The 429728-nt window shown below is 48.6% G+C and overlaps 43 protein-coding genes and 14 long non-coding RNA genes across 108 annotated transcripts; 44 read left to right on the plus strand and 13 right to left on the minus strand.

The window, feature by feature from the left end:
• Positions 1-363: 363 nt before the first annotated feature.
• On the minus strand, positions 364-15807 carry trpv6 (transient receptor potential cation channel, subfamily V, member 6). The gene is made up of 17 exons (XM_069182826.1): positions 15656-15807; positions 15422-15536; positions 11091-11251; positions 10557-10654; positions 9987-10109; positions 9746-9886; positions 9112-9210; positions 8759-8934; positions 7600-7746; positions 7269-7484; positions 6684-6770; positions 5362-5438; positions 4558-4723; positions 3742-3808; positions 2785-3056; positions 2368-2474; positions 364-1977 (listed from the first exon to the last, which is right to left on the minus strand). Exons 3-17 carry the CDS (start codon positions 11219-11221, stop codon positions 1710-1712), a joined length of 2175 nt encoding a protein of 724 aa, XP_069038927.1. The 5' UTR covers positions 11222-11251; positions 15422-15536; positions 15656-15807; the 3' UTR covers positions 364-1709.
• Positions 15808-24093: 8286 nt separating this feature from the next.
• Positions 24094-56383, minus strand: ephb6 (eph receptor B6). 3 transcript variants are annotated; one of them, XM_069182824.1, is made up of 19 exons: positions 55794-56383; positions 46807-46871; positions 43749-44018; positions 42730-42893; positions 41967-42262; positions 34832-34987; positions 34040-34296; positions 33338-33419; positions 31719-31843; positions 30982-31138; positions 30777-30891; positions 30570-30625; positions 30105-30224; positions 28589-28836; positions 27539-27757; positions 26689-26838; positions 26350-26537; positions 25659-25814; positions 24094-25536 (listed from the first exon to the last, which is right to left on the minus strand). In XM_069182824.1, exons 1-19 carry the CDS (start codon positions 55849-55851, stop codon positions 25431-25433), a joined length of 2988 nt encoding a protein of 995 aa, XP_069038925.1. In that variant the 5' UTR covers positions 55852-56383; the 3' UTR covers positions 24094-25430. The 3 variants fall into 3 exon arrangements, with proteins under 3 accessions (XP_069038925.1, XP_069038924.1, XP_069038926.1); XM_069182823.1 differs by having other exon boundaries at positions 30976-31138; positions 55794-56382; XM_069182825.1 differs by lacking the exon at positions 55794-56383 and adding an exon at positions 52275-52561 and having other exon boundaries at positions 30976-31138.
• A 3241-nt stretch (positions 56384-59624) lies between these two features.
• phc1 (polyhomeotic homolog 1) lies at positions 59625-71631 on the minus strand. Of its 2 annotated transcripts, none has more exons than XM_015338004.2 (15): positions 70262-71631; positions 68683-68828; positions 68473-68571; positions 67287-67364; positions 66592-66735; positions 66315-66491; positions 65587-65677; positions 64191-65320; positions 63846-63945; positions 63577-63722; positions 63186-63276; positions 62838-62925; positions 62021-62177; positions 61055-61274; positions 59625-60833 (listed from the first exon to the last, which is right to left on the minus strand). In XM_015338004.2, the coding sequence occupies exons 2-15, from the start codon at positions 68797-68799 to the stop codon at positions 60679-60681; spliced, it is 2793 nt and encodes a 930-aa protein (XP_015193490.2). In that variant the 5' UTR covers positions 68800-68828; positions 70262-71631; the 3' UTR covers positions 59625-60678. The 2 variants fall into 2 exon arrangements, with proteins under 2 accessions (XP_015193490.2, XP_015193489.2); XM_015338003.2 differs by having other exon boundaries at positions 68683-68831.
• An 88-nt stretch (positions 71632-71719) lies between these two features.
• Positions 71720-78980, minus strand: m6pr (mannose-6-phosphate receptor (cation dependent)). The gene is made up of 7 exons (XM_069182828.1): positions 78683-78980; positions 77522-77691; positions 77086-77243; positions 75273-75382; positions 74879-75003; positions 73576-73702; positions 71720-73241 (listed from the first exon to the last, which is right to left on the minus strand). The coding sequence occupies exons 2-7, from the start codon at positions 77683-77685 to the stop codon at positions 73119-73121; spliced, it is 807 nt and encodes a 268-aa protein (XP_069038929.1). The 5' UTR covers positions 77686-77691; positions 78683-78980; the 3' UTR covers positions 71720-73118.
• Positions 78981-80650: 1670 nt separating this feature from the next.
• Positions 80651-97217, plus strand: arhgef5 (Rho guanine nucleotide exchange factor (GEF) 5). The gene is made up of 15 exons (XM_069182822.1): positions 80651-81251; positions 86648-88567; positions 88933-88978; positions 89136-89200; positions 89588-89913; positions 90333-90493; positions 91022-91174; positions 91371-91500; positions 92406-92480; positions 92687-92776; positions 93446-93588; positions 94258-94419; positions 95418-95488; positions 95916-96020; positions 96252-97217. The coding sequence occupies exons 2-15, from the start codon at positions 86737-86739 to the stop codon at positions 96401-96403; spliced, it is 3510 nt and encodes a 1169-aa protein (XP_069038923.1). The 5' UTR covers positions 80651-81251; positions 86648-86736; the 3' UTR covers positions 96404-97217.
• On the plus strand, positions 84080-86680 carry LOC138224888 (zinc finger CCCH domain-containing protein 13-like). The gene is made up of 2 exons (XM_069183056.1): positions 84080-85846; positions 86648-86680. The coding sequence occupies exons 1-2, from the start codon at positions 84080-84082 to the stop codon at positions 86678-86680; spliced, it is 1800 nt and encodes a 599-aa protein (XP_069039157.1).
• A 2691-nt stretch (positions 97218-99908) lies between the features above and the next one.
• On the plus strand, positions 99909-103309 carry LOC102692047 (gamma-aminobutyric acid receptor-associated protein-like 1). Its single transcript, XM_006642408.3, has 5 exons — positions 99909-100072; positions 101211-101300; positions 101834-101912; positions 102023-102141; positions 103037-103309. The coding sequence occupies exons 2-5, from the start codon at positions 101211-101213 to the stop codon at positions 103100-103102; spliced, it is 354 nt and encodes a 117-aa protein (XP_006642471.1). The 5' UTR covers positions 99909-100072; the 3' UTR covers positions 103103-103309.
• Positions 103310-103956: 647 nt separating this feature from the next.
• Positions 103957-113533, minus strand: styk1b (serine/threonine/tyrosine kinase 1b). Of its 5 annotated transcripts, none has more exons than XM_069182789.1 (11): positions 113417-113533; positions 111987-112148; positions 109929-109985; positions 108620-108805; positions 108229-108486; positions 106849-107030; positions 106436-106516; positions 105625-105836; positions 105086-105126; positions 104719-104815; positions 103957-104595 (listed from the first exon to the last, which is right to left on the minus strand). In XM_069182789.1, the coding sequence occupies exons 3-11, from the start codon at positions 109981-109983 to the stop codon at positions 104400-104402; spliced, it is 1308 nt and encodes a 435-aa protein (XP_069038890.1). In that variant the 5' UTR covers positions 109984-109985; positions 111987-112148; positions 113417-113533; the 3' UTR covers positions 103957-104399. The 5 variants fall into 5 exon arrangements, with proteins under 5 accessions (XP_069038890.1, XP_069038889.1, XP_069038893.1 ...); XM_069182788.1 differs by having other exon boundaries at positions 113358-113533; XM_069182792.1 differs by adding an exon at positions 110989-111122 and having other exon boundaries at positions 111987-113533.
• On the minus strand, positions 111039-121140 carry LOC102696023 (rap1 GTPase-activating protein 2-like). The gene is made up of 14 exons (XM_069183057.1): positions 120079-121140; positions 119080-119112; positions 118889-118982; positions 118499-118534; positions 117724-117771; positions 117340-117525; positions 116393-116487; positions 116167-116245; positions 115516-115569; positions 114776-114989; positions 113808-113853; positions 111987-112148; positions 111552-111666; positions 111039-111122 (listed from the first exon to the last, which is right to left on the minus strand). Exons 1-14 carry the CDS (start codon positions 120264-120266, stop codon positions 111039-111041), a joined length of 1434 nt encoding a protein of 477 aa, XP_069039158.1. The 5' UTR covers positions 120267-121140.
• A 1945-nt stretch (positions 121141-123085) lies between these two features.
• casp2 (caspase 2, apoptosis-related cysteine peptidase) lies at positions 123086-135579 on the plus strand. Of its 2 annotated transcripts, none has more exons than XM_069182793.1 (11): positions 123086-123424; positions 125192-125342; positions 125977-126135; positions 127136-127208; positions 127673-127764; positions 128365-128544; positions 129020-129148; positions 130064-130154; positions 131158-131304; positions 131397-131506; positions 131604-135579. In XM_069182793.1, exons 2-11 carry the CDS (start codon positions 125193-125195, stop codon positions 131736-131738), a joined length of 1266 nt encoding a protein of 421 aa, XP_069038894.1. In that variant the 5' UTR covers positions 123086-123424; position 125192; the 3' UTR covers positions 131739-135579. The 2 variants fall into 2 exon arrangements, with proteins under 2 accessions (XP_069038894.1, XP_069038895.1); XM_069182794.1 differs by having other exon boundaries at positions 127139-127208.
• A 4218-nt stretch (positions 135580-139797) lies between these two features.
• Positions 139798-172893, plus strand: clcn1b (chloride channel, voltage-sensitive 1b). Of its 4 annotated transcripts, XM_069182784.1 has the most exons (24): positions 144076-144160; positions 145100-145211; positions 152102-152279; positions 152393-152524; positions 152779-152907; positions 153786-153919; positions 154506-154583; positions 159720-159798; positions 160663-160788; positions 160929-161013; positions 161390-161491; positions 161600-161684; positions 162286-162435; positions 162806-162875; positions 163115-163225; positions 163362-163575; positions 164505-164638; positions 167205-167407; positions 167535-167616; positions 168759-168844; positions 169208-169258; positions 169818-169922; positions 170292-170378; positions 170907-172893. In XM_069182784.1, exons 2-24 carry the CDS (start codon positions 145158-145160, stop codon positions 171378-171380), a joined length of 2949 nt encoding a protein of 982 aa, XP_069038885.1. In that variant the 5' UTR covers positions 144076-144160; positions 145100-145157; the 3' UTR covers positions 171381-172893. The 4 variants fall into 4 exon arrangements, with proteins under 4 accessions (XP_069038887.1, XP_069038885.1, XP_069038886.1 ...); XM_069182786.1 differs by lacking the exons at positions 144076-144160; positions 145100-145211 and adding an exon at positions 139798-139882; XM_069182785.1 differs by lacking the exons at positions 144076-144160; positions 159720-159798 and adding an exon at positions 155804-155882 and having other exon boundaries at positions 144857-145211.
• Positions 172894-182086: 9193 nt separating this feature from the next.
• On the minus strand, positions 182087-198050 carry fam131bb (family with sequence similarity 131 member Bb). 3 transcript variants are annotated; one of them, XM_069182861.1, is made up of 10 exons: positions 197411-198048; positions 188858-188898; positions 188441-188476; positions 187954-188047; positions 187266-187481; positions 185895-186035; positions 184830-185140; positions 184423-184659; positions 183434-183668; positions 182087-182775 (listed from the first exon to the last, which is right to left on the minus strand). In XM_069182861.1, the coding sequence occupies exons 1-9, from the start codon at positions 197499-197501 to the stop codon at positions 183441-183443; spliced, it is 1395 nt and encodes a 464-aa protein (XP_069038962.1). In that variant the 5' UTR covers positions 197502-198048; the 3' UTR covers positions 182087-182775; positions 183434-183440. The 3 variants fall into 3 exon arrangements, with proteins under 3 accessions (XP_069038962.1, XP_069038959.1, XP_069038963.1); XM_069182858.1 differs by having other exon boundaries at positions 187945-188047; positions 197411-198047; XM_069182862.1 differs by lacking the exons at positions 182087-182775; positions 183434-183668 and adding an exon at positions 183677-184331 and having other exon boundaries at positions 187945-188047; positions 197411-198050.
• A 4010-nt stretch (positions 198051-202060) lies between these two features.
• On the plus strand, positions 202061-218632 carry zyx (zyxin). Of its 3 annotated transcripts, none has more exons than XM_069182983.1 (10): positions 202061-202431; positions 206605-206838; positions 207488-207708; positions 209655-209750; positions 210266-211033; positions 211528-211648; positions 212443-212612; positions 213436-213614; positions 214670-214790; positions 214877-218632. In XM_069182983.1, the coding sequence occupies exons 2-10, from the start codon at positions 206610-206612 to the stop codon at positions 214988-214990; spliced, it is 2019 nt and encodes a 672-aa protein (XP_069039084.1). In that variant the 5' UTR covers positions 202061-202431; positions 206605-206609; the 3' UTR covers positions 214991-218632. The 3 variants fall into 3 exon arrangements, with proteins under 3 accessions (XP_069039084.1, XP_069039086.1, XP_069039085.1); XM_069182985.1 differs by lacking the exon at positions 202061-202431 and adding an exon at positions 202470-202679; XM_069182984.1 differs by lacking the exon at positions 202061-202431 and adding an exon at positions 204900-205283.
• A 3995-nt stretch (positions 218633-222627) lies between these two features.
• kel (Kell metallo-endopeptidase (Kell blood group)) lies at positions 222628-241798 on the plus strand. 7 transcript variants are annotated; one of them, XM_069182988.1, is made up of 18 exons: positions 222630-223802; positions 225668-225815; positions 226653-226889; positions 228429-228556; positions 230867-231025; positions 232939-233004; positions 234005-234193; positions 234846-234988; positions 235398-235515; positions 235667-235774; positions 235868-235969; positions 236077-236154; positions 237028-237131; positions 237524-237628; positions 238836-238903; positions 239728-239885; positions 240696-240785; positions 240962-241798. In XM_069182988.1, the coding sequence occupies exons 1-18, from the start codon at positions 223758-223760 to the stop codon at positions 241100-241102; spliced, it is 2187 nt and encodes a 728-aa protein (XP_069039089.1). In that variant the 5' UTR covers positions 222630-223757; the 3' UTR covers positions 241103-241798. The 7 variants fall into 7 exon arrangements, 5 of the variants coding, with proteins under 5 accessions (XP_069039090.1, XP_069039091.1, XP_069039089.1 ...); XM_069182986.1 differs by having other exon boundaries at positions 222631-223802; positions 225665-225815; XM_069182987.1 differs by having other exon boundaries at positions 222631-223802; positions 225665-225815; positions 235871-235969.
• A 152-nt stretch (positions 241799-241950) lies between these two features.
• Positions 241951-246130, plus strand: emg1 (EMG1 N1-specific pseudouridine methyltransferase). The gene is made up of 6 exons (XM_006642409.3): positions 241951-242012; positions 242732-242888; positions 244405-244506; positions 244700-244841; positions 244923-245134; positions 245539-246130. Exons 1-6 carry the CDS (start codon positions 241966-241968, stop codon positions 245650-245652), a joined length of 774 nt encoding a protein of 257 aa, XP_006642472.3. The 5' UTR covers positions 241951-241965; the 3' UTR covers positions 245653-246130.
• A 1545-nt stretch (positions 246131-247675) lies between these two features.
• Positions 247676-248258, plus strand: LOC138224784 (histone H4). The gene has a single exon (XM_069182838.1). It carries the CDS (start codon positions 247755-247757, stop codon positions 248064-248066), a length of 312 nt encoding a protein of 103 aa, XP_069038939.1. The 5' UTR covers positions 247676-247754; the 3' UTR covers positions 248067-248258.
• A 99-nt stretch (positions 248259-248357) lies between these two features.
• LOC138224783 (histone H2B 1/2-like) lies at positions 248358-249400 on the plus strand. Its single transcript, XM_069182837.1, has one exon. The coding sequence runs from the start codon at positions 248932-248934 to the stop codon at positions 249304-249306; it is 375 nt and encodes a 124-aa protein (XP_069038938.1). The 5' UTR covers positions 248358-248931; the 3' UTR covers positions 249307-249400.
• A 4513-nt stretch (positions 249401-253913) lies between these two features.
• Positions 253914-254937, plus strand: LOC138224645 (histone H1-like). Its single transcript, XM_069182621.1, has one exon. It carries the CDS (start codon positions 254036-254038, stop codon positions 254669-254671), a length of 636 nt encoding a protein of 211 aa, XP_069038722.1. The 5' UTR covers positions 253914-254035; the 3' UTR covers positions 254672-254937.
• A 772-nt stretch (positions 254938-255709) lies between these two features.
• LOC138224648 (histone H2AX-like) lies at positions 255710-266842 on the plus strand. The gene is made up of 3 exons (XM_069182624.1): positions 255710-256121; positions 256978-256996; positions 266399-266842. Exons 1-3 carry the CDS (start codon positions 255739-255741, stop codon positions 266783-266785), a joined length of 789 nt encoding a protein of 262 aa, XP_069038725.1. The 5' UTR covers positions 255710-255738; the 3' UTR covers positions 266786-266842.
• LOC138224839 (histone H4) lies at positions 258371-258918 on the plus strand. The gene has a single exon (XM_069182945.1). The coding sequence runs from the start codon at positions 258415-258417 to the stop codon at positions 258724-258726; it is 312 nt and encodes a 103-aa protein (XP_069039046.1). The 5' UTR covers positions 258371-258414; the 3' UTR covers positions 258727-258918.
• On the plus strand, positions 259018-260060 carry LOC138224838 (histone H2B 1/2-like). Its single transcript, XM_069182944.1, has one exon. The coding sequence runs from the start codon at positions 259592-259594 to the stop codon at positions 259964-259966; it is 375 nt and encodes a 124-aa protein (XP_069039045.1). The 5' UTR covers positions 259018-259591; the 3' UTR covers positions 259967-260060.
• LOC138224646 (histone H1-like) lies at positions 264574-265597 on the plus strand. The gene has a single exon (XM_069182622.1). It carries the CDS (start codon positions 264696-264698, stop codon positions 265329-265331), a length of 636 nt encoding a protein of 211 aa, XP_069038723.1. The 5' UTR covers positions 264574-264695; the 3' UTR covers positions 265332-265597.
• A 726-nt stretch (positions 266843-267568) lies between the features above and the next one.
• LOC138224647 (histone H3) lies at positions 267569-268023 on the plus strand. The gene has a single exon (XM_069182623.1). It carries the CDS (start codon positions 267585-267587, stop codon positions 267993-267995), a length of 411 nt encoding a protein of 136 aa, XP_069038724.1. The 5' UTR covers positions 267569-267584; the 3' UTR covers positions 267996-268023.
• A 905-nt stretch (positions 268024-268928) lies between these two features.
• On the plus strand, positions 268929-269488 carry LOC138224690 (histone H4). Its single transcript, XM_069182685.1, has one exon. The coding sequence runs from the start codon at positions 269075-269077 to the stop codon at positions 269384-269386; it is 312 nt and encodes a 103-aa protein (XP_069038786.1). The 5' UTR covers positions 268929-269074; the 3' UTR covers positions 269387-269488.
• Positions 269489-270853: 1365 nt separating this feature from the next.
• LOC138224785 (histone H2B 1/2) lies at positions 270854-271331 on the plus strand. Its single transcript, XM_069182839.1, has one exon. It carries the CDS (start codon positions 270863-270865, stop codon positions 271235-271237), a length of 375 nt encoding a protein of 124 aa, XP_069038940.1. The 5' UTR covers positions 270854-270862; the 3' UTR covers positions 271238-271331.
• A 75-nt stretch (positions 271332-271406) lies between these two features.
• Positions 271407-273918, plus strand: LOC138224786 (uncharacterized). 2 transcript variants are annotated; one of them, XR_011183213.1, is made up of 4 exons: positions 271407-271650; positions 272128-272294; positions 273183-273291; positions 273520-273918. It is a non-coding gene; the product is annotated as an uncharacterized lncRNA (long non-coding RNA). The 2 variants fall into 2 exon arrangements; XR_011183212.1 differs by lacking the exon at positions 271407-271650 and having other exon boundaries at positions 271662-272294.
• An 11082-nt stretch (positions 273919-285000) lies between these two features.
• On the minus strand, positions 285001-286559 carry LOC138224658 (uncharacterized). Its single transcript, XR_011183109.1, has 3 exons — positions 286202-286559; positions 286002-286098; positions 285001-285909 (listed from the first exon to the last, which is right to left on the minus strand). It is a non-coding gene; the product is annotated as an uncharacterized lncRNA (long non-coding RNA).
• LOC138224659 (uncharacterized) lies at positions 286094-290643 on the plus strand. Its single transcript, XR_011183110.1, has 2 exons — positions 286094-286180; positions 290441-290643. It is a non-coding gene; the product is annotated as an uncharacterized lncRNA (long non-coding RNA).
• Positions 290644-292302: 1659 nt separating this feature from the next.
• On the plus strand, positions 292303-296723 carry LOC138224787 (uncharacterized). 8 transcript variants are annotated; one of them, XR_011183215.1, is made up of 7 exons: positions 292303-292391; positions 292627-292684; positions 293179-293318; positions 293858-294005; positions 294439-294519; positions 295743-295926; positions 296460-296723. It is a non-coding gene; the product is annotated as an uncharacterized lncRNA (long non-coding RNA). The 8 variants fall into 8 exon arrangements; XR_011183218.1 differs by having other exon boundaries at positions 295743-295832; XR_011183214.1 differs by having other exon boundaries at positions 295764-295926.
• Positions 296724-297080: 357 nt separating this feature from the next.
• On the plus strand, positions 297081-305142 carry LOC138224788 (uncharacterized). The gene is made up of 6 exons (XR_011183222.1): positions 297081-297137; positions 299222-299298; positions 299701-299862; positions 301824-301983; positions 303393-303557; positions 304836-305142. It is a non-coding gene; the product is annotated as an uncharacterized lncRNA (long non-coding RNA).
• Positions 305143-306800: 1658 nt separating this feature from the next.
• On the plus strand, positions 306801-307845 carry LOC138224630 (histone H1-like). The gene has a single exon (XM_069182588.1). It carries the CDS (start codon positions 306929-306931, stop codon positions 307556-307558), a length of 630 nt encoding a protein of 209 aa, XP_069038689.1. The 5' UTR covers positions 306801-306928; the 3' UTR covers positions 307559-307845.
• Positions 307846-308478: 633 nt separating this feature from the next.
• Positions 308479-325002, plus strand: LOC138224633 (histone H2AX-like). The gene is made up of 3 exons (XM_069182591.1): positions 308479-309008; positions 318063-318071; positions 324529-325002. The coding sequence occupies exons 1-3, from the start codon at positions 308626-308628 to the stop codon at positions 324923-324925; spliced, it is 789 nt and encodes a 262-aa protein (XP_069038692.1). The 5' UTR covers positions 308479-308625; the 3' UTR covers positions 324926-325002.
• LOC138224631 (histone H3) lies at positions 309751-310239 on the plus strand. Its single transcript, XM_069182589.1, has one exon. It carries the CDS (start codon positions 309764-309766, stop codon positions 310172-310174), a length of 411 nt encoding a protein of 136 aa, XP_069038690.1. The 5' UTR covers positions 309751-309763; the 3' UTR covers positions 310175-310239.
• LOC138224739 (histone H4) lies at positions 314163-314511 on the plus strand. The gene has a single exon (XM_069182772.1). The coding sequence runs from the start codon at positions 314173-314175 to the stop codon at positions 314482-314484; it is 312 nt and encodes a 103-aa protein (XP_069038873.1). The 5' UTR covers positions 314163-314172; the 3' UTR covers positions 314485-314511.
• LOC138224632 (histone H2B 1/2) lies at positions 315912-321134 on the plus strand. The gene is made up of 3 exons (XM_069182590.1): positions 315912-317367; positions 318731-318895; positions 320736-321134. The coding sequence occupies exon 1, from the start codon at positions 315927-315929 to the stop codon at positions 316299-316301; it is 375 nt and encodes a 124-aa protein (XP_069038691.1). The 5' UTR covers positions 315912-315926; the 3' UTR covers positions 316302-317367; positions 318731-318895; positions 320736-321134.
• Positions 322676-323483, plus strand: LOC138224629 (histone H1-like). Its single transcript, XM_069182587.1, has one exon. It carries the CDS (start codon positions 322830-322832, stop codon positions 323466-323468), a length of 639 nt encoding a protein of 212 aa, XP_069038688.1. The 5' UTR covers positions 322676-322829; the 3' UTR covers positions 323469-323483.
• A 629-nt stretch (positions 325003-325631) lies between the features above and the next one.
• On the plus strand, positions 325632-326079 carry LOC138224672 (histone H3). The gene has a single exon (XM_069182662.1). It carries the CDS (start codon positions 325632-325634, stop codon positions 326040-326042), a length of 411 nt encoding a protein of 136 aa, XP_069038763.1. The 3' UTR covers positions 326043-326079.
• Positions 326080-326942: 863 nt separating this feature from the next.
• LOC138224732 (histone H4) lies at positions 326943-327713 on the plus strand. The gene has a single exon (XM_069182768.1). The coding sequence runs from the start codon at positions 327012-327014 to the stop codon at positions 327321-327323; it is 312 nt and encodes a 103-aa protein (XP_069038869.1). The 5' UTR covers positions 326943-327011; the 3' UTR covers positions 327324-327713.
• A 1045-nt stretch (positions 327714-328758) lies between these two features.
• LOC138224849 (histone H2B 1/2) lies at positions 328759-332573 on the plus strand. Of its 3 annotated transcripts, XR_011183305.1 has the most exons (4): positions 328759-329144; positions 329940-330106; positions 330767-330931; positions 332194-332573. XR_011183305.1 is itself a non-coding variant. In XM_069182980.1 (2 exons), the coding sequence occupies exons 1-2, from the start codon at positions 328774-328776 to the stop codon at positions 330187-330189; spliced, it is 621 nt and encodes a 206-aa protein (XP_069039081.1). In that variant the 5' UTR covers positions 328759-328773; the 3' UTR covers positions 330190-330515. The 3 variants fall into 3 exon arrangements, 2 of the variants coding, with proteins under 2 accessions (XP_069039081.1, XP_069039082.1); XM_069182980.1 differs by lacking the exons at positions 330767-330931; positions 332194-332573 and having other exon boundaries at positions 329940-330515; XM_069182981.1 differs by lacking the exons at positions 329940-330106; positions 330767-330931; positions 332194-332573 and having other exon boundaries at positions 328759-329436.
• A 1594-nt stretch (positions 332574-334167) lies between these two features.
• Positions 334168-335218, plus strand: LOC138224573 (histone H1-like). The gene has a single exon (XM_069182494.1). The coding sequence runs from the start codon at positions 334290-334292 to the stop codon at positions 334929-334931; it is 642 nt and encodes a 213-aa protein (XP_069038595.1). The 5' UTR covers positions 334168-334289; the 3' UTR covers positions 334932-335218.
• A 766-nt stretch (positions 335219-335984) lies between these two features.
• Positions 335985-347949, plus strand: LOC138224889 (uncharacterized). The gene is made up of 4 exons (XM_069183058.1): positions 335985-336382; positions 344152-344228; positions 345657-345769; positions 347506-347949. The coding sequence occupies exons 1-4, from the start codon at positions 336000-336002 to the stop codon at positions 347890-347892; spliced, it is 960 nt and encodes a 319-aa protein (XP_069039159.1). The 5' UTR covers positions 335985-335999; the 3' UTR covers positions 347893-347949.
• Positions 337132-337585, plus strand: LOC138224575 (histone H3). Its single transcript, XM_069182497.1, has one exon. The coding sequence runs from the start codon at positions 337138-337140 to the stop codon at positions 337546-337548; it is 411 nt and encodes a 136-aa protein (XP_069038598.1). The 5' UTR covers positions 337132-337137; the 3' UTR covers positions 337549-337585.
• LOC138224577 (histone H4) lies at positions 338452-339219 on the plus strand. Its single transcript, XM_069182499.1, has one exon. It carries the CDS (start codon positions 338518-338520, stop codon positions 338827-338829), a length of 312 nt encoding a protein of 103 aa, XP_069038600.1. The 5' UTR covers positions 338452-338517; the 3' UTR covers positions 338830-339219.
• On the plus strand, positions 340265-344079 carry LOC138224574 (histone H2B 1/2). 3 transcript variants are annotated; one of them, XR_011183057.1, is made up of 4 exons: positions 340265-340650; positions 341446-341612; positions 342273-342437; positions 343700-344079. XR_011183057.1 is itself a non-coding variant. In XM_069182495.1 (2 exons), the coding sequence occupies exons 1-2, from the start codon at positions 340280-340282 to the stop codon at positions 341693-341695; spliced, it is 621 nt and encodes a 206-aa protein (XP_069038596.1). In that variant the 5' UTR covers positions 340265-340279; the 3' UTR covers positions 341696-342007. The 3 variants fall into 3 exon arrangements, 2 of the variants coding, with proteins under 2 accessions (XP_069038596.1, XP_069038597.1); XM_069182495.1 differs by lacking the exons at positions 342273-342437; positions 343700-344079 and having other exon boundaries at positions 341446-342007; XM_069182496.1 differs by lacking the exons at positions 341446-341612; positions 342273-342437; positions 343700-344079 and having other exon boundaries at positions 340265-340942.
• LOC138224572 (histone H1-like) lies at positions 345687-346769 on the plus strand. The gene has a single exon (XM_069182493.1). It carries the CDS (start codon positions 345796-345798, stop codon positions 346435-346437), a length of 642 nt encoding a protein of 213 aa, XP_069038594.1. The 5' UTR covers positions 345687-345795; the 3' UTR covers positions 346438-346769.
• A 671-nt stretch (positions 347950-348620) lies between the features above and the next one.
• On the plus strand, positions 348621-349096 carry LOC138224576 (histone H3). The gene has a single exon (XM_069182498.1). The coding sequence runs from the start codon at positions 348621-348623 to the stop codon at positions 349029-349031; it is 411 nt and encodes a 136-aa protein (XP_069038599.1). The 3' UTR covers positions 349032-349096.
• A 985-nt stretch (positions 349097-350081) lies between these two features.
• On the plus strand, positions 350082-350437 carry LOC138224741 (histone H4). Its single transcript, XM_069182777.1, has one exon. The coding sequence runs from the start codon at positions 350082-350084 to the stop codon at positions 350391-350393; it is 312 nt and encodes a 103-aa protein (XP_069038878.1). The 3' UTR covers positions 350394-350437.
• A 1377-nt stretch (positions 350438-351814) lies between these two features.
• Positions 351815-354508, plus strand: LOC138224852 (histone H2B 1/2-like). 3 transcript variants are annotated; one of them, XM_069182982.1, is made up of 3 exons: positions 351815-352200; positions 352997-353163; positions 354110-354508. In XM_069182982.1, exons 1-3 carry the CDS (start codon positions 351830-351832, stop codon positions 354226-354228), a joined length of 657 nt encoding a protein of 218 aa, XP_069039083.1. In that variant the 5' UTR covers positions 351815-351829; the 3' UTR covers positions 354229-354508. The 3 variants fall into 3 exon arrangements, 1 of the variants encoding a protein (XP_069039083.1); XR_011183309.1 differs by lacking the exon at positions 354110-354508 and having other exon boundaries at positions 351815-352637; positions 353004-353092; XR_011183308.1 differs by lacking the exon at positions 354110-354508 and having other exon boundaries at positions 351815-352637; positions 352997-353083.
• A 6441-nt stretch (positions 354509-360949) lies between these two features.
• On the plus strand, positions 360950-362616 carry LOC138224687 (uncharacterized). The gene is made up of 2 exons (XR_011183128.1): positions 360950-361030; positions 361333-362616. It is a non-coding gene; the product is annotated as an uncharacterized lncRNA (long non-coding RNA).
• Positions 362617-371239: 8623 nt separating this feature from the next.
• LOC138224789 (uncharacterized) lies at positions 371240-375784 on the plus strand. 7 transcript variants are annotated; one of them, XR_011183224.1, is made up of 7 exons: positions 371240-371328; positions 371563-371620; positions 372120-372259; positions 372811-372958; positions 373390-373474; positions 374697-374880; positions 375414-375784. It is a non-coding gene; the product is annotated as an uncharacterized lncRNA (long non-coding RNA). The 7 variants fall into 7 exon arrangements; XR_011183227.1 differs by lacking the exon at positions 371240-371328 and adding an exon at positions 374985-375054 and having other exon boundaries at positions 371538-371620; XR_011183223.1 differs by lacking the exon at positions 371240-371328 and having other exon boundaries at positions 371538-371620.
• Positions 375785-376377: 593 nt separating this feature from the next.
• On the plus strand, positions 376378-382007 carry LOC138224791 (uncharacterized). The gene is made up of 5 exons (XR_011183233.1): positions 376378-376500; positions 378427-378503; positions 378906-379065; positions 380582-380725; positions 381359-382007. It is a non-coding gene; the product is annotated as an uncharacterized lncRNA (long non-coding RNA).
• Positions 380362-383004, minus strand: LOC138224790 (uncharacterized). 3 transcript variants are annotated; one of them, XR_011183232.1, is made up of 3 exons: positions 382526-383004; positions 382009-382098; positions 380362-380685 (listed from the first exon to the last, which is right to left on the minus strand). It is a non-coding gene; the product is annotated as an uncharacterized lncRNA (long non-coding RNA). The 3 variants fall into 3 exon arrangements; XR_011183230.1 differs by having other exon boundaries at positions 382009-382101; XR_011183231.1 differs by lacking the exon at positions 380362-380685 and adding an exon at positions 381351-381436 and having other exon boundaries at positions 382009-382101.
• A 14453-nt stretch (positions 383005-397457) lies between these two features.
• Positions 397458-399575, minus strand: LOC138224851 (uncharacterized). The gene is made up of 5 exons (XR_011183307.1): positions 399472-399575; positions 399002-399058; positions 398477-398530; positions 398176-398229; positions 397458-397701 (listed from the first exon to the last, which is right to left on the minus strand). It is a non-coding gene; the product is annotated as an uncharacterized lncRNA (long non-coding RNA).
• A 2023-nt stretch (positions 399576-401598) lies between these two features.
• LOC138224706 (uncharacterized) lies at positions 401599-404283 on the plus strand. 4 transcript variants are annotated; one of them, XR_011183136.1, is made up of 5 exons: positions 401599-401762; positions 401909-402002; positions 402427-402519; positions 403089-403219; positions 403871-403954. It is a non-coding gene; the product is annotated as an uncharacterized lncRNA (long non-coding RNA). The 4 variants fall into 4 exon arrangements; XR_011183138.1 differs by having other exon boundaries at positions 402430-402519; XR_011183139.1 differs by having other exon boundaries at positions 403089-403203; positions 403871-403953.
• Positions 404284-408798: 4515 nt separating this feature from the next.
• On the minus strand, positions 408799-413352 carry LOC138224818 (uncharacterized). 5 transcript variants are annotated; one of them, XR_011183263.1, is made up of 7 exons: positions 413258-413352; positions 412966-413023; positions 412327-412466; positions 411628-411775; positions 411110-411194; positions 409703-409886; positions 408799-409169 (listed from the first exon to the last, which is right to left on the minus strand). It is a non-coding gene; the product is annotated as an uncharacterized lncRNA (long non-coding RNA). The 5 variants fall into 5 exon arrangements; XR_011183264.1 differs by having other exon boundaries at positions 409703-409865; positions 413258-413351; XR_011183267.1 differs by lacking the exon at positions 412966-413023 and adding an exon at positions 412831-412925 and having other exon boundaries at positions 413258-413330.
• Positions 413353-415002: 1650 nt separating this feature from the next.
• Positions 415003-420337, minus strand: LOC138224834 (uncharacterized). The gene is made up of 5 exons (XR_011183285.1): positions 420249-420337; positions 420024-420130; positions 419762-419933; positions 419525-419686; positions 415003-415206 (listed from the first exon to the last, which is right to left on the minus strand). It is a non-coding gene; the product is annotated as an uncharacterized lncRNA (long non-coding RNA).
• A 1730-nt stretch (positions 420338-422067) lies between these two features.
• LOC138224685 (uncharacterized) lies at positions 422068-423659 on the minus strand. 2 transcript variants are annotated; one of them, XR_011183127.1, is made up of 3 exons: positions 423616-423659; positions 423093-423313; positions 422068-422200 (listed from the first exon to the last, which is right to left on the minus strand). It is a non-coding gene; the product is annotated as an uncharacterized lncRNA (long non-coding RNA). The 2 variants fall into 2 exon arrangements; XR_011183126.1 differs by having other exon boundaries at positions 422068-423313.
• Positions 423660-429728: the final 6069 nt, after the last annotated feature.

Below are 429728 nucleotides of genomic sequence, written 5' to 3' on the forward strand. Positions count from 1 at the left end.
TGTTACAATAGGAGCTCCAGTCCCAGTACAGTAGAACAGTCCTGTTACAATAGGAGCTCCAGTCCCAGTACAGTAGAACAGTCCTGTTACAATAGGAGCTACAGTCCCAGTCCAGTAGAACAGTCTGTTACAATAAGAGCTACAGTCCCAGTACAGTAGAACAGTCTGTTACAACAGGAGCTCCAGTCCCAGTACAGTAGAACAGTCTGTTACAATAGGAGCTACAGCCTCAGTGCAGTAGAACAGTCTGTTACAATAGGAGCTACAGTCCCAGTACAGTAGAACAGCCTGTTATAATGTCTGCATCCACACTGCACAACACACTTCACATTTCAGAAAGACTATGCACTAGCAAAGAAACTCTTCAGCATTGAAGTCATTTTTATTTAGAAATGTCTATAATTTATTTTAACAAATCAAAACCAAAATCTGACATAGTTAGATCCCTGAGCAATTTCATTGGACTGTTATTGAATCCCTTGGTTAATGCACTGATTTGATCACAGACCGTACAGCAGTAGCAATCACACTAAATTCTTCCCCTGATCACATCAATCTCTGAAAAGAAATCTCAAAAGTATTTCATGTGGAGCCTAGGGCGATTACAAAGAAGGCTTGTTACGCTACACAGTGAGAAAAGAAAAGCCTGACTGCATCTGTCATGTGACGACAGTGTGAGCTGACCAGCTGGCTCCAGAAAGTGGACTGGCCATCCTGCGAGACATCCCAAGTGACCACAAGCCCTGTTGGCCTCCAGCCACCTATACCCCACAAACTCTGTAGATGCAAGATCACAGTTAGCAGTGCCCACATTGGATCCAGTGATATCTGGAGCGCAGGAGTGTCAATCTGCACTCCAGGCAAAAAAAAAATAATCTCATAGTTGAAGGAAAACACAGCATAACTGATAAGAAAGGTTTCGGCTGCGTTTCCGCATCACTGAAAGGCAATGCTGACAAGACACCGGGAAGGACATCAAAACAGATCTTATCCTGTCCTTGCAGAATCCAAATCCATTTCTTATCTCTCGGAAAAAAAGAGATGCTTTCTCTCCTCGGATCAGTCCTGAAAATGACGCCTTCCCTCTCGGATCTCACTCAGACAGAGACGCCTTCTACCCAGTTTAATTCAAGTCACCAGCCCTGCACTAAATACTAAGAACTGAATTAGAGTCCCATTATTAAATCACACACGCTGATTTGTAGGTGTAGCTCCCGAACGGTAGCTCTTTATAGCTCTTTCGATTAGTAAACCCTGAGTTAAGATGCCAAGTACATTCCCAATTCTGAAATAAGTACAGTAAGGATAGCTCTTCAATCTAAGTGATGGAAAGAATCAACTGCCATCAGCAGACCTGTTAACGTTCCTGCCCTGTGCAACCACCTCTCTCTCGTTGTCCGCTGTCCTTCTGTCAGTTTCTCCTGGAGCTCAGAGAGGGACCCTTCTAGTGACCTGCTCGCACTAGACCTCGCAGATCTGAACCACTCTTGAGAGCACTGAGCAACAGGTCTGAGACACCGAGAACACAATCTCACACATAGGCAAAGAAGCAAATAAAATTCAAATAAAACGTCCTGAGACGACGAGGGAGAGAACTGATCACAGATCACAGACCACAGGAGAGACAGCGAGACAGAAGAAATATCAATCATATCTTCCTCGATTCGGAACCACGTTCCCCACGTCCCAGGGAATGCAGAAGGTGGCTTTCAGACGTTCAATTCCACTTCTACTGCATCCAAATTTGTGAGCCCGTGCTCAGACCCCAGGGCACTCCGACGGATCATCTCCCAGGCTCCCAGAGACTTCCTGTTGAGCATGGTCCTGCCCTTCTGCCTCGATCGGAAGACGACTCTGCCGGCAGAAAGGTCGTTCTCTCTCCCCTGCTCCTTTTCCCCGAGGCCCTCCCCCTTCTCCAGAAAGGCGTTGGCGTAGTGCCAGATCTTCTTCATGGCCTGGCTGCGGTGGTCCTCCACCCTTGGGGAGAGAGAAACAGGCTGGGGTCAACACAGCGACACAGGAAGCCACACGGCACCTCAGCGCTACACAGGCATGGGGAGCGGCAATGGCTGAGAAGAGAAACCCCCATCTAGGAGAAGAAGGCAGAGGTCCCCAAGAGGCTCAAAAAGTGAGCTCACCAGAGGTGCAGGCCTGGATTTAACCTGGCCTGTGCCGGGGATCTCTCCAGCCCCAGTCCAGGGCTCTAATTAGACAAGATCCCTTCCTTTTCCTGTGCAATAGTGCCTCCTGGTCCCTGCTGGAAATCCTGAGAGCTTTGTGGTGACATCTAGGAGAATATTAATACTGGTACCTGAGATACCTCCCATCTCCAAGCCCGTACCCCTGTAATAATAGTAACACTAGTACCTGAGGTACTGTCTGTCTCCCAGTCCATATTCCTGTCCGCAGATGCCCATCTGGGGCCACATGCAGCGAGGCAGCCGGCGCTCCAACATGATGGTCGTGGCCACAACCTGAGAGAGAGCGGGGAGGGCAGTGGAGAGTAAGAGCACTAAGTCGACACTGCTGACTGGCTGGACATGACCGAGAGGGGAAAGACACAGCAGAGAGAGGGAGACCGGCACAGACAGGGATACAGGCTGGAAGAGATGCTCAAAGAGAGAGACAGATAGAGGACAGGGAGAGCCCATCACAGCTTGTCTGTGTCTTAGGTCACAGAGCTGGTCTTTTATCTGGAACATCCTGACAAGAGTAGAGAGACAGACAGGAACCTGATCCCTCTGTGGTGAGCCTGTGAGATGGGTCAGCGTGACAGAGACATACCTGAGCTCTCCACAGCTCGTCCCTCTCCTGAGCCACCCTCCAGTGAGTGTCACTCATCATGGCGATCAGCAGGTTGAGCAGCAGCAGGCAGGACACCACGGAGAACATAATGTGCAGGATGTGGACAATGGGGGGGGTGGGGACGGTCTGGTCCACAGGCAAGTCAATCATCCCCATCGACAGCTCAAACTGGGAGAACAGGGACACTGGGAAAGACTTGTAGGAGGGGATGCCCTGAGTGTAGTCAAAGGTCATGTATGTCATCCACAGAGCTGCAGGGAGAGAGTGACAGAGAGAGAGTTAACACGCTCATTAAAAGTGGAGTTTCGCTGCTCTGGGGCAAGGAAAAACTGAGCAATGTCATGCAAGAGTTTCGACAGGGTGAAATTAGGACAAGAGTGGATTATAAATTGTCATGTGTCCCACCAACGTTTCACAAGAGGCAAGGAAACATCATCAGTGATTCCCAGTTGGGTGGGTACAGAAGACAAGATAGCAGACAGCTCTAAACTGATCTGAACGAGAAGAGTGATGCTAAAGTATTGCAATGGTGGACGGTGCTTAACATGATGAAAAACAGAGGGCTAAAACTCAATGAGGAGGAACATCTGCAAGAGGGGACCTGTGCACCAACCGTGAAGGAGAGGAATAATACACCACAAGTCCCATGGTGCAGTTATGAGCACGATTCATACACTGTGCAAGGCAACTACAGATAATGCAGCCTGTAGTTTGAAACAGAAAACGGGTGCATGATGCAAAGGGTTTATTACTGACGTGGAGACAAAAGTTGTAAGTTCCCACTTTCTTCCCACTATATTTTAAAACATAGGAAAATAACTTTCCTTTATTTTTAATTAACCAGAAATATAAAAGCAAAACGGAAAATGCGAAATGCAGAACTTGCAAAGCAATCAAAATAAGAATTTGTTGGCTTATAATTCATGAGAATCTTACCTGTGCTAAATCCGACTAACACCAAAACACTCAACCAGATGAATTTCGTCAAATCCCCAAATATAATCTGCAGGACAAAAGATCGAGCAATTAAAACCTGCTAGCTCACAGTAAAGTCAGTTCAGTCCAGCAAGTCCTCAGTGTCTCAGACTGCTCTGTCAGTGTCAGTGCGAGTCTGATTATAATCCCAGTGAAGAACTAGTCCAGCTCCCAGTCCAGTCAGTCCAGTCCAGCCTGGAGAGTCTCAGACTGCTCTGTCAGTGTCAGTGGAGTCTGATTATAATCCCAGTGAAGAACTCGTCCAGCTCCCAGTCCAGCCTGGAGAGTCTCAGACTGCTCTGTCAGTGTCAGTGGAGTCTGATTATAATCCCAGTGAAGAACTAGTCCAGCTCCCAGTCCAGTCAGTCCAGTCCAGCCTGGAGAGTCTCAGACTGCTCTGTCAGTGTCAGTGGAGTCTGGTTACAATCCCAGTTAATAACTAATCGAGGTCACAATCAAGAGAGCCCAGTCTAGTCCAGCCTGTAGTATTTCAAACTGCTCTCTCAGCATCAATAGGCATCAGATCATAACCTGACTGGATAACAAAGGTACTCTAAAATACACAAAATGAGAAGAGAGAATGTAAACAGAAAATGATTAAAAGAGGGAATAATATTCACATAACAAGAAGAAGTGAGGGAGAGAAATAATAATAAGCGGGTGACAGCTGAAAGAGAATTTAATCGATAATCTAATTTCCCAATAACAGGTGGACACTACACTGCACTGGAAAAGACAGGACAAGGAGGAGAAGAAAGAGTGGGCGAGTGGAGTCACCTTCTGAATCATGATCACATACGGTCCCAGCATCTCAAACCCACGTGCAAAGTACATGACGTTACACCAACCAAGAACTAGAGATAACGCCATAACCACCGCTTCCCCTTCAGAACTGGACAGCCTCAAAATCAGTAACACCAGCACAAGACAGGCATAGGTAATGCTGGGGAGAGACGAAGAAAAAAAAAAAGGACAGACACTATTGTGTCTCCAGAGAGAAAATGTAGATCCTAATACAGAGATGCATTTGATAGAATGGTAGTCTAATAGAGGCAGTCCTTAATATGGACTTTAGAGACAATGAAAAGATTCATACATTCTCTAATTCATACCCTAGAGTCCCCTAACACACATCAGAATATAAACTCTACTGACATACCTAACACACAGAGATTAATACAGACCTTAATATAGACCCTAGAGACACTCCTAACACACAGGGAATAATAAAGATCCTATTGTAGACCCTAGAGACACACCTTATATATAGAGATTGATACAGACCCTAATATAGACCCTAGAGTCACTCCTAACATAGAAAGATGAATACAGACTCGAATATAGACTTTAGAGACACACCTCACACACAGAGATTAATACAGACCCTAATATAGACCCTAGAGTCACTCCTAACACAGAAAGATTAATGCGTCCAGGTAGTTCAGGACTCCTGTCTAATTAATTACCAAGGTAACCAGCGCTGAAAGACAGGAGATGAAGGTGTGGCTGGCTGCTTTGTAGATACTAACTCGGCCCGCCACTCATACAAGGCAATGAGCACGACAATTCGCTCATACTCACAGAATTACATGAAAAGGACCCCCAAGAACGGTCTGTCCAAAATATCTCTTCGCACCGACACGCAAAATGTCCGGGATCTGAAATCAAAGATTTTTTTCCATCTGAAACAGTGGCGGAGCAACCACAGGAGCAGGAGGAGTACGACTGTAGAGAATAATTCCATTAGTGGAACAATGTCAGAGTGTAGGGGAAAGGGTCTTAAGAATTCTGTCGCCAGAAGAGCTCCTGGAATTATGTTATGACGCAACATAACATACATAGAAATTCAATGATATCTGTAAACAATGAAATTACATATTTCCTTTTAACTGTCCTACCCTGCATCCTAGCCTCCATGCTGAGAAACAGAATTTGGGAGAAGTTTATTCCAGATAACTCTTAGGGGTGTATTCTTTAGGAGGAACAATACCATTAAAAAAAGAACACTGTTGCTTGATACCTTACAATGAATGAACGGGTTTTACTAGAAAGAAAACCAGATCGGAGGAGGACAAGAGTCGCGGATTTGGACCCGGGTTTAGATCGTTGCCACAGAAGACTCAGATGGGACTCAAGTCATGTAGACAATGGAATTCGTGACTCCATCTCAGCCAGGATTCCCCGTATTTTTGATGGTTTTAACGAAAAAAATGCTTGCGCTTCAGAGTGCTACCAAGCACTTAAAACAAACGGAAAGAAGAGAATCAGTGACGTCTGCCATACCCAAAGGGTTGTGGGAGTATGGAACAAGCTTAGTCATGCTGTTGAACAACTGGATGAGCTCCTCTGATCAATTAGTTACAAATGACCAAGATGGGTTCAATGGACCAACAGCCTCTTTTCATTTGTAACCATTCTGCGGCTGAATTCAATGCTAAAATGTTTGTCTTGCATCTCAGTCCTCCTCATTGGTCCGACAAGTTAAAGCTCGCCCAATCAATCCATCAGATACTGACAGCTCTGGACAAATGACCAGGATTCCCCAAGCACTGGCTCATGGCTGACCAAGCGCTAGTGGTGTCAGATTGGGCTTCAGTTGGTCATAGTCTCACAACAGGACCCCCCTCCCAGTGGCTGACCAGGGCTCTTGTGAGCTAGCAACGTCACCTACAAAAGGGTGAGGTTCATTAGCAGCAGAGCGCATGAGTTTGGCCATCAACCGAGACGATTTAGAATTGCTGATTCGTGATCAGACTGGTGGAACAAGAACAGAAGCAGCTGAGGTTTCTAAACTGAAAAATGGCCCACAATGTGCACATTCCTGTAGGACTGCGATGTCATCATGTGTCTGGTTGTGTGATGGTCTTATCTGTGAGTGAGATAAGGAACAGATTACCAGTTACCTCCAGTAACAGGATAACCAGGGCCCCAACCACACTGATAATCTCTCCCACCAAACGCAGGTGATCTTCATAAGAAATGTAGCTCTCCTGAAAGACAGTCATACGGGCAGAAGGATAGATCGACCATACTAGACAGAGACAGATGAACAGACACTGGAAATGACAGAAACGGCAACATAGATCTAAAGATGGATACAACATATGTTTTACTGTTAAAGGTGTGTTGCAGTAGAGAAATTACCCTAATCACCATGAAACAAGTTCAAAGAGCACATAGCAGGCTGGGCTGTGGAGAGATTGCAATATCAGTTAACCTGTCAATAAGGGCTGTTAAGCTGCCTCAAGTCTGTAAATAGAACCTCTTAAGAGGTAGGTAGGTCATCAGATTGGTGATATATATATATATTGGTGGCTGGGTTTAGATAGCAGTCAGAGATGGCTGCTTTACAGTCCCCAAGTTGGTAGACACCTCTGCAGCGAAAAGCCCTTTGCTTTGATGCTTTGCTAGACTGAGACAGAGGAAACTCCATCGCCTGCACACACACACACTCACACACACACAGGAGCACAAGCCCTGGCACCGACCTCCAGTGTCTTCTGCACAAAGATGGTGATGTCGGTGTGCTCCAGGCTGTAATTCTCCGGTATTGGCTTTAAGGGGCGAAAGGTGCAGCACAGCGTGAAGGTGCCGATATACAACAGGTACAGGAGCAGCAGGAAGCGGAAGTAATGTTTCCCATAGAGGTTCCACTTCAGGCTGACCAGCTGCCGGACTGGAGAGACGTCCAGGATCCTCCGAGCCTGCCAGAGAGCAAGACAGAGGGGGGAGGTAACCCATACATTCCTTGGTATCTGTACCCAACTGGCATTGCATCGCCTGGAGAGGAGAGAAAGAGGGCGGGAGACCGGCACCGACCTCTCGTTTGGAGCTGCAGACAACGAGCTCCAAGACAGAACAGTCGTCACTCCAGGAGTCGATCTCGGACAGGTCATACAAGTAGGAGGACAGGGGGCCCAGTGACCACTGCAGGCTACGCCTCTTACTGACCATGTGCTGGAACATCTGAGACAGAAGGAAGGGGAGGGAGAGCGTGAGGTCATCCTCACAGGCCCTCCAGGTGTGTCATTCACGGACAGTAGTGCCCAGCCGCTTGGTGCAGGAATACAATAGTGCTCTGACCACAGGCATTATCCCCATCTTTGTCATTTAAAGAATTATACCTCCAGACAATTTTCTTTGGAATTCACTTGAATTCCACACAGGAGATGTACTTTAGCAAAACTGCCTTTGTACTGTCTCTCTATTTCTGCACAGTAACTCTCTCCTCTCTTCCTCTCTCTTTCCTTCCTTCTCCAGCTCCTTCTCCTTGATCCTTCTCGTTTCCAGGTCACTGGCTCTCTGCTGCATGCCCATGTCAGTTTTCATGTCTCTCCATATCTAACTGGGATGGGAGACCTCTCAGGAAGACCAGACTACTGCCGGACGTGGGGGGATTTTCCTACCCAGAATTTCCCAACCAACATAATTGCATCATTGCAAGAGGGCCATGTGCTGCAGGAGGAGAAGCCACCCTTCAGATGAGTTTGTTCTAAGGTCCTGAGTTGCTGATCATTAAAACTCCCATGGCCCTTTTCATAAGAGCAGAGGGATTGTGGCCATTGTGTAAATCTCTGGGCTCAGTCGGGTCTGCCTTCTCTAAGTGTTCAACTCTCTAATGTAACTCAACTACTTCTGGGACTTGTCACTTCTGCCTCTGATCTGGTGTGTGGTAGGACACTATGGGTGGGAAAGCTACAGTGTGAGACCCAAATGGGCCCACACTTCTATCATAGATGAAGTGGGTCTGCATTCTATACGTGAAACTCCTAGGGATCCTTCTGGCTGAAAAGCACTACACACAGTTAAAGCAAGTTCTTAATATTTGAGTTGATAGTGTTAGAAAGCAATACTCCTGCCATGCCCACTACATTACTTAAGGCAGGGACGTTTTGGTGCATTGTGGGATATGTTATTTTTTCGGTATCAAGTGTGCCAACTAGCCACACACACGCTCCTCTCTTCCACACTCACTCACCACCACATTCCCTTCTTTAGCAGCAAGCTTGAAGGGGGTGAGACCGCGGAAGTTGGGGAGAACATCGAGGGGAACTCCCCTGTCCGTCTTGCCATCGGCCGCCATCAGCAGGTCGAAGATCTGACAGGAGATCATTTTGTTGGGCTGGAGGATGAGGATGTGCAGAACAGTGTTGCCTGAGGGCAGCAGAGTGGAGAGAGAAGACAGGAGGGGGAAAGAACAAACAAGGGAGACGAAGAGAAGGCAGAGAGGGAAAGAGCACGAGAATACAATTATTGAGTTTATTTAAGTCAATTATTTCTCAAAACTGTCATGTGGATAAAATGTTTTTTTTTTTTAATCGAGAAAGATACCAAGGTAATCCTGGGCTCGGAGGTTTGCCCCAGCTTCTATCACCATATTGACAATTTCTTCATTTCCCACGCAGGAAGCAAAGCAGAGGATATGCTCACCTGGAAAATAAAACAGATTAATACAAAACCTAGACACACACCTAACACAGAAAGATTAATACAAACCCTGATTTATGCCCTAGAGACACCCCTCACACGCAGAGATTAATTCAGACCCTAATACAGAAAATAGAGACACTCCTCACACACACAGATTAATACAGACCCTAATTTAGACCCTAGAGACACTCCTCATGCACAGAGATTAATACAGACCCTAATACAGACCCTAGAGACACTCCTCTCACACACAGAGATAAAAACAGACCCTAGTATAGACCCTAGAGGAAGTCCTCACACACACAGATTAATACAGACCCTAATTTAGACCCTAGAGACACTCTTTACACACTGAGATTAATACAGACCCTAGAGACACTCCTCACACAGAGATTAATACAGACCCTAATATAGGTTTTAGAGACACACCTAACATGGACTCAAATATAAATTCAATATTTTTCTTTCTAAGGGAAAACAAGGAAAGAGAGACACGCACAGAGAATAATACAAATATAGACATACACAACCATACCAAAGTAGACTAGTCCTTTTCTCCTCTTCTTGAAGTACGACCCAGTCACCCGTGGTGTGGCCACATCTGCCCCTCGGGCAATCAGCTCGCGCACCAGGTTCACATTCTGGTTCAGCACAGCGATGTGCATGGCTGTCATCCCTGGCAATGGACCACACACACAAAGTTTAATGAAACGTACACCCTGACTGACACATCCTCAACAAACATGGGAGTTGGCACAGGGAATGGGGGAGCTGACCTTCATAGACATCAGAGCTCATGGGCTCGTTGATGAGGTCTGGGACTCCTTCTATGAGAGCAACAGATGCCTCCAGGTTGTCGAACATCACAGCCACGTGGAGAGCAGTCTCCCCCAGTGCCCCTGAAAGCGAGAGAGAGGGGGTAAGATGATTCGAGTCCTCACAATGGAATGGGAGAGAAGATCCCACAGATTCTCACGCGACAGCCCCTGCTTAACTGCTGGAAACATGAGCTCCTCTGCTCTAACAGATCCGTGAGAGCTCAGAGGGTTGAAAACTACAAACTTCTGTCACTCTGGAGGAGCACTGATGAAGCTCGGATGACCTATCAACTTGCAGACACATGGACTAACCACTGACAGATGAGCTGATTCAGCAACAGAGCCTCACGGCTGACTGACACACGATTCACCAATAGAGACTCGGGCAGGCCATCAGACACACTGATCAGCTGGTGGAATTCGCTACTGGAGATCCAGACTGATGGGATGATTCAGCGACAGACCCAGGAAGACAGCCAGACAGCCTGACAAAGAGAAGCAGGTCTGGATGGAGACCGGCGGGCTGACCTCTCTCGAAGATGTCTGTCGACGGACACTTGAGCAGCTTGCGGATCGACATGACGTCATTTTCTTTCGCCGCAAAAAAGAGGGGGCTGTCCTTAATCCTGAGGAAAAAGAAACGTTGCCAGAGAGAGAGACATTTCAGTGGTCATGGTCCAGAACAGGAGGTACGTCTTTTGGCAAAGGATAGCGGGAGTCTGCAACAAGAAACTAAGCCGTGCTGTCGAAGCTGATGGCCTGGCTGGATGAGATCCTCCAATCAGGACAGGAGGAACTACAGTACCACAGAGAGGAGTAGGAGAGGGGAACAAGCTGCCCAGCCACACTGTTGAATCTGACACCCTGGCTTCTCTAAAGACACAGCTGGATGAGATCCTGGGATTAATAAACTACCAAACCAAATGGGCCAAGATAGGTGAAAAAGAAGAGCCTTCTGTTCTTGCTCTGCACTAGAATCACGCTCGTTCTTGCTCTGCACTAGAATCCCGCTCCTCCGTGTCCCTGCTATCGGCACCAATGCGATGATGTCAGTTCGCCTACCTCTTGCTCTGCAGTAGGAAGGTCTCATCCAGCACCTGCGTCCAGTCCTTCTTGTGCTGGAGGCGGAACCTCAGCCGGCTCCACCAATGGCCAATCTGCCCCGGAGCCGTCAGGGCAAGAGGCGGGGGCATGGCCGGAGCTGGGCGGTCTGATTGGACGGGCTGCAATGACAAAGGAAGTGTGGGTTCTTGCCCATGCAGAACTGACTGCTGTCCAATCGAGTCCAGCGTGCAGGGAGAAAGAGAGGTAGATTCAGAAGGAGGGAGGGTGGCTGAGCTGGTTGCGAAGCTTAGCAGGTGTGAGCCTGGCCAGTCCCTGGATGGGAGACTCCTGGGAAAAACTAAGGCTGCTGCTGGAAGAGGAGTTAGTGGGACCAGTAAAGGGTGCTCATCCTGCAGTCTATGTGGGTCCTAATGCCCCAGTTTAATGATTGAGACACTAATCTATAAAAAGGCACCGTCCTGCTGACGAGACGTAAAACTGAGGTCCTGACTCTCGGTGATCATTAATTTCTGGCCCAATTTCCCTCTCGCCTTTACCCATCATGGCCTCCTAATAATACCCATCTCTGAACTGGCCTCATCGCTCTGCTCTCCTCCCCACTGAGAGCTGGTGTGTGGGGAGCGGACTGGAGCCTCAATTAGGTGGGGCTTCACATTGGTGGTGGTGGAGGGGATCCCCATGACCTGTAAAGTGCTTTGACTGTAGTCAGACCAGGAAAGAACCACATAAGTGCAAGGAATTATTATTATTATAGCCCAGAACTTTACAAGAATGCCATGGCTGGTTTGCTGCTTTGTTGTAGGACTGTAAACTCTGTACTACCTCCAATAAAACTCTGTACTACCTACAATAAGTGCCTTATCTTTTTATTGTTCTTTAAACAATCCAAAAACAGCAATCAAAAGGCAGAGCAATCAGACTCCATCCCACTCCTACAAGAGGAGAAGACGGGGAAAACATCATCAAATAGCCCACAACTGCGACAGTGACAGAACCAGAAAAAATATCAAACACAGTATAAACACCAGAGCTCAAATCAAGGCTTAGCTAACATGGTGGCAGACTCCTGTGATCTGACTGCTTGCATCTTGGCGTATCAATGATAACGCGGCTGAGAAAAGGTGCAGAAAAACACTGTCCAGAAACAGAAAAGGTGCCTGATGCCGACGTCTCATAAAAACGTCTCAGCCCTGAAAGAGGTCAGAGCTGTCACTTCTTCGGCAGCCGTAGCACTTGCTGCGCATTTCCTTTTCTGCAAAACAGGCCGCTTCAGAGAAGAATCCCTCATCCAACAGAGCGGAGAGTAATAACAATGATAATAATAATAATAATAATAATAATTGCTTACACTTATATAGCGCTTTTCTGGACACTCCACTCAAAGCGCTTTACAGGTAATGGGGATCCCCTCCACCACCCCCAGTGTGCAGCCCCACCTGGATGATGCGACGGCAGCCATAGTGCGCCAGAACGCTCCCCACACACCAGCTCTCAGTGGGGAGGAGAGCAGAGTGATGTAGCCATTCATAGATGGGGATTATTAGGAGGCCATGATTGGTAAAGGCCAATGGGAAATTTGCCCAGGACACTGGGGTAACACCCCTACTCTTTTCGAGAAACACCCTGGGATTTTTAATGACCACAGAGAGTCAGGACCTCGGTTTTACGTCTCATCTGAAGGACGGCGCCTGTTTACAGTATAGTGTCCCCGTCACTATACTGGGGCTTTAGGACCCACATGGACCGCAGGGTGAGCGCCCCCTGCTGGCCCCACTCACACCTCTTCCAGCAGCAGCCTTAGTTTTTCCCAGGAGGTCTCCCATCCAGGTACTGACCAGGCTCACACCTGCTGAGCTCCAGTGGGGCTGCCAGTGGTGAGCTGCAGGGTGATATGGCTGCTGGTTAGTAGTAGAGTTGTCTTATTGCCACATTCGCTATTCGCTATTCTCTAGGGTCATACACAGTACAATCGACCAGACCACACAAGGTCACAACAAACACAATACATACGTTGTGGAAGAATAAATATGTGATAGTGAGACCCCCCAAAAAACTGGTAGACCATGCAATAAGTGGTGTGCAGTGCAGATGTGAATCTAGGCCCTGCAGTTAGCTGTTGACGATGCGCACTGCGGTCCGGGCTGGATTTTGGTGTTCGTAATCCGTTGAATGACGTCGATTGGCATGATGCGCTTCAACTATTCTAATGCTAACTGAACGAGACTGACGGGGCGAGTCGCGCGCCCGTCACTTCGGTACGTCCAGTTTCTAGAACAGCCGCTAGAGAGTATGACTGTAGGAATGGGGAAGGGAAATTACAGCTAAGTTCCAGGAAAGGCGTCTTCTTATTCTTTATGCTCAACAACTGTGCTTATTATTAATAATGGATCTTGATTTCATTTCTTACTGCACTGCTTCCAGCAAAATACTTCCAGGGATTTTCTTCTGAAACTGGCCATAGTTGGCACTCACTCCAGATCTAATGCCAAAAACAGCCTGGTCACAGCCAGCCTAAGAGTTGTTTAGAAAACACACTGGGTTACACACTGCAGGGCTCAGTACAGCTCTGACACACTGAGTCACACAGCACAGGGCTCAGTACAGCTCTGACACACTGAGTCACACAGCACAGAGCTCAGTACAGCTCTGACACACTGAGTTACACAGCCCAGAGCTCAGTACAGCTCTGACACACTGAGTTACATAGCGCAGGGCTCAGTACAGCTCTGACACACTGAGTCACACAGCTCAGAGCTCAGTACAGCTCTGACACACTGAGTTACACAGCGCAGGGCTCAGTACAGCTCTGACACACTGAGTTACACAGCGCAGAGCTCAGTACAGCTCTGACACACTGAGTTACACAGCCCAGAGCTCAGTACAGCTCTGACACACTGAGTCACACAGCGCAGGGCTCAGTACAGCTCTGACACACTGAGTTACACAGCGCAGGGCTCAGTACAGCTCTGACACACTGAGTTACACAGCCCAGAGCTCAGTACAGCTCTGACACAGTGAGTTACACAGCGCAGGGCTCAGTACAGCTCCGACACACTGAGTTACACAGCGCAGGGCTCAGTACAGCTCCGACACACTGAGTTACACAGCACAGAGCTCAGTACAGCTCTGACACACTGAGTTACACAGCGCAGGGCTCAGTACAGCTCCGACACACTGAGTTACACAGCGCAGGGCTCAGTACAGCTCTGACACACTGAGTTACACAGCGCAGGGCTCAGTACAGCTCTGACACACTGAATTACACAGCGCAGGGCTCAGTACAGCTCTGACACACTGAGTCACACAGCGCAGGGCTCAGTACAGCTCTGACACACTGAGTTACACAGCGCAGAGCTCAGTACAGCTCTGACACACTGAGTTACACAGCACAGAGCTCAGTACAGCTCTGACACACTGAGTTACACAGCACAGAGCTCAGTACAGCTCTGACACACTGAGTTACACAGCGCAGGGCTCAGTACAGCTCTGACACACTAAGTCACATAGTATATCTCGTGGGGAAGGGAAAGGTTAAGAGATGGCTGCCCTACATCTTGTAGCTGCTTTTCCTTGGCAGTTCTCCAAAAACAGTGCCGCGCGGTGCAGGTCTTTCCTTCTTGCGCAGCTCAACGAGGTGAATCGGTTCATGACGGCTTTAATGGAACCAATTTAAGAGCTCCACACCCCTCCCACAGCTGCTGCTGCTGTTGCTTTGAAGCGACCAGGAACACCTGGAGACACACTGCCCGGCCCTGACCGAAGAAATGGGAATGACAGATTGCTGATTAACGCGACTGGAACGCAGGTAACCCTTCTCCTCGCAGTTATCTCGGCCGCGCGTTGGTGCGTTAGGAGATAAACGCCACAGAAAAACCTGAGGTGTGATCCAAACCTTCCAGATTTGCTACAAGAAAATATTTTGCGATATCGCCGGGGTTTCCCGTGTCTGTGTAAAACAAGTGGGTGTTAAAATTAAAACCGACAAAAAAAAAAAGATTTGGGAAATACGGGTAGGGAACGGAATTAACGCACGTTTAAACTGGATTGATTTTTCTTCCGCAGCGTCAAGGAACGTGTTGTAAAATTGACGCGAAGGGAAGAAAGCAAAGATTCCCATCCACCGATACGATACGATACGACACGACAGCTGGTTAGGGACTGGTCTGCTAGAGCAACAAGAGAAGATCCATGCACCGTAAAAACTACACGCATTTCGCATTGCGGGAGGGAGGAAAATACAGCTTCTGAAATCCTTAAATAGACCAAATAAAATCATAATAATCCTAATCATAATAATGCCACAACAGATCAGCAGATCAACATCTTACCTGTAGGGCGAGGTGGGGTTGGCTGCCTGGGTCTCTCTGTTATCGTGACCTCAAAGCAATACCGCTCAAGACGTGACGGAGAGAGAGGAGGCGCGCAGTTCAGGTGTCCGGGTGGCTATATAGACGAGGGGTGGGGTGGGAGACCGGAGAATGAGGAAGAGGTCCGGAGAGAAAGGGAGATGCACCGATAACGAGTTCGAAGATACAATGACACGGGCCGATTTTAACGCTTACCTCAGCGATACCTGCAGCGGCGCGACGAAACCACCATCCGTCTCCGCGGCTCATATCCCAAACTCTTTGTGTTTCACCCCCACCTCTCCCGTGATAAGTCGATAAATGTGGGACAGGAGCGGTAAAAACAAAACCTGTTTGCAAAGCGCTGACTCCCGATGATTCTGGGTGGAGAGGAAGGAGGGCGGGGGCTGTGATTTTCTTTTTGCGTTGCCTGCGCTCCTTCGTCTCCAAAAACCCCGCGTGTCCGAGAGGAGCGAGTGGAATGAGGTTGTGTTGTCCGGAGCTGGGGGGTTGCAGAGTGATGTGGGTGGGAGACGGCGATGGTTCGGAATGTGTCCCTCCACTATCTCACACCTGTTTACGGCGGTCCACCCACACCCTGGGGGTCGATTGATAAACGTGTGTGAGATTTCTTTTTAAAGGGAAACAGGTCCTTTATCTGGCACGGGACAGCGGCAGCATCCCATTACCCCGAGCTGTCCAAGTTGTAGCAGAGATAAAGACACCCACCCACCTAGTGGATCAGCCAGCTCCGCGACCTTGGTGTGATTAAGGCTCCTTTAACCCATTCGGAGTAAATGTCACAAACACAACATAAAACTGGAGAGTTGTCCAGAGAGGACAGGCTCAGTGACCACAGCCTGGATATTGAAACTGGACACAGGCAGACCTGGCTGTTCAGAGAGGACAGGCTCAGTGACCACAGCTTGGGCAGAGAAACTGGACACAGGCAGACCTGGCTATCCAGAGAGGACAGGCTCAGTGACCACAGCCTGGACATTGAACCTGGACACAGGCAGACCTGGCTGTCCAGAGAGGACAGGCTCAGTGACCACAGCCTGGACACAGAAACTGGACACAGGCAGACCTGGCTATCCAGAGAGGACAGGCTCAATGACCACAGCCTGGACACAGAAACTGGGAAACACAAGCAGACCTGGATAAACCCAATAAAAATTCCACAAATTCCCACACCTGCCAGGATCAGTCCTACTGGGAGAGGAAACTGGACAGAGCTGCAGCCCACTGTGTGATCTCCTGTCCCAGCCTGAGCCACAGACCGGGAGCCTCTCAGATAACATTCATTCTTTGTCCAAAATAAGTGGTTCTAAAGGAACAAGTAATAGGTTTATTCCTTGCTGAAAAAAGAAGAAGAAAGAAAACACAACGTTTCGGCCATGGAGCCTTCTTCAGAACAAAGAATAAACCTATTACCTGTTCCTTTGCAGCCTACGCATGCTGACACAGCTCCCCACCTGAGCTACCAGGTGGTTCTAGATATTTGTCTGCTTTGACAACACTGTAATGCTTCAGCGCCATCAATAAAGTGCCTGGAATTTGAGTTTTGCACACTGGAGAAGCCAGAGAAAACAAGTTGTTGACGATAAGGCGGCCATTAAGAGTTAATGTGTGCCTGAGCGACTGCTCAGTCACGCAGAGGCCTAGGAACCACAAAGCTGACGCTGGGGGGGTCCTCTCAAACAGTACTGCTTCGAAATTATTTGAAATGACTGACATGTCAGATCTGGATCGGGAAAAAAAAACGAATGCCCGATCTTCTCCCAAGCCACCCCCAGTCTAAACGGATCCATTACTTGCTGCTGCTGCTGATGGTGATGAAGAGCGTCTTGGACGTGCCTAGATTCTGGGCCGTGGGTGAAATCGTCCCACTCGGGAATGTTCTCCAAGTGAGCCATGGAGCAGGAAACAGACCGCCTGGAATATGGGATCTGTCAGAGGTATCAGGAAGAGGCATTTTCCCAACTAGGCAAAAGAAAACAAAGCACAACAACGGCAATAATTAAGCAAATAGAATAATATAATAATTGCCTAAACCATCACTAGCCACTATCAACACTATTTATTCGAATAAGTAATCAAATGCATCTATATAGCAATTTTCAGCCTAAAGGAGCTCCAAGCTGTTCACAGATGGGAGAAGGGCTGTTTCTTCTCCCAGTGCAGTGCAGCCCCCAGCTGGGTGACACACAGCAGCCCCAGTGCACGGGAGAGCAGGGGGGGGAGGGAGGGAGAAACGCGGATTACAAATGAGGGGGAGCTTTAGGTTGGTCAGATTGTGCAAGCCCAGGGTGGAAATCAGTCAGGACAGCAGAGATAACACCCCCGGTCGTAAGAAATACTGCTGTGGTTAGCATTTAATGCAATGACCAAGTAATCAGGATTATATTTTATCATCTCATCCGAAGCACAGATGAATCAACTATTAATATTGTTATTAATATAAATGAGCATGACAATACGATTGCAATAACAGAGGTGCTTTTGAAGATTCGGCTATTTTAGTGCTGGTGTACATGCATCTCCGTCTCTTACTCAGTACAGTGTTAATGCCCTGTAGTGACAAGTCAGACAGTCATTTACCTAGCCTGTTATAAAGCCTATTATTTCAGAGGCCATTCAAAGCTCTTAAAATAGCTCTCTTTGGGTGAAAAAAAGCGATTGAAAGAAAGGCGCTATTTTGTCCGAACTGCAGTGAGCGATTTGTAAGTGTCAATGCTTTGTGTCTTGTGAATTAAGAGTTGAGACTGAATTGTAGTTACCTGTTCATTATGGGATGAGAGAAGATTATCTGTTCGGTCACATCAGTTGACAAAACACTTACTCATGCAAACTGTTAACTTGAATAACTGTAATTAATGGTTAAAAATAGGGTTATGACACTACAGCTATTTGTGTGCAGCAATGTTGTCTAGAGTGTGTCACTGCACTGTGTTGAAATGAATTATTTTATGCAATCTTTACAGTCCTTGTCCTGCATTTCTTGAGTAGGATATTCACTCTACAGTATCTACTGTATAGACCTTGATCTACACTGTATTGTATCTACAGAGCAGGTCCACACTGTACTGTATCTACAGAGCCTGATCTACACTGTACTGTATCTACAGAGCAGGTCCACACTGTACTGTATCTACAGAGCCTGATCTACACTGTACTGTATCTACAGAGCAGGTCCAAACTGTAATAATAATAATAATAATAAAAAACTTTATTTTATATAGCGCCTTTAAAGGTGGCTTCTCAAAGCGCTTTACAGGATGACAATAACAATAAATAAGAAGACTACAACAATAAATAAGAAGATTTCACAAGATAGGACACAATTATAATTACAGCAATACAACAATAACAATAGAGGAGACCCTGGAAGGTGGTACTAAGAAGAGCAGAGGGGTGAAGAATGGAACCAGTTAAGTAAAGGCTTTTCTGAAGAAGAAGGTTTTGAGTCTGGATTTGAAGGAGTTTAGAGAAGGTGACTCTCTGATATCCTTGGGCAAAGAGTTCCAGAGCTTGGGGGCATAGCAGAAGAAGGCCCTGTCGCCCATACAATGTAGACGGGCTTGGGGGACAGTAAGGAGGGCAGAATTTGAAGAGTGGAGGTTGCGAGGTGGGGAGTAGGGCGATAAAAGTTCAGACAGGTATTGAGGTGCCAAGCCATGTAAAGCCTTGTAGGTGAGCATGAGGATTTTAAAGTCAACGCAGAATTTTACCGGAAGCCAGTGCAAGGACTCCAGAATAGGAGTAATGTGAACACTTGCACTAGACCTGGTCAGGATTCTGGCTGCTGAATTTTGGACATACTGCAGCTTGTTCAGAGTAGATTTAGATACCCCAGGGAGTAGAGCATTGCAGTAGTCAATTCGAGAGAATACAAATATGTTGATCAGCTTTTCAGCCACAGTTAATGATAGCATAGGGCGTAGTCTTGCGATATTTCTAAGGTGAAAAAAAGATGTTTTGACAGTATGCTGTACATGTGGGTCGAATGTTAAGCCAGAATCGAATATAACCCCAAGGTTTTTCAATTTTGATTGAAGCTCAAGTACAGAGCCATCTACAGATAGGGTTACAGGACTGGCTTTACGAAGGTGATGGGGGTACCAATAAGCAGGACTTCAGTCTTGTCACAGTTAAGATGAAGGAAGTTTTGAGTCATCCAAATTTTTATGTCAGAGATGCAGTTAGATAGAATATAGACAGCCACATCAGTGTCGGGTTTGGTATGGATGTATATTTGAGTATCGTCAGCGTAAAAATGAAAGCTGAGGCCATGTGATCTTAAAAGCTGACCAAGTGGGAACATGTAAATGCTGAAGAGCAAAGGGCCCAGTATTGAGCCCTGGGGGACACCAGACTTGACAAGACCAATTTCAGACCTGTACCCATTGAGAGAGACAAAGTGACAGCAATCAGTGAGGTAAGACTTAAACCATTTAAGGGCAGTGTCAGAGACTCCAAACACAGTCTCTAGACGAGAAAGTAAGATGTTGTGGTCAACAGTGTCAAAGGCAGCACTGAGATCAAGAAGGATGAGTTTGGAAAGAGAACCAGAATCAGAAGCTATGAGGAGATCGTTGGTGACTTTGACCAGGGCGGTTTCTGTGCTGTGAAGTTGACGGAAGCCAGATTGGAGGGGTTCGAAAAGGTTGTTTGTCATGAGGTGGTTATGTAACTGAAGTGTGACAGCACGTTCTAGAATTGTAGAGAGAAAGGGTCAGTTGGAGATGGGGCTGAAGTTGTTAAGATTGTCGAGAGCCATGTTAGGCTTCTTTGGCACGGGGGTAATGGCTGCAGTCTTGAGGACCGTTGGTACAATGCCGGTTCTCAAGGATTCATGTATTATATTGAGGACAATGGGACAGAGAGAAGAGAAACAGGACTGGAATAAAGGTGGGAATGGGATCTAAACTAGATGTGGTGGGTTTCATGCGCGTAACTAGTTTGTTTAGGGATGCTGAGTCAAGAAGAGAGAAGCTGGAGAGACGGGAACCAGAGAAGTTGGATGAGGAGGGAGGAGGTGTGGAAATTATATCCATAGTGGAGAGAATGTGATGCCGGATGTTGTCAATCTTAGAACTAAAGAAATCTAAGAATGTGTTGCAAAGTTGTGATGAGGCAGGTCATGTGGTGGGGCAGTTTGGCTTGAGCAGTCTGTTGATGGTGGAGAAAAGATGTCTGGGGTTGTTTTGGTGATTTTCAATGATGTGAGAGAAGTAGGTGGATCTAGCAGACTCTATAGTAACCTTATAATCAGATAAGTAATCTCTCCAGGCCTGATAATGTACATTGAGGCCGGAAAGACGCCACCTACGCTCAGGTTTGCGAGAGTCTGCCTTCATGAATCGCAGATGGTCATTGTACCAGGGGGCAGGGTGAGAGAAGGAGATGGTTCGAGTTTTTAAAGGAGCAAAGGTGTCGGGGGTAGATAAAAGAGCATTGTCAAGTAACTGTATTTTGTCCTCTAGAGGGTCAGAGGAAGAGAAACAGGATAAGGAGGACAGAACAGAATTTGCAAACCTTGGGTGATCAATTGATCGCCAGTTGCGGAAATTTACAGAGCGTGAGGGGGAAGTGTTAGAAACAGGTAATTCCAGATTGAAGAGAATGGCTAAGTGGTCAGAGAGGCCTAGATCAAGGGGAGAGCAGTGGGAGACAAAGGAGTCATTTGCAATAATTAGATCTAAGGTGTGTCCTTTGTTATGTGTAGGGGTACAAACAAACTGAGTAAGGTCAGAGCATCCCAAAAGAGAAAGGAAGTCTTTAGTCAGACTGGAAGAGGTTGAATCAATGTGTATATTAAAGTCCCCTAGAATAAGGATCCTTTTAAATGTAAGGGATAAGAATGAGAGAGAATCAGCAAACTCACCTAAGAAGACTCCACTGGGTTTGGGTGGTCTGTAAACTGTGGCAATAATAGTAGATTGGGGGATAGAAACACTTACAACAAGACACTCAAAAGAAGAGGGAGGAGGTATAGCTATAGGACTCAGACTGTAAATATCAATGATGCCCCCGCCTCTGCCTGAAAGATGCGGAAGGTCAAACAAACCATATCCAGGAGGAACTAGTTGGTTGAAGAGGACAACACTGTACACTGTACACTGTACTGTATCTACAGAGCCTGATCCACACCGTACTGTATCTACAGAGCAGGTCCACACTGTACTGTATCTACAGAGCAGGTCCACACTGTACTGTATCTACAGAGCCTGATCCACACCGTACTGTATCTACAGAGCAGGTCCACACTGTACTGTATCTACAGAGCAGGTCCACACTGTACTGTATCTACAGAGCCTGATCCACACCGTACTGTATCTACAGAGCAGGTCTACACTGTACTGTATCTACAGAGCAGATCCACACTGTACTGTATCTACAGAGCAGGTCCACACTGTACTGTATCTACAGAGCCTGATCCACACTGTACTGTATCTACAGAGCAGGTCCACACTGTACTGTATCTACAGAGCAGGTCCACACTGTACTGTATCTACAGAGCCTGATCCACACCGTACTGTATCTACAGAGCAGGTCTACACTGTACTGTATCTACAGAGCAGATCCACACTGTACTGTATCTACAGAGCAGGTCCACACTGTACTGTATCTACAGAGCCTGATCCACACTGTACTGTATCTACAGAGCAGGTCCACACTGTACTGTATCTACAGAGCCTGATCTACACTGTACTGTATCTACAGAGCCTGATCCACACTGTACTGTATCTACAGAGCAGGTCCACACTGTACTGTATCTACAGCCTCCCTGTATGACAGTGCCTTGAGGTTGCTCACCCAACATTGTATGACAGCTTTACAACAAAGTACACGCATTTCACCTGCTGCATTTCTCCTCCCCTCCTAAAGATGACAGTGGAGGCGTCCCCTCGGGCGTCCATCTGCCTCCCCCTCTCTCCCCCAGCGAGACCGAGTCCGTCGGCAGCAGAACACGGGCCACGCCAGCCCCCCTCCCTTCGAGAGCTGCACCTGGGGCGGCTGTGGGGGTCGCTCCGCTGAGCCCTCCTCTAGCACCAGAAATGACCCAGCTCCCTCGCACTTGTTTGGGTTGATATAATGATTAACTAGCTACAAGTCAATTAATTTACACATAGCACTAACCTGTCCTTGTCTGGTCTATCGATCTCAATTTCACTTCAAGGTGCTTTATTAGCATGACCAACCAGTGTTGCCAAAACAGATAAAAATAATAAAATTGACATGGAACAAAACATACAATAAAAGTAAAATAAAATCTACAGCCCTATTACAGGCATTTACAACAGAGACACGTCCTAAAATATTTACATGTACTGTAAACATATTGAGCATTACATATTGAGATAATGAGAAACATATTGAGATCAGCCATCTCTCTTTGTCTCTTGTAGCCTTTCACTCCTTGTCTTATCTTATCTTATCCTTATCGAGCACACGGTGGCACAGACAGCGATGTGACTGAGCCCGCAGGGACGACAGCCCAAGAAGCGCTGGATGGGTCACTGAGGACGCGCGGAAAGTGAACGCCGCCCCCGGAAGACACCAAATGGAGACGGGCGTGCCGACAAGCGGACCCTGCCAATATGGGATTGATGCTAGGATGCAGAAGAAGCCTTCCCCTCCTTATCTGTCTCTGGCAGGGCAGTGTAATGAAAGGGTTAATATACAGCCTCTCTAGTCAGTCAGTAAGAGTGCGCGGGCTGAACCCTCCCTCTTGGTGCTCTTCAGTGGATTGTCAGATCTCTCAGATAAACAGCGAGTTTTCAAACAGGGACACGAGAGACCAAAAATCCCCTAACAGGGACAGTTTAACAAAAAATTCTCATTTGAGGATAAAAAGGAGCCTTTTAGTCAGAGCTACTCGGCTTGCAGCCCTTCCAGTGCACTCCACTGCAGTAATCTGACTCAACCAGCTGCTTAATTACTGCTGATCCTGCTAATTATCAATTCAACAGCACTGGGTGCAGCTACACTGTAATGCAGTGGACTGCAGAGGCTGCAAGTAGCTCTGATTCCAGTATCAAGGTCCCACCTTCACACTGCAATACCCTGAGACAGGATGGGCTCCCACACTGACACGACACTGCCCACTCATGCTCTTCATTCACCTCAAGGCAACACTGCTCACAGGGAATGAAAGGGTTAATATACAGCCTCTCTAGGCAGTCAGTAAGAGTGCGTGGGCTGAACCCTCCCTCTTGGTGCTCTTCAGTGGATTGTCAGATCTCTCAGATACCAGCCCCCCGACCATGTGTGGAGCTGGAAATGAGTGGGACAGGAAATCTCTCCTTTCCCTTCAGGGGCAAAAGAAAAATCACACATTCACTTCCTCTTCGGAAGTACACCTGCCCACCTGTTAGCGGAAAGGCTCTCGTCTGGATCCCGGGTCAGGGCCAGCGGGCGTGGGGCTGGCCGGCGAGTCCGGGGGGCGGGACAGTCCGGCGGTCCAAGGGGTGGTCGATTAGCAGCCGAAGTGGGGCAGGCCGTGCGAACTCCGCACAGAATGACCTCAGAGCCCGGATCAAACCAGGGACCCGAGGGTCAAACGGAGTCAAACAGCAGTTCGACAGTCGGACGCATCTCCGCGGGCAGATATTCAGGTTCCATTCAAAAGACGGAGTCAAGAGAAAATCTGACTTTTATAATAAAATCTTTTATTTTTACAAATCTGAACGGACTGAAAACGAACGTTCCGCCTGCCCCGCGGCACGGCCAGGGATGTCAGTCATTTAAAGAATACTGTACTTACAACACGTACTCGCAACACGTCTTCCAGGGCATAACACCAACAACAACATTAGTCATCAAAAAAAAGCACAGCTTGATTGTCTTTACAATTCCAGAGGACAGCCCAGGAGAGAATCCATTTAACTCCCCATCCCTGGGTTAAACTGCCTCCAGTGGAGTAGCACTGATTCTCCATAGCAGGAGGGCCTCACCGAGACTGAGTCACTTCTCTGTAGAAGCTGGAGACAGAGGTGAGTGTGATTCTGCAGCAGTCTGAGATAGCAAGATGCCTGTGGGAACTGAGCAAAGGCTCAGTTATTGATGCAGGGTGGTCAAGGACTGTGTCTGCAGCAGGGCTGTCCAGTCCTGGTCCTGGAGGGGTCAGTGTGTGTCTGCAGCAGGGCTGTCCAGTCCTGGTCCTGGAGGGGTCAGTGTGTGTCTGCAGCAGGGCTGCCCAGTCCCGGTCCTGGAGGGGTTAGTGTGTGTCTGCAGCAGGGCTGTCCAGTCCCAAAACTGGAGGGGTCAGTGTGTGTCTGCAGCAGGGCTGTCCAGTCCTGGTCCTGGTGGTATGAGTGTTTGTCTGCAGCAGGGCAGTCCAGTGCTGGTCCTGGAGGGGTCAGTGTGTGTCTACAGAAGGGCTGTCCAGTCCTGGTCCTGCAGGCGTAAGTGCGTCTGCAGCAGGGGTGTCCAGTCTACGTCTGGAAGAGTCAGCACCTGAAGTCCTGGTAGAAGCTGTTCAACTGGTCCAATCAAATCAGCAACAAGCTGATTCAGGTCAGTAATAGTCTATAGACCTGACTCCTCTCCTGGACCAGGCATGAACTCCCCTATTATAAGGTGGCAACCATGGTAAAGTTCACAAGATAGAGAACATCCTCCCCCTTTCCCCACAGAAAGTGGACTAATCCGCCCTTCCTGGACGAGAACCCCCATCCTCACCCCCCCACCTCAGTGGAATTGTCTTGCCTTCCTGAAACAGGAATACAGAGAGTTTTAATTAGATGAGGAATTGTGGTGAGGTGAGGGAGGTGGAGAGGGTGAAAGAGAAATACTGGGAGCAGGAGAGAGGGGTTTGAAAGAGGGAGAAAGGTGAAGAGGGGTGTGGAGAGCAGGACAGCGGGCAGGATGATCAGAGTGAGAAAGCTGGTGAGAAGAGAAGGTAAGAGAGACCGTGAGTGAAGGACAGGGAATGGGATATTTCTTCGTCCTTTCTCCCTCCCTTGAGCTCCTCCTTCTGCTCTCTCTACACCTCTATTTGTCCCTGGTTCAGATGGACCCTCAGCTGCTGGGCTCCATTCAGGATTTTCTTCTGATGGCCCAGCAGGGACACCCCGAGTCTCCGGATATCCCTGGGAGCACAAAGGAGAGAGAGCTTGCAAACGATTCTCGTCGGCGGCTCCGTGGGTCGTCAAAAAGCTCTTGGAACTGGAGAGCCGGGGACACGGACAGACGCACAAGCGGACAGACTCACTCGAGCGTCAGGCCAGCTGCAGCTTCCAGGGAATGGAGCTCGGCTTGGTCGAACTCCTCCTTGTAGCGCCCCATCTTGAGCGCGTCCAGCCAGTCGGACACGGTCAGCACGGCTGAGAAATCCGGCGGCGCGTGGCTCAGCAGTGGCTGCGAAGGCCTGAGAGAGGAGCAAGGGGCTTGCTGGGTGAACTTGTAATGAATTAACAGTGGGCTGGAAGGGGAACACGACACCTCCCACAGGACTCTGCTGACCTCTGCTGGTGCACCTGAAAGCTGTAGCTCTTCGTCAAACAAAAGCTCCCAGAAGACTTTGCTGCCTGAGCATCACATGGCTATTGTCAGATGCACCATGGGAGTTGAAGTTCCCAATCTGTCTCAACCTTGCACTAGCAATGTTTAATCATCTAGGTCACCTTCTATGAATTAGCCTGGCCATCCCTTGATTTTTGTTTCATAAAATAGACACATATAAAATGGTAAATATACTATTAAGGTATATGTCCTAATATTGTGTGAAGAAATGGTCATGTAGTCCAGGTGCACAATGGGAGATGCAGTCCATACTATAGACTCATAGACAAGCACTCATTGAGCTCCTCTCTCTTAAAAACTACATCTCCACTGACACCTTGCTTTCCTAACGTTGGGATCTGTCAGTGCATGATGGAAGCTGTACTTTTAGTCTGTCTCACCTGGTGGTTGTGACAGTTTTGAGCATGGAGGGGTGTCTCATGAGCCGGTCCAGTGTGGAGACGATGTTGTCGAACCCGGGTCTTTCTGTCCTCTCCTGGGTCCAGCAGTCCAGCATGAGTATGTGCAGAGCAGCTGGGCAGCTGGGAGGAGCAGGCAGGCGGTACTGATCTGTAACTGCATTCATCACCTAGAGAGAGCAGGAGAGTTAAAGGGAGAGTTCTAGCCTTTACACATAGAAGTACCAGGACTACGCAACAGTGGCACCGCACTGAGACAAACGCACAGCACGGTAGGAAAGTGACAGAGATTGGAAAGGAGAGAGCACAGCGGCACCTAACCTCCTGATTGCTCATGTCCCAATATGGGCGCTCTCCGTATGACATCACTTCCCACATGACGATTCCAAAGCTCCAGACGTCGCTTGCTGTGCTGAACTTTCTGTGCTGAATTGCTTCTGGGGCTGTCCACCTGACTGGAATCTTAGTACCCTAAAAGACATGGAGAGGGTTATCAAGAACATATTAATATTGATCCTAATGTTGGAGACACACCTCACACACAAAGATTAATACAGATACTAATATAGACCCTAGAGACAGTCCTCACACACTGAGATTAATATAGACCCTAATATAGACCCTAGAGACACTCGTCACACACTGAGATTAATATAGACCCTAATATAGACCCTAGAGACACTCTTCACACACTGAGATTAATATAGACCCTAATATAGACCCTAGAGACACTCCTCACACACTGAAATTACTACAGATACTAATATAGACCCTAGAGACACTCCTCACACACAGAGATTAATACAGACCCTAATATAGACCCTAGAGACACTCCTCACACACAGAGATTAATACAGACCCTAATACAGATCCTAGAGACACACCTCACACACAGAGATTAATACAGACCCTAGAGACACTCCTCACACACAGAGATTAATACAGACCCTAATACAGATCCTAGAGACACACCTCACACACAGAGATTAATACAGACCCTAGAGACACTCCTCACACACAGAGATTAATACAGACCCTAATACAGATCCTAGAGACACACCTCACACACAGAGATTAATACAGACCCTAATATAGACCCCAGAGACACTCCTCACACACAGAGGTGAATACAGACCATATTATAGACCCCAGAGACACTCCTCCCTCTCACCAGTGAAGCTGTGTAGGTGGGGATGTTCTTCTCCTGGTTCCTCATCAGCCTGGAGAGCCCAAAGTCAGAGATCTTGCACACGAGGTTGGCGTTGACCAGGATGTTGCGGGCCGCCAGGTCACGGTGGACAAAGTTCTTCTCGGACAAGTACCGCATCCCCGCGGCGATGCCTCTCAACATCCCGACCAGCTGGAGCACGCTGAACTGTCCCTCGTTCTCCTGCAGGAGCGAGGGAGTGAGAGGGAGCAGACATTTATACAGCAAGCACACCGCACCCGGTCTGACAAGGGCAGAGCTTACCAAGCGGATTTCCTCTGACAGTCTGCACACTGAGATTAGGAACAAGTAATAGGTTTATTCCCTGCTGAAAAAAAGAAGAGAAAACACAACGTTTCGGCCGTGGAGCCTTCATCAGGTGTGATCATGCTGAGATTGGGTCAGATGTGAGACGTTTAACCATTTAATCGGCGTGTTCACCCCAGGAGTCTAAAGAGCTATGCTGTGGCCATTAACACACAGAGATGCTTTTGTGATTATGGTAGCGCTCGTTAGCCTTGCTGCCCTGCAGTGTTGAGGCCCTGGATTCAACTCCAGACCTGAGGTGCTGTCTGTGGGAGGTTTGTATCTTCTCCCTCTGCTCACTCGGGTCTCCTCCTACAGTCCAAAGACATGCTGGCAGGTCTTCTTTGGCTTCAACTGGGGAGACTGGGGAAACTGGCCCTGGTGTCCGTGTGTGTTTGTGTCTGGGTGTGTCCTGGGACGAAATGGCATCCTGTTCCTGCCTCGTGCCCATTGCTTGTCAGGACTGGCTCTGCCCCCGGGACTCTGAACTGGATAAAGTGGTTAGGAGATGGATGGATGGTACTCCTGTCTCCAGTGTGCACTGAGGAAATCTGGTCTAATTCGGTCCTCTGTCAGTCACAGGGATAGGGGCTTGATATCAGCCTAGTTTCACAGTGACCAGTATTATAAGATTGACAAAGTGGGAAAGAGCACCCCCTCACACTGCACAAGCCCAGCGGGTGACCTGCAGCTCCCAGGAGCACACACCCTGAGGAAGCTGTCGAGCTGTCCGTTGTCCATGTACTCGGTGACGATCCTCTCCGGGCCGCCGCGGGTGACCACGCCTTCCAGCCGCAGGACGTTGGGGTGATCGAACTGGCCCATCACGCCCGCCTCCGCCAGGAAGGCCCGCCTCGCCACCTCCGACACGCCCGGCCGCAGGGTCCGTACGCACACCGCCACTTCCCCCCGGCCCCCCGACCGGTACCGGCCCCGCTGCACCTCCCCGAACTGACCTGACGCAGGGAGAGAGCGGGAACAAGAGAGGAGAGAGAAGCACAGGTCAGTGTGTCTGCAGCAGGGCTGTCCAGTCCTGGTCCTGGAGGGGTCAGTGCGTGTCTGCAGTAGGGCTGTCCAGTCCTGGTCCTGGAGGGGTCAGTGTGTGTCTGCAGCAGGGCTGTCCAGTCCTGGTCCTGGAGGGGTCAGTGCGTGTCTGCAGTAGGGCTGTCCAGTCCTGGTCCTGGAGGGGTCAGTGTGTGTCTGCAGCAGGGCTGTCCAGTCCTGGTCCTGGAGGGGTCAGTGCGTGTCTGCAGTAGGGCTGTCCAGTCCTGGTCCTGGAGGGGTCAGTGTGTCTGCAGTAGGGCTGTCCAGTCCTGGTTCTGGAGGGGTTGGTGTGTCAGCAGATGATCTATGTCTCTTTATTCTATCAGCACCTGGGAGAAGCTGTTCAACTGTTCCATGTTAGCCAGTACCAAGCTGATTCCGATCATTAAGAGCTAAGAGTGTGGAATGAAAATCTGCAGGAACAGGACCAGGACCAGGAGTGAACCCTTCTATTATATGGTGGCACTCATGGCATAGATCATCAGGCAGAGAACATGCACCCACCTCCCCTTCCCCCACAGAAAGTGTACTAATCCAGTCTTCCTGGAAGAGAAACCACCCCCCTCACCACCATCCCACACCCCTCAGAGGAGGAGATGAGGAGAAGAAAAGGAAGAGAGAGTGAGCAAAAGATGAAGGAGATGATAGGAAAAGAGATGGAGAGGATGAATGGAAACAGAGAAGGAGAGCCATTGATACACTGCATCAACTGAAGGACATGCTGCACACTGTATTATTACTTACCTGCACTACAGTACAGTAAAATGACTACATGTACATTTAGCACCAGCACAACATTTTCCATAAGGAGATGCACTATGAGCTGTAGAGTTTCCTCAAGAGTGTGCACAGCAGTGTATCCACATTGCACAAGCCAATCACTTCAGGACATTGATGGAGCACAGTAATCAATCACATAATCTTCCTTCTTTCCTTGGTAATCTTTGTCTCTCTTATTGTTTTGGATTGTGCTGTAAATCCCCAGAGGATAACAAAGCTTGAATTGAACTGAACGGTACCTACATTTCCCAGCATCACTTTCCAGAAGAAGTCATTCCAGTCTAATGCAGATGGAAGGTGATTAAGCTTTCTCTGCACTCCTCCTGCCTTTTAATCAAATTGTACAGAACAAAAGGTCTAGAAACCAAAGCAGTCCAATTGGAACCCAGGTCTATCTCACCTGCACCAATCACCGCCTCGAGCTTGATATGGGCCGGGTCGATCTCTCGAGCAAATTCGCGGACGGCTTCGTTTGGGTCCTCATAAGTGGAGGGATCAACATAGTACTTCACACCACCTCCTAACATGCACAAAGACAAAGATTAATACAGATAGTAATAAAGACTCAGTTACGCTGAGATTGATATACACCATAACAAAGACCCTAAAGAAGCACATAACACAAATAGATTATTACAGACCCTAATATAAACCCAAGAAACAAACCTCATACATAGAGAATACGGGCCCTAATATAGACCCAAGAGACACCCCTCACATACAGAGGTTAATACAGACCCTAATACAGACCCTAGAGACACACCTCACACACAGAGATTAATACTGACCCTAATGTAGACCACAACTAACACAGAGCGATAGATAAACGCATTAATATAAACGGTGAACAGTGGGGAAAATTTACCTCTGTTAGTGATGTACCTCTGAAGTCGATCACTGTAAGGGCTCTCCCTGCGTTTACTAGAGAATAAACACAATTAATTGCTTAATTGCCCTGTCCATGCAACGGTACACAGCCTTAAGCTGCATGGTCCCTATCGGTGTGTGCATTCTTCAGTCTGTGGTTCTGTCTGAGTGCTCTTGTTCATTTGGGGTACGGGCGGTCACTGACCTTCGGAACACAAACACAAGGACCAGAGCTGCCGCAACCAAGAGGAAAGCAGCCCCGCCCATCACTGAGCCGACCAATAGGGGCAGGTGACTCTGCAGGGCTTGCGAGTGCTCCTCTGGGAGGGGGACAGAGAGAGGGCGTGGTCAGGGCCAGGCCTGGGCTGGGGCTGGGTTCGACAGAGCGGGACACACACACTCACCCTCACCCAGTGTGGTGAAGTACACAGTGTTGCTGTACGGCCCATAGCCTCGCTCGTTGCGCGCGCGGATCTGAAAGGCGTAAATGGACCCCGGGGACAGCTGACCTACTGTGGCCATGTTGGTCTGACTGAGCAGAGAGAAGGAGCTGTCCTCATCTGTACTCTGAGAGAGAGAAGTTAATATAGACTGACTGACTGGACACTACAGCACAGTGACCCTGACTGACTGACTGGACACTACAGCACAGTGACCCTGACTGACTGGACACTACAGCACAGAGACACTGACTGACTGACTGGACACTACAGCACAGAGACACTGACTGACTGACTGGACACTACAGCACAGTGACCCTGACTGACTGACTGGACACTACAGCACAGAGACACTGACTGACTGACTGACTGGACACTACAGCACAGTGACCCTGACTGACTGACTGGACACTACAGCACAGAGACACTGACTGACTGACTGACTGGACACTACAGCACAGAGACACTGACTGACTGACTGACTGGACACTACAGCACAGAGACACTGACTGACTGGACACTACAGCACAGTGACCCTGACTGACTGACTGGACACTACAGCACAGTGACCCTGACTGACTGACTGGACACTACAGCACAGTGACCCTGACTGACTGACTGGACACTACAGCACAGTGACCCTGACTGACTGGACACTGTAAATAACTGGAGAGATGAGATTAATGCAGACACTCTGACTGGCCCACCTTGTCGTAGTATCTGAGCTGGTACTCCAGGATCTCCCCATTGGGCTGCTCTGGTTGGGGCCAAGACAGGGTGATAGAGTCAGCCGACCTGCTCACCTGGTGCACCAAGGGGACAGGAGAGGGCACTGCGTGAAAGAGAACGAGAGGGAGGTGGACAGAGAGAGAGTGTGTGTTAGTTTAGTGTACAAACCGAATGACTGGACACTGCAATGTCTTAAGATTGCACAGAGGAGGGGGTGAGGTCTATATGGTGGTGTTTGTGTGAAAAGCAGACTAATAAGTAGACACTCAAAGTCTTAAATCAGGACCACAAATGGGAGAGGTTTTTGGGAGAGGACTGTGTGACTAACTACTGACCCAGTGTAGCAATTCCGACTTCTGTTCCTGCAGTACTGCTGTACTCCACTGGAGGGCAGTATTATACCAAGCTTTCCTAATGTACGTAAGGATGTAACATGAAACAGCAGAATCATCTGTTCAAAAGTCTCTTTCTGTTTAAATTGATTTATTGATCAATTTCTGGTGCTGTGAGGTAGCAGTGCTGGCCACCAAGCTGCCCACAGGAGATGTGTCTCATAACATGCTGTCCACACGTTACAAGAAATTATATTCAAACCAGTAAAGCACAAAGGCAGAATTCCTTTAATATAGTCGCATACAGTATGCACACTTTTTAAGCAGCAGGTAGATGAAGAATAGTTCTTCAATTATTCAGATTCAACTATATAATAATATATTATGACTAGAATTATATTACTAGAATAAATAAAGTAAGATTTTCTCTGTAGCTGAGATGACATCCTCTGTCTTTATGATGCCTTCTCTCTACCTCTGATCTCCTAACGGTCCATCTGTTGCCATCGCGAAAGCTTTCGGTTATTATTTTAATGGGGATTGAACTCATAAGCGACATGATACGGATTTGCTCACAGCGGTGAGCGGATTGTGCTGTGTCCAAGAGCTCGCTGCGTCGGCAGTCAAGCCCTGCAGTTTCCCAGCTCTCTGGGCTTTTGGCAGGACGGGGAGAGGGGGGGGATCTGAAGAGCCGACCTCACAGCCTGTTGAAAGACGAGGTCAGGGGGAAAGGAGTCCAACGCCACCCAGAGAGCAGGGCAGGTGGAAGAAACGAGGGAATAAGAAACAGACAGAATCCCGCCTGGAGAACTCAGAGTCCCGGCATGAAAGAGATCAAAGCCTCATGTCCGCCTGCCTGGCGCCGCCTGTGTCTAAAATGAGCTACTGCATCTCACTCCCCCCCGTGTCTCTCTCCCTCCTCCTCCCTGCCTCCATCTCTCTTGAGCAACATTGACTTGACAGCATCGCGTGACTGCAAGCCACCTGTGTCCTTAATGAGAGAGAGGGAGGGAGAGGAGGGGGTGAGCAGGGTTAATACACACTGTGTGGACACTGCAGTACAGACACTGAGAGGGGGAAGAGGAGGGTTAATACACACTGTGTGGACAATGCGGTGAGAGAGAAGCAGATACACAAACACACAGGCACTCACACGAAGAGAAATATGCAAACATACACGTAGATCCATACACACTGTGATGCATAAAGATCCACAGGAAGAGAAATACAAGCACACACGCACACACCCAGGTATGCAAGCTCACCTGATTGGCTGGTGCTGAAATTGACAGTGGCAAATTGGGGAGGTAAAGGACTCAGACCTGACACCCCATTGACCGCCTGAACCTGTCAATCAAAATCAAGCTTCAGTCAAATCTGTCCTATCGGCCACATGCTTCAGATTACTCCCGAATGACTATACCTGAGTATCTCAACACTGAGACTACATATCCCATATTTCAAAGGGACAGCATCACCACCCATAAACACAGGGATTAAGGCAAAATTGAGCATGGGAATAGTAGTAGAAATCTTTCCAGTATGCTGGAGTAGTCTACAGTAAGTAATAGATTATGGTGACAGATGGCTCTGAGTAGAGAGTATTATATGCAGATATTTCTGATATCTCTATCTCTCCCAACTATTTCTCCTGGATTTTAGGGTTTGATGCAGCGGGTACACATGAGAAAGGTCATCCAACATACAAAACACTCCAATATTGGTATCCACTGACAAGAGCAGGTACTGTGGGGCTTAAGGGAAATGTAGTTCCAGGCCTTACCGATTGTCACCCACAGAGACCCCACCCCCTCCCCGTTTCCTGCAACGGTTATACACTATAGTCTGACTGTGACCACACCCCACAGTACAGAGAAAACTGGGCTGGACAGTTGCAACAGTGACCAGTGTGTCCAGACCTTGCCGCACAGTGAAACCCCTCCAATCTTCTTGCTGACTGCCAGTACCTGTATGAGGTAAGTGACCCTGGTCAGCAGGTTCCCCAGTAGCACCCTAGTCTGGGTCAGTCCACTGGGCCGGGGGCTGTAGGTGACAGAGTCTCCACACCGCACACAGACAGCAGGGGGCGCTATGGGACAAACTCGACACTGGATGGTATAGGATAGATCATCTCTACCACCAGCACTGAGGGGAGGCCGCCAGCGCAGTAGGACGCCTGAGCCCTCGTACTCCCAGGAGAGGGAGAGAGGTGCCGAGGGTGGAGCTAGAGGACAGAGGGAGAGAGAAAGAGTCAGCAAGGCCACTCGACATTGCAGCACTAGTTTCAAGAACTACAGCTCCCACATAAGGCAAAGGCATTTTGCAGCCTATGATGTTGGGTCAGTGTGTCTCAGTACCTGTACAGCCTGTGATGTTGGGTCAGTGTGTGTCAGTAGCTGTACAGTCCAAGGTACAGGTCAGTGTGTGTCAGTAGCTGTACAGTCCAAGGTACAGGTCAGTGTGTGTCAGTACCTGTACAGTCCCAGTTGTTGGGGTCAGTGTGTCTTAGTACCTGTACAGCCTGTGATGTTGGGTCAGTGAGTCTCAGTACCTCTACGGTCCAAGGTACTGGGGTCAGTGTGTCTCAGTACCTGTACAGTCTGAGGTACTGGGGTCAGTGTGTCTCAGTACCTGTACAGTCTGAGGTACTGGGGTCAGTGTGTCTCAGTACCTGTACAGTCCCAGTTGTTCAGGTCAGTGTGTCTCAGTACGTGTACACTCTGAGGTACTGGGGTACTGGGGTCAGTGTGTCTCAGTACCTGTACAGTCTGAGGTACTCAGGTCAGTGTCCGCTCTGTAGAAGCCGCTCTGGCACTCGCAGACCCTGGACCCTTCCACAGTAGTCCTGCTGTGAGACGGACAGACGGAACAGCGGGTCAGGCCAGGTTCTGGTTTATACTGGCCCACTGGACAAGCTGGGGGGAGACAGAGAGAGGCAAGGGTTACTGCCCGAACATCTTCAGCCCTGCGGAATATTGACAGGGCCCATCCCCACTTCAGGAGCCGGAAACTGATCCCATTCCAGAACCAAAGCCGGGAGCTCCTCTGCGAATCAGAAAAGAGCCGCCCGTCCTGGGCTATCCAGATTGTGAGGTCACCACAGCCCCTCGGACGGACTGGCATTCGTTCATGGCTGCCAGGGGCCGGACCATCCCGCTGAGCCAGCCCGACCCGAACCACACTCTTGTGGATATCTGCATCAGCTTGACTGAAACCAAAATAAGCCTCATGATGTCCCGGTTTTCTGGCCAGGATCGCTCTTTCTGAGGTGGCTGACCCTGGGAAATCTGCAATACATCCCAGGGCATTAAATAACGTCGAGTATGTTTGTCAGACCCCGACACCCAGTCTAGTGTCCCTCAATTCGTCGATACGTCGTTCCCGCTTCTTCCTGAATCGGGAGTCATTCTGCTACCCATGATACCTTCGCCCAGGCCTGTACAGAGGTAGCGCTCACATGTGGCTGGCTTTTCCCAGCAGCAGCAGCCAAGTAACCGTACCAGACCAGAAGGCAGCTTATCTTTTAGCGAGAACGGTACAGTACTCTCGGGCACAACAACAGGCGTCGCGGCGAAGTTGACGTCCGTGGATTGCAGGACAGAAAGAGCGCGCAAGGGGAGAGATGGGGGCGGAGGAAGAGGGGAGGACGAAACGCTTGCTCTCCAACCGCAGAAACAAAGCAGCTGACCCGGCACCACTCTCGAGATAACGAGAAGCTCCATCTACTGGAGCCAGAAGTGCTCAATCACTCGTGAGACGCAGACACGAACTCCTGCGGTTGGTGCAAACAGCTTTCCACCGGGATCCCAGTGGACTCGTGTTCCATAATGGTTCTGGCGTCCTAACGGAGGCAATACCCTACGCACGCAAGCTTTTACCTATTTAAAGCGTCGGCATATGTCGAAGATACACCCCAAGGCTTCGGGAAGACCCAGGGGACGAGCGAGGCCAAGGGAGAGAGGTGCGAGGATGGCGGCTGTCAGGGAGGGAGGGCGGGATAAGAGGTTTTCGGTGTCCTGCCGTCCCGCACTCCTGCGCCGCTCTCCCGACAAGCCCGCAAAGTGATTCCGAGAGTGCCGCTGCACCTCCCGAGGGTGTGATCCATCATTCATGAGGTCTCATACATTACCGGAGTGTGTTTGACTGCGATTTCCGACACAGAGCGGAGGTTTACAAGGGAAAGACATTATTCAGCAGTCCCCTGCTACGTACACCCTCCCCGTCTCCTGTCTGCCTGTTATCTGCTCAGCACTGGTCTCTTCCACTCTCTCACATCCACGTTCAAACTCAGAGAACCCTGACATGACTGATGAAGTACTTTGTTTCCAAAGCCATTACAATTAGTGAATATTTACAAACAAACAAGATCCCACACTGTATTATTATTATTGAGAGACAGGCTCACTGTTCCTCAGGCTGGGACAGGAGATCACACACTGTATTATTATTATTGAGAGACAGGCTCACTGTCTGTTCCTCAGGCTGGGACAGGAGATCACACACTGTATTATTATTATTGAGAGACAGGCTCACTGTTCCTCAGGCTGGGACAGGAGATCACACACTGTATTATTATTATTACTGAGAGACAGGCTCACTGTCTGTTCCTCAGGCTGGGACAGGAGATCACACACTGTATTATTATTATTGAGAGACAGGGTCACTGTTCCTCAGGCTGGGAGAGGAGATTGCACACTGTATTAATTATTATTATTATTATTATTATTATTATTATTATTATTATTATTATTATTAAGAGACAGGCTCACTGTCTGGGACAGAAGGCACAGGCTGGGACAGGAGATCACTCACTGTATTATTATTATTGAGAGAGCACAGCCTGTCCTCTCTAGCTATCTAAATTGGTCTCTTTCCAGTTTCTACGTTCAGGATTTGGTTACTGAACCTGTCTTATCTGGGCAAACAGATCTCTCTATGACTATTTTATATATCAAGGCTGTTATCACTGAGCCTGTCCTCTCTGGTCTGCCTGTGTCCATTTTCTATGTCCAGGCTTTGTCTTCTGAACTATTCTGTGTCCTTTTATATCTTTCTATCTAATCTGCTCTTGTTTTGAAAACGTATCTGTTCCAGAATATATGGTCAAGGTCTGCTATAATGTTATAATAATGTTTCTTTATTAGCCCTATACAATTTCTTGCATTAGGAATTCGTCTTTTCGCATGCTTTTAGCTGTTACTGCAGTGGTCCTTCTAGTTCGGTGCTATAGATTGGGTTGTATCGGGTTAAAGTGGGGGAAAAAGAAAGATCGGAAAAGTACACAACAAGCCCCTCCAAAAATACCACTGGGGACCAGAGAGCCCTCCCTAGAGAGGGCCCATCTCTCCATGTATTATTGACGGCGACACAGGAGAGTGCCTGAGAGAGAGGGGGAGGGAGAGGACGTGAGTACAGCAGGAAGAAACAAGGAGCTAACAAGTGTGAGAAGAAGCGAGAGAGAAGACGGGGGGGGTTGAACGCTCTGCGGCACGTCGTCAGTGCCCCCGGGAGAGAGAGGACCAGAGGGGGGAGGTGAGGGGAGAGACCGCGGAGAGAGAGAGAGAGAGGAGCGCTGCCAGTGGTGTGTGTCTAATTCAGTGATGACAGGCTATTTGGTATTTAGATCGCTGACCCAGTTTCCTTCTCAGAGCGCGGCGTGGCTGGCTGGGTTCCACACACACTCGGCACGCACACACCACAGACACCCACACACACGGGCACAGACGGGTTCTCCCTCGGCACATGCCTGGGGAGCGAGGTGCGGGACAGCTGTGGCACAGCTGGGGGGGCAACAGACGCTGGCTGCGGCCCACTGACAACCCCCCCCGCCCGTTGGGAGGGGGCGATCGCAACGATTTTCCCATCCAGCCTCCCCCCCACCTCCTCCCGGCAAAGCGAACAGAGCCCCAGCGCTGTTTTGGCAGTCACGACATGCCGTTTCCAAAACCACACCTGAACCCAAAATGTGTCTAGAGACAAATAAACGATTAGAGAAGTCCAGCTAACCCCAGTGACGCTCAACTGGACACAGACACTGGACACTGACAGACCTGACTGATCAGAGAGGACAGGCTCAGTGACCATAGTGTGGACACAGACACTGGACACTGACAGACCTGGCTGTCCAGAGAGGACAGGCTCAGTGACCACAGCCTGGACACAGACACTGGACACTGACAGACCTGGCTGTCCAGAGAGGACAGGCTCAGTGACCATAGCCTGGACACAGACACTGGACACTGACAGACCTGGCTGTCCAGAGAGGCAAGAGAACTCTTTACCTCCCCTAGCAATGCTGGTCCTCAGAAACAAAACAAGATGGACTGGAGCAACTGGGGTCGTCCTCCACCACACACACACACACACACTCTTCCCCCCATCCCAGGAAAAGGAAAGGGCCTTTCCCACACTGGACAGGGGGAGTGTGAAGAGGGTCCCGGAGTGGGATCAGTCCCCTCTGGACAAAAGGGCTCACTCCCAGGCCGCGGGCCCAGAGCAGGGCTGGCCCTCGTTTCGGGTCGAATTGCACGGACCAGCCGCCCGGAAACCAAACACCCGCCCTGCCGTGACTCTCGACTGCTGACACCGCTCACAGCTGCAGCCTGTTCGTTTCTCACAACGTTTCCCACCCCCAGTACAGCCCAGGCCCAGACTTGCTCAGCCCCTGATCTCTGACAGGGATGGTGGGACTGCTGCCTGGAGAGATCCCGGGAGTTCGGATCATGGGATGAGCTCCAGTCTCCAGGATGCTTTCAGACCCCTGGAGCCGCAGAGGCACAGCAGACTGCCCCTTGCTGGGGCAGGACAACTCATCTCCATTCCCCAGATACTGCCAGAGGACTGATCCTGACACAGATACACCACGTGTCTTGAAAACATGTGAGCATAAGATCCACAAAGAGAAAAGCACCTTTTTTTGGGGAACTACTGTTTCCTGGCGTTGGTGCAGATCATTTACCGTGAGGGAAAACTGTGTTTCTCCTTCTTGTCCAGGACCAGAAGTGAACACAAGTCTGCTTTTTCCATCACAGCTGCTGGGCTTATTTTGAGGATCAAGAGCTTTTTTTCCTCCCCATCGTGGATAATTTCAGTTGCCAACACAGCTCCACATTCCCTTGGGATAGCTGGATATTACCCCTGCGCCTCATTCGCCCTGCACACGTTGTATGAAACCGTTCTTGGAGATGGAGCTGGGTGAGAACTGAGTACTGAGACATGACAGTGCTGCCAACACAAGAACAAATGGCAAAAACCTTCAGAAACATTAGGATAATAGGATAGGATACACTATTATTATTTGAGAGGCTCACTGTCTGGGCTGCAGCTCTATTGAGTTTCCTCCCCTAGTGTGGCTGTTTTGCACAGCCTGTCCTCTCTGGAGAGCCAGGTCTGACTGTGTCCAGTTTCTGTGTCCAGGCTGTGGTCACTGAGCCTGTCCTCTCTGAACAGCCAGGTCTGACTGCGTCCAGTTTCTGTGTCCAGGCTGTGGACACTGAGCCTGTCCTCTCTGAACAGCCAGGTCTGACTGCGTCCAGTTTCTGTGTCCAGGCTGTGGACACTGAGCCTGTCCTCTCTGAACAGCCAGGTCTGACTGCGTCCAGTTTCTGTGTCCAGGCTGTCGTCCTTAGAGCAAGATGGAAATTTGCCTCCAGGTGATACAGGTCTCCTGTCACCTGGTCTCCATGGCAGCCCGGTGCTGAACGATAGATGGGTGGGGCACAGGCTGGCTGCCACGCTAAGGCCAGCTCACCCCGCGAATCAGCAGCGGGGGCGAGCCGAGCGCGACTTGGAAACCAAGCCCCCCGGGGGTCTGGCCGAGAATCACGGCACCCAGATGACACAACAGACGATATCAATTCCCAATGTTGTGCTGCTTGCAACTGGAAATGTCCAGGTAAACCAGGTGCAGACTGGGCAAAAGCAACTGGATCTCTGGAGTCCCCAACTGGGAATTAGATCCAAGTGTTCGGAATCCGGAGAGATGCTGACAGAGTCAACTCCGTGGAATGCACAGCATGTTCTATGAAACCCACGAGATCTGAAGGGCAGAAATGCCTCATGTGTACAGCAACAGGATCCAAGCAGTGAGTCAGCATGGATTTAAACAACACACGCGGGGACATGGACAGATGGAGACAGGCGGCCGGGGGAGGAACAGACAAAGCCAGGAGCGAGGAGACGGGGAGATCCGTTAGACAAGGGCGTGATCTCTGTCAAGAAGTTCAGCGCCCGTCTGCCCAGCTCCAAGTGCAGGCCCTGCCCCTGGCCAGCTGACCAGCTGACCAGCTCGTCACGGGGCTGAGGCTCAGCGCAAGCCAAGGCACGTGCAAGAGGAAAATCACAACCTGGAATATCGGCCCTGAAATGTTCTTTTCTTCTTTCATCGCTTCCCTTGCTCTTTCAGGTTCCTTGCCCTTACCCAGATGACTGCAGCTCCCTCATGGGAAGAGAGGTGCTTTGCTAAATAAAGCTGCTTTTTCAGCCTGGGTTTCCAGGCTGAGAGACAGAGCGAGATGGAGAGGGGGAGGGAAAGCGGCAGGGAGGATGAAGAGAGGAGGAGGAAGAAGGAGAGGGGGAGAGAGAGAAATGACACATCCAGGGCAGCGTGATGAAATTGGTCACTCGTCCGGAAACGAGTGACAGAGACTGTTGGGAATAGAGGGAGACAGAAAAGCGACGGGCCAGTAATGACGCAGGGAGAGGGAGAACGAAGAGTTCCTTATAGACCTGACTGCAGAGAGGACAGGCTCAGTGACCACAGCCTGGACACAGACACTGGACACAGAGGACAGGCTCAGTGACCACAGCCTGGACACAGACACTGGACACCTGGCTGTCCAGAGAGGACAGGCTCAGTGACCACAGCCTGGACACAGACACTGGACACAGACAGACCTGGTTGTCCAGAGAGGATAGGCTCAGTGACCACAGTCTGGACACAGACACTGGACACTGACAGACCTGACTGTACAGACAGGACAGACTAAGTGACCACAGCCTGCATATAGAAACTGGACACTGACAGACCTGACTGTCCAGAGAGGACAGGCTCAGTGACCACAGCCTGGACACAGACACTGGACACTGACAGACCTGACTGTCCAGACAGGACAGGCTCAGTGACCACAGCCTGGACACAGACACTGGACACTAACAGACACAGCTGTACAGACAGGACAGCCTCAGTGACCACAGCCTGGACACAGACACTGGACACTAACAGACACAGCTGTCCAGACAGGACAGGCTCAGCGACCGCAGCCTGGACACAGACACTGGACACTAACAGACACAGCTGTCCAGACAGGACAGGCTCAGCGACCGCAGAATGGACACAGAAACAGACCTGTCTGCAGTGCGGTGCTGCACGCAGGCAGGTTCAAAGCCACAGGCGGGATGGTTGTGTAACATCAAGCAGAGGCAGGTGGGCAGCCACGCATGCCACTGACGCGGAGACAAGAGAAGACACAGGGGACAAATCGGGAGGGATGGTCAGACAGGCATGAAACCAGGAGCCAGGTCATACACAGGAAGATGTAAAGAAATCCAGGAATTGTGGACGAAAGAACAAACTAAGGTCAGGAATCCAAAGCAATGAACTGGAGACAAAGAAAAGCTAGGGACTAGGGAGAACAAAGTCCGAGAGATAGCATGCTACAAGAGAGCCCAGAGTCTGAGCAGCCCTTAAAAAACCCTGAATCACCTGGACAGGCGAGATGGTAATTCCCTCCAGGTGATCTGGGTCTCCTGTCAGATGGTGTACATGGCAACCGGTGCCGAGAGACGGGTAGGTGAAGCAGAAGCTAGTTGCCATGCCAACGTTAGCTCGCCCCACAGAACAGCAGTGAGGGCGCGCTTTGTGGTGGGGCCGGTGGGATCTATGACATCACTCACCCACACAGGAAGTGCTGTTCTGGTTGGGTTCCGACCCCTCATTGCAGACACAGCCGCCGACCGCCACCATCCAATCACCCTCCGCGTTGCAATGCAGCTTGGGCAGGGCCCCCGCCTGCGGGAGGCTGTTGGGAACGCAGGCCCCATCCACCGGGACCAGAGCAGCAGGCTCCGCCCCTGAGGGAGTGTCAGGGAAGACGGCCAGGTTCTGAGTGGTCTGCGGGCACATCCTGTAGAATATGGACACGCCCATCAGGGAGATGCAGGCCCCGCTGTCCACAAACGCCAGGACAAAGCTGAGAGAGAGAGAGGGCAGAAAGTGCACAATGAGTACTGATTGACCAACTCACATTGCCAGTGCACTAACACTGCATTAAGAGAGGAAGGAATAAATATATGCAGTGGCTAACCGACTGACCAACTGTCTTTGTAATGCACTGAGACTGGTTAATATGCACAGAGACTGAATTACCAGCTGCAAATGACAGAACCTTAGTGGCTGACCCACATGCCTCTACTGTACATGACATCGTCGCTGAATTCAGAGGAGGAAGTGGATTCATGTGTACAATGAGAGAAAGACTGGATGACCAACTAGGATTGAACTGAGAAAGACAGAGTGATGAGCTTTTAATGCCCAACTGAAAACGTCAGTCATCTGTCTCTGCCCTGAGAGAGGGAGACAGAGATACAGGGAGAGACCGAGAGAGATACAGACAGAGAGAAGGACATGGGGGATGGGCTCATCTGAGAGTGCCAGTACCCCCGGCGCGTCAGGGGTCCGAAGCTCCGGGTCTTGACGTTGACCCTGTGCAGCCGGTTGGGCTGGTACTGGTGGGGCAGGTTCTGCTCCACCCGGGAGAAGCTCTTGTCAGGGGCGATGGTGTCGATCTTCACCCAGCCCTCCCTGGTCTCCCCATCGCCTTCCTGGCAGAGGAACGAGAGATACCGTCGTAGAGTGCTGTGAGAGGCAGACGCACACTGCCTAGGCTGCTGGGTCCAGCTATCGACTCCTCCCCCCACACCTCACCACCAGTATTAGAGAGCCGCTATCTTCTGGAAGGGATCCTGGCATCCCAGAGTCCAGATCCCATTCTAGAATCAGGGCACAAAGCAGTGCCAGCAACAATAATACCCTGACACTTCTGTAGCTCATTTCTGGACACTCCACTCCAAGTGCTAAGGGTAAGGTCCAGGGAGAAATTTGGGCAGGACACCAGGGTAACACCCCATCTCTTTTCGAGAAACGCCCTGGGATTTTTAATGACCACAGAGAGTCAGGACCTCGGTTTTACGGCTCATCCGAAGGACGGCGCCTGTGTACAGTATAGAGTCCCTGTCACTATACTGGGGCATTACCAGGCTCACACCTGCTGAGCTTCAGTGGGGCTGCCAGTTGTGAGTTGCAGGGTGATATGGCTGCTGGTTGGTCTGGACTCCAGGTGTGTGTGTATACAGTGTGTCCAATAAGAGTCTGGACTCCAGGTGTGTGTGTATACAGTGTGTCCAGTAAGAGTCTGGACTCCAGGTGTGTGTGTGTGTATACAGTGTGTCCAGTAAGAGTCTGGACTCCAGGTGTGTGTGTGTATTACACAAACACACGGCACACAAACAAAGTCTCTGGAACGAGGAGGGAAACCGGAGCAGCTGGGGAAAACGAGACCCATGCAGACCTGGTGGGAATATTGCCCCCCACCACACAGGAGGTGCGAACCCTGGTGCCACCGGGGGGCGCTGATCACTGCGCTGCCCCCGGCTCACAGGGGGATTCCGGGTCCTCACCGTGCCGCCCCAGGTCCGCTCCACCTCCCTCTGGGAGTCGGCCTGGCGGTAGTAGAGGGTGAAGGTCTCGCGGCAGGTGGGCGAGGCCCGGCGCAGGCTGGCGCAGTCCCGCGCCGAGAAGCGCAGCGTCACGAACACGCGGGGGGCCGAGCCGCGCTCCAGGAAGGGCGTGGCCAGCCAGCTGTGGCCCGGGGCGGCCGCGTTGACGTTGCAGACCTCGAAGGTGCGGATCAGGCGCCCCCTGTCGTCCAGAACGCTGACCTCGTCCCACTGGGGGGGAGAGAGAGGGGGTGGGGGGGGAGAGACGCAGGCACGGCCGATGAGTCGCTCACTGGGGCCAGCAGGGAGAGGGGGTGGAATCCACACATTGCCACTCGGGGCAGGGGGCGGAGCTGGGGGGACCCCGGCCTCTGCCGAGCTCTCAAGTACACAAATGAGCCCTTAATGGGTGGAGCGGTGGCTCTGTGGCTCAGGATCTACGCCTGTGGCTGGAAGGTTGTCGGTTCGTATCCCGCGGCCGGCAGAGGAATCCTACTCCGTTGGGCAAGGCCCTGAACCCCAACTGCTCCAGGGGCGCCGTATAAATGGCCGACCCTGCGCTCTGACCCCCAGCTTCTCTCTCCCTCCCCGTGTGTCTCCTGGAGAGCAAGCTGGGGTCTGTGAAAAGACACATTCCGCATACGAGAACAGTTGGGGGTGCTCTGCCAGGGTGTGGAAGAAACCTCCCCCCTGGGGGGGGTCTCCTGACTGCGACTACACCGCCCTCATCAGGAGAAGGAACGCCAGGCTGGTTGGGTGTGTGACCAGGTGTGTGGTCAGTCAGTGTGTCTGTTACACAGGACAGCTGTGTGACCAGGTGTGTGGTCAGTCAGTGTGTCTGATACACAGGACAGCTGTCTGACCAGGTGTGTGGTCAGTCAGTGTGTCTGATACACAGGACAGCTGTGTGATCAGGTGTGTGGTCAGTCAGTGTGTCTGATACACAGGACAGCTGTGTGACCAGGTGTGTGGTCAGTCAGTGTGTCTGATACACAGGACAGCTGTGTGACCAGGTGTGTGGTCAGTCAGTGTGTCTGTTACACAGGACAGCTGTGTGACCAGGTGTGTGGTCAGTCAGTGTGTCTGATACACAGGACAGCTGTCTGACCAGGTGTGTGGTCAGTCAGTGTGTCTGATACACAGGACAGCTGTCTGACCAGGTGTGTGGTGAGTGTGTCTGTCAGACCGGACAGCTCTGTGACCAGGTGTGCAGTTAGTGTGTTTAACTCAGCTTTGATCTCTAAGCAAGCTTTGGCTTGTGCACACAGACAGCACCAGCATTCATGCACGAAAACTCCAGCCCGATCTGAACGGATTTGTAGAGCACTCCAAGCCAGAGGGCATTCAGGAGCAGAACAGAGTACAGAACAGGCAAGCAAAGCAGTGTCTCTGTGGCTTACTCTCAGGTCACAGCTTCTAGCCCCCAGCTCAAATAAGCCAGACCCCCATCGCCCTCACATTGCATCTCTTAAAGAGCTCACTGCCCCCCCTGCCTGTCAGCTCAGCTCATCTCCACGCGCCCCACTGGCGCAACGTTTCAATTGCAGCGCCGCCACAGAAGGATGGGCAGCGATCACAGCCCTGCGTGAACCCGTGGACTGCGATCACAGAAAGATCTGGAGGTGCGACCCTCGAGATAAACATGTGGCAGTTCAGGAACTAGTACCTGGAACTCCCATTCCTCGTCTCCCTCTCTGCTCCTCTTCCTCACTCTCTCTCACCTGACCTTCATCTTTCTCTGTTCCTCTTCCTCACCCCCCCTGCTCCCGCCAGCGCCCTCTGCCCTGAGTCTGTGCTCCCAGCAGGCCTGTGTGTTCAATTCTGGTGAGACTGAGCCCAGAGATACAGTCCCGAGCCCACTGAGGGTCCGTCTCCCCAAGACTCTCCAATCCTCCCCCCAATTCTGCTATACTCACTTTCCGACACACAAATCATGACTTCACTGACAGCATGGGGAAAAACTCCCCACAGACAATTCAAAGTGCAAGGAGCCATTGCAAAGAAACTGAAGCCATGTCCCTCCCATCAGAGAGTGTCCGTCCTCCAGTTTCTGTGTCTGGACCGTACAAGGGAATTCTGCGTCCATCCCACAGACTGGTGTCCTTCCATGTGGAGCAGTAAGAGCACAGCCAGGTGTTGTCTGGGTCACTGTGTCGCAATGGCCAGGCTGTGGTCACTCAGCCTGTGTCAGTCACGGAGCCTGACGTTGGCCGGTGTCCGTCTGTTCTACGGGATGTGTTTCTGACAGTGACCAGGTGTATACTGCCGGGGTGCTGTTTCATTTTAAGGCCTGATTCTATTTTATGCTTTGGTATTGTCAAGCTCTTTCTTTTTTGTTCTTCAATTCAGTCAGGGTCACTGTGCTGTAGTGTCCAGTCAGTCAGTCAGTGTCTCTGTGCTGTAGTGTCCAGTCAGTCAGTCAGGGTCACTGTGCTGCAGTGTCCAGTCAGTCAGTCAGGGTCACTGTGCTGCAGTGTCCAGTCAGTCAGTCAGTGTCTCTGTGCTGCAGTGTCCAGTCAGTCAGGGTCACTGTGCTGTAGTGTCCAGTCACTCAGTCAGGGTCACTGTGCTGTAGTGTCCAGTCAGTCAGTCAGGGTCACTGTGCTGTAGTGTCCAGTCAGTCAGTCAGGGTCACTGTGCTGCAGTGTCCAGTCAGTCAGTCAGTGTCTCTGTGCTGCAGTGTCCAGTCAGTCAGGGTCACTGTGCTGTAGTGTCCAGTCACTCAGTCACGGTCACTGTGCTGTAGTGTCCAGTCAGTCAGTCAGGGTCACTGTGCTGCAGTGTCCAGTCAGTCAGTGTCTTTGTGCTGCAGTGTCCAGTCAGTCAGTCAGTGTCTTTGTGCTGCAGTGTCCAGTCAGTCAGTCAGGGTCACTGTGCTGCAGTGTCCAGTCAGTCAGTCAGTGTCTCTGTGCTGCAGTGTCCAGTCAGTCAGGGTCACTGTACTGTAGTGTCCAGTCAGTCAGTCAGGGTCACTGTGCTGCAGTGTCCAGTCAGTCAGTGCCTCCTCTCTCTCACTTACCCCAGTATCAGGGTAGGTTATCCAGCCCAATTCAGATGTGGATTCAGTGGTATCCAATAACATCACTGCAGAGAGAGATGAAAAGATATTATTATACACACAAACTCCTCAACTGACTGAAAGCTGTAACTCTGAGAAGGATGGATTCTTTCAGTAGGGAGTATTCTGTCTCAGTGAGCTTCCCGCTCACCGTCAGCAATTAGGTGGAGTCCAGTCAGTCAGTTCAGGTTAATTTCAGTAACTCTAGAAACCTCCCTCGGTCTGCGAGGACATCTCTGTACCTCGACCCACTGCAGAGCAGTCCTGGGAACAAGCCCACCACCCCACTTTAATAGACTGCTCTGGGAGAGATTGTGCACTTAAGGGTTCTGCACGGAATCACTACACATGCACATGTGCACGCACGCACGCACGCACGCACGCACTCACGCACGCACGCACGCACTCACGCACGCATATCCAAACAAGCATACTGATCAGTATACACAATCAGAAGCACACATTCACACACTCATTTGAAAGGCTATTGTCCCAAAATCTTTCTCCCACAAACAGTCCCATACAGCAGTCTAACAAAAGTGTTGTGTGAAGTACTGCAGTCATTCGGTGTCCAGTCACTGGACAGTCAGTATCACTGTGCTGTAGTGTCCAGTCAGTCAGTCAGTGTCTCTGTGCTGTAGTGTCCAGTCAGTCAGTCAGGGTCACTGTGCTGTAGTGTCCAGTCAGTCAGGGTCACTGTACTGTAGTGTCCAGTCAGTCAGTCAGTGTCACTGTGCTGTAGTGTCCAGTCAGTCAGTCAGTGTCTCTGTGCTGTAGTGTCCAGTCAGTCAGTCAGTGTCACTGTGCTGTAGTGTCCAGTCAGTCAGTCAGTGTCTCTGTGCTGTAGTGTCCAGTCAGTCAGTCAGGGTCACTGTGCTGTAGTGTCCAGTCAGTCAGGGTCACTGTACTGTAGTGTCCAGTCAGTCAGTCAGTGTCACTGTGCTGTAGTGTCCAGTCAGTCAGTCAGTGTCTCTGTGCTGTAGTGTCCAGTCAGTCAGTCAGTGTCTCTGTGCTGTAGTGTCCAGTCAGTCAGTTAGTCAGGGTCACTGTGCTGTAGTGTCCAGTCAGTCAGTCAGTGTCTCTGTGCTGTAGTGTCCAGTCAGTCAGTGTCTCTGTGCTGTAGTGTCCAGTCAGTCAGTGTCTCTGTGCTGTAGTGTCCAGTCAGTCAGTCAGTGTCACTGTGCTGTAGTGACCAGTCAGTCAGTCAGGGTCACTGTGCTGCAGTGTCCAGTCAGTCAGTCAGTGTCTCTGTGCTGTAGTGTCCAGTCAGTCAGTCAGTGTCACTGTGCTGTAGTGACCAGTCAGTCAGTCAGGGTCACTGTGCTGCAGTGTCCAGTCAGTCAGTCAGGGTCACTGTGCTGTAGTGTCCAGTCAGTCAGTCAGTGTCACTGTGCTGTAGTGTCCAGTCAGTCAGTGTCTCTGTGCTGTAGTGTCCAGTCAGTCAGTCAGTGTCTCTGTGCTGTAGTGTCCAGTCAGTCAGTCAGTGTCTCTGTGCTGTAGTGTCCAGTCAGTCAGTTAGTCAGGGTCACTGTGCTGTAGTGTCCAGTCAGTCAGTCAGTGTCTCTGTGCTGTAGTGTCCAGTCAGTCAGTGTCTCTGTGCTGTAGTGTCCAGTCAGTCAGTCAGTGTCACTGTGCTGTAGTGACCAGTCAGTCAGTCAGGGTCACTGTGCTGCAGTGTCCAGTCAGTCAGTCAGTGTCTCTGTGCTGTAGTGTCCAGTCAGTCAGTCAGTGTCACTGTGCTGTAGTGACCAGTCAGTCAGTCAGGGTCACTGTGCTGCAGTGTCCAGTCAGTCAGTCAGGGTCACTGTGCTGTAGTGTCCAGTCAGTCAGTCAGTGTCACTGTGCTGTAGTGTCCAGTCAGTCAGGGTCACTGTGCTGTAGTGTCCAGTCAGTCAGTCAGTGTCACTGTGCTGTAGTGTCCAGTCAGTCAGTCAGTGTCTCTGTGCTGTAGTGTCCAGTCAGTCAGTTAGTCAGGGTCTCTGTGCTGTAGTGTCCAGTCAGTCAGTCAGTGTCTCTGTGCTGTAGTGTCCAGTCAGTCAGTGTCTCTGTGCTGTAGTGTCCAGTCAGTCAGTCAGTGTCACTGTGCTGTAGTGACCAGTCAGTCAGTCAGGGTCACTGTGCTGCAGTGTCCAGTCAGTCAGTCAGGGTCACTGTGCTGTAGTGTCCAGTCAGTCAGTCAGTGTCACTGTGCTGTAGTGTCCAGTCAGTCAGTCAGTGTCTCTGTGCTGTAGTGTCCAGTCAGTCAGGGTCACTGTGCTGTAGTGTCCAGTCAGTGTCTACATACACAATCCTACAGTCCTCCTCCACTCCCAGTCTTTGTGCAGATTGCAGACAGAATTCCATCGCTCTGGGATTAGGATCACAGATGGAGCCCCTCAATCTCCTCGGCATCCTTAATCCCTCCTTTTTCCTCTTTCATCTCCCTCCCTCTCTCTGATGCATGCAGATTAATTACTGGAGTTGATCTTTTAGTCACCTAAAAATTAACCAGCAGTTTCCCGTTCACTGCAGCTCACACGGAAGACACACCAACACACAGACGACACACAAGTACAAACATGGTACACAGACAACACATAAACACACAGATGGCACACAGACGACACACAAACACAAACAAGGTACACAGACACACAGACAACACAAAGGCGACACGAATACAAACATGCTATACAGACACACAGACAACACAAAGACGACACGAATACAAACATGGTACACAGACACACAGACAACACAAAGGCGACACGAATACAAACATGGTACACAGACACACAGAAAACACAAAGACGACACAAATACAAACATGGTACACAGACACACAGACAACACAAAGACAACACGAATACACAGACAACACAAAGACAACACGAATACAAACATGCTACACAGACACACAGACAACACAAAGACGACACGAATACAAACATGCTACACAGACAACACAAAGACGACACGAATACAAACATGGTACACAGACACACAGACATCACAAAGACGACACGAATACAAACATGGTACACAGACACACAGACAACACAAAGACGACACGAATACAAACATGCTACACAGACACACAGACAACACAAAGACGACACAAATACAAACATGCTACACAGACAACACAAAGACGACACGAATACAAACATGGTACACAGACACACAGACAACACAAAGACGACACGAATACAAACATGGTACACAGACAACATAGAAACACACAGACAACACACAAATACAAACATAGTACACAGACATACAGACAACACAAAGACAACACGAATACAAACATGCTACACAGACACACAGACAACACAAAGACGACACGAATACAAACATGCTACACAGACAACACAAAGACGACACGAATACAAACATGGTACACAGACAACATAGAAACACACAGACAACACACAAATACAAACATAGTACACAGACAAGCAGATAACACATAAACACACAGACAGCACACAAACTCCCACACAACAGGCGACACGAGCCCTGGAAGACACAGACCCTTTTGACAATAAAAGAGTCCAGACCGCTGAGTGCCCTCAGAGCTGTGGGAGTGGGGAACAAGCTACAGAAACTGGCTGAGTCAGCTGCTCACTACCCAGTGGGTTACATGCGCCGCAAGGCCTCCTCTCTGACGTTCATATGTCCGTATGTCCTCTCTGTGCTGCTCAATAGCGCCCCCTGTGGCATCGGTGTGCGGGTCTCGCAGTGTGTAAACAGGCACATACCCAGACCCTGACACCAGTGCGTCCTCCTTCCCATCCTCCCTCACTGGTCCGAGGGCCAAAGCCACTGATGAGCCCCCACTGGCAGGGCAGGTGAAAAAAAGCACACAAACTTAACACTGGTAATGATGACAGCCTTACTGTTTTTTGGTTTGCATTTTTGACACCGTTAAGCCATCCGATGCGCCCTCAAAGTCTCCCATCATGCCATTGGCTGTGCCTGTGACTGGTTGTGACCTGCTGTCACTCAAAGCCAACCGTCATGCCGTTAGCTGTGCCTGCTGTCACTCTAAGCCAACCGTCACACTATTGGCTGTGTCTGCTGTCACTCAAAGCCAACCATCATGCCATTAGCTGCTGTTACTCAGCTGTGGTAATTTCATCGAAAGGACACTTGTATTCAGACCACTTAGTCCTGTCCAGCACTGTTTTAAGTTTAGCAGTCTTACTATCTGCTATTAGCTGTTCAACGTTTCCCTTTTCAAGATGAGGGATTTATCTATGACCCATTCCACCTTCCCTTGTACCTTTGCGCAGCCAGCACTTTTAGTACCACTGTTCTCCACTCACAAGAACAAACACATTAAAAATATATACAGTTAAAGCAACACATTAAATATATATGTTAACAAAGGCTTCTCTTTAAGTGCAGGCTTTGTACAGCCCATTCAGTCAGTAAGGCTCTATAAAAAAACATCCCCTTCCTCAAAATGAACAAATGCAGAAATTAGTGCTACAACAGCGAAGCAGCCTTCAATAATGAATTCTCTCTCATGATTTCACAAATGAAAAATAAATGAGTGCCTTCAATCAGTACTAAAAGCGACAATGTCTGTCTCACCAGACACTGAGACAAAAGAAGGGACAGGACAGGTGAAAGGACAGGACGAGCAAGAGAAAGACAATGAATGTGGAAAAAAAACATAGATAAGAACCTATCAGGTACTGATTGACACTCACTACAACCTCACCAGCCACTGGTATCACTGTGCTGTAGTGTCCAGTCAGTCAGTGTCTCTGTGCTGTAGTGTCCAGTCAGTCAGTCAGGGTCACTGTGCTGTAGTGTCCAGTCAGTCAGTCAGTGTCTCTGTGCTGTAGTGTCCAGTCAGTCAGTGTCACTGTGCTGTAATGTCCAGTCAGTCAGTCAGTTTCACTGTGCTGTAGTGTCCAGTCAGTCAGTCAGTGTCTCTGTGCTGTAGTGTCCAGTCAGTCAGTCAGGGTCACTGTGCTGTAGTGTCCAGTCAGTCAGTGTCTCTGTGCTGTAGTGTCCAGTCAGTCAGTCAGTGTCTCTGTGCTGTTTTATCTTATATCCCAAAAGGCAGTTCTCTCTGTCAGCCAGTCAGTATGATCTCCTCTCTCCTTGTGGTTCAGTGTGATTGCACTGGAGGTCTGTCCTCGTGTGACCTGGCAGTCTGTACCAGCACATCTGGGAGACATTAGAGCCCCTGAGGCAGGAGCGGAGCGCCAGGCTGAGATGCTGAGAGGAGGAAAGTGGGAAGAGCTGGCCAGCGGGAGACCCCATGAAGGACAAAATGGAAAAAATAAACATGCACTTCATTCCGCCGGCAGACGTCAGCCCGGGAGGAAGGAGAGGCCGTGTGTCCGGACCGGCGCAGGGAGCTCTGGGGCGTGGCAGCGGGTTTCCGAAGCTGGAAAGGAAGGACGTGGGGGAGACGGAGCCAAACCCACAAGATTCCAGCTGGTGTTCGGCAAAGACACGTCCTGCCTCCGGAGGAACGAGCTCAGCAGCCTTCTGGGAGCCAGGAGCCCCGGGTGCACACGAGCCAGATTCGAACCCGTGCCGCCCGGGTCGAGCCCTCAGCGACTCTCTCCCCAAGACACCGCCCGAGAGCACCCGGGCTCGGAGGGGCTCTCTGGTGCTTCAATCGCTTTTATTGTGTGCAATTCACACACACATGCACAAACAAAAACTTACAGAAATATGCACACACACTAAGACACATTGACACACACACTGTACATGCACACACACTCAGACACATTCACATACATACACACACTGTACACGCACACACACTGTAGATGAACACACACTCAGACACATTCACACACACACTGTACACGCACACACACTGAGACACATTCACACACACACTGTACACGCACACACACTGAGACACATTCACACACACACTGTACACGCACACACACTCAGACACATTCACACACACACTGTACACGCACACACACTCAGACACATTCACACACACACCGTACACACACACACACTAAGACACATTCACACACACACACACACACACACTGTACATGCACACACACTGAGACATTCACACAAACTCAGACACATTCTCTCACACACACACACACACACTGTACACACACTCAGACACATTCACACACACACACATTGTACATTCACACACACTCAGACACATTCACACACACATTGTACATTCACACACACTCAGACACATTCGCACACACACACACTGTACATGCACACACACAGACACACACGGAAACACGCACGCATGGAAACACTCACAAACCTACAGACGCGTGCACACAGACGGCTACACGTGCAGACACATGCGCTACACAGGGCCCTTCCTGGCCGAACACGCCTCCTGGAGACACACTCTGCTCGTGTGCCTTTAAGGCAAAACTCAGCAGCTATTTCCTCGCGCCCGCCGCAGCCTCGCGTTCGTGAGCACGAAGACCGCGCCAGCGTGACTTCAGGCCGCTGAAATCTCTGCTCCGCCGGCGAGCGATGTCGCGGTTTCTCAGTAATGACCCCCTTGCCCCCGCATGCACAGAAACCCGGCATCCTGCTGCATTCTATATCCAAGTGTGGGCTGGCATCATAGGAAAAACACGTCAAAACGTGAAAAGAAAACCACAAGCTTCCTCAGAGCCATCTAACGGGTGCCAGGCTGTGGGCGAACACCCAACGACCAGTCCCTGGCCAAGACCCCTTCTTCAGTGCAGGCTGAGACTGCGTGAGGCGAGCAGAGACCACCAACATTCCCCCAGTCCCTGGGCGGGGGAGATATAACGGGCGATCCAACACGTGGACAATACACAGAGGTGGACTGAAGCCCAGATTCCAAGTGGATTTATTAACAAGTTTTGCTCTGGACTATATCTGCGTTTGTGTGTACATATCTGCTGTAGTGTCCAGTCAGTCAGTCGGGGTCTCTGTGCTGTAGTGTCCAGTCAGTCAGTGTCTCTGTGCTGTAGTGTCCAGTCAGTCAGTCAGGGTCACTGTGCTGTAGTGTCCAGTCAGTCAGTCAGGGTCACTGTGCTGTAGTGTCCAGTCAGTCAGTCAGTGTATCTGTGCTGTAGTGTCCAGTCAGTCAGTCAGGGTCTCTGTGCTGTAGTGTCCAGTCAGTCAGTCAGGGTCACTGTGCTGTAGTGTCCAGTCAGTCAGTGTCTCTGTGCTTCTGATTATGTAATGATTTCTTCGAAACAAACAGTGAAACATGAACCAGAGGACATAAGTGTAAGTTTTGAAAATGCATTAAAACCAAAGAACAGGAGGTGCTTCTTTTCACAAAGGGTGGTGGGAGTGTGGATGAAATTCTTGGATCAATGATCTACCGACTGGGCTTGACGTGCCGAAAGGCCCTCCTCTTGTTTGTAACCTTATGTTAATATACCGCAGTGTCCAGTCAGTCCAAGTGTCTGTGTTGACCTCTCCTTCTCTCCCTGCAGACTGTGAATGTGCTGTGTGTCTTCAGCTTTGCTAGTAATTTAGTGTTCCAGACGGGCAGAAAGTGCATTCTGGAGAGACAACTGCTCCAACAGAGTGAGTCAGTGCTACTGTACTTCTCAGTTCTTACTCACTGGTCATCCTACCAGCAACCCACTGTAACAGCTGTCCCCCGATCTGCACACTCTTTACCAGTCCTCTATAGAGATGTGCTGAGACACCCACACACTGACACAGACACGCACTGGGAGAATCACACACACATAGTGACATACATGCAGAAACTCACACACTGAAACAAATACGGAGCATAACACACACACACACTGAAATCACACAAGAAATACACACATTGAGACAGATATCGACTGAGATTGACACACACACTCAGACAAACATCAACTGAGACTGACACACACTGAGACAATCCCACACACTGAGACAAATACCCACCAAGACAATCACACACACTGAGACAATCACACACACTGAGATAGATACCCAACAAGACAATGACACACACTGAGACAAAGACACACACTGAGACAATCACACACACTGAGACAATGACACACACTGAGACAGATACCCACCAAGACAATGACACACACTGGGACAATTCCACACACTGAGACAAATACCCACCAAGACAATCACACACACTGAGACAATGACACACACTGAGACAATCCCACACACTGAGACAATCCCACACACTGAGACAGATACCCACCAAGACAATCACACACACTGAGACAATCACACACACTGAGACAATGACACACACTAAGACAATGACACACACTGAGACAGATACCCACCAAGACAATGACACACACTGGGACAATTCCACACACTGAGACAGATACCCACTGAGACAATCCCACACACTGAGACAATGACACACACTAAGACAATCCCACACACTGAGACAGATACCCACCAAGACAATGACACACACTGGGACAATTCCACACACTGAGACAGATACCCACTGAGACAATGACACACACTGAGACAATGACACACACTGAGACAGATACCCACTGAGACAATCCCACACACTGAGACAATCCCACACACTGAGACAATCCCACACACTGAGACAGATACCCACTGAGACAATCCCACACACTGAGACAGATACCCACTGAGACAATGACACACACTGAGACAATGACACACACTGAGACAATCCCACACACTGAGACAATCCCACACACTGAGACAGATACCCACTGAGACAATCCCACACACTGAGACAATCACACACACTGAGACAGATACCCACTGAGACAATCACACGGGCAGATGCACTAAGTCAGGTATCTGATCTCGGAGGAGCTGAGACCCAGGCACTAAAACTGAGCCGCTGCTAGAGCTCCCAGTACGAGCAACGACCCTCCCAGCACTGAAGTGACTCCAAGTGATCGAAACAAAGACTGAAAAGAATCCCAGCCACGCAGAAGTGAGGAGGAAAGAGAGAAAGCCAGCAAAATGCATGTGCGCCTTACCGTCCACAGTCGAGCCTGGCCACAGGAACACACACAGACACCATAACACAGCCAACATCGCTGTCCTACTGGCACTGAGGGAGACACAGCGAGAGAGAGCGAGGGAGACAGGGAGAGAGAGAGAGGCAGAGAAGGAGGAGTCTGTGCCCTGCCTCACACAGCAGTCTGGTCACTGAGAGAGGGAGAGAGATGGGGTGAGAGGGTGAGAGTGGAGGGAGAGTGAGATGAGATGAGAGGGCGAGAGATCAGAGGAGGGGGAGTGAGGAGATGAGAGGGTGAGAGATCAGAGGAGGGAGAGTGAGATGAGAGGGTGAGAGATCAGAGGAGGGAGAGTGAGATGAGAGTGTGAGAGATCAGAGGAGGGAGAGTGAGATGAGATGAGAGGGCGAGAGATCATAGGAGGGAGAGTGAGATGAGATGAGAGAGTGAGATGAGATGAGAGGGTGAGAGGAGTGAGTGAGATGAGAGGGTGACAGTGGAGGGAAAGCGAGGTGACAGTGGGGTAGGAGGGTAAGAGGGTGAGAGCAGGGGGAGAAACGGAGGAGAGCGAGATGAGAGACAAAGAAAGAACAATAGCAAGGGAGAGGGAGAGAAAACTGGTTCGACAAGGTTGGAAAATAACTGTCTGGACACGTTATCACTTCTCCGCAGACAATCACAGCATCGGCGAGAGTCTGATTAGAATCTCCATTAATAATTACTCGAGATCACAGTACAATCAGGCCCGGACAGCCTGGAGTGGCTCTGGCTGCTCTGTCAGGGGAACTGCAATTAAATAATAACCTTAATTACCCACCAGGGCATCGCTATTCACACCGGCTCGCCTTCCTCTCCCCTCGCTGTTCTCCACAGCCACAGACGAGTTCAAACTCATAGGATCAATTCCAGATGCACAGCTCATCTTAGAAAAATGTCATGGCCTGCCTATATAAACACATGTGCATGCATATATGAGCCTCCTCAGCTGGAAATCAAGAATCTGATACCAAACGGTGCCTTACGTGATTGAGTAGTGCAGAGACACCATGTGGCCGATTCGGGATGCCGCAGAGTGTGTTGTTATCAGTCACGGTGATGTTGATCGAATTAGCAAGGGGGTTATTAGCAGGCACATTCAGCTCGCAGGGAGAGAGTTGGAAATTCGCCCCCCCAATGCGGGTTTCAGGATCCAGCTGTTGGGAAGTCCATCGAGGAATCTGATCTACCTCTGAGCCCCGATTTCTGGGATAGTGGGACTGGAGACATTCACCGGCTTCAACGGATCGCGGAGGGCAGCCGCAGAACTGCTTGGGACAGCAGGAGCCGGAGGACTTGCAGGGCAGGAGGGTTGGAAGAACAAAAGTCCCGCGTTGTTGAGGAATAACCGAACTAGACTGGCCAAGAAACGCCGTACCTGAAATGCTGGCTTTCTCCTTCTCTCTTCGGCTCTGCCTCACACAGCCGGTGCCGGGAGCCAAGGGTAGGCCAGTGCCGGTGCACCTGGGTAAAGGGTAGGCCAAGCTGCCCAGCGCTTGACGAGACCCCATCCGGCGTCGCCCCCACAAGTGAGGGGCTGTGCTCCCTCTTCTGGCTTGGGGCCGTGACCTCTGCGAGTGAGACGGTGCTCACCCAGGTCACGGAGGGGGCAACCAGAACTGCTTAGTGGTGCATTTAGATCAAATTGCGTTCAGGCTGCGACATGCAGAGCTCGAGTTAGGGGTGTTACCCCAGTGTCCTGGCCAAATTTCCCCCTGGCCTTTACCCATCATGGCCTCCTAATAATCCCCATCTCTGAACTGGCTTCATCGCTCTGCTCTCCTCCCCACTGAGAGCTGGTGTGTGGGGAGAGGACTGGGGCATCATCCAGGTGGGGCTGCACACTGGTGGTGACAGTGGGATTCCCCATGACCTGTAAAGAGCTTTGAGTGGAGTGTCCAGAAAAACACTAAATACGTGTAAGGATGATGATGATGATGATGATGATGATGTGGGCCTGATGGAATATGCCAGTCGTAGGCCAGAGCATACTTGCACGCAGATCGCAGGCGTGAACATGACACGGATGTTAACGATCGGCATTGGGTTTGTTTTCTACAGCAGACATAGGACTTGGGATCCCACGCCCTCAGCCTAGTGGGATTGAGGACCGAAGTTCCGTGCGGGAACACGAAAGTCCGTCCCCTGCTTGGTCACACGAGGTGCCTGCCATTATGGAACATGGTCTGTATTCCTCGCCACCGTTTCAACTGCTCCTCTACTCTCTGCGCTTGGTGCAGAGGGACACACTGGAGCGTCATAGCTCTGGGGCATAATTCTGGAAGTCGAGACTGAGGCTGAATCCCTCGCTTTTGTGTAACTCCTAATAAGATGTACCACTAATTGCTGCAGTGCTCTTAAGAGGTCTCCGGCTCGTGTCCTGCCTGCGCTCTTCTGCTTTGTCTTTCGCTTCGCTGTCGCGCCTCTGTGCTGCTCTCCCTCACCCCACGCTCAGCCAGCCCCTCTCCCCCTGGAGTCGCTCCGTCTCGCTCATCGCCCAGCAGCTGGCTGATCAAAGTGACAGGGCCGCCTGCTTAATATCGATCGAGACAAACCGCAGCACAGCGGGGGGCGAGATCAAGAAAAGAGGCCGGGGTGTAAAAAGAAACAACAGTAGCGACTTCTCTTGGGGGAAAAGGGAAAAAGGAAACGCACTTATGAGCGCTGCAGCAAATGAACATGGGGGGGGGGGAAAGTGGATTCCCCACACTGGACACAGAACTGAACTGTGTGAAGCCAAACACAGGGTCGCCTAGTGGACACAATACCCCAAACCCTGAAAAACTCCCAGGGCTGCTTTGTGGCTGTGAGAATCCGGCTCTACCTAGCCGCACACCAGAGCTGCGGCACGATCCGATAAAGACCGACGTCACACACCCTGCAAAGTTAATACTCAGGGAGCCGGCGCCATCTACAGGCCAGGACGGAAGAAGCGCAGCTGATGCGCGCTGATCGGCCCCTTCGAGAAAGAAAAGGACAATTCTTCTCCATTGGTGTAGTGGATAATGCGGTAAACTGTGAAAGCCTGCAATGTTAATACACTACCATCTGGAACGGGGCTGGGCAACCCTGATTCTGCGCCTGATTCCCGCCCATTGGACTTCTCATGCACTGGCTCGATTAAGTCATTAAGATCCGAGATGGGACAATGGATCTGCCGCCCCCTGGTGGCACCATTTGGTAAGTGCATCAAGTTGCTTCTTTATTACACCTGAAAAGCAAAGGAGAGCTCTAGCAACACACACCCCTCATCTTCAGTTCGCTTGTCGTCTAGGCACTGCTGTTGACTTACAAGCAAACACGAGCCAACAGCAATTATTCCTGAGAAAACACTCTTTTAATGTGTACTACAGCAATGGCTTTTTGCTTGAGGACTTCCATTTGAATCTACTCTAACATTCACTGCTGTATGCTGGTTTGGTCACCAATATGAACAGATTGAGCAGAATGGCGAAGGCAGCCAGCTATACTAACCATACACAACAGCTATAGCTTTCAGACATCTATGGCAAAGAAACAGCACAGAAGACCGATACAACTACCGACAGTCATGGCTACCCCTTGCACGATGAATCTGAGCTCATTCTAAAAGGGTGTTGACTTAGACTACCCAGATTTCTCTATATATTCATTCTTCCTTATCATAAATGCATGTCTGATATTGTTTTACCGGGTACAAAAGTTATCGGCCTTTTTTTTACCTGCCTGCAAAGCAAATTTCCCATTTGAGACAAAAAAAAAGGAAATAAGGCTCCTGTCTCTACAGTTAATAGCTGAACACGTCTATTCCAGAACCCAAATAAACACAAAAACCACTGCCGGCTTCCATGAGATTTATTTCTAGTTACAAAGCAAGGTTGGATTAGTAAGTCAATTGTGATTAAACATGAAATGTAGCTGTGCTAAGCATTAGGTTATTGAGCAGAATATCCATTATTGTAATACTAGTACCAAATGTAACTGCTAAACACAAACTCACCCTTTGTGATTTGTGAGACAAACAGCTATGCAGAACTCGCTTATACTAGCTTGTGAGCAGCGCTCAAGACACACAGATATCAAGACAGTCTAAATGACTCCGATTGGTAGAAACACTCTTGGGTCTGTAGAAGGGTTTGGATGGTACGCATTTGCAAGCAACTGAACTCTTTTATTTGTCCCTAAGGACTATATTAAACTCTGGTAAGATCTGTTAGGGGTGTCTCTCAAGTCTATATTAGGGTCTGTGTTAATCTGTTATGTGTGTCTGGAGGGTTCTGTTAGTGCCTGTTTTAATCTCCCTGGGTCAGACGCATCTCTAAAGTCTGCATTAGAAGTCAGTATTAACGCAGTTGAAGCTCAATTACTCAGACTCTGCTCACAAGCGAATATAGAAAAATAACGCAGGGCTCTGTCTGATCCTAACACTATGTCTTAGTGTTGTAGTTTTAAGCACCATTTAAAATTTAAAAGGCAGCTCGCCTAATGACCTTTTAAGGGCAGAGTAAAAGATACCGTTTTAAAAGAGCTCTTGACTTTTTTTTTTGCCAGTGGAGACACGTAGACAGACAGCCAGATCCGCAAGCATGTGTATATATGGTGGCAAGAGAAGGGCAAACAGGCTCACACACAGGCTCATTCGCACGCGAGAGGACACGAGGACCAGCTTCCCTCGGCATCGCTCCACCTCGCCTCGCACTCTCTTCCAGACCCTCGAGACACGGTGGTCCGTCTCGCCCGCCGAGGCACGGAGATCGCCTCCGTCCCCCCCCCTCTCTCTCTCGCTCGCTCACACACACACACACACACACCGTCTTCCACACGCACGCAGCCACCTCACTCGCTCCCGCACCCCGAGGTGCGGCGACCGCCTGCGCAGCCCCCTCGGGCCCTAGCCCTCCTTCAGCATGTTGATCCTGGCGCAGATCTTCAGCGCGGGGCCCAGCTTGATGTTCATGGTGGACATCAGGTGCTCCTCCTTCAGCAGCAGCAGGGCCTGGCCGTCGATCTCCTGGGACAGGAAGTGACACGCCAGCTCCTCGCAGCCTGCGGGGCGACGGGGGGGTGGGGGGTGGGTGGAGAGAGAAAAGGGAGCGGAGGTGAGGCTTATCCTACTCAATGGGCACTGCCTGATGGGCCATTTAAAATTCCAACTGCACCAGCAGACAGCGAGCGAGAGGAGGCAGACAAGAAGAATGACAGGACTTTCCCAAGAGAAAGGGATGGGGAAAGTGGGAATAGTGGAGAAAGGGAAGGAGGAGACCCACCTTGCAGAGAGGAAATGAACTGGCACACTTCCTCCACACTCCAGTGGGCGGGGTTGCTGGACAGGAAGTGGGAGCTGCCGTCCAGTGGCAGGCAGCCGGGGGCGGGGCCGGGGTCTGAGCGGGTGGGGCGCGGACAGGAAGAGGTGGAGCCGGGGGAGAGGGAGAGGGAGTCGTCCTCGCAGCTGGAAAGATCCTCTGAACGGCTGGACTCCGATCGAGACTGAGAGAGGGAGAGAGACAGCGAACACACCACTTACGCAGTGACAGACTGGATGCACAGGTCACACGAACAAACCAAAATGACTTCAGACCGTGAGAACACGCGCACTTACTGCACAACCCCATAACCAAGGCTCACCAAGACGATGAAAATCCACCCATGGGGATGAGACAGCAGATCTGTATTTTTAAAGACCTTTATTTATCCAGGTCAAGAAGTCTGAGAAACAGTTCCCATGGACCGTGATGGCCTCGAGAGCAGACACATGCACAGCAGGCTACTGACTGCAGGAACCTGAGGGACAGCAGTGCCCCACCTGGGATGTGATCCCACAGCTCACTGGCCCCGAGCCCTGCACTGCAGAAGGCACAGTGTAGCACATCATTATAGGCCTGAAAACAGTCTGAGCAGGCTGGGAGGGGGTCGGGATAGCTCAGCTAATAATGGGATCATTCACCTGCTGGTGCTACATATAGAAAAGAGTCCAAACGGGAGAGAATCCGCCCCCTCTCCTTTAAAAATCGGGTCTAGAGAAGCATGGATAATTGCTAATACATGGACTCGGATGTCTTTATATCCTATATCCCGCTGTGATCTTTTACTCTGGTAGACTCCCTGTTGGGATGTCCCAGTCCCTGCCGCTGCTAAATTACCCTCTGGTCACCTGGTAGCCCCGCCTCCTTCCCAAATTCCTAAGCCCTGCTCAGGGTCGTCCCGTCAAAAAAAACCCCTGTCCGGTCCCTCACCTTGATGGGCAGGTGCCGGCCGGTGATTTTCGCGCAGGCGATCTCGCTGCTGCTTCTGCGAGGACCCCTGCGCCTCAGGATGCCCCCGTCGGGCACGACCCCCCGCGGCGCCCGCCCCCTCCTGGGCCGGAACTGGTGACTGCAGCTCACGTTGTACCTAGGAGGAGCCAACAGAGCGTCAGAGAGAACGTCAAGAGAGAGGGGGAAACAAGCAAACCAAACATCGGGAGGAGGGCAGAAGAGAGCACGAGGCGCACTGACCTGGCAGTATTACACGCCTTCCACAAACACAGTGGTACTCATGTACTACAAACCCAAGGACCTGAGCAACATCTGCCTGTTAGGAGTTAACAACCAAGCCCTCGAGAACTGTTTAACTGTTTTGTGCATTCCCAGCTGGCCTTGGTGTCTTCAAGGTCTTTTGACCGGAGGTGAAACTCGTATATCCGACACTTGGTTTAGCAATACGAAAGGGGACTGGGGACTAAGCTGATTAGGGATCTTGACTTGACCAAGGCTGACTTAACTGTTAACTTTCTGATCGTGTTTACATCTTATATGGTAACAAACTGTTACTGACTAATCAAAAATGCACGTTTTTGCATGAATCTTTTGCTCATCTTCGAGATTCAAAGCCTGCTGTTGTCCTTCAGAAAGTGAGAGGTTAGCCTGTTAACTCTCTCTGTCCTCCTTTCTTCTCCAGCTTGATTTACCGGAGTCGTGTGGTTCACTGAGAAAAGGGTCTAACAAAGCCGAGCAGCAAACAGGAAGCGAGGGCAAACAAACACTGCCATGGAAAGCGGAGACAAACTGTCACCTCTTAGCGCAGGTCATAGAGCAGAACCTCTTGGAGCCTCTGAACTGACTGGCTGGAGCAAAGTTCTCACAGTACTCACACTTCAACACTACGAGAGAGAGAGAGAGATTGAAGAAAAGAGAGGTCCACGTTACGTTTGTCTCTGTTTGAACACTGAAGTCTACGAGTCTCTTAGATGTGCCTCTGGGGACTATATTGGAATCACTGTACGTGAGGTGTGCCTATAGGGACTATATAAAAGTCACTGTGCGCAAGGTGTGCCTCTAGGGACTATATTAGGGTCACTGTGCAAGAGGTGTGTCACCACAATCTACGGAACTCACTGTAGAGACCATTTCTCTCCCTCACCTGAAGGTGCACCTCCGGAGTCTGACTGGGTGGGGGGTGGGACGACCGCTGGGAGCACCCCCTCAGACCTGTCTTTGACTGGGCCAGCCACCTATATAGACAAATGCGTATGGAGGGAGTGAGGAAGACACACTGATATACAGGTTAGACAGACAGACCCACAGACAGCAAGAAGGACAGATGACCTCAACAATCTGTCCTACTGACTCTCCCTCAGTAGCTACCTCATGTTCTCTTTCCCTTTACGCTTTCTGTCCCCCCACATCACCCTCATCTAACTCCATTTGATCATCTTATTCCCTCCCATTCCTGCCTTCCTCTCTACCCAGCCTGTGCCCTCTCCTGTCCCCAGCCCCTTCCTCCCCTCTCTCGCCCCCCCACTCCTCCTCACAGGGAATGGCTCCGCTCCCTCCTGGATGACGAATCCCTCGATCAGGTGGGTCAGGACCTGGGGCTTGACGATGGCCTGGGGCGGGGCCTTGCTCTCGCTGCCGTGACGACCGGCCCCCGAGAGGGCGGGGCCGGGCTGGCCGACCTCTGCGGAAGCAAGAGGAGGGAGGAGTCACAGCCGGGCCGACGGCACGAGGGCGTCACGCCAACCTCCGCAGACACCTCCACGCGGTAGAACAATCGGACGCAGGCAGCCGGGACAACCCTTACCTTGCTCAGGAGGGGGCGTGGCGGCAGCTGTGGACTCAGGCTCCATCTCACCGGACATGTCCTCAGACTTCCGCTTCAGGGAGCTAATCGGTGGCTTCGCCTGAGAGAGGGGAGACACGGTTTATACAGACCGACTGGACACTACAGCGAACGTTGACAGATGCAGAAATGTCACATATATAAGATGTATACTATAAATTTGGAGAGAGATTCAGAGACACAGGCAGAGACTGAGAGACTAAGACTAAATTTCCCGATGCCAACGCCAACAGACGTACATAGAAACACAAGATGGGCACAGAGAGACCCACGCTTGTGGACAACGGGCGTGGCACGGAACCTCACCTGCGCTGAAGCAGACTGCGCATATACCCCTTCGCCGCTAGGGGGTGCTGTGGCGCCCGCACCGGTCTGTCCATCCTGAGAGAGCGAATGAGGAAGAGAAGCGGAGGCGGGAGGGGAGGAGGTAGAGGAGGAGGAGGGAGGAGTGAGGGAGGAGCGGGTCGGATTGGGCGGCACCGGGACCTGCTGCTGGTGCTGCTGAATTTGGACCAACGGGAGGCCAGGCTGCTGGGACGGCTGGCTCTTCGGAGCTGCCCCGCCCCCTGCCGGGGCTACAGCCGGTACGGAGGTTGCCACGGAAGCAGAAGTGGGAGGAGCGTTAGCGCTGGACCCTCCGCCGTCATGGCAACAGCTTCTGGCCTGTGCCAGACCCAAAGCCTGGGAGTTTCCGAGAGTGCCCGGCCTGGCTCCTACGAGCTGGACTGGGACGTGGGGCGGGGGGTGAAGGGGGTTTTGCTGGGGCGGATTGGGGGGCGCAGGGAGGATAGGTGGGGGCTGCCGGGGAGGTAGCTGGAGGGGCAGCCTCAGACTTTGCAGGGCGCCTTTGGGCTGGATCGGAACCGGGCCCGAACTCTGGCCCAGTTTGTCGCTGCTGTTACTTTGCTGCAAAGGCTGAACCACTAACGTCTGGGCACCCAAGTTTGGGGCGATCTTGGCGTGGCCCAGGGCCTGGGAGGGGGCAGCGGGGTTGCTGCTGTAGGTCTGAGGCTGGTGGGCGGGGTTGTTGGCGGGCGATACCAGGATGTGGGCGGCGGCAGTGGTCACCGTGGTGACCGCCCGGGGCTGGCAAAAGCCGATGTTGCCCGAGGCGGGGGGCAGGAGCAGCTGGGAGAGGGGGATCGAGGAGGGAGAGGGGGAGGCTGCCGAGGAGCAGGGAGGTAGGGAGGTTGAGTGCGAGGAGGTGGCCAGCGGGGCAGCCGAGGATGGGGGGCCGGAGGGGGCGCTGGGGGCCGGAGGGGGGCAGGTTTTGATGTTAAGAGGGAGAGAGTTGGAGGCTGTGCTGGGCGTGGCGCTGGGGGATGGGGAGAGCGTCTGCTGCTGACCCAGGGCTGGCTGCTTGGAGGCCTGTAAGTGCTGCTGCGGCTGCTGATTGGGGTGGAACTGCTGCTGCTGGACCAGGGAAAAGGTAGCTCCTGGGAGAGAAAGAGCCAGACAGGGACAGGTTAGTACAGCCTTCGATTAGATCAATACTACTCCGACCCTTCAATGAAGGCGGAGCAGTGATAGAGAGAGAGATTCTCACGGCTAACCGTGACTGGCCGAGACTGAAGGCCATGAACACAGCAAAGAGAGAAACAGTCCAGTGACTTTGATACTATGTGCAACAGAACAAGACAATGTTAGACAGCTGGAAAAACTGATCCAACATCCTCTCTACCATCTGCATCTCGCTCTTTACCTTCTTTCCTGTCTGGAGGTGGAGGAGGACACTCGGTCTTCACTCCTACGATTCGGGGAGTGGTAACACAGCGCAGAGCAAGATTTTGAACCTGGGGAGAAAGGGGATTAATACAGGCACTAATACAGACCCTAGAGACACTCTTCACACACAGAGATTAATACAGACCCTAATATAGACCCTAGAGACACACTCCTCACACAAAGAGATTAATACAGACCCTAATACAGACCCCAGAGACACTCCTCACACACAGAGATTAATACAGACCCTAATATAGACTCTAGAGACACTCCTCACACACAGAGATTAATACAGACCCTAATATAGACCCTAGAGACACTCCTCACACACAGAGATTAATACAGACCCTAATATAGACCCTAGAGACACACCTCACACGCAGAGATTAATACAGACCCTAATACAGACCCCAGAGACACTCCTCACACACAGAGATTAATACAGACCCGAATATAGACCCTAGAGACACTCCTCACCCACAGAGATTAATACAGACCCTAATGTAGACCCTAGAGACACACTTAACAGATCACACTGAACAAAAACCCTCATGCAGACCCTAGGGATGGAAAAGTTAACCAATCACTAAAAGATGCAAGGGAACCCAAAACCAAGATCTTAGAGCTAAAATTTCCAATTATTGACAACACACCAAAGACCTACGATTACCCCTAATGCCTGAGTGAAATAGGCAACACACAAACCTGGTCAGTCTCTGATTGGTTAGCTGAGGAGGAGGGAGGGGCAACCTCCTGTTGTGGCTGCTGCTGCGGTTGTTGCTGCTGCGGTTGCTGGGCAACAGTTGCTACAGCAGCAGCGGTGGTTGCACCGGGCATGAAGATGAGCTGAGAGGACAGAGGAGCCCTGAGCGAGCGATTCACCTGAGACGAGACAAACACGGAGGGGACGGGATGAATGCAGATTACACAACAGCGGACACAACACCGCAGCGGCGCTGCAGGGAGAGGTGCACAGGCTCACCCTGAACAACATCTGTCCCTGTCCTGCCGCAGTCCCACCCAGCAGCACCGACTGGCTGAGCGCCGACGACTGAGCTGACGAGGTGGGGCCAAGAGGACGGGGGTTGTTCATAGCTCCACCCCCAGATGACGAGCTCAAGTTGACCTGCAGTAGAGGCAATGCAAAGACAGCAAGATTATTTCCATTACATTTTCGTTCTGGTAAAGGAATCCCTAGCTCTGGGCCGACATGCACAGCGGTCCAGTTTTTTTTTTTTAAGGGCAGCAGGCTCTTGCACAGAACCCAACATCAGGTGCTGGAGATTTCAGGTTTTCGTAACCTGAACTCTGACTCAATTTGAACAGAGGGGACCTGAAATCAACCGAAATTTCTAAGAAAGCTATTTCACCACTGAGGGGACACCATCGGCCCAGATTTCATTTTGTAAACGCTGCAAAGATTTTAGTACGCAGTTGTCCGAATTGTTCAACTCACTTTATAAGTGTCCTGCTTCTCCATCAGCAGAATTGTTATAGGACATAATATACTGTACATCAGGGGTGTTCAGCCCTGCTGGAGACCCTCTGACCACCCCTGAGCTGCACCAGTAGCTTTATTGCCAGCACTCTGATGACGTTGAGGACATTCACTCTGCAGCTACGCACACGGCGCTGCTGTGGAGCTCTCCAACAGGTCACAGCGGTGGCAGGACGTACCGTGGAGTGTCCCGTACTGGTGGGCTGGGCGCCGCTGGTGCTGGGGGAACTGGCTTGGCGACTGGCTGCCAGGGTGGCCTGGGAGAGAACGAAGGAGAAAGGGGATTCCTGGATGTGAATCCGACGCGCCGCCTGCGCGGAGCGCACACCAGGCCATCAGCCGTGAGAGGTCACCGCTCGCTCATTCACTGGGCAGCTTAAAACAGCTACAATTCCCCAAAAGGCCACGTGTGAAGCGGACACAGGAACGTGCATGTGTCCATTCTGCCTCCCTGCCTCAGTCCAGGGCTGGAGCAACACCCCCCCCAGGCTGAAGGCTTGTGGACAAAAACACAGGGGCAGCCAAGTGCGAACAAGACAAGGTCCACTTGTTGGGCCTCCAGGAACTGAGACGGAGCGCTACCGGACAAGGGGATCCCGAGCTCGTGGCACTACATCGCCCCCCTGTGGCCGGTAGCCGTGTTTCTCCAGCTGGCCGCCAGCTTCCCCCTCCTGCTCCTTTAGGCTGGCTCCTCTCCACACCCCCGTTTCTGTCCGCTCCTGCCTCACAACCCCTGATCAACAAAGCGCTGAAGCAGATCAGTTCTTTACACCTACGATATAACTGCAGAACGGAGGAGACCGAATGACGTAGATAACCTCCCGATATAATTAAGAATACATGAAAACTAACGTTTTAAGCTGACCTTAACACGTCTAGGTTTGGTGAAGCAGTAAGACTTAGGGTGCACCCCAGGTTAAGAACCACTGGCTTAGCTTTGATCTAATACTACGTGTAGTTCCAGTAGGGAGCTGCATCAGCATGCGTAGGCTGTAAAGGAACAAGTTGATTCCAGGCTGAAAAGAGAAGACAAGAAACAACGTTTCGGCTGTGGAGCCTTCTTCGGGTCACCTGAAACAGGATCCACAGCCGAATTGTTGCGTTTCTTTTCAGCACAGAATAACCCTTTAATCGTTCCTATTACTATGTGTGCCTCTCATGATGCTCTTCCTCTCAGCCTGATTGCTTCCCACTACTGTACTGTCACTAAACTCTGCAGCTCTGGCCTCTGTGCTCCTGTGTCTCCGAGGCCCTGCGGCTCTGGCCCATGAGCCTCTGAGGTGCCAGCCCTGGGCTGGTATTGGGGTGTAGGGCTGCAGGGTGCCACTGTGGTGTCAATATCCTGTTGGCAGCGTATTATCGTACCTGCTGAACCGCAGCCAGGTTGTGAAGCTGAGCATTGCTGAGCATCAACTGCTGGAAATACTGAGCAGCATTGGGCTGTCTCTGGAGAGCCTGGAGAGCCTGCAGAGAGAAAGAGAGAGAGAAACTACAATTCCCATCATGCACAGCAGTTCAGCTGTTCCGATGGAGCTGACGTGACAGCCAGCCAGAAACAGAGAGGTGTGTACAGACCTGCACGGCCTGCCTCTCATACAGAGACATCTGGGAGATCTGTGGAACACGGGTGTTCCCTCCTGACGCTGTACTCCCATTGGTTGAGCCGGAGTTCTGGTCTCCATCCGTCTCCATAGTTAAAGGCCGTGAGGCTGTCAGTCAAACTGCTGAAGGAGAAAGAAAGGGGGTGAATGCAGAGCATGCTCACGGCCTGGAGGGGCACTCAAGCACCCAGAACCAGGGAGGAGATGGTGTTAGAGGGTGAGAGCCGGTCAGAACACTTCTGAACACAGCGGAGCTCCTGTGTGTCTGACCCCTGCTGCAGACACACACCGACCCCTCCAGGACCGGGACTGGACAGCCCTGCTGCAGACACACACTGCCCCCTCCAGGACCAGGACTGGACAGCCCTGCTGCAGACACACACTGCCCCCTCCAGGACCAGGACTGGACAGCCCTGCTGCAGACATACACACTGACCCCTCCAGGACCAGGACCGGACAGCCCTGCTGCAGACACACACACTGACCCCTCCAGGACCAGGACTGGACAGCCCTGCTGCAGACACACACTGACCCCTCCAGGACCAGGACTGGACAGCCCTGCTGCAGACACACTGCCCCCTCCAGGACCAGGACTGGACAGCCCTGCTGCAGACACACACTGACCCCTCCAGGACCAGAACTGGACAGCCCTGCTGCAGACACACACACTGACCCCTCCAGGACCAGAACCGGACAGCCCTGCTGCAGACACACACTGACCCCTCCAGGACCAGAACCGGACAGCCCTGCTGCAGACACACACACTGACCCCTCCAGGACCAGGACCGGACAGCCCTGCTGCAGACACACACACTGACCCCTCCAGGACCAGGACCGGACAGCCCTGCTGCAGACACACACACTGACCCCTCCAGGAGTGGACTGGACAGCCCTGCTGCAGACACACACACTGACCCCTCCAGGACTGGACTGGACAGCCCTGCTGCAGACACACACACTGACCCCTCCAGGACCAGGACTGGACAGCCCTGCTGCAGACACACTGACCCCTCCAGGACCAGGACCGGACAGCCCTGCTGCAGACACACTGACCCCTCCAGGACCAGGACCGGACAGCCCTGCTGCAGACACACACTGACCCCTCCAGGACCAGGACTGGACAGCCCTGCTGCAGACACACACTGACCCCACCAGGACCAGGACTGGATTCAGATTAAATACTGAAACGAGAGGCTGGTCTGGACCAACGGAAAATATACCCAAGACCCTGCAGCTGCAAACACAAGATGCAGGCCAGCCGTCATGTTGGCTAATACTATAACAATCTAACTTCAGCCGCGGTCACAACTACCTCCTGTGCCGAGATTCACGGTTCAATTAATCCTGCAGCAACTGATACAACTAACAAGATTAATTCAGAGTAGTAATACACATAAAACCAAACGTACAGCGCTACTAATTGCCAGTATACTAACTACTACTACTTGCACTGCTACTACTACCCAATTAAGAATAATAATAATAATAATAATATTTGGCGCTGGGTTCAGCTGTTTTCTAGTGAAAACGGGCACCAAGGCAGCAAAACTCACCTCAACGTCCTCTCTCTTCCAGTCTCTCCGCCGGCGCCCTCCGCTTTCCTCCGCGAAGATTTCTTCTCTCCTCCTTTATTTTCCTTTATTTTGCTCAGTTTCTGCAGAAGCGAAAACAGTTCCACTTCCGCCCCCCTCTCTCCCTCTCGCCAACGCTCACCCTTCCCCTTCCGGCGCCGCAGCGTGACGTCAGACCTCCCGTCAGCCATAGAGTGGGCCTCTTTACAACGTTCCGTTTACAACCGTTTTTTTTTTCCCAAGCGAAAAGAGTAAAGAAAAAAAGACAACTGCGCCCTTCATATTATTTCATGGGCTACAATTTTGACAAAGACTGACCTTTTACAACATTGTATCGTCAGCACTAATAAAAATGCTTTACATTTAATGAAATTAAACACGCGCAGCACTATAAATTGGTACTAGAAATGAAGATGCCACTGCATACGGCAGAATAAATCCACCAGGCTCGATTCCTCAGTGCAGTGCAGCACTAATTTTACCGAGAGCCAAAGAAAGACGCAGCACTTTCTAAAGCCGCAGACATGCCTGTGTGGAGTTATTCCGAGTAATCGGCGCACCAACAGTCACGACGTCGGTTCGGAACGTGGAGGTAATGCAATATCTGTAACTGCCAGGAAACCACGGGGCTAAAGCCAGTGGGTACGACGAACTGAAAGTGTTAATGTTTCGGCTATTCGTCTGAGGCGGTGATTAGCGGTCCTTGTGCTGGCTTCAGCTCTACAGGCTTTGGAAATAATGCCGCACTTCCAGGGAATTTCTGAAAACAAGGAGAGAGCGTCTAAGGAAAAAAAAAAACAGAGCCTGGACCAGCAAGCAGCTCAGTTCACAGCCAGGCTGGAACCAAAACCAGCAGTCCCCATTGGTCCATTAATAATAATAATAATAATTCCTTACGCTTATATAGCACTCTTCTGGACATTCAAAGCACTTCACAGGTAATGGAGATCCCCTCCACCACCACCAGTGTGTACCCCCACCTGGATGAAGCTCCAGTCCGCTCACACACACCAGCTCTCAGTGGGGAGGAGAGCAGAGTGATGAAGCCAGTTCAGAGAGGGGGGTTATTAGGAGGCCATGACTGGTAAAGGCCAGGGGGAAATTTGGCCAGGACACTGGGGTAACACCAGAGTCAGGACCTCCGTTTCCCATCTCATTCGAAGGACGGTGCCTTTTTACAGTATAGTGTCCCCATCACTATACTGGGGTGTTACGACCCACACAAACTGCAGGGTGAGCGCCCCCTGCTGGCCCCACTAACACTTCGGGCAGCTGCCTGAGCTTTCTTGGGAGTCTCCCCTCCAGGTACTGGCCTGGCTCCCATCTGGTCTGCTGGAAATATGCACAAGTAGTGTACCCCATCAGTCCCGGGATGATCAGATCGTTAGCCTGTCCCACCCGTACCAAGAGAAACAGACACTGCTGGCACGGAGACCTGGGTCGCTCTTAACTCCTGCCCTTTATTGACACGCCTGCTCCTTCGTGAACACTTTGGAACAGAAGACCGAGTAACAAACGAAGAGAAAAAAAACAGAACTGTCCATTTAATTAAAAGAAAACAACACAAAGCTCATCTCTTTACCCAGATGTCAAAGCAGTAAAACAATTCATGACCATGAAAACAATCAAGTCTAATTCTTCCGGATTTTGCTTCACTTTTTGGATGCATTGGGGGGTGTCTGGGGGTTTTTCCCTGCTGAAAAACTGCTGTCTCCCCAACTGGGCCTCCATGTCTATTCAGTGCCTGGCCCAATTGGTGTCATATCCAGACATGCCTCTGCTCCACAAGCCCTCAGCAGAAAGCTTACAGTGATACCCTGCTGGTTTAAAACAGAGACGCAGGTGGTAGACAAGCCACCTGGTCACCTCTCCTCTCTTTCAACATGAGCTGCACTCTGTGCAACCTGCACAGTATTTTCGGGAACGCAGTGCTGGAGTAGTGAGTGGGGCACTGTGGGAGATGTAGTGGGGAAAAAATCCATGTTCTGATGCAGTCAAGAACTACATTTCCCACAGTGCTTCGACCTACCACCCCAACCATGGAGGGTGGCAAGGGAAGCTGTGTTAGCCAACCCCAGGGCACTACCTGCCAGACATCACAGCGATGTTCTGTAACCTTGACTGCAAGACCTCTCCAAGGTTGTTTCTGTTTTGGGAGTCCCCATGTGCGGCACTTATCGCTCACTGTAATTATCCCCGCCATGCCTCCGCAACGAGACAGGGGGCGCTCTTTCCTGCTGGGTTATGAATATTTCTCCTCTGGCTGTGAGCTGCACTTCCCTCAGCATGCCTGCGCTGCACCGAGTTCAGGCTCATTAAGCAGAACGAACAAACAACGATGACGCCAATCAGGCTGTAACAGTTTAGAAGGCTCTTCTTTGGGTGAACAGTCGGACACCGGGAACGGAATCGCAGTTCTTCTACTGCAGAGGAGTCTGTCAGTCGCCGTTTCTATCCGAGCGCATCTGTCCGTCTCTGTGCCCCTCTTGCTCTGCTCTTTAACTACGTCTACCGACCCAAAGCAGCCTGCGACCCGCGCAGAGCTCTAACTCAGAAGGGATAACCGCAGTCCCACTGTGGGAGGGGCAGATAGATAGTAGCTCTCCAGTAACTCTTGCTTCTTGGGGACGCCGCTAGAATTGACCTCCCCCACGCTTTCTAAAGACGTGATCTGGTTAGTGTGACAATGCCTACTGCCAAGCCATGCGGGGTACAGAGCGCTGGAGAGCTTGTGCAAGGTGAGTCTGTCTGTCTGGCGATGGCGGCCTGGTGGCTGGGGTGGGGGTAGGGGGGGGTGTGTGATGTCAGTACGATGATGTCACCGCGAGGCCGCCGCGGATCACATGGGCAGCAGGTGGTCGTCCCTCTCCTCGGGCTCCTCCCCCAGCGGCTCGGTCGGCACGCCCCGGTACGTCGGCGGAGCCTCGTGAGCTCGGGACCGGCAGACAAAGTCGCAGCCGTCCTGACGGAGGCGGAGGGCAAAAGAGAGAAAGAGACGGTCAGCCAGCAATCCCCGCGGCTAACGAGCGATGAACTACAGCCCTTATATGGCAAAGAGGAAGTAGACCAGCTTTCTCTTCCCCCCGCAGTGCATTGTGGGTACTGTAGTTCATTTAACTATGAATTGATCATGATACTTTCAAGGCATTCAAGAGAACTGAGTTTAGGACGTCTGTTCGTATTTGCATTAGTTCAATCCAGTGAAGAAGAAAGAAAGGACTAACAGATACAGATGGAAACAGGCCACACACAGAAAAAGCACAGATGCGCACAGAGGGAGACACGTGCAGACTCACAGCGGTCAGGTTCCCAATTCCCTGCCAGAAGGAGAGGTTGGGGAACTGCTCCATTCCCTTGGCCCCCACAACCAACCGCTGGTAAAGGAACCCACCCACCAGGTAGACGCACAGGAAGCAGAAGACCCTGCAGAAGGAGAGGAACAAGGATGAAGAGAGATCCAGCAGACAGTGACATCAATCAGAATGGTGACAGGGCGCAATGCAGTAATAAAACAACATCTGCCACACCGACCCCATACCTACATAACTGAACCAATGACTTCACACCCACACTACAGATGAGCCTAACAATAAGAGTGAGGCCACACCCACACTACAGATGAGCCTAACAATAAGAGTGAGGCCAGACCCACACTACAGATGAGTCTAACAATAAGAGTGAGGCCACACCCACACTACAGATGAGCCTAACAATAAGAGTGAGGCCAGACCCACACTACAGATGAGTCTAACAATAAGAGTGAGGCCACACCCACACTACAGATGAGCCTAACAATAAGAGTGAGGCCAGACCCACACTACAGATGAGTCTAACAATAAGAGTGAGGCCACACCCACACTACAGATGAGCCTAACAATAAGAGTGAGGCCAGACCCACACTACAGATGAGTCTAACAATAAGAGTGAGGCCACACCCACACTACAGATGAGCCTAACAATAAGAGTGAGGCCACACCCACACTACAGATGAGCCTAACAATAAGAGTGAGGCCAGACCCACACTACAGATGAGTCTAACAATAAGAGTGAGGCCACACCCACACTACAGATGTGTAAGACAATAAGAGAGTGAGACCACACCCACACTACAGATGAGTCTAACAATAAGAGTGAGGCCACACCCACACTACCGATGTGTAAGACAATAAGAGTGAGGCCACACCCACACTACAGATGAGCCTAACAATAAGAGTGAGGCCACACCCACACTACAGATGAGCCTAACAATAAGAGTGAGGCCACACCCACACTACAGATGTGTAAGACAATAAGAGTGAGGCCACACCCACACTACAGATGAGCCTAACAATAAGAGTGAGGCCACACCCACACTACAGATGAGTCTAACAATAAGAGTGAGGCTACAACCACACTACAGATGAGTCTAACAATAAGAGTGAGGCTACAACCACACTACAGATGTGTAAGACAATAAGAGTGAGGCCACACCCACACTACAGATGAGCCTAACAATAAGAGTGAGGCCAGACCCACACTACAGATGAGTCTAACAATAAGAGTGAGGCCACACCCACACTACAGATGTGTAAGACAATAAGAGAGTGAGGCCAGACTGACACAATGAGCAGGATGGAGCCAATGCTCAGGTGAGTCTCTGGACAAACGTAGCTGGAATCCATTTCAAACAAGTAGAAACAGTCTCTAGCCTTGTCTCTCTCCTCTGACATTACTTCGAAGTTCCCCTGAGAGAAAGAAAGAGAGAAGTTAAAACAGGCACAATGACAAACTGACTGGACACTACAGCACAGTGACCCTCACTGACTGACTGGACACTACAGCACAGAGACACTGACTGACTGACTGGACACTACAGCACAGTGACCCTGACTGACTGACTGAATATTACAAAAAACATTGCAGATGACATTTGCATAAATACACTTTCTGTGTTCCTTCTCCCTCCTCACTTCCCCCTTCCCTCCTTTTTCTCAGTTCTAACCCTTTCTCTTACCGCAGACACCCGTCGATTACAGGAGATCAGCACCATGGCTCTCCTCTGTTCCTTTCCACAGTGAGACGTATAGTTATCACCCCCACCATAGATCAGCATCACCCAGTCACCTGCAAAGAGAGGAAGAGGTGGATGCAGACCCTAATACAGACCCTAGAGATACTCCTCACACACAAACATTAATACAGACCCTAATATAGATCCTAGAGACACTCCTCACACACAGAGATTAATACAGACCCTAATACAGACCCTAGAGACACTCCTCACACACAGAGATTAATACAGACCCTAATATAGATCCTAGAGACACACCTCACACACAGAGATTAATACAGATCCTAATACAGACCCCAGAGACACTCCTCTCACACACAGATTAATACAGACCCTAGAGACACACCTCACACAGAGATTAATACAGACCCTAGAGACACTCCTCACACACAAACATTAATACAGACCCTAATATAGATCTTAGAGACACTCCTCACACACAGAGATTAATACAGACCCTAATATAGACCCTAGACACACCTCACACACAGAGATTAATACAGACCCTAACATAGACCCTAGAGACACACCTCACACACAGAGATTAATACAGATCCTAATACAGACCCCAGAGACACACCTCACACACAGAAATTAATACAGATCCTAATATAGACTCTTGAGACACACCTGACAGAGATTAATGCAGAATTTAGAGACACAGCTAATGAACACAAATTAACTCCTAACACAAAGGCCTTGAAATACATTTAAATACAACCTACACATAGCAATGTACCTACAGACTACAATGTCTACTTCTGTATCACAGAATCAAGTCATGTAGTGCAAAAACAAAATGGAGCTGAAAAGGAATTGCTATCCGGTAGCTCAAGCAGTGTCGCAACTTGACAGAAAACAAAGGACACACAGCAGGCTTCCGTCAATAACAAGTCAAAGTAACCACAATTATTACACAACATCCTAGCTGCACACAGTGATCGTGCCAGAACTGGGAGTCCGGAGTCTGCTAAGGTGCATTTGGATGTGGCTTCTTTTCAAGCAGTTGATGAAGTAAAGGTAGAGTCTTCCTCTGCAGAAAAGCACGCGTGTGAGAGAGCACCAAGAGGGAACCATTCTCCTGCAGCCAAAACTAGCACTGCAGAAGCAAGCTGTTGAGAGGGTCTCTGTGCACTTCGTACACACTTTGTCTGCTGATGCTGCAGTATGTTATAAGGTGGACACGCAGGGCTGGTGTGGACTAGAATGGGAGACTGCTGGAGACAAGGGCTGCTGTGTGATTCTGTACTGTGTTATACAGGATCACGAGCTGCAGGACTAAGTAACCAGCTGCCTAAATAAAAAGTGATCTTTGGCAAATGGGGAAGAGGAAGATGAGGGTGATCCTGGAACACGATCAACCTGACCAGCACAGGGAAGCGTGATAGCCGACAGAAAAAGATTAAAGCGCTGTCCTAGTGTCATCACCTCGAGAAAAATACACCGAGCATCTCTGCGTGTTTCATTCCCCTGCGCGCGAAATAAAAAACGTCTTTTAACTTCCGACACACTTCTTTTAACTGGCTTTGAGACAGACTCCTGGCTGGCTTTTTAAGGGGGAACCTTTCTCCAGCCCAGCCCAGACACGCAGGGAATGGCTGGGAAAAGGCCTCCCACCTCCCGCCTATGGAGACGTCCCTGGGGCATTGTTATCAGAACTGTGTGGTTACGTAATGCCACAGCGGGCAAAGGGTTTGCGTTCCACTTGGTCCACTCAGTTGCTCTCCTCCCTCCCCGGCCCGGCCCGCTCACTCACTCCCGTTGAAGGCCTGCGTGCTGTTGTATCTCCCGATCACGGTCGCCTTCTTGCTCTTGCTGTCCTCCTGCACCACTCCGGCGCTCCCCGCGCCATGGGCGTCGCCGCAGATACGGAAGTAGTAGGTGTAGGTGCCATCCGTCGAGCTGGTGGAGAAGCTGGGGAAAGAGAAGAGGGAATGCAGGAACCGATCGGACACACCTCCGCTGCCGGAGTGAGAGAGCGAGCGGGAGGGGTCCGCTCAGGACGGGAAGGGAGAGGAGGGGAGGAGCAAGAGGGAGAGACAGGAGGAGGAAGAGGGAGACAGGAGGAGGAAGGGAGAGACAGGAGGAGGAAAGGGGAGTACAGGAGGAGGAAAGGAGGAGCAAGGGGGAGACAGGAGGAAGGGGAAAGGAGAGAGACAGATAGAGAAGTGGGTCAGGAAGGAGATACTCACTCCTGGTTGCTGATGGGCTCCAGCAGATTCAGCACTTTCTGCTCTCTATCTGAAATCCCCGATGCCAAAGTGCAGTTCATGTTGCTGGCCTGTCCCTTTCCAGTCAGGGCCAACAGGAGCGACAGGGAGGCCCAGCCGGCCAGTCGGAGTCCTTGACACATCATCTCTGCCTGTCAGGAGAAGCACAAAGCATTAAAAGACGAACTGTAACTGTGTGTCAGTAATGCAAGTCTGTATAGTCATGAGTGTATGAGACGTGTGTGTGTGTGTACAGTGTGTCCAGTAAGAGTCTGGACTCCAGGTGTGTGTGTGTGTATACAGTGTGTCCAGTAAGAGTCTGGACTCCAGGTGTGTGTGTGTGTATACAGTGTGTCCAGTAAGAGTCTGGACTCCAGGTGTGTGTGTGTATACAGTGTGTCCAGTAAGAGTCTGGACTCCAGGTGTGTGTGTGTGTATGCAGTGTGTCCAGTAAGAGCCTGGGCTCCAGGTGTGTGTGTGTATACAGTGTGTCCAGTAAGAGTCTGGACTCCAGGCCTACATACACAGTCATCAGTACAAGTCTGTAGATGGGTATATATCAGATATGTAATTGTGGAAGCAATACCAAACACCTAACTTCAATGACTACTTCCCACTACATTATCGGCCCCCCGGGGCAAACGCAAATGGAAAACAGGGGTGAACCCTTAGGGCACATGATATTTTTTTGTTTCATAAAGGCTGTCCAGGTCCTCCGTACTGAGTGAACCGCTCTCTCTGTCTCTGTCCCACACACGGAAGTGCGGACAGTAACCGTGCCGGCTCCACTGCAGCTTCCTGCGTCCCCCACCGGCCATGAGCTTCTGTCTCTCGGCTTATCTGCCACTGCCGCTTCGTTTTCGCTTTTTTATTCACTCATTCGACTGGACGGCTCGACGCCCCACGTCAGTGTGCACGCCTGCTCCCAAACTAACTGTCATGAATACAGTGCATTCCGGTTATTTCCTGGATTGGGTTGCACTAACCACGTTATCCGTGCTTACCTGTGAATCACAGAGCTGTGCACCGGCTCGTTATTGGCCATTTTACAATTAGAAATATACTGCGGGTCTTCACATTACAAATCTAATACGCGCCAAAGAATAAGGAAAAAAAAATAACCTACCTTCCATTAAAACTCACCTTAGTTACCAAGCGTGACAGTGATACACTACCTTGGGTATCACGGACAGAATTAAAGTTTTAAAGCGAAAAGAAATTAAAATGTCTTCCTGTGCATGTAGTCTGGCGAACTCGCTCCAGCTTCTAGCCGGCTTTCGACCTGAAACCTTGATTTTTCCCAAAGCAATCTGAATTTCAATTATTTCTATGACTAAATCTTTGCACGGGGAGGGTTTTCTGAAACGGTACGACCTGCGATTTCTGTCAAACGCGGAACCAAAACCCAGACCGACGCACGTGACGGTGTCAGGCGCTTCCGTGATGACAGCTCGCTTTAGTCATGTGACAGGGTTGAGGAAGCCGCCATTTTGACTAAGGGCACGCTGAGCCAGGCTGGTAAAGCAAAGGGGAAGAGACCTGCTGAAGTCAGACAGGTCGCCGCCATGTCAGATGAGGGTTTGGAGAATTGATCGACTGGGCAGAGAAAAATCTAAGACTGCCTTTGGGATTTCAGAAGAGCTTTTTTGATAAGACAATGTTTAGCCCATCATTAAAAAAAATGCACTTAGAACAACAGCAAGATGCAACAGAACTGCAGAAATATTTTAAAATAGAAAAGTTGCATATATACACATAATGACAGTACAGTCACTGACGTTCACACACATGCACGAAGAGAAGTAAAAAGTTCAACATCTGCTGCACATATGTGGCAGTGTGCGATGTGCTGTACTGCAGTCCCAGCTCTGTCTCCCCCTCTCTCCACCATGACACTGGTTGCAATCTAGAGTCACTGTTTGACCCTGTTGGTGAATCCGGGCCACCAGATTCAGGGCAGCATGTCTATCAGTGTGTCCAGCAGGCCAGCATGTCTATCAGTGTGTCCAGCAGGGCAGCATGTCTATCAGTGTGTCCAGCAGGGCAGCATGTCTATCATTGTGTCCAGCAGGGCAGCATGTCTATCAGTGTGTCCAGCAGGGCAGCATGTCTATCAGTGTGTCCAGCAGGGCAACATGTCTATCAGTGTGTCCAGCGGGGCAGCATGTCTATCATTACCTGTATGTCCAGCAGGGCAGCATGTCTATCAGTGTGTCCAGCAGGGCAGCATGTCTATCAGTGTGTCCAGCAGGGCAGCATGTCTATCAGTGTGTCCAGCAGGCCAGCATGTCTATCAGTGTGTCCAGCAGGGCAGCATGTCTATCAGTGTGTCCAGCAGGGCAGCATGTCTATCAGTGTGTCCAGCAGGGCAGCATGTCTATCAGTGTGTCCAGCAGGGCAGCAGGTCACTCTGTACAGCCACACACGCATCAATGCAAGGACACGGCCCGGGTGCGGACATCTGCCATCGCCACCACAGAGCACGCTGGCATGACCGAGGCCGGTGTCTGAAGGTAGCTGGCGTGTCTTTGTCTTTGCCGAAGCACTGCCCCCCGGTCAGGGCGGTGACACCGCGGCCTGGCTGGGCTGTTCTCTGGCTTCACCTCCCCTTCACTGCACTGCTCTGCCACGCCTGACCATGGGGGGGGGCGCCACAGCGCACAGCGACAGGCACAGCTAAGGAACATTGACTGCAATATGACACACGTGTATATGGGAACAGACCAAGCCATAGAAGAAACACTTGAGCTGCCTGAATCCTAGTCTGTGGTGAGAACATTAAGGCTGCAGTAGAGGCCATTGGCCCCCCTCTTTGCCTAGCGATTGTGGCGAAACCGCATTTTCTTCTCCCCGCGCCCGCGGTTTCTCCCACTCGGCTACTTTGCATCCGCTGCATCGCCCTCATCCTCTCCAGGCAAATTTTCTAACTGCTGCGGTTGATGTATCTCGGTCCATCTCCACGCCTCTCTCTCTCTCTCTCTCTCTCACACACACACACACAGACATACACACAACGAGGGGCCAGTCTGTACCTGTCTGCGTGTCTCCGTTGGCCAATCAGAGCCCAGCAGGCAGGTACACTTCCTGTGCAGGACCGGGGGTGGGGGGGAGAGAGAGGAATGCGAAGATAGAGGAAGAGAGAGACGCGGAATGAGGTAGCAAGGGGAGAGAGAGAGAGAGAGAGAGAGTTTGGCCAGGGGAGGTCAAGACGGAGGCAGTGGCACACGGGACGCCCAACGCCAAGAGGGAGTACGAGAGGCAGAGACCGAGAAAAAGGGAGTGAAGCCCTCCCCCCCCCCACCCCCAGCCCTGGAGCAAAGACACAAACAGGGAGCTCGAGAGGCGCGGGGGAGGGTGACAGCCGGAGAGGTGAGTGGATATGTAAGTCCAGGCTTGTTGGGGAATTTGGAAGAACAAACACCAGGAGGGAGGGGGAGGAGGAGGAGGGTGTGTCTGCGCACACAAACCCGCAGAGAGAGAGCGCCAGAGGAGAGGCAGGGAGAAGAGACGGGGAGGTGGACTCCATGCCCTGAGAGCCCACCGCAAGGCCGTTTCTGTTGCTGCTGCCGTCTTCCTGGGGGCTCCCGGACAGGGATGAGCCGGCGCTGGGCGCGGGCCGGCCGCGGATAGCGAGGGGGGGGCCGCGCCGCGCCGTCCCGGACGGGAGGAGGGGGCAGAGAGGGACACGAGCCTCCCGACGCTTCTTGCTCAGGTGAGCCCAGCCTCACCCGGGGCCCAGAGGCCGGCTGAACAACAAGGTCTGCTTACCCACCACACCGCTTGGTCTGCGGAGCGGTGCGCTCGGACCGCACACACTCGCCTTCCCCACGGCGCAGTGATCATGACAGGCTCACGTGTACTACGTTCATGGGTTATTTTAGGGTCTCCGATCTGTCAGATGTGTCTCTGGGGTCTGCATTACTAGTGATATTAAACTGCAGCTACTAGATGTGTCTCCATGATCTAAGTTCCTGTTGTTATTAAACTGCAGCTATTAGATGTGTCTCTGGGGCCTGTATTACTGTTGTTACGAAACCACACTTATTAGATGTGTCTCTATGATTTATGTTACTGTTGTTTAATAAACTGCAGTTATTAGATGTGTCTCTATGGTCTATGTTACTGTTGTTATTAAACCGCAGTTATTAGATGTGTCTCTATGGTCTATGTTACTGTTGTTATTAAACTGCAGTTATTAGATGTGTCTCTATGGTCTATGTTACTGTTGTTATTAAACCACAGTTATTAGATGTGTCTCTATGGTCTATGTTACTGTTGTTATTAAACTGCAGTTATTAGATGTGTCTCTATGGTCTGTATTACTGTTGTTATTAAACTGCATTTGGTAGATGTGACTTTTGGGTCTGTATTGCTCTCTTTTGGCTGTGTGCCTTAGGGCCTACATTAGGGTCTGTATTTTTCTGTGTTAGGTGTGTCTCTAGGGTCCATATTAACAAGTGAATTTACTGAAGTATTCAGCTCAGCGGGGACTCACAGATGTGCACATTTGTGAGTCGTTAAGATTGCCGAAAAGTGGCTTGGGATATATTTACCTGGGGAATATATTCCTCCAATATTTTAGCACATTCCAGTTTGTCTATAAAGAGGCCATACAACCTTTATATTACAGTTCTGCATTGCAAGAAGGGCCTTGTTTTGAAGACACACCTGTCAAACTAATCCATGGAGGTATTCCACTAATTAACAAGCTGAATGGTTAGTGGAGGCAAGTGGAGTGATTAATCCAGGAACTATGAGAAAAACTACAACAATATGAACAATATACATGCTGTGTGAGTGTGTGATCGTGCTATTGTGGCATATGGCCAACAGCTGGCACTGGGCATCTTAGGTGTATGAGCCTGAGACCACATTATCATGTGCCCACCACTGCAAAGCATCAGTGCACAAGAGACAGGTCGTGTTGTCAGGTGACCAGTACTGGACAGCTTCAGTGCACAAGAGACAGGTCGTGTTGTCAGGTGACCAGTACTGGACAGCATCAGTGCACAAGAGACAGGTCGTGTTGTCAGGTTACCAGTACAGGACAGCATCAGTGCACAAGAGACAGGTCGTGTTGTCAGGTGACCAGTACAGGACAGCATCAGTGCACAAGAGACAGATCGTGTTGTCAGGTGACCAGTACTGGACAGCTTCAGTGTACAAGAGACAGGTCGTGTTGTCAGGTGACCAGTACTGGACAGCATCAGTGCACAAGAGACAGGTCGTGTTGTCAGGTGACCAGTACAGGACAGCATCAGTGCACAAGAGACAGGTCGTGTTGTCAGGTGACCAGTACTGGACAGCATCAGTGCACAAGAGACAGGTTATGTTGTCAGGTGACCAGTACTGGACAGCATCAGTGCACAAGAGACAGGTGATGTTGTCAGGTGATCAGTACAGGACAGCATCAGTGCACAAGAGACAGGTCGTGTTGTCAGGTGACCAGTACTGGGCAGCATCAGTGCACAAGAAACAGCGTTGGTGCATGAAGTCTATGGGTGTCCGATAGACAACTTAGGTGTATAAGCATGTGATCACAAATTTGCTTGTACGCAACTAAAATATACAGCTGCCCATCTAGCTGCAATGCAATACAGCTGCAAATCCCTAAAATGTAATTGAAGAACTTTCGAGAATTTGTTATGGGCTTTCTGCAGGAGGCTGGGGTTCAGTTTCTAGGATGTGCACATAAGTGTGGAGGGAAAAGGAGAAGCCCCCAGAAGAGTCAGGCTGCTCAGTGGCATCCCTGAACGAGTCTATCCCTCCTCCAACCTGCTTTCAGATCAATCCTCCAGGTGCAGAGGGACTTCTGCTCTTCCAGGGGGAGGTGGGAGAGGGAACTCGGGACTAAATCAGCATTTTAAGAACACACAACGCACGAGAGACGTGCTTTTACATTTCACATTTCAAGAGGAGGAAAGAACTCTGACGTGCCATTATAGCTAAATAGATCATAGAAGAATAAATAAAAATAACAAGATTATATTGCACCACATTAGCTAAATCGATCACAGAAGAACAAACAATTTAAGGGGAAAGTTGCTAACATCTCGCATATTACGATGTGAGGTGAAGGATTGCATAAAGGAAAAATGTCCTTTTTCCTGTTTCAAATACATTTGACTTTGAAATGTTGTTTGCTCAATTAATTGGATCGGATCTCTCACTACTCCCTCTGATCGGCTGTGGAGTGGGTCTGCTCTGTGTCACCCAGGGGGAGCTGCCCTTCAGTGGGGGGTTAAAACTGCTCTGACATGAAAAGCTCAATATAAATACAAATCTACTGTATGATCTATAATAAGAGTCTGTATTAATCTGTGTGTGTGTGAGAACTGTCTCTAGGGTCTGTATTAGGAACTGTATTGATCTCTGTGTGTGAGGTGTGTCTCTAGGGTCTATATTAGGGTCTGTATTAATCTCCCTGTTTTAGGTGTTGTAGCATCTATATTAATCCATCTTAGCTGTGCCCTATGATCCGTTTAAGGATAGGAAATAACTTTTCTCCCTTATCCTGCAGGTATGCTAAAGGATGTCATTATGGGTACCAGAAGGCTCATGTGGCTCATACCCAGGTTGTCCACCAACCAGGATGCTGCCAAGGATGACACCCAGAAGTCCACCAGCCGAGAACCGAGCCCCAGAGGAGGGGCCAAGCTCAGAAAGGAGGAGCTGCAAAGAGAGCTACAGCTTTCAACAGAGAGACAGAGAGGCCGGGAGGGTCAGAGGAGGAAGGAGAGGGAGGTAGAAAAAGTGGGAGAGGGCCAGAGAGAGAAAGAGGCGGGCAGACCAGGAGACAGGAAGGGAGAGACTTCCCATCGCACGAGAGACAGAGGAGGGATGGCGGACGATGAGAGAGAGAGGGAGAAGCGGAGGAGACAGAGAGAGAAGGAGAGGGCGGCTGATCTGCAGGCCAGGGGAAAGGAGTCTTGGAGAGAGGGGAGGAGGCAGGCAGAGAGAGAGAGAGCAGACGCGATGAGCTGGAACGGAAGAGTGGCCACCACCATGGACAGAGACGGGCTGCGAGACAGGGAGACGGAGGGGCAGAGGGAGGCAAGGCAGGCAGGCACCTATCCGCGGGCAGAGAAGAGGAGAGCAGACACGGGAAGGGAGGGCGAGAGGCGACTGGAGAGACAGGGGAGGATGGAGGAAGAGGGGAGAGACAGTGGGAGAGAGGGGGAGAGGAGGCGAGAGAGGAACAGCGAGGCAGGAAGACAGCGGGTGGAAGAGACAGCGAGACAGAAAGGGACGGAGGGAATAAGGGAGAGGCTGAGGCAGGGGGAGGGAGGGAGGCCTCCTCGGGAGCCACAGAGAGCGAGGGACAGAGACCGAGGGTCGGAACTCTACGCGAGGGACAGAGAGGGGGTGAAGGACCAGCCGCGAGACAGAGAGAGGGAGGACGAGAAACAGGGGGAGAGACGCAGAGAGAGAAAGGACCGCTTGGCACCGGGCGAAAGAGAGGCGGGGGGAGAGGCAGAGCGCCGCAGGGAACGAGAGAGAGGGGTGAGGCTGGGGGAGGCGGAAGCGGAATACGAGCGCCGGCTGAGGGAAAGGGAGAGGAGGCGAGAGCGAGACCGGGAGTACCGCGAGGAGGAGAGGAGGAGGAACAGGGAGAAAGGGAAGGAGGCGGATCACGTCGGGCGGGAGAGGGAGAGGGCCGACTGGGAGAGACACAGGGGAGACTGGGAGAGGAAGAGGCAGACCTGGCTGCTGGAGGACCGGGCTGAGCTCCCGCCGAGGGAGCGAGAGACAGCGGGGGAGAGGGGAGGGGAGGGGAGGGCGAGGAGGAGAGAGGAGCGAGAACCGGAGGAGGAGCGCGGGGGGGCGCGGGAGGGAGAGGTCGAAAGGGGGAGGCAGAGAGCGGGAGGGAGACACAGCAGGAGTGAGGGAGACAGCGAAGGAGAACGGCGCAGGGGGGAGGAGATCCCAAGAGGCTGGAGGAGCGAGGGGGATGTCGTCCGAGAGCCCGAGGGGGAGGGGGACGGAGAGAGTGTGGGAGAGGGCTGGGAGGAAGAAGGGAGAGGGGGAGAGAGCGACAGAGGGAGCTGGGGAGAGAGGGAGCAGGAAAGCGAAGGGGAGAGAGTCCGGACCCCCAGAGACCAGCTGTCTGGGGAGGATGGCTTCGTCACCGTCTCCAGCGGGGGTGAGGGGGAGGAGTTTGAGGACTGCAAGGAATTCCTGGAAGTGGCCAGAGCTCAGGGAGGTGACGGGGCAGCCAGTCACGTGATGAGACAGCCTACCGAATACTGGGATTGCCTCTCTGAGAGAGAGCAGACCGAGGAGAGGGAGGAAGAGAGGCCGAGGGAGGTAGAGACAGCCCACAAGGGGGGGACCGAGAACGAGAGAAGGCGGCGGCACACAGAGAGAGGACCCGAGGAGGGGGGAGAGGGCGAGGGCAGGGAGGAAGGCTGGCCTAGGGGTGAGACAGACACAGTGCAGCAGGGGTGGCAGGAGAGAGAGGGGGGGAGGGAGAGAAAGAGAACGTGGATCAAGTGGGAGATACACGTCGCCCCAGAGTCAGGGTGTTCTGTGTGATTGGACAGAACCTGCCCCAAGGCACAGGGCTGGAGAGGGAGCATCGACCACCGACTGATGCACAGGGTGAGAGAGAAGGTGGTGTTAATACAGACACACTGCCTGAACACTACAGCACAGGAACACTGACTAACTGGACAATATTGTACTTACAGTACTTACTAAGCCATGCAATTAATATTGGCTGACTAGACTCAATACACTTTAAGTTCAACTAAATTAGACTGCAATGAAAGAACACTGCACTGAGAATAAGAGAAAAACTACTTCACCATGAACAAATTACACATGAAAACACTTGGAAATGGAGTAAGCAATTTAGTTTTCTTAAGCTACTGGTAATTCTTTCATGCATACAGCTGGACTGGACTAGATCTTAACCATTTAAATTAATCCAAGTACCATAAACTGTACATTTAATTTCAGATTAACCCCTTGCATTATGTCATTAAATTACATTTAATCAATTTAAGGCTGTTTAATCTGTTTGATGACCGAAAACATAACAAATGTATATACGTATATCATAAAACAGGAGAGTTTAAGTGTCACTGATGTCTTTTTTCCTTGCAGTTGCCCTCGGCTCAGGCAGCCAGGGAGAAGTAGAGGAATCCTGGGATACTGAGAATGTTAGACAAACGTCCACAACAAGAAGGGCAATAATGGAAAATGTTCATTTGCACCCAGAACTTTTGGATGACAAGCACAGTAATGAATTACAGGGGGAAATTGGTGTGGGGAGTGGGATTGAAACATCAACACAAGATTTGCATCTTACCAAAAACTATGGAACATATTCTGAAACCATTGACACAACCACAGAGACAGAACTTTATTCTGACTCTGAGAGACAGAGGGAGGATGACATTTACTCAGAAAATACTGAGTCTAAGAGAGAGACAGAGGATCACCTTTGTGACGAATACGCAGAGCCCACCCAAGAGAGAGAGGCTGAAATATATTCAGAAAATGTTGAATTTACCAGACAAAATGAGAGTGAAAATTACTCCACCAACATGTGGAAGGAAACGCACACTGATCTCCCACACACTGAGTTAGGAGGCGGAGATACAGATACGGAAATTAATTCAGACATTTCGCAACTTTCCAGAAATAGCAAGGAAGATGCACATGTTAGAAGTTTGGAACCTAGCAGGGAGACGGAGAGCAGCACAGAAAGTTCAGAGCCTACGGCAGAGACTGAGATCAACTATGAAAACTCAGCAGCCAGCAGCACAGATGGAGAGAGTGAGACTCATTTTCAGACTCTAGTCCCTGCTGCTGAAAAGCCCATAGAAATGGATTCACCCAGTGTAGAGAATGGGTCTGAAGGATGGAACGACAATAACCCCCAAAACGAGGAGGGGAATAGTGAAACTCTTTCTAGAAATGCTGAACCAAGCATCAGAGAGGGCGTTGCCAGTCTTAGTCCGAACGTAGAAAATTTGGGAACTCCTACCCAAAACCTGCAGGCTGGCAGGGACAGCGAGAGTGGCGATGACTATGAGGGGTCTGACTCTGGTTGTCACGGACTTTCACAGACCGAGGAGCAGAAACGGAGAGATTCTGAGTTGCAGGGAGAGGCATCTACAGGGGAGGGAGAAGCTAATTCCCGGCTGCCCGACCCGAAAAATGGACACGATACCGGTGTGGATTCTGCCTCTTCTGCAGAACAGAGCGAGAGAGACACGGAAGTGAATTCCCAGCTGCTGGACTCGAGCAGTCTGGAGGACTTTGCTATCATCTCTCAGGGTGCAGAAACTGGTGGAAGTGGAGGAACAGGAGAGGAAGAGGGAGAGACCTTGCAGAGTGGGAAGAGCACGGGAGGAGAGGAGCAGGAGGTCAGAGGACCAGGAGAGACTGAAGACGGGAGGGGAAGGAGAATCTCTCTGGAATACCAGCCATTAAGAGACAGAGGGGAGAGAGAGGGAAATGAGGGGACAGAAGGAGGATGGGGGGTACAGGGTGAGGAGGGGCCAGAGGGAGGGACAGGAAGACAGATCCCAGCAGGGAATGATGGGGAGATACAAGAAATAGGACAGAGAGACACACAGCATGAGCAAGAGTTGGGCACGGATGGCGAAATGTCGGGAAATGCGGAGAGACGGACAGAGAGAGAGCCACAGACGGGAGCACCACTGCGCGTGGAGATCGAGAACGACAGAGACATGGTCATAAGGGCCCACAGCGAAAGCGAGTCAGAGACCAACCTGTGCCTCTCCAAGACGCCCCTCGTCAAGGCCAACAGCTGCCCCAACTCCTTAGAGAGCCCCAGCAACGAGCAGCACCCCTGGGCGGCGGAGCGGGCCGAGGGGGAGAACGGCAGCTTCAGGGACCAGGGACAGCAGGCTCGGGTGAGGCGGAGGGGCTTCCGGAAGACGATGGAGCGGGACCGAGAGAGGTGGAGCATCATGGAGAGCAGCGAGGGGAGGGACGAGGAGGAGGGGGAGAACCGAAGACGGGATCGCAGGACCCGGGTGTTCAACACGTCAGGTGAGAGAGAGGACGCTGTGTCGAATCCCTGCCCGGACCTGACCAGACGTGGCACAGAAATGACAACAGTGATGTGATCATGTGGGACCCTCTCCCCTGTACAGGCTACCCACAACCTGTAGTTCACAGAAGCAGCTAAACCGCTGCTCCTCCAAACATTACTAACACCTCCACTGTGACCATCACTACGACATCTTTTTCACTATTACTACTACAAGGGTCACTGCACGGGACACAAGTCACAGCGCCGTTCAGTGGAGATTTGGAAAGAATAATGATGCACTTCTATGGTTTTTAGAGTTTGTGAAATTTCATACCAGTGGGTCAATCTCAATATTAACTCATTTCTGTGATTTTGTGTTCAGATGACGACGACGAGTTAAGCATCAGCTTGTCAGAGGTGGATCTACGGTGAGTCAGGAGGGACAATACAAGACTGACTGACTGCACTAACTGACACTAATTTTTTTTAACTGCCAGTTACGCTAAGACACCCAACAACAGAGCAGATTAGTACACTGACATTTTCCAGAGGAACTGTGGTTTGATCCATCTCTCTGTCTGCCAGGCAAATGGCTTTGAAACATGTGGCTGGACATTTGCGGAAGAGGAATTCTAAATTCTTCCAGTCCTGTAAGTCGCTTCAGTATCTAGACTGTTGTTCCTCTGTCCATCATACCGGCTCTCACTGAAGCATCAGTACCCTGTGCTGTCCAGTCTGACACTGGTCATATTCACTACATGTGAAGATGTTTCGCCTGTACTAAAACTTCTCTCTGATCATCCCCCTCCCTCATCCTTCTCTATTCCTCTCACCCCCTCCCTCATCCTTCCCCATTCCTCTCACCCCCTCCCTCCTCCTTCCCCATTCCTCTCACCCCCTCCCTCATCCTTCTCCATTCCTCTCACCCCCTCCCTCATCCTTCTCCATTCCTCTCACCCCCTCCCTCATCCTTCTCCATTCCTTTCACCCCCTCCCTCATCCTTCTCCATTCCTCTCACCCCCTCCCTCTCTGCCAGACTCCCAGCTCTACCAGCAGTACAGAGAAGTGGTCCTGGACAGGGAGATCCAGCGCCAGTCTCGTTCGGACACGCTCTCCGAGGAGCACACCCCCCAGGAGGTGCAGCGGATCCAGAGCCGGCCCCTGCCCCCGCCACCGCCACCGCACTTCCTCGCCCTGCCCCTGGCTCCCTCTCCCTCCGCGTCCGCGGCCCGCTCCCCGTCCCCCTCGCCCCGCCTGTCGCTCTCCTTCGCCAGCTCCCCGTCTCTGTGGCAGGAGCTGCCCGGGGTGCGGGACAGCGCGGCCCTGAGTGGCTTCGGCCAGGACCGCCGCAGGCTGCAGGAGGTGAGCGGCTCCTTCAACCGAATGGCGGCCGTCGTGCTTTGCGATGGCAGGCTTGGCGTCGCCCCCCTTCCTCTTCTGTTCTCGAGAACCGGGGTGTGTAAAACCGGTGCACCCAGCATCCCCGTCTCGATGCTATGGAGACAAAATGCATCACCTGGGCTACCGCTCTAGGTCTCTCATCATTTCAGTTGCCCACACGGCGGGAGAGCTTTCCTGGCGACGCCCATGAGCCTCATGCCGGCATCATGGGAGATCCCACATTAGGGGGACCTGCCAGAGACCGCTCTCTGGGAAGCTGGGTCTGCCCGCTTCAGTCAATCTCAAAGGCCAGGATGTGGCCCCCGGAGCCTGTCCCCACTGCGGGGCCCGTCTCCATGGCCGGGCGGCGGTCACCCACTCCTGTCCCCTCTCTCGCCCAGGTGCAATTTGAGGTGGTGAGCTCGGAGGCCTCCTACGCCCGCAGTCTGGACATCGCCGTTGACCACTTCCAGCACTCTAGCCAGCTGGGGGCCCTGCTGAGCGCGCAGGACAGGAACTGGCTGTTCTCCAGGCTGAGTGAAGTCCGGGCGGTCAGCCACAGGTGGGTGTCAGGGGGAGATGAGGGTCTAGACGGTTCACAGCACACAGCAGCCCGCGCTCAGTCACCAGCAGGGAATGAAGCGTTTTAACTCTTTAGAGAGGAGGGAGCCCCATTTGTAAAAGACTCTTCTTATATACAACCCTGTGGTAAAAGCAGTTTTATGTTTGTCCATTCATGACAGTTTTAGCAATAAAGACTGACTTACAGAAAGTGAAAAGGTGAGAAACCTTCACTTCTTATAGTGTACCTGCAGGGTGAGGAAAACACACCTTTTTTTCCTCATTTAATCTTACTTGGTAGATTGAAACATACTGTATTTAAGACTATTAAATCCTTTTAAAGCACTTTACCAGTTACTAATTGTATATACCGATGGACATATTTACTGAACGCTGGCGGTAACGACACCTACATTGTCGCAGGTGGACATCCTGACTGTTGGCATTCACAGTGCAGAGTGTCATGGGACGTGTTGTTCCCGAGTCCTGAAATCTCCCTCCCTCTCGCTCTGCTCTTCCTCCGCCTCAGGTTCCTTGCCGAGCTGGAGGAGCGGGTGGAGCAGGACATTCTCAACTTCACGGTCTGCGACATCATCGAGCGCCACTGCCCGTGGTTCCGGCAGGTGTACGTGCCGTACCTCACCAACCAGTCCTACCAGGAGAAGACCTTCCAGAGGCTCATGTCAGTGTTTCAGGCTCTAGAACCCTTCTTCCGTGCCGCTGTCTCTGCCCTTCGCCTGCCCAGTCATCCCTTTGGCCCTCGGCCCACCCTCCTCTCCCTCTGTACCGGCACCCCTTGCGTCTCGACGGTTACCCAGAAGCCTTGGCAAAAAAACTACGTTAGTGCCCCTGTCTGATTCCCCTCCCCTTCCTCTCAGGGAGTCGTGCCCGGGATTTCAGCGCGTTGTGGAGAAGCTGGAGAGAAATCCGATGTGCCAGAGACTCCCTCTTCGCTCCTTCCTCATCCTCCCTTTCCAGAGAATCACCCGGCTCAAGCTGCTGGTGCAGGTATGAGTGTTTTTCGCTCAGTGCCGGGGGTGAATTCAGTCAGTCAGCAGCCACAGCCAGCTGCTTGACCAATATTACGCCTACTGGACTAATGGGCTCCAGTTACTCCAGTCCAGGGTGGCACTGGCACTCTGTTATGGTCCTCCTCTTGGAGACAAGAGCCAAAGTGCATCGCCATCTCTTTTTGTGGTTGTGATTCTTGAGTCACAGGTCATTATCCCACCTTCTCCCTCATCTGTGGGGACTCTCAAGTCTTCGGTCTCTACATGTCCCTCCCTCATCCCTGGGAATCTTGGGTCTTTGATCTCTACACCTCCTCCCTCATCCCTGGGAGTCTTGGGTCTTTGATCTCTACACCTCCCTCCCTCATCCCTGGGAGTCTTGGGTCTTTGATCTCTACACCTCCCTCCCTCATCCCTGGGAGTCTTGGGTCTTTGATCTCTACACCTCCCTCCCTCATCCCTGGGAGTCTTGGGTCTTTGATCTCTACACCTCCCTCCCTCATCCCTGGGAATCTTGGGTCTTTGATCTCTACACCTCCCTCCCTCATCCCTGGGACTCTTGGGTCTTCGGAATAAACCTATTACTTGTTCCTTTGCAGCCTAAGCATTCTGACGCAGCTCCCCACCTGAACTATAGTCAAAGTATATGCAAAGTATATGCTTTCAGTATAAGTAGTGTCCATCGTTTACTCTGGTTTTTCCATTTTGTATTCCCTGCTTGGAGCTGTAATAAGAAAAACCTTTCCTGGTAAGACTGCATCTAAGCACAACCGACTGCGCTAAATGTAACTTTTAAGGCTGATTCCAGGACTTGAAATCATTGGAAATTACCGCATTTTGTGGCCATGAATCCCCCGTCAGACGTAGAGTATGAAGGTCTGCTTTACTTCCCCTCTCATACAGAATATCCTGAAGAGGACGCCGCACAACTCTGCCGAAGAGTTCCAGGCCAGCAGGGCCCTGAAGTCTTTGGAGAAGGTCAGTCTGCGTGCATGGTCCACATAACAGCACACGAAAGGGGTACAAACGAGAAGAGGTCATGGGGTCACGGGGTCCACCGAGCCGATACTACACCAACTGACCCAAGTGTCTCCCCCGTTTGTTTCCTGAAAGAAGGCAGTGTAACGCGCTGCCAGCCCAGTGAGCACCGGGGTTTCATTTCGCCCTTTCTCCCTCTCTCTCAGCTCATCCAGGAGAGCAACAACAGCATCAGGCAGATGAAGAGCATCGAGAACCTGGTGTCCCTCAGCGCCAGGGTGGAGTTCGAGTGCCGGGTACGAAGCCCGCCAGCTCCCCGTTGTGACAGTGCAGGACCACAAGGACTGCTGGAACTACAATTCCCAGACACAACAAAAAGATACAAAAACCCTATTTCCTCTCATTGTAGTGCCACACTGCAAGGAGCAATGGGATATGGTGCTTTTTTCTTCCTTCAGAGAACCTGGGTTTTACATTTGCCTGATTTCCAGGCGTTCTGAAATTTCTAGCAAAAATTGTTCAGACAGCAATCCATAAAATTTCTGTTCTGGAATTTCCATTAATCTCTGATGTGCCTTTGAATATTATTACAGATACTAATAGAAAGCAGCCAGTGTCACTGTGCTGTAGTGTCCAGTCAGTCAGTCAGTGTCTCTGTGCTGTAGTGTCCAGTCAGTCAGTCAGGGTCCCTGTGCTGTAGTGTCCAGTCATTCAGGGTCCCTGTGCTGTAGTGTCCAGTCAGTCAGTCAGTGTCTCTGTGCTGTAGTGTCCAGTCAGTCAGGGTCACTGTGCTGTAGTGTCCAGTCACCAGTCAGGGTCACTGTGCTGTAGTGTCCAGTCAGTCAGTCAGGGTCACTGTGCTGTAGTGTCCAGTCAGTCAGTTAGGGTCACTGTGCTGTAGTGTCCAGTCAGTCAGGGTCACTGTGCTGTAGTGAGTTATACACTAATCTGACTCTCTCTGTCAGACTCTCCCTCTGGTGTCGCAGTCCCGCCAGCTGGTGCGCGAGGGCTTGGTGACAGAGCTGAGGGACTTTGCCCTGAAGGAGACGGAGAGGGACGTGTACCTGCACCTCTTCAACGACTACATCCTGCTGTCCCATCCCCGCGAGTGAGTGACCGGCGCGACCGCCCAACCATGCCACAGACACAGCCTCTCAGGGCCAGGATCACACCCAGGGCCCCAGGACTGCACGCCAGCAATTCGAACCCCTGTGCCAGCGGGCCACCCAGTTCACAGGGCATGCTCGTACTAACTCGCGAACTTTGTGAAAGTACTGAACATGGCCGCGTTTGTCACAAACCCCTGGTCTCACCAGCGAGCACTTGTGAGAATTGTGACATGAAGCAGCCCTTCCTGCTCACTAGTCCCTGTAATAACTGGTGTACTGTGATGTGCAAGCAAATAAGTACAGGTTGTGCAGCAGAGAAGTCATGAGCAGTATTTCTCCTGGATTAAAAGAGCTGGAGTCACAAGCCTGCTTGTTTACAGAGTGATAGAGCTGCCTCACTTCACCAGAAGACTTGCTGCCTTGTTCAGAATCACTGAACATGGCGCTGTGCCGACCTGGAAATGTCCACTATTTTATTATGTAAATTGAAGGTATTACAGGTTGCTGTGTGCATTTTACTTTTACTGTGGTTTGAAATGCACTCATCAATACTGATCATTTCTAATCCTGAAATATAAAAATAGTGTTGCTCACAGCACTGCTAATTCGTGATCTGGCATCATACGCACACTGATCGTCTCCTGCCTCTCTCTCTCTTCCTTCCTCAGAGGGGGCAGGCTCTTGGTGTTTGAGTACGCCCCGGTGTCCCAGGTGCGAGTGGAAAACTGCAGAGTGAAGCTGCACTCGCTGCAGAAGAACCTGTTCAGACTACACCTGGCGCAGACCAGCGAGGGCCACATCAAGGCCCTGCTGCTCAGGACCGACACACAGTAAGACAGAGGGACAGAGCAGAGCACTCCTGCTCAGGACCAATCCCCAGTGAGACAGAGGGACAGAGCAAAGCACTGCTGCTGAGGAAAGACCCCCAGAGAGACAGAGGGACAGAGCAGAGCACTGCTGCTGAGGAAAGACCCCCAGAGAGACAGAGGGACAGAGCAGAGCACTGCTGCTGAGGAACGACCCTCAGTGAGACAGTGAGACAGAGCAGAGCACTCCTGCTCAGGACCAACCCCCAGTGAGACAGAGGAACAGAGCAGAGCACTGCTGCTTAGGAACAACCCCCCAGTGAGACAGTGAGACAGCGGGACAGAGCAGAGCACTGCTGCTGAGGAATGACCCCCAGTGAGACAGAGGGACAGAGCAGAGCACTGCTGCTGAGGAACGACCCCCAGTGAGACAGAGGGACAGAGCAGAGCACTGCTGCTGAGGAAAGACCCCCAGAGAGACAGAGGGACAGAGCAGAGCACTCCTGCTCAGGACCAACCCCCAGTGAGACAGAGGAACAGAGCAGAGCACTGCTGCTTAGGAACAACCCCCCAGTGAGACAGTGAGACAGCGGGACAGAGCAGAGCACTGCTGCTGAGGAATGACCCCCAGTGAGACAGAGGGACAGAGCAGAGCACTGCTGCTGAGGAACGACCCCCAGTGAGACAGAGGGACAGAGCAGAGCACTGCTGCTGAGGAACGACCCCCAGTGAGACAGAGGGACAGAGGGACAGAGCAGAGCACTGCTGCCGAGAGAAGAGGACAAAGATGGAGAGAGATGAGAAGGGAGATGGCATAAGTGCAAGGGGTGGAGTTGGCAAGATAAAGGGAACAGGGCCAAGAGTAGGAGAAAAAGGCAACACGATGAGAGAGATCAGGGAAAGGGGGAAAAGGGGCAGGAGAGAAAGAGGGGGAAGGAGACATCAGTGAAAGTCACCACGAACTGTAAATCTATCGATTGCTATTAGGCTTTACATTTCAAAGTGACACAATTTCTTCTCAGGAGCAATAAACTGCGCTGGATCTCAGCCCTTTCTCAGCCCCACCCCGAGATCGACTTCACCACAGCACAAGGTTTGTCTCCTGGTGCAGCGTTAATGGACACTGCACCCCAACAGTCCGGGTCTCTAATAGCCTCCCTCTCTTCCTCTCCAGCTTTATCGGCACTGAGCCTGTCCTCTCTGGACAGCCATGTCAGCCTGTGTCCAATTTCTACGTCCAGGCTGGGGCCACTAAGTCTGTATTTTGCATCTCCTTGTTCTCGCCCTGCTCAGATACAGATACTGGGGCAGTATGTGCTCTCCTCTGGTAGCATCCCAGTTTGTCCCAGTGGATGAGGCAGTGTTGTACGGTCTGTGTTGTTGGAGTGCTCTCTCCCTGGCGGTGGTGATGATCTGGAATCTGGTGGTGGTACCTGGAAGCTGTGCACTGTTTGTTTTTTCTTCCTGGCTGAAGCACAGTTTGCATTCCCAGCGCGTAAAGGTCTCTCTGCGCTTTCCAGACTCTCCCCAGGTGCAGTGCCTGAGGTCCTACGTCTCTCAGCAGCCAGATGAACTGACGCTGGAGAAGGCCGACGTGCTTCTGGTGCACCAACAGAGCAGCGATGGTGAGGCAGGGCGTGAGACATGGGGTGAGGCAGGGCATGAGGGGGTGAGGCAGTGAGGCAACGATGCAGGAGAAGACAGCATAGGAACCTAAGAGGGGACTACGAGAACATTTCGCCCATTAAACCTGTCTGTCTGCTTATGATGGGCGGGTTTCTCTGTCAGCCTGCTCCAGACACCAACCACCCTTAGCGTTAAGGAGTGCGTCTGAACTTCTGTCCCTGTCGTTCCAGGGTGGGTGGAGGGCACCAGGCTGTCGGACTGCGAGCGCGGCTGGTTCCCCCTGTCGCACGTGGAGCTGATCTCCAGCCGCCACGCCCGGGAGCTCAACCTGCTGGACACACAGAAGGTCACCACGGCAACCTGCAAGGGCACCAGGCCCTGACCCAGGCCAGGCCAGCCGGCTCACAGTGGCAAAGGACAACCCCTCAGCAGTGAGACACATCACAGGACAGGAGACACAGCGAGAGGAGAGATCACAGAGAATCCCTCAGCAATAAAAACACACCACAGAACAGGAGACACAGCGAGAGGAGAGATCACAGAGAATCCCTCAGCAATAAAGACACACCACAGAACAGGAGACACAGTGAGAGGAGAGATCACAGAGAATCCCTCAGCAATAAAGACACACCACAGAACAGGAGACACAGCGAGAGGAGAGGAGATCACAGAGAATCCCTCAGCAGTAAAGACACACCACAGAACAGGAGACACAGCGAGAGGAGAGGAGATATCACAGAGAATCCCTCAGCAGTAAAGACACACCACAGAACAGGAGACACAGTGAGAGGAGAGATCACAGAGAATCCCTCAGCAATAAAGACACACCACAGAACAGGAGACACAGCCAGAGGAGAGGAGATCACAGAGAATCCCTCAGTAATAAACACACAGGACAGGAGACACAGCGAGAGGAGAGGAGAACACAGAGAATCCCTCAGCAGTTAAGAAGAAAGAAAGGAGAGCGCAGGGTGAAGCAGTATAAGAATTCTAGTGCAATACCTGAAATAATATATTATGTGGGAAGCCTATATTAGTATTAATGTATATTCCTTGGTCTGTAATGAACTGCGACTGTCTATAATGTATCTTCTAAAGTGTGGATTAACAGCTATGTATGTTTAGGCTGTCCTGTTTTTTTTATTTTCCCTGTGGGCTGTATTTTTTCAAGGGCTAATAAAAATGTTAAGTTAGTAGGTCTCGTCTTCAGGTTCCCAAATAGCTCCACCAGAAAGGTCACCAGCTGAATGTAACCAAGACTCCCCAAACACTCACTGTGTAGTTTTCTTGGCTGTCAGAGATCCCTGCTGGCAGCTTATGGTTCTGTTGGTGAGGGACACGCCCTCAGACTCTTACTGGACACACTGTATACACACACACACACCTGGAGTCCAGACTCTTATTGGACACACTGCATAAACACACACACCTGGAGTCCAGACTCTTACTGGACACACTGTATACACACACACACCTGGAGTCCAGACCAACCAGCAGCCATATCACTCTGCAGCTCACAACTGGCAGCCCACTGGAGCTCACCAGGTGTGAGCCTGGTCAGTACCTGGAGGGGAGACCTCCTGGGAAAAACTAAGGCTGCTGCTAGAAGAGGTGTTAGTGGGGCCAGCAGGGGGCGCTCACCCTGCGGCTCATGTGGGTCCTAATGCCCCAGTATAGTGACAGGGACACTATACTGTAAACAGGCGCCGTCCTTCGGATGAGACGTAAAGCCGAGGTCCTGACTCTCTGTGGTCACTAAAAATCCCAGGGTGTTTCTCGAAAAGAGTAGGGGTGTAACCCCGGCATCCTGGTCAAATTTCCCCATTGGCCCTTACCAATCATGGCCTCCTAATAATCTCCCTCTATGAATTGGCTTCATTACTCTGCTCTCCTCCCCACTGAGAGCTGGTGTGTGGGGAGCGTTCTGGCGCACTATGGCTGCCGTTTTTTCCTAACGGATGAAACGCACGCTTAACAGCCAATCACGGTCCGGGCGAACTTTCTTCCGTCCTCTGACCATTAAACTTGCCTTGGTGGCATCACGGTTTAAGTGACCGATTTACAGGACTGTGTAAGCGTGAGGTGGGGTGTTCAAATCCAGCAATCGCTACGAGCTTTCATCGATTTCCCTATGGGATTAATACAGTATCATCTATCTTAAAGCATGACTAAACCTGTCCCACACCTCAGCATCCCCTCAGAATCAAAAAAGTCTTATCTATCGCTAAAGAAATATATCTATACGAAAAGAAAAAGTAAAAGTTTATTTAGAGCTGAAAAGAGAAGAGAAAAAACACTGTACTTGCAGCAGAGCCTTCGAGGCGGTGTGATATAGCATATATAATATTGTAGATTAACATACCAAACGCTAGCTTTAATCATTCACAACCCCACGATGTACGCATACATGAGGAGACTGGCGGAACACGTACATGTCTTTAGGGTGGTAATTACTTAACAACACGCTATACTCTTATAAGACTACACGGGGCACTAGAACTACTAGGACATTATTTCCACAGGTAGGGTCAGCCGCTGGTCATCGTGCTGACCCTCAGACTCTCCCCGGCTACCACTCCCAGCATGCCCAGCGATACTACGAGCGCCTCCTCCTCACCACCAGGCGAGGGCGTTACAGTATATAAACGGGATAATCACTTCTTGCATTAGGAATGTGTCTTTTCACAGACCCCAGCTTGCTCTCCAGGAGACACACAGACGGGGAGAGAAGCCTGGGGTCAGAGCGCAGGGTCGGCCATTGTACGGCACCCCTGGAGCAGTGGGGGTTCAGGGCCTTGCTCAGGACCCCATCGGAGTAGGATTCTTCTGCCGGCTGTGGGATTTGAACCGGCAACCTCCCAGCCACAGACGCAGATCCTGAGCCACAGAGCGGGGGGAATCCGCTTTAAAAAGGTGATCCCGTGACAGATACAAGACGAGGTGGTGCAGGGGGTCGCGTTTTTGCGATCGGTAATACGTTGAAAGGAAACCACGTAATATATAGTTACTACACACGTTACTTCTTTAAAGCCGTTTCCACAACCCTTTCATTTTTAAAGCACCTAGTAAACCTTTTTTCAAAATAATTGTTCCTCAACACCGAGCCTGTGTATCTGTCAAACTGAGCCCCTTCAGCGCTGCTCTCACCGTGCATGTCCAGTATGAATGCAGCTCCACACGCGTGGATCTCAGGGGTTCGTACTGCGTTGTGTGGGGTTTTATTCATATGACATCCACTTAATGTACTCTGTATATAAAACGTTTTATTGTTGTTTAATTGAAGCCACAGGAAACTTTGCACTATAGGTGGACAATAAATTAAATCGTGATTCTGAGCCCCCGCTGACCCAGTGTAATGCAATCTAGCCCAGTCCACTCCCACGCAGCATAATACAGTGCAGAACCTTAGCGCAGCATAAAACAGTCCGGTCTCCTGAAACGCAGCGTCTGTCCCTGACTCATTCACGCTGGCCCAGGCGTGCAGTTCAGCGCAGGACACCGCTGGCGCACAGACAGTCCCAGAAGGGCGAGTTCACGGGTCTGCCGTCGGCACACAATCAGACACACTCCGCACGTACTGCAGGACTCCTCGCCCCGCCCCCTGTCGACGTGTCCGCATCGCCATTGCCCGGCCGGCCTGTCAATTACCGGCCCCTCCTCCCGTTTCCCTCTGATTGGAAGACGGCCCCTCCGCCCCCAAAGGACATCGAACGGCACCGCGATTGGCTGGAGCGCCGTCGGGGAGGTGGGAAGTCGAACGCCCTTAGCCAGTAGAAGCATTGTCAACAAACGTCGGCCACGGCCCCTGCCCATTCCGATTGGCTGCTGCGCTGTCATGTTGCGGCGCGGTCCGGTTATTGGTTACAAGCCCAAGGAAAGGGCGGGATCAGAGCTTGTTGTGTAAAACGCAGGCAGGTCGACATCTTTTAGCACGGATTTGACAGGGTGTGTGGTAGGCGTGTGGATCTTCTCATCTGTCAGCGTTATCGCTGCTAGTACTAATAACACCGCTTTTCGGCTATTTGCGGGACTCTGCAGTTCTGTTTGCAAGGTAAGAGCGTTTCCCTAAGCGCTGTAGTGATCGCTGCCGTGATGCGATGTCGGCTCCATCGGACGCCTGGCCTCTGCGCTTCACTCCCAGCGGAGTCTGGACCCGTCAGCCTGTCGGCCGTGCGCCCTGCGTGCCCGTCGATCGGGGCGATGTGGAGGGCCGAGAGGCTGAGCGCTCACGCCCGGGTGTCTGCGGGGCTCAAACCCGTGACTGTGGCTCTCACCAGTGGCACGGCGCGCCCCCTAGTGGCGATCCCGGCGCCTGAACGCTGGCCGGCTTCTTACAGACCCCGAAAAAAAAGGGGGTCCTACCCGGGATCTGACCCCACGACCCACTCCGATTGGGAGTCCGGGACCCCTGACTCCTGTCCCACGCTGCTGCCTCGCTCCGACCCCCCCTGTACGGCGGTGAAGTGTACGCTCTCGCGTTTATTCCAGCTGATCACGGCTCCATAGCTTGCTATATCGTACCGTGCCGTATACCGTTCTGTCCGCAAGTGCAGGGAAGATATCCCCTCACCTCGGGTCATTATAACGCGCCGTTGCTCGCCGTGTGAGGGACCGCAACCACGCAGTTAACTCTTAATCACCATCACGGACGCTCATCCGTTAGGCTTGCCGTAGACTGTGGTCAAGGGAGCATTTCTATCGAAACGTCTGACTGTGACGATCCGGTGTTTCAGAACGATGCTCCCCCGCCAACCCGGTTTAAATCTGCCAGCTGCTCCAGCCTCGTTTGTATCGCAGTTCCAGCTGGGAGTTCACACGGGTGCGCGTCCGTTTCACCTCTCAGTCCTCCCGGACAGCGCCATCGGGCGGAAGGGTCCCCCCAGGGGTACGGAAGCGCATTGCTGCCGCCACTGGGGGAACACACTCGCCTAACGAAGCAGCGCTTACGTCACCGGCTGTACTGCGCAACCTGTCACGCTGTGCACTGAGCGATGAAGTTGACCACGTAACATTTTGTGTGATTACGAGACCAGGGCGAGGATGTGTTTTTTTTTTTTTCCCTTGGCGGCAGCGAGGCGCTCAAACGCGAGCGCCGACAAGCGGAGCTGCGGTCTGCGCCGGTGCGTGTGCGTGTTGATGGAGTTTATCCTCTCTCTCTCTCTCCCACGCCCACGCTCCCCCCTCGGCAGATGGGCAGTCGCTACCAGCGGTCCGTGCCCCTGCCGGTCAGGAGAGCAGAGGGACAGAGGATCAGAGAAAAACACCCGGACAAAATACCGGTGAGTCTGTCCGTCTTGTCTGTCAGCGCTGCCTTTCTGCCGATCCGTACCGACGCCTCCGGCCGAAGCGACGAGCGCGGGTATTGTCTGCACAGCCCGGTGCTTTGAGCGAGATTTGATCTGGGTGACAGATCCTGCTCCTCTACAGCAGCAGCGTTCCTCGGGGGGCTCTGAACCCGCAACCCCCCATCACACCTGCGCACGTCAGTGCCTGTGCAGCATCCTGCTTTTGCCAGATTTCTCTAGGGGTGTTACAGGCCCAATTGCCCCCTGGCCTTTACCCATCATGGCCTCCTAATAATCCCCATCTCTGAACTGGCTCCATCGCCCTGCTCTCCTCCCCACTGAGAGCTGGTGTGTGGGGAGAGGACTGGAGCATCATGCAGGTGGGGTGACACATTGGTGGTAGCAGTGGGATTCCCCATGAGCTGGAAAGGGAATGATTCGTTATTCTGTGTCCTTTCCCTGCGGCGCTTGTTGCGGGTGATGGGCGTTGGCCCGTGGGTAACGGCGCGCCAATGGTGCCTTTGCAGATCATCGTGGAGCGAGTGGCCAGGGCGCGGGTTCCCGATCTGCAGAAGAAGAAATACCTCGTCCCCAGCGACTTGACAGGTAGACCAGGAGGGAGGGCGGGGGGGGGCGGGGGTTTAACAAGGGAAAGAGGCCCCAGCAGCCTCCTGTCCCGTGACAGCCGGCCCACCCCCTGTCCGTCTCTCCCGCAGTGGGGCAGTTCTGCTTCCTGATCCGGCAGCGGATCTCCCTGCGGCCGGAGGAGGCGCTGTTCTTCTTCGTCGACAACGCCCTGCCCCCCTCCGGCGCCACGCTGGCCCAGATCTACCAGGTCAGTCCGCTCCCGGGTCGGTCCGACGTCCCGATAGCTCTCTCTCCGCCACGCTGGGCAGGTGTGAGCCTGCTCACTGCCTGGATGGGAGGTCAACTAAGGCTGCTGCTGGAAGAGGTGTGAGTGGGGCCAGCAGGGGGCGCTCACCCTGCGGTCTGTGTGGGTCCTAATGCCCCAGTATATTGACGGGGACACTACACTGTAAACAGGCGCCGTCTTTCGGATGAGACGTAAAACCGAGGTCCTGACTCTCTGTGGTCATTAAAAATCCCAGGGTGTTTCTCAAAAAGAGTAGGGGTGTAACCCCGGTGTCCTGGCCAGATTTCCCATTGGCCCTTACCCATCATGGCCTCCTAATAATCCCCCTCTCTGAATTGGCTTCATCACTCTGCTCTCCTCCCCACTGAGAGCTGGTGTGTGGGGAGAGGACTGGAGCATCATCCAGGTGGGGCTGCACACTGGTGGTGGTGGAGGGGATCCCCATTACCTGTACAGCCCTTTGAGTGGAGTGTCTAGAAAGGCGCTACATAATAATAATAATAATAATAATAATATAATTCTTACACTTATATAGCGCTTTTCTGGACACTCCACTCAAAGCGCTTTACAGGTAATGGGGATCCCCTCCACCACCCCCAGTGTGCAGCCCCACCTGGATGATGCGACGGCAGCCATAGTGCGCCAGAACGCTCCCCACACACCAGCTCTCAGTGGGGAGGAGAGCAGAGTAATGAAGTAATGAAGCCAATTCATAGCTACATAAGTGTCAGCAATTCTGAATTATTATTATTATTGCGCAGGCCCTAGGTAGTCCCAGCGTGCACGCTGAAGCTCACAAGGCCCTGTGCTTGGAGTGGCCCTGCGCTGACCCTCTGTCCCCCCCCCCCCCCCGCAGGACCACCACGCTGAGGACCTCTTCCTGTACGTGGCTTACAGCGACGAGAGCGTGTATGGAGCCTGAGGGCCGCGGGCCGGGGCAGAGGAGAGAGACCCGGAGGCCGGGCCGGGATGCACAGGGGCAGCCGGCGAGACGGCGCCGGAGGCACGCGGCCAGGCCGTTCCCCGGCGGGGGCGGGCCGGGCGTCTGTAAATACTGTGAATATGTACGCGAGCGGATTTTGTAACGCAACGCCACAGAGGCCAATAAACAGGCCGTCGAGTTCTTGTACCGCGTCTGTTTGCTGAACGTCTGTGGTGCGCCCGGCCGGATCCGAGCTGCACCAACACTGACGCCAACGCTCGCCCCGGGACTCCCAGGATGCCCTGTTCTGGAGGGGGGGGGGGGGGGGTTTGAGGACTGGGCGGTGCCAGGACGAGCTGGCCACAGAGACAGGCTGGAGACAACAGCCTGACAGACATGGGAGCTGAGCACACCCAGACTTACTGGACAGACCCAGGGCACAGAGACTGGGACATACTGGAAAGACTCACGGCACTGAGACTGGGACATACTGGACACTCACAGCACTGAGGCTGGGACTTACTGGACAGACCCACGTCACTGAGGCTGGGACATACTGGACAGACCCACGTCACTGAGGCTGGGACATACTGGACAGACTCACAGCACTGAGACTGGGACATACTGGACAGACCCACGTCACTGAGGCTGGGACATACTGGACAGACCCACGTCACTGAGGCTGGGACATACTGGACAGACCCAGGGCACGAAGAACGATGAACTGAACGATGCTGTAGTACAGTGCAGTGAACAACAGTGTACAGAATACACTGTAATACAGTGGAGAGTGGTATTGGAAATGGTTACGATCATATAGTCCAGGAAACTACAGGAAACAGACCGTGAACAGGCACAGTGAACAGTCATTTAGTGAATAGTCATACAGTAAATATATACAGAACAGGGTAGTCTTACACAGTAAAGGGAGCAGTCATACAGTGTATAGTGCAGTGAAACAGTACAGTCTTCCTGTACAGGGAACAGGTTGAGAGCTCTGGGAAATCCAGTGAAAAACGGCCAACAGCTGGACACTGGGATGTATCAGACAGCAGAAGAGCTGTACAGTACAGCAAACGAGAGAAGAGACAGAGGTGAAGTATGCTGTCGAGCCATGGGCAGGCACAGCGCTGAGTAACGGGCACAAACAGTCCTCGTCCGTATGGAGACGCCTGTCTCTGACAGCAGTGACATCACTGTAGCGCTACAGAGCTCGAGGTGTGCGGCGCATCTGTCTTTCTGTCTGTCGGGCTTTCGTGCCTTGGCTACTGACTGGACAGCACAGCCCAGCTGCCAATCAAAAGACAGTGTAGTTGTCGGAATCCCCATATCCCGCCTCCCGGAGGTATTTCGAGATGCTGATTGGCTCGGGCACCCTAAGCACCGTCCTGTCGTTGGCCTGCTTCTCTCCCGACTGGAGCCTGCGGAGAACTTCGGCCAATTGTGGCCGATCCTGCTGTCGCCACTGGCAACACGACTTCATGATGGAATACCTGGGTGAGAGAGAGGGGAAGTTTTGTGACAGCGAGCAGGTACACGTACCCCTCCCTGTTTGGGGACACAAGCCTGGCATCATCAAGCCCCTCCTCAGGAGGGGAGGTGGTCAGTGGTCTTACAGGGAGCTGCTGCAGTTGACTGGTTTCTTCAGGGTTTTATCTCTCTGCAGGAACTGAAGCAGCTCTGAGACAGGAACCTCAGGGAAGGGAGGATCACCTGAGAGAAACAGAGACACTGACTGACTGACTGGACACTACAGCACAGAGACACTGACTGACTGACTGGACACTACAGCACAGAGACACTGACTGACTGACTGGACACTACAGCACAGAGACACTGACTGACTGACTGGACACTACAGCACAGTGACCCTGACTGACTGGACACTACAGCACAGTGACACTGATCAGACATGTGAAAAAGTGACATTAAGGGTAAAAAGGGGAGACATGAACAGATAGCGGGCAAGAATGCCAAACTCACCCAGTGTGATCATCTCGAAAAGAAGAATACCGAACGACCACCTGAAACAGTAAAGCACAGCAGTATAAAATCTTCTTACAGTAATAAATGAAGAAATATTTTAGTCTCATCCTATACCTGTTCGGACCACTCTGTACTGTAGTATATAGGGCTCTATTACCTATAGATTACTCTGTACTGTAGTATATAGGGCTCTATTACCTACAGTACAGACAACTTCTTACTGTACTATAGGACTCTATTACATATAGATCACTCTGTACTGTAGTATAGGGCTCTATTCCCTACAGACCACTCTGTACTGTAGTATAGGGCTCTATTCCCCACAGACCACTCTGTACTGTATTACAGGGCTCTATTCCCTACAGACCACTCTGTACTGTACTACAGGGCTCTATTCCCTACAGACCACTCTGTACTGTACTACAGGGCTCTATTCCCTACAGACCACTCTGTACTGTACTACAGGGCTCTGTTAATGATACAAGGGCCTGCAGAGTGTCTGACTCTGGAGGGTGATGGAAAAGCACCACACTCACACATCGCTGCTTGTGCTGGCGGGCCTCTTGGCCAAACGTTCGGGGGCCTGCCACTTCCTCAGCCCCGCCTCGTCTCCCGTTGGCATGGCGCCCTTCATGGATGCTCTGAAAGAGGTACCCAGACCCCACAGCTTGGCGGTGAGATCTCCTCCAATCAGGATGCTGTGAGCTGCCACATTACCATGGAGATAGCCCTTGTTGTGCAGAAACTCCTAAGAGACAATGGAGACACGCACCATGACTGACTGGACACTCCAGTACATGAACACTGCACCGAGAGAGAGAGGGGTTCATACAGACACCCTGACTGGACACTCCAGTACATGAACACTGCACCGAGAGAGAGAGGGGTTCATACAGACACACTGACTGGACACTCCAGTACATGAACACTGCACTGAGAGAGAGAGGGGTTCATACACACACACTGACTGGACACTCCAGTACATTAACACTGCACTGAGAGAGAGAGGGGTTCATACAGACACACTGACTGGACACTCCAGTACATGAACACTGCACTGAGAGAGAGAGAGGGGTTAATACACACACTGACTGGACACTCCAGTACATGAACACTGCACTGAGAGAGAGAGGGGTTAATACACACACACTGACTGGACACTCCAGTACATGAACACTGCACTGAGAGAGAGGGGTTAATACACACACACTGACTGGACACTCCAGTACATGAACACTGCACTGAGAAAAAAAGGGGTTCAAACAGACACACTGATTGATGAGAAAGTCAGACGGTTAAGGCTGAAAGACACAAACTGCACAGGGACAAGCACACAGTTGGACTCACCAGTGCAGATGCTACTTGTCTGGCCATGATAAAGAGTCTTTTCTCAGTCAGATCACAGGGCTTATCCAGACTCAGATTATCCTAGAAATACAATAAAAACTGTTTCACAGGTATCAATAGTAAGGCTGAGAACAATGGGTGAGTGATCATGGGAAATGTAGTCCAGAATGTCTTTGCTATTGTCGACACCGGTAACAAACACCCCCCAGCCAGCTGTCTGAGAAAACAATGCATATCCCATCACGCATCATGGCACTTTTTATTCTATCAAAATAAACTTCATTTCACAATAAGCCTCTTACAGTAAGTCCACACTAACTAGTTATGCCAATTCTACTATAATGCAAAAGTTCTTAAAAAGCGTCCTTTATCCACAACAGCAGGTGTTGATGGGAAATGTAGTCGAGCAGTACCTGTCTGCACCTCCACAGGAAGCCCAGCAGGTCCCTGTGCTCCAGCTCTTCGGTGACGGTGATGAGGGGGACACGCAGAGACACCACCCCCAGGAGCTCCACCAGATTGGGGTGCTTCCCCAGGCGGGACAGGAACCGGGCAAACTCGATGAAGTTATGGGACTCCGAGGGACTGGCCGAGTCTAACAGAAGGAGAGACCTCTCACCGTTCAGAAACATCCCACAATCCACCTTTGCGACGTCAACCAGCGCGGACCACCCCACCATAACGCTGGGCGCCTGACAAAATCTCAACGGCTCTTTCTAGCACCGCACAACAGGAGTTTCAGCCCCAGAGCGGTAAACTCACCTGGTGTTCAGAAACAAATTGTGCTGGTGGACGCTGCAAACACTAAACAGCGACATCTAGGAACGTTGGATCGATTTTAAGGAGGTGCCGCTACATGCTGTTGAATCGAGGGACACGACTACCGCCTTTTGTTGAAGGGCTAAAATAAACTCGGCCAGTAAAAAAAGCCCATACTGCACAGTTAGCCAGCAGCCATCTATGAAAATAAAGGAAGGAGCAGGCGCTCATGGGTAATGTAGTCCTAAAAACCCCAACACTGACGCCTCAAATGCAACACTCGCTCGTGTACAGTAGGGTCTTGACGTTTGCCAGGGTTAGGTACAGAGAACTGACTTGAACAACCAAATTCACATACAACCGAGTATATAGTATGTATGGTTAAAGGCATAAGTATCCCTCCCTTATATGATAATAAAGGGAATAACGCATTGGCTTTAAGTTAATTTAAATAACAAGAATGAACTATAAGAAAAGAACAGCAGCCATGAACCTATAGCAATGTTAAAATAAACAACATGAATCCCTCCTCTGGGTCTAGCGGATGCCTGCACTTTCCCTCTCTGCCTCCTCGATTAACATGCCCCACTGAAATAATAAGGGCTATGGAGTTGTCGGTGAGCCTGTAAAGTTGTCTCCAGCCTGTCCTTCCCCACGCCGCCAACATAACCAGGAGCCTTCATTACAATACAGACACAAGACCAGGCTGAGATGCAGATGCCAGGTAGTGGGCAGCTGGGCAGGTGGCATTGGAGAGGCTCACTCACTCGCTAGATCCCGGTCTATTGTGCCACTAATTTGAAAGCTGTAATTCACCTGCAGCTCGGCTTCATCCAGCCCTGCTCTTCTTCCATGCAAGACCCCGCTGGCCAGACCTCATCGCCAACAAGCGAATCCGCAAACGTGAAATTCACAGACGTCAAGACCCCTCCGTAGCATCCTGAGAGCAACACTACAAATCCCACGCTGCACCGGGACGACGGATGGCGGGAGGGGCGTCGAGGGGCGCATGGGAAACGGAGTCCACTTCCTACCTTTCAGCACTCGGAGCACCACGTCCCTGTTGTCCATGCGGGCCCGGTAGAGGGAGACCAGGCTCGTCTTCAGACAGAAGGAGAGCGGGAGAGCGGATATCTCATGGAAGGACTCCGGCAGGCGCTGGGCGGGCAGCTCGGTGAGTTGGGATGCAGCGGAAGAGGAAGCAGAGTCCGAGGCGGGCGGGGGGGACACCGGGGAGGAGTAGCCCCCCAGGGCGATGTACTCGTTCTCCAGGGGGTCCAGGCCAGGGGGCGCTGCAGAGAGGGGGGGCAGAACAGCCACTCTCAGTCCCCCGGCGCAACGTCACGGACTGCGGCGCGGAGGAGGACAGGGAAGGGGACGGGAGGGACAGGAAGGGGGGAGGAAAGCGGAGGAGAGGCCGGTCACCCTCGATGCCGCGCAGGGTCGCCCGGCTCCGGGGGCGAGACCGGTGCGACAGGCCCCCCTGCGGCCGCAGACGGTCCACTCGCTCGGGGCAGTACTTCATCAGAAGGATGAACACGAAGGTCACCAGGAAGCTGGCCAGCAGGAGAACCGGCACTATAATCACCTCCTGCTCGTAGACCCGGATATCTGCAGGGGCAGTGAAAATGTACATGTTGACTGACTGGACACTACAGCACAGAGACACTGACTGACTGACTGGACACTACAGCACAGAGACACTGACTGACTGACTGGACACTACAGCACAGAGACCCTGACTGACTGGACACTACAGCACAGTGACACTGACTGACTGACTGGACACTACAGCACAGTGACACTGACTGACTGACTGGACACTACAGCACAGAGACACTGACTGACTGACTGGACACTACAGCACAGAGACACTGACTGACTGACTGGACACTACAGCACAGAGACACTGACTGACTGGACACTACAGCACAGAGACACTGACTGACTGACTGGACACTACAGCACAGAGACACTGACTGACTGACTGGACACTACAGCACAGAGACACTGACTGACTGACTGGACACTACAGCACAGAGACACTGACTGACTGACTGGACACTACAGCACAGAGACACTGACTGACTGACTGGACACTACAGCACAGAGACACTGACTGACTGGACACTACAGCACAGAGACACTGACTGACTGACTGGACACTACAGCACAGAGACACTGACTGACTGGACACTACAGCACAGAGACACTGACTGACCATGTCTCTGGGGTCACTGCCTGTCTGCTCTTTGATCACGATCTCCTGCCAAGCAGCACCAACATCACAGCACGCCATCAGGGCGGCCCTGCTTTCTGGGGCTTGAGTGTGCCGCTACCTGCTCTTGACCGGAGGAGGCCCAACGAACAAGTGCAAAAGAACAGCAAATGTAAAGTCCATGGAGACGGCCGTGCATGCTGGGCCCCTTCCGGGATCTGAATCCGCGTCCTCTCGGGTCGGAGCTCTGATGCTCCGTCAGGACGGGGGAGAGACGCCGGGTTCGGCGCGGTCTCTGTCAGGGCTGGGCAGGGACACTGCGGCCCAGGCATGGCCACATTCACCACCCGCTGGCCCAGAGAGGGCCCGAGAACCGAGCGGGCCGGGACCCTCTGCCGTGCACCGCAGTGCATTGTGGTAATTGTAGTTCATCACCACCGCCCCGAGGCGGTGACAGAGCCCGAACCCAGAATAACAGGGTGAGGCTCTCAGAACTCTCTGACTGGCGTGACTTACTGCAGATGGCATCTCCTGGCTTGCACTGATCGTCGGCTTCAGACAGCGACGACATTTCTGCGGAATCAAGACTTTGTGTTATATATCGTTAGGACTGAACTGTCGGTGTCGACAATATTACTACTGAGATGAGTAATAACTGCGACATTTCTTTTAGGCTGGGACACACTTCAAATGACTTGCGCAACAAGAGCACAATAAACAGAAAACAATTATACTAAACTGAAGTACAGAAAAAGTACAGTCCAATTAAATAGGTCGGTTTATGCGAGGCAATGCTCAAAATATGTTTTAAGACAGCTTTTGTGATGTCAAATGATGTCACTGCTGTGCTAATGCAGCTTTTACATTGATTAGCTGCTTCTCCTTGCCAGTGACTTAATGAGGTTGCTGGAGATACACACACTGTATTAAATATAAAATAAAGGTTGTTGGAGATACACACACTATCAAACACACTGAGCAAACTTACACCTTCTGCACACAGTGATCACACCCAAGCCAATGTAAGAGTTGCACACATACCGACAGGCAGTAAAAAAAAAACAGAGACAGCACACACACACACACACACACACAGGCTGTACGGACATACAGAGAGACAGGTACACACACAGGCTTATGGTCGTGCAGAGAGACAACTACACACACACACAGGCTGTACGGACATACAGAGAGACAGGTACAGACACAAACACACACACACACACACACACACACACACACACACACACACACACACACACACAGGCTGTACGGACATACAGAGAGACAGGTACACACACAGGCTGTACGGACATACAGAGAGACAGGTACAGACACAGGCTTATGGTCGTGCAGAGAGACAACTACACACACACACAGACTGTACGGACATACAGAGAGACAACTACACACACACACAGGCTGTACAGACATACAGAGAGACAACTACACACACACACAGGCTGTACGGACATACAGAGAGACAGGAACACACACACACAGGCTGTACGGAGATACAGAGAGACAGGTACAGACACACACAGGCTTACGGTCATGCAGAGAGACAGGTACACACAGGTACAAGATACACTGGTGTTGCAGACAGACACAGAGCCACTCTCCCTCTCAGTCCAGATGGGGGACTGTCAGGTGATATCGGGGCGTGTCTGTTATTAGCAACGCTGCCGACCTCCGCAGCTCGGGTTCCAACTACAATAGAGAAAGTGGGTTACAGTCTGTCAGGGTGTCCGTCCTATGCTGTGCCAATCCTCTCCTCCCTCCTGCTCCCTGCCTCTCTGGGTAAACCAGTCGGTCAAGGTGTTTTTCAGGCCGGTTGCGTCAGTGGTGGCGACTGAACAAGTCTGACAGCATAGCTCACCGACCCACACAGCCATTAACACAGGAACGGTACACAAAAACACACACTGTACAAATACAGGCTCTGTGCTCACGCCACAAACTGACAGACCTAATTAGCTCTAATTAGCAAACACACTGCCTCGCACGCGCAGTGCTGGCACTGAGGACAGAGCAGAGCTGCAGACCAGGTCACTGAGAGACAGACAGGGACAGACTCACCAGGAGACAGGCAGTCAGGGACAGACTCACCAGGAGACAGACAATCAGGCACAGACTCACCAGGAAACAGACAGTCAGGGACAGACTCACCAGGAAACAGACAGTCAGGGACAGACTCACCAGGAGACAGACAGTCAGGGACAGACTCACCAGGAAACAGACAGTCAGGGACAGACTAGACAGACAGTCAGGGACAGACTCACCAGGAGACAGACAGTCAGGGACAGACTCACCAGGAGACAGGCAGTCAGGGACAGACTCACCAGGAGACAGGCAGTCAGGGACAGACTCACCAGGAGACAGACAGTCAGGGACAGGCTAGCGTAGCCGAAAGCCAATCGCAAAGTCGGAGACACGCAGGCTCATCAAAGAGCAACACAGAGAGACAGCGAGCCCCACTGGACTCTGGACACACACGCCCACGCACACACACACACGCGCAGGAGCGCTCGCCTGCCCTGTGCTTCCTCAGGCCACCACTTCTTCACAAGTTACCCGCGATCCGCGCCGTCGGGGGCCCGGTGGACCTGCCCCGCTGATGCCCACCCCTCTAGGGAGCCGTCCCGCTGTCCTCCAGGCGTGGCAGTCTCTCGATCTGCCCGCTCCTGCCGGCTGTGCTGCTGCCCCGTCAGCACTGACGAGGCTCTTTCTGCGTCCCTGCGGTGAGAACAGAGCTCTCTGTCTGCTGTTGTCACACCCCTCCTTCAAGAGCCCCACCTTCCACCTGCTCATATCCCTCTCTCCTTCCCGGTCTCAGTGCAGTGTTCATGTACTGGAGTGTCCAGTCAGTGTGTCTGTATGAACCCCTCTCTCTCTCAGTGCAGTGTTAATGTACTGGAGTGTCCAGTCAGTGTGTCTGTATGAACCCCTCTCTCTCTCAGTGCAGTGTTCATGTACTGGAGTGTCCAGTCAGTGTGTCTGTATGAACCCCTCTCTCTCGGTGCACTGTTTTTCTCTATGCAGTGTGTATTAACTCCACACACACACAAACCCCACTCCTCTCTCTGTCTGAAAAGCAGAACTGGTCTATCCACTCTATTTTTGTCTCTTTCTTCCTCTATGCCAAGAATCCCTGATATTTTGGCCCCATGTTTCTCACCAAAGCATGGGTCTCCATTTGTGACTAGACCAGAAAGACTAGCTGCCAGACTCGTTCTCCGGTCCCCTCCCTCCTGCTTCCTCAGTGTAAGATAAGATAAGCTCACTTTATTGGCCAGATACAATTTCTTGCATTAGGAATTTGTCTTTTCTCAGACCCCAGCTTGCTCTCCAGGAGACACACAGACAGGGAGAGAGGCTGGGGGTCAGAGCGCAGGGTCAGCCAATTATACGGCGCCCCTGGAGCAGCTGGGGGTTCAGGGCCCTGCTCAGGGGCCCAACAGAGTAGGATTCCTCTGCCGGCCGCGGGATTTGAACCAGCAACCTTCCAGCCACAGGCGCAGATCTTGAGCCACAGAGCCACAGCTCCGCCTGTTAGTGTTAGAGTACTGCTCTGTGCAGCCACTCCGTGCCTCTGTATTGATATCCCCCTCTCTGTACATTATAAGATACTGCACTGTCCATTTTGTCACAAGCATCTCTCTATACAGCAAGTGGAGGACTGCACTGTCAGTCGCTCAGTACTTCTAAAGTAACCCTCCCCCATCTTTCTCTGGTGTGTAGAGTCCTGTACTACCCCCTCTGCATTTGTACAAACTCCCCCCAAACTCCCCAGAGGTTTCACTCACAGAGTTAAGAGTTACACGAGGCCCCGAAAAAGACTACAATTCCCACGCTCCCTTCAGCAGGAAGTGATCTGTCCCTGCAAGCAATGCATCCTGGAGAAAAGCCCCCGACTTTGCGTGTGCCCGCCCAACGAGTCCCTACCAGCTCCAGGTGCTCCTTTTTCCCCTTTCGGAAGACCTTCACTTCACAGTCCAGCTCACCGGAGGTCGGCGAGCTTGACGTTCCTTTCTTGGCCCGTCCCTGGCTTTTCATTCGGCGCTAGGTCTTCCTGGCCCTTCCTCCCGCGATCCCCTCCTGCCTGCGCTTCCTCTCTCTTCTTCCTCTCTTCTTCCTCCTCTTTCCCCACCCCGCCCTCCTCTTCTGTTGCCCTCCCTCTCTCTCTCTCTCAGGAAGGACAGATCTCCCCCCTCTCTCTGAAGGAGCACTCGGCCCGTGTCTCTCCCCCTCTCTGGGCCTTTCTCCGGCCCTCCCAGGCAGGACTGCTCCCCCCCCCAGACGGGGGCGAGAGAAATGACGACAGCACGGGTCGGGCAGATCGGGCACTTTTATTGTGTCTTTCGGGGGCTCGGGGGGTCAGCGCTCTGTCCTCACATCTTCGCTGCGAGCTTGCTGGGGTTGGGGCCCATCCACTCCTCACCTGGAACAGAGAGGGAGAGCAGGCCGCTGAGCTCAGGCCCTACACCGCGCGCAACACCTGCCGTGGCAACAGTACAGCCTCACACACTGCAGAGACCCTTCCCTCCCCACCCTCGTCCCTCCTGCACTGCCCTCAGGGTCCTGGTAACGATGGTTACCAGGTTCTCCCACACTCCCCCCGCCACCAGCAAACTCCTTCAAGAGGAACTGCAGGGCTGCTCTTTACATTTCGGGGCTGAGATGAGCGCATTTCCGACCGCAATGAAAGTAAAACGCACACAGTAACTTGTAAAACCCCCAATTGACATCACAAAACAGACTACATTTCCAGGTCGGCGCAGCGCCATGTTCTGTGATTCGGAACGAGGCAACAGGACTTCCAGTGAGGTGAAGCGGCCCTGTGACTCTGTAGACGAGCAGGCTTGTGAATCCAGCTCTTTTCACCCAGGAGAAATTCTGCTCTCGCCCTCCAGACGGTTCTGCAGGCAGATACTCCCGCCTTGTTGACTCTGCACGCAGATCACGTGGGAACACGTCTGAGGGGGAATATCTGCTGCACCACCTGCACTTGTCTGCTCGTCCATCACAAGACATCAGTCAGCACAGGGACTAGTGAGCAGGAAGGGCCGCTTCACGTCACAATTCTCGCAGACTCTCACTCTCGCCTGTGGCAAGACAAGGGTTTTGGCAACAACCTGGCAGGTTACTGTACTTTTACACAGTTCACGGTTTCGGGCTTAATTGGGAATTGGTAAACCTTCCCGAATATGAGCTTATTAGCTTTTGTTACTGAGATGTAACAACCAGTCTGAGAAACTGGGACAGCAGTTCCCCTTTAACACTAGGATTATGAGCAGCATATACCAAAAAGAACTCTAATCTAATCTGCAACGTTCCAGCAGCCATATCACCCTGCAGCTCACAACTGGCAGCCCCACTGGAGCTGTGGTGTTGGGCGCCCCCTGGTAAAAGAAGCAGATACAGACAGACCACGCATTTTGGAGACACAGTCACAGTCATGGAAAAGACAAGCGCATGGAGGAACATCCCAACCTGGCCCTCTCGCTGATACAGCACTCCGAATTTAAAGTTTTCTGATATCCTGTGCTCGTCAAACGCTGCAATCAGCTCTGGTGCCTATGAGAGACAAGTGAGGAGTTAATACAGACTCCCCTGACCAACTGGACACTACAAAACTGGCCTAAACTGACTGGATCATACAGCAGATTAAACCTGCTGGCTGTGCACAAGAGAAAATTTATACTGACGGACTGGACACTACAGCACAGCGACACTGACTGACTGACTGGACACTACAGCACAGAGACACTGACTGACTGACTGGACACTACAGCACAGAGACACTGACTGACTGGACACTACAGCACAGTGACCCTGACTGACTGACTGGACACTACAGCACAGTGACACTGACTGACTGACTGGACACTACAGCACAGCGACACTGACTGACTGACTGGACACTACAGCACAGAGACACTGACTGACTGACTGGACACTACAGCACAGTGACCCTGACTGACTGACTGGACACTACAGCACAGAGACACTGACTGACTGGACACTACAGCACAGTGACACTGACTGACTGACTGGACACTACAGCACAGTGACAATGAGGGAGAGAGAAATTGAGGTTTACCTTGGGGTAACTGACTGCCTCGAACTTCGATACTGTCACTGAGTCACAAAGCAACTGCAAATACGAAAGAGCAAAAGCAGCACTTCACGACTGTGATCCTGTGACGGGCTCCACAATCTGCCGTGTTGAAAACTGCTTGTGACCCGAGAACTCCCTCTGCTGCTACTACTGCGACGGCTGCCAACGTTAGGAATTACTCATGCTGATCTACTGTGGCAGGCGATCTAGCAACCTGTACACCAGCAGCTAATCTTCTGGTCACTGGGCCATTACAGCACCAAAATAGCGCCGTCTACTCAAAAAGAGTAGGGGTGTAACCCTGGTGTCCTGGCCAAATTTCCCCCTGGCCTTTACCAGTCAGGGCCTCCTAATAATCCCTAATAATCTAATATTAATTATTATTATTGCACAGTCCCTAGTTAGACCCTGCGTGCACGCTGAAGCTCACAAGGCACTGTGCCTGACTGTGCCCAAGGTGGGTTGACACATTGGTGGCGAGAGTGGGATTCCCCATTAGCTGTAAAGCACTTTGAGTGGAGTGTCCAGAAATGAGCTACAGATGTGTCAGGATTTTTCTTTTTCTTTTTTATTATGAGCACCTACTGCACCCACTGCCACTCTGAGGAGAGAGGGAGACAGAGAGAGAGAGACCTTGGCCAGCTGCCCCGCGCTGGGAAACTCGGGGAAGAGGGAGAGGTGGAAGACGCCGTGGAGGCTGCACTCCTTCATCCTGGGGGGGGGGGAAGGGGGAGAGACAGAAATGGACACACGCGCAGTGAGAAAAGAGCAGAAGAGAAGAGCGCCCCCTCACGGGGAACAGGCTCAGCGGGGGAACTGCAGGCAGATGGCGGGGAGACGAGGAGGGGGGGGGGCCGACCTCAGGATGACGTGCACACTGTCCTCTTCGTCCACGCGCACTGAGAGGATGAGGGAGCCGAGGGAGGGATCGACCGCCGTGAAGGACTGATGAAACTGAGAGGAAGAGGAACAGAGGGGGCATTTAACACCGACCCAGCTGGACAACGTCGGGGCCATGCAGCACATGACAGCACATCAGCACAGCGATCCTGAGAGGCCGACAGCGGAGAGGCACTGTCCGATAAACACAGCCCACAAGGGTAAACCATCATGAAACTGACTAGGCACAGTGTACAGCACGCAGAGAGATCAACGCTGTGTGTGTGTATACTGTCCCTGCGCTGACAGGCTAGCACAGCTGAGCCTGTTTAGACTTTAACAGAGAAGATTATGGGGGACCTGAGACAAATACACAAACCCCTTTTTTTAGAAGGGCTTTTATTTCACTGGTACTGTGTGCCTCTTGGCTTTCCCACTGTAGTCCACCCCCATCTACTACCACAACGTGTTTTTTTTTTGTTGCTGTTCTGTAAAGTGCTTTGAGAAGCCTCTCTGAAAGGCACTATATAAAAATAAAGTGTGTTATTATGCAGAAGTAGTCAAAACCCTCAAAGGTGCTGACGGACTTCTTCAGCACGAACAGTGACACACGAGCCAGAGGGCAGAAGAGGGAGCGCCAGCGGCGTGCATTTAGAACTGAGGACGGGAGCCGCGTCTTTACACAGAGAGGTGTGGGAGAGTGGAACGAGCCGCTTCCAATCAGGGGACAGGGGGCACTACTTCCCACAGAGGGTTGTGGGAGGGTGCAGCAAGCTGGCCCCGCCCTGTGGGTGAAGTTGATTCCCTGGCTTCTCTCGAGAAGCAGCTGGATGATCACCACCGAACGGGCGCCTCTTGTTTTTTTATAGCTTGGCTCACGTTCCCCCGAACCAGCCTTTCAGACGGACTGGGGGCTCGCGCACTGACCTTGTGTCTGAACGAGTCTCTGTACAGGGTGGCGCTGGGGTCTCTGTCCATGATGTCACAGGGGCCCGGCTCCGTCTCGGGCCCCGGGGGAGGGGGCGCACCCTCGCAGCACGGCGGTGGCTCGATCCAGTATCCGCCAGCCTTGGGGGGCAAGACCAGAGGAAGGGGGCCGCCGATCTTGAGGAACTGCAGACGCGCACAGAGCGTTACAGAGGGAGGGGGGACACGCGCGCCCCGCGCACGCACTCACGCACAAGATTGTGTTCGGGGGGGCTACTGCCCCCCGCAGAACCAACCAACAGGGGCGGCAGCAGTGTGCATGCTGACACAGCCGTGACGAGGGACGTGCCTGTACTGGTACCGACGGAGTGACAGGGTCGCTACCTTGAATGGGGGCGGAAACTCACAGCGCTGCTCGTCTAAGCGGCTTCCCTGAGGATAGAGACAATTTCATGGGAGGTGTGCTTCAGAAGATTAGGATTAATCAATTAAGAGAGCGAAACGGACTGATGATGAGATTAATGTAGACCCATATATAACCCTAGAGACACACCTAACACACAGAGATTAATACAGACCCTAATATAGACCCTAGAGACACACCTAACACACAGAGATTAATACAGACCCTAATATAGACCCTAGAGACACTCCTCACACACAGAGATTAATACAGACCCTAATATAGACCCTAGAGACACTCCTCACACACAGAGATTAATACAGACCCTAATATAGACCCTAGAGACACTCCTCACACACAGACATTAATACAGACCCTAGAGACACTCCTCACGCACAGAGATTAATACAGACCCCAGAGACACTCCTCACACACAGAGATTAATACAGACCCTAATATAGACCCTAGAGACACTCCTCACACACAGACATTAATACAGACCCTAGAGACACTCCTCACGCACAGAGATTAATACAGACCCTAATATAGACCCTAGAGACACTCCTCACACACAGACATTAATACAGACCCTAGAGACACTCCTCACGCACAGAGAGTAATACAGACCCTAATTTAGACCCTAGAGATACACCTCACACTTACCTTGAAATTTTCAATGAACCCCCATCCACACAGATTCATGCAGACATTCAAGACACATCTAAAACACCGAGAAAGAAAATATTTTAAAAATACCTGTAATTTCTCAATGATCTCAAACAGATCTGATGCCTGAAACAAAAGTGCATTGAAATATCAGTGAAAAAAGTAGAGATATAGTCTGCTTTTGAGACGCTAGGTCCACTAATTCACCAACATTGACAGACTGACTGACTGGAGAGGCGCTACAGTACATACTGGACTCACAGAGAGGGGGAGAAAAGAGAGGGAACGCAGCTAGTTCCCTCTCAAACATTATCGAGGAAGGTGGAAACGCAGCTCAGAGACACAGATGTGGACAGACACACAGACTTGGACACACTGAGACACAGACTCACAGACGCTCTGACTCGGAAAGTCAGACCACTTTGTGCCGTTACAGATTTTGAATACAAAATACAACATTCTGTTAAGAGATTGTTTTACCTTCTGCGATAAATTTCCACTCAGTAGTGATTTGTTTTCACTAGTTGGGGAGTCAAGTATATCAAGAATACTGTGTTCAAATGTCTCCGGTCTGCTGTGAAATTCGGAATATCACATTATTAATTACACATGGGTACGTACGTGCATGCTCTCGGTCATCCTCTCTTTATGGAATAAAATAAGTGTCTTACCAGTTGACTGCTGGACAGATGAACTTGTCAACCCTGCAATTAGTAAGGTAATTGATTTGTGAATTGGTATTATGTTATTGCAATGAATAAAGCATCATAATGATAATACGAGACAGGAGACAATGAGACAGAAAGATAACAGAGGATCCTTCAGTAATAAACACTCAACCGGACAGGAGACACAGTGAGAGGAGACTGCAGAGAATCCTTCAGTAATAAACACTCAACCGGACAGGAGACACAGTGAGAGGAGACTGCAGAGAATCCGTCAGTAATAAACACTCAACAGGACAGGATAGACAGTGAGAGGAGACTGCTGAGAATCCTTCAGTAATAAACACTCAACAGGACAGGAGACACAGTGAAAGGAGACTGCAGAGAATCCTTCAGTAATAAACACTCAACCGGACAGGAGACACAGTGAGAGGAGACTGCAGAGAATCCTTCAGTAATAAACGTTCAACAGGACAGGAGACACAGTGAGAGGATACTGCAGAGAATCCTTCAGTAATAAACACTCAACCGGACAGGAGACACAGTGAGAGGTGACTGCAGAGAATCCTTCAGTAATAAACACTCAACAGGACAGGAGACACGGTGAGAGGAGACTGCAGAGAATCCTTCAGTAATAAACACTCAACAGGACAGGAGACACAGTGAGAGGAGACTGCAGAGAATCCTTCAGTAATAAACACTCAACCGGACAGGAGACACAGTGAGAGGAGACTGCAGAGAATCCTTCAGTAATGAACACTCAACCGGACAGGAGACACAGTGAGAGGAGACTGCAGAGAATCCTTCAGTAATAAACACTCAACCGGACAGGAGACACAGTGAGAGGAGACTGCAGAGAATCCTTCAGTAATGAACACTCAACCGGACAGGAGACACAGTGAGAGGAGACTGCAGAGAATCCTCCAGTAATGAACACTCAACCGGACAGGAGGGATGGGTGATCTTGCTTCGCTGAAAAAAGCTGAACTGTGTGAACTGACTCACCCTCCATAAGCGCCGAAGGTGAAGCTGCGTTTCCGTGAGAAGAGCTGGTCTCTGGCCTTGTCCTGCTCCATGTCTCGGGGGCTGCCTGCCACTGTGTGCGCCGTGCTGTCGGAGCTGGTCACTGCGCCGGTAACCTCAGCGCTTCTCCTCTGCTCTCCCCCGGCGCTGCCCCCCTGCCTCCCTGCCATTTCATCTCCTTCTATTTCCTTCCCTGCCTCATGCTGGGGCTGGAGCAGCTGGAGTTAACCCCTTCACTGCCAGAGGGGTGTCGCTGGAGGACAGACACACAGACGGGCCGCCACCAGCAATCAGGCCCACACCGGCAATCAGGCAGACATGCACTGCGCACTGACACACACCGGCAATCAGGCAGACACACACTGACACACACCGGCAATCAGGCAGACATGCACTGCGCACTGACACACACAAGCAATCAGGCAGACACACAAGCAATCAGGCAGACATGCACTGCACACTGACACACACCAGCAATCAGGCAGATGCACACTGACACACACCAGCAATCAGGCAGACATGCACTGCGCACTGACACACACCAGCAATCAGGCAGACGCACACTGACACACAATATCAGGCAGACACACACAAGCAATCAGCAGACACACACAATCAATCAGGCAGACACACACTGACACACACAAGCAATCAGGCAGACACACACTGACACACAATCAGCAGACACATACACTCAACCAGGCAGACACACACTGACACACAATCAGCAGACACATACACTCAACCAGGCAGACACACACTGACACACACAAGCAATCAGGCAGACAGAAACCCAGAAACTAACACAAGCAATCAGGCAGACACACACAAGCAATCAGGCAGAGAGACACACAAAAAAATCAGACAGACACCGACACAGTCACACACAACCAATCACAGACAGACGCACGAGCTATCAGAGAGACAGACAAGCGGCCGCAGATGGAGACAGTCAGATGGAGAGAGGCGAGATATTATAGCAGCGACTGTGGTGTGGTTACCCTTTCAGAGTCTGAGGCTCATCAATTATTAACAGCACCTCAGTGGGAGAGAGGATACAGTGCCAGCAGGGGAGAGAGACTGAGGGCAAGGGAGAGCAGGAGGGGGGACAGGGAGAGGAGCAGGGAGAGGAGGGGGACAGGAGAGGAGGTGGACAGGGAAGAGTAGGGAGAGGAGCAGGGAGAGGAGGGGGACAGGGAAAGGAGGGGGTCGGGCAGAGCAGGAGGGAGAGGAGGGGGACAGGGAGGCGTAGGGAGAGGAGCAGGGAGAGGAGGGAGAGGAGAGGAGGACAGGAAAAGGAGCAGGGAGAGGAAGAGGACAGGGAAAGGAGGAGGTCGGGCAGAGCAGGAGGGAGAGGAGACGAAGGGGAGAGAGGTAGGGAGAGGAGGCTGGACAGTGAGCCCTGTGTTCGAGGTGGAGTGAGCACCCACAGTCCCAGTGGAGGACCCTGGAGCCACCCGAGCGACCGACACCTGGCACTGCACTCGGGGCTTCAGAGGTATAGCGCCTACTTTTTGGGGTGTGTGACATCTCTCAGCCCCTTTACAACGTCGTACGGGAACCTTACCGGTCTCCATCGCTTGTGCCGGTTTGTGCCTTTGAAAGAAGCGTTTGTGCTGCTTTTGTTGCCGAGATATAGCGCCTTGTTTTCCCGGTGATGACGTCACCGTGCACGGTGACTTTGAACCCCCAGTGACCCGTCTGCCGAGTTCAAGCGTCTGTTACCGGTGCGAGAGGAACAGCTCTTCAGGTGCCCGGGTGGGCGGCGGCGGTGGATTTTGCATTTAATATCGGTGTCTTCTGTGCGTTTGTGTGAGCAGGAGAATTAGATTTGTCACCAATATCACATACCCTAATAAAAAAAAAACGCGCTATGGTATCTCGCAATTCCGACTTAAAAACACCCTATCTGGGTATCTCATGTCCTGATATGAGACCTGTGTTGGGAGAGCCGTGCCAGGGTGGCATGAAAGCAAGGCGCCAGTCGTGATATACGCTGCCGCGATATACATGCGATATGCATGGGGTCCCTATCATGACATGCTGCGGAGGTCTTGTCGCGATGGTATCCCACAGTTACGCGTTTGGCATCAGCTGTCACGGTAGGGAAAGAAAAGGAAAACGTGCCTTAGAAAATAAAACCCACAAATCTTGCAATCACGGTGCTTTTACGTACAAAACCAAGGCGCTATATCTCGGGAACGAAAGCAGCACAAATGCTACTTTCAAGGGCACAAACGCAGCACTAACGAATGAGGTGGGTTTCGTCGTTTGTGCTGTCTGCAGGGGGGCAGCTTCACGGAGCTTTTACCTGCCTTTAAATATTCAGCGGACTTGAGCACAACATACTGCACCAGATGAACGTGCACGCACGTACGGGGTTCAGAGGCTGGAGTAAACGCATCGCCCCAGGGGTCATGTCGAGTGAGGCGCCATGAGAATAAAAACTGCGGAGGTATTACACTATTAAGTTCTGAAGATCGTGTCTGATCCTTCACGATGCTTTGAAATTTGTATGAAACCCACTATTCTATTTGTGAGACGTTGTGACAGCAGGGGCGACCACATTTGATACGTTTCCCAGCGGCAACGAACGTGTAAATTGAAGTCGGCCAAACATTATATTGTACGCCGTTTGTTTGTCCCTGTCCCTTTAACAGCCTCCCGTTTTCCCTTTTAGGATTCCGCGCCTTTTCTTCGTCCCCGCCCCGCCTACGTCAGCGGGGTTTTCAAACCGTCCTCAGTCAAACGTCTGGTCCCTCCTCCTGGCTAGGCGGTTGGTTCCTGCCCATGTCACTCGAAACGTTCCCTTGCCTCCCATTGGCTGATTTGGAAAGGGTCCGCGGCAATTCAAACAGTCCAAGGGCCGCCTCTCCCCCTGCCTTCTCAGTACTCGTTTTTAATTGGGCCGTGCCTATGTCTGTCAGAGCCTCCTCCCCGTTCTATTGGCTGAGACGGACGGTCCTCCGCGCTGTTGGGTCCCGCCCCCTCTGGTGTGTGCGCGCGAGGCGGCGGAGGGGGGGGCCGGATTTGTTTTGCTCTCGGATTCCGAAGATGTTCGTTAGTTTTTAAAGCTACACGTTTATTTATTATTTTTTTAAACGAAATTATTTCAGTAACGCGGGCCACAGCATGAAACGCCGGGGTGTTTTGTTGTTATTATTATTTTTATTTTTCCCCGCAGCCCGCGTTCTCGTCTGGTTTCCGTGAAGAAAGCAAAGCTAAACTGTGGGCGCCTGGGCGAGTGATGTTTCCGTCTGGGAACGGTTTTTTTTTAAAATATCGTCTCCAGGGTTTTTTTTCTTGGTAGTTTTAATTTTTCTGTAAGGTAAGGACAAAAACCCCACAGAGTTTATTTGTATCCGCGGTATTTCAGCCGTGAGGCGGTGGTGAGAGAGAGAGAGAGAGAGTGGGGCGGCCGTGTCCCGGAAGCGGCCACCTGGATTTCAGCGAGACCGGATCCGCCACCGCCGCTTGAGCCGAGGGCCCCGTGAGGAGGTGCAAGGACACACCTGTCGTCCCTCGGCCTCCTCCAGCTCGCTTCCCCCCTCCCACCAGCAGGGCCTGGGCCTCGCGTCCGCTGCGTGGCCCACCCCCCCCCGGGAGCGCCGTGTGCCGTGCGGACGGTGCAGCGCGGATCAGGAGTTTACACAGAGGGTGGCGGGAGTGTGGAACAAGCCCCCCTGTTGTGGAAGCCAGTACTCTGGCTTCTTTAAGGAAACAGCCTGACGAGAGCCTGGGATCAATTAGCTGTTAACTATCAGAAGGCTAACCTTTCTTGTCAAAGACAGGTGCCTACAATTAAGCAGCTAATTAAACCGTTATTGGCAGTCATTTAAAACTGTTTTGTTTCAGTAATTCTATTTGCTGTTGGAGAGAAGCTGGGGGGGGGGACAAAGCTCAGGAAGGCTGGGGCCCTCCAGAAGCTGGGTCAGACAGCAGGGTGTTAAACTGGGGGCTGTGTTCGTGAGCTCTTCAGCCGGGGAGACCCTGCGAGACCCAGCCCGGTGATTGTTACAGTCAACCATGAAGTCCCTCACTCCGGCTAACCCAGAACGGGTTCAGCGTAAACCCCGTTAAAGGTGGGGGTGGGGGGGTTGGATTCGGGAGAAACAGGTCGTCTGGGGGGGCAGGGGTTCCCGATTCGGGTCCGTGGGACCAGGCTGAGCTCTTGACTGGACCAGCACCTCGGCCCGGCTTTACAACCTCCGCGGGGGTTCTGGGCCTTCTTCCGCTTTCTTCGAGAGCGGAGGTTGTTCATGTTCAACCCCCAGCCCCCAGCCAGGAGAGGGTCACACAGCCTGTTGGATAGGGGATGCCAGGGGACCTGCATCGCAGACCCCTGGTTTATTCGTTATCTGTCTTGATCGTGAGCATAATTGAACACGTGAAGTCCTCTTTGGTGTGGCTGATAAACGCGTTGTGCAGTTCTGGTGACGACTGCTTTACCAATAAGTACACACGGTATCTCAGGTATGAAACATCAGGCACCTGTTCCACAGCACCGTGCTCCACTCCAGGTTGTAAGATCCGCACCTCCGCGCGGACTGACTAGAGCAGGCGATGAGCTCGCAGTGGAGATGTGGGGTGTAATTATCGAACAGTTTTTTTTTTTAATTTTTGGCTTCAGCGGTGCAGTTTGTCCCGGAGCACCGATTCCCAGTCCCATCCTGGTGACCCCCCCCACACCTACTGCTTTTTGTTCCAGCTGAGCCCCGCAGTTCCACAATCAAACCCCTTCGTTCACTTAATAATCAGATGAACTTGGAACTGTTTGTCCCCAGCTCAAAAATGCAACTTCAATGGAAGCAACTTCTTCGACGAGGGCAGGCGTCAGTGATCTAATGAAGGTGGGCTGGAATGAAAGGCGGCGGGTGTGTGGGGCCCCAGGAGCACGGCACGAGCGTGCAGGCAGTCAAACCTGGATCCTGGCCGGGCGATTGCTCTGTGATGTGAGCTGTTGTCACAGTCCTCCTTGTTGCTTTTAGTGTTCCATTGGAAACGCATCTGTCGGATGGTGCTGTACTGCTGTTCCAATATCCTTCTCTCCCTGGGTGACGGCGTGTGTTTAACACTCTCTCGCCCCGCGTGTCAGGATGAAGAGTCCGTGTGGGATGCTGCCGTACCACCGGGAGGCGCTGCGACGGTGTTCAGTGGCTTTGTGCAAAGACCTGGTCATCGACGAGCTGGTTCAGCACTTGCTGTCAGACAGCATCCTCACCGAAAGCATGGCGGAGAGCATCATGGTGAGTAGAGCCACGTGCTCTCTGTCCAGGAGCCTTTGTGCGTCGGATCGCCTTTACGTGCGCGCTTCCGCCCCCCGTCTCAGCAGAGCTACGTGTACAGGTGCCGTACACACATGTATCATAAACTAGGGGAGCCCTGGTCCTGTCAGTCTTAAAGGTCACCTTCCAGCACCAGTTGGTTAAAGACTAGGAACATTTGTCAGTCATTGACCAATTACACAAGTAACATGCTTATTTAAAGGAGCTCGTGTCCTTGAGGATTGAAACATATTCAGGTTTGTGTTATAAATGGTCTCTGAATTGCTCATACTGTGATTGTCCTAATGTCCAGTACTGCTGGGTTATGAATTCTGGCACATGAATTCGGCCTGAGAAAGTAAACTTTCTCTGTCTGTCTGTCTGACAGTAAGGTTGAGACCAGTATTTGTAGTTGAAAACGGGAGGAACTTTGAAACAATTGTCCTTGTTTGTCTCTTCTTACGTTTTTCTGCCTCTGTGTATGCAAGTGACCAGATGAGGCTTTTTTAGAGTGCAGTTGTAAAGCTGTGTGGGAAATATGAGGAAAATGCGCCTTTAAATGTTATGTTATCTGTGTCTTTATTGCTCTACCTTGCCTGCCTCTCCCCCCTCCCAGGCCGACAAAACGTCGTTCCAGAGGAACAGGGCTCTGCTGTCCCTGCTGCCGAAGCGCGGGCCGCAAGCCTTCGAGAGCTTCTGCACCGCGCTGAGAGAGACGGAGCAGCAGCACCTGGAGAGCATGCTGAGAGACCGCGCCGAGAGGCAGAGGGGCGCTGTGAGTGGGGCGGGGGGGGCAGGCTGAAGGAACTAGGGGGTCGAGTGTGAGGGCAAGAGAGCTGAAATCAGGCTTCTAGAAAAAAGGCTGAGTCCCTGCGGTGACAACTGTACTAACAGACTAGCTGTCATTTCACAGGGACGGGGCTGAGTCTCTGCAGTGACAACTGTACTAACAGACTAGCTGTCATTTCACAGGGACGGGGCTGAGTCACTGCAGTGACAACTGTACTAACAGACTAGCTGTCATTTCACAGGGACGGGGCTGAGTCTCTGCAGTGACAACTGTACTAACAGACTAGCTGTCATTTCACAGGGACGGGCTGAGTCACTGCAGTGACGACTGTACTGACGGTGTCCTTACAGAGGGACAGGCTGAGTCCCTGCAGTGACGACTGTACTGACGGTGTCCTTACAGAGGGACAGGCTGAGTCCCTGCAGTGACGACTGTACTGACGGTGTCCTTACAGAGGGACAGGCCGAGTCCCTGCGGTGCCGACTGTACTGATGGTGTCCTTACAGAGGGACAGGCTGAGTCCCTGCGGTGACGACTGTACAGAATGTGTCCTTACAGAGGGACAGGCCGAGTCCCTGCGGTGCCGACTGTACTGATGGTGTCCTTACAGAGGGATAGGCTGAGTCCCTGCAGTGACGACTGTACTGAATGCATCCTTACAGAGGGACAGGCCGAGTCCCTGCAGTGACGACTGTACTGACGGTGTCCTTACAGAGGGACAGGCTGAGTCCCTGCGGTGACGACTGTACTGACGGTGTCCTTACAGAGGGACAGGCTGAGTCCCTGCAGTGACGACTGTACTGAATGTGTCCTTACAGAGGGACAGGCCGAGTCCCTGCGGTGACGACTGTACTGACGGTGTCCTTACAGAGGGACAGGCTGAGTCCCTGCGGTGACGACTGTACTGACGGTGTCCTTACAGAGGGACGGGGTTACCGCTCTGGTAATTGCAGGGGTGACAGTGACTTTGCTTTGTGTGTTTCAGAAGTGTGGGGACTTCCCTCTGCCCCTGCCCACACAGGAGGACACCATGAAGGCCAAGAGAGCCAGGACACAAGGTGAGGGTCTGCCGTACACGCGCGCCACTGCTCTGCATGCAGGTACGGAGCTGCACTGCTACACTACACACACTGGCCCCGGTGTGTATAAAGGTTCCTGAAGTTTGCATTTCATTTTATGGGGTTATTTTCAAACTGCACTGTTAGGTGCTGGCTCATCTTATCTATTGATAACGTGTTCAGACTAAGTTGGATTCCTATAACTTGCCCGGTGATAATTGACCATTACCTAAGCCCATTCCTAAGACACTGGCATCACAGCCGTTAGCGTGAATTAGGAGAGATAGCAAGATACTTTGGGTTATGGCTCATTTCTAGCTTGTCCTGCATGGTGTGAGAGTGTGAGTCTAACACATGGGTAATAATCGCAGCAGCTCGGTGTGTCTAAAGTGCCGAGACGCAGCGCAGTGCAGCAGCAGGGTGTTCCCGCGGCAGTGACGTTCTCGCCGCTGTGTGGCTTTCAGAGACGATGGAGTACTGCCTGGACGCAGACGGGCCCACTCACATGGGGGTCTTGGCCTGCGCTGAGGACTTCTACTTCAAGCACTGCCAGCAGGTAACCGGCCTGGACCTGGGCGCGGCCCCCAGGACACCCCGCCAGAGCCCGCGGATCCAGTAACACGGCGTATTTCAGAATGATTACAGAAGTGCAAATCCCCTTCCAAGTTTTTTTTCTTTGACTCCAATATCCCCCTGGACGTTTGCAGACTGAAGTACGGCGTTCGAGTCTCGAGGCCGCTGGCCGCCCAGCGCGGCGCTGTGGGCGATTCAGCGCCAGCGCCGGCGCCTTCGCTGCGATTCCCACCACGAGCTGGGCTCGGGCACGCCCTCTCTCCTGGGGTTGGAGTCCTCACGCCCGCAGCGCTTGTGCTGATGTCCTGGGCTTGGGCAGGGGGGTGCATACACTTCCAACACACTGATATTTACAAGCAAGGACTGTCCTGCGAGTGGACAGTGAGTGACTCTGTGAGGTCTTTTTGTGGTTAAACAGCAGTTTAATTTTCACCCCAGTGGTGCTTTGTTCTGTGTTAATTTCCAGGCACCCTAGCTGTAGTGGAGTGTTGATTTTCTCCATGTCAGGAGCCGGCAGCACAAACTCTCTCCTTGTTCGGTGCTTGTCTCAGCTGCCCCGCCTCCCCACCCCTCTCTGTTTCAGTCATACAAGATGACCTCTCGTCCCAGAGGGCTGGCGCTGGTCATCAGCAACGTGGACTTCCAGCCCGTGACCCCTGACCTGGAGCCGCGGGCGGGCGGGGAGGTGGACGAGGAGACGCTGTCTCGGCTGTTCACCGAGCTGGGCTTCAGGGTGACCCTCCACCGGAACCAGACTGCGCAGGTACAGCGTGGAGCTCCGGGGGCTTGTTCAGCACTCCCTCCTCCTCTCCCCTCTGCCCCTTCCGCTTTCTCGGGCCGACAGTTGACGACGTGCAAGTCGACCGGCAGCAGCGCTGGCATCTTCTGGCCTGGTGCGATCAGAGCTGAGCGGCTAAGCACAGCTGTACTGGGTCACACTAGGCGGCTGAAAAAAGTGCGTTATGGTCAGGACAGAAAAGATTACAAACAAGATGGTGCTGTGCTATGGGAAGCACTGTCCTTTGTACGCTAGTCCAACGGGTCCCGACTAACAAGACCTGTTGCGTCTCAGTGCTGTTTGCTGTGCAGAAGGGAACAGTCTGGGGAAAAGTGCAGTCCTGCCCCGCCTGCTCTGTTCCTGCTCCTCTTGTGCATCACACGCTCTCTCTCCCCGTACCGCGCGGCGTCACTGTGCCGTGGCTTGCCTGTATGAACCTCTCTCCCCGTCTCGCCCTCAGGAGGTAAGGGCCAGTCTGGAGCAGTTCTCTCAGAGCTCGGAGCTGCGGGCGGTGGACTCCAGCGTGGTCTGTCTCCTCTCTCACGGCGTGGAGGGGGCAGTCTATGGCACTGACGGGCAGCTGGTGGAGGTCTGTCAGCATTCCCATGGTCTGTCCGTTCGTGTGTTGGTTTGAGTGCCTTGTCAGTGACCGTGTCCTGTGTCTGTGTGTCTGTCTGTCGGGGTCGGCTTGAGTGCCATCGTCTGGCCACGTCCGTTGACACGGTGCCTCTTGTTTGTTCGCATCCCAGTCAGTGGCAAGCCCCTGTCTCTGTGTCTGAATTTCAGTCTGCACCGGGTCTGTTTTTCCAAGCAGCCTGCAAAATACCCAAGTACTGGTGTGACGTAATCAGCTGCTCTTTCTATATCCGGATCTGTCTGCATTTATCAGTATACCTCTGTCACTCAAGGGCTCTCTTTCCCTGTAAGAGGAATTCAGTAGCATTCTCCCCGCATTTCTCCTTCCCTGGATGGACGGTTCACCGTCTCTCTTCCTCTGCCTGAGTAGTTCAGTATCACTCTCACTGCATCTCTCTTCCTCTGTTTGGTCAATAAATATCAGTCTCGCTGTCTTCCTCTTCCTCTGCACGAGTACTTCAGTATCGCTCTCACTGCATCTCTCTTCCTCTGTTCGGTCAATAAATATCAGTCTCGCTGTCTTCCTCTTCCTCTGCACGAGTACTTCAGTATCGCTCTCACTGCATCTCTCTTCCTCTGTTCGGTCAATAAATATCAGTCTCGCTGTCTTCCTCTTCCTCTGCACGAGTACTTCAGTATCGCTCTTACTGCATCTCTCTTCCTCTGTTCGGTCAATAAATATCAGTCTCGCTGTCTTCCTCTTCCTCTGCACGAGTACTTCAGTATTGCTCTATCACTGCATCTCTCTTCCTCTTTTGAGTAACTGGCTGTTGCTCGCTCTCTCTCTCTCCTTCTGTATGGAGAAGTGATGATCACTCTTGCTCTGCACAGCTCACTCAGTCTCTCTCTCTCTCTCCCTCCCCCTCAGCTGGACTGGGTGTTGGAGTTGTTTGACAACGCTCACTGCCCCCAGCTCCAAAACAAGCCCAAAATGTTCTTCATACAGGCCTGCCGGGGAGGTAGGTACTCTTGTGGATCTGGTTTTACCTCTCACTAGCAGGACATTCTCTGATACTATACTAAGCCAAGAATTAAGCTAATACTCTAGCTAAGAATTCCTAGGTGTTAAGCGCTGGGCTGACTACAGAAGCCCTTGTGTGCCCTGTCGGGCAGTCAGCTGCTGGACGGACAGGGCTATCGGCTCCTTCCCCCGTTTACTCGGGGAGCCCCTCGGGCTGCGGTGGCTGGTTTAGGGATGTCACGGTGTGAGATTGTGATGGTACGATTATAGTCTCCGGTAATGTCACGGTTTCACGGTTTTACGTTTTATTTTCCAAGTTATTTATTATGAGACACTATGGAGGGAAAAACGACACAAAGCGTCGCATAATTAAACATTTTATAGTTTTTTAGTTCATAACGTTCTGCAAATAAAACACGTAAGCCCACTTTATATTAAAAACAAAAACATGACGGGGGAAAAGTAGGCACATTTCAGAATTCACTGTAACTGCCTTGAGAAGCCAAAATAATGCAGTATCTGATGGTGATTAGATGTGTTTGAACCTTTGACAGCCACTTTTTTTCGGCACGTTTTGTGAATTGGGTATCCGTCGTCTTCCACTTTCCCCAGATCATTTTTTAGATTTCCCAAGTGCTCCCACACTGCCGACTTAAGGAACTTTCTTGGTGGGTACTGAGGCGTCGTATCCCTCTGTCATCTTCACAGCACGTCTGCTCTCTGTAGGCTAACTGAGGTGTTGTTGGGCTAGCCAGCTGAGCAGAGCTGAGCCAGGCACCCCACACACACACACGCCTGTGTCCTGAAGTTTTCAGGACAACATGGAGCGCGAGGCTTCTAAAATACAATTTCAACCGGAGCCTCTAAAAATTCTCAGGGTTCGGAAACCGGGCCGTTTTTAATCGTGGTGGATAGTGAAACCGGTCAATCTCCCCATCCCTGGGTGGGTGTGGTGGGAATCCCCTGCGGTCTCACCGCGGGCCCCTCTCTCTTTCTCCCAGAGGACACCGACAGCGGCGTCGACCAGTCCGACGGGCCGGAGCGCACCTCCTCCCCGGGCTGCGAGCAGGGAGACGCTGCCAAGGAGGTGGTGAAGGTCAAACTGCCCCAGAGGTCGGACATGATCTGCGGGTTCGCCTCCCTGAAAGGTGAGACGCGGAGCTGGGTGGGGGTGGGGAGGGGCCTGCGTGTGTTCCGCCTCCCCCGGCGTGGACTGACGGTCTCCGCGTGACTCCTGCAGGCACCGCAGCCATGAGGAACACCAGGAGAGGCTCCTGGTTCATCCAGGAGCTGAGCAGCGTCTTCAGACAGAGGGCCAGAGACAAGCACCTGGCCGACCTGCTGGTGGAGGTAGGGAGGACCGCTCCTCCGAGTGCAGTGTCCGTGCCCTCCCCGGCCCGGTCAGTGCGCCCGGATTAAGGGCTCCCTCTTTCGCCCCCTCTCGCAGGTGAACGCTCGCATCAAGCAGAGAGAAGGCTTCGCCCCAGGGACGCCATTCCACCGCTGTAAGGAGATGTCGGAGTTCACCAGTTCGCTCTGTAAAGACCTCTACCTGTTCCCAGGGTACCACCCCAAACAGTGACACTCGCTCCCCGTGTATCGACCCTAACACTCTATACACACTTGGACACCTCCAGAAACACTGATTCTCACCCGGACTGTGTCCTGGGCAGTGACCAGGACTGCCGCTTGTGCCCTGCTCTTCCGTGAATGTTCTCAGTATGACGTCCATGTTGGGGAAAGTATTTTCGGGGGCTCAGCCGGTGAAGGTGCCTGACTGAACCTTATCCTTAGGGCTGTCCCTCTCCTGCCTCTTGGTACCTCTTGCTGTGTCATTAGCTGTCAGTGTGACTGTGCTGGGGGCGCTGTGGGGCTCTCAGTGTTGTCGGTGAGAGAGATGGCTCACCTAATCAATCAGTCTGTGGCAGCTACTTGTTCTTCTTCTCCGGTGTGGCTCTGTAAAAGCCAGTCCGACTGTAAAAGTGGGAGATGCAGTGCAGTTTGATTTTGTGTTGGGGGTTTTTTAAATTTGAGATTTGCCAGTTATTTATGCCATGCACTCACCCGCTGGGCAGCTGTGTCCGGCAGGCGAGTCTGTGCCCTTCGAAGCAGGGTGCAGGTCTCTAGCTGACCTCTCTGCAAGCCGCTTTGTGCTTGCCAGGCCACCGGAGGCCTCGATCCTCGACACAGAGGATCCTGGTTAGTGACACGTCTGAACCGCGTGAGCTGCCGAGCTCAGCCCCTGCTGTTTGAGCCACTCGGGAACCCCCGCGGTTAGTCTGTTGAACCCCGATCTCAAACCCTCAGAAATACCCACTGGGGTGACGGTTGGTACCCTCGAGCATTTTGAAATAGCTCCCGCCGCGCAACCTGTCCTGCACTTAAGCGGTTTTGGAAAATGAGCGATTTCCCCTCACAGTCTTAGCCTTTTGAGTGAAGTGGAAAAAGCTCTTCCAGAGCCTCTCCACAGCAGAACCAGATCCAGAGCCCAGGCTGCAAGGAGGCAGCAGTGCTGACTGCCACCCCACTGTGTGTAACCCGGTGAATGTGACCCTCTGCCTCAGGTCTGCAGCTTGTGACGACTTACAGAGTCCTGCATGCAGAGTTTAGCATGGGAACATGGGGAACTTATCTGGGCAGGCCTGCAACTGGGGTTGCTTCTGAGACTTCCTTAGCACGGGCAGGATTTCTTTTTTTTTTTTAGTACGACACACACCAGTCGTTCCCACACCTGCTCCTGGAGGACCCCTGTGTCATCTGGTTTCAGCTCCAGCTGGGCCGTTCTCATTTTCTTGGTGGTGTGGACTTTTCTCTGCGCTCAGTCCTCGGAAGGCCTTCCATCAGAGACTGGGGACTGTTGTACGGTGTGTCGATTTTGTACATGGATATTGAGACAAGGCGCAGTGACTATTTTTAACATAGTGTAAACTGTCGGTTGGCCAGCTAATAGTCAGTAAGGCCTTGTGGGAGTTGTAGTTTTAGCAGACGTAACTACACCCCAAAAGTGTGAACTTGTCAAGGTTACAAAGGGCTGATGGAGTGTTCCACCTTCTGTCACAGTATGTACATACATACAGTATGTATTTTTATGCACACTGAAGGACTTGAGAAATGCAAAGCTTTTTGTTTTCTAATTGTTACTAACCCTGCCTAGAATGCTTATCTTCAGATATGGGCTGCTTCTCCGAAGTTATTCAGTGTGTATACATACAGTACATGTACTGTATATGTAATCTCCCAAAACTGGCATTGTAGGGATTTCTACCACAATGCATTTTACTGGTCATAAAAATCTCTTGTGTTTGTATAGGGATCCCAAAGCGCTTCACATAGAAGATGAGTCCCAATTGCTTCCATCAGGGCAGATATTAAGTGTGCCCTCACTGTACAGCAGTGCAGGTAGAGAATTGCTACACCAGTTGAATTAAGGGACAATTTTTAAGAGGCCAGATTGTATAAACCAAGGACCTCATCTGTAGGATGGTGACCACACTGGGGCATCATCTGGGTAAATTCTCTACCCTAGGCTAGAGCGCCACCTACTGGTCCATCAACACTGCTTATAGCCGCATCTTAGTTGTCCCTGAAGGTCTGGCCAGGCTCAGCCTTGCTTAGCTTCCGAGATCTGATAAAATCAGGCTAGAATGGGACAATGCTGCTGGAAAATTTCCAAGTGTCAGAAGCATCGTATTTTCTCCACCGGTATGACCCTAAACCAAGGTGTGTGGTGCCAACAGATTTGCAGGAACTGAAAACTCATAACATGAGAATTATCCCAGATGAGCTGTTGATGGAGGGCTGTTATTGCAGCTGAAGAGTGAAGTAATCCTGAAATTCGTGGAGGTAGTAGGTGATCTTGTATTAACAGTGACAGCACGCTGGTTCAGTAAGCTAATGATGCACACTTAGCGGAGATCTTCAGGTCTTGTGGATAGTTCTATCTGAAAAGTTGTTCTTTATTAGTATTATCTGAAATATTTGAAGCAAGTGGGTTAGGAGGAATGGTGATGGTTTATTTTTTTTACAAAAACGTTTGTATTGGGAAAAAAACAATCATTTTATAGCATGTCCTATCCAGTAGACTCATTGATTCAAGCTGCAGTGGTCTAACTGTGATCCTGGAGGCCTGGGGTGTCTGGAGGTTTTATAGTGGTCTTTAAAGCAGAAGCACCTGAAGAACAGCCTGAAATTTGTTAATTGGTCCAATTAAGGTAATAAGGAGCAGAGTGAGGTCATTAAGAGATGAGCTGGAATGAAAATCTACAGACGGCCTGTTTCTCCAGGACCACTGTTGGACTGCTCTTATTTAAAGCAATAAAAATGAAAATAGATTTTTACAAAGTTATGCATATCTCTGTACTGTAATTATTAACAGATTTCAAGTTGTTAAATGCTTCTTCACTGCCTCTATTAAACCAATGAGAATAATTAATATCTGTAATTTGTTTCCCTTTCCCTGTCCTGTGTCCTGCTGTACAGTTATACATGTCTCCCCAGTTGTCTGTCTTGTCCTATTGTGTGTGTGCATTACCAAGAGATTCTCTTGAATATTGTATTGGCCACACTGGCTCAGCTTTCTAATTGGCAAATTGTGGAATTCTTGAGTTTCCGTTCTTAACCACTAGTGTCTCCTCAAAGCTGCAGAGGAAGGGAGAGGCAGGGGGAGGACTATTACTGTAACGCAGTGCTGCTCTGAGCCCCATTGTTGACTCTTAATATCATGCTGAGCCATTTTCCCTCCCTGTCCTCTGTATGTGCAGAGAGCGAGAGGAGAAAACTGGCTAACAGCTCAGACTCCCGTCGCATGGTGATGTGATCCACTCCAGGTTTATAGTGTGGTCAATCGGACTCCTAGTACACAACAGACTCATCTACTCCAGGTTCTCTTGTAGGTGCAGGCACCAGGTGCTACAGATCTCAGGCTTATGTGATTTTATGCGAGTCTGAATAGACGAAGACTGAGTTTTAGCACTTTAAAATAGATTTGCTTTTTCCTAGAAGCGCAAGTACATAAGTCCTGAAATGACGATCCTTATTGGTTGCTCAGTGGGAGTTAAATTATTTTCCCTCTGATTTTAAACTTCAGTGGCTTTTGCGAACCCATAGCTGGGTCAGTGTTTGGGGATGGCTATGTTTCGTTGGCAATCTGGGGTCTTTCTGGGGCTGTTGTAGTGTCAGTTCAAACTCTTGACGTCCCCAAGCCCTGAGAGGCAGTTCATTGACACTTTTGGAAAAAACTGATTCCAACAGCCCCATCTTAGATTGAAGGCAGCTGTGTTGTCCCCCTCCATCCCCTTGCACCTCTCGTGCAAAATCTGGTTTTAACTTGCTCTCCAGCTTGAGGGGACTCCTGTGCGGACCATACTCCCTCTGACCATGTACTGCCAAAACCGATCCAATAAAGGATTTTTTTATTTGTGTAATTGGTTTTGGTGTTCTGTTAACTTTTCCAATAATTGAAAAGATGATTTTGTGTTACTGCGTTGGTGAGTGTACCGGTATGAAGGAATTCTATATGAAATTTAAAATAAATCTTTTCTCTAAATACTGAAAAGAAGTGGGGCATTGCTAGTGAAATATGATCTATAGGTTATTGTTCATAAAGGCGTCTCACAGTTATTAGTTGGATAACTAGTAGGGTTTCATCTCTACCCAACTTACCATCTTAAAATGGCTCTGTGAAGATGGAAGAGTCCATTTTGTTGAATTACTTTGCATGGAAAAGAGATGAAATCACTGTTTTCTTTGCTTTAGTGACCTCAACAGTTGGGCAAAGAGCCCTTTACTGACTTACAATTGCAGTTACCAACAGCAGTAGCCCAGTGGGCACAGGGAAGAGGAGCAGGAATGCTGCTCTAAGCCCTAAGCCCTTCCTCCAGGACCCTACTTCTGTGACCTACAGCAGGTATGCGCACTGTTAATAGAACTCGTTTGTTACAGCTCACAATCTAAATTAGGTTAATGTGGCAAATCCCTCTCTCTGTTTTTTCAAAGCTTTTTTTGTACGATAAAAGAAAATGGAAAAACTCTTGTACAAAATACACCGTGGGTTAAATGAATATTCAGGAGTCAAAACACATTAATAAGCTTTATGGACCAAGTAGTAGGTTTATTCCATGCCGAAAAAAAAGAAGAAAACACATTTCGGCCGTGGAGCCTTCTTCAGGTGTGCCACACAGTTGAAGAAGGCTCCACGGCCGAAACGTTGTGTTTTCTTCTTTTTTTCGACATGGAATAAACCTATTACTTGTTCCTTTGCAGCCTACGCATGCTGACGCAGCTCCCTACCTGACTTAATAAGCTTTATGTCAACACTTCACGCTTAGAATACAGCTGCATCTGAAGTAGCCTAAAGAAAGTTCATTTTTAACATAAAACGTTACGAGCTTTAAAACTAAAAAGAGATCATTTTTACCCCCAGTCCTCAGGGTTATCCGAGTGAAGTAGCCGAGGTCAAAATAAGAAGCTTTTTCTTCAGTTCAAGGGGAACTGCCGTCCCAGTTTCTCAGACCAGTTATTGAATCTCGCCAACGGCATAAAAGTGTACCAGTCCCGAATGAAACATTAAATCGTGAACTTCGTGAAAAGTGCTGTAAGTCGCCGTGTTGTTGCAGCCTCGCTGATGGGTCCCCATGAATTGTGAGGTGAGGTGGCCCTTCCTGCTCACTAGTCCCTGTAATGACTAATGTGCTGTGATCTACGAGCGAATAAGTGCAGGTTGTGCAGCAGGTATTTCACCACAAAAACCTTCCAGCGTGATCTGTGTGCAGAGTCGACAAGTAAGTAATATTTATCAGCACAACCCGGATTAACGGAGATGCATTCACGAGCCTGCATGTTTACGTTGTCACAGAGCTGCTTCTGAATGGCAGAATGTGGTGCTGCACTTATCTGGAAATGTCCTCTGTTTTTTTACGTAAATTAACAAGTTACTGTGAGCATTTCACTTTCATTGCTGTGTGAACTGCACTTTTCAATGCTGATGCTCACCCCAAAATAAATATAAATCAAAATATCTCATTGCATCGCAGTTCCCCTTGAAATGTTCTGCTGGTCGTTTTACAGAGCGCCACAGGGGGGCAGTGCTCTTGTCTGCTCTTCCACTGTCTCAGGCTCCTCTTGTTGCTGCCTGTGTGGATCAGATATATCGTGTTACGTACAGCATTTCAGATTTACATTCATCACGTTCGGACCCATTCATCGTCTCGTATTCGAGCATTTCAAATCCACATCCATCTCCCAATTCCTCTGCACCTATTATGTTATAAATTCTTTGTTCTTGCTAAATGTTACTATTCGTCTATTTGAGTGCCAGTTAGGCAGGATGTGTTGCAGTGTTTTGGACTTCAGTGTATCATAGTGCCTCTGACTCTCTTGTGTGTACAGTACAAGCACATTTGATTCGAATGTACAGGTATGTGTATGTGACTCCCAGTGTGTGTGACTGTGTACAGTGCCTTGCGAAAGTATTCGGCCCCCTTGAACTTTTCAACCTTTTGCCACATTTCAGGCTTCAAACATAAAGATATAAATTTTTTATTTTATGTGAAGAATCACCAACAAGTGGGACACAATTGTGAAGTGGAATGAAATCTATTGGATTTTTGAAACTTTTTTAACTAATAAAAAAATGAAAAGTGGGGCGTGCAAAATTATTCGGCCCCTTTGCGTTAATACTTTGTAGAGCCACCTTTTGCTGCGATTACAGCTGCAAGTCGCTTGGGGTATGTCTCTAGCAGTTTTGCACATCGACAGACTGAAATTCTTGCCCATTCTTCCTTGCAAAACAGCTCGAGCTCAGTGAGGTTGGATGGAGAGCGTTTGTGAACAGCAGTTTTCAGCTCTTTCCACAGATTCTCGATTGGATTCAGGTCTGGACTTTGACTTGGCCATTCAAACACCTGGATACGTTTATTTGTGAACCATTCCTTTGTAGATTTTGCTGTATGTTTGGGATCATTGTCTTGTTGGAAGATAAATCTCCGTCCCAGTTTCAGGTCTTTTGCAGACTCCAACAGGTTTTCATCCAGAATGGTCCTGTATTTGGCTGCATCCATCTTCCCCTCAATTTTAACCATCTTCCCTGTCCCTGCTGAAGAAAAGCAGGCCCAAACCATGATGCTGCCACCACCATGTTTGACAGTGGAGATGGTGTGTTGAGGGTGATGAGCTGTGTTGCTTTTACGCCAAACATATCGTTTTGCATTGTGGCCAAAAAGTTCGATTTTGGTTTCATCTGACCAGAGCACCTTCTTCCACATGTTTGGGGTGTCTCCCAGGTGGCTTGTGGCAAACTTTAGACGAGACTTTTTATGGATATCTTTGAGAAATGGCTTTCTTCTTGCCACTCTTCCATAAAGGCCAGATTTGTGCAGTGTAAGACTGATTGTTGTCCTATGGACAGATTCTCCCACCTCAGCTGTAGTTCTCTGCAGTTCATCCAGAGTGATCATGGGTCTCTTGGCTGCATCTCTGATCAGTCTTCTCCTTGTCTGAGCTGAAAGTTTAGAGGGACGGCCAGGTCTTGGTAGATTTGCAGTGGTCTGATACTCCTTCCATTTCAAGATGATCGCTTGCACAGTGCTCCTTGGGATGTTTGAAGCTTGGGAAATCTTTTTGTATCCAAATCCGGCTTTAAACTTCTCCACAACAGTATTACGGACCTGCCTGGTGTGTTCCTTGGTCTTCATGATGCTCTCTGCGCTTTCAACAGAACCTTGAGACTATCACAGAGCAGGTGCATTTTTACAGAGACTTGATTACACGCAGGTGGATTTTATTTATCACCATCAGTCATTTAGGACAACATTGGATCATTCAGAGATCCTCGCTGAACTTCTGGAGTGAGTTTGCTGCACTGAAAGTAAAGGGGCCGAATAATTTTGCACGCCCCACTTTTCATTTTTTTATTAGTTAAAAAAGTTTCAAAAATCCAATAGATTTCGTTCCACTTCACAATTGTGTCCCACTTGTTGGTGATTCTTCACATAAAATAAAAAATTTATATCTTTATGTTTGAAGCCTGAAATGTGGCAAAAGGTTGAAAAGTTCAAGGGGGCCGAATACTTTCGCAAGGCACTGTATATGACTGTGTGTTAGTATGTGTGTTGCAGTGTATGTTGTGTCTCAGTGTATGGATATTGCAGTGTATGTGTGTATTTCAGTGTGTGTGACTCTCAGTGTGTGGATATTGCAGTGTGTGTGACTCTCAGTGTGTGTGTGACTCTCAGTGTGTGGATATTGCAGTGTGTGTGTGACTCTCAGTGTGTGTGTGACTCTCAGTGTGTGTGTGACTCTCAGTGTGTGGATATTGCAGTGTGTGTGACTCTCAGTGTGTTTGACTCTCAGTGTGTGGGTATTGCAGTGTGTGGATATTGCAGTGTGTGTGACTCTCAGTGTGTGGGTATTGCAGTGTGTGGATATTGCAGTGTGTGTGACTCTCAGTGTGTGGGTATTGCAGTGCGTGTGACTCTCAGTGTGTTTGACTCTCAGTGTGTGGGTATTGCAGTGTGTGGATATTGCAGTGTGTGTGACTCTCAGTGTGTGGGTATTGCAGTGTGTGGATATTGCAGTGTGTGTGACTCTCAGTGTGTGGGTATTGCAGTGTGTGTGACTCTCAGTGTAAATGCTGAGCCAGGCAGGCCAGGTTATTTTTGGGTCAGTGACAGCCTGTCAATGGCCGCAGACCCAACGCACAGGAAGGCTCTGCGATACCAGCAAACTCTGGTACAAGCTTTTGATCTGTGTCTCTCTCTGTCTGTTCTCTGTTGCGCTGTCTCTCGCTCTATCCCTCTCTGGCTATCCCTCTGCCTCTCTGTCTCTTCGTACCCGCCTGTCGCGACAAACAGATGTTTTACTGAGGGGTGCTTTGAGTTTGTGTGTGTGTGTGTTTGAGTGCCTGTGGAGCAGCGCGTGTGTGTGTGTGTCCGCAGTGCTGGTGGTCCTGCACAATCCTGTGAGGTAGATCTGTGTTATTGGCTCTTTCTCCCTGCTTTCCAACCACGTCTGTCCAAGCAACTTGCACAAACCTGCCTTGCTTCAGCCTGTATTTTTGGATTCGGTACAGTGTCGTGTCGTAATTTATATGAGAAAATGTGTGTTAATGTCTCTGTACTGAGTGCACGTGTCTCTTCAAAGGGGTTGCTTATGCTTTTGAAGAAGAAATGCTTTTCTGTGTGTGTGTCCAATGCGTGTGCACTCGCAAAGCTGCCTTTTGGTATGCCTCTATGTTCAGTACACCTGTAACCTATCCAGCCCTGCTCGGCTTTATTTCTATGTGATATTTCCATCGGCATAAGTTGTTTATTATTCTGAAGTAAAGGTGGAGTAAGTTTCTTTCTCTGTTAGGTGCATTAAATTGGGCTGTCCAGTTCTTAGCCCTGAGTTCCCGGTGTGTCTGCTGGGCTTTCCAGGTTTCTTGGCGTTTTCAGAGCTCGACGAGCTGGGAGCTGTTGAACTAGTCGAGTTAAGCTAGTAATAAGATAATTTGGGCTAAAAACGGACCTGGGATGAAAACCTGCTGATTTAATGATTCCATTAAACGGTGATTTTCTCCTTATTTTCTGTCCACATCAGCTGTACATTGTGACTGTCTCTCCGTCCAACTGCGTGTGTCTTTTAAAAGGGCACGTGGAAAAGAGCAGGACAACTCTAAGAGAAGGTTCTTCTGCTCAAAAAGGAGCAGAAAAGCAGGCAAATTCCATTTCTTTAAAATATGATTAGTCTAGCAATTGAAACTGATATTTGCTCTTACAGACTCTTACTGGACACACTGTACACACACACACACACACACACACACCTGGAGTCCAGACTCTTACTGGACACACTGTATTCACACACACACACACCTGGAGTCCAGAGTCTTACTGGACACACTGTATACACACACCTGGAGTCCAGACTCTTACTGGACACACTGTATACACACACACACACACACCTGGAGTCCAGACTCTTACTGGACACACTGTATACACACACACACACCTGGAGTCCAGACTCTTACTGGACACACTGTATACACACACACACACCTGGAGTCCAGACTCTTACTGGACACACTGTATACACACACACACACACCTGGAGTCCAGACTCTTACTGGACACACTGTATACACACACACACACACCTGGAGTCCAGACTCTTACTGGACACACTGTACACACACACACACACCTGGAGTCCAGACTCTTACTGGACACACTGTACACACACACACACACCTGGAGTCCAGACTCTTACTGGACACACTGTATACACACACACACACCTGGAGTCCAGACTCTTACTGGACACACTGTATACACACACACACACACCTGGAGTCCAGACTCTTACTGGACACACTGTATACACACACACACACACCTGGAGTCCAGACTCTTACTGGACACACTGTATACACACACACACACCTGGAGTCCAGACTCTTACTGGACACACTGTATACACACACACACACACCTGGAGTCCAGACTCTTACTGGACACACTGTATACACACACACACACACCTGGAGTCCAGACTCTTACTGGACACACTGTACACACACACACACCTGGAGTCCAGACTCTTACTGGACACACTGTACACACACACACACACACACACACCTGGAGTCCAGACTCTTACTGGACACACTGTACACACACACACACACACACACACACACACACACACTGGAGTCCAGACTCTTACTGGACACACTGTATACACACACACACCTGGAGTCCAGACTCTTACTGGACACACTGTATATACACACACACACACCTGGAGTCCAGACTCTTACTGGACACACTGTATACAAACACACACACCTGGAGTCCAGACTCTTACTGGACACACTGTATACACACACACACACCTGGAGTCCAGACTCTTACTGGACACACTGTATATACACACACACACACCTGGAGTCCAGACTCTTACTGGACACACTGTATATACACACACACACACACCTGGAGTCCAGACTCTTACTGGACACACTGTATACACACACACACACACCTGGAGTCCAGACTCTTACTGGACACACTGTATACAAACACACACACCTGGAGTCCAGTGTTTAGTAAAGCTCTTCTGTGTTGTGGGGACGGTAGTGTAATGGGTACAGGACGAGGCGTTGCTGGGCCGAACGCCAGGCAGAGTGTGACACCGATGAACTGTGAGTGGGAGCAGGAATCGTGCTCGGACAGGCCAGAGCCCAGCGCTGGCAGAGAGCCTGGCACCAAGTGGCAGAGAGGGACTCCCGACTAGGGGCGCGTGCTCCCCCGGGCAGCGGCGACACACGCTGGAGGGTAGTGGCGTCAGCGGCGGGCGGTGTCCACCGGGGGGCGCGGTGCGCAGCACGCTCCCGGAGCTCTGGCAGACGCGGGGGATGAGCTGGTGCCGCTGCCATGGCTGGAAGTGTGCGCGCCGGCTTCCTGTCTGCGCGCTGAGGACGGCAGCAGGGCTTCAGGTTCTCGATCGTGTTGGCAGTGAATCCACATGGGCCGTGGGAGGGGCAGTCGTGTCTGGAGGGGAGAACCAAAAGGTACGCCTCCCTCGGGCAATGGTAAAATTCTCAGGGTTGTAAGATACCGGTGCTCTCTACTGTGTGATAAGAGCAATGGACTGTGGAACTCTGTTTGAGGGTTTGTGCTGTGGAACTCTTATGTCTGCTGTGTCCACATACAGGAGTCTAGAGCTCTGTGTCAGTGTGTCCACAGGGACTAGAAGAGTCTAGAGCCCTGTGACTGGGCTGTGTCAGTGTCCACAGGGACTAGAAGAGTCTAGAGCCCTGTGACTGGGCTGTGTCAGTGTCCACAGGGACTAGAAGAGTCTAGAGCCCTGTGACTGGGCTGTGTCAATGTGTCCACAGGGACTAGAAGAGTCTAGAGCCCTGTGACTGGGCTGTGTCAATGTGTCCACAGGGACTAGAAGAGTCTAGAGCCCTGTGACTGGGCTGTGTCAGTGTCCACAGGGACTAGAAGAGTCCAGAGCCCTGTAACTGGGCTGTGTCAATGTGTCCACAGGGACTAGAAGAGTCTAGAGCCCTGTGACTGAGCATTGTCAGTGTGTCCACTCCTAACCTCCTGATCGGACTGTTTGAGATCACTCCCTAGGGATTAGGAGAACGTAGATCTCTGTGGCTCTTTTGTCTGAGTGTGTCTGATTGACTAGAAGCAGGTCGCAAGGCTGGGCACTTCTGTCTGACGGGGTGGGCAGTGAGCACGGACTGACTGGAAACCCGATTCTTACATCATTGCAGTGGATCCGGTGTTTGACAGTTTCCATGCTCTGAAGAGGTCGTCTCCATGTCTGGCAGGAGCCTGAGTCCCTGCTGTGTTTCTGTCTCAGGCCGTGACTCTGTCCCCCTGACTGTGTCTCCGTGTGTGTCCCGGCCCACCGTAACGAAACACCCAGCCTTCCATCACACTCTAGCATGTGATCGTTACCATCACACCCATTACATGACTGCCAGGCGACCTACTCATACCCAGAACTATCACTTTTTTCTACGGCTCAAACTTTTAAAGGAAAAGATGTTTTTGGATGGGAGCAGGAATCATACCGGGCTCCGCGGCCTCTTTAAGGTGATGATGTCTGCGTATCTTGGGACGGCCTATGATTAATTAAAATGGCGCTTCGTGAAATTAAGTAATTGGCTGGAACACGAATCTCTACTCCTCTGCTGCCCCCAGTGAGCAGAGTTCCCAGAAGAGAAGAAATTACTTCTTCACTGACAGACAGGTATTCACAGACTTCAGACGTCGGTGGTTTTGGATGACTTATGAAATATCCCAGAGCAGGACTCTGTAGGATGCCTGGCCGGAGACCCATGGTCTCAGCTGGTTCCCAGGGGTGGCCGCAGGAGGACACCCGCACAGAAGGAAGGATGAGCAGGGAGCCGCGCGGGAGGCAGGCGGATTAATCGAGACCAGCAAGGCAGAGGAACAGAGAAACAGATGGACACAACAGACTCGGGGAGAGACGCCAAGTAAAAAGGTTGAACACTGAAGGAGACAGATAGCATAGAGGATTTGCTATGTGAGAGAGTCGGTGGCGATTTAGCGAGTGCAGAGTGAGAGAGTCGGACTGGAGAGTGAGACAATGGAGAGTCACAGACAGGGACCTCGCTAGAGAGTGAGACAATGGAGAGACATAGGTAGAATCCTGATTGGAGAGTGAATGGAGAGACAGAATCCTTACAAGAGAGTGAGACAGAATTCTCACGGGAGGGTGAGACAATAGCTAGAGACACAGCTAGAGTCCTGACTGGAGAGTGAGACAAGGGAGAGTGAGACAGTAAACAGTGAACAGGGAGCTTGTGCAGTGCTGGGTTGCTCAGTGTTGTTCTGTCCCTGTGTGCTGGGTCACACTGCAGCTAAAAATAATCCAGAGTAGAGTTACAGAGGGGTGAGAGGGAGCAGTTAGAGAGGGGCTGGGAGAGGGAGAGAGAAGAGAGGGGGCCGAGTGCGGAGAGGCAGGGGGAGATTGTGATCGAGAGTGGAGGCAGGGTGAGATCAGGGTGGAGGGTGTCAGGGTGGAGGCAGAAGGAGATCGGGGTGGAGGCAGGGGGAGATCGGGGTGGAGGGTGTCAGAGTGGAGGCAGGGGGAGATCGGGGTGGAGGCAGGGGGAGATCGGGGTGGAGGGTGTCAGAGTGGAGGCAGGGGGAGATCGGGGTGGAGGGTGTCAGAGTGGAGGCAGGGGGAGATCGGAGTGGAGCAGGCAGTGTGAAAGGAGCTGCCAAGAGACACTGGCTGGACACAACAGTGCATTAGCACTGTACTGCGAGAAGGGGGGATAAACTCACTGAATTAAGAGCTGTTGACATATAATTGTGGACTGAAAAAGCCCGTGTTAACCCTCTCTCCCCCTCTCTGCCTCCATCGCCGTTATCATACAACACTGTGAGCCCCACCCACTCGCTCTCTCCGTCCCAGTGCAGGGACAGGTAGAGACAGGCGGAGAGGATTCTCATTCGGAGGAGACAACAGGAGGATGAAAGAAAGAATCAATACTTTCGAAACTGTCCTGAACTTAGATCAGCTGCTGGTAAGAGCATTATTACTGTTCTCATTCGTAGTATTAGCAGCGCTGGGGTTTCTGAGAGAGCTGGAGAGAGCTGTGTAGGAATGAAAAAACACAGATAAAAATGTGACGGACAGATGACTGACAGCCAGGAGGATAAAATGATGACTGGATAGATGGAATAATGAATGGATGAATTGATGGATGGATAGATGGAATGATGAATGGATGAATGAATGGATGGATGGATAGATGCAGTGATGGAGAGATGGGGTGAAGAATTGGATGAATTGATGGATGGATGCAGTGATTGATGCAGTGATGGAGAGATGGGGTGATGAATAAATGGAGAGATGGGGTGATGAATAAATGGAGAGATGGATGGAGAGATGGTGTGATGAATAAATGGAGAGATGGGGTGATGAATAAATGGAGAGATGGATGGAGGGATGGGGTGATGAATAAATGGAGAGATGGATGGAGGGATGGGGTGATGAATAAATGGATGGATGGAGAGATGGGGTGATGAATAAATGGATGGATGGAGAGATGGGGTGATGAATAAATGGAGAGATGGGGTGAAGAATTGGATGAATTGATGGATGGATGCAGTGATTGATGCAGTGATGGAGAGATGGGGTGATGAATAAATGGAGAGATGGGGTGATGAATAAATGGAGAGATGGATGGAGAGATGGTGTGATGAATAAATGGAGAGATGGGGTGATGAATAAATGGAGAGATGGATGGAGGGATGGGGTGATGAATAAATGGAGAGATGGATGGAGGGATGGGGTGATGAATAAATGGATGGATGGAGAGATGGGGTGATGAATAAATGGATGGATGGAGAGATGGGGTGATGAATAAATGGAGAGATGGGGTGAAGAATTGGATGAATTGATGGATGGATGCAGTGATTGATGCAGTGATGGAGAGATGGGGTGATGAATAAATGGAGAGATGGGGTGATGAATAAATGGAGAGATGAAATACTCGGTGAACTCTTTGGTTTGTTTGTCAGCCACGCCAATAGCAAAAAGTCCCCAGGTAGTACGCCACTATTATTCCGAAAGGCAATGAGACGATAACGGGAATGATACTCTTCCGGGAGCACTGCTCTCCCGTTAGAGTGAAATATTCGGTGGCAGGGCGTATCTGAAAATCAATAGATCAGACATGAGAAAGGCAAAGAAACAGAAATCCGTCGCCGTTCCTTGGCAGTCCGGTCGGTTAGTTTGGACTCGCTGCTCCCTGCTCCCCCATCCTTCCTCCCTGTCTCTCTCTCCCTCTCTATCAGTCTATCAGTAAGAGAGTCGGGTTTTATCATTAATGGCAGTGTTCAGACAGTGGGCCATTGTTGGACCTGCACTGACAGCACACACACAAACACTCTCTCTATATGTACTGTATATTTCTGCACTTAATTAAAATCTTCAATGTCAGTTTGTCCTTCAGTCACCGGGAACTTGCCACAAACTGAATTCTTGATTTAGTCTCGATTACCTCCTGAATCACCCGGTCTCCGCTCCCCCCCGCCTCCTGCAACACATCCCACTGTCTCCTGGCTTGTCTGTGCTTCTCTTACTGAGGAGCTCCCTCCCATCTTTCTTTCTTCTCCTCCTGAAGTGTCTACACAGCATGTGTATAGACATCTATGTCCAGTAAGAGTCTGGACTCCAGGTGTGTGTGTGTGTATACAGTGTGTCCAGTAAGAGTCTGGACTCCAGGTGTGTGTGTGTGTGTGTGTATACAGTGTGTCCAGTAAGAGTCTGGACTCCAGGTGTGTGTGTGTGTACAGTGTGTCCAGTAAGAGTCTGGACTCCAGGTGTGTGTGTGTGTATACAGTGTGTCCAGTAAGAGTCTGGACTCCAGGTGTGTGTGTGTATACAGTGTGTCCAGTAAGAGTCTGGACTCCAGGTGTGTGTGTATATACAGTGTGTCCAGTAAGAGTCTGGACTCCAGGTGTGTGTGTGTGTGTATATACAGTGTGTCCAGTAAGAGTCTGGACTCCAGGTGTGTGTGTGTGTATACAGTGTGTCCAGTAAGAGTCTGGACTCCAGGTGTGTGTGTGTGTGTGTATACAGTGTGTCCAGTAAGAGTCTGGACTCCAGTGTGTGTGTGTGTGTGTGTATACAGTGTGTCCAGTAAGAGTCTGGACTCCAGGTGTGTGTGTGTATACAGTGTGTCCAGTAAGAGTCTGGACTCCAGGTGTGTGTGTGTGTGTGTGTGTGTGTGTGTGTGTGTGTGTGTGTTCAGTAAGAGTCTGGACTCCAGGTGTGTGTGTGTGTGTATACAGTGTGTTCAGTAAGAGTCTGGACTCCAGGTGTGTGTGTGTGTATACAGTGTGTTCAGTAAGAGTCTGGACTCCAGGTGTGTGTATAAGGTCTGACTCCTGTTAACCCATTTCCCTGAAAATGAGAAAACAGCCGAAACTTTGTGTTTTCTTTGTTTTCTTTTTAGCGTGGAATAAACCCGTTACCTGCTCCTAAGCATGCTGACGCAGCTACCGACTTGAACTACTTTCTCATGGTAGTTAAACATTGACAAGCTATCGAGATTTTGTTGTGTCCTTTATCTTTGAGAGATTTATTATACAGTGAGTGAGAGGTATTGATATAATGTAGTAATAGAGTGAGTGATAAAGTGCTTGAGTGGACACTACAGTATGTTACAGAGGTCTTGTGTACTTTAAGGCCATAAATGTCTTCCTGTGTCCTACAGAGACAAAGTGAAGTGTGTTTCTCTCACATCCTGACTCTCTGACGTCGCTGTCAGAGCTGATGTGCGCTGTGCTGTGAGACTGAAGGACACAGTCATTCTTCATGTCAGCATGACAGCCATTGCCCTCTCTAGCTGTCTCGTTTATCTTTGCTTGCTTTTTTCATTTTCTGCTTACTCCCTTTTCTTCAAAAAATGCAATGATACTGAATTCCGCTCTCAATGTTACTTAACTACAGTGTCACTGTGCTGTGGTGTCCAGTCAGTCAGTCAGTGTCACTGTGCTGTAGTGTCCAGTCAGTCAGTCAGTGTCTCGGTGCTGTAGTGTCCAGTCAGTCAGTCAGTGTCACTGTGCTGTAGTGTCCAGTCAGTCAGTCAGTGTCTCTGTGCTGTAGTGTCCAGTCAGTCAGTCAGTGTCACTGTGCTGAAGTGTCCAGTTGGTCATTGTTACTGTGCTGTAGTGTCCAGTCAATCTTTAGTGATACCATGTATTGTGGTGTCCAGTCATTTTGCTCTAATCTTCCCTCTGTCACACTGTATCTGCCTTTGCAGTTAGGGGATCATAAAATTGTTTCAATGTGAGCCTCTGTCATAGTTTATAGCTGCAGTTGTGCGTATTTTTAATTCTCACGGTTTTGTTCCTCTGACACCACAGTCTTTGAGTGACAGGCTGGTGTTAATGATTAACCTGTAGTTTTTAAAGTGTTCGGGACTGTGAGAATCTCACTTATTCATCCTCAATAGAGACGCACAGAATGCCCAAGAGAACAGCTCGGAAAGAGGTCTGCATCTGTCTGACTGCATCTGCATCTGTCTGTGAGACTGCATCTGAATGTGAGACTGTATCTTCATCTGTCTGTCTGCATCTGCATCTGTCTGTGAGACTGTATCTCTCTTGACTGCATCTGCATCTGCATCTGTCTGTGAGACTGCATCTGTCTGTGAGACTGCATCTGTCTGTGAGACTGTATCTTTCTTGACTGCATCTGCATCTGTCTGTGAGACTGCATCTGTCTGTGAGACTGTATCTTTCTTGACTGCATCTGCATCTGTCTGTGAGACTGTATCTCTCTGACTGCATCTGTCTGTGAGACTGCATCTGTCTGTGAGACTGCATCTGTCTGTGTGACTGTATCTGTCTGACTGCATCTGCATCTGTCTGTTAGACTGTATCTCTCTGACTGCATCTGCATCTGTCTGTGAGACTGTATCTGTCTGACTGCATCTGTATCTGTCTGTGTGACTGTATCTGTCTGTGAGACTGTATCTGTCTGACTGCATCTGTATCTGTCTGTGTGACTGTATCTGTCTGTGTGACTGTATCTGACTGCATCAGGATCTGTCCATGTGCCTGTCCGACTCTCTGACTGTCTGTGTCTGGATGTCTGACGTTGTCTCGGTCAGACAGTGTGTAGTTTCTGTGTGTCAGTGTCTTTGCCTTGTCCCTTAATGAGAGGGGCATTGATATTCTTCCTCATCTCGGCTCACGGGAGTGAATATCTACAGCTCTGCTGCAGTGTCAGATAGAAGCTAGAGAGGTACCATGGAGCTTTGGAACAGTTCCGAAACCAAAGAGAAGATCACTTCCGATAAGACCGGCCATTCAGTGGAACAGGAAAAAGCAGGGAACTGAGCGCGAGTTCTGGATATCTTTGCGACAACAGGATGGCATTATGTCCCGATGCGTCTTCAGCGTGCAGCGCAGAGGGAAGTGGAAGTGTCTGTTCTCGGCTGTTTTGTGTCTCTGTCTTGGCGGAGGGGGCCTGTGTCGGCTTGATTTAACGCTACACGCGTTTTGAAAAGGGAAAACGTGTGCTGGGCAAATCGGAGGCAAAGCACTTGCACTTCTTGAAAGGATCAGACTCTGAGATCTTGTGTCCCCTAGTGTGGACACAACCAATCCATCCAGTCTGCTCAGTACAGGCTTGCCCATGTCCAGCTGGGCTCTTAATGACCTGAAAGACCTTGTTATTGGATCAATCAGACCAGGTCAACAGCTTCTTCAGGTGTTACTGGTTTAAAGTACCTGGAATATGTGCAGATACACTGACTGAGCCTCCAGGACCAGGACTGGACACCCTTGCAGCAGACACACTGACCCCTCCAGGACTGGACACACCTGCTGCAGACACACTGACCCCTCCAGATCCAGGACTGGACAACTCTACAGAAAACACAGTGACCCCTCCAGGACTGGACACATCTGCTGCAGACGCACACTGACCCCTCCAGGACTGGACAGCCCTGCTGCAGACACACACTGACCCCTCCAGGACCAGGTCTGGACAGCCCTGCTGCAGACACACACACTGACCCCTCCAGGACCAGGACTGGACAGCCCTGCTGCAGACACACACACTGACCCCTCCAGGACCAGGACTGGACAGCCCTGCTGCAGACACACACTGACCCCTCCAGGAACAGGACTGGACAGCCCTGCTGCAGACACACACACTGACCCCTCCAGGACCAGGACTGGACAGCCCTGCTGCAGACACACACACTGACCCCTCCAGGACCGGGAGTGGACAGCCCTGCTCCAGACACACTGACCCCTCCAGGACCAGGACTGGACAGCCCTGCTGCAGACACACACACTGACCCCTCCAGGACCAGGACTGGACAGCCCAGGTTTAGAAACATTTACAAGTAGATCATTCCTTATTCGATTACTTCAGGACTTTCCAGCAGTCACGGGCTTCTTCTAATGTTTTTCCCCTCAGGAAATGACTGTGGGAAGATTGGAAACCTGAGCTAGCCTCCTGAGATTGATCTGTGTGTGAGGGCCTGCTGAGTTCATTAATATTGCAGGCCCCTGTGTGCTTATTTAAGCCTTGGCTGGTTTGAGATCCGTTGTACGTCTTAATATTTGTGTGCGATCCCAGCCAAAGACTTCCAGTCAGCTGTGAGAATTGGGGGGTATTCCCGGTTGGACTCTCTCCCAAGGCATCTGGCCCAGCTCCATGCACCTATATGGGGCTGGGCCGTAAATCTATCTGCAGGCTTCTGTTGACCAGACAAGGCCTCGGTTTTGTATCAAGTTTTAAAATAAGCTTGTGTCAGTATGTCTGCATTGTTCCCCTGACCAAATTTTACAAACTATGGGGTAATTATTCTAAGGCATGGCGATTCCTTGAGATGTCTCACATAGCATGACACAAGATGTCAAATAACTTTCTGTTCTGTTTCTGTTTCTCTCCCTTTCTCTTTAACAGTGTCACTTTGCTGTAGTGTCCAGTCAGTCAGTCAGTGTCTCTGTGCTGTAGTGTCCAGTCAGTCAGTCAGTTTCACTGTGCTGTAGTGTCCAGTCAGTCAGTCAGTGTCTCTGTGCTGTAGTGTCCAGTCAGTCAGTCAGTGTCTCGGTGCTGTAGTGTCCAGTCAGTCAGTCAGTGTCACTGTGCTGTAGTGTCCAGTCATTCAGTGTCACTGTGCTGTAGTGTCCAGTCATTCAGTGTCACTGTGCTGTAGTGTCCAGTCATTCAGTGTCTCTGTGCTGTAGTGTCCAGTCAGTCAGTCACTGTCTCTGTATTGTAGTGTCCAGTCAGTCAGTGTCTCTGTGCTGTAGTGTCCAGTCAGTCAGTGTCTCTGTGCTCCAGTGTCCAGTCAGTCAGGGTCACTGTGCTGTAGTGTCCAGTCAGTCAGTGTGGAGAGGATCTTGGTGTGACTCAGTGCAGGCTGTGAACAGTCACTAGGAGGTCAAAGGGCAAGTGCAGTTTCAGTGGAGGAGCTCACATTCTGTCCTGTGCAGCTCTGCAGGAGAGGGCTCAGTTAACGAGCCTGTGTCTGATTAAAACGTGCTCTAATTATAACTGAGAAGGCGATAGTGGTGGGAGAGCCCTGGATGGAGGGGGTAACAGTGTCTGGGCTGGAGCCAAGGGTAAATTTAGACAATTGGTCGGAAATTGCAGTTAACACCTTTACTCTGAATGCAGCTCACTAACCCTCTCTCTGTGCTCTGACACCCCTCTCACTCTGAGTGTAGCGTTCATACACTGTAAACCCCCATCAGCCAGCTGGTGGGTCTCTTTCAATCCCCTCTGCCTGTCTTTCTCCTGAGTGTCTCAGCTGGCATCGGCTTGGCGCTCCAGCCCCCAGCATGCACCAGGGCTGCTGTTTGTGCCCTGACAGCCCCCAGCACTGGGGTGACCCTGGCCCCGCGGAGCACTGACGCCCTCTCCCTGCGTCTCTCCCAGCTCTATGGGGAGTACAGGGAGCAGCTGAGCAGCTTCGCCCGGAGGGAGGCCACGCGCCTGCTGACGGAGGGGCAATGGAGGAAGCACGCCGCCGCCCACAGGAGCGGCGCCACGGAGACGGCCCCCCCCGGCAGCCCGGCGGCCGCCAAGAAGCCCCGCCCCTACTCCAAGTGCCGAGGTGAGGGAACAGTGCCCCCTCCCTGCCGCGTGGGGTATGACACTCGAGAGCAGTAGAGCTGTCTCCACTGCCCTGCTCTCAGCTCATTGGGCTGTCGTCTCCCTGCCTTGCAGACTGCCTGGCCCGGGTCCAGAGGTACATCGTCACCAAGCTGGGCGAGGACTGGATCTTCCTGGTGCTGCTCGGCCTCATGATGGCGCTGGTGAGCTGGGCCATGGACTACGCCAGTGCCAAGAGCCTGCAGGGTGAGCAGAACGTCAGCTCCCAGGATGCCCTGGGGCCGAGCCATGAATATAACCAAAGAAACACATTTCTGATGAGGTATTAAGTGTGAAATTCTGCAAATCCGGAGTATAAAATCAGTACCACAGTTCCCAGTTTGCCCCTGAAGTGGTCACAGCTGTTAATAGCCTTCATGGAAACAGTGAGTGATGTGGCTGAGTCGCTCCCCTTCTCTTACTGTGTTCACAGTTGTGAATTTTCTGTCTTGTTTCTGTAGCCTACAAGTGGATGTACAAAGAGCTGAAGGGGAACGTACCGCTGCAGTACCTGGCCTGGGTCACCTATCCTATGGTGCTGATCATTTTCTCATCTCTCTTCTGTCACCTGATCGCACCGCAGGCTGTGGGTGAGTGATTGTGTCTCTTGAGTCCCTTTGCTCTGTTTTGCGATCTTCTGTGTCGTTTGATATTAGAATCTGTATTAATCTCTCTCTGTGTGTGTGAGGAGGGTCTCTCGGGTCTATATTAGAGTCTGTATTAATCTCTGTGTGTGAGGTGTGTCTCTAGGGTCTGTATTAGGGTCTGTATTAATCTCTGTGTGTGAGGAGTGTCTCTAGGGTCTATATTAGGGTCTGTATTAATCTCTGTGTGTGAGGAGTGTCTCTGGGGTCTGTATTAGGGTCTGTATTAATCTCTGTGTGTGAGGAGTGTCTCTGGGGTCTGTATTAATCTCTGTGTGTGAGGTGTGTCTCTAGGGTCTGTATTAATCTCTGTGTGTGAGGAGTGTCTCTAGGGTCTGTATTAATCTGTGTGTGAGGAGTGTCTCTAGGGTCTATATTAGGGTCTGTATTAATCTCTGTGTGTGAGGAGTGTCTCTAGGGTCTGTATTAATCTCTGTGTGTGAGGAGTGTCTCTAGGGTCTGTATTAATCTCTGTGGGTGAAGAGTGTCTTTAGGGTCTGTATTAGGTCTGTATTGATCTCTGTGTGTGAGGAGTGTCTCTGGGGTCTGTATTAATCTCTGTGTGTGAGGAGTGTCTCTAGGGTCTGTATTAATCTCTGTGTGTGAGGAGTGTCTCTAGGGTCTGTATTAATCTCTGTGTGTGAGGAGTGTCTCTAGGGTCTGTATTAATCTCTGTGTGTGAGGTGTGTCTCTAGGGTCTGTATTAATCTCTGTGGGTGAAGAGTGTCTTTAGGGTCTGTATTAGGTCTGTATTGATCTCCATGTGTTAGATGCGTCTAGCATCTATATAAGAGTCTTTGTTACTCTTTCTCTCTCTCTCCCAGGCTCTGGTATTCCGGAGCTGAAGACCATACTGAGAGGGGTGGTGCTTAAAGAATACCTCACTCTCAAGGCTTTCATTGCCAAGGTGGTGGGACTGACAGCTGGACTGGGCAGCGGGATGCCAGTCGGGAAGGAGGTGGTGTTGTTTTTTTTTTTTGCTGTAGTTAAATAATCCCCAATTCCAATGTCAGCCAGTACCACTGCTGTCGGATAGGCTGGATTAGGAAGAGGGGTCTGACTGATGCCACTTTGCCCCTATCACTCTTGAAAGAAAGCAACATAGCACTTAATTCATTGTGCTGTTTTTTTTTTTCCTGATCCTCTTTCTGCGCACGTTCAGTGTTTGTTAGAGTTCAGGCAATCTTCCTAGGTGATGCTTTTATCTGAAGACATATACATTTGTACCCATATATACAGCATATACAGTACAGCTGGGTATCTTGCTGGAGCAATCTGAGTAAAGTGCCTTGCTCAGGGGCACAGCAGCACATAACTGGATTTGATCCCGCAACCTTCCAGTTACAATCCTTTGGCTCACCCAGTTGTGTCCACCAGCCAGCGTGGTTTGTGTCGCCTGTGTTAAACCCCCGCCCTCAATCTGTCTTTCTAAGCCTCGTCTGTCTCCCGGCAGTGTCTCCCAGCTGGCCGGAGAGAGTCCACTGTATCCGCTGCTGTGCATTAACCTGTCTTTCCTTCCTCTCGGTGTCACCCGGTCCTCTCAGGGCCCATTCGTCCACATTGCCAGCATCTGCGCTGCTGTGCTCAGTAAGCTGATGTCCATATTCTCTGGGGTCTATCAGGTAAGTGGAGGTGATATCGGTTGGTATCGTTGTGTTTTCTTTCTTCTCTTTTCAGCATGGAATAAACCTATTGCTTGTTCCTAGTGAGAGACAATGTGTGCGAGTCTTTAGACTACTGGCTCAGTGACCACAGCCTGGACAGAGAAACTGGACACAGACAGACCTGGGTGTCCAGAGAGGACAGGTTCAGTGACCAAAGCCTGGATATTGAAACTGGACACAGACAGATCTGGCTGTCCAGAGAGGAGAGGTTCAGTGACCACAATCTGGACAGAGAAACTGGACACTGGCAGACCTGGCTGTCCAGAGAGGACAGGCTCAGTTACCACAGCCTGGACATAGAAACTGGACACAGGCAGACCTGGCTGTCCAGAGTGGACAGGCTGTGGTCTAGCTGTTAGCAGAGAGAGGCAGAAACAGAGATGCACTTTAATCAGTAAAATAACTGATCTAACCCCATAAATCCCACACTTACCAGAATCAGGACAGCTTCCAATCCTACTGGGGGAGAAACTGACTATAATAATATATTGTATATATTGCTAGTTGTCATTGTTTAGAAAACACAAATTCATCGGTCACGCCAATAAAGACTTTGAAACCTGAGAGACAAGAACTGAGAGGTATTGACAGAACTGAGGTGGATGATTTTGTATTTTCAACAATTCTATTGTTTAAAAATGTACTGATGTCAGAATAAGTCATTTTAAATATCAATTTAATCTTTTTTACTTTTATTCCACATATATAGTAGATGACCATGTGCTGATGTGTGTATATGCACTGATGTTGTGTTACTGTAAGAACATATAAAGGCTGTTGTACTAATTGCATGGCCTGTGTGTTTCTCTCTGTGTTCGTTGTGTCTGTCTGTGTGGTTGTGTACTGGCTGTCTCCGTTTGTGTCTGTTTCTGTCTGCATGGATGTCGTTACTTGTGTCTGTTTGTATGTCAATCTGTGTGTGTCTGTGTGTGTCTGTGTGTGTCTCTGCGTGTGTCTCTGCGTGTGTCTCTGCGTGTGTCTGTGTGTCTGTGTGTCTGTGTGTCTGTGTGTCTGTGTGTCTGTGTGTCTGTGTGTCTGTGTGTCTGTGTGTCTGTGTGTCTGTGTGTCTGTGTGTCTCTGTGTGTCTCTGTGTGTCTCTGTGTGTCTCTGTGTGTCTCTGTGTGTCTCTGTGTGTCTCTGTGTGTCTCTGTGTGTCTCTGTGTGTGTGTGCGCCCCAGAGTGAGCAGCGGTATCTGGACTTGCTGGTGTCTGCATGCGCTGTTGGAGTGGGCTGCTGCTTCGCCGCTCCGCTTGGAGGCAAGTCTGTCTGAGAGTCAAATTAAACAGATGGAGACTCAGTCTCATTCTACAGTCACAGAACTCACAGAACCTATATTATACACACAAGCTCACTGTATGATTAGAGACCCAGTATTATACACCTGAGCTCACTCTACAGTCAGATACAGTATTATACACACAAGCTCACTGTACAGTCAGAGCCAGTATTATACACCTGAGCTCACTGTACAGTCAGATACAGTATTATACACCTGAGCTCACTCTACAGTCAGATACAGTATTATACACCTGACCTCACTGTACAGTCAGATACAGTATTATACACCTGAGCTCACTGTACAGTCAGAGCCAGTATTATACACACAAGCTCTCTGTATAATTAGAGACCCAGTATTATACACCTGAGCTCACTGTACAGTCAGATACAGTATTATACACACAAGCTCACTCTACAGTCAGATACAGTATTATACACACAAGCTCACTGTACAGTCAGAGCCAGTATTATACACACAAGCTCACTGTACAGTCAGATACAGTATTATACACCTGAGCTCACTCTACAGTCAGATACAGTATTATACACACAAGCTCACTGTACAGTCAGATACAGTATTATACACCTGAGCTCACTCTACAGTCAGATACAGTATTATACACACAAGCTCACTGTACAGTCAGATACAGTATTATACACCTGAGCTCACTCTACAGTCAGATACAGTATTATACACACAAGCGCACTGTACAGTCAGAGCCAGTATTATACACACAAGCTCTCTGTATAATTAGAGACCCAGTATTATACACACAAGCTCACTGTACAGTCAGAGCCAGTATTATACACCTGAGCTCACTCTACAGTCAGATACAGTATTATACACACAAGCTCACTGTACAGTCAGATACAGTATTATACACCTGAGCTCACTCTACAGTCAGATACAGTATTATACACACAAGCTCACTGTCCAGTCAGATACAGTATTATACACCTGAGCTCACTCTACAGTCAGATACAGTATTATACACACAAGCTCACTGTACAGTCAGATACAGTATTATACACCTGAGCTCACTCTACAGTCAGATACAGTATTATACACACAAGCTCACTGTCCAGTCAGATACAGTATTATACACCTGAGCTCACTGTCCAGTCAGATACAGTATTATACACACAAGCTCACTGTCCAGTCAGATACAGTATTATACACCTGAGCTCACTCTACAGTCAGATACAGTATTATACACACAAGCTCACTGTACAGTCAGAGCCAGTATTATACACACAAGCTCACTGTCCAGTCAGATACAGTATTATACACCTGAGCTCACTCTACAGTCAGATACAGTATTATACACCTGAGCTCACTGTCCAGTCAGATACAGTATTATACACCTGAGCTCACTCTACAGTCAGATACAGTATTATACACCTGAGCTCACCCTACAGTCAGATACAGTATTATACACACAAGCTCACTGTCCAGTCAGATACAGTATTATACACCTGAGCTCACTGTACAGTCAGATACAGTATTATACACCTGAGCTCACTCTACAGTCAGATACAGTATTATACACCTGAGCTCACTCTACAGTCAGATACAGTATTATACACCTGAGCTCACCCTACAGTCAGATACAGTATTATACACACAAGCTCACTGTCCAGTCAGATACAGTATTATACTCACAAGCTCACTGTACAGTCAGATACAGCATTATACACCTGAGCTCACTCTACAGTCAGATACAGTATTATACACCTGAGCTCACTCTACAGTCAGATACAGTATTATACACCTGAGCTCACCCTACAGTCAGATACAGTATTATACACACAAGCTCACTGTCCAGTCAGATACAGTATTATACTCACAAGCTCACTCTACAGTCAGATACAGTATTATACACCTGAGCTCACTCTACAGTCAGATACAGTATTATACACACAAGCGCACTGTACAGTCAGAGCCAGTATTATACACACAAGCTCTCTGTATAATTAGAGACCCAGTATTATACACACAAGCTCACTGTACAGTCAGAGCCAGTATTATACACCTGAGCTCACTCTACAGTCAGATACAGTATTATACACACAAGCTCACTGTACAGTCAGATACAGTATTATACACCTGAGCTCACTCTACAGTCAGATACAGTATTATACACACAAGCTCACTGTCCAGTCAGATACAGTATTATACACCTGAGCTCACTCTACAGTCAGATACAGTATTATACACACAAGCTCACTGTACAGTCAGATACAGTATTATACACCTGAGCTCACTCTACAGTCAGATACAGTATTATACACACAAGCTCACTGTCCAGTCAGATACAGTATTATACACCTGAGCTCACTGTCCAGTCAGATACAGTATTATACACACAAGCTCACTGTCCAGTCAGATACAGTATTATACACCTGAGCTCACTCTACAGTCAGATACAGTATTATACACACAAGCTCACTGTACAGTCAGAGCCAGTATTATACACACAAGCTCACTCTACAGTCAGATACAGTATTATACACCTGAGCTCACTCTACAGTCAGATACAGTATTATACACCTGAGCTCACTGTACAGTCAGAGCCAGTATTATACACACAAGCTCACTGTCCAGTCAGATACAGTATTATACACCTGAGCTCACTCTACAGTCAGATACAGTATTATACACACAAGCTCACTGTCCAGTCAGATACAGTATTATACACCTGAGCTCACTGTCCAGTCAGATACAGTATTATACACCTGAGCTCACTCTACAGTCAGATACAGTATTATACACCTGAGCTCACCCTACAGTCAGATACAGTATTATACACACAAGCTCACTGTCCAGTCAGATACAGTATTATACACCTGAGCTCACTGTACAGTCAGATACAGTATTATACACCTGAGCTCACTCTACAGTCAGATACAGTATTATACACCTGAGCTCACTCTACAGTCAGATACAGTATTATACACCTGAGCTCACCCTACAGTCAGATACAGTATTATACACACAAGCTCACTGTCCAGTCAGATACAGTATTATACTCACAAGCTCACTGTACAGTCAGATACAGCATTATACACCTGAGCTCACTGTCCAGAGTGCCTTTATTATACACACAATCTCTCTGTATAGTCAGAGAGCCAGTATTACACAGTTTGTTTAATAAGTTTGATTCTAAGATCGATATCGATATTCCAGAGACAGTCTGATTGTTTAGCTGCAGAGTCAGAATTCTGTTTTCTGTTGTAACTGTATCTCTTCCAGTGAGTAAATTCTCTACACTTTTGGTTCCATGCTCCGTGCTATACCGTGCAGGAGCCAGTGCTGTATAGTTTCAAAAATTGTTACTGGGCAATGCTTGCCGTCACTAATGTGAAACAGAATGATAGAAATAAGCAGGGAATGAATTTGGTGCAGTCAGCGCCTCGGTTCACTAGTGTACAGCCAAAGAGTCCTGATTCTGCCAGCATTGCCCAGCGAGGGAGTCAGGGCGACACTGTGTCCTGCGAGTTCAGGCGAGAACTCAAAGTGACCGTTCTGTCCTCTGCTTCTGTTAATTTTTATTTGACTTTATTTTCTTTTCTGTCTTCTGTCTTTTCCCCCGGCTCTCTCTCCCTCACTGTCTCCCTCCTATCCCTCTGTTTCTCCTTATATTCTTATTATCGTATTTCTCCGTATATTCCTTGTTTTCTCCCTTCACCCCTCCTATCCCTCTCTGTTCCACCTATTATCCCCCCAATCCTGGTTTTCCTCTGTATTCCTCTCTTTTTCTCCCGGTATACCTACCCCCTGTCTGTCTCTCTCTCCCACTTTCCCTGGTCAGTAGCATCCTTACGGTTATACCGACATCCTGACAGTAGGGTGCGCTGTGGGTGTGGGCTGCTGTTTCGGGACCCCTCTTGGAGGCAAGTCTGTCTCTCTCTGTCTGTTGCTCTAGCCTTCCCCCCTCTTGGGCTCTCTCTCTCTCTGGCTTTCTCTTTCAATGCATTTCTAGTCAGTCAGAATATATAGAAATCCAGCCCTCTTCCTGTTAGGTGTATCTCAAGACTGTGTCTATCTGTCCTCTGTTTCATTCATTCTCCCCCTCTCAGGCTGACTGTAAAGTCTCTCGACTAACCCTCACCTTCCAGCTAACAATGTCCAGTCGGTCAGTGTCTCTGTGCTGTAGTGTCCAGTCAGTCAGTCAGGGTCACTGTGCTGTAGTGTCCAGTCGGTCAGTCAGTGTCTCTGTGCTGTAGTGTCCAGTCAGTCAGTCAGTGTCTCTGTTCTGTAGTGTCCAGTCAGTCAGTCAGGGTCACTGTGCTGTAGTGTCCAGTCAGTCAGTGTCTCTGTGCTGTAGTGTCCAGTCAGTCAGTCAGGGTCACTGTGCTGTAGTGTCCAGTCAGTCAGTCAGGGTCACTGTGCTGTAGTGTCCAGTCAGTCAGTCAGTGTCTCTGTGCTGTAATGTCTAGTCAGTCAGTCAGGGTCACTGTGCTGTAGTGTCCAGTCAGTCAGTCAGTGTCTCTGTGCTGTAGTGTCCAGTCAGTCAGTCAGTGTCTCTGTGCTGTAGTGTCCAGTCAGTCAGGGTCACTGTGCTGTAGTGTCCAGTCAGTCAGTCAGGGTCACTGTGCTGTAGTGTCCCGTCAGTCAGTCAGTGTCTCTGTGCTGTAGTGTCCCGTCAGTCAGTCAGGGTCTCTGTGCTGTAGTGTCCAGTCAGTCAGTCAGTGTCTCTGTGCTGTAGTGTCCAGTCAGTCAGTGCTAATTCTCCCTCTCTCTATCTCTGCCTGTAGGTGTGTTGTTCAGTATTGAGGTGACTTCAACATATTTCGCAGTGAGGAATTACTGGAGAGGGTACTTTGCAGCCACCTTCAGTGCCTTCATCTTCCGAGTGCTGGCTGTGTGGAATAAGGATGCAGGTATGGAGGGAGATGGAGGCAGATGCAGTGTGGAGAGTCTGTGGGATGCAGGTGTCTCGTCTGAACACAGAGGTGTGGACAGTAATCTCTGTCTCTTCGCGTCTTCCTCTCCCCTCTTTATCTCTTGCTCTTTTCTCCAGTGACCATAACTGCTTTATTCCGGACTAATTTCCGAATGGAATTTCCATTTGACCTCCAGGAGCTCCCAGCATTTGCCATAATAGGGTAAGACAAAGGTTCAATATTCCTGGCTTAATATTCCACAAAAGTCTTAATGGAACAGCTGGCTGAGGAATATAAAATACTGGCAATGTGGCAATACTTTACAGTAGTGTCCAGTGTCCAGTCATTCAGGGTCACTGTGCTGTAGTGTCCAGTCAGTCAGTCAGTCAGTCAGTCAGTCAGTCAGTCAGTCAGTCAGTCAGTCAGTCAGTCAGTCAGTCAGTCAGTCAGTCAGTCAGTCAGTCAGTCAGTCAGTCAGTCAGTCAGTCAGTCAGTCAGTCAGTCAGTCAGTCAGTCAGTCAGTCAGTCAGTCAGTGTCTCTGTGCTGTAGTGTCCAATCAGTCAGTATGTCTGTATCAATCAGTGTCTCTCTCTGCAGTATATCCTGTGGGTTTCTTGGTGCCTTCTTCGTCTATCTGAATCGTCAGGTGGTTCTCTTCATCCGGAGACAGACGGTGCTGACCCGCTTCCTGACCAAACAGTGAGAGTGACTAAGAGACATATTGACGAATGGACATATGAATGCCTTCAATTAATATTATCATTTTAATCAGTGTTAGTGATCATATTTGATGTTATTTTCTTGCAGTCGGCTGATTTACCCAGGGGTCGTGACATTTGTTATTGCAACGTTGACGTTTCCCCCTGGATTTGGGCAGTATATGGCAGGAGAGGTCAGAGTTCAAGCACTCTTTGTCTCTCCCCTTCTGTCTGATTGTTCCTATCTATTAAAGACTGATTTCTGCAGTATGTAAAAGGGTCTTACTGAAATTTGTTTTTGGAATGTCTCTGTTTCCAGGCTGTATTATTGTTCCTGTATTAGGCGTGTCTTTGGAGTCTATATTAGAGTCTTTAGTAATCTCTATGTATGAGATATCTCTCTAGGGTCTGTATTAATCTCTGTGGGTGAGGAGTGTCTCTGGGGTCTGTATTAGGGTCTGTATTAATCTCTGTGGGTGAGAAGTGTCTCTAGGGTCTGTATTAATCTCTATGTATGAGATATCTCTCTAGGGTCTGTATTAATCTCTGTGTGTGAGGTGTGTCTCTAGGATCTGTATTAATCTCTGTGTGTGAGGAGTGTCTCTAGGGTCTGTATTAATCTCTGTGGGTGAGATGTGTCTTTAAGGTCTATATCAGGGTCTGTATTAATTTCTGTGGGTTAGGTTTGTCTCTATGGTCTGTATAAAGGTCTGTATAAATCTGTTTCTGTATTAGGTGTGCCTTCACCTATATTATAAGAGTCTATATGATGGTCTTTATTGTTTTGTCTCCTAGCTGATGCCCCGGGAGTGCATTAACTCTCTGTTTGACAACCTGACCTGGACTAAGCTCTCGGGATCACAGCAGAATCTAGGGCGCACATCTGCCTGGGTGAACCCCCACATCAATGTCTTCATCGTGCTCCTGCTCTTCTTCGTCAACAAGGTGTGCCCAGCCTGCGCCTGTGCGTGTCAGTAGCCGTGTGTCCGGCGCTAGCCCTTCTGTGATTCGTCACGTCAGCCCTGTGTGGCTTGCAGAAATCCACACAGCCTCGGGAAGCAGGCAGAGCAACTCCGCCTTTTTTCAAGATAAATCGTACAAGAAGCGCTCCATGCCGAGAACATTTCTTGTCACATAACTAAAGCCCAAGTGGAAACAAGGCATGCAGACCTCCTGAGTGGCGCGACCACAGCGGGCACAGTAACTGAAGCATGCTCCTGGGCTTGCACTAGTGCTGCAGGTCCCGAAGACTGGCTAGTCCGATTGCAGTGCCGGCTTCATTGTCATTCTGACGAGCTGCCTCTCTCCCTCTCAGTTCTGGATGTCTGCTATCTCAACCACAATGCCCATTCCCTCGGGAGCCTTCATGCCCGTCTTCATCCTAGGTAATAATCAACGAGGGCCAAATGTGCCGCTGTTTTCCTGCTCCGATTTTTGCTATCTGTCCCTCTCTTCTTCTCCTCTGTGTCTTTTTATGTCTCCCTTGATCTCCTGTTTTCCTGTCCTCTCTCTCTCGCCCCACAGTGAGTCTTCCCCTCTGTCCCTTCCTGCCTCCTTCCCCGTATCACCCCCCTTGCTCCCTCTCTTCCTCGCCTCACCCGCTCTCTCCCTCCTTCCCTCTCAGGGGCGGCGTTCGGCCGACTGGTGGGGGAGATCATGGCCACCCTCTTCCCCAACGGGATCCTCTTCGACGGGATCGTGTACCGCATCCTGCCGGGGGGCTACGCGGTCATCGGTGAGACCCCGCCTCTCTCGCCGCCTGCCTCCTGCCTCTGCCTCCGCCTCTCCTCCCCCCCTCTCTCCACCGGCGCCTCCAACCACGGCGCTCAGTCTGCCCGCCCGCACCCACCTCCCGTTCCTCTCGTCCCCAGGAGCTGCGGCGCTGGCCGGGGCGGTCACCCACACGGTCTCCACGGCGGTCATCTGCTTCGAGCTGACCGGCCAGATCTCCCACATCCTGCCCATGATGGTGGCGGTCATCCTGGCCAACATGGTGGCGCAGGGCCTGCAGCCCTCGCTGTACGACTCCATCATCCAGGTCAAGAAGCTGCCCTACCTGCCCGAGCTGGGCTGGGGGCACTTCAGGTCAGAGGCTGAGTGCGGCTCCGGTCGTGGTCAAGGGTAGTCATTGCAGTCTGGGCGCGTTCGGGGCCAGCAGACAGCGGGGGAGAGCCCTTCATCAGAGAGGGGCTTCACCCTGGGCGGGGCTCGGCCGACAACATTTCCCCATGTGGGAATCTCGATCGCATAATTCAAGGTCATGGGGGATCGCGTTGGTGTTCTCCTGTAAGTTGTTTAGGTTCTGGAAGCACCTTGTAGCCCGATCTCATCAGATCTCGGAAAGTAACCCACGCTCATCCTGGACAGTCCCGGGAAGGGAGGCCTCTAAAAGAAAACCAGGCTGCAGCTGACAGTGGTGTCGGTGGACCAGTAGGGGGTGCTCTTCCCTCTGGAGTAGAATTTCCAAAGCATCAGGGTGATCTGGGACACTGTGCTGTAGGAGGCCCTTGTCTTTAGTATTCGATTTAAACTGGTATCCTGAGAATCAGTCGGCCTCCATAGAATTCCCCCTTAATTCAGCTGGTGAAGCAGTTTCTCCCTGCTTCCCTTGATCTGCTGTACAGAGGAGCTGCTGGGACAGATCGCCTGCTGTGTGTGTTCCAGGTTAAGTGTGGGACCCCTCTTATACATAGGGAGCTCTGGGGTCTTTGAGATGAAGAGTGCTTCAGAAGTGCCAGGCATGAGAATTATTTAAGGACGGTCATTACTGCAGGTTAGGTCCAACATGCTCATTTCGGTTGCTTATGTGTGGGTTCATGAGGAAGAGGTTTTGAGCCAAGATGGCGAGCGTCAAACGCCTGTCTCAGTGATCTATGATCCTTTTGTGAGAGGAGGCTGGCTCCACTCCAGCTCCAGTCGGTGAAGCCTGACCCATTTTTTAAGGTGAGAAACCGGATGGCGCCCCCTTTGAGACCAGACTGCACTTAACCTCTGTTTGTCGTTCTGCCACTCAGTAAATACAATATCTTCGTGGAGGACATCATGGTGACGAAGCTGAAGTTCATCTCGTCACGCTCCAGCTACAGGGACCTGAGGACGCTGCTGGAGACGAGCTCGGTCAAGACCATACCGCTGGTGGAGTCGCCTGGTGAGGAAGGGCTTGGGGCAAGCAGACAGATACCAGAGTACAGCACGACTCGTCCACTGGGACACACTGACACAACACAGCCCACAACACTAGCGCATGGTGCATCTTACTGGCTCAGTGACCATTGCATGGATATGGAAACTGGACACAGGCAGACCTGGCTGTCCACAGAGGACAGGCTCAGTGACCACAGCCTGGACATGGAAACTGGACACAGGCAGACCTGGCTGTCCACAGAGGACAGGCTCAGTGACCACAGCCTGGATATTGAAACTGGACACAGACAGACCTGGTTGTCCAGAGAGGACAGGCTCAGTGACCACAGCCTGGACATGGAAACTGGATACAGACAGACCTGGTTGTCCAGAGAGGACAGGCTGTGGTCTAGCTGTTAGCAGAGAGAGGCAGAGGCAGAGATGCACTTTCTGGTGCACTGTGAGAAATACTCTGGGACACACATTTAATACGCCAGTGCTGCAGGTCCTACATTTCACCACATGGTGGCAACGTCTTTACACCGAGAGAAACTGCGGCAGTCAGAGTGGCGATTCCGCCCTTCACCACCAGATGTCGCAGTGTCCCCGTGTCACGGATCTGATTTCGTCCCAGTGGTCGTATCATCCTCGCAGCACAGGCTGGTGATGTACAGAAATCTCATCCTGAGCCTTTGTGCATGCGGCGGGGGGAGTTATAGCTCAGTTCATGCTGTAAAAAAATGAACAATTTTTACAATTTCATATTAAGCAGATGCTCCTAAATATCCCGGGGTTCTGTAAAGACGGGTAGCAACTGAGCCTATAGTCTCCTCATCCCGTAAATTCCCCTTTATACTTCAGGAAATGGAACAGTCTGTTGTTTTATGGGCATGCTCTAAAATGTGCGCAGGTGCCAAAAACCTGATCTGGGGTAAAAAAACAGGCACAGAGGAATGGAGGAGTAAGTGCCCTAGAGACAGTCACAACAGCAGCACGGTATTTCTACAGTGGCAGGTATCACAGTGGATATAGGAGTCCTAGTCTATGTACTGAATGTACATCAATCTGTGTTTCTCTAGCATCTTTTCTAGGATCTGTACCAAACTCTCAGCTGTGTCACCCTGCAGCCCCACTGGAGCTCAGCAGGTGGGAGCCTGGCCAGTAGCCGGCTGGGGAAAGCTAAGGCTGCTGCTGGAAGAGGTGTTAGTGGGGCCAGTAGGGGGCGCTCACCCTGCTCACCCTGCAGTCACCCTGCAGTGGGTGCCCCCGTATAGCAGCAGGGACAGGGTTCCGTAGAAAAGGCTCCGTCCTTCAAATGAGACTTAAAACCGAGGTCCTGAGTCTCCATGAGTCATTACAAATCCCAGGGCGTTTCTCGATGCCCTGGTGTCCTGGCCAAAGTCCCCCTGGCCCTACCAGTCATGGCCTCCCAATAACCCCCATCTCTGAATTGGCTTCATCACTCTGCTCTCCTCCCCACTGAGAGCTGGTGTGTGGGGAGAGGACTGGGGCATCATCCAGGTGGGGCTGCACACTGGTGGTGGTGGAGGGGATCCCCATCACCTGTAAAGAGCTTTGAGTGGAGTGTCAGAAAGAATGTCATATATGTGTTATTATTATTTAGTAGGGTCTGCATCAATGTCTTCTCTAGATGCATCTATGTCTAGAATTGGGGTGTCCTAATGCCTTGTGGGTCTGTGTCAGGCCTGTGTTATACTGACAGGGTTAAGTCTAGTGACACACCTTGTCCAAAAGCACAGAACAGCAAGTTTGTGAACATGCACGCTGTGCAACGTGGGAGCTGTCGAGCCCTGAATAAAAGATGTTTTCCTGCTCATATCTCATAGGACAGAATGTGGAAATGCTCCTTCTTGAATGGAAATAAAGCTAGTTACATGCAGACATTGTGAGGACAGACCAAGACTTATTGTGGAGCTGAAGGAGGCAGACAGTGACCAGGAACACAGGGTGTGCGAGGGTTTGGTGAAGTCTGCTGGTGAGGAGCTCAGGGTATCACCATATAATAATTAATAGAAAAAAAACCCATAATCAACTCAACACGTGCATCTGAAAGGTTTATCTTCGATAAACGACAATAAAGGAACAATGTGTTTTTACTCTGATGCCGATCAACTGCTCCAAAAAAAATGAAGGTGATAATTTCCCATAATAGTAAAATGTTTCTGGAAGCGTGTTGTTTTTTTGCAGAGTTCCTATGCCTTGCTGAGGCGCATTACGGAGTGTCAGCACATTTCTGGGCCTGTTTTGCACAAAGTCAGTTCACTTTGATGTGACATCAGCACTCTCGTGCACTATTTGTCCGACAAATGTAGGAATGCAGAAGCAAGCGTATTGTTTTCTGATTCAGGTGTGTGATGCGCTTTGTCTCTGTTCAGGGTGCCCTTTAGATTTATGGCGCTTATTAGGATTTCATTAAAACAAAATCACTTGATTGAATTGAAATAGCACGCCGACTGAAACATCATTTTTCTCCCCAGATTTCATTAGAACCGAGAGGCCTGACAGGCACAAAATAATTGGGCCGCAGAGAGTTAATCTCACCCGGCTCTGTCTCTCTCTCTCTCTCGCAGAGACGATGACCTTGCTCGGTTCCATCGATCGCTCGGAGCTCCAGGCTCTCTCTGATTGGTGGACGTCCCCGGAGAGACGCCTCCTTTTGCAGAGGGAGGGGACGCCGCCGGGGCAGGGGTCACCAGGGGGTCAGAGGCCAAAGATCAGCTGGGAGTCCTTCGCCTTCGTGGACGAAGACATGGGAGAGGAGAATGGAGAGAAGGTGAGAGAGAGAGAGAAGGTGCAAGGGCTCTCTGCAGCTCCACACATATACCTCCATGTATACCTTATATGATTTTTACACTCCCTGTTCAGTGCTACTTGTTTAACGAGGCACGTTGGTTTCCCAGAATGCTCCTGTGGTGGACGAGCGCAATGGGCCCCTCCCCTCTACGAAGGCCCAGGAGCCCGCAGCCAATCACACGCCTTCTGGTGAGAGCAAGTAGCCCGCTGATGAGCTGACAGGCGCCTTGCCAGTGGCATACCGCTGTGCCCACAGTGACACTGAAGCGGTCTGGGGCTGCGGACTGGGTCTGGGGTGCCGGTTCAGGAAGCACGCAGACAGGCAGGAATGCAATCCAGTCATAGCCAGGAGCAGGCAGAGATCAAAACCACAAAAACACAGAGTAAGAAATCACAGAGAGACACTTCGTGAAGTACCACAGCAAGACAGAGTACAGTTCCGCAGGGAGACGCTGAGTAAAGTTCCGCAGGGAGACGCTAAGTAAAGTTCCGCAGGGAGACGCTGAGTGCAGCTCCGCAGGGAGACGCTGAGTGCAGCTCCGCAGGGAGACGCTGAGTGCAGCTCCGCAGGGAGACGCTGAGTGCAGCTCCGCAGGGAGACGCTGAGTGCAGCTCCGCAGGGAGACGCTGAGTGCAGCTCCGCAGGGAGACGCTGAGTGCAGCTCCGCAGGGAGACGCTGAGTACAGCTCCGCAGGGAGACGCTGTGTGCAGCTCCGCAGGGAGACGCTGTGTGCAGCTCCGCAGGGAGACGCTGAGTGCAGCTCCGCAGGGAGACGCTGAGTGCAGCTCCGCAGGGAGACGCTGTGTGCAGCTCCGCAGGGAGACGCTGTGTGCAGCTCCGCAGGGAGACGCTGAGTGCAGCTCCGCAGGGAGACGCTGAGTGCAGCTCTGCAGGGAGACATGGTCGAAAAGTCGAAACAGCATGCCGGGGTCAAAACCAGAAACAACATAAGGCTCAGTTCAGGGGTCACCCAGGAACATGCAGTGAAAACAAGCACAGTCAAGACATGGAAGGTAAGGGACTTGAGAACACTAAGACCACTAACCAGGGACTGTGACTGAGAATGCAGAAATAGGTATATATATAAATATATAGGTATAAATATCGGAGGAAATTACAATCTGACAGGTGGCACTGATTGTCTTTCATAGCACGTTGTGGTGGTAACTGACTGGTTGGCAGGACTGGCGTTGTTTGTGGCGATTCTGGTTTTATTGCTCGTTGTCTGGTGAGCACGGGTATGACAAACTGACACATTAACACAGACGGACAGACTGTAAATAAGACTGTCAGACAGACAGTAACAGTGTCTCTCTCTCTCTCTGACAGACAAGCGCCCCCTTGAGGCTGTGAGGACAACACTGCAGGGGCTGTTCTGTCAGTCCACGGACAGCCAGACAGATGAGCGCCCCCAGGTAAGACACAGGAGGAGACAGGCACAGTGGGAGAGAGCTCTGGAAGAGAAAATGCTTTACTGCTGTTACACGTGCCAATGAAGAGACCACCTTTATTCAGAGACACTAATGTAAAGTGACATAAACACAGTGTCTGACAGAAAGACACACAGAGACACAGGACACATGCAGTCAGAGAGCTGGACAAGCGCAAAAGGCCAACGTGTACAGACAGACAGGCAGATGTACGGACCCACTGACGAGCGGAAAATCAAAATAAGAGAGAGATCTCCAGACAGTCATGGACCCAGATGAAAAAACGTCAACACACAATCAGACATGACCGCAGACAGTCGGCACAAACCCTCGTCTCTCTGTCCACAGGAGCCAGTCCCTCTGCCCCTGCCCCTGCCCGACAACATGACCCCGGAAGAGGTGAGCTGAAACCACAAGTGTTGGGCGAGGAGATGGGCTCCATTCTGGCTCAAGCTAAGAGCAGGGCCTGGGTCTACACAGATGCACGTTTCGAGCCAAGATGGCGTGCGCAGGGGCTTAGTTTCAGTTGCCTGGCATGTCTGTGTTCTGATGTGAGAGCCCATTTCTTCTAGCACGTAGTTTGTGTATGTCCCCTGCCTGGACGCACCTAGTTGCCAGGATGACCAAGACAGGAACCCATTTATTATTCACATTACTACTCTACGTGGATTAAAATGATGGTGCAGGGAGGAATAGGAATAAAATAGAAGTAAACAACACAAAACAAGTCCTTGCCAGGTGCCCGCAGTTAGTTTCTTGTGTTGCTGGCCTAGTGGTTGAGGTCCTGAGCGAGTTACTTCCTGGTGCTCCGTCCTTCGGCAGAGACGTCACAGATGCAGTTCTGTTGTCAGAGGCTTTGGTGCAGCTGCTGTCTGCTGAACGAGAGGCCCAGAGGTGCTGTTTGCCCTTGTGCTCGAAGGAGAAAAGCTCATTGATTAAGTGTTGCCTCCTTGTCTAGATCAAAGCATGGGAAGAGGCGGAGCTTGACAAGCCTATCAACTTTGATCAAATCCGAGTAGACCCCTCCCCCTTTCAGCTAGTGGAGAGAACATCCCTGCACAAGGTGAGTGACAGCAGACCCCACCAATGTCTTTTCTGTCTGCTTTCTAACATTGTACAGCATTGTATACATGCAATTCCAGTCTAGAACCCTTGAGTGTTACTGCTTCTGTAAATGTAGTGTTATAGACTGGCATTGTCTGCGTTCAGTTCTAATTTACACACTATCTGCATTTGATGGCAGTCTGTGCTGTAACAGCTGATGTGAAATACAGAAGCCGAGGTATCCAAGCTATAGAAAGGCATCTTATAAATGGTGCCAGGGTGAGACAAGCACATTGTGGGGTAGCTGTGGGTTGGCTAGAGAGGTGCTAAACTGTACTGTGACCTTGCTCTTCCTTCTGTCCCTCCTGATGGCCCCTCTCTTGTTCAGACCCACACACTCTTCTCTCTCCTGGGGTTGAGCCACGCCTACGTGACGAGCATAGGGAAGCTGGTGGGCGTGGTCGCACTGAAAGAGGTAATACTGCCAGGCATCTCACTGTCTCCTGCATTATAGTGGCACAGGATTCTCTCCATGAAGTGCCCCCCCTGAGATAGGTACTGAAATGAACTACAAGATGGAGACCCTAAAATCTCTAGAGTCTGTCGGTGTTTGTGTGATTCTAGGGTGTGTGTATGTAAGGATCTGCATTAATCTAAACTGTTTCTATATTATATGAGGTTATATTATCTATATTAAATAGTATTATAATACTATATAAGGATCTATATTAGTGTCTGTATTAAGTGTGTCTCTAGGGTTTATATTAGGGTCTGTATTAATCTCTGTGTGTGAGGAGTGTCTCTAGGGTCTGTATTAATCTCTGTGTATGAGGAGTGTCTCTAGGGTCTGTATTAATCTCTGTATTAAACCTCTATGTGTGAGGAGTGCCTCTCATTTCTATATTTCAGGCTGTATTATTGTTTCTGTATAAAGCGTGCCTTCAGAATCCATATTAGGGTCAGTAGTACTGTCCAATTAACTCCTTCTATCTCTCTTTTTCAGCTACAGAAAGCCATTGAGGGGTCGACCAGGAGTGGTGTGAGGCTGCGTCCCCCGTTGGCCAGCTTTCGGGATGCCAGCCGGCAAGGAAGAGACAAACACAAGCAGCTCCCCCAATCTCAACCCTCATCTAAAAATCCCACCGGGGCTGGACAGACAGGAGGAGGGCGAGAAAGAGACAGGGGGCCTGAATTTCCTCTTTGGGGCCCCCGCAAAGAGCAAACAGCCAGAGAAGGAGAAGAGTTAGAAGGCGAGAGGGATGAAGGGAAGGCCGAAAGTGAAGGGGAGGGGAGGCAAAAGGAGGAGTGTGAGGCTTGCAGCAGTGGCAGTGGCAGCAGAGCCAGCGACACGCTCACTCACTCCCCGCCGCCCGCTCTCTCTCTCTCCCTGGCCGAGCGGAGGCCGGTGCGGCTGGAGATGGAGCGGAGGGAAGGAGAAAGGGAGAGGGAGAGAGACAGCGAGGAAGAGCCCCTTTGAAACAGCGACTGAGAGACTGACTGAAGACAAGAGCACACTGAAACTATACTGAGCCTGTAGAGAGAGATTATTTTCCCAGAGACACTCCTCACACACAGAGATTAATACAGACCCCAGAGACACTCCTCACACACAGAGATTAATACAGACCCTAATATAGACCCCAGAGACACTCCTCACACACAGAGATTAATACAGACCCTAATATAGATCCTAGAGACACTCCTCACACACAGAGATTAATACAGACCCTAATACAGACCCCAGAGACACTCCTCACACACAGAGATTAATACAGACCCTAATACAGACCCTAGAGACACTCCTCACACACAGAGATTAATACAGACCCTAATACAGACCCTAGAGACACACCTCACACACAGAGATTAATACAGACCCTAATACAGACCCCAGAGACCCTCCTCACACACAGAGATTAATACAGACCCCAGAGACACTCCTCACACACAGAGATTAATACAGACCCTAATATAGACCCTAGAGACACTCCTCACCCACAGAGATTAATACAGACCCTAATATAGACCCTAGAGACACTCTTTACACACTGAGATTAATACAGACCCTAGTATAGACCCTAGAGACACTCCTCACACACAGAGATTAATACAGACACTAATATAGACCCTAGAGACACTACTCACACACAGAGATTAATACAGACACTAATATAGACCCTAGAGACACTCTTTACACACTGAGATTAATACAGACCCTAGAGACACTCCTCACACACTGAAATTAATACAGACTCTAATATAGACCCTAGGGAAATAAATAACACATAGAGAATAATACAGATCAAAGAGACAAGAAGACAAGAAGTTTCACAGCTGAAACTGTTGTGTTTCCTTTCTTCTCTTTTCAGCCTGGAATAAACCTGTTACCTGTTCCTTTGCAGCCTACGCATGCTGACACAGCTACCTACATGAACGACATCAAATTTACAGTGATTAATATACTTGTAACTCAGACAGATACATGACTGAGCGACTGCGTTCACAGTACTTCAACACTGTGTTGAACTAAGGGACAGAGAGACAGCACAAAAGAGTGGAATTGGAAGAGGAGGCTGGGGTGTGCGATTCCTGAACATCTCCAGTGAAAGTTGACCTGTTACGATCAGATGATGAACTGAAAGCTTACTGCTGACTGATATATAATCGATTTTTTTTTCAAACATACTGTGTTCTTTCATTCTTCTTCTTTGTCTTTCTTTTCAATAACTCAGGTTTTCCTTTCTCTGCACATGTCTTTAAACTTGCAAATTATTTTTCGGTGTCGATGAGCCACATTGCTGTCCATCTTTCAAACTTGATGATCCACGAATCAGAGTGCTTGGCTTCATTTTTTCAGATTTTTGCCAGGTGTCAATAGAACCTATATAACTGTAGATGTGATCAGGTACAACATTAGAAGTACCTTCTTATATTTTCTTGTATTATATTTGAAATAATTATGATTAATAATAAAAATTCAGTTTGTCTAAGTTTTGTGGTACTGTGTTTTGCCTCCTGCATCGTTTTGTGCAGAATGTTAATATTGAAGAGAGACATGGGGGAGATAGGGGCAGAGAGGAATTCATATGAATTTTAATTAGGCCTTTCTAGGGGCAGTAACTGTTCATGCTTTGTGCCCCCATGCCTTCTGGGACATGTAGTGCATTCTGGGATGTGTAGTCTTAATGGTAAAAGTCTTATTTAATACATGCTTCTGTTATCTGTCTTTCTCTGGATTCATTCATATGTAGGAGAGAAGGAATGGCAGCATGTGTTAAATGAGACCTTCTATGCTGAAAGAGTCCATATTTACCGGGGTGCTCTGTGAAATTTATTGAACATTTGTCAAAATTCACATATGTTTTGCGCGCTCATAAACTGTCTTATAGTTTTGTTTTGGAACATAAATAGTAAGAGAACGGTGACAGGAGACCATCTCTGGGTGTCAGGAGCTAATTATTCCTGGGTTCTCAACCACTCGTTTCTTGAAAGAGACCAGGGTGTCGGCTTTGACAGTGTAGAGGGGCCCTGCTCCATGCTCCCAACACTCTTTGTGTAAAGGAATGTCCTGTCACTCTCAGTTCTTAGTGAACTTGTCCATGTAGTTATAAATCGCGCCTGATTTGTGTTTCTCTGTTTATTTCACTGGTTTGCTCTTTGCCCTGAAGACGTGCACTGGGTTGACCGTGATTCTGAAGACCTGTGTCGGGTCACTTCGAAGTCTTTCTCTTTTGAAGACTCAAAAAAAGCTTCAGTTCTTTTAGTCTGTCAGACGAGCACATGCCAGGGAATACCTTTTAGGATATTAACACCCCTGGTTCAAATGTTTTCAGCGGCGAACGTCTACTAATGCCAACATCTCGATCACCCTGCAGCTCACACCTGCCAGCCCCCTGGAGCTCAGTGGGGGGAGTCTGGCCAGTCCCTGGATGGGAGACTCCTGGGAGAGCTGAGGTTGTTCCTGGGAGAGGTGTGAGTGGGACCAGTAGGGAGCGCTCACCCTGCAGTCTGTGTGGGTCCTGATGCCCCAGTACAGTGATGGGGACACTATGTGGTAAAATGGCACTGTCCTTCAGATGACACGTAAAACTGAGGTCCCAGGGTGTCTCTCAGAAAGAGTAGGGGTGTTACCCGGTGTCCTGGCCAAACTTCCCCCTGGCCTCATGGCCTCCTAATAATCCCCCTCTCTGAACTGGCTTCATCACTCTGCTCTCCTCCCCACTGAGAGCTGGTGTGTGGGGAGAGGACTGGTGCATCATCCAGGTGGGGCTGTACACTGGGGGTGGTGGAGGGGATCCCCATGACCTGTAGAGAGCTTTGACTGGAGTGTCCAGAAGTCAATGGATTATAATGATGATGATGATGATGATAATGATTATCATTGCTATCGTGATTGTTATCATCACTTCCTTTTCAGCATGGAATAAACCTGTTCCTTATTATTTTTATTATTATTATTAATGTCCTAAGATATACAAAATCTTTCTGGGTAATCCACCCTAAACTGGTCATGCTCAACTTTGTTTTTTCCTCCTCCCTCTGAAAGTGTTCTGTCTTAACACTGCGCAGTCAGAGTGAGCTTCCCCCTTGGGGCTCGTCAGCCAGACCTCTGACCTCTGACCTCGGGGAGATCTGATGTAAAGGACTGCACTGACAGCATGCATGCCATTAGGGGGCACTGTAAGAAACTCTCTGGTGTATGTACTGGGGCTTAATTGTTAATTGATTGGAATGTGGTCAGTTTGCACATGGCTTTGTCTGTTTGTAAGGTGTGTCTGTGTGTCAGTCAGCTGAGTAATTGTAGGTTCTACATGTCTCTGGAAGTACTGTTTACTCCGGCGCTTTTCTTCAAATAACTCTTTTGTCGTTAAAACTTGTTAGTAACGGAGGAACAGCACTCTGGACCTCATCTGTAATTCCAGGGTAATTAAGGTGCCACAGCTTCAGGAGTGGAGTTCCTGCTCTGTTGGGGAGAGAACGTGGGAGGTAGGTATTCTTAACACATTTCAAGAAAAAAGGAATTAACTTTCTCACGACTTCTGAATATTTAAAACCACCGTTCTCCAGAAAACACCATCTTCCACACACAAGCACGCAGAGCAACCTTGAATAACGAGACGTTAGGATAGACATTTGCTTTATTTTTCACTGTCAATTGTCCTCATGAGCATCAAAATCTCTCTCGACACAGTCTTTAGTGTTAACAGCTGAGTACATCTGTCTGGAGTTCAACTGAAATTGGCCCCTCACCCCCGTCGGTAATCTATGGACAAAGGAAACGAGGTTGCCCATAATGCATCGGTCAAAAAAGGTCCTGTGCAAAGGGATGATGGGAAACATAGTCTCTGTTCTCTCTGCCTGAATTTCAGTGCAGAGCTCCTGGACTCCAGGCCCAAGCTGAACTATCCACTGAGCTGACTGCAAGGCGTGGTCTCACTCTGACCGGTGCACTGGTTGTTTAATAATGGGGAGAAATTAGTTTATTTGCAGTGGCATGATGTGAAGAGATGCCTAGAGAGCCACAATTTCAAGGGGGGGGTCTTGTGTTTGTCAAGGCTAGAAGCCGACACTGATGGGACAGACCTCAGCAGACAGTGGAGTAGTCTGCTCGCCCTGCAGCTACAGAGTGGCCAGCCAGAGGACAGCATGATTTAGGCCAGGAGCAGTCCTCGTTACTCTTAATTGCTTGTTAACACTTGTTAAGGTCACAGTCCTGATCCTGCATTCCTGCATACGAGAGATCGAGGAGGGGTAGGGGCGATAGAGAGACACACACACACAAGTAAACCATGCAATTCATCATCAGGCAATAACAACTCTTTATAATGGAAGACATTCCTTTTGTTGGAAGGGTACAAGTGGACACACAGACAGGCTGAGAGTGGGACAGACAAACAACGGACAGACACAAGGGACAGACAAGTACATTGATTATTTGTTTCCTGTACATTGTTTAAAATCTCCAAATGCAAATACACTTTTTGCCCTCCTCCGTACCCACCCAAACCCCAATTGAAGCTCTGTATAAGTGTCTGTTCTCTCCTCTTTCTGTTTTTTATCACTGAGGTTTTCTCTCCGATTTCCTCTCTCTCAATGTGTCTCCCGCGAATCCCTCAGTAACAAACACACAGGACAGGAGGCACAGCGAGAGAGAGGCGATGACAGAGAACCCCTCAGTCATAAACACACAACAACAGGACAGGAGACGCAGCGAGAGAGAGGAAATACAAACAGTGCAGAAAAATACAAACGCAGTTGAAGGCAATTGTATTCAAGCAGCCAGAATGTTTTAAACAATGGTGACGTATTTCAACTGTCAAGAGAGAAGTTAGCTGCAGCCAAATTCAGCCCCCACACATGTTGAAAGTTGGTGAAGATGCTAACTGGAGTACTGTCTCTCCCTCTTCTTGCCACTGGCCCAGCGGGTATTTCCCAGAGAGCTGAGCTGTGGAGAGCGAGGGGCGAGGGGCCGGAGAGGACGTGGGGGGGGGGGGCGAGTTAGAGCAGGGGAGGGAGAGTCGCAGAGTGAGGAGGCAAGGGAGTGGCCGAAGGCGTGAGCGAGAGAAAAGGACGGGTCAGCGCCCCAGTAGGCACGGTATCCCACGGTGGGAGGGTATTCTGCGTTCTGGGATGGCGGGTAGGGACCTGCGTCGAGCGACCAACCCCTCACAGCTGACAGAGTGCCAGCCGGGTTTCCAGCTCTGCGGCGACTCCTGCAACTTCCTGGGCCGGCTCCCAGTGATGTCACGGGCAGGTGCCCCCACCCTCCAATCGGCGCTGACTCTCCTGTCGGGCATTATGGAGCTCGGGTGTCAGAGGAGGGGCCGCGTTGCTGGAGAACCCGGCAGCTCTCTCCAAGTCCGTCTCTGGCGAACAGGTCGAACCACATGCGCGAGGGGGCACAAGGGGGCAGGTTTTCCCCTTCTTTTTCAGGCCCGTCGCCGTGCGCAGTCAAATCTGGGCACTCTGGGAAGAGCAGGAAAGAGGAAATCGACGCACAGGGTGGCTTCGACAGGCCTTTAGGGAAACCGCAGGGAAAAAAACCCCAGTTGCCATGCGGCAGGGTGATCAAAAAGTCACACTGCCGTCCCACACTGAGCCCTGTTCCTAGGCTCAACACCAGAGGGCGCCATCTCAGCTGTCTGACTCCCACTTGGGCCCGTGACAGTCCGTACCAAGGCGGACTGCGCCAGCTATCCTTAGTTACCCATTCCCTAGGGTCTCACTCGTGGACCAACTCGGTGTTTTCGGTCGGCTCAGTAACTTCACGAGCACCCTGGGCAGTCAGCTTATTGACCGGAGCACAGCTTGGGGTCAGGAGGGGAGGAGGGGTTTATTAGGAGCGGAAAATTCGTCATATGATCTGAGTATTAGTTACCTATTGGCGATCGGTAGGGAGTCACGCAGAGGTTCAAAGGTTCCGACGCAGCTCCCGTCTTGTGACATTAAAAGTCTTTTCCCATCCAACAGCGACAACATGGGTTTTCCTTCAGCTCCCGAGACGCTCATGCCAACAGGCCGACATGCAGGGACCTAGGCCTTCGCTTTCTGGTCTGGGTTGGCCTGTGACCCGATCTAACACGGCCAGTCCAGGGCTCCTGAGGCTGAATTCATGAAATTCCCTGTTGTGGGAGGGTTGTCTTCCTTGATCAGTTGGACTGATCGGCGAAACGGATTTGCTCCACAAGGATAATAAAGCTAGAATTCAATCAAACTGAACCGCTCTCCAGTTCCTGAGCAATGAGCAAGGAGATCTTCCCCCTTGGCTAATACAGTCGTCTGTGCACAGCACCCATCTGATGTGCGCAACCTCCCCAGATGTTTAAGGGCAAAGCTCGGGGCAAACTGAACTTCTGCTCAGTCTTGTGGGGCTGTTTCAGGGCAGCTCTGTGCACCGATGCCCAGGGCGAGGGAAGAGGAGGCCCTGTTCAACACCTCAGGGTGTTGGGACGTGAGGCCATGCATGCGACGGAATGCTGGCATTGAGAATCAGTGCTAAATCAGGTCCAGGCCGGCTATTAATTAGTAATAATTAGCCTGCCTGACCCTCGTCATTGCTCGACTGTCACAGCTCCCAGAGCAGACTGCTCCCGGAACACGAAACAGCATCACCTGCACTGCCGGTCCCTGATTATCAGCCCGCGCGTGACAGGGCCGCCGCTCAAACAGGCTCGTTATCGCTCGCTCTCTCCCTGGGGTAATTAATCAGTGGGCTTCCCAGACGGGGGAGGGGGATAATATCCCCTCTCTGGCATCCTTCTGCGTTGCTTACACTGCCTCCCGTGAAATCGACCAGCGCGGCCCGTTCTGGCAGATAAGGACCGATTCTCATCTGCAGGAACAGGAACCTGAATGGGGATTTATTGGGCGTGTAATGGCCTTAAACTGTGGCAGTTGATGGGAGATTTGGATCATTCTTCTAATCCGATTGCCACTGATTTAGCACTGAGACTGGAAATAGGATGTGATGCTAACTAGAGTTTTGAGCCCTGTCAGTGTGTCCACAGGGACTAGAAGAGCCTAGAGCCCTGTGACTGGGCTGTGTCAGTGTGTCCACAGGGACTAGAAGAGTCTAGAGCCCTGTGACTGGGCTGTGTCAGTGTCCACAGGGACTAGAAGAGTCTAGAGCCCTGTGACTGGGCTGTGTCAGCATCCACAGGGACTAGAGAATCTAGAGCCCCGTGACTGGGCTGTGTCAGTGTGTCCACAGAGACTAGAAGAGTCTAGAGCCCTGTGACTGGGCTGTGTCAGTGTCCACAGGGACTAGAAGAGTCTAGAGCCCTGTGACTGGGCTGTGTCAGTGTCCACAGGGACTAGAAGATTCCTGAACTCCGTAACTGGGCTACTGGGCAATGTCAGTTCACTTCAGGTTGTTAGTAGGAAGTACTATCCCTAACCCCCCAACTGTTAACATCCGTTCAAGAATGTTCATTATCAGTATTTTGTATGTTTAGTACACCATCTGCCCAGCCTCAGGATCTTGATTCTTGTCGTTCAGTCATGTAAACTTCCAACTGGGCCCAGTCAGTCCAGACCTCTTCAGGACTCTGTGGTGATTTCCTGGACCCTGCTACAGGCAGTGTAACACTGACTCACTGTGGACCTGATTGGGCATCTTGCTTCATAGAGTCCCAGGGGCAGAGGATTTCACTGGGACAGTTTCCGGCACGTTGCTATCCAACGAGAGCCCCGCCAGGTCCGGTGGCCACCCCTCTGCAATGACATGCATTGCTAAGGCACGGGCGGAGGAGGAAATACTGTCTCTTCTGTATCTTATAAATGTTAATTCACTGCAGTTTTATATGTCCCACTTAGAATCAGAGCTCAGGAAGTGCAGCAGGAGCATTACGAAACAGCATAGCTGGACATGCAATTTTTATAACTATCGAGCTACCGGGGTGATAAGGGTTTTCGAGTAACATTGCACTCGCAACAGCGAGCCACCAGTTATGGGTGCAGCATTATTATTATATAGTATTATACTTGAATCGTTATCTTAGTATTGGATATGGACATGTTTTCTTAGTACACACTAAAGATCCTGTAGTCCGGTGGGCTAAGTGGGGGGTTTTGTTAGTGGCAAGTCTGCCCCTTGCTGGAAAAGCCTAGCAGATCGCCGCGCAGTGCGCCTTTTCCAGTGATTTGGAGAGGCGTGCCCGAGAGACCCGAGGGATTTGAACATTTTGCAAAGGGTGGCTGTGATTGCTTGCAACAGAGTTGGACTGATCTCTGTCCCCATGTCCTCAGGTGCACGTGTATACAGACTGGTGCCCTGATCAATCACTGCCCCAGACAAGCCGCCCAGTGAAATTCCCCCTTCCGGGGCATCTCTCTGCCCCCTTGTGGGTTCAGGGCTGCAGATCCCGGAGGTGGGCTCCCTGTGGTGTCTGAAACGGGGGGGCTGTCCCAAAACATGCACGCTGGCCTGTTTTCCAATGGCCCGCAGCCATTTCACCCTGCAGTTCCCAGCTGGCAGCCCCCTGGAGCTCAGCAGGTATGAGCCTGGCCAGTAGCCGGCTGGGAAAAACTAAGGCTGCTGCTGGAAGAGGTGTTAGGGGGGCCAGTAGAGGCTGCTCACCCTGTGGTCCATGTGGGTCCTAATGCCCCAGTATAGTGACGGGGACACTAGACTGTAAACAGGCGCCGTCCTTCGGATGAGACGTAAAACCGAGGTCCTGACTCTCTGTGGTCATTAAAAATCCCAGGGCGTTTCTCGAGAAGAGTAGGGGTGTTACCCCAGTGTCCAGGCAAAATTTCCCCCTGGCCTTTACCAATCATGGCCTCCTAATAATCCCCCTCTGTGAATTGGCTTCATCACTCTGCTCTCCTCCCCAGGGTCCTTGCATCCTGATTGGAAGCAGAGGGACTTGAAGGGCCCGAGTGTTTTCAACACGGGGCCCCTGGGCGTCTGCTGGCTGGGAGCCCCGCGGACCGGGTCACCTCGCTCACCCCGCTGGCAGCGCGTCTTTGGAGAGGGGCGGTATGGGTGGGGGAGCCCCCGCAGACCAGGGCCACACGCCACTGCGTCTCCACCCCCCCGTTTTTTGTTGCAGGGGGTCACTGCTCCAGGGCGCCCCGATTTCACCGTAGGGTACCCGGATAGCACACCAGCCCCCCTGAAACACATCCGGGGAGCGTGATTGAAGGCATTTTTACAGAAACATTCATTTACAGGAGGACAGGTTTCCCATGCAAGGGAGTGGAGGAGCCAGAGGTCCGGACGTCATCCTGTCCCTCGGATGGACAGTATACGTGCCGAGAAACAGACGTTTCGTCTTGCATGCTCTCCCCTGGATCGCTCCTCTTCAACGCTCCCGCGGGTTTTCAAGAACACGTCTCCCCGCAGTTGGTTTTTTTTTTTGTGTGTGTGTTTGGGGTCCCTCTCCTCCAGCTGGTTTCGAGCGGCGCTCCTCCCCGTTTGAGAGCCCAGAAAAAACTCAGTGCCTTCCTCCCCCCCCCCAAAAAAAAAGCACCGGAACCGTCGAAGTCCCGAGTACAGCTCCGGCACAGCGACGACAAGAACAAATTAAAAAAAGCGGGATGCTCGGGGAACAGGTCCTCACACCCCCAGAGACATTCCTGTGGGATTTCTGCCATCAGTCCCCGGTGGTTATTCCGTGCTCGGGAATTTCGGAGAGGAGGTCCGTCGGGGGTGGGGCTCGGCAGAGCCCGGGACGTCGGGAGAGAGGCTGGGGGGGAAAGCACTTCCGGACGAGGACAGTGACCGCTGCCGCCCAGCAGGAGGCGCTCTCTCACCGGAAAATCTCTCCACGTCCTGGCGACCTCTTGTTGGGAAAGGCGTTGTTTGTGAGCGTCGTGGTGCTGACCCCTCCCCGCGCTCGCGCAGGCTGGTCCCCCGGTTGGTCTCCCCTTTAGTCACCTGGCGCGGTATCCTCTCCCGCCGCCGGGGGACTGCGGGGGGCCCAGTCCCGGGGAGCCACGTGCTGCGGGGGTCCCTTCGAGATGAACGGGGGCTCTGGGAATGCGATCGCGCCCCTCTGTCCCTTTGAGGGCTCAGGCTATGACGCTTCTTGTGGTGCCCCTGCGCTGGGAGTGTCCCCCAGTGTGGCGGATGTCCGCGGCGGGGTTTTGCACAACGCGCAGCGGTCGCGCGCTCGACTTTCCGAAAGGCCGCGTGGGATGGGGCCTGACCTTTGACCTTTGCGTTGACCTCCACCCGACCTCGCAAGACAATCTGAGATCCAGGGCCAGCGCGGGGGTCAGGCTCCACACATCAAGGATGGCGTTGTTGGGGGAAAAATGGGAGAAGTTTGACTGGCGTGTCCATAAAACCGGCTGTGTACGGCTGGGAACTGCAAGCTCCGTTGAGGGGGAATATGTAGATCGCTTCCCGGACTTTGGCGACATCGATCGCAATGAGTTTATGCAGCTGGCAGTGTTATTAATGGAAAGTAGCCACACCCGCCGTGGGGCTGCGAATAAATCTAAAATCGTGGCACTGAGCAAAAAACCCGCAGCTGATCTGAACTTTTTTTTATATATATATATGTACGAGTCGCTTCAGAATGGTTAAAAGACGGCAAATGCGTTCAAGGGCCAACGCACAAGCCTAGCGATCACCTCGCCACCACCCTCGCCATCCACCGGGAGGCGCTGTCGAAGAACTGCGTTTACAAAATGTATTTGATAAGTCAAATAGCAATTAAGTTTTCTATAGTAATTAAAAAAAAAAACCAACACGTTAACAGAAGGTGGTTTGGGAAAATGTCTTCCTTCAGTCTGCAAACTGCTGCCCGGTTTGCCGACGGTCACTGTCGAAGATCACCGGTGCCGATCGATCTGGGACCGAATTCTTTAAAAAGCCACGGAACGGAGGAAGAGAGTTTTGGAAGTCCTTTTAAAACGTTTTATTTTATTTTTTTTAAAAAAAAGCAAATCCATTGCACGGGTGGTAAAAGGCTGCAAAAAGCCGCCGAGAAAATCTCTATTGATCGATCGTTCCCTGAATTGAAGAAATCAAACGTGTTGATCAGTGAAACGGGAGATCGGCGAGATAGTGGTTTTCGCAGTAGGATCCCTTCTGTTTGCACAATCTCATTGTTTTTAGATCTGTAGAACATTTTTTTTCTCATATATACATACATATAGAATTTGTTTCGATTTTTTTTTTAAATGGTCTTGCGACGGGTCCTGTGCCCGGCCCGCAGTGTTGTTTAAAAGGCATGCGCTTGCTGTGTCGTCCCTTCTCCGTGTCCCTCTGCGCCCCAGTGTTCATGTCCCCCGCGTGTGGGTGGAGTCCTCCGCGCAGGACTGCAGCGCTCGTCTGCTCCAGCAATCCGCCCTCCTCTTCCTCCGCCCGCTCCTGTGACCTTCTGTCCACCCCTCGGCTCGGGCGCTGGGTCTGGAGTCACCTGGGGAGAGGCATCCATCTGTCAGAGCGCCATCTGTGAGTGTGGCAGGCAACCGGCCAATCCACCACACTGACACGCTGACACTCTGACACGCTGACTGATTGACTGATTGACAGACTGACACAGTGACGTACTGACACGCTGACACACTGACACACTGACTGATTGACATGCTGACTGATTGACAGACTGACACAGTGACCTACTGACACGCTGACACATTGACACTCTGACACGCTGACTGATTGACAGGCTGACTGATTGACAGACTGACACGTTGACACGTTGACAATCTGACACTCTGACTGATTGACAGGCTGACACAGTGACGTACTGACACGCTGACACACTGACATGCTGACTGATTGACACCCTGATACCCTGACGCGCTGACGTGCTGACACACTTGACTGACTGACTGCCTGTCAGTATGTCAGTGTGGCAGTCACTCAGCCTGTCAGTCAGTGTGATAGACAGTGTCCTGATCTGTCAAAGGCTCTGTCGGCCAGTATCTCAGTCAGCATAATGACTATTTGAATTCATTTCCAGCCCAGTGTCTTTATTCCCGAGGGATTCCCCATGAATTCTCCCCTCCCTCGTGCGGCTGTGTCGCTGTCGACTCTCTCTCAGCTCCCAGCGCTCTCCCTGCCTCGCTCACCCGTCTCTCAGTTGGTGGTGGCCATGATGGCAGTGGACAGTTCGGCAGGCTCTCCGTCCTCCCCCTCCTCCAGCGAGGGGGCCACAGAGGAAGTCACCTCCGAGCACTTCCTGTCCGCCGCTGGCTCCCCCCCGGGGGCCGTTCCTGGGCTGCTGCCCCCCGTGACGGCGCCGGCGTCCTCCCGCGGCGGGGTGCTGGTCTCCGCCTCCCTCGGCTGCTCGGGATCCTCCTCGTCCTGCGGGGACAGGAGGGACGTTTGCCCGGAATGAGACCGCGGTCCGGCCCGGCTCTCTCAGTGCCAGACCTGCCGGGAGTCAACCCCCGCGCGCGACGGGACTTCCTGGCCGGCTGGGGGAGATGGGAATCGGGTCCGAGCGGCTGTTCTCTCCTCCCATGTGACTTTCTAACGCTGGTGAGGGTCGCCAGGGTCAAGCCAGCCTCCAGCTCCACCAGGGGGGCTTTCCCAGGCTCCTATCCAGGCCAGCCGAGAGATATCATCCCTCTGGCGTGCCTGGGATCTGCCTCTGGGCCCCCTCTGGCGGGTCGCTCCTGGTACACCTCCAACCTCCCCAGATGCCTGGAGCATCTCCTCTGGCTCCTCTTGATCAGCGGGACCAGCGACTCTACTCTGAAGTCCACCTGGATCGCGGAGCTGCTCCTCCGCCACAAGCCCCGCCAGCCGACGTAGAGACCTGATTTCGTATCGCTTCGTTTCGGATGCGCCTCGTCCCCGCCGACCACTCCATTCTGAGCACTTACCGTGGTTCTGCACCTTTGCTCGGATTATCAGATGCTCGATAAATCCGATAGACTAGTGGGGGGTGGCTTTTCTTTGGTGTGGCAGTATAGGTCAGGGGTCTCCAGTTATTTCTCAAGGTCGCCCTAGATCACCCGTGGTCTGAAGGTCAGGAAACACAAGGCTCGGTTAAGGAAGTCGGGCTCCGGCGCGGGGGGGATCTGTCCCGAGGGGTCCCCTCCGATTGGCTCACCTGCGATGCATCTTTCTCCAGCAGGGGCGCGCTCTCCACCGAGGGCTCCTCGCACACGGCCACGCCCCCTTCCCCGACGGACATGCCCACGTAGCCGCCCACCTCCGTCGGATAGGACTCTGTCTGCCTCGCCCCCCAGAGGTCCACCAATGGCGTGTGCACAGAGGGCGCCTGCTGACTGTGTATGGTGCTGTTGGGCGTGGCCTGAAGGGAGTGGGTTTGGCTGAGCCTGTCCATCTTCAACACAGAGGGGGGACAGCCACGGTAAGAAAACCATGCACATTTTCTATGATCCCTACCGTTGTGTTTGAGTACTTCAGACAGATTGATAGCTGGAGGAGTAGGAAAAATTACAATTCCCAGACTGCAAAGCTGTTGGCATAGCTGCTAGTTCTTTTCATTTCTACCTGCTGTTGCTGGTACTGCAGTAACTGCTGCTGCTGGTAGTGCTGGATCTGTTGCAAGTGGTGCAGTGGGTGCTGTTGGTTGGGCTGCGGGTTCTGCTGTTGGGGCTGCTGCTGGAAGTAGACGGAGTTCTCCTCGTAGCCCTGGGAGGACGGCCCTCCTGCCACCACATAGGAGCCTGCAGCAGGGGAGGCCACACCCGAAGGCTCGTTGCTCATTGGCTCCCAGGCGTCCGAGGAGCTGAGGCAGTAGAGACCCTGGGAGACGTAGGTGTGGGGCCATACATCCGCTGAGGAATGATGGAGGATCTGATCTGTGGGGTAGGGGGTGGAGGGAATCATTATAGACCATAATATACACCAACACAGAGAGATTAATACAGACCCTCATATAGACCTTAAAGACACTCCTCACACACAGAGATTAATACAGACCCTAATCTAGACCCTAGAGACACTCCTCACACACTGATATTAATACAGACCCTAATATAGACCCTAGAGACACTCCTCACACACAGAGATTAATATAGACCCTAATACAGACCCTAGAGACACTCCTCACACACAGAGATTAATACAGACCCTAGAGACACTCCTCACGCACAGAGATTAATACAGACTCTAATATAGACCCTAGACACACCTCACACACAGAGATTAATACAGACCCTAATATAGACCCTAGAGACACTCCTCACACACAAAGATTAATACAGACCCTAATATAGACCCTAGAGACACTCCTCACACACAGAGATTAATACAGACCCTAGAGACACTCCAAACACAGAGTGGATAGTGCAGACTCTATGTTCATGATCAGGCACCGGACAATGGAATTATATTCCTAAAAAATCTAAGACGACAGCCGGCATGGCCTCACCCATAAGCTCCAAGTGTGGTTCACCACGTTTTCATGATGAAAATCCTAAAACGTGGTAACCTCTCCGCACCCTGCCAGCTGTACTCCAGTGACAGGCCGGAGGGCTCCACCGTCTCACCCGCAAAACGCAGGGGCCGAGGCTGACTGGGCCCGGGAGCCCAACTCCTGATGCCACCACTGACCTCGACTGGTGACGCTCTCCTGGTTGACCTCGCTCAGATGGGCCACGCTGCCCTGATTGGATCCAGCGCTCAGGCTCTCTCCGTCTATGGAGGACCAGGCCAGGAGGGTTGCCTCAGAGATGGCGAACTGCTGCATCACCCCTGAGAGAGACACAGGGGACCTTCAATTGACTATAGAAACCCTTCCCCATCCCCCCCCACACACACACACACACCCGGCGGCTGTCCTGAGAGACACAGAGGAGGCAGACTGAGGAAGAGAGAGGGGAGGGGTAAATACGAGGCGATCGGGGGGGGGCGCCGCGCCGAGAGAGTAGGTGAGAAAGAGCGCGGCAGGGAATTTCACCTCCCACAATGAAACTGCAAGGCAGCTGGAAATACCGTGGCAGCGGTTCATGCCTCAAGTTGTCATGCTGCCATCTGCTGGTGAAATACTGTAACTGCACCTCATCTGTCTGTGAACTGGGCAGCCCAAACTGGAATATTGTTACTGCAGCTCTCCAGTTAACAGTGCTGCTGGCTTGGTGCTGCAGTAGTGTTAGTGTGTCTTATCCTTTAAGAAAGAAGCCTGCGCTCTGCTGATGATATATAGTATGTAGAGGTCATCCTTCACTTAGTATAACAGCCTGCTTTCCCTTTTATTACTGCTGGTGTTGAAATGTGTAACGGCAACGAACCCTTTAATTTATAGTGCTGCCATCTGCTGTTAACACATAAGAGAGGTTACAGAGACATATAAGAGAGGGCACAATCCATAGGAGGCGATTCAGCTCATTTAGCTCATTTAGCTGGTAGCTAATTGAGGCTAATTGCACTTCCCTGTGGTTCCCACTTGTGTTCTGGCTCATGTTTCACTGCTGATTCTGAAGAGGTCCATTGGGATGGCTTTGTCAGTGCCTGTGAGGATTATGAATACTTGGGTCAGGTCTGTTCTTAGGCTGCGCCGTTCAAGATTAAAGAGACTCAGTTCCTCCAGCCTGTCAGTGTGGGACAGTCCCTTCAGACTAAAGAGACTCAGTGCCTCCAGCCTGTCAGTGTGGGACACTCCCTTCAGACTGATTCCAGAGCAGCAATATTACTTTCTGTGATGCCATGATGACAATTGTACAAAATACTGTCAAAAATCAACAATGACTAGTTCTTACTAGTGCATCTTACAATTTTAGCATAGCCTTCCTCGATTGACACACTGCAGTTTGTCTGCTCCATACTGTATAAATCCTTGCTTGATGCTGACATGCTTGCCTTTCCCCACTCGTCACCTCGGGCCCAGAGTGTGTCTCTCCTGTCCCTCTGTCCCTCCTCCGCCCCTTCTCCCCACTCCCTGCTGTCTCTCCCCTGTGCTGGCCTCTGCCCCTCTCCCTCCCTCACCGGCCGCGAATCTCGCCTCCTTCTCCCCGTCGCTCAGGTCCGAGTAGGCGTCGTTCTCCAGCCGCCTCTCCCTCTCCCTGTGCAGGTTGGTCCGGCTCACCCCCGCCGGCCCGGCGGATGGTTTGCCCCAGCTCTGCCACTCGATCATGTGAGCCACCCGGCCCTGGGCCATGGCCGTGGGCTTGGTCACGTGGTCTTTCATCGTGCGCGACACGCCTGCGGCGAGAGGAAGGGGGACAGGCGGAGGGAGACGGGTCAATATAGGACGGACGTGCAGGAGTGGCGGGCTCCACAGTGTTGTTGGCACTGCTTCGAGACTACGCTACCCATGAACACTTCAACCAGGAAGTGCCGTCATTGAACGCAGGTGCACTGTGGGCAATGTAGTTTTTCTTCGCCCAGGTTTGTCAGAGGTAGCAAAAAAAAAACAGAAAGGAAGGTACAACTATGGACTACAGTTCCCAAAATGCATTAGAACAGCGGTCGCTCTTGACACATCTGGAAGACCTCAGGGCGATGAGACTTCCTTCCCAGACACCGGGACGAACACAGACTCCCACGCGGGGCACGCACGGAGGCAGACAGGGGCTACAGCAATAAGACGGCCCGGAGACGTGGAAACGGGGCGGGGAGGTCCCAGCTCCAGAGGCGCACGAGAACAACCAACACAAACACACACCTGACACACCTGACAGCGAGGATTTAGCCAGCGCCCCAATGCCATACGTGTTGGAGTTGCGCTTGAGCCGCGGGAGGATAGAGGTGGTATCCTCCATAGACAGCTGGCAGAAGAGAGGGAGGGAAAGAGAGGTTAGTGCGGACATCTTGACCCGCGAGAGAGCTGCAGGGATGCAGGCCGGGGGGAGAGAGAGAGAGAGACGGGCGGCACCGGCAGGCAGACAGGCACTGGGTGAAAAGCGAGCCCCCCCCAACACTTTTCCTCTCCCCCCCACCCCCTCCCGCTTCTTGTGGAGCAGCCTTGGCATCCCAGTAGGGCCCCGCGTGGCGACGGGCTCAAGGCCCCAGGCTACCGTATGTGGTGCTGCTGCGGTGTTGGAGCCTGCTCGCTTTGGGGCTGGGTGCTGTGTCCCCGGCGGGATGACGAAAGCCCCCCCCCCAGCACGTACATGTCAGTGGGGAAAAAAAACAGGATGGGCAGAAAGAAGACTACTTACGTTCATCCCATCCCAGGAGAACTCTGTACGTCCTTGCTGAGAAAGAGAGAGAAAAGAGGCAGAAAGATTAAAGGACAGAGATCCCTTTGCAATGCATTTTACAACAACGTGAGACGCTTTTCGAGATCTCTTTCGTTAATTAGCGCTTCCTATCTGTTGTCCTTGCACAAAGGTGGATTCAGAAACCAAACAATAGGAGACAGCTACAGAAACTAGGGCCCCATGGGTAGCCATTTTGGCTCTGTATCCCAGTTGACTGCAATGAAGGGGCAGTCCTTCTCAGGAGCCGTCATGGGGTCAGTTTCCTAAGTGAGCCAGGTGCTGTCAGATGTCAAGTGTGAGCTCAAACCGATCTGTTTCGCGCCGGTTGTTTCGTCGCCGAGTTTGTGTGACGGGGAAGCGGACTCCCTCCCCTACCTGCTCGCCATCCTTCCGTCCTACGGGCACTGCCTCCGCCGCTGAAACAGAGAGGGGAGGTGAGGTGAGACTGGAGCACTGTCCTCCCCTGTGAGCCAGCCCAGCCACGCTGGTCAGACAGCGGGGAGTCGTACTGAGCACCGGCCCGCCCCGGCCCGAGCCCTTCGGGGGGCCCTGTGACGAAAGACGAGGGGTCTAAATGTAACAGAAGGAGGTCAAAACTGATAAGAGTGCAGCACCCCCCCCCACCTCCACAAAGTGTTTGCATACCGGGGCAAAAAGCTTTTATTGCAGAGATCCCCAAACCTCATCCATTCGTTCCATAAAATGGCGCCCTCTATGGGCCCTCTCTGACACACACGCACACACATGCGCACACACACACATGCGCACACACACACACACACACACACGCACACACACACACACACACATGCACACACACACACACACACACGCACACACAGCGCCCAGTCCTCTGGGAGAGCTGCCACTGGGGCATCATGGGATATCGTCGACCCTTCCCATGATCCCCCGGAGAGCAAGGTGGTGGGGGGCGAGACCTGGCCCCGAGCCCGGCGGGGACCTGAAAAACGTGGGTCTGCGCCGGGATCTGCTTCCCCCTGTGAGGCGGGGGAAGAGTTTCGCCCGAGGTGCCGTGGCGTGGAGCGTATTTGGAGTGATAGGCCCAATCAAGCCCAGGCTCTCCTCCAGCTGTCTCTTTAAAGAAGCCGCAAGGTGGCAGCATGGAGTCATCTCCGGGGGGGTCTGGACTTGGTGGGTTCGAGCCCCTGGAGAGACAGTGCTGCTGGAACCCTGAGCCGCTGTGTCCATGGGCACCAAGCGCAGGCGGTTTTTGGACACTGTACGTTAGTTAAGACAGCGCCTCGGCCGGACTGGATCTCCCGTTCCCTGCTCCTGCAGTCCTTTGCGTAGAGGAGTGACTCCTGTTCTGGGTTCGCGGTGCGCTTCCTAGTTGTGGAGCGTTTCACACTTATCTCAAAAGGTGCTTGTTAGTTCACAGAGAAGGAGGGAGGAGGATGGAGAGAGAGACAGAGAGGCCAGTGACAGTCAGGTCTGGCTCTTCATTCCTGTACACTCTCTGCTAATTCTGAATTATATATTCTTTAATTACAGCAGGTCTTAATTATGGAGAGTCCCTCTGCGCTCTCAGCTTTAAACACACCCAGGACTCCTGACACAGGATCAATTACCAATTGTGCTCCAGTGGTTTAGTAACCACTGGAACAGAAAAATAATCTGAAATTGTCTAATTAGGGTAACCTAGTTCTCGTTCAGAGCTGAGGCTGCGGCGGTTGTCCTTTGGGATAGTTATTTAAATCACAAACACTGATCAGTTATAACTGACAAGAACTGACTGACTGACTCACACACTGACGGACCGATTAATACACTGTAAGGCAATTCATAGTGTAGGCCAGACTCTGTAGATACAGTACAGTGTGGAACTGCTCTGTAGATACAGTACAGTGTGGATCAGGCTCTGTAGATACAGTACAGTGTGGACCTGCTCTGTAGATACAGTACAGTGTAGATCAGGCTCTGTAGATACAGTGCAGTGTGGACCTGCTCTGTAGATACAGTACAGTGCAGACCTGCTCTGTAGATACAGTACAGTGTGGACCTGCTCTGTAGATACAGTGCAGTGTGGATCAGGCTCTGTAGATACAGTACAGTGTAGATCAGGCTCTGTAGATACAGTACAGTGTAGTCCTGCTCTGTAGATACAGTACAGTGTAGATCAGGCTCTGTAGATACAGTACAGTGTGGATCAGGCTCTGTAGATATAGTACAGTGCAGACCTGCTCTGTAGATACAGTGCAGTGTGGATTTGCTCTGTAGATACAGTACAGTGTGGATCTGCTCTGTAGATACAGTACAGTGTGGACCTGCTCTGTAGATACAGTACAGCGTAGATCAGGCTCTGTAGATACAGTACAGTGTGGATCAGGCTCTGTAGATATAGTACAGTGCAGACCTGCTCTGTAGATACAGTGCAGTGTGGATCTGCTCTGTAGATACAGTACAGTGTGGATCTGCTCTGTAGATACAGTACAGTGTGGACCTGCTCTGTAGATACAGTACAGCGTAGATCAGGCTCTGTAGATACAGTACAGTGTGGACCTGCTCTGTAGATACAGTACAGTGTGGATCAGGCTCTGTAGATACAGTACAGTGTAGATGAGGCTCTGTAGATACAGTACAGTCTGGACCTGCTCTGTAGATACAGTACAGTGTGGACCTGCTCTGTAGACACAGTACAGTGTGGATCAGGCTCTGTAGATACAGTACAGTCTGGACCTGCTCTGTAGATACAATACAGTGTAGATCTGCTCTGTAGATACAGTACAGTGTGGACCTGCTCTGTAGATACAGTACAGTGTGGACCTGCTCTGTAGATACAGTCTGGAAGTGGACACTGTACTGTATCTACAGAGGAGACCTTCTCTCTAGGTGCAGACCTAACTAGATACTGAATAGGTTACTGATCCTGATAGGCTGAGGTACAGAAATCTAGTGCTGTCTGGCCTTACACAAACAGATCTGTACTCCGTCCCCTCTCTCCCCTCTCTCCCCTCTGCGCGGTAATTGCCCAGAAGACAGGAGTGAGACATCAGCTTCAGTTCTGATTGATTTCCTCACCTCGCGCACCGGGCACCCGAACGATCCCCTTTGTGTGCGCGCGTGCCTGACGCGCCGCCTCTCCCCACCGTACCGGCTGTGCTGTCGTGCGTGATCAGTCGCATCAATCACCGCAGAAGGGTTAACGACACTACCGCCGTTACCCGCTCTCGGGGGGTGTCACCTCTTTTGTCTTCGGTTTGGGGGAAATTCTCTCCCTCCCTCTCTTTCTGAGTCATGGGTGACTTCCCCCTCCTCCCTCTGCGTCTCCTCCTCCTCCTCCCCCACCCCCGTCCCTCGCCAACACACAGACTGACCAGCCCCTGGCCGACAGACAGACCGTCGGGTGGCCAAACCGACAGATCGATGCGCCGACTGCTAGACCGGTGAACAGACCCACAGAGGAGAGAGCGGCGTCTGCAGGAAATACTCCCTGCCTTGTTCTGCCATGACAGCTGTGACTAATTCTCATATTTACTGCTTCTGCGGTGCCGAGACCAGGCGGTGGTGATACGGTCAACCTGCCAGACTTTGAGGGCAGTCCGTACAGAATCGCAGAGAGAGAGAGGGGAGAGGAGAGAGGGACCGGGAGAGGGGGAGGGATCAGGAAAGGAGGAGACAGAATGGCACGGATGTTGCTTTCTTTCTTCCCCGTTGGAACCACAGCTTTGTCCTTCCTAGTCCCAAGAACGCCGATCATTTCGCTGTCTGGTCTTGCGTCCTCCCTGTGGTCAGATGTCAGGTTTTTTCTGCGATCTGATTATATGTTGGTATGAGTTTGAAGTATTAACGAGCGCGTTCCCAGCGTTCCCAGAATGGGACCTCGTCGGCCGTGCCAATGGGGTCGGACTGACGGAGGGCAAAAACGTCGGACGTGCCTCCGATTCCCGAGAGCTGCCTATTCCTGGCAGGGGACGCGGCGTTCCCAGAGCCCACCTCAATGGGAAAATATCCCGGCTGCGTCCAGTCGCAGGGCCCAGGCATGTGCACGACTGAGAGGGATCGGTCATCCCTGCCAGTGTGGCTCCAGAAATGAGGAAAAAGCATGCAAATTCCACCCACACCAGTGAGAGAAAGGACGGGCGCTCTTCTGGAAGGGGACCAGATCTTGGGGAGACAGGATCACCCCCCGTCTGGAATGGGAGTCTCCTTATTCGAAACCTTCGGACACAAAGTGTCCCGTTAGGCCCCATGAGGGATCCCGCTATTCTGGAGTGCAAGTTGGCGAAAACGACAGCCGATTAAGGAAGAGCTGAACATCGCTGCCCTGTAGAGAGTTGCCTGATGGGTATTACGTGGACAGGCATGAGGGGCTGGATCTCTGCAGTCCCGGGCATGTGGGGTGGGCTCCCAAAAATGGGACAGGGTCACGTGGTGTAGCGAGTGGGATACATGGGTCATTCGGACTGGCGGGGGAACCTTCCCAGTGGGAAGTGGGCAGTCAAGAACATGGAGAGCGTGGGAGGATGCAGGGAATTAAAAACGGGCTCCCCCCTGGAGATGTGGCGAAGCAGGGGGCACTGAGACACCCCCTGAAGGGAGCCCGGGACTTAGCTAGCTGGTACCCATCCGGACTGCACTGGAATCAGATTTCCTGTGTGGTTGGAGCCGAGTCTCCGGGTTCCTGTCATTCCCAGACCGGCGGACGGGGTTCTGGGATCGAGGAGCGAGACGGTCCGAATGGATCACGTGGCTCGGGGGCGATCGCAGAGCGAGGTCTGGGTAGACCGGAGTGCAGACAAGCGCCCTGATCCATGCTGTACAGTGCAGTAGGAAAAACATGAGGAAAAGCTGGAAAAATTGCAGATCCAGTAAGTAGCCTCCTACCCCAGTCTTAGGGAAACCCAGTATCTAGACTGCATGGCTGGGACATTATTACTAGGACTGAGAGTAGTATTGGCAGGAGTAGGTATTAGGTTTAGTAGAATCAGCATGAGTAATTGTAGTAGAGATGCAAGTCGGAATTTGTTTACTATTCATTTGTTAAATACGTTTTGATCTGGGGCTATTCCATATTTCTGCTACACGAATACCATAGAGCAGCGATACTTGGAAGGTGGACTCGGATCTTCCGCGGGGGTCAGGCATTTTGCGAAGCACCTAAAGCCAAATTCGTGCGTGGTCAGATTTTCCCCCGGAACCCTCGTAAAAACGCCCTGCTAACTTCTTACGGTAGCTGCCTCACTGTCTGCTACGGGAGCTGCTCCGCCCGGGGTCGCAGAGTACTGCAGAGGGTGTTGGGAGTCAGCACGGCTCATTACCGGCTGTGAGCTACTGTACCAGGCATCCAGGAGATCTACTCAGCTGGATGGCCTAGGAAGGCCAGGTTCATTCTCAAGGACCCCAGTCGTCCCAGTCACAAACTGCTTTCCCTCCTACCGGCCGGTAAACAGTATTGAAGCATTAGTTCCAAGCCCAACAGATTACAGAACAGCTTCTACCTCCAGGCAATAAGACTGCTAAACAGCCAACCTGTAGCTCCTTCAGCAAATCACCCGTAATGGCTACAGTTTCCATAATCCTCTATGAATTGGCTACATTACTCTGCTCTCCTCCCCACTGAGAGCTGGTGTGTGGTGAGCGTTCTGGCGCACTATGGCTGCCGTCGCATCATCCAGGTGGGGCTGCACACTGGGGGTGGTGGAGGGGATCCCCATTACCTGTAAAGCACTTTGAGTGGAGTGTCCAGAAAAGTGCTATATAAGTGTAAGAATTATTATTATTATTATTATTATTATTATTATTGTTCTCGGCACACCGCACTGCTTGGACATAATGTACTGCATACACCCTGGACACATCGCAGGAGTTTTGTCTGAGTTTATTTTATTCCATTTCTATCGCACTATTATCTGGTATTATTATGTAACCTTATTTTGTAGCTTAGCTTAGCTTTTTTTTAGCTAGCTTGCAGAAAAGACATTTCACTGCCCGCAACTACTGCTGCGCGCTGTATTGTGGCGCGCTTGATAAATCAACTTTGATTGATTGATTCATTGATTGATAGTTGAAGAAGTATAAAAGCAGTCACTAAAAGTAAGTCAGAGAACTGTATGAGCCCACTGACTAGCTCTCGTAGGCGTGCCGGAGAGAGTTGTGCGGAGGAGGGGAAGGAGTTGAGTGAGACACCGTCTGCTGGAAGAAAGTACTGGGTGTCGCAGTTTGAAGCTTCCCCCCTGGCCTCTCCGGTTTCTCTCCGCCCTCACCCTCACCCTCCATCGAAGGGTGTCAAACGCCGCGTTCGTCCGTCGGAGTCGGTATTCCGGTTAGTTAGCGCATCTGTCAGCAGAGACGTCATTCGGTGTCTTAGTAAGTCAGTGTTCCAGTCAGTCAGTCAGCGTGCTGTCAGTTAGGCAATCAGACTCGCAGTCTGCGTCCGTCTGTGTGTCGGCCTGTAGCTGGGAGTGTCCCTCGGGATGCCTCTCAGTCAGCCTGCAAAATTGTTAGTGGGTCAGAAAATCAGCCAATTTGTCAGTCACTCCGTTTCTCGGTTAACCAGTGAGTCGTCGTCCCAGCCGGTCAGTATGTCCGTCCGTGAGTTCGCCGAGCAGTCAGTCACTGTATCGGTCTGTGACTCGGTCACTCACAGTGGCCGTGTCCTGTGCCGGCGGGTCAGTCGTGGTGCGAGACGGTGTCGGACACCCAGTGTGTCAGGCAGGGAGACAGTCGGTGGGTGAGACTGACTCTCGGTGTATCAGCCAGTCAGTGGGTGTATCAGTGAGCTGAGGCCGTCAGCGAGAGAGCTGGTGAGTCAGTCGGGTAGTCAGTGAGCCACCCAGAGAGACAGTGTCTCAGTGAGTCAGTGAGATAGAGAGTCAGGCAGGGAGACTGTTAGTGAAGAAGTCAGTGTATCAGTCAGTCAGAGAGACACAGTATTTTGAGACAGTGTATCTGTCAGTGAGACAGTGGATTGTATCAGTCAGTCAGATAGGGTGACAGTCAGTGAAAAAGTTAGTTAAGTGTATAACACAGTGAGACAGTTAGTGTATCAGTCAGACAGTGAACTTGTGTGTAAAAACGATCAGAAGCAACTATAAAAAATGTCCTTAGTAATAGACACTACAAGATTAGATAGACGGTATTGTAAGCAAGAATATTCACTGATTTACTAGCATCGACAGTTGTTGAGTTTAATCATATTTTACAGCTAAGATAACATCTATTTTTAAATAAAAGTTGGGTACTTCTTTAAATTTTCCTGCAAAACTCCATAATCTCACAAATTAATGAAGACCCTTTTAAGAATTAACTTATCTACAGTCTCTGTGCCACTATAGATGTTCCAGCTGTGTGAGTATCTACAGTACACCAACTCTCTGCCAAAACAGATGTTCCAGCTGTGTATCAACAGTACACCAACTCTCTGCCAAAACAGATGTTCCAGTTGTTTATCTACAGTACCCAGCTCTCTGCCACTATAGATGTTCCAGTTGTTTATCTACAGTACACCCTCTCTCTGCCAGAACAGATGTTAACAGCTGTGTATCTACAGTACACCCTCTCTCTGCCAGTACAGATGTTCCAGCTGTGTATCTACAGTACACCCTCTCTCTGCCAGTACAGATGTTAACAGCTGTGTCTACAGTACACCCTCTCTCTGCCAGTACAGATGTTCCAGCTGTGTATCTACAGTACACCCTCTCTCTGCCAGTACAGATGTTAACAGCTGTGTGTCTACAGTACATCAGCTCTCTGTCAGTGCAGATGTTAACAGCTGTGTCTCTACAGTACACCAGCTCTCTGCCAGTGCAGATGTTAACAGCTGTCTCTACAGTACACCAGCTCTCTGCCAGTACAGATGTTAACAGCTGTGTGTCTACAGTACACCAGCTCTCTGCCAGTACAGATGTTAACAGCTGTGTGTCTACAGTACACCAGCTCTCTGCCAGTACAGATGTTAACAGCTGTGTGTCTACAGTACACCAGCTCTCTTCCAGTACAGACGTTAACAGCTGTGTGTCTACAGTACACCAGCTCTCTGCCAGTAGAGATGTTTACAGCTGTGTGTCCCTATATTGCTCCAGCAGTGCAGAAAGCAGATGTTGGCAGCTGTGTACCGGCCCATCACCACCTGTCGAGCAGTCCAGATGTCGGCAGCTGTGTACCTCCAGCCCCCCGTCTCTCTCAAACCCACACCCGGCCTCACCCCGGATCCCTGTGTGTAAGTAATAGCACTGAATAATTGATGAGCGTAATATTTATTTACGGTAAGTCTCGGAAACACAATCCCTCTCTCTGGCGATCCGGAGAGTAATAACAAACAGCAGAGTGGCGCTCCGGGGGCAGAATCGCGCCGTCTCTGCCCCGCTCTGCCCCCCCGGCGCCGGGGCTCTGGCTGCTGGGCAGTACTCTCTTTGGGGTGCCGTCCCCCCACTCGCCCTCCCTGTGCCCATCTGCCGTCTGCAGCGCATCGCAGCCTCCTCCAGACGCAGCTCTGGCTCTGTCACAGCCCACACACCCGCGCCTGCCTCTCTCCCTCCCTCTATCACTGCATCGCTGTAAACAACAAGGCCATATTGCGTGATGCAGTCTTTTCTCTCTCCGTCTCTCTCTCTCTCTCTCTCTCTCTCCCCCTCTCTCGTCCCCATGCACTGCCACACTCTCGCCCGCCCAAGAAATACCTGAACACACACACACACACACGCCGGGCTGGACACACACCCCCAGGGACCTCACACACAGATGCCAATCGGTGACCAAGTTGCTATCCCGAGGTCTTCACCCACATGGAGCGTTCACGTTGCTGCAGGCAAAGCCGATCGGAGGGGAATTTTATACACCGGTAGGATACTCCGCGACCCCCCCCCCCAGCAGAAGATGAGCATCTGCCCCTGCCCCGTTTCCCCAGTGCTGGCTGGTACCACACCCCCACCCACACCCCCACCCCCCGTTCAAAGGAAAAAGCCTTACTCAGTGTTCTTGAGCCAATGCATCCCATTTTAGTGGCAGTGGAGGCCTGTGCACAACCTTCGGAGAGCCAGCAGTCCAGTCCCTCTCCCATTCATCTCTTCCTCTCTCCGTCTCCCTGCGTGCCTGTCTCCGTGTGTGTGTGTGTGTGTGTGTGTGTGTGTATCTCCGGGAGAGAGCGTGTGGATGTGAGAGGGTGTGTGGATTCCTCTCTCTCTCTCTCTCTCCTCCTCCTCTCTCTCTCTCCCGGTGTTAATGTAGCGGCGTGCTCAGCCAGTCCGGTCGCCGGTCTGCGCCGGGTGCTCGGCCACCCTCTCGCTGCAGTGCCAAGAACCGGCTCCCAGCTCGGAGGACGGAGAGAGGGAGGGAGGGAGGGAGAGGGAGGGGAGAAAGAGGGGAAGAGAGAGAGAGACGGGGAGAGGAATGGTGATAATGATAAAAGGCAATTAAATCTCTCGGTGCAGGCAGCTGGCTCAATTGCACTTCGGATCCCGATTCGGCTAATTGGTATTATTAGTGGAGTGGCTGGGCTCTGCTCTTCCGGGGGGTCGGTTGTGCTAGAGCAGTGAGGGGATTCTCCTCTCTCTCCCCGTCTGTTTTACAATGCAGTACAGCTGTTTCCCTCCACCTCTCTCTCTCTCACTCACACACACACGCGCGCGCGCACGCCCGCGCTCACACGCACACACACTCTCTCTCTCTCTCTCCCCCTCCCTCGCATTGATCCGGAATCGCAGGGCTGTGAGATTGTATTACAGGGTATTCCTCAGTCGCTCCGTGTGCCTGTTTGCGCCCCTCCCTCTCCTCCCCCCGGGCTCGTCTCCCGCTCCCTCTTTCCTCCCCACTCCCTTCCTCTTCTCTCTCTCTCTCTCGCCGTGCTCAGATCTCTCTATCAATTCCATTCAGCTCAAGGTGCTTCAGTAGCGGGGCCGATGGGTACAATCAGCGCTGCCGAAGCAAATGAAAATGAAGTTAACAGGAAACCCAACAAAAAATAGAAATAAAATACATTCGACAGACATTTACAACAAAGACATATCATAAAATATTTACATATTGAGCATTACTGTGAGACAAGTTCACTGTTCCTCAGGCTGGGACGGGAGATCACGTACTCTCTCTCTCTGTTCTCCGTGATCAATCTCTCTGTGTCTGTCAGCCTGTCTCCCTGTCTCCCTGTCTCCCTGTCAGTCTGTGTGTCTGTGTGTCTGCCTGACTGCCTGACTGCCTGTCTGCCTGCCTGCCTGACTGCCTGTCTGCCTGCCTGTCAGCCTGTATGTCTGCCTGTCAGCCTGTCTGTCAGCCTGTATGTCTGCCTGTCTGCCTGTCAGCCTGTCTGCCTGCCTGTCAGCCTGTCTGCCTGCCTGTCAGCCTGTCTGTCAGCCTGTATGTCTGCCTGTCTGCCTGTCAGCCTGTCTGCCTGCCTGTCAGCCTGTCTGTCAGCCTGTCAGCCTGTCTGTCAGCCTGTCAGCCTGTCTGTCAGCCTGTATGTCTGCCTGTCAGCCTGTCAGCCTGCCTGCCTGTCTGCCTGCCTGCGTGTCGGCGTGTCTGTCTATCGGAGCTGCAGAGGAGGGAGAGGGGGAATGGAAGAGGACACAGTCAGCTCTGAGATGCGAGGGCAGATGACACTCACACATGCACACATGAATCACCTCAGACACACACACACAGACTGTGGGTGTCAGGGACGTATTATGCATTCACACTAGGAGAGGCAGGGAGGGGAGGGACGCTCAGAGACATACTAAACAGATAAGATGCTGTGATGCACAGATTAGCATTCTGCTGAGGAGAGGCGAGGAGAGGGGGAGGGGGAGTGCGGGAGGAGAGGTGTTCTGAATTAGAGAAGGGCACTGAACCCAGTACTGCTCATAAGCCTCCCTCTCTCTGCCCCTTCCAATTGCCAGAGCTGCTCTGGCATGACCGACGAATTACTGCCCTGCCAGCTCAAGGACTCCGCGGGAACATGCTTGCAGACATTTCGTTAAATAACACAATATTGTGATCTGAGAGGCTCCCGCTCTGTCTCAGGCTGGGACAGGAGATCACACACTGGGCTGCAGCTCTGTCCAGTTTCCTCTCCCAGTAGGACTGATCCTGGCAGGTGTGGGAGCGCTGAGATTTGGTTTGTTATTTGTTCGGAAGAAGGTTTCTCTAATCCCTGTGTGTTTCTCCCAGCACAGCAGGAAGTGCATCTCTGTCTCTGCTTCTCCCTGCCGGCAGGGAGAGCACAGTCTGTCCTCTCTGGACAGCCAGGTCTGCCGGTGTCCAGTTTCTCTGTCCAGGCTGTGGTCACTGAGCCTGTCCTCTCTGGACAGCCAGGTCTGCTGGTGTCCAGTTTCTCTGTCCAGGCTGTGGTCACTGAGCCTGTCCTCTCTGGACAGCCAGGTCTGCCTGTGTCCAGTTTCTCTGTCCAGACTGTGGTCCCTGAGCCTGTCCTCTCTGGACAGCCAGGTCTGCCGGTGTCCAGTTTTCTGTGGTCACGGAGCCTGTCCTCACTGGTCAGTGAGTGTTTTAGGTGATTAAACTGCTGTAGCCGTGATATTGTGGTCTAAGTATTCGAGTGCATCAAAATGTTGTTACCGTCTAACTGGTATTGACTGGTAACAGTGTCCACAAACCACACATAAGTGTTTTTTCAGTGTCTGACACTGATAGACATAAAAAATGGCTTGAGAGTGGCGTGGGTGGACCAGTAGGTGACGCTTGATCCTCTGGGACACAGTTGCCAGTCCAGTGCCCCAGTATGGCGATCAGGCAAGATGTTAAGCCGCAGGTCTGGACTACTTGTTCATTAGAGATCCCGTTGGCTCTTTGTTGTAAAGTTAGCCCTGAATTCAACTGGAGAATTAAATTCTCTCCTCGGCCCCTGACCTGTTACACAGTGGGGCTGCTGGGTTAACTCTTATATTAAATATAAAGGCGTTTTAATAGACGTGGTGGCAGTATGGCCAAAATAAGAGAACACCGAGTATTTCTCCTCCTCCTTGTGCGCCTCCTGTCGCACCTGTGCGCCTCCTGTCGCACCTGTGCGTGTTTTCAGAAGATCGATGGCGCCGGTGCGGAGGCGGCGCTGCCGCAGACCGCGGGGGTTGGGCGGAAATGTGTCGCAATGCTGCGCTCTTGTGGACGCGGCCGGTATTGCGCCGCGGCGGACGCTCCGGAGTCGAGCCGTCCTCGGAAGCCTCCGCCGCTGGGCTTGAACGTGCGGCTGGCAGGGCAGATGCTTCTCTCCCGGGGCGACCTCCAGTTCCGCATTACGGGGCCAGGACCGCGAGCCGCCGAGGGAAAGAGTACGACTTCTGAGCGATTGCGATGAGAAAAAGCAGCTTAACAATCACCCAGGCCGGAGGAGTACGAGTACTTGCAATTCCATGAAAGAGAAAACATGAGATACTAAAGAGGATGATAAGAAAGAGGAAGACACAACAACAAAACCATGTATTCACAACACATTCATGGGATCCTGATCCAAGTTCCCAGCTGAAGATGCCAGAATAAAACTATAGAAACGATGGATCCGGATTCCTGGAAAGGGACAAGGGAGTGATGAGCAGAGTCCATGGCAGACCGGCGCCTGCAGGGGGCGCTAGAGAGACAGGCAGAGAAGAGCAGCAGAGGGGTGGCTGGAGACAGGAATGAGACACGTATGCTGAAGAAACAGGGCGTGAGTGGGGTCTGCTGAGGATATCCGAGGATTCAAGTGGAATCTGCAGGAAACTGTTTTTTTTTTTAAAGGAGAATGAGTTAGGGGGGGAGGGAGGGCCACTTCTTTACACAAAGGGTGGTGGGAGGGTGGAACAAGCCGACACCCTGGCTTCTCTCAAGACACGGCTGGAGGAGATCCTCCAATCAGGACAGCACGTACTTCTTTACCCAAAGAGTGGTGGGAGGGTGGAACGTCTTAGCACTTCTTTGCACAAAGGAACAAGCTACCTGGCCAAGTTGTTCAAGCCGTGAGCCTGGCTTGTCTCAAGACCCAGCTGGATGGGACCCTCCAGTCGGGACAGGAGGCTCTTCTTTACACAGAGGGTGGTGGGGGTGTGGAACAAGCTGCGACCCTGACTCCTCCCCAGACTCAGCTGGATGCGAAGCTCGGAAAAACAAACGACTAACTACCAAACGGGTCAGGTGGGCCCCTCTCGTTTGTAACCGGTCTCCAGTTCTTCTGAACCTCCCCCCAAAAAAAACAGAGAAGCAGCTGGGCCGTCTCCCTCGTCTTTCTCGGACAGCGGATGTTCGGCGGGCTGTGGGGGGGGGGCGGGGGCAGTGTCCAGCGGTCTGCTCCTGAAGGGATGAGCTCATATTGACTCACCGTGTGCTCATCCTCTCTCTCGCTCACACACACACACACACGGTCTGCCTTCAGGGACTCGTGCTGCGGGCCGATCGGCCTGTGTTACCCCCCCCCCTCGCTGTCTGGGGGGAGCCGTGCAAGTCGGGGCACCTGCACTTCATCAACCCTCACCTCTGCCTGGGGCGCGCGCGGGCGCACACACACACACAGCCCTCGCTCTCTGCCTCTGACCTTACAAGGAAGTGCAGGCAGAGCGCTGATGTCATACCGTGAAGAATGTTGCAAGAATCCAAATTAAGAGAGAGGGAGAGAGGAGGAGAAGGGGGGGAGGGGAGGAGAGGGGGTGGAGAGCAGCAGGGGGGCAGGAGGAGGGAAGGAGGTTGATAATCCCGATGCACAGTTAACACGGGCTGCCCAGAGGGCGTGGGCCCCTCTGCCTGCCCTCTCTTCCCGGCGAGAGGGAACTTGTTGGGGCGCTGAGAGAAGGAAGGAGCGAGAGAGAGAGAGACGGGGGTGTGGAGAGGGAGTGGTGCCACAGCTGTGGCAGCGAGAGGCAGAAACAGAGGGAGAGGGAGAGAGAGAGGGAGTTCAGTACAGGACCCACCAGGACGGCGGCGCAGCCCCCCGACCAGAGAACAGAGAGAGAGGAGGACGAGTTCGCCGGTGTTTCAAGCCCCCTAGGCAGCCAGCAGGCAGAAGAGAAGAGTCTTGAGCAGCCTGGCACAGGGTAAGAGAGTGAGAGAGAGAGAGACGAGCTGTTTAACGGGCACAAACGCTAGTCAGGACAGGCTCGGCAGCTGCTGCCGGCCGCCTCGAACCCCTTGCACAGCGTCGCCGTCCTGCCGCTGTCGCGGTTTTTCCCTCCCCCCCATGCCCGGCTAGGCTGGTCAGAAACGCGCGGCAACTTTATTTAGCGAGCCTCTGGGTGCCACATCTGGCAGGACCCACACGCCAAGCAACTGTGGAAGTCAGAAGGTGTGAATCCCGGGACTCGATCACATAGAGAATGCATGTTCATGTTGTCAAGTGTTTACACCGCTTGCTTCAGTTCTGCGTCCTAAACCCTGTTACTTCCTTCTTCTCACTGTGTCCCCTGTCCTGCTGCGTGTGCGGATTACTTGGCGATTCCCTTTAACCTTCTTTAAAATGACTGATACTGGACATGGAAAGAAACTGACACTCTTGCTACTAAATGGGAGACTGGCTGAGAGACAGATATATGCACTATCTGTAACTTGCAAGCATAATGCACGACCTAACACTGATATTGATGTAGAGCGAGCTTGTGTCAAGTACACTGACACAGCCCAGTCACAGGGCTCTAGACTCTTCTAGTCCCTGTGGACACGCTGACACAGCCCAGTCACAGGGCTCTAGACTCTTCTAGTCCCTGTGGACACTGACACAGCCCAGTCACAGGGCTCTAGACTCTTCCAGTCCCTGTGGACACACTGACACAGCCCAGTCACAGGGCTCTAGACTCTTCTAGTCCCTGTGGACACACTGACACAGCCCAGTCACAGGGCTCTAGACTCTTCTAGTCCCTGTGGACACACTGACACAGCCCAGTCACAGGGCTCTAGACTCTTCTAGTCCCTGTGGACACACTGACACAGCCCAGTCCCAGGGCTCTAGACTCTTCTAGTCCCTGTGGACACACTGACACAGCCCAGTCACAGGGCTCTAGACTCTTCTAGTCCCTGTGGACACGCTGACACAGCCCAGACACAGGGCTCTAGACTCTTCTAGTCCCTGTGGACACACTGACACAGCCCAGTCACAGGGCTCTAGACTCTTCTAGTCCCTGTGGACACACTGACACAGCCCAGTCACAGGGCTCTAGACTCTTCTAGTCCCTGTGGACACACTGACACAGCCCAGTCACAGGGCTCTAGACTCTTCTAGTCCATGTGGACACACTGACACAGCCCAGTCACAGGGCTCTAGACTCTTCTAGTCCCTGTGGACACTGACACAGCCCAGTCACAGGGCTCTAGACTCTTCTAGTCCCTGTGGACACACTGACACAGCCCAGTCACAGGGCTCTAGACTCTTCTAGTCCCTGTGGACACATTGACACAGCCCAGTCACAGGGCTCTAGACTCTTCTAGTCCCTGTGGACACTGACACAGCCCAGTCACAGGGCTCTAGACTCTTCTAGTCCCTGTGGACACACTGACAGCCCAGTCACAGGGATCAAGACTCTTCTAGTCCCTGTGGACACAGTGACAGCCCAGTCACAGGGCTCTAGACTCTTCTAGTCCCTGTGGACACACTGACAGCCCAGTCACAGGGCTCAAGACTCTTCTAGTCCATGTGGACAGAAAGTAACATGTTAGACAGTAAATCACAAACGGAGAACCTTGTGATGAAATTGATTCCAGTATGAGTTTTAGTTTAACACATCATTTTGTCTTGTCTTAATTAACTCAGACAAAAATGGAAAACAATTTAACCTTTTTTTATCATCATTGTAGATTATTTTCTTGAGCATTTTATCATTGTTAACTAGAATGAAAAGCGGGTCCTTGAGGAACATTTTCACCATAAATGTTGTCAACAAAATGAACACCGGACACAACCTAGTCATAGTGCTCTAGATTATGTTTATTTATACTGTAGTATAAATGAATATTGGAAAAAATAATTTGATTAAATGCTTGATGCTAAAGAATCTGATCCAGACCAAAAACAATGTAAGACTATCCAGACTTTCAATACGTGATCTAAATATTTTTTCTCTTTTTGGGCACAAAGAGCAAAAAAGAATTAAAAAAAAATGTCCACACACCCTGATTGACTGGACACTACAGCACAGAGACACTGACTGACTGACTGGACACTACAGCACAGAGACCCTGACTGACTGACTGGACACTACAGCACAGAGACACTGACTGACTGACTGGACACTACAGCACAGTGACCCTGACTGACTGACTGGACACTACAGCACAGAGACCCTGACTGACTGACTGGACACTACAGCACAGTGACCCTGACTGACTGGACACTACAGCACAGAGACCCTGACTGACTGACTGGACACTACAGCACAGTGACCCTGACTGACTGGACACTACAGCACAGAGACCCTGACTGACTGACTGGACACTACAGCACAGTGACCCTGACTGACTGACTGGACACTACAGCACAGTGACCCTGACTGCCTGGACACTACAGCACAGTGACCCTGACTGACTGACTGGACACTACAGCACAGTGACCCTGACTGACTGACTGGACACTACAGCACAGTCACACAGTGAGAGCTCTGTGTGTTAAAGTTCGAGAGTGCTGTGACGAAACCCCAGTTATCAGTGGACTGACGTCACTGCACAGGAAGCGGCGGGACCCCGAGAGGTGCGGCCGGCGCTGTTAGATGCGGAAATGCGGAAGCGCGAGCCGGAAATGTCTTGGTGGTGGGGGGGGCAGAATTGCTGAGAAAAAGTTCTCTCAGCAAAGCTATAAAAACGGGAGCTGAAGCGATCGGAGAGGAAGAGAAATCCCATTAAGCCGGGACAGTTACACGGCAGACGAAAGGCACATCTAGTGGGAGATACACGGCAGTTCCATGTGAGTTTAAGCCGCTTTTCGTAACATATAGACACATACCTCAGTTTCCCCCCAGCTTAGTTCTTGTTAATCCTTACGATTTGTGCGTGCAATCGCCGTGGTGGAAACTATCTGAAGTGATCTAGTTATGAATACTTTTACTGTTACTAGCTAGCGGTATCGTGAGCCATCGAGATGCGTGGCGTCTTTTAAAACACGAGAATGAACTTGTTTGGAGAAGCATGCATACAGTAGGAGCGTTGTCTTCTACGTTCAGTGAAGTTATTTTTCATTCTTAATCCGCCTGGCAAATCGGTTCTTGTGTATCTGTGTACAGTTTCTGTCTTTTAAACGGGTACCTGGACGTTGCTGGGTGTTGTTGCGGAGTTGCGCTGACTTTGCGGAACAGGGACCCGCTGTCTGACCCCGCCCGAGGTCGGAGCTGCACAGCCGGGTTAATAAACGGTCGTCACCGCCCGTTATTGTTCTCTCGTGAATCCGTAACATCTCTCTACCGGGCCGTTATGATCCTAACTGAACATAAGGACAGTTACTTCACGGGGAGAGAGAGAGAGAGGAGTTCGTGTTCATTGACCCGAGTCTCTCTTCCGGCTGTGTCTGTGTCCAGGCTGTCGGCTTCAACAACGTGGCTGGAGAGCTTGTTCCACTCTCCCGCCACCCTCTGTGTAAAGAGGTGCCCCCCCCCCCTATTCCTAGTCTCTTGGGTTGAATGTATCGGTGTCTTTGCGCGTATTCAATGCTTTTGTCTTGTCCCCTCATAGTCTTCTCTTTTCGAGATGACAAAGGCTGAAATAATGGAATGTGTCTGTTTGTTTTTTAAAGGAAAATAGTATTTCAGGAGGGTTATTGTTTGGCTTGTATAGCATCGCATAAGCTGTAAGATAGCTAACAACTGTTTTGTTAGAGATTTATCACTGGCAGACTGACTGTCTGGCAAATATGTGGTTTGTGTCCTTGGATGTCTCTCTCTCCCTGCGTCTGTGTGATGTTTTGTCTTCCTTTCCTTGGCAAAGTTGTAAATATGCTCCCTGATTGCGTGTGTTAATATATTGCAGTGTCCAGTCTAGTATATTGACATCCATCCCCGTCTCTCACACTCCCTCAGCACTGACACGTTGTGGAGTTTGGTCACTGATTAACCAGCTATATTATCGCCACTCTCTCTCCCTCTTGTTCTGCAATTCCTTATCAGTCTGTATTAGCCCCACTGTTCCACTTCCTCTGCAGTTCTCGTACAACGTATGCTGCAGTCGGAGATTGCTCTGGGGTTAGTTCTGTGTAGGCCGCCATTGTTAACCTCTGCCTCTCTCGTCCTCTGCAGTGTCCATGATGTCCGACTCCAGCAAGCCAGTGATGGTTAGCTCCACCCTCACTTTTAATGTCTCCGCCCCCTCCTTCTACAATGCACCAAAGAAGTTTGCTTCTGTGGCTCCGCCCCGCCCCAAACTCTCTTCCACCCAGTCACAGCCTTTGGCCAGTCATACATCGGTGGCCAGCACTGCTGTGATTGGCCGGGTGGGAGAGCTGCCCCCGCCTCCTCCCGCAGTGACAGAAGGTAAATAGCCTTCTTGTGTTCTATGTGGATCGTGATGGGGGAATCGTGAAATGTTTTGTAGGAAGTAGTATTATAGGTGTGATAAACTAAAGGTAATTGCATGATGAAATGTATAAAGATGAAGAAAAAAAACAGTTTTGACTGTAGAACCTTCTTCCAGTATTTGATTTAGATGGAGTTTGTAAATTCATATGAGCTGTAGTAATCCCACTGAGCCTAAATCACTTTATTATTAACTAAAACTATTTGTTGCATTTATCTGATGCCCCCTTGTGCTGGCAAATAAGGGTTGAGCACTGATTATATCTTCAAAATGTACACTAGTAACGTAGTGCTGTGTACAAAATGTACACAGCACAGTCACACTTACTGGAGGAGCTGTGTCTCTCACTGACAACACTGAGAGCCCCACTGTGCCCCCAGCACAGTCACACTGGCTGGAGGAGTGGTACAGCTCTCACTGGACTTAACGACAGAGGTCCTGTCTCAAACTCGGCTTTTTGAAGCCGATACTGAGAGATTCATAAAGAAATAGCTGGGTATGATCCTTGGAACAGTATTCCGCTTGCAATCAGACAAGCGTCTTGGATCAAATGACCAACCTGTCCTCATTTGTCACCTGAGCTCCGTTTCTCCCTCTGTCTGTCAGAATTCCCTCCCCCTCCTCCACCATTGGATGACTCTGACCTGCCAGCCCCACCCCCAGAATATCAGACCACACCCCCCGCGTCAGAGGCCCCACCCCCTGCTTTTCCAGAACCCCCGCCACCGCCCCCTCCTGAGGACATCCCGTCGCCCACCGGGGCAGAAAGCAGCCTCCCTCCTCCCCCACCTCCTCCTCCTCCGCTCCCTCCAGCCTGCAATGCTCCGGTGAGTGTACCAGTCTGTCCGTTTTCCAGCTGCCTCCTCCAGTTCGGGGTCTTGGAGGGAGCTGGGGCCTGTACCAGCAAGCAATGGGAGCAAGGCAGGGTACACCCTGGGTGGGATGTCAGTCCATCACGTGGCACACAGACACAAATTCACACACAGGTTTCCCTCAAGGCTGTTGACCTGCCAGTATATTTCTGGACAATCTCAGAGCCAAGACGGGTTTAAAGCAATGCTATGGACGACTGACCCAGTGGTCACACTGTGATTGAGCAATTCGAAAAGATCCAGTGGACAATCACCCTTCTAAGAACTTTATATCACTTGCTAGAGCTTTTATGTTATGTTAAGAGTTGCACTTTTTGTTAAAGATGTATATTTGGATTGTGGGAGGGATCCCGTGCTGACGTAGGGAGAACATGCAAACTCCACCCAGACAACATCCCAGGAATTGAACCCCTGTGAGGCAGCAGTGCTCTGGAGAGTCCGGTTCAGTGTACATTTCTGTGCTGCTTGGCTCCAGAGTCACAGGCCGTGACGCAGCAGTGTTTGTAGTCCAGTCCAGGAAACAACAACAACAACAACAACAACAAGGAGAAGCAGCTGCCAGGAATACCACAAGATCTAGTAGGTTCTCCCCCATGTCTGTTAGAGGGGCGACGTTAAGGATTTCCGACCTTTTCAGCCATGTAGGACTGGCTGGGGTTCCGAGATCCTAAAGGACACGGCTCGGGATTTTTCGGGAAAGGAGTCTCAGGAACTCGGGATAAACTTTTTTTTTTTGTGTGTGTGCGCGCGTGCGCCACTTCGGCGCGCGTGGGTGGGGAAAAAAATCAAAAAGTCACCCGAGAAAGTTGGGCAAGTCTCCGATTTGTCATCCTGTGTCTCGGGAGTTCACGCAGTCTTCGACCTCGGTTTCCCGAGCGCTGGAGTCCGCTGCCCGTATCGCATGCTCGCCTGGCTGGTACTGCTTCTTACTGGTTCCTGCGCCACTTAGGTCGTGAATCTGCCCCTGCGTTTTCAGACCCTAAATTTAAACGGCGCCCTGCAGTAGAAACAAGCCTGGACTAGAAAGCAATCATTCTTCTGCTGCCTGTGTTTTTGTCTCGTGTGCTCTTTGGCTCACTTTGGACACATTTTAACAACATTGTACTTTTGAGGGCCTTTTCATTTTCTTGGGCTGGTCTGGATCTTTTTTTATATATGAAACTATAAACCTGCCAGGCAGTATAGTGTGGCCATATTGTCTGTAGTTCTATTCCCCCCCATAAACTGACCAGCTAATGTGGTGCAGTGGTCAGCTTCTCTGCCTCGCAGTGCTGGTGCTGTGGCTTCAGTTTCTGGGGTGCTGTCTGCGGGCAGTTTGCGTGTTCACCCTGTGTTCACGTGGGTGTCCTCTGGGTGCTCTGGTTTCCTCCCACAGTCCAACGACAGGCCGGTGGGTTAACCTGTGTCTGTGCCCTGTGATGGACTGGCGTCCCTCCCAGGGCGTGCCCTGCCTTGCGCCCGTTGCCGGCCAGGATAGGCTCCGGCTCCCCCTCGTTGACGAATTGGATAAAGCCATGAGGAAATGAGCGAAACATGGGAATGGGAAACGGATCGGACAGAGCTCTGGGTTGTTTACGAGCTGCTCGATTTGCAGTTCAGCTCCTGTTTTGCATTGGATGACTTATTAAACTTAAGTCATATGGAGGCCACCTATAAAACCCATTTTTGTCGCACTGATTATCGCGATCGCCGTTATAGTCTGCTTTATAGGGACCGGTCCCGTCGGCACGGTCAAGGAAATTCTGCCAGACCTTCCTGGCACAGATGTAATCGAGATGATTCCACGACTTGTGCACTCGAACGGCTCGTGGAATGTGTTTTTTTTGTCTCGTGTGGCGAGTGATTGAGGCCCAGACGCGGACTTATCCGCCTGCTTTTCTGTCTGTCTGTCTGTGGGGCAGAGGAGCTTCGAGAAACAGACCAGCTTTGATCGGGAGATAAACTCGCTCACCAGCCTGCTGACGGAGATGGAGACCAGCGGGCCGTTCAATCCCAAGGTGAGGAGCGGGGGGGCAGGGAGGGAAACAGCTGGCGGTACTGCTGCGCCGAACGAGACCGAGAGCCGGGGTGTGGCGGTGAATCAGTGCGTCTGAATTAAAGCTCCTTCCTGTCTCTGCTGTGTTCACAGGTGTCCAGACTGTGACAGTATTCAGGGGTTCACCCCTTCACCTAGAAATCTGTGTGTAATACTGTGAGTCAGTATTGTATCAGCACTTGCGAAGCTCAGCTGACTTGGTGCAGAGCTGTGTGGGTTAAGAGTTGTGATTCACTTATGAACAGTGACACACAGTAGGTAGGTAGATGGAGGGGGAGGCAGATCTGTATCCTGTGCCAGCTGCTTCAGGAGAATTCCAGATCGGAGGAAGAGAACATGGCAGAGTTAGTGCAGGTGTACTGACTGGACTTTGCGTCATGTTGACTGACTTGGCATTACTTCAAAGTGAGAGTATCCATATACGATACAGGACTATCACCTGCTGCTCTTTCTGAATTTACTTTTCTTCCTGTACAGTTGCCGAGCACATTGCCAGCTGAACCTACCAAGGTGCCCCCCAAGTCGTCGGGCCCTCCGCCCACGGCCCCAAAGCCTCCCCTCTCCTTCCTGCCCCCTGCTGACTCCATGGACCGCCCACCACCTGCTCCCTGGGCCCAAGAGCTGCGGGCCAGGCAGACGATCAGAGAGACTGGACCCCCGGCCAATCAGGGCTCCTCCCCGGTTGTCCGTCAAGCTCCGCCGGCCAATCAGGGCTCCTCCCCGGTTGTCCGTCAAGCTCCGCCGGCCAATCAGGGCTCCTCCCCGGTTGTCCGTCAAGCACCGCCGGCCAATCAGGGCTCCTCCCCGGTTGTCCGTCAAGCACCGCCGGCCAGTAAAGGCCCCTCCGTGGCCCCGAAGCCGGCTCCCACTTTCGGCGTCGGCATCTCAAACAGTCAGAAACCAGCCTCTGCAGTGGGACCCCCCTCCAGTAGTTTCTCCTCTCTGCCTGCTAATAAGGCCTCAGTCAGTCAACCTGCCTCAGCAAATAAGGGCTCTGGACCCGGATTTGTTGGTGTCTCCACTCAAGGCGTTAGTCAGCCCCCGCCAGCCAGCAAGAGCGCACCTGTGACCTCGGTCCCCTCTTCCACTGCGTCCATTTCTAGTCCCCCATCTTCTGTCAGCCAGCTGGCGTCGGCCAACAGCAGTGGCTCTCCAACTGTGAGCCAGGCTCCCCGATCCAATCAGAGCTCTCCGTTTGGCGCTAAAAGTTCCCAGAAGCCACCTGTGGGAACAGGAGGTCTAACCGTAAGTGTAAAAAAAAAAAAGTTTCATTCCATTTAAATGAGTAACGGCTTAACCCATGTCTGAATTAGCTTTATTAGGTAATTGAGCTTTATTGTGAAATTTCCTGTTGTTGGAAATGGTTTTGCCAGTTCCTATATATACTCTGCAGCTCACAACTGCCAGCCCCCTGGAGCTCAGCAAGTGTGAGCCTGGTCAGTACCTGGAGGGGAGACTCCTGGGAAAGCGCAGGTTGCTGCTGGAAGAGGTGTTAGTAGGATCAATAGGGGGCGCTCACCCTGCAGTCTGGGTGGGTCCTAATGCCTCAGTCTAGCGATGGGGGGGCACTTTACTATAAAAAAGCCACCGTCCATCAGTTGAAATGCAAAACCAAGGTCCTGACTCTGTGTTGTTAAACATTTTGAATGGAGCGTGCAGAAGAGTGCTATATAAGTGTATTATTATAATTTATTTGTATTAATTATTGTTATTATAATGCCCTGTCTCTCTCTCTCAAGTCCTCTGTCGCTGGCTCTGGGGCTCCACTCTCGATGAGGGAGGTGGAGGAGCTGGAGAAACTGACTCAGAGGTTCATCAAGGACATGGAGAACCCTCCTCAGATCCACGCTCCAAGCACAGGTCAGCACAGAGTCTGTTCCACTGCCGAACAGGCGTTTTCCCATGTCGTCCAGTCTCGATCCGGGCTAGTGCTAGTGTGCCTATTCCCGGCCGATCTGTCTCTGATCTCTGTAGAAAACTACATTTCCCACAGTTCCTCCTCTTCTGAATAGGAGGGGGTGGGGCCTACAGTTCTGAGTGATGATGGGAAATGTAGTGCTGGTGTCCATGTGGGGGCAGCGTCTAACCGACACTGGTTGTTCTTCTCTTGGTTGGCAGGAGGGGACGGCTAGTCGCTAATTACATCCACCACATTGATCTCTGCGTTTATAAGCCCATTGAGAGCCCTGTGTGACGGTCTGTGCTGATGGCTCCAAGCCAGGTTGCACCTTCAGAGGCAATGTGTTTGTGTCTTTTGTTCACTAGTTACTTTCTTGCTGTTGTTTCAGCTCAGGGTGATCAGGATTTCATGTATGTGCATCCTGTTATTGTCGTGTTCCTTATTTTGGACCCAGCCGTAAAACGGATCTCCCCCCCCCAGCTGAAGGATAATGAAGCTTGAAGTGCTGTTTGCGTTCTTGGCAGCTGCACTTTCAGTGTTGTACCACTAGAGGGCGCTCTAGGCAAACTGGCAAGTCAGGGGGGGCGAACAGGGAGCTGTAGACCCTCTGAAAACTGGGCCACATTCCTAAAAGAGGCCTAAGTTCTGACTTGAGAAGGAGTAGGTTATGTTTTGAGGGAATTCGAATTCCAGTGTTTGTGAGGCTGTGGCGTGTGTCTGTGTGTGTAGCGCTCTCTTCTGGCTTCCTCCTCAGACTGCTGCGCCCACTGCTCGCAGCCCCTGTCGCGCTCCCAGCCTGCTGTGCGGGCCATGGACAAGCTCTTCCACTCCGAGTGCTTCGTGTGCGTCAGCTGCTGCCGCACCCTGCAGGGCCTGCAGTTCTACGACCTGGGGGGCAAGCCGCAGTGCGAGGACTGCTACACCGTGAGTGATCAATAACTCATAATCAATAACTCACCTGGGGGGCACGCCGCAGTGCGAGGACTGCTACACTGTGAGTGATCAATAACTCATAATCAATAACTCACCTGGGGGGCACGCGGCAGTGTGAGGACTGCTACACTGTGAGTGATCAATAACTCATAATCAATAACTCACCTGGGGGGCACGCCCCAGTTGGAGGACTGCGACACCGTGAGTGATCGATAACTCATAATCAATAACTCACCTGGGGGGCACGCCCCAGTTGGAGGACTGCGACACCGTGAGTGATCGATAACTCATAATCAATAACTCACCTGGGGGGCACGCCCCAGTTGGAGGACTGCGACACCGTGAGTGATCGATAACTCATAATCAATAACTCACCTGGGGGGCACGCCCCAGTTGGAGGACTGCGACACCGTGAGTGGTCGATAACGCATGATAAATAGCACAGGATCTCTCGGCTGGGCCGCAGTTCGAGGACTGCTACACCTTTAGTGATCAGTAACCCATGATCTCTCACCTCTGGGAAAGCTAGAGTCCAAAAGTGGTACTCTGTGAACAAACAACCCCCTCGTAATCAATAACCTGATTGCTAACTCGTCACTGGCAGTTTGCGCTTCACGGGCGTGGGGGGTCATCAGCACTCCCTGTTTCTGTGTCCCTTCCTGATCAGTTGCAGCATGAAGATTGAACCCTTTCACACGCCCGGCTTGGGAACAAGGAAGTGCCTGGGGGCTGCTGGGAAATGTAGTCTTACAGGCCAGCCGGGCTCAGTGGAGTTCATGGGCGGTTTGTCTCTCTCTCTCTCTGTCCCTCTCAGAGCTCGCTGGAGCAGTGCTCCCACTGCAAGGAGAAGATCAGCGACCGCGTCCTGAGGGCGGTGGGCCGCTCCTTCCACGCCCACTGCTTCCGCTGTGTCCAGTGTGGCTGCAGCCTGGAGGGGGCGCCCTTCATCACCGACGACGCCGATCAGCCGTACTGCGTCCCCGACTACCACCGGTCCGTGTAATCCGGCAGAGGAGGCCAGAACCTCCGCTCTGTGCCGCGGGCCTCTCGGTAGCCTGTCTGCCCCGCCGGTCTCGCCAGTCTGGCTCCATTGGCCCGTGAGCGCTGCTGAGCCTTGGGCACGGATCTCGAATCAGCTCCAGCCTGCCGAGCCCCTCGCTGATGTTGTAGTCAAGCACAATCGCCTTGATTTGCCCAAGTGCATTTCATGGGCAGGAAATTGACTTGGGTCTACTTGGTGCTGCGGAAAGTCTACGCACACCAGACTCGTAGACATCACTAGGACAGGGCACATGTAACTCTTCTGGTTCAGTGCAAAGACGGCCCTGGGAAAGAAGCTGTTCAGATGGGCTAGTGCTAGTGTGCCTATTCCCGGCCGATCTGTCTCTGATCTCTGTAGAAAACTACATTTCCCACAGTTCCTCCTCTTCTGAATCGGAGGGGGCGGGGCCTACAGTTCTGAGTGATGATGGGAGATGTAGTGCTGGTGTCCATGTGGGGGCAGCGTGGTTCTGGTTTTTAATGGACCGCTAGCGTCTCCCTGAGGGAGGTTTATGAAACGGGTGACAATCTGTAGTCTTTCCTGCCTGCTGCTTTGCTCTGGAAGTTTGTGCAGTAAGAGGTTTGTGCTCTTGGTCTCTGATGGGTGGTTCAGACTGTATTTACAGAGTGCCACGGATTTGCGATCAGTCGGTCTTAGTGCTGGCAGTAGTCTATAAGGATTCTCAGATGCCTGGACTTGGTAAAGTGAAGGGAGCCAAGATGGCTGCCATCGGGCTCCAGTTTCACTATTTAGTGTTATTGTGGACTCTTGGATGTCTTCCCTCATTGCATCGCTATTGTACTGAAGAGACCATTTGGTGTCTCTCTATTTACATCCCATCTTATTCTGTGTTTTGTAACGTCGGGAAATTACCTTTATTCTATCTGTAGCGTGTATTATCTTCATGTTAAGCAGTCATAGATGGGGCCGTGGGAGCCAAGATGGAGTCCAGTTTCGGGGCCTGTGCGTGGACTGTGTTAATCCTCCCTCTCTCCCTCTCCTCCAGGCGTTTCTCCCCGCAGTGTGTGAGCTGTAAGGAGCCCATCGTGCCCGACCCTGGGAGCGAGGAGACGGTGCGAGTCGTTGCCCTGGACAAGAACTTCCACCTCAAGTGCTATCGCTGTGAGGTGAGGAAACGGTCAGTGCTGTGCTGAAGGGCTGTTTTCCAGCTCATCTCCGTGAACTGACCCCTCCCTCTGTCTGTGATTGGCAGGACTGCGCCCGCCCCCTCTCCATTGAGGCGGACTCGGATGGCTGTTACCCATTGGACGGCCGGATCCTCTGCCTTAAGTGCCACACCCACCGAGCCAAGCAAGCTGCCAACTGATTGGCCGAGGCCCCTGTCCATCAATGGGGGTTGCTCCTGGATACCTTTGCTCCCCAGCTACAGACTCTTGCTTACAGCCAAGTCCTGCAGTGTTACAGTCAGTGGATTCGTAATAGCTGAAGTCATCATAATAATCCTTATTGTAAGCCACACTGTCAGTCGCTCCCTAAACTAATCCCTAGAATTGCCAAGGTGATCGAAAGGTGGCGCGTGTTCAGAAATAGTGCTTCAGTTTCGGCCATCACAGATGCTGGAGAAAGCTTGAGGGCAGCTCACCACATCTCGCACTCTGTAGTTGGTAACAAATATTAACTAGAATACAGAAAGAGCTGGTTCACCCATCACTGGTTAGTTGTGCAGTTATCAAACTAGTCAGCCTGGTAGTCATTGATTGGTCTGTTATCTTGGCTAATAATCGTTAATAATGGTTAGGAATTTAGTTACATAGTCACTCTGCTGGTGCGTTTTCTGTGGGCGCTGAGGCTGGATAATAACTGTTATTCTCATTACACTGATGAGGGAGTCGTGCTGGCTGTTAAACACATTGTGCTCGTTTAATTAGGAAATCGTTCAGCGTTTTGATAACTCCTGCCAGCAAGATTTTACCGCTGCTTGAAACAGTGAAGCAGTCTGTTGCTTTAGACTAATGTTAATTGGCAGGTGAACCACTACTTATTAACCACCCGATTAGTCCGACAATTATCTAGCAGGCTACTACTACAACTTCAGGTTTATAAGTTAGTCGCTCCATCTCTTTAGTGACTAACCAGCTGCAAACGAGTCAGTCTGCAAACTAGTTGGTTAATGTACTCATTTACCTAGGCTAATAAGTCAATAAACTATCGAATAGGTTTAATGTAGTTGGCTAGGCTGTTATCTATAGTAGGATAATGCTAGTTATCGAATAGGTTAATAATGTAATTAGTTAGTGAAAGTTTTAATTATAGGAGTTGTATAATAACTAAACTGTTAAATGTTTGACCTTTTCCACCCATCAGATTCCAGACATTTCACTCAGTGGCAGTTGTGAGCAGAGGTTTGTTGGACCTTCTGCAAGGAAAGCCTGCTTGTGGGTTTACGGTTTGACCCAGTTTTGGTCTCCGAGACAAGTAGCTGCTCATTGCTTTACTGAAGGTAGTTGGTTAGTTATTCCTCAGATGCTGAACCCACGGCCGCCTGGCCTGCCAAATGAGTCAGGCTTTCGCAAGTAGACCAGGGTGAATGAATCGATCTGGTGACCTCATGACCCGTACCGGAATGGTAGACCAGAGTAGTCGATGAAGAGGACACCGCTGGACAGGAGAGAAAGATGGATGAATGAGAGAAAAGTACAAACGGAAGCAGTGTTTAATGGCTTGGTAATGAGGGTTCGAATTATGACTGACTCATAGGCACGGGAGGGGTTCGATTCGTGTCGTCCAAAGTCGGATTTGAAATGTTTCAAGTCGGGAGGTTGGTTTCAGGCTTTACCAAAAAAATTAGGTACCGGGCCGCTAATCCAATCCCCAGTCTCGATGGAGCCGATTCAGTTCCTGATGCTCGATGGGTGTTTGGGTGTTGTTGACCAGGGGAGGGGCCTGTGATGTGGTGAAAAGCAGCTGGCGCTGTGATCAGGAGGTAGTCGCAGAAGCGGCATGGGCATTGTGGGCCATGTTGCGGACTGAAGTCTCGGCCCGCGTCGGAAATTGGATTTCGGACTACATCTCCCATGATGCCGGTGCCTGGATTCTGCGTCAAACCAGCAGGGGGGGGACAGTGAGTGCCATCTGCCCGAAGAGTATAGTGGAGTGCCGTCCCAGCTGGGGGAGGGGAGACAGCTCGGTGTTATAGATCTTGCCTTGAGTCAGGTAGGCGTCCTTGGCAGAACAAAGGCTATTTCTGTTTGGGTCGGCGAGATCAGCGTCGATACGGGCGACGCTCTGAGCCGGTGCTGGGAGACGGGGGTGAGGGCGTGTTGGGGAGAAGCTGTGAAATCCGGGTTGCCTAGTCCCCTGGCTCTGTGCAGAAGTGGTGTGTGTATATCCTGGCTCCCCCTTAGGGGTGGGAGGAGGGGAGCACCCCTTCAAACAGGACTGAGTTGCGCTGAGCTCTGTACCATGGAGAGCGATCGCTGCACGCGTTCTCGCCAGTAACTGCTCCTAGGAACCTCCATCCCCTCGCGTAATCCGAGTGGAAGAATGCATTTGTGTCGATCCAACTGTGATAATCCAGCAGCTGCTTCCCGGCAGCTGAAATGAGCACTAACGTTTCCTACCGAACAAAGCAGCTTTTTGTTTTTTTGTATGTTTTCTTGAAGTACTGAATGTTTTAAAAAATATTATGCAACCGATGGGGGGTGGGGAAATGCAGAGGCGGATGTAGACTCGGACTGTTCGGTCTGTGTCAAGGGGAGACTGCGATGTCAGTCATTTATCCAGTTTACAGTAAAGTCAGTGTGGTCCAGCCTGGAGAGGCTCCGACTGCTCTGTCAGTGTCAATGGGAGATTTATAATCTCGGTGATGAACTAATCTGGCTCACAGTCCAGTCCAGCCTGGAGTGTCTGACTACTCTGGGTGTCAGTGGGAGGCTGCAAGCTCATTAACTAATAAAGGTCACAGTAAAGTCTGAGAATATGAATATGTGTTACTGTAGCAGGGGCATGCCAGCATGTTCTATGAATAATGTGTAGGAAATACTCCAGCTGCAGTATTGCCGTTTTTAGTGAGATCAGTGTTTTTAGGGGCGATGGCTTCATTCATTTTCTGGCTAAAAAGAGCAGCAGGCAATTGTAGCTTTTATTTCAAAAGCCACCCAGAGCGACGCTTTCAAACGAGACGCGTTTAAAAAGCGATCTATGAGTTTGCGGCCAAGCCTTTTCATTTTTCTGCAAACGCGTTTGCATTATTTCACTTTAAGTATTATATGCATTTTCATTTTTTGTGTTTTTTGTTTTTCGCATTTATGATTTCTTTGTAACAGTGTAGTATTTTAAGAGTGATAAGCCATCTGGAACAAAACATTCCTTCCCTTTCTGTCCTCCTTTCTCTTCATTCCAGAAGAATTGCGATCAGTGTTAACGAAGAGCAAGACCTGGCCTTTCCTTCTCAGTACTGCGATCGCGATGCTCGAGATATTAACCCTGCCACAGCTCTTTTTTTTTTTTTCCCCGCTCTCCTTCCCTCTTTAACGCTGAGAGTTAAGGGTTTTCTGCCTTCTTTACAGTATTACATCCCTGCAGATGCTCTTCTGACTGGAGGTTTGTGGGTTCAAATCCCAGCTGGGGCACAGCAGCTGGATCCTTGCTCGAGGTGGCTTCCTCGGACAGATCCAGTAAGATGCCCAGCCGCATCGATGGGGTCAAATGGCCATCCGCCAGTCAAACTTCGGCACCTCTCCCTCTCCCCCTCCTACGATCCGACTTGGGGATGTTTCACAGATGCACACTCTGAGCGACTTTTATACTGATTTTGCGCGTGTCTTCGGGGGAGGGGGGTGGGGGTTCCTTTCTTTTTGGTTTGGCTTCCGATACTTTGTTACAGTTGAACAGGGCCTGTTCTGTATTCCCTTGTGGCTCTGGCCTCCCGGATGTCGGCTGTAGCGGCTCGGAAACGTTCTCGCTGTCACTTGCAAATGATGAACAATAAAGTTTGATTTGTACGGCGGCTCGGATCTTTCACTGGGATGTGCTGTCGACCTCTTTTGAAATGATCTAACGAGTGTGGAAGTTTTGCATTTCGATGGTTCTTCTTCCTTCTCGAGTCTCAAGGTGAGGTGAATAAATCTCTCTTAATCCAAGAGAAATATCGCTCTGGCCTTCGAGATGGTTTTGCCAAAAGTAGTACTCGTTCGCTCTGCACGCAGATCACGGGCAGAACATGTCTGCTGTGAAATAGCTGCAGTGCCACCTGTGCTTATTCACTCGTACGTCACGGCACCTTGGTTATTACAGGGACTAGTGAGCAGGAAGGGCCGCATCACGGCGTGATTCTCTCGAACCCTCGCTCCTGCAAGCGGGGCTTGGTGACAACGTGGCGACTCGCATCGCTTTCTCCCTGTTCAGCGTTTTGTGTTTATTTGGAAAACGTCAGTGTTTTCTAGAACATCAATGCCTTACTGAAATGTAATAAGTGGCCTGAGGAATTGGGACCGTGGTTCCTGTTCTAAAGGAGCATTAGAAGTCTGAATAAATGTGATGCACATATGTTCTGGAATTCCATCATGTCTAACTTTGCTCTGACTGATGCTATTATGGTTGTGGGCTAAGATTTCTGAAACCTTAACCAGTTCATAACGTATTCTATTTTTTGTTCCCATTTCAATGGAGGTATGATTAAATATGTCGTCTATTCCTGCTTATTCCTCGTCGGACCGTTCCGAGAGCTGTGGTATGTTGATGGACAGCTGATTATTGTAGAATCCAGTGTCCAGTTGGCCCATGGTCCTCCATATTCAGGATAGGAAGAGTTATAGGTATGCTAATAACCCCCTTCTGTCACTCCCTATGCACAATCCCTGAACCTGGATATTACTTTAATTTAGTCCAGAGAAGCTGAGCCCTGAACTGGGATGTATTTGATAAATGGGACAGGAACGAAGAATTGATCGTGGTGCACAGGGTACGGGACCCCTCTGATTAAGTATTATTACCAATCCTCTGCAGACAAATTCTCTCCGGAAGAAGTGGGGAAAATGGTAGAAACACCCCCACTTTGTGGACAAAATGTGCATTGCAGATCCTTTTCTCCTCTTCTTGCCTTCTGGTTGAAGGGGACCTGCAGGGCCAGTTCCTCAGAGCGGTGATTAAGTGTCGACAACAAACTAAGTTCATTGACGGCAAAGAAAAAAATGGACAAGTTTCAAATTAAGCACAAAATCGCCAACTTTGTGCAAGTGCTGTTAGTCGCCGTGTTGTCACAGGCCGTGGGAGAGAGCGAGAGTTTGAGCAAATTGTGCCGTGAAGCGGCCCTTCCTGCTCACTAGTCCCTGTACTGGCTCACGTGCTGTGATGTATGAGCGGAGAAGTACAGGTTCTACAGCAGAAATGTTTTGGCATGATCTGCATGTTACCAAGAAGTATTTACCTGCAACAAATAAAGAGGAGGGGTGTTACCCCAGTGTCCTGGCCAAATTTCCCATTGGCCCTCACCAATCATGGCCTCCTAATAATCTCCATCTCTGAACTGGCTTCATCACTCTGCTCTCCTCCCCACTGAGAGCTGGTGTGTGGGGAGAGGACTGGGGCATCATCCAGGTGGGGCTGCACACTGGTGGGGGTGGAGGGGATCCCCATGACCTGTAAAGAGCTTTGAGTGGAGTGTCCAGAAAAGCGCTATAGAAGTGTAAGCAATGATTATTATTATTATTAAGTATAAAACAGTAGAGAGCAGTATTTCTCCTGGATGAAAAGAGCTGGATTCACAAGCCTGCTTGTCTACAGTGTCTCAAGGCCACTTCACCTCACTGGACGTTTTGTTGCCTCTTTCTGAATCGCAGAACCTGGCGCTGCGCCGACCTGGAAATTTCCCCTCTTTGGCGATGTCAATCGGAGGTTTAACACATGACAGCGGACATGTTCCCTTTCACTGCGGTCTGAAATTCGCGCGGCAAGCCCAAAACATCCCAGCAGCCCTGCACGTCCCCTTTTAAATGTCCACTGTCCCCTTGGACGGCCACCGCCCTGCCCCCTTCCCTCGGCTGCGCGGTGACGTGGGACCGGCTGTTCCGGGGAAGCCAGGTGACGCTGCCCACGTCTCCCCGCGGCTTATCTGCCCCCGCCAGCACGCGCTGGCTGCTCCCAGAGGGGCCGGGCAGGGGGGCGGGGTGTCTCCGCCGGGCTCTGCAGGCTGTGAGATTGGCCTGGGGGGCGGTAGAGCCCGAGAAGGGAGCCTTAGTCATTTCGATCCGGCCCCAGACGGAGTCGCCGCCTCGGTCGCCGTGCTTTAGCCAAGCGACGGTTCCTTCCGGGCCCGTGACGCTGTGTGATGAGCTGGGATGTGAGAGAGACAGGTTAGGGCACCCGAGTGCGGGTGATTGTGTGCCGACTGAAGATTGAAAGAACGACAGTGACGCTGCTCTGAGGTACAGGACTAATCCTGCACTGAGAGAGGCAGGATATTCCACTGGCCAGCACAGTGACTGGACACTACAGTACTGCAGCACTGAGAGAGACAGTGACTGGACACTACAGTACTACAGCACTGAGAGAGACAGTGACTGGACACTACAGTACTACAGCACAGAGAGAGTGACTGGACACTACAGTACTGCAGCACTGAGAGAGACAGTGACTGGACACTACAGTACTGCAGCACTGAGAGAGACAGTGACTGGACACTACAGTACTGCAGCACTGAGAGAGACAGTGACTGGACACTACAGTACTGCAGCACTGAGAGAGACAGTGACTGGACACTACAGTACTGCAGCACTGAGAGAGACAGTGACTGGACACTACAGTACTACAGCACTGAGAGAGACAGTGACTGGACACTACAGTACTACAGCACTGAGAGAGACAGTGACTGGACACTACAGTACTACAGCACTGAGAGAGACAGTGACTGGACACTACAGTACTACAGCACTGAGAGAGAGTGACTGGACACTACAGTACTACAGCACAGAGAGACAGTGACTGGACACTACAGTACTACAGCACTGAGAGACAGTGACTGGACACTACAGTACTACAGCACTGAGAGAGACAGAGTGACTGGACACTACAGTACTACAGCACTGAGAGAGACAGAGTGACTGGACACTACAGTACTACAGCACTGAGAGAGACAGAGTGACTGGACACTACAGTACTACAGCACTGAGAGAGACAGTGACTGGACACTACAGTACTACAGCACTGAGAGAGTGACTGGACACTACAGTACTGGTCAGCACAGTCACTGGACACTACAGTACTACAGCACTGAGAGAGACAGTGACTGGACACTACAGTACTACAGCACTGAGATACAGTGACTGGACACTACAGTACTACAGCACTGAGAGAGACAGTGACTGGACACTACAGTACTACAGCACTGAGAGAGACAGTGACTGGACACTACAGTACTACAGCACTGAGAGAGACAGTGACTGGACACTACAGTACTACAGCACTGAGAGAGACAGTGACTGGACAATACAGTACTACAGCACTGAGAGAGACAGTAACTGGACACTACAGTACTACAGCACTGAGAGACAGAGTGACTGGACACTACAGTACTACAACACTGAGAGAGACAGTGACTGGACACTACAGTACTACAGCACTGAGAGAGACAGAGTGACTGGACACTACAACACTGAGAGAGACAGAGTGACTGGACACTACAGTACTACAGCACTGAGAGACAGAGTGACTGGACACTACAGTACTACAGCACTGAGAGACAGAGTGACTGGACACTACAGTACTACAGCACAGAGAGACAGTGACTGGACACTACAGTACTACAGCACTGAGAGAGACAGAGTGACTGGACACTACAACACTGAGAGAGACAGAGTGACTGGACACTACAGTACTACAGCACAGAGAGACAGTGACTGGACACTACAGTACTACAGCACTGAGAGAGACAGTGACTGGACACTACAGTACTACAGCACTGAGAGAGACAGTGACTGGACACTACAGTACTACAGCACTGAGAGAGACAGTGACTGGACAATACAGTACTACAGCACTGAGAGAGACAGTAACTGGACACTACAGTACTACAGCACTGAGAGACAGAGTGACTGGACACTACAGTACTACAACACTGAGAGAGACAGTGACTGGACACTACAGTACTACAGCACTGAGAGAGACAGAGTGACTGGACACTACAACACTGAGAGAGACAGAGTGACTGGACACTACAGTACTACAGCACTGAGAGACAGAGTGACTGGACACTACAGTACTACAGCACTGAGAGACAGAGTGACTGGACACTACAGTACTACAGCACAGAGAGACAGTGACTGGACACTACAGTACTACAGCACTGAGAGAGACAGAGTGACTGGACACTACAACACTGAGAGAGACAGAGTGACTGGACACTACAGTACTACAGCACAGAGAGACAGTGACTGGACACTACAGTACTACAGCACTGAGAGAGACAGAGTGACTGGACACTACAGTACTACAGCACTGAGAGAGACAGAGTGACTGGACACTGCAGTACTACAGCACAGAGAGACAGTGACTGGACACTACAGTACTACAGCACTGAGAGAGACAGAGTGACTGGACACTACAACACTGAGAGAGACAGAGTGACTGGACACTACAGTACTACAGCACAGAGAGACAGTGACTGGACACTACAGTACTACAGCACTGAGAGAGACAGAGTGACTGGACACTACAACACTGAGAGAGACAGAGTGACTGGACACTACAGTACTACAGCACTGAGAGACAGTGACTGGACACTACAGTACTACAGCACTGAGAGACAGTGACTGGACACTACAGTACTACAGTACGGGGAGCCTGACAGCGAGCTGTGAGGTTACTGGTGTTATCAGAGTGACACAGTGCAGACTGATGACAGCAGATATCACAGTGTGAGAAACAGCTGACAGGGACAGAGAGAGAGAGAGAGAGAGGCTGTCAGGGAAAAACTCGGGTAACCAAAAGCAGCACCGCGCCTGAGCTGGAGAAAAACAGCAGCGCAGGAAGGCGAAGGGGGGTTCAGCGGTCTGCTCCGAGGCAGGAGGCAGAGAACGAGGACAGCGGACGAGCCGGGCCGAGAGAGTACCGGAACCGGTGTGGTCAGCGTGCTGGCGATGTTGTCGGAAGAGAAGACGACCGAGCGCTCGCTGGTGTCTCAGGTAAGCGTGGGACACTTCTGTCACCAGCACGTTGGAAGGTGACGAGGGCAGCGCTGGTCTTACTGCTGACTCCTAGCTGCTTTTGATAGTATAGCTATTCGACTCTTGGCTTGTCCTCTGTCCCACCTCACGCTCCCTCTCTAATCAACCGGCGTCACAGTTTCTCATTCCTCCATCGCTTCCGCTGGGCAGCAGGGCGGCTGGAGCGGGTTTTTTGGGGTGGGGGGTAAGAAATGGAGCTGGTGCAATTACATTAGAACTGTGACAAGAACAATGCTGAAGCTTGACTACTGGTTATGATGACAGCTGTTGTGTCCACCTCCTCTGCTTCTGTGAAGAGATACTGTGCTGTAGTGTCCAGTCAGTCAGTGTCACTGTGCTGTAGTGTCCAGTCAGTCAGGGTCACTGTGCTGTAGTGTCCAGTCAGTCAGTGTCTCTGTGCTGTAGTGTCCAGTCAGTCAGTCAGGGTCACTGTGCTGTAGTGTCCAGTCAGTCAGTCAGTGTCTCTGTGCTGTAGTGTCCAGTCAGTCAGTCAGGGTCACTGTGCTGTAGTGTCCAGTCAGTCAGTCAGTGTCTCTGTGCTGTAGTGTCCAGTCAGTCAGGGTCACTGTGCTGTAGTGTCCCGTCAGTCAGTCAGGGTCACTGTGCTGTAGTGTCCCGTCAGTCAGTCAGTGTCACTGTGCTGTAGTGTCCAGTCAGTCAGGGTCACTGTGCTGTAGTGTCCAGTCAGTCAGTCAGTGTCACTGTGCTGTAGTGTCCAGTCAGTCAGTCAGGGTCTCTGTGCTGTAGTGTCCAGTCAGTCAGGGTCACTGTGCTGTAGTGTCCAGTCAGTCAGTGTCTCTGTGCTGTAGTGTCCAGTCAGTCAGTCAGGGTCACTGTGCTGTAGTGTCCAGTCAGTCAGTGTCACTGTGCTGTAGTGTCCAGTCAGTCAGTCAGGGTCACTGTGCTGTAGTGTCCAGTCAGTCAGTCAGGGTCACTGTGCTGTAGTGTCCAGTCAGTCAGTCAGGGTCACTGTGCTGTAGTGTCCAGTCAGTCAGTGTCTCTGTGCTGTAGTGTCCAGTCAGTCAGTCAGGGTCACTGTGCTGTAGTGTCCAGTCAGTCAGGGTCACTGTGCTGTAGTGTCCAGTCAGTCAGTCAGGGTCACTGTGCTGTAGTGTCCAGTCAGTCAGTCAGGGTCACTGTGCTGTAGTGTCCAGTCAGTCAGTGTCTCTGTGCTGTAGTGTCCAGTCAGTCAGTCAGGGTCTCTGTGCTGTAGTGTCCAGTCAGTCAGTGTCTCTGTGCTGTAGTGTCCAGTCAGTCAGTCAGGGTCACTGTGCTGTAGTGTCCAGTCAGTCAGTGTCTCTGTGCTGTAGTGTCCAGTCAGTCAGTCAGGGTCACTGTGCTGTAGTGTCCAGTCAGTCAGTGTCACTGTGCTGTAGTGTCCAGTCAGTCAGTCAGGGTCACTGTGCTGTAGTGTCCAGTCAGTCAGTGTCTCTGTGCTGTAGTGTCCAGTCAGTCAGTCAGGGTCTCTGTGCTGTAGTGTCCAGTCAGTCAGTCAGGGTCACTGTGCTGTAGTGTCCAGTCAGTCAGTGCTCAGTAACTCAATGAGTGTTAATGCACTATATTTTATTAGGTTTTCATAGTTTGTTTATATCTAGCCTGTTTGATAGTTAGGAGATAATTGAGTTGAAAATCTTATCCCTCTGTTTTTTTATAAGCAGTATAAGCAGGCCTTAACAACATGGCTGGGCAGTTTGTTCCACACTACCACCCCCCTTTGTGTAAAGAAGTGCAGCTCCACTCAGCTCCCTCTTGTGCCTGCAGGTCCGAGTTTCAGCGTTTCTCTGTCTGACTCCCAGCCCTCTCTGCTCTCTCTGTCTCAGCAGAGGATTCGAGGTGCGCGGTGGGCCAGGGCTCGACTCTGGCGGCTCTCCCTGGCCGTGCTGCTGTTGACCCTCCTTGCCCTGGTCCTGGGGCTGGGCATCCTTTTCCACGGCGACGGCAGCTGCTCGGCGCCCGCCCAGGACAGCCCAGGTACCGGGGGAGGGTTCGAAGTGATCTCCAAGGAAACGAGCAATTCTCGTGACAATAGCGCAGCAGTCTGGAGTAACCACTAGGTGGCGCTCTTCAATCTGAGGCAACTGTCCAAGTTAGCTCCGCAGTGGGGCGATGTGAGAGACTGTATTTTCCATGGCTGTATAAGCAAGAGCTTGCTGTGCTCCAGATGACATCGCACTTCTATTATTACAACCATGGGCGTTGATTTTGATCACTGACATTCCTGATCCGGGTCAGGCTGACAGAACACCAGCAGCCTCCTAAAGCCTTTCTCAAGTTTTACTCAGGGGGGGAGAGCACAGTATAGACCGATACATCCGCACACGCAGGGATACGAGAACCTGGGCACAGCACCAGGCACAAAGTGGAGGAGCCTCAAACACTGAAGGACTGCGTCTGGAGGTGGTCCAGGCCTGCTAGCACTTCATGTAGGGCCTGACACAGATGCTCATGCACAAGGCTGTTCCTCATTTGATTTTTTTCCAGAGCAACTTTGACACCAAAAGTGAACAAGACCTTTTTCAATTCATTTCACTGATACTGCCACCAGTCCATCACAGGGCAGACACACACACACACTCACACACATTCACACCAGGACTAATTTTCCCACAAGCAAATAACCCACCAGCATCTTTGGACTGGGGGAGGAAACTCATTTGATCAGAGGAAGGACATGCAAACTCCACACAGACAGTAACCTGGGAATTAAACTGAGGGCCCTAGTGCTGACCACTGACTACTGCGCTACCGGGCTGCCCAGTATCTTAAACGGATTCAACAACCTCCTCGCTCTGCTCTCCTCTCTCCCAGGTCTTTCCTGTCTCTCCCCGGCCTGCCTGTCGGTCACAGCTCACCTCTCCTCTTCCCTCGATCCTTATGCTGATCAGTGCCAGGACTTCTTCCAGTTCGCCTGCGGGGCGCGCCTCCGGGAGCCAGCCACCGGGGGGCGCCAGAGGGGGAGGAACAGGCAGCTGCAGCCCGGCCGGCCGGCCAGCTCACCCGAGCAGAGGGGAAACGCCCGGCAGAGGATGCTGAGGGACATTCTGGGTGAGTCTCCCACGGGCTCGGCGTGCGTCTTATGGTCTGTGAAGAAGGTCTTGGGGATCTGCGTGGGTCATGCAAACTGACAGCAGCAGAAGGAGTCTATCTATCTAGACATTGGCGTTATGCGGGGGCGTGGCCAGTGTGGAGGCGGAGTCCTGGTAGAAGGGCGGAGCTTGTAGTCAAGTTCAGGTTTATTGCCATCATTCTCATACACAGGGTTATGGTATAACGAAATGCTATTTAGCAGTGCAAAAAAAAAAACAATAATACAATTGTATAAGACAAGAAAGGCAGAGACAACAGGCAGTGTGCCAAACAACTTGGCGGAGCGGTGGCTCTGTGGTTCAGGATCCCGCGGCCGGCAGAGGAATCCTACTCCCCTGAGCAAGGCCCTTAACCCCAACTGCTCCAGGGGCGCCGTACAATGGCAGACCCTGCGCTCTGACCTCCAGCTTCTCTCCCTGTCTGTGTCTCCATGGAGAAAAGCTGGGGTATGCGAAAAGACGAATTCTAATGCAATAAATTGTATAGGGCTAATAAAGAAACATTATTATTATTACATTACAACAACAGGCAATGTGCAAAACAACATTAGTTGTGCAAAATCATACAGCGACAGAATGAAATAAAGGATCGAAAATGATGGGGAGTGAGCTTCTTGACGTGTGAGGCGGAGGTAGGTTTCAATGTGTGTTTGGGTTTCGATAAAGAGAGGAGGCACTGTGAGGGTTCAGATCGCAGGTGTGAGAGGCGGGGAGTTTGACAGGGCGGGGGTAAACACTGTCTCCGACTCTGGTAGTCCAGGCCTGGGATGGTCTGGTACCCTTTTCCAGAGAGTCCCAGCTGTCCCGGCTTCTCGAGGATGAGCCCCAGCTGGGCGGGTCCTATATAGGCACACTGGACACCCCCCCCCTGAGGGGACAAGCAGGGACACCCCGCAAGGGGGGAGATTTCACTAACAGTCCCGAAAGGGATTCCCCACCCGCCTTTTTCTTTTCGCCTGTCCCATCATGCACTTTCCCCGCTGGGGGGGGGCAGGCTGTTTTATTCGATTTCTTGCCTGACGCGCAGGGTCGCTGTGTGAGCGGTTCTCCTTCCCCCCCAGGCTGGACCCCATTAAATAGGGTGAGCCCAGCCCAGAGAACACCCTGCTCTTTGCGTTCCGTTTATTTTTCACCTCCTTTTTGTGTTATTTTTGTTGGTCCCCTGCTAACCTCTCACTGGTGCTTCTGTCCCCTCACCCGGGGCGCTGATTTTTCGCCGGTGCTCCCACTGCACACTGCCACAGTCACCTGTGTCGAATAGCCCTGTCTAGCAGCCCTGTCCAGCCGGGGGTCACGAAGACCGGACAGCAACAAGCAGGGGTTAGTTCTGCCAAAGGATTCCAGCGGTTCACCCTCGGCCTCCTACAACCACACGGGGAAGAGCCAGTCCCCCCTTTTTCCAGGACTGTCTCCCCCGTGGTGGGGTTTGTGCTCCCCCACTCCCAGGCACAGGCGTTCATTAACCCCTTCCCTCCCCCACCGGGCTGTGTGCTGGCAGAGTCCCCGAAGGGCTCGGGCGCCGCGGACTCGGCGGAGGAGAAGGCGGGGAGGTTCTACCGGTCCTGCATGGACACGGCCCGCATCACGGACCTGGGGGCGCAGCCGGCGCTGGAGCTCATCGAACAGGTGCGTGTGTGCGCGTGTGTGCGTGTGTGGCCAACAGTGGGAACAGTTTCACAGGGTTAGAACTCTTGTCTTTACGTGAAGCATATCCATCCATCCAGGGCCAGATCTTGGTGTCCGTAGGCCCTGGGCCCCTGTCTCTCCGAAATGTGCAAGAAGAGGGTTGAACGTCACTTGAATGACGTCGATCAACATGATGCACTTTAAACTAGTGTGATGACCAGGGGGACTTGCACAGAATGAAGTTGGCACACCCCTGATTTTGCCGGCAATAACACGTATATTTACCTCTGCCCCTCGGACTTTGACAGAGAGATTAAAACTGCTCAAAGGGGGTCCCACTCTCACACACTCACACACACAGTAAGGATTAAGGAGGGGTACTTCAGTCTACGGTGGGCTACAAGGACAAAGCAGCAAACACTGCTTACAACTATTTACAGTGGCTCCTCAGAAACTCTCTTGGCTCTTTACCGTCGTGGAATTTTATCGAAGAAGAGCCAGGAGAGGTGTCCTCATTCCCTCAGTAAGGTCTTTATTCATATTGCAATCTGGGAAAAAGCCATCCCCCGTCTGTGCAGAGAAGTGAAGGCTGATTCAAAAGCAAGCAGGGAGAGCCCTTGTTTTAGATCTTTTTTTAAGCTGATGCAAGACTTCAAGGACAGGCGAAGCAGTCATTTCCCATTCCTTATAGGTTGCTGCTTTAAGCAAAGAAGGGCAGTTATTCAAATAGTTTCTCATCCTCCCTTCTTCAAGCAGCAGAGATAAACATGATTAAAACACCCCGTGCCCTCGACGGCCTGGGTGCCGTCACCCTTTGTTCTAAGTATCCAGCTGCTTCTGCACCACAGCTCTGTCCGCACACAACAGTTTTGAGGATGAAACACTTTTTCTCAGTAACTTTCCACTACATTGCACTGCCAGGTCAATCTCCTCAAGTCCAGCCCCATGGCCCCCGCGCCCAGCCTGCCTTGCGGGCGCATAGCTAAGGGGAGGTGCAGCCCCTAAAGCGACCATGCGGGCACCCCACTATTCTAGTGCTAAACCGCGTGATTGATGGAGCAGGTCAGGCGCCCATCGCTTCGATACTTCTAGTTTCTAGAACAGCCGCTAGAGAGCGGATGATTATTGATTTGGAGCAGCTAGAGTCAATCGCAGGCGTGTTGTGTCATTAGTCACTAGTGTTTCCCTCCTTCGTAGGCCCTAAAAATATCGTAGGCCCTCGGCACTGTGCCTGCAGTCCCTCATGGGAAATCCATCTTCCAACAGCTTTATCCAGAAGAGGAACAGGGTGCCGGGGGAGCAACGGGCACGAGGCAGGGTACGTCCTGGGTGGGACGCCAGTCCATCACAGGGCAGACACGTACACTCACACTCACACCAGGGCCATTTTCCCCACAAGCCTATTAACCCACCCGCAGGTCTGAGGGCTGTGGGAGGAAACCCACACAGACAGCACCCCAGGGCCCCAGCACTTGCGACGCACCGCCAATAACCACCATATGAGAAAGATTCACTTTCATTTTCAAGAGGGGAAAGTAGTGGCCAGAACTTTTTTTTTTCATTTCTGCTTTTCGACGGGGAATTAACCTGGTTCCTTGTTTTAAGTTCCCCTTCCATATCTGTTTTGTTCCACTTTGGTAGGTGTCTTGGAACAACTCTTTGAAACCTTTATTTTTGCTCTTCTCCAAATTTATCCAAAAAGGTTTTGAAGGTCTGGCTGTTAAGATGGCAGATTAACCCAGTTTCGCTGGGTCGTTTTTTCAAAGTGTTCTATCTGGGCTGCCTGTCGTCACTGACAGCCTAACGTGCTTCACACTTCTAAGTCGGATCTGTTCCCACCTGGTTACCCAAGATCAGACGGGTGCCATCCATGATAATGAACAGAATCCAGGAAAATAAGTCGATCATGGTTACGTTTTTTTATGCATGTCTTTTAGAAAGCCCACTGGATTGGGGCTTTCCAGTTTCTGGCTTCAAAAACTGCTTGGGTTTGCCTGCAGGAGTCAAAATGACCATCCACTGTGATCCCCGCCCGAAGAAGGCTCCACAGCGGAAACGTTGTGTTTCTTTTCTTCTCTTTTCAGCAGGGAATAAAACTTCACTTGTTCCCTGGCATGTACTACTATGATCATCAGTGCGATACTTGCGGAGCTTTCCAACCCAAAGTGCACAGGTGTTATTATGGAACAAGTAATAGGTTTATTCCAGGCTGAAAGGAGAAGTAAAGAAACACAATGTTTCGGCTGTAGAGGCTTCTGCGGGTGTCATGGATTATTACGATCATCATCGTGATCCTCCTGGTCTTTGTAGCTGGGTGGCTGGCCAGTCTCTGGGGTGTGGAAGCGCTCGGATTTCAACGCCACCCTGAGATCTCTGATGCGAGACTACTCCACATTCCCTTTCTTCAGCGTCTACATTGGGAGGGACCCACAGGACCTCAGCCCTAACAGCACCGCGAAATACATCCAGGTCAGTACCTGAAGCGAGCAGGCTGGACAGAGCCCGGCCAGGAGAGACGGGCCCAGTGCTGAGCTGCACTGGACCTTGGCTCTTGGCAGTGAAGTAAGGCACCTGCCTTCTGGATGAATATCGGTGCCGACCACACTCTTGAGATTTTCTCTCTCAGTGGCAGGCAGTGCTGGAGGAGCTCGAGACAGACTCCCATCACTTTCCCTTGACCCGATCGAAACCTAAGAGGTGCAAAACAGCTGTCGCACCATCGTTGCGTTTCTGGGAAACACTGCGTCATAGAGACTCACGTTATAAAAACCAGTGGAAAGCACTGCGTTATAGAGACTCACGTTATAAAAACCAGTGGAAAGCACTGCGTTATAGAGACTCATGTTATAAAAACCAGTGAAAAACACTGCGTTATAGAGACTCACGTTATAAAAACCAGTGGAAAACACTTCGTTATAGAGACTCACGTTATAAAAACCAGTGGAAAACACTGCGTTATAGAGACTCACGTTATAAAAACCAGTGGAAAACACTGCGTTATAGAGACTCACGTTATAAAAACCAGTGGAAAACACTGCGTTATAGAGACTCACGTTATAAAAACCAGTGGAAAACACTGCGTTATAGAGACTCACGTTATAAAAACCAGTGAAAAACACTGCGTTATAGAGACTCACGTTATAAAAACCAGTGGAAAGCACTGCGTTATAGAGACTCGCGTTATAAAAACCAGTGGAAAACACTGCGTTATAGAGACTCACGTTATAAAAACCAGTGGAAAACACTGCGTTATAGAGACTCACGTTATAAAAACCAGTGGAAAACACTGCGTTATAGAGACTCACGTTATAAAAACCAGTGGAAAACACTGCGTTATAGAGACTCACGTTATAAAAACCAGTGGAAAGCACTGCGTTATAGAGACTCGCGTTATAAAAACCAGTGGAAAACACTGCGTCATAGAGACTCACGTTATAAAAAGCAGTGGAAAACACTGCGTTATAGAAACTCACGTTATAAAAAGCAGTGGAAAACACTGCGTTATAGAAACTCACTTAATAAAAACCAGTGGAAAACACTGCGTTATAGAGACTCACATACAAACCAGTGGAAAACACTGCGTTACAGAAACTCACGTTATAAAAACCAGTGGAAAACACTGCGTTATAGAGACTCACATGATTAAAAACCAGTGATACAATGGCATTGAAGCAGTTAGGAGGTAGAGAGTTTGGATTCACAATCAGGAAGGTATTTATTTGGATAGCAATTGGTCATATTATTCATTATAATATTTGGCGTAATAGTTTTCTGTGATCGTTCGAATCAGGAAAGAGTGTAAAATACATACAATAAGGGATAACGTGCATGAGTATTTGCGTCGCTAAGAGATGACATAAACCCTGCCTGTGAGGAGACGTTTTTCTTAAGCAATACACGCTACTATAAGCCCAGTAGCTGGAATGATACCACAGGTTCTTCCATTTCTCATATATACTATCAAGTGATTTTTTTTTTCCAGAGTAATAGCTTACTTTTCTGGTCACTGGCAGCACACGCACAAGCAGAGTCCCTCGTACCCTGGCCACGCCGTTATCAGCCTAAAGATTTCCATCGAGATGGTTCCACAGAATGAAAGCATGGCAGCCGAGCACAGACGCCCAACCTCACCGCTTTGCATACGCGAATCGGACCAAGACTGACGCCAAACCTCGAGAGAAAATGCCTTCGTGACAGCACCGAGGCCGCCATCTTCGCTTTGCTAAACCGGGGAAATGACTCCAAGCAAGACCCAAAATCCAATGGTTTGGGTCCCCTCTGGACCGCCGTTGGGGCTCGTGCAGAATAAGGGTTACAGATTCCCTGCGGCTTGCACCCCAAATAGCTCCGTCCCCCAGCTCGTTCTCTCTCTCTCCTTGTAGATCGATCAGCCCGACTTCCAGATACCAGCCGAATGGAACACCAAGGACAGGAAGCCCAAAGCTGAGGTACGGTATTACTACACCAGGTTTATTTAAGAGTTTGTGTCTTAATTAGCAGCCTCCCTTCACCAAGACAAATCCTGGAGCAGTTAAATAATAATCATTCTTTACACTTATAGAGGCTTTTCTGGACACTCCGCTCAAAGTGCTTTACAGGTCATGGGGATCCCCTCCACCACCCCCAGTGTGCAGCCCCACCTGGATGATGCGCCAGTCCGCTCCCCACACACCAGCTCTCAGTGGGGAGGAGAGCAGAGTGATGAAGCCAGTTCAGAGATGGGGGTTATTAGGAGGCCAGAATTGGTAAAGGATAATGAGAAATTGGGCCAGGACACCGGGGTAAAACCTCTACTCGTTTATAGAAACACTCTGGGATTTTTAATGATCACCGGGAGTCAGGACCTCAGATTTATGTCCTATCTGGAGGACGGCACATTTTTATAGTATAGTGTCCCCATCACTATACTGGGGGATTAGGATCCACACAGACTGCAGGATGAGCGCCTCTTACTGGCCAAACTAACACATCTCTTCCAGCAGCAACCTTAGTTTTTCCCAGGAGGTCTCCCATCCAGGTACTGACCAGGCTCACACCTGCTGAGCTCCAGTGGGGCTGCCAGTTGTGAGCTGCAGGGTGATAGAGCTGCTGGCACTTATAAGTTGACCTTGAAAGTCAGATCTCCTGATTTCCAGGAGTCCAGGATTTCCGAGGCCAAGCACAGTAAAAGAGTGCAGCTGCCAGAAATCAGGAGGATGACCGATGCCAGTGATTGGGTCTCTGGAGAATAGCACACTGGCTGGGTCTGGAGGATTGATAGGAGTGATGGTGTGGGGAGGGGAAAGGGAAAACGAGCCCACAATGCATCACTGTTGGAGAAGCCATCCTGGGTGTGGGACGGGATGATGGGAATGTTGTTCTTTGGCGTTGTTGCCAAGCCAAGATCTGACCCTGGAAGGAGCTCAAGACCCGTAGATCCCTCTCCCAGCGACTCTGTCTCTCTTCCAGGTTGTGCGCATATACATCTCCTATCTGGTGTCTCTGCTCTCCCTGCTCGGGATCCAGTCGAGCCCGACGTCCATGCCCACAGGCCTGGTCACCGCCTTCGCCTCGGAGCTGAGTCGAGCCGCCACCCCGTTGAGGGACAGGAAGGCTCGGGGCCTGCTCTATCAGCGCACTACCATCGCACAGCTCCAGGTTGGCCTCATTCGCTCCCCCACCGGCTGGGTCTGGTCTTGTGTGATGTTTGTGGTCATTATGGCGTGTGGTGACTAAAACGGCTATATTACTGGTGCATTTGAACTATATCGCCTAACTGTCTGTTTGTCTTCCTGCTTCCCTATATTATCTCGATGATGAGCAGTTCAAGTAGGGAGCTGAGTCAGCACGCTTAGGCTGCAAAGGAACAAGGAAAGGGTTATTCCCTGCTGAAAAGAGAAGAAAAGAAACAACGTTTTGGCTGTGGAGCCTTCTTCGGGTGTCAAGTCCACAGCCGAAACATTGTGTTTCTTTTCTTCTGTTTTCAGCAGGGAATAACCCTTTCCTTGTTCCTTTTCAGCCTAAGCATGCTGACGCAGCTCCCAACTTGAACTGCTATCATCGAGATAATATAGGGAAGTTCCTTATCTAGAGGATGTAAACTAGATGTTTTGGGGATTCCTGGCTGAATCCTCACTTGAGAGTTTACAATATGGCTTCCTAAAAGTTCTCCCTGGGGTCAGTGGGTGGCCGTAATTCTTTCTGCTCCCCCGATCGGCTCTGCAGTGCTGCACTTCAGTGGGGGGTGGATGATGTGGGTTCCCTCTTATGTACAACGCTTGAGGGTAAAGAGTGCTATCTGTTTTTTTAGGAGGCTGCCCCAGCGGTTGATTGGCTGAGCAGCTTGGAAGCAACTTTTCATCCCATCCAGCTCAACGAATCAGATGTCATCTTCGTGCACGACTTCCCTTACCTCATCAGTATGTCTCGGAGTGTCAGCAACTGGTATAAACTGTAAGGATGACCAATCTCATGAGATAACGCAGATCTTAATATAGACCATAGAGACACTCCTCACACACAGAGATTAATACAGACCCTAATATAGACCCTAGAGACACACTTCACAGACAGAGATTAATACAGACCCTAATATAGACCCTAGAGACACTCCTCACACACAGAGATTAATATAGACCCTAATATAGACCCTAGAGACACTCCTCACACACAGAGATTAATACAGACACTAATATAGACCCTAGAGTCACACTTGTCCCAGAGATAGTATAGACCCTAATATAAATCCTAGAAACACTTGAGACATACAGACACTCATCCAGAACCTAGAGTTAAACCTAACCAGGTACTGAGAAATGGGCACATTTTCTGCAAGGATTAATACAGGCGCTATCTCTTTCAGGGGGACCGTTCACTCTTACATGATTCTCAGCCTCCTCCATACTGTCCTTCCTGCTCTGGATTCCAGATTCACTGAACTTCGGCTGAACCTGTCTAACGCCCTGGAAGACACAAGGGAGGTGAGTTTCTGTCTCTCTCTGTGTTTGTAAAACTGTGCTGATGTGACTGCTAACCTGGGGAACCAGGGGAAGATATTTCAAGTGTTTGGTTCAGTTGTATGGTGGTCTGTGGCCTCTGTGTCTCTCCACTCACCTTTTCCACCCACTTCAGAGAGCCCCCCGCTGGCAGGAGTGTGTTTCACAGACGGAGAGGGTATTTGAATCGGCCCTGGGAGCGATGTTCATCGACCAAACTTTCACGGCACCGACACAGGAAGAGGTGAGAACGACATACAGATGGGGAACGAGAGATTTGTCAGAGAAGGCGAAACAGCCCCTTGCTTGGAATGTGTTTTAAGCTGACATTTCCCAGCAGGCAGAAGATTTGATCTCCAACATCTACTCATCCCTGAAGGCCAAACTTGTTGATCTACAGTGGAAGGATGCAGAGACCAAATCCATTGCTCTGGAAAAGGTACGATAAGGAGGAGCCTGCGATAACCTCCCCACTGTCTTACTCTGCTGTGTTAAATGACGACTGTGTGTATGCCACATAATCATCTCCACCCTCTCTCTGGACAGATTCAGTCTCTTCCTCCCAGGCTCGCTAAATATCCAGGAGTCCTAGATAGGAGAAAATTGAACGAGCATTACTCTCAGGTAAATCTAAATAAATGTTTCTATATATATATGAAGGCTGCACCAGCATGGTGGAGTATATAGCCCTGGGGCCCAGGGTTCAGTTCCTGGGGTGCTGTCTGTTTGGAGTTTGCATGTTCTCCCCATGTTTGTGTGGGTTTCCTCCTGGTGCTCGAGTTTCCTCCTGCAGTCCAAAGACATGCTGGTGGGTTAACTGGCTTCTGGGAAAACGGGCCCGAGGTGTGAGTGTCTGCGCCTGTCTGCCCTTGTGATGGACTGGCGTCCCGTCTGGGATGTATCCTGCCTTGCGCCCATTGCTTGCTGGGATAGGCTCTAACTCCCCCGTGACCCTGAACTGGAAGAGGTGGTTAGAAAATGGATGCATATGTTTGTGTGCATACTTTGAGGTGTTTAATTACAGTTTATTTTATGGTATGTATTAACCTGTGTTATATTTCTTCCTGAGATGTGTCCCTCAACTCTGAGGTCTTTATTAATCCCTGTGTCACGTGTATTTTTTAGGGCCTATATTAGGATCTGTATTACTCTCTATATGGGAGGAGTGTCTCTAGGGTCTGTATTTGGGTCTGTATTAATCACTGTGTGTGAGGAGTGTCTCTAGGGTCTGTATTAGGGTCTGTATTAATCACTGTGTGTGAGGAGTGTCTCTAGGGTCTGTATTAGGGTCTGTATTAATCTCTGTGTGTGAGGAGTGTCTCTAGGGTCTGTATTAGGGTCTGTATTAATCTCTGTGTGTGAGGAGTGTCTCTAGGGTCTGTATTCGGGTCTGTATTAATCTCTGTGTGTGAGGAGTGTCTCCAGGGTATGTTAATCTCTGTGGGTCTATATTAGAGTTTATATTAACTTCCCACTCTGTCTCTTTCATCCTTTCAGGTGTCAGTCAGTGAGGATGTCTATTTCATGAACTATCTGCAATCACTCTCAATCTCACAGCAGAGGAAGATGAGGCTGTTGTCGGGAGCAGTAGACACTGACATGTACTATTTGTTTTTTACCCAAAAGTCCTTCTGTCAGCATTTATCTGGGCGACTATTCTGTGCTTTTTGCCACATAATTATCTTTGGTCGGTCTGAAAAGAACTTTTTGCCATTGCTCTTGTTCAGTGCTTCTCAGAGACTGAGTGACTCACACAGATGATTTATCTCGTAACTGTTAGAACTGAACAGCCTGCTCTGTGCAACCTCCCTGAGTTGGTGTGAACTTGCTTATCTGTCACTCCTACTTCGCTCCCTGTGTTATCTTTCTCACAGATCTCCTGCCTTCCTTCCTGTCTTCTATAGTTTTATTTTCCCTCACGACAAACGAAGAAGAGCAACAGTCATCGGCCCCAGAAAGCTCAGCGAGTTCCGGTTTTCTCTCCCTCTATCAGGTTTTCCCTGAGTCCCGTGTCTGGCAGTCCCTCCCTGTGCCCCTCCGGAATCGTCTTCCCGCCCGGAATGTTTCACCAGCCTCTCTTTCACCCGGATTACCCAAGGTGATCATCTTCATCATCATCATCGTCATCATCCTCTTCATTCAGGCTGGTCTAGGCTCCCTGGGAAACTTCTCTGCGTTCAGGGCCAGACGTCTCCATCAGCATCTTAGTCAGGCCCTACATGCAGCACAGGAAGTGTACTATCTGCAGTACAGCTGAGATTGCATCTGCACCATTTTGTGCTTGGTGTTGTGCCCCTTGCGTCACAGTCAGGCCAGGTTAACAGGTCAGGAAGCTGTAGTATTAGAATTGCTATTGATATTTATTACTGCTAGTTGTAGCTGAGAATGTACCTACTGTATATTGCTAGCAGAATAACAGCTTTGTTAGAGGTTGTAGTTGCTGTGGCAGGAGCAGTAGCAGGAAAAATAATGGTTTGCTAACTGCTAGGCAGTGAAGGCTTCTTTTCTGCACCCAGTCCCCAGTTTTACCGCAGTTAATGTACTTTGTGATCGTTAACGTCATTGGTGATGGAGTGATGGGCCCTGCTGTATCAGATCCTTCCACAATGAGATGGTGTTTTTCCTTCTGCTTCGGTCCACAGTGGTTATATTTTAACTCAAACACCTCAGTAAGGGCAGTCCTGAAACCTGCTAAAGGCTCATCCATCCATTTTCTCATCGCTATTCCAATGATGGGTTGCTGGGGGGGGGGGAGCTGGAGCCTATCCCAGCAAGCAATGGGCAGAAGGCAGGATACATCCTGGAAGAAACGCCAGTCCATTGCAGGGCACTCACAGACACAGACACGGGCCATAGACACGCCCTCACATGCAGGCCAATTCATCTACAGTACCAGGAGGAAACTCCTGGGACTACAGGGAGATCATATAAACTCCACACACATAGCACCCCAGAAATTGGACCCAGGGCCCCAGAACTGTGAGGCATCAATCCTAACCACTTTTTAACAAGGCTTCAAATAGAAAACTGAAATAAATTAACAAGAAACCAGAAGACACAGGGGTTACTGAGAGCCCAGACGTAGGACTACAGTACCAAGGGATTTTTAAAATTAAGGGTTGAATGCAGAAAATAAATAGCCTAAGCAATTAAGCCAATCAGTTACAGGAACCAATCAGCACTGGTGATTTAGGGCCCTGTTGGACCAAAAACCCACAGATACAGGGGTACTCTAAAAAAACAAAACTGGATGAGAATTTCTATCCTGGATGTTTCACAGGCTTGATTGTTCTTTCCTTCTTCAGAGCTGTCAACTACGGCGCAATGGGGACAGCTGTGGCCAAAGGCATTCTGCATCTCCTCCTCAGCCACAGTGAGAAAGACTTCCTCCCCTCTCCTGTCCTTCTGACTGCCTGCCTCCTCTTTCCTTCTCTCTCTGACCAGCAGTCTGTTTGCTTAGTAAACTCTGATATTCACCTTAACCTGATCTCAACCCCGCTTGAACTTCACTCCTGCTCTAGCCTCCCTGCCTTGGCTGCCAGTGTTGTATAGGATTCACATCAAACTCCATCATCTGATCTAAAAAAGAACTAAACAGTTAAACTCATTTGTACTATAATGACTAGCTGAGTTATCTCAATCCATCTCTGCTCCTCAAATTCTCGCTCACTGTGCGTGTCCATGACAGGACACTATACAGTGGGGAATAGGGCACTTTTACAGAATTGTGCCCAGACACCATTTGCCGCATTTGTCTCTGACTGTGCTCCTGGAGAGCCCCCATTTTTTATAGGTAGCCATTAAATTGATATCTAAAGACCAATTTAAGTGTCACCACCTGAACGGCTGATTTTTAAACTGATCGATTTAGAGGTCATTTGACATGAAATTCCGAAGACCATTGGCGGTGGCTAGATCACTGTGCATCTCCCCACTGGAGACCCACTGAAACGCAGCAGGTGTGAGCCTGGCCAGTACCTTCGTATTATCATTCAGTCATCAAGTCCCAGATGTTCCTTGACTGAATACATTTACTTTCTCAATACATTTTATCTTACAAATCTTCCAAAAAAGCCCCTGTTTTTCCAGGTGACTTATAAAATGAACTGGACTAGGTACAGTACAGGGTCAGGATCTGAGACCTGTGCTCAGCCCGCGGTCCAACTCCAATGTGCTGCAATGGTTTACCTTGAACAGTAGAGGGAGCGCTGAGCCCCGCTGCCTCCCCGTTGACGCTGACCGAGTGCCTGATGCTGCAGTTCCGCAACTCGTCACGGGAGGGCGACAGATCCAGCTTCCAGGTCACGTCAGAGGAGCAGTGGCTCTTGCACATGGCCTTCGAGGTTTCCTTCCAGGTGACGCACTGACGGGAAGGCGGGGGGGAGGTGTGGGAGCTCGTGTGCCTCTAGACCAGAGTCACTAACTGACACAGCGACGCGCCAGGGTTTGGCTCTGCTTCAAGAAAGGGTTACAGGCACGAGGCGCTCCTCTGACCTCCTGACCCAGGGTTCGACAACGCGTTCCAAACTCCCACCAGCCTCTGTGTCAGGAGGTGTGCCTCCCGTTCTCAGGCCAGAATGCACCTCTGTGTTCGCCCTCCCTTCGGGAGGTGTGACAGATCAGAAGCAAACTGACGCCCATTAAAAAGCCAGAAAGGTTAGCACATTTTCAAATGAGAGTTGTTTTGCTTTATGTCGTAGTGCAGAGTGAGGAATCTCATAGCTCCTTAAAGGCAAAAGGGGCTCGACAGCCTCAAATCAGCTGTGAACTGTCCTCTCTCCTGGAGACCAGTGACGCTGCCCAGGGGAGACGCCAGCTTGCGTCTGTGGTTGGCAAAGACAGACGAAACCACAGGATCTCATTCTGCTTGGTGTTGAAAAGTCCGTCGATCGCAATTACAGTAGCGAGCAACTGGCAGAGCCTGTCTGAATGTGATCTGGGGTCAGGGGTCACCCCTTTACTGTGGCCCCAACAGTGTGATTTTGCATATGGGGTGTACTTGCCATCTAAACTCTTACCCCGTCTTGTGTAGGATGTGGTCTAACCCCCAAAATCCATCGTGTGCCTGTTTTCACTCCTCTCTCTGAGCGCAGTGACAGTGTGCTGTGGTCTCTCTAGAGGCTGTGTTTCCTGTGTGAACCCATCTCTCTCTCTCTGTCTCTCAGGCCTATGCTCAATGGTTGCTGAGTGCACCAGGTGATTTCTCTCTCTCCGGCCTGAGTCACACGCAGCTCTTCTTCACCAGCTTTGCTCAGGTAAAAAAAACAAAAAACAAAAAAACTTGTGTCCTAGAAATGTACAAATTTACAATTAATAGGTTTGGATAATTTATCCCATGTGACATTGAAAAAAAAAACCAAGCAGTTCTTTTGTGAATCCTGGAAGCAGTAGTTCTAACCTGACCCCGTGAGCTCTTTTTTTATCATTATAGATGCTGTGCAGCTCCGACAGTGACCTCTCTATTCCTGACTCCTCCTTCCTGGTGAACTCCGTGTGCGCGAACTCTGACCTTTGCTCCCAGAAACTGGGCTGTTCCCCAGACTCCCCACTCAATCCCCGAAAAAAGTGCTGACCGTGTTCCCTGCATTGCCTTTTCCACTCTCTGTCTGCTAACGACAACATAGGGGGTTACTGCTGCACAGACAAGCAGGGGGAGCCTCAGGGTTTGTTGATCTCATGGGAGACTACATTTCCCAGGGGAATGTGCAAACAATGATGCATGATGGGATTTCCCTTACACACACACAGACCTACAGTCCACAGCCTTCTTCAGCTGCACGAAGGGGGTCAATTGCTGTGCCTTTCCAGTTGTAAAATTGATTTGGAACCTCAGATGATACTATACATGTAGCTTTTGAGTATATTTTTTATTGCTTCATTTTGTACATGGCAATTAGACCTGTATATTTGCACTATGTATTTTTACAAAATTATGTATATAAACATCTGTGCAGAACTACATTTCCCATGAGAAGCTATAGCATGTGTGTAAAAGTGAATGCTGCCACTATTGCATCAGGAGAAGTATGACACATTCAGCTTTGGGAGTAAGGAAAAAGTAATGCACTGGATTTGGACTGCATTCCCCATCTGCCATAGTTGTAAGCACACTGTGTTGATGAAAAGGAATACCTTTGCAATGCCTTATGGGAAATGTAGTTATTTTTTAAAAGCTCATCCTTGAATTAGTGTTATACCGTGTTTTCATGGGTGTTGAATGTGCCATGCACCAGAGAAGTACATAATAAAACAGAACCAGCTTTGAAAATCTTGTCTTTTATTTGGCTGCTGGTGCATAACGGTTGTTTGGCGGATGAGGTGGGTCCCATTCTAAGTGTGAAGGGTTTCTGAGATCCTCTTGGAGGAAACATTCTCGAGAAAAGCGTCTCTTTGGATCTTCAGGGTCAGTGACCACAGCCTGGACACAGAAACTGGATGCAGTCAGACCTGGCTGTTCAGAGAGAAACTGCCAGCAAGGCGAAGTAAAGACAGAGATGCGCTTTCTGCAGAACTGCGAGAAGCACACACAGATTATAGAAACACTCTTCCCTAAAATATCAAATTTCAGCTCAGAGTTCCCACAACTGCCAGATTTAGAACAGCTACATACAGTATCCTACTAGGGGAAGAAACTCAATAGAGCTGTAGCCCAGTGTCTGATCTACTGTCACAGCCTGAGGAACAGAGACTGAGTCTGTCTCTCAATAATAATAATAATAATAATAATAATAATAATACAGTGTGTGATCTCCTGTCCCAGCCTGAGGAGTAGACAGTCCGTCTCTCAACTAGTGCTATGTGTATAACTTTTTTCGGTCTTAACTTATTAAGGCTACATGACAAACACATCCCTTGTATAGCTGTATGCATTAATAACAAACTTAGGAATAGTAGTTATATACACGACTTAACTTAAAATAAGCAACACAAGTACTTCTATGTACAATCTTAGAGCACAAATATTTTCTACCCTAAATGAGCCAAATTATTATTGCGAAATGATAGAAAAGAGGTCACAGTAGAAAGTTTGCATAGGGATAAGAAGAGGCGGGGCAACTGAGAAAATGACATGTTAATAACCCAATCGACATCGTTTCTGCTTTAGGTTTTCCGCCCGAAACAGGAGCTGCCTCACTTTGGGCAAAGTGACGTAAAACTCATGCGACTCGAGGCGCGTCTGGCGTCTGTGTGTTTCTTGCAGGAGGAAGATGGCGGCGCGCGGCGGGCTGAAACGTGGTTCGGATGATATTGACGAATATGACCCGAAACCGGCCAAACATCTTCGGACTCTGCATGATAGGATGACTGAAAAGCGGTTAGTGGTAATCCTGGAAGGAGCGACTCTGGAAACAGTCAAGGTACTGTCGTCTTTTAAAAAACCACTATGATACCTATATAAAACACGTACACCCTTTTGTAGGTTTTCGGAGTTCTGTGTGTATTTTATTTTTTTTGTAATTACATCTTTTTTTCTAAGTGTATAGGACAAGTTGTATACTATTAATGGTCCAATATTTCGATAATGTAGTGTTCTGTATGTCAGTTTTGAAGCGTGCTTGTCTGTTACAATACTTTAGAGCACAATGCTTTTGGACTGTATCATATTTAAAACTGTCCTAAATAATAAATACCGTGTCATGCTGAATGGCGCTACTTTACATCGAATAGTACTGTAGTGTTATGGAACGTATTGTGTTATACTGTGTTGTGGACTGGCGTATTTAATTATGTTGTTATGCATTTTATTGTTTCATATTACATTAGGCTAAGAAACTGTCTTTTCACTGAGCGCCTCACTGTATTTTGCTGGCCTGGACTGTATTGTGTACAGTGTTGTGGTGTTATACAGTCTGTTTGTGTGATACTGGACTGTATTGTACTGGCCTGCAGTGTGGTTGACTGTATTGTGCACTGTGTTATGGTGTTATACAGTCTGTTTGTGTGATACTGGACTGTATTGTACTGGCCTGCAGTGTGGTTGACTGTATTGTGCACTGTGTTATGGTGTTATACAGTCTGTTTGTGTGATACTGGACTGTATTGTACTGGCCTGCAGTGTGGTTGACTGTATTGTGTGCAGTGTTTTGGTGTTATACAGTCTGTTTGTGTGATACTGGACTGTATTGTACTGGCCTGCAGTGTGGTTGACTGTATTGTGCACTGTGTTATGGTGTTATACAGTCTGTTTGTGTGATACTGGACTGTATTGTACTGGCCTGCAGTGTGGTTGACTGTATTGTGCACTGTGTTATGGTGTTATACAGTCTGTTTGTGTGATACTGGACTGTATTGTACTGGCCTGCAGTGTGGTTGACTGTATTGTGTGCAGTGTTATGGTGTTATACAGTCTGTTTGTGTGATACTGGACTGTATTGTACTGGCCTGCAGTGTGGTTGACTGTATTGTGTGCAGTGTTATGGTGTTATACAGTCTGTTTGTGTGATACTGGACTGTATTGTACTGGCCTGCAGTGTGGTTGACTGTATTGTGTGCAGTGTTATGGTGTTATACAGTCTGTGTGATAGTATTATACTGGCCTGTGTGGTTCTATGCTGCATGGTCCCCAGTGCTCTCTTGATGGGCTCCCAGTCACCGCGGCCCTGGTCTGGAGAAGCGACATTTGAAAGTACTGGTGTTTTTCTGCTCAGATGTAGCCCTTTTCTATCCACTCTCACTGCTGCCTCCTTGAGGCCCACAATCGCTGTCATTCCTGGAATACGTTCCCTGAGGTCCATGAGGAGCCGCCAGCCTGTGCCGGACCCCAGCGGGTCGGGGCCGACGCTGGGCACAGCCCTCTCTTGCCTTTTCCCCCCACTCGCCAGGCACTCTGCCCTGCTGCGTGTGCAAACTCCACCGCTCGGTGTCTCCTCACAGGTGGGGAAGACGTTCGAGCTGCTGAACTGCGACAAACACAAGAGCCTGATCATCAAGAGTGGAAGGGAACCGGGACGGGTGAGGCCAGACATCACGCACCAGGTACTGCACCCACTCTTGTCATCTAATAATAATACACTGACGGGAAGCCAGTGCTGGGACTCCAGGACAGGAGTAATGCGATCACTTGCACTTCTAGTCCCTGTGGACACACTGACACAGCCCAGTCACAGGGCTCTAGACTCTTCTAGTCCCTGTGGACACACTGACACAGCTCTCTCTCTGTCCCCGGCAGTCTCTATTGATGTTGATGGACAGTCCTCTGAACCGAGCAGGCCTCCTCCAGGTTTTTGTCCACACGGAGAAGAATGCCCTGATCGAGATCAACCCCCAGACCCGCATCCCTCGCACCTTTGACCGCTTCTGCGGGCTCATGGGTAAGTCCCCTCCCCCGCCCTCTCTCGTCCTCCCCGTCCTCGTCCCCGGCCGCTCACCCCGCCTGCCCTCCTCCCTCGCAGTCCAGCTGCTGCACAAGCTCAGCGTCCGGGCGGCCGACGGCCCCCAGAAGCTCCTGCGGCTCATCAGGAACCCCGTGTCCGACCACCTGCCGCCCGGCTGCCCCCGGATTGGCACCTCCTTCTCCGCCCAGGGGACGGCCCTGTCCCCCCGCGCCCTCGTCCCGGCCGAGGGCCCCGCGGCGTTGGTCATCGGCGCCTTTGCACACGGAGCGGTGAGTGGGGGGGGGGGTGGGGTGGACGTCTGGGGTCGCTTAGGAAGCACCAGGGCTGGGAGTCAACGTGTTCCTCCTCTGGCGGGCTAATGGGATTCTAGGGAAACTGGCCCTGGTGTGAGCGCGTGTCTAGCGTCCTGCCCAGGGTGTAGCCTGCCTTGCGCCCTTTGCTCCCCCAGGATAGTCTCCGGCTCCCCCGGGACCCTGAATTCGGACAGAGTTGAGTACAAAATGGATGGGTGTCATCCAGAGAGTCTGAGATTCTTCCATCTTGGATCAGGAGCGCTTCTGTTTCAGGCGTTCTGCGGAGAGGGTTTAGGCGGGGGGCGATTATCCTGTTGACGGCGATCGGCGGCGGCGGCGATGGGGCGTTGATCGCCGTCTTCCCTCCCCTTGTCTTCCAGATCAATGTCGATTACACGGAGAAGACCGTTTCGATCAGCAACTACCCGCTGTCCGCTGCTCTCACCTGCGCCAAGATCTGCACCGCCTTCGAGGAGGTGTGGGGTGTGGTCTGACCTGCGACCTCCTCTTGGACGGGATTGGACTGGAGAGGAAGGCTTCGACCAGTCAGCTGCCAGGACTGGTGCCGTAGGGTTATTTTTCCTCACAGCCTAGTTTGAGGGACGCCGAGCTGTCTCATGGGACACTGTGGGAATACAGCGAGGAGGTACTGGCCCAGTCCCTTTTCACTGTCCCTCACTCGCTGTGCTCTGTCAGCTCTGAGAGTGACCTGTTTGACACGGAGAGATGTTGGCAGCCAATCAGCATTCTTTGCGTCGGTATTCTGCCCGGTAACTATAATCCCCTCACCCTCATCCTCATTCTGATTGGACTGTTTGACAGTCCCCATGACCTTCAGGTTTTTATCCGTCTTCCAGCAATATCGGTTGATTGTTTACCCCGTTCTCTTTTCAAAATAATTTGACCAGTGTACAAACCTGTGTTTTGTAGTACATGAAATGCTGTGTTCTTACAATAAATCTGTATTCTGTATCTGAGGAGTCTGTGTTTTGAAAGGGCTGTCATGGAGCATATAGTATTTTAAATATTGGAATTTTGGGGAGGCAGGAACGATCATAGCAGATTCCCTTGCTTTTAAGCTGAAGTGTTGTTTTTTTTTAGGGTGTTCACTTAGCTGCCGAGAACTAATGCATTCAGAGAATGGGAGCTTTCAAACTTCTATTCATATCCATGTCATTGCAACAGAAGAGCAGTTAAAAATGAGAAGAAGCCATCTGGCCCATTTGGTAGTCAGTAGCAAAGTGGATTTCATCCACTTGTTTCCTGAAAGACGCCGGGGGATCATCTTGAACAACATGGCTGGGCAGCTTGCTCCACTCTCCCACAGCCCTTTGTGTAGAGTAGGGCCTCTTGTCCTGCTCGGAAGATCTCCTCCAGAAGTCTCTTGCAAGAAGCCAGAGGATCAGCTTTAACAACATGGCTGGGGAGCTCGTTCCACTCTCCCACACCTCTCGGTGTCGAGACACCTCCTGTCCTCAGTTCTGACTCCAGTTTGCTGTCGTTGCCACTTCTGCCCCCTGGTTCGTGTTAAACTGTTTTTTCTGAAGTCCAGGGCGATGACTGTGCCTTTGAGGGTTTTGAAAATGTGTATCAGGCCCACTTGTACTCTGCCCTGTTTATACCTCCTTGTGGGAAGTATTTTGCCATTTTTAATTTTGTGATGCACTTATTTAGTGGGGATGGCATGTTGCAGCCCTGGTTCAATTCCTGTGATGGACTGGCACGTGAGATCAGTCTTTTTTCCTTTTTTTTTATTGGACATCAACCAATACAAAGGAGAAAAGAACAACAATGATTGTTTTTTTTGTCTTACGTTTCAAGTTTTTAATGGGGTTTAAGTGATAGTGATGGAGTTTAAGCCTCCTTACAAGCATTAAAGAAGGGAGCTCCACAGCTGAAACGTGTTTTTCTTCTCTCTTCAGCAGGGAATAAACCTTCACATGCTCCTTGGGAGTACCATTAGACCATTATGCTTTGTGGACATCATATCGACCCAGTATTACAAACAGGTTAATTATAAAAAAACGTTTTTTCCGTATCTTGCAATGTGAAACTACATCAAACGACCCGGAAGAACAAGTCGGTGGCGGCGGGGGCGGGGGAAGCCAGCCCGCTCGCACGAAGTCAGTTCTACGTTACGAGAAATTCAACCGATTAGCCCAAACTCTTGGTTTACTATTATGGTATCAGATGCCCTGATAAAGACATAAAACAACTGTGACGTCAGGAAGAAAATAAAGATATGAGCACAGCACGCTAACACTCTCATTCCAATGTGATCCCATGCAGCATTTGTTTCTCTCATGAGCTCCCCGTTGGTTTCGGAATAAATAAATTCGAATCGTAGTTTATTCTCTGTTAGCTATCCTTTGTTATCCTTTATTAAGATGAAAGTCGCTTTAAATGCGGTCAAAGCACAGATGCCGCTTCTATGGAACGCTTGCGGCAGTGAAGAGGTTAACGTGCGACGTATCTGTACAAGCGCGTGGGAGGCGACCAGACCTCGTCTGGTTTCAACAAGGTCCGCCTGCAGGGAATATAGAGCGGGCACGGGGAAGCTGGAGAGCAATTGTTCTGTATCTGAATTATAGAGAAGATGTCTGGAAGAGGCAAAGGCGGAAAGGGACTCGGGAAAGGAGGCGCTAAGCGTCACCGCAAGGTTCTCCGCGACAACATCCAGGGAATCACCAAGCCCGCCATCCGCCGCCTGGCTCGCCGTGGGGGAGTGAAGCGGATCTCCGGGCTGATCTACGAGGAGACCCGCGGGGTGCTGAAGGTGTTCCTGGAGAACGTCATCCGCGACGCCGTCACCTACACCGAGCACGCCAAGAGGAAGACCGTCACCGCCATGGACGTGGTGTACGCGCTGAAGCGCCAGGGCCGCACCCTGTACGGCTTCGGCGGCTAAACAGGAGCGGAGCTTCACTGCCGGACCGGACCCCGACGTATAAACCCAAAGGCTCTTTTAAGAGCCACCCAATCTTTCGTTTCAAGGAGTGATCGATTCCCGTTGTGTGTACCTGTTATGTACTGAGCCGTGTGATTTGGGAATTGTATTAGAAATTAAAAAGGTTGCGTTTTTACGTATTTATGTAAGATACCCGCAGAAATAAGCTCCGACTCAATTTAGCAGGATTGGTATTTTCGTGCGTTCATACAAGAAAGGCATTTTATTTAGAATCATGTATCTCCCTGTCTTTACAGACCGCTTCCTCGTCGCTCGCTGTATATGTGTCTATTAACTAGTTCATTCGGAGGAAATGCATGGTAGGTTTTCACCATTTTCACAGAGCAAAGAGTTCCGATTAAGACATTTGCGCAATTTTATTATTCAAAATCTCCGGCGCCAATGCAGTGGGAGAAGACGGGGGTGGTTATGGGTTAAATTACATAAATTGCAATGCAGCAAGAGTTAATTTTGTGTTGTCGATGTAAGTAAAACCTTTTTTTTAGAAATGACGATAGAGATCGAGATAGATGCATTCATTACACGTAGATATACATATATCTGCTTTCCTGATTGCCACGAGGTCTTTGTTCTCAAAACTGGTTGGAACCGGCTGGGACCGGCTTGACTACGGTACAAAGGCCAAGATTCAGCGGAGCTTCTCATTGGCCCAGACGGGCAGCCAATAGAAGCTGAAAACTCGCAAAAGAGCCAGAATAACCAATGAGAGCAGCTCTGCTTTGCCAGTGATTTATTTGCATACCACTAGTATAAAAGCGTCTGCCAAAGAAGGGGGAAGCACAATAAAGCAAACTAGAGAGGAGACATGCCTGAACCTGCGAAGTCCGCTCCCAAGAAGGGCTCCAAGAAAGCCGTGACCAAGACGGCCGCCAAGGGCACCAAGAAGCGCAGAAAGACCAGGAAGGAGAGCTACGCCATCTACGTGTACAAGGTGCTGAAGCAGGTGCACCCGGACACCGGCATCTCGTCGAAGGCCATGGGCATCATGAACTCGTTCGTCAGCGACATCTTCGAGCGCATCGCCGGCGAGGCCTCCCGCCTGGCGCACTACAACAAGCGCTCCACCATCACCTCCCGGGAGATCCAGACCGCCGTGCGCCTGCTGCTGCCCGGAGAGCTGGCCAAGCACGCCGTGTCCGAGGGCACCAAGGCCGTCACCAAGTACACCAGCTCCAAGTAAACCCGGCCCGCCCGTCCCGGATCAGCGAACCCAAAGGCTCTTTTAAGAGCCACCCACAGAGTCGAGAAGGAGCAGGCATGACCTCTTTTTGTGTGTTTGTGCATGTTAGTGCTTTATCCGAAATACTGTAGGGCGTTTGAACTGCGGTTATTAAACGTTTTGGACAGAACAGGCTCTGTCTACATTTCACGTGTGTATTTTATGCAGATTCTGTTTGCGTTCAATATTGCAAGCTGTCTGAAGGACGTATTGTTGGTTCAATCCGAATATGCATTTTCGGGAAGTATCATTTATGGCTAATTAATAGGGATTTCACGTCAAATAACGTGAACACCAGTACTGTTCGTGCCTCTCGGCTCTCCGGCAGGGAAGAGGTTAATGTTTCTGAGTCGGAGAAGAGGAGGGATCGTGTCTCAACCAGGTCCGCTTGCAGGTTTTCTCCTTTTTATTTTTAGTCTTTTAACGATTAGAAATGTACAACTGCGTCTAAATCCTGTTATTATATGGTTGCATGTTTTTAGGCAGTCTAAATCGGGCGAACTTCCACAAGAGCCCCATGACGGACCTGAAACAATCATTTCAGATCTTTTTGAAGCGAAACATGGCTCTGATTTTTCAATTGCTGTTTATCTTGAGATGGAGTACGTTTTGAAAATGCAGGATATTGACGTTTTCTGTGGAATTTCGGTAGTACTATTATACGAGTCTATAGAAAACCGAGATGAATAACAAATATGTCCAACTGACCCTATGGTGTGAAGGGTCTGCAAAGCATTTAAATATTTTTTCCATTGATAGAATTAAATACTCAAATTCTTCTTGTGAGAAAGAGCAGTTGCTTTGACAGAGAAACAGTTACAGGACCGAGAAAAGTATCTCCCTGTTTGTAAGGTTACAGCTGAACCAGGGCAGAGCTCCTGGGTGCAGAGACCACGACTGTCCAGCAGAGGGAGCAGGAGAGAGAAGATCAGGACACGCTTGTCTGGAAAACAAGGCGAAAGTCTTTAACATAAGAACCGCAGTCCACAAAAATGAACGATTTCAACTGTGGATCTCTGGTGAGTTAAATGATTTCTTCGTGCTGTTTGATTGCTGTTTTAGTGTCGGGTCATTAATAAATAGTAAACGGAACGCAGGTTAAAGGAGTGAATTTAATTTGCTAATTTAATTTACTGTCGCCTTGCTGGTTTTAAAATCTGTAGAAATGGTGCAGAGGAAGAGACGAACTCGAGGTGTGCCCATTTGTGAATTCTGTGCTGTAGTTAGCCTCGGAAGGGTTGAGGGATACAGTACAGGCATTGAAAGCACAATGTTTCCCTCTGTACTGTTGTCCCTCCTGGGTATACATTACTGCACAGAGCCAACAGGTACCAGTCTGCTGGGGTATACATTACTGCACAGAGCCAACAGGTACCAGTCTGCTGGGGTATACATTACTGCACAGAGCCAACAGGTACCAGTCTGCTGGGGTATACAGTACATTACTGCACAGAGCCAACAGGTACCAGTCCTCTGGGGTATACATTACTGCACAGAGCCAACAGGTACCAGTCTGCTGGGGTATACATTACTGCACAGAGCCAACAGATACCAGTCTGCTGGGGTATACAGTACATTACTGCACAGAGCCAACAGGTACCAGTCCTCTGGGGTATACATTACTGCACAGAGCCAACAGGTACCAGTCTGCTGGGGTATACATTACTGCACAGAGCCAACAGATACCAGTCTGCTGGGGTGTAGAGTACATTACTGCACAGAGCTGCAGCACTGCCAGATGGGCTAATTGAACCCAGAGCCCCAGTGCTGTGAGGTTGCAATGCTAGCCACTTTACCAGTATGCTGCCCTCAGTATCAGCTCATAATCCTTTCTTTTCCTTCACCCTGATTTCTGAAGTTACAGCTCTGACTGCCTTCGGTAAGACTTCACGTTCCTCCCCGGTGAAGCCGTGTCTCCAGCTCTGTGCAGCGTCGTGACCCAGCGCTGTGTGAGACCCCTCTCAGAGGTCAGGCACCTGTCTATCTAATGGAACTTATTAATGTCGATCTCAGTATTTAAATTCAGACTGAAGACCTATTACTTCAGTCTAGCCTGCTCACACCTTAAATTATAGCCTGCTGAAACCATGGCTGCTGGTGCTGCTGTACATGCCATTGTGTGTCTCTGTGTTGGCCCACCAGGTAGCTACATCTGTTCTGACCAAACTGTCCTATTCTCCTCCCCACATGTCCAGGCTGGGCACCATTTGAGTTGGATGCTGCATCACTGCTATGGATCCAAGAGGGACATCGTGGTTCACACGATGTATTCACAACCTGTATGGTCACTTGCTTTGTTCAGCGCCTTGGGGCAACCTTGTTGTAAAAGGCGTTATATCAAAATAAATTGCATTGAATTGAATTCTGCAAGTCGCTCTTTAAATATCTCGCCTGTGACTTCGCCAGTTTCCCAGCTCACAGTCGGAGGACAGAGGCTGCCCAGGGGTGCAGCTCGGACCCCCAGTCGCCACAGAGGCTGTGTTCTGCTGCAGTGAGGCCCGAGTCTGCCAGGGGTCAGAGGTCAATAGCCCTGGGGTCTCTCCAGCTCCCTGTGCCCCTGAGGGAGGAGCCACCGAGCTGGAAGACAGCAGGGTCCTGCTCTGGGGTCTGTCTTCATGGGGTCAGGCCCTGAGCTCTGGCCTGGGGGAGAAGTCAGCTGTTACCCCTCCTCTCGCTGGTTCGTTAGTTCATTCTGGCTTCACTTGCAGGTCGCATGACCCTCTTCTCCCTGACCCAACGCCCCCCAGTTCGGTCGTGTGTTGCTGTGCTGACCGCTGTCTGAGGATCAGAGCACCCCCTGTCCTCCCAACCCCAACACCTGCTGTTTACTCCCATTACTAAAGAAAAGCTTTTATTGTAATAATGAAACAGAAATGTCCCCGTGTGAGAAACCACAGCCCTTGAGTTTCTGGCCCTGCTTAGTTCCTCCTCTCCCAGGGGCTAAGGGAGGACAGGAGCTGGTCTCTTCTGTTCCTGTCCTCCAGGAGGTTCAGCTCTCCAGGGGCTCCTCTCCCCACTGGCAGAGGGATGGAGGCCACAGCTCTCTCAGCGCTGCTCCCCTTCTGATCCAGAGCTCAGACACTCCTACTGCCAGACCTGAGGGCTTTAAGAAAAGGGATCTGAGGGCTGTAGGCAGCCGCTGTCATACGGTGCTGAACTACATTCATTCACCTTATTCTTATTTTGAATGGACCCAGATCTCACCCTGTTGTCTGTAGAGAGTAGCGAGGGGATCAACATGGCTGGACAACTTGCTCCATTCTCCCACAGCTCTTTGGGTAAAGAAGTGTCTCCTGTTTAAAAAACTACAACACTTGTTTGGTGTATTTAGACTGTTTCTTTGCCAAGGAGCGATTGCTGTTCTATAAAAGGGAATTCACACAGCAGCAGTTTGGTGTTTTATGACTAATGGTCTAGAACAAAATTAATCTGTAGCAAGAGTGAAGAATTAATGAGAATACCCCCCCCCACACACACACATGGCAGAACTGACAATTAACTAAATACAAGAACTCTGGGTGTTTCTACACCGTTTGGATAATTCAGTATTAGTGTAGGTCTTCTATTTGACGAATATTATCAAGATAGGTTTCAAAATAAAGCGTCTAAAACTGCTGCCTTGCAGGTCTTGATTTTAATTCCGACTAGAAGAATCCTTCTGTATGGAGTCTGCATGTCTCCAGCCTAGAGCCCTGTTCCTGTTGAATTGGTATTAGCCCTACCGTGAGCCCCAGAGACGAACTTCTTAATTTAAATGTCTGGGGATTGGACGGGCGTTCACAGCAGCCAGATGAAAGAAAATAAAACTTAGCATTTTGAAATTCTTTTTTTCTGCCCGTCTTGTACGAGCAGTAATATCACGGGCTTTCTGCTAACTGTCTCCTCCCGAGAAGCTGGGACGATGCTGAAGGATCTGGAGGAACTGCAATCCGAAGTAACAGGTTTAGAAAGAGCTTCAGGAATGTTGGTATTGACGGTAGAGAGTCGCCGTCTTTACTAAAGCCCCGTTGAAGAATCGCCATTGAAATAACTGATTTGGAAAATTTGAGATAATCAAAACCATAGAATACGCTTGTACAGCATTTTGTAAAAGCGTATCGCTGAAAAAACTCGAAATACTCCGAATTTCACAGGGATAAAACTGTCTTGTTTGACAAAACTTGTCCGTCTCCTTCTTAGAAACAGCGAGTCCGGGAGTGTGTTAATGACACTGAACATAGAGCAAAATAAATCATCCGTTTTAAATATTTCAGAATTCATTCTTATTGTGTTACATGACCGTCGGTCTCGACTGTATTATTTACACCTTGTTTTTCTCTTTACTGACGTTTTCCGTACATTTATTTTAGAAATAGGCGATGAAGTGCCGGTTGAGCACCGCCTTTCGTGTGCGCTGTTGTTGGACTCTGGGCAATTCTGTCAAAATGATCGTACAGAAAAATCTGTAACTCAACTGCATATTAAAGACCAGGGGGTTTTCTCCGTATTTCGTGTATTTGATAATCGATTCTGTGTATCTGTGAGGATCACGGGGCAGTTTTGTGCGGGGAGAAAACACAAGTGCGAGCGGGCTGTGCGGAGCGGAGCTGCAGCAGCAGCAGCGGTTGAGTCTCCACGGTTCTCATGCGGCCTTGAAGTTCCGCCTGCGCGCGGAGCCGCAGACAGTCCGACAGCAGACAGAGACGCAGCGATGGCAGAAGAAGTCGCTCCGGCCCCCGCCGCCGCGCCGGCCAAGGCGCCCAAGAAGAAGAGCGCCGCCAAGCCCAAGAAAGCGGGCCCCAGCGTGGGAGAGCTCATCCTGCAGGCCGTGTCCGCCTCCAAGGAGCGGAGCGGCGTGTCCCTGGCCGCCCTGAAGAAGTCCCTGGCGGCCGGCGGCTACGACGTGGAGAAGAACAACTCCCGCGTCAAGCTGGCCATCAAGAGCCTGGTGACCAAGGGCACCCTGGTGCAGACCAAGGGCACCGGCGCCTCGGGCTCCTTCAAGCTCAACAAGAAGCAGGCGGAGACCAAGCCCAAGCCCGTGAAGAGAGCCGCCGCCAAAGCCAAGAAGCCGGCGGCCAAGAAACCCGCAGCGGCTAAGAAGCCAGCGGCCGCCAAGAAGTCGCCCAAGAAGGCGGCGACCAAGAAGCCAGCGGCCGCCAAGAAGTCGCCCAAGAAAGCCGCGAAGCCCGCAGCGGCCAAGAAGGCGACCAAGAGCCCCAAGAAGGCCAAGAAGCCAGCGGCGCCTAAGAAGGCGAAGAGCCCGAAGAAAGCCAAGGCAGCGAAGCCCAAGGTGGCCAAACCCAAGACGGCCAAAGCTAAGAAAGCGGCTCCCAAGAAGAAGTGAGCGATCGACCCTCGAGTTAATTTCCTACAAACCCAAAGGCTCTTCTAAGAGCCACCAGCCCTTCCGAGAGAGAGCGCAGACTTTCCTTTTCACCGCTTGAAAGCGCCGGTTCGCTCGATATGGGGGGGAGAAATCATTATTTTACAGAAGGAGAGGGACTGGGTTGTAGTTTTTCAAAATTATACTGAAATGCGATGCTGGGTAAAATGTACAAATGTAAATATTAATACTATTGTAGAGAGTGGGTGCACAGAGGAGGTGTAGAATTAAAAGGCTTTCTTGTTAAACGTCCTGGTCTCCATTGAACAGCGCTGTGACTCCTTGCATCTCTTCATTTAATGAATTTAGTTGAGGTGAAATGTTACACTGTTACATGGCACGGAGGTTTTCATTAGTGTGTGACTGCTAGTCTCGCAGCTATAGCGGACATGTGAAAAGACGTAACGTGACAGATGTGTCACTCTAATAGCGACAATGGTGACTTTTCAATATCGAGCCCTCGGAGGCGGGTGATCCAGATTCTTATGGGAGTGGAGCTTAATTCCACTCAAGGTAGCGTGGTTACTGAGAGTCAGACGGTGGTGAAATTCACTAAAATATACATTTTGTAAACCATAAAAAATGACCGTTTAAGCGAAGTGTTTTGCACATGAACTGTTGTAGTTTTGCTATTCGCCTGTTGTTCTGCACATGGCCTGTTGTCTCTGTTTCTTATGCAACTTTATTGTTGTTTTTTTACCACTTAACGTCTGAGAGCTAGCTAAATAGCATTTCACAATTACATATACCTGTGTATGAGAATAACGATAATAAGCTTGAAATTGAAAAACAAATATTTGTCCTCGCTCGGCAGCAGAGCCGCGCTCTGTGTTCAGAGTCCGAATTTCCCTCCTGCCTGTTGATTGGTGGAGACCGAGAGCGCTGGTTGGCAACACTGATCTCTGATTGGGTGCAGAGCTTGTTCCGGTCCATCCAATCAAATTCAGCCGCGAGTCTTCAAAAGCGGGGCGGCAGAGCGCTTATGGTCAGTATTGTCAGACTTCTTCGGACAAGCTACATAATACAAGATGAGCGGCAGAGGAAAGACCGGCGGTAAGGCCAGAGCCAAGGCCAAGACTCGCTCTTCCAGGGCCGGACTGCAGTTCCCTGTGGGCCGTGTCCACCGGCTGCTGCGCAAGGGAAACTATGCCGAGCGGGTCGGCGCCGGAGCCCCGGTGTATCTGGCCGCGGTGCTGGAGTACCTGACCGCCGAGATCCTGGAGCTGGCTGGCAACGCCGCCCGGGACAACAAGAAGACCCGCATCATCCCCCGGCACCTGCAGCTGGCCGTCCGCAACGACGAGGAGCTGAACAAGCTGCTGGGCGGCGTGACCATCGCGCAGGGCGGCGTGCTGCCCAACATCCAGGCGGTGCTGCTGCCCAAGAAGACCGAGAAGCCGGCCAAGAGCAAGTAAACAGCCCGGCAGAGACCTCCGACTGACCCCGAACACAAAGGCTCTTTTAAGAGCCACCCACAGCCTCTTGAAAAGAGCGATTTCTGTTTTTATTCATATAATTCCGATATTTGTGAATATGTTGTAGCCTGTGTTTTTCCCGAGGTTTTAGCAGTGATGTCTGTGGCTCAGGATCACAGCCGCTGTGTGGACGAGCGATTTCTGTTGCGCTCGCAAGACAGTTCATAAAATCATTTTATTTGTTCAGTTCGTTCAAGTAGATTTCCCCTTTTAATTATAAACGAGCAGAGCAAACTGGGTTCCTTATTGTACTTGTGATGGGGGTGTTAGAAGATTCTCTTCATTCACATTATTTTATCATTTATATTACTGTATAACGAGCTTTTAACCCCGAGCTGTCAAGTTAAACAGGAATCAGGGTCCCTCAGCACAACACTCCTCCCCTGAGTCACAGGACGCCCTTTTACACTATAACATGATTTAACTTCGTTATAGTAAATTATACTATTTCATGATTTGATGGAAGTATATTCTTGTCCTGGATTATTACAGTTAAAAGAAATCAAGGTCCTTGACAGGTTATTGATTTCTAGGTATAAAAACGCCTTTATACTTTGATTTGATCAAACAAAGAAGATCGGAGAGGGTGTATGAACTGCGCGCTCCTTCTCAAAGTATCCAATCAGCGAGAGGCTCCCGGGGCCTTTCAGCCAATCAGGACGGGGCTGCCTGCGCATATAAACCCGAGTGCGGGCTGCAGCTCTCAGTACAGTGCTGATTGTGAAGAGCAGCGAGGAAGATGGCGAGAACCAAGCAGACCGCTCGCAAGTCCACCGGCGGCAAGGCGCCCAGGAAGCAGCTGGCCACCAAGGCTGCCCGCAAGAGCGCCCCCGCCACCGGCGGCGTGAAGAAGCCCCACCGCTACAGGCCCGGCACCGTGGCTCTGCGGGAGATCCGCCGCTACCAGAAGTCCACCGAGCTGCTGATCCGCAAGCTGCCCTTCCAGCGCCTGGTGAGAGAGATCGCCCAGGACTTCAAGACCGACCTGCGCTTCCAGAGCTCCGCCGTCATGGCTCTGCAGGAGGCCAGCGAGGCTTACCTGGTGGGGCTCTTCGAGGACACCAACCTGTGCGCCATCCACGCCAAGAGGGTGACCATCATGCCCAAAGACATCCAGCTGGCCCGCCGCATCCGCGGGGAGCGCGCTTAGACACGGACCGCCTGCTGCAGCATCTTTTCCCCTGAACACAAAGGCTCTTTTAAGAGCCACCACAACACTCGAGAGGGTTACATTATTCCATTATAGTCTGTACGAGGCACAATTCTCGATTGGTTAGCTGGTAGGTGAAATCCCTACCCAGAAGCGGTTTTCTGTCCCCTCGTGTAAAAGCCCCCCTGCACAACTGCACTGCTGCAGTAAACCAGCGACACACGTCTCCCATTTTGCTCTACATCTATTTTTCAGCGTTCATATCCATACTTGAAAGTGTTTAAATGCATGAGACTATTTTAATGATACAAGAACGACTGGCATTCAAACCCCTCCCTTCCACTACTGTTTATTTTCTGAGTTCGCTGTCGGTTCACAATTAAGCAACAGCACGCTTACTGGTCCCTCCATCGCTCTTCATTTCACTCCAAAAGAAGCGTTTATACTGCAGTACAGATCTGTGAGGACCACTGCTAACTAGCCATGAGCCTCAGACAGTCCATGTGATAGAGATTGCAATGACATGATTTAAGAACGTTTCTACAGTTACTTTAGGTGGAACATTTCTTTATAAGCGTTTTAAAAGACGTCCTTATATAAAACATTTTGGTCTTTTTAACAGCTGGATTGTTTATTCAATGATACAAAACGGGTGGAGAACGAAATATGTACTGCTATAACGATGAATGTTTTTTGTCAGTTGCTCATGGCCCTGATACACAGTAGTACACTACATTTTCCATTCCGAATTCTGTGTTTTTGTGTTGTGCAGGGAATTAGATTGGTCTAAATCTACACGAGAATATTACAGCACCGCGGGTCGCATCAACATAAACACAGTTGGTGACATAAACATTGAATACTCGAGGTCTGTCCTCTCCGGTGCTGCTGTGGTGGAGAGCTCTCCGGCAGGGAAGAGGTTCCTGTGCAGTCTGGGCTGCTGCTGCGGTCGGAGAGGAGGCGGGCTCGTGTGTCAGCGCGCCTCCTGTCTCAAGCAGGTCCGCTCTCAGGCTTGAAAAGAGAAGCGCCGCGGCTACAGCCCAGCAGTGTGTGTCGTGTCACTAACTGATAACTAGAAGATGTCTGGAAGAGGCAAAGGCGGAAAGGGACTCGGGAAAGGAGGCGCTAAGCGTCACCGCAAGGTTCTCCGCGACAACATCCAGGGAATCACCAAGCCCGCCATCCGCCGCCTGGCTCGCCGTGGGGGAGTGAAGCGGATCTCCGGGCTGATCTACGAGGAGACCCGCGGGGTGCTGAAGGTGTTCCTGGAGAACGTCATCCGCGACGCCGTCACCTACACCGAGCACGCCAAGAGGAAGACCGTCACCGCCATGGACGTGGTGTACGCGCTGAAGCGCCAGGGCCGCACCCTGTACGGCTTCGGCGGCTAAACAGGAGCGGAGCTTCACTGCCGGACCGGACCCCGACGTATCAACCCAAAGGCTCTTTTAAGAGCCACCCAATCTTTCGTTTCAAGGAGTGATCGATTCCCGTTGTGTGTACCTGTTATGTACTGAGCCGTGTGATTTGGGAATTGTATTAGAAATTAAAAAGGTTGCGTTTTTACGTATTTATGTAAGATACCCGCAGAAATAAGCTCCGACTCAATTTAGCAGGATTGGTATTTTCGTGCGTTCATACAAGAAAGGCATTTTATTTAGAATCATGTATCTCCCTGTCTTTACAGACCGCTTCCTCGTCGCTCGCTGTATATGTGTCTATTAACTAGTTCATTCGGAGGAAATGCATGGTAGGTTTTCACCATTTTCACAGAGCAAAGAGTTCCGATTAAGACATTTGCGCAATTTTATTATTCAAAATCTCCGGCGCCAATGCAGTGGGAGAAGACGGGGGTGGTTATGGGTTAAATTACATAAATTGCAATGCAGCAAGAGTTAATTTTGTGTTGTCGATGTAAGTAAAACCTTTTTTTTAGAAATGACGATAGAGATCGAGATAGATGCATTCATTACACGTAGATATACATATATCTGCTTTCCTGATTGCCACGAGGTCTTTGTTCTCAAAACTGGTTGGAACCGGCTGGGACCGGCTTGACTACGGTACAAAGGCCAAGATTCAGCGGAGCTTCTCATTGGCCCAGACGGGCAGCCAATAGAAGCTGAAAACTCGCAAAAGAGCCAGAATAACCAATGAGAGCAGCTCTGCTTTGCCAGTGATTTATTTGCATACCACTAGTATAAAAGCGTCTGCCAAAGAAGGGGGAAGCACAATAAAGCAAACTAGAGAGGAGACATGCCTGAACCTGCGAAGTCCGCTCCCAAGAAGGGCTCCAAGAAAGCCGTGACCAAGACGGCCGCCAAGGGCACCAAGAAGCGCAGAAAGACCAGGAAGGAGAGCTACGCCATCTACGTGTACAAGGTGCTGAAGCAGGTGCACCCGGACACCGGCATCTCGTCGAAGGCCATGGGCATCATGAACTCGTTCGTCAGCGACATCTTCGAGCGCATCGCCGGCGAGGCCTCCCGCCTGGCGCACTACAACAAGCGCTCCACCATCACCTCCCGGGAGATCCAGACCGCCGTGCGCCTGCTGCTGCCCGGAGAGCTGGCCAAGCACGCCGTGTCCGAGGGCACCAAGGCCGTCACCAAGTACACCAGCTCCAAGTAAACCCGGCCCGCCCGTCCCGGATCAGCGAACCCAAAGGCTCTTTTAAGAGCCACCCACAGAGTCGAGAAGGAGCAGGCATGACCTCTTTTTGTGTGTTTGTGCATGTTAGTGCTTTATCCGAAATACTGTAGGGCGTTTGAACTGCGGTTATTAAACGTTTTGGACAGAACAGGCTCTGTCTACATTTCACGTGTGTATTTTATGCAGATTCTGTTTGCGTTCAATATTGCAAGCTGTCTGAAGGACGTATTGTTGGTTCAATCCGAATATGCATTTTCGGGAAGTATCATTTATGGCTAATTAATAGGGATTTCACGTCAAATAACGTGAACACCAGTACTGTTCGTGCCTCTCGGCTCTCCGGCAGGGAAGAGGTTAATGTTTCTGAGTCGGAGAAGAGGAGGGATCGTGTCTCAACCAGGTCCGCTTGCAGGTTTTCTCCTTTTTATTTTTAGTCTTTTAACGATTAGAAATGTACAACTGCGTCTAAATCCTGTTATTATATGGTTGCATGTTTTTAGGCAGTCTAAATCGGGCGAACTTCCACAAGAGCCCCATGACGGACCTGAAACAATCATTTCAGATCTTTTTGAAGCGAAACATGGCTCTGATTTTTCAATTGCTGTTTATCTTGAGATGGAGTACGTTTTGAAAATGCAGGATATTGACGTTTTCTGTGGAATTTCGGTAGTACTATTATACGAGTCTATAGAAAACCGAGATGAATAACAAATATGTCCAACTGACCCTATGGTGTGAAGGGTCTGCAAAGCATTTAAATATTTTTTCCATTGATAGAATTAAATACTCAAATTCTTCTTGTGAGAAAGAGCAGTTGCTTTGACAGAGAAACAGTTACAGGACCGAGAAAAGTATCTCCCTGTTTGTAAGGTTACAGCTGAACCAGGGCAGAGCTCCTGGGTGCAGAGACCACGACTGTCCAGCAGAGGGAGCAGGAGAGAGAAGATCAGGACACGCTTGTCTGGAAAACAAGGCGAAAGTCTTTAACATAAGAACCGCAGTCCACAAAAATGAACGATTTCAACTGTGGATCTCTGGTGAGTTAAATGATTTCTTCGTGCTGTTTGATTGCTGTTTTAGTGTCGGGTCATTAATAAATAGTAAACGGAACGCAGGTTAAAGGAGTGAATTTAATTTGCTAATTTAATTTACTGTCGCCTTGCTGGTTTTAAAATCTGTAGAAATGGTGCAGAGGAAGAGACGAACTCGAGGTGTGCCCATTTGTGAATTCTGTGCTGTAGTTAGCCTCGGAAGGGTTGAGGGATACAGTACAGGCATTGAAAGCACAATGTTTCCCTCTGTACTGTTGTCCCTCCTGGGTATACATTACTGCACAGAGCCAACAGGTACCAGTCTGCTGGGGTATACATTACTGCACAGAGCCAACAGGTACCAGTCTGCTGGGGTATACATTACTGCACAGAGCCAACAGGTACCAGTCTGCTGGGGTATACAGTACATTACTGCACAGAGCCAACAGGTACCAGTCCTCTGGGGTATACATTACTGCACAGAGCCAACAGGTACCAGTCTGCTGGGGTATACATTACTGCACAGAGCCAACAGATACCAGTCTGCTGGGGTATACAGTACATTACTGCACAGAGCCAACAGGTACCAGTCCTCTGGGGTATACATTACTGCACAGAGCCAACAGGTACCAGTCTGCTGGGGTATACATTACTGCACAGAGCCAACAGATACCAGTCTGCTGGGGTGTAGAGTACATTACTGCACAGAGCTGCAGCACTGCCAGATGGGCTAATTGAACCCAGAGCCCCAGTGCTGTGAGGTTGCAATGCTAGCCACTTTACCAGTATGCTGCCCTCAGTATCAGCTCATAATCCTTTCTTTTCCTTCACCCTGATTTCTGAAGTTACAGCTCTGACTGCCTTCGGTAAGACTTCACGTTCCTCCCCGGTGAAGCCGTGTCTCCAGCTCTGTGCAGCGTCGTGACCCAGCGCTGTGTGAGACCCCTCTCAGAGGTCAGGCACCTGTCTATCTAATGGAACTTATTAATGTCGATCTCAGTATTTAAATTCAGACTGAAGACCTATTACTTCAGTCTAGCCTGCTCACACCTTAAATTATAGCCTGCTGAAACCATGGCTGCTGGTGCTGCTGTACATGCCATTGTGTGTCTCTGTGTTGGCCCACCAGGTAGCTACATCTGTTCTGACCAAACTGTCCTATTCTCCTCCCCACATGTCCAGGCTGGGCACCATTTGAGTTGGATGCTGCATCACTGCTATGGATCCAAGAGGGACATCGTGGTTCACACGATGTATTCACAACCTGTATGGTCACTTGCTTTGTTCAGCGCCTTGGGGCAACCTTGTTGTAAAAGGCGTTATATCAAAATAAATTGCATTGAATTGAATTCTGCAAGTCGCTCTTTAAATATCTCGCCTGTGACTTCGCCAGTTTCCCAGCTCACAGTCGGAGGACAGAGGCTGCCCAGGGGTGCAGCTCGGACCCCCAGTCGCCACAGAGGCTGTGTTCTGCTGCAGTGAGGCCCGAGTCTGCCAGGGGTCAGAGGTCAATAGCCCTGGGGTCTCTCCAGCTCCCTGTGCCCCTGAGGGAGGAGCCACCGAGCTGGAAGACAGCAGGGTCCTGCTCTGGGGTCTGTCTTCATGGGGTCAGGCCCTGAGCTCTGGCCTGGGGGAGAAGTCAGCTGTTACCCCTCCTCTCGCTGGTTCGTTAGTTCATTCTGGCTTCACTTGCAGGTCGCATGACCCTCTTCTCCCTGACCCAACGCCCCCCAGTTCGGTCGTGTGTTGCTGTGCTGACCGCTGTCTGAGGATCAGAGCACCCCCTGTCCTCCCAACCCCAACACCTGCTGTTTACTCCCATTACTAAAGAAAAGCTTTTATTGTAATAATGAAACAGAAATGTCCCCGTGTGAGAAACCACAGCCCTTGAGTTTCTGGCCCTGCTTAGTTCCTCCTCTCCCAGGGGCTAAGGGAGGACAGGAGCTGGTCTCTTCTGTTCCTGTCCTCCAGGAGGTTCAGCTCTCCAGGGGCTCCTCTCCCCACTGGCAGAGGGATGGAGGCCACAGCTCTCTCAGCGCTGCTCCCCTTCTGATCCAGAGCTCAGACACTCCTACTGCCAGACCTGAGGGCTTTAAGAAAAGGGATCTGAGGGCTGTAGGCAGCCGCTGTCATACGGTGCTGAACTACATTCATTCACCTTATTCTTATTTTGAATGGACCCAGATCTCACCCTGTTGTCTGTAGAGAGTAGCGAGGGGATCAACATGGCTGGACAACTTGCTCCATTCTCCCACAGCTCTTTGGGTAAAGAAGTGTCTCCTGTTTAAAAAACTACAACACTTGTTTGGTGTATTTAGACTGTTTCTTTGCCAAGGAGCGATTGCTGTTCTATAAAAGGGAATTCACACAGCAGCAGTTTGGTGTTTTATGACTAATGGTCTAGAACAAAATTAATCTGTAGCAAGAGTGAAGAATTAATGAGAATACCCCCCCCCACACACACACATGGCAGAACTGACAATTAACTAAATACAAGAACTCTGGGTGTTTCTACACCGTTTGGATAATTCAGTATTAGTGTAGGTCTTCTATTTGACGAATATTATCAAGATAGGTTTCAAAATAAAGCGTCTAAAACTGCTGCCTTGCAGGTCTTGATTTTAATTCCGACTAGAAGAATCCTTCTGTATGGAGTCTGCATGTCTCCAGCCTAGAGCCCTGTTCCTGTTGAATTGGTATTAGCCCTACCGTGAGCCCCAGAGACGAACTTCTTAATTTAAATGTCTGGGGATTGGACGGGCGTTCACAGCAGCCAGATGAAAGAAAATAAAACTTAGCATTTTGAAATTCTTTTTTTCTGCCCGTCTTGTACGAGCAGTAATATCACGGGCTTTCTGCTAACTGTCTCCTCCCGAGAAGCTGGGACGATGCTGAAGGATCTGGAGGAACTGCAATCCGAAGTAACAGGTTTAGAAAGAGCTTCAGGAATGTTGGTATTGACGGTAGAGAGTCGCCGTCTTTACTAAAGCCCCGTTGAAGAATCGCCATTGAAATAACTGATTTGGAAAATTTGAGATAATCAAAACCATAGAATACGCTTGTACAGCATTTTGTAAAAGCGTATCGCTGAAAAAACTCGAAATACTCCGAATTTCACAGGGATAAAACTGTCTTGTTTGACAAAACTTGTCCGTCTCCTTCTTAGAAACAGCGAGTCCGGGAGTGTGTTAATGACACTGAACATAGAGCAAAATAAATCATCCGTTTTAAATATTTCAGAATTCATTCTTATTGTGTTACATGACCGTCGGTCTCGACTGTATTATTTACACCTTGTTTTTCTCTTTACTGACGTTTTCCGTACATTTATTTTAGAAATAGGCGATGAAGTGCCGGTTGAGCACCGCCTTTCGTGTGCGCTGTTGTTGGACTCTGGGCAATTCTGTCAAAATGATCGTACAGAAAAATCTGTAACTCAACTGCATATTAAAGACCAGGGGGTTTTCTCCGTATTTCGTGTATTTGATAATCGATTCTGTGTATCTGTGAGGATCACGGGGCAGTTTTGTGCGGGGAGAAAACACAAGTGCGAGCGGGCTGTGCGGAGCGGAGCTGCAGCAGCAGCAGCGGTTGAGTCTCCACGGTTCTCATGCGGCCTTGAAGTTCCGCCTGCGCGCGGAGCCGCAGACAGTCCGACAGCAGACAGAGACGCAGCGATGGCAGAAGAAGTCGCTCCGGCCCCCGCCGCCGCGCCGGCCAAGGCGCCCAAGAAGAAGAGCGCCGCCAAGCCCAAGAAAGCGGGCCCCAGCGTGGGAGAGCTCATCCTGCAGGCCGTGTCCGCCTCCAAGGAGCGGAGCGGCGTGTCCCTGGCCGCCCTGAAGAAGTCCCTGGCGGCCGGCGGCTACGACGTGGAGAAGAACAACTCCCGCGTCAAGCTGGCCATCAAGAGCCTGGTGACCAAGGGCACCCTGGTGCAGACCAAGGGCACCGGCGCCTCGGGCTCCTTCAAGCTCAACAAGAAGCAGGCGGAGACCAAGCCCAAGCCCGTGAAGAGAGCCGCCGCCAAAGCCAAGAAGCCGGCGGCCAAGAAACCCGCAGCGGCTAAGAAGCCAGCGGCCGCCAAGAAGTCGCCCAAGAAGGCGGCGACCAAGAAGCCAGCGGCCGCCAAGAAGTCGCCCAAGAAAGCCGCGAAGCCCGCAGCGGCCAAGAAGGCGACCAAGAGCCCCAAGAAGGCCAAGAAGCCAGCGGCGCCTAAGAAGGCGAAGAGCCCGAAGAAAGCCAAGGCAGCGAAGCCCAAGGTGGCCAAACCCAAGACGGCCAAAGCTAAGAAAGCGGCTCCCAAGAAGAAGTGAGCGATCGACCCTCGAGTTAATTTCCTACAAACCCAAAGGCTCTTCTAAGAGCCACCAGCCCTTCCGAGAGAGAGCGCAGACTTTCCTTTTCACCGCTTGAAAGCGCCGGTTCGCTCGATATGGGGGGGAGAAATCATTATTTTACAGAAGGAGAGGGACTGGGTTGTAGTTTTTCAAAATTATACTGAAATGCGATGCTGGGTAAAATGTACAAATGTAAATATTAATACTATTGTAGAGAGTGGGTGCACAGAGGAGGTGTAGAATTAAAAGGCTTTCTTGTTAAACGTCCTGGTCTCCATTGAACAGCGCTGTGACTCCTTGCATCTCTTCATTTAATGAATTTAGTTGAGGTGAAATGTTACACTGTTACATGGCACGGAGGTTTTCATTAGTGTGTGACTGCTAGTCTCGCAGCTATAGCGGACATGTGAAAAGACGTAACGTGACAGATGTGTCACTCTAATAGCGACAATGGTGACTTTTCAATATCGAGCCCTCGGAGGCGGGTGATCCAGATTCTTATGGGAGTGGAGCTTAATTCCACTCAAGGTAGCGTGGTTACTGAGAGTCAGACGGTGGTGAAATTCACTAAAATATACATTTTGTAAACCATAAAAAATGACCGTTTAAGCGAAGTGTTTTGCACATGAACTGTTGTAGTTTTGCTATTCGCCTGTTGTTCTGCACATGGCCTGTTGTCTCTGTTTCTTATGCAACTTTATTGTTGTTTTTTTACCACTTAACGTCTGAGAGCTAGCTAAATAGCATTTCACAATTACATATACCTGTGTATGAGAATAACGATAATAAGCTTGAAATTGAAAAACAAATATTTGTCCTCGCTCGGCAGCAGAGCCGCGCTCTGTGTTCAGAGTCCGAATTTCCCTCCTGCCTGTTGATTGGTGGAGACCGAGAGCGCTGGTTGGCAACACTGATCTCTGATTGGGTGCAGAGCTTGTTCCGGTCCATCCAATCAAATTCAGCCGCGAGTCTTCAAAAGCGGGGCGGCAGAGCGCTTATGGTCAGTATTGTCAGACTTCTTCGGACAAGCTACATAATACAAGATGAGCGGCAGAGGAAAGACCGGCGGTAAGGCCAGAGCCAAGGCCAAGACTCGCTCTTCCAGGGCCGGACTGCAGTTCCCTGTGGGCCGTGTCCACCGGCTGCTGCGCAAGGGAAACTATGCCGAGCGGGTCGGCGCCGGAGCCCCGGTGTATCTGGCCGCGGTGCTGGAGTACCTGACCGCCGAGATCCTGGAGCTGGCTGGCAACGCCGCCCGGGACAACAAGAAGACCCGCATCATCCCCCGGCACCTGCAGCTGGCCGTCCGCAACGACGAGGAGCTGAACAAGCTGCTGGGCGGCGTGACCATCGCGCAGGGCGGCGTGCTGCCCAACATCCAGGCGGTGCTGCTGCCCAAGAAGACCGAGAAGCCGGCCAAGAGCAAGTAAACAGCCCGGCAGAGACCTCCGACTGACCCCGAACACAAAGGCTCTTTTAAGAGCCACCCACAGCCTCTTGAAAAGAGCGATTTCTGTTTTTATTCATATAATTCCGATATTTGTGAATATGTTGTAGCCTGTGTTTTTCCCGAGGTTTTAGCAGTGATGTCTGTGGCTCAGGATCACAGCCGCTGTGTGGACGAGCGATTTCTGTTGCGCTCGCAAGACAGTTCATAAAATCATTTTATTTGTTCAGTTCGTTCAAGTAGATTTCCCCTTTTAATTATAAACGAGCAGAGCAAACTGGGTTCCTTATTGTACTTGTGATGGGGGTGTTAGAAGATTCTCTTCATTCACATTATTTTATCATTTATATTACTGTATAACGAGCTTTTAACCCCGAGCTGTCAAGTTAAACAGGAATCAGGGTCCCTCAGCACAACACTCCTCCCCTGAGTCACAGGACGCCCTTTTACACTATAACATGATTTAACTTCGTTATAGTAAATTATACTATTTCATGATTTGATGGAAGTATATTCTTGTCCTGGATTATTACAGTTAAAAGAAATCAAGGTCCTTGACAGGTTATTGATTTCTAGGTATAAAAACGCCTTTATACTTTGATTTGATCAAACAAAGAAGATCGGAGAGGGTGTATGAACTGCGCGCTCCTTCTCAAAGTATCCAATCAGCGAGAGGCTCCCGGGGCCTTTCAGCCAATCAGGACGGGGCTGCCTGCGCATATAAACCCGAGTGCGGGCTGCAGCTCTCAGTACAGTGCTGATTGTGAAGAGCAGCGAGGAAGATGGCGAGAACCAAGCAGACCGCTCGCAAGTCCACCGGCGGCAAGGCGCCCAGGAAGCAGCTGGCCACCAAGGCTGCCCGCAAGAGCGCCCCCGCCACCGGCGGCGTGAAGAAGCCCCACCGCTACAGGCCCGGCACCGTGGCTCTGCGGGAGATCCGCCGCTACCAGAAGTCCACCGAGCTGCTGATCCGCAAGCTGCCCTTCCAGCGCCTGGTGAGAGAGATCGCCCAGGACTTCAAGACCGACCTGCGCTTCCAGAGCTCCGCCGTCATGGCTCTGCAGGAGGCCAGCGAGGCTTACCTGGTGGGGCTCTTCGAGGACACCAACCTGTGCGCCATCCACGCCAAGAGGGTGACCATCATGCCCAAAGACATCCAGCTGGCCCGCCGCATCCGCGGGGAGCGCGCTTAGACACGGACCGCCTGCTGCAGCATCTTTTCCCCTGAACACAAAGGCTCTTTTAAGAGCCACCACAACACTCGAGAGGGTTACATTATTCCATTATAGTCTGTACGAGGCACAATTCTCGATTGGTTAGCTGGTAGGTGAAATCCCTACCCAGAAGCGGTTTTCTGTCCCCTCGTGTAAAAGCCCCCCTGCACAACTGCACTGCTGCAGTAAACCAGCGACACACGTCTCCCATTTTGCTCTACATCTATTTTTCAGCGTTCATATCCATACTTGAAAGTGTTTAAATGCATGAGACTATTTTAATGATACAAGAACGACTGGCATTCAAACCCCTCCCTTCCACTACTGTTTATTTTCTGAGTTCGCTGTCGGTTCACAATTAAGCAACAGCACGCTTACTGGTCCCTCCATCGCTCTTCATTTCACTCCAAAAGAAGCGTTTATACTGCAGTACAGATCTGTGAGGACCACTGCTAACTAGCCATGAGCCTCAGACAGTCCATGTGATAGAGATTGCAATGACATGATTTAAGAACGTTTCTACAGTTACTTTAGGTGGAACATTTCTTTATAAGCGTTTTAAAAGACGTCCTTATATAAAACATTTTGGTCTTTTTAACAGCTGGATTGTTTATTCAATGATACAAAACGGGTGGAGAACGAAATATGTACTGCTATAACGATGAATGTTTTTTGTCAGTTGCTCATGGCCCTGATACACAGTAGTACACTACATTTTCCATTCCGAATTCTGTGTTTTTGTGTTGTGCAGGGAATTAGATTGGTCTAAATCTACACGAGAATATTACAGCACCGCGGGTCGCATCAACATAAACACAGTTGGTGACATAAACATTGAATACTCGAGGTCTGTCCTCTCCGGTGCTGCTGTGGTGGAGAGCTCTCCGGCAGGGAAGAGGTTCCTGTGCAGTCTGGGCTGCTGCTGCGGTCGGAGAGGAGGCGGGCTCGTGTGTCAGCGCGCCTCCTGTCTCAAGCAGGTCCGCTCTCAGGCTTGAAAAGAGAAGCGCCGCGGCTGCAGCCCAGCAGTGTGTGTCGTGTCACTAACTGATAACTAGAAGATGTCTGGAAGAGGCAAAGGCGGAAAGGGACTCGGGAAAGGAGGCGCTAAGCGTCACCGCAAGGTTCTCCGCGACAACATCCAGGGAATCACCAAGCCCGCCATCCGCCGCCTGGCTCGCCGTGGGGGAGTGAAGCGGATCTCCGGGCTGATCTACGAGGAGACCCGCGGGGTGCTGAAGGTGTTCCTGGAGAACGTCATCCGCGACGCCGTCACCTACACCGAGCACGCCAAGAGGAAGACCGTCACCGCCATGGACGTGGTGTACGCGCTGAAGCGCCAGGGCCGCACCCTGTACGGCTTCGGCGGCTAAACAGGAGCGGAGCTTCACTGCCGGACCGGACCCCGACGTATCAACCCAAAGGCTCTTTTAAGAGCCACCCACATTATCAAAATAGAGCTGAAATCTAAACCATCACTTTAGAATGTGTGTTTTTTTTTTTTAAAGCAAGCAACACTTTGCGATTGCTGTGATGATTCTTAAATTGAGATGCAGGGCTTATCAATCCTTACATTAGTGTGGATCTGGTTGCTAATGAAATAATTTATTGCTGAAAGCGTTTTGATGGAGTGGTAGTTCTTATTGTCATTACTACTAATTCTAATTAGGTCATGAGTAAAGAATGAAGCTCACTTCCTTAATATTTTTATTTTTCACGCATGCTTCATGGCTTTTAAGAAAGGTCCGTTTCTAACCCTCCCCGCCCCGACAGGAAGCGGTTCAGCTTTGTTCAGGCAGACTCGGTGAGAGGACGAGACGATGCGCTTGAAATCCACTTCATTCGCCAAAAGCTAATCTCCTACATGCTATTTTGTAGAAAGGTTTAGTGTTTAGTTTTATTGTGCTCAGACTAATTTGAAACCAATGCTGAAGCTCAAAAGTGTGTGATAAAATGCTGTTGGTTGTTCCAAAGTGCTTTTAAAGTTGTCTAGAATATCACCAAAACTGTGCTTTTGACTCCAAGTTTGCACAAATCGCACGGTTTACGCCGAGCACATTGTTTTCTAGAGTAGGAGACATAAGCGTAATGAGAGTCGGATTTCAGAAAATCTGCACGTAGTAAATTGCTATTAGATAATGGGACAGAATGGGCTTCAGCTTCTAAATGTTTTTTTATTCTTCATGCTGGGTTTGTCTTTTTAAGAAAGAACTTGTGATATCGGGCCGTTTCTAACCCTCCCCGCCCCGACAGGAAGCTGCTCAGCTCTTTGTTCGCTCAGACTCGGCGGGAGGTCGAGACAAAGACGCCCGAAGCGCTTGAAAGCCATTTGCAAAGAGCCCTTCTGCTTACGTTCATTTTGTAGAAAGGTTTAGTGTGATGTTTTCTTGTGCTCAGACTAATTTGCTCAAAAGTGTTGCGATAGGATGCTGTTAGTTCAGAACTGATTTTAAAATTGCCTAGAACATCACCAAGAGTCCTTTTGACTCCAAGTTTGCACAAATCGCACATTTTACGCCGAGCACATTTTTTCTAGGGTAGGGGACATAAGCGTTATGAGAGCGGGATTTCAATAAATCTGCACGTAATGTTAAACGGATCACACGGTCCTCTGTTCCTTTGGGCGCGGGCGGAGGGGAGAGAGAGGCGCCTGGAGTCAGAGCGAGCGGCTCAGGCGCTCAGCCGTTTGAATTTCATTGGCGCAGAGCGCAGCCAATAGGAGAGCAGCTCTCTCGCTGACCAATGAGCCGCCTTCTGAGCTGAGCGAGATGATTTGCATGCGGGCGCTATAAATAGGGGGCTGTGAGGCTAGAACTCTCATGTCTGTTCTCACAGTGCAGTTTGTGAAGATGCCTGAACCAGCGAAATCCGCTCCCAAGAAGGGCTCCAAGAAAGCCGTGACCAAGACGGCCGGGAAGGGCGGCAAGAAGCGCAGAAAGACCAGGAAGGAGAGCTACGCCATCTACGTGTACAAGGTGCTGAAGCAGGTGCACCCGGACACCGGCATCTCGTCGAAGGCCATGGGCATCATGAACTCGTTCGTCAGCGACATCTTCGAGCGCATCGCCGGCGAGGCCTCCCGCCTGGCGCACTACAACAAGCGCTCCACCATCACCTCCCGGGAGATCCAGACCGCCGTGCGCCTGCTGCTGCCCGGAGAGCTGGCCAAGCACGCCGTGTCCGAGGGCACCAAGGCCGTCACCAAGTACACCAGCTCCAAGTAAACCCGGCCCGCCCGTCCCGGATCAGCGAACCCAAAGGCTCTTTTAAGAGCCACCCACAGAGTCGAGAAGGAGCAGGCATGACCTCTTTTTGTGTGTTTGTGCATGTTAGTGCTTTATCCGAAATACCGTAGGGCGTTTGAGCTGCGGTTATTAAACGTTTTGGACATTTCACGTATGTATTTTATGCAGATTCATATTGCGTTCAATATTGCAAGCTGTCTGAAGGGCGTATTGTTGGTTCAATCCGAATATGCATTTTCGGGAAGTATCATTTATGGCTAATTAATAGGGATTTCACGTCAAATAACGTGAACATCAGTACTGTTCGTGCCTCTCGGCTCTCCGGCAGGGAAGAGGTTAATGTTTCTGCTGCTGCGCGAGTCGGAGAAGAGGAGGGATCGTGTCTCAACCAGGTCCGCTTGCATGTTTTCTCCTTTTTATTTTTAGTTTGTCTTTTAACGATTAGAAATGTACAACTGCGTCTAAATCCTGTTATTATATGGGTGCATGTTTTTAGGCAGTCTAAATCGGGTGAATTTCCACAATAGCCCCATGACGGACCTGAAACAATCATTTCAGATCTTTTTGAAGCGAAACATGGCTCTGATTTTTCAATTGCTGTTTATCTTGAGATGGAGTACGTTTTGAAAATGCAGGATATTGACGTTTTCTGTGGAATTTCGATATTACTATAATACGAGTCTTTACTATAGAAAACCGAGATGAATAACATACATATGTCCAACTGACCCTATGGTGTGAAGGGTCTGCAAAGCATTTAAATATTTTTCCATTGATAGAATTAAATACTCAAATTCTTGTGAGAAAGAGCAGTTGCTTTGACAGAGAAACAGTTAGAGGACCGAGAAAAGTATCTCCCTGTTTGTAAGGTTACAGCTGAACCAGGGCAGAGCTCCTGGGTGCAGAGACCACGACTGTCCAGCAGAGGGAGCAGGAGAGAGAAGATCAGGACACGCTTGTCTGGAAAACAAGGCGAAAGTCTTTAACATAAGAACCGCAGTCCACAAAAATGAACGATTTCAACTGTGGATCTCTGGTGAGTTAAATGATTTCTTCGTGCTGTTTGATTGCTGTTTTAGTGTCGGGTCATTAATAAATAGTAAACGGAACGCAAGATAAAGGAGTGAATTTAATTTGCTAATTTAATTTACTGTGCGCCTTGCTGGTTTTAAAAACTGTAGAAATGGTGCAGAGGAAGAGACGAACTCGAAATGCAATTCCGATATTTGAGAAGAGAAACATTTGTGAATGTTTTGCTGCTAAGAAGTTGTGTGTCTTTCCCTGCTCTCACGTCCTGGGGGCTCGTAAAACCTGGAAAGATGAGATTTTAGTCCGAAACTATTCTATTTTCATACATTTCTATATTCCTTAAAACAAATAATTCCCCGTCAGAACGGTACGGAGATTCTAAAAAGCACGGATTTAATAATATCCAAACCATCAAGAAATATTCTAAACCTCCAGTCATATAAAATGTATAGTATTTTTTGTTTTAATGTACTACGTCTTATGTGACCGCTAGCTGTAGCTGAAAAGCTGATCAACACATCTGTACATTGCTGCACAGAGCGAACAGGTACCAGTCCTCTGGGGTATACATTACTGCACAGAGCCAACAGGTACCAGTCCCCTGGGGTATACATTACTGCACAGAGCCAACAGGTACCAGTCCCCTGGGGTATACATTACTGCACAGAGCCAACAGGTACCAGTCCGCTGGGGTATACATTACTGCACAGAGCCAACAGGTACCAGTCTGCTGGGGTGTACAGTACATTACTGCACAGAGCTGCAGCACTGCCAGGTGGGCTAATTGAACCCAGAGCCCCAGTGCTGTGAGGTTGCAATGCTAGCCACTCTACCAGTATGCTGCCCTCACTATCAGCTCATAATCCTTTCTTTTCCTTCACCCTGAGTTCTGAAGTCACAGCTCTGACTGCCTTCGGTAAGACTTCACGTTCCTCCCGGGTGAAGCCGTGTCTCCAGCTCTGTTCAGCGTCGTGACCCAGCGCTGTGTGAGACCCCTCTCAGAGGTCAGGCATCTGTCTATCTAATGGAACTTATTAATGTCGATCTCAGTATTCAAATTCAGACTGAAGACCTATTACTTCAGTCTAGCCTGCTCACACCTTAAATTATAGCCTGCTGAAACCATGGCTGCTGGTGCTGCTGTACATGCCATTGTGTGTCTCTGTGTTGGCCCACCAGGTAGCTACATCTGTTCTGACCAAACTATCCTATTCTCCTCCCCACATGTCCAGGCTGGGCACCATTTGAGTTGGATGCTGCATCACTGCTATGGATCCAAGAGGGACATCGTGGATACAGCTATCGTTTAGGAGGATTTTTCTGGTCTACAGAGATCTGCATGGAGTACTGACATACAGAAGACATGATGGATGGACTGATACACTTATTCATTTATTCCTTTTTTTAATTATAAAATGTTAGCATGCCCAAAGGGGTTGGGCAGACAGTTGACCTTGGACCCCTAGAGGTTTTTTTCTCCTTACTGAGGAGTTTTTGGTTCCTCTCCTTCGTTGTCTTCTGGTCTTTCCTGTTCTGTATTCACAACCTGTATGGTCACTTGCTTTGTTCAGCGCCTTGGGGCAACCTTGTTGTAAAAGGCGTTATATCAAAATAAATTGCATTGAATTGAATTCTGCAAGTCGCTCTTTAAATATCTCGCCTGTGACTTCGCCGGTTTCCCAGCTCACAGTCGGAGGACAGAGGCTGCCCAGGGGTGCAGCTCAGACCCGAAGTCGCCACACAGGCTGTGTTCTGCTGCAGTGAGGCCCGAGTCTACTAGGGGTCAGAGGTCAATAGCCCTGGGGTCTCTCCAGCTCCCTGTGTCCCTAAGGGAGGAGCCTCCGAGCTGGAAGACAGCAGGGTCCTGCTCTGGGGTCTGTCTTCATGGGGTCAGGCCCTGAGCTCTGGCCTGGGGGAGAAGTCAGCTGTTACCCCTCCTCTCGCTGGGGGAGAAGGGGGAGCCTGTTGCCTCGATAGTTCATTCTGGCTTCACTTGCAGGTGGCATGACCCTCTTCTCCCTGACCCAACGCCCCCCAGTTCGCTCGTGTGTTGCTGTGCTGACCGCTGTCTGAGGATCAGAGCGCCGCCTGTCCTCCCAACCGCAACAAATTCTGTTTACTCCCATTACTAAAGAAAAGCTTTTATTGTAATAATGATACAGAAACTTCCCTGTGTGAGAAACCACAGCCCTTGAGTTTCTGGCCCTGCTTAGTTCCTCCTCTCCCAGGGGCTAAGGGAGGACAGGAGCTGGTCTCTTCTGCTCCTGTCCTCCAGGAGGTTCAGCTCTCCAGGGGCTCCTCTCCCCACTGGCAGAGGGATGGAGGCCACAGCTCTCTCAGCGCTGCTCCCCTTCTGATCCAGAGCTCAGACACTCCTACTGCCAGACCTGAGGGCTTTAAGAAAAGGGATCTGAGGGCTGTAGGCAATCAATTGTTGATTCTGTACTCAACCTGCCAACTGTTGGCAGGAGTTCTGTCTGCACTGAAGTAGCAGGTGTTGGTCATGAAACAGCTCCAGCCAGGACAGCTGCCCTGGGGACGAGTGGAGAAGCAGCAGGAAGGTCAACAGTTCCTCCCCCAGCTAGAGTCCCTGGGAGCAGCTCTTCCCTGGGGAGGCTGAGCCCCCTCTGCTTGGCCAGGAGAAGCCTCTGCGACACCCTCTGCTGGACTGGCAGCTCTGGCCTCTGCAGACAGTCCTTCCTGTCCTTCTCCAGGGGAACTGGGCAGGACCCCACTGGGCCTCTGGGTCACCCTCCTCTCTGGGACACAGAGATACTCCCACACTGCTTCTAGACACTGGGCTCTGAATTCCCCACTGCACTGGAGACCCTGGGCTCACAGCAGACTCCTTCCTCTCCCCCTGCTGATCCTGACCTGGGACAGTACAGCCCCTCCTGCTCTGGGCAGAACCTGAGCTCAGGGTCCTGCAGGCTGGATCCAGTCCTGTCCAGTGCACCAGCAGCTGTCACCCCAGCTGGGCCCCTGGTTTAGAAAGACCTCCACACTAGTCCCACCAGCAGCAGGGAGACTGGGCCACAGCCCCACACTCACCTGCAGGGCTCCTGTCTCCTCCCTCTCAGACAGGCTGAGCTCCAGCACACGGCTGGCTTGACTCCCTCTCCTGAGCCCCTGTGGGTCAGCTGTCCAGCCACAGGGCTCCAGGCTGCAGCACTTCACATGACCACTAGAGGCACTGTCCCACTGCCACCATCACAAAGGGAAGATCATGGCTCCAGAAAAAGACAAACCTGTGAAACCAACAGGACAATAACAGATACATTTACAAGCTTAAACAAGAGAAACACAAATAACAATAACACCAAAAGGCTTTCACTAAAGAAAGTACGACCAACAACTGCTCCTTCTAACCATGACTTGTCTATTCCAAATCTCAATGCTATTTATTCCTGGGCCTCTGACACAGATTTTATACAGCTCAATCCCATGTGAAAATCCTCCCAGTCCAATTAGCCCTTCCGACAATCATTGTCTGCAGGTGCAGTTCTTGACACTGGGGGGTCTGGGTCCTGTTCTGCAAGCCTGCAGTGGTACCACACTGTGGTCAGTCCTGTCTCAGGGCAGCCTGACAGAGAGGAACTGCGGAAGGAATATTGTCATATTCTCACAGAGGGAGATCTGCAGGGACTCAAGGAGGGCTTCGTTACCCAATGATCTTACTGAGTGTTTTCAGACAGGAGCTGTATCCTGTTACAGCTGAAATGAGACATAGGGTTTTTGACAGATGTACAGAGGGGTTTAGACACAATAATCAATACAGGATCAAATACAAAAGGATCAATACATCCTTCAGCAAACTGTAGGATGAAAGTGAGTGTAAGAGAGGCCACAGACATCCAGCTTTTAACCCTGATCTGTAAAACATCAGGGATTTAAAATCATAGCTGGAAAGTGACAGATCTCTGATCCAGACAGATCAATAGACACATGTGTGACAGACAGGGACAGATTTCTCCAGTACTGTGTGAAATAAGTCATACAAACTGTTCTGGACTGTGGCAAAGAAGCACAGTTAACAGAATAGTGGCTGAAAAATCTGCAGGCAAACTGCTGCGGAAAACAAGTTCATTTCCAGCCACAGAGCCAGTTTGTCAGAACCAGCAGCTGATGGAGGAAGAAATAAAACTGATCTGAAGACAAAGAGAAGAACACAGAAACTGACAAACTGAGACTAGAGTAAAACATTTGTGATGAGAACATGATTTCAGTCAGCACACTGCACTGAGCCTGTTAGCTTGATGAAAAGATGTGTTCAGGAAGATCAGAGAGAGAGACAGGTGTTCAGCAGAATATCCCACTGAGGCTCATTCAGAGCTGGTGAGAGTGTCAGTCTGAGACTCTTGGCCTGGAGCTGGTGTCTGCTGTGTCACTGAGGCTCAGGGCCAGGAGCTGGACTGGACACAGATGACATCGCGGTCAGTGGAGCACAGCTGGAAACTGAAAAGGGCTTCATTAGAACAGCCTCCATAGACACTTATAGCAGTGTCTCCACCTGGCGGCCACACTGTGAAATGTCACCTTCTGACATCGCTTTTCACAGTGTTACTGCAACTTTAAACGTCGACGTTTGAACTGATTGGAGTAGTTCAGGTGGGTAGCCGCGTCGGCATGCGTAAACTGCAAAGGAACAAGTAATAGGTTTATTTCATACTGAAAAGAGAAGAAAGAAAACAACGTTTCGGCCAAGGAGGCTTCTTACAGTGTGAGCTGTGTGAGGTGTGCTCACTGTGAGACAGACAGTAGCACAGTGCTCCAGTGCAGCAGAAAGACAATATAAAATGTTTCCAGTGCAATAGAAAGAAAATATCACAGTGTTCCGGGGCAGCAGACAGACAGTTTCACAGTGCTACAGTACAGCAGACAGTATCAAAGTGCTCCACTGCAGAAGACAAACAGTATCACAGTGCTCCAGTGCAGCAGACAGACAGTTTCACAGTGCTAGAGTACAGCAGACAGTATCAAAGTGCTCCACTGCAGAAGACAAACAGTATCACAGTGCTCCAGTGTAGCAGACAGACAGTTTCACAGTGCTACAGTACAGCAGAAAGTATCATGGTCATTCAGTGCAGAAGAAAAAAAGTATCATAGTGTTACAGTACAGCAGAAAGTATCACAGTGTTCCAGTGCAGCAGATATACAGTATCACAGTGCTCCAGTGCAGCAGATATGCAGTTTCACAGTGTTCCAGTGAAGCAGCCAGACAGTATCAAATATTACAGTGTTCCAGTGCTGCAGACAGACAGTATCACAGTGTTACTGTGCAGCAGACACACAGTTTCACAGTTGTACGGTAAAGCAGACAGTGTCACAGTGCTCAAGTGCAGTAGATATGCAGTATCACAGTGTTCCAGTGAAGCAGCCAGACATTATCAAAGTGTTACAGTGATGCAGCCAGACAGTATCAGAGTGTTCCAGTGCAGCAGACAGACAGTATCACAGTGTTACAGTGCAGCAGACAGACAGTATCACAGTTTTACTGTGCAGCAGGTAGTATCACAGTGTTCCAGTGTAGCAGATATACAGTATCACAGTGTACAGTGTAGCAGGCAGACAGTATCACTGTGTTACACTGCAGCAGACAGTATCATAGTGTTACAGAAAAGCAGACAGACAGTGTAACAGTGCTCCAGTGCAGCAGACAGTATCACAGTCTTCCAGTGTAGCAGACATTTATATAGTGTTACAGTAAAACAGACAGTATCACAGTGTTCCAGTGTAGCAAACAGACAGTATTACAGTGCAGGAGACAGTATCACAGTATCACAGTATCTCAGTATTATAGTGCAGCACACAGTATCATAGTGTTATAGTGCAGGAGACAGTATCACAGTGCCCCAGTGTAACAGACAGTATCACAGTGTTCCAGAGCAACAGACAGACAGTATAACAGTGTTGCAGTGCCCCAGTGTAACAGACAGTATCACAGTGTTATAGAGCAGCAGACAGACAGTGTTCCAGTGCAGTAGACAGGATCACAGTGTTCCAGTGCAGCACACCGACAGAATCACAGTGTAACAGTGCAGCAGACAGACAGAATCACAGTGTTACAGTGCAGCAGACAGACTGTAACACAATGTTCCAGTGTAGCAGATATACAGTATCACAGTGTTACAGTGTATCAGAGAGACATTATCACAGTGTTATAGTGCAGCAGACAGTAACACAGTGTTACAGTGCAGCAGACAGACTGTATCGCAGTGTACAGTGTATCAGAGAGACATTATCACAGTGTTATAGTGCAGCAGACAGTAACACAGTGTTACAGTGCAGCAGACAGACTGTATCGCAGTGTACAGTGTAGCAGGCAGACAGCATCACTGCGTTACAGTGCAGGAGACAGTATCACAGTGTTACAGTGCACAGACAGACAGTATCACAGTGTTACAGTGCACAGACAGACAGTATCACAGTGTTCCAGTGCAGCAGATAGTATCACAGTATGCAGTGCAGTAGACAGTACCACAGTTTTCCAGTGCAGCGCACCGACAGAATCACAGTGTTACAGTGCTGCAGACAGACTATAACACAGTGTTCCAGTGTAGCAAATATACAGTATCACAGTGTTCCAGTGCGGCAGACAGATATTATCACAGTGTTACAGTGCACAGACAGACAGTATCACAGTGTTCCAGTGCAGCAGATAGTATCACAGTGTTCCAGTGTAGCAGACATTTTACAGTGTTACAGCAAGCAGACAGTACCACAGTGTTGGAGTACAGCAGACAGAGAGTATCACGGTGTTAGAGTCCCAAAGACAGTATCACAGTGTTCCAGTGTAGTAGACAGACTGTCTCAAAATTCTCCAGTACAGTGCAGCAGACAGACAGTATCATAGTGTTACAGTGCAGCAGACAGACAGTATCATAGTGTTACAGTGCAGCAGACAGACAGTATCGTAGTGCTCCAGTGCAGCAGATGGTATAACAGTGTTATATTGCAGCAGACAGACACTATCACAGTGTTACAGTGCAGCAGACAGTATTACAGTGTTACATTAATAAATATTACGACCGGTACAGTTTTACTGGGCTATCGAGGGGACAGTACTATTTGGGCTTACATGTGTGTGTAGTGGTGTAGGAGTACAGTCATTGTGGGTACAGGAAGACATTAGGAGAGATCATAATATGATGGGAGGGAGTGGGGGCGTCACCAACTTGACAGCTCTGGGGAAGAAGCTATCTTGGAGTCTAGTTGTGTGCGACTGGAGTGACCGGAACCTTCTGCCAGATGGTAGGGGAACAAACAAGTTATGACTGGGGTGAGTGGGGTCAGACATAATTTTGGTGGCTTTTTTCAAACTCCTGGTGTTGTATACTTCCTGGATGGATGGTAAGGCACTGCCGATGATGTGTTGGGCAGTTTTGACCACCCGCTGTAGTGCCTTACGGTCGGATGTGGTGCAGTTGCCGTACCAGACTGTGATGCAGCTGGTCAGTATGCTCTCCACCACACATCTGTAGAAGTTGGTGAGGATCTGTGGATGTAGGTGTATTTTCTTCAGCCTTCTCAGGAAGTACAGCCGCTGTTGTGCCTTCTTGATGAGACTGGAGGTGTTCAGTGTCCATGTAAGGTCCTTAGAGATGTGAACGCCTAGGAATTTGAAGTTATTCACCATCTCCACAGCAGACCCTTAAATGTAGATGGGGGAGTGGACTTTTCCTTGTCTCCTGAAGTCAACAATCAGCTCTTTGGTTTCGCTGATGTTGAGACATAGGTTGTTGGTTCGGCACCAGTCTGCAAGTTGTTTTATCTCCTCCCTGTAGGCAGTCTCATCATTGTCAGTGATCAGGCCCACGACTGTGGTATCGTCTGCATACTTGATGATGGTGTTTGTGCTGAACTTGGCAGTACAGTCGTGGGTGAACAGGGAGAAAAGCAGTGGGCTGAGCACACAGCCTTGAGGCTGCAGACAGTATCACAGTGCCCCAGTGCAAAAGACAGTATCACAGTGTTCCAGTGTAGCAGACAGACAGTATCACAGTGCTACAGTGTAGCAGACAGTCAGTATCAGTGTTCCAGTGCAGCAGACAGTTTAACAGTGTTACAGTGTAGTAGACAGACAGTATCACAGTGCCCCAGTGTAACAGACAGTATTACAGTGTTATAGTGCAGCAGACAGAGAGTATTACAGTGTTCCAGTGCAGCAGACAGACAGTATCACAGTGTACAGTGCAACAGACAGTGTCCCAGAGTTCCCGTTTAGCAAACAGACAGTATCTCAGTGCCCCAGTATAGCAGACAGACATTATTAGTGTCACAGTAAATCAGACAGTATCACTGTCTTACGGTGCAGCAGACAGTATCGCAGTGTTCCACTGCAGTAGACAGTATCACTGTGTTTAGTGCATCATCCAGACAGTATCACAGTGTTCCAGTGTAAAAGACAGACAGTATCAAAATTCCCCAGTAGCAGTTTCACAGTGTTCCAGTGTAGGAGGCAGCTGTGGGGGGCTGTGCTGGAATAGCTCCACTGTCCTGGTATGTTAGTGAATTTGATTTCAGCGTAGGTCACATCTTCAGCCGTGGTGTCTCACTGTCTCAGCGTCTTTAAAAATGTCTCTTTCTCATCGCGCTGGACTGCCTCTCCACACAGAGACAGAAGGAAGGATACTGAATGAGGAAGAGTCAGAAGGAGGAGTTGTCTACGTTCCTGTTTTTTCTCAAAATGCCCTCCTCGAAGAGACAAACACAGAATCTGAAAAACTGACCTTCGAGTGAAACATTTGCGATGAGAATATGATTTCAGGCACTGAGCCTGTTAGCTTGATGAAAAGACGTGTTCAGGAAGATCAGAGAGAGAGACAAGTGTTCAGGCACCTTCAGCACAACATCCCACTGAGGCTCATTCAGAGCTGGTGAGAGTGTCAGTCTGAGACTCTTGGCCTGGAGCTGGTGTCTGCTGTGTCACTGAGGCTCAGGGCCAGGAGCTGGACTGGACCCAGATGACATCGCGGTCAGTGGAGCACAGCTGGAAACTGAAAAGGGCTTCATTAGAACAATCTCCATAGACACGTGTAGCAGTTTTTCCCCCTGCCGGCCACACTGTGAAATGTCACCTTCTGACATCGCTTTTCACAGTGTTACTGCATCTTTAAATGTCGACGTTTGAACCGATTGAAGTAGTTCAGGTGGGTAGCCGTGTCGTCATGCTAGGCTGCAAAGGAACAAGTAATAGGTCTATTCCCTGCTGAAAAGAGAAGAAAACAACGTTTCGGCTGTCGAGCCTTCTTCAGGTGTGAGCTGAACGTTGTGTTTTCTTTCTCGTATATTGATTGTTCACTTAATCATTTAACATTAAAATATGTATCCTAGATTATTTTTCAAGGCTACTAGATATAGGTTATGCTTCGGAGTCCTGTAAAAAAATAAAGTTTGACGAGTATAATACTAAATAATCATGTAAATTATATTGTAAAGCATGTTATTAACGTGTTTAGGAGTCAAAACTGTCGTTATTGTGACTCGTCCTTCAAAAATACAATTTACGTTTGAATATGTGGACTTCGGGGATATCTTTGGATATAAAAGTGAAAACCTAAAAAAGCCCGCAGTGTCAGTGATTTCGAAATAAAATGAAGCCTATTGATCGGGCTACAGCAGGGGGTGTCGATTCCGATAACTGTCCGCCGGCGGCGATGGTGATACACGAGTCTATGGAGGGCTGGTTTACAGTGCAGTAGTGAGGGTCTGGTGTGTATTAAACACCCCGATCATGTGACTAGGGTCTGTACTCTCTGTTATGAATAAGAAGATCCACAGCCAATCAGATCCCTGGATTGAGCCCAGCGATGTCGCGATTGGTCAGTGGGAGTTATTGCTGATTAACAGTAAGTTTCCCCAATTACAGACGAGACTCGGTCCAGTTGCCCAATAAACACCGAGATTTAGGAGAGGGGCGGGAATTTTAAATGTGTTGTTGTTCCTCTGCGTTTAACAAACAGGAAGGAGTTATTATTGAGCAAAAGGAGACATTGAATCGTTGTCGCCTTTGTTTGTGAAAAATCCGAGGCGGCTTTTAGTGCTGTAGCTGTAAACTGTTGCTGTTTGTCTCGTATTTTGTTCGTCTGGACACATGCAATCACGCCGCTATGTTACACGAGTTGCTGTGGAAACTTTATTTATGCTTCAGACACGTTGAGCCTCAGTGATCGCGAACCTTCGTGCAGATGAAGATGATGATGAAGAAGACGATGATGGTGAGACCCTCGTGTGTCAGAGCGCGTCTTCTAACTGTTACTGGAGAAACAGGACTGAAGCTCAGACCTTTCCAAAGGCTGAGTCCCTGAGCTATGAGGATCGTGAGGACCAGCTGGACAGTCCATTGTCCACTCCACAGCCCTGAGGAAAGAGGTAGGCAGGACAAGAGCTCGTCTTTAACAGAAGCTGTGAGAACTGAGGGAAGATTTTACTTTATTTATTTGTTCTCATCGTACATTTTAATAATGGGCTCTTGTTGTGTTAAATGTGCTGTGTACTGTGTTGTGTCTTTTACCTGTCTGCAAAAACACTGTCCTCTCTGGGACAATAAAGTAAGTAAGAGGTGTCCAGTCCTGGAGGGGTCAGTGTGTGTGTCTGCAGCAGGGCTGTCCAGTCCTGGCCCTGGAGGGGTCAGTGTGTCTCTGCAGATGATCCAGGTGGTTTTGATCAGCAGCAGCTGAAGAGCTGGGAAAAGGTGTTTGTTTGGTCCAGTTAAACCAGTAACCAGCGGGTTTAGCTCCAGTCTCTCTCCTCTATAGCTCTATACTGTGTCCATGAGAGATCTAGAAGACAGAGATTATGTGTTGATTTAGTTATTACATTATAATATTGATTTTTCTCAGCCCTAGAATAGATAAAGAGAGAATACAGATTCTGATTTAATCTTTATTTAAAATTAATTCCCTAAACATCATTTTAAATGTTACATTTTCCAGCAATGTTATTGAATATTTATAGACAGAGACAATGTTTTGAATATCTGTTAAATATATGTTGCTTTATATATATACCTGTACAGATCTTAGTCAATCTCTGCTGGATCTCTTAGGTTTGCTGTGTGTTGTTTGTATTGTCTCATTGTTATAACTGCTATCGTGATGTGGAATAGTGTTGTCAGTTGTGTTGAAAGGAGATGATCTCTGTTGTAGTAAACTGTGTTGTGCTCTTTGATCCCTCTGTCTGAGCTGCTCCTACACTGCTGTGGGTATTTTCTCAGGGACGGCCTCTGGAGAATCTGTACCAGCCTCACGAATGGACACTGATATCAGCTGACTGTTCCTTCACTCCTTCATTCTGATAATACACTACACTAATGTACTGTTTTAACATAATAAAACACTCCTGAGCAAGCTTTTAGTCACTTGTTTTTTATCTTATTTTTGTTCTTTAATTAAACACCAGGTTGTGAACACCTCTTCCATGCTCTTGGGTTTTATTTCCAGTGTCTGTAAAGGAAACTGTGGTCTTCATGGTGATGAGAGAGTTCTCTGCTAGTCATTATATCAAAGTTTTGGGGAAACTTCCTGTATGAGCTCTGTGTCTTGGGAGGGGTGAGATTCTCATGGAGAACAGTTGAAAGGTGAAGCCTGATTGTCCACATTTATAATTCAAGTCTAATTCCATCATACTGTCAAACTCGGAGCTGCTCAATACACATAGATGGAGTCACACTGACTCACTGCAACACCTTTCACAGTGAAGCAGAGTCCTGTGCAACAGGCAGGACTGACAGCCCCTCTGAACACTGTGCAGGATCACAGCAGCTCCAGATCACTGCAGGATTGAGCACAGCTCCAACTCTCCTCCATCTTCACAAACATCATCAATTCACTTCATTTGTGCTGCAGTTGTGCAGTGGCTCCTGCAGTCCAGCTGTGCTCCCTGCTTTGTGTTTTTTCACAGAAGGGGGTCCTGCCCTGGGCCGGAGAGTGAATCGCGGTTTTAAAGCTTTTATATTTGGCTGCGCTGACATTTTTCGTGCAGCGCTGTGGCTCGTCGTGTAGCGCGCTGGTCTATGGCTGGTGAGAGTCCGGGTTCAAATCCCCAGTACAGTCAGTGCAGACCTGGGTTTAAGCCCGCAAAGAAGAGCTTTTGTAAAACCCGAAACACAGTAGATGAGCAGAGATACTTTTTAGAATTGCAAGAACAGGAGGGATACCTTTTTATTTTTTTCGATATTTTTCGTTTACCGAAATTTTGCCAGATAAGTATGACCGCGGAGGTACTCTAATTTCGACAAAAAGTATAGCTCACTCTGTTAAACCCCGACTCTTACATATCTCCACCCCGGTGCCCCGGGTTCGAGACCCGCCTGGCTTCGACCGATATTTTTCTCTCGAGCTGAACTTGCACTCTTCTGATTGGCTGTTCTTACACCCACCTCTTCCACACGCTGATTGGACACTATTCATACTGAACCCCGCCCTTAAGCCCAGCCATACCCCCTATCTCAGTCACCATGGTGACGGGACGCGTTCCCTCAGCAGCGCGGAGCGTCATCCTTCACCTACCGGGCTGCGACTGTCCTCGGGCTCCGGGGTTCAAATCGAGGCCGGGGATGGAAGCTGCAGTCTAGGCCGCAGACCAGCGGCTCCCGACTCCCCGACCACGACAGCCCGGTGCCCCGCGGCCGTACCGCTCAATTCAACCCGATTCACGGTTCTCTACACCCCTGTACCCCACCCTCCCACACCCCAGAATAATCAATTAATCAATTAACACTCAAAGCAGTTTATTACAGCAAATAAGGATATAAAGCATGAAACAATTACACTATACAGCAGTGTTATTAAGCAGGTATCCACACATTTCCATCTCGGTCCCCGGTGTCTCTTAATTTGCTACCTTTGTTGTCCTTTTCGCGCTCATCAGGGGGTTCACATTATAAATAGGGGCGGGTCTGTGCTCCAGGCCCGTGCAGGCTGGGGTCAGGGGAGGTGGGGGGACTCCGGCGGCTCGCTGGCTGGGAGAGAGGCGGCTGGTACCCCGCTGCTCTCCCGGTACAGGCGCTTTGCTCGGCTGCCGGGGGAAAAAAAAAACATGCATTAAGTTTTTCTTGCAGGTTTTGACAAAAGCAGTAACTTTTTCTACGAGAAATGCATTTTAAATGTTTTTTAACTCTCTCGCTTTAACCTTTACAACAGGACAGCCGGCGTTTCGAGAGCAAGGTAAGCGGTTTCTCTCTCTCCTCACACCGGGGGTTTCGGTTTTCACACCGGGTCTCACACGGCTGGGCTCCAGTTTCCTGCGGTCAGTTACCAGTAACTCGAGTTACCAGTTTCCCCCAGTTCAAGCTAAACGGAGCGGTCGGCGCGTCTTCATGCAAACCGGCTCCGGAGAAAGAAAACCCAGCCGGACCTGCAGCTGCACAGTGAGTCGATACCGGTAAAAGAGACGAAGCCCCTGTGAAAGAGGTTTTCAGTCCTAAACGAGTCCTGAAGCTGCGCTTTCCTGACCGGGTCTCTCTCGGCCTCTAGGAAGAAGAGACTCGGACTCGCCTGTGAATCCGCCGCGGAGCTCCGGTCACTCGGTACACGGGTGGGTCTGCGCCCAGGTCTCCACGGCGAGAAGGACCCGACAGCCGCCGTTTAAAGCCCAGAGCCGCGCCAGGATCCTGCAGAAGTCTGGAATACAAACGAGAAAAAGCGTTTTGTGCAGGTAAAGATACAAAATACAAAAGTAGCAGTTTAAAGAAGCTGAAGCACGATTTTAATACCACGTTTCTCTCCGCAGAGTCGAAGCCACAAGTCCAGGTGGGGAGCTGCGTCAGCATGCGTAGGCTGCAAAGGACCAAGTAATACGTTTATTCCCTGCTGAAAAAAGAAAGAAAACGCGTTTCGGCCGTGGAGCCTTCTTCAGGTGGGAGCTACAGCCCGTCCGGCAGCTCGGACAAAAGTAAGTTTCGAAATTCATTACCTTTCAAGCCCCATCTTATAACATTTCCCACTCGGACCGAGAAAATCCCACAGCCGTCGCCCAGGATCCTGCTCCAGCTAAACGGTAAAGTTAAGAAACTTTCTTTGTTTGCAAACTCGCTATTTAAAGGCAGAGAAGCGACTCGGGCGTCGGAACCGCTAAACAGCCGCGGATTGAAGTCTAATTGCAGACTGACCGCACCTGCCTTCTCATTCAGACTCGGCCAATAGGGGCGGCGGAAACAGGGACACGAGAGACCACAAATTCCCTAACAGGGACAGTTAAACAAAAAAATAAATCTCATCTGAGGTTAAAAATAGGTTTTAGTCTGAGCTACTGGGCCTGCAGCCCTTCCAGTGCACTCCACTGCAATAATCTGACTCAACCAGCTGCTTAATTCCTGCTGATCCTGCTAATTATCAATTCAACAGCACTGGGAGCAGCTACACTGTAATGCAGTGGACTGGAGAGGCTGCAAGTAGCTCTGATTCCAGTATCAAGGTCCCACCTTCACACTACAATACCCTGAGACAGGATGGGCTCCCGACACTGACACTACACTGCCCACTCATGCTCTTTATTCACCTCAAGGCAACACTGCTCACAGGGAACACAAATAAGGAACAAGCAGGTGTTGACTCCACTCTGGAAAGGAAACCAGAAACTGGTTCTGGCTGTGGAGTGGTGTCTGTGTGTCGGGAGGCCATCAGGCTGCAGAGAAACAGGACACCTTGAGACAGAACAGGAGTCTGAAGAGGCTCTGAGACTGAAAGCAATCACTTCTACACCTGTGCTCAACCCATTACCTCACCACATCCTGCCCAAACAGTCAATAAACCTCATTCTCAGCACTCATTACTAAACCAGTTTAGTTTCTCTGGTTTATACACTCTCCTGTGATGAGATGTTAATGGTTCCTGCCCCTTGCCTGCTTTCTGACAGCATCCAAACCACACAGCAGCTCTCCTGCGCTTGTGTTGGAGTGAACTCGACTGTCGCAGGAGAAGGACATGTTCTCTGATGATGTGGAGTGAGTCTGAATCCTGCAGCTAGTATGTGAATATGATTCAAATATCAGGACTCTACAGTGACAGTGTTAAGGACAATTGGAGCTGTAGTCTCACCCAAGAAGAAAACTCCAGAGCCAGAATAAATGTTCTTCTCAGTGTGGAATTCTCCCCTACTTGTTCCTCTGCAGCTCCCACACTGACACTCCTCTCCACTCTGAGCACAATCAAACAGGCAGGTTTTTCCTACAGCTGGACCATCTCCTTTCAGCAACAGCCTCAGCTGCACTCCCACCCAAAGACACTCAGATCTTTTTCATGGTCCAGGGGAAGAATTGAACAAAGCACATTAATTCATGTCACTGGCCCTGTCAGTCAGCCCCTCCTGTCAAGGTGTATTGATACTGTGGGACACTTGAAAATGCAGGTTTTCATTGGAAAGGTACAGTGTCCTCCATCAGTACTGCAATGAGTCAACTTCACAGTCAAGCAATTTGTTCTTGTGATCAGAACAGAAATATTATCCTGGTTTTATTGTGGTAATTCTCTGCATACATTTGATCATATTGGAATAAAAAATGTTCAGCTTTCTATTTTGAAGTTACTGGGACACATTCACTTTAAATGCATTTCAGAGTGTAGAAGAGTAGGTGCTTGTATATCCCTCTAAGACAGTAACTGCATGAGGTCTGAGACCCATTGAGCTCACTGCCCTCTGTAATCATCTGAGATGCTTTGCTGTTGCAATTGAGTTCTTATTTAGTCTTCAGGTGATCATACTTCAATTGTTTTTCCTTCTGGCAATAGGGTTGAAATTTAGGCATTAGACCCAACAAGTTAAGGTGTTTCCACAGTTATTCTCCTGATGACCTCCTTGGTTGCATTGTAGACTGACTCAAAGCTACAGCACCTGAATATTTGATGTGTGTCCTCTGAGCTGAGATGTAGATGACATGTATGGTCCCTAACTAACACCACCTCTAATCCTACTGCTGTACATGTGATCTTCATGTGAGCTCAGAGGGAGCGCAGAGGACATTGAGGTGTTGCTGGAGCTCTCAGATCTGAGTCCACAGCCTTCAGGTTTGAGCTTCAGTGATCCAGTACGCTAGTGCTGATGGAGACAGACAGGTGAATGAGTCTCCTCCTGATCTCCCCAGGCCAGGCCATGACTCTCACAGGAGTTGCTGTTCTCTGGAGCATCTGCAGCTCCTTTCTTTCTCCACACTTGAACCTGTCATCTCTGTCCTCTGAGCGCATGCTGAAGCCTGGTGGAGGGAATGTCATGGCCTAGGGATGCAGGAATGTCTCAGACTGGCTCACTCATCTTCCTTGAGGATGTAGCTAATGATGGCAGCAGCAGAGGGATTTCTGAAGTTTACAGAAACAGGGTCTCTGATGAAGCAGAAAAGGCTTCCATATTTATTGGACACTGCTGCACCATGCAGCATGACAATGACCCAAAGCATCCAGTCAGTGCAGCCAAAGAGCTCATCAGGAGAAAATAGAAACTGGTCAAGTGTGTCTGCAGATCTCAATCCAACTCAAAGTCACTACTTTAGCATGTTACAAAGTAAAAGCATCTCAAGAACAGGCGATACCTTATCTTAATTGATGACGCAGAGTACAGTGAGCTCATTTATGCTATGAAATGCACGTAACATGAAGAATGTGCCCCAGTGAGTCAGACCATATGACACGATGAGGATTAATTCACCACTATTCCTGCTGCCTCCTGGTGTTCATCCACACTCTCAGAGGTCTAAGATTATGATTTTCAAATTGAGGATAATCTGATTTACAGGGTGAGTTGGCTTAATCCTCACACCCTGACATCACACTGACACTCCTTCACTACAGCTGCAGCACTGAAGTAATCAGCATTAATATGGAAGTCTGACATGTACAATTCATCAAGCATATTCTGTACTTGTCTAGAACTCCATCTTATATACTTGTTTCTGTATCAATACTATTATTCTCAATCATTTAAGATTTAAAACCAGAACACTGAACTTGTTGCTGGGCTTGTCAGCTCCACCTCACTGTCTTCTGCAGGAACAGCTCAGTCAGGAGGAAACCGTGGACAGTCTTTTACTGGCCAGGCCAGTCTCCACATTTAAATCCCCCTGAGCAGCATTTTACAGGCTGAAGAAAATCAAAACCACAAGAATAGACAACGTGGTAGCTGCAGAGAGGAGGATGCTAAGAATATTGAGCTGACTGTGTCCAGACTGCAGACAGATATTGTCTCAAAGGCAGCTTCACCCACATGTTTCCCACTTTTGACTCTCACTTGAAATTACAGCATTGAACTGGCTGTGCTTGAATATGATCAAATGTATGGAATTCCAAAAATAAATTGTATGTTTTATTCTGTTTGTTATTCGTTGTCTCTTGTTCATGAATAAATATTGCTTGACTGTAAAGTTGTGGCTCATTGCTGGGGTACTGGGTGCAGATCTAGGACGAGTCTTGCTGTATTTAACAGTGCAGGGGGTTGACATGATTTGCTGTGGAACTGAGGGACCTGTGCTCGGGGGCAAACTGAGAACTAGATCTAGTTATGGGAAGCACTTGATTAGTAGTGACACCCTGTTCAGTGGAGTGCTCTGCACTCGGTTTCAACTGTACAACAGGCTAGAGCCCATTCGGTGATCTAGTGCTCAATATCCCGCACTGTCCCGGGACAGATGTGATGGCAGTACTGTACAGCACACCTCGCTCTGCATGACCCCGGCACATACAGATTCCTTAGAGCGGTACGTTCTTTTTAAAAAGCCAAGACAAACCTAGAACGAGTTAAAATATAAAAGCAATATACGGGTGAGAGTAGAGTTTAAAAACCACAACCGAGCTCGTACAAACAGACCGCGTCTCTGTCGGCGCTGCAGCGCGATGTGAACAAACCGCGTCTTGGTCAACTTGACCGATTGAACGTTGAAATTAATAAATCTTCATATCGTTCCTAAATGTGAACCGAAATTAAAGCGGGTGAGTATTTAACGTGAGAGTAAGGATACGGTCTGGAGGTCTTAAGCCCTTTTTATTCCAAATTCATTCTCCCGACAGTGGGACGAGCCCGTGTTGCGCAAAGCGAGCTCCGCTGTACTGCCGAGTGATTCCCTGAGCCCCTCCGCCAGCGCAGCTCCTCACTCCTGTCTGATGACTGTCGCTGCGCTGCTGCTCAGGGCTGAACTCCGAGCTCTTACCTGCTTGTCTTGTGTTTCAGGTCTCCCCTGGCTGGTGTCCCTGCCGCCCGCACAGGACCCATCCCGCACTGACCAGACTGCTGGCGCTGGACAGGAACTCGTCACCCCGGACACCATTACTTGTGATTCTGTAACTCACTGTTTTTTTTTTGTTTCACTGTTGCCAACTGTCTTTGATTTGTATGCTTGCAAAATTTAATAAAGAATTTTGATTTCTGTCTTACTTTCTTCTTCTTTCCTTCGTAACATTATTTCTACCACAAACAAAACCAAACAAAACGGTGAACGAGCACCGCCCATGCTGCATTTTCATGAGGGGCGTGGTTAACGAGGGGGGCGTGTCGCATAATTGAATAAGGGGAGTGTCGCATTATTCATGAGAGGGTGTACCAAATGATGACGTCACACCAGCCAATCAAAATGTCTGGATGAGAGCCCACCTCCAAGATTTTTGCTCTCAGGTGATTGGTCAGTTTGAAGCACCACTTCAGTTATGGCATAAAACCACATTTTCTCTATTCTGATTGGTTGAAAGACCCGTCAATCAAATCACCACACCCCCAAAAATGACGCACTTCTTAAGGGTTGTCTTTATATGATTGACATGACATGACCCAATCGCAGAAGCCCATCTCCAAGACCAGCCCCCGGTGAGATTTGTTTAATACTAATGAACTTTAATTCACTTAATACATAAACAAATTCATTATTATAATGAATTAGAATAATTTGAAATGTTAATTAGTAATTAAAAACTTAGACAGCAACTCTTTTTGTTTCAATTTCCCTAAGATATTTACATTTTTTAGGTAACACAATCTGAAACCAACCAAGTTTTTAAAAATACATTCTCCGAAAAAAAAGACAAATAAGCCAGAAGTAAAATGAATTTAAATTTTATTTGTGTTCAGAGCAAGTGTAAACATACATTTTAGAAATCAAAAAGCATTCGAGTGAAAACGCTTTCTTTCCAGTTGAAAAAAGAAAAAGAAAAACAGAAATCATTAAACAGAACTTACTAAAATACAAGTGACCGGTCAACCGATTTTTATACAAATTTAAATACACATGAGAGCATTAACGCCGACATCTTACTGACAAAACAAGCAGTAGAAAAAAAAACAATTCACACAGTAAACATGAGAAAATTACGTTATTTTCACTAAAATCGTTTTTTATTTCACATTATCACATACACAAATAGCTCATTAAAATACAAGTGATTAGTGCGCAATTTTAATAAATGCAAATTTAATGCAAATACGAGTTAACAACAATCTTACATAAAAAGCAAAAGTACAAATAATAAAAACCTTAAAAATAAAAAACAATTCTAGCCAAAAACTAATTTTCTAGTTCATATTAACAAGACAAATGCAAATCAGCTCATTAAAATACAGCGACTGATTTTAATAAATGCAAATGAGGAGTAACCGCAGCCATCTTGCTAAACAAACACAAACAACACAAAATCGCTCATACTCACTAGCTGAAAGTCAGAAACGTCCAGTTTTAAATCCGACTTAACGATTCCGTGATGTGTCATAACGATATCATTAAAAAATAGGCCAAAAAACGACTAAAAACGCAATAAAATCGGGAAAACGCCATTCACAAACCCCACCTCCACATTTCGGCAGAACTACCGGAAGGAGACGAGCTGGGGGCGGGGCTTAGTTAAATATGAGAATCGCAGCCAATCAAAATCCATGACGTCGAGACCAAAACCGCGCCTGTTGGCAGTAGAGGGTGGGGCTGCACCGCCCTCATGCGCTGGGAGGACGAACAACAAATTAGATTAATTGTAAAACCGCTGCCTATATATTGAATATTAATAAAGGATTTTGGGGGGCAGAGCCGCGAATAATGTCGTCTTGCCTGTTTATTGGTCACTTTGGGCTCCAGGTCCTATAAATTCTGACCCACCTGATTATCCTCCTTTCGCGCGAGAGCCGGGCAAGACAGACAGCGGTAGGTAACTGGTCCAAACGCTTTTAAAGCTTTATTGCTCTGTGCATTTAAACCTGTATTAGGTCATTGTTTTACAATAATTCTCTACTCTATTTCTTATTCTTATTTTCTCCGGGCTGTGCTTCTGTTGTCTGCAGAATCCTGTTAATATTCGTTCATATAACGTGCTGCTTGCTACTGCTCTTGAAATGTACTTGTCATTCGAGACTAACAAACATCACTCTTTTTTTTTCAGTTTTGTCCACTAAATCACATTTTAGTTCAGTCTGGAGGGACCATGTACGAGTCAAGAGGTAAGTTTCAGTATTTTCTCTGCATCTTGTTTCTCTCCAGCTCTCTCACTCCGGAGCTCGGCCAGGACTCGCGGCCCCAGTGACAGTGAGGGGAGAGTTTTACTGCCTCCCGCTCTGGTATCGACAACATGTCGGGTAAGAACCGGGGAATGGTGTCAGACAGACGGGGCGCTGCTTTCACAGCCCGGGTCAGCTCTCTTGGGCAACTCACTGGTACCCTGGCTTGACCAAGAGGAGCGGGCTGTCGGGCTGTGGGAGCAGCTGTCTGCAGAGCCGCGGATACAGACCGTGTACCTGGCTCTGCCGTCTGTAGCTGCAGGCTGCCCTCTGGTGGCGGCTAAGAGCAACAGCGTGTGAGCCCGGGCTTCTGAAACACTCACTCCACTACTTCACTGTTCAGTCCTGTACTACCGTTCTTACTCACTGTAGTGTGAAATGTATTCTGACACAGCTCGATTTGAAGTTTTAATGACTACACTTGTCTGTCATTCCAGCTTTCAACAAAGGCTTTGACTTCACCTCCAGCCTGGTTCCACTTTCACCTTCAGCTCCCTCCCTGCTGCCTCCTGCTGCTCCTCCCTCTACTGAGGACTGAGACTGTGAAGAGTCAGAATCTGGCTCTGGGATTGACAGGGTGAGTTGGTTTAGATCTCTGTACCCTGACATCACACTGACACTCCTTCACTACAGCTGCAGCAGTGTCGCAGTCTAGATCTCTTCATACTTTCCTTTACTTCTTCCTCTGCTACTACTGTTCCTGATCTTTTCAAATAAAGGCAGATAATTTACAGTGATCTCTGATCATCACAGGAGTACTGAGTGTCTTCAGCTCCTCCTCTGAGTTCAGATGCTGATGGCATGTCCACTCCCTAACCCCACTCCTCACTCTTCTACATGTGATCATCATCCCAGCTCAGAGGAGGAGCTGAAGACACTCAGTACTCCTGTGATGATCAGAGATCACTGTGAATTATCAGCCATTATTTGAAAAGATCAGGAACATTAGTAGCAGAAAAAGAAGTAAAAGAAAGTATGAAAAGATCTAGACTGTGACACTGCCACAGCTGTAGTGTAGGAGTATCAGTGTGATGTCAGGGTACAGAGATCTAAAGTGTGAGGAAGTGTTCTGGCACAGCCTGACATATTTTAATGAGCTTACTTCTCTCTTTACAGCTTTCAACAAAGTCACAAAATTCAGGCCAGCCTGCTTCCAGTTTGTCAACATGTGATGAATAAACACCTTCAGCTCCCTCCCTGCTGCTCCTCTCTCAATGAGGACTGAGACTGTAAAGAGTCAGAATCTGGCTCTGGGATTGACAGGGTGAGTTGGTTTAGATCTCTACACCCTGACATCACACTGACACTCCTTCACTACAGCTGCAGCACTGAAGTCCCTGGTGTTAATCTCCTGGAAATCTCACATGTACAGCTCCTCTCTCCTAGTCTGTAATTGTCTAGAGCTCCATCATCTGTTGCTGCTTTACCTGTATCTCTGTCACTACTAGTCTCCTGCTGCTACATTAGTTTCTCTACCACTGCAGAGCAGTCTGCACTCTAGACAGCAGTCTGGACAGTGACTGGGGAATTAGACTCTCCCCCTGCCCTCTTGCTGCACTGTCCTGCCTCTCTCCTCTGCCTGCTGCTCTGTGTGTGAAGTGTGTTACTAGCACCCCAGCTCTGCCTTTCACACACACTATTCAAGGTTTGCTCTTCAGGGTTCAAGTATATTTATGTTGAGTGTTTATTTATCACAGGTTGACAGATTGGAACCAGGCTGGAGTGAATTCAAAAGCTTTGTTGAAAACTGAAAAGACTCATGTCCCCCAAGTCTCCAGGTGAGCTCTGCACAATTTCTCCTATTTCCTACAGCAGCTTCTCCCAATAACACCTCTGTAACCCCACAGTTAGAACTAAATCTCACACTTGTCACTATGTTGAACTATGAGCTATACTGCACTTTACAGTTATGTGATCTTTATTGTACACTGTCTGAATGCTCAGGTAATAACTCCTCAGTGTGTTTCTGCTCAAAATATTCTTCTGCCACACTGAGATAGAAAGAGATGCCCTGTGTATTATTTTACAAAAGTCTGAGCTTCAGCACAGCCTCCCACTGACACTCATTCAGACTGGAAATGCTGTCTAGAGTGAAACAGTCTAGATCCCTTTATACTAATTACTCTGCCACTAATGTTCCAGACCAGTTCCAATTAAAGGCTGACAATTCACACTGATCTTTGATCATCACAGGAATCCTGAGTGTCTTTAGCTCCTCCTCCATACTACTCCATACTCCACAACTAACCCCACCCCTCACTCCGCTACATTTTATCAACATCCCATCTCAGAGGAACAGCTAAAGACAGTACAGCCCCTGTCCTACTCCAGCAGTGTTGAGATATGATTTGTATTTATTACCAAGATACAGCTGTGGCCACCTTCTTCACTGGGGAGAATTGTCATCTTGATCAATTTTGAACTTAATTCTTTTCAAAAAAGTCCAAGAGCTTTGATTTCAATTAATTTTCTCCAGAACTATTTAATACTTTTTGGTTGCTCTCCTTGAATACTTCTGCTTGATGTAAAAACAGATTTCAGTCTCCAGGTGGCCTCAGTGCTGTATGAGGTTCTATAATACCTGCAGGCTGTGTGACTGAATGGAACTACAGTAAACCCTCAGTTTAACAGACACAATCTGCTGAAGGAGAACTCTGTCTGTAAAACTGTCAACACTGGAAATTCCCTGCGATAACAATAGACAAATTGCTAACAATAGGGGTTATTGTTTTGTATGCTGTAGTAAATTTAATTCAGTACATTTTCAACACATGACATCAACAGCTTGTCAATTCCTTTACAGTTTATGATCCTCTGACTGTTTTTAACTCATCTGTCTTGAACAGATTTCTAAATTTTAGTTTGTCTTTAATTCTGCCAGGGCCAGTATTCTCACTCAGTGTTAGCTGACTGAATCAATACTCTAGTTTAGAGAAGGGTAGATTCTGTATTATTGTCAATGTGTTTTTATTGCCTTGTTTGGATCTTCTTCTGCTCTCAGCCCCTCTTGCCCCTCTGTCAGCTCCTGTGCTTGTAGATGAATGCCTGGGTCAGGATGAGGCTCAGAGCTCCTTCATGCTGGAGTCTGGAGGTGATCTTGTCCACTGGCTCCTGTTCTAGTGCAGAGACTCTGGGAGCTGATTCTGAGGGGGAGAGACAGCAGTGGCATCAGAGACTGCAGTCAGGTCTGCCAGTTTAACTCTGTGCGGAGTCTGGAAACTCCCGTCTCCTGTACTTGAATTTGTTCAGTGACCGGGAATTAATTCTGTTACTGAATGTGCCTTAACAGGGATACTGAGAGCAGTGAAGATCTTTGGCCCTTGTGTTTTTTGAATGTGTTTGACATAACTTTACTCCAAGTAAGACATATTGCACAGTCCTTAAGACATATTCAGTGCTATTATTGTTCATATGTCTCCAGGGGTGTAAGTAAATCTGTAGATCACTTTGTTTTGTATGATATATTTCTACATATCTCACTCCCTATTCCCTCTGAATCACTTCAGTGTTTCTGCCCGTATTGTCTCTGGCTCTTCATTCTTCTATTTCCTACTTTGACATGTAATAATGCTCTCAGTTGTAGTATTTGAGAGGAGGTGATCTCTGCTACAGGATATCAGTCTCCAGTATATGCTGGGCTCTTTGATATGTCCAATTTGTTTAGCTTCTTAATTGTTAAATCCATCCTGTTAACTATGAATTAATTTGCTTGTTGCAGCACTGTAATGGAGCTGATTGGAGGGGCTGCAGGTTTAAGATTTGTGTTCCCCGCTGGAATTCTTCTCACCTGAACACTACACTGAACATTCCCAGTCCCAGTTCAGCAGAGAAGAAAAGGCAAAACTTCAGTTTCAAAGAACATCATGGCTTCTCTTTTTCAATGACCAGTTTTATTCAAAGCTGTAATCAAACTAAACCTCAATATATTTGTGTATATACTGTATATAAAGGAGATGAATATCAGTAAAATATTTTCTTTGCAGATGTGTGTTTAGTTGCCTAGCTGAATTACCCCTGTGGAACGGGTCGTGACGACAAACTCAGACACCGACAACGTGTGTGAACGCGAAAACCATTACAGGTCCCTGGAAGTCACTCGTAAGATGTTGCCTATTGTTCACATTTACAATAAAAATAAAAACCACATTTTCTTAGTTTGTTACTTAAAGTAATACAAAAACTTAACCAAAAAAAACGGTGTGAGTTTTGCAGAAATCCACAGATAACTAATAAACAAAGCAAACAATTCCAGCAACAATGAACTCACCTGCTGCCGGTGGTGTCTCCACTACTCATGTGTGGGACTCGGCTCGCCTGGCGCAGGTGAGGCTGGTGTCGATGACGTCATGTAAACGCGACCATGCAGGAAATGTGGGGGAGTTAGATTCAGACAGAGGTGAGCTCTATAGCGGTCGGGGATTTTCTCGCGGTCTCATGGATTCAATACTTTTATTTTTTAGGGTTTTTTTATGAGTAACTCAAACTACATATCTCTGTGAAAGATATAAGTATTTCAGTTTGAGAAAAGATTCGTGAGCCGGCACATGATTATCTTGTTTTCCCTGGAGATTTAATCGGCTGATGCGGTTGGAAATATTCATATTTTACATCTGCTTAAGGCACATCTTCTCGTATTAACACGTCAACTATTTTCTCTTAAAGATTTTGATTCAGGAACAGGTGATAACACACAAGTAAACACAGTTGTGACAGTGATGTTCTTAAAACAGAACAGAGCTGTCAGTCCTGATTAATCAGAGATTCATCGCTGGCAGGTCGTGTCTTACTGTCAAAACCAGAGGGAGTTTCTCATTCTGTGTGGTTCAATCAAACTGGAGTTTCCTAAACACATTAGTGATGATTCTGACAAATTACTTTATTTCATATTAAAGAATAAACCCCATTATGTCTGATAACATCATCTTGTGTAGCCCCCCAAAACAGTGTGGCTTGACTGTTCTAGTGTTCTAGTTCTAACAGCCCTACACTCTATGGATCTCAGTTAAACATATTATCCAAATATAGTTCAGGTGGGTAGCTGCGTCAGCATGCGTAGGCTGCAAAGGAACAAGTAATAGGTTTATTCCATGCTGAAAAAAAGAAGAAAGAGAACACAACGTTTCGGCCGTGGAGCCTTCTTCAGGTGTGAATCCAAATATAGAATATCTTGCAATGACCTACAGGTCTCTCTCACTCTACACACCACTTGCAGTAACAGATTTTAATAATCGATAAGTACTACATTTCCAGGTTCTGTACCAGTCCTGAGTAGACTCAATCTTCCTTAATATGTGATCAAGCTACAGAATTGTTTTTTTTTTTCAAATATTCTTTCTGACTGAAGGGGTGAGGTGTTTTTATTGGAACAAAGGTCTGATACTAGACACAAGCTCTATTGTCGGGGGGGCTGGATTACCTGGATTTCCTATTGGACAGTTGTTCATGTACTGAGGATTCTTTTGGCCAATAACAGGAATATCGATTCAATTCCTATCAGCTGGACTTAAGACGTTGAGCAGCCAATCATATTGTTTTCTAGGTAGTCAGTGACAACACTAGATGACAATGTTCACACAGTTCTTTATGAAAGAGGATGTGCTTGAAGTTCTGGAGAGTAAGGAACCTGTAGGATTAGAGAGAGCCATGTTTTGTTTAAATTAAAAAGAAGAAAACCTTCTACCTTCTGAATCATTTTATGTCTTCATAAATACTCTTGGCATTATTATGACTAAGAATGTGTTAGAGCAGAGCTCTTAAATATTATAAGTATCATTTTTGACAACAGAATCCACACTTGACAAATGTTGTGTGTGTAGGTGTATACATGTATATAAAACTTTCTCGTTTGTATCCTGTGTGGTGTTTATTCTGACCACTATTAGAGCAAATCCGTCGATTTCAGTTTAACTGCTAAAACAGCCTTGAGCTGTGTGTTACGGTGACCGAGGAGTGTGGCTGCCACATAATGTACATATATAACTTTAACGGTGTAAGACTCAGTCAGTGTGACTGTGCTCACTGAAGCATGAGACAATTTTAAATGATACCTATAAATCAAGTAAATGCAGTAAAAAGTATGCCATTTATAAGCTGTGAAATGTTTCAAAGGAATAAAATTTGATTGCAATTTTACCCTAGTGCCATTATTCATTGTCAAAAAACAATTGAATGTTGTTAGCTATTGCCTAAAATTGAAGCAGGCTTTGACATTCATGCAGACGTTTTCAAATTGGAACAGTCCATTAGACATCCTGTAGGGATGATATAGCCACCATGCAAACACAAGGCACAAAATGAAGAAAACCCAGACTCTTCCATGTCAGGAATTTGAGCATAGCTTGACCTGGACCTTCTTGTAGAATGATTTGCACCATGATCGAGCAAGGTGAGAGATTTTAGGAATCCTTGTATCTGTAACACTCCTATGGGAGGACTCGCTCCAGTTGTAATGGAGAGTGTTTGGATTGTGGTTTATTTCAGACCTGAAGGCTTCTTCTTCTGGGAAAGAGAGATCCTGCACACTGAGCTTGTTAGAAGACACAGCTGCCACAAGGCAGGTAGGAGTATCTCTGCTCTGCCACCACACACCATGTGTTTTGCAATCCTGATTCTTTTGCACAAAGTAAAGCACTTTTTAAAATAACAGTTGTTCCCTTATGTTTTCCTGTCTCTGTCATGATCATGTGTACCACTGTCCTTCTCTAGCAGGGTTTGGATATGAACTGGATTCTCTAGCTATCACTCTGTCCATCTGCTTCACTGGTAGAATGTGTGGATGCTCTTGTAAAATGTTTATTTGTGGAAAGTAAACTTTTGATGGTTAGTTTCACATCACTTTGTTCTGAACTATGAACGTCTGTTTTTATCATTTTTGTGATGCCACTAGAGGCAAAGTACTCAATTGGAGGTATATTAGGAATAGTGTCTTAGATTTCACTGAGACTTTTGACCACTTTTAGATGGCAGAACAGAGGTACTGCACCATGGAGCACCACCATGATGTCATAGTGGAACAAGACACAGGTGCACTCTTACTTGCAGGCCATATAAATCGAACCCAGAGATGACAGAGAGTAGAAACTTCAGTCAAGCTGCACACAAACTGCATCTGACTGTATGAGGTGAGTGTGTGATTTCCCATTTGGAAAAAGATGTAGAGAACTTGTTGTAAGACAAAGGAAAAACAAAGACTTGGTATTAAGCTAAATCATAGCAAAACAAAGAGAGGGCAATGGAAGAAGGGAGAAGTAGAAAAAAAGAAGAAGGTAAAGCAATTAACAAGAGACATACAGATAGTTGAAGATAGTTAAAGGCAGAATTTCAAACCGACACGCCAGATCACCAGATCTTGAACTCCTATCTGTTTCTTTAAGACCTGCCTTCCATGGGAGTTTGGATTGGTTCTTGTAACGCTTGTGTATATTTCTTCTGATGCCAGTTATAAAACTACCTCAGAAATACTTTATAATTATATTCAAGACCTTGAGTTAATATCACCAGATGCTCCGAAATTTGGGGAGATTTTAATGGTGGGTTGCTTAAGTCAGTTCTCCCTATTTATTATCAATATATAAAAAAATAGACAAGAGGTTTTCGAACATTAGATCTCTGTTATGGAAACTTTAAGAATGGCTATAAAGCTCTTATCAAACCACTGACAGGATGATCAGGTCTAATTGATCTGTTTACTTATTACCATTGCACTGACAGAGTTTAAAAATAGTGAAGCCCAAGACAAAGGTGTGCATGCGTGGGATGATGAAAGAGTTTAAGCTTTTCAAGGTTGGAATGATTGTACAGATTGGAAGATGACTGTGAGGATTACTGACCAGTCTGATGTAATAGAGTAGAGCAGAGTAGTTAATTGCCATATGTACACATACGTTGGAATTCCTAATCGCTCTGATCTCTCGAGACAGAGTAGGGCAGATTTTGGAGATGGGTGTACATCATACACTTACTCAGTTGATATACAATTTCCTTTTTTGGGAACAGTATGTACAAGTGAACTCGGGGACGTCTCTCACCATCAGCAACCAGCACAGGGGTACCCCAGGGGTGCGTGCTGTCCCCACTGCTTTTCACATTGTACACTGATTGTGTACGCCACTCTGACATCTGTGCGATTATCAAATTGGTTGATTTGGATTTTTGAATTATGGTGAATACAGTCATAGACAGGAGAAAAATATATTTTTTAAATGGTGTCAGGATAATTCCCTGTTTTTAAACACAAAACAAAAGAAATGGTCATTGATTTCAGAAAGAAATGTTCCAATCCTCTGAGCTCTGTAATTGTAAATGGAATGGATAGTGAAACAGTAAATGAATATAAATACCTTGACAACATTATTGTTTGTAGATTAACTTGGACAGCCAACACAGAGGAAGGTATTTGGAGGTGCAACAAAGGTTGTATTGTTTAAGGAAATTAAGGAGTTTTAATGTAGAAAGCAAATTGTTGACATTTTTATAAGAGTTTTTCTTTTTATTCAGAACAGTCTAACCTTTTGTATTCAGAGCTGGGGAGGTGCTTTGTCCTTGCAGAACAAAAACAAGTTGAAGAAAGTGATTAGGACTTCATAGACATTACTTTCACTTTCCTGTTTCTACAGCATCAGTCTAGCCTCCCAGAATCTCCTGTTTAATTCCCTCTCAGTCTGTTCTGGTCTGCAGTGACTGAGCAGCTGCTGCAGGTCCCCCAGGAGAGCTGCACTGAGGGGGTGAAGAGGGTCCCTCCTGTGGGTGAAGACCCCTGAGCTCCTGTGGGGGGAGAAGCATGGCTCTGATTTTTCAATTGCTGTTTATCTTGAGATGGAGTACGTTTTGAAAATGCAGGATATTGACGTTTTCTGTGGAATTTCGGTATTACTATAATACGAGTCTTTGCTATAGAAAACCGAGATGAATAACATAAATATGTCCAACTGACCCTATGGTGTGAAGGGTCTGCAAAGCATTTAAATATTTTTCCATTGATAGAATTAAATACTCAAATTCTTCTTGTGAGAAAGAGCAGTTGCTTTGACAGAGAAACAGTTACAGGACCGAGAAAAGTATCTCCCTGTTTGTAAGGTTACAGCTGAACCAGGGCAGAGCTCCTGGGTGCAGAGACCACGACTGTCCAGCAGAGGGAGCAGGAGAGAGAAGATCAGGACACGCTTGTCTGGAAAACAAGGCAAAAGTCTTTAACATAAGAACCGCAGTCCACAAAAATGAACGATTTCAACTGTGGATCTCTGGTGAGTTAAATTATTTCTTCGTGCTGTTTGATTGCTGTGTTAGTGTCGGGTCATTAATAAATAGTAAACGGAACGCAGGATAATGGAGTGAATTTAATTTGCTAATTTAATTTACTGTGCGCCTTGCTGGTTTTAAAAACTGTAGAAATGGTGCAGAGGAAGAGACGAACTCGAAATGCAATTCCGATATTTGAGAAAGGAGCAGTGTTATTAAATCGATATTATATCGACTTAACTGTTTTCTCACAGACACAGATGTGAATGTTTTGCTGCTAAGAAGTTGTGTGTCTTTCCCTGCTCTCACGTCCTGGGGGCTCGTAAAACCTGGAAAGATGAGATTTTAATCCGAAACTATTCTATTTTTATACATTTCTATATTCCTTAAAACAAATAATTCCCCGTCAGAACGGTACGGAGATTCTTAAAAGCACGGATTTAATAATATCCAAACCATCAAGAAATATTCTAAACCTCCAGTCATATAAAATGTATAGTATTTTTTGTTTTAATGTACTACATCTTATGTGACCGCTAGCTGTAGCTGAAAAGCTGATCAACACATCTGTACTTGTGATTTCTGTGCTGTAGATTTTCTCAGAAGAGTTCGGGTAGGGTGGAAGGATTTAGATTCTAGTTATGGTTTTCTTTTCTGTATATTGTCTCAGAAGAGTCTTGGGAGGGTGAGAGGGTGTGAGAGTCCAGCTGTGATATATGTGTTGTAGTTTTCTCAGTAGAGTATGGACAGGTTGAGAGAGGTGAGATTCCAGCTGTGATTTCTGACCTTGATTTGTATTTTGTCTGCGACGAGTCTGGGTAGGGTGAATTGGGGGTGAGAGTTCAGCTGTGATTCCTGAGCTGTAGTTTGTCTACGATGTGTTTGGAGATAGGCTCAGGGATTGAAAGTCCAGTTGTGATTTTTTCTGTGTGCTCTATTTTGTTTTAGAACAGTTTGGGGAAGAGTGAGAGGAGGTGTGCCCATTTGTGAATTCTGTGCTGTAGTTAGTCTCAGAAGAGTTGAGGGATACAGTACAGGCATTGAAAGCACAATGTTTCCCTCTGTACTGTTGTCCCTCCTGGGTATACATTGCTGCACAGAGCCAACAGGTACCAGTCCGCTGGGGTATACATTACTGCACAGAGCCAACAGGTACCAGTCTGCTGGGGTATACATTACTGCACAGAGCCAACAGGTACCAGTCCACTGGGGTATACATTACTGCACAGAGCCAACAGGTACCAGTCTGCTGGGGTATACAGTGCATTACTGCACAGAGCTGCAGCACTGCCGGGTGGGCTAATTGAACCCAGAGCCCCAGTGCTGTGAGGTTGCGATGCTAGCCACTCTACCAGTATGCTGCCCTCACTATCAGCTCATAATCCTTTCTTTTCCTTCACCCTGACTTTTGAAGTCACAGCTCTGACTGCCTTCGGTAAGACTTCACGTTCCTCCCGGGTGAAGCCGTGTCTCCAGCTCTGTGCAGCGTCGTGACCCAGCGCTGTGTGACAGGTGTGCTGGCAGAGAGCAGAGACCCCTCTCATCTGAAGATCTCATGAAGCAGCCACTACAGGCCCAGGTAAGACACTGCTTGCCAGCTTTATGGCTGCTCATCAAGTATCTTAATATCAACACTGGAGCATAATGTTGATTGTGTGATGAGAAGATTCAGCAGAATATATTTAAAGAAAATGGTCAGACATGTAGATCAGTGGAAGAACAGATACAGATTTCAACAAGTTCACAAATTTGGGGAAACTTCTGTTGGAAAAACCTGACATTTATTTATGCATCCTAAAATTCAAACGCATCAAAAAGGAAGCGGTTCACAGAGTTGTAGGTTGTGTGGAGAGCAGGTAGAGAATCACTTACACGTAATCCTGTCCTGCCTGGAAATTCAACAATACAGGCAGATACTGGTGAGCCTGGATTGGATTTACAGCCTCACTCAAACCCGATTTCATTTGGTAAACGAAGATGAGTCAGTCTTCCAGTGTGGATTATGAGCTGTGCGTTGTGTTTTTACTGACTAATTAGATTTCCTCCATCTATACTGACACAGTGTTGAGAGTTAACCACATGGAAACATCATGTCACTGTCAGATGAAGGAGGACAATTGCTGTGTCGTGTTTAGGCCTTATGTGTGTTTTCTCTTGTCGGTGAATAAAAAACCTGTGAGAATAACTGTTGGAAGTTCTCCGCTGTAATTCCAGGTGTTGTGGGAATTCTGCAGTTCTGTTCTGGCAACAATACTGATAGGACTACTATACCGTCAGCACTTCACTCAGAGGATTAAAACGTTTGCCTCAAAGACTCAGCACGTAATCTAGGCGTCATATTACAGTTAAGAAATATTGCAAAACAAGGGTAGTTTCTCTCCACTCGAGACAGATAAATTAATACATGCTCTTGTATACAGCAGGTTAGACTACTGCGATGCCCTACTATCAGGGAGCACCCACCACTCTTTCAACGCCTTACAGAGAGTTCAGAACACAGCAGCTAGAATTGTTACTAGGAGCAGAAAGTACGACCATATAACCCACATACTTAGCTCTCTTCATTGGCTTCCTGTCAGGTACAGGGCGGACTTCAAAATCCTTCTACTTACTTACAAGGCTCTCAGAGGTCAGGCACCTGTCTATCTAATGGAACTTAATAATGTCGATCTCAGTATTCAAATTCAGACTGAAGACCTATTACTTCAGTCTAGCCTGCTCACACCTTAAATTATAGCCTGCTGCAGCCATGGCTGCTGGTGCTGCTGTACATGCCATTGTGTGTCTCTGTGTTGGCCCACCAGGTAGCTACATCTGTTCTGACCAAACTGTCCTATTCTCCTCCCCATGTGTCCAGGCTGGGCACCATTTGAGTTGGATGCTGCATCACTGCTATGGATCCAAGAGGGACATTGTGGATACAGCTATCGTTTAGGAGGATTTTTCTGGTCTACAGAGATCTGCATGGAGTACTGACCTACAGAAGACATGATGGATGGACTAATACACTTATTCATTTATTCCTTTTTTTAATTATATAATGTTAGCATGCCCAAAAGGGGTTGGGCAGACAGTTGACCTTGGACCCCTAGAGGTTTTTTTCTCCTTACTGAGGAGTTTTTGGTTCCTCTCCTCCGTTGTCTTCTGGTCTTTCCTGTTCTGTATTCACAAGCTGTATGGTCACTTGCTTTGTCCAGCGCCTTGGGGCAACCTTGTTGTGAAAGGCGCTATATCAAAATAAATTGCATTGAATTGAATTCTGCAAGTCGCTCTTTAAATATCTCGCCTGTGACTTCGCCGGTTTCCCAGCTCACAGTCGGAGGACAGAGGCTGCCCAGGGGTGCAGCTCGGACCCCCAGTCGCCACACAGGCCGTGTTCTGCTGCAGTGAGGCCCGAGTCTGCCAGGGGTCAGAGGTCAATAGCCCTGGGGTCTCTCCAGCTCCCTGTGCCCCTGAGGGAGGAGCCTGTTGTCTGTAGAGAGTAGCGAGGGGATCAACATGGCTGGACAACTTGCTCCATTCTCCCACAGCTCTTTGGGTAAAGAAGTGTCTCCTGTTTAAAAAACTACAACACTTGTTTGGTGTATTTAGACTGTTTCTTTACCAAGGAGCGATTGCTGTTCTATAAAAGGGATTTCACACAGCAGCAGTTAGGTGTTTTATGAGTAATGGTCTAGAACAAAATTAATCTGTAGCAAGAGTGAAGAATTAATTAGAATACCCCCCCACACACACACACACGGCAGAACTGACAATTACTTAAATACAAGAACTTCGGGTCTTTCTACACTGTGTGGATAATTCAGTATTAGCGTAGGTCTTCTATTTGATGAATATTATCAAGATAGGTTTCAACATAAAGCGTCTAAAACTGCTGCCTTGCAGGTCTTGATTTTATATCCGAATAGAAGAATCGTTCTGTATGGAGTCCGCATGTCTCCAGCCTAGAGCCCTGTTCCTGTTGAATTGGTATTAGCCCTACCGTGAGCCCCAGAGACAAACGTCTTAATTTACATGTCTGGGGAATGGACGGGCGTTCACACCAGCCAGATGAAAGAAAATAAAACTAAGCATTTTGAAATTCTTTTTTTCTGCCCGTCTTGTACGAACAGTAATATCACGGGCTTTCTGCTAACTGTCTCCTCCCGAGAAGCTGGGACGATGCTGAAGGATCTGGAGGAACTGCAATCCGAAGTAACAGGTTTAGAAAGAGCTTCAGGAATGTTGGTATTGACGGTAGAGAGTCGCCGTCTTTACTAAAGCCCCGTTGAAGAATCGCCATTGAAATTACTGATTTGGAAAATTTGAGATAATCAAAACCATAGAATACGCTTGTACAGCATTTTATAAAAGCGTATCGGTGGAAAAACTCGAAATACTCCGAATTTCACAGGGATAAAACTGTCTTGTTTGACAAAACTTGTCCGTCTCCTTCTTAGAAACAGCGAGTCCGGGAGTGTGTTAATGACACCGAACATAGAGCAAAATAAATCATCCGTTTTAAATATTTCAGAATTCATTCTTATTGTGTTACATGACCGTCGGTCTCGACTGTATTATTTACACCTTGTTTTTCTCTTTACTGACGTTTTACGTACATTTATTTTAGAAATAGGCGATGAAGTGCCGGTTGAGCACCGCCTTTCGTGTGCGCTGTTGTTGGACTCTGGGCAATTCTGTCAAAATGATCGTACAGAAAAATCTGTAACTCAACTGCATATTAAAGAGCAGGGGGTTTTCTTCGTACTTCATGTATTTGATAATCGATTCGGTGTATCTGTGAGGATCACGGGGCAGTTTTGTGCGGGGAGAAAACACAAGTGCGAGCGGGCTGTGCGGAGCGGAGCTGCAGCAGCAGCAGCGGTTGAGTCTCCACGGTTCTCATGCGGCCTTGAAGTTCCGCCTGCGCGCGGAGCCGCAGACAGTCCGACAGCAGACAGAGACGCAGCGATGGCAGAAGAAGTCGCTCCGGCCCCCGCCGCCGCGCCGGCCAAGGCGCCCAAGAAGAAGAGCGCCGCCAAGCCCAAGAAAGCGGGCCCCAGCGTGGGAGAGCTCATCCTGCAGGCCGTGTCCGCCTCCAAGGAGCGGAGCGGCGTGTCCCTGGCCGCCCTGAAGAAGTCCCTGGCGGCCGGCGGCTACGACGTGGAGAAGAACAACTCCCGCGTCAAGCTGGCCATCAAGAGCCTGGTGACCAAGGGCACCCTGGTGCAGACCAAGGGCACCGGCGCCTCGGGCTCCTTCAAGCTCAACAAGAAGCAGGCGGAGACCAAGCCCAAGCCCGTGAAGAGAGCCGCCGCCGCCGCCAAAGCCAAGAAGCCGGCGGCCAAGAAACCCGCAGCGGCTAAGAAGCCAGCGGCCGCCAAGAAGGCGGCGACCAAGAAGCCAGCGGCCGCCAAGAAGTCGCCCAAGAAAGCCGCGAAGCCCGCAGCGGCCAAGAAGGCGACCAAGAGCCCCAAGAAGGCCAAGAAGCCAGCGGCGCCTAAGAAGGCGAAGAGCCCGAAGAAAGCCAAGGCAGCGAAGCCCAAGGTGGCCAAACCCAAGACGGCCAAAGCTAAGAAAGCGGCTCCCAAGAAGAAGTGAGCGATCGACCCCCGAGTTAATTTCCTACAAACCCAAAGGCTCTTCTAAGAGCCACCAGCCCTTCCGAGAGAGAGCGCAGACTTTCCCTTTTCACCGCTTGAAAGCGCCGGTTCGCTCGATATGGGGGGAGAAATCATTATTTTACAGAAGGAGAGGGACTGGGTTGTAGTTTTTCAAAATTATACTGAAATGCGATGCTGGGTAAAATGTACAAATGTAAATATTAATACTATTGTAGAGAGTGGGTGCACAGAGGAGGTGTAGAATTAAAAGGCTTTTTTGTTAAACGTTCTGATCTCCATTGAACAGCGCTGTGACTCCTTGCATCTCTTCATTTAATGAATTTAGTTGAGGTGAAATGTTACACTGTTACATGGCACGGAGGTTTTCATTATTGTGTGACTGCTAGTCTCGCAGCTATAGCGGACATGTGAAAAGACGTAACGTGACAGATGTGGCACTCTAATAGCGACAATGGTGACTTTTCAATATCGAGCCCTCGGAGGCGGGTGATCCAGATTCTTATGGGAGTGGAGCTTAATTCCACTCAAGGTAGCGTGGTTACTGAGAGTCAGACGGTGGTGAAATTCACTAAAATATACATTTTGTAAAGCATAAAAAATGACCGTTTAAGCAAAGTGTTTTGCACATGAACTGTTGTAGTTTTGCTATTCGCCTGTTGTTCTGCACATGGCCTGTTGTCTCTGTTTCTTATGCAACTTTATTGTTGTTTTTTTACCACTTAACGTCTGAGAGCTAGCTAAATAGCATTTCACAATTACATATACCTGTGTATGAGAATAACGATAATAAGCTTGAAATTGAAAAACACATATTTGTCCTCGCTCGGCAGCAGAGCCGCGCTCTGTGTTCAGCGTCCGAATTTCCCTCCTGCCTGTTGATTGGTGGAGACCGAGAGCGCTGGTTGGCAACACTGATCTCTGATTGGGTGGAGAGCTTGTTCCCGTCCATCCAATCAAATTCAGCCGCGACTCTTCAAAAGCGGGGCGGCAGACAGCTTGTGATCAGTATTGTCAGACTTCTTCGGACAAGCTAGATATTACAAGATGAGCGGCAGAGGAAAGACCGGCGGTAAGGCCAGAGCCAAGGCCAAGACTCGCTCTTCCAGGGCCGGACTGCAGTTCCCTGTGGGCCGTGTCCACCGGCTGCTGCGCAAGGGAAACTATGCCGAGCGGGTCGGCGCCGGAGCCCCGGTGTATCTGGCCGCGGTGCTGGAGTACCTGACCGCCGAGATCCTGGAGCTGGCCGGCAACGCCGCCCGGGACAACAAGAAGACCCGCATCATCCCCCGGCACCTGCAGCTGGCCGTCCGCAACGACGAGGAGCTGAACAAGCTGCTGGGCGGCGTGACCATCGCGCAGGGCGGCGTGCTGCCCAACATCCAGGCGGTGCTGCTGCCCAAGAAGACCGAGAAGCCGGCCAAGAGCAAGTAAACAGCGCGGCAGAGACCTCCGACTGACCCCGAACACAAAGGCTCTTTTAAGAGCCACCCACAGCCTCTTGAAAAGAGCGAGTTTTGTTTACTTGTGTAACTTCAGCGTTTACACGGTTTTACTAACATATTTCAGTGGTGAAGCAGCGTGATCCAGAATCTGCTGTATGGAAGAGCGATTTGTTGCGCTCGCAATACAGTTCATAACATTTCTATATTCGCTTCGTTTTTAACCTTTTAATTACAAACCAAAGAGGTATTCCTTATTGTACTTGTAATTGGATTAATAAAATTCGTATTATTATTATATTAGTCTTTCAAGTGGTCTTGTCCCTCAGCACAACGCTCTCCTCCCGAGTCACACTTTTTACACTAGAAATTATATTATTTAACGTTATTATAGTAGTATTATACCATGTCACTATTCTTGTCCTATATTATAGCTAAAACAGTAATCAAAATCCTTGCCACTTTATAGGTAGCGAGGTATAAAAACGCCTGAACTTGCTTTTGGTTGATAAATCAAGGAAAATCGATCTTTCTGTGTCTCTTATTAAACCGAGAGACCTGGAGCCGTTAAACCCGCGAGGAGTGTAGGAGCTTCGCGCTCGGTTTCAAACCGTCCAATCAGAGTTACACCCTCCTCCCCCCTGTGCCTTTCAACCAATCAGGACGGGGCTGTCTGCGCATATAAACCCGAGTGCGGGACGTGGTTCTCACTACACTGTTGTCTGTGAAGAGCAGCGAGGAAGATGGCGAGAACCAAGCAGACCGCTCGCAAGTCCACCGGCGGCAAGGCGCCCAGGAAGCAGCTGGCCACCAAGGCTGCCCGCAAGAGCGCCCCCGCCACCGGCGGCGTGAAGAAGCCCCACCGCTACAGGCCCGGCACCGTGGCTCTGCGGGAGATCCGCCGCTACCAGAAGTCCACCGAGCTGCTGATCCGCAAGCTGCCCTTCCAGCGCCTGGTGAGAGAGATCGCCCAGGACTTCAAGACCGACCTGCGCTTCCAGAGCTCCGCCGTCATGGCTCTGCAGGAGGCCAGCGAGGCTTACCTGGTGGGGCTCTTCGAGGACACCAACCTGTGCGCCATCCACGCCAAGAGGGTGACCATCATGCCCAAAGACATCCAGCTGGCCCGCCGCATCCGCGGGGAGCGCGCTTAGACACGGACCGCCTGCTGCAGCATCTTTTCCCTTGAACACAAAGGCTCTTTTAAGAGCCACCACAACACTCGAGAGGGTCACATTATTCCATTATAGTCTGTACGAGGCACAATTCTCGATTGGTTAGCTGGTAAGTGAAAGCCCTACCGAGAAGCGGTTTTCTACCAACTCGTGTAAAAGCCCCCCTGCACTACTGCAGTAAACCAGCGACACACCCCAGTGGGCAAAAGACGTATAATATACGTCTATTAAACGTATACCTTAGACGTCTAAATGTGGTCTACAATTCGTCTAGAATGAAATTCTAATATACGTCTAAAGTTATACGTCAATTATACGTCTATGTTTAGACGTTCATTATACATAAATGGTTGGAGTTCTATTATACAGATAAATTTAGAGGACTATTATACATATATGGTTGGAGTTCCGGATAACTTTAGAGGTCTATTATACGGATAACTTTAGAGGACTATTATACGTATATGGTTAGAGGTCTATTATACGGATAACATTAGAGGTCTATTATACATCAAAGATAGATTTTATAGGTGTAGAAACAAGTAAACCAAGCCAATGATTAGGTTTAGAAATTTATTCTGAAAATACACATTCACACCTGAAACATACGTATTTCAAATTATACATTGTATACAATCAATCAACAATCAACATATGGGCAATAATCATAAAAAACACAACTAGTCTTAAACTTCAGCTACAAATTCTGGTAACATGGCAATATACAGTATAGTAATGACAAACACAAAACTAATTACATTAACACACTAACTCAAAACCACATTTTGATTCAAATATACATTTTAAAATGTACAACTTCTATATTTCCAAGAAAAAAAATATTACAATGGAAGTTAAGACGATTTTTGTCCAATATTTGCAAACCCTGTCTATTTGTCCTAACAGTTAGAACCAAAAACCTATTATTTTCAGAGTCCAGATCTCCTGGCCCCCTGCCTTGCATATGCATTCTTCAAGTAACACATTGCGTGCTCCTTTATTTCTTTTTCTGTTGATGTAGGGTGGGACGTCAGCACCGCAGCTAGGAGAAAATTATATAATATTACTTCCCAAATAAATGATGATTAATATCTTCTTTAGTATAATCTAAAAAATGAACGGCTTACTAAGCTCAAAGCTGAAATAAATGTATAAAATTTGGCTTGCATCATAGCAGTTGAGCAATAAAGTCTGTCCTAATTACCCAAAGTTTGAAAGTACAACATAGAATAAGAATAAGAGAAATGGCAAAACGATTTTGTGTCATCTTCCCCATTCACACTATTTTATGTGCCATTTTTTTGCTTATTCACGTACTATTTTAATCAAAATAATATTAAGAAAGATCTGTATGTATTCAGATAGTATTATTATTGTTCATACTTACTCGTCAAAAGAGGATTGCTGAGATATTTGCAGATATACTTCTACGTTTGAAAAACGTGTCCAAAATGGTGACCAACGAATACTAGCAATGCATTGTGGTATATAACCGGAAAATATGCTGGGTTCGATATTTTCTCAACGTATGCGTTTATTAATGTTGTCGATATTATGGTTGAAATTTAACATTGATAATACATTGCGGCTATGTGCCCCCTGCTATGAGCTGATGTGCAATTTTAACGCATGCAGTTAGTAAGGATCGGTCACTGTTGTATGGTATTATATATAATGACATTATGGAATAGGATGGGGACAGGCCTGGCATCACGGGGGGAGGGGGGAATGTCGCCCCTTCAGTTTTGGGCAAAAAGATTTACCTAACTTAATTTGCGCCCTAAAAAAATAGTTGTACTTTGTCAATGGTCAGACAACACTAAATGACACGAACAGTCACTCAGTCTGTTTGATGGGCAGGAGGGCTATCCGTCCAGGAACTGCACATATCAGTGTCGTTATTGAGTGTCAACATTACGATCCTGTTTGCTCAGGTGGACCGATTCCTTGCAGTAGTTTATCATTATACTTAAAATCGTTATATAACTAGGACTAGTTATAGCAGTCTGTGCTTTCTGTTGGTTTTACAACATTTTTTTCCTAACGATTCAGAACGTCCATGTAGCTGCAAAAATGAACGCTTATGGTACTTTTCGCTCCAGGCAATACAAACCGTGAGAGTGACGAAAAATGTGAAACTGAACTTCATCGCAAATACCAGATTGCTAGTCGTTATCTTCTATCATGAAGCACTAATCAATGGCATAGCTGCGAGATTTCATTTGGGTAGCTGCACCGTACAGCTCCGTTTCAACCGAAATATCACCCCCCCTCAGAATTTCAGACGCCCCCCTACAGATTTTTCCCCGGGCACCGCGCACTGATGGGGGACGGGGTGTCCAGGAAATGGTATCAACTTTTGACAAGAAAATAAAAATAGAAACTCTATAGGCACTCAAACATTTTACTGTTTTTTTTTCAGGCAGGTGGCAAGACCCCCTCAGCAAAACCCTTGTATGCCAAGCTGTGGGCATTGATTCGTCGAATATACGTATATTTACGGCGAAATTACGTCTATACGTATATATACATCGCCTCGACGTATAATCAACGTCGAATTGCAACCGTAAAATCGACGACATGAATAAACGCATATATAACGTCGAAAACACATCTAACACAGTGCCTGAGGCTTTTTACTGTATGTATCGTGTGTGCCGCAACTAGGAGTATACGGCACTCTGCACAGTGCACGAAGTAAATTATTTTGGCAGTAATTAATTTATTATATTTACTATATGTATTATACACGTGTAAATTAATTACTGCCAAAATAATTTACTTCGTAATTTACAGTAAAAAGCCTCAGGCACTGTGTTAGATGTGTTTTCGACGTTATATATGCGTTATATAATTTTACGGTTGCAATTCGACGTTGATTATACGTCTAGGCGACGTATATATACGTATAGACGTAATTTCGCCGTAAATATACGTATATTCGACGAATCAATGCCCACTGGGACGTCTCCCCTTTTGCTCTAAATTCGTTTTTCAGCATTCATATCCACATTTGAAAGTGTTCAAATGCATGAGACTATTTTAATGACACGAGAGCGATTGGCATTAAAAGCCCTTCCGCTACTCTTTATTTTCTTTTCCGAATTCGGTGTTTGGCGGGGAGCGCGCTTAGACACGGACCGCCTGCTGCAGGATCTTTCCCCTTGAACACAAAGGCTCTTTTAAGAGCCACCACAAAAATATAAAAAAGATCAAATATTTCACTGCTGATGTCCTGTACTGTATTGCAATGTGTTACAGTTGAACACGTATAAAATTGACCTCCCTAATTTCTTAGATTCTTCGGTTTCCGGCATTCAGGCACCTCGGTTTAGTAGGTGATTAAACATGAATGACGGATTTATTCCTACAGTGATTAAAGTCTGAGTACAGTTCATAATCCATACACCGTAGTATGTTGTATTTTCTGTTCCGTATGGGGCGTTTTGGTTCAGAAAAGAGCACCTCACATGTGCAATGGATTCTGAATTCGATATCGTTCTTCCTAGATACGTGGGTTCGGTATTGACACATTTCTTAATGCTGTCGGTATGGTATGGGTTTAGGTTTCCTTTGCTCTAAAGTTTTACCCTGTAAGAAAAACTGCAAGTCAAAAACGTGCTGCAGCACCGACTATCCTGTATTGCTAGCGCTCGATAAGACTGGGCTTTTCTCGAGTCCAGGTTCAAGCATTCAAACCACGTGGGGAGAATTTGCACAATCCTACAATGCCGTTGGTTAGGGAAGTAATCATGACAATTTCGAAGTGTAGCCTGTTTAAAGTTGCTGTGGTGGAGAGCTCTCCGGCAGGGAAGAGGTTCCTGTGCAGTCTGGGCTGCTGCTGCGGTCGGAGAGGAGGCGGGCTCGTGTGTCAGCGCGCCTCCTGTCTCAAGCAGGTCCGCTCTCAGGCTTGAAAAGAGAAGCGCCGCGGCTGCAGCCCAGCAGTGTGTGTCGTGTTCACAACTGATAACTTGAAGATGTCTGGAAGAGGCAAAGGCGGAAAGGGACTCGGGAAAGGAGGCGCTAAGCGTCACCGCAAGGTTCTCCGCGACAACATCCAGGGAATCACCAAGCCCGCCATCCGCCGCCTGGCTCGCCGTGGGGGAGTGAAGCGGATCTCCGGGCTGATCTACGAGGAGACCCGCGGGGTGCTGAAGGTGTTCCTGGAGAACGTCATCCGCGACGCCGTCACCTACACCGAGCACGCCAAGAGGAAGACCGTCACCGCCATGGACGTGGTGTACGCGCTGAAGCGCCAGGGCCGCACCCTGTACGGCTTCGGCGGCTAAACAGGAGCGGAGCTTCACTACCGGACCCGACCCCGACTTATCAACCCAAAGGCTCTTTTAAGAGCCACCCACATTATCAAAATAGAGCTGAAATCTAAACCATCACTTTAGAATGTGTGTTTTTTTTTTTTAAACAAGCAACACTTTGCGATTGCTGTGATGATTCCTAAATTAAGATGCAGGGCTTATCAATCGTTACATTAGTGTAGATCTGGTTGCTAATGAAATGGGTTATTGCTGAAAGCGTTTTGATGGAGTGGTAGTTCTTATTCTCATTACTACTAATTCTAATTAGGTCATGAGTAAAGAATGAAGCTCACTTCCTTAAGATATTTATTTTTCACGCATGCTTCATGGCTTTTAAGAAAGAGCCGTTATCACATCGGGCCGTTTCTAACCCTCCCCGCCCCGACAGGAAGCGGCTCAGCTTGGCTTGAAATCCACTTCGTTCGCCAAAAGCTAGTCTCCTACATGCTATTTTGTAGAAAAGGTTTAGGGTTTAGTTTTATTGTGCTCAGACTAATTTGAAACCAATGCTGAAGCTCAAAAGTGTGGCGATAAAATGCTGTTGGTTGTTCCAAAGTGCTTTTAAAGTTGTCTAGAATATCACCAAAACTGTGCTTTTGACTCCAAGTTTGCACAAATCGCACGGTTTACGCCGAGCACATTGTTTTCTAGGGTAGGAGACATAAGCGTAATGAGAGTCGGATTTCAGAAAATCTGCACGTAGTAGTAATTTGCTATTAGATAATTGGACAGAATAGGGTTCAGCTTCTAAATGTTTTTTTATTCTTCATGCTGGGTTTGTCTTTTTAAGAAAGAGCTTGTGATATCGGGTCGTTTCTAACCCTCCCCGCCCCGACAGGAAGCTGCTCAGCTCTTTGTTCGCTCAGACTCCGCGGGAGGTCGAGACAAAGACGCCCGAAGCGCTTGAAAGCCATTTGCAAAGAGCCCTTCTGCTTACGTTCATTTTGTAGAAAGGTTTAGTGTGATGTTTTCTTGTGCTCAGACTAATTTGCTCAAAAGTGTTGCGATAGGATGCTGTTAGTTCAGAACTGATTTTAAAATTGCGTAGAATATCACCAAGAGTTCTTTTGACTCCAAGTTTGCACAAATCGCAGTTTACACCGAGCACATTGTTTTCTAGAGTAGGAGATATACATGGAATGAGAGTGGTTGTGCTAAACGGATCACACGGTCCTCTGCTCCCCTGTGCGCGGGCGGAGGGGAGAGAGAGGCGCCTGGAGTCAGAGCGAGCGGCTCAGGCGCTCGCCCGTTTGAATTTCATTGGCGCAGAGCGCAGCCAATAGGAGAGCAGCTCTCTCGCTGACCAATGAGCCGCCTTCTGAGCTGAGCGAGCTGATTTGCATGCGGGCGCTATAAATAGGGGGCTGTGAGTCTAGAACTCTCATGCCTGTTTTCACAGAGTGCAGTTTGTGAAGATGCCTGAACCAGCGAAATCCGCTCCCAAGAAGGGCTCCAAGAAAGCCGTGACCAAGACGGCCGGGAAGGGCGGCAAGAAGCGCAGAAAGACCAGGAAGGAGAGCTACGCCATCTACGTGTACAAGGTGCTGAAGCAGGTGCACCCGGACACCGGCATCTCGTCGAAGGCCATGGGCATCATGAACTCGTTCGTCAGCGACATCTTCGAGCGCATCGCCGGCGAGGCCTCCCGCCTGGCGCACTACAACAAGCGCTCCACCATCACCTCCCGGGAGATCCAGACCGCCGTGCGCCTGCTGCTGCCCGGAGAGCTGGCCAAGCACGCCGTGTCCGAGGGCACCAAGGCCGTCACCAAGTACACCAGCTCCAAGTAAACCCGGCCCGCCCGTCCCGGATCAGCGAACCCAAAGGCTCTTTTAAGAGCCACCCACAGAGTCGAGAAGGAGCAGTCATGACCTCTTTTTGTGTGTTTGTGCATGTTAGTGCTTTATCCGAAATACCGTAGGGCGTTTGAGCCGCGGTTATTAAACGTTTTGGACAGAACAGGCTCTGTCTACATTTCACGTGAGTATTTTATGCAGATTCCGTTTGCGTTCAATCTTGCAAGCTGTCTGAAGGACGTATTGTTGGTTTAATCCGAATATGCATTTTCGGGAAGTATCATTTATGGCTAATTAATAGGGATTTCACGTCAAATAACGTGAACACCAGTACTGTGCGTGCCTCTCGGCTCTCCGGCAGGGAAGAGGTTAATGTCTCTGAGTCGGAGAAGAGGAGGGATCGTGTCTCAACCAGGTCCGCTTGCATGTTTTCTCCTTTTTGTTTTGAGTTTCTTTTAACGATTAGAAATGTACAACTGCGTCTAAATCCTGTTATTATATGGGTGCATGTTTTTAGGCAGTCTAAATCGGGCGAACTTCCACAATAGCCCCATGACGGACCTGAAACAATCATTTCAGATCTTTTTGAAGCGAAACATGGCTCTGATTTTTCAATTGCTGTTTATCTTGAGATGGAGTACGTTTTGAAAATGCAGGATATTGACGTTTTCTGTGGAATTTCGGTAGTACTATTATACGAGTCTTTACTATAGAAAACCGAGATGAATAACATAAATATGTCCAACTGACCCTATGGTGTGAAGGGTCTGCAAAGCATTTAAATATTTTTCCATTGATAGAATTAAATACTCAAATTGTTCTTGTGAGAAAGAGCAGTTGCTTTGACAGAGAAACAGTTACAGGACCGAGAAAAGTATCTCCCTGTTTGTAAGGTTACAGCTGAACCAGGGCAGAGCTCCTGGGTGCAGAGACCACGACTGTCCAGCAGAGGGAGCAGGAGAGAGAAGATCAGGACACGCTTGTCTGGAAAACAAGGCGAAAGTCTTTAACATAAGAACCGCAGTCCACAAAAATGAACGATTTCAACTGTGGATCTCTGGTGAGTTAAATTATTTCTTCGTGCTGTTTGATTGCTGTGTTAGTGTCGGGTCATTAATAAATAGTAAACGGAACGCAGGATAATGGAGTGAATTTAATTTGCTAATTTAATTTACTGTGCGCCTTGCTGGTTTTAAAAACTGTAGAAATGGTGCAGAGGAAGAGACGAACTCGAAATGCAATTCCGATATTTGAGAAAGGAGCAGTGTTATTAAATCGATATTATATCGACTTAACTGTTTTCTCACAGACACAGATGTGAATGTTTTGCTGCTAAGAAGTTGTGTGTCTTTCCCTGCTCTCACGTCCTGGGGGCTCGTAAAACCTGGAAAGATGAGATTTTAATCCGAAACTATTCTATTTTTATACATTTCTATATTCCTTAAAACAAATAATTCCCCGTCAGAACGGTACGGAGATTCTTAAAAGCACGGATTTAATAATATCCAAACCATCAAGAAATATTCTAAACCTCCAGTCATATAAAATGTATAGTATTTTTTGTTTTAATGTACTACATCTTATGTGACCGCTAGCTGTAGCTGAAAAGCTGATCAACACATCTGTACTTGTGATTTCTGTGCTGTAGATTTTCTCAGAAGAGTTCGGGTAGGGTGGAAGGATTTAGATTCTAGTTATGGTTTTCTTTTCTGTATATTTTCTCAGAAGAGTCTTGGGAGGGTGAGAGGGTGTGAGAGTCCAGCTGTGATATATGTGTTGTAGTTTTCTCAGTAGAGTATGGACAGGTTGAGAGAGGTGAGATTCCAGCTGTGATTTCTGACCTTGATTTGTATTTTGTCTGCGACGAGTCTAGGTAGGGTGAATTGGGGTTGAGAGTTCAGCTGTGATTCCTGAGCTGTAGTTTGTCTACGATGTGTTTGGAGATAGGCTCAGGGTCAAATATCCCACAAAAAAAAGTGAGGCTCAAATATCTCACAAAAAATCACAGTTGTGATTTTTTCTGTGTGCTGTATTTTGTTTTAGAACAGTTTGGGGAAGAGTGAGAGGAGGTGTGCCCATTTGTGAATTCTGTGCTGTAGTTAGTCTCAGAAGAGTTGAGGGATACAGTACAGGCATTGAAAGCACAATGTTTCCCTCTGTACTGTTGTCCCTCCTGGGTATACATTACTGCACAGAGCCAACAGGTACCAGTCCTCTGGGGTATACATTACTGCACAGAGCCAACAGGTACCAGTCTGCTGGGGTATACAGTGCATTACTGCACAGAGCTGCAGCACTGCCAGGTGGGCTAATTGAACCCAGAGCCCCAGTGCTGTGAGGTTGCGATGCTAGCCACTCTACCAGTATGCTGCCCTCACTATCAGCTCATAATCCTTTCTTTTCCTTCACCCTGACTTCTGAAGTCACAGCTTTGACTGCCTTCGGTAAGACTTCACGTTCCTCCCGGGTGAAGCCGTGTCTCCAGCTCTGTGCAGCGTCGTGACCCAGCGCTGTGTGACAGGTGTGCTGGCAGAGAGCAGAGACCCCTCTCATCTGAAGATCTCATGAAGCAGCCACTACAGGCCCAGGTAAGACACTGCTTGCCAGCTTTATGGCTGCTCATCAAGTATCTTAATATCAACACTGGAGCATAATGTTGATTGTGTGATGAGAAGATTCAGCAGAATATATTTAAAGAAAATGGTCAGACCTGTAGATCAGTGGAAGAACAGATACAGATTTCAACAAGTTCACAAATTTGGGGAAACTTCTGTTGGAAAAACCTGACATTTATTTATGCATCCTAAAATTCAAACGCATCAAAAAGGAAGCGGTTCACAGAGTTGTAGGTTGTGTGGAGAGCAGGTAGAGAATCACTTACACATAATCCTGTCCTGCCTGGAAATTCAACAATACAGGCAGATACTGGTGAGCCTGGATTGGATTTACAGCCTCACTCAAACCCGATTTCATTTTGTAAACGAAGATGAGTCAGTCTTCCAGTGTGGATTATGAGCTGTGCGTTGTGTTTTTACTGACTAATTAGATTTCCTCCATCTATACTGACACAGTGTAGAGAGTTAACCACATGGAAACATCATGTCACTGTCAGATGAAGGAGGACAATTGCTGTGTCGTGTTTAGGCCTTATGTGTGTTTTCTCTTGTCGGTGAATAAAAAACCTGTGAGAATAACTGTTGGAAGTTCTCCGCTGTAATTCCAGGTGTTGTGGGAATTCTGCAGTTCTGTTCTGGCAACAATACTGATAGGACTACTATACCGTCAGCACTTCACTCAGAGGATTAAAACGTTTGCCTCAAAGACTCAGCACGTAATCTAGGCGTCATATTACAGTTAAGAAATATTGCAAAACAAGGGTAGTTTCTCTCCACTCGAGACAGATATATTAATACATGCTCTTGTATACAGCAGGTTAGACTACTGCGATGCCCTGCTATCAGGGAGCACCCACCACTCTTTCAACACCTTACAGAGAATTCAGAACACAGCAGCTAGAATTAATAATAATAATAATAATAATTGCTTACACTTATATAGCGCTTTTCTGGACACTCCACTCAAAGCGCTTTACAGGTAATGGGGACTCCCCTCCACCACCACCAATGTGCAGCATCCACCTGGATGATGCGACGGCAGCCATAGTGCGCCAGAACGCTCACCACACATCAGCTATCAGTGGGGAGGAGAGCAGAGTAATGTAGCCAATTCATAGAAGGGGATTATTAGGAGGCCATGATTGGTAAGGGCCAATTGGAAATTTGGCCAGGACACCGGGGTTACACCCCTACTCTTTTCGAGAAGCGCCCTGGGATTTTTAATGACCACAGAGAGTCAGGACCTCGGTTTTACGTCTCATCCGAAGGACGGCGCCTGTTTACAGTATAGTGTCCCCATCACTATACTGGGGCATTAGGACCCACATGGACTGCAGGGTGAGCGCCCCCTGCTGGCCCCACTAACACCTCTTCCAGCAGCAACCTTAGTTTTCCCAGGAGGTCTCCCTTCCAGGTACTGACCAGGCTCACACCTGCTTAGCTTCAGTGGGTTGCCAGTTGTGAGTTGCAGGGTGATAGGAGCAGAAAGTACGACCATATAACCCACATACTTAGCTCTCTTCATTGGCTTCCTGTCAGGTACAGGGCGGACTTCAAAATCCTTCTACTTACAAGGCTCTCAGAGGTCAGGCACCTGTCTATCTAATGGAACTTATTAATGTCGATCTCAGTATTCAAATTCAGACTGAAGACCTATTACTTCAGTCTAGCCTGCTCACACCTTAAATTATAGCCTGCTGAAACCATGGCTGCTGGTGCTGCTGTACATGCCATTGTGTGTCTCTGTGTTGGCCCACCAGATAGCTACATCTGTTCTGACCAAACTGTCCTATCCTTCTCCCCACGTGTCCAGGCTGGGCCCCATTTGAGTTGGATGCTGCATCACTGCTATGGATCCAAGAGGGACATCGTGGATACAGCTATCGTTTAGGAGGATTTTTCTGGTCTACCGAGATCTGCATGGAGTACTGACCTACAGAAGACATGATAGATGGACTAATACACTTATTAATGTATTCCTTTTTTTAATTATATAATGTAAGCATGCCCAAAGGGGTTGGGCAGACAGTTGACCTTGGACCCCTAGAGGTTTTTTTCTCCTTACTGAAGAGTTTTTGGTTCCTCTCCTCCGTTGTCTTCTGGCCTTTCCTGTTCTGTATTCACAACCTGTATGGTCACTTGCTTTGTCCAGCGCCTTGGGGCAACCTTGTTGTGAAAGGCGCTATATCAAAATAAATTGCATTGAATTGAATTCTGCAAGTCGCTCTTTAAATATCTCGCCTGTGACTTCGCCGGTTTCCCAGCTCACAGTCGGAGGACAGAGGCTGCCCAGGGGTGCAGCTCGGACCCCCAGTCGCCACACAGGCCGTGTTCTGCTGCAGTGAGGCCCGAGTCTGCCAGGTGTCAGAGGTCAATAGCCCTGGGGTCTCTCCAGCTCCCTGTGCCCCTGAGATAGGAGCCTGTTGTCTGTAGAGAGTAGCGAGGGGATCAACATGGCTGGACAACTTGCTCCATTCTCCCACAGCTCTTTGGGTAAAGAGGTGTCTCCTGTTTAAAAAACTACAACACTTGTTTGGTGTATTTAGACTGTTTCTTTACCAAGGAGCGATTGCTGTTCTATAAAAGGGATTTCACACAGCAGCAGTTTGGTGTTTTATGAGTAACGGTCTAGAACAAAATTAATCTGTAGCAAGAGTGAAGAATTAATGAGAATACCCCCCCCCACACACACACACATGGCAGAACTGACAATTAACTAAATACAAGAACTAAGGGTGTTTCTACACTGTGTGGATAATTCAGTATTAGTGTAGGTCTTCTATTTGATGAATATTATCAAGATAGGTTTCAAAATAAAGCGTCTAAAACTGCTGCCTTGCAGGTCTTGATTTTAATTCCGAATAGAAGAATCCTTCTGTATGGAGTCTGCATGTCTCCAGCCTAGAGCCCTGTTCCTGTTGAATTGGTATTAGCCCTACCGTGAGGCCCAGAGACAAACGTCTTAATTTAAACGTCTGGGGAATGGACGGGCGTTCACACGAGCCGGATGAAAGAAAATAAAACTAAGCATTTTGAAATTCTTTTTTTCTGCCCGTCTTGTACGAACAGTAATATCAAGGGCTTTCTGCTAACTGTCTCCTCCCGAGAAGCCGGGACGATGCTGAAGGATCTGGAGGAACTGCAATCCGAAGTAACAGGTTTAGAAAGAGCTTCAGGAATGTTGGTATTGACGGTAGAGAGTCGCCGTCTTTACTAAAGCCCCGTTGAAGAATCGCCATTGAAATAACTGATTTGGAAAATTTGAGATAATCAAAACCATAGAATACGGTTGTTCAGCATTTTATAAAAGCGTATCGGTGGAAAAACTCGAAATACTCCTAATTTCACGGGGATAAAACTGTCCTGTTTGACAAAACTTGTCCGTGTCCTTCTTAGAAACAGCGAGTCCGGGACTGTGTTAATGACACTGAACATAGAGCAAAATAAATCATCCGTTTTAAATATTTCAGAATTCATTCTTATTGTGTTACATGACCGTCGGTCTCGACTGTATTATTTACACCTTGCTTTTATCTTTGCTGAGGGTTTAAGTACATTTATTTGAGAAATAGACGATGAAGTGCCGGGTGAGCACCGCCTTTCGTGTGCGCTGTTCTTGGACTCTGGGCAATTCTGTCAAAATGATCGTACAGAAAAATCTGTAACTCAACTGCATATTAAAGACCAGGGGGTTTTCTCCGTATTTCGTGTGGTTGATCATCGATTCGGTGTATCTGTGAGGATCACGGGGCAGTTTTGTGCGGGGAGAAAACACAAGTGCGAGCGGGCTGTGCGGAGCGGAGCTGCAGCAGCAGCAGCGGTTGAGTCTCCACGGTTCTCATGCGGCCTTGAAGTTCCGCCTGCGCGCGGAGCCGCAGACAGTCCGACAGCAGACAGAGACGCAGCGATGGCAGAAGAAGTCGCTCCGGCCCCCGCCGCCGCGCCGGCCAAGGCGCCCAAGAAGAAGAGCGCCGCCAAGCCCAAGAAAGCGGGCCCCAGCGTGGGAGAGCTCATCCTGCAGGCCGTGTCCGCCTCCAAGGAGCGGAGCGGCGTGTCCCTGGCCGCCCTGAAGAAGTCCCTGGCGGCCGGCGGCTACGACGTGGAGAAGAATAACTCCCGCGTCAAGCTGGCCATCAAGAGCCTGGTGACCAAGGGCACCCTGGTGCAGACCAAGGGCACCGGCGCCTCGGGCTCCTTCAAGCTCAACAAGAAGCAGGCGGAGACCAAGACCAAGCCCGTGAAGAAAGCCGCCGCCGCCAAAGCCAAGAAGCCGGCGGCCAAGAAACCCGCAGCGGCTAAGAAGCCAGCGGCCGCCAAGAAGTCGCCCAAGAAGGCGGCGACCAAGAAGCCAGCGGCCGCCAAGAAGTCGCCCAAGAAAGCCGCGAAGCCCGCAGCGGCCAAGAAGGCGACCAAGAGCCCCAAGAAGGCCAAGAAGCCAGCGGCGCCTAAGAAGGCGAAGAGCCCGAAGAAAGCCAAGGCAGCGAAGCCCAAGGTGGCCAAATCCAAGACGGCCAAAGCTAAGAAAGCGGCTCCCAAGAAGAAGTGAGCGATCGACCCTCCGAGTTAATTTCCTACAAACCCAAAGGCTCTTCTAAGAGCCACCAGCCCTTCCGAGAGAGAGCGCAGACTTTCCCTTTTCGCCGCTTGAAAGCGCCGGTTCCCTCGATGTGGGGGGAGACATAATTATTTTACACGATGGGGGGATTGAGTTGTAGTTTTTAAAAATGATACTGAAATGCGATACTGGGTAAAATGTACAAATGTAAATATTCTAAATACTATTGTAGAGAGTGGGTGCGCAGAGGAGGTGTAGAATTAAAAGGCTTTTTTGTTAAACGTTCTGATCTCCATTGAACAGCGTTGTGACTCCTTGCATCTCTTCATTTAATGAATTTAGTTGAGGTGAAATGTTACACTGTTACATGGCACGGAGGTTTTCATTAGTGTGTGACTGCTAGTCTCGCAGCTATAGCGGACATGTGAAAAGACGTAACGTGACAGATGTATCACTCTAATAGCGACAATGGTGACTTTTCAATATCGAGCCCTCGGAGGCGGGTGATCCAGATTCTTATGGGAGTGGAGCTTAATTCCACTCAAGGTAGCGTGGTTACTGAGAGTCAGACGGTGGTGAAATTCACTAAAATATACATTTTGTAAAGCATAAAAAATGACCGTTTAAGCAAAGTGTTTTGCACATGAACTGTTGTAGTTTTGCTATTCGCCTGTTGTTCTGCACATGGCCTGTTGTCTCTGTTTCTTATGCAACTTTATTGTTGTTTTTTTACCACTTAACGTCTGAGAGCTAGCTAAATAGCATTTCACAATTACATATACCTGTGTATGAGAATAACGATAATAAGCTTGAAATTGAAAAACACATATTTGTCCTCGCTCGGCAGCAGAGCCGCGCTCTGTGTTCAGTGTCCGAATTTCCCTCCTGCCTGTTGATTGGTGGAGACCGAGAGCGCTGGTTGGCAACACTGATCTCTGATTGGGTGGAGAGCTTGTTCCCGTCCATCCAATCGAATTCAGCCGCGACTCTTCAAAAGCGGGGCGGCAGACAGCTTGTGATCAGTATTGTCAGACTTCTTCGGACAAGCTAGATATTACAAGATGAGCGGCAGAGGAAAGACCGGCGGTAAGGCCAGAGCCAAGGCCAAGACTCGCTCTTCCAGGGCCGGACTGCAGTTCCCTGTGGGCCGTGTCCACCGGCTGCTGCGCAAGGGAAACTATGCCGAGCGGGTCGGCGCCGGAGCCCCGGTGTATCTGGCCGCGGTGCTGGAGTACCTGACCGCCGAGATCCTGGAGCTGGCTGGCAACGCCGCCCGGGACAACAAGAAGACCCGCATCATCCCCCGGCACCTGCAGCTGGCCGTCCGCAACGACGAGGAGCTGAACAAGCTGCTGGGCGGCGTGACCATCGCGCAGGGCGGCGTGCTGCCCAACATCCAGGCGGTGCTGCTGCCCAAGAAGACCGAGAAGCCGGCCAAGAGCAAGTAAACAGCGCGGCAGAGACCTCCGACTGACCCCGAACACAAAGGCTCTTTTAAGAGCCACCCACAGCCTCTTGAAAAGAGCGAGTTCTGGTTACGTGTGTAACTTCAGCGTTTACACGGTTTTTCTAACATTTCAGTGGTGAAGCAGCGAGGTCATACAGTTCATAACATTTCTATATTCGCTTCGTTTTTAACCTTTTAATTACAAACCAAAGAGGTATTCCTTATTGTATTTGTAATTGGATTAATAAAATCCATATTATTATATTAGTCATTCAAGTGGTCTTGTCCCTCAGCACAACGCTCTCCTCCCGAGTCACACTTTTTACACTAGAAATTATATTAGTTAACGTTATTATAGTAGTATTATACTATGTCACTATTCTTGTCCTATAGTATAGCTAAAACAGTCATCAAAATCCTTGCCACTTTATAGGTATCAAGGTATTAAAACGCCTGAACTTGCTTTTAGTTTATAAATGAAGGAAAATCGATCTTTCTGTGTCTCTTATTAAACCGAGAGACCTGGAGCCGTTAAACCCGCGAGGAGTGTAGGAGCTGCGCGCTCGGTTTCAAACCGTCCAATCAGAGTTACACCCTCCTCCCCCCTGTGCCTTTCAACCAATCAGGACGGGGCTGTCTGCGCATATAAACCCGAGTGCGGGAAGTGGTTCTCAGTACACTGTTGACTGTGAAGAGCAGCGAGGAAGATGGCGAGAACCAAGCAGACCGCTCGCAAATCCACCGGCGGCAAGGCGCCCAGGAAGCAGCTGGCCACCAAGGCTGCCCGAAAGAGCGCCCCCGCCACCGGCGGCGTGAAGAAGCCCCACCGCTACAGGCCCGGCACCGTGGCTCTGCGGGAGATCCGCCGCTACCAGAAGTCCACCGAGCTGCTGATCCGCAAGCTGCCCTTCCAGCGCCTGGTGAGAGAGATCGCCCAGGACTTCAAGACCGACCTGCGCTTCCAGAGCTCCGCCGTCATGGCTCTGCAGGAGGCCAGCGAGGCTTACCTGGTGGGGCTCTTCGAGGACACCAACCTGTGCGCCATCCACGCCAAGAGGGTGACCATCATGCCCAAAGACATCCAGCTGGCCCGCCGCATCCGCGGGGAGCGCGCTTAGACACGGACCGCCTGCTGCAGCATCTTTTCCCTTGAACACAAAGGCTCTTTTAAGAGCCGCCACAATACTCGAGAGGGTCACATTATTCCATTATAGTCTGTACGAGGCACAATTCTCGTTTGGTTAGCTGATAAGTGAAATCCCTACCGGGAAGCGGTTTTCTACCAACTCGTGTAAAAGCCCCCCTGCACTGCTGCAGTACACCAGCGACACACGTCTCCCCTTTTGCTCTAAATTCGTTTTTCAGCATTCATATCCACATTTGAAAGTGTTCAAATGCAATTAATGCCCCCCCCTAGAGAAGATTCTTCTTTCCGGCATTCAAGCACCTCGGTTTAGAAGGTGCTTAAACACGAATTACGGATTTATTCCTACAGTGATTAAAGTCTTAGTACAGTTCATAATCCATACACCGTAGTATGTTGTATTTTCTGTTCCGTATGGGGCGTTTTGGTTCAGAAAAGAGCACCTCACATGTGCAATGGATTCTGAATTCGATATCGTTCTTCCTAGATACGTGGGTTCGGTATTGACACATTTCTTAATGCTGTCGGTATGGTATGGGTTTAGGTTTCTTTTGCTCTACAGTTTTATCCTGTAAGTCAAAAACGTGCTGCAGCACCGATTATCCTGTATTGCTAGCGCTCGATAAGACTGGGCTTTTCTCGAGTCCAGGTTCAAGCATTCAAACCACGTGGGGAGAATTTGCACAATCCTACAATGCCGTTGGTTAGGGAAGTAATCATGACAATTTCGAAGTGTAGCCTGTTTAAAGTTGCTGTGGTGGAGAGCTCTCCGGCAGGGAAGAGGTTCCTGTGCAGTCTGGGCTGCTGCTGCAGTCGGAGAAGAGGCGGGCTCGTGTGTCAGCGCGCCTCCTGTCTCAAGCAGGTCCGCTCTCAGGCTTGAAAAGAGAAGCGCCGCGGCTGCAGCCCAGCAGTGTGTGTCGTGTCACTAACTGATAACTAGAAGATGTCTGGAAGAGGCAAAGGCGGAAAGGGACTCGGGAAAGGAGGCGCTAAGCGTCACCGCAAGGTTCTCCGCGACAACATCCAGGGAATCACCAAGCCCGCCATCCGCCGCCTGGCTCGCCGTGGGGGAGTGAAGCGGATCTCCGGGCTGATCTACGAGGAAACCCGCGGGGTGCTGAAGGTGTTCCTGGAGAACGTCATCCGCGACGCCGTCACCTACACCGAGCACGCCAAGAGGAAGACCGTCACCGCCATGGACGTGGTGTACGCGCTGAAGCGCCAGGGCCGCACCCTGTACGGCTTCGGCGGCTAAACAGGAGCGGAGCTTCACTGCCGGACTGGACCCCGACGTATCAACCCAAAGGCTCTTTTAAGAGCCACCCACATTATCAAAGTAGAGCTGAAATCTAAACTATCACTTTTGGTGTTTTTTTTTAACCAAACAAGCAAGCAACATTTTGCGATTGCTGTGATGATTCCTAAATTGAGATGCAGAGCTTATCAATCGTTACATTAGTGTAGATCAGGTTGCTAATGAAATAGGTTATTGCTGAAAGCGTTTTGATGGAGTGGTAGTTCTTATTCTCATTACTACTAATTCTAATTAGGTCATGAGTAAAGAATGAAGCTCACTTCCTTAATATTTTTATTTTTCACGCATGCTTCATGGCTTTTAAGAAAGAGCCGTTATCCCATCGGGCCGTTTCTAACCCTCCCCGCCCCGACAGGAAGCGGCTCAGCTTGGCTTGAAATCCACTTCATTCGCCAAAAGCTAGTCTCCTACATGCTATTTTGTAGAAAGGTTCAGTGTTTAGTTTTATTGTGCTCAGACTAATTTGAAACCAATGCTGAAGCTCAAAAGTGTGTGATAAAATGCTGTTGGTTGTTCCAAAGTGCTTTTAAAGTTGTCTAGAATATCACAAAAACTGTGCTTTTGACTCCAAGTTTGCACAAATCGCACGGTTTACGCCGAGCACAGTTTTCTAGGGTAGGAGACATAAGCGTAATGAGAGTCGGATTTCAGAAAATGTGCACGTAGTAGTAAATTGCTATTACAGAATGGGGTTCAACTTCTAAATGTTTTTTATTCTTCATGCTGGGTTTGTCTTTTTAAGAAAGAACTTGTGATATCGGGCCGTTTCTAACCCTCCCCGCCCCGACAGGAAGCTGCTCAGCTCTTTGTTCGCTCAGACTCGGCGAGAGGTCGAGACAAAGACGCCCGAAGCGCTTGAAAGCCATTTGCTTGAGAGCCTTTCTGCTTACGTTCATTTTGTAGAAAGGTTTAGTGTGATGTTTTCTTGTGCTCAGACTAATTTGCTCAAAAGTGTTGCGATAGGATGCTGTGAGTTCAGAACTGATTTTAAAACTGCCTAGAATATCACCAAGAGTCCTTTTGACTCCAAGTTTGCACAACTCGCACATTTTACGCCGAGCACATTTTTTCTAGGGTAGGGGACATAGGCGTTATGAGAGCGGGATTTCAATAAATCTGCACGTAATGTTAAACGGATCACACGGTCCTCTGTTCCTTTGAGCGCGGGCGGAGGGGAGAGAGAGGCGCCTGGAGTCAGAGCGAGCGGCTCAGGCGCTCAGCCGTTTGAATTTCATTGGCGCAGAGCGCAGCCAATAGGAGAGCAGCTCTCTAGATGACCAATGAGCCGCCTTCTGAGCTGAGCTGAGCTGATTTGCATGCGGGCGCTATAAATAGGGGGCTGTGAGTCTAGAACTCTCATGCCTGTTCTCACAGAGTGCAGTTTGTGAAGATGCCTGAACCAGCGAAATCCGCTCCCAAGAAGGGCTCCAAGAAAGCCGTGACCAAGACGGCCGGGAAGGGCGGCAAGAAGCGCAGAAAGACCAGGAAGGAGAGCTACGCCATCTACGTGTACAAGGTGCTGAAGCAGGTGCACCCGGACACCGGCATCTCGTCGAAGGCCATGGGCATCATGAACTCGTTCGTCAGCGACATCTTCGAGCGCATCGCCGGCGAGGCCTCCCGCCTGGCGCATTACAACAAGCGCTCCACCATCACCTCCCGGGAGATCCAGACCGCCGTGCGCCTGCTGCTGCCCGGGGAGCTGGCCAAGCACGCCGTGTCCGAGGGCACCAAGGCCGTCACCAAGTACACCAGCTCCAAGTAAACCCGGCCCGCCCGACCCGGATCTACAAACCCAAAGGCTCTTTTAAGAGCCACCCACAGAGTCGAGAAGGAGCAGTCATGACCTCTTTTTGTGTGTTTGTGCATGTTAGTGCTTTATCCGAAATACCGTAGGGCGTTTGAGCTGCGGTTATTAAACGTTTTGGACAGAACAGGCTCTGTCTACATTTCACGTGTGTATTTTATGCAGATTCCGTTTGCGTTCAATATTGCAAGCTGTCTGAAGGACGTATTGTTTGTTTAATCCGAATATGCATTTTCGGGAAGTATCATTTATGGCTAATTTATAGGGATTTTTCACGTCAAATAACGTGAACACCAGTACTGTTCGTGCCTCTCGGCTCTCCGGCAGGGAAGAGGTTAATGTTTCTGCCCTGCGCGAGTCGGAGAAGAGGAGGGATCGTGTCTCAACCAGGTCCGCTTGCATGTTTTCTCCTTTTTGTTTTGAGTTTCTTTTAACGATTAGAAATGTACGACTGCGTCTAAATCCTGTTATTATATGGTTGTATGTTTTTAGGCAGTCTAAATCGGGCGAGCTTCCATGACGTTTTCTGTGGAATTTCGGTATTACGATTATACGAGTCTTTACTATAGAAAACCGAGATGAATAACATAAATATGTCCAACTGACCCTATGGTGTGACGGGTCTGCAAAACATTTAAATATTTTTCCATTGATAGAATTAAATACTCAAATTCTTCTTGTGAGAAAGAGCAGTTTCTTTGACAGAGAAACCGTTACAGGACCGAGAAAAGTATCTCCCTGTTTGTAAGGTTACAGCTGAACCAGGGCAGAGCTCCTGGGTGCAGAGACCACGACTGTCCAGCAGAGGGAGCAGGAGAGAGAAGATCAGGACACGCTTGTCTGGAAAACAAGGCGAAAGTCTTTAACATAAGAACCGCAGTCCACAAAAATGAACGATTTCAACTGTGGATCTCTGGTGAGTTAAATGATTTCTTCGTGCTGTTTGATTGCTGTTTTAGTGTCGGGTCATTAATAAATAGTAAACGGAACGCAGGATAAAGGAGTGAATTTAATTTGCTAATTTAATTTACTGTGTGCCTTGCTGGTTTTAAAAACTGTAGAAATGGTGCAGAGGAAGAGACGAACTCGAGGTGTGCCCATTTGTGAATTCTGTGCTGTAGTTAGTCTCGGAAGAGTTGAGGGATACAGTACAGGCATTGAAAGCACAATGTTTCCCTCTGTACTGTTGTCCCTCCTGGGTATACATTACTGCACAGAGCCAACAGGTACCAGTCCGCTGGGGTATACATTACTGCACAGAGCCAACAGGTACCAGTCTGCTGGGGTATACATTACTGCACAGAGCCAACAGGTACCAGTCTGCTGGGGTATACATTACTGCACAGAGCCAACAGGTACCAGTCTGCTGGGGTATACATTACTGCACAGAGCACCAACAGGTACCAGTCTGCTGGGGTATACAGTACATTACTGCACAGAGCTGCAGCACTGCCAGGTGGGCTAATTGAACCCAGAGCCCCAGTGCTGTGAGGTTGCAATGCTAGCCACTCTACCAGCATGCTGCCCTCACTATCAGCTCATAATCCTTTCTTTTCCTTCACCCTGACTTCTGAAGTCACAGCTCTGACTGCCTTCGGTAAGACTTCACATTCCTCCCGGGTGAAGCCGTGTCTCCAGCTCTGTGCAGCGTCCTGACCCAGCGCTGTGTGACAGGTGTGCTGGCAGAGAGCAGAGACCTGTCTCATCTGAAGATCTCACGAAGCAGCCACTACAGGCCCAGGTAAGACACTGCTTGACAGCTTTATAGCTGCTCATCGAGTACCTTAATATCAACACTGGAGCATAATGTTGATTGTGTAATGAGAAGATTCAGCAGAATATATTTAAAGAAAATGGTCAGACCTGTAGATCAGTGGAAGAACAGATACAGATTTCAACAATTTGGGGAAACTTCTGTTGGAAAAACCTGACATTTATTTATGCATCCTAAAATTCTAACGCATCCAAAAGGAAGCGGTTCACAGAGTTGTAGGTTGTGTGGAGAGCAAGTAGAGAATCACTTACACATAATCCTGTCCTGCCTGGAAATTCAACAATACAGGCAGATACTGGTGAGCCTGGATTGGATTTACAGCCTCACTCAAACCTGATTTCATTTGGTGAAAGAAGATGAGCCAGTCTTCCAGTGTGGATTATGAGCTGTCTGTTGTGTTTTTACTGACTAGTTAGATTTCCTCCATCTATACTGACACAGTGTAGAGAGTTAACCACATGGAAACATCATGTCACTGTCGGATGAAGGAGGACAATTGCTGTGTCGTGTTTAGGCCTTATGTGTGTTTCCTCTTGTCGGTGAATAATAAACCTGTGAGAATAACTGTTGGAAGTTCTCCGCTGTAATTCCAGGTGTTGTTGGAATTCTGCAGTTCTGTTCTGGCAACAATATTGATAGGACTACTAAACCGTCAGCACTTCACTCAGAGGATTAAAACGTTTGGCTCAAAGACTCAGCACGTACTCTAGGCGGTCATATTACAGTTAAGAAATATTGCAAAACTAAGGTAGTTTCTCTCCACTCGAGACAGATATATTAATACATGCTCTTGTATACAGCAGGTTAGACTACTGCGATGCCCTGCTATCAGGGAGCACCCACCACTCTTTCAACGCCTTACAGAGAGTTCAGAACACAGCAGCTAGAATTGTTACTAGGAGCAGAAAGTACGACCATATAACCCACATACTTAGCTCTCTTCATTGGCTTCCTGTCAGGTACAGGGTGGACTTCAAAATCCTTCTACTTACTTACAAGGCTCTCAGAGGTCAGGCATCTAATGGAACTTATTCATGTCGATCTCAGTATTCAAATTCAGACTGAAGACCTATTACTTCAGTCTAGCCTGCTCACACCTTAAATTATAGCCTGCTGCAGCCATGGCTGCTGGTGCTGCTGTACATGCCATTGTGTGTCTCTGTGTTGGCCCACCAGGTAGCTACATCTGTTCTGACCAAACTGTCCTATTCTCCTCCCCACGTGTCCAGGCTGGGCCCCATTTGAGTTGGATGCTGCATCACTGCTATGGATCCATGAGGGACATCGAGGATACAGCTATCGTTTAGGAGGATTTTTCTGGTCTACAGAGATCTGCATGGAGTACTGACCTACAGAAGACATGATGGATGGACTAATACACTTATTCATTTATTCCTTTTTTTTAATTATATAATGTTAGCATGCCCAAAAGGGTTGGGCAGACAGTTGACCTTGGACCCCTAGAGGTTTTTTTCTCCTTACTGATGAGTTTTTGGTTCCTCTCCTCCGTTGTCTTCTGGTCTTTCCTGTTCTGTATTCACAACCTGTATGGTCACTTGCTTTGTCCAGCGCCTTGGGGCAACCTTGTTGTAAAAGGCGCTATATCAAAATAAATTGCATTGAATTGAATTCTGCAAGTCGCTCTTTAAATATCTCGCCTGTGACTTCGCTGGTTTCCCAGCTCACAGTCAGAGGACAGAGGCTGCCCAGGGGTGCAGCTCGGACCCCCAGTCGCCACACAGGCCGTGTTCTGCTGCAGTGAGGCCCGAGTCTGCCAGGGGTCAGAGGTCAATAGCCCTGGGGTCTCTCCAGCTCCCTGTGCCCCTGAGGGAGGAGCCTGTTGTCTGTAGAGAGTAGCGAGGGGATCAACATGGCTGGACAACTTGCTCCATTCTCCCACAGCTCTTTGGGTAAAGAAGTGTCTCCTGTTTAAAAAACTACAACACTTGTTTGGTGTATTTAGACTGTTTCTTTACCAAGGAGCGATTGCTGTTCTATAAAAGGGATTTCACACAGCAGCAGTTAGGTGTTTTATGAGTAATGGTCTAGAACAAAATTAATCTGTAGCAAGAGTGAAGAATTAATTAGAATACCCCCCACACACACACACACACATGGCAGAACTGACAATTACTTAAATACAAGAACTTCGGGTCTTTCTACACTGTGTGGATAATTCAGTATTAGCGTAGGTCTTCTATTTGATGAATATTATCAAGATAGGTTTCAACATAAAGCGTCTAAAACTGCTGCCTTGCAGGTCTTGATTTTATATCCGAATAGAAGAATCGTTCTGTATGGAGTCTGCATGTCTCCAGCCTAGAGCCCTGTTCCTGTTGAATTGGTATTAGCCCTACCGTGAGCCCCAGAGACAAACGTCTTAATTTACATGTCTGGGGAATGGACGGGCGTTCACACTAGCCAGATGAAAGAATATAAAACTAAGCATTTTGAAATTCTTTTTTTCTGCCCGTCTTGTACGAACAGTAAGATCACGGGCTTTCTGCTAACTGTCTCCTCCCGAGAAGCTGGGACGATGCTGAAGGATCTGGAGGAACTGCAATCCGAAGTAACAGGTTTAGAAAGAGCTTCAGGAATGTTGGTATTGACGGTAGAGAGTCGCCGTCTTTACTAAAGCCCCGTTGAAGAATCGCCATTGAAATAACTGATTTGGAAAATTTGAGATAATCAAAACCATAGAATACGCTTGTACAGAATTTTATAAAAGCGTATCGGTGGAAAAACTCGAAATACTCCGAATTTCACAGGGATAAAACTGTCTTGTTTGACAAAACTTGTCCGTCTCCTTCTTAGAAACAGCGAGTCCGGGAGTGTGTTACTGACACCGAACATAGAGCAAAATAAATCATCGGTTTTAAATATTTCAGAATTCATTCTTGTTGTGTTACATGACCGTCGGTCTCGACTGTATTATTTACACCTTGTTTTTCTCTTTACTGACGTTTTACGTACATTTATTTTAGAAATAGGCGATGAAGTGCCGGTTGAGCACCGCCTTTCGTGTGCGCTGTTGTTGGACTCTGGGCAATTCTGTCAAAATGATCGTACAGAAAAATCTGTAACTCAACTGCATATTAAAGAGCAGGGGGTTTTCTTCGTACTTCATGTATTTGATAATCGATTCGGTGTATCTGTGAGGATCACGGGGCAGTTTTGTGCGGGGAGAAAACACAAGTGCGAGCGGGCTGTGCGGAGCGGAGCTGCAGCAGCAGCAGCGGTTGAGTCTCCACGGTTCTCATGCGGCCTTGAAGTTCCGCCTGCGCGCGGAGCCGCAGACAGTCCGACAGCAGACAGAGACGCAGCGATGGCAGAAGAAGTCGCTCCGGCCCCCGCCGCCGCGCCGGCCAAGGCGCCCAAGAAGAAGAGCGCCGCCAAGCCCAAGAAAGCGGGCCCCAGCGTGGGAGAGCTCATCCTGCAGGCCGTGTCCGCCTCCAAGGAGCGGAGCGGCGTGTCCCTGGCCGCCCTGAAGAAGTCCCTGGCGGCCGGCGGCTACGACGTGGAGAAGAACAACTCCCGCGTCAAGCTGGCCATCAAGAGCCTGGTGACCAAGGGCACCCTGGTGCAGACCAAGGGCACCGGCGCCTCGGGCTCCTTCAAGCTCAACAAGAAGCAGGCGGAGACCAAGCCCAAGCCCGTGAAGAAAGCCGCCGCCGCCGCCAAAGCCAAGAAGCCGGCGGCCAAGAAACCCGCAGCGGCTAAGAAGCCAGCGGCCGCCAAGAAGTCGCCCAAGAAGGCGGCGACCAAGAAGCCAGCGGCCGCCAAGAAGTCGCCCAAGAAAGCCGCGAAGCCCGCAGCGGCCAAGAAGGCGACCAAGAGCCCCAAGAAGGCCAAGAAGCCAGCGGCGCCTAAGAAGGCAAAGAGCCCGAAGAAAGCCAAGGCAGCGAAGCCCAAGGTGGCCAAACCCAAGACGGCCAAAGCTAAGAAAGCGGCTCCCAAGAAGAAGTGAGCGATCGACCCTCGAGTTAATTTCCTACAAACCCAAAGGCTCTTCTAAGAGCCACCAGCCCTTCCGAGAGAGAGCGCAGACTTTCCCTTTTCACCGCTTGAAAGCGCCGGTTCGCTCTATAGGGGGGGAGACATAATTATTTTACACAAGGAGAGGGACTGGGTTGTAGTTTTTCAAAATGATACTGAAATGCGATGCTGGGTAAAATGTACAAATGTAAATATTCTAAATACTATTGTAGAGAGTGGGTGCGCAGAGGAGGTGTAGAATTAAAAGGCTTTTTTGTTAAACGTTCTGATCTCCATTGAACAGCGTTGTGACTCCTTGCATCTCTTCATTTAATGAATTTAGTTGAGGTGAAATGTTACACTGTTACATGGCACGGAGGTTTTCATTAGTGTGTGACTGCTAGTCTCGCAGCTATAGCGGGCATGTGAAAAGACGTAACGTGACAGATGTATCACTCTAATAGCGACAATGGTGACTTTTCAATATCGAGCCCTCGGAGGCGGGTGATCCAGATTCTTATGGGAGTGGAGCTTAATTCCACTCAAGGTAGCGTGGTTACTGAGTCAGACGGTGGTGAAATTCACTAAAATATACATTTTGTAAAGCATAAAAAATGACCGTTTAAGCGAAGTGTTTTGCACATGAACTGTTGTAGTTTTGCTATTCGCCTGTTGTTCTGCACATGGCCTGTTGTCTCTGTTTCTTATGCAACTTTATTGTTGTTTTTTTACCACTTAACGTCTGAGAGCTAGCTAAATAGCATTTCACAATTACATATACCTGTGTATGAGAATAACGATAATAAGCTTGAAATTGAAAAACACATATTTGTCCTCGCTCGGCAGCAGAGCCGCGCTCTGTGTTCAGAGTCCGAATTTCCCTCCTGCCTGTTGATTGGTGGAGACCGAGAGCGCTGATTGGCAACACTGATCTCTGATTGGGTGGAGAGCTTGTTCCGGTCCATCCAATCAAATTCAGCCGCGAGTCTTCAAAAGCGGGGTGGCAGACAGTTTGTGACCAGTATTGTCAGACTTCTTCGGACAAGCTAGATAGTACTAGATGAGCGGCAGAGGAAAGACCGGCGGTAAGGCCAGAGCCAAGGCCAAGACTCGCTCTTCCAGGGCCGGATTGCAGTTCCCTGTGGGCCGTGTCCACCGGCTGCTGCGCAAGGGAAACTATGCCGAGCGGGTCGGCGCCGGAGCCCCGGTGTATCTGGCCGCGGTGCTGGAGTACCTGACCGCCGAGATCCTGGAGCTGGCTGGCAACGCCGCCCGGGACAACAAGAAGACCCGCATCATCCCCCGGCACCTGCAGCTGGCCGTCCGCAACGACGAGGAGCTGAACAAGCTGCTGGGCGGCGTGACCATCGCGCAGGGCGGCGTGCTGCCCAACATCCAGGCGGTGCTGCTGCCCAAGAAGACCGAGAAGCCGGCCAAGAGCAAGTAAACAGCGCGGCAGAGACCTCCGACTGACCCCGAACACAAAGGCTCTTTTAAGAGCCACCCACAGCCTCTTGAAAAGAGCGAGTTTTGTTTACTTGTGTAACTTCAGCGTTTACACGGTTTTACTAACATATTTCAGTGGTGAAGCAACGTGATCCAGAATCTGCTGTATGGAAGAGCGGTTTGTTGCGCTCGCAATACAGTTCATAACATTTCTATATTCGCTTCGTTTTTAACCTTTTAATTACAAACCAAAGAGGTATTCCTTATTGTACTTGTAATTGGATTAATAAAATTCGTATTATTATTATATTAGTCTTTCAAGTGGTCTTGTCCCTCAGCACAACGCTCTCCTCCCGAGTCACACTTTTTACACTAGAAATTATATTAGTTAACGTTATTATAGTAGTATTATACTATGTCACTATTCTTGTCCTATAGTATAGCTAAAACAGTCATCAAAATCCTTGCCACTTTATAGGTATCAAGGTATTAAAACGCCTGAACTTGCTTTTAGTTTATAAATGAAGGAAAATCGATCTTTCTGTGTCTCTTATTAAACCGAGAGACCTGGAGCCGTTAAACCCGCGAGGAGTGTAGGAGCTGCGCGCTCGGTTTCAAACCGTCCAATCAGAGTTACACCCTCCTCCCCCCTGTGCCTTTCAACCAATCAGGACGGGGCTGTCTGCGCATATAAACCCGAGTGCGGGAAGTGGTTCTCAGTACACTGTTGACTGTGAAGAGCAGCGAGGAAGATGGCGAGAACCAAGCAGACCGCTCGCAAGTCCACCGGCGGCAAGGCGCCCAGGAAGCAGCTGGCCACCAAGGCTGCCCGAAAGAGCGCCCCCGCCACCGGCGGCGTGAAGAAGCCCCACCGCTACAGGCCCGGCACCGTGGCTCTGCGGGAGATCCGCCGCTACCAGAAGTCCACCGAGCTGCTGATCCGCAAGCTGCCCTTCCAGCGCCTGGTGAGAGAGATCGCCCAGGACTTCAAGACCGACCTGCGCTTCCAGAGCTCCGCCGTCATGGCTCTGCAGGAGGCCAGCGAGGCTTACCTGGTGGGGCTCTTCGAGGACACCAACCTGTGCGCCATCCACGCCAAGAGGGTGACCATCATGCCCAAAGACATCCAGCTGGCCCGCCGCATCCGCGGGGAGCGCGCTTAGACACGGACCGCCTGCTGCAGCATCTTTTCCCTTGAACACAAAGGCTCTTTTAAGAGCCGCCACAATACTCGAGAGGGTTATATTATTCCATTATAGTCTGTACGAGGCACAATTCTCGTTTGGTTAGCTGATAAGTGAAATCCCTACCGGGAAGCGGTTTTCTACCAACTCGTGTAAAAGCCCCCCTGCACTGCTGCAGTACACCAGCGACACACGTCTCCCCTTTTGCTCTAAATTCGTTTTTCAGCATTCATATCCACATTTGAAAGTGTTCAAATGCAATTAATGCCCCCCCCTAGAGAAGATTCTTCTTTCCGGCATTCAAGCACCTCGGTTTAGAAGGTGCTTAAACACGAATTACGGATTTATTCCTACAGTGATTAAAGTCTTAGTACAGTTCATAATCCATACACCGTAGTATGTTGTATTTTCTGTTCCGTATGGGGCGTTTTGGTTCAGAAAAGAGCACCTCACATGTGCAATGGATTCTGAATTTGATATCGTTCTTCCTAGATACGTGGGTTCGGTATTGACACATTTCTTAATGCTGTCGGTATGGTATGGGTTTAGGTTTCTTTTGCTCTACAGTTTTATCCTGTAAGTCAAAAACGTGCTGCAGCACCGATTATCCTGTATTGCTAGCGCTCGATAAGACTGGGCTTTTCTCGAGTCCAGGTTCAAGCATTCAAACCACGTGGGGAGAATTTGCACAATCCTACAATGCCGTTGGTTAGGGAAGTAATCATGACAATTTCGAAGTGTAGCCTGTTTAAAGTTGCTGTGGTGGAGAGCTCTCCGGCAGGGAAGAGGTTCCTGTGCAGTCTGGGCTGCTGCTGCAGTCGGAGAAGAGGCGGGCTCGTGTGTCAGCGCGCCTCCTGTCTCAAGCAGGTCCGCTCTCAGGCTTGAAAAGAGAAGCGCCGCGGCTGCAGCCCAGCAGTGTGTGTCGTGTCACTAACTGATAACTAGAAGATGTCTGGAAGAGGCAAAGGCGGAAAGGGACTCGGGAAAGGAGGCGCTAAGCGTCACCGCAAGGTTCTCCGCGACAACATCCAGGGAATCACCAAGCCCGCCATCCGCCGCCTGGCTCGCCGTGGGGGAGTGAAGCGGATCTCCGGGCTGATCTACGAGGAAACCCGCGGGGTGCTGAAGGTGTTCCTGGAGAACGTCATCCGCGACGCCGTCACCTACACCGAGCACGCCAAGAGGAAGACCGTCACCGCCATGGACGTGGTGTACGCGCTGAAGCGCCAGGGCCGCACCCTGTACGGCTTCGGCGGCTAAACAGGAGCGGAGCTTCACTGCCGGACTGGACCCCGACGTATCAACCCAAAGGCTCTTTTAAGAGCCACCCACATTATCAAAGTAGAGCTGAAATCTAAACTATCACTTTTGGTGTTTTTTTTTAACCAAACAAGCAAGCAACATTTTGCGATTGCTGTGATGATTCCTAAATTGAGATGCAGAGCTTATCAATCGTTACATTAGTGTAGATCAGGTTGCTAATGAAATAGGTTATTGCTGAAAGCGTTTTGATGGAGTGGTAGTTCTTATTCTCATTACTACTAATTCTAATTAGGTCATGAGTAAAGAATGAAGCTCACTTCCTTAATATTTTTATTTTTCACGCATGCTTCATGGCTTTTAAGAAAGAGCCGTTATCCCATCGGGCCGTTTCTAACCCTCCCCGCCCCGACAGGAAGCGGCTCAGCTTGGCTTGAAATCCACTTCATTCGCCAAAAGCTAGTCTCCTACATGCTATTTTGTAGAAAGGTTCAGTGTTTAGTTTTATTGTGCTCAGACTAATTTGAAACCAATGCTGAAGCTCAAAAGTGTGTGATAAAATGCTGTTGGTTGTTCCAAAGTGCTTTTAAAGTTGTCTAGAATATCACAAAAACTGTGCTTTTGACTCCAAGTTTGCACAAATCGCACGGTTTACGCCGAGCACAGTTTTCTAGGGTAGGAGACATAAGCGTAATGAGAGTCGGATTTCAGAAAATGTGCACGTAGTAGTAAATTGCTATTACAGAATGGGGTTCAACTTCTAAATGTTTTTTATTCTTCATGCTGGGTTTGTCTTTTTAAGAAAGAACTTGTGATATCGGGCCGTTTCTAACCCTCCCCGCCCCGACAGGAAGCTGCTCAGCTCTTTGTTCGCTCAGACTCGGCGAGAGGTCGAGACAAAGACGCCCGAAGCGCTTGAAAGCCATTTGCTTGAGAGCCTTTCTGCTTACGTTCATTTTGTAGAAAGGTTTAGTGTGATGTTTTCTTGTGCTCAGACTAATTTGCTCAAAAGTGTTGCGATAGGATGCTGTGAGTTCAGAACTGATTTTAAAACTGCCTAGAATATCACCAAGAGTCCTTTTGACTCCAAGTTTGCACAACTCGCACATTTTACGCCGAGCACATTTTTTCTAGGGTAGGGGACATAGGCGTTATGAGAGCGGGATTTCAATAAATCTGCACGTAATGTTAAACGGATCACACGGTCCTCTGTTCCTTTGAGCGCGGGCGGAGGGGAGAGAGAGGCGCCTGGAGTCAGAGCGAGCGGCTCAGGCGCTCAGCCGTTTGAATTTCATTGGCGCAGAGCGCAGCCAATAGGAGAGCAGCTCTCTAGATGACCAATGAGCCGCCTTCTGAGCTGAGCTGAGCTGATTTGCATGCGGGCGCTATAAATAGGGGGCTGTGAGTCTAGAACTCTCATGCCTGTTCTCACAGAGTGCAGTTTGTGAAGATGCCTGAACCAGCGAAATCCGCTCCCAAGAAGGGCTCCAAGAAAGCCGTGACCAAGACGGCCGGGAAGGGCGGCAAGAAGCGCAGAAAGACCAGGAAGGAGAGCTACGCCATCTACGTGTACAAGGTGCTGAAGCAGGTGCACCCGGACACCGGCATCTCGTCGAAGGCCATGGGCATCATGAACTCGTTCGTCAGCGACATCTTCGAGCGCATCGCCGGCGAGGCCTCCCGCCTGGCGCATTACAACAAGCGCTCCACCATCACCTCCCGGGAGATCCAGACCGCCGTGCGCCTGCTGCTGCCCGGGGAGCTGGCCAAGCACGCCGTGTCCGAGGGCACCAAGGCCGTCACCAAGTACACCAGCTCCAAGTAAACCCGGCCCGCCCGACCCGGATCTACAAACCCAAAGGCTCTTTTAAGAGCCACCCACAGAGTCGAGAAGGAGCAGTCATGACCTCTTTTTGTGTGTTTGTGCATGTTAGTGCTTTATCCGAAATACCGTAGGGCGTTTGAGCTGCGGTTATTAAACGTTTTGGACAGAACAGGCTCTGTCTACATTTCACGTGTGTATTTTATGCAGATTCCGTTTGCGTTCAATATTGCAAGCTGTCTGAAGGACGTATTGTTTGTTTAATCCGAATATGCATTTTCGGGAAGTATCATTTATGGCTAATTTATAGGGATTTTTCACGTCAAATAACGTGAACACCAGTACTGTTCGTGCCTCTCGGCTCTCCGGCAGGGAAGAGGTTAATGTTTCTGCCCTGCGCGAGTCGGAGAAGAGGAGGGATCGTGTCTCAACCAGGTCCGCTTGCATGTTTTCTCCTTTTTGTTTTGAGTTTCTTTTAACGATTAGAAATGTACGACTGCGTCTAAATCCTGTTATTATATGGTTGTATGTTTTTAGGCAGTCTAAATCGGGCGAGCTTCCATGACGTTTTCTGTGGAATTTCGGTATTACGATTATACGAGTCTTTACTATAGAAAACCGAGATGAATAACATAAATATGTCCAACTGACCCTATGGTGTGACGGGTCTGCAAAACATTTAAATATTTTTCCATTGATAGAATTAAATACTCAAATTCTTCTTGTGAGAAAGAGCAGTTTCTTTGACAGAGAAACCGTTACAGGACCGAGAAAAGTATCTCCCTGTTTGTAAGGTTACAGCTGAACCAGGGCAGAGCTCCTGGGTGCAGAGACCACGACTGTCCAGCAGAGGGAGCAGGAGAGAGAAGATCAGGACACGCTTGTCTGGAAAACAAGGCGAAAGTCTTTAACATAAGAACCGCAGTCCACAAAAATGAACGATTTCAACTGTGGATCTCTGGTGAGTTAAATGATTTCTTCGTGCTGTTTGATTGCTGTTTTAGTGTCGGGTCATTAATAAATAGTAAACGGAACGCAGGATAAAGGAGTGAATTTAATTTGCTAATTTAATTTACTGTGTGCCTTGCTGGTTTTAAAAACTGTAGAAATGGTGCAGAGGAAGAGACGAACTCGAGGTGTGCCCATTTGTGAATTCTGTGCTGTAGTTAGTCTCGGAAGAGTTGAGGGATACAGTACAGGCATTGAAAGCACAATGTTTCCCTCTGTACTGTTGTCCCTCCTGGGTATACATTACTGCACAGAGCCAACAGGTACCAGTCCGCTGGGGTATACATTACTGCACAGAGCCAACAGGTACCAGTCTGCTGGGGTATACATTACTGCACAGAGCCAACAGGTACCAGTCTGCTGGGGTATACATTACTGCACAGAGCCAACAGGTACCAGTCTGCTGGGGTATACATTACTGCACAGAGCACCAACAGGTACCAGTCTGCTGGGGTATACAGTACATTACTGCACAGAGCTGCAGCACTGCCAGGTGGGCTAATTGAACCCAGAGCCCCAGTGCTGTGAGGTTGCAATGCTAGCCACTCTACCAGCATGCTGCCCTCACTATCAGCTCATAATCCTTTCTTTTCCTTCACCCTGACTTCTGAAGTCACAGCTCTGACTGCCTTCGGTAAGACTTCACATTCCTCCCGGGTGAAGCCGTGTCTCCAGCTCTGTGCAGCGTCCTGACCCAGCGCTGTGTGACAGGTGTGCTGGCAGAGAGCAGAGACCTGTCTCATCTGAAGATCTCACGAAGCAGCCACTACAGGCCCAGGTAAGACACTGCTTGACAGCTTTATAGCTGCTCATCGAGTACCTTAATATCAACACTGGAGCATAATGTTGATTGTGTAATGAGAAGATTCAGCAGAATATATTTAAAGAAAATGGTCAGACCTGTAGATCAGTGGAAGAACAGATACAGATTTCAACAATTTGGGGAAACTTCTGTTGGAAAAACCTGACATTTATTTATGCATCCTAAAATTCTAACGCATCCAAAAGGAAGCGGTTCACAGAGTTGTAGGTTGTGTGGAGAGCAAGTAGAGAATCACTTACACATAATCCTGTCCTGCCTGGAAATTCAACAATACAGGCAGATACTGGTGAGCCTGGATTGGATTTACAGCCTCACTCAAACCTGATTTCATTTGGTGAAAGAAGATGAGCCAGTCTTCCAGTGTGGATTATGAGCTGTCTGTTGTGTTTTTACTGACTAGTTAGATTTCCTCCATCTATACTGACACAGTGTAGAGAGTTAACCACATGGAAACATCATGTCACTGTCGGATGAAGGAGGACAATTGCTGTGTCGTGTTTAGGCCTTATGTGTGTTTCCTCTTGTCGGTGAATAATAAACCTGTGAGAATAACTGTTGGAAGTTCTCCGCTGTAATTCCAGGTGTTGTTGGAATTCTGCAGTTCTGTTCTGGCAACAATATTGATAGGACTACTAAACCGTCAGCACTTCACTCAGAGGATTAAAACGTTTGGCTCAAAGACTCAGCACGTACTCTAGGCGGTCATATTACAGTTAAGAAATATTGCAAAACTAAGGTAGTTTCTCTCCACTCGAGACAGATATATTAATACATGCTCTTGTATACAGCAGGTTAGACTACTGCGATGCCCTGCTATCAGGGAGCACCCACCACTCTTTCAACGCCTTACAGAGAGTTCAGAACACAGCAGCTAGAATTGTTACTAGGAGCAGAAAGTACGACCATATAACCCACATACTTAGCTCTCTTCATTGGCTTCCTGTCAGGTACAGGGTGGACTTCAAAATCCTTCTACTTACTTACAAGGCTCTCAGAGGTCAGGCATCTAATGGAACTTATTCATGTCGATCTCAGTATTCAAATTCAGACTGAAGACCTATTACTTCAGTCTAGCCTGCTCACACCTTAAATTATAGCCTGCTGCAGCCATGGCTGCTGGTGCTGCTGTACATGCCATTGTGTGTCTCTGTGTTGGCCCACCAGGTAGCTACATCTGTTCTGACCAAACTGTCCTATTCTCCTCCCCACGTGTCCAGGCTGGGCCCCATTTGAGTTGGATGCTGCATCACTGCTATGGATCCATGAGGGACATCGAGGATACAGCTATCGTTTAGGAGGATTTTTCTGGTCTACAGAGATCTGCATGGAGTACTGACCTACAGAAGACATGATGGATGGACTAATACACTTATTCATTTATTCCTTTTTTTTAATTATATAATGTTAGCATGCCCAAAAGGGTTGGGCAGACAGTTGACCTTGGACCCCTAGAGGTTTTTTTCTCCTTACTGATGAGTTTTTGGTTCCTCTCCTCCGTTGTCTTCTGGTCTTTCCTGTTCTGTATTCACAACCTGTATGGTCACTTGCTTTGTCCAGCGCCTTGGGGCAACCTTGTTGTAAAAGGCGCTATATCAAAATAAATTGCATTGAATTGAATTCTGCAAGTCGCTCTTTAAATATCTCGCCTGTGACTTCGCTGGTTTCCCAGCTCACAGTCAGAGGACAGAGGCTGCCCAGGGGTGCAGCTCGGACCCCCAGTCGCCACACAGGCCGTGTTCTGCTGCAGTGAGGCCCGAGTCTGCCAGGGGTCAGAGGTCAATAGCCCTGGGGTCTCTCCAGCTCCCTGTGCCCCTGAGGGAGGAGCCTGTTGTCTGTAGAGAGTAGCGAGGGGATCAACATGGCTGGACAACTTGCTCCATTCTCCCACAGCTCTTTGGGTAAAGAAGTGTCTCCTGTTTAAAAAACTACAACACTTGTTTGGTGTATTTAGACTGTTTCTTTACCAAGGAGCGATTGCTGTTCTATAAAAGGGATTTCACACAGCAGCAGTTAGGTGTTTTATGAGTAATGGTCTAGAACAAAATTAATCTGTAGCAAGAGTGAAGAATTAATTAGAATACCCCCCACACACACACACACACATGGCAGAACTGACAATTACTTAAATACAAGAACTTCGGGTCTTTCTACACTGTGTGGATAATTCAGTATTAGCGTAGGTCTTCTATTTGATGAATATTATCAAGATAGGTTTCAACATAAAGCGTCTAAAACTGCTGCCTTGCAGGTCTTGATTTTATATCCGAATAGAAGAATCGTTCTGTATGGAGTCTGCATGTCTCCAGCCTAGAGCCCTGTTCCTGTTGAATTGGTATTAGCCCTACCGTGAGCCCCAGAGACAAACGTCTTAATTTACATGTCTGGGGAATGGACGGGCGTTCACACTAGCCAGATGAAAGAATATAAAACTAAGCATTTTGAAATTCTTTTTTTCTGCCCGTCTTGTACGAACAGTAAGATCACGGGCTTTCTGCTAACTGTCTCCTCCCGAGAAGCTGGGACGATGCTGAAGGATCTGGAGGAACTGCAATCCGAAGTAACAGGTTTAGAAAGAGCTTCAGGAATGTTGGTATTGACGGTAGAGAGTCGCCGTCTTTACTAAAGCCCCGTTGAAGAATCGCCATTGAAATAACTGATTTGGAAAATTTGAGATAATCAAAACCATAGAATACGCTTGTACAGAATTTTATAAAAGCGTATCGGTGGAAAAACTCGAAATACTCCGAATTTCACAGGGATAAAACTGTCTTGTTTGACAAAACTTGTCCGTCTCCTTCTTAGAAACAGCGAGTCCGGGAGTGTGTTACTGACACCGAACATAGAGCAAAATAAATCATCGGTTTTAAATATTTCAGAATTCATTCTTGTTGTGTTACATGACCGTCGGTCTCGACTGTATTATTTACACCTTGTTTTTCTCTTTACTGACGTTTTACGTACATTTATTTTAGAAATAGGCGATGAAGTGCCGGTTGAGCACCGCCTTTCGTGTGCGCTGTTGTTGGACTCTGGGCAATTCTGTCAAAATGATCGTACAGAAAAATCTGTAACTCAACTGCATATTAAAGAGCAGGGGGTTTTCTTCGTACTTCATGTATTTGATAATCGATTCTGTGTATTTGTGAGGATTACGGGGCCGTTTTGTGCGGGGAGAAAACACAAGTGCGAGCGGGCTGTGCGGAGCGGAGCTGCAGCAGCAGCAGCGGTTGAGTCTCCACGGTTCTCATGCGGCCTTGAAGTTCCGCCTGCGCGCGGAGCCGCAGACAGTCCGACAGCAGACAGAGACGCAGCGATGGCAGAAGAAGTCGCTCCGGCCCCCGCCGCCGCGCCGGCCAAGGCGCCCAAGAAGAAGAGCGCCGCCAAGCCCAAGAAAGCGGGCCCCAGCGTGGGAGAGCTCATCCTGCAGGCCGTGTCCGCCTCCAAGGAGCGGAGCGGCGTGTCCCTGGCCGCCCTGAAGAAGTCCCTGGCGGCCGGCGGCTACGACGTGGAGAAGAACAACTCCCGCGTCAAGCTGGCCATCAAGAGCCTGGTGACCAAGGGCACCCTGGTGCAGACCAAGGGCACCGGCGCCTCGGGCTCCTTCAAGCTCAACAAGAAGCAGGCGGAGACCAAGCCCAAGCCCGTGAAGAAAGCCGCCGCCGCCGCCAAAGCCAAGAAGCCGGCGGCCAAGAAACCCGCAGCGGCTAAGAAGCCAGCGGCCGCCAAGAAGTCGCCCAAGAAGGCGGCGACCAAGAAGCCAGCGGCCGCCAAGAAGTCGCCCAAGAAAGCCGCGAAGCCCGCAGCGGCCAAGAAGGCGACCAAGAGCCCCAAGAAGGCCAAGAAGCCAGCGGCGCCTAAGAAGGCAAAGAGCCCGAAGAAAGCCAAGGCAGCGAAGCCCAAGGTGGCCAAACCCAAGACGGCCAAAGCTAAGAAAGCGGCTCCCAAGAAGAAGTGAGCGATCGACCCTCGAGTTAATTTCCTACAAACCCAAAGGCTCTTCTAAGAGCCACCAGCCCTTCCGAGAGAGAGCGCAGACTTTCCCTTTTCACCGCTTGAAAGCGCCGGTTCGCTCTATAGGGGGGGAGACATAATTATTTTACACAAGGAGAGGGACTGGGTTGTAGTTTTTCAAAATGATACTGAAATGCGATGCTGGGTAAAATGTACAAATGTAAATATTCTAAATACTATTGTAGAGAGTGGGTGCGCAGAGGAGGTGTAGAATTAAAAGGCTTTTTTGTTAAACGTTCTGATCTCCATTGAACAGCGTTGTGACTCCTTGCATCTCTTCATTTAATGAATTTAGTTGAGGTGAAATGTTACACTGTTACATGGCACGGAGGTTTTCATTAGTGTGTGACTGCTAGTCTCGCAGCTATAGCGGACATGTGAAAAGACGTAACGTGACAGATGTATCACTCTAATAGCGACAATGGTGACTTTTCAATATCGAGCCCTCGGAGGCGGGTGATCCAGATTCTTATGGGAGTGGAGCTTAATTCCACTCAAGGTAGCGTGGTTACTGAGTCAGACGGTGGTGAAATTCACTAAAATATACATTTTGTAAAGCATAAAAAATGACCGTTTAAGCGAAGTGTTTTGCACATGAACTGTTGTAGTTTTGCTATTCGCCTGTTGTTCTGCACATGGCCTGTTGTCTCTGTTTCTTATGCAACTTTATTGTTGTTTTTTTACCACTTAACGTCTGAGAGCTAGCTAAATAGCATTTCACAATTACATATACCTGTGTATGAGAATAACGATAATAAGCTTGAAATTGAAAAACACATATTTGTCCTCGCTCGGCAGCAGAGCCGCGCTCTGTGTTCAGAGTCCGAATTTCCCTCCTGCCTGTTGATTGGTGGAGACCGAGAGCGCTGATTGGCAACACTGATCTCTGATTGGGTGGAGAGCTTGTTCCGGTCCATCCAATCAAATTCAGCCGCGAGTCTTCAAAAGCGGGGTGGCAGACAGTTTGTGACCAGTATTGTCAGACTTCTTCGGACAAGCTAGATAGTACTAGATGAGCGGCAGAGGAAAGACCGGCGGTAAGGCCAGAGCCAAGGCCAAGACTCGCTCTTCCAGGGCCGGATTGCAGTTCCCTGTGGGCCGTGTCCACCGGCTGCTGCGCAAGGGAAACTATGCCGAGCGGGTCGGCGCCGGAGCCCCGGTGTATCTGGCCGCGGTGCTGGAGTACCTGACCGCCGAGATCCTGGAGCTGGCTGGCAACGCCGCCCGGGACAACAAGAAGACCCGCATCATCCCCCGGCACCTGCAGCTGGCCGTCCGCAACGACGAGGAGCTGAACAAGCTGCTGGGCGGCGTGACCATCGCGCAGGGCGGCGTGCTGCCCAACATCCAGGCGGTGCTGCTGCCCAAGAAGACCGAGAAGCCGGCCAAGAGCAAGTAAACAGCCCGGCAGAGACCTCCGACTGACCCCGAACACAAAGGCTCTTTTAAGAGCCACCCACAGCCTCTTGAAAAGAGCGAGTTTTGTTTACTTGTGTAACTTCAGCGTTTACACGGTTTTACTAACATATTTCAGTGGTGAAGCAGCGTGATCCAGAATCTGCTGTATGGAAGAGCGATTTGTTGCGCTCGCAATACAGTTCATAACATTTCTATATTCGCTTCGTTTTAAACTTTTAATTCCTTATTGTACTTGTAATTGAATTAATAAAATTCGTATTATTATGATATTAGTCTTTCAAGTGGTCTTGTCCCTCAGCACAACGCTCTCCTCCCGAGTCACACTTTTTACACTAGAAATCATATTAACGTTATTATAGTAGTATTATACGATGTCACTATTCTTGTCCTATCTTCTAGCTAAAACAGTCATCAAAATCCTTGCCACTTTACAGGTATCGAGGTATAAAAACGCCTGAACTTGCTTTTAGTTTATAAATCAAGGAAAATCGATCTTTCTGTGTCTCTTATTAAACCGAGAGACCTGGAGCCGTTAAACCCGCGAGGAGTGTAGGAGCTGCGCGCTCGGTTTCAAACCGTCCAATCAGAGTTACACCCTCCTCCCCCCTGTGCCTTTCAACCAATCAGGACGGGGCTGTCTGCGCATATAAACCCGAGTGCGGGAAGTGGTTCTCAGTACACTGTTGACTGTGAAGAGCAGCGAGGAAGATGGCGAGAACCAAGCAGACCGCTCGCAAATCCACCGGCGGCAAGGCGCCCAGGAAGCAGCTGGCCACCAAGGCTGCCCGAAAGAGCGCCCCCGCCACCGGCGGCGTGAAGAAGCCCCACCGCTACAGGCCCGGCACCGTGGCTCTGCGGGAGATCCGCCGCTACCAGAAGTCCACCGAGCTGCTGATCCGCAAGCTGCCTTTCCAGCGCCTGGTGAGAGAGATCGCCCAGGACTTCAAGACCGACCTGCGCTTCCAGAGCTCCGCCGTCATGGCTCTGCAGGAGGCCAGCGAGGCTTACCTGGTGGGGCTCTTCGAGGACACCAACCTGTGCGCCATCCACGCCAAGAGGGTGACCATCATGCCCAAAGACATCCAGCTGGCCCGCCGCATCCGCGGGGAGCGCGCTTAGACACGGACCGCCTGCTGCAGCATCTTTTCCCTTGAACACAAAGGCTCTTTTAAGAGCCACCACAACACTCGAGAGGGTTACATTATTCCATTATAGTCTGTACGAGGCACAATTCTCGTTTGGTTAGCTGAGAAGTGAAAGCCCTACCGAGAAGCGGTTTTCTACCCCCCCGTGTAAAAGCCCCCCTGCACGACTACACTGCTGCAGTAAACCAGCGACACACGTCTCCCCTTTTGCTCTACACCTATTTTTCAGCGTTCATATCCATACTTGAAAGTGTTCAAATTCAATGGACTGTTTTAATGATACAAAATCGACTGGCATTCAAACCCCTCCCTTCCACTACTGTTTGTTTTCCGAGTTCGGTGTCGGTTCACAATTAAGCAACAGCACGTTTACTGGTCCCTCCATCGCTCTTCATTTCACTCCAAAAGAAGCGTTTATACTGCAGTACAGATCTGTGAGGACCACTGCTAACTAGCCATGAGCCTCAGACAGTCCATGTGATAGAGATTGCAATGACATGATTTAAGAACGTTTATACAGTTACTTTAGGTGGAACATTTCTTTATAAGCGTTTTAAAAGACGTCGTTTTTTAAAACATTTTTGGACTTTTTAACAGCTGGATTTTTTATTCAATGATACAAAAGGGGTGGAGAACGAAATATGTACTGCTACAACGATGAATGCTGTTTGTCAGTTGTTCATGACCCTCATACACAGTAGTACACTACATTTTCCATTCCGAATTCTGTGTTTTTGTGTTGAGCGCGGAATTAGATTGGTCTAAATCTACACGAGAATATTACAGCACCGCTGTAAACATTGAATACTCGAGGTCTGTCCTCTCCGGTGCTGCTGTGGTGGAGAGCTCTCCGGCAGGGAAGAGGTTCCTGTGCAGTCTGGGCTGCTGCTGCGGTCGGAGAGGAGGCGGGCTCGTGTGTCAGCGCGCCTCCTGTCTCAAGCAGGTCCGCTCTCAGGCTTGAAAAGAGAAGCGCCGCGGCTGCAGCCCAGCAGTGTGTGTCGTGTCACTAACTGATAACTTGAAGATGTCTGGACGAGGCAAAGGCGGAAAGGGACTCGGGAAAGGAGGCGCTAAGCGTCACCGCAAGGTTCTCCGCGACAACATCCAGGGAATCACCAAGCCCGCCATCCGCCGCCTGGCTCGCCGTGGGGGAGTGAAGCGGATCTCCGGGCTGATCTACGAGGAGACCCGCGGGGTGCTGAAGGTGTTCCTGGAGAACGTCATCCGCGACGCCGTCACCTACACCGAGCACGCCAAGAGGAAGACCGTCACCGCCATGGACGTGGTGTACGCGCTGAAGCGCCAGGGCCGCACCCTGTACGGCTTCGGCGGCTAAACAGGAGCGGAGCTTCACTGCCGGACTGGACCCCGACGTATCAACCCAAAGGCTCTTTTAAGAGCCACCCACATTATCAAAGTAGAGCTGAAATCTAAACTATCACTTTTGGTGTTTTTTTTTAACCAAACAAGCAAGCAACATTTTGCGATTGCTGTGATGATTCTTAAATTGAGATGCAGGGCTTATCAATCGTTACATTAGTGTGGATCTGGTTGCTAATGAAATAATTTATTGCTGAAAGCGTTTTGATGGAGTGGTAGTTCTTATTCTCATTACTACTAATTCTAATTAGGTCATGAGTAAACAATGAAGCTCCCTTCCTTAATATTTTTATTTCTCACGCATCCTTCATGGCTTTTAAGAAAGAGCCGTTATCACATCGGGCCGTTTCTAACCCTCCCCTCCCCGACAGGAAGCGGCTCAGCTTGGCTTGAAATCCACTTCATTCGCCAAAAGCTAGTCTCCTACATGCTATTTTGTAGAAAGGTTTAGTGTTTAGTTTTATTCTGCTCAGACTAATTTGAAACCAATGCTGAAGCTCAAAAGTGTGGCGATAAAATGCTGTTGGTTGTTCCAAAGTGCTTTTAAAGTTGTCTAGAATATCACCAAAACTGCTTTTGACTTCAAGTTTGCACAAATCGCACGGTTTACGCCGAGCACATTGTTTTCTAGGGTAGGAGACATAAGCGTAATGAGAGTCGGATTTCAGAAAATCTGCACGTTTAGACTATTAGATCATGGGACAGAATGGGGTTCAGCTTCTAAATGTTTTTTTTATTCTTCATGCTGGGTTTGTCTTTTAAGAAAGAGCTTGTGATATCGGGCCGTTTCTAACCCTCCCCGCCCCGACAGGAAGCTGCTCAGCTCTTTGTTCGCTCAGACTCGGCGGGAGGTCGAGACAAAGACGCACGAAGCGCTTGAAAGCCATTTGCAAAGAGCCCTTCTGCTTACGTTCATTTTGTAGAAAGGTTTAGTGTGATGTTTTCTTGTGCTCAGACTAATTTGCTCAAAAGTGTTGCGATAGGATGCTGTTAGTTCAGAACTGATTTTAAAATTGCCAAGAATATCACCAAGAGTTCTTTTGACTCCAAGTTTGCACAAATCGCAGTTTACACCGAGCACATTGTTTTCTAGAGTAGGAGATATACATGGAATGAGAGTGGTTGTGCTAAACGGATCACACGGCGACCCTCTGCTTCCCTGTGCGCGGGCGGAGGGGAGAGAGAGGCGCCTGGAGTCAGAGCGAGCGGCTCGGGCGCTCACCCGTTTGAATTTCATTGGCGCAGAGCGCAGCCAATAGGAGAGCAGCTCTCTCGCTGACCAATGAGCCGCCTTCTGAGCTGAGCTGAGCTGATTTGCATGGGAGCGCTATAAATAGGGGGCTGTGAGGCTAGAACTCTCATGCCTGTTCTCACAGAGTGCAGTTTGTGAAGATGCCTGAACCAGCGAAATCCGCTCCCAAGAAGGGCTCCAAGAAAGCCGTGACCAAGACGGCCGGGAAGGGCGGCAAGAAGCGCAGAAAGACCAGGAAGGAGAGCTACGCCATCTACGTGTACAAGGTGCTGAAGCAGGTGCACCCGGACACCGGCATCTCGTCGAAGGCCATGGGCATCATGAACTCGTTCGTCAGCGACATCTTCGAGCGCATCGCCGGCGAGGCCTCCCGCCTGGCGCATTACAACAAGCGCTCCACCATCACCTCCCGGGAGATCCAGACCGCCGTGCGCCTGCTGCTGCCCGGGGAGCTGGCCAAGCACGCCGTGTCCGAGGGCACCAAGGCCGTCACCAAGTACACCAGCTCCAAGTAAACCCGGCCCGCCCGACCCGGATCTACAAACCCAAAGGCTCTTTTAAGAGCCACCCACAGAGTCGAGAAGGAGCAGTCATGACCTCTTTTTGTGTGTTTGTGCATGTTAGTGCTTTATCCGAAATACCGTAGGGCGTTTGAGCTGCGGTTATTAAACGTTTTGGACAGAACAGGCTCTGTCTACATTTCACGTGTGTATTTTATGCAGATTCCGTTTGCGTTCAATATTGCAAGCTGTCTGAAGGACGTATTGTTTGTTTAATCCGAATATGCATTTTCGGGAAGTATCATTTATGGCTAATTTATAGGGATTTTTCACGTCAAATAACGTGAACACCAGTACTGTTCGTGCCTCTCGGCTCTCCGGCAGGGAAGAGGTTAATGTTTCTGCTGCTGCGCGAGTCGGAGAAGAGGAGGGATCGTGTCTCAACCAGGTCCGCTTGCATGTTTTCTCCTTTTTGTTTTGAGTTTCTTTTAACGATTAGAAATGTACGACTGCGTCTAAATCCTGTTATTATATGGTTGTATGTTTTTAGGCAGTCTAAATCGGGCGAGCTTCCATGACGTTTTCTGTGGAATTTCGGTATTACGATTATACGAGTCTTTACTATAGAAAACCGAGATGAATAACATAAATATGTCCAACTGACCCTATGGTGTGAAGGGTCTGCAAAGCATTTAAATATTTTTCCATTGATAGAATTAAATACTCAAATTCTTCTTGTGAGAAAGAGCAGTTGCTTTGACAGAGAAACTGTTAGAGGACCGAGAAAAGTATCTCCCTGTTTGTAAGGTTACAGCTGAACCAGGGCAGAGCTCCTGGGTGCAGAGACCACGACTGTCCAGCAGAGGGAGCAGGAGAGAGAAGATCAGGACACGCTTGTCTGGAAAACAAGGCGAAAGTCTTTAACATAAGAACCGCAGTCCACAAAAATGAACGATTTCAACTGTGGATCTCTGGTGAGTTAAATTATTTCTTCGTGCTGTTTGATTGCTGTTTTAGTGTCGGGTCATTAATAAATAGTAAACGGAACGCAGGATAAAGGAGTGAATTTAATTTGCTAATTTAATTTACTTTGCGCCTTGCTGGTTTTAAAAACTGTAGAAATGGTGCAGAGGAAGAGACGAACTCGAAATGCAATTCCGATATTTGAGAAAGGAGCAGTGTTATTAAATCGATATTATATCGACTTAACTGTTTTCTCACAGACACACATGTGGATGTTTTGCTGCTAAGAAGTTGTGTGTCTTTCCCTGCTCTCACGTCCTGGGGGCTCGTAAGACCTGGAAAGATGAGATTTTAGTCCGAAACTATTCTATTTTTATACATTTCTATATTCCTGAAAACAAATAATTCCCCGTCAGAACGGTACGAAGATTCTAAAAAGCAACGGATTTAATAATATCCAAACCATCAAGAAATATTCTAAACCTCCAGTCATATAAAATGTATAGTATTTTTTGTTTTAATGTACTACGTCTTATGTGACCGCTAGCTGTAGCTGAAAAGCTGATCAACACATCTGTACATTGCTGCACAGAGCCAACAGGTACCAGTCTGCTGGGGTGTACAGTACATTACTGCACAGAGCCAACAGGTACCAGTCTGCTGGGGTATACAGTGCATTACTGCACAGAGCTGCAGCACTAAAGCCTTCAGTTACAGGGCCCCTAGCTTCTGGAACAGTCTCCCACCCCACATTCAGGATGCTGAGTCGATCTCAGTATTCAAATCCAGACTGAAGGCCTATTACTGCAGCCTAGTCTACTCACACCTTACATTATAGCCTGCTGCAGCCATGGCTGCTGGTGCTGCTGTACATGCCATTGTGTGTCTCTGTGTTGGCCCACCAGGTAGCTACATCTGTTCTGACCAAACTGTCCTATTCTCCTCCCACATGTCCAGGCTGGGCACCATTTGAGTTGGATGCTGCATCACTGCTATGGATCCAAGAGGGACATCGTGGATACAGCTATCGTTTAGGAGGATTTTTCTGGTCTACAGAGATCTGCATGGAGTACTGACATACAGAAGACATGATGGATGGACTGATACACTTATTCATTTATTCCTTTTTTTAATTATAAAATGTTAGCATGCCCAAAGGGGTTGGGCAGACAGTTGACCTTGGACCCCTAGAGGTTTTTTTCTTCTTACTGAGGAGTTTTTGGTTCCTCTCCTCCGTTGTCTTCTGGTCTTTCCTGTTCTGTATTCACAACCTGTATGGTCACTTGCTTTGTTCAGCGGCTTGGGGCAACCTTGTTGTAAAAGGCGTTATATCAAAATAAATTGCATTGAATTGAATTCTGCAAGTCGCTCTTTAAATATCTCGCCTGTGACTTCGCCAGTTTCCCAGCTCACAGTCGGAGGACAGAGGCTGCCCAGGGGTGCAGCTCAGACCCAAAGTCGCCACACAGGCTGTGTTCTGCTGCAGTGAGGCCCGAGTCTGCCAGGGGTCAGAGGTCAATAGCCCTGGGGTCTCTCCAGCTTCCTGTGCCCCTGAGGGAGGAGCCTCCGAGCTGGAAGACAGCAGGGTCCTGCTCTGGGGTCTGTCTTCATGGGGTCAGGCCCTGAGCTCTGGCCTGGGGGAGCAGTCAGCTGTTACCCCTCCTCTCGCTGGGGGAGAAGGGGGAGCCTGTTGCCTCGATAGTTCATTCTGGCTTCACTTGCAGGTCGCATGACCCTCTTCTCCCTGACCCAACGCCCCCCAGTTCGGTCGTGTGTTGTTGTGCTGACCGCTGTCTGATGATCAGAGCGCCGCCTGTCCTCCCAACCCCAACACCTGCTGTTTACTCCCATTACTAAAGAAAAGCTTTTATTGTAATAATGAAACGGAAATGTCCCTGTGTGAGAAACCACAGCCCTCGAGTTTCTGGCCCTGCTCTCCCAGGGGCTAAGGGAGGACAGGAGCTGGTCTCTTCTGCTCCTGTCCTCCAGGAGGTTCAGCTCTCAAGGGGCTCCTCTCCCCACTGGCAGAAGGATGGAGGCCACAGCTCTCTCAGCGCTGCTCCCCTTCTGATCCAGAGCTCAGACACTCCTACTGCCAGACCTGAGGGCTGTAGGCAGCTGCTGTCATACAGTGCTGAACTACATTCATTCACCTTATTGATTCACAGTACATTTCAATTGTTGATTCTGTACTCAACCTGCCAACAGTTAGCAGGAGTTCTGTCTGCACTGAAGTAGCAGGTGTTGGTCATGAAACAGCTCCAGCCAGGACAGCTCCCCTGGGAACGAGTGGAGAAGCAGCAAGAAGGTCAACAGTTCCTCCCCCAGCTAGAGTCCCTGGGAGTAGCTCTTCCCTGGGGAGGCTGAGCCCCCTCTACTCGGCCAGGAGAAGCCTCTGCGACACCCTCTGCTGGACTGGCAGCTCTGGCCTCTGCAGACAGTCCTTCCTGTCCTTCTCCAGGGGAACTGGGCAGGACCCCACTGGGTCTCTGGGGCACCCTCCTCTCTGGGACACAGAGATACTCCCACACTGCTTCTAGACACTGGGCTCTGAATTCCCCACTGCACTGGAGACCCTGGGCTCACAGCAGACTCCTTCCTCTCCCCCTGCTGACCCTGACCTGGGACAGGCCAGCCCCTCGACTGCCCTGAGCTCAGGGTCCTGCAGGCTGGAGCCAGTCCTGTCCAGAGCACCAGCAGCTGCCACACCAGCTGGGCTCCTGGTGCAGAGAGACCCCCACACCAGTCCCACCAGCAGCAGGGTGACTGGGCCACAGCCCCACACTCACCTGCAGGGCTCCTGTCTCCTCCCTCTCAGACAGGCTGGGCTCCAGCACACTGCTGGCTCTCTGCTTCAGGCCCAACTCCCTCTCCTGAGCCCCTGTGGGTCAGCTGTCCAGCCACAGGGCTCCAGGCTGCAGCACTTCACATGACCACTAGAGGCACTGTCCCACTGCCACCATCACAAAGGGAAGATCATGGCTCCAGAAAAAGACAAACCTGTGAAACCAACAGGACAATAACAGATACATTTACAAGCTTAAACAAGAGAAACACAAATAAAAATAACACCAAAAGGCTTTCACTTAAGAAAGTACGGCCAACAACTGCTCCTTCTAACCATGACTTGTCTATTCCAAATCTCAATGCTATTCATTCCTGAGCCTCTGACACAGCTTTTATACAGCTCAATCCCATGTGAAAATCCTCCCAGTCCAATCAGCCCGTTCAGACAATCATTGTCTGCAGGTGCAGTTCTTGACACTGGAGAGTCTGAGTCCTGTTCTGCAAGCCTGCAGTGGCGCCACACTGTGGTCAGTCCTGTCTCAGGGCAGCCTGACAGAGAGGAACTGCGGGAGGAATATTGTCATATTCTCACAGAGGGAGATCTGAAGGGACTCAAGGAGGGATTCGTTACCCAATGATCTTACTGAGTGTTTTCAGACAGGAGCTGTATCCTGTTACAGCTGAAATGAGACATAGGGTTTTTGACAGATGTACAGAGGGGTTTAGACACAATAATCAATACAGGATCAAATACAAAAGGATCAATACATCCTTCAGCAAACTGTAGGATGAAAGTGAGTGTAAGAGAGGCCACAGACCTCCAGCTTTTAACCCTGATCTGTAAAACATCAGGGATTTAAAATCATAGCTGGAAAGTGACAGATCTCTGATCCAGACAGATCAATAGACACATGTGTGACAGACAGGGACAGATTTCTCCAGTACTGTGTGAAATAAGTCATACAAACTGTTCTGGACAGTGCAGTAGACAGTATCACAGTGTTCCAGTGCAGCACACCGACAGAATCACAGTGTAACAGTGCAGCAGACAGACAGAATCACAGTGTTACAGTGCAGCAGACAGACTGTAACACAATGTTCCAGTGTAGCAGATATACAGTATCACAGTGTTACAGTGTATCAGAGAGACATTATCACAGTGTTATAGTGCAGCAGACAGTAACACAGTGTTACAGTGCAGCAGACAGTATCACAGTGTTACAGTGCAGCAGACAGACTGTATCGCAGTGTACAGTGTAGCAGGCAGACAGCATCACTGCGTTACAGTGCAGGAGACAGTATCACAGTGTTACAGTGCACAGACAGACAGTATCACAGTGTTCCAGTGCAGCAGATAGTATCACAGTATACAGTGCAGTAGACAGTACCACAGTGTTCCAGTGCAGCGCACCGACAGAATCAGAGTGTTACAGTGCTGCAGACAGACTGTAACACAGTGTTCCAGTGTAGCAAATATACAGTATCACAGTGTTCAAGTGCGGCAGACAGATATTATCACAGTGTTACAGTGCACAGACAGACAGTATCAGAGTGTTACAGTGCACAGACAGACAGTATCACAGTGTTCCAGTGCAGCAGATAGTATCACAGTATACAGTGCAGTAGACAGTACCACAGTGTTCCAGTGCAGCGTACCTACAGAATCACAGTGTTACAGTGCTGCAGACAGACTGTAACACAGTGTTCCAGTGTAGCAAATATACAGTATCACAGTGTTCCAGTGCGGCAGACAGATATTATCACAGTGTTATAGTGCAGCAGACAGTAACACAGTGTTACATTAAAGCAAACAGAAAGTATCACAGTGTTACAGTGTATCAGACAGACATTATCACAGTGTAATAGTAGAGCAGACAGTATCACAGTGTTACAGTGCAGCACCCAGTATCACAGTGTACAGTGCAGCAGACAGTATCACAGTGTTCCAGTGTAGCAGACATTTTACAGTGTTACAGCAAGCAGACAGTACCACAGTGTTGGAGTACAGCAGACAGAGAGTATCACGGTGTTAGAGTCCCAAAGACAGTATCACAGTGTTCCAGTGTAGTAGGCAGACTGTCTCAAAATTCTCCAGTTCAGTGCAGCAGACAGACAGTATCATAGTGTTACAGTGCAGCAGACAGACAGTATCGTAGTGCTCCAGTGCAGCAGACAGTATAACAGTGTTATATTGCAGCAGACAGACACTATCACAGTGTTACAGTGCAGCAGACAGTATTACAGTATTATTGTTACATTAATAAATATTACGACCGGTACAGTTTTACTGGGCTATCGAGGGGACAGTACTATTTGGGCTTACATGTGTGTGTAGTGGTGTAGGAGTACAGTCATTGTGGGTACAGGAAGACATTAGGAGAGATCATAATATGATGGGAGGGAGTGGGGGCGTCACCAACTTGACAGCTCTGGGGAAGAAGCTATTTTGGAGTCTAGTTGTGTGCGACTGGAGTGACCGGAACCTTCTGCCAGATGGTAGGGGAACAAACAAGTTATGACTGGGGTGAGTGGGGTCAGACATAATTTTGGTGGCTTTTTTCAGACTCCTGGTGTTGTATACTTCCTGGATGGATGGTAAGGCACTGCTGATGATGTGTTGGGCAGTTTTGACCACCCGCTGTAGTGCCTTACGGTCGGATGCGGTGCAGTTGCTGTACCAGACTGTGATGCAGCTGGTCAATATGCTCTCCACCACACATCTGTAGAAGTTGGTGAGGATCTGTGGATGTAGGTGTATTTTCTTCAGCCTTCTCAGGAAGTACAGCCGCTGTTGTGCCTTCTTGATGAGACTGGAGGTGTTCAGTGTCCATGTAAGGTCCTTAGAGATGTGAACGCCTAGGAATTTGAAGTTATTCACCATCTCCACCGCAGACCCTTAAATGTAGATGGTGGAGTGAACTTTTCCTTGTCTCCTGAAGTCAACAATCAGCTCTTTGGTTTTGCTGATGTTGAGACATAGGTTGTTGGTTCGGCACCAGTCTGCAAGTTGTTTTATCTCCTCCCTGTAGGCAGTCTCATCATTGTCAGTGATCAGGCCCACGACTGTGGTATCGTCTGCATACTTGATGATGGTGTTTGTGCTGAACTTGGCAGTACAGTCGTGGGTGAACAGGGAGAAAAACAGTGGGCTGAGCACACAGCCTTGAGGCTGCAGACAGTATCACAGTGCCCCAGTGCAAAAGACAGTATCACAGTGTTCCAGTGTAGCAGACAGACAGTATCACAGTGTTCCAGTGCAGCAGACAGTTTAACAGTGTTACAGTGTAGTAGACAGACAGTATCACAGTGCCCCAGTGTAACAGACAGTATTACAGTGTTATAGTGCAGCAGACAGAGAGTATTACAGTGTTCTAGTGCAGCAGACAGACAGTATCACAGTGTACAGTGCAACAGACAGTGTCCCAGAGTTCCCGTTTAGCAAACAGACAGTATCTCAGTGCCCCAGTATAGCAGACAGACATTATTAGTGTCACAGTAAATCAGACAGTATCACTGTCTTACGGTGCAGCAGACAGTATCACAGTGTTCCACTGCAGTAGACAGTATCACTGTGTTTAGTGCATCATCCAGACAGTATCACAGTGTTCCAGTGTAAAAGACAGACAGTATCAAAATTCCCCAGTAGCAGTTTCACAGTGTTCCAGTGTAGGAGGCAGCTGTGGGGGGTCTGTACTCAATGAGGGGGGATCCTGGCTGTGCTGGAATAGCTCCACTGTCCTGGTATGTTAGTGAATTTGATTTCAGCGTAGGTCACATCTTCAGCCATGGTGTCTCACTGTCTCAGCGTCTTTAAAAATGTCTCTTTCTCATCACGATGGACTGCCTCGCCGCACAGAGACAGAAGGAAGGATACTGAATGAGGAAGAGTCAGAAGGAGGAGTTGTCTACGTTCCTGCTTTTTCTCAAAATGGCCTCCTCGAAGAGACAAACACAGAATCTGAAAAACTGACCTTCGAGTGAAACATTTGTGATGAGAATATGATTTCAGGCACTGAGCCTGTTAGCTTGATGAAAAGACGTGTTCAGGAAGATCAGAGAGAGAGACAAGTGTTCAGGCACCTTCAGCACAACATCCCACTGAGGCTCATTCAGAGCTGGTGAGAGTGTCAGTCTGAGACTCTTGGCCTGGAGCTGGTGTCTGCGGTGTCACTGAGGCTCAGGGCCAGGAGCTGGACTGGACACAGATGACATCGCGGTCAGTGGAGCACAGCTGGAAACTGAAAAGGGCTTCATTAGAACAATCTCCATAGACACGTGTAGCAGTTTTTCCCCCTGCCGGCCACACTGTGAAATGTCACCTTCTGACATCGCTTTTCACAGTGTTACTGCAACTTTAAATGTCGACGTTTGAACCGATTGAAGTAGTTCAGGTGGGTAGCCGTGTCGTCATGCTAGGCTGCAAAGGAACAAGTAATAGGTTTATTCCCTGCTGAAAGGAGAAGAAAACAACGTTTCGGCTGTCGAGCCTTCTTCAGGTGTGAGCTGAACGTTGGGTTTTCTTTCTCGTATATTGATTGTTCACTTAATCATTTAACATTAAAATGTGTATCCTAGATTATTTTTCAAGGCTACTAGATATAGGTTATGCTTCGGAGTCCTGTAAAAAAATAAAGTTTGACGAGTATAATACTAAATAATCATGTAAATTATATTGTAAAGCATGTTATTAACGTGTTTAGGAGTCTAAACTGTCGTTATTGTGACTCGTCCTTCAAAAATACAATTTACGTTTGAATATGTGGACTTCGGGGATATCTTTGGATATAAAAGTGTAAACCTAAAAAAGCCCGCAGTGTCAGTGATTTCGAAATAAAACGAAGTCTATTGATCAGGCTACAGCAGGGGGTGTCGATTCCGATAACTGTCCGCCGGCGGCGATGGTGATACACGAGTCTATGGAGGGCTGGTTTACAGTGCAGTAGTGAGGGTCTGTTGTGTATTAAACACCCCGATCATGTGACTGGGGTCTGTACTCTCTGTTTATGAATAAGAAGATCCACAGCCAATCAGATCCCTGGATTGAGCCCAGCGATGTCGCGATTGGTCAGTGGGAGTTATTTCTGATTAACAGTAAGTTTCCCCAATTACAGACGAGACTCGGTCCAGTTGCCCAATAAACACCGAGATTTAGGAGAGGGGCGGGAATTTTAAATGTGTTGTTGTTCCTCTGCGTTTAAGAAACAGGAAGGAGTTATTATTGAGCAAAAGGAGACATTGAATCGTTGTCGCCTTTGTTTGTGAAAAATCCGAGGCGGCTTTTAGTGCTGTAGCTGTAAACTGTTGCTGTTTGTCTCGTATTTTGTTCGTCTGGACACATGCAATCACGCCGCTATGTTACACGAGTTGCTGTGGAAACTTTATTTCTGCTTCAGACACGTTGAGCCTCAGTGATTGCGAACCTTCGTGCAGATGAAGATGATGATGAAGAAGACGATGATGGTGAGACCTTCATGTGGCAGAGCGCGTCTTCTAACTGTTACTGGAGAAACAAGACTGAAGCTCAGACCTTTCCAAAGGCTGAGTCCCTGAGCTATGAGGATCGTGAGGACCAGCTGGACAGTCCATTGTCCACTCCACAGCCCTGAGGAAGGAGGTAGGCAGGACAAGAGCTCGTCTTTAACAGAAGCTGTGAGAACTGAGGGTAGATTTTACTTTATTTATTTGTTCTCATCGTACATTTTATGAATGGGCTCTTGTTGTGTTAAATGTGCTGTGTACTGTGTTGTGTCTTTTACCTGTCTGCAAAAACACTTTCCTCTCTGGGACAATAAAGTAAGTAAGAGGTGTCCAGTCCTGGAGGGGTCAGTGTGTGTCTGCAACAGGGCTGTCCAGTCCAGTCCTGGAGGGGTCAGTGTGTGTGTCTGCAGCAGGGCTGTCCAGTCCTGGCCCTGGAGGGGTCAGTGTGTCTCTGCAGATGATCCAGGTGGTTTTGATCAGCAGCAGCTGAAGAGCTGGGAAAAGGTGTTTGTTTGGTCCAGTTAAACCAGTAACCAGCGGGTTTAGCTCCAGTCTCTCTCCTCTATAGCTCTATACTGTGTCCATGAGAGATCTAGAAGACAGAGATTATGTGTTGATTTAGTTATTACATTATAATATTGATTTTTCTCAGCCCTAGAATAGATAAAGAGAGAATACAGATTCTGATTTAATCTTTAGTTAAAATTAATTCCCTAAACATCATTTTAAATGTTACATTTTCCAGCAATGTTATTGAATATTTATAGACAGAGACAATGTTTTGAATATCTGTTAAATATATGTTGCTTTATATATATATACCTGTACAGATCTTAGTCAATCTCTGCTGGATCTCTTCAGTTTGCTGTGTGTTGTTTGTATTGTCTCATTGTTATAACTGCTATCGTGATGTGGAATAGTGTTGTCAGTTGTGTGTAAACTGTGTTGTGCTCTTTGATCCCTCTGTCTGAGCTGCTCCTACGCTGCTGTGGGTATTTTCTCAGGGACGGCCTCTGGAGAATCTGTACCAGCCTCAGGAATGGACACCGATATCAGCCGACTGTTCCTTCACTCCTTCATTCTGATAATTCGCTACACTAATGTACTGTTTTAACATAATAAAACACTCCTGAGCAAGCTTTTAGTCACTTGTTTTTTATCTTATTTTTGTTCTTTAATTAAACACCAGGTTGTGAACACCTCTTCCATGCTCTTGGGTTTTATTTCCAGTGTCTGTGAAAGAAACTGTGGTCTTTGTGGTGATGAGAAAGTTCTCTGCTAGTTATTATATCGAAAAGTTTTGGGGAAACTTCCTGTATGAGCTCTGTGTCTTGGGAGGGGTGAGATTCTCATGGAGAACAGTGGAAAGGTGAAGCCTGATTGTCCACAGTTATAATTCAAGTCTAATTCCATCATACTGTCAAACTCCGAGCTGCTCAATACACACAGATGGAGTCACACTGACTCACTGCAACACCTTTCACAGAGAAGCAGAGTCCTGTGCAACAGGCAGGACTGACAGCCCCTCTGAACACTGTGCAGGATCACAGCAGCTCCAGATCACTGCAGGATTCAGCGCAGCTCCAACTCTCCTCCATCTTCACAAACATCATCAATTCACTTTATCTGAGCTGCAGGTGTGCAGTGGCTCCTGCGGTCCAGCTGTGCTCCCTGCTTTGTGTTTTTTCACAGAAGGGGGTCCTGCTCTGGGCCGGAGAGTGAATTGCCGTTTTAAAGCTTTTCTATTTGGCGGCGCTGCCACTTTTCGTGCAGCGGTGTGGCTCGTCGTGTAGCGCGCTGGTCTATGGCTGGTGGGAGTCCGGGTTCAAATCCCCAGTGCAGTCAGTGCAGACCCGGGTTTAAGCCCGCAAAGAAGAGCTTTTGTAAAACCCGAAACACAGTAGATGAGCAGAGATACTTCTTTTAGAATTACAAGAACAGGGGGGATACCTTTTTATTTTTTTCGATATTTTTCGTTTACCGAAATTTTGCCAGATAAGTATGACCGCGGAGGTACTCCAATTTCGACAAAAAGTATAGCTCACTCTGCTAAACCCCGACTCTTACATATCTCCACCCCGGAGCCCCGGGTTCGAAACCCGCCTGGCTCGACCGATATTTTTCTCTCGAGCTGAACTTGCACTCTTCTGATTGGCTGTTCTTACACCCACCTCTTCCACACGCTGATTGGACACTATTCATACTGAACCCCGCCCTTAAGCCCAGCCACACCCCGTCTCAGTCACCATGGTGACGAGACGCGTTCCCTCTGCAGCGCGGAGCGTCATCCTTCACCTACCGGGCTGCGACTGTCCTCGGGCGGCGGGGCTCTAATCGAGGCCGGGGATGGAAGCTGCAGTCTAGGCCGCAGACCAGCGGCTCCCGACTCCCCGACCACGACAGCCCGGTGCCCCGCGGCCGTACCGCTCAATTCAACCCGATTCACGGTTCTCTACACCCCTGTACCCCACCCTCCCACACCCCAGAATAATCAATTAATCAATTAACACTCAAAGCAGTTTATTACAGCAAATAAGGATATAAAGCATGAAACAATTACACTATACAGCAGTGTTATTAAGCAGGTATCCACACATTTCCATCTCGGTCCCCGGTGTCTCTTAATTTGCTACCTTTGTTGTCCTTTTCGCGCTCATCAGGGGTTCACATTATAAATAGGGGCGGGTCTGTGCTCCAGGCCCGTGCAGGCTGGGGTCAGGGGAGGTGGGGGGACTCCGGCGGCTCGCTGGCTGGGAGAGAGGCGGCTGGTACCCCGCTGCTCTCCCGGTACAGGCGCTTTGCTCGGCTGCCGGGGAAAAAAAAAACATGCATTAAATTTTTCTTACAGGTTTTGACAAAAGCAGTAACTTTTTCTACGAGAAATGCATTTTAAATGTTTTTTAACTCTCTCGCTTTAACCTTTACAACAGGACAGCCGGCGTTTCGAGAGCAAGGTAAGCGGTTTCTCTCTCTCTCTCTCTCCTCACACCCGGGGTTTCGGTTTTCACACCGGGTCTCACACGGCTGGGCTCCAGTTTCCTGCGGTCAGTTACCAGTAACTCGAGTTACCAGTTTCCCCCAGTTCAAGCTAAACGGAGCGGTCGGCGCGTCTTCATGCAAACCGGCTCCGGAGAAAGAAAACCCAGCCGGACCTGCAGCTGCACAGTGAGTCGATACCGGTAAGAGACGAAGCCCCTGTGAAAGTGGTTTTCAGTCCTAAACGAGCCCTGAAGCTGCGCTTTCCTGACCGGGTCTCTCTCGGCCTCTAGGAAGAAGAGACTCGGACTCGCCTGTGAATCCGCCGCGGAGCTCCGGTCACTCGGTACACGGGTGGGTCTGCGCTCAGGTCTCCACGCCGAGAAGGACCCGACAGCCGCCGTTTAAAGCCCAAAGCCGCGCCAGGATCCTGCAGAAGTCTGGAATACAAAGCGTATTGTGCAGGTAAAGATACAAAATACAAAAGTAGCAGTTTAAAGAAGCTGAAGCACGATTTTAATACCACGTTTCTCTCCGCAGAGTCGAGGCCACAAGTCCAGGTGGGGAGCTGCGTCAGCATGCGTAGGCTGCAAAGGAACAAGTAAAAAGTTTATTCCATGCTGAAAAAAGAAAGAAAACACGTTTCGGCCGTGGAGCCTTCTTCAGGTGGGAGCTACAGCCCGTCCAGCAGCTCGGACAAAAGTAAGTTTCGAAATGCATTACCTTTCAAGCCCCATCTTATAACATTTCCCACTCGGACCGAGAAAAACCCACAGCCGTCGCCCAGGATCCCGCTCCAGCTAAACGGTAAATTTAAGAAACTTTCTTTGTTTGCAAACTCGCTATTTAAAGGCAGAGAAGCGACTCGGGCGTCGGAACCGCTAAACAGCCGCAGATTGAAGTCTAATTGCAGACTGACCGCACCTGCCTTCTCATTCAGACTCAGCCAATAGGGGCGGCGGATCCCGGAGCTGCTCGTCTCTGCTGCTAAACAGCGAGTTTTCAAACAGGGACACGAGAGACCACAAATTCCCTAACAGGGACAGTTAAACAAAAAATTAAATCTAATCTGAGGTTAAAAATAGGTTTTAGTCTGAGCTACTGGGCTTGCAACCCTTCCAGTGCACTCCACTGCAATAATCTGACTCAACCAGCTGCTTAATTACTGCTGATCCTGCTAATTATCAATTCAACAGCACTGGGTGCAGCTACACTGTAATGCAGTGGACTGGAGAGGCTGCAAGTAGCTCTGATTCCAGTATCAAGGTCCCACCTTCACACTACAATACCCTGAGACAGGATGGGCTCCCACAGTGACACTACACTGCCCACTCATGCTCTTTATTCACCTCAAGGCAACACTGCTCACAGGGAACACAAATAAGGAACAAGCAGGTGTCTCCTCCACTCTGGAAAGGAAACAAGAAACTGGTTCTGGCTGTGGAGTTGTCTGTGTGTTGGGAGGCCATCAGGCTGCAGAGAAACAGGACACCTTGAGACGGAACAGGAGTCTGAAGAGGCTCTGAGACTGAAAGCAATCACTTCTACACCTGTGCTCAACCCATTACCTCACCACATCCTGCCCAAACAGTCAATAAACCTCATTCGCAGCACCCATTACTAAACCAGTTTAATTTCTCTGGTTTATACACTCTCCTGTGATGAATGTTAATGGTTCCTGCCCCTTGCCTGCTTTCTGACAGCATCCAAACCACACAGCAGCTCTCCTGTGCTTGTGTTGGAGTGAACTCGACTGTTGCAGGGGAAGGACATGTTTTCTGATGATGGGGAGTCAGTCTGAATCCTGCAGTTAGTATGTGAATATGATTCAAATATCAGGACTCTACAGTGACAGTGTTAAGGACAATTGGAGCTGTTGTCTCACACAAGAAGAAAACTCCAGAGCCAGAATAAATGTTCTTCTTGGTGTGGAATTCTCCCCTACTTGTTTCTCTGCAGCTCCACACTGACACTCCTCTCCACTCTGAGCACATTCAAACAGGCAGGTTTTTCCTACAGCTGAACAATCTCCTTTCACCAACAGCCTCAGCTGCCCTCCCACCCAAAGACACTCAGATCTTTTTCATGGTCCAGTGGAAGAATTCTAACAGCCCAGAATATGAACAAAGCACATTAATTCATGTCACTGGCCCTGTCAGTCAGCCCCTCCGGTCAAGGGTGTATTGATACTGTGGGACACTTGAAAATGCAGGTTTTCATTGGAAAGGTACAGTGTCCTCCATCAGTACTGCAATGAGTCAACTTCACAGTCAAGCAATTTGTTCTTGTGATCAGAACAGAAATATTATCCTGGTTTTATTGTGGTAATTCTCTGCATACATTTGATCATATTGGAATAAAAAATGTTCAGCATTCTATTTTGAAGTTACTGGGACACATTCACTTTAAGTACATTTCAGAGTGTAGAAAAGTATGTGCTTGTATATCCCTCTAAGAGGTCTGAGACCCATTGAGCTCACTGCCCTCTGTAATCATCTGAGATGCTTTGCTGTTGCAATTGAGTTCTTATTTAGTCTTCAGGTGATCATACTTCAATTGTTTTTCCTTCTGGCAATAGGGTTGAAAGTTAGGCATTAGACCCAACAAGTTAAGGTGTTTCCACAGTTATTCTCCTGATGACCTCCTTGGTTGCATTGTAGACTGACTCAAAGCTACAGCACCTGAATATTTGATGTGTGTCCTCTGAGCTGAGATGTAGATGACATGTATGGTCCCTAACTAACACCACCTCTAATCCTACTGCTGTACATGTGATCTTCATGTGAGCTCAGAGGGAGCGCAGAGGACATTGAGGTGTTGCTGGAGCTCTCAGCTCTGAGTCCACAGCCTTCAGGTTTGAGCTTCAGTGATCCAGTACGCTAGTGCTGATGGAGACAGACAGGTGAAGGAGTCTCCTCCTGATCTCCCCAGGCCATGACTCTCACAGGAGGTGCTGTTCTCTGGAGCATCTGCAGCTCCTTTCTTTCTCCACACTTGAACCTGTCATCTCTGTCCTCTGAGCGCTTGGTGAAGCCTGGTGGAGGGAATGTCATGGCCTGGGGATGCAGGAATGTCTCAGACTGGCTCACTCATCTTCCTTGAGGATGTAGCTAATTATGGCAGCAGCAGAGGGATTTCTGAAGTTTACAGAAACAGGGTCTCTGATGAAGCAGAAAAGGCTTCCATATTTATTGGACAGTGCTGCACCATGCAGCATGACAATGACCCAAAGCATCCAGTCAGGGCAACCAAAGAGCTCATCAGGAGAAAATAGAAACTGGTCAAGTGTGTCTGCAGATCTCAATCCAACTCAAAGTCACTACTTTAGCATGTTACAAAGTAAAAGCATCTCAAGAACAGGCGATACCTTATCTTAATTGATGACGCAGAGTACAGTGAGCTCATTTACTGTTTTATGCTATGAAATGCACGTAACATGAAGAATGTGCCCCAGTGAGTCAGACCATATGACACGATGAGGATTAATTCACCACTATTCCTGCTGCCTCCTGGTGTTCATCCACACTCTCAGAGGTCTAAGATTATGATTTTCAAATTGAGGAGAATCTGATTTACAGGGTGAGTTGGCTAAATCCTCACACCCTGACATCACACTGACACTCCTTCACTACAGCTGCAGCACTGGAGTAATCAGCATTAATATGGAAGTCTGACATGTACAATTCATCAAGCATATTCTGTACTTGTCTAGAACTCCATCTTATATACTTGTTTCTGTATCAATACTATTATTCTCAATCATTTAAGATTTAAAACCAGAACACTGAACTTGTTGCTGGGCTTGTCAGCTACACCTCACTGTCTTCTGCAGGAACAGCTCAGTCAGGAGAAAACCGTGGACAGTCTTTTACTGGCCAGGCCAGTCTCCACATTTAAATCCTCCTGAGCAGCATTTTACAGGCTGAAGAAAATCAAAACCACAAGAATAGACAACTTGGTAGCTGCAGAGAGGAGGATGCTAAGAATATTGAGCTGACTGTGTCCAGATTGCAGGCAGTTATTGTCTCAAAGGCAGCTTCACCCACATGTTCCCCAGTCTTTACTGTCACTTGAAATTACAGCATTTAACTGGCTGTGCTTGAATATGATCAAATGTATGCAATTCCAAAAATAAATTGTATGTTTTATTCTGTTTGTTATTCGTTGTCTCTTGTTCATGAATAAATATTGCTTGACTGTAAAGTTGTGGCTCATTGCTGGGGTACGGGGTGCAGATCTAGGACGAGTCTTGCTGTATTTAACAGTGCAGGGGGTTGACATGATTTGCTGTGGAACTGAGGGACCTGTGCTCAGGGGCAAACTGAGAACTAGATCTAGTTATGGGAAGCACTTGATTAGTAGTGACACCCTGTTCAGTGGAGTGTTCTGCACTCGGTTTCAACTGTACCACAGGCTAGAGCCCATTCACTGATCTAGTGCTCAATATCCCGCACTGTCCCGGGACAGATGTGATGGCAGAACTATACAGCACACCTCGCTCTGCATGACCCCGGCATATACAGATTCCTTAGAGCGGTACGTTCTTTTTAAAAAGCCAAGACAAACCTAGAACGAGTTAAAATATAAAAGCAATATACGGGTGAGAGTAAAGTTTAAAAACCACAACCGAGCTCGTACAAACAGACCGCGTCTCTGTCGGCGCTGCAGCGCGATGTGAACAAACCGCGTCTTGGTCAACTTGACCGATTGAACTTGAGTGATTGAACGTTGAAATGAATAAATCTTCATATCGTTCCTAAATGTGAACCGAAATTAAAGCGGGTGAGCATTTCCCGTGAGAGTAAGGATACGGTCTGGAGGTCTTGAGTGCTTTTTATTCCAAATTCATTTTCCCGACAGTGGGACGAGCCCGTGTTCCGCAAAGCGAGCTGCGCTGTACTGCCGAGTGATTCCCTGAGCCCCTCCGCCAGCGCAGCTCCTCACTCCTGTCTGATGACTGTCGCTGCGATGCTGCTCAGTGCTGAACTCCGAGCTCTTACCTGCTTGTCTTGTGTTTCAGGTCTCCCCTGGCTGCTGTCCCTGCCGCCCGCACAGGACCCATCGCGCACTGACCAGACTGCTGGCGCTGGACAGGAACTCGTCACCCCGGACACCATTACTTGTGATTCTGTAACTCAGTTTTTTTTTTTTGTTTCACTGTTGCCAACTGTCTTTGATTTGTATGCTTGCAAAATTTAATAAAGAATTTTGATTTCTGTCTTACTTTCTTCTTCTTTCCTTCGTAACATTATTTCTACCACAAACAAAACCAAACAAAATGGTGAACGAGAACCGCCCACGATGCATATTCATGAGGGGCGTGGTTAACGAAGGGGCGTGTCGCAAAATTGAATAAGGGGAGTGTCGCATTATTCATGAGAGGGTGTCACCAAATGATGACGTCACACCAGCCAATCAAAATGTCTGGATGAGAGCCCACCTCCAAGATTTTTGCTCTCAGGTGATTGGTCAGTTTGAAGCACCACTTCAGTTATGGCATAAAACCCCATTTTCTCTATTCTGATTGGTTGAAAGACCCGTCAATCAAATCACCACACCCCCAAAAATGACGCACTTCTTAAGGGTTGTCTTTATATGATTGACATGACATGACCCAATCGCAGAAGCCCATCTCCAAGACCAGCCCCCGGTGAGATCTGTTTAATACTAATGAACTTTAATTCACTTAATACATAAACAAATTCATTATTATAATGAATTAGAATAAGTTGAAATGTTAATTAGTAATTAAAAACTTAGACAGCAACTCTTTTTGTTTCAATTTCCCTAAGATATTTACATTTTTTAGGTAACACAATCTGAAAGCAACCAAGTTTTTAAAAATACATTCTCCGAAAAAAAAGACAAATAAGCCAGAAGTAAAATGAATTTAAATTTTATTTGTGTTCAGTGCAAGTGAAAACGCTTTCTTTCCAGTTGAAAAAAGAAAAAGAAAAACAGAAATCATTAAACAGAACTTACTAAAATACAAGTGACCGGTCAACCGATTTTTATACAAATTTAAATACACATGAGAGCATTAACGCCGACATCTTACTGACAAAACAAGCAGTAGAAAAAAAAAACAATTCACACAGTAAACATGAGAAAATTACGTTATTTTCACTAAAATCGTTTTTTATTTCACATTATCACATACACAAATAGCTAATTAAAATACAAGTGATTAGTGCGCAATTTTAATAAATGCAAATTTAATGCAAATACGAGTTAACAACAATCTTACATAAAAAGTAAAAGTACAAATAATAAAAACCTTAAAAATAAAAAACAATTCTAGCCAAAAACTAATTTTCTAGTTCATATTAACAAGACAAATGCAAATCAGCTCATTAAAATACAGCGACTGATTTTAATAAATGTAAATGAGGAGTAACCGCCGCCATCTTGCTAAACAAACACAAACAACACAAAATCGCTCATACTCACTAGCTGAAAGTCAGAAACGTCCAGTTTTAAATCCGACTTAACGATTCCGTGATGTGTCATAACGATATCATTAAAAAATAGGCCAAAAAACGACTAAAAACGCAATAAAATCGGGAAAACGCCATTCACAAACCCCACCTCCACATTTCTGCAGAACTACCGGAAGGAGACGAGCTGGGGGCGGGGCTTACTTAAATATGAGAATCGCAGCCAATCAAAATCCATGACGTCCAGACGAAAACCGCGCCTGTTGGCAGTACTGGGTGGGGCTGCACCGCCCTCATGCGCTGGGAGGACGAACAACAAATGAGATTAATTGTAAAACCGCTGCCTATATATTGAATATTAATAAAGGATTTTGGGGGGCAGAGCCGCGAATAATGTCGTCTTGCCTGTTTATTGGTCACTTTGGGCTCCAGGTCCTATAAATTCTGACCCACCTGATTATCCTCCTTTCGCGCGAGAGCCGGGCAAGACAGACAGCGGTAAGTAACTGGTCCAAACGCTTTTAAAGCTTTATTGCTCTGTGCATTTAAACCTGTATTAGGTCATTGTTTTACAATAATTTTCTACTCTATTTCTTATTCTTATTTTCTCCTGGCTGTGCTTCTGTTGTCTGCAGAATCCTGTTAATATTCCTTCATATAACGTGCTGCTTGCTACTGCTCTTGAAATGTACTTGTCATTCGAGACTAACAAACATCACTCTTTTTTTTCAGTTTTGTCCACTAAATCACATTTTAGTTCAGTCTGGAGGGACCATGTACGAGTCAAGAGGTAAGTTTCAGTATTTTCTCTGCATCTCGTTTCTCTCCAGCTCTCTCACTCCGGAGCTCGGCCAGGACTCGCGGCCCCAGTGACAGTGAGGGGAGAGTTTTACTGCCTGCTGCTCTGGTATCGACAACATGTCGGGTAAGAACCGGGGAATGGCGTCAGACAGACGGGGCGCTGCTTTCACAGCCCGGGTAAGCTCTCTTGGGCAACTCACTGGTACCCTGGCTTGACCAAGAGGAGCGGGCTGTCGGGCTGTGGGAGCAGCTGTCTGCAGAGCCGCGGATACAGACCGTGTACCTGGCTCTGCCGTCTGTAGCTGCAGGCTGCCCTCTGGTGGCGACTAAGAGCAACAGCGTGTGAGCTCGGGCTTCTGAAACAGTGGAGCTCACTCCACTACTTCACTGTTCAGTCCTGTACTACCGTTCTTACTCACTGTAGTGTGAAATGTATTCTGACACAGCCGACTATGAGTTTTAATGACTGCACTTGTCTGTTATTCCAGCTTTCAACAAAGGCTTTGACTTCACCTCCAGCCTGGTTCCACTTTCACCTTCAGCTCCCTCCCTGCTGCCTCCTGCTGCTCCTCCCTCTACTGAGGACTGAGACTGTGAAGAGTCAGAATCTGGCTCTGGGATTGACAGGGTGAGTTGGTTTAGATCTCTGTACCCTGACATCACACTGACACTCCTTCACTACAGCTGCAGCAGTGTCGCAGTCTAGATCTCTTCATACTTTCCTTTACTTCTTCCTCTGCTACTACTGTTCCTGATCTTTTCAAATAAAGGCAGATAATTTACAGTGATCTCTGACCACCACAGGAATCCTGAGTGTCTTCAGCTCCTCCTCTGAGTTCAGATGCTGATGGCATGTCCACTCCCTAACCCCACTACTAACCCCACTCCTCACTCTTCTACATGTGATCAACATCCCAGCTCAGAGGAGGAGCTGAAGACACTCAGTACTCCTGTGATGATCAGAGATCACTGTGAATTATCAGCCATTATTTGAAAAGATCAGGAACATTAGTAGCAGAAAAAGAAGTAAAAGAAAGTATGAAAAGATCTAGACTGTGACACTGCCACAGCTGTAGTGTAGGAGTATCAGTGTGATGTCAGGGTACAGAGATCTAAAGTGTGAGGAAGTGTTCTGGCACAGCCTGACCTATTTTAATGAGCTTACTTCTCTCTTTACAGCTTTCAACAAAGTCACAGAATTCAGGCCAGCCTGCTTCCAGTTTGTCAACATGTGATGAATAAACACCTTCAGCTCCCTCCCTGCTGCTCCTCTCTCAATGAGGACTGAGACTGTAAAGAGTCAGAATCTGGCTCTGGGATTGACAGGGTGAGTTGGTTTAGATCTCTACACCCTGACATCACACTGACACTCCTTCACTACAGCTGCAGCACTGAAGACCCTGGTGTTGATCTCCTGGAAATCTCACATGTACAGCTCCTCTCTCCTAGTCTGTAATTGTCTAGAGCTCCATCATCTGTCGCTGCTTTACCTGTATCTGTCACTACTAGTCTCCTGCTGCTACATTAGTTTCTCTACCACTGCAGAGCAGTCTGCACTCTAGACAGCAGTCTGGACAGTGACTGGGGAATTAGACTCTCCCCCTGCCCTCTTGCTGCACTGTCCTGCCTCTCTCCTCTGCCTGCTGCTCTGTGTGTGAAGTGTGTTACTAGCACCCCAGCTCTGCCTTTCACACACACTATTCAAGGTTTGCTCTTCAGGGTTCAAGTATATTTATGTTGAGTGTTTATTTATCACAGGTTGACAGATTGGAACCAGGCTGGAGTGAAATCAAAAGCGTTGTTGAAAACTGAAAAGAGAGACTCATGTCCCCCAAGTCTCCAGGTGAGCTCTGCACAATTTCTCCTATTTCCTACAGCAGCTTCTCCCAATAACACCTCTGTAACCCCACAGTTAGAACTAAATCTCACACTTGTCACTATGTTGAACTATGAGCTATACTGCACTTTACAGTTATGTGATCTTTATTGTACACTGTCTGAATGCTCAGGTAATAACTCCTCAGTGTGTTTCTGCTCAAAATATTCTTCTGCCACACTGAGATAGAAAGAGATGCCCTGTGTATTATTTTACAATAGTCTGAGCTTCAGCACAGCCTCCCACTGACACTCATTCAGACTGGAAATGCTGTCTAGAGTGAAACAGTCTAGATCCCTTTATACTAATTACTCTGCCACTAATGTTCCAGATCAGTTCCAATTAAAGGCTGACAATTCACACTGATCTTTGATCATCACAGGAATCCTGAGTGTCTTTAGCTCCTCCTCCATACTACTCCATACTCCACAACTAACCCCACCCCTCACTCCGCTACATTTTATCAACATCCCATCTCAGAGGAACAGCTGAAGACAGTACAGCCCCTGTCCTTCTCCAGCAGTGTTGAGATATGATTTGTATTTATTACCAAGATACAGCTGTGGCCACCTTCTTCACTAAGGAGAACTGTCATCTTGACCAATTTTGAACTTAATTCTTTTCAAAAAAGTCCAAGAGCTTTGATTTCAATTAATTTTCTCCAGAACTATGAAATACTTTTTGGTTGCTCTCCTTGAATACTTCTGCTTGATGTAAAAACAGATTTCAGTCTCCAGGTGGCCTCAGTGCTGTATGAGGTTCTATAATACCTGCAGGCTGTGTGACTGAAGGGAACTACAGCAAACGCTCAGTTTAACAGACACAATCTGCTGAAGGGAACTCTGTCTGTAAAACTGTCAACACTGGAAATTCCCTGCGATAACAATAGACAAATTGCTAACAATAGGGGTTATTGTTTTGTATGCTGTAGTAAATTTAATTCAGTACATTTTCAACACATGACATCAACAGCTTGTCAGTTCCTTTACAGTTTATGATCCTCTGACTGTTTTTAACTCATCTGTCTTGAACAGATTTCTACATTTTAGTTTGTCTTTAATTCTGCCAGGGCCAGTATTCTCACTCAGTGTTAGCTGACTGAATCAATACTCTAGTTTAGAGAAGGGTAGATTCTGTATTATTGTCAATGTGTTTTTATTGCCTTGTTTGGATCTTCTTCCTCTCTCAGCCCCTCTTGCCCCTCTGTCAGCTCCTGTGCTTGTAGATGAATGCCTGGGTCAGGATGAGGCTCAGAGCTCCTTCATGCTGGAGTCTGGAGGTGGTCTTGTCCACTGGCTCCTGTTCTAGTGCAGAGACTCTGGGAGCTGATTCTGAGGGGGAGAGACAGCAGTGGCATCAGAGACTGCAGTCAGGTCTGCCAGTTTAACTCTGTGCGGAGTCTGGAAACTCCCGTCTCCTGTACTTGAATTTGTTCAGTGACCGGGAATTAATTCTGTTACTGAATGTACCTTAACAGGGATACTGAGAGCAGTGAAGATCTTTGGCCCTTGTGTTTTCTGAATGTGTTTGACATAACTTTACTCCAAGTAAGACATATTGCACAGTCCTTAAGACATATTCAGTGCTATTATTGTTCAGATGTCTCCAGGGGTGTAAGTAAATCTGTAGATCACTTTGTTTTGTATGATATATTTCTACATATCTCACTCCCTCTTCCCTCTGAATCACTTCAGTGTTTCTGCCCGTATTGTCTCTGGCTCTTCATTCTTCTATTTCCTACTTTGACATGTAATAATGCTCTCAGTTGTAGTATTTGAGAGGAGGTGATCTCTGCTACAGGATATCAGTCTCCAGTATATGCTGGGCTCTTTGATATGTCCAATTTGTTTAGCTTCTTAATTGTTATATCCATCCTGTTAACTATGAATTAATTTGCTTGTTGCAGCACTGTAATGGAGCTGATTGGAGGGGCTGCAGGTTTAAGATTTGTGTTCCCCGCTGGAATTCTTCTCACCTGAACACTACACTGAACATTCCCAGTCTTCAGTCACCTCAAGACAATGCTGCTCACAGGGAACACAAATAAGGAACAAGCAGCTGTCAACTCCACACTGGAAAGGAAAACAAGAAACTGGTTCTGGCTGTGGAGTCGTGTCTGTGTGTCGGGAGGCTATCGGGTTGCAGAGAAACAGGACACCTTGAGACAGAATAGGAGTCTGAAGAGGCTCTGAGGCTGAAAGCAACAACTTCTACCTGTGTTCCAACTGATTGACTACTGTGGTAAAAGAGTGAAAATAAAACCAGGAATGACTAACACTTTTTTTATATTTATCTGTTTCTCTTGTGTTTCGGTTGACTGGTCTTCTCTGACCAGTCACAGTGACCAGACCCAGGGCAGCTGGTCAGTCAGTATTTCAGCTGGAAGGGGAGTGGAAATTAGGGCCCTCGAACACAGTTCAGCAGAGAAGAAAAGGCAAAACTTCAGTTTCAAAGAACATCATGGCTTCTCTTTTTCAATGACCAGTTTTATTCAAAGCTGTAATCAAACTAAACCTCAATATATTTGTGTATATACTGTATGTAAAGGAGATGAATATCAGTAAAATATTTTCTTTGCAGATGTGTTTAGTTGCCTAGCTGAATTACCCGTGTGGAACGGGTCGTGACCACAAACTCAGACACCGACAACGTGTGTGAACGCGAAAACCATTACAGGTCCCTGGAAGTCACTCGTAAGATGTTGCCTATTGTTCACATTTACAATAAAAATAAAAACCACATTTTCTTAGTTTGTTACTTAAAGTAATACAAAAACTTAACCAAAAAAAAAACGGTGTGAGTTTTGCAGGAATCCACAGATAACTAATAAACAAAGCAAACAATTCCAGCAACAATGAACTCACCTGCTGCCGGTGGTGTCTCCACTACTCATGTGTGGGACTCGGCTCGCCTGGCGCAGGTGAGGCTGGTGTCGATGACGTCATGTAAACGCGACCATGCAGGAAATGTGGGGGAGTTAGATTCAGACAGAGGTGAGCTCTATAGCGGTCGGGGATTTTCTCGCGGTCTCATGGATTCAATACTTTTATTTTTTAGGGTTTTTTTATGAGTAACTCAAACTACATATCTCTGTGAAAGATATAAATATTTCAGTTTGAGAAAAGATTCGTGAGCCGGCACATGATTATCTTGTTTTCCCTGGAGATTTAATCGGCTGATGCGGTTGGAAATATTCATGTTTTACATCTGCTTAAGGCACATCTTCTCGTATTAACACGTCAACTATTTTCTCTTAAAGATTTTGATTCAGGAACAGGTGATAACACACAAGTAAACACAGCTGTGACAGTGATGTTCTTAAAACAGAACAGAGCTGTCAGTCCTGATTAATCAGAGATTCATCGCTGGCAGGTCGTGTCTTACTGTCAAAACCAGAGGGAGTTTCTCATTTTGTGTGGTTCAATCAAACTGGAGTTTCCTAAACACATTAGTGATGATTCTGACAAATTACTTTATTTCATATTAAAGAATAAACCCCATTATGTCCGATAACATCATCTTGTGTAGCCCCCCAAAACAGTGTGGCTTGACTGTTCTAGTGTTCTAGTTCTAACAGCCCTACACTCTATGGATCTCAGTTAAACATATTATCCAAATATAGAATATCTTGCAATGACCTACAGGTCTCTCTCACTCTACACACCACTTGCAGTAACAGATTTTAATAATCGATAAGTACTACATTTCCAGGTTCTGTACCAGTCCTGAGTAGACTCAAACTTCCTTAATATGTGATCAAGCTACAGAATTGTTATTTTTTCAAATATTCTTTCTGACTGAAGGGGTGAGGTGTTTTTATTGGAACAAAGGTCTGATACTAGACACAAGCTCTATTGTCGGGGGGGCTGGATTACCTGGATTTCCTATTGGACAGTTGTTCATGTACAGAGGATTTTATTGGTCAATAACAGGAATATCGATTCAATTCCTATCAGCTGGACTTAAGACGTTGAGCAGCCAATCATATTGTTTTCTAGGTAGTCAGTGACAACACTAGATGACAATGTTCACACAGTTCTTTATGAAACAGGATGTGCTTGAAGTTCTGGAGATTAAGCAACCTGTAGGATTAGAGAGCCACATTTTGTTTAAATTAAAAAGAAGAAAACCTTCTACCCTCTGAATCATTTTATGTCTTCATAAATACTCTTAGCATTATTATGACTAAGAATGTGTTAGAGCAGAGCTCTTAAATATTATAAGTATCATTTTTGACAACAGAATCCACACTTGACAAATGTTGTGTGTGTAGGTGTATACATGTATATAAAACTTTCTCGTTTGTATCCTGTGTGGTGTTTATTCTGACCACTATTAGAGCAAATCCGTCGATTTCAGTTTAACTGCTAAAACAGCCTTGAGCTGTGTGTTACGGTGACCATAATGTACATATATAACTTTAACGGTGTAAGACTCAGTCAGTGTGACTGTGCTCACTAAAGCATGAGACAATTTTAAATGATACCTATAAATCAAGTAAATGCAGTAAAAAGTATGCCATTTATAAGCTGTGAAATGTTTCAAAAGAATAAAATTTGATTGCAATTTTACCCTAGTGCCATTATTCATTGTCAAAAAACAATTGAATGTTGTTAGCTATTGCCTAAAATTGAAGCAGGCTTTGACATTCATGCAGACGTTTTCAAATTGGAACAGTCCATTAGACATCCTGTAGGGATGATATAGCCACCATGCAAACACAAGGCACAAAATGAAGAAAACCCAGACTCTTCCATGTCAGGAATTTGAGCATAGCTTGACCTGGACCTTCTTGTAGAATGATTTGCACCAAGATCGTGCAAGGTGAGAGATTTTAGGAATCCTTGTATCTGTAACACTCCTATGGGAGGACTCGCTCCAGTTGTAATGGAGAGTGTTTGGATTGTGGTTTATTTCAGACCTGAAGGCTTCTTCTTCTGGGAAAGAGAGATCCTGCACACTGAGCTTGTTAGAAGACACAGCTGCCACAAGGCAGGTAGGAGTATCTCTGCTCTGCCACCACACACCATGTGTTTTGCAATCCTGATTCTTTTGCACAAAGTAAAGTACTTTTTAAAATAACAGTTGTTCCCTTATGTTTTCCTGTCTCTGTCATGATCATGTGTACCACTGTCCTTCTCTAGCAGGGTTTGGATATGAACTGGATTCTCTAGCTATCACTCTGTCTATCTGCTTCACTGGTAGAATGTGTGGCTGCTCTTGTAAAATGTTTATTTGTGGAAAGTAAACTTTTGATGGTTAGTTTCACATCACTTTGTTCTGAACTATGAACGTCTGTTTTTATCATTTTTGTGATGCCACTAGAGGCAAAGTACTGAATTGGAGGTATATTAGGAATAGTGTCTTAGATTTCACTGAGACTTTTGACCACTTTTAGATGGCAGAACAGAGGTACTGCACCATGGAGCACCACCATGATGTCATAGTGGAACAAGACACAGGTGCACTCTTACCTGCAGGCCATATAAATCGAACCCAGAGATGACAGAGTAGAAACTCCAGTCAAGCTGCACACAGACTGCATCTGACTGTATGAGGTGAGTGTGTGATTTCCCATTTGGAAAAAGATTTAGAGAACTTGTTGTAAGACAAAGGAAAAACAAAGACATGGTATTAAACTAAACCATAGCAAAACAAAGAGAGGGCAATGGAAGAAGGGAGAAGTAGAAAAAAAGAAGGTAAAGCAATTAACAAGAGACATACAGATAGTTGAAGATGGTTAAAGGCAGAATTTCAAACTGACACGCCAGATCTCCAGATCTGGAACTCCTATCTGTTTCTTTAAGACCTGCCTTCCATGGGAGTTTGGATTGGTTCTTGTAACTCTTGTGTATATTTCTTCTGATGCCAGTTATAAAACTACCTCAGAAATACTTTATAATTATATTCAAGACCTTGAGTTAATATCACCAGATGCCCCAAAATTTGGGGAGATTTTAATGGTGGGTTGCTTAAGTCAGTTCTCCCTATTTATTATCAATATATAAAAAAATAGACAAGAGGTTTTTTGAACATTAGATCTCTGTTATGGAAACTTTAAGAATGGTTATAAAGCTCTTATCAAACCACTGACAGGATGATCAGGTCTAATTGATCTGTTTACTTATTACCATTGCACTGACAGTTTAAAAATAGTGAAGCCCAAGACAAAGGTGTGCATGCGTGGGATGATGAAAGAGTTTAAGCTTTTCAAGGTTGGAATGATTGTACAGATTGGAAGATGACTGTGAGGATTACTGACCAGTCTGATGTAATAGAGTAGAGCAGAGTAGTTAATTGCCATATGTTCACATACATTGGAATTCCTAATCGCTCTGATCTCTCGAGACAGAGTAGGGCAGATTTTGGAGTTGGGTGTACATCATACACTTACTCAGTTGATATACAATTTCCTTTATTGGGAACAGTATGTACAAGTGAACTCAGGGACATCTCTCACCATCAGCAACCAGCACAGGGGTACGTGCGGTCCCCACTGCTTTTCACATTGTACACTGATTGTGTACGCCACTCTGACATCTGTGCGATTATCAAATAATTGGTTGATTTGGACTTTTGAATTATGGTGAATACGGTCATAGACAGGAGAAAAATATATTTTTTTAAATGGTGTCAAGATAATTCCCTGTTTTTAAACACAAAACAAAAGAAATGGTCATTGATTTCAGAAAGAAATGTTCCAATCCTCTGAACTCTGTAATTGTAAATGGAATGGATAGTGAAACAGTAAATGAATATAAATACCTTGACAATATTATTGTCTGTAGATTAACTTGGACAGCCAACACAGAGGAAGGTATTTGGAGGTGCAACAAAGGTTGTATTGTTTAAGGAAATTAAGGAGATTTAATGTAGAAAGCAAATTGTTGACATTTTTTCTTTTTATTCAGAACAGTCTAACCTTTTGTATTCAGAGCTGGGGAGGTGCTTTGTCCTTGCAGAACAAAGCCAAGTTGAAGAAAGTGATCAGGACTTCATAGACATTACTTTCACTTTCCTGTTTCTACAGCAACAGTCTAGCCTCCCAGAATCTCCTGTTTAATTCCCTCTCAGTCTGTTCTGGTCTGCAGTGACTGAGCAGCTGCTGCAGGTCCCCCAGGAGAGCTGCACTGAGGGGGTGAAGAGGGTCCCTCCTGTGGGTGAAGACCCCTGAGCTCCTGTGGGGGGAGAAGCACGTTATCAGCGCAGCTGTGAGAGGTAAATAAAGAGCTTAAGGTCTAATGTAACTCTAGTGAATTTGCTTTACTGACTTCCTCAGATGTTCTGAAGAAGCATGTTCTGTGATTTGCAAGTTTGCCGTCAGGTTTTAAACAGCTGACAAGTAGGTGTCACTCTGCCCTGTGCCCCACAATTTCCATACCAGAGCCCCAGTTCAAAGACTCCTGAGGTATATTTTAAATATTCTGGGTTCTACAGGGCTCAGACAGCTCACTTCAATTCATACTCTTACTTTCCTTCCCTGCTGCTGACACCCCATTCTACAGCAAACTTGTCAATACTTATTTTGAAGTCTGAGAATTATATTTGTATCTGCAGTTAAACATGTGTCTGTATATACTGTATATATACACACACACGTGCTGGGACAGTCCAACACCAGACTGGCGAAGGCCAGTAAATATCTGAGTAATACAGGGGGCCGTTTTGGCAGGTTGTTAACCTATACTTGCATGAATCAGACTGATTTTTAGGCTTAGAATGATTTTCAATATCAATTACTACGTTTTGACATGGCCATGAAATGTGTATATAGCACTTTTGCGTCTAAGAAGCCTTGTCACTGTCAAATCTGCTTTCATATTTACTGCAAGTCCAAGTCATTCTCAACAGTGCTGTCAGTCACAGGCCTTTCCCTGAGCTGGGAGGATCATGAGGACCACCTGGACAGTCAATAGTCTGCTGCTTCACCTGCATAAGAGGTCACTCTTAACAGCAGTTTCTTTCATCATTAAGAGGGAGTTATGGCCTACTCTTTCAGGGGATTCTAAAATATCACATTCCTATTCTTTTTAACAAATGTTAGTATGAAATAGATTGTTAGGAAAACGATACAGTGATCATTGCATCACCTGATACACATAGCTCTACACCTGCAGTTACAAGTGTTGAACCTCAAATCTCTTTATGTCTCCTGTATTTCAAAGAATCAGTTCACCTTTTTTTTTTTTTTTACGAAAAGAGGAAAATGAGAACTCGGTTAGTAAGCAAACTAAGAAGTGTTTTCCTAATGAAATATGGCTTTTTCCAAGTCAAATTTCATGTTCTTCCTTGTGGTATTTATGCTGATCTTATCTTGTTGGTACTGTACAGGTCTCTTGGAGAATCTCTGTAGATTTACATTCGATATATATTTGTCCTAAAATAGTGAACTGTATATATTGTTTAGAGGAAGAGCTTTTGATTCAAGTAATTAACTTTTAATGCACATGAAATTGAATGATAAAAATGTCCCCCCCCCTCCCCGGCTTATAATAAAATACCTGAAGAGTTCCTGGGTGCTCCCTCCTTTCAGCAGATACACATCTTAGTATAGGAAGATGCTTCACTTGTTGAGTCTGTCCTCAACATGCCTACTTAAATATGGAACAAAGCAGATTGTGAGGGTGTGTTTGTGTTACAGCACCACACTGGCTCATGCTGTGCAATGTTCTTTCAGAGGATAGTCTGATTTGTTCCTAAAGCACAGTGATCATTTTTCTGAGGGCATGTTCCCCCAAAAGAAAGCACATTAAGCGTCTGACATGTTTACATTCCTACACAAGGCACTTTGGAATTAACATTGGAGTCTCTTATCCTTTCCGAGTTCTCAGTTCCTCCCCCATCTCCACTCTGAGGTGGACCTGCCAGGGGGAGAGCTCAAAGCTGGAGCTGCTCAACAGCACTAGTTTGATCTAAAGCAAGTTTTACTAACAAGGGGCTGGGAGATTAGCAGATTTATGATGGAAAGTACAGTCTGTGACTACGGGCAGGCAGTGTAGACAAGTTGGATTATCTTACCTTGAATTCAACAGTCAGCTCTCCAGTCTCACGCAACACGGGAGCTCTGCGCTTCGGCGTTCGGACGGTTGTAAAGGACAGGAAAGCGGAGGACCTGGAGAGAAGAGTATAAAAAAGCCTGCCGAAACACGACTAACAAACCTGACCAAGCATTCAGACTACAGGTAGCAATGTTAAATGGCAACAGAAAGGATACGTTGCATTCCGTTCCTTTTAGAGATACGAAAGTCGTTGGTTTAGTTGCAATTCAATCTTGCTTTCAAAGCTAGAAGGCATTTCTAAAACCAACTGTCCGCAACGGTCCTTTTCTTAATTACTCTGGAGCTCACATTCCTCCTCTTCTTCAGTTCTAAACTGTTCCTGTCTTAATAGAAAGAAACCTTGACCGAAATTCAGCGAAACATCCGAGATTGTGTTTTTCTTCGAGGCGCAAAGCCGCTATTTAAAGGCAAAGACGCACTCCGGCAGCCGGAACCGTTTTTAAAGCAGACCAATCGAAAGCTGATACAAGATTAATCAAACCTGGCTTTAGACTTGTAATTATGTAGATTATGCCTAAAACACGGACGGTATCCTGGAGTTAGCCGTCTCCGCCTTCGCAACACGGTCTTTCACAGACAAATACAATCCCACTCCATACTTTTATCTGGATGAAGTAACATTATTGAAACTTTAATTTAACACTTACGATTTGCTTTCAATTAAATATACTTTATTCATCCCCGGGTATCCAGGTCACGAGGTGAGAAATGAGTGTCAACCTTGCGACATTTTTTCAGATTTCCTGTCTTTCGATTTTGGATCAAGTAGAAAGAATTATACCGTTGGTACTGTATAGTTGATATTTGACTGTTGGATTGATTTGATAATCAATCTCACCTTTGATTACTGTACATCGCTCATTGATAATGGTTCCCCAACACATTTCACTGTATAACCTGTGTACAGCTGTACAACACTGTATAGAATGTGAATGCCTTTTTAAAATGAATCAAAATGAATTTGGAGCTCTCTCTTAGAGATGACAACTGCGAGGTAGTATACTACTGAATACCGACGGACACTGCTTCCACTAGTTCAGTGCCAGAACTCTGATATAACACTATATAGAATTTTGATGACTTTTTAAATTCATTAAAATAAATATGCATCTGTCTCTTAGAGATCACCTTTATGAGTCTTTTATAGACTTCTAAATATCTGCTTCCACTAGTTCAGTGCAAGGAGTCTGATATTTATTTGTACCGCCTGCACGTTTTGCACTTGACTACAGTGACTTTCTTATCTAATAGTATATGAAATAACAGCATCTCTCGTAGTACAAATATGGAGCGATGTGATGCACCGTTGATTGCAAAACGTGTTATTACGTCTTTATCACAATTCTGTTTTCTTAACCGTATCAAACGCCCATGGAAATATAAGTATGTCTTATCGTGTCACCTACTGGTATAAAGGATCTAAAGGGATACTCTGTCCAGACGCCAGCTGGGGTGTAAAACATTCAGATGAATATATCGCTCATATAGTAATTGTTTGAATAGAATTAGAATCATTTCAGACATTTTGTTTTAAAAAATAAAACATTTTAACCTCTCGGACTTCACGTCTGACACATGACATAAAGGCTCCTCCAACTCTGTGGCAAACTTTGAATCTCTGTTTCTCGCTGTCATTCGATATGTTAAACAAGTCACTTCCAGTCGCAAAAAGGCTAGAAAACCGCATTATAAAGGCATCTCAGCGGACTTAATGTTTGAAAAGCGAGAAAATAGGGGGAAGTGTCTGGTCTCAGAACTGGGACGTGGCTTCAGACTGAATAAGAGAGTTACGTGCCCAGTATGCTGTATGGCCGGCCTGGTGGCTCCGCGGGCTGAACCATCGGACACTTCTAAAGTTCAGAAAGCAGAGCGACTCTCAGAGATCAGAGTGAGTTAAACTCGAGCCCCGAGCCTCTCCGTCAGTGTGAGATCTTATCCCCGGGTGTAGCTCTCGCGCTGTCGGGGTGAGTTTGTGGAAGTGGCTGTTCTCTACCACGCCGGCCGTTTTGGGGGGCTCCATTTTCGGGGCCTTCCAAAACAGGGTCAATTGGGTGGTTTAGGTCCTTTAAAAATGATTAGTTGTTGACTCAATTCTAAAAAGCAGCCCCTTATACCACTGTGACACCTTCAGGACAGGTGTGGCATCAGCAGTGAAAGAGAGGTGCAGTCCTAACTAGGAGCGACAGGGGTCTCTCCATTACGTTTCTCTTGATTCGATCAACTGGCCACAAGAGAAACGTTCCCGATGAACAACCTCGTAGGTGAATGTCGCTGTACCAGTTTGTCTGAAAATCATCAGCCGTTGAATACTTTATGCATTTTTTGGTGAGTAAAAATGTCTATGTATGTTCAGTAACGTCAGTGTTGAGCCCTTGTAACTGAATCCCCAGCTGTCCTTCAGGAGCCGAGCCCGCCTCCAGAGTGACCTTCCTCAGCGGACACGCCCCGTCCACCTGTTCCACAGGTGCGCCCGGCAAGATGGCGGCGGGACGAGTTTCTGCGGCGTTAGGTGCGTTTGCGTTTTATTTCTAATTTTCTTATTTTAAGTTAAAAAAATGCAAATATCACGTCTAGTAAAGATAGACAAGTGTTTATGCATGTTGCTATATTTTTAATTCTATGTATTTCGATTTAATTTGTGTTTAAGGACGCCGTAATTAGTGTTCTCTCCGTTTGGGCGTGCTGTGGACGTTTTAAAATCTCCAATTAAGCGTTCTTATACTATCTTTCATTGAAGTATTTTTAAATATATGGTACTTCTAGGTATGTAGGTATGTTAAGTTTACCACCAAACAAATTCCTTTATAAAGTCAATTGTTGTGTGATTCTCTTCATTGCGGATATGGACTATTACCCTTTCCACTCCGAACTTCTAAAATATTAAGATGAAATTACGAATTCGTATGTTTTTTATTTCTCCAGGTGAGAAGTATTTAAAGAAGGGGCCTCCTGTTATAAAAAAGGGTTTTTCAAAGGTACTGTAAGTTATATTTCTACCTCTCGCCATACTGTTTTTTTGTAACTCGATAAGACAACACTTGTTGCCGGCATTTTAAAACAGAACGAGTTTATACAAACATTCTAGCTTCTTTTTAGTTTCGTTGTGCTTTTGTTGAATACAAATAAAAACTCTAAGGCGCTGGATCTTTATCTATTAATTGAGTAAAGATGGATAACACTAACAAATATTAAGGATGCTTTTCATAGCAGGGAGTTTTATCGAAAATGATACCCGCTGTAAGTGGTACTTTCTCTTAAATGTATTTGTAGCGTTGAATTTCTATGTGGCCGAACATATTTTCTAAATATTGGAATAGTGGGACTGTTTTGTTAGTGAATTTGAGCGGGATTGCGTATTTCTTCAGGCAGTTTATTTAAAAAGTTAGACTTCAAGCGCATCGATTCTGCACATCCGGTATGCTGTTAACTTGTTTTCTCTTTTGCCTTCAGTTCTGCGGGTCCTGCTCCTTGGCGCTCCGACGATCTCCTCTCCAGCTCCGCTCCAGCAACTCCTTGTGCGTTGGCAAGTTATTCTTGACAGTGTGTGCTTTTCCTTACATTTCATTTTGGACACCAGAGCTTGATCTGTAATATACTATCTCTCGTATAATTATTTTAATAATGTATTTATGTAATTATGTCTCCAGTGCTGTAGTTTAGCTTCAAACATTTGCTTTATAAAGTCAGTTTCTGTTGGATCTCGTTGCGGATAATAAAGCTTTCCGCTCCGAAATTATACAATTGTGAAAATATTGAATTGACTGATTCGTTGTATTTTATTTCTCCAGGTGACAAAGGATTACAAGAACGCGCCTGGAGTTATGAAAGTTGTTTCCCCCAGGGTAAGTAATGCTACCTTTCGCTATACCATTTCTATTTGTGTAACTCCGTAAGACAACACCTACTCCCCTGCATTTTAACACCAGAACGGGTTTATACCAAGCTTCTGTTCGTTTCGTTGTGCTTTTGTTGAATAGAGATGGGAAACTCTCAAGTCGCAGATTCTTCGTCTATTGAATCCATTGGGTAAAGACGGATAATACTGAAACTTTTAACGACGGTTTTCAAAGCAGGGAGTTAACTCGAATATGATAAACGCTGTAAATGTATAAATAGAATTGCATTTCTATGCGGCTGAACGAATTTTCAAAATACTGGAGTAGTGGGGGCTGATATTTATCTGTGATTTCTCATGAAATTACTCATTGGTTTCTTATTTTAGCTGATTAAAAAAGTTAATAGACTTCAGAAAGTCATGCGAATCGATTCTGCAAATCCGATATCTTGTTAACGATGTTTTTTTCTTTTGCCTTCAGTTCTGCGGCTCCTGCTCCTCGGCGATCCGAAGATCTCCTCTCCAGCAACTCCTTGTGCGTTGGCAAGTTATTCTTGACAGTGTGCGCTTTTCCTTGAATTTCATTTTTGACTCCAGTGGCTTGATCTGTAATGTACCGATTCAGTGGTGTATCTTTCCCTTGATGTATTGAAGTTTGTAATGTTTCCTGTTGGCTGCTGCTACTGCTTGTGCTGTGTATTCTGCAATAAAAACTGTTGATTTCATTTTCTGAATTGTCTTCTATTTTTTAAGGTGTGTTGGGAGGGTTTGCTCTGGGCTGGTGTCTCGCTGCTGTAAGTTTTTGGCTGCAAAATCTGGAGAGAGCACAAACAGTTTCTGAGAAACGATGCGATGGGTTGTTTTGTACTTTGCGCCACGGCCGCAAGGGGACACCCTATCGCATCGTGACTTGGAAACTGCGGGGGCTACCCCCTTTTTAAGTCGCTCCAGATTTTCCCGCCTTTTTAGATAGTCTCTGGGGGGTTAGGGTCCCTAGGAGGGAGCCCAGGTACAGCCCCTAGGGGAGGAGAAGGGAGGATAGCTCTACCCAAGCCCCCTCACTCCCAGCTGAGAGGAAGGCGGGCTGGAGGTTGCTTGGCCCGAGAGAGACTAGGCACCCAGGGCGGACTCAGCCTATCAGTCACAGCTTGCAACTGACAGACTTCTAACTAAGTCCACACCAGGAGACCTGCCTCTCTGCAGGGACCTAGGCCATCACCAACCTGCCTTCCCCTGCTGCTGGGAGTGAGTGGGCTTGGCTAGAGCTGCAGTCAATCGCCCAGCCCCCCTCTCCAAAAAGAGGAGTAGACGGGGCTCGGTTTGATTGATGGGAGGAGACCACGCCCTGAAAGAGCCCCGGTATATACTAAGTTTTTTGGCGGGAAAATCTGGACAGACTTAACAAGGGGGTAGCCTCTGCAGTTTCCAAGTCACAAAGCGATAGGGTGTCCCCTTGCGGCCAGTGACAACAAGGAAAAAACAGCCCTTCGCATTGCTTCTCGGAAACTGTTAGTAAAGTCTCTCCGCCAAAAAACTCACCAACACCGGGGGTTTTCAGGACCAAGGGGATACTGAACTCTGCATGAGAACAGAAAGAACAAAACACTTCAAAATCCAATAAACAATTTATTGAGCGAAAATTGCATACAAAACAAAGCATTCCGGTACGAGAGATGCACAGACTCGAAGTGAAAATGAACACATTTTAAATTACAAAGCATCAAAGCAAGGCTACATTAACGCTAAAGACTTTTTACAAATAAACAGAGTACAAAAACATTTGCATGCAAGTACATGGAAAAGCACAGAAACATACAGCACGTTACTGTTTCTCCGAGGGATCTGTCGAGGCAGCGACCAGAGTGAAGACGGGAACTTCGTTGCCTTTCCTGCAAAACAACAGAAATCAGTATTAGTTGTGCTTTCTGTTACAAACAGCTTCTCGCATTTATACCAGCTAGTTAGATCGAGCTTCCGTATGTACTGACACGTCCAGAAGATGAAACAGTTTTAAATGATTTACAGTTGAAATAAAGCACTTAGTCTGCTGTATCGCGAAATGCTCCTGTTGAACAGATATCGAAGCACTCAGGTTTGCTTTTCAAGTGTGCAAAATAACGAAGGCACAATCAATACAGCTACTGTACACGTTTATCGATTAGAACGAATCTATCACATTCAAATGTTTTTTACAACTTCCATTTTGATTAACATTCGTTTTCTGAAACAACTTCGTTAACACGTGAACAATTAATCCAAATATTTTGGGCTCCATTGTTTTAATTCTTGTGATGTAATTTGGAAGCCAAAACGGTTTCTTATGAATCTGTATTATGCGCACCCCCCAAAAAAAGGCTAAAGTGATAGCAGTTTAACAACTTCTGCCATGGAGAAATTTAGTGTGGCTTAGTTTGACTCCTTTGGACAAGTTGCATAACGTTTATCAACAACAATTTTCTGGAGATACAGTATATACTGCACTTCAATGTGAAACGCGTAAACGAATAAATAGGTTTATACTTACATAGATAATTCCAGCAGCTGAGCCGAGCATGTCCTGTTCGAAGACACCAAACTGGAACACACGAACATGTATTTAGACGACCTTTAACAGATAATTTAAAACAAAGTTCCTTAGCAGCAAACGGCGTTTTCATCGGGAGAGATAGCGCAGAACATATTTAAAATAAAAATCAGTGTAAAGAAATGAATAAAATGTTTAAACCTCCGTTTATACTCCCAATATTTAGCGAGGATCGTGTCCTGTCCGAAGACACTAAACTGAAAACACTAATAACAGCAGAATTTAGAATTTAAACACCATTTAAACAAATAAGTATTCGCTGTAACGGTTTCTTTAACCATTTTACCACGAATAGACGAACATAACCACCTAAAATACTCTGGAAAACAATGAGAAAAAACTGAATTCTAGAAGAGCTATTTTTAGTTTGGATGAATGCTTAAATGTGTGATAAACCAAAGTAAGATAAACAGGCAGAAAAACGACGTTTTCATTCTACCAATTCAGCAGTGTCTTTAGTGCTACAACAGAGCTTTTCCTCGATGTAAAAGAAATACTCACGCTGTTTGAGGAACACAAGTTTAAAAAAGGAGAGAAGCGTTGGAAAAGAGAGACAATAAAAATGCTATTTAGCGCCTAACGAAAATAAGTGTTTACTGCTTTCTCCTGTGAGGTTTAGACTACATAACTATATTAATTAAATCTTATTTACATTAAAACAAATGAAAAATAAAATTAATCACAAAAAGACGCGGAACAAACTCACTCAGCTCCCTCCTCTCTCGCAGACCCTGGCCCACAGGTGAGCAGGGCGTGGCCTGCGACGGATGTCATTCAAGTGGGCGTGGTTACCGGCTGACGGGGCAGGTGGCTTTTTTCTTCCACCTGAAAACTTTTGGAAGAAATCGAGCATGTTCTCAGAAGCCCCCTTGAGTTACACGTTTCAAAATCCTTTTTTCCATGGTCATCAGGGTAATCACAGCTAGTGCATTTAATACTTATTAGTATTTGAGGGCCACTGGAATATGAATGAAAGAATTTAGAAATATGTTGGTTGAGCTGTGGGGTCTAAAGTTGTTAGCAGGACATTTACTCTTCTATAACGTAATTTACCTTAAGGCTGCACCAGGAAGTCTGATGATTTTTCGTCTGTAAACGTTTATTATAGACTCAATGTACTACCTTTGTATTCTTCTTAGTCATGCTCACTGAAGAAGTTACAAGAACATTTCAAATAGAAGCAAGTTCAAAGGAGAGAACAGTATTCGATCCATGCAGCCTTTTTGATTACCGGTATCAATTTGATTTGATAATCTCATGCAGCCATTGCTGCAAAGAAGACAGGCTGTCGTTTTCTACAAAATGGCTGGGTGGCCTGCGCCCTTCTCCCACAACCCTTTGTGTAAAGAACTTTTAAACACACTTTTCCATGGCATTCTTTCACGTTTCCCTTGGTTTGTGTCAAAGCAGTTCACACTGCCTTACTAAAACTTCTTCTATTCTTTTATCTAAAGGTAATTGCAATTTTTTTTCAGACCAGCTCCCACTTGCTCTTAATTCTTATCGTCTCACTGCAGTTTCCTTAGGATTACAAACAACATTACGTCTCTACTGCTCTACTCCCTCCGCTGGACAGGCGTGATCTCTGCACCCTGAGCTCTGCCCCAGTCGAGCAGTAACCTTACAGGACCTGTAGCACTTTCTTAGTTAAAAGAGATTTTCTTTCTTTCCCAGTCATTATTTGGTTATTAAATTCTTTCAATTGACATTCTCCACAAAGGTTCTGTATTCCCATCCTGGTATCAATTGTATCTGTTATTTTATCTTTTTTCTCCAACTGTATTTAACTTTTAGTATAATGTACACATAGGTTTAACAAAAAAAAAAGTATCCTTGATCTTAAGTTAAGCAGCAACACAAAAAAATAGACCTGTTGTGTTTCACTTCAACAAGAGTTCAAATTATTTTAACACCTCACAGAGATAATTTTGTGTAAGGTCATTGTGTAATGTACATCTCATCATCTACTTGCAAAGTAGTTGTATGTGTGTAATTCTTAAAATACAAAGGAACCACAAAAAAGAAAAGTGAGCACAATGTACAACACTCACGTAACTAAGGATAAAATGCAACATTTGTTCTCAGTTAAGTCACAAATTCAAGTACTATTTTCTTTAACACATTACTGTATTTAGCAGTTGTATTTCTGGCTTATCAACCAGCAGAAGAGGCTTTGGTTTCATATGGGTGTCCACTCCAATAATGACGCTCCACCCCTGTTCCTCATAGTTCACCGACCATCATCAAAGGCTCAGTAACAATGTTTTAACATGATACCTTATGTGTATTTAAGCAAAAAAGACCAATAAGAACCGAGATCACTCACATGCGAGAGCACAACGCAACTTTAAAATTCAGATCGACACAGATTTCACCGTTGTTGATACTAGAGATAGATTTGTTATGTTACGCCTTAATAAATCTTCAACTTTAGCTGTGACCAGAGGAAAAGTCACACACTTCAATGGAATTGAAAAGCTACATGTAACAAAACATTTTACCTGACTTCTTACTCCATGAATTATGTTGCACCTGTTCGAGACAATCAGGAAACATTAATCAGATTTAGAAAATAAATATCCCACATGGTCAGAGATTCTTGTATAAAGTAGCTATGTACCTGCGCCATTCTCCCGCAACCCTTTGTGTAAAGAGCTGCACTCTCTCCACGGAGGGCTGGTGGCTCTTAGAAGTCTATCGCTCACTTCTTCTTGGGAGCAGCTTTCTTAGCTTTGACTGTCCTGGGCTTCATGATCAAGACAAGCAGAAACATACCACATTAAGAAGAAAGTCTGAAATGTACAAAAATATATGATATATTTATTTTGCTTTTTGTTCAGTGTCATTAACACACTCCAGGACCATTATTCTTGGAAGAGAATTGGCGAATTTTGAGTGAAATTAAATTAAAGAAATCATTTATTCTTGGAAAATAGTCAAAGCACTTATTAAAATGGAGCATTACCTACATTGCTTTATGAAATGTTGTTAATCTTTGCCACAGGCAACCTCTTATTTTAAAATGAGTTCTTTTAATGGTGAGTTTTCTATAATCTCTTTGAAATGACAGTAGAGTCGTCAATTCTGACTTTTCTAAATAAAAAAGTCCAACTGTATTTTTTCATTTCCTACTCTTCCCTAATCCTTCAGGGCCACTCCTGCACACTTTGAGTAAAGTGTTGGTGATGTTACTGAATGTTAAAGACTCCTCCCAGCTTTCTCAATACTCAGACACCATCAACTGGCTTTTAATTTCCATTTCCTTCTGTCATTTTTTAATGCACATCTGTGTTGATTATGCCTGAATATGTAGCAAATTAATCTCCACCTGTTGACTTATGTGTGATCTTCTAATCGAGTTCAACCTACAAACTGTACAAACACAAACTTTGACCTCCTCCTACTGCAGTTCTGCTTTCTTATAGACCCATTGTATACAGCATAAGCCCCACTAATTCACACACTGTTCACATAAACTCCATCAGCCCTTTACAGTTAAGACCACAAACACTAAATAAACTGTCCACAACAGCAGTAACATGAGATCTGCCTGACTCTCCCTGGTAACGTGTAGAATTTAGTTTCATCCTGTCCTTCTATAAGTTTGAAAAAGGCTCCAAGCTGGGAAACACCATAGTGAGGCACCACGGGAATGAAGAATGAGAACAAGGACACAGCACAGATTCAAGAAATCCAGGGGATTGTTCATCATCAGGAAGAGGGCAGAGGTGCAGACGGGCTTCGGGATCCCGGCTGAGACGACCACCTGGAAAGGCTGCTGAGGCACCTGCTGTCACGCCCTGTACACCTAGAGGGCGCTCTCCTTCTGTCCTGTTCCTTGTTCCTTGTGATTATTCATGTCTTTCCGGTGTGTCCTGCGGTGTAGCCTATTTACTTCCTGTGTCTGCTCTGCTCCTGGCTCAGCATTGAGGGTACGGGTGTCCTGAGACCCGCCGAGCACCAGGTCGCCCCACGTCGTGTCCTGAGGGCATAGGTTTCTATTCTGACATCGTATGACCCCCTGAGCTTGGGCTAACCTCCATCTTGCCCCCTTTTACCACTACGCATTGGGTCTCTACTGCTCTCCTGGCCATTCCACGGCTTGCCCTTCTGACATCCGTGAGACCTGCCTGGGGAACTGGAGAACAGGGCAAGACAAGAACAAGGTAAAAAGGACAGGGGAGCCAACAGGACAGAAGGGTGTTTGCCCTATATGCCACTGCTGGCCTGTAGGGCAGCAACATCCCGTGCGTGTTTCCGTAACATTGGTTTTTTTAGGGAACAGGGTGGTTAGCCTTGTGCCCTACATCCAACACGGAGGACCTGGCGCCCGACGTGGGACACAAACCCACTCCCCTGAGATTATGAGTCTCGTGCTCCACCAACAGAACTAGCTAGCAAACAGCACATGGTCAGAATAACAACATGAATGGAGAAAAAAGTGCAGAGGTGAGAAGTGAAGGGGGTAAAAAGGACAGTGATGGAGCACCATTGAAGCAGGGCTAAGGCTTTAAATAGAGTAAATGAGAAATGCAGTAATGAACGGAATCGTTGTAATTAAATACAGATCACCTGAAAGAGATCTGGCGTATTCAGCAAGCCCTGGAAAACCTTGAGCCCTTGTGAGAATGTGACAGTTTTCCTTTGCCACTGCTAGACGAAAGACACCACATGGGTACGATCATTACAGTGTGCGCTTCTTTTTCTGGTGTGTGTTCCCTTTTCAAATGTATGTTCCTTTCTAGTGCGCACTCTTTTCTAGCGTGTATTTTCTTTTTCCAGTGTGTGGTCCTTTTCCTCATGTGCATGTCCTTTTTCTAGTGTGCACTCACAATTTTTAGTGTGCGTTCCTTTTTTTACTGTGCACTCCTTTTTCAGTTGTGTGCTCCTTGTTCTAGTGTGCACTCTCTTTGTTTACTGAGCACTCCTTTTTCTTGTGTACGTTACTTTTTCTAGTGTGCATTCCCTTTTTATAGACTGTGTTCCTTTTTCAAGTGTGTTTGCTTCATCTAGTGTGTGCTCTTTATTCAGTTGTGTGCTCCTTTCTCTAGTGCGAGTGCGATTTGTTTTTAGCGCACTCCCATTGCTATTGTGCACTCCCTTTTTCTACTGTGCGCTATCTTTTCCCAGTGTGTTCCCTTTTCTCGGGAATGCTGCTTTGTTTTGTGTGCCATCTTTGTCGGAGAGTGTGTTCCTTTTTTTGAGTATGCACTTCCATTCTTATAGTGTGCACTACGTTAAGTGAGTCTGTGCACTCCCCTTTTCTAGTGCTTGTTCTCTTCTAGTGTGTTCTCTTCTCCTAGTGCGTGTTCCCTTTTTCCAGATTGAACTCCATTGTATAGTCTGCACTCTAGTGTGCGTACCCTTTCTCTGGTATGTGCTTTTTTTTTTCTAGAGTGTTTGCCTTTTCTAGCATGTGCCAGCTCTTCTTGGGTGCATTCTGGTTTCTAGAGTGCCCGTCTTCTTGCAGTGTGTGCTGACACTCTTCTAGAGTGAACCCCTTTTTCGAGTGGGCGTTCTCTTTTCCTAGAGAGTTTCATGTTTGTCGATATCGAGTGTGCGTTCTCTTTTTTTAGTGTCTGTTCCCTATTTCTCGTGTGCGCTCCTTTTTGAAGTGTGCAGACGTTTCTCTAGTAAATTCTTTAATTCATATTCCTGTGGCCCTCAAATACTAATAAGTATTAAATGCACCAGCTGTGATTACCTTAATGGACATGGGGAAAAAAAAGATTTTGAAACGTGTAATTCATGGTTGCTTTTGAAAACACGCTTGATTTCTTCCACAGGTTTTCGGAAGTAGGAAAAAAGACGAGACAAAAAAAAGCCACCTGCCCAGTCAGCCGGTAACCACGCCCACTTGAATGACATCCCTCGCAGGCCACGCCCTGCTCACCTGTCCGCCAGGTTCTGCGAGAGAGGAGGGAGCTGAGTGAGTTTGTTCCGCGTCTTTTTGTGATTAATTTTATGTTTCATTTATTTTAATGTAAATAAGATTTAATTAATGTAGTTATGTAGTCTAAACCTCACAGGAGAAAGCAGTAAACACTTATTTTCGTTAGGCGCTAAATAGCATTTTTATTGTCTCTCTTTTCCAACGCTTCTCTCCTTTTTTAAACTTGTGTTCCACAAACAGCGTGAGTATTTCTTTTACATCGAGGAAAAGCTCTTTTGTAGCACTAAAGACACTGCTGTATTGGCAGAATGAAAACGTCGCTTTTCTGTCTATCTTAATTTTCTTTATCAACATTTCGTGAAATTTGCCCGCACATTTAAGCATTCGTCCAAACTGAAAATAGCTCTTCTAGAATTCAGTTTTTTTTCATTGTTTTCTAGAGTATTTTAGGTGGTTATGTTCGTCTATTCGTGGTAAAATGGTTAAAAAAAACCCTTACAACGAATACTTTATGTTTAAATGGTGTTTAAATTCTGAATTCTGCTGTTATTAGTGTTTTCAGTTTAGTGTCTTCGGACAGGACACGATCCTCGCTTAATATTGGGAGTATAAACGGAGGTTTAAACATTGTATTCATTTCTTTACACTGATTTTTATTTTAAATATGTTCTGCGCTATCTCTCCCGATGAAAACGCCGTTTGCTGCTAAGGAACTTTGTTTTAAATTATCTGTTAAAGGTCGTCTAAATACATGTTCGTGTGTTCCAGTTTGGTGTCTTCGAACAGGACATGCTCGGCTCAGCTGCTGGAATTATCTATGTAAGTATAAACCTATTTATTCGTTTACGCGTTTCACATTGAAGTGCAGTATATACTGTATCTCCAGAAAATTGTTGTTGATAAACGTTATGTACCTTATCCAAAGGAGTCAAACTAAGCCACGCTAAATTTCTCCATGGCAGAAGTTGTTAAACTGCTATCACTTTAGCCTTTTTTGGGGGGGTGCGCATAATACAGATTCATAAGAAACCGTTTTGGCTTCCAAATTACATCACAAGAATTAAAACAATGGAGCCCAAAATATTTGGATTAATTGTTCACGTGTTAACGAAGTTGTTTCAGAAAACGAATGTTAATCAAAATGGAAGTTGTAAAAAACATTTGAATGTGATAGATTCGTTCTAATCGATAAACATGTACAGTAGCTCTATTGATTGTGCCTTCGTTATTTTGCACACTTGAAAAGCAAACCTGAGTGCTTCGATATCTGTTCAACAGGAGCATTTCGCGATACAGCAGACTAAGTGCTTTATTTCAACTGTAAATCATTTAAAACTGTTTCATCTTCTGGACGTGTCAGTACATACGGAAGCTCGATCTAACTAGCTGGTATAAATGCGAGAAGCTGTTTGTAACAGAAAGCACAACTAATACTGATTTCTGTTGTTTTGCAGGAAAGGCAACGAAGTTCCCGTCTTCACTCTGGTCGCTGCCTCGACAGATCCCTCGGAGAAACAGTAACGTGCTGTATATTTCTGTGCTTTTCCATGTGCTTGCATGCAAATGTTTTTGTACTCTGTTTATTTGTAAAAAGTCTTTAGCATTAATGTAGCCTTGCTTTGATGCTTTGAAATTTAAAATGTGTTCATTTTCACTTCGAGTCTGTGCATCTCTCGTACCGGAATGCTTTGTTTTGTATGCAATTTTCGCTCAATAAATTGTTTATTGGATTTTGAAGTGTTTTGTTCTTTCTGTTCTCGTGCAGAGTTCAGTATCCCCTTGGTCCTGAAAACCCCCGGTGTTGGTGAGTTTTTTGGCGGAGAGACTTTACTAACAGTTTCCGAGAAGCAATGCGAAGGGCTGTTTTTTCCTTGTTGTCACTGGCCGCAAGGGGACACCCTATCGCTTTGTGACTTGGAAACTGCAGAGGCTACCCCCTTGTTAAGTCTGTCCAGATTTTCCCGCCAAAAAACTTAGTATATACCGGGGCTCTTTCAGGGCGTGGTCTCCTCCCATCAATCAAACCCAGCCCCGTCTACTCCTCTTTTTGGAGAGAGGGGCTGGGCGATTGACTGCAGCTCTAGCCAAGCCCACTCACTCCCAGCAGCAGGGGAAGGCAGGTTGGTGATGGCCTAGGTCCCTGCAGAGAGGCAGGTCTCCTGGTGTGGACTTAGTTAGAAGTCTCTCAGTTGCAAGCTGTGACTGATAGGCTGAGTCCGCCCTGGGTGCCTCCTCTCAGCTGGGAGTGAGGGGGCTTGGCTAGAGCAATCCTCCCTTCTCCTCCCCTAGGGGCTGTACCTGGGCTCCCTGCTAAGGACCCTAACCCCCCAGAGACTATCTAAAAAGGCGGGAAAATCTGGAGCGACTTAAAAAGGGGGTAGCCCCCGCAGTTTCCAAGTCACGATGCGATAGGGTGTCCCCTTGCGGCCGTGGCGCAAAGTACAAAACACCCATCGCATTGTTTCTCAGAAACTGTTTGTGCTCTCCAGATTTTGCAGCCAAAAACTTACAGCAGCGAGACACCAGCCCAGAGCAAACCCTTCCAACACACCTTAAAAAATAGAAGACAATTCAGAAAATGAAATCAACAGTTTTTATTCCAGAATACGCAGCACAAGCAGTAGCAGCAGCCAACAGGAAACATTACAAACTTCAATACATCAAGGGAAAGATACACCACTGAATCGGTACATTACAGATCAAGCCACTGGAGTCAAAAATGAAATTCAAGGAAAAGCGCACACTGTCAAGAATAACTTGCCAACGCACAAGGAGTTGCTGGAGAGGAGATCTTCGGATCGCCGAGGAGCAGGAGCCGCAGAACTGAAGGCAAAAGAAAAAAACATCGTTAACAAGATATCGGATTTGCAGAATCGATTCGCATGACCTTCTGAAGTCTATTAACTTTTTTAATCAGCTAAAATAAGAAACCAATGAGTAATTTCATGAGAAATCACAGATAAATAACAGCCCCCACTACTCCAGTATTTTGAAAATTCGTTCAGCCGCATAGAAATGCAATTCTATTTATACATTTACAGCGTGTATCATATTCGAGTTAACTCCCTGCTTTGAAAACCGTCGTTAAAAGTTTCAGTATTATCCGTCTTTACCCAATGGATTCAATAGACGAAGAATCTGCGACTTGAGAGTTTCCCATCTCTATTCAACAAAAGCACAACTTAACGAAAAGAAGCTTGGTATAAACCCGTTCTAGTGTTAAAATGCAGGGAAGCAGGTGTTGTCTTACGGAGTTACACAAATAGAAATGGTATAGCGAAAGGTAGCATTACTTACCCTGGGGGAAACAACTTTCATAACTCCAGGCGCGTTCTTGAAATCCTTTGTCACCTGGAGAAATAAAATACAACGAATCAGTCAATTCTATATTTTCACAATTGTATAATTTCGGAGATCCAACAGAAACTGACTTTATAAAGCAAATGTTTGAAGCTAAACTACAGCACTGGAGACATAATTACATAAATACATTATTAAAATAATTCTACGAGAGATAGTATATTACAGATCAAGCTCTGGTGTCCAAAATGAAATGTAAGGAAAAGCACACACTGTCAAGAATAACTTGCCAACGCACAAGGAGTTGCTGGAGCGGAGATCGTCGGAGCGCAAAGGAGCAGGAGCCGCAGAACTGAACGCAAAAGAGAAAAGTTTACAACATACCGGATGTGCAGAATCGATGCGCTTGAAGTCTAACTTTTTAAATAAGCTGCCTGAAGAAATACGCAATCCCGCTCAAATTCACTAACAAAACAGTCCCACTATTCCAATATTTAGAAAATATGTTCGGCCACATAGAAATTCAACGCTACAAATACATTTAAGAGAAAGTACCACTTACAGCGGGTATCATTTTCGATAAAACTCCCTGCTACGAAAAGCATCCTTAATATTTGTTAGTGTTATCCATCTTTACTCAATTAATAGATAAAGATCCAGCGCCTTAGAGTTTTTATTTGTATTCAACAAAAGCACAACGAAACTAAAAAGAAGTTAGAATGTTTGTATAAACTCGTTCTGTTTTAAAATGCCGGCAACAAGTGTTGTCTTATCGAGTTACAAAAAACAGTATGGCGAGAGGTAGAAATATAACTTACAGTACCTTTGAGAAACCCTTTTTTTAATAACAGGAGGCCACTTCTTTAAATACTTTTCTCACCTGGAGAAATAAAAAACATACGAATTCGTAATTTCATCTTAATATTTTAGAAGTTCGGAGTGGAACGGGTTATAGTCCATATCCGCAATGAAGAGAACCACACAGCAATTGACTTTATAAAGGAATTTGTTTGGTGGTAAACTTAACATACCTACATACCTAGAAGTACCATATATTTAAAAATACTTCAATGAAAGATAGTATAAGAACGCTTAATTGGAGATTTTAAAACGTCCACAGCACGCCCAAACGGAGAGAACACTAATTACGGCGTCCTTAAACACAAATTAAATCGAAATACATAGAATTAAAAATATAGCAACATGCATAAACACTTGTCTATCTTTTCTCGACGTGATATTTGCATTTTTTTAACTTAAAATAAGAAAATTAGAAATAAAACGCAAACGCACCTAACGCCGCAGAAACTCGTCCCGCCGCCATCTTGCCGGGCGCACCTGTGGAACAGGTGGACGGGGCGTGTCCGCTGAGGAAGGTCACTCTGGAGGCGGGCTCGGCTCCTGAAGGACAGCTGGGGATTCAGTTACAAGGGCTCAACACTGACGTTACTGAAGATACATAGACATTTGTACTCACCAAAAAATGCATAAAGTATTCAACGGCTGATGATTTTCAGACAAACTGGTACAGCGACATTCACCTACGAGGTTGTTCATCGGGAACGTTTCTCTTGTGGCCAGTGGACCGAATCAAGAGAAACGTGCTGGAGAGAGACCCCTGTCGCTCCTAGTTAGGACTGCACCTCTCTTTCACTGCTGATGCCACACCTTTCCTGAAGGTGTCACAGTGGTATAAGGGGCTGCTTTTTAGAATTGAGTCAACAACTAATCATTTTTAAAGGACCTAAACCACCCAATTGACCCTGTTTTGGAAGGCCCCGAAAATGGAGCCCCCCAAAACGGCCGGCGTGGTAGAGAACAGCCACTTCCACAAACTCACCCCGACAGCGCGAGAGCTACACCCGGGGATAAGATCTCACACTGACGGAGAGGCTCAGGGCTCGAGTTTAACTCACTCTGATCTCTGAGAGTCGCTCTGCTTTCTGAACTTTAGAAGTGTCCGATGGTTCAGCCCGCGGAGCCACCAGGCCGGCCATACAGCATACTGGGCATATAACTCTCTTATTCAGTCTGAAGCCAAGTCCCAGTTCCGACACCAGACACTTCCCCCTGTTTTCTCGCTTTTCAAACATTAAGTCCGCTGAGACGCCTTTATAATGCGGTTTTCTAGCCTTTTTGCGACTGGACATGGCTTGTTTAACATTTCGAATGACAGCGAGAAACAGAGATTCAAGGTTTGCCACAGAGTTGGAGGAGCCTTTATGTCATGTGTCAGACGTGAAGTCCGAGAGGTTAAAATGTTTTATTTTTTAAAACAAAATGTCTGAAATGATTCTAATTCTATTCAAACAATTACTATATGAGCGATATATTCATCTGAATGTTTTACACCCCAGCTGGCGTCTGGACAGAGTATCCCTTTAGATCCTTTATACCAGTAGGTGACACGATAAGACATACTTATATTTCCATGGGCGTTTGATACGGTTAAGAAAACAGAATTGTGATAAAGACGTAATAACACGTTTTGCAATCAACGGTGCATCACATCGCTCCATATTTGTACTACGAGAGATGCTGTTATTTCATATACTATTAGATAAGAAAGTCACTGTAGTCAAGTGCAAAACGTGCAGGCGGTACAAATAAATATCAGACTCCTTGCACTGAACTAGTGGAAGCAGATATTTAGAAGTCTATAAAAGACTCATAAAGGTGATCTCTAAGAGACAGATGCATATTTATTTTAATGAATTTAAAAAGTCATCAAAATTCTATATAGTGTTATATCAGAGTTCTGGCACTGAACTAGTGGAAGCAGTGTCCGTCGGTATTCAGTAGTATACTACCTCGCAGTTGTCATCTCTAAGAGAGAGCTCCAAATTCATTTTGATTCATTTTAAAAAGGCATTCACATTCTATACAGTGTTGTACAGCTGTACACAGGTTATACAGTGAAATGTGTTGGGGAACCATTATCAATGAGCGATGTACAGTAATCAAATACATTTCAAATATCAACTATACAGTACCAACGGTATAATTCTTTCTACTTGATCCAAAATCGAAAGACAGGATATCTGAAAAAATGTCGCAAGGTTGACACTCATTTCTCACCTCGTGACCTGAATACCCGGGGATGAATAAAGTATATTTAATTAAAAACAAATCGTAAGTGTTAAATTAAAGTTTCAATAATGATACTTCATCCAGTTAAAAGTATGGAGTGGGATCGTATTTGTCTGTGAAAGACCGTGTTGCGAAGGCGGAGACGGCTAACTCAAGGATACCGTCCGTGTTTTAGGCATAATCTACATAATTACAAGTCTAAAGCCAGGTTTGATTAATCTTGTATCAGCTTTCGATTGGTCTGCTTTAAAAACGGTTCCGGCTGCCGGAGTGCGTCTTTGCCTTTAAATAGCGGCTTTGCGCCTGGAAGAAAAACACAATCTCGGATGTTTCGCTGAATTTCGGTCAAGGTTTCTTTCTATTAAGACAGGAACAGTTTAGAACTGAAGAAGAGGAGGAGGAATGTGAGCTCCAGAGTAATTAAGAAAAGGACCGTTGCGGACAGTTGGTTTTAGAAAATGCCTTCTAGCTTTGAAAGCAAGATTGAATTGCAAGTAAACCAACGACTTTCGTATCTCTAAAAGGAACGGAATGCAACGTATCCTTTCTGTTGCCATTTAACATTGCTACCTGTAGTCTGAATGCTTGGTCAGGTTTGTAAGTCGTGTTTCGGCAGGCTTTTTTATACTCTCCTCTCCAGATCCTCCGGTTTCCTGTCCTTTACAACCGTCCGAACGCCGAAGCGCAGAGCTCCCGTGTTGCGTGAGACTGGAGAGTTGACTGTTGAATTCAAGGTAAGATAATCCAACTTGTCTACACTGCCTGCACATAGTCACATACTGTACTTTCCATCATAAATCTGCTAATCTCCCAGCCCCTTGTTAGTAAAACTTGCTTTAGATCAAACTAGTGCTGATGAGCAACTCCAGCTTTGAGCACTGCCCCTGGCAGGTCCACCTCTGAGTGGAGATGGGGGAGGAACTGAGAACTCAGAAAGGATAAGAGACTCCAATGTTAATTCCAAAGTGCCTTGTGTAGGAATGTAAACATGTCAGACGCTTAATGTGCTTTCTTTTGGGGGAACATGCCCTCAGAAAAATGATCACTGTGCTTTAAGAACAAATCGGACTATCCTCTGAAAGAACATTGCACAGCATGAGCCAGTGTGGTGCTGGAACACAAACACACCCTCACAATCTGCTTTGTTCCATATTTAAGTAGGCATGTTGAGGACAGACTCAACAAGTGAAGCATCTTCCTATACTAAGATGTGTATCTGCTGAAAGGAGGGAGCACCCAGGAACTCTTCAGGTATTTTATTATAAGCCAGTGATGGGGGGGGGGGGGGGACATTTTTATCATTCAACTTCATGTGCATTAAAAGTTAATTACTTGAATCAAAAGCTCTTCCTCTAAACAATATATACAGTTCACTATTTTAGGACAAATATATCCAATGTAAATCTACAGAGATTCTCCAAGAGACCTGTACAGTACCAACAAGATAAGATCAGCATAAATACCACAAGGAAGAACATGAAATTTGACTTGGAAAAAGCCATATTTCATTAGGAAAACCCTTCTTAGTTTGCTTACTAACCGAGTTCTCATTTTCCTCTTTTCATAAAAAAAAAGGTGAACTGCTTCTTTGAAATACAGGAGACATAGAGATTTGCAGTTCAACACTTGTAACTGCAGGTGTAGAGCTATGTATATCAGGTGATACAATGATCACTGTATCGTTTTCCTAACAATCTATTTCATACTAACATTTGTTAAAAAGAATAGGAATGTGATATTTTAGAATCCCCTGAAAGAGTAGGCCATAACTCCCTCTTAATGATGAAACAAACTGCTGTTAAGAGTGACCTCTTATGCAGGTGAAGCAGCAGACTATTGACTGTCCAGGTGGTCCTCATGATCCTCCCAGCTCAGGGAAAGGCCTGTGACTGACAGCACTGTTGAGAATGAAGAAATACAATTATTCTTCCATCAGTAAATATGAAAGCAGGTTTGACAATGTGACAAGGCTTCTTAGACGCAAAAGTGCTATATACACATTTCATGGCCATGTCAAAATGTAGTAATTGATATTGAAAATCATTCTAAGCCTAAAAATCAGTCTGATTCATGCAAGTATAGGTTAACAACCTGCCAAAACGGCCCCCTGTATTACTCAGATATTTACTGGCCTTTGCCAGTCTGGTGTTGGACTGTCCCAGACACGTGTGTGTGTGTGTGTGTGTGTGTATATATACAGTATATACAGACACACATGTTTAACTGCAGATACAAATATAATTCTCAGATTTCAAAATAAGTATTGACAAGTTTGCTGTAGAATGGGGTGTCAGCAGCAGGGAAGGAAAGTAAGAGTATGATTTGAAGTGAGCTGTCTGAGCCCTGTAGAACCCAGAATATTTAAAATATACCTCAGGAGTCTTTGAACTGGGGCTCTGGTATGGAAATTGTGGGGCACAGGGCAGAGTGACACCTACTTGTCCGCTGTTTAAAACCTGACGGCAAACGTGCAAATCACAGATCATGCTTCTTCAGAACATCTGAGGAAGTCAGTAAAGCAAATTCACTAGAGTTACATCAGACCTTAAGCTCTTTATTTACCTCTCACAGCTGCGCTGATAACATGCTTCTCCCCCCACAGGAGCTCAGGGGTCTTCACCCACAGGAGGGACCCTCTTCACCCCCTCAGTGCAGCTCTCCTGGGGGACCTGCAGCAGCTGCTCGGTCACTGCAGACCAGAACAGACTGAGAGGGAATTAAACAGGAGATTCTGGGAGACTAGACTGTTGCTGTAGAAACAGGAAAGTGAAAGTAATGTGTATGAAGTCCTGATCACTTTGTTCAACTTGTTTTTGTTCTGCAAGGACAAAGCACCTCCCCAGCTCTGAATACAAAAGGTTAGACTGTTCTGAATAAAAAGAAAAACTCTTATAAAAATGTCAACAATTTGCTTTCTACATTAAAACTCCTGAATTTCCTTAAACAATACAACCTTTGTTGCACCTCCAAATACCTTCCTCTGTGTTGGCTGTCCAAGTTAATCTACAAACAATAATATTGTCAAGGTATTTATATTCATTTACTGTTTCACTATCCATTCCATTTACAATTGCAGAGCTCAGAGGATTGGAACATTTCTTTCTGAAATCAATGACCTTTTGTTTAAAAACAGGGAATTATCCTGACACCATTTAAAAAATATATTTTTCTCCTGTCTATGACTGTATTCACCATAATTCAAAAGTCCAAATCAACCAATTATTTGATAATCGCACAGATGTCAGAGTGGCGTACACAATCAGTGTACAATGTGAAAAGCAGTGGGGACAGCACGCACCCCTGGGGTACCCCTGTGCTGGTTGCTGATGGTGAGAGATGTCCCCGAGTTCACTTGTACATACTGTTCCCAAAAAAGGAAATTGTATATCAACTGAGTAAGTGTATGATGTACACCCAACTCCAAAATCTGCCCTACTCTGTCTCGAGAGATCAGAGCGATTAGGAATTCCAACGTATGTGTACATATGGCAATTAACTACTCTGCTCTACTCTATTACATCAGACTGGTCAGTAATCCTCACAGTCATCTTCCAATCTGTACAATCATTCCAACCTTGAAAAGCTTAAACTCTTTCATCATCCCACGCATGCACACCTTTGTCTTGGGCTTCACTATTTTTAAACTCTGTCAGTGCAATGGTAATAAGTAAACAGATCAATTAGACCTGATCATCCTGTCAGTGGTTTGATAAGAGCTTTATAACCATTCTTAAAGTTTCCATAACAGAGATCTAATGTTCGAAAACCTCTTGTCTATTTTTCTATATATTGATAATAAATAGGGAGAACTGACTTAAGCAACCCACCATTAAAATCTCCCCAAATTTCAGGGCATCTGGTGATATTAACTCAAGGTCTTGAATATAATTATAAAGTATTTCTGAGGTAGTTTTATAACTGGCATCAGAAGAAATATACACAAGAGTTACAAGAACCAATCCAAACTCCCATGGAAGGCAGGTCTTAAAGAAACAGATAGGAGTTCCAGATCTGGTGATCTGGCGTGTCGGTTTGAAATTCTGCCTTTAACTATCTTCAACTATCTGTATGTCTCTTGTTAATTGCTTTACCTTCTTCTTTTTTTCTACTTCTCCCTTCTTGCCCTCTCTTTGTTTTGCTATGGTTTAGTTTAATACCATGTATTTGTTTTTCCTTTGTCTTACAACAAGTTCTCTAAATCTTTTTCCAAATGGGAAATCACACACTCACCTCATACAGTCAGATGCAGTCTGTGTGCAGCTTGACTGGAGTTTCTACTCTCTGTCATCTCTGGGTTCGATTTATATGGCCTGCAGGTAAGAGTGCACCTGTGTCTTGTTCCACTACTGACATCATGGTGGTGCTCCATAGTGCAGTACCTCTGTTCTGCCATCTAAAAGTGGTCAAAAGTCTCAGTGAAATCTAAGACACTATTCCTAATATACCTCCAATTCAGTACTTTGCCTCTAGTGGCATCACAAAAATGATAAAAACAGACGTTCATAGTTCAGAACAAAGTGATGTGAAACTAACCATCAAAAGTTTACTTTCCACAAATAAACATTTTACAAGAGCATCCACACATTCTACCAGTGAAGCAGATGGACAGAGTGATAGCTAGAGAATCCAGTTCATATCCAAACCCTGCTAGAGAAGGACAGTGGTACACATGATCATGACAGAGACAGGAAAACATAAGGGAACAACTGTTATTTTAAACAGTGCTTTACTTTGTGCAAAAGAATCAGGATTGCAAAACACATGGTGTGTGGTGGCAGAGCAGAGATACTCCTACCTGCCTTGTGGCAGCTGTGTCTTCTAACAAGCTCAGTGTGCAGGATCTCTCTCTCCCAGAAGAAGAAGCCTTCAGGTCTGAAATAAACCACAATCCAAACACTCTCCATTACAACTGGAGCGAGTCCTCCCATAGGAGTGTTACAGATACAAGGATTCCTAAAATCTCTCACCTTGCACGATCTTGGTGCAAAACATTCTACAAGAAGGTCCAGGTCAAGCTATGCTCAAATTCCTGACATGGAAGAGTCTGGGTTTTCTTCATTTTGTGCCTTGTGTTTGCATGGTGGCTATATCATCCCTACAGGATGTCTAATTGACTGTTCCAATTTGAAAACTTCTGCATGAATGTCAAAGCCTGCTTCAATTTTAGGCAATAGCTAACAACATTCAATTGTTTTTTGACAATGAATAATGGCACTAGGGTAAAATTGCAATCAAATTTTATTCCTTTGAAACATTTCACAGCTTATAAATGGCATACTTTTTACTGCATTTACTTGATTTATAGGTATCATTTAAAATTGTCTCATGCTTCAGTGAGCACAGTCACACTGACTGAGTCTTACACCGTTAAAGTTATATATGTACATTATTTTGCAGCCACACTCCTCGGTCACCTTAACACACAGCTCAAGGCTGTTTTAGCAGTTAAACTGAAATCGACGGGTTTGCTCTAATAGTGGTCAGAATAAACACCATACAGGATACAAACGAGAAAGTTTTATATACATGTATACACCTACACACACAACATTTGTCAAGTGTGGATTCTGTTGTCAAAAATGATACTTATAATATTTAAGAGCTCTGCTCTAACACATTCTTAGTCATAATAATGCCAAGAGTATTTATGAAGACATAAAATGATTCAGAAGGTAGAAGGTTTTCTTCTTTTTAATTTAAACAAAACGTGGCTCTCTCTAATCCTACAGGTTCCTTACTCTCCAGAACTTCAAGCACATCCTCTTTCATAAAAAACTGTGTGAACATTGTCATCTAGTGTTGTCACTGACTACCTAGAAAACAATACGATTGGCTGCTCAACGTCTTAAGTCCAGCTGATAGGAATTGAATCGATATTCCTGTTATTGGCCAATAGAATCCTCAGTACATGAACAACTGTCCAATAGGAAATCCAGGTAATCCAGCCCCCCCGACAATAGAGCTTGTGTCTAGTATCAGACCTTTGTTCCACTAAAAACACCTCACCCCTTCAGTCAGAAAGAATATTTGAAAAAAAAAACAATTCTGTAGCTTGATCACATATTAAGGAAGTTTGAGTCTACTCAGGACTGGTACAGAACCTGGAAATGTAGTACTTATCGATTATTAAAATCTGTTACTGCAAGTGGTGTGTAGAGTGAGAGAGACCTGTAGGTCATTGCAAGATATTCTATATTTGGATAATATGTTTAACTGAGATCCATAGAGTGTAGGGCTGTTAGAACTAGAACACTGGAACAGTCAAGCCACACTGTTTTGGGGGGCTACACAAGATGATGTTATCGGACATAATGGGGTTTATTCTTTAATATGAAATAAAGTAATTTGTCAGAATCATCACTAATGTGTTTAGGAAACTCCAGTTTGATTGAACCACACAGAATGAGAAACTCCTTCTGGTTTTGACAGTAAGACACGACCTGGCAGCGATGAATCTCTGATTAACCAGGACTGACAGCTCTGTTCTGTTTTAAGAACATCACTGTCACAACTGTGTTTACTTGTGTGTTATCACCTGTTCCTGAATCAAAATCTTTAAGAGAAAATAGTTGACGTGTTAATACGAGAAGATGTGCCTTAAGCAGATGTAAAACATGAATATTTCCAACCGCATCAGCGGATTAAATCTCCAGGGAAAACAAGATAATCATGTGCCGGCTCACGAATCTTTTCTCAAACTGAAATATTTATATCTTTCACAGAGATATGTAGTTTAAGTTACTCATAAAAAAAAACCCTAAAAAATAAAAGTATTGAATCCATGAGACCGCGAGAAAATCCCCGACCGCTATAGAGCTCACCTCTGTCTGAATCTAACTCCCCCACATTTCCTGCATGGTCGCGTTTATTTGACGTCATCGACACCAGCCTCACCTGCGCCAGGCGAGCCGAGTCCCACACATGAGTAGTGGAGACACCACCGGCAGCAGGTGAGTTCATTGTTGCTGGAATTGTTTGCTTTGTTTATTAGTTATCTGTGGATTTCTGCAAAACTCACACCGTTTTTTTTGGTTAAGTTTTTTGTATTACTTTAAGTAACAAACTAAGAAAATGTGGTTTTTATTTTTATTGTAAATGTGAACAATAGGCAACATCTTACGAGTGACGGACCTGTAATGGTTTTCGCGTTCACACACGTTGTCAGTGTCTGAGTTTGTGGTCACGACCCTTTCCACACGGGTAATTCAGCTAGGCAACTAAGCACATCTGCAAAGAAAATATTTTACTGATATTCATCTCCTTTATATACAGTATATACACAAATATATTGAGGTTTAGTTTGATTACAGCTTTGAATAAAACTGGTCATTGAAAAAGAGAAGCCATGATGTTCTTTGAAACTGAAGTTTTGCCTTTTCTTCTCTGCTGAACTGTGTTCGAGGGCCCTAATTTCCACTCCCCTTCCAGCTGAAATACTGACTGACCAGCTGCCCTGGGTCTGGTCACTGTGACTGGTCAGAGAAGACCAGTCAACCGAAACACAAGAGAAACAGATAAATATAAAAAAAGTGTTAGTCATTCCTGGTTTTATTTTCACTCTTTTACCACAGTAGTCAATCAGTTGGAACACAGGTAGAAGTTGTTGCTTTCAGCCTCAGAGCCTCTTCAGACTCCTATTCTGTCTCAAGGTGTCCTGTTTCTCTGCAACCCGATAGCCTCCCGACACACAGACACGACTCCACAGCCAGAACCAGTTTCTTGTTTTCCTTTCCAGTGTGGAGTTGACAGCTGCTTGTTCCTTATTTGTGTTCCCTGTGAGCAGCATTGTCTTGAGGTGACTGAAGACTGGGAATGTTCAGTGTAGTATTCAGGTGAGAAGAATTCCAGCGGGGAACACAAATCTTAAACCTGCAGCCCCTCCAATCAGCTCCATTACAGTGCTGCAACAAGCAAATTAATTCATAGTTAACAGGATGGATATAACAATTAAGAAGCTAAACAAATTGGACATATCAAAGAGCCCAGCATATACTGGAGACTGATATCCTGTAGCAGAGATCACCTCCTCTCAAATACTACAACTGAGAGCATTATTACATGTCAAAGTAGGAAATAGAAGAATGAAGAGCCAGAGACAATACGGGCAGAAACACTGAAGTGATTCAGAGGGAAGAGGGAGTGAGATATGTAGAAATATATCATACAAAACAAAGTGATCTACAGATTTACTTACACCCCTGGAGACATCTGAACAATAATAGCACTGAATATGTCTTAAGGACTGTGCAATATGTCTTACTTGGAGTAAAGTTATGTCAAACACATTCAGAAAACACAAGGGCCAAAGATCTTCACTGCTCTCAGTATCCCTGTTAAGGTACATTCAGTAACAGAATTAATTCCCGGTCACTGAACAAATTCAAGTACAGGAGACGGGAGTTTCCAGACTCCGCAGAGAGTTAAACTGGCAGACCTGACTGCAGTCTCTGATGCCACTGCTGTCTCTCCCCCTCAGAATCAGCTCCCAGAGTCTCTGCACTAGAACAGGAGCCAGTGGACAAGACCACCTCCAGACTCCAGCATGAAGGAACTCTGAGCCTCATCCTGACCCAGGCATTCATCTACAAGCACAGGAGCTGACAGAGGGGCAAGAGGGGCTGAGAGAGGAAGAAGATCCAAACAAGGCAATAAAAACACATTGACAATAATACAGAATCTACCCTTCTCTAAAGTAGAGTATTGATTCAGTCAGCTAACACTGAGTGAGAATACTGGCCCTGGCAGAATTAAAGACAAACTAAAATGTAGAAATCTGTTCAAGACAGATGAGTTAAAAACAGTCAGAGGATCATAAACTGTAAAGGAACTGACAAGCTGTTGATGTCATGTGTTGAAAATGTACTGAATTAAATTTACTACAGCATACAAAACAATAACCCCTATTGTTAGCAATTTGTCTATTGTTATCGCAGGGAATTTCCAGTGTTGACAGTTTTACAGACAGAGTTCTCCTTCAGCAGATTGTGTCTGTTAAACTGAGCGTTTGCTGTAGTTCCCTTCAGTCACACAGCCTGCAGGTATTATAGAACCTCATACAGCACTGAGGCCACCTGGAGACTGAAATCTGTTTTTACATCAAGCAGAAGTATTCAAGGAGAGCAACCAAAAAGTATTTCATAGTTCTGGAGAAAATTAATTGAAATCAAAGCTCTTGGACTTTTTTGAAAAGAATTAAGTTCAAAATTGGTCAAGATGACAGTTCTCCTTAGTGAAGAAGGTGGCCACAGCTGTATCTTGGTAATAAATACAAATCATATCTCAACACTGCTGGAGAAGGACAGGGGCTGTACTGTCTTCAGCTGTTCCTCTGAGATGGGATGTTGATAAAATGTAGCGGAGTGAGGGGTGGGGTTAGTTGTGGAGTATGGAGTAGTATGGAGGAGGAGCTAAAGACACTCAGGATTCCTGTGATGATCAAAGATCAGTGTGAATTGTCAGCCTTTAATTGGAACTGATCTGGAACATTAGTGGCAGAGTAATTAGTATAAAGGGATCTAGACTGTTTCACTCTAGACAGCATTTCCAGTCTGAATGAGTGTCAGTGGGAGGCTGTGCTGAAGCTCAGACTATTGTAAAATAATACACAGGGCATCTCTTTCTATCTCAGTGTGGCAGAAGAATATTTTGAGCAGAAACACACTGAGGAGTTATTACCTGAGCATTCAGACAGTGTACAATAAAGATCACATAACTGTAAAGTGCAGTATAGCTCATAGTTCAACATAGTGACAAGTGTGAGATTTAGTTCTAACTGTGGGGTTACAGAGGTGTTATTGGGAGAAGCTGCTGTAGGAAATAGGAGAAATTGTGCAGAGCTCACCTGGAGACTTGGGGGACATGAGTCTCTCTTTTCAGTTTTCAACAACGCTTTTGAATTCACTCCAGCCTGGTTCCAATCTGTCAACCTGTGATAAATAAACACTCAACATAAATATACTTGAACCCTGAAGAGCAAACCTTGAATAGTGTGTGTGAAAGGCAGAGCTGGGGTGCTAGTAACACACTTCACACACAGAGCAGCAGGCAGAGGAGAGAGGCAGGACAGTGCAGCAAGAGGGCAGGGGGAGAGTCTAATTCCCCAGTCACTGTCCAGACTGCTGTCTAGAGTGCAGACTGCTCTGCAGTGGTAGAGAAACTAATGTAGCAGCAGGAGACTAGTAGTGACAGAGATACAGGTAAAGCAGCGACAGATGATGGAGCTCTAGACAATTACAGACTAGGAGAGAGGAGCTGTACATGTGAGATTTCCAGGAGATCAACACCAGGGTCTTCAGTGCTGCAGCTGTAGTGAAGGAGTGTCAGTGTGATGTCAGGGTGTAGAGATCTAAACCAACTCACCCTGTCAATCCCAGAGCCAGATTCTGACTCTTTACAGTCTCAGTCCTCATTGAGAGAGGAGCAGCAGGGAGGGAGCTGAAGGTGTTTATTCATCACATGTTGACAAACTGGAAGCAGGCTGGCCTGAATTCTGTGACTTTGTTGAAAGCTGTAAAGAGAGAAGTAAGCTCATTAAAATAGGTCAGGCTGTGCCAGAACACTTCCTCACACTTTAGATCTCTGTACCCTGACATCACACTGATACTCCTACACTACAGCTGTGGCAGTGTCACAGTCTAGATCTTTTCATACTTTCTTTTACTTCTTTTTCTGCTACTAATGTTCCTGATCTTTTCAAATAATGGCTGATAATTCACAGTGATCTCTGATCATCACAGGAGTACTGAGTGTCTTCAGCTCCTCCTCTGAGCTGGGATGTTGATCACATGTAGAAGAGTGAGGAGTGGGGTTAGTAGTGGGGTTAGGGAGTGGACATGCCATCAGCATCTGAACTCAGAGGAGGAGCTGAAGACACTCAGGATTCCTGTGGTGGTCAGAGATCACTGTAAATTATCTGCCTTTATTTGAAAAGATCAGGAACAGTAGTAGCAGAGGAAGAAGTAAAGGAAAGTATGAAGAGATCTAGACTGCGACACTGCTGCAGCTGTAGTGAAGGAGTGTCAGTGTGATGTCAGGGTACAGAGATCTAAACCAACTCACCCTGTCAATCCCAGAGCCAGATTCTGACTCTTCACAGTCTCAGTCCTCAGTAGAGGGAGGAGCAGCAGGAGGCAGCAGGGAGGGAGCTGAAGGTGAAAGTGGAACCAGGCTGGAGGTGAAGTCAAAGCCTTTGTTGAAAGCTGGAATGACAGACAAGTACAGTCATTAAAACTCATAGTCGGCTGTGTCAGAATACATTTCACACTACAGTGAGTAAGAACGGTAGTACAGGACTGAACAGTGAAGTAGTGGAGTGAGCTCCACTGTTTCAGAAGCCCGAGCTCACACGCTGTTGCTCTTAGTCGCCACCAGAGGGCAGCCTGCAGCCACAGACGACAGAGCCAGGTACACGGTCTGTATCCGCGGCTCTGCAGACAGCTGCTCCCACAGCCCGACAGCCCGCTCCTCTTGGTCAAGCCAGGGTACCAGTGAGTTGCCCAAGAGAGCTGACCCGGGCTGTGAAAGCAGCGCCCCGTCTGTCTGACGCCATTCCCCGGTTCTTACCCGACATGTTGTCGATACCAGAGCAGCAGGCAGTAAAACTCTCCCCTCACTGTCACTGGGGCCGCGAGTCCTGGCCGAGCTCCGGAGTGAGAGAGCTGGAGAGAAACGAGATGCAGAGAAAATACTGAAACTTACCTCTTGACTCGTACATGGTCCCTCCAGACTGAACTAAAATGTGATTTAGTGGACAAAACTGAAAAAAAAGAGTGATGTTTGTTAGTCTCGAATGACAAGTACATTTCAAGAGCAGTAGCAAGCAGCACGTTATATGAAGGAATATTAACAGGATTCTGCAGACAACAGAAGCACAGCCAGGAGAAAATAAGAATAAGAAATAGAGTAGAAAATTATTGTAAAACAATGACCTAATACAGGTTTAAATGCACAGAGCAATAAAGCTTTAAAAGCGTTTGGACCAGTTACTTACCGCTGTCTGTCTTGCCCGGCTCTCGCGCGAAAGGAGGATAATCAGGTGGGTCAGAATTTATAGGACCTGGAGCCCAAAGTGACCAATAAACAGGCAAGACGACATTATTCGCGGCTCTGCCCCCCAAAATCCTTTATTAATATTCAATATATAGGCAGCGGTTTTACAATTAATCTAATTTGTATTTCGTCCTCCCAGCGCATGAGGGCGGTGCAGCCCCACCCTCTACTACCAACAGGCGTGGTTTTGGGTCTGGACGTCATGGATTTTGATTGGCTGCGATTCTCATATTTAAGTAAGCCCCGCCCCCAGCTCGTCTCCTTCCGGTAGTTCTGCCGAAATGGGGAGGTGGGGTTTGTGAATGGCGTTTTCCCGATTTTATTGCGTTTTTAGTCGTTTTTTGGCCTATTTTTTAATGATATCGTTATGACACATCACGGAATCGTTAAGTCGGATTTAAAACTGGACGTTTCTGACTTTCAGCTAGTGAGTATGAGCGATTTTGTGTTGTTTGTGTTTGTTTAGCAAGATGGCGGCGGTTACTCCTCATTTACATTTATTAAAATCAGTCGCTGTATTTTAATGAGCTGATTTGCATTTGTCTTGTTAATATGAACTAGAAAATTAGTTTTTGGCTAGAATTGTTTTTTATTTTTAAGGTTTTTATTATTTGTACTTTTACTTTTTATGTAAGATTGTTGTTAACTCGTATTTGCATTAAATTTGCATTTATGAAAATTGCGCACTAATCACTTGTATTTTAATGAGCTATTTGTGTATGTGATAATGTGAAATAAACGATTTTAGTGAAAATAACGTAATTTTCTCATGTTTACTGTGTGAATTGTTTTTTTTTTTCTACTGCTTGTTTTGTCAGTAAGATGTCGGTGTTAATGCTCTCATGTGTATTTAAATTTGTATAAAAATCGGTTGACCGGTCACTTGTATTTTAGTAAGTTCTGTTTAATATTTTCTGTTTTTCTTTTTCTTTTTTCAACTGAAAAGAAAGCGTTTTCACTCGAATGCTTTTTGATTTCTAAAATGTATGTTTACACTTGCACTGAACACAAATAAAATTTAAATTCATTTTACTTCTGGCTTTGTCTTTTTTTTCGGAGAATGTATTTTTAAAAATTTGGTTGCTTTCAGATTGTGTTACCTAAAAAATGTAAATATCTTAGGGAAATTGAAACAAAAAGAGTTGCTGTCTAAGTTTTTAATTACTAATTAACATTTCAACTTATTCTAATTCATTATAATAATGAATTTGTTTATGTATTAAGTGAATTAAAGTTCATTAGTATTAAACAGATCTCACCGGGGGCTGGTCTTGGAGATGGGCTTCTGCGATTGGGTCATGTCATGTCAATCATATAAAGACAACCCTTAAGAAGTGCGTCATTTTTGGGGGTGTGGTGATTTGATTGACGGGTCTTTCAACCAATCAGAATAGAGAAAATGGGGTTTTATGCCATAACTGAAGTGGTGCTTCAAACTGACCAATCACCTGAGAGCAAAAATCTTGGAGGTGGGCTCTCATTCAGACATTTTGATTGGCTGGTGTGACGTCATCATTTGGTGACACCCTCTCATGAATAATGCGACACTCCCCTTATTCAATTTTGCGACACGCCCCTTCGTTAACCACGCCCCTCATGAATATGCATCGTGGGCGGTTCTCGTTCACCATTTTGTTTGGTTTTGTTTGTGGTAGAAATAATGTTACGAAGGAAAGAAGAAGAAAGTAAGACAGAAATCAAAATTCTTTATTAAATTTTGCAAGCATACAAATCAAAGACAGTTGGCAACAGTGAAACAAAAAAAAAAACAGTGAGTTACAGAATCACAAGTAATGGTGTCCGGGGTGACGAGTTCCTGTCCAGCGCCAGCAGTCTGGTCAGTGCGCGATGGGTCCTGTGCGGGCGGCAGGGACAGCAGCCAGGGGAGACCTGAAACACAAGACAAGCAGGTAAGAGCTCGGAGTTCAGCACTGAGCAGCATCGCAGCGACAGTCATCAGACAGGAGTGAGGAGCTGCGCTGGCGGAGGGGCTCAGGGAATCACTCGGCAGTACAGCGCAGCTCGCTTTGCGGAACACGGGCTCGTCCCACTGTCGGGAAAATGAATTTGGAATAAAAAGCACTCAAGACCTCCAGACCGTATCCTTACTCTCACGGGAAATGCTCACCCGCTTTAATTTCGGTTCACATTTAGGAACGATATGAAGATTTATTCATTTCAACGTTCAATCACTCAAGTTCAATCGGTCAAGTTGACCAAGACGCGGTTTGTTCACATCGCGCTGCAGCGCCGACAGAGACGCGGTCTGTTTGTCCGAGCTCGGTTGTGGTTTTTAAACTTTACTCTCACCCGTATATTGCTTTTATATTTTAACTCGTTCTAGGTTTGTCTTGGCTTTTTAAAAAGAACGTACCGCTCTAAGGAATCTGTATATGCCGGGGTCATGCAGAGCGAGGTGTGCTGTATAGTTCTGCCATCACATCTGTCCCGGGACAGTGCGGGATATTGAGCACTAGATCACGGAATGGGCTCTAGCCTGTGGTACAGTTGAAACCGAGTGCAGAACACTCCACTGAACAGGGTGTCACTACTAATCAAGTGCTTCCCATAACTAGATCTAGTTCTCAGTTTGCCCCTGAGCACAGGTCCCTCAGTTCCACAGCAAATCATGTCAACCCCCTGCACTGTTAAATACAGCAAGACTCGTCCTAGATCTGCACCCAGTACCCCAGCAATGAGCCACAACTTTACAGTCAAGCAATATTTATTCATGAACAAGAGACAACGAATAACAAACAGAATAAAACATACAATTTATTTTTGGAATTGCATACATTTGATCATATTCAAGCACAGCCAGTTAAATGCTGTAATTTCAAGTGACAGTAAAGACTGGGGAACATGTGGGTGAAGCTGCCTTTGAGACAATAACTGCCTGCAATCTGGACACAGTCAGCTCAATATTCTTAGCATCCTCCTCTCTGCAGCTACCAAGTTGTCTATTCTTGTGGTTTTGATTTTCTTCAGCCTGTAAAATGCTGCTCAGGAGGATTTAAATGTGGAGACTGGCCTGGCCAGTAAAAGACTGTCCACGGTTTCCTCCTGACTGAGCTGTTCCTGCAGAAGACAGTGAGGTGTAGCTGACAAGCCCAGCAACAAGTTCAGTGTTCTGGTTTTAAATCTTAAATGATTGAGAATAATAGTATTGATACAGAAACAAGTATATAAGATGGAGTTCTAGACAAGTACAGAATATGCTTGATGAATTGTACATGTCAGACTTCCATATTAATGCTGATTACTCCAGTGCTGCAGCTGTAGTGAAGGAGTGTCAGTGTGATGTCAGGGTGTGAGGATTTAGCCAACTCACCCTGTAAATCAGATTCTCCTCAATTTGAAAATCATAATCTTAGACCTCTGAGAGTGTGGATGAACACCAGGAGGCAGCAGGAATAGTGGTGAATTAATCCTCATCGTGTCATATGGTCTGACTCACTGGGGCACATTCTTCATGTTACGTGCATTTCATAGCATAAAACAGTAAATGAGCTCACTGTACTCTGCGTCATCAATTAAGATAAGGTATCGCCTGTTCTTGAGATGCTTTTACTTTGTAACATGCTAAAGTAGTGACTTTGAGTTGGATTGAGATCTGCAGACACACTTGACCAGTTTCTATTTTCTCCTGATGAGCTCTTTGGCTGCACTGACTGGATGCTTTGGGTCATTGTCATGCTGCATGGTGCAGCACTGTCCAATAAATATGGAAGCCTTTTCTGCTTCATCAGAGACCCTGTTTCTGTAAACTTCAGAAATCCCTCTGCTGCCGCCATCATTAGCTACATCCTCAAGGAAGATGAGTGAGCCAGTCTGAGACATTCCTGCATCCCCAGGCCATGACATTCCCTCCACCAGGCTTCAGCAAGCGCTCAGAGGACAGAGATGACAGGTTCAAGTGTGGAGAAAGAAAGGAGCTGCAGATGCTCCAGAGAACAGCACCTCCTGTGAGAGTCATGGCCTGGGGAGATCAGGAGGAGACTCCTTCACCTGTCTGTCTCCATCAGCACTAGCGTACTGGATCACTGAAGCTCAAACCTGAAGGCTGTGGACTCAGAGCTGAGAGCTCCAGCAACACCTCAATGTCCTCTGCGCTCCCTCTGAGCTCACATGAAGATCACATGTACAGCAGTAGGATTAGAGGTGGTGTTAGTTAGGGACCATACATGTCATCTACATCTCAGCTCAGAGGACACACATCAAATATTCAGGTGCTGTAGCTTTGAGTCAGTCTACAATGCAACCAAGGAGGTCATCAGGAGAATAACTGTGGAAACACCTTAACTTGTTGGGTCTAATGCCTAACTTTCAACCCTATTGCCAGAAGGAAAAACAATTGAAGTATGATCACCTGAAGACTAAATAAGAACTCAATTGCAACAGCAAAGCATCTCAGATGATTACAGAGGGCAGTGAGCTCAATGGGTCTCAGACCTCTTAGAGGGATATACAAGCACATACTTTTCTACACTCTGAAATGTACTTAAAGTGAATGTGTCCCAGTAACTTCAAAATAGAAAGCTGAACATTTTTTATTCCAATATGATCAAATGTATGCAGAGAATTACCACAATAAAACCAGGATAATATTTCTGTTCTGATCACAAGAACAAATTGCTTGACTGTGAAGTTGACTCATTGCAGTACTGATGGAGGACACTGTACCTTTCCAATGAAAACCTGCATTTTCAAGTGTCCCACAGTATCAATACACCCTTGACCGGAGGGGCTGACTGACAGGGCCAGTGACATGAATTAATGTGCTTTGTTCATATTCTGGGCTGTTAGAATTCTTCCACTGGACCATGAAAAAGATCTGAGTGTCTTTGGGTGGGAGTGCAGCTGAGGCTGTTGGTGAAAGGAGATTGTTCAGCTGTAGGAAAAACCTGCCTGTTTGAATGTGCTCAGAGTGGAGAGGAGTGTCAGTGTGGAGCTGCAGAGAAACAAGTAGGGGAGAATTCCACACCAAGAAGAACATTTATTCTGGCTCTGGAGTTTTCTTCTTGTGTGAGACAACAGCTCCAATTGTCCTTAACACTGTCACTGTAGAGTCCTGATATTTGAATCATATTCACATACTAACTGCAGGATTCAGACTGACTCCCCATCATCAGAAAACATGTCCTTCCCCTGCAACAGTCGAGTTCACTCCAACACAAGCGCAGGAGAGCTGCTGTGTGGTTTGGATGCTGTCAGAAAGCAGGCGAGGGGCAGGAACCATTAACATTCATCACAGGAGAGTGTATAAACCAGAGAAATTAAACTGGTTTAGTAATGAGTGCTGCGAATGAGGTTTATTGACTGTTTGGGCAGGATGTGGTGAGGTAATGGGTTGAGCACAGGTGTAGAAGTGATTGCTTTCAGTCTCAGAGCCTCTTCAGACTCCTGTTCCGTCTCAAGGTGTCCTGTTTCTCTGCAGCCTGATGGCCTCCCAACACACAGACAACTCCACAGCCAGAACCAGTTTCTTGTTTCCTTTCCAGAGTGGAGGAGACACCTGCTTGTTCCTTATTTGTGTTCCCTGTGAGCAGTGTTGCCTTGAGGTGAATAAAGAGCATGAGTGGGCAGTGTAGTGTCACTGTGGGAGCCCATCCTGTCTCAGGGTATTGTAGTGTGAAGGTGGGACCTTGATACTGGAATCAGAGCTACTTGCAGCCTCTCCAGTCCACTGCATTACAGTGTAGCTGCACCCAGTGCTGTTGAATTGATAATTAGCAGGATCAGCAGTAATTAAGCAGCTGGTTGAGTCAGATTATTGCAGTGGAGTGCACTGGAAGGGCTGCAAGCCCAGTAGCTCAGACTAAAACCTATTTTTAACATCAGATTAGATTTAATTTTTTGTTTAACTGTCCCTGTTAGGGAATTTGTGGTCTCTCGTGTCCCTGTTTGAAAACTCGCTGTTTAGCAGCAGACACGAGCAGCTCCGGGATCCGCCGCCCCTATTGGCCGAGTCTGAATGAGAAGGCAGGTGCGGTCAGTCTGCAATTAGACTTCAATCCGCGGCTGTTTAGCGGTTCCGACGCCCGAGTCGCTTCTTTGTCTTTAAATAGCGAGTTTGCAAACAAAGAAAGTTTCTTAAATTTACCGTTTAGCTGGAGCAGGATCCTGGGCGACGGCTGTGGGTTTTTCTCGGTCCGAGTGGGAAATGTTATAAGATGGGGCTTGAAAGGTAATGAATTTCGAAACTTACTTTTGTCCGAGCTGCCGGACGGGCTGTAGCTCCCACCTGAAGAAGGCTCCACGGCTGAAACGTGTTTTCTTTCTTTTTTCAGCAGGGAATAAACTTTTTACTTGGTCCTTTGCAGCCTACGCATGCTGACGCAGCTCCCCACCTGGACTTGTGGCTTCGACTCTGCGGAGAGAATCGTGGTATTAAAATCGTGCTTCAGCTTCTTTAAACTGCTACTTTCGTATTTTGTATCTTTACCTGCACAAAACGCTTTGTATTCCAGACTTCTGCAGGATCCTGGCGCGGCTTTGGGCTTTAAACGGCGGCTGTCGGGTCCTTCTCGGCGTGGAGACCTGAGCGCAGACCCACCCGTGTACCGAGTGACCGGAGCTCCGCGGCGGATTCACAGGCGAGTCCGAGTCTCTTCTTCCTAGAGGCCGAGAGAGACCCGGTCAGGAAAGCGCAGCTTCAGGACTCGTTTAGGACTGAAAACCACTTTCACAGGGGCTTCGTCTCTTACCGGTATCGACTCACTGTGCAGCTGCAGGTCCGGCTGGGTTTTCTTTCTCCGGAGCCGGTTTGCATGAAGACGCGCCGACCGCTCCGTTTAGCTTGAACTGGGGGAAACTGGTAACTCGAGTTACTGGTAACTGACCGCAGGAAACTGGAGCCCAGCCGTGTGAGACCCGGAGTGAAAACCGAAACCCCGGGTGTGAGGAGAGAGAGAGAGAGAGAAACCGCTTACCTTGCTCTCGAAACGCCGGCTGTCCTGTTGTAAAGGTTAAAGCGAGAGAGTTAAAAAACATTTAAAATGCATTTCTCGTAGAAAAAGTTACTGCTTTTGTCAAAACCTGTAAGAAAAATTTAATGCATGTTTTTTTTTTCCCCGGCAGCCGAGCAAAGCGCCTGTACCGGGAGAGCAGCGGGGTACCAGCCGCCTCTCTCCCAGCCAGCGAGCCGCCGGAGTCCCCCCACCTCCCCTGACCCCAGCCTGCACGGGCCTGGAGCACAGACCCGCCCCTATTTATAATGTGAACCCCTGATGAGCGCGAAAAGGACAACAAAGGTAGCAAATTAAGAGACACCGGGGACCGAGATGGAAATGTGTGGATACCTGCTTAATAACACTGCTGTATAGTGTAATTGTTTCATGCTTTATATCCTTATTTGCTGTAATAAACTGCTTTGAGTGTTAATTGATTAATTGATTATTCTGGGGTGTGGGAGGGTGGGGTACAGGGGTGTAGAGAACCGTGAATCGGGTTGAATTGAGCGGTACGGCCGCGGGGCACCGGGCTGTCGTGGTCGGGGAGTCGGGAGCCGCTGGTCTGTGGCCTAGACTGCAGCTTCCATCCCCGGCCTCGATTAGAGCCCCGCCGCCCGAGGACAGTCGCAGCCCGGTAGGTGAAGGATGACGCTCCGCGCTGCTGAAGGAACGCGTCCCGTCACCATGGTGACTGAGACGGGGTGTGGCTGGGCTTAAGGGCGGGGTTCAGTATGAATAGTGTCCAATCAGCGTGTGGAAGAGGTGGGTGTAAGAACAGCCAATCAGAAGAGTGCATGTTCAGCTCGAGAGAAAAATATCGGTCGAGCCAGGCGGGTTTCGAACCCGGGGCTCCGGGGTGAAGACACGTAAGAGTCAGGGTTTAACAAAGTGAGCTATATACTCCGAAATTGGAGTACCTCCGCGGTCATACTTATCTGGCAAAATTTCGGTAAACGAAAAATATCGAAAAAAATAAAAAGGTATCCCTCCTGTTCTTGCAATTCTAAAAGAAGTATCTCTGCTCATCTACTGTGTTTCGGGTTTTACAAAAGCTCTTCTTTGGGCTTAAACCCAGGTCTGCACTGACTGCACACTAGTCTGGGGATTTGAACCCGGACTCTCACCCCCCACAGACCAGTGTGCTACACAACGAGCCACAGCGCTGCGCAAAAAATGTCAGCGCCGCCAAACAGAAAAGCTTTAAAACGGCAATTCACTCTCCGGCCCAGAGCAGGACCCCCTTCTGTGAAAAAACACAAAGCAGGGAGCACAGCTGGACTGCAGGAGCCACTGCACACCTGCAGCTCAGATAAAGTGAATTGATGATGTTTGTGAAGATGGAGGAGAGTTGGAGCTGCGCTGAATCCTGCAGTGATCTGGAGCTGCTGTGATCCTGCACAGTGTTCAGAGGGGCTGTCAGTCCTGCCTGTTGCACAGGACTCTGCTTCTCTGTGAAAGGTGTTGCAGTGAGTCAGTGTGACTCCATCTGTGTGTATTGAGCAGCTCTGAATTTGACAGTATGATGGAATTAGACTTGAATTATAACTGTGGACAATCAGGCTTCCCCTTTCCACTGTTCTCCATGAGAATCTCACCCCTCCCAAGGCACAGAGCTCATACAGGAAGTTTCCCCAAAACTTTTCGATATAATAACTAGCAGAGAACTTTCTCATCACCACGAAGACCACAGTTTCTTTCACAGACACTGGAAATAAAACCCAAGAGCATGGAAGAGGTGTTCACAACCTGGTGTTTAATTAAAGAACAAAAATAAGAAAAAAAACAAGTGACTAAAAGCTTGCTCAGGAGTGTTTTATTATGTTAAAACAGTACATTAGTGTAGCGAATTATCAGAATGAAGGAGTGAAGGAACAGTCAGCTGATATCGGTGTCCATTCCTGAGGCTGGTACAGATTCTTCAGAGGCCGTCCCTGAGAAAATACTCACAGCAGTGTAGGAGCAGCTCAGACAGAGGGATCAAAGAGCACAACACAGTTTACTACAACAGAGACCATCTCCTTTCAACACAACTGACAACACTATTCCACATCACGATAGCAGTTATAACAATGAGACAATACAAACAACACACAGCAAACTGAAGAGATCCAGCAGAGATTGACTAAGATCTGTACAGGTATATATATATAAAGCAACATATATTTAACAGATATTCAAAACATTGTCTCTGTCTATAAATATTCAATAACATTGCTGGAAAATGTAACATTTAAAATGATGTTTAGGGAATTAATTTTAAATAAAGATTAAATCAGAATCTGTATTCTCTCTTTATCTATTCTAGGGCTGAGAAAAATCAATATTATAATGTAATAACTAAATCAACACATAATCTCTGTCTTCTAGATCTCTCATGGACACAGTATAGAGCTATAGAGGAGAGAGACTGGAGCTAAACCCGCTGGTTACTGGTTTAACTGGACCAAACAAACACCTTTTCCCAGCTCTTCAGCTGCTGCTGATCAAAACCACCTGGATCATCTGCAGAGACACACTGACCCCTCCAGGGCCAGGACTGGACAGCCCTGCTGCAGACACACACACTGACCCCTCCAGGACTGGACTGGACAGCCCCGTTGCAGACACACACTGACCCCTCCAGGACTGGACACCTCTTACTTACTTTATTGTCCCAGAGAGGAAAGTGTTTTTGCAGACAGGTAAAAGACACAACACAGTACACAGCACATTTAACACAACAAGAGCCCATTCATAAAATGTACGATGAGAACAAATAAATAAAGTAAAATCTTCCCTCAGTTCTCACAGCTTCTGTTAAAGACGAGCTCTTGTCCTGCCTACCTCCTTCCTCAGGGCTGTGGAGTGGACAATGGACTGTCCAGCTGGTCCTCACGATCCTCATAGCTCAGGGACTCAGCCTTTGGAAAGGTCTGAGCTTCAGTCTTGTTTCTCCAGTAACAGTTAGAAGACGCGCTCTGCCACATGAAGGTCTCACCATCATCGTCTTCTTCATCATCATCTTCATCTGCACGAAGGTTCGCAATCACTGAGGCTCAACGTGTCTGAAGCAGAAATAAAGTTTCCACAGCAACTCGTGTAACATAGCGGCGTGATTGCATGTGTCCAGACGAACAAAATACGAGACAAACAGCAACAGTTTACAGCTACAGCACTAAAAGCCGCCTCGGATTTTTCACAAACAAAGGCGACAACGATTAAATGTCTCCTTTTGCTCAATAATAACTCCTTCCTGTTTCTTAAACGCAGAGGAACAACAACACATTTAAAATTCCCGCCCCTCTCCTAAATCTCGGTGTTTATTGGGCAACTGGACCGAGTCTCGTCTGTAATTGGGGAAACTTACTGTTAATCAGAAATAACTCCCACTGACCAATCGCGACATCGCTGGGCTCAATCCAGGGATCTGATTGGCTGTGGGTCTTCTTATTCATAAACAGAGTACCGACCCTAGTCACATGATCGGGGTGTTTAATACACACCAGACCCTCACTACTGCACTGTAAACCAGCCCTCCATAGACTCGTGTATCACCATCGCCGCCGGCGGACAGTTATCGGAATTGACACCCCCTGCTGTAGCCTGATCAATAGACTTCGTTTTATTTCGAAATCACTGACACTGCGGGCACTCCCGAAGTCCACATATTCAAACGTAAATTGTATTTTTGAAGGACGAGTCACAATAACGACAGTTTTGACTCCTAAACACGTTAATAACATGCTTTACAATATAATTTACATGATTATTTAGTATTATACTCGTCAAACTTTATTTTTTTACAGGACTCCGAAGCATAACCTATATCTAGTAGCCTTGAAAAATAATCTAGGATACACATTTTAATGTTAAATGATTAAGTGAACAATCAATATACGAGAAAGAAAACCCAACGTTCAGCTCACACCTGAAGAAGGCTCGACAGCCGAAACGTTGTTTTCTTCTCTTTTCAGCAAGGAATAAACCTATTACTTGTTCCTTTGCAGCCTAGCATGACGACACGGCTACCCACCTGAACTACTTCAATCGGTTCAAACGTCGACATTTAAAGATGCAGTAACACTGTGAAAAGCGATGTCAGAAGGTGACATTTCACAGTGTGGCCGGCAGGGGGAAAAACTGCTACACGTGTCTATGGAGATTGTTCTAATGAAGCCCTTTTCAGTTTCCAGCTGTGCTCCACTGACCGCGATGTCATCTGTGTCCAGTCCAGCTCCTGGCCCTGAGCCTCAGTGACACCGCAGACACCAGCTCCAGGCCAAGAGTCTCAGACTGACACTCTCACCAGCTCTGAATGAGCCAGCTCTGAAGGTGCCTGAACACTTGTCTCTCTCTCTGATCTTCCTGAACACGTCTTTTCATCAAGCTAACAGGCTCAGTGCCTGAAATCATATTCTCATCACAAATGTTTCACTCGAAGGTCAGTTTTTCAGATTCTGTGTTTGTCTCTTCGAGGAGGCCATTTTGAGAAAAAGCAGGAACGTAGACAACTCCTCCTTCTGACTCTTCCTCATTCAGTATCCTTCCTTCTGTCTCTGTGCGGAGAGGCAGTCCATCGTGATGAGAAAGAGACATTTTTAAAGACGCTGAGACAGTGGGACACCATGGCTGAAGATGTGACCTACGCTGAAATCAAATTCACTAACATACCAGGACAGTGGAGCTATTCCAGCACAGCCAGGATCCCCCCTCATTGAGTACAGACCCCCCACAGCTGCCTCCTACACTGGAACACTGTGAAACTGCTACTGGGGAATTTTGATACTGTCTGTCTTTTACACTGTAGCACTGTGATACTGTCTGTCTGCTACACTGGAACACTGTGATACTGTCTTTTGCACTGGGGCACTGTGATACTGTCTGCAGCCTCAAGGCTGTGTGCTCAGCCCACTGTTTTTCTCCCTGTTCACCCACGACTGTACTGCCAAGTTCAGCACAAACACCATCATCAAGTATGCAGACGATACCACAGTCGTGGGCCTGATCACTGACAATGATGAGACTGCCTACAGGGAGGAGATAAAACAACTTGCAGACTGGTGCCGAACCAACAACCTATGTCTCAACATCAGCAAAACCAAAGAGCTGATTGTTGACTTCAGGAGACAAGGAAAAGTCCACTCCCCCATCTACATTTAAGGGTCTGCGGTGGAGATGGTGAATAACTTCAAATTCCTAGGTGTTCACATCTCTAAGGGTTTACATGGACACTGAACACCTCCAGTCTCATCAAGAAGGCACAACAGCGGCTGTACTTCCTGAGAAGGCTGAAGAAAATACACCTACATCCACAGATCCTCACCAACTTCTACAGATGTGTGGTGGAGAGCATACTGACCAGCTGCATCACAGTCTGGTACGTCAACTGCACCACATCCGACTGTAAGGCACTACAGCGGGTGGTCAAAACTGCCCAACACATCATCGGCAGTGCCTTACCATCCATCCAGGAAGTATACAACACCAGGAGTCTGAAAAAAGCCACCAAAATTATGTCTGACCCCACTCATCCCAGTCATAACTTGTTTGTTCCCCTACCATCTGACAGAAGGTTCCGGTCACTCCAGTCGCACACAACTAGACTCCAAAATAGCTTCTTCCCCAGAGCTGTCAAGTTGGTGACGCCCCCACTCCCTCCCATCATATTATGATCTCTCCTAATGTCTTCCTGTACCCATAATGACTGTACTCCTACACCACTACACACACATGTAAGCCCAAATAGTACTGTCCCCTCGATAGCCCAGTAAAACTGTACCGGTCGTAATATTTATTAATGTAACACTGTAATACTGTCTGCTGCACTGTAACACTGTGATAGTGTCTGTCTGCTGCAATATAACACTGTTATACTGTCTGCTGCACTGGAGCACTACGATACTGTCTGTCTGCTGCACTGTAACACTATGATACTGTCTGTCTGCTGCACTGAACTGGAGAATTTTGAGACAGTCTGTCTACTACACTGGAACACTGTGATACTGTCTTTGGGACTCTAACACTGTGATACTGTCTGTCTGCTGTAACACTGTAAAATGTCTGCTACACTGGAACACTGATACTGTCTGCTGCACTGTACACTGTGATACTGGGTGCTGTACTGTAACACTGTGATACTTTCTGTTTGCTTTAATGTAACACTGTGTTACTGTCTGCTGCACTATAACACTGTGATAATATCTGTCTGCCGCACTGTGATACTGTATATTTGCTACACTGGAACACTGTGTTACAGTCTGTCTGCAGCACTGTAACACTGTGATTCTGTCGGTGTGCTGCACTGGAACACTGTGGTACTGTCTGTCTGTGCACTGTAACACTGTGTTACTGTCTCCTGCACTGTAACGCAGTGATGCTGTCTGCCTGCTACACTGTAAACTGCGATACAGTCTGTCTGCTGCACTGTAACACCGTGATACTGTCTGTCTGCTGCACTGTAACACTGTGATACAGTCTGTCTGCTGCACTGTAACACCATGATACTGTCTACTGCACTGTACACTGTGATACTATGTGCTGGACTGTAACACCATAATACTGCCTCTCTGCTGCACTGGAACACTGTGGTACTGTCTGGCTGCAGCACTGTAACACTTTGATACTGTCTGGCTGCTTCACTGGAACACTGTGATACTGCATATCTGCTGCACTTGAGCACTGTGACACTGTCTGCTTTACTGTAACACTGTGAATCTGTGTGTCTGCTGCACTGTAACACTGTGATACTGTCTGTCTGCAGCACTGGAACACTGTAATACTTTGATACTGTCTGGCTGCTTCACTGGAACACTGTGAAACTGCATATGTGCTGTACTGTAGCACTGTGATACTGTTTGTCTTCTGCAGTGGAGCACTTTGATACTGTCTGCTGTACTGTAGCACTGTGAAACTGTCTGTCTGCTGCACTGGAGCACTGTGATACTTTCTTTCTGTTGCACTGGAAAAAAATTATATTGTCTGACTGCTGCACTATAGCACTGTGATACTGTCTGTCTCACAGTGAGCACACCTCACACAGCTCACACTGTAAGAAGGCTCTTCGGCCGGAACGTTGTTTTCTTTCTTTTCTTTTCAGTATGGAATAAACCTATTACTTGTTCCTTTGCAGTTTACGCATGCCGACGCGGCTACCCACCTGAACTACTCCAATCAGTTCAAACGTCGACATTTAAAGTTGCAGTAACACTGTGAAAAGCGATGTCAGAAGGTGACATTTCACAGTGTGGCCGCCAGGCGGAGACCCTGCTATAAGTGTCTATGGAGGCTGTTTTAATGAAGCCCTTTTCAGTTTCCAGCTGTGCTCCACTGACCGTGATGTCATCTGTGTCCAGTCCAGCTCCTGGCCCTGAGCCTCAGTGACACAGCAGACACCAGCTCCAGGCCATGAGTCTCAGACTGACACTCTCACCAGCTCTGAATGAGCCTCAGAGGGATGTTCTGCTGAACACCTGTCTCTCTCTGATCTTCCTGAACACATCTTTTCATCAAGCTAACAGGCTCAGTGCAGTGTGCTGACTGAAATCATGTTCTTATCACAAATGTTTTACTCTAGTCTCAGTTTGTCAGTTTCTGTTTTCTTCTATTTGTCTTCAGATCAGTTTTATTTCTTCCTCCATCACCTGCTGGTTCTGACAAAATGGCTCTGTGGCTGGAAATGAACTTGTTTTCCGCAGCAGTTTGCCTGCAGATTTTTCAGCCACTATTTTGTTAACTGTGCTTCTCTGCCACAGTCCAGAACAGTTTGTATGATGTATTTCACACAGTACTGGAGAAATCTGTCCCTGTCTGTCACACATGTCTATTGATCTGTCTGGATCAGAGATCTGTCACTTTCCAGCTATGATTTTAATTCCCTGATGTTTTACATATCAGGGTTAAAAGCTGGAGGTCTGTGGCCTCTCTTACACTCACTTCCATCCTACAGTTTGCTGAAGGATGTATTGATCCTTTTGTTTTTGATCCTGTATTGATTATTGTGTCAAAAACCCTATGTCTCATTTCAGCTGTAACAGGATACAGCTCCTGTCTGAAAACACTCAGTAAGATCATTGGGTAACGAATCCCTCCTTGAGTCCCTTCAGATCTCCCTCTGTGAGAATATGACAATATTCCTCCCACAGTTCCTCTCTGTCAGGCTGCCCTGAGACAGGACTGACCACAGTGTGGCGCCACTGCAGGCTTGCAGGACCCAGACCCCCCAGTGTCAAGAACTGCACCTGCAGACAATGATTGTCGGAAGGGCTAATTGGACTGGGAGGATTTTCACATGGGATTGAGCTGTATAAAAGCTGTGTCAGAGGCTCAGGAATGAATAGCATTGAGATTTGGGATAGACAGGTCATGGTTAGAAGGAGCAGTTGTTGGTCGTACTTTCTTTAGTGAAAGCCTTTTGGTGTTGTTGTTATTTGTGTTTCTCTTGTTTAAGCTTGTCCTTTTGGTTTTACAGGTTTGTCTTTTTCTGGAGCCATGATCTTCCCTTTGTGATGGTGGCAGTGGGACAGTGCCTCTAGTGGTCATGTGAAGTGCTGCAGCCTGGAGCCCTGTGGCTGGACAGCTGACCCACAGGGGCTCAGGAGAGGGAGTCGAGCCAGCAGTGTGCTATGGGCTATGGCCCAGTCTTCCTGCTGCTGGTGGGACTGGTGTGGAGGTCTTTCTAAACCAGGGGCCCAGCTGGTGTGACAGCTGCTGGTGCACTGGACAGGACTGGCTCCAGCCTGCAGGACCCTGAGATCAGGGGCTGGACTGTCCCAGGTCAGGATCTTCAGGGGGAGAGGAAGGAGTCTGCTGTGAGCCCAGGGTCTCCAGTGCAGTGGGGAATTCAGAGCCCAGTGTCTAGAAGCAGTGTGGGAGTATCTCTGTGTCCCAGAGAGGAGGGTGCCCCAGAGACCCAGTGGGGTCCTGCCCAGTTCCCCTGGAGAAGGACAGGAAGGACTGTCTGCAGAGGCCAGAGCTGCCAGTCCAGCAGAGGGTGTCGCAGAGGCTTCTCCTGGCCAAGCAGAGGGGGCTCAGCCTCCCCAGGGAACAGCTACTCCCAGGGACTCTAGCTGGGGGAGGAACTGTTGACCTTCCTGCTGCATCTCCACTCGTCCCCAGGGCAGCTGTCCTGGCTGGAGCTGTTTCATGACCAACACCTGCTACTTCAGTGCAGACAGAACTCCTGATAACTGTTGGCAGGTTGAGTACAGAATCAACAATTGAAATGTACTGTTAATCAATAAAGTGAATGAATGTAGTTCAGCACTGTATGACAGCGGCTGCCTACAGCCCTCAGATCCCTTTTCTTAAAGCCCTCAGGTCTGGCAGTAGGAGTGTCTGAGCTCTGGATCAGAAGGGGAGCAGCGCTGAGAGAGCTGTGGCCTCCATCCCTCTGCCAGTGGGGAGAGGAGCCCCTGGAGAGCTAAACCTCCTGGAGGACAGGAGCAGAAGAGACCAGCTCCTGTCCTCCCTTAGCCCCTGGGA

This window comes from Lepisosteus oculatus, chromosome 23, assembly GCF_040954835.1.
Source record: "Lepisosteus oculatus isolate fLepOcu1 chromosome 23, fLepOcu1.hap2, whole genome shotgun sequence".
In the NCBI taxonomy this organism is placed as follows: domain Eukaryota; kingdom Metazoa; phylum Chordata; class Actinopteri; order Semionotiformes; family Lepisosteidae; genus Lepisosteus; species Lepisosteus oculatus.

Bases quoted from the DNA above. Each gene is read 5' to 3' on its own strand.
- LOC138224573 (XM_069182494.1), top strand. From the start codon at position 334,290: ATGGCAGAAGAAGTCGCTCCGGCCCCCGCCGCCGCGCCGGCCAAGGCG.
- LOC138224633 (XM_069182591.1), top strand. From the start codon at position 308,626: ATGAGCGGCAGAGGAAAGACCGGCGGTAAGGCCAGAGCCAAGGCCAAG.
- LOC138224783 (XM_069182837.1), top strand. From the start codon at position 248,932: ATGCCTGAACCTGCGAAGTCCGCTCCCAAGAAGGGCTCCAAGAAAGCC.
- LOC138224576 (XM_069182498.1), top strand. From the start codon at position 348,621: ATGGCGAGAACCAAGCAGACCGCTCGCAAATCCACCGGCGGCAAGGCG.
- LOC138224632 (XM_069182590.1), top strand. From the start codon at position 315,927: ATGCCTGAACCAGCGAAATCCGCTCCCAAGAAGGGCTCCAAGAAAGCC.
- LOC138224646 (XM_069182622.1), top strand. From the start codon at position 264,696: ATGGCAGAAGAAGTCGCTCCGGCCCCCGCCGCCGCGCCGGCCAAGGCG.
- trpv6 (XM_069182826.1), bottom strand. From the start codon at position 11,221: ATGCCCCCGCCTCTTGCCCTGACGGCTCCGGGGCAGATTGGCCATTGG. The intron at 9,887-9,986 runs GTCAGCTCCCCC...GTCCATTGCCAG, and splicing joins GAGCTCTGATGTCTATGAAG to GGATGACAGCCATGCACATC. The intron at 6,771-7,268 runs GTCGGTGCCAGG...ACTGTCTTTCAG, and splicing joins TTGTGCAGAAGACACTGGAG to GAGAGCTACATTTCTTATGA.
- LOC138224852 (XM_069182982.1), top strand. From the start codon at position 351,830: ATGCCTGAACCAGCGAAATCCGCTCCCAAGAAGGGCTCCAAGAAAGCC. The intron at 352,201-352,996 runs GTAAACCCGGCC...CCTGTTTGTAAG, and splicing joins ACCAAGTACACCAGCTCCAA to GTTACAGCTGAACCAGGGCA. The intron at 353,164-354,109 runs GTGAGTTAAATT...CCACATGTCCAG, and splicing joins ATTTCAACTGTGGATCTCTG to GCTGGGCACCATTTGAGTTG.
- LOC138224630 (XM_069182588.1), top strand. From the start codon at position 306,929: ATGGCAGAAGAAGTCGCTCCGGCCCCCGCCGCCGCGCCGGCCAAGGCG.
- LOC138224732 (XM_069182768.1), top strand. From the start codon at position 327,012: ATGTCTGGAAGAGGCAAAGGCGGAAAGGGACTCGGGAAAGGAGGCGCT.
- LOC138224888 (XM_069183056.1), top strand. From the start codon at position 84,080: ATGGGTACCAGAAGGCTCATGTGGCTCATACCCAGGTTGTCCACCAAC. The intron at 85,847-86,647 runs GTAGAGACAGCC...TTTTCCTTGCAG, and splicing joins AGGAAGAGAGGCCGAGGGAG to TTGCCCTCGGCTCAGGCAGC.
- phc1 (XM_015338004.2), bottom strand. From the start codon at position 68,799: ATGGAGACGGATGGAGACCAGAACTCCGGCTCAACCAATGGGAGTACA. The intron at 65,678-66,314 runs GTTTGTGTGTTG...CTTTCTCCCCAG, and splicing joins ACCAATCAGAGACTGACCAG to GTTCAAAATCTTGCTCTGCG. The intron at 63,946-64,190 runs GTGAGGTTCCGT...CCCCTCTCTCAG, and splicing joins CGCAGTCTGCTTCAGCGCAG to GCGAAGCCACCGATTAGCTC.
- LOC138224739 (XM_069182772.1), top strand. From the start codon at position 314,173: ATGTCTGGAAGAGGCAAAGGCGGAAAGGGACTCGGGAAAGGAGGCGCT.
- arhgef5 (XM_069182822.1), top strand. From the start codon at position 86,737: ATGGAAAATGTTCATTTGCACCCAGAACTTTTGGATGACAAGCACAGT. The intron at 89,914-90,332 runs GTGAGCGGCTCC...TCTCTCGCCCAG, and splicing joins ACCGCCGCAGGCTGCAGGAG to GTGCAATTTGAGGTGGTGAG. The intron at 96,021-96,251 runs GTGAGGCAGGGC...CTGTCGTTCCAG, and splicing joins GCACCAACAGAGCAGCGATG to GGTGGGTGGAGGGCACCAGG.
- LOC138224889 (XM_069183058.1), top strand. From the start codon at position 336,000: ATGAGCGGCAGAGGAAAGACCGGCGGTAAGGCCAGAGCCAAGGCCAAG. The intron at 336,383-344,151 runs GTAAACAGCGCG...CTGGTTTCCCAG, and splicing joins GAGAAGCCGGCCAAGAGCAA to CTCACAGTCAGAGGACAGAG. The intron at 344,229-345,656 runs GTGAGGCCCGAG...TTGTGCGGGGAG, and splicing joins ACAGGCCGTGTTCTGCTGCA to AAAACACAAGTGCGAGCGGG.
- LOC138224784 (XM_069182838.1), top strand. From the start codon at position 247,755: ATGTCTGGAAGAGGCAAAGGCGGAAAGGGACTCGGGAAAGGAGGCGCT.
- m6pr (XM_069182828.1), bottom strand. From the start codon at position 77,685: ATGATGTGTCAAGGACTCCGACTGGCCGGCTGGGCCTCCCTGTCGCTC. The intron at 73,703-74,878 runs GTCAGTCTGGCC...CTCCTTCTGCAG, and splicing joins GGCTCCATCCTGCTCATTGT to GGTCTTCTGCTTCCTGTGCG. The intron at 73,242-73,575 runs GTGAGTCTGCAC...CGCCTCCGTCAG, and splicing joins GAATTGGGAACCTGACCGCT to GACGGCTGCGACTTTGTCTG.
- LOC138224575 (XM_069182497.1), top strand. From the start codon at position 337,138: ATGGCGAGAACCAAGCAGACCGCTCGCAAGTCCACCGGCGGCAAGGCG.
- emg1 (XM_006642409.3), top strand. From the start codon at position 241,966: ATGCAGTCAGACCTGGCTGTTCAGAGAGAAACTGCCAGCAAGGCGAA. The intron at 242,889-244,404 runs GTACTGTCGTCT...GTCTCCTCACAG, and splicing joins CGACTCTGGAAACAGTCAAG to GTGGGGAAGACGTTCGAGCT. The intron at 245,135-245,538 runs GTGAGTGGGGGG...CTTGTCTTCCAG, and splicing joins GCGCCTTTGCACACGGAGCG to ATCAATGTCGATTACACGGA.
- casp2 (XM_069182793.1), top strand. From the start codon at position 125,193: ATGAAGAGTCCGTGTGGGATGCTGCCGTACCACCGGGAGGCGCTGCGA. The intron at 130,155-131,157 runs GTAGGTACTCTT...TCTTTCTCCCAG, and splicing joins CATACAGGCCTGCCGGGGAG to AGGACACCGACAGCGGCGTC. The intron at 131,305-131,396 runs GTGAGACGCGGA...TGACTCCTGCAG, and splicing joins CGGGTTCGCCTCCCTGAAAG to GCACCGCAGCCATGAGGAAC.
- LOC138224631 (XM_069182589.1), top strand. From the start codon at position 309,764: ATGGCGAGAACCAAGCAGACCGCTCGCAAGTCCACCGGCGGCAAGGCG.
- LOC138224690 (XM_069182685.1), top strand. From the start codon at position 269,075: ATGTCTGGAAGAGGCAAAGGCGGAAAGGGACTCGGGAAAGGAGGCGCT.
- LOC138224645 (XM_069182621.1), top strand. From the start codon at position 254,036: ATGGCAGAAGAAGTCGCTCCGGCCCCCGCCGCCGCGCCGGCCAAGGCG.
- zyx (XM_069182983.1), top strand. From the start codon at position 206,610: ATGATGTCCGACTCCAGCAAGCCAGTGATGGTTAGCTCCACCCTCACT. The intron at 207,709-209,654 runs GTGAGTGTACCA...TCTGTGGGGCAG, and splicing joins CTCCAGCCTGCAATGCTCCG to AGGAGCTTCGAGAAACAGAC. The intron at 211,649-212,442 runs GTCAGCACAGAG...CTTCCTCCTCAG, and splicing joins GATCCACGCTCCAAGCACAG to ACTGCTGCGCCCACTGCTCG.
- LOC138224849 (XM_069182980.1), top strand. From the start codon at position 328,774: ATGCCTGAACCAGCGAAATCCGCTCCCAAGAAGGGCTCCAAGAAAGCC. The intron at 329,145-329,939 runs GTAAACCCGGCC...CCTGTTTGTAAG, and splicing joins ACCAAGTACACCAGCTCCAA to GTTACAGCTGAACCAGGGCA.
- LOC138224647 (XM_069182623.1), top strand. From the start codon at position 267,585: ATGGCGAGAACCAAGCAGACCGCTCGCAAGTCCACCGGCGGCAAGGCG.
- LOC102696023 (XM_069183057.1), bottom strand. From the start codon at position 120,266: ATGGCAGGGAGGCAGGGGGGCAGCGCCGGGGGAGAGCAGAGGAGAAGC. The intron at 119,113-120,078 runs GTGAGTCAGTTC...TACTAATTGCAG, and splicing joins ACCTTCGGCGCTTATGGAGG to GGTTGACAAGTTCATCTGTC. The intron at 117,526-117,723 runs GTAGCGACCCTG...GCGCGTCTGCAG, and splicing joins AGTTTCCGCCCCCATTCAAG to TTCCTCAAGATCGGCGGCCC.
- LOC138224839 (XM_069182945.1), top strand. From the start codon at position 258,415: ATGTCTGGAAGAGGCAAAGGCGGAAAGGGACTCGGGAAAGGAGGCGCT.
- ephb6 (XM_069182823.1), bottom strand. From the start codon at position 55,851: ATGTTGGCTGTGTTATGGTGTCTGTGTGTGTTCCTGTGGCCAGGCTCG. The intron at 42,894-43,748 runs GTGAGGACCCGG...TTCCTCTGCCAG, and splicing joins AGCGGACCTGGGGCGGCACG to GAAGGCGATGGGGAGACCAG. The intron at 25,815-26,349 runs GTGAGACAGACT...CTCCTCTCTCAG, and splicing joins AAAACTGTCACAACCACCAG to GCCTTCGCAGCCACTGCTGA.
- LOC138224648 (XM_069182624.1), top strand. From the start codon at position 255,739: ATGAGCGGCAGAGGAAAGACCGGCGGTAAGGCCAGAGCCAAGGCCAAG.
- styk1b (XM_069182789.1), bottom strand. From the start codon at position 109,983: ATGTCGTCGCTGTCTGAAGCCGACGATCAGTGCAAGCCAGGAGATGCC. The intron at 108,806-109,928 runs GTAAGTCACGCC...CTGCCCCTGCAG, and splicing joins GCCAGGAGATGCCATCTGCA to ATATCCGGGTCTACGAGCAG. The intron at 105,837-106,435 runs GTGAGTCCAACT...ATTGTCTCTTAG, and splicing joins GACAAGTAGCATCTGCACTG to GAGTTTCTGCACAACAAGGG.
- LOC138224785 (XM_069182839.1), top strand. From the start codon at position 270,863: ATGCCTGAACCAGCGAAATCCGCTCCCAAGAAGGGCTCCAAGAAAGCC.
- LOC138224741 (XM_069182777.1), top strand. From the start codon at position 350,082: ATGTCTGGACGAGGCAAAGGCGGAAAGGGACTCGGGAAAGGAGGCGCT.
- fam131bb (XM_069182858.1), bottom strand. From the start codon at position 197,501: ATGGGAGAGGGACTGGACTGCTGGCTCTCCGAAGGTTGTGCACAGGCC. The intron at 188,899-197,410 runs GTAAGGCTTTTT...TCTCTGTTTCAG, and splicing joins CATTGGCTCAAGAACACTGA to CGGCGGAGGCAGTGCCCGTA. The intron at 183,669-184,422 runs GTGAGCCAATCG...CTGTCCCCGCAG, and splicing joins TGGAGAAAGATGCATCGCAG to GACGAGGAGGATCCCGAGCA.
- LOC138224574 (XM_069182495.1), top strand. From the start codon at position 340,280: ATGCCTGAACCAGCGAAATCCGCTCCCAAGAAGGGCTCCAAGAAAGCC. The intron at 340,651-341,445 runs GTAAACCCGGCC...CCTGTTTGTAAG, and splicing joins ACCAAGTACACCAGCTCCAA to GTTACAGCTGAACCAGGGCA.
- LOC138224838 (XM_069182944.1), top strand. From the start codon at position 259,592: ATGCCTGAACCTGCGAAGTCCGCTCCCAAGAAGGGCTCCAAGAAAGCC.
- LOC138224572 (XM_069182493.1), top strand. From the start codon at position 345,796: ATGGCAGAAGAAGTCGCTCCGGCCCCCGCCGCCGCGCCGGCCAAGGCG.
- LOC138224672 (XM_069182662.1), top strand. From the start codon at position 325,632: ATGGCGAGAACCAAGCAGACCGCTCGCAAATCCACCGGCGGCAAGGCG.
- LOC138224577 (XM_069182499.1), top strand. From the start codon at position 338,518: ATGTCTGGAAGAGGCAAAGGCGGAAAGGGACTCGGGAAAGGAGGCGCT.
- LOC102692047 (XM_006642408.3), top strand. From the start codon at position 101,211: ATGGGCAGTCGCTACCAGCGGTCCGTGCCCCTGCCGGTCAGGAGAGCA. The intron at 101,301-101,833 runs GTGAGTCTGTCC...GTGCCTTTGCAG, and splicing joins AACACCCGGACAAAATACCG to ATCATCGTGGAGCGAGTGGC. The intron at 102,142-103,036 runs GTCAGTCCGCTC...CCCCCCCCGCAG, and splicing joins CGCTGGCCCAGATCTACCAG to GACCACCACGCTGAGGACCT.
- kel (XM_069182986.1), top strand. From the start codon at position 223,758: ATGTTGTCGGAAGAGAAGACGACCGAGCGCTCGCTGGTGTCTCAG. The intron at 237,629-238,835 runs GTGATCATCTTC...TTCCTTCTTCAG, and splicing joins TTTCACCCGGATTACCCAAG to AGCTGTCAACTACGGCGCAA. The intron at 239,886-240,695 runs GTGACGCACTGA...TCTGTCTCTCAG, and splicing joins CCTTCGAGGTTTCCTTCCAG to GCCTATGCTCAATGGTTGCT.
- clcn1b (XM_069182784.1), top strand. From the start codon at position 145,158: ATGAAAGAAAGAATCAATACTTTCGAAACTGTCCTGAACTTAGATCAG. The intron at 152,280-152,392 runs GTGAGGGAACAG...CCTGCCTTGCAG, and splicing joins CCCCTACTCCAAGTGCCGAG to ACTGCCTGGCCCGGGTCCAG. The intron at 169,923-170,291 runs GTGAGTGACAGC...TCTCTTGTTCAG, and splicing joins AGAGAACATCCCTGCACAAG to ACCCACACACTCTTCTCTCT.
- LOC138224629 (XM_069182587.1), top strand. From the start codon at position 322,830: ATGGCAGAAGAAGTCGCTCCGGCCCCCGCCGCCGCGCCGGCCAAGGCG.